The sequence below is a fragment of the Colletes latitarsis genome, chromosome 11 (genome assembly GCF_051014445.1).
Source record: "Colletes latitarsis isolate SP2378_abdomen chromosome 11, iyColLati1, whole genome shotgun sequence".
NCBI lineage: Eukaryota > Metazoa > Arthropoda > Insecta > Hymenoptera > Colletidae > Colletes > Colletes latitarsis.
This window is the reverse complement of record NC_135144.1, coordinates 17,418,231-17,910,867: the sequence shown is the minus strand read 5'-3', so window position 1 is coordinate 17,910,867 and position 492,637 is coordinate 17,418,231. Positions and strand designations below refer to the sequence as shown.

Sequence of the window (492,637 nt, the reverse complement as noted above, 5' to 3'; positions counted from 1 at the left end):
GGGTGGGATAAGAGGCGAGAAAGTAGGGCGAGCACAGTGTCTTCGGGTTGCTTTTCTTCTTCTCGAGACGAGCGGACCCGCGTTTTTCTTCGCCGAGTGGGTAATAGCTGGTTTTCGTCCCGCTCGAAATAAAAATTTTACTAATATTCCTACCCCAGCCCGACCAGCGATATACGGAACCAATCCGTAAAGTTTCGTTCCCCCCGTTAATCGCTTCCTGCATTCCGCGTCCGCGAGAGTTTCTCCGACGCTTTTCAACGCCCCCGTCAGAGTTCTCGAAATTTAGAAACGTCGCGACGATTAAGCGACGACAACGTAAACAGTTTCCCCGAGGCTTTTGTTCTTCCCACGGAGCTTCTCGAAATTTTTCAACGGCGCTCCCCGCTATCTCGAATTCGAATATTCTTTTCATTTGTTTCTCCTTGGGGCTAGAAGACTTTTCTTTAAGTATTTTACAGTAACACTATTCGATGGCTTGCAAGCGATGAAAGAAGTGAACGAGGTGGCAGGAGAAAAAAAACGGAAGGGAAATGTATACAGGGTGTTCGGCCAACCCTGGGAAGAATTTTAACGAGGGATTCTAGAGGCCAAAATAAAACGAAAATCAAGAATACCAATTTGTTGATAGAGGCTTCGTTAAAAAGTTATTAACGTTTAAAATTCCGCTCGTATTGAATTTTTTTCTCGAAAATGCGCAGGATTTCGGGGGTATGTCTATTCACCAAAAATGATTGTAATTGATCCCTACAGCCAAAAATATTTTTTTTTGAACGATTTGAAATTTTTATTTTCATCGAAAAATTTCACACCTTCCCGAATTTTTTTTTAGGAAATGAGTAGGATTTCGGGGGTATGTCTATTCACCAAAAATGATTGTAATTGATCCCTACAGCCAAAAATATTTTTTTTTGAACGATTTGAAATTTTTTTTTTTCATCGAAAAATTTCACACTTTTCCGAATTTTTTTCTAGGAAATGAGTAGGATTTCGGGGATATGACTCTTCACCAAAAATGATTGTAATTGATCCCTACAACTGAAAATAATTTTTTTAGAACGATTTGAAATTTTTTTTTTTCATCGAAAAATTTCAAACCTTCTCGAATTTTTTTCTCGCAAGTGGGTAGGATTTCGAGGGTATGTCTATTCACCAAAAATGATTGTAATTGATCCCTACAACTGAAAATAATTTTTTTAGAACGATTTGAAATTTTTTTTTTTCATCGAAAAATTTCAAACCTTCTCGAATTTTTTTCTCGCAAGTGGGTAGGATTTCGAGGGTATGTCTATTCACCAAAAATGATTGTAATTGATCCCTACAACTGAAAATAATTTTTTTAGAACGATTTGAAATTTTTTTTTTTCATCGAAAAATTTCAAACCTTCTCGAATTTTTTTCTCGCAAGTGGGTAGGACTTCGAGGGTATGTCTATTCACCAAAAATGATTGTAATTAACCACCGCAATTAAAAATAATTTTTTTAGAACGATTTGAAATTTTTTAATTTTGTCGAAAAATTTCAAACCTTCTCGAATTTTTTTCTCGGAAGTGGGTAGGATTTCGAGGGTATGTCTATTCACCAAAAATAATTGTAATTGACCCCCGTAACCGAAAATAATTTTTCCAGAACGATTTGAAATTTTTGAATTTAATTGTTAATAACTTTTTAACGAAGCCTCCATCAACAAATTGGTATCCTTGATTTTCGTCTTATTTTGGCCTGTAGAATCCTCTATTAAAATTTTTCCCAGGGGTGGCCGAACACCCTGTGTATGTTTAAAAAGAATCCTCCAAATATGTGAATTGTTGTGGGACTTAAAAAATTTTAATTTTCCAGATATCTAAAAGTTATGTAATTAAGGAAAAAGAAAGAGAACTTCGGTCGGATATTTAATTTTCGAATAGGGTGAAATAATTTTGTATTTTCACGTTGTTCTGGAATGAGATTGTTGGATGCTAGTGGATTAAGCGAACTAACCTAAACTAAACGTAAACTTGGACTAAACTTAATCTAAACTTACTAAGGTCGACCAATGGTCGTGCGTATAGGGAAAAGTTGCTCAAAATACCGTCCTAGACGTATTTCAAGGTCATTGAATTTTACCAGTTAATATTGCTGCGTCTCGATTAGAATTTTTTATGTCGCTCATAATTGCAGAATTTTTTTACCTTGACTAATCTGAATTAACTTGGTGTTACGTGGGTGATCGTGTTTGTTCAAACCAGTCCCTATCAAAGAATAAACACGGAGATGTATTAGGTTAACCGGAAAGTTCTATATCTGGTGAAGAGAAGCAAACACCGAGGATATTTGTAGACAAATCCCAAACGGTTGATACGATCGTGCACGGTTTGTTGAACGACGCATAAACTTCTCTCCGATCTCCCTTGACATTAAAAATGACGCTTTTTCTACTATACTCGAAGGACGTTGTCAACTTTTGATGCGTTTTCCGAGCGTTGTTCCCCTTTGATATTCAAACACGAATTTCCATCTTCCATGGATGTTTCTTTTACATTCGTTTTGTTTTTACACGGTGAAAGGAATAAATAGAAATTAAAAATAACCAACTCTACACATTTCGAGTCATCGTCACGTGCTCTCTGATATTTGTTCAAGGATACGTTGTAATTTCACTCGTCGTTTAATTTAAAAAAAAAAAAAGTAAAGAAATTAAATAGACGTCGAATATAATAAAATTCACGATTAAAAATGGAATAAAAATTGAACGACACGAACGCGAATATTTAGTTGGAAAATATTAATAACGAATGTCAATGATCGGTTTATGGCGTTTCCTGTTCGAGAAAACCGCGCGCGTTATGGCGTTTGACGGAAAAGTTCGCGGTCGACGAAATGTAATAGTATTTCGTTGGAAAAATAACCGGGACGACGTTTGTATCGTGGGAATCGACTCTCGTTCTCAAAGAAATTGTAATCACCGGTGGCCCCTTTTCTGTCGCGCGCAATTTTCGCGCGAGAAAACTCCCCTAACTGCACCAATTTCGGAAATAATTTCAACGGTAATAATTACTGGACCACTACGTTAATTTCTACTGATTACGAGCGAAATCCTACGAATTCAGGAGCATCGCTCCTCATATTTCGACTTCCAACGATTATAATTTTGATTTTCCAAATAGAGCGTATTCACGATTCTGCTGGGATATCCACTCCCCCCTCCCCCCATCCCTCGCCCCCCTCAAAGTTAAACGATCACACTTTGCCAGCAGTCGAGCAAACGGGAACAAGAAAAAAGTGATAATTGGAATAATGGCCTGCTGCTGCGGCATTATCGAAACTCATTTTAGTCTTAGGGCAAGCTCTATATATTTGTAGAAAGTTTACCCAGTCGCAATTCTAGTTATTTCTATTAAAGATTAAAAATTGCAAACAATAGAGGCAGATGCGAAAAATAAAAAGATACCGACGAAACGAAAAACTTTCTGCGCAATTCGCGTGGAAAGAAAATTTAATCTTCCCCGGCCATAATTCCGGGGGATCTGTGAATTTTAGAAATGAAATCGAAAGAGGACGAAACAAAAACTTGCGCAAATATTTTGGTTTAATTTGTCGACGGTTGACAGGGCAGGATTTTTAAGAATTATTTCCCGATTAAAATAGAAAGTCGGTTAAAAAGAACAATCCTTTCCAATCAAAAAATAAAAAAAATGTACTTGAAGTTCGTCACGTTGAAAAAGGTTCGATTGATATAAATTCTAGAAGAGGCAATTTTCGTAAAAGTCGGTGAAAATGACCACCTTTCGAGGGTCACTGGTTTTTATTTTTTTTTTTTGTAATTTCTAGAACAGCGAATGATTATCCCCCCTCCGTTTAGTATTGTCACACTGACTACAACATGTTCCAATTTGAACGAAATCGCTGAACACTGTATACAAAAGTGATCGATTTGGCGCGGACCGACCCGTTACGGGATACACAATTATCGCCATAAGCTTCCATCGATCGTTTCGATGGCCATTTTCCAAAGTTTAAAGTGGAATTTAATATTTGCTACATCGTGTTTTCCGTGAAAAGTAATCCGCCATCGCTACAACACCGATAACTTTTCATGAAACGTTTTTCTTTTGAAATTCTAAAAGTCGATGAAATGTAAGATTTTTCGAAAGTTATTGTGTCGAATTGCAGTTATATCGTCGCTAACAGAAACTCTGCTAGTTATTTACCGTACGGAGAGTGTGAAGCAATATGGCCGCGAAGCTCGTAGGATGTTGAATCTAACCTCTCGACTTGCATTGGAAACGGGAGACAGATTCTTTTAGATGTGTCAGAATTTACGTTACGACGAGGTTGGATTTAGATTAGAAAGGCAGACAAATGTTACACTTCATTTTGTCACTAACAATTAACGATTTATTTGTATACGCAAAACAAAGGTAAACAACACGCGTAACGCGCACGACCATAGCACATACACTAAAAACAGCGCCACACTACGACACTACGCAGCACTGCTGTAGTCCCGCTCATTCTCACGCATGCGCAGTATAGGTAAGGCACGAAGAACGGGCCAGAATATGCAACAACGTCGATCGAGCATTGATATATCTGTTTCTCACAAGATGGAAAATTAAATAAACGTATTTTATATTGTTTAACGTATCACGATGATAGAGATAGTTCATTGAAATTTTAGCATAGCATAACAATTTAAAGCATAGACCATAGAGAATTGGACTCGGGGAAAATTGGTTGGGAATCTTCAGAGTCTGAATCGTCAGAGAATGTTTAGTATACTATGCGTCATGCATTGCAAGCTCATCGTACCGCCACTGAACGAATCCCATGTCTACGAATTATGCCTATTGTCCTCTGGATATTAAGTATAAAAATAATTCGGTACAATAATTTCAAGAGCACCTTGGATAAAAATATTAAAGAAAGGCGGGCCCCAAGTGAAGGACTCTTGGGAAATATCCGAATAATACCTAGAAATCGAATAAGGATTTCCGATCTTAACAATTTCATTTCTATCGAGCAAGTAGCTTCTCAACCGATAAAGTACAATCCCAGAACTTACGTTTTAAGATTAGCATCGATATCCAACCCAGACATTCCTAACTCGTAACACAAATTAAATAATAATAATACATTTCTCGTTCACAGTTCCTAGAAAAACGAGAATCTCGAACTATACCAAAACGTACAATAATTCAATTACCCTTTCGAAATTCGACGTCATCCCGAATATAAAATCGTATTAAAATATAAGTTTCTATAAACGGATTCCAGTTCCACGCCACCTGGTCAACGCCAAGACAACTCTTTTTTTTCGGCAATTTAATCTCTATCAAAAGGTAACACAGTTACCCAATTATAATTCAGTTTGCTTTATGATATTTTTGCGTTGTATTCCCGTGTTATTGTTCTTTCCCTCCTGAAAGTTTATTTTACCGATTCGATTTCAAAAGGATTCCATATTGATTGTCAAACAAAGGAATATTACGAAAATGGGCGAAATATGTCTGCGCGTTAAAACGAGGAAATTTGCAATGATAACAGGATAGTGTATACCATAATAATTATTGCAACGTTAAAATAGTAGCTGCGATATAGTTGATCCTGTTTCTAGTTTCAAGGCACGCGGAAATAATTAAAAGAGACTCTACTATCGAATATCTGTCGGGCATAAATTTCCGCCCAAGAGGACGCAGCTTTCTTCCTCAACATCTCCACCTACCAACCCCCCAACCCCCCTACCCCCTCCTCAGACCAAACTCAACCACCCCTCGTCCAGCTAGAGCCCGGTCGCTAATTAATTAAGAAGAATAATCGTTCGCGTTTAGTTGAGAGGATAACAATTACCGATATCAAAACGACGTTTTGATAAAGCGTCGTTGAACGATTCGAGCGGGAATTATCGATTGCTACGCCGAGGCGGCTCGCCTCTTGAATTAGTCAGACAACAAGCCACAAAGCTGGCCCGTCTGCCTCTGGATGCTAAGTAATTGGCGCACTTTAACGAAACGTTGCCTATGTAAATAAAGATTTCGACGGAACAGACGGGCGGCTCGACGGACGCCAACCGGAAACGGAAACGGAAACGGAAACGGATCCGTGAATTGTATCGAATATTAATCGTAACACCGTTTGTACTCGAGAGATTTTTTCTCAGAAATATATCATCTTCTGCGTCCCTTTGTTATCGGATATTAGCGCATTAATTATTATTTAATGGAACGAGCAGGAAGTATTATTTTTCGGGGGCGCCTGAAATCGAAAATTAAAGGTTCGAAACCATTAATTCAAATTAAAATGTTTCGGAATCAAAAGTTTTCAAACCGTTGCGTAAATTTGGATAGAAGCCTACTGAAATGATATTGGATACCACGCGATGTTCCTGGTTTCATATTAAATAATTTTCAATTGCAAAGGAAAATAAAATAAAAATTTGTATACGCAAAAAAAAAAAAAATATAGAGAGAGAACAGGTATTGTTCCATCGAGGATAATATGTCCGTTTTAACCGTCCATTAACTTAAAAGGCTTTTTTACCCTGACATTTTGGCATTTAGATAGCTTTTTGCCCGAATGTTAATAACAAACTTGTAGAATTCTCGTTGAAACGTTCCAACAAATAAAATAACAAAAAGCTTGAGAAGATCTGTTTATAAGATTATTTTCGCAACTCGCATGCCTTTCGCGTGGAACAATTTTATTTAGAAGTGGAAATTAAAAAACATCCCCCCTTTCGATGGCCACTTTAACGAAAGAGGAAAAAAGAAACGTTTGGAAATTTTGGAATAATTTATAAGATGGTAGGAATCGTGAGGGAAATTGGGCTCAAGATAGAAATGCCAAGATCTTCGGGATCGACGAAACATTAGTATTATAGATCTCGACTAGACAAGTGGAAGGAAAAAGAGTTCGTACGAGTATATTTTCGAATCTCGTACTTACTCATTGTACGTTTTACAGAATCGGGTCAAGTACTTCGCGAGCACATGAAACGAAACGCTTGTTTTACGAGTAATACTCGATTCTAACGAAATAAACCTCGACATAACGAGTCGATTCAGATTCGTGAATAAATATTTAGCTCCATAACCCCCCTCCCCTCCTCGTTTTATTTTTTATTATACGCTTATGATTTAAAAATACATAATATATAGGATCTCGCGTTCTTCGACTAATGAGCCAATAATTACTGCTGAAAATAATTACTAATTCCGGTTATGTCGTATAGTGTTTCGATCATCTCCAAAAGTCTATTATTATTATTGAGTAGCCACAAATATTTTTGTTTTTTCGGTTATTTTTATCAAAGTCTTTTTACACATATCATCGTCATATAAACAGATTCGTCTTGATTTTGGCCTCTAGAATCTCCCATTAAAATTTTTTCCAGGGGTAGCCGTACATTCTGTATACGAATAGATGGTCGCTCGAGCACTTGTGAGAAAGGAACAGGTCGAACGTCCCTCTGTGGGCAAGCGCGGGAAGTGTCGTCACAAACATTTCTCTGACATTTAATAGCCAAGAGTATAATTTATCGTCTACTCTTTTTACGTTATACAGGGCGTTCGACCACCCCTGATAAACATTTTAATGGGAGATTCTAGAGGCCAAAATAAGACGAAAATCAAGAATACTATTTTGTTGATGGAGGCTTCGTTAAAAAGTTATTAACGTTTCAAATTCCGCCTGCACTGAATTTTTTTCTAGAAAGAGGGTTTTCGAGGGTAGGTCTATTCACCAAAAATACTTGTAATTGACCCCTGTAACTAAATATAATTTTTTTAATATGATTTGAAATTTTTTAATTTTGTCGAAAAATTTCACGCCTTCTCGAATTTTTTTCTCGAAAGTGGGTAGGATTTCGAGGGTATGTCTATTCACCGAAAATGATTGTAATTAAACCCCTTAGCTAAAAATAATTTTTTTAGAACGATTTGAAATTTTTTTTCTTCGCCGAAAAATTTAAGCACCTACCTGTCGATTTTTCTTAAAAATTTCTTTTTCATTTCTAGTAATTTTGTTTGACGCCCTACAGAAAAGTTGTCTAATACTTTTTTGTAAGTACCCATGAGCTCTACTTCAGAAAAAAGTTTCATTGAAATATATTCACAATTGTAGGAGTTATGGCTGTTTGAAAATTGGACCATTTTTATGAGGTTTTTCTCATTTTAGAGGGTCAAGGAACAACTTTTCGAATATTTTTTGAATTCCTACATATTCTACACTAAAATACGCGTCGTTTGCTTTTTTAAACATTAAAATCCTTCAATCCGTTCAGAAGTTATGACGTTTTAAAGATACGCATGAAATTTCGGGGAAGCATTGGCCTCATATTAGATTTTCGGTAAGGAATTTTTTTCCCGAAAGTGCGTAGGATTTCGGGGGTGTGTCTATTCACCAAAAATGCTTGTAATTGTCCCCTCTAACTAAATATAATTTTTTTAGCATGATTTGAAATTTTTTAATTTCGACTAAAAATTTCAGTACCTACTCGAATTTTTTTCTCGAAAGTGGGTAGGATTTCAGGGGTATGTGTATTCACCAAAAATGATTGTAATTGAGCCTTGCAACCGAAAATAATTTTTCCAGAACGATGTGAAACTTTTTAATTTAATTTTTTAATAACTTTTTAACGAAGCCTCCATCGACAAATTAGAATTCTTGATTTTAGTCTTATTTTGGCTTCTAGAATCTCGAGGATTGATCGAACACCCTGTATATTTCCTATTCTATCGAGTTTTTGCAAATTGCACAAATTCTTTTAAAAATACACAGAAATTCCATAACGACACTTACTTGCATCGTCCACGACGCCTTCGAATCCAAATAAACATACTACGTCTGTCGTACGCGATAAGTGCTGTGCCTCGTTAAGGTAATTAATTTGTTAAACTCGGTGTTACGTTTATACGATAGGAAGCAATGGCGTACAAAGTATATTAGGGTGTCCGAATATTAACGAAGCGGCGTTGGTTGTCCGAGCAGACGTTAAGTTCAAACCCGACGGTTGCTAGTCATCGAAAGTGGTTCTAGGCTCTCGAGGGCCGCCTTACGGCACTAACGACAACGTCACCCCCTTCCAAACATCCCCGATTCCACCACCCTTAGCCGTGTTACCCCCTCCCCGGGTCAAGCTCCGCGATCAGCATCGAGCTGCGTCGTATTCCTATTCCGACGTGCTCGCCCGACGAGTCTATTCGAAATCACGTGCGGAAGACGTCTTAAAGGGGGTGGGGGATTATTGTATATTATTTATTCGGCTTTAAACCTTCGAAAAATCGATTTTTCCGAGAATCGAGAACACCGGACTAAACCCCTGAAATTGTCAGAGTTGAAAATTTTGCTTTCGGATCAAAGAACGTACAGCTTAATATTTATCGTAGTATTTACTTTTCTTAACATCGCTAAAATTCGTCAGATTTATTCGGATTATTTTCTATTAGCTTTTCGGAGAATCGTCTTGCCGCCCATATGTGGGTCACGTGGCAGTCAACGCGTATCGAGAATTCTCGTGCAACAAGTTCGATACAAAGTTGATTTATCAAAGATAAATTAACAAAGAAAATGGCAACATGAATATTTCGAGGTGCTGTTTTCACGTATCCTGTATATTAGGCCTATGTTTGACATGAACGTATCTGAAGTTTCCACGGCCCCGGTTAATTTCCCGGTTATTCTTACATAACGGCTACTTTCCCGACCATGAAATTGTCTCTCATGCTTATAAGCTTTATTTTCGAATCTGCATCTTCCACCTAACGACGGACGAGGTTCGAAAATATCTTGGCGATTATCTAAGCTTGGGGTACAAGATTTATTTTTCTAAGGACCCGCTAAAATTACCGAGAATTCTATCCTATTATTCGAGAAGAATCGTGTCATTACCGTATTGGAATATAAAATTTCCCGGAGCCAATTGGACGGGCTTGTTTGGTCATTCGTTCTACGAGCGTTTACACGCAAGCCATGCTGTTCGTTTTACGACGAATAAACCTAATATCACTTTTACCGGGGAGACCATTTGTCTTTCCCGTTGTAAAAATTTTTCCCTTCTCGGGACCATGAAAATAGTAGGCTGATCCATCAGAACCATGCAAATTATAGTATTTTTCATCTGAAAAATATCATTCCTTCCCCATCGTTTCTTCCATTGCACTCTCCATTTCGCATAATCTAATCGAGCTTACGGTTGTTCGTTAGCAGAGATCGTTACAAAAGTTTACGTCTTCCCAAGTGGTTTGTTTCTTTTACGATTTTTTAAATTTCTATTAATTTCAGATTTTTAGCAATTTTCCATGTTATTAGAACCCTCAAAACAGTAGCCATTGCGCTCTTACGAAGTTTTATTTCTATAATCGAACCAACAGCTTTAATATTCCTAATAACTTAAAATGTTCTCGTTTCTCGTACAAATTAGTCTTGTAGTAAAGCAACTCTAAACTGTGTCTCGAATCACGGATCAAAGTACTTGGAATTCCAATCTTGAGAAATTTATAAACAAGCTAGAGACGTAAATTGGAATTTTAAATAAATATCTGAACTACATAACCTACAATTTATCCTGGTACTTATTCTCGCCACCTGGACCTAACATTCGTTCACTGTCACGTGTTCGTTCGTCAAAGTTCATTTGTCAATCAATCAGTCATAGAATATCCTCCCAAAGAGAACGATAGAAGACCATCGATTTATTAAGGACGGGAGAACGTCTCCCCAGAAACACAGGACGACACAATTTCATCTAGAAAAAATAGGCACCTTTTCTGACCCATTTCGTAAATTGATTAGCCCGTTAAAGGGTCGATTCATATTATCAGCAGTTTTATTAGTCGAATTTTGGTGAAAATTGTGACCGATTGAGGTACAAGGTCGATCCGTTTGTTTCACCGTTTGATTGGAACGCGTAGTCGAAATCTGTAGACGATTTTCTCCGGAGAAGCGAGCCCAACAGAGGGACTAAATTATCGCCGCGAAACAAGTGCATGACACGGCATCCAGAGCGTGAAAGGATTTTTAAAGTCACTCGAGCCACTCGACGGAAATCCCAAAGCTCCGTTAGCCGTGCCGGCAACATGATTGTAATGCTCATTAAAATTCAGGGCCGAGCCGAAAATAGCGACAAGAACGCGAGCGCCGCTAACAGGGCTGAGAGGCGTTTTGTTCTCAGAATAACGAATATGTTTCGAGATTACTTCTTTGCCAACTAAAAAAATTTCCCCGTCCCTCGGACTACGTTAACCTTAGACGAAAATTTCAAGCAAAGGAAATCAACAAACTTTATATTTTAGTGGTTCGATTCGAACAATATGGCCGCCGGTGGACTCTGACTGAGTTTCTGAATTTTTCCAAAATTCCAGTCGTTTGTCGAACTCGTTGGCAACCTCGAATATACACGTTGACGACGTATTTCGACGGTGAGAACGGGTGTTGAATAAACAATTGTTTGGAAGTGGTAGCAGAGATAGTCTGGGGAGCGAACTGACCTGCTAATAGGTCCTGCGCGACCTATCCATTTGTTGAGAAATCGTCCCTTCAAGAACCGTCTGGCTATTCGGCTCAAACGTGGCGTTTGAAAATCAGAAGTCGAGAAATATTAAAATAAAGCAGACTATTTTCACTATGCACGTTTCGAATCGTATAATTTATAGTTATTCTCCATAAAAGAGTATCGAACTGTGAACGTCTAATTCAAAGAATATTTCAAAACTCTGTCTAGTTATTTATCGTACGGAGAGTGTGAAGCAATATGGCCGCGAAGCTCGTAGGATGTTGAATCTAACCTTTCGACTTGCATTGGAGACGGGAGACGGATTCTTTTAGATGTGTCAGAATTTCCGTTACGACGAGGTTGGATTTAGATTAGAAAGGCAGATAAATGTTACACTTCATTTTGTCACTAACAATTAACGATTTATTTGTATACGCAAAACAAAGGTAAACAACACACGTAACGCGCACGACCATAGCACATACACTAAAAACAGCGCCACACTACGACACTACGCAGCACTGCTGTAGTCCCGCGCATTCTCACGCATGCGCAGTATACGTAAGGCACGAAGAAAGGGCCAGGGATGTACAACAACGTCGATCGTGCATTAATATATCTATTTCTCACAGGGTGGAAAGTTAAATAAACGTATTTTATGTTGTTTAACGTATCACAATGATACAGGTAATAGACTGATGCTTTATAAATAGCAATACGATAATGATTCTTAAACTGAAATTCGCTCCGGGGTTGGCATGTTCATTTCACGTTACAGTGAAAGCGAAATTCGACACCAGCAGCTGTTTGTACATAGCGATATCATTGAGCCTCGGAATCGCCTGTACCTTTTGCGAGTGAGAACAAGTGAGAGCGAACGAGAAAGAATGAACGGCAGTCGAACAGTTTTTCTAGTAAAAATGCTTAAATATTATTGAAGAACTAGAAGACCCCACAGAATTTAACATATATTTTATTTCATTAGTATTTATAAATGTACATGTTTTACTAGCAAGATATTTACGTTCACTAAAATTACCTTCGTGCAATCATTGTTTTAATAAAAGGACCGTATGCACGTGGTAATTAAATCCCCCAAAAAAACAAGATTACAGTAAGAATCGTGAATGTTGATACTTTTTAATACTCGTACAACAATGGAAATGCAAAAAGAAGACGGGTTGCAACGTTCACGGGACGATGGATTTATTACTGAACAAAAGATTCGCGGATTCTGAAATTTGAAAAATGTCCGAGCTCGAAGGGTTTAAGTGGCGTGTTTCGCGCGAATATTTCTTGCCCGATTACCCTCCGCGCCATCGATTCCTCCTCTTCCGGTCGGACGTGGCCCGAACAGGATTCTCCGATACTTAGAAATTGATGCCCGGCAAAAAAAGGCCGTGATGGATGCTCGGTCGAGGCGCCGCCAAAATTTTCGCTCTTACTTTAATATTAAGCATCGTTCAAGTATTTTTGCCCGGCTTTTTTTTTTGTTCCGGACGTGCAACGCGTTATCGATCTCGCTTCCGTCCCGGGAGTAAAGGGATCTCAACATCTTTCAGGAAGTCGAATAACCTGTTCCCGAACCTAATTATCTTCGAATTTTCAACGATAGCAAGGACTTCGTGCCAAAACGTTTTTTACTATTTACAGTTGTACTGCCACGCGTGAAAAATTTCCTTTGTAGGCTGCCCGTTAAAGCAAACTTTTGAGCGTCATTTTTTTTTTAAACAGATGTAAAAAATGCGTTTGATGAATCTTTGTTTAATTCTAGAATTAGAAATTTGGTTACAGAAGGATTAACTTCGTAACGGAAGCTCTTTCTACGATAAATTGTAGTAATTTAAATATTTATGGATCCGCCGTTCCATGCGTGACAACCTAATAAAAGAATGGTGCTCGTTATGTAAACTGTGGTGAAAACAGGACAGTGTCGATCGCAGATCTCGATGTTCGCTGGCGCAAACGACGTTTACCCGATACGATGGATCTATTGTCAATCCTTTCTAAGGCAATGGCTCCCTATTTACGTAAACTTCTCGAGACAAACCACATTTATCACCGCGATCGATTCTTTTCCACCAGATGCGACAACGACTTATCCTGTCCTATCTATCATACATCCAGATACATATTAAGATTGTGTCTCTTACTATTCCGTGTATTACTATAACTCACCTTCCCCTATGATCCGCTCCTTACCAACCTTTAACTTCATCAGGAGCCACAATCATTGCTAAACATTATCAAGGATAGTATTTTATTATACAGGGTGTTCGGCCACCCGTGGGAAAAATTTTAATGCGGGATTCTAGAGGCCAAAATAAGACGAAAATCAAGAATACTATTTTATTGATGGAGGCTTCGTTAAAAAGTTATTAACGTTTCCAATTCCGCCTGTACTGAATTTTTTTCTAGAAAGAGGGTAGGATTTCGAGGGTATGTCTATTCACCAAAAATGATTATAATTGACCCCTACAGCCAAAAATATTTTTTTTAGAACGATTTGAAATTTTTTTTTTTCATCGAAAAATTTCACACCTCGAATTTTTTTCTAGGAAATGAGTAGGATTTCGGGGATATGACTCTTCACCAAAAATGATTGTAATTGACCCCCGCAACTAAAAATATTTTTTTTAAAACGATTTGAAATTTTTTTTTTCGCCGATAAATTTGGGCACCTACCCGATTTTTTTTCTCGAAAGTGGGTAGGATTTCGGAGGTATGTGTATTCACCAAACATGATTGTAATTGACCCCTACAGCCAAAAATATTTTTTTTAGAACGATTTGAAATTTTTTTTTTTCATCGAAAAATTTCAAACCTTCTCGAATTTTTTTCTCGCAAGTGGGTAGGATTTCGAGGTTATGTCTATTCACCAAAAATGATTGTAATTAACCACCGCAATTAAAAATAATTTTTTTAGAACGATTTGAAATTTTTTAATTTTGTCGACAAATTTCACTCTTTCTCGAATTTTTTTCTCGCAAGTGGGTAGGATTTCGAGGGTATGTGTATTCACCAAAAATAATTGTAATTGACCCCCGTAACCGAAAATAATTTTTCCAAAACGATTTGAAATTTTTGAATTTAATTGTTAATAACTTTTTAACGAAGCCTCCATCAACAAATTAGTATTCTTGATTTTCGTCTTATTTTGGCCTCTATAATCCCTCATTAAAATTTTTCCCACGAGTGGCCGAACACCCTGTATAAATATTTCATTGTAAAATTTATTCGATCGCAAGAATAATATTTCGTGAGAGAAAAGCAGTTAATAATAATGTAAAAAAAAAAATTTTTATGGGCGGTCCATTAGTAATAAAATAAATTAAGCTGATCGAATTGCGCAGTTCGTTTTGATATATTCGGCTTAAATTTATTATGATTTTGTTCGATATTCGAATATTTGTAAATGCGTGCTAATTAATCATCCTTCGATTTATTCGTTGTTAGATAGGAAATATGTGCATTTAATCAAGAATTCGCTCACGAAAGCCCTATATTTCTCATGACACTCGAAAACTGGGGAATTGTAAGCTTTATAATGAAAACTCACAAACGTGTATTTCCAAAAAGCATGCAGATTAAGCAGACAAATAACTAATTACGCTAATGAAGTGTGTACATGGATATTCATAATATTCAAATAGTGAAATGTACTTTTTAAATAAAGTTTCGTAAATTCAAAAATTGTTAATATACTTTTTACAAGTACATTTACCATGCGGTTTTTCACCGAATAACACATATATGCATTTTCATATAATAATATTTATATCGATTATAATGAGGTTAGTATTATCATACGTTCGAAAATGGAATTCCATTAAAAGTAGATAATTCTCTATCGGTTCCATAATTCATTAGTTGCCTCTTCGGAATCAATTTATCTCCTCCCATTCAATTATTTAATATATTTTCTAAAAACTGTGAAATATCGTTATTTACGTTCCGTTGTTACTAATTATTCAGTAACTGTAAACATTAATCCTAAATTTTATTACATAATCATAATCGTTAATCATCAATCGTATTATCATGTTATAGTATTTGATCAGCGGTAGTATTATTGCTGATAAATAATAACTTGGCGATGAAATAGAGAAATTATTTGTTATAATAACTAAAATGTATCACGGTAGTTCATCTCGATCAATAAATTGCGTACTCGAATTCGATAAAAATATGGCGACGAGGGCGTATTTTGTATAACATAGAAATACTGTGTCTGTTTATGCGCTTCGGTTGTCAGTCGAATTATGCAAATCTTTTTACAATTTTATTTATGCCAGACGCTCGAGGAACGAATTTTCTGTTTTCAGTTTCAGGTTCCGATTCCTAAAATTGATGCCGAGTTCTTGAATTATCATCGTCTCGTATTGATTTCCGACGATTCGCCGCCGCAAGTCGTTCCCGTGTTAATTTTAAACGCATCTTCTCGATTCGCTTGTTTTGCGTTCCCGTCGCGAATCCATTTTTCATCGAGAGTAACGATTCACATTGAAAATAGATTTCGTTTGTTCCGTCGGAGTAACGAGGCGGCTATTTCCATTCGCTCAAGCTTTTGAACGTCACTCGGCTCTCGCGTAACCCATTTATGCATTCTGTTTACTTTTCCAAGTGACCCACGATCGCAATATGGCCGATGTTAATACGTTATATTACAGTCGGCAATCGAGTATCAATTCGGACGAATGGTATTTCATGTATGTCGACGAAACACCGTCCCCTCATCCCCAACAAAATCTATACAGTTGAGAAAGGAGAGGAGGTAATCGAGAACCTGATAAAAATATCTACAAATCCCGTTTCCCTTCGTGTTTCTTATCAAGATGGCCGCCAAGCCTCGACTAGATGTAACGGTTCCTCGCAAAAATTTAGCGCCGCGACGAACGTTTGTATTCATCTATCGAACGTTTATTGCGCGTTACAGGAACGAAGAAAAATGTCATCGGTTTTGTAAGGTAAATTTTCGAGCGACTACGGCGGCAGCCGGTCGATCAACGAGCCGGCCGGCCGTGTCCGCGAACGATACATCATTTAACGAGAGCATACAAAGCGGTGGGTAAGCGCAACGCGAGATCGCCGACGGTTAGAAACGGTCACAAAGGCAGCCACGGGCTTGAATATCGCGCAGAGCAACCAACCTCACGCTCGATTAGCCCTCTCTATGCTTCTCGATGGTTTAGAGATCGAAACGTCCCCGCGAGAAAGAATCGACGGGATTTATGGCCGATCCGAGTCGTTTCGTCTCTTTCCCCGTAATGGCGTCGGCGCAGCGGCGAATATTCTAAAAATCGTGGCCAGAATATAAAGATAAAGAAAGGAAGTAAATGATGGATTCAAAAGGACAACGGGATAAAACATATTAAATTGCGTGCAACAAGAGACTTCGTCCATATGTGGTATTACGATTTTTATGGAATTTGGTATACCGATAGAGTATTGAAAAATATTAGACACGTATTTTTCTCACGTACGTAACCTTGTACTCGTTCGAATGCCTGGTTTTATAACTGTTGAGCGTTTCTCCGAACTGGATCCTCTTTGGAGCCAGTAAAGCGTGAAGGACAACACGTAAAAAACGATACTGGCCAAGGTGCCGGCGACCATTTGTATACAAGACAATGTTTTCTTTTTCGTTCGCTCTCGCTCGTTGTCCTTTTCTTCGGTGTCGAATTTCGTCTGGCGAAGATAAGCACGCCAGCCCCGGAGCGAAATTCGCCTTGAGAATCGTTACCGTAGTTCCGAAGCGTTATATTACTATTAATGATCTTGCAAAGCCTGCGCATAATATATAACGATCTCACGCAGTTCGTACGATATTAATTTTTTAAACTCACGTTGCAAGTAATTTAACGCGGTGACCGAGAGAATCCATTCGAGGACCTAATATTTCGTCTGGCGCGCGCGTTCCCGAAAGCATCGAAAACTGTTTTGCCGGTTCCACCGACGTCATCGTCAGGCCCTGAATTGATAATTAAATAATACTCATGCTGGATATCAAACGAAACTTTCGGTTTAATAAGAACTTCTTGGGCGCCCGCGCGCTACCACCGCCAGCACGTCGATTCTCCGAGTTATTTCAGCTTGAAAACTTGGCGCAGACGTGCCCTTAACTTTCCGCTTCGAAATAACTAATTCAATTAGTATATCAGCGCCGCTAGACCCGGGTTAACTACATCTTTGCAGGTGTATCTAATCTTCGCGCGAACGGCAACTTCGACATTGCTAATCTCCTCTCGAAACCCACTCCCGCGGAATCGACTGTTCGCTGCCCGATTCCTTTCCCTCTAATTCGAGCACCCGCCCACGTTGAAGAGTAATCATAGCACTGTTTGTTTTACCGACTACTTCACGCGAGATTAATCGGGATCGTCCGTCGAATTGTCTGACATGCCACTTTCACGAATCTTCGGCGGGTTTCGCATTGTGAAACTTCGTAACCAAGTGACGGCCCGGAGGAATCTCATTATTCGTGTATTGTCTTCGATTGGAGAAATTGGGGGACTATACTACACCGAAAGTTTATGAAAAAATCTGTGGTGGCACGGTGTGGGAACTCGTGAGAATCGTAGGAGGACAGAAAAGGAAAAGAGGGGGCGCGTTTCGTCGGGCATGCTAGTAGACTCATCCGTAAGACTTTCTAGCAGGCCCTGCCTTAGACAACTGGCATATACATTGTATTGGGAAGTCGGTCGAAGAGTGTATACATACAGGGGGTTCAGCCACCCCTGGGAAAAATTTTAATGGGAGATTCTAGAGGTCAAATTAAGACGAAAATCAAGAATACTAATTTTTTGATGGAGGCTTCGTTAAAAAGTTATTAACGTTTCAAATTCCGCCTGTACTGAATTTTTTTCTAGAAAGAGGGTAGGATTTCGAGGGTAGGTCTATTCACCAAAAATACTTGTAATTAACCCCTGTAACTAAATATAATTTTTTTAATATGATTTGAAATTTTTTAATTTTGTCGAAAAATTTCACGCCTTCTCGAATTTTTTTCTCGAAAGTGGGTAGGATTTCGAGGGTATGTCTATTCACCGAAAATGATTGTAATTAAACCCCTTAGCTAAAAATAATTTTTTTAGAACGATTTGAAATTTTTTTTTTCGCCGAAAAATTTAAGTACCTACCTGTCGATTTTTCTTAAAAATTTCTTTTTCATTTCTAGTAATTTTGTTTGACGTCCTACAGAAAAGTTGTCTAATACTTTTTTGTAGGTACCCATGAGCTCTACTTCAGAAAAAAGTTTCATTGAAATATATTCACAATTGTAGGAGTTATGGCTGTTTCAAAATTGGACCATTTTTATGAGGTTTTTCTCATTTTAGAGGGTCAAGGAACAACTTTTCGAATATTTTTAGAATTCCTACATATTCTACACTAAAATACGCGTTGTTTGCTTTTTTAAACATTAAAATCGTCCAATCCGTTCAGAAGTTATGACGTTTTAAAGATTCGCATGAAAATTCGGGCAGACATTTCTGGCCAGAAATTATATTTTCGGTAAGAAATTTTTTTCTCGAAAATGGTTAGGATTTCGAGGGTATGTCTATTCACCAAAAATGATTGCAATTGACCCCCGCAACCGAAAATAATTTTTCCAGAACGATTTGAAATATTTTTTTTCTCCCCGAAGAATTTCAGGGAAACACGTCAATGTATGGTCAGACATTTTCGGTAAGGAATTTTTTTCTCGAAACTGAGCAGGATTTCGGGGGTATGTGTAATGACCAAAAATGATTGTAATTGCCCACTGTAATTAAATATAATTTTTTTTAGTATAGTTTGAAATTTTTTAATTTCGTCTAAAAATTTCAGTACCTGCTTGAATTTTTTTCTCGAAAGTGGGTAGGATTTCAGAGGTATGTGTATTCACCAAAAATGATTGTAATTCAGCCCCGCAACTGAAAATAATTTTTTATGCAAAAAAGATTTGTATTTGTGAAGAATGTACAATTTTACGTAACATAATGAACAGAATGTACAATTTTCATCCTTCCAGTGCAAATTTTATAACGAAAAGGGTTTTTTTTTTTACCATTTTTTTCCCCCCCAAAGGAGCTACTTATCTTTTACTTCTATTCCCAGAACAAACCTCCCCCTCTGAAATAATCCGGATTACCGTGGCAAACAATCAGAAGGTCCCGTAAACAAATTTCGACGCTTTAACGAATATTGCAAAAAGAAACAAGTTCCACCGATTGAAAGGTGGAAACTTTTCCGCGTGTTTACCAACTATTATACACCAGCATTCTACTTGTTGAATGTTTGCTGTGGAAGGAAACAACCTTGATTGAAACCTTCGAGCAGAACAAGAAGGAAATCCCACCTGAATTTCTAATCCGCAAAGAAAAAGTGGCTGCATTATCCGTATTTGACTTTTAAAAGGTGGAACTTTCATGTTTCGTGTCTCTCGTAGAAATAAAACTGTTACGTTGGTATAAGTTAGGTTAATAACAACACGGGACTGTATTTAATTTTTGTACCAAAATGTTATACTTTTATTCATAGTTGATGTATTGGATGGAAAAAGGGCACGCCAAAACTGTGAGAAAATTTCAAAGTTTTCATTAATGGATTATTTAATAAAAAGTAAGGCAATAAAAAAGACCCAGTTTGTGAGATAGAGTAGCAGGATGAAGGTTTTTGGAACGCTATAACCAAAAGTCTATTTTTCTAGATTCTTGGAAAATCCAACGAGTTGATTACCTTTTTAGTGAAAACAGAAACGTTCGTTTCGTTGAAGCGGGAGAAATTGGGTCCATTTTAAGTGTACTTGGTACTTTTGTTCTTTTGAATTTGATGTACAACAGAGAACTAAATGACAGAATGCGCCATTTCTCATCGACTGCTACAATGCGCTGAAGAAGTTCGAACAATGAATCGAAAATACGAATAGGGATACATCAAATTTTTGTTCAACAGATCGTGCAATATTCAGGCGTTTCGCTAGTTAACATAACCGTTTCACGGTGGTTCAGGAGGCGATATTCCGTAGTCAAAAGTAAAATGTCATTTTAAAATGACTTTTAAAAAAATAAAGTTATTAATGATAATAAATTTCAAACTATTTCATCATGATATATCTTCCTACACTGTGAACAACTACGTAGCACAAAATATTCGGACATAGATGGCGGTAAAGTGTGGACAGGGGGAACACAGTGAGTTTTTTAGTCGGTTAAAGTTCGACACAACTTCGAAATCCCCCCCTCCCTCCCCCTCCTGGCGTTGGAGAATCCATCGAGGGTGTTCCCCGGGTAAAAAAAAGATTCCGATATGCTTGAGTTGTTTCGAGTATTGCAATCGAGACTCCTGAAACGACATCGCTAGCTATAACATTAGCATAGGACATTAGCAGCACTACTAGCGATGCAAATTGAATCGCGCGCTAAAACCTCGCGGGGTTTTCGATGTATTCGTTAACCACGGTAATCGAATGATTAACGTCGTTCTCCCCGCTAATTTGATTCGAAATCCTGTAACGTCGTTAATGCCGACTAATTACGCCGAACGTCGCGATGTTTTACAGCCGATGAAATACGCGAGATGTGTACTTTAAAGCGGCGATTCAGGCCGTGAAACGCGAATCGGAACGAATTCAAGAGGGGACCGCCATGTTTCGACGAAAGTTCTAAAACATTTCGAGTACAGGAGACAATTAAAATGCGATAAAACGTTTTATTACGTTGGCCGTTAATGATCGTAAACTGGTCGCGCGGGAGACAACGACGTTAACTGGAAAACATTTTATTTTCCGGCAAACTCGAGTCAGGATAATTCTGTAGAAATTACCGTGCCGCGGACTGGAGCAGAAAGTATTCGATAATATCGCGGTCCAATAAACAACTGTAAGACTATACTAACCGTAAATTATAAGTGGAAATAGAAGGAAATAGAATTGCACCGGATCCTACTGGAAAGGATTGATATTTTTCTTTCGTGTAACTCCTCTAGAAAACTGTACACTATCCGAGGGATTATTACGAAAATGTCGCGTTACATCGAAGCAGAGCGAAAAGAGCTAGGTTTAGAGCAAATAAGACTAACTAATCGCAACCTAACCTAATTTCAATTGTTACCACGAGGGGAATTTACGGCAAGCGATGCGAAACTGAAGATGTACCTGCGTGCCTCGTGCACGTTCACAGTGACGCTCACTACGAGTATCGCGGAACGTGTGTAGGTGTCTCCATCTTTGCATAACTCTGAAAGTAAATAACGCTCGGGACGGACGAAGGATTCGATCGACGCTCGCCCGTACGCTCCGCGCGAGATTCCTCTCGCGGTATAATCTTCGGGCGAGTTCGGATCGCCTGCGAACCGATTAACGAGCCGGCGTCGGAATGGCGGTGAGCATCGCTGCTGGAGAAAATGGTGGCATCGCATGTTGGACGGCGGATGTGTTTTCGTCGACGCGATGCTCGATCGCGTGCTGATCGAGCGGTATTTGTCGGACCACTGTCAGACATCGTTCCACTCGTACGGTCGGGCACAGACACGATGATTGCAAACCCGAATGCAACCTAGCCGCGAGGAAACTTATCATTTCGAGGGACGAGTATTCTATAACTCTCGAGGCACGCGCGATAGAATAATCGCGATTACACCGGACGAGAATTTACGACCGTCGGAGTTCATGCTGACTAGACTGATTTGTGACCTAGACTTTGACAACTTATTTTTAAAGATTCGTCACCTCGATACGGCACACGAAAGAACGTAATTTATTACGAAACAGAAAGAAAAAAAACGACAAAGACGGATAACTAGACTCGAGGGAGGCTGTTGCGTGATGCGCACTTTCTTTGTCGAAACGTCGACATTTATTTATTGCATGGTAACGATCGCAAACGGTAGATTAGTTTTCCCGTATCGGTTTTTATTTCCAACTGTTCCGCAGCAAAATTAGGTGGGGTGGGAACCGTAGAGTAGATAAATGTAAAAGCAAAATACAACTTCAGTTTTCACCGAAAGATTTTTCTTTGTCGCTGAACGAACCGTTTAGATTTTCAAGTAATATCACGAGTGTTATATTCCTGGATAAATTTATTTGCTATTTTCTAAATAACACTTAACAGGAATAAATGTGGTTACCAACACTAGTAATGTCAATCATAGAAAGATAGACGCGATTACTGCCACATATAATCATATGTAGATATGCATAAACAGAAATAAATAATTTAAAAGAAAAGGATATACTGTACTTACCGAAATATATCCCACCGATTCGGCATCCCTCCTCCAATGCTATTAAGAGCTCCAAAGAAGTACGAGATCACGGTTTTCAACTTTCTAATAACGAAATAAGAAACTTTATGTAAAATAATTCTGCCGTGACAATATATAAAACGTTTAATATCGATGCTATTTCCCACTATTTTGCAATACCAACAAATTTGACTCGTGAGAAAAGAATGAGTAAAAAAGCTTCGTTTCTTTGGAAACACCACCGTACCCTTTATTTTGATTAAAATGTTTGGAAATATAGTGGTGTAAGTTACAGATGTACGTATTTATAACATCAATATGTATATGGAATTTTGTATTCTTCGACCCGAAGTTACCTCAATGCAATTCGATCCGAGAACACGGGATGAACTATCCGGTTTTGATACCGCAAGACCGTTTCGCTGCTACCAATGAATTCTCCTTGAACAACTATCGATCTTCTATTTATCGCACAGTAACGATCACAAAACGGTAGATTAATTCTCTTACATTGATCTTTATTTCAAACTGTTCCATAACAAAATATAATACTCTTAAATCTTTAGTTACCTAAACATAGATCCGTGAACACGGGACGAATTACGAGATTTCGATATCACGAGCGTTTTGAAATGCTGAAACAAGGGCATTCAATTGTACCGTTTCGCTGCAACCGATAGCTACCCTTTTCTCAATTTCGGCCATTTTGATCACTAAATCGTTAAGTATCGAGTCCGGAAATTCAACTGAAATGGAATAATTAAATACGTCGCGTCGTTTTGTAAAATCTTATAATAAACGAGCTACTTACTTTTGTTTACGAACAAGTGGAGTTCCGTTAATATGTCTTGCAACGCAAGTCCTTTCTTCAGTTTTATATCTTGTATTTCTGTGTAACGGTACGTTAAGGAATATACAAAGTGTCTTGTATGTAAAAATAAGGTAATTAAATTTAATAATTGCGTATACGTGACAAAAAGGATACTGCAATAACATAGTTCGTATGACTCGTTCAGTAACCAATTCGCAATATTCTTGATATCGATGGGACGAGGATGTCCAACGCAGGAATAAACGTTATCTTCCGTGACCTCGCCAAAAGCAAGCGACGTACTTTGAAGAACATTTAAAACTTTCCTCATATCTCCTCCGCTTAACGTTATTAACGCGTTCTTTCCATCTTCTGTGACGTTTAAACTTCAGCATTCATGTTTACGTATATATGTAAGTTTCATTAGCGTATTTAAGCATTTATGCGAAAATAATAAACTTACTTTTCTTCTTTGATAATGTCGTCCAGTCTTGGCATTATTTGATTCGCAGACAATGGACCAAATCTGAATTTAGTGCATCGAGACTGAAGAGCAGGAATAATTTTACTGAGGTAGTTGCATATGATGCAAAACCGTACGTTGTCTGTGTATTTTTCAATAACTGAAACACAGTCTATCAAAAGAACAGATTCTTTATGTTTAAAATATCTCAATGAGCGATACATACTTCTTCTGAGAGCATTCTGAGCATCGTTTGTCATAGCATCAGCTTCATCGAGAATGATTAATTTAAAACCAGATCTATACATAGTACCTGTACTTGCAAAACTAAGAATTTGTCCCCTGACAATACCAATACCTCTGTCATCCGAAGCATTCATTTCTAATACCTGTACATAAAAGAAACGTATAAATACGGTGAAAATTTCTATACTATTAGATTAGTATAACGGAAGAAAAATGTGACCATCGAGTTGAATTGGCCTGACGAGTACAATTTACGGGCACAAGCAAGTATCGTACTTGTCTTCCCTGTTCCGGGAGGCCCGTAAAACAAGAGATGAGGAAGTTGGTTTTCGTCAATAAATCTATTTACTGTCACAAAAAAGTAATCGTTCATTAAATATTAAGTAACTTTATTCTTTCGTGGAACCAACAAACCAATGGAAAATACTAACCAGTTTTTATGATTTCCTCGTGAGATATAAGATCATCCAATTTCTTTGGACGATACTTTTCAACCCTAGAGGATTAAAGTCAAACCATTATTTCGCGTACATCTACGAATATTTCTAACACAATAGCGAATGCAATATAATTCTCACCATGGTAAATTCTGGAACGTTCCTGGTGTTACTGTCATGTCTTACAACTCGAATATTTATCACAAACTTTAGTATAAATACGATAGGAGGTTAGAAACCGTGCGTTCTTTCGGTTATTTTAACCGGCAAAAATGGCGTCAAAAGCGCGGTATTTTCCTTTCGAAGTTTTCGAACCGAATGTAACGATTGGCGAACGTTCGTAACACCATAGTCGAGGTATACACCACTTTTCCAGGGAGTTATACGAATATATTCTCAAACGGCGGTTACTATAAATAATTAAAATTAAATTGGTGAATTGAAGAAAGTACAAGTCCAAAAATGACTAACCTACGAAATATGTAAAAAAGTTTTCACAGTAAAATAATTATAATTGGCCATTCTATATGTTTTAAAACGTAGCAAAAAGAACCCTTGTCTTATGGTTTCCATAGTTTCAACCTACGTTTCATTCTACGCATTTTAAATGAAAAATGAATAAAAATTCTCAGAATGAATTAATAGCAGGTACTAACATGCAAAGAAAAAGTAAATAATCCAAAATATCGTAACGCTTTGTAGTTTAATTATCGATATTTTAATGTTTCTTATCATTTTTGTGTTATTTCGATATGCAATTGCTTATCGTTATGCAAATAAAGTTGATTAAAAGATCTGAACAAGTCACCGATTGAAATGAAAACTTGATAACAAAAAAGAGATAGGTCCAGGTACCATTAAATAAAAATTTAAACGAAAGATCCGAATATTATACCGAAACTCAAGTAGTAACATTCTAAGGAACATCAAGAATACCATGAGTAATTCAGAAATATGGCACAGAACCCCCGATTACATGCTGCTCTCCAAATTACGGTTCAAGCTAACCCTACCGGAACTGCGAAGCGACGAAAATTTAAGGAACGAATTCCTCGACGTAGTAACGAGCAAAAACATGTCCAAATACTACGAAGACGCGTGTAAAACGTTCGACCGAAACGTGGACGAAAATCTGCTCGAGGCAATGATGCACGCGAACGAGGTTAAGTGGCAAAAATTAGAGTCTTCCGACGATACGACTCTCGAGGACGTTGCGAATGCAAAATGGCGGGAGAAGGTGGAATTCTTTTGCGAGATCGGTGACCTCGATCGCGCCACAGATGTCGCGAGCATGGTATTCGAAGACGAGAACAACTCGTCGAGCGTCAGGGTCGAAGCTGCTTTCGGTTTATTTAGAATAGCGTATCTCGGATACAATTTTCGCCCGATGGGTAAAATAATCGGCGACATAACGAACCTGATGGAAGTAACGTGCGTATCGAGCAGCGATTGGTGTTGCCGGAATAAATTAAAAGCATACGAAACCGTCTACTGTCTTGCGACACGAAACTTCGCACGCGCCACGTTGCTTCTATTAGACTGCATACCTACCTTCGAGTCTTACGAATTGCTAACCTTCAAAGAAGTCGTCGAATACACTGTATTATCCGGAATGATCTCTTTACCTCGATCGGATCTCAATCGTCGATTCAACAATAACGGTCTACTGCAACAGGCTCTCATAATGGAGTCCCCCAAATACAAAGAATATTTTTATTCCCTTTACGATTGCCGTTACAAAGAGTTCTTTAAGAACCTTGCATGGGTCGAGTCGGAGCTCAAGGTCAATCCTTTGCTGCATTGTCATTATCGTTATTACGTAAGGGAGATGCGATTAAGAGCGTACTCACAGCTATTGCAAGCGTATAGGACCATTAGCTTTAGCAGAATGGCGACAGAATTCGGCGTTACGGAGGAATACATAGAACAGGAGGTAGCACGGTTTATTGCAAACGGCAGATTGCATTGCAAAATCGATAAAGTGGCTGGAACGATCATTACCGTCAGTGCTGTAGGATGCGACAAGAGCCAAGCACCCGACGCTACTTGCGGTCGCGGAATGATTTATCAAAATACAATTAAAAAAGGCGACGGGTTGCTTAATCGACTGAAGAAACTCGGTCAAATTATCGATTTTTGAACGCAGTTTCGAACACCGTAAAAACTATTCCCGAACTTCGCATTTCCTAATCCTTTCACGATATAATTTAATTACAATTTTTCAAATATATAGCATTTAATTTGTTCGCACACTTGCCATTTATTGACGAAGTATTAACACTTCGACTGGTATACCAATACAGTGGAATTTACGATAGAAATAATATTAAATTGATCTTAAATCTTCAAATCCCGCATATTATACGCAACACGTGCTCTTGTTGTTGTACTAATACAACAATGGCGTTGCAAATACCGTAAAGCATTGGCAATGTTTAACGGAATAAATACTATTCATGAAACGGAGTAATTGCATTTTAGTCTACCGATCGAAGTTATAGTTTAAAGACACGGTATCAGAAGTTTGTTGCCACCTTCGAAACTGTTCGGTGAATAATACTATAACATAACCTCAATTACGTGCAATTTTTGGAATTGAAGTGAGTACATACAAGATCTGGAACGCCCTTCAACGAACTATGGCTCATCGAATTTTGAGAAAATATCCCAGATCTATTTACAAGGGATCTAAAGAAGTAAAACGAAATTTCGATTACTTGCTTGTACTTGATTTTGAAGCTACATGTAAACAGTTTGAGAAATTGATACCCCAGGAAATCATCGAATTCCCTTGTGCGGCCGTGTCTACGAGAAGCTGGCAAATAGAGAACATGTTCCACGAATATATCAAACCGAAAGTTCATCCAGTACTCACACCATTTTGCACAGAACTCACAGGAATCATACAAGACATGGTGGACGAACAGCCTTATTTTCCGGAAGTGTTCGACAAATTCTGCAATTGGTTGGAAGAAAATAACTTTTTCAAGGATAACGAGAGCGCTTTCGTTATATGCGGTGATTGGGACTTAAGAGTGATGCTTCCACAGCAGTGTAAATTGTCAAACGTTACGTTACCGGCATATTTTAAAAAGTGGATAAACTTGAAAGACAGTTTTTGCGACGCAACGCAATATTACCCGCGAAGTATGACCGATATGTTGACACACCTCAAACTTCGTCACGAGGGGAAATTACATTCTGGTTTGGACGATATAAAAAATATGGTCAGAATAATACAAGTTCTTAGTAAAGATCACGATGCACAGTTCAAAATAAATTCTGCCCCCGAAGTGTTGAAACAATATTTAAATAATACATTTAGAATGTAACTAATTAAATTGATTTATTAATAATAAAAAAAATTGCCTGTATAAAAATGTAAAACTACAGCGTATTCTTAACGATACATATTTACGTAAAACTATTAATTCTAACATTCTAATTTACGGTCGTTTAACGTTTACTTTTATCTGTACATCTAGCTTGTTATTCTCTGTATAAATTTCAAGTACTGCATTAATACTGCGTTCCATCCTCGTTTTGCATTGAATTTTTAATTGGAAGTCTCTTCTCGTGGGTATCATGCCCTCCGTAGGAACGACGCTTAAGTATTCCGTATTCGACAAACAAGTTTCGAATGGCTCTGCCACGGTAGAAGAACTTCTGATCGTCACGATTGCTTCTGTTCTTATCGGTGGAGTTAAAATTACAGTGGACGGACTGGCCGTAACATTGCTAGTATTAGCGTGGACACAATTCCCTACGAACGTTCTGAAAATGTTGCAAATGAAAGTAAACATTCGTGAAATTTTTCAACCATTGAAACATTTCTCGAGGCTTACTCGGAGGGTAAAAAGCTTTCGCCGTGTCCTTCGTATACATGGCTATTATCGCTACAAAGAGAGTAAAACATTTGCGATTCGTCTGCGTTGTCCTGGAGAACAGACAACGTTTCGTCGGCACACACTTCCATCGTCAACAATATCTCATGTTGACGTATTCCTCGGCAAAGGTCCCCAAGGTTTTGCTTTAGAATGTATAAACTAATTTATAATACAACCATAAATTAGTTAATAATTGTTACAATTTAATTAGTGAGTTTGCAATAGTTTACCACTGAATCACGAATAACATTTATGTCCGGCATTAACTGCTCCCCAGGGAAAGCTTTGCATATCGGGTGAAGTATGTTTCTAAACGCTTCGTTTTCATTTCCGTTTAGTTCACCGGTTTCCTTCATTTTGTTGTACAGTCTGAAGATTCAATTTTCAATTAGTATAATGTTCGTTACAAAAGTGATGCAAGTCCGTTTCGATTACACGAGTCTTGAAGATATCTAAGAACTACTGGTAAAAAAAAGAATAGATTGATAAAGGAAATTTGGTGGAAACAGTATCCGAGATCGACCAAATTAATTTAGAGGAGAATAGCACAAATGAGAACTCTGAGGCTCAAAATTTAATAAAAAACTTACACCACTTTCATAATGAATGGTTAAATTAGTGATTGCGTTTAAATTCGATAACCGTTCACCTACGAATTCGCCAACGCGAAGGTTCGTCTCCGTGAGTGATTATTACTGTTCCTACGTGAGATACATCCGAGCGTTGCAAGAGTGCTAAATCTTCTTTACGCGGTTGAAATTCCAAAGTCACCCATTGAATTTCTTTCGGATTCAACAGTAACTCGGTTGGATTCACTTGCCAACTCGAGACCATAGTAGGATACACGGCTGAAATTATTCAGAAACAGAAGGTAGTGATCACTAGAAAGTGATACATATTTATCAACAGATTCACTTGTTTAAAGAAAAACCTTTTGGCGTTAATTTTATTTTAACGTATGAACACAGATCCCCCGTGTTTTGTAATTTGATCTTCGAATTCAAAGAACCGCCGGAATTTAAAGTACCGAGCGACAACCACATTTTTCCGCTCGTGTCCTTGAATGCCTCAAAAAATTCGACCCTGCTGTAACCACCGTAACCGTATAAAAACAACTGAAAACGACAGGTGTTAAATTGCGATAAAAAAAAAAAAACGAATAAACGAGCGAACAAATTTGATCGTTTACCGCTTTTGTCGGACGAGATTCGTTATCTTCCCTCCTAGGTTCATAGTGTCTAAATATTATTTTGCCGGTGGCTGCGCCCAGATGATGGGGACTAAATACGACAGACAGCGTTCTGCTCTCTGAACCTTGTAAAATTAATACAATGGTTGTGCCAACGGCTTGTCGTTCGCGAAGGAACTAAAAGAACGTTTAAATGTCTGAAAACTCGTCGATTCAAATTAACCGGTTTCGCGATCGTTCGTAGAAATTACCCGAAAATTCTTATCGTTGTCCGATATAACGGCTTGAATCTTAATTTTGTTGTTGCTCGTGTTGCGAATGGTAAATTCCTTAATATCCGATTTGCCAGTCTTCACGCTGTTCCACACCAGGGCAGCGTGGGTGGTTCGTATGGGAATTTTATCACCGGCAACAGTCGAACCCGACACCGAACTAAGAGGCGAATTTCTCCCGGATATTCCAGATCTATTGTATCCAATATGGGACAATTGAAACTCGACGAAACTTCGATCAACAACCAAATGAACTTACTTATTTGAAGTCACGCTGTTCGGAGACGACGGAGAACTAACGGACGATAAATATTGAGGCGTCTCGCAACGAGGAAAGTTCTCAGTTTCCGCTTCAGCGCAAGCGTTCGATTCTCCGATTAAAGAATAATGATATACATTGCTGGCAGCCAATAACTTGATCTTCGCGTGCCTACAAGTATACTAATATAATACGAACATGTTTGCCGCGAATTATCAGACAGTTGCATACTCACATTTTTGAAACGTTCAAATTTTGTTGTTTGTACGTAATAAAGAAACAACCAGTTTCGTTAGGCCGCAGACATATATTTTCGGGCTGAACTGAAAAACATTTCGTGGCTTTCTCGATCTCGGTGTCTTGCGTAAACGTGGCGGATATTGTCACCGACATGTTGCCGGCGTTGATCACAGTCAACGGTTTACTTTGCTTGTTGGGAAGGATCAATGGTAAATCTGTATCGATTACTTGTATCTTACAAATTCCTACTTGCACGACAAGAGGAATTTCCTTGATCATTATGGTATCGTCAGGACCGTTTTCCACCTGAATTATTAAATTGCCTTCGTAACGTTGTAAAAATCGTTGGGCTTTCGTGTTCTTTGGCAAGATACCTTTACACTGTATATTCATGGTTAACGTGTCCTGAGGTTTAATGATCACGCGTTGCATTTCGTTGGAATTTTCTAGACCGAATACTAACGGTTCATCCTGCATCGAACAAAGTAATAATAGAAAGAGGAAAACTATTTAAACTAGGTATACTCATTCGTATAATTTTATCACCTGTAATATAGCGAGTTTAATAGAAACATCGATGCTGTTTTTATTGTTGATCGTAACGGGTAGAACAGCCGTACTATTTTCAACGATAGATTGAAAATCGAATTCTCTTTTTTGAGAAGGGTTCAAGACGTTTATATTAAGCTCCTCGGGCTTGAAACAAATTATGTGTTTCATAACCCATTCGGATCTGGTTACCATGTCCGATACTGTTATGTTTATAACTGCTATAATTGGTTTACTCATTTTCACTACCGTTACGGCGATCTAAAACGTACACACTTTGGCTTTTCTGTTACTATAAAATTTATATTTTTTTTATCTTTACCTTGGCGTGTTGTTCCGCGTCCGGTTTAATAAGAATCACGTCTTTTGGTAACGTGAGTTTAACATATTTCTTATCCCCTTGAATTTGATTTACGCTCAACGAACATATTAACCATCTATCGCTTTTGTTTAACAGTTCAATGTCAGTCTCTCTTGACATACCAACGATACAATTGCACAGTTCCTCTGTACTTTTACCTATCACAACATCTACAAAATGTAAACAATTACTATCGACGAAACGCTGAAATATACGCAGAACTCTAATTATTATATTATTGTAAAAGCATACTATTTAATTGAGATTCAGATCGTTGTAAATTCGAAATGTCTTGTATAAAAGTTTCGGATTTGTCTTTATAAGAAACATTTTCTTCTTTTTTAATATCGTTCTTTCCTACTTCTTCGTTTTTTGAATTAACAGACTTATTCTCTCGATTATGTTCGACATTAATTATTGAAGTGCGAGGTGAAAGTTTTTTGTCATTATTAGAATGAAAATTAGATAAATTAGAATCTTCCAATAACGACTTAAAATCTAAAAATAATGATCATTCTTAAGCCAATTCAAGCAGACGTCGTTTTAAACGTGTACGACGTTATTTAATTGAAGCTTGCTAATTTTTATATAGCAAAATTATACCTTGATTAAATGTACTCGTTAAGTTCCCGCTACTCATTTCCTTTTTAAATTCTGTAGGAACCGAATGTTTAACCGCCATTATTTCATTCGCAGTCTTACTATCTAGAGACAGTTTTGATGGAAGATTTAACAGCTCCAAATCTTTCTCGAAATTATCGATTTTTGTATTGGGAGTGGCGGGCATAGATTTTCGTTTTGACGGCGAAAACGTGTAAGTGTCTCTAGATTTATCCACATCTTGTATCTGGATTGGCTTTTTCTTTTTCTTTGCCATTATAAGTTGATCCACTAATTTTCGCGGTGTATTGTTATCGATATCTTGTAACGCTTGAGCGATGCAAGTTAAACTCATAATGCTCTGTTCTTCTATATCTTTCGTTACGTTTGATTTAATCGATGGAGCGCTATCCTTTGCAATAAATGATCCAGCCGAGGACCCTGTAACTAATAGAACGGTTGGACTGCGGCACACCGTCGGGCCACTTTGCTTTGTATACCTACATTTAGCCACGCGTAACATACGTAACTCTCATTATTTTCAATCAAACGAAATAACGTATGAACATAAAATGGTAACGAATACGTGTTCGAAAAATCATATAAGAAAGTTTTACGGTACTTTTGGAAAAAATTCTCAAATAATAATTCCCGGCCATTTAGACCAGAGTACCCCCTTTAAACAATCACTAATAGTACCTTCTGTTATTATGGTGTTATCGACCAATGGTATAAGTTGACCCGTTCTTTTAGGACTATTTACAGATAGTCCTAAACTCGGTCTTTCAACCCCATCGTGCGATAATTCCCCGAATGCTCCACATTTACGTTTGAAATATTCGTCCACTGATACTTTGCGCCCGGCACGAGATCTGAAATTCAATCGTACGATGAGCGTAAGATAAAGTGTAAATGATTTCAGAAACTCACTCTACTGATAAATCCAGTTCACCGATGATACCCGAGAAACACGATAAATTTAAATATTCCTTTTCGGCGGTCGGAAGAGCGTAAGAGTAATTCTGCTGCCAGGATAGATCGTCGGCTAACAATTGACTAGCCATCCCAGAAGCAGAATGAAATTCTTCGTTGTTGAATTGAGCCATTAATTCGGCAGTAGTCGAATCAAATGTAATCGCATTTACATTTTTATCCGATAACGATGATAACTGTTTCTCTGAACTCCTGCTCAACCCAGACGAACGGGCACTTATCTCGTTTGGAACAAAAGCGATCTGAAAATAAAATTCTATAAAATATACTTTCAACCGAGGATAGACATGTTCCTTTCCCGTAATAATACTTACGCTGCTTGCTTTATTGTTCGCCGAATGCGATGTATTTTCATTCTGGAAATTCACTTTGTTGGAACATACCGACTGACCCGGATCAATAGTGATCGATGACAATACATTGTCAGACATGTTTTGAATGTTTGCATTGTTCTCCTTGTTCGTCTCTGAAAGAATTATAAACTACAAACACAACCTTTGAACAGATATAGAAATGTAATTGCTAGAAGAAAACCTTACCATATATAGGAGATGTCTTCTTTAAGTCACTGCATCTCTGAAGTAGTTTCCTGGCAAGTTCACGTTCCGCTTCTAATTTATTTTCGCTTTGTCTCTCCATATCATCCATGTTACTCACTTCGGCTAGAACTAGAAACATATATTAAGAAGTACTGTATCAATACAGTTTGGTGAAAAAGAAGAGGACATATATTACTCACAGGAAGATATATTATTGAGTATACCCAGAGACGAATCATCGGGTTTTTGTACTACATCATCCTTCCGTATCTCAGACTGTTTATACGTAATTTCATTATTGCAATTCTCGAGATACTTGCTTTCCAATCTGGAAAAAAGGTTACCAAGTTTCGTTGTGTATACAAATTAGATAATTACAGAAATACGACTAATTATAAATAAAATAAATATAATCGTAGGGAATCGTAGGGAGAGTTAAATATTAGGAACTCTACGTATATTTTAATTTAAAAAAAAAAATGCTATCGAAACACCACGAAATTAAGTTGAACGAATTTCGTTTTAGCGTGCAACGATTTCGGTGAACCAGTGTACGAAAAAAAGGACTCACGTGTTTTTCCTTTGAACGGTCGAAGTCGCTTGCGGTTGCGGAGTGTTTAACAAAGTCAGGTCCAGGAAATTCGCCCCTGTGGGCTTCGACGGTGTAAACATCGTTGAACGATTCGTTTGTCGTACGATTCTGAGGCGCAAAAATCGCTCAAAAGAACGTCGCGTACGAACAGAGAACCCTGAGCGATATTTTAATCGCTAAATCAACCCAACGATGGAAGGATCGTACCATATTACACTTAACGTATCGTTTGACAGTTGATCGATTTTAGCGTTCAAATTTGAAAATGTTTCGAGATTGCACGATCATAGAATACAAACTCGTACGGTGTCAGACCGACAACTCTTCTGTGGTAAACGTAATGGAAACTGCCATCTGAACTAAATAGCATAAAAGCAATCGCCATATGCACAGAACAATGGCACTTGTAACACTGGTTTTGTGGTGCCACGAGAAGAGATGCGTAAATTGGCAGACGATGATCAATTGTGATAGTGACGTTTAAAAAATCGTCATACATAACTAGAGATCGATGACAGAGAATAATTATATTATTCGACGAACTGTGATTAATTTTTATACTCGCTAATAGGTTATGTTTTCCTTATGTTATTGTATCCACGCTTGTAAAAATCGAAGGAAATATTAGAACGTATTGGCAATATGATGACAGAGGAAACGACGACAATGTCAGAACGAACACGTTTAACGTATGAGAATAAAGTTATATTAGCGCCTATGGTGCGCATCTGCACACTTCCCATGCGCCTTCTTGCACTTGATTATGGTGCAGATATAGTATACACAGAGGAATTAATAGACTGGAAATTACTGCGATCGTTTCGACGCGTTAATGGTAAGACACTATCAATAGTATAAGGTTGCAAAAAAAAAAAAGAATGAAAAATTTATTTAAATAAACTTATTTTTAGATGTTTTGAAAACAGTTGACTATATAGACAACACAGATTGCACGGTAACTTTTCGGACCTGCAGCAGAGAGCGAGATAAAGTAGTTTTACAGATTGGTTCTTGCAATGCAACGAGAGCTTTACAAGTTGCCAAAATGGTGGAACAAGACGTTGCCGGGATAGATCTTAATATGGGATGTCCAAAACTGTTTTCTATAGTAGGGAAAATGGGAGCTGCTCTTCTACAGACTCCAGAGGTGGCAACGAATATTCTGAAGACATTAGTTGATAATTTGAGCATTCCAGTAACGTGTAAAATTCGTGTGTTACCGGACCTAGACAAAACTTTAGAACTTTGTGAACTCCTGGCGTCGACTGGTATATCGGCTATAGCAGTTCACGGCCGGACTGTTCATGAAAAACCGCAGCACGCAAATCGCAATGAAATTCTAAAGAGAATTTCGGAGAAACTTTCAATACCAGTTATAGCGAACGGCGGCTCGAAAGATATACAGAAATATTCGGACATTTTTAAGTAATACTGCGCTTACATTCACCGCAGATTATTAGTAACGTAATTTATATGTTGCTATTTATACAGTTTAAAAGTAATTATAGTTGTTTGCAGATTTAAAGAAGTAACTGGGTGTAGCAGCGTGATGCTCGCTCGTGCCGCCCAGTGGAATTGTTCGATATTTCGTGAAGAAGGTTTAGTTCCCATGGAAGACGTAATCAAAGCATACGTTAAGTACGCTGTAGATTGCGACAATCCACCTTCCAATACCAAATACTGTATACAAAATATCCTTCGTGAACAGCAGGAGTCAGCTTTAGGCAAAAAATTCCTTAATTCTCAAACTCTGGAACAGATATGGTAAGAATTGAAGGAGTTTGAGCGACTTCTGGAAACGTAAATTTATCGAGAAATTGCTCAAATTAGGTGGGTCATATCGCACACTACATTTATGTTATTGTAGCGACGTATGGGAATTAAGCGATTATTGTCGTACGAAGAGAATGGAGTTCGAAGAAAAAGGTTTGCTAGGCAGATCTCAAGTTTCTCCGATGAGAGACGAGGATAAACAGGACGAGGATCAGTCGTCTGGTAAAAGGAAAATATCGGACGATGAAGATGTGGTTCTGATGCACTGTGCATTCTTGAGAAATAATTATGCGACAGATATTGAATTACCGAAAACCGTATTATTTAAATGGACGCAAACGCACAGAAAGAGAATGCCGCACTACGATACGCAAAGAAAAGGAAAACTTTTCCGTTCCGTTGTTACTGTCGATGGAAGGAAATTTGGATCATCCTTCTGGTAAATAGACGATATGTAGTATCATATAGATGCAAATACACGTAATTTTTTGAATAATATAGAATTCGATTTCTGGACTATTTTTAGGGAAAAGAATAAAAAATGGGCAGAACAAGGTGCTGCGTTAGTTTGCCTCTTTTCTTTGAGTCTAGTCAGCGAGAAAGCTCTTATCGCGAGCGGCAGTATACTTTCCTGATGTCGAACGATTGGGAAATAGGAAAGATTTATCATGCATCAACAAAGCCGAACATACTTTCAAGGTTATTTGCCGTCGACATACGAAATATGTTCTTATATTTTTTTAATCGGTTCTATTGTCAATAAAAGGACTTTTCTGTTACACGTTCGCGTAATATTTTCAATTTACGTTTGTCAGAACTTTATTCCTCTTTTTGGCGAACACCATCTGTCCTGGAAGTCCCGAACTCTTCTTTTTTTCCAGCTTGCAGAATAAATGGCCTACGGGGGCACTTTTTGCACCCCCACTAGGAACGGCCCTGCAAAATAGTTTAAAGAAGGCTCATTTACCCGATACTTTTATCGAATAAAATTTACTCAAATTTCTTAATTGAGATACTATTAAAAAATCAAAATGAAAACTTTTACGAATTTGTTGAATAATGTCTTTTTGATTATCTCGTTACTTTTGTCCACTATCGTCCAATAACGAGGCTGAAGATCCGAATCAGATTATCAAACTATCTGATTACGTTCGTTCCAATCTGTCAATTTAAGTTGAGCAGTGCCGAGCACAGAGTTACTATTGCTAAGTTCAGTTGAAATTATAAGTGCAGTTAACGTGAATTAATAATTTTACTTCAACAACGATATAGAGTACATTACTGACTATTAATGAACAATGGGTCCGCCGAAACGTTTCAAAAAAGACAACGGTACGAAATTAGAGCTGGGCAAAATGTAATCTCTACGAAACTAGCTTCTTCCTTTTATAAAAGATTCTGTAACGTGTCCTGTAAATGAATATTTACGGTTGAACAAAAGGTTATCTGGTATGTGTCTGTCTTTGCAGATAGAGGTAAATGGAAAAAGCGTAAAGAGGATCCTGAAGAGTATAATGACGACGAGTCTTTGGACGATAACGAAGCTGAAGGTATACCGGACGCAGCCAAAAATGACGTCGAAAAGCAAGATGAAACAGCATTAGAAGACGAGTTTGGCGCGAAAGATTATCGTTCGCAAATGATTCTAAAGCCAGATTGCATTTCAAGGCCACTTTGGGTGGTAGGATATTAATCTTAAATACCATCTTTTAACCTTCTCATTGAAAGATCAATATTAGATTATCATTTAAATAAAGATCGTTTGTTTAGGCGCCAAATGGACATATTTTTCTAGAGTCTTTCTCGCCTGTTTATAAACATGCTCATGACTTTTTGATCGCTATCTCGGAACCAGTGTGTCGTCCGGAACACATACACGAGGTAAAGCTACTTAATTTTAAAATTATGGTCTAGTAAAATTTGCAGAAAAACATTAATAATCTGCTTTTGCTTCACAGTATAAATTAACCGCCTATTCCTTGTACGCTGCTGTTAGCGTTGGTCTTCAAACGCATGATATCGTAGAATATTTAAAAAGACTCAGTAAGACCAGCATCCCTGATGGAATTATAGAGTTTATAAAATTGTGTACACTGTCGTACGGCAAGGTAAACAAATTAGTTACAAAGCATAAATGTTTGTAAAATGTGGTACCTTAAATAGTATTTAAACATTTTTATTTTTATCGCAGGTAAAACTAGTGTTAAAACACAACAAATATTTTGTCGAATCTCCCTACCCAGAGGTATTACAAAAGTTATTAAAAGATCCGGTAATTCAGGAGTGCAGACTGAGAAAGAACGTGGAAGACGAGAAAGAGGAAATGATTACAAATATTCAAAGCAAAACGAAACTTCCGCAGGTAGTAACATATCCGTGGAGCGATTTTTCGACGGAACGCAATATCGATTGATCTTCCTTGCAGTTCGGAGTAAAACCAACGACCACTGTTCCAGCCGTAATCACCAAAACGACCGAAGTACCAACTGAACAAGCTCCACCGGAAACAGTTACCGTTCCTGAAGATATAACCACGTTTTACGATAAAATGGACAAAGAAGACGAAGACGAAGAAGAAGAACAAGAATTAAAAACCGTCAGTTTTGAAGTGAATCAGGTATATAACTTCTGTTCCGATTCGTGAAGTACGTGCGTAATCATTCTCGAGTATAACGAAACTTTACCGCAGGAAAAAATAGAAGTCATACAAAAGAGATGTATAGAGCTGGAGCATCCCTTATTAGCAGAATACGATTTCCGTAACGACACCGTAAATCCAGACATAAAGTAAGTATAATTATTCGAATTACGTAAGTATATATTATGTAAGTAAAGAGGAATTTGTGGAAAATAAACGTGTTGAACTGTTAGTATCGATTTAAAACCGTCGGCTGTATTGAGACCCTATCAGGAAAAGAGTTTGAGGAAAATGTTCGGAAATGGACGTGCTAGATCCGGCGTTATAGTTTTACCTTGTGGTAAGTTGCGTAGCGTCATCGTCGTTATCATCGCCAATTAGAGAAATGGATGTATTCGATCGAAAACATCCTAATTTTTATACTGATAGGTGCCGGTAAAAGTTTAGTCGGAGTAACGGCTTGTTGTACGGTACGGAAACGTGCATTAGTATTGTGTAATTCCGGAGTATCGGTAGAACAATGGAAACAACAATTTAAGATGTGGTCGACCGCAGACGATTCGATGATCTGTCGATTTACAAGCGAAGCCAAAGACAAACCTATGGGATGTGGAATTTTAGTTACCACGTATTCGATGATCACTCATACACAGAAACGTTCTTGGGAGGCGGAGCAAACCATGCGATGGCTTCAGGAACAAGAATGGGGAATCATGGTCTTAGATGGTAATCTATTTTAATTTGATCGTTATTTAATCGGATCGGTTAACGCGTTCATTTTTAGAGGTGCACACAATTCCTGCAAAAATGTTCAGAAGGGTTTTAACGATCGTTCAATCCCACTGTAAATTGGGTTTGACCGCGACGTTGTTGCGAGAGGACGACAAAATTGCCGATCTGAACTTTTTGATCGGGCCTAAATTGTACGAGGCCAACTGGTTGGAATTGCAGAAGAGAGGCTTTATCGCGAGAGTCCAGTGCGCTGAAGTTTGGTGTCCTATGACGCCAGAATTTTACAGAGAATATCTTGGTTGTAAAATGAGTAAAAAGCTGTTGCTCTATGTGATGAATCCTAATAAATTTCGATGTTGCCAATACTTGATACGGTACCACGAAAGACGCGGTGACAAGACCATCGTTTTCTCCGATAATGTTTTCGCTTTGAAACATTATGCCATTAAAATGAATAAACCGTATATCTACGGTCCAACTAGTCAAGTCAGTATCGATCTATTGCTAATGTATAAATAAATACGCTATCGACTTAAAAATACACGATATCGTCTCAATGTTAATTTCAGAGCGAACGGATACAAATTTTACAAAACTTTAAATTCAATACCAAAGTAAATACGATATTCGTGAGCAAAGTGGCAGATACGTCTTTCGATTTACCGGAAGCCAACGTTCTGATTCAAATATCCTCGCATGGCGGTTCACGGCGACAGGAAGCACAACGATTAGGACGAATTCTAAGAGCTAAAAAAGGTAAAAACCAGTGTGCGTTAAGCGGGGCATTCCACGTGTCTCGCACGTTGCAACATTAATATTTTTTCCTACAGGAGCCATCGCGGAAGAATACAATGCATTCTTCTATACCTTGGTGTCGCAAGACACAATGGAAATGAACTACTCGAGGAAGCGTCAACGGTTTCTCGTGAACCAAGGATACGCGTATAAAGTTATTACAAAGCTTGCTGGAATGGACGAGGTATATATAATTTTGAAATTCGACAAACTTGCTGTAAGAACGATTCAAATCCTATTTGCTTAATTTTTCAAACAGGAACCAGACTTGATGTACGCAACTCGAGAAGAGCAGGGTCATTTGTTGCAACAAGTTTTGTCTGCTAGTGATATGGATGCAGACGAAGAAAGAATACCTGGAGAAGGACCGAGACCGGTAACATTCATCGTATCAACGGAATATTATTCGAAAGAATGCGTTTTAAATTTTATTTAAACGATTGTTCCAGATTCTACGGAAAGCTGGTAACATGACGTCGATGTCCGGTGCAGATGACGCAGTTTACTACGAGTACAAGAAAGCTCCTAGCTCATCCACAGCGAATAAACATCCTTTGTTCAAAAAGTTCCGAACATAATTACCTTCGACCGTATATGTATATAAATATATTTTTCATTTATTATTATTTATGTGATTGATTAAAGAGTAACTTTCGTACGTGTGGATTTTGTATGTTTGATAAAAAAAGGATAAATTGGTTGATCGAAATTCTAATTCCATACCGTTCCCTTGGTATTGTCATGGACAAAGTTGTTTTTAGAACATGTTTTCCGAAAGCGACAATCAATAATCACACCGTCTATATCAAGCACTTCATGCCTGTTAGTTCTCGGTAAACTTGATACGCTTGCTCGTACGATTCACGTGGCAGTAATGCAATTTACGGAAATGTAAACCCGATGGTCGGTTGACTCAAGTAATGCGATAAAGACGTTTCCGATAAATTTGTTGGCTCGAAGCGATAACATTTTGCTTGTACGTATGTATGTACTTGTATTACGGTAGGTATTATAATAATCGTAGGTAGCTTTTCGTAGACTATACGAATATTTGCTTTCCTAACGGTTGCGTAAATATTTACGTTAAAATTATCAGTTGAAAAAATATGTACCGGTGAATAAATAAAGAAATAAGAAATAATGTTAAACCGTTAATTTATTTGACGTGTTATTGAAACGGCAACGCGAAACGATCGGTTCGATCAATATTTAATTCTAATTTCGTAAGTCGAGCAAGTGTAAACGACGGTGAACAGATAACATTCTGAGATAATGAAAAGCCCAGTTTCTTGTTAGACGAAGACACGCCTTTCCCGCTGATTAAGAGTATCGAACCCGCGGCACGGCGCGAATACATCTCCATTTTTCATAAAAGTAACGCGTTACGCGCGCGAGGTGTCAGTTGGCTGTGGCAGCCGATGACGCATTCGCTCTGAATATAGGTGTAAATTGGCCGTGCGAGCTGCCGGTTATCACATGCAGCCAGTTGTCCCGTTGACGGTTAGCGGTGCGTCGTAGTGTGTGTGGCCGAGGCATGTTCGGTCATTCGTACGCTGTTTATTCGACCCTCGCCTCACAATTGTCTTTATCCGCGAGCGTCGCGTTGATTCGTTCATTCGAAAGTTCAACCTTCGAATATGACATGCATCGGCACGCGACGTCAGTGCCGTAGCCACGGGCGAACCAGAACGAGGCAAGTCCGCGGAGGCGCGTCGTCGTCGTGAAAGAGAAACGGTCGGTCGAAGTTGACCGTGGACGCGGCACATAACCGTGCAGTAACATCGGCGGCAGAACGTGTTCGAGGCCTGGTGTCCGGGCATCGAACGCGAAAGACCCGCGAATGCGTCACGAGCGACGGAGCCGAGAGGAAATATCCATCCCGGGGAAGAGACGACGACGGTGTACGTCGGGCATTGTTCGAGGACCGTCGAGGGAAGAACGACAGCAAGTAAACGAGGTTCGGCGCGTCGTCGAGAGGGGCGAAGTTCAATGCATCGGTGAAAATTGGGGAGCATTGTTCGGTGGCTGCGTCGCGTCAAAGAGGGTGCTTCGGTTGTGTATATGTCAGTGATCGGTGAATACAGGCGATCCTTGTCCGTTACGGATAAAAGTGAAACAAGTCGTGCAAGAGGGAAAGAGAGAGAGGACGTGGGTAGATTGGTCGTCGTCGGCAGCGTGCCGGCGTTTCGAACGGCAGTAAGGTTGTGGACGGCCACCCTCCTTAAACGCGAGGGAAGCTAGCGCGTGAATGTGTTGGAAGCGGTGGCCGCGTATCCGTCGTCGTCGTCGTCGTCGTTGTTGTTGTTGTTGCTGCTGCGATCGCCGTGAAAACGGTGCCGCACCGTGGAAGTCGTCGAAAACGCTACACCGATGGCCCTACGCGTCACGATACAACGCCGCGTATCGTGATCGCGGCACGACGGGAACGTCGAGGATGCCGCGGACATCGTTCTCTCCGCGCGGATGGATGGCGGGCTTCGTGATCGTCGTTCGGATCGATAGACAGGGAAAAAGGATCGAATAATAATCGCGACGACACGGCGCGGCGAGGTGAGAGGCGAGCAGAGGAGCCAGCCCCCCACCGCCCGGGAGGTTAGACCTCCGAGTGATACGAGGATCCTTGTTCGAAGATGAACTCCATGATATATACCCTCTACGGATTCGCGATATTTTTCATGGTATTCTGGTCGGCGATGTGGATCCTTCATGTGCTGGCATTGATAACCGGTCGCTGGAAGTTGCACCGTAAAGTAAACCAAGTACCAACCTACGAGACGCCGTTGCCCGGCGTGTCAATCATAAAGCCCTTGATGGGCGTAGATCCAAATCTGTTCAGCAATTTGGAGACGTTCTTCACCATGGAGTATCCTTGTTACGAACTGTTATTCTGCGTCGAGGACGACTCGGATCCTGTGTTGATGCTAGTGCGTAAACTGATCGAAAGGTATCCGCAAGTGGACTCGAGCCTGTTTATCGGCGGCCGTAACGTCGGCGTGAATCCGAAAATCAACAATATGCAGCCGGCGTACGAGGCGGCGAAACACGAGTTCGTGTTGATCAGTGACAGTGGTATCAAGATGAAGAAGGACACGCTGTTGGACATGGTCAATTATATGACGGACAATGTCGCGTTGGTGCATCAGATGCCGTTCACCTGCGACCGCGAGGGTTTCGCCGCCGTCTACGAGAAAATATTCTTCGGCACGGTGCAGTCACGGATATACCTCGCCGCCGATATACTACGGATAAACTGTCACACGGGGATGTCGGCGTTGCTGAGGAAGGCGCCCCTAGACGAGGTCGGTGGATTGAAAACGTTCGGTGTGTATCTGGCGGAGGACTTTTTCTACGCGAAGGCGTTGGCCGACCGCGGCTGGCGCGTCACGGTCTCCTCGCAGCCGGCATTGCAGAACAGCGGCCACTGCGAGCTGCATTCCTTCCACGCGAGGTTACGAAGGTGGGCGAAGCTCAGGGTGGCCATGCTGCCCACCATTATTGTTTTCGAACCGTTGACAGAGTGTTTAGTGTTGGGTGCCTGTGCTTCCTGGGCGGCGAGCGTACTATTCGAGTGGGACTCGCTTGTTTTTTATTTGGTACATATACTGTTGTGGTTTATGCTGGACTGGACGTTGTTGTGCATCGTGCAAAACGGCCCGTTGCCGTTCAACAAATTAGAGTTCGTTTGCGGATGGTTGCTCAGCGAGATCACCAGGCCCTATCTTTTCCTCCAGGCGGTTCTAGATCCTCTGATACAGTGGCGATCGCGCGTTTATAAGCTCAGGTGGGGCGGCGTCGCGGAAGAGGTTAAGGCGAAAGTCAAATACTAAAGAGGACGACAAAGATGCGCGTTCTCTTTTTTCTTTTCTTCGTCTTGCTTTACTTTCATTCTCTTAGTTCAATTAACACATTGTGGACCATGCTTAAAAATACTACAAGATATTGCTTGCGAATAGATGTTTAAGAGAAGCGTCGCGATCGACACCGGGAACGAAACTTCTTCTCATCGTCGGCATCTTCGATTTCTTAGTCCTATGGGAGGGGGGGGGGGGGAGGGGTGAAGGGGTACACTTGTCACTTTTGCTACTCGTCTTTTACTTAACGATGGAATTTCGGTGACGTCTGAAAGAATAAATACGTCAATTAATGTAGGCGGTCCACAATGCGTTAAAATAAGGCCAATGTGACCAGATACATGGAAAACAAATTCCAGCGTGGGACAGCACGAATTGAAAACGTACCTCCTTTCCTCGTACGGAATCGTCCGTAACATATTGTTTGTTACTTTTTTTTTTTTTTTTACGAACTCATTTTACGAACATAAGGATGTTTCGCGAAGCTTAATAAAACATATTGTGACGTTAAATAAGATTGTTACTATTATAAAAGAAACGAAAAAAAATATTTATTTAATATTTATTAAATATATACAAATGAAAAAGATGATAATAAAAACAATACAGTTGTCCCTCGAAGTACGCGGGGGTTCGGGACGTTGACGTACCGTGTAACCGAAAATCCGCATAATTGATGTCTCTGTTAACCGGGAACCATAATACAAGGGCCACAGGAATATCGTACGTTCGTTATACATTTGTATATTTATTATATTTTGTGAAAATATATACTAATTTTAGTTTGATACATCTCTTTTTGCATTTCTTTTAAAATATTTTTGTACGGTGTCGATCCTTCTTCCACGTTTTATTTCAATTTTGATGCATCTGTCGTCGAAGGATTTATGTTGAAAAAAAAAAATTGTAAAAAGTTGTCATTCGCAGCGGCGGAAAGACCGCGACTTTGAAAACCGCGTACTTCGAGGGACAACTGTAATTGAAATTTATCTTGAAAATTTATCAGAATGGGGCGGATCATGCCACGTTCGAGACGTCTGGTCACGTTTGTTAATACGAACGCTTTACCATATGCGCGGAACAGCTTATGGTATTTCTTTCTTTCCGTAATGTCCGATACATTATTCTATTACGTATACGTCACTTACTATATTTGCATTACGTTTGATCGACAAAAAATAAATACACGCCGTATACGCACGTCATAGACACCTGACAAAAGGATGATGCGTGCGCGCATACAGCACGCGCACGCGTCTTACGTAAATACCATAACCGTCAGATATACCCTCAGTGTATACCCTCAGATACGCGCGTATTGACACGATTTTCGATTACTTTACATATTTATCCACCGGTTGGAACGATTCCTAAAATAACTGTCTCAAATTATTATACATACATTGGTTCTGAATTAAAACAGTTATACAGTAACAGTGGCTGTTACAGATATATCTGTTCCGAAGAACCGTAATTGAAACCGAAATAAGCTAAAATCGATATAACTATAGCAGTTATAACGCTTTCCCAACGCCCACAACTGTTTCGAGAACCGAAACCGATATTATATTTGCAACTCCGGTATTTATTTCTGCTGATCCCTGATGGTAAGATCATTTTATCAGATTGATAACGATACAGTTCCGTATCATCGCAAATAGATGAGATATTTAGGTGAACTTGTTTGGGTGGAACATCTAGTTCTTGCCATCTACTTTCTTCGTTTACTTCATACTTCTATTTACATTCCAACAAGATGGCCACGGATATATGTTATTATGTTTTGACTTTACCGTCGTCACGTCCGATTCCTCGAAATCTTGTATCGGTATTCTGTCGTCTTCTGTCGCTCGTGAGATACGTTCCCGTCCATGAATCATCGGACGTTTAACGAACGTGAGATAAAAACGAACTAACACCGTGAATCGATCTAAATTATAAAACGAAACCAACGCTTATTTATTCATCGCATTCAAAAAGAAACGCAACTCATGTTTTATGTCATAGATTTGACCAAAATGTTGGCGGATAATTTAAAATTCTAATTCCACTTCATGCATAATACGGTTTCGTTCCGATCGTTGACAAAACCGCGTGTCAAAAACGATAATTTTATCGCGTACACGCACATATAAAATGCCCGTGGTACGTATAATATTACGCAAGACGGCAAAACAATTGATTCAACAAACGACCGATTTGCCTTGGCGTGAATATAAAAGCTTGTGCACACCACGGTGAATCGATTAATTCATACGTTCGCGTTCGAGAGCTGAACATGCCACGGAAATGCAAACATAACTGGGAATCGGTCAAAAAGTCGTATCGTGCGAATGTGTATCGTTGCACTTGTGCAATTCTACTTGATCTATGACAGATGGATTACGTTAACCGATAACAAGGAATAATCGATATACTCGACCCTTCTTCGATACATAGGAACGAGACGGACTTTTAAGTCCCTTATCGCAATGCACGCAACGCGAAATAATCGATGTATTTTAATGAAACCATTCCCGCGAGAAAACAGCCATGGAGAAAGTTATCGCGATCGACTTGACGTCTTGTTGACGTAGCGTCACGTGAGTTTAGAATATTAGCACCTTCGTTATTTTTATCGTTGCAATAGATAGAAAAAGATTATTAGGTTTCGAATGGTAGACGACGATAAGCTTGCCAACGAAACGTAACGTTTGCCTCGTACGAACGTTTCTTCGCCGCGTCACGATCGCGCAACAGTCGAAAGGGTTTTTATGACGCCCTCTAGCGTCGAACCTTCTCACTTCTCGTGAGAACAGCTGTGTTCTAGTCGCTTAAAGATTTTCCATGAACTCGTGTCGCTGGTTCCTCCGGATAACCGGAATCCAATCACCCCAGTGATTTGTAATCAAAGCGATAAATTATAAAAAAAAATTCCTGCAATTCTCTTTTGAACTCACGCGTAAATATTATTCAAATTACGTCGTATTTGGTCTCATTTTAATCAGGAAAGAGTCAGAGATATATTAAAAAAATTTTTACGCAAACGAAACAAGGAATAAAAAGGTTTTGCATTTTCCTTAGTATTCCGCGGATATTCACGACCGGATCGTATTACGCTACTCGGCGTCCGACAACGTGCCTAATTTCAAGGCTGATTCCCCTAGTGGCGGGGATAAAATTTTCACGTATAATGTGATTCGCTTTTGCACATTTATTATAGTAGTTTAAGAGGATAGGGCGTTTTATTGATACGTTACCTATGAGAATGTGATCCTTATTCGACGGCGGCTTCCATTAGACTCTCTTCCTCGCGTCAGCTTCGAACGAACTTTTCGTCGTTGTTACGTCGTGGAGGAATGGGAACTGGAGCCCCTGTAGTTGGTCAGGCTTCAAGGTCGGTTTCCTTTTCTACATATATATAGGTTTACTGCGTGTTTTTGGACACGTTTACCCGTCCTTACTCAGAGAGCAAAGTGACGAGACCGTCTACAGGATATCGTCCGGGGTTGAAGGTTATATCTACCGGGTGTGATCGTCGTAAACATCGTCGCGGCAACTTCATAGGGCCTTACAATATAAACATCGAGACATGTTGATAATTCGGCCATTCTGACCGTTGATCGCCTCGATTAATCCATTGTATGCTAACACACGCGGCATTGCACGGAAATTAACGGTCAAAATGGCTGCGTCGAGCGTCAGACCGATCGACATTCGTCGCGACCTTTATCTCCGATACATGGAGTTTAGGTTTTCCAATTTTAAATTTGGATTCCTTCGTAGTACTTGGTTTGGCGGGCAACAAAGGATATCGAATGTCGACAGGGGACGTAAACATTTCAGGAATCGGTGGTTGAGTTAATACTGGAGGAGTTACTGTACCGATTGATTCAAAATTGGGATTGGAATTCTTGCTCCCTTCTTTTCCGAGACAGTCTCAACAGTGTCGATAGTGTCCAAGCGAGAATTTGGGAGAACAAACTGAGTATTTTTAAGTCTTGTCACCTTTTCGAAGATGTAAGGGACAAAAAAAAATGTCTGTGATCACCGTTGGCTTCCCATCCAATTCTTTCTTACGGGATACGTCTTCCACAATTTGCTGTAAGTTAATTATCATTTAATGTAACGACCTATCGAATAATCCTCTCCCTTGGTCGGATCATTGTCTTCTTACTCGAGCATGTGGAGAAATGTTTTCTAAATTTTTGAATTTGTCAAACTTCTAATGCTTCGAGGTGCTGTCGCTTTGCCAGTCAGCCGTCATTGGCCGCTGTCACGTGTGTGTGATTTCACTGTTTCAGTCACGCGATTGAAAATATTTACTTTTGAATACATTTTCTATCGCAAACAAATTTAAGTGTCAACTTATTGTGTTCGTTCAGATTCGACCTTTATCTCGTATGCTTACCATGCTCATTGTCATAATGATAGTCCTAGCTTCCTCGTGTGCTTCACTATCAGTTGATAGCTATGTAAAGCTAATGTTTGAACATTTGTAAAATGTTCAGTTTAAAAATATCAGGTCAAAAATAGTTTAGGAAGCTTTGATTAGGTTGAAACTGCCGTGAAAATTGCCGTGCGATCAAATTTATTTCTTTTTCGAAAGGGTTACAAAACAATTTAATTTAAAACGTATTTTCAGACCATTCCCTTTGTCTTTCTACGTAATTCGTGCTTTTGATGGTCGCTTTGAAGTTCGATCCGACAATCCTTGCTCTCAGCGTACCTCCAGCTTTTTTGTGCTCTTGCCAAAGGTCATGGTAGCAAGTTGCTACTGCATAGTGATCTTGGCCACTTGTACTTACAATTGTGCCGGTGATTATGAAAGTGGTTCAAGTCATATTTTCTTCGTTCCAAGGTATTTTTCACTTTCGCGTTTGGATCGATTGAAAAGTATTTTCTCATTGTAACGTACAATCCTTAAATCTTTGTTCACGTAAGAAAAAACATGATCGTGAAGTTTTACGAAAATCTGATATGGAAGCATGTTTTTTCAGAGCCTCGAATAACAGATTACTTTCAAAATTGACGATATATCTCGTGGTAATATGTTTTTAAACACGGCATTAAAAATAAATTATAAATTATCTGATGTCACAATTGAAATTATCGAGAAACAAATGACTTGGACCCACCTAATCTGCGGTCCACGGACTCTTACGCGGCCAAAGATAGATTTTTATAGGGACTTATTAAATATTTATTTTTGTTACATTTAACAATATTAATATAACGATGTCAGTGCTTTGAAATTATAGTACATACGTCTGTACAGATATTGTAGAGCCTTAGTATCGATTTCTTTTGTTTTAAGAATATCTTCCGATATGGACTGTGCCCATACTTTCCTATGATTATTTTTTCGGTGCTTTTAGTCATGCGATTGCCACGCTGCGAGGACCGACCGGCACGTGGACGAACACAGGGACCGACGACCAAGATCGTAACTTGAACTTCGAATCCGTTTGGTCGTTCTCGCTTCTCCTCTTCCCAAGGAATTTCGCCTAACCGGCGAACGGTCCGTGGAAAATTCCATGCTCTTTTATACTATATTCGTAACGCGATAAAATATTGCAGTTGCAAACGACTGTTTATATTTCCGTTGTCTGTGACAAATAAGTCAACGTAGAAAAGATTTTTCTAAAATAATGGTTCACTAACTTTTGTCCACAACTGTGATTCACGACTCGAAAGTAGAACACGTGCTTTATCGGTTATTTCCCCCCCCCCCCCTCTCTTACTCTGTCTTGTTTGCATTACGTGTTCATGATCGTTGTATAATCTTTTTTTTTTTATTAACACAGTGCTTGACAGTTTTTTTTTTTCGTTTGCTCGGAAAAGATATCAATTAACGCGTATTGAATGTGTACTCTGTTTCTATCGTGATAAATTTTATCTAACGGAAGTGACGTTATCGTGGATATCAATTTCTTAATTGTTTACAGTGACTGATACACGCGGGTATATATCGAGAAATAACACGCTGATTAAATTGTCCAAACTATCTTGTTCCTCCCTTAAGAGAGTCTATAGCAGCGTTTTTGTTTATCGAAGCAATAACGTAATTGAAAATGTTTTACACTTTAAAGTAATGTTTTTCAATGTTTAAGGGAGATACAATTTTAAACATAGAATGATATGGATAACTTGAACGCTTCTTTTTATCAATACATTGGTCGTCAAAGTTTAATAACTATTAGGGTATGTTTTTCGTCGTTTTGTACAATATGGCGCCATCTGTGAAATTTGGAAACCATTACTTTAAAACATAATAGCGAAATTCGATAGGAGGAGGGAAACGTTTTATTAAAAAGGTTGCAGATGTCGTGTCGGTTGTGAGCCATTAAAATACGTTTATTTTGTGTGCGTGCAAAGTTACGCGAAGATCGATTTAGGGAGACCAAGCTCGGAGAGACTAGTTTCGACAAATGTGGCGTTAAAGTTTGACACGCGGCGGTTTGCAAGCAATTGTATATATTGTAATAAAGTTCTATACTGAAATTCAATGATTATCTCAATCGTGCCACGTCCTTCATTGACCTTTACGTTGACAACGGAATGGTTTTATGTTCGTTCGGTACTCGGGATATTCTTTCCAAACGATGAATATGATCATTCGGGATCGTCTGTGACGCCAAACTTGTTTTCCACGAATGTTTTCGTGTTTTTAGTCGCATTTCTTGGCATGTGTCGCCACAATCGTCTGTTTTTTTTTTTTTTTTTTTTTATCCCTGACGCGAGACGAACGAGAACGAATAATTGTCTTGTAACTGCCATTATTTGCACCGTATTTTTGCACAATCTTTGCCCATATTTCTAACGAACTCCTTTTGTATTCGAAATTGTATTGTTTTAAACGATTGCGTCACGCCGTGTGATTGTAATTCGCGCAACGGAACAATTATGCGAGAATTCGCGGGCATCACGGGTATTCCTGCATTCCTCTTCTTGCGCGTATTCATGAATTAGTCATGTTATCATCGGATAACAAAGGGAACGATCGGAAAATAACCGTAACACGAAAAGGAACACGTCGGGCAACTTTCTATTTTGTCGCCGTTATTCGTCGTTAGCAACAAATTGATATTCTAATATTTATACAGGGTGATCATGATGTTCGTATACATCTAACCTCCTAAAATTAATACTAAATTTCAATTGATAGAAATATAAAGGGTGTTCGGCCACCCATGGGAAAAATTTTAATCGTGGATTCTAGACGCCAAAATAAGACGAAAATCAAGAATACCAATTTGTTGATGGAGGCTTCGTTAAAAAGTTATTAACAATTAAATTCAAAAATTTCAAATTGTTCTGAAAAAATTATTTTCGGTTGCAGGGGTCAATTACAATCATTTTTGGTGAATACACATACCTTCGAAATCCTACGCACTTTCGAGAAAAAAATTCCTTACCGAAAATCTAATTAGGTGCCTTTTTTCGATGAAAAAAAAAATTTCAAATCGTCCTGGAAAAATTATGTTCGGTCGCGGGGATCAATTACAATCATTCTTGGTCATTAGACATACCCTCGAAATCCTACCCACTTTCGAGAAAAAAATTCGAGAAGGTGTGAAATTTTTCGACGGGAAAAAAATATTTCAAATCGTTTTGGAAAAATTATTTTCGGTCGCGGGGGTCAATTACAATCATTTTTGGTGAATGGACATACCCCCGAAATCCTGCGCATTTTCGAGAAAAAAATTCAGAACGAGCGGAACTTTAAACGTTAATAACTTTTTAACGAAGCCTCCATCAAGAAATTGATATTCTTGATTTTCGTCTTATTTTGGCCTCTAGAATCCCCCATTAAAATTTTTCCCAGGGGTGACCGAACACCCTGTATTTCGAAACGCAATTTGAAAATTAGCGTTGCGTTCGCTGAAAAATTTTGTTTAATTGTTGCTGTACATCGGATAAAGAAATGCAATAATGCCATGGAAACAAGTTAATGAACTAGTATAAAATGCAAAAAAGGAGGCGGTAATATATTAGCAATAATCCACATTTCTATCGACATGACTCATCGCCATTTTCTGCTACACGGTTGGGACAAACACGTTTTCTTACCGGAGAAAAATCACTTTCATCGTATGAAGTATCTCCTGCCCTTCGTATCAATTGCAATGGCGCTTGTTTTACTCGTGGTCTCAATGATGCCTCCTAACGAATCGTCCAAGCTTTCAAATCCATTTATAAATTTGTAGCTCGTTCAACATTCGGATTCTTTTCAACGTGTTGTTTTATCTTATCAGCGAATTTTAAATCCTTTCCGTATAATAGTGAATGTGTCTTTTAAAAAGAATCGTGTAATATTAACGGCCTAAGCGTTCGGTTAAATATCAATGTAAATTTTGTTGTTTTTTAACGAGGATATTTATCTAAATAATTTACTTTCCACGTTTGGTATGCAATTGCTCCACTGCGCGAGATATCGATGGAAATTAATGAACATCTTTTATGGGAGCAGCGTGGCCTTGGCATTTGGCGAACCGATGAATCTATGTCAACTAAAATACCAGTTGTTGCTATTCGCAGCAAACGCATTAACGATTCATCGGTTAATAGAGCACGGTGTTCCGATTTAATAATATTTCATCGAGAAAGTGCTTTCACACTTGTGCGCAGAGTCGAATATCGAGCAAAATATTTGCTGGTCGACAGCATACAAGGTGTTCGACAGCCCCTGGGAAAAATTTTAACGGGGGATTCTAGAGGCCAAAATAAGATGAAAATCAAGAATATCAATTTGTCGATGGAGGCTTCGTTAAAAAGTTATTAACAATTAAATTCAAAAATTTCAAATCGTTCTGGAAAAATTATTTTCAGTTACGGGGGTCAATTATAATTATTTTTGGTGAATACACATACCTCTGAAATCCTATCCACTTTCAAGAAAAAAATTCGAGTAAGTGCTGAAAGTTTTGGGTGAAAAAAAGACTTTCGAATCGTCTTGGAAAAATTATTTTTAGTTACAGGGGTCAATTGCAAGCATTTTTGGTCAACAGACATACCCCCGAAATACTACTCAGTTTCGAGAAAAAAATTCATTACCGAAAATTTCATGTCTGACCATAGCGTTGATATGTTTCACTGAAATTTCATGCGAATCTTTAAAACACCATAACTTCTGAACGGATTGGACGATTTTAATGTTTAAAAAGCCAAACGCCGCGTATTTTAGTGTGGAATACGTAGCAATTATAAAAATATTCGAAAAGTTGGTCCTCGACCCCGCAAAATGAAAAAAACCCCATAAAAATGGTCCAAATTTCAAACAGCCATAACTCCTACAATTGTGAATATATTTCAATGAAACTTTTTTCTGAAGTAGAGCTCATGGGTACCTACAAAAAAGTATTAGACAACTTTTCCGTAGGGCGTCAAATAAAATTATCAAAAATGAAAAACTAATTTTTAAGAAAAATCAACAGGGGGTAGGTGCCTAAATTTTTCGACGAAAAAAAAATTTTTCAAATCATTCTAAAAAAATTATGTTCGGTTGCGGGGGTCAATTACAATCATTTTTGGTCATCATACATACCCCCGAAATCCTACGCATTTTCAAGAAAAAAATTCGAGTAGGTACTGAAATTTTTCGACGAAATTAAAAAATTACAAACCGCTCTGGAAAAATTATTTTCGGTTGCAGGGGTCAATTACAATAGTTTTTGGTGAATAGACCTACCCCCGAAATCCTATCCAATTTCTAGAAAAAAATTCAGTACGGTCGGATCTTTAAACGTTAATAACTTTTTAACGAAACCTCCATCAACAGATTAGTATTCTTGATTTTCGTTTTATTTTGGCCTCTACAATCTCTCATCAAATTTTTTCCCAGGTGTGGTCGAACACCCTGTATTTTTCGATTACGACATACTAGCTGAATCATCTGTAATCTATATGGAATTATATTCCGCAATTATTTGCAAATCGTTGCTAAATAGAAACTGTTGTTGCAGAAATAGATTCGTTTCGAAATAAAATTCTCGTAGAGGCGTCGACTTATCACGCATATTAAAAATAAATCCTTATCTGTAATGCAAATTGCGTGTACAGCGTTGCCTTGGATATTGGTCGACGTTCGGGACCGAAACTGGCCGAATCTGAAGGGAGGTTAATCTTCCAGGAAATCTTGCGTCTTTTTTTGTCAGCGAGTGCGAACAGGATGGAGATGTCTCGCGGTAGACTTACTAATATAAACATACTTGACCGCCGAGGCAGGCTGGAAAAAGCCAGTTCCAAGGACTGAGGGATGGGGGATGGGAGGATACCAACCAGCCAATTTCCAAGGCATCACTGTCATTGTTTTCTTCTACTACACAAATAAATAATTGGAACGTAATTAATTGAATATCGGAATCTGTACGGTAACAGAATATTTATTTTCACGTTTTAACCATTAAAGTCAATTAATTTACTTTGACGCTCGTTTACGTAATGTTTAAAATAATTTTGGTTCACGAGTAAACTATTTTAGCAATGCTTTAAGGGGGTATTTTAGGTGATTTCAGAAATAAAGAATTATTATATAATTATGAAGGAAATGGTTAACAATTTTTGTTCGTTCAGAGGAGTAGAATTTACTACAAAGTTTATCTACAGATGGATAATCTTTGAGGTGATTTTACATGGCAAAGCCATAATTCTTAATCGTTGAAGAAACGCGAAGACTATGATTTCGTTGAATATTTTTTATATTAGAGAAAACAGACAAAAAGTTCATTCACCTCATTATCTTATCTCTACTCGTGATACCAACATAAATATTTATCCGGCCGTACGACATAAAATAAACCTATAGAGCATACGACGTATATAAATAAACCGCAGAATAAACCGAGATAAATACTGTTTATGTTGGTTTCAAGAGCAGGGATAAGTGGCCATCGACGATGAAAGCAACGCTGGGTGCATGCCGCTCCAGATGGTAAAAATTCTTTGGAGTTTACTTTGAAAATATTTCCAGTTATAAACAAATTAGTATTCTTGATTTTCGTCTTACTTTGACCTCTAGAATCTCCCATTAAAATTTTTCCCTGGAGTAGCCTAACACCCTGTATACTGGAGGAATTGGGTCAACTTTAAGTTGCCATCCTCTCGTTATTGCTCGCACTCTCTGGTTCACGAGTTTATTAATTTGACCATCTAGTCGCGTACGACCGACCAGCGGTACTTTGGGTTCTAAGTTTTCTTGAACTGATGGTTGTCGTGTTATGCCTCTTCAATTAATAAACGATTCCTACTATTATTATTACGAACTGGATAAACTACTATTAACAAAATACACAATAGAAATACACCGAAAATTACATCCAATGAAATAAATGGGGCTTCAAGAACGCGAAGATCAGAAACTGGCAATGGCGGAGTCTGCGGTGTTACTTCAAGCTCGATATTACTGTTGGATTCCAGTAGAATTGGCAACACTTTTGGGAAAAATTTTAATGGGGGATTCTAGAGGCCAAAATAAGACGAAAATCAAGATTACCAATTTGTTGATGGACGCTTCGTTAAAAAATTATTAACAATTAAATTCAAAAACTTCAAATCGTTTTGGAAAAATTATTTTCGGTTGCGGGGGTCAATTTCAATCATTTTTGGTCGTTATACATACCTTCGAAATCCTACGCACTTTCGAGAAAAAAATTCCTTACCGAAAATCTAATTAGATGCCTAAATTTTTCGACGAAAAAAAAAAATTTCAAATCGTTCTGAAAAAAATATTGCTAGCTGTGGGCGTCAATTTCAATCATTTCTGGTCGTTATACATACCCTCGAAATCCTACGCACTTTCGAGAAAAAAATTCGAGAAGGTATGAAATTTTTCGACGGGAAAAAAAAAATTTCAAATCGTTTTGGAAAAATTATTTTCGGTTGCGAGGGTCAATTATAATCATTTTTGGTGAATAGACGTACCCCTGAAATCTTGCGCATTTTCGAGAAAAAAATTCAGTATGGGCGGAACTTTAAACGTTAATAACGTTTTAACGAAGCCTCGACGAGTTGTCCTAAAATTATGTATCCGGTTGATGGCGAAATTAGTGATAGGAAAGGATACAAAAAGGACGTTGTAGGGATCAAGGGTTGACAGGAAAGGGACGAATGAAGATACCACGTATACGCAACAGTACATACAATACGCTGGCTCATAAGATACTGGGAGTGCGTTGACACATGCGCAATGAGTCACTCGGAAGGTACACAAATGCAAGTGCGTCGGGTGTTAAGCGTTTAATAGTTACGAAGCAATATTTGTCGACTGGGGTCGAGCATATCCCACCAGAAATACTCTATAATACATTTATGATAATATTCGAAATTTGTTTCAATCCGTATTCGAAGCATTGGAAATGTTGGATTGATCAGAATCATTTAAACGATGGACCCTAGGTAAAAAATCATCTTTTAACTGTGACACCGTTCAAATGGGCTACTTGGTTACTCCTACCTAAACAGATGCGACTCGTCTCGTTCGACCGAGTATAGTTATTTCTTCGCAACCGCCATATACAGTGGTGCCTTGGAATTTGCCAGTGTTTTCTTTCACTGGTTCTTGGAACTGACTTTCCGGCTGAGGTCGAGTATGTTTACATTTTTAAATCTGCTGTGAGACATCGATGTACCGCGATACGTGTTCCCGTCTCGTTCGCACTCTCTGTAAAAAAGAGACAAGGGATTTCCTGAAAGACCTTCGAGTTTGGCCAGCCTCGGCCCCGAACGAAAATTAAAGTTACATTAAAATATTGGTCCCAGGTTTTCTCGCTGGCAAACTAAAAATGGACGTTTTGTAATATTTACAGGAGAGTAACTTTTGCCGACTTTTACATAGCCACCAATTTTAGCAGACTATTGCTAGCCAATGAACGCGAATAAAAACGTGTTATAAAAATTTTTGGATAAATTCTCGGCGATTTCGAAACGGTTTATCTACAAGAAAAATTGAGGAAAGACACGAGGCTTTTTTCATTCGTTGTTCGAGGTTAGTTTAGCGTAGGGATGAGGTTACACGCGTAAAAGCGAACAAAATTAACGGGAACGGGAGATTTTGCGATTAAAATTAGATTGTTATCCGGTGTTGAATTTTCGCAGTAATGGTTTCTTTCGATTTCAAGTTTTCTGTTAAGATAGAGAGAGCATCGGCGTCCAATGTCGCGCGAAAAGTTGCAGATTCAGTAAGTTCGAGCGAAGTGGAGGCGCTTAACGATGAAAGTGAATCTAAAGCTGTTGAACCCTGACACTTTCATCAGTCAAGTGGACAATTACTCGTGATATTTATATTGTCCTACGACGACGCTGATATATGTAGTAACTTGTTCGTTGAGAGTTCGGATTTTCTCTTATCGCGATAGCTACAAAACCTTTGTCACTGATTAGAATATAATGCATTGTTAGAAACTGGGTAAGAAACCCGTAGGCCGTTGGTATATGTATATGTAAGAGCAAATTGGTAGTGGGTACATAGGATTTAAATTTAAATTTGAATTTTATATCGACTCAATGTTTCAGCTATAGTTTTGCAATTAAAAGGTTTCAATCCGTTAACCCCTTAATGCTCATATTTTTCGGGTTAACCAAGAATGATCAATTTTCTTTATTGGATTTGTTTCTAAGAATGCAGTTTTTGTTACTTACAATGTTGTACCCAATATTATCATCCCTTAAACGATTAGATTAAACAAATATCGTTTTTCAAAGCAGTCAGACTCAGGCATGAACGTTAAGGGGTTAAGAAGCAAATTTGAAGTCGAAAATTCAGGTTGAGTGAAACACAGTAAATATTGTAGAAACATATCGGTGAACCTAACAGACCGACACCGTCAAAGGCCAGTGCTGTTCAGAAAACGAAAAAGAAAACATACCGACCGTGCTATGTTGAATAGAAATTCGCAACATTGATCGCATCTGTCCTTCCATAGAAGAATACCTCCCCCCCCCCCCCCCCCCAACTCGTATATTGTCCAGCGTCGTCTATTATCCTGATGATTCTCTTTCTTTGCACGGAGACAGAGAATATGTGCCATCGCAGATACTCGACGGATCCGTCTATTGCACGGATACAGTCCTGGTTTCTCATTCACGATAGTGCAATGACCTATCGAATTCTGGGACCTCGGGGAGGTCGTGTTCGTGCCAAACTACTTGGCCTACTGGTCTTGTTGTTTGCCTGGACAAAATACTTCCTTGCTTGACCTTGGCGCAGCTGCATTCCTATTAACCGACTTCGTTAAAACCATTGCATTGGAACCGTTAGATTAAAAACATTCGACCAGTACAGGACCATTATGTCGGATAGTTGGGTTCCTCAATCTTTTTCGAACCATGCCCCACTTAAACACCTTAAATATTTGAATACTCCTCAACCGAGGTATTCGTTTCGCCCGGGCCTACTAGAGGACTATTGGGAAAGTTGGTCGAGCGCTTGTGAGAGCGCGACCCCTCTGGTGGCAAGCATGGGAGGTAACGCCACAGGTATAAGTAAGCATTTCAAACGAAGGAAAAAATATACTATTCTTCTATTTTTTCACTTCGATCAAAATCAATCCAGTTTGTCGATTAGTTTGTCAGAATGGAATTTGCCGTACAAAGTACAAATAAATTATCGTACACGGAGTGTGATTTCGTTCTTAGAAATCGTTACTTGGATGCCGTTTTCTGTAATCGTTTCATTACTGATAAAAGTTATCGAGAATCGTACGACATTGCGTATTTCTCGAACGTGACAAAGTCTTGGATAATTATCAATAATCGATCGTTATTAACGTTTGATTTTATCCCTGAGTCATAGGTCTATTGTTTGCAACTAACAAGAGGATCTCTACCATTGTTTTATTGAACTGATAAAGCATTGCAATTATTATTAGATGTTGCACAACGAATGATTTTAATTCTGCCATCAACTTGTCCACGCTAACTTAAACCAAATGATAATTTACCATACGTTTCGTAGACCGCCGGCTGTTTGTCGCGCACGAAATCTAAAATGGTTTCCGAGTCTGTCCACCTCCGCTGTTCGAAAGTTCTCCTTAACGAGATTTCGCTAGTAACCGTTGGACGTTGAATTCTAAATGGTTTGGTCTCGGAAAATAACTATGCAGGCAGCCTTACCCATCAATTTTGTTTCAATGAGAGCCCTTGGTTACCCTCTAATCGAGAGTATACGATCTGCTCGCTAATTTAATCTGCCGTAACCACCGCGAAAACGTTGCATTCACGACATCTGTCAATGGGTATAATAGTTATACGTGGCGTGTCGCGTCTCGCGTATGCCAGTTCCCGTGAACTAGCCGAGGTCGTGAATTTCGACACCGCCACGTGGCGAGAAGATTCGATTACTATCGAATAATAGCTAATTAAAAACTTTAACAGTTTGTTTCGAACCCTGGCAAATCCAAAAACTTGGAAAAAGAAAGTGACTTCTGCCTAAAAGTCTGCTACCATTTACTTCTACGACACCCACGTGAATTCCCCAACGGTCGAGTGCCTTCTTGCAAACCGCATTTAACTAACGAACACCCGTTTAACTGAGCATCATGTGATTCTGGAAATCGGGTTGTATATACACCCGTACTGTTTCGAAGAATGGTTTTGTTCAATGAAAAAAATTTGTCAGCGAAAAAGGACCTCTATACACTCCGTGCAAAATATATTTACCGTTATGAATAATATTCACATTCCTTAACCGTGGAAGAACGACGTCGAAACGTGACGCTCGTTGTCGAAACAAAAATAATTTAGAAGCAATCGAAATAAAAATAATGAAATATTGCTTATTTGTTTCAAAATAGTCTTTTAAAAAGCACAAAGTTCGGCAACCATAATTTCATGTGAAAACATTCCTCGATGATGCGATAACTTACGATGCCGTACAAAACAAAAGTAAAAGCTGTTAGACGCTTAAGGTTAGGTTAGGTCGCGCGTCTACTTTTAAGGTCGCGGTGAAAAAGACACGATAGCAGGGTCGTACCTATGTCGTACAGGACCCTCTATCGCCGTAATATCCTTACTTTGCATTCTTTATTTCATGACTATACAGGGTGTTCGACCACCCCTGGGAAAAATTTTAATGGGGGATTCTAGAGGCCAAAATAAGACGAAAATCGAGAATACCAATTTGTTGATGGAGGCTTCGTTAAAAAATTATTAACAATTAAATTCAAAAATTTCAAATCGTTCTGGAAAAATTATTTTCGGTTGCAGGAGTAGATTAGAATCATTTCTCGTCATCACACATACCCACGAAATCCTACGCATTTTCAAGAAAAAAATTCGAATAGGTAGTGAAATTTTTCGACAAAATTAAAAAATTTCTAATCGTTCTAAAAAAAATACTGCTGACTGCAGGGGTCGATTACGATCATTTTTGGTGAACAGTCATATCCCCGAAATCCTACTCATTTTCTAGAAAAAAATTCGAGAAGATGTGAAATTTTTCGAAAAAATTGAAAAATTTCAAATCGTTCTGGAAAAATTATTTTCGGTTGCGGGGGTCAATTACAATAATTTTTGATGAATAGACCTACCCCCGAAATCCTACTCATTTTCTAGAAAAAAATTCGAGAAGATGTGAAATTTTTCGAAAAAATTGAAAAATTTCAAATCGTTCTGGAAAAATTATTTTCGGTTGCGGGGGTCAATTACAATCATTTTTGGTGAATAGACCTATCCCCGAAATCCTACCCAGTTTCTAGAAAAAAATTCAGTACGGTCGGAACTTTGAACGTTAATAACTTTTTAACGAAATCTCCATCAACAAAAATGTTTCCCAGGGGTGGCCGAACACCCTCTGTACACAGTAAATAATGTCCTAAAATTGATGCATGGTCGTCGGAAATGCTAATTTGTAGTTTGATTTACGAGAAAAGAGCTCTGATGGAATGGCAGTGGGAAAATCGGGTAGATATTGGTCATTGGCCACACTTATCTATAAAACCGGAAAATGTCGCGATCGTGTCTAATTATGGACCGTGTTCCTACATGGTGCAATTAATTTCATTTGTTACTTCTTCATCTTTTTATTCTAGTTCTCTAATAATTGGATAGCTTCTTTGGGGATCGCTACTAGTGCTAGGTTAGGTTTATACAGTTCACTCGCGATGGCGGCCCTGCGAGTAGGATCGCGTATGTCGTACGACCCACTCGTTAGAAAAAGGCTGCGTCATCAAATCCGCGCAGAGTAATTCTCATGGGTATATAAAATGACTGCATCGTTCGGAAAGTTCGCCTTAATGATTGACCCGACCTTGGTAAAGGGACCGTCCTCTGCAAGTCGATTAACTACTCTCGATGCTCCTTTGTACATCTGTCGTGCAGTTTCCTGCGACTCTCAGTCTTCGTCGTGTCGGCTCAGATTTCAACGCCGCATAGATGGATGGATTATGTCACCGTCATTAAGAGAGGGCGCTTACACGACCTCGGTTCGTCAATGTTAGTTGTACGTCTGCCAAGCGCCGCACTGTTTTCGCGAAGGCCGAGTCTTTCAGCGTGTTCGATCCCTTAATTTTTGGCGTTGTCGGTTCCTGGACTCCCGGTGATATTCGTAACTATTATTTGTCTTTAAACATTGTTTAAACAGGATAATTCTTACTCGTAGGTTCCAAGTCTCTATTATTATTGGAAATTTTCGTTTGGCGATTCGTATTTCCTCTTTTAGAAAATAATAATATTTAAAACCGTTTCTCTTTTGTTACCGCGAAAACAATTGATCAAAATACATCGTAGTTTCACGTACGCAAAATGAAAAAAGAAACTCGACGATTACGGTTGATCGGTTTTCATCTTTAGCTAGATGTAGTCGCCTACGATGTTGGTGAAATAGAAGTAGCACAACGAATCTGGAACGGAGAAGTCGTTTCTCGGTAACTTCCCGTTGAAAGTGGTTGAAAGTAACGGAATGTAGATGCACGATTAATCGACCATTCAATTACGGTAATAGACAATTTATTTCAACGTACCGACCGCGTGAATATGGTCTTCGGAAACATGATAGTTGAAAATATTCATTTCTTCAAAAATATCAACTCGCAATCGTTAAGCATCGCAATTTAGTTTCGGAATAGTTGATTCGTAGTAAAGTTTGATCGAAAAACGTATTACAGTTCCATAGCATAATGCCAATAAATAATAAATAATTAATTAAAAAATAAACCTGTTTCGATGAGTCAAAATGCTATAAAAAGATCAAATAACAAATTTCTAGCGATCTAGGTAAAAAAAAAAAGAAAAAAAAGAAAATCACTATAGCACGAGAAAACAGACTTTCACAAATTATACGATGCACAGGCGTGGAGGAATTTCTTTCGCGAGCAAGCGTTCGACGCTTACAAAAAAATTTTAGCGAAACCAATTCGAAAATGTTCTTCCCCCCCCCCCCCCCCCCCGTGAACGAGAACCGCGTGCTTTTCGTACGTGAACGAAATCCAGAAATAATAAAGTAATATCGAGAATCGATTCGCGGGCGGTCTTCTATCTGCGAACGTTTCGCTGTTCAAAGTCGTTCTTATGGATTAGCGTAGCGTAAATTCTTCGAGGAACTTTCTTACTTCGATTAAAAGTTTCCTCCCGCGTTTATTATTCAGCGTATTATTCGGTGTTACGGAAACTGTCTTTTCCGTTTAGCCGGATATCGATACGTTCGGTGCAATATTAATGTAATTACATAGTACTCGATAGCGCCGGCATGACTCACACGGTGCGAACACTCTCTCAATGACAGTCACAATAACGGGCCGGCTTTTTCCAGCGTTCTGTCAACGTTTGCACAATGACTAATAGTTGAATCAACGATTGGTAATCCCGTGACTTTCACTTATCTCCGCGCGATGGCGTTGATTTTTTTTCTTGGATTCCTATTGTGCGTCGCCATCGAGTCGCATTCGATCGAGAATACACGCACGACGGAGAATCTGCCTTTATCTTTCGGGCTCGTGCCTTCCGTTCGTACGGATCGTCTCGTTTGGCAAACGAGATAACAGTTACCGTTTGCTCGACGATCTAATCGCGTTCGTCGTTTCGTTTTCTTTGCCGAGGAACGAGGCACGAGCAAAAACTGCACAGACGACGAAACGGGGCGAAGTATCGTTTCCGTATCATTTCGCGGGGCATTATTTTTTAACGATGTTTATGTCTGCACGCGTAACAGTCTCTCTGCGCCGTACGTGGCCGCAATTATACGCTCACGCAAACGTTAACGACACGATCAAACCAGACGTCTAAGGACGAATCGAACCGAGTCTCGTTTACTATCATTATGTAATTGAATATCGTGACTGTCGCGCTGCTGATTTCCGTCGCCAGTCCACCTAACCCGCTCGCACGTGAAATCGCCCCATACATTCTACTGGCTCGCGCGTTTCTGTCGTAAGTACGTAAATTCGACCTTATTGTTTTTAGAAAATGTTATTTATTACTTTCTTACGCCGTTTCGCGAATTCTTTTTGCCAGAATCCTCGTAAAATTTTCTTACTTTTGACGAGAGAGAGACCTCCAGAATGCTTATTTAATCTTCAATTTTTTAGGATCTAAAAATTAGAAATTACTTAAAATATAGGAAAGAAGTAATGATAATAAGGAAAAAGTACTCGGGATAAAGATACCACCATGTAAAGCCTCGTAGCTTTTTTTTTCTTAATTACACAAATTTTAGAAATCTGGAAATCTAAAATTTCTTAAGTCCCACAACAATTCACATATTTGGAGGTTTCTTTTTAAACACATACAGGGTGTTAGGCCACTCTTGGGAAAAATTTTAATAGGGGATTCTAGAGGCCAAAATGAGACGAAAATCAAGAATACCAATTTGTTGATGGAGGCTTCGTTAAAAAGTTATTAACAATTAAATTCAAAAATTTCAAATCGTTCTGGAAAAATTATTTTCAGTTACGGGGGTCAATTATAATTATTTTTGGTGAATACACATACCTCTGAAATCCTATCCACTTTCAAGAAAAAAATTCGAGTAAGTGCTGAAAGTTTTGGGTGAAAAAAAGACTTTCGAATCGTCTTGGAAAAATTATTTTTAGTTACAGGGGTCAATTGCAAGCATTTTTGGTCAACAGACATACCCCCGAAATACTACTCAGTTTCGAGAAAAAAATTCATTACCGAAAATTTTATGTCTGACCATAGCGTTGATATGTTTCACTGAAATTTCATGCGAATCTTTAAAACACCATAACTTTTGAACGGATTGGACGATTTTAATGTTTAAAAAAGCAAACTACGCGTATTTTAGTGTAGAATAGGTAGCAATTATAAAAATATTCGAAAAGTTGGTCCTTCAACTCGCAAAATGAAAAAAACTCCATAAAAATGGCCCAATTTTCAAACAGCCATAACTCCTACAATTGTGAATATATTTCAATGAAACTTTTTTCTGAAGTAGAGCTCATGGGTACCTACAAAAAAGTATTATACAACTTTTCTGTAGGGCGTCAAATAAAATTACTAAAAATGAAAAACGAATTCGTAAGAAAAATCGACAGGGGGTAGGTGCCTAAATTTTTTGGCGGAATTGAAAAGTTTCAAATCATTTTGGAAAAATTATTTTTGTTTGCTGGGGTCAATTACAATTATTTTTGGTCAATAGACATACCCCCGAAATCCTAACCATTTTCGAGAAAAAAATTCGAAAAGGTGTGAAATTTTTCGACAGAAAAAAAAAATTTCAGATCGTTTTGGAAAAATTATTTTCTGTTGCGGGGTCAATTACAATCATTCTTGATCATTAGACATACCCTCGAAATCCTACCCACTTTCGAGAAAAAAATTCGAAAAGGTATGAAATTTTTCGACAGAAAAAAAACTTTTCAGATCGTTCTGGAAAAATTGTTTTCGGTTGCGGGGGTCAGTTACAATCATTTTTAGTGAATAGACATACCCCCGAAATCTTGCGCATTTTCGAGAAAAAAAATTCAGTACAGTTGAAACTTTAAACGTTAATAACTTTTTAACGAAGCCTCAATTAACAAATTCGTATTCTTGATTTTCGTCTTATTTTGGCCTCTAGAATCTCCCATTAAAATTTTTCCCAGGGATGGCCAAACACCCTGTATACAGATAAAAATAATCGATGTTATATATTTCTCTGATACCTTACTCTATGTAAATACTACCAGCCACTGATCTACGCGTACAATTTTTCACTTTTTATCGTTTTATATTAATTATATTCTGTTTGTGCATTGTTCGGTGTCGTTTAATTGTACGTGGTGATAAATCGAGCACTGCTTCAGGAAAACGACCACCAAACGACTCTGAAATTGGCAGAACAGAGGGAATGTGATTAGAGCACAATTAGTCTGTTACCACTAATTAATGGGAGAAGTTTGAAACTCGGTACATGGCTCCCACATGAACTCGACCAAGCCACAGAAATCAGAAACCTATTCCTTTACTTGTCCTACACCGAACATCGACCGTTTCTCCATTCGATCGTCAAATAATGTTGACGAATTTACTCGTCACGTATAAAAACAGCGTAAACTTAATTTCATTTCGACATAGAACATACAACTTTCGTAATTTTTCATCTTCCTTGATGTCTGTCTCAAAAAGTGTCTCCAGTTTACAATTTAGGTTAGAATTCGGGACAAAACTAAACATTTTAGTTCAGCTCGTTTAATGCATTCTATATTAGTTTTCTCTCCCATTCATCGCGATGCGACTTCATTAAATCGACCTTATTACGTTGTTCTTTACTGCTTACCCTCCAAGCTCATTCTACATACGCTCCATGGAATTTAGGTCAGGTGATTAGATGGTCAGGGGAGAAGCGATTCAGCGGTTAACCAATTCTTTACGAACGCCAAACGAAGATCGAGTCACTTAATATTTTGCTTAGAATAAAATCGGACGATTCGTCGTTTAATCGATCGATTTAAGGTCCGTTCATACTCACGTGACGAGCTGAGTTGGTTCTTGGAAAGAAGCCTTTGACAGCTATCGTATTTCATTGGTTTTGATGAGCTACACCTTCTGGTGGGGGGAGGGGGGTGAGGGCGGAGCTGTATAGCCTTATAACGAACGGAACGTGGCGATCTTATAACGGAAATTTACCGTACACAGAACAGATAACGATTCTTTTCGAAGGATTTACCTATTTTTCTCTCGATAAATATATTGAGATAAAGAAAGATAAAACAATAGCAGGCGAGTGACGGATTATTCACCGTATGATAGCCTGGAGCGATTTTTATCGTTCGCATAATGAGTCGTCTAATCAGAAATCGTATATCTTCGTGATGGAATTATTGATAGGAATAACTGCAGAGGAAAATATCAATTTTCATATCAAAAATCCCACTTATTACGACATAATAATTACCTGGAATCACGAAGTTTGTAATTTTTTTTTATTAATAGTCTTGACATTTAAAAGAATATTCTCCGGTATTCTTCAGGTGTAAGAATGTTCTAAAAAAAAAACTAGAATTTTTCCAGCAAAAACAAAGACAGGTTTTACTTTATTCGAAGGTTCTTTGGGTCGTATAATATAGAATTATTTTTATTTTCCTTAATTGGCAACACTTGGATTGTTCAAAATTAGATAATCTTTTATTATCAATAAATGTATTGCACGTGTTATTTTACAAGTATAACTCGTTAGTATGCTCACTCGAGAAGAAAGAGGAAACGAAAGTGAATTGAAGTCTGAGACCGCGGTAAATTCAAACTCTTGTGTAAGAATACATAACCTTAAGCTACTAAAATCGAAGGAAGAAACTTAAATAAGAACAGAAACTGCAATAAAGTCTAACCGAGCGTCTAGATAGAAAAACACGAAGCAATGAATTATACATAGATAGCACAACTATCTTAATAAGAACGGCGTACAATTTTATTTATTTTTCATTAAGATAAAAAATCTCATTACATTGATCCGTGTTTCAACACAACGTGATAGAAAGAATTGCAAACCTACTTTAATCTGTTTTCATCGAGCGGTAATTTTTTTTGGGCGTTGCTAATGGAGGACATTGCCCGTGATTCAACGATAATTTGAATATTGCGATTTCTTTAGATGGGTTGACTCATTGCAGTTAATCGCTCGCCGTTTAGAACGAGTCATTAATCCTTGAAATGCTATTTTCGTTATTGTTGCGTCTCTTTCCAGTCGAGACTCTTCAAACGCTCGTCGTTTGACGGCAGTACGGTTTATGTAACAACAATTATCGTGTGAGAAATTCGTTTATCATGCTTTACTCAACACCGCTTGGTTACGCACGTGCGCCAAGGATACGTATCAAGAGAAACAAAGCATGGCGTATAATGGGAGACTGCGTGTCAACAAGGGCAACAGTGGCCCAACTGAAAGCGACGGCTCGAGCCTGGCGAGATTGCGTACGGTTTATTTTCGTTTTGTCATTTCGTTGTTCCTACTTTCTGTATTATTTCTAGAGGAAATACTTAATTCGGCTGGTAAATCGATGACTCACTCTACCGCGGAGAAAACCGTTCGACTGATCAACTTTTTACTGCTTCGTGACTCACCACGTTTGCGTACGGTATTGAGGAAACAGACTAAGTAAAATACGGACGACTGGCGGTCGTGATTTTAAGGCGCGTTCTAAAGCATCGTTGATCACGGTGCATCATTATTTTATGAGATCCAAGCTGGAATGGAATTCTGAATTCTAAAGTGTTAAAATAAAATAATCACAATTTGAAGAAATAATTGAAATTTGTATATTTTCTCCAGAACCTTTCGAACTAACTTGTTCGAAAAATCCACGATACAAGCACCGATCGAAATTTTGAAAAGTATAAACCTTGGTCCGTTGGCCTCCTTTTTGCAACTGTTTGCAATAAACTTTCACGCGTATCGTTTTAAAAAACAACGTAACGAAGCTATCGAACCCGGACATATGCAAAATATAAGAAATAATACTAGACCTAGACCTACCTAACCTCTACACTTAACCTCTACATTACACCTATCGAGGTCTAACCTTTATACCCGACCGAGGTCAATTCCACACAACTTATAGACGTACACACTGACACGAGTATACGGCGTTGAAACGTGAAAACATCGTGTTCGAATTTAAATCTGTCATTTGCTTTCTCGCGTAACGTTCTTGCAACCGTACGATACGCGAGAAAGCAAGATGAACCTGAAACTTCGAGAATCATGAAATCCATCGAGTCAAGACTGTGTCTCTGTCACCGGCTGACACGTTATCAGTCGATACAAAGTCTCTTCGATCTTTTTACCGCGGAAGGTCGTATCGTCGATTGTAATATCAGAGCAGACCTGAACGAAACTCATTAGAAATAATAATTTTAAAATAATAGCTTCGTACACGAGAGTTGATATTAAACAATGATACTAAACGTCCTTCTACGTTTCACGAATAGTAATGCTTAACAACAATGACAAAAACAAACCATAACAGTGAATCGGTTCTAAGAAGCGTAGTAGGAAACGCATAGCAAGGAACATAGTAATGATGTAAGGACAGACGAAGCATATTAAGAGACAATAACAAATAATAAATAATTTATTTCGTGTCGTAATTGCTTTGTTCCGAGAGCACAGATTGAGAAACGCTGCTCCTCGACGATAATATATTTCTAAACGGTAGCTTGACCAATCGACTAATCGCATTTATTTGTTTCGAACGGTTCCGCGAATCAGACAATCGGTCCGGAAGGAACGAAAAAGAAACACTTTCGCTGTTCCGCGCGAAAGGAAACGACGAACTCGTGTGAAAGAATCGGCCCACCGATTCGAGAGATCGTTTCAGACAAATATCGAGACGTAAATATCGCAGACGTCTCAAACAACGGCTGGGCTAAAACCATTGGACTTTCCTTTGTTTTTTTTTTTTTTTGTAAATCGACCAGTAGTTCGTAAGCACGACGGAAGTATACTTAAGAGTAATCGAAAAAGTTGCCAAGCGGAAGCAGCTGCTGTGATTTGCTTGCAAGGAGAATCTACGATCTCGACGAGCGCCTTTTGAACGGAACCGAGCTCAAATTACACGAGCATGTGCGTATAAACAAATTACAAAATATAAAAAAGGTAGGCGTTGGTTTTGATTAAATTGTTGGCCGTTTGGTTTATCGTTTTTATTGTATTAGTTTTATTCAAATTTTCGTTCTACGTTTTCTCTTTAACGACCTAGTATGTAACAACGCCGAAACGATATAATTAACACTGACAGTATTTAATTGTTTTATTGTTTAACAGAACGTTGGGACGATGAACGAATTGGGAGTTTCGAAGACTGCGTGTCTACTTAAGTGTTAAACGTACGTAAAATGTACGAGAAATACCGTACGCATAAATAGTTTTATTTAAAGCTAACTATGTATATGTTTCAAAATTTGATATTGCGTGAAGTACGTATGAAAATTTATAGATTCTAAAAGGAAATATCTATATAACGTGTTCCTAGTCTGCATTCCGATCAATAGGTAAAAATAACTAGCATCTGTGTGGAGGAATGTTAGGCCTACAGGCAGGTTTCAGAAACACACCTCTTTTAAATAATAATATATTTCAAACAATATTTTTCTCTGTCTCTAGAGCTTCATTAATACGCATTGTTTCGATTTTGAATCATTAAAATCCATCAATCCGTTCAGAAGTTACGATGTTTTAAATATACACATGAAATTTCAGGGCAACATTTCTAACCTCACATTATATTTTCGGAAAAGAATTTTTTCTCGAAAGTACGTAGAATTTCGGGGGTATGTCTATTCACCAAAAATGATTGCAATTGACCCCTGCAACTGAAAATAATTTTTTTAGAACGATTTGAAATTTTTGAATTTCGTTGAAAATTTCAACACCTATTCGAATTTTTTTTTCGAAAACGCGTAGGATTTTCAGGGTATGTCTCTTCACCAAAATTGATTATAATTGACCCCTGCAACTGAAAATAATTTTTTTAAAACGATTTGAAATTTTTTAATTTTGTCAAAAAACTTCATAACTTCTCGAATTTTTTTTTCGAAAACGCGTAGGATTTCGGGGGTATGTCTATTGACCAAAAATGATTGTAATTGACCCCTGCAACTGAAAACATTTTTTTTAGAACGATTTGAAATTTTTTAATTTTGTCGAAAAACTTCACACCTTCTCGAATTTTTTTTTCGAAAACGCGTAGGATTTTGGGGGTATGTCTATTGACCAAAATTGATTGTAATTGACCCCTGCAACTGAAAATAATTTTTTTAGAACGATTTGAAATTTCTTAATTTGATTTTTTAATAACTTTTTAACGAAGCTTCAATTAAGAAATTGATATTCTTGATTTTCGTCTTATTTTGATCTCTAGAATCTCCCAGTAAAATTTTTCTCAGGCGTGGCCGAACACTTTGAATGTATCTGGTCGTGTTTGCAATTGAACGCATCCTAATCGGGCAGAATTGAAACACTCAACACGTTTCCTGCCTCTGACAATGTGCATACTTCTGCCACATTTAGTCCCATCAACCGCAACTTTTCTTTCAACTCAGAGACAGGCAAATTAGATAGATTCATTTTTGCAACTTTCTCGGTATCTTTCGCGATTCACAAATCATTTATGACACTGTTACACTCCCACACCTGCATCTGTAGCAAGTAACTGTTTATTAGTAGGGGTTGAAAAAGATTAATTATATAAATTAATGAAATTACTTTCAGTATTCCATACGATAATATGTATTTAGTAGTGTTATACTATCCTATATTTAGTATTATGTTATGTGTTATACAAATAGTGTATTATTATCCCAATACTATTCATAGTACACAATTGTACTATTGCATTGTTTATATTCTGTTTCTTCGTACAGATTGTTGGCGATAATTTCGACCACCGTTTTTCTCACAAACGGTAAATATTAAAGAAAATTGGGATAGAATAAATAGCATTCCATTTAAAGAAGTCATCTTCGTTTGTCGAAGAATATTGCAGATATAAAAAAAAAAATCAGATATTTTCTCTAACGTTTATCGTTTACGAAACAAATTTTAGTCAAAATGGTCGCGAACATCCTGTATACGTTGTTCCGTAGGATAATAAAAATTAAATACTGCTAGTGTGAATATTATATTGTCGGGAAAGGAATTAGAGACGTAGAAAACAATTTTTAAAAAGTGTCGAAAATGAGAGAGAAACCTGTTATATATTATTAAAATTCGTAATTTTAATATATGAAATTCTCGATCTGACTGTTAAGAACGACCTGAATTTTTCAGGTCATATAAAAATTCACGGGGGCAAAAAATGCTTAAAGCGATGTTTTGCAGAAATTCCTGGCCAAGAGCGACCAATAATCCGCAGTTTGTTTACGCTCATTAAACTTTACAATTTGAGGGCAGTCCTATTTAAAACGCGTTCATCCGGAGTGTAAACTACCATTGTTAAATAGAATTTCCGCGCCTTATGTAATATACGTCATCGCGACACGTCGCTGCGTCCACATGCATACATTTATTAAAAGCTCTGATCCATTTGTTCTACCCGGTGGTGCGAAGGAACCGAAGATCGTGCTAATTGTCGATGACGCAACAGTATTCGGGGCAGCCTTTATCACGAAGCATGACATTTCTATACATATCGGATTCGTAACATTATTTTTCTTTATACATGTACATGTATCGTATACGTTACATAGTAATTAATATATAATATTGGTATTGATATTGTTAGTAATCATTATTAATAATATGAATATAATAGTATTATATGAATGTATATAAACGTGAACATCAAAGACTTACTGTTGCTTTTACTTAAGCCTATTATTTTCTTTTTTTTTTCCTAGAGAAGAAAAATACAATTACTATTTGTATAGCAAAGATATTTTGTTTTTTTTCGCCACTCGGTATAATACTTAGAGTTGCGAACTTGTCAGTCTACTAGTCATTTGTCGAGATATCGTACGCGCGCAACGTAAGAGGTATTCTTCCGGTAACCGATTTAAATTTTATCCGGAGACGAATGATGTCGATTACCGGCGTAGGTTTAACCCTTTGCGGCTTCATTGGCGCCGCCACGCGACACAAGCTTTATTTACAGTGACGGGAATTATCCATACGTACGGATAGAATTAAAATTATGAGCGTTTGTAAATTTAAAAAAAAAAAAGAAGAAGAACGCTTTTAATTTTCAAAGGTGGCGCCATAAAAACGTGCTCGTAGAAAATGGTTCTCGGAGCGCAAGGGGTTGAAGCCTCGAAGGAATTAATTTGTCTGCGACGCCCGTGCAGATATCGGCTGCGAACAATTTAGAACGCGTTTGCAATTGAACGCATCCTAATCGGACGGAATTTAAACGCTTAACACGTTTCCTGCCTCTGACAATGAGCGACTTTTGTGCTTTGTCTCTGCGATCCGAGTCGTAGGAATTCATGGTATGCCCGGGAACGTGCTAACGGAAACCGATTATAACGTTCGACGCCGCGAAACGGACGAGTGTACTGAATTCTTTGTGCTTTCGTCTTTATTTCGGTACGCCACCGACGAAATAGAACATTTGTAACAGCGACGGCATTAAGAAAGCGAATAGTTCTCTGGCAAAACGTTCCGATTCCATTTTATTATTTGCTTCTTGAAACGAAACAAAAAATATGGCGCACGTTACGACAGGATACGTAGTCTTAACGGTGTACAAAAGAAACGACATCGTGACACTTGGCATAAAGAACTTACGACAAGTGTGACATTGCAAGGATTTAATAGTTCAATTGCTCTTTAGCGATTTCACAAGAGATGACTTACGCAGTCTAACGCGATCGTGAATACATTTGTAGCTCTGTTTAACGTTGCAAATATTAAATTTTTAATTTCACGAAACAGAAAGTTGAGAACCACGGATAACCGTACGTTAGAAAGCGTGAATTGCAGCAAAGCACTGGTTGAATTTCACTGAAATCTGAACTTTAAAATTTATGAAATGTACGCACTCTTTTTTTCAGGGAACTATTTGAATGTCCGATTTCACCGAACTCGAAAACGTTAAGCTCGAACGTGGTTAAATATCGTTTAAATCCAGTATTGGACGAACGGTAAATGACGTTCGATACGATTCCCCAAGTGTTTCCGCGAAACTGTTCACGGACAGACAACCACTTTCCTCCGCAACGACCATGAGCTAGCCAACAAGCCGGTAGTATAATTTCTAATTAATCGTCGAGTTTGTTCCGAATTCGTACAAGCAAGTATCCGAGTCCCGCGAGCCACGCCAAATCGGGTCAAGGTATTCGTTTCCCCAATATTTCAACGTTGATCCCCGAAGATCCAATACCGACGAAGAAAATAGACGGGAATAGTTCGTTATAGAAGCAATTCTTCGGCATTGATCCGCGAACACGTGCCAGAATGGTAAGCGCATCGATCTGCAACCAACAGAGATAATCGAGTCCGTTTCTAGTCCGTCAGGATCAAGCTATGTGTGTGGTTCGCGTCGTGTACGGTTTGGCGGCGCGACAGTCGCGATACAACTCCCAATTAATTCCCCCGATTTGGCAAACGTTTCGCTCGACTCGAGGCTTTCTGGTGCACGCTCCTGATCGCCCGGCGACCTCTCGATCCGATCCTATTACCACCATTGTCCATAAGCCGCGTTAAGAGGATTTCAAATCGTGTTATTACGCGCGTGGGCATCCAGTCTCGTTAACCCCTTAACCGCGGAAGAGGGGAATCACTGAAATCGGTAATGGCAGCAGCGGAGAAATTTCCTGTTTTCTATTCTTTAAGTCCATTACGGTATTCCCCCGATCACGACATTGTAATTTTCTTCTTACCGTGTTTATACGATCGCGAGCACAATTAGAAACACGAGAATGGTCTTGCTTCGTCCGTTGCGATCCACGGATAATTATAAAAATAAGACGCCGTGCGTCATATAGCGAGTTCCACGACAGCTTATGATTCCACAATCGCCGTATGGTGCGCTCCGCGGTTAAGGGATTAAACACTCGCGTCGGAAGATATATTCTTTAAGCTAGGCGTCGTGTAATCGAAGATATCTCGTTGTGCATACAGCGCGATATTCACTTTATACGTTCTCCCGTTGGAGTCCCCGTGCCGACGAGCACACCGGGAGAACGTACGAGTTTTTATCCGATCTACATTATTTATGTTTGTGCGTGCGTGTACGTGCGGTCACTGGCGCGGGACGCGGTAACAGTGCAGTACGCTAGTTTACCGCCTGCCTCGGAAAGGGACAAAGGAGGGGGGGCGAAGAAAAGGGATTTCATGAATACGAGACGTCGATGATTCATCGTTCCTTCGAGTTGCGATTTTCGAAATACGCTCTGTTTATTATGCCCTGTTTCCAGCCTTGACGTTCATTCGGTTACGTCATAACTTTAACGAATTCCAAGTTCGAAAATCTGCTGCACCGAGTCGCCACCATCGACTAAAAAACGATCGATCGTTCAACATATTTTGGTCTTTATTATTATTCTCGGAGATACCATAAACCGGTGGTTCTCGACAGATTGATAACCAAGACGAGGTTCTTCTCGCTGCGCTACGTAGAATTTTTCGTGTAATGCTGTAAAAAGACAGACGTCACCAGTCGTAGGAAAATAACACTATTTCTACCACGGTTTCATATATACCTGTTTCGACTAAAGTGTATCTTCCGACACCTTGGCATTTAAATGCAAATAATAGTTATGTTATTTTTAATAACCGTGTTATCGAGGAAAAGAAATGATAAAGCTTAGTTAAATTCCAAGTAGAAACAATATTAACGAAGAATAGAATGAATCGAAACGTACTCGCCTAGAAGAATATTTCGCCGCGTTGAAGGAATCTATTTCTTATTCTTTTTAAATTTACAACGAGTATGACGAATCGAATTCACGTCCGATCGAGTTTTCCTTTTCCCGTCAATTCCGACGCGGCAATAAACCAACGCGTCACACGATATGACGCGGCGCACATAAATGCTATTGCGAAGAAATGTACGTTACGAATAGAGAGGGAGAGGGGGGGGGGGGGGTTTCGTTCGAAACTATGGGCGGGAACATTCCGCCGTTAGGTTGATTAACACTTTCGCTGCGATATACGAGTCACTGGTGGCTCGTACGTTAGTCTTACTGTAATTTTTCACTTTTAATGGTAATTCGTGCTCCCTCGGGCCGCAGGCGTGATATATTGCTTAAGATAGTTTCAAATATAGCGGCTACTACCATAGGAACAACTGCGAATTTCTTATTGTGTGCTCGAAGCGGACAACGTTCCGTCGTACGTCCGTCGAACGATCGAAGCAGAGACTATTTACGCACACTCGTAGCAAACTGGTTTTGTAACAGCAAAACAAAAAGCAAACTGTGACCGTTACGATCGACTGAGAGGTACTAGAGGCATTGTTATCGATTGTCGACGAGTTATCGATACCCGACTGATATTTAACTAATTGAAACAGACACATAAAGAAACTTGGAAAAATATTTCGAAATGTTGCTAGTAATTTTATCGTATTAATTTTTACATCCTTGTTTGAATATCTCTTAAAAAAAAAATATTAAAATTGAATTTTTCTTATCGATATCATATTGATATTATCGATAGTCGAGTCGCTCGTTGGCCAAATCGATCGACTCCGCGAAAGGAAAACTAAAGTGACATTCTTTTAAGTTTCTGTTTCAATTTCTAGCGTCGAACTGAAATCTGAAAATGTTCAAAAAACAGAGTTAATCGTTTCGGTTTGCGAGTGACTCAGTCATCGATAACCTTATCGATAACAACGTCTTTGGCAAGCACGTTGGACCGCGAATCGACTAGAAACGTAAACAACAGAAAAGACGAGAAGCTCAAGTATGGACGTTTTATATAGACACCGTCCGTGGACGGATAACTCGTACGAACGGGGAGAGAAAGAGAACGAAGGAGTGATAAAATGGTTGTAAGAAAATGTTGTCGCTAATAAAAGAAACACTTGTTACTTATCCGTAGGTTCTATGTTCTTCTGAATCAACGATCACGAATCTTTTCTGTTCACTGGCATATAATAACCATCGATCTCATCCTGTCTGGGAAAGCTGCGCAAGATAAAACTCGTTATTCGCGAACGTTCCTCTCGAGCTGAAACGACAGAGCCTCGGTGTCGAGTTTCGACCCCACACTTCATTTCCAAACGAATTTTACCGTAGCGCTATTGTACATATACCTATGTATAGATGAAACGTTGCATTGCCGTAGCAAGCGTGACTCCGCGATATTAATTCCTTGATTTCTTTACTGCCAAACGGAAAAGGGGATTGAAACGCCACGATCGAATGTTCGTACACTCTGTCGAGGGAATCGATAGCTTGTAATACAGTAAAAAGAGTTGGATAACTACGTAGGAAATCGGGATCCAAGCCAGATACTTATCCAACGGAGGCGTTGGTTTCTATACCGAGCTTCCAAGTTTGGCGTTGCATTGCGCCGAACTTAGAAAAGGACAGCGAAAGAAAAATAGAAACTGGTCCGACAGTCGAGGCGAGGAAAAGTAAACACGTCGGCGAGACAATGCTGATTCATCGACGAAACTTTTTTATTTTTGGTCATTTCTTGATAAAACTTTCATACTATCGTATTCACCAGGTTTCTCCGATTGAAACGAAACAAAATATACTAAAATTTGAATTTTACTTATTTATTTAATAATTTATTAAATACTCTTCATGTTGTATTTCAAAATTCCTCAAGTTCTATCGTATTTCGCCTTATTTTAATCGAGAAAGACTGACGAATACTTTGGTAAAAATTTTATCGTTGCATCGGTATTGTTCCACCGATGTTCGTGCTCGAATTTATGGCGGAGATCGTTTCTTGCGGTTATCCAACTTTTACTGTGTTCGATAGCAATATGTGTATCTACCGTTCGCTGGTGGAGCCTGAAACGTGAATATAATAAGTTAAATGTGTATGAGAGTGGTGCGTGAGCGCGTGTACGCGTTAGGTGCGATGTGTACACACACGCGTGCATGTGTGAGATTTAGGCATTAGCGAATTGTTTAAAACTGGGTTTTGAGGACCGAATTTTTTTCGGCGTCCCTCGGAAAATCTCAGCGTGAAAAGACGGACAATCTATTTCGATTTAAGATTGCAATTTTATTTTTTATTTCTTTGTTTTCGTTTAACACCGTGCCGGACCAATTTTCAGCGATTTTCCGTTCACGCGGTCAAGAATAACAGTTGTATGATATTTATAAGACTGCAATTATTACTATCAAGAAGTTGTATCGTTTAAGATGCGAAACAAAGCAAACGTTCTTGTTTTAACAAATTATCTTTTTGTTTGTCCTTCGTTTGCCCTTTGGCTAAAATATCTGTAATTATAAAGGTGTAACGAGATACTTTATATTAAAACCCGGTGGCCTGGTTTAGATGGTGTTTAACGAAAATGTTATATTTAATAATGAAAGTATCAAACGGCGTGAACGGAAAATCTAGAGTGGGACGTATGCGACCCACGGCGGCATCGAAAAAAAAAAAAAAAAATGTTAAGATATTTATGACACATGTACATACATCTATATATTTATAAATTATGCAGTTCTTTCCTAATGATCAAAATCATTTTAAAAAGAATCGTTTCTTTAAATTCGACGTTCGTGAATATTTTTCTATCGAGATTTAGGGAAATCGGTATTATTTTGAACAACCTTTGAGCAGTAAGTTGCAAGCAAGAGATTCGCACATGCCTAATAGAATCAGAACATAGTACCGTTTTTATCAACACGGATGTTCGACGAAATCGAACGTGCATACACTTCTTTTTTTTTTGCATACATTTCTGAACAAAATATTGCTCGCAACTAACTCGCAATTCGAATCGCACTCTGGCAGATAGAAAAAAGAAAAGACAGATCCAGGAACGCGTTTCGACAAATTTTCGCTATCTTTTCTAAAACGTTCTAAAAACGAACTAAAAAGCAACGTAAAAAATAAAAAAAAAAAAAAAGAAAAAAAAAATGGAACGATAACGAAGAACAATGGATCTCTCGGCGTAATTTCTTGTATCGCGTGAAACATTGCCAATTATAATTTATAATTAATTTAATCCAAATACGTATTAGGCGGGTTCGAAGTCGTTCGATTATTTCGCTGTATTTCTCGGTCATTGTGAAATGACATTGGACTCCGCCCGTGTTCGAAACGTGATATATACATCATCAAGCAAACAATAATAATACGTTCAACAAAATTAAGTTCAACTGTACATGTTTATTAAAGTACCTGAATGGAAACCAGTAGCTTGTGTTTTCTTCGACGCCGAGAGCAGATCGTGTTCCCGTCGTCTGCAAACGATACCATCGCGTGTACTTGAGACACTTCTCTTTTTTTTTTGCCTCTGCGCACGCGTGTGTATCGGTACGTGTGTACTCGTGCGTGTACGAGACTATTTTACTGTCGCCACTTTCCTCTCCTACTGTTTCCATCCGCAAATGTACTTTCATGCGTACCAAACACTGGTGGATTACGCCAGAGACAAAAAGACGATCCAGGGCTCGGGTTTGTTAAACAAATGAAAACTACATTTATTCGCATCGCAAGAGAGAATGAACAGTTTCTACGAAATAATCAATTAAACGCTTTTATTTAACTCTGTCGCTCTTTTGGATAATACTATGACCTCATTAATGGAAGCTCCTACAATATTTAACTGAAGGTTTTGTACCGTCTCGAAGAACTAAAGGTTTTTCATTTATTTAAAATTTATGGAACCAATGTTTCAGCGAGTACGCTTCGTTTTATATATTGTTCTCTTGAACAAAGGAAAGAATAATCAAAGTATCATGATAATTATTTAAAAGTTTAACCTAGCCGCAGATTTTAATACTTTTTGGATATGTTATAGAGAACGAGAGTTAAAATAACTTTTTCCTCTAAATTAGTTTTAGAAATATTCGCGAAATACTTTTACATACTACATTGAATTTGACTTATACGCTTTGTATGCAATCCACTTTGTATGGCGAATGGACCAAACGAAAAACGATGTGTTGTGATGCTCTTTAAGAATCTAAACGAGGGTTGATGAACTAGTATGCTCGCGAACCAGTTGCAGCGCAAGTCCCCACGCTACTGTTCCGCGCAGGCGTAAAAGAACCCCCCCACTATGTCTACTCAGCGGAGTTGGGACGAAGGCTCGCTGGGCATCTATATAACAAGAACGGAATCTGATAGTGGGACTCTCGCTCTCGACAGAGGAGTTCGTTACCCCGCTCTGAATCATTTCGTAAAATCTAATGTTATCCAAAACAATATTCGCGAATTAAAGTTAGGTTACCGAATCCCAATTTATCAAAATTTTACGAACACGTCTGAGATTACTTTTAATTATCCTATACTTAACAAATTATAATATAATTTATTTAAAGGAAAATGTTGTTCTAAATCTTGGCCTTTATAACACATCCAAAGATCATCAGTGTTGGTAAGCAAGCAAAACTTCTTATTAAAGCTTAAAGGAATATTTTAAATATACCATTTAATTTCACGAAAATCCATAATCCGTATTTTTTATTTTAGAACTATAAAACTTCGATTTTTCATTAAAATGTTAATGTTTTTAATGCGCTGATATTTTCAAATTGTTTAGATATTAAAATGTGTTGCAATGCACAGAATAAGTGATCATCGAATGGGGGAATGTGTGCAGAATAAGGTAAGTGTGACTAACTTTCCTAACCAAAACCTAATTTCATTTGAACATCTTTTAATTAACCGACCACTTAGTGTCGAAAGAGAGCAATTTTTGTTTATTAATAAAGACAATAGGATTGTCACATGGTCTCTTTTTTTATGACAAGTTTATTATTATAATAATTAATAATATAAAAAGATTACGAGAAGGAAAACTATTTCCTTAATTTGTGACACGTTTACGTATGCTCCTTTTATTGCTTCTGTTCCTCTTTTTGCATGCAAGGTCGCATGGAGCTATTTAAGTATGTTGTACCAGCCAGTAGTTACCACCTTCATTCATTTCGACAAATTATTTATGTAATTCGCGCAAAATTCGTGGTGCGCTCGATTTCTCCAAGGCCGGGAAGCGATATTTAAAGAAAACGTTCGTAATTCTTGAACGCATCACCTTCAAGAAGCATTCAAAAGCTCTCTCTACCGATGCTTTTGATAAAATTGCTCGCGAGGTCGTCGGAGATCACTTGAACAAAATCCATTGAATAGACATAGCGAACGAAATTTTCATAGTTCACAAGTATCTTCAAAGTGTGCAAATAGACATTTCTCCTTTGTTCCTACGGAATATTTTTGACTCATTTTTTTACATGAATATTTATGCGTAACTATGAATATTTCGTCTACTGTATGTCGTTGCTGTCCAAGGCGTCAAAATAGTCTCGCCTCCGGGTCAGATGTTTCTCGTATGGTTAAACTTCAACCGTTGAAGTCTCTCGTCGCTCTGTCAGCGGAATAATGATTCTGCGCAGACGCCAAACATCTTTCGCACGCGAAACCAAGTCACGTGCTTCGAAGAAGAAAGGGTAAATGGCACTGAATGACACTTTCCCCTTAGATGGCAAGAATTAATCGGTCGGATGTTCCTCATGCGTTATGACTCAACCTAATGTTAAAATAAGATCACGTACAAGGATATTTGTGCATCCGTTTTGGAGGTACAAATATATATATAAAGGGATCGTTCCTTTTTCGTATACATTAGAAACGAGAAGGAAAGGAAACTGTAAAAGCACGCGAAAACTAAGATAATATGACCGCTCGAAGATACATCCGGATAAACATTTAACGCGTCGAGTGCACTGATGATTACTGGTGATCGTCGCTAGTCTTTCCAGTCGTGAAAAATGAAAAATTCATTAGTCGAAATCTTTTGCCCTTTGTTATAGAAATATTATTGGGAACAAATTTATCCCGGTAGATCTTTAATTACGTGTGATTATATTTCGAAAAAACGTCGTGCAAATACTAATAAGATTAAGTCGAACAGAGTTCAATCTCGTGTACGAACATTTTCGTGGGCCACTGTATATCAATGATCAATAACAGCATAGCCTGCTTTTCTCATATTACGGATGATACAATACCGTGTCTAGGTCGACGAAATCTCGAGATACGACAACGCTTTCAACGTTACAACTATCCTTTTTTTCATACCTCATTACACGTGTATTGTGCCTACTGTGACAAAATCTCTAACAAGGAAATACTTCAAGTTATATCTCTTTAACCTCTTAAGACCCATACGTTATAACACGATAGATATTCGTGTAAACTATAAATTAAAGATGACATGGGGGGGGGGGGGAAGTACCACAAATTAATGCTACCGTTGCTAATAACCAAATTGTTAGTACAACAATCCTCGACGAAAAGTTTATCAATATTCAACAAAGTCGAAGAGGAACTTTCCGTTCTTTCGTTTGCTATTTCTGGTGACAGCGAAACGAGGGAGCAGTACGTGAAAATTATGTGTGAAAAGATTTCAGCGAAAAAGTAATACTAGAGTTTCTTGCGAGCTATAAATTTAGCACGTAACAGAATTTACGATCGAGAGTCGCAGTAACATGTGCACGAAAGGTAAAAACCAAGATAGATGAGTATCATCGACATTGATAAATAAAGAAAACAACGCCTTGTGTGTGTTTTCCTCGTCACGTAACCTAATTGTAACAGTATTACAGTTTCTGGCGTGATGCACAGGCAACTAACCTATACGGTGTTCTATCTGCAATTTTATTTCTCCGTAGATATCCCTTTTGTGGCTAAAAGGGTTTTGAATTTATTAAAAATCGTATTTAAATATATTCAAATAGCGACATTTGAATACTTCGTTAGAAATTCAAATTTTATTCGTAATATTCGAATAGTCCAAGCCTTAGTTACAATAGTAATTAAAATTAGGAGTTGAATCATTTGTACATCTTCGATGAATTCCATTAAAACAGTTTAGATGGAACTTTTATTATAAAACTTCCGATAAGAATAAATGAATAAAATTTTCGATCAAGACGGATAAGTAAAAGTTCCGGTAATGACAAATGAATAAAAGTTCTGATAGTAACAAATGCATAAAAATTCCAATTCGAATAAAATTTATAGGAAATTGTGATGTATGTTTAAAAAATTTCATAAACTTGAGTAAATTTAAATGAACAAGTTTAAATAAATGCTGATAAATATAAATAAATTTTTCCGAACTTACGCAATGTAGATAAACTTTTATTTCATTTCTTATTCGATTTTATTCGAACCAGAATTACTGTTTGTCTGTTATCATCGAAACTTTTATTTATCTTTCCTCGTAGGAACTTCCATTCTGAAAACTTTTATTGTAAAAGTTTCATTTAAACCGTTTCATCGGACTTTATTAAAAAAGTTCTACAAATATTTCAACCCCAGATTAAAACGGTTTTTAAATACGGAGATGGAAATTTAGAATTTATAGTTGGAATTATGAACAAGTGAATTTATTCAAGCATTTGAAAACAAAAATTTGTAAAATAGTGCATAAAACATCGGAATATTGAATTTATTTATACAGGGTGTACGGCCACCCCTGGGAAAAATTTTAATAGGGGATTCTAGAGGCCAAAATAAGACAAAAATCAAGAATACCAATTTGTGGATAAAGGCTTCGTTCAAAAGTTATTAACGTTTAAAGTTCCACTCGTACTGAATTTTTTTCTCGAAAATGCGTAGGATTTCGGGGGTATGTCTATTCACCAAAAATGATTGTAATTGACCCCTGCAACCGAAAATAATTTTTCCAAAACGATTTGAAATTTTTTAATTTCGTCGAAAAATTTCAATACCTACTCGAATTTTTTTCTTGAAAATGCGTAGGATTTCAGGGGTATGTATGATGACCAAAAATGATTGTAATTGAACCCCACAACCGAAAATAATTTTTTTAGAATGATTTGAAAAATTTTTTTTTCGCCGAAAAATTTAGGCACCCCCCCTGTCGATTTTACTTAAAAATTCGTTTTTCATTTGTAGTAATTTTGTTTGACTCCCTACAGAAAAGTTGTCTAATACTTTTTTGTAGGTACCCGTAAGCTCTACTTCAGAAAAAAGTTTCATTGAAATATATTCACAATTATGGGAGTTATGGCTGTTTGAAAATTGGACCATTTTTATGGAGTTTTTCCCATTTTGCAGGGTCAAGGGCCAACTTTTCGAATATTTTTGCGATTTGTACATATTCCCCACCAAAATACGCGTAGTTTGCTTTTTTAAACATTAAAATCGTCCAATCCGTTCAGAAGTTATGATGTTTTAAAGATTCGCATGAAAATTCGGGCAGACATTTCTGGCCAGAAATTATATTTTCGGTAGGGAATTTTTTCTCAAAAATTCGTAGGATTTCGGGGGTATGTCTGTTGACCAAAAATGCTTGCAATTGACCCCTGCAACTAAAAATAATTTTTCCAAGACTATTCGAAAGTCTTTTTTTTCACCCAAAACTTTCAGCACTTACTCGAATTTTTTTCTCGAAAGTGGATAGGATTTCAGAGGTATGTGTATTCACCAAAAATGATTGTAATTGACCCCCGCAACCGAAAATAATTTTTCCAGAACGATTTGAAATTTTTGAATTTAATTGTTAATAACTTTTTAACGAAGCCTCCATCAACAAATTGATATTCTTGATTTTCGTCTTATTTTAACCTCTAGAATCCCCCATTAAAATTTTTCCCATGGTTGGCCGAACACCCTGTATATGTATATAATTGCAGTGTTGCATAAATGATTATAAAAGCTAGGAGGAAACATTATTTAACTTAGCAAGGAATTCTTCAATTTGTGCAAAGAATCATTACGTAAAAAATTACTTATCATAAAAATATTTACCATTTTCGCAAAGTAATAACTAATTAACTAAAAATTTATACTTTCTCGTCGTTATTGATCGGACTAAATCGTGACACTTTTCAAGGGCCCGTTAATTTTAAATTACTATGCGCTTTGCGGCATGCGCCCGATTATATTTTAAAATAGCGTTCCTGGCGCTCAATGTAAAAATGTCGCAAAAATTCTATTTATAATCAGCGCGTCTCTGACCGTGAAATAGTTTATCTAGAAATTTGCTTGTAAATATACACAGAATTACATAAACCATTTATGGGAACAGTCGTTACTATGTAATGCTACGAAACGGACATGTATAAAAAATGTTAATAATATAGATGCATGATTTGTTAAACTGTGATAATAAAATTGTACTGTTAATCGTGCCACGATATGCCATGGTACTATTACGATATTAATTGTTGTAATAGTACGCTGAATTAAAAATAAGTATCCCTTAAATAATATAATTATGTACTTTTTAAATTTGCATAATCAATTGGTTTGTGGATGAGATTTTTAGTAAAATGTTATTTACTTTCGAACAAAGTTCGTTCATTTCTCTCGATATATTTTTTCAATCTTTGCTAGGAGCGTGTATTTGTTTTTTCCCTCCACGTTTTTAATACAAGTGGAAAATATTTTATGCTTGAATGTTGCAATATTGTTTTCGCCAAAATAAAATAATACACTTTAGGTAATAGATTTCCTGTGATCACGTTGATACGAAGATAAAATATTGATAAATATAAAATATCACGTACACCGTTTCCTCTCTTATTGATTACGATCTGCCAAGTATTTGGGGATTTTTTGACGCGTCAGATGGCAGCACTAACCGGGTAAAACACAGCAATTCATAAACGAACCAACGTTCGAACTGCCAAAAATAAAAAGAGTTATTTTTTTTTTATAGCATCTTTTGTTACACATAATAAAAATTACGAGAGAAATTTTATAACCTTATTCGATTCCTTATATATTAACTTTCCCTCAAATGACTTTTTTTTATCGATACAAATATGTAAGCATTCGCTACCGTAAACGTTTTTCCGACACAAAATTATTCGAGAAATGTTTAAGCCACGCGATATTAAAAAACCAGCGAGTCGAACAGGTTAAACAATTATCAACGTTTCTGAATAATTTCGTTCGTTTTGGACTTACGGAAATTGACATTTTTCATTGAGCATTTTGTAAAATTAAAAAAACAAGGGACACTTGAACCGCGTGGTTGGTTTGAGAATCACTGCAACAAACAAAATCCGAATTTCCAATGGCTTGAAGTTCGTGCAGAATTTAGGTTTGTGTAACGATTTCACGTCGAGTGCGCACGAACATTTACCGCGATTACACGACACGTTGTCAAGGGTAAAAATACTGCAGTACTGCTGCAAAACTTTTACCGGAACCGTCATCGTACATTAGTAATATATTAGTTACGTTGTTGCTTTAAACGTTGAAAAGACGATCACCTCCAGTCATATTCTCGACTTTTATTTTGCGTACATAAAGCTCGCTATTCGCGATTGCGTACAGACCTTTTTACACCGATACCTTTTTCGTATGCTAAAATAGCCGTATTCTTTCATATGGATTATTTTTGAGTCTCTATTTTTCCTTATTCGATTTAAATAAAACTTAAATAAAACATATAATTATCGAAAATATATGTTTTTTCTTCTCAATTGTTATTATTCGATACCTTTAGCCTAGAAAAAAGTACTGTGATTTCCAGTACCTCTCTTTTTATTTATACATTCACTAATTTAAGAAGAATGTTTTGGGATTACTATCACCCCTAAAATGTGTTTCAAAGAAATGCTGTCCTCTTAACCGAAGATCGAATTTATGTACTAATAAAGTTCGATAATATTTTGTGTTCCATGTTTATAAAAATAAAAACGTATAACATACTGTAACTGAGTTGGGTAAATTTTATTCGTGCACAGAGTGCAAATTTCAGATCGATTCGTAAACTAACCTCTTTGCACGTTTCATTCATAAATTCATTTATAAAAAAGAATATATCAATAAATATTTTAAACCAACATTTGGACGAGCAAAGCAGTGGAAAGTTAGTTTACGAATGAATCTAATATTTTTATTCGTTATTCAAAAATAAAATTTGTCCAATTCTACTATCAACATTGTATACAGGGTGTTCGGCCACCCCTGAGAAAAATTTTAATGGGGGATTCTAGAGGCCAAAATAAGACGAAAATCAAGAATACCAATTTGTTGATGGTGGCTTCGTTAAAAAGTTATTAACAATTAAATTCAAAAATTTCAAATCGTTCTGGAAAAATTATTTTCGGTTGCGGGGGTCAATTACAATCATTTTTGGTCATTACACGTACCCTCGAAATCCTACCCACTTTCGAGAAAAAAATTCGAAAAGGTGTGAAATTTTTCGACAGAAAAAAAAAATTTCAAATCATTTTGGAAAAATTGTTTTCGGTTGCGGGGGTCAGTTACAATCATTTTTGGTGAATAGACATATTCCCGAAATTTTGCACATTTTCGAGAAAAAAATTCAGTATGGGTGAAACTTTAAACGTTAGTAACTTTTTAACGAAGCCTCCATCAACAAATTGGTATTCTTGTTTTTCGTCTTATTTTGGCTTCTAGAATCTCCCATTAAAATTTTTCCCAGGGGTGGCCAAACACCCTGTAACGTATCTACGTGCAATATACGTATGGAAAGTTAGGTTAGATGCAAACAACTATGACGTCCAACAGTAACAGCGTACAGTGTCGTTTCTATGAACAAATATCGTCATGATAGTAATTCTAAAATTCGTGACTTGTATCAGTCACTGTCATCCAAATATTAAATAAAAACCCTAATTAATTGTTCTATTACAGTTGCTATTATTTTCTATGCTGCTTATTTAATCTAATCAAATTATATTTTATGTTTATGACTCAACAACTACGATAATAGTTTTTTCTTTAGTATCTTGTTTCCCTTTTCGCTAGTAAGGAAGTTGTAATATTCAATGTTCTAGTCAACTTCATATTTAAAGTTACAGATTTCGTAAATATTAAATGCTATCTTTTGAAACGTATTAATTGCACTTGCAAGGGTATGTTATACATAAGGGTATGCATACTTTTTTTCAAAAGCATTAATATATCGTATATATTTTGGACACAATTTCTTTGTGTATAATTTTACGTATCCGATTTTGTCGTTCATGAACGATCAGCTTGGAGGTAATTTTATTTTTTTGTATTAAGTTATTATTGCTTTACGGTAGTAGAAATGTGTAAGCAATATTAGAAAAATTCAAATTTTTTCGTGTGGATTTTCTAATGCAATAAAGTGTTATTGATATAAACGAATTATTTAGATTAATGTCTGTTATTAAGGGCGTTAAATGGACAGATATATGTATCTATTTATACAATAGATACTTATGCCGAAGGTATCAAGGACGAAATATCTAGCGAATCGTGCGAAATCACGACCCAGATAGACTTTATACATTCGACCTATCTAAATAGAATACGATGTCCGTGCTGCTATCTATGTCAACGCTGGTGCTTTAATAAACTTGAGCAAATTTAGACTTAGATACACTAGCAAGGAATCGTATGCTGTAAAATAACGATCGAGTAATTGATAACGATGTGATCGTACATAACCTTACTCAAATATTAAATAAATTGTAGAAAAAGTTGTTTATCTTATCGGTATAAGAAAGACCCTTTTACACATTGGCGTCTTTCGATCGTGGTCGCATGGAAATTTTTATCAAGCCTAATAAATCTCGTGACTCGAGATTAATCTCAAGGAAAGATAAGGTGTTTGTGAATGAGAGGTGACCATGGTTTGTCCAAGCAGCGTCGTAGCACACCTGTCGAAATTTATCGTGACGATTGGTTGTATGAAAACCCTTGGCGACCCCTACGGTAAAGCAAGCACCTGGTCACTACGTGCCTTCCAAATTCTACTCTCTCACTCCATCCTGGGGATTCTTAGGTTCGGTAAGAAAGTATCCTTCGACACTTGTGTATTCTGCATCTTGACATTTGCCTAGTGTCTTTTTAAAACAACATTATCTGTACAGAGCCCCCTAAAAGTACGTCTTGTAAGTTATTGGGGGTGACGCAGAGGATTAGTTGGTATGAAACTACATAAGGGTATTGTACTTGACTTTTGAGCATAGAACTCCGAAGGAGGAAGACATGTTTTTAGTTTGGCATTTGTAGTGTTTCAATTTTGTTGGAACAGGTGAGAAATAATATAGTAACTTCGATGTACCAATCCGAATTCATAAGATGAGAAAGGTGATTACACAAAAGTGTTGCTGCATAGTAATTTGATAATTATATTTTTATTTTGAAACAAACTTTTTATTGCACAAAATATAATGTTTCTATAAATTTCTTCTTTTGCTTATTATAATCATTTCTTTTTGTTCCTAATATAGATATTACAGATTGTTTCTATACTTTAGCTTATTTTAGTGGTAAAATCCACTTGCATGCTGTAATTTTTATGTTATTGTAGTTTGACTTAGCAATTTAGAAGTAAAATTGTTCAATGATACAACTTCAATTTTACCTTACCTATTACTTTACATAATTCTATGTAATAAAAAATATCAATTTAGCAGACATTAAATATTTACCTTTATCTAGTTGCATTACTCATTGTATCAAAATATATAATTTCATTATTTAGTTTAAAAGGATTAGTTGTTTGTAATATAATCTTTTACAGTCAGGAGATATAAATAATAATATAAATATCTATCATTTGTATTATTTCTCGCAAGTTCCAACTATACAGTTGGTAAAGAAAACAAGTTTGTAACTTTAAGGGTATATAGTATTCATTAAGAAAAGTAAAATTCTTTCAATGTAAAATTAACTTTAATATTTAAAAACCAATGTTTGTTAGATATTTTTTGCTTCTCTCTATGAGTACTGTATGACCTTAGAGTTACAGACTGTTTTTTTGCTATCCTGTATATTAGATTGTTAGATTAATCATAAAATTACATAACTATTATTTTATATAGACTTTAAGGACTAAGAATAAATGATATCATCTTTCGCATTCTTTGCTCTTGCTACCAAATTCTATAAAACGGGTACAGGTGAACATTCAGAATCTTTGATATTTTTATTGTGACAATTTTAAAAGTTTTAGAAATGTTTAAAAAACTTATTTTTTGCTTAATTGATGAAAAAGTATTAATTCACGCCATAATATGTAGTAACATAGTAGCACTTACATTGTACTACGTATGTAAAGTATTAAGCACATTATTTGTAGCAATGTTGCTTCCAGGAGTTCCATTTATCACATCAACAACTATAATAGCGAAGTATCTAAGGATTTTCTACGATTGGTACTCCAAGATTGTCGACGTTGCACCTCTGGCATTGTTTACTGCTGGTATCCTAAATGGATATGGAATTAATGAAAAAATTTGGCTCATAGTACTTTCTTTGGGCATTTTGCCAATATTTTTCCAGCTGCAATCAAAACGAAAAGAGAGTCAAATAAGAAAGCATCAATTGTTACTAAATATTGCTTCTACATTACAGCTGCTAATGATTACATTGGTAGGCATACGAAATAGTAATTACAATGTTATCAGTTTGGTCGCTTCCTACATTTTCGAACGATTTTTCATCGACGAGTTTTGCTACTATTATGATATCCCTAGTACTGACTTGACTCAATATTCTCTGTGTTTCATAGAAATTTTTATGGTCTTCACTTTAAACGAATTGTGAACAATATTAATATAATCGAACAGTTACTACATTTTTATAACTTTAAGGAAATAAACAGAATTTTCGTTTATATACATTCTTCGTTTCGAATATTGCCACGTTTTACGACGCAACAAATTCCCTAAGACGATTGTGATATCGCAAAAGGATAAAGTCATTGAAAAGTTACTAGCCTTTTTAAAAACTTGAAATGATTATACGTACATTCGTAGCTTTTTTTTTATATTGGTACAGTATCATGACTATTTCGTGAATCTTTTACAGAAATACGTATATTTCTAAGGAATGCCTTCTCTCTCTCTCGACCCTTGACTTTCTCCTGTTTGATCGCCTACGTTGAATCTTATACAATAGCGACGTACATTATAAGACAGCTGGTTCGTTTGAATTCCGCTCCGAATTTTAATGGAGTTACATGATGGCGCACTCGATGGTTATTAATCGAGTTCCCATAAATTCCCGTTGTGGCGCTATATGTACTAAACCTAAATTCACGCGATAGCGTAACAATACTTATATTTCTATGTATATTCAGAAATTTAATTTTCAGTCGAAGTTTAAAGTGCTTACTACGATGTTTCTTCTAAGTATTTGGAAACAGATAAATCACAACGTATCTTGAGTTCGATTTAATCAACTTGTATATCTTAATTGTCATAGTTAATTTTTTTCTGTTAAACCTGTTTTCAAATAATATCAAATGAATTAACCATAAGTGTGGATCTTCATGAGCGCAGATGTCGAACGAACTAGGTCAACGAAAAATCGTGTTGCGCGAACTATAATAATTTCATTTGATTTTTCTATGCAGTACTAACTTATTGATCGTTAGGACACGGTTTAACGATAATTATTTCTGTATTGGTGACGGTTCGAATAAACGGATAAACAAGCTTTCTGCAACTGTATAAACGGAACAACTTTCGAAGCAGCTGTTACTGGAAAATGCGATAGTGCGCGTCTCTGCCATATTTTGGCAGACCAACGAATAAAACGTGTAACAAATAATCTCGAATCTCGGCAGACTGCTCGTGCCTCGAGCATACTACTCATTCACGTTTGCGAAAAGTTATTAATAATAAACGTACTCGATGAAATCGGTTGCTTCTGTCCCTGAAACGAATTTCCAAGGTATCGGGCGTGACATGGCAGAGCGGCTTGGTTTGGGACCCGAAATTCGGGAATTAAAGCTAGGACCGACATTTACGAACAATAGATCCACAGCCTTTCACACTCTGAAATGTTAGTATACAAATTAATTCAATTTACTATCTAAATCACCGAAATCGTAGCATAGATTTCGGTATATTGTCATATGTACCTTTAGTACATTAACCCTTTGACGAGTACATTTTCTTAAAAAATGCGCAAGACTGGACAGTAAGCTTCGTTTGGTAGTGTTTACAAGTTTTTATTATGTATTCATGTTTGATTATGTCCAATTATTTTGTCCGGAAACTCTGCAGTATCCGACGCGTTGGTTTTGTTAAGATTTGTTAGTTGCATCGATGTTTCGGTTATTGGGTAATTTGTTTAAGTTTAACGTATAATTTTAGATGATTTTAAACCTGCAAGCGTTGATGTTTCCAAAGTAGCAAGGGTCGAAGTTGGAACTAATAACACGATGACAGTTACTGTGCCGCACTTGGATGGTGCAGGAATTCCTCACACAGTTTTTAAAGGTTCTCAGAGACCTTATCATAAAGAATGTGTTCTGATAATAGATAGAGTTACAGGAGAAATTACTTTGGAAAAGTTAACTGCAAACATACAAGTTAAAAAGACTAGGTAATCCAACGTAGCATCGATGTTCTTGCAATGTGCCAAATCATAATATTTTCACCTTCTATACCGTTGACATGTGTTGTAACATTTTTTAGAACAGAACCAAAGTCTCAACCACACTTAGGAATTCCTGGAGGAAATAGCAGTAGTAGACCTATAACGCCGGTTGAAACTAAGAGGAGTCCAACGCATGGAAGAGCAACTGGGAGGACAAAAGTTACAAGCGGAAAGAAAAGAGAACCTAGCGTGCAATTACATCCAAAACAATTTAGTCCTCTTAGAGTTTCTCCGTATCATGGCAAAAGTCCACCATCTACTTCGACTAATAGGTATTTAGGTAGTCTTTAATGCGAAATGTAAATGGTAGTTAAATTTAGCGAATTTATATTATTCGATAAGTTTAAGAGAACTTTTTATTTATGTAGTAATGTTACTGTAACGCATTAAGATTTTTTTCTAAACGTACTAAAAACACACAGAACTTTAGTTCACCAGTGCAATCATCAGTGGCACCATCGACTTTGGCTAGTTTGCCAATGATCGGTTCCGATAACGATGACTGTCCTTTATCATCGTCCGGATCATTCCCGACTATAAATTCTTCCGCACCACCGAGATCGTCTCCTGCAATAAATACTCAACCAACGACAAAATCTGCAACTGTAGGCGGTGACGAAGGAGCGCTCAGCGATTCTACTACAAGTAGCTCGAGTTCAGACAGTTCCGATAGCGATTCCGATACCGCAAATAAACCAACGTTAACGGGAACTAATGGTACGACTTCAAGGTATTTATTATTGTTATTAATCGAGAAACTATCAATTTTTTTTTTTTTTTAGGACACTTGAATAGTTCAGCTTCGTCTCCCACATTACTAATGCCAAATAATCTTTTAAACGATGACTTGCAATTATCAGAATCGGAATCTGACAACGATTAATGTAACGTACGTGTAAACTGCATACGGTAGTATCACCTTCTGTAATACATCAATTTTCGCTACAACAGTATTTTTCAGAGATGCTAAAAAGATCTTCCGAAGATCGTTTCGCCAAAAATTATATTTTTCCCAGCATTTGCTATGGTACATCAAATGATCCACGAAAATAAGATAGAAAAATGTTAATTTTGTTCTGTGCCACCCAAGGAAATGTGTATAGCAAGTTGGAAAGCATTCTACGCATATCCTGCAGTAAGTTACGCTATATACAAATACACAACAAACTTTTGCTTCTTGGGCAATAAATATATGGTAAAAAAAAATGATGAATACAAATGGTAATGTAGCGTATGTACATTTATTTATAAGGTACTAGGGATTGTACAATTACTATCGACTAATATTTAGTGTAATTATATGATCTTCATTTTCTTATATACTTTGAAGGTAGAAATCTTGCCAAAATCTTTTATGCGCTTCCTGGCAACGTGGCAGAAGCTTTGTTTTTTTTTTAAATCTTAAATCCGATTCTTTGTGTTTTCGTAATACCGAATATCTAAATGCCATACATGATATGTATGTACATACATCCGATTGGTTATCTATGCAGTCTCTTCATAATACAAAATGTTATATACGATGTGTGCACAAAACGATTTAACGACTGTATTACTTAAAAAATATTTATTTAAATGAAATGTATAAATTTAATAAAATATTCATTATAATATGAATCTTATTATATACTTACATGAAGAGTATGTATAATTAGTTCGCGTATTAACGTCATTTCAAGTTACTGCAATTCTTGCGCTATATAAACTATATTAATCTTTAACTCGATAATAATATCATTTTTAATTTCATTAATACTTTTCTCGGTGAACGTAATTTACTAACGCGAATTATGCTCAAACGTTTGATAATCTAACACTAATCTGGCGAGTTGACTGCGTCGACCCAAGTAGAAATTTCTCGATTGGATACAACGCTTGTACATATTACCGTTGTAGGCATTAGTGCAATTGATGTTTTTGTATTTTACTTTAAGGGCTGGTTCCACTGCGCGTAGTACATGCAAATTACTAAAAGAAACGAACATTTCAAACAAAGATGTGACAGGTATGTTCTGAGAGAGCTTCAAAAGGGATGGAATGTCCCGATCGGAGTGCGTTATTGGAATATTGGTCTCAGTGGTTCTCCGCACTGTAACAAATATCGAAATGAACTCGGTAAAACGAATATATTCTATTAAACAATTGGTAGAAAGTAAATGCAACGTAATGAAAATTTCATAGAAACACGTACTTGCGTTGTAATCTCTGACGTAAAAAGCAATATTCTTGTAATTGTATTCGTCGTATCTTCCGTGGTTACGATTGATATCAGTGTCGACTTGTTTTATATCGTTCATGTGAGCGATATCAGGATGAAATTCTACGAACGGAATTGGGCTAAATATTTGGTACTGATTGATGGTATTCATGCGGATCTGAATATTAAAATATCAATTAGTTTGCTACCATTAAATACGAATTGTCCACAGTAGTATACATACTCTGTTTAAATAATCCAATCGTAGTTGTATTCCTGTCTCGACGAAAAGTATTAAACTTTCGGGTGAAAATTTTCTGATACACAAATCCGTGACAGCGATAGTCAGCATAGGATCGAATTCAATGGACGTTACATTATTTGGTAGACGTATAGAGAGCCATGTGATCTTTGATTGATTTTTCTTATACTTTTCAGCCAACATAAGTGCGTACTGTTTAACATCGTAGAATATGTCACCTTTACCTTTTGAAGGGGAATCAAAATTATACAAAAGAACCTATATAAAAACCCAACAGATTAACAAAAGACTTTTAAAAAATATCTGAAAAAAAAACCACGAAAATACGAACCGCCATGAAAAAAGTTTTGTATTTTTTCTCCATACAGTCTGCAGCATACTGTTCTAAAAAGTTTAACGCATCTTGCTTTCTCAACGAGTCGATTATTAATATTATATTCACCCGTGTATTTTCTGTTACGTATGGAACAGGTAAAATTTCGACTTTACCAAGTGGTTTGCATACTTCCACTCTTTTTCTGATTTCTTTACCGGTAGTCACATCGACGAACGCCAGATCTAATATATAATCCATTCCACGGGACGCATCGAACTTTTGATAACCGTTGAGTAACTTTTTAAATTTCAATTTCTGATCGGAATTAGCAATGACGTCGGAAGACGTTATGTTGATAATTTTATCAATGTCAAATTTCGCATTGGTTTTCAATTTCTGTACGCTCGAGAAGTCTGTGCTGAAAAATGTATGCGTCTCGTTGAAATATGTCCACCGCAAAATATCAAAACGTCCGGTAGCTTTGTTTCCCGGCTGATTGCCAACGGGCCAAGACACGTCGTGTTCTTGCGGCGGTCCCAAATGCGCCATGTTTAAGATCGCTTTTCGAATATTAGAAATGTTTTCCTGAATTTCAACGGACTTCATCTAAAATCGATAAAAAATTTTTTTAACGCAAGGTACGCCCTGACGCGAATATATTAATATTGTATACAAACTTACTGCTGCAAAGTAAGTGTTAAACTTATAAATGGTACGATGATCATATATCGGGTATATTACGAGTGAATTTATGAATTCTTCATTTTTAGCTAAATCCTTTAAATTCTGTTCAAATAAAAATGTCGATTTTAATTTGACGAACGAAAAGTCCTGTCCTTGTACGCGATTAGAACAACGCATCGAGGCAGAATGAACGATACATCGTCCGAAATTAACGTCATCCGAATCGGAATAAGCATTTTTAACGCACCAGTCTAAATTATTTTTGACTTCCTGTACGACTGAATTGCTCAAAAGAATCCCCGAATCTGAAAACAGATAATAGAACGTCGTTATTGGAATGTTATTTTCACCAGCGCAGTTATTTGACACACTAATTATTTTACCCAAGGAACAATAACTTGGAATATCTCCGAGAACACCCGCGTGAACGTTCTGACTTACACTAATCTTGGTAACGAATTGTACTAATTTTTTAGCATTGATGTAGCTTACATCTTTGATAAAGAAATAGTAATCATAATTCTCCAGGTAGTTGTCGATTATATATTTCATAGTATGGAATGGTTTCAAAATACTTCTGGTGTCTGTGAATCCAACGATACCAGGAAGGGTAACATTAGGCTTAGTCCCTTCCGGTATAGAAATGAAATAATGAACTTTATCCACAATGTGAGCAATCGTTTTATTAATTGCCACGTCTCTGCTGTGCAAATATTGCTGACTTGTGATCACCCCTACAAATAGCTTTTCTCTGATTCCAAGCTCTGTGAAATAATATCTTGGGCGTATCAATGTTTTTGGAACTTTTTGCGCCTGTTGTGGTTTACTATTAATATTTATCTTTGGTTCGTATTCGTCTAGATCCACTTGATAGTTGGAAGATTCTATTAGGTGTTCTGTTTTCTCAATGTAATTGTTTGTATCGATCGATACCGATATCATACTGAGACTCAAGCCCATGCTTAGTCCAACTATTAAATACATATTTGCCCAGCAATGGGACAAAAATATTTTTAGTAACGGGTTCATTTCCGTAGAGTGACTGTAATTTACGATACGAATCAATTTAATGCTTATGATAGAAAATGAAGTCTTCCTGCCTTTTGTTTTATTAAAAGAGTATGACTTATACTTTTACTTCTACATACCGATTGCATTCGATTTCTTCGAATATTAATATCAGATAAAAAAAAGTATACTCTAGTAACCTATAACACGCTCTACAGATACATGAAATTAAACATTTTTGTACGATATTTTCATTGTTCGTTTCTCTCGCTTAGACATGGCTACACAAATTACTTTGCGTTACAATTACTAAAGAAATTATTAACTTTCGTTTAATCCAATATTATGCTAGCGATCCTGATCCGAGAACGTCAAAATAACAATTACGCAATTTCTTCCGGTTTCTTAATGAATCGTGAACGTCATGCGTTGTAATATGATTTCATGCATTTAAAATTGTTGACATTTTACCTCCATTTAGATTTAATACTGTAATTTGCAATAATTCTATTTTTATCTCATTTTACTGCAGGGGTTCTCAATAATACTTTTAATAATTTTATAAACCCCTAAAAACATACACCTTATTTTACTGATTTGACAAACGTTAATATATTTCTGTGTTTCTTTTAATAAGATAAGTATATTTCTTTTCTACCGAAATACACTTAAAATTGTATTTTAAGTAGATACGAAGAGCCAAATTGTAATAGAAAAATTCTTGTATAGCACAATTCGAATCGATTATTGACCGAAGAGCTTTTATAATTTTATAAATTTAATGATACGTTTAATAAGTTCAAATTAGAATTTACTTTAGATATATTTTAAATCGTGAGTTCGCATACAAAACAGAAATTTCTATCGAATGTTCCAGTCTATGTTATGACGCGTTGTCGGTAATGCTGTCTGCGACTAAATAAGTTTCTTTGATGAGAATATATGCTTATATAAATTTAAAAACCAAATAATACGATAAAACATTGAAAATTAATATTGCAACTTCTAAAAGAAATAATATTTTTAGTATATTAACTGTCCGTATATACATATCGAAGTATTTATATTGAAGCGACAAGGTTATGAAACATACTGTAATGAACACTGATCGAATAAAATGAATTGAAATATTATAATACCTAAAAACGCAGGTATTATGAATATGTTAATGAAAAGTGCTTTTAATTTGATAAACAAAGTTCCAATAGTTAAAGAAAGGATAGTCGTACAATTAACGATTGTTAGTAATTTTCATAATAATAATCAAGCTTTGTACAATGAAAACAAGCCTGGCGAGAAGCTTTCGCTTTATCGTTTCAGTAAGGTAGAAAATAAGACCAAAGAATCATTTTTGGAGTTCATACATTTGTATACCAAAACTAGTGTTGCACGAAGGACACACGTTGAATTTATTGCACAGGCTTTAAAGCATATGAGTGAATTTGGCGTGGAGAGGGATTTAGAAGTTTATAAAGCTTTGTTGAATGTATTTCCAAAGGGAAAATACATACCCAGGAATATGTATCAAACAATGCTGTACCATTTTCCAAAGCATCAAGATGTAACTCTTCAATTACTCACTCAAATGGAACAAAATCATGTGATACCCGACTATGAAATGCAAGAACTAGTAATAAATATTTTTGGTGAAAAAAGTCATCCTATACAAAAGCTTTGGCGTATGGTATATTGGATGCCAAAATTTTGTAAGCTAAATCCTTGGCCAGTTCCTGTACCTATGCCAACTGATCCACAAGAACTTGCACAATATGCTATAAAAAAAATATGTAGTACGGATGTACAAGCCAGTGTTACACACTATAGAACAAAAGATTTACCAGATGCCGTGGAAGATACATGGATTATATCCACTATGAGTAGAACACAACAAGAGCTACTTGCCATACAGCCAACTAATAAGTCTTTGTGTATAGAAGGACCGTTTATGATTTGGGTTGCGGATAAATGCATAGATTATTTTGTATTGAAAGGAGATCCGATACAAAGAAAGATTATTTATGAAGATTATGATGGTAGGATGGAATTAAGATTCTTTAATGTTCTGCGCGATTAGGCTGTTATAAAAATGTTACTATTTCATTTGCAGATGTATCTGATTTGAAAATTCCATTTTGGGAAAAGCTTCATACTAAAATGCCTGTTACCATTCATGAACAAGACGACGGTGTATATTATGCAATGTGCGCTACTGGTACATCCTCTAAAGATTCCCTGATATCTTGGATAAGATGCCTTCAAAAAACAAATCCTATTTTATTTAACATACCAATAACTTTCAAGTTGAAAAGCTTAATAAAAGAATCACCGTTAATAGAAGATAGTAAAAAAGACGACTTACGAGATATAACAAAATTCAGGGATAGTCATTAGTCTATGTGAGTTAATAATTTAAAATGTATAAATAAAGTTATATATTTACTGCTCTTTCTAAATGTTTAATATATTTCCGTTTACCAATAATGCGAATATCTTTTCTAATAAAAGGTATTATTTTTTTAAATAACTTATTGTAGTTTTCGCCATATAAGCTAAAAGAATATATATTGGAATCTTGTTGAAAATAAAATTAACACCGACGGTTGCTGCAAATAATCGATATTCGTAAAAATCGGATCTTAATTTCCTTTCTTCGTGGATGGTTCAACGTATCTATGATTATACATAAATACATGTATGCTTGCATTAAAATAAACTCGTTTAACTTTTCGGCTCTTGTATGCATAATTGCATGATATTATCAGTGAGTAGTCGGTCTTCGAACAGTTAATACGTGTTTTGATACGAGTCCTTTTATAAACGGAACATAAAACTATCGATAATTTTCAATCAAAGTACATAAATCTAAACAGTGAATTTGCTAATCCATCGTTACAAATAAACGTTCAAACAAACATGCAGATTAAAAAATACATAAATATCGGCACTAATACTTTGGGCCGTACGAGTTCAAAGTGTAAGTGATCTATTAAATGAAATCTCGATTGTTTACATTTTTTTAATTATATTTATTTTCATCTTTTTCATCAATAAGTTTAAAACAGTAAAATACTATTTTAGGGCTAATCGTACAAATCAGATCTCTCGCAACTAACGTAATGGATTCTCCGAAAATTCCTGTTTGCGGATATGTACCATCTACATATATGGTAAGATGTTTTATTTGCATAAAGGCACACGCAAACAAAATTCTTGACATCGAGTACAAAAGTAATGGAATTGACTTGGCAACATTTTGTTCCGTCGATTTAGGGTACAAGTTATGAAGATTTAAAAAGAGTCTATGAATCGGTCGTGTCTCCATCGTTGAAACCATTTTATAAACAACCGTTAATAATACACGAAGGTCGGGGACAATGGTTGTGGGACCATCATGGAAAACGATATTTAGATATGTTTGGAGGCGTTGCTACCGTATCCGTTGGACATTCTCATCCGTAAGTATCGGCATGAAGAGGAGGGGAAAGAACCTTTGTTCGTTAAAGATAAACAGAACGGCCATTATTGAATATTAATATCTTATAAAAATTTTCTTGTGTCTATCTTCTAGTAAAATAGTAGCTGCTATGACCGAACAAGCATCGAAGTTAAATCACGTGTCTTCCATCTATATGCAACCCCGCTTACACGAATACGCGAACAAATTAATCAGCAAATTTTCGGGCAACTTGAAGGTGGTCTACTTGACGAACAGTGGCTCGGAGGCAAACGAGCTAGCATTCTTGATGGCTAGACTTTACACGCGTAGTCACAACATTGTTTCGTTAAAAAACAGTTATCACGGAGCAACGTATGGGACTTCAGCGTCCACGACGATGAGTACCTGGAGGTACCCTTCTATTGCACAACCACCCGGTTATGTGCACGTGAGTACAACGTTTAACCCCCCCTCGGCCGACCTTATTAATCGCAAACGATTTTTCTTTAATTCCTTTATGATAGGCATGCCGAACCCACTTTGGTCAATTTACACTTTTAAATTAAGAAGTTATTCTAAATTCGCAGCCATTAGTTCGGTGTTGTACACGAAGAAAAAGTTTTCATCGTGGATAACACCGATTACCAGGTCTCACCACGTTAGAGGTTGCTGCATATAGAGACTCGAGGGGAGATAGATGGGACTTGGATTCCAACTTTTACATCCTTAGAAACTGGATTACTAAACTAGAGAGATAGAAGGAAGCAAAGTTCCTTCGATCTTCTAGTTTAGTCGTACCGAGCAATTATTTTAGTTAATTTCTTGCGCTGGAAAGATGTGTTATGGGAATGCCAATTAATTTCCAGCGCAAGAGGTTAAAGAGGATGAAGCTAAATTTGAGGGAGACGCGACGCGATACGAACCGAATAGCGAGCCTAAAGGGTCAGCTGATCAGCTCGTTGCCTCTTGGCGAGTCCGATTGAAGGGGAAGAGAATCGTCGCACCCTCGCACCCGACACGGATTCCCCATTTCTCCCACACATCCTATCGAGAACCAAAGGATGACCAACTGTCAGTCGGTCAGTCAATCACTGACAAAGAGAGGGATTCCTAGTGGGGGGCTACCACAGACAGGAACGGTCCACGATCCCCTCTACGACTGAAATTATCTTTCCCTTCGATTGTCTCACCAGAGGACGGCACCTGACCCTTTCGACCAGCTAAACGACCGATCACAGGTCACAGGCTGTGACTCACAGCAGCGTGAGCAGTAGGGTAACAGCGTCAGCCATCTTAACCAATTGTTTCACGAAAAATTAATATTTATGGAAACTGATAGGCCCTTTCATTATTAATATACCACATATTGTTAAGACTTATTCAAACTATTGCGTTGTAATGTTAAACAATGCAAAATTTTATTTATAATTGTTTAATTCTGTTCCTTGATCTAAATAAATCAAGATAGTGGCGATTTATTAAATGTCACTTTGAATGTTTATTGATTCGCTCATTATGCAATGTCGTGTGAACGATTAAGGAATTCGTAATCGAATAACGAGTAACGCCTAACGCTTCGTTAGATAATGCTTCGTAATTTTAGACCGTGTATCCGGACGTATATAGAGGCGTGTGGGGTGGTTCGAAATGTAGAGATTCGCCCGTGCAAATGATTGAAAGAAATTGCGATTGCGACGAAGGACAATGCGTAGCGTCGGAAAAATATTTTCGTGAATTTGAGGAAACATTCCGCTTCAATTTGCCTTGTACGCAGAGTGTAGCAGGATTCGTTGCCGAGAGCATTCAGGTATTTCATTAATAGATACGAAAATTTTTACGGAGGGTTAATACTATTGCCTATTAGAGACAAAATATAGAGGAAGCGTATAAAAACAGAGAACTAATCGCAAGTACTGTGTATAATTTTAGGGAGTGGGTGGAGCAGTACAGTATCCAAAATATTTTCTTAAAAAGGTATATGACTACGTTCGCAACAAGGGTGGTGTCTGCATAGCAGACGAGGTTCAGACTGGTTTTGGCAGAACCGGCGACCACTTTTGGGGATTTGAGAATCATGGCGTAGTACCCGATATAGTAACCATGGCAAAAGGCATAGGTAATGGATTTCCTCTTGGCGCAGTTGTTACTACTGCAGAAATCGCGAATAGCCTAAACAGCGCATTGCACTTCAACACATTTGGAGGAAATCCACTCGCGTGCGCCGTGGGAATAGCAGTTTTAAAAGCGAGTATACGTTCGCAATTGAGTCCCTTGCGTTTGAGGTTAAAGGGGTAAAACGACGGGCCCTTAGATTTAACAAAAATTAGAAAGCGAAAAAAGACATAGAAAATTAGAATAATTCTATTTTAGATCATAGAAGAGGAGGGTCTTCAAGAAAATGCACGCGTGGTCGGTACTTATCTAATCGATCGTTTAAGTACTCTGTTATCGGAATTTCCCGAGATTGTGGGCGACGTTAGAGGGAAAGGGCTGATGATCGGAGTTGAATTAATTTCAAATGCCAAAACGAAACAGCCATTAGAACATGAACGAATGGTCGAAATTTTCGAAGATATTAAAAATATGGGCGTTCTTATTGGCAAGGGAGGGTTGTGTGCGAACGTAAGTTTGAGGGGAAACCCACGGAACACCTATAACATTCAAACACGTAAATGTTTATAACGTTCAATATGCGCAGGTATTAAGAATAAAGCCACCTTTGTGTATTACCAAGGAGGATGCAGATTTTACTTTCGCAGTTATTAAAAGGGCATTGAGGAAACACCAAGAAAATTAATTATTGTATATGTATAAGTATGAGAATATTTGAAATGCGATGTATGAATACAATCCCTTTTATTTGGTACAGTCGATAATGACATAATTTATATTACAATTTGTACAATGCAGTTTCTTTCCTTATACCGTCATTACCTTTAAATTTAGCATGCAAACTGTTTTACTACTGTAGATACACGGAACTAATCGTTTATAATGTCCGTAGACATTGCAGATCGCCAACTATACGCAAACTTGTTTTTTTGTTTGTTCCTTCTATGATATTTTCTGTTTCATTCAGGAAACGGGTTCTTGAAGGTTTCAGCATGAGAAACCAAATTCAAGAATATAATACAACTTAAATATGAACATTATAGACTGAGAAATATTATGCTGTTATAACAACAAACTAACATGAAAATTTCATTATAATTTCATTCGTTTCATAGTTTCAGTCTTTCTAATCAAATGTGTAACAAGTTTACTTCGTTTCTGCGGTAAAACGTGTTTATCTATTACTTAAATGTTTCCTGTTCGTACAAATGCAATTAATGAACGTGCAATCGGACCTCGGTAACTCGGTAAAACCTCGATAATTCAAAAAATAAACAAGTTAACTTGAAATTGTGCAGCACACATTTGATCTTTACAACTCGAATTTCTATTACATTTATATAACAGTTTTCATTATCCTCCAACTTTGAAATACCGAGATCCGATTGTACATGTTTCATAAGCATATACGTATGTATAATTTCCATATGCTACATTTTTAATTATGTATTGCAAGCTAAAATACTCTCTATAATCATACATACACAAAGCAAAGTATTTGATTTTGCTTCTTTTAGATTAACATATCTACCTTAATTTAAACTCAGAAGTTTGAAAGAAGTTTGCTTGTAATGTTAAAGAACCTTCATGTTTTGTATACTTAACTCATATTACAAATCTTGTTCCTCGAGTCTTCATTAAATTATGTGACGTATTTTGGAGTGTTTTCGAAACTCAACTTCTTGGAAGACTTTTTTATAAATGCGTTTTACAAAGGAAATGCAAAAAAAAAAAAAAAATAAAATATACAAAGCTAATAATAAATAACAATACATCATAAACAATACATATTAGGAAATATAAATGCAATAAAATCTGTTTAATCAAACGAAGACGTAACAATGATTTTTTTAATACTTGAAAATAAGATTTGGCACAAAACATACAACCTATTGTTTTAGAAAAATGTGCTCTATCTGCTTTTGTTATTGCTTAAAGAGTTCTATTACGTTATATTTAATTAAATAATTATCCATTAATTATTGTTTGTATCACAAAATATTCAGTTCTTTCACAGTAATATTATATATGGAGGAAATGATTGTAATCTTTTTTTCTATTTAATAATTTAACGATACTAATTTTTATACTAATATATCTGGTCTAATAAATTTGTTTAAAATAGTAGTCAAACAAAACCTGTTCATATTGTTGCCATACAGTAAAAGTGCTAAACAATTAATTTGTATATATTGATCCAATTTTCTCAATTTTCATAGGTATGTCAAATAGAAGAATATTCCAATACGTTAACTATATTATATTCGTATGATTGTTTGGTATTAAATATATACTAAACCTTGTTTCTGTAGTCAATCACAAACAGTGTGAATGATGCTGTTAGGTATGAAACATGCAGGTACCCATTGAAGAAGTAAAACTTTTATGCGAGTCTTAAGCAATTAGATTTGTTAAAACTATTTTAGAATCTGGTAAGGTATCAAGAAGATAATGGGAGGAGTCAGCCATAGAAGCTAAATCAGCTTCTAATAATGCTAACTGAAGTTCTCTTCGCGCCTTCTGGACAACATATACCATTAACGAAATGCCTATTAGAATCTGAAAATATAATAGAGACATATATAGAATGTAAGTAAGAATACAGCAAATATATGTTATTTTACGAAATAACATATAAAATGGTAATAATGAAAAAAAAAAACATCTTACTTGAAAACAAAAGACGACGTAACCAGTTGCTGCTGTTGATCTATCTTCAAGAACATCTTGCATAGACCGTAGACTACTTCCCAAATAAATATTAATGATTTGGGCAGGTAGTAAACCTAATGCGCTAGCTAAATGATATTGAACACCGCCCATGTTGCTCACCTGCGCATTGAAATATATTATTCTTATTACATACTTACACATAATTGGATGTCCCAAGCAACTAATACGGCAACTATCGCCGCTGACTTGAAGTCCCGCGGTAGGAATGCAGGAGAAGTAGAAGGGATACACGTATTTCCACGTACACATTGATCTCTAACTTGCTATTCGTTGCGGCAGTTACACACACATGTGGACTGCCTGAGAGCAAAAGAGCGAGATAGATAGATGGGCGGTCCGACTCCTCTTGCCCCTGTGCCGTACCGCGGGAGTTCCCAAGTCAGCGGTGAACTTGTACTTTTTTGTACAGATTAAAGGAGTGCATCAAATAGTATAATAAATTCTAAAGTTTCAGATGCATCGATGCATAAAATTCAATTTTTATCTATCTTTAACTATCTCAAAGATACAATTATTCCCAGTTGTGTAGGACACCTTGTATATTGAATGTAATATCATTAAAAGGTGTACATACTGCAAAAATAGTGTTTTGGAGACCAAAAGGAATAGGAGTTAATCTTGCGAACAACACAACTTTGAAAGCCTGTGGTCCAGAAATAACTCTGAGTATTGCTCTTGCAGTGTCATTTTGCAACAGAGCCCCAAGTGGTAACTTTGACGACAATGCACTAAGTGTAATGTGTGCTATAGCTATTCCTAAATTGGCTGATAATACCACCATCATGATACCTCTTAATATACCAAAGAGGTAACCACTAGCGATTATAAGGAATAAATAACCAATTACAATTGGAAACGAAACCACTGTGAATAAGGCAATAAATATTATTGCGACTATCCATATATTCTGATGTTCGATCCAATAGAGTAATACTTTAATGTAGTCTCTGCAGACAAAAACTATCGCCCCCAACAGAGCCAGAGTAGCAATTGTGACAACAATGTAACATATCGAATTAGAATTTATGCAGTTGCATTGTATTGATGTAGAATTTTTTGATGAACGAACACCAGTTTCCACATCTTCTATATTAAGTATATCCATGTCCAATGCTCTTATCCCTCATCATGTAGGTACAAAGAAACAATCGCTTAATTGCAATCCTCTGCTACAACCTGATTTGACAAAAAATTCATAATTTCCTTAGATACATAACATGTTCTAATTATTATAAATTTTATTTCTTACTAATTATTAATAACAAACTAAACAACCATTACTATAAGTATTAAAAATATAGATTTCTATGATTTATCGGTTTTCCAATATTCAAAAAACGTATTTTAAATAATTTCCGAATTATCTATATTATAGTCTATATCTCCCGGATTATAATAAATATAAAATGACTGTAATCTCAGTATACTCTTCTAGAAACTGTACAAAAAATTAAATGAAACTTCTGTTATAGTATTTTTAAGACGAGGTGTATATATTCAAGACAAAATTTACTATGGACTTATTATTATAGGATTATTCATCGATTATCTTCGTATATGAAGTTATATGTCTTAATTTTTTTGAAGACGTGCATAATACGAAAATAAAATGAGTAAATTTTATTCTGCGATATAATTATATATTAACACATTAAATTACTGTAGTTGTTAAACGGATATAAAGGCATGCAAATAACAAAGAGGAAGAAAATTATTTTTACCTCGGGACATTATCATAATAAGGAATTTCGTTAATTATCGGTTTTCGTGTTTTTTATCATTACTGTGATATAAAAAAAATATCAATTTTTATTCCTTGCTTTCACAATACGAACCATGTTTAGGAAAAAATAACACGTTTCCGATTAAAATATAATTTGCTTAAAAACATTAAACACACGATCCTTAATTAAAATCCGTTTACGTTTCCTTCCTATACGTCGCGTTAAGTGATGGATAGCGCCACGCTATGGTAAATACTCGAACTCTTGAGTTTAACAAATTAATAGATTTATACATTTATTTACTTACTTAGTATATACTCCTCATTTCTAAAATGAGAGTTACGTATAAAACATGCGTTACCCAACTTTTTTGGTTACGTTTCAGCTTTGTATCCACTTTTCATATATCTCTGTGTCAACAGGCAATAAATGTAAAAAGAGGCATGCTGTATTTGTATATTGTTTTATATACATCTTGATCTGCATCCATTCTATAAAAATCAATTAAACAATTTATTTTACTCTTGAAACAGTTGAAACATTGAAACTTGAACGCTTTGTTTTAATAAATTCGAGAATTCAAGTAATCTCCGTAGTGTGACGCACGCATCATTTGGCACGACGAATTCGTACGGAAATGTATCATCTACTATCTATCTAACTACATTTCGTTGTTCATGCCAAGCACATGCAACCGTGCAAGTGCAACGGTTTGTCGGTACGTGCGTGCAGAATTATAACCTAAATGCTGAGCAAATGCAAGGAAAGGAACGAAGGATTGTAGTCAAGTATTTTAAGAGGTAGTTTTTAAGTAATCGCTTATAAGTCTGCCTTTTCTACTTAATGCGACGATTTGAAGAAAGAGCAACACAATGGATCGCACGAGTATAGGAAATTCAATAGGAAGGAGTTTGACGTCTCCGAGAAAACGCATGTCAATAGTACAATCTTTAAAGAAAAATAACTCGTAAGTATATTCATAGCGTTTGTTTCAAATACAATAGGAACTACGTTATGTGAATTAATTGAAGAACAAAAGCGTTCGCATAAGAAAATTTTTATACAGGGTGTTCGGTCACCCCTAGGAAAAGTTTTAATGGAAGATTTTAGAGGCCAAAATAAGACGAAATTAAAAAATTTTAAATCATTCTGGAAAAATTATTTTCGGTTGCGTGGGTCAATTACAATCATTTTTGGTGAATACACATACCCCCGAAATCTTGCGCATTTTCGAGAAAAAAAGTCAGTAAGGGCGGAACTTTAAACGTTAATAACTTTTTAACGAAGCCTCAATCAACAAATAGGTATTCTTGATTTTCGTCTTATTTTGGCCTTTAGAAGCTCCCATTAAAATTTTTCCCAAGGGTGGCCGAACACCCTATATAATGGGACAATACGTTCCATTTTAGAAGGTTCATACAACGGAGGTTCTATTTTATTATTGGTACTTAAAAGTTGACTCATTCTTATGTCAATTATAAGATTGTTCTTTAAAAAAAAATCCATTTCTTTATGTTTACAGATCAATGAGCGCGTCTGGTCGTTTGAATCAGTCTGCACAAATAATATATAAAACTCCCAATCATGTGGTGGGAAGTCTTGGATCCCCTTTACCAGTCCTAGTCACTGAGGCTTTAACGTTTGTAGACAAAAATATTGCCATTAGTATTAATATTTCGGAAGACGGCTGGGTTTGGCTTGTATGCGGTCGTAGATTGCTCGTTTGGCAATATAAGTCAACGATTCACGATTCAAAGCAAAAGAGAACGTTTAAAACTCAGTGTCGCGAATTGTTATTGCCCCAAAGCGATTTAGCTCATAAAGCAGACTGCATAGCCATGTGGTTACCTTTGGGCCATCAGGTTTCTAAAATTTGCTATTGCTATATTACACGTACATTGTCTGTTTCAATATTTTCGATTTCAAACAAATATTATCGTTTAATATATAGATTCCTAGTTGCATGTCTGTGTCTCCTGAAGGTATTGTACGTTTCTGGGCAAGTGTAGCACACGAAGAATCGTTTGTAGAAACAAGTGCTGAACTGGCTGGACAAGAAGTCAGTTGTCTTACTTACATTCCTGGTCACGGTTGTATTTTAGCTACAACTACATACACGGTAGCGTTATTGCAACCGCATTTTGCTAATGGTAAGAATAGCATAATGTGTCAAGTTCTTAGGACGAGTCAAGGATGGCTAGGCGGCATAGGACGCAGAATGACCTCTCTTATTTTTGGAGCTATGCCTCAATCGCCGGTTATAGAAACGGTAAACATCGTGTCTCGAGTCTGTCTGTTTAAATCTGAAACACCCTGAATGATATGATAAAATAAAATCTATCCATTTTCGTCTTTTAGAAATTAGTGAAGGTTACATGTACAGTATTGGATGATGGAGGATCGAGAGTTCTTATTTTAGCCGGTTCGTCTCTACAATATTGGTCTTTTCCTCATAACGAACAGGAAAAAATGGAATTCGACGAAGATATTGGGCATATTATTTTGCAAACGTTTCAAAGAAACATTGTGGTACGTACGCGATATTGCTTGCGTTCAATGACATTTTATTTGGCTGTGCTAATAATTTTAGGAATTAGGTACGCATAACCCGCAAAGTTTAAGCACGTGGTTAATTGATATGCAACCTTGCGACAAAGGCATAGTATTTTTAATGACAGCGCAATGTGTCGACGTATTGACTCAAGTTCATTTTGCGTTTGGTAAAATTTTCAGATTAATTACGATTAATTTTATTATACATTTCAGTGTATAGAATAGTATAATTATATTATAGGTCTGCTACCGCTAACTTCTACAACATTAGGAAACACGTTTAAATGGTTTATACCGATTAAATTTGATTTGATTATCTTCGGTGGCTGCACAAATTCGAATTTATTTTCTCAGCGGATTATGTTCACCGGCTGGGAAGCCATAATATACGACGACCACGACATACTCGTTGTGAACTGTGAGTATAATTTAATTTTAGTTTCCAGGAAACGTATCTTGCAAGATATTTGCGTGTTTTAAAATACAAAATTTGTACAGGCATATCTGATCACGAACAAGATAAAATACAGTTAGCACGAAAAGAAGATAGTATTCTCGGTGGCGCTTTGTGTTCAGGGACTCCAGTTTTATTTACCAAAAATTTTGGTTTGGTTTCTATCATGCCAACGGATTTCGTGTCTCAGGATTTTAATATGTATACTTACGCTTGCAAATAGTTTAGCGCGTAAGAATTTTAAAAACATACATCTTCATCAATGATATTTATTTATAGGACTTTTCCTGATACAAACGCAAGTACAGATTATACGTATCAAAGTGCGCAAAATTTTACTAGTCTCATAAGCAACGAAGAAGTTCAAGACATGTTTTACAGTTCCGATGAAGCCACGCGATTGCGCGCCGCGTTTCTTCTTAGTCTGCGTCAAAATAAAGTTAGTTTATTGAATAAGTTCTCTTAAGAATTTCATTCTAATATTACTGTTTCGTTTCAGTCGCAGTGCGAAGAAATTTTATCGCAACTGTTCCCTTTGCAAGAGGAACCAGTAATGGATATAGATGCTAGCCTTGATATTCTGGTATTGAAAGTTGCCCAAGACTTGATAGATGATTACCCGGCAAACGATCCGCGTTGGTCAAATCACAGGGACTTGTGTAATTAAATTTCTTGTGCTTCATATTTAAGGAGATCTTTTACTCTGAATGTTGAAGAAAAATCGATTTCTATTCTTTGCATTTTCTCGGGATTTCTCAAATACAAAACAATACTTTTATAAGAAAATAAAAATGATATTCGAAGAGGGACGTTTATTCTTTTAGGATTCTAAAATAGAAGACTTCCGTAAGTACGTATACAATAGATTCGCATAAACTTTAATTAGTTGTTTGTTATTTACAGCCATGACAATAAACGCGGTTACTTCTATGCAAATATCTCATCAGTTGGAGGGAAAGCAGAAAGCATTGGATTTATTTGTATTATTTCTAAAAGAACACGATTTGTGGAATCGAGTGAGTTACTTTGTTCGCGCAATTACAGTACATTTACGTATGTACGAATCGGTAAAATATTGCTACATGATATTTTTATCCGTTTAGTTCTGTGCTGTTACGTGTAGAGGAATAATTATGTCTACTCCGCATGTTCTTGGTGAATACGCAGAAAAAATAGTTGCAGCATTGACTATATATAATCTCCAAAATAGGTAATTTTCCATAATGTATTTTCATATAGTTTACAATTTCGTAACGCGATCGTGCTCATAATTGTTTCAAGATATTCGAGTATCGTGGATGCTGTGATAGAACAAACTTTAAGCCCCGAATCGTACGTGTCTGATGAATTAACGAACCGCGATATTTTTTATCGTGAAGTGACCACGGTGCACAAATTTTTTCCTACCTTGGTAAATAATACATGCCAAGTGACACAATCTGAAAGACCTATTCAACAAATAGCTTATTACATTATGCAAGTGAACGCCATATTATTGGTAAGTAGAAATTAATGAAGGCAACTAGAATAGTTGAATATCCCCTTAACGTGTTAAGGAATAAAATAGAAAGCAAACTAAGTGCTTATACAATTTATTATATGTATGTTAATGACAGAGTGTATTACACGAGGTACTTAAATACCGGCAACATAATGCTGAACGTTACATTCCTACGAAGTGTTCAAACGGTATAACGGAATATCTTCCCTGGACCGCGGCAATTGGTAAACATGGACTAAGAAATTGTCTTACTACGATGGTTGGTCTCGTCGTTTAAAAAAGTAACACGAAACCACGCTGGTTATATAAAGATTTAATAAATACATTTTATTGTCACAGTATAATTTAACTCTTAAACACGGCCTGACTGGAACCAACGATTCAACAGTGAGGAACGAATTATATGAACAATTAGTGGGTTTCATAGATTTAATATTAGACGGTTGTAAATGTCATTTAGAAAGTGTACAAGACACAGAAAAGTATGCGATACTCTTAAAACAATATGAAACAGATCGAACGAAATTGATTCAACCTCTGAGTATGTATCTTTCGTTAATTTAAATGATTTCTGTATCTAAGCTACCGATCATACGTATTAGGACATGCGACCCTATGATCGGCAGTGCATATACATATGTATTTACATTGAATTAATTTATAGTAAAGGAAGAGCAATACGATAGTGCCGCGATGCTGTCTGAGAAATATTGCGATTTTTCGTCTCTTATACAAATATGCGAATTGACTAATAATAAAAACCGATTGGACGGCTATATGGAAAAATTCTCAGACCAAAACTTCGTGGGATTTTTATTTTCATGGCGAGTAATCGTTACACGAACGACGATTAAGAAAGTAAAAATATTTTTCCTTAATGCTCCTAAGAGAATTCAACTTTTAATTGCAGGTACGTGAAGGATGGTCGACAAGGTCAACTAGTAGAAAAATGTAGACGCGGTGATACCGTTGAATTGTCAGAAAAATTAGCGGAACATCCTACCTTGTCTTGGGTTCAGTCCGCACTCACGGACGATTTACGATTCGCCGCCAACACGCTTCATTCCTTAGCGTCTCAAGAAACCGAATTGGTGACACGCAAAAAGGTAAAACTAAATGCGATGTTTTTTAGGAACAAGATAAACTGTTAAATTTCTTCAAATATCTTTTGTTTAATTACATTGATCAACAGCAAATATGCATTATTCTAAGTGTCTTCTTCTTTTCCTTTACACGGCATTAAGTATTCTCTCGCGGATCAAAAAACAGTGAATTTTTTACAATTTTACTGTATGAAGTAACTAAAGAATAAAAGAGAAATTTAATCGAGCAAATGTTAATTTTGTCTGGCAGTCGATGCTGTCATTAGCAAAATTGGCTCTTCTTGCATCGGACGATCCTCAGGAGGAATTGAGCGACTACGTGAAAAGAATCGATAACGAATTGGCGTTAATAGCTCATCAAGAAGATTTACCGACCCAAGTACTCACGACATATGGTTACGATGTGGAAAAATTACGAGTTTTCACGCCAACGGAATTAATCGAGGTATTCAATTTTACGTATGAAATTATCATTATCTGTAAAATAGTTCGCGTAAACATAGTTATGATTGGTACAGTTGTATACGTCCGAAGACAACATAGACGCGAACGAGTATGATTTTAAAAAAGCACTCGATTTACTTGAGTACGTGGAAGACAAAGATGAGAAATCATCTTTGAAGTTACGTATTTGGGCGCGAGCTGCCAAACGGGATCAGTGGGACACTATAGGAAAGAATCCTGAAGAACAAGTACAAGAAACGATATACTTCAAGTTAATGGATCTTGCGCATTTTATGGGTACGTTTATTGATTGTTAAAACGATATAAAATAATTCTGTGTAAAACGTCGTCGTTCTTATTATTAGAAAAATTATTTTTATCTTGCTCAAGATACAGGCGACCTGGCAAACCAGTTTCTTCCGCCAGTGGATATGGTATTGGCAGAGCCTGAACTGGGAAGCCTTGCTGCGTCAAACAACTTTCAATTCCTGATAAAGTTCGTGTACGAGTATGCATATCACAATTATTAATCTACCAGATCAGTTGTAAGTAATAATGAAATTTGTATTTTTTTATGTAATAAAATTTTGCCTGAATATATTGTTGGACGGCATTAAATTGCACCGAATCCTATAGCAGATATACAGTGTGTTCGGCCCCCCTGGGAAAAATTTTAATGGGGGATTCTAGAGACCAAAATAAGACGAAAATCAAGAATACCAGTTTGTTGATGGAGGCTTCGTTAAATAGTTATTAACAATTAAATTAAAAAATTTCAAATCGTTCTGGAAAAATTATTTTCGGTTGCGGAGGTCAATTACAATCATTTTTGGTGAATAGACATACTCCCGAAATCCTACCCACTTTTTAGAAAAAAATTCGAGAAGGTGTGAAATTTTCGGACGGGAAAAAAAATTTCAAATCGTTTTGGAAAAATTATTTACAGTTTCAGGGGTCAATTACAATCATTTTTTATCATTAGACATATCCTCGAAATCCTAACCATTTTCGAGCAAAAAATTCCTCACCGAAAATATAATTTCTGGCCAGAAATGTTACTCCGAGATTTCACGCGAATCTTTGAAATGTCATAACTCCTGAACGGATTGGACGATTTTAATGTTTAAAAAAGCAAACTATGCGTATTTTGAAGGAGAATATGTAGAAATTGGAAAAATATTCGAAAAGTTGATCCTTGACCCCGCAAAATGAGCAAAACCCCCTAAAAATGATCCAATTTACAAACAGCCATAACTCCTACAATAGTGAATATATTTCAATGAAACTTTTTTCTGAAGTAGAGCTCATGGGTACCTACAAAAAAGTGTTAGATAACTTTTCTGTAGGGCGTCAAACAAAATTACTAAAAATGAAAAACTAATTTTTAAGACAAATTGGCCGGGGGGGGGGGGGGGGTATGCCTAAATTTTTCGGTGAAAAAAAAAATTTTCGAATCGTTCTAAAAAAATTATATTTAGTTACAAGGGTCAGTTACAAGCATTTTTGGCCATTGGACATATCCTCGAATTCCTACCCACTTTCTAGAAAAAAATTCGAGAACGTGTGAAATTTTTCGACGAAAAAAAAAAATTTCAAATCGTTTTGGAAAAATTATTTTCGGTTGCGGGGGTCAATTACAATAATTTTTGGTGAATAGACATACCCCCGAAATCTTGCGCATTTTCGAGAAAAAAATTCAGTACGAGCGGAACTTTAAACGTTAATAACTTTTTAACGAAGCCTCCATCAACAAATTAGTATTCTTGATTTTCGACTTATTTTGGCCTCTAGAATCCCCCATTAAAATTTTTCCCAGAGGTGGCCGAACACCCTGTATATGTATATATGAATAAATGTTAAACTTTTTAATCATTTTATTGAATATTAATACATTATTGTACTTCGTGCTATAATGGAGTTCACAAGAATACATAATATATAAATAAGAACAAGATATTTAACGAGACCAATATTACACTTTTATCAGCGGAACTCTCGTAATATAAATTTTGTGCCCTCACGATGAATCTTACTTGATCCGGTGTTCTGCAATCTATTTCTAAAATAAAAGAGGAAAGCTACGTTACATTTAAACATTTTTACATCGATCATTATTATTACTATTATTATTATTTATAAAACAATTACTACGCGTTAATTTTTTATCATAGTTGACGCTAGCGATGGGATTCGAAAACGCTTCGAATTTAATCGACGTTTACCTGCGCATTTGAACGAAGAAGTTACATTTTGTATTCGAAAATACGTATCGGGGCAAGGTGAATCGTTGATACACTTTGATTGATTGGTCAAAGTAATATCTTTGTAACCAGCTAATTCCATACAATGATAGTTTTGGTTTTCGTTGGCCTTGTACTCCATCCACGTGCATACCTTCATTGTTCCGTAACCGAAGGTATGAATCTGAAAAATTTGTAATTTGTTAGTAATGCATTAACACGATAGTAATTTTTTATTTTTTTAAATACAAACCGTGATCGGTGATTTCTTCATGTTTCGTTTCCAGTGCGAATGCAATTTATACGTGATAGACTTTGAGGGACTTATATAATCTTCGTAGCTAGGCGTGGAATTGCGTGAATTTGAGTCCGTAATTTTTATGGGTCTTAATGTTCGCGGTACTAAAAGTCAACATGAAAAATGTTTCTGTATACTGTTGCTGGAAACGTATAGAACGCACTGTTATGATACCAACTGCGTTAATTGTATTAATGATATAACATACTTCTTAACAAATGCTGTGTGACGCTGTCGATATTAAAATTTCTTATTATATGATCTTCGTTCGACGAGACAAATTCTTTAAAGAAATTACTATTGTATCGCGATGTGCAATATATAAAATGTACATCTGAAATCGTTAAGGGAGAATATTTTTTATAATCGTCGTATTTAATTATTAATCGAAACCTTACGATTTTTACCTGGATGATTGTGCTTTATTTGTTTCAATAACGTTATTATAGATTGTTTATCGTCGTTGGATATGTAACTTAACGGAATCAATAGTACAACCACTTGACCAAGATTTCCAATTACGTTGTGCCTCTGATTATCTTCCCAAGTTTTATTCAAATGCGTAAATATTGTTTCGAAAACTCGAGTATAATTTAATTGCGTAGGCCCTGAAGAAACATTCCATTAAACGATGATTGTAAACATGTTTTTGCGACAAAACTTACACGATGTGTTTGTGAAATTATTCAGTGCTTCGAACGCAAGCGATGGGCTGTTAGTAACATTTAACAACCATTCTCCCGAAGTACCGTGTATTATGCCTATTTTTGACCCATACATCGATACGTCTAGGTTTTGCATTAAAACGCTGACAAAGAACATTTTATCAACAAATAAGAGTATTTGAGAGAAAATTGTTGCGTCGTAACTTACGCCAAAAAGTTTGTTGTGTACTCTATAGACCATGCTCCATCAAATGCGATTAATGCTTCTATTCGAGGTTGATTAATTGGTTGTTGACAGGGTACCTCTGGGAATAGATGGTTCTCTGCATAGGTATAAAATTTGTCAGTTGCATACTGAACCATTCGTTCCAATGCTTCGGGCGATATGTATGCTATGCTTTTGCGATACGCTAACATTTGAGCTATTGTGTGAGTCTGTCACAAATAGTATTTGTAATTAATCGTACGTTTCTTTGCATTATCTTTATGCTTTTATTTGTAGCTCTACGAATAATCCGAATTTGACAAAAACTTTTTCTTTTTGTTCGTGGTTTATTTAATATTATGAAATTGCTGTACTTCCGTTTACTTTATAACAAACCTGTTCGTTTAAAATAGTCCTCGATACAGCGTGTACGAAATTCCGTGCTCGATTACAAGCTATGACATTTGCGTTGAAAGCAACGCCTTCGTTCGAATAGTACATGTCCAAAATTTGACTAAGACGAAGACTATAAAAATCTTGAACCCAAGTCTGCAAACTGCTTGCAATAATCAAACCTAAAGTATTTCGTAAATGATACACGTTATTAATTCAATTCTTTTTGTTTTCAATAATTCAAGTTTAACATTGTAAATGGTATCTAAGAACATGTTGAATATACTTTATTAGTTTACCATCGATGCCTCCTATCAATTCAGCACGAGTTGCGTCAAAATTTTTATAGAAACTTCGAAGATAATAAATAGTCGGTAATATTGTACTGTCCCAAAATCCGTTTGCGCCAATAGACATATTATTACCTACAAGAGGTCCTTGGTTCACTGCCATTTCTGCTAATTCACCTAATGAAATAATTTCTCTCATACATTAATGTTACACAATAAAAATACAAATATCAATCCGGCTGTATATTGTACCTGCAATTGTGGTCAACCACATGTTGTCAAGTTTTGTAGACAAAGTCATCAAAGTCCTATACCACATGGATTGTTCATGAATCATTTGATTGTTTGGTAGAACAAAGTCAATTTCTTCTTCGTTGTACTTTAAGTTTGGCGCATTTGTAGTGTTTATCCCTGCAGGAAGATGAAACATCGTTGATGCACATCGTATTACATTGATATTTATGATAATTTTTTACCCGAAGAAGGTGCTTCCAAACTGGCGACTAATTGATTTATAGCAACATTTTGACGTTGAAGAGTTGCTGCAACGGCTCCTATAATCGATCCAGGAGCAACAGTGCCGAATGGTGTTAAAATTATCCCATGTTGGCTCGGACAGTTCCACGTATCGGTAAGCATAATTTTACCTATGTAACGATCTTGCGTCTTTATTGTTCTAAATAGCTATTTTAAAACCTATCTGTTCATTGAAAATTTCTATTCAATTACTAAGAAGCGGTCTGTACATCCTAATTTTAAAAGTTTTAAATAGCTTTGTGGAAAACGGTATAACAAAATGATCACTTACCCGTTTGTTTTTCAGTTCGAGTAACGTGGCTGCATGAGTTATTTTCACTTTGAACGTCGTACTGTATAATTGTATTCGAGATGGCCCGATGGAGCAAACAACGTTCAGTTTTCGTCAGCACGTGGACTGGTAGATTCACTGTACTGTTTGGGATCAGTTCCTCTATCAACTGATGTTTAATACGTTGCGGTCCGGTTCCACTGAATGGAAGCACTTTATCCGTGGCCTGTACGTTCTTCTGATATTCGATACCGTCGAATTTGAATCTATCGTTCGATGAAAATAAAATTGTTATTTGCAATTGATAAAATAACGTACTACGGTTTATGGGCAATTCCGTCGTATAAAGTAATACCTGTGAAGCAACGACGACGACAACATTCTCATATCCATTGTCGTGTACGAATGTTTCTCCAGCTTTCGTATAATGTCCACTATTATACGTAAATTCAAGGGAAGTTGAGAATTTAACGTAACATCGTTTCTGTAACATTCTCTGAGTGGTTCTGGTATAGATACTTGAGACCACGCAAACTGCAATACTGTGTTAAAAAAAGAAGAAAAACAAAGTATTTGTAACAATGTTATTAAGAAAGGATTGATCGTAAAAATAAACGGTTTCTTTAACTTTTGTTTTAATGTTATGAAACATGTAGGAATGCTAGAAATTTTCTCTTAATAACTTTGGTAGAAATAGTGTTAGATTTGTAATACTTTTTGCAATAGTTCTACATGAATTTAATTTAATAAAAGATTCGGTGATAAGGGATTATCTTTCATTTATTCGTATGATGCAAACGCGTATAAATATATAATTAAAAGTTATACAAACTTACCACAGCACAGTATTAATAACAGAATTTTGTTAATTGCCATGTTCGTATTATTGGTAATCCATGACGCGTATGTGATTAAAAATATAATAGATGTATACTACCTCTGATATCTTCTATATCTTTTCAATGACTCACGAGCATGTAAGGATGAAAAAAGATTGTGTGCTATTTCAAATCTGATAAGATAATTATCGACGGAAAATATTAAATTTCTTCGATAAAACACTAGATTTTATACAATATTTTGTTCTAGCTGTCGATGAAAGATTCTCGCAAACACCAATCTACCTTTTATTTTTAAAGAAATTACTGCTATTTTAAGAAATATTTATCGTAGGAATAAAGTTCATTAACGTTTCACGTAAAATATACATCACACGATCAGTTATTACGATATTTAATTCGTATTATTTTGCTGTCCATAAGATTGTTAAATAATTATTTATTGGGCTCCAAAAATAACTGTGTTAGTAAGGAATACCTGTAATAAGGTGGGGACCTATTACTCACGATGTATCATATTATCTTATCAGATTAGTGATGATAGGTTTCAGTATATCTCTAGATAGGTGTGGTGCTGTACTTGTTATATGGGATTCAAAGGGTATTATTCATTCTGTGTTAAAAGTATCGGAGAATCAATTAGTGTACGTATTATTTAGTTTCGTTTTAAACGTAGTTTAATTGCCTTATAATTGTTCATTTAAATTATTACATTTAGTAAGTACATAAAATTAATCATACTTTCTTCATCTTTTTTTATATATATATTTTACAGTTATTCGATAGTTACAAATTTTATTTCACGTATCTCCTTTATCCACGCGTATATTAATTATACAAACATAAAACGTTAAGTTTCATTTTTATCTTAGATTCAGTGAAATGGTGAAACTTCTCTATTTTCTTACTTTTATCGCGTTAGGTGAGTATTTTTTTTCATTGTTATATTATATTACGAATCTTAAGAGATGTATTTCCAAAATTATTCTAATCTTTTCCAAAACTCTTACTTCTTTTAGCCGTACACGCGCAAGAAAATGCGGTACGAAATGTGTCGCCTTCCCTTCGAGAGTGTTATGAGAACAAGTATCTGTTACAAAGAGATAATAGATCACCACACACTTTGAACACATTCCTCGCAATACTTCGTAAAATTGAAAATGTAGAAAACCTTAATATGGACCTAAGAAGTTTAACCGTTGCGCTCTTACACCGGTAAAGTTCAATCCCTTCACGAAAGGAGCATTAATAATTTAATCAGAAGCAACCATTTGATGTCAATTGATACAATAAATATTTCATTTACAGTTTTCGACAAGACGGTATCGTACCGAATCCTGCTGTCCCGATACAAGACGGGGTAACGCCATACGCGCCGAACGCTTACCAATTTTTTCGCCATGCTCAAACTCTTCGTTTCATACCAGGGAATGCTCTTCTTTTCCCTAACAGTAGTCTCACAGACGTTGAAAGGGTATACGCATATATGAAATTAAAAACCTTTACCAGAGCTATCGTATCTTTGTCTGATATTCAATTATTACGTTATAGTGTACTTTACACTTCATGATATCAAGCAGCATTGAAATTTTTCAAAGAGGAGACGAAGCGTCGGTTTGCAGATACGCGAGTGCGTATAGATACGGAAGAAGTGTTCAAGACGATAAAGAGGTAACTAGCGAAGGTGCCATTAATGACGTAGAAACATTAACATCCGATGAAATGTAAGTAAATTAACTACGCGATGATAAATAACTGTCCAATAAAAAAAATTATGTTTTGGAATCACCCTTACGCTTTTGAAATATTTCTATAAAACTGCACAGTTTTCGGCAAAAATAAATTGTTAAGGCATCTAAGAAATTTAAGGTAACTTATTTCTTTTTTATGTTATCATTATAATAGTTACGTTACACGTTTACAAGGCATTCCAATGGTTATTGCAAAACAAAATTTTTATCGGATAGTGTAATACGCGTACATAAAAGCGCAAAATCTAATGTTTATGGAATATTCACGCAGAAAGAACATGTCCAGTCATAAAGATGGTCAAGTTACAGTTGATCCAAACTCGTTGTATCCAGAATTACCGCCTAATCACCCAGACAATGCACGGTTAATTGCGTTACCACCTCTTAGCAAATGTCCCGTCGAAAATGGTGTCATAAAGACTCCGTACGTTTAATATTCGTTTAAATATTTGGAATAATCGTATAAATTGGATTTCATGGATTATTTAATATCGATGCATGCTTTAGATGGGGCGTTGTTTCTCCTGGTTTGATCCTTACTGGAATTGCTGCTGCTACGCAACCCGAAACATTCACGCTTCAAGATGCACAGCCTGATATATCGAAGAAGAATAACGAAGATCTGCTATCACTGACTTTGGACAATAAATGGATCGCTACTTTAGCAGGTAATACTGAAATGTAAATCGTCAATCTGTTATTCTACAGGGGTTCCCGCGTAACTGAGAAACAACCATGTCTCTAAAACGGTTAGAGATGCAAAATACGTTGACGCTGACATATTTATTATAAAATTTGTAGGCGATTTGGCGGAGGTGGCTCTGATACAAGGCCCCAGAGGTGAAAAATTTAGCGTTGGAGCAACTGGAAATTGGAACTCTACCTCATCACCGCGTTGGTATTTTTTGAACACCAATGAAAAATTAGAAATGACAACGGCAGAAATTAGGGGCGATTTAGATGGTTTAATTCTGGCCAGTGAAATTAATAAATGGTATTCGAAGATACCAAACTTGAAACTTTCACAGATATTCGATATGTACTATAGCAAGCAAGGATTCTTCGATTCCTCGATCAGAGCGTGCAATCGAAGAACATTATTTACGGCTGTTGCCCCTAACGAGACCATGTCTGCACAAGTATAACATTTTTAATATTTTTCGAAAACATTTTCATCGACTTGTAATATACAAATTTTTTCTTATATTAGACGCTTATCTCTTTTCGTAGGCGTACAGAGCTGCTTTATTATTGGATTCATCTATATCGAAGGTAACGCTTGAACCACAAGCGATAGAAAAGTTTTCGATACAAGCAGTAAACGAATTAGCAGCATACGTGCGTAAGTATCGGTTCATAAATTTTTTTACTGAATTAAAAATAAAAAAAGAAATGCTTAGTGATACGTGCAATGTTCTTGCTCTTCATTGTACATAAAAAGTCTTATCCATAATGATCTTACAGCTGCGTCAATGAATAAGGATGTCTCGTGCCTGGACACGGATAAATTATACGATTTCAATCAAATATTCGTTGATTTGACAATCATTTTAGATACAAATTGGCCATTCTCAGCAATACAACCCATCCTCGCGTAAGTTTCTAAATATTCTCTACAAAATTAATGGAAATGTATACTAAATTAAAAATGATCTTTCATTAGGAACCTGTTGGATAGCATAGACTTGAATCAGTATAACAGCAATTTCACGTTAATTAATGGCTACGATGGTAATCCAATTATCAACAGTACTTTTAATCTCTTAGAATTCAACGCATACAATTCATCCCATTATGAAAATAGTACGTATTACGTTCGAATTTCTAGACAGACATTGAATTAAATCGTAATTTAATTATTATGTGGAAAATCGTTATTAGTTACCCACGGTTTTGATTTACCTAAATCGCTCGACAAATTAAAATTGCGGTTGATGGATGCGCTGGATTACGAACGCAGTCACGGTATTGGCGGTGCAAGATCCAACGTTGTACTAATTATTCCATACAAGTCGAGTATCTCTGACAGCGACAAAAACTACTGCAAACAAAATATAGTACGAATGCAAGAGAAAATTCCAGGTAAGAGATCGTATTGTACTCCTTAAAACATTGATATTTATTGGGTTGAATCCTAAAAGAAGTAATTGCCATTTTTTCATACCAACTTTACTCCTTTAAAAGAGTTATAGAGCAACTTGATCTAAAACGTATTCTTTCTTATTACGTATATGCCTTCTCTATTTATTTGATAGCTTGTAAATTCCTGATGTAAAAAGATGAGCTTCTCTCGCTGAAAAGATCATTCGGACGAATTCCTATACTTGGTTATCGTTATTGAATTTTTGCCCATTTAAAGAGTTTCGTACAGTTACACAAAAAGTTGTACTAATACTTGATCTGTGTCATTTGGAATACCCCAAAATGTTCATGATCCACTACTTGGGCAATTATTTATGACTTATCCCAACATATGTATAATTTATCGGGATTAACGTAAATCTTAATGAAATTTACTTCAGATACGACGCTACTTATTATGACACATAGTTCAAAAGATACATGGTCCGATTTAACACAGACTCCGTCGACGGATTTGTTCTCTATCAGTATAGGCGATACAGACAGTGCTTTAGCACCGATCACCACTTTAGTTTCAAGAATAAAGCAAGGTACGCGAATAATTACTTTATTATTGTATGGAAAATTTTAATGGAAATTAACGATAAAATATCATTACAGTTCCTAAACGCTTAATAAACTCACAGTGCGGATCAGATTACATTTCGACTGGATTTTCAAATTCGTACGACGATTACGTTGCACCTAATGGCTTCAATCTCTATAGATTACATCCTAATTACTTCTTCAGGCATGATGGTTATGCGACGATAAAGGTAAACGATCGTTTCTTTGCGAATCTGACGTTCTTAACGCATAAAATATTATTTCAATGGTATATGAATAAATTTTTCTTTAGATACAAGCTTCTAATTCGAATAGCTTAACCGTGTGTTCGTCGCGCGAACCGTTGCATAAGAATGGGACGGAAACCGCGGCATCCAAAACGTGTGCGTCGGTGACTAACGAAGCACACAGTATTACTGTTTCTTGTGCCGATGCCACTTTCATTCATCAATGTCCACCACTTTACATATCAGTAACTTCCAATGCCACAGGTGTTTCATATCAATGCACAGGTGAGCACAATTATTCAATATAAATATCAATTATGATTATCATTTATTTTTTAATACTAATTCTGTTTCGAAAAATTTTCCAGATCCTCGAGTGTGCAGATATCCCTATTCAATAAAATATACGATATCGTATGAAAATCTACTATGCGTCAACTGTGCACACACAATTGCACTTAATTCTCTTATTTTATTCGTAGCTATAATTTTCTCTAATCTATAATAAGTAGCGAGAAAATTTACGTAGATTCATGAACAAAACCAATCATCTAGCATCTTTCTTTCAAAGTATTAAAATCATAACTAAGAATCGTCTTATATTAAATATATTATCGTTTCTAAAACGCTTCCCGCTACTATTTGATTCAATTTTATATGCTAATTTACAATATAAAATTGATACTAGGCGGGCACAGTATTTTTATAACAGATTGAAATAAAAAATCGATTTGTACATAATTTTGATAAACAATGTATTACCACGTATAATGGAAAATATATTAGGTTTCAAACAAAAGGTTTACAAATGGTAACTGTATGATCTATACCGCAAGCAACTTTTTTTACTTGAGCTCCAACATTTACCTGTGATATAAATCATCATTTCTTATTGTGTTGTTTCTTTTTTCTGATGAATATAATTAACTTACTTTTAATGGAAAAAATTGATCCTTCGAATCTCCTAGTCCTAGTGCTCCAAACTTATTACAACCCCACGTATACAGATCGCCTTTATTAGTCAGAGCTGCAAGATGACTCATACCACAAAATATATTGGTCACCTACACAAAAAAAAAATCAAAACCGTAAGTAAATTTCACTATTTTATTTATTTAACACTTTTTTACTTACTTTCGTATTTTTGTCGTATGCATTTTTGCCAAATAAAACAGATGGTATTTTGCTTGGCTGCGCGACATGTGTAACATTTGGGCCAAAACCAAGAATTCCATATCCCCATACATAAACGTTACCTGCATCTGCGATATATGTATAAAATTTAGAGTCGTAATAAAATTAGGGTCACATTTAGAAATTTCACAAGTATGTTTCTTAAGCATATAGAAAAACATACTCACTGTTCAAAACCATACAAAAACAACCACCGCTCGCGATATCAGTGATATGGCCCAACTCTCGCAACTCCTTCAACTCCGTAGCTATGTTTATCTGACGATTATCACCAGTAGTAAATAACTGACCATACTCCGAATTACCCCAACCAAATACTTTTCCTTGATCTGTAATTGCACGTTTAATATTAATCGATCGACGATGTATTATATTGCTATCATCAATTATTGAAATGCAAAATGATACGATATTATTCATTATAAAATCAATACATGAATATTGCAGATACCACTGAGTGCCAATACGCAATCTGCGACACAAGCAACTTTTATAATATGCTGTCCAGCCAAGTCTCCTTTCACCAAGGTTGGTCTATATTCGTTTCGATAATGTGCTAAGCCTGTTTGTCCATCTGCACCCCAGCCAAACGTATAGACTTCACCAGATTCTGTTAAGAGTATGCTAACGTATAGCAATAAAAGAAGATATTCAAGCATACCGATTACCTATTTATTACGCGATATTAAATCTCATACCTGTGATCTTGACCAGCCGATACAGCTTTAATTTTGTTACCCTTAATATCAGGTATATGATAAACTACTCTACTTTTGTTATAATTTTCATTAATTATTATAGGCCGGCCGCATTGTCCGTATGCATTGTTCCCTAACGTAAATAAGCCTTCATTAGTTAGCACTAATAAATGTGCCCTTCCAGCTGCAATATCTACAACATTGGTCGAAGATTCTTTGAGTGGCAAAGTAATGGGTCTTGGCTCGATTATCAGATCATCGGGATACTTTTTGTCTCCTTCGCTGAATCCTATTAACATATCAGAAAGTATATTTTATAGCATAAAATCTCAAATTATAAACTATTTTCAAACTGTTTGTACAAAAATTTACAAACAATTACTATTCCTCTGTCAATCCATGTATATAAATCCAATAATGATTGAACTTGTTGCATTTAATATTAGTTTTTTTATACAAATTTAGTATACGAGATGATACAAGAAAATGTTGAAAAATAGATGACTGTTCTGTGTTGGCCGTATTTGTCAAATTTTCTTGATCTTGTTCTTACCAATCTGCGAATCAGTGTTTATTCCACTTCCATACAGAATGTTTTTATCATTAGATTTTATAGCAAAGGCAGTGAAACCATAACCACAAGTTATATCCATCACATCACACTTTTCACCGAAAGCTAATCGTCTTGGCTTTGGAATAAAAGAAACGCCTTTTTTATGCAAGGTCGATTGTGATGTTCCGAGCGCACCATGCGCTGCCATACCCCAAGCATATATTCTGCAATCTCCTGCCTTACTTATTGGATACTGAAAAACTATGTGAACATACAAATTAATATATTAGATTAATTTTATAGTCACGTTTAAGGATTTCGTAAAATCAATTTTAAAAAATGTTTTTTAGATTACTTTAAATTTTCATTTTAATACCTGGCAATGTTTTTAAAGTAGACTTTTTATTTTCCGGCTTATTTAAGCGTATAGTTTTACTACGTTTCTGTACGTAAGTCTTTAAACACGTTTTCATCGTATTCAACATTGTGCGTGTTTACTTTTTGCAAATTTAGAGCGGGCATGCAATTTACAATTTCGAATATTGTTCCATCGATCAATTAAATCTTTGGTCTTTTCGTAAATGGTTCCATAATTTATAACACGAACTTAGTTTCATCCACTTTGAAATTTACACAAACTCTCGATAAGCTCGATTGTATGTACTCTGTGCAGAGATGCCTGATTCAGCACCCGGTGCCTTACTCACACATGGCAGATCACGCGTACGTGAGCTCGTGGAGTTTCGGAAAGTCGACAAAGGCAAACTGACACATGCCCTCTTTCTCGATTATTCCGAAGCTGCCCGAAGTAATTTCGGACCGTTTCGTGGGAGTCGAGAGAGAAAGGCTCACATTTGCCTTCTCACTCTTAACAACTAATATCCGACCTCCCGTCAACAGGTCTTCACTGGCCTCTGCTGACCGTTGCTGACCACTCCTGGAATTTCTGACAACGTATAACGATTACTACTGACGTCTGCCAGCCTCCGCTGGCCTCTGCTGACCGCTGCTGACCACTCCTGGAATTTCTGACAACGTATAACGATTACTACTGACGTCTGCCAGCCTCCGCTGGCCTCTGCTGACCGCTGCTGACCACTCCTGTTACTTCTGACAACCTATAACGATTACTACTGACTTCTGCTAACCTCTGTTGGCCTTTGCTGATCTCTGTCAGCGTGTGCTTGTCTCTGCTGAACTTTCCTGACCTCTGCCGAACGCTACTGACCAATGCAGGTATTTCTGATGATGTATAACGATTAATACTTACTACTGCATGCCCCTACAAGTCTCTGCTTGCCTTTGCAGGTTTCTGCTTGCCTGTGCATGCCTTTGCTGGCCTCTGCTGAACACTGCTGACCACCCCTGATGCTTCTGACATCGTGTAACAATTACTACATGCTACTGTTCGCCCCTGCTGATCTCTGCTTGCCACTGCATGCCTCTGCTCGTCCCTGCTGACCGCTGCTGACCACCTCTGATGCTTCTGACAACATATAACGCTTACTACTTGCTACTATTCGCCCCTGGTGATTCTGCTTGCCACTGCTGGCCTCTACTGACCACCGCTTATATTTCTGGCAACGTACAACGATTACTACTGGCTACTGCCAGCCTCTGCTGACCTCTGCCAGCATCTCCCGACGTCAGCTGACCATCGCTGACCATCGCTGACCACTGCTGACCGTTGCTGACAAATTGTGACACGATGTAATATAATATAATATGTTTATATGTATTAAAGTGTTGTATAATGTAAATCTATGGCAATAAATGATATAATTTCAAAGAATTCTATGTGTTCTCATCATTTTTACCCTTCTTTTCCTATCGAAATCATTCCCTTAGTTATAAGACACTCCGAATCTTTTAAAATTTTCTAAATTCCCCGGAAAGATTTCAAATTTCCCGCCGCTAGGAATTTTTGCGAATTCCTGGAAATGACGTCATTTCTAAGAATTCCTGAAAATTCTCGGAATCCATGGAACCCCGAATTTTTCGGCAAAAATTTTAAAGAGCTATTACGTAATATTACGTAATATTATATAATGTTACGTAACATTACGTAATTTTTGCCGAAAAATTCCGGCTGCGAGAAATTTTGAAGAGCTATTACGTAATGTTACGTAATATTATGTAATATTACGTAATAGCTCTTTAAAATTTTGCCGAAAAATTCAGGCCGGAATTTTAGCCGCCGCCTGAAACTTCTTGGAAATTTCAGGGATTCCGAGAAGTTTCAGGGACGCCGGTAAGTTTCATGGATTCGAGAATTTTCAGGAATTCTTAGAAATGACGTCATTTCCAGGAATTCGCAGAAATTCCTGGCGGCGGGAAATTTGGAGAGGGAAACAAGGGTAAAAAATGATGAGAATACATAGAATTCTTTGAAATTATATCATTTATTGCCATAAATTTACATTATACAAAACTTTAATACATATAAACATATTATATTATATTACATCATGTCACAAGTTGTCAGCAACGGTCAGCAGTGGTCAGCGATGGTCAGTTGACGTCGGGAGATGCTGGCAGAGGTCAGCAGAGGCTGGCAGTAGCCAGTAGTAATCGTTGTACGTTGCCAGAAATATAAGCGGTGGTCAGCAGTGGTCAGCAGCGGTCAGCAAAGGCAGGCAGTAGCAAGTTGTAATCGTTATACGTTGTCAGAAGTATCAGGAGTGGTCAGTAGCGGTCAGCAGAGTCCAGCGGAGGCAGGCAGAAGTCAGTAGTAATCGTTATACGTTGTCAGAAGTAACAGGAGTGGTCAGTAGCGGTCAGCAGAGTCCAGCGGAGGCAGGCAGAAGTCAGTAGTAATCGTTATACGTTGTCAGAAATATAAACGGTGGTCAGCAGAGGCCAGCAGAGGCTGGGAGAGGCTAACAGTAGCCAGTCGTAATCGTTATACGTTGTCAGAAATTCCAGGAGTGGTCAGCAGCGGTCAGCAGAGGCCAGCGGAGGCTGGCAGACGTCAGTAGTAATCGTTATACGTTGTCAGAAATTCCAGGAGTGGTCAGCAGCGGTCAACAGAGGCCAGTGAAGACCTGTTGACGGGAGGTCGGATATTAGTTGTTAAGAGTGAGAAGGCAAATGTGAGCCTTTCTCTCTCGACTCCCACGAAACGGTCCGAAATTACTTCGGGCAGCTTCGGAATAATCGAGAAAGAGGGCATGTGTCAGTTTGCCTTTGTCGACTTTCCGAAACTCCACGAGCTCACGTACGCGTGATCTGCCATGTGTGAGTAAAGCACCGGGTGCTGAATCTGGTATCTATGCTCTGACTCTGTGTCGCTGTGTTCGCCCAGTTCGCCTTCAAACATCAAACCTCTTTTCCACAAATTTAAAGGTTCCGTCTCATGTGCAAGGCGAAAAATATGAATGACGAATGGCACGATACATTTGCAACACGAAATAGAATGTACTTTTATCATAAAAGTGCCGGGTAATAAATAGTATATAAAATCAGTTAATTTTAGTGAAATTTAAAAGATTTATTGCATTACGTTCAATTGTTTTTTTCGTTGAACAAATACTTTTAATAAACGTATTCTGGACCAGTGTTCTCAAACATCGGCTTTTGGCAGAATCAAATTATTATCGTTTAAATATACATTTAAAAATATCATTTAAGTAATTTCATAATTTATAACTATTTTAAAATTTCTTTAACATACATTTCAAATAATGATAAAATTTGATGACGTTTTTTTTGTATTCCACTGGATAATATGCTCTTTTTTTTGTCTAAGAGCCCACGAACTCACGGGGGTCGCGGACCACAGTTTGAGAAACGCTGTTTTAAACTCTAATGAAGTTTTATTCACGATTTCACGAATTAAACGGTCATCTTGTGAAAACGAAAAGAAAAGAAGAATAAGGCGAATTCTGTCACAAGGCACAGAATTTTTATCCACATGTACGAGTAATAAATTTTTTGCAAAATATTACTAGAAGGAAAGAAATCTATTTCATACACATTTATTGGTAGAATTCGCGTAAATGAAATGCATTGGTAGACGGTTGCACTTGGCTATACTTGTTTCTCGCGGTGTGCGTACCGTTTGCGGACGAAACTTGACTTTCAGTGAACAGTCGTGAAGTCGCACACAAAGATGGTCTAGATATATAATTCGTGGCAATTCCGTGAGTGAATTGGCAGCCATTTTTAAACTGCTCGATTGCTATAATAAAGTACAAAAGGATATGGATAATGAGCGAACGTACCGCGGGATGGTAATATGTAGACGAACGAGATATTAAATGTAGCGTGATCGGCCGTATCGAACCAGACACAGGGCGATTTTCTAATTCGTGAATAGCGTTCCGGGTGAATTCGTTTCGAGTGGACGGTACTCGAGCGAATACACTTGTTCCCCGTGAAATTTGATGGAAATGGTGAACTGTCAACACCTATGCAGTATGAGAATATGAATTCGATTCATATCGGTTCGGATAGTAAGGATCGGTTTGTTTGAAGGGTGATCCGTGGAAATTGTGACAGGGGCAAAACAGGACAAAGCCAGAAAGGGTCCCGGCTAAGAGCAATGTCGGTTTTACCATGCAAGAGAACAACGAATGCAAAGATCGTGGCTCTCGAATGCTAAGTTCCTATAATAATGGCAGATAATGTACACAGAAAATCGCATAAGCTGTCGGATGGTAGTAGTAGAAAAACGTCTAATCCAGTGCATCGTACGACCACCGAGACAATTCGGTTAGGTGAACCAGAAAAGCTGTACCAGCCGGTTAGTTTGACCACATCGAGCAACGTGACGGCCAGTAACCAGTGTCGGAAAAAGACATCGTCGTTTCAAATCACCAGTATCATTGTCGGTAGTCGTATGAGCAATGACGCTGGCGAGGATTCGAACGACGACCTGGACGAGTCCCACACGGAGGACAATTCCGTCGAGCACTCGCGCATTACTGACATCGATATCGAAACGCCTAGTTACTCGGAGGATACCTTCTCCAAGGAGGATGTATTTTTTAATACCAGTAACGCTGCTCTCAGCACGGCTCCGGTGATTCCTACCAGTTCCCAGTACGGTCTGGCGATCGTACCCTCGGAAGGAAACAATGTCAGCAACTTGGTAAATGACAACAACATTAATACGTTAGACATCACCTCTGTTACAGACAACAATATTATTAATTTACTTTCGAGCAACGCGAAGCAAGATGCCGATCTGCGCGAAGTACACTCGCACGGTAGGAACGAGCGATTCAAAGTGGTTAAAATCGAAAGCACCGAACCTTTCAAGAGAGGTAGATGGACTTGCATGGATTACCTGGATCACACTTCGGTTAATCAACCGACCGCGATCAGTACTCCTAAAGTATCCGATCCCAACGAGGTGTGCATATCGTACGGGGTAACGGACAGTGGAATTGTCATACCAGATGCGCCTAAACAATCCGTCGTCGCCGAAGACAAAGGTATAAGCATCGACGCCAATGGACAGGTGTCCGCGCATCCGGATGTCCATTCGTCGATCGGGGTTCCAAGCAATCCCACAACGGTCACAAGTGCAAACTATGCTGTGAGCAATTCGATTCCTCCTAATTCACAGCATAATCCAACGCAAGTTCAAGCTCAGCCAAAGGTTCAACCTCCCTCTCAAATTCCTCAATATTTTCAATCTTCGACACAGCAATTGGCATCTCAACCGCAGCAACAACAGCAACCAGGAGGACAAGGATCTACATTACCTACAAATCTGCAACCCGCTCACGCGAATAATTTGACCCAGCCTCAGAGTATGCCCCAAGGTTCTATTCCTATTATAACACAGACTGCAAATAGCAATGTGACGGCCCAGCAAAGTATACCTCATTCTAAAGAAGACGCGTACGTAACAGTGAACGCGCAGAATCAGCCCTTACCAGTGCAAAATGTTTGCCAGCCATCTGTACAACAAACACCTGTCCCAACGTCTCAGCCAACCAACCTTTTGGTCACTCAACAACAGCAACAACATGCTCCTCCACCTCAACAACAGCAACAGCCACATCCACCGACTCAGCAGCAACAACAATCTCAGCAACAGCAACAGCCGCAGCAACCATTGCAGACCCAAAATCCAATAACACAAATCTCAGAACCATTGACTGCCATACAGGGTATACAGGGCATCCAGAATATTCATAAAGTTCCTCAGACAGGCGCACCGCAAACTTCCTCTGCTATTCATGCTCCAGTAGCACCAGTACAATCACAAGTAATACCGCCATCTCAAATGCAACCTCAAACATCGGGTAGCAGTGCTCAAGTGCAAATGGCGCAAGTGTCAGCCAGCTGCCAAAATGTTGTTGGCGGTATGCAACAGGGAAGCATGACGTTTCATCAGTCAGACCCGGAGCAGGACTCCATTTCAGGCATTGTAGCTGCATCCACAACTCAGTCGGCTGATACAGCACTTCTAGAGTCTTTAACTGAAGTCACTCAAGGCAGTGACGAACATCACACCCTGGAAGATAATGAAAGGTAGGTTACAGTTAGCATCTGAATAATTTAGATTGAATTTTAATGAAGACATTGTTAAAAATATTGGTAGAGATTCTTGTGTGTACCATAAAAAGGAAGACAATTTTGCAGTCTTAAGTAAGCTTTCATTCTATGTTTCTATCATTTGGTTTAAAATCATTTTTAAAACATTGACAGGAACGTGGATCTAGGAAAAAAATAATAATCATAGAATTCTGAATAATATTTGACAACCATTACTATAATTATAAACAACACAACCGATTAAGTAAGAAAAATTGACTAGGAGAAAATATTTACAAAATTGTGATCATCCAAAATTGATGAATAATAAATATAAACAAGTTAAGATTGATGTAAAATTATTAAATATATATTCTTTTTACTTTATTAGTTGTTTTACTTATAATTTGTTATACATATCATGGCAATGGTTGCTGAATATTGTGCACATTTGTACAACTATTAACTCGTTCATCAAATGTAAAGTAGTTGTAAGGTTGAGAATTTAATTGCTACAGCATCTGCATGTTCTGTGAATAAATTTTGCAATGTCATTTTCATTGCAGTATGTCGGGGACTAGCGCTGTAGCAATTGATAATAAGATTGAACAGGCCATGGTAAGCGTTCTTTGCTAGGGGCAATTGCTGAATAAAGATAATGGACAACGAATGTTGGGAGTTAACAGAAGATCTTTTTGTAGGATCTTGTTAAAAGTCATTTGATGATTGCTGTACGAGAGGAGGTCGAGGTACTCAAAGAAAGAATAGCAGAACTTATGGATCGTATCAATCAATTGGAAGCTGAAAACTCAATTCTGAAAGCAAAATTACCCCAAAATAGTTCTGGAAGTGGTCAATAGGTAACCATTGTACATAAGTTTCTATTAATACTATGTCAAGTACATAATGGATAATATAATTATTGTATATAACTTTACGATTTTTAGAAATTTATAAACAATGAGATTTATTATATTATACATATTAGCATTAGCAATTTTTTTTTAAGTAAATTAAAGATAATAGATTATTTTTTACTATTTCAGTTTATTGTTTAGGAAATATAAATAATAATTTAAATCTGTAAATTCGATTTTCTTTCAAAATGATAATCATTTTGGAAATATGTAATGTTACAATCCTAGAACAGAAACAAGAACATATGAGTGCATGCCAAGACTAAGCAGCATAAGTAACGGAGTTGATATTATTTTACAATAGATTCAAGATTTTGAACCTGTTAAAAGAAAGTATATAACAATACGAAATAGGCAGCTAGACATTCCTAGAATTATTTTTCCTATTACCTTCGCATTTGGCCGATTTCATCTGCAAATTACAATAACAAAATTACAAATTCAATGTTCGAAGAATATTTATATCTTCTAAATTACATGCGATGATTTTACATTGATATTTTATCATCATTCATTCATTCGTAAAAACAGTTTTTTACATGACACTACGTAATTTTCACTATTATTAAATATCAAACCTCATATTTTATAATTTGTATTCGTGCTGTAGTCTGATTTTTACAATATGTATTATAATCAACAACATGCTGATACCCAGAAAAAGAGTTACTACTACTGGTGTGCATTGAAAAAAAAGAAAAAAAAAAGAAAAAAAACAATTTCCTGTCAAACATTTTATGTTACATCTTAAACATGCCTAATAAAAGAAATTTTTAATTGTATAACAATCTCTTAAAATTTCTAACAAAAAACACAAACTTGCACGTTTACGTAACGCAATTAATGATTTAAAATGTTGTTCGTGAACAATAATACGGAGAGGGGGCGCATTTATCAATCAAATCCTACAATTATAATTTTTGAGAAAGTTTTATTCGATCACTATAAAGACTAATGATGACACTTTAACATAAATCTTATCATGATGAAAACCACTTTTTCAATAAGAGAAATCAGAATTCATAATTACACCTTATAAATTTATAAATGTTATAAATTTTTTTCTAGGAAGGAAAAAAATAACAACATACAACTTTTTTTTCTTATATCATTATCAGTAATGTGACTTCCTTTTAGGGCTATTGCGCACAAACATGGTCACAAAATATATATATATATATCTATATATATATATATATATATTCATACAAATCCAAAGTTCTTTGTCTTGATAGCAAGAAGTAATTTATGTCTTAATATGTGACGAGAGCTGTACAATGGAACGTATAGTCGAGAGATACATGTATTTGCAGTTGGTAGATGAGCATCGTCTGCTGGCCGTAATGTTACACTTGGCATCGGTTGAAAACCATCTTCGCTCGCTGGTAATGCTGGCGATCCGGTCCAAAAGTACACCTATAATACGATAATAGAAAAAAAAAAATACAAATTGCACAATTTGTAATCCATTGTATTAAGGTCATCCCATAACGTCGAGCTGAATTTTGTACTAGAATTTAAATATCTCGAACATTGTATTGAATTTTCTGAAAAAACCTTTCTCATTCAATAACTCCCACTCTGCACCAATCCTTACCAAATCTTGTCGTTCGGTGTGCGACATTTTTTCGACGATGGACCACAACCACCGCTTGAATTTCGCTAATCTATCCATGGATTCTCCTGATTCGTCGTTGAATGCGGTATACGATATCAACACGGAAACGTTAATATCACCGACGCCATTTAGAAGGAGCCTCAAGTCCTCTGAAGTTAAGCCATCTAGGGCTCCTTCAGGAAGTACATCGAACACCCCTTCTCTCATCGCGTGCAATGCTTTTTCTTGTACTTTAATCATACGCACTTCCGCATACTTTCGCACGTAATCGTAAACGTTACTTGCCGTCACTACCATGTCACGGCCGTTAGGTAAGAGTTCATACGATCCCCCTCCTTCCTCGGGACACAAGTCAATACTGAAATAGACGAAACGTGTCGTAAGCAATTGGTAAGATCCATTTTAAGAATATTTGTATCTTTTAAATTGTGCAATTCTTCTACCATTATTTTAACACGTTGACTGTCTGACCAAATTCGTGAAATTTTCTACGAGATCAACATTTTGTTTTTAAACAATTGGATGATATATAAAATTTTTCATGGTACTTATTTTTGTAACCATAGTTGAAATTCATGGGTTCTGTTAAGATTCATTCCTCTTAGCCTTTTGACTGCGAACAGTACTTGTGGGCGCTCAATTAATCACTTTTCTGATGAAGATGATATCAAAATCGTCCACAGTCAGAAGATTAATATCTCTCCATAAGAACTTATTTTTTTTTTAGTTTCCGAGTAACGTAACGATCAACGTGCTAACAACGAACTTCGTAAACATTAATAGTCACCTGAACATAAGATCGAGAGCAGAGAATAAACCGTTACTGTCCTTGGTTTCGGAATCGATAACGAGTTGTCTCAGGCTTTCATAAATTACAGAGTCGAAGAATGCAAGGTCGTGGAACCGTATTGGCCTCCCAAGAATGTATTTTATCACGTGACGATTCAAAAATATCGGGCACAGTTCGTTTTGCAACAAACACAATCCTATAAGTCTGCAGAAGAAATGTTATTGATTAGCGTTTCAAGATTGTTAAGTTAGTTCTATTCTTATTACTCTTTTTATTATAGATTACGATGTTGAAAGTATTGCAAAGGACACGATATACAGTAACTATAATTCGTATTATTGGCTTTCGTAACCAATTTAGTAAATAAATCTGTTTGAAATTATCGCGCGTAAACTGTAGAAACGACAGAAATCGAACCAAGTATTTTCACCTTAAAACTGACTTAAGTTTTTTTGAGATATTTAAATGTGAAATTGTTAAATGGATACCATGTACGCGTGAAATTGAGGATCGTTCTTTTTATCTTATTACCAACCTGCCCACGTTTCTGAATGCGTTCAATCGTTCGTAGCTAGCCCTTCCTTGCCGCGGTGTATAGAAACCCCTCTTCCCTGGCGAATAGAAAAGAGGAGCATTGTCCTCGGTGTCGTCCAAAATGCTGTTTTCTATTTTTTTCTTATTAGCTCCGCAGCGTGCTGTTAAACTGAATACGTCCAGATCTAGCAGTGCTTCACTTGCTAAGTCCTGAGTATGACTATAAATCAATTCGTATGCTTCCTCTACTTTTTGCCGCAAAGCGTCTTCCGAAGCCAATAACATCAATAGCTGCGCGGGTGATAGCTCCAGCAACATACCAGTTATTTTTTCAGCTAACGCGGGTCGTAATGTGAAGACCTGAATAAGGTAACAGCGTTATAAACACAACGAACTTCTTCAGCAAACGTTACATAATCTTACATTAATTTTTTATATCTCTAAAAATAATGTAAGCAAAGCTGGGGCGTATTATTTAGTACTACGAACTTTTGGGTATAATCTGTCCCCGAGTTGTTGTTGATGCATGGTCAAGTGATCGTTAATTGGGTGACTAACAGGTAACGGATGGGAATTAGAGGACGAGCTACCAGGTCCGGAACTACTGCTTCCTTCGACAGAGCCAGATGGATGAAAAGAACGAGCTTCAAAAGACAACGCTCTACGTGTCTCGCGACATTTTCCAGAAGATCGAAGATTCTAGAATAAAGCAGATCACGTGAATAAAGGATTCAAGAAAATCATCGTTCGCGTCTATTGCTGGAATTATACTCACTTGTCGTCTTAGATCACGATCACGATCTCGACTTTTTAGTTTTTGAAGAACGTTGTATTGTGTATATTTTGATCCCACTTGCGCCGCTTCGAGATTAGGCAGTTTTTCATTTGCGAGCAATGCCTGTAGAGAAAAGTTATAAACGAGTATAAACACTGGTACAACTTCAAATTAAATGCTTTTATTTAAATGTTATAATCGCAGCAATATCGAATTTTGTTTTAAACGTTACAAACCTCTGCGATTGCAGTATAAAAGCTTCTAGTAACTCCGGAACCTTCGCCAGGCTCGTCCTTGAAAATCACTTTAACACGATTCACTGCTAATGGCGGTGTGTTGGAGGCGCGCCTATTATATAAATTGTATTGTGTATTTAATTCCTTCATTGTTTGTACTAGTAACTGAGTTCTGTCTCGTTCGACCTTAAACAGAAGATGTGTTTATTGCCAGACAGTATTTCTATGAGGGGGTCTTAGAGATTGCGATTAATTACTTTCAACAGAGTAATATCTTTTTGTTGAGAATTTCGAAGCTTCTCCATATCCCTACGGAATTTCGCTTCTTTTACCGGGAATCCGCCCAATTCGGATACAACCGAGCCAGCTTCCAAACCAACATCCTCCATGAAAACGCGTCCAAATAAGTCAAGAGACAATCTCCAACGACCCAATAAAATGTTATGCGATATATTTGTCCCAATCGACGAAACTGCTCTGGCGTTTTCCACCGGACTCGTTTCCACCGTTTCGTGAGCCGATATTTCTTGATTCGAGCCCGCTGGATCGACGTCCTCGGATACATTTTGAGTTTCGACGGTCGACACGACCAACACTTCCGGCGCGCCAGCTTTATTCGTACTTGTTTCCTATAAGATGAATAATAATTCATCCGATACGTTTAACGTGCAAACGATACGCCGATTTAACATTTATTAATATTCTTGTAACATTTGAGTGTTGTTTTTTGTTTGTTTGTTAAAGTTTAATGAAAACAGTCAATTCACATATTTACCGAAACAGTTCCAGCTCTAACAATAACGCTTCTATTCGTTTTACATACATCCTTATTATTTTTGGTACTTCCTGCTGCCTGATCATTTTGATTATTAGTAGAGACTATAATCGGAGCACGATCGATTTGTTCCGCGACAAGCGAATGATTATCGTTCGTGTGATTAAACGATTTTGCCTTCTCCTATAATGTGTAAAATAAATCTATATATTTTATTATTCAAATAGAGAACCATATTTAATTAACTAAGATTATGGTGCCAGGGAAAAAGAAACACAGAAAAATGTATTTCGATTGATTTTTAAATCATCGGTTGTTCTAATGTTAAATCATAGTGCGAGGGATTAGGGTAAAGCGAGAGAGATCGAAATGAATTCGCAATTTACCGTAACTGCATTAGCAATATTTGATCGTAAACTCGCGGCGCAATCTTTTTTAAAAAAAGCTTCTTTCACCAATGCACTAATTTTTGTTTATGTTTTAGATTAAAGTACGTAATTTGTTAAATTCATCGTACCGAAGAGGACTGAAAACTGTGGTCGTAACGTTAATTCGTTAACATGCCTATTAATACTAGATACGTATACACAATGAACCATGTTATTTGATTAGATTAATTTATTCTATTCATTATGAATTTCAACGGAACATTTAGAATCTTCCGTCCAGTAGTAACAGAATAAATTAAACTGTTTGAATCGTGTGGTTCTCCCCGTATTATCGTTTGGTTTCTGAATATGGCAAGTAGATACATACTATTCGTTTAAATGCGAAACTGTTTACCGGAGCTTTCCTATATAAAAGACATTACCGTATACTTCGTAGACGTCGAATCTCCGACCGAAACGGAACCGCGTCTTGCGTCTGTCGATGCAAATGCAGGTCCTTGAATCACTTGGCTGAACGTTGGCGTGACGATATTTTGGCTATCGGCGCTTCGTGCGGATAAACTAAGTCTCGTAGGCAATCCTGCCAGGGGATTCTGATTAGGGCCCGCGTTCGTTGCCGACTGTTTTGGAATACCAAACAGATCCTCGCGCCTTGAATGGGGTTGCAGTAAATGCGGCTGATCGGCCAACGGTAAAGCCTCGCTCATAACAGTGTCGAAGGGATCAAGAGGTGGACAGCCAAGACACAAAGTGGAATCTGATCTTTGTAGGAAGGGATGTTTCCTTCCTTTCGGTGTACTGTTGCTATTATTTCCGGACCCGCAAATAGGAACCTGAAGTAAATCAGGATAATCAACGGAATCTGTCTCCATCGCGGCGGGCACCGGCGAATTATATTCCTCCCCTTCGTCGTTGTCGTTTTCGTCCTGAAACGTTACAAATCGATTAATTCGTGTTCGCGAGCTCTGCCAATCGACAGACAACGGGGGGAAAAATAATACGGCATAGTCTAAGGCGTGCTAAAATGCATTGTATTTAAAAGTTTTCGACCAGCTTATTAATGTTTATTAGACTTTACAAACAACTAAATTAGTTCTTTCGACCCGTCGGTAATGTTTGTTGATCCTCCTCGAAAAAGAAATTTAAATTTTTTTACGCGCGAAATTTTCCTTTTTGAAGATTACCAAACTTGGTCGAAAACATGTAAGTACAATATGCTTTGTGTGCACAAATTCTCGAAACTGCGTAACATGAACAAATGTTTGCAAACCTGGTCGTTCCAACCCGAGTAGTTCGAAGACTCTTTTTGGGTTTCGCCGCGCGACGACATTGGTTCTGAGAGCGAACGCATGTAATACACTAATGCATCGAATACGTAAGCCACGTGTCTCAGAGCAGAAACGTCCAGCACTGGTAAGCTGTCTCTGTGTTCACCATTGTGGGCACGCATTAAGGACAAACAATATGACAAAAATTCACGCCGTGCCGAGTGTACATCACCACCTGAAATAAATATCAATTAGTGCTCTAACTCGGAATAACTTGATTAGCTTAACTAATCAACTGGTGACTGGCGTTTTAAACCTACGTGGTTTAAATAAACAACTTAATGTTCATAAATTACGATATTATTTTTATTTTATTTAGTTGAGGGATTAACTCTAAAAAACTATTAGTTCCTTTTTGCGTGAAGACAGAAAAAATTGATACGGGTATTACAATATTTCAAGTATACAATTTTTCAAGTTGCAGTTATTATACTTGCACAATTAGCTTTCACGTCAACTTTCGAGTTAACGAATATGTTTTATCTAGTAACGAGCTCCGTAAGGAAAAATGGACTCTGTTAGGTGTAGAAGTAAAAAAAATTCCATTTAAAGAACAAGTGCAAGTGCATATTGCAGATGAGATAAACTGGTATTATACGTAACCAATATGAGGTTTATTATACGTACCTTCGCGTTCTCTACTGTTTCGCGAAGGTTCGCCAACGCCTGCAAAACCAACGGTGAGTCTTGTAGAAGCTTGTGGAGTGGAGATATTGGAGCTCGTAGTGATACCACTGCGTTGATTCCGACCTGTATTTGATTGTAATGTCAGCGACAAAGCAGCTGTGTTCAATAAACCAGTGTAATTGTTTCCGGAGAACGTAGGGGCGTTGTTTAATGGATGTTCAGGATGCGTGGGATCTGCACTACGTGTCAGAGATACACCGAATCTTAACTGTGCCTCGGTAGCGTCCATCACTGTCAGTAGCCAATCCCAAGTGGGTTTCAAATGCGCCTCAAGATACATCTACGATTATTGGAAATATTAATGACGCGATAATAATAATTTCAACGATCGCTTTCAGTAAGTTAACCATTACAAGGTAAAATCATTCCAAATATTTTTAATATTTTCCTTTTATAATCTTTGATTCCATTAATTCACATTTTTATTGTCCAACAACATTTTGCAAATCAAATTCACCAGTTTGCAAATCAAGTTTTTTCTAATAAATTATTTACCAATATGTCTGACTTGTTAAATTGTTGTGCAAGTTTAGAAACATTAAAAATGTTTGGTACGACTTTACCTAGTAATAATTAATGCTAAATTTCATGCTCTTTATTAAATTCATTAACGTTTTATTAGACCGCAGTGGCCATACCTGCAAGTTCAACGCATCTTGGTAAGAAATTTCCATCAATCGCGGCAGAAAAGGCGCCAGCGTTTTATAGTCTTGCATCATAACTAAAAGATCGGCTATCTGTCGAATAACAATTCCAAATGCGCGTGCCAGACAACTGGTAGTTGTGCCCATAGTAATGGGTTCTTGTGCGGCTGCAACAGCGGATGCTGCAGCAGTGCGTCTTACAGAGTTAGACTCAATAAAAACCAAATTACTGCCACCTGTTACCCGCAATCCTGATGTACGTGTACTTGATTCGCGATTACGTATCGCCCATTGCATAGAAAGAGGCGCGAGATTATTACGATGTAAATGGCCAGATGAACCACTGGAATAAGGTATCAATATAGTATAGAAGTTCTCATCTGTTAACAATGCCTAAAGATAATTAAACTTATGGTAAGTGTCTGGACTTGTTTTAATCATAAGAATCCTAGAAATGCATTGGTATCGTTTTCCATTAACCAGTTTGAACAATAAGAGCGAATCAGTGACTGTTCTGCAAATTTTGAGCGAAGGTAATCTCAATCTACGAGATAATGTATCATAGTAGTGGTCCATAACGTTCGTTCTGTAGGCCGCAAATTGAAGGAATTTGTTCTGTATTCTTTCTAGTAAGAGCTTGTACGTATTGTAAGTTTTAGAGGCTTTCGTATCTTTGTGACGTCAGGACAAGTTTTAAAAAGTACTTGAAAGTTACTCGAAAAGTAACAAAAGAAATGGCATATTTTTACCTTCGACGCTCCAGTTGCTCATCGCCCATCTGAAAGTCTTCGTTATCCTGTTCGTCAGTTTCTCCCGCCTCGCTCTCGTCGTCTTCTTGTTGGCTCGATTCTCCGGACTCGTCCTCCGGGAACAACAAAATAGACCCCATCCCGCCATCAGAGCCTGCTGTAGCACCAGTCTGCACGCTCCGTTGCGCGGATGCTGCATCTTGATTACTGTGATTGTCGTCGGAGTCAGATTCCGTTTCCGCCTCCGCTAAAAGATCGAGCTCCGCGTCGGATTCGCCATCCCCTGGTTGTTCTTCGCCTACACCTCCTGCGTTGCTATCGATTTCACCCAATGGCTGACCAGCCACTGTCCCGGAAACTCCAGATTCCTCGTGTTCACTTATATCACCATCCACATCCATCGGCACTTCTATTTAAAAAAATGGAAATATACAGGTTTTTATTCAGTTTTTTTTGTCCGTGTATCACAACCAGGGACAAAACTCGGTGTAATACATACAGTATATTTATACTTTTAAGATTAAAATTATTAGACATTATACGATAACGAGTACCTTCGCCACCTTCTGTCTCGTCCATAGCAGAAACGTCTCTAGCGATGGTTATGTTATTATTTCCCTGCTGTGTCTGTAACGTAGGATCTAGAGTTTGGGAGCTAACGCCGCTATGAGGTATCAACGGTTCTATGGAGAACAACTCCTCCGAACCGTTGATCACTTCGATCGCCGAGCTAGTCAATATGAAAGGCGCCGTCGGACGAGCAACGCCCAATCTCACAGGCGCTATCAGAGAATCGGCTGTCTCGCATAATTCCTCGACGGCTAATTTAATCAACGCTTTGAAAACTTTGCGACATTTCATCAGAAGCTGCGAGGCCTGACCAGTGCTAAAACATACATTCAAATGTTAAGTAGAAAACGGAAAGAATACAAAAATTTCAACTTTGTCATTAAAACTTGTTCCGTACCTTCTTCTTTTTGTTATCGGTGCCATTTCTATCGTAAAAATAACAAATATTCGAGCCACGGATCGAACAAATCGACGAGCAACGTTGTTCGCTTCCTCTTGTCGTCCAGGAACAGAATCATTTTGCAATTCTCGTATCAGGGTCGTCAGAAGGGTGTCAAGCATCTACAAGAAATTTAACAAAATATATCGAAAACATAAAATTAAATATTTAAAATGCGATGGAAAGATATTTAAACATCTGTTTTGATAAAGACATTTTATCGAAATATCTGGACCTGGATACTTTCTTTATAAAACATTATTAATTTGATACTAGCATAATCGCGCAAACCCAATTTGATACTATAGCTAACCGACTTTTAAAATATACAACTCAAAATTACTTATATACGTAATTATCTTCTGAAGTAATAGTTTTTCGATATGAATCAGTAAATACGTTTTTATGTAGAATAACCAGCTGGATTAATTAATGTGGAGTAACCAATAAAGGAGCGAAGAAATAATATTAATTTACGTTCCAACGATCGAATTACTGAGCAAAATATTTCAACTTACCTCCGCACTACACTTAACCAAAAGTGAGTGAGTAAATTTGTCAAGTAATGCAGTACCACTTTGTCGGCACAATTGTCCCTGATCTCCAAATAACTGATCGTTGCCATTTACGGTCACCCCTGACATTATCATACACTGAACAGCTGGCCAATCGTTTAACAATCTTTCTAGAGCTTTTCGACTGAAACGAGGAGGTTCCAAGTCATGATCTGGCATGTCCGAGTCCGGACACATACCTGTTTCACATGTGGTCATAATTATTCTGTGACTTTTGGTTAAAATTATTATCGAACGTATAGTATTATCTTGTCATATTTGAAAACCAAATAACAATATATGTAACATTAACAAGCATAGTTTCCAACGCAAGAGATTAACAAAACTTTTGTTGTTAATGCTAAAAATATTATAAATTTGGCGATTATATGCAAAAAGAAAAACTCACCGTCAGAGGACGGTCCTTTACGGCTTGCAGACGTCGACCGCTGTCGAGGTGCCGAACGGCATTGTCGTTGTTCCACTAATTGCCTTCCTACAGTCTGAACCAGAAATAGCAAAATGCTCTCCCCTCTGCGAAATTATAAAAACGATTCGTTATAATTTTATTTATTGCTAGATGTTTCGACGTTTGTATGTTCCCATCCTTACCGCGAATTTATTTTCGTAGCTAGATCAGTATTGACTACCAGACGACACAATAGCTGATAACGAGCACCTTGATGGCCGGCAATCAGAGCGCGACATTTACATTTTTCCCAGCAATCGCAATAAGCTGTAGGAGACGTTACTTTTAATTTACAGTCGTGGCCTCTGTGACACACGCGAGCACATTCTGTACAGCAGCATAATGACCCGATTAAACCGCAAGTTCTGCACTCGAAAATATCCTGAAGAAAAAAAAGAAATAATAATCTTTCGTCAAAGTGAATTTGCAACTGTGTTATGTCGGTTTCTGTATAGCTTTACTGGCATAACGTCGATATGAAAATCATACATATTAAGTCCCTGGTATCCAACGGTATCGTACCTGGTTAATGTGATCAGCTCCAGTCCAAGTGAAGCTACAGGTATCGTTGCAACATGTAACGAACAATGGCGACAAATCTGGATTCGCGTCGAGCGGAAGTATCATAGCGGAACATTCTTTCTGATCTCTTCCGACTCTCTGAATAGTGTCCAATAAGATAAGTGCTGCATGATACGCACGAACGGATACAGCAAGCATCAACGGTGTCTGACCCTGAGCATCCCTATTGACAAACGAATTAAAATATTTTTAGTTTCAAGTATGAAAATAATTCGCACTTGATGAAACACATTATTAACAAGGTAATTACTTTGCCGTGAGTAGTTCTTTCAAATGAGGCGCTAATATGTTGCTTTCGCACATATACTTTAATATAAGCAACGCGTTGCTTCTTCTTTCAACGGAGTCTATAATATAAGTATTGTTTGACGTAGCTCCGACACCTATAAACAAGAAAATATGCATTTAATTATTTATAATATGAGTTACAGTGGTAAGGAGAAGATAGAAAGGCATTCAATACACTTTTACCTGATTTATTCATCATAGATATACTGGCAGCACCAATACTAAGTAAGCTATCCTCTTCTCCGGACGTGTTATCAAACGCTTCGGGTGGCCAACTTAAAGTTGGAATTGGTTCCTCGATAGGTGCAGACGCGCTGTCGACAGTATTCGACACCAATTCACGCTCGATACCTTTCAAAACGATAAATCAGTTAAAATATATTAGAACTCATGTGGTACATTCGATATTAACCCTTTGCACTTTATAAATTGGATAAAATACCTTGATCGTTTTCTTTGTTAGATGTTGGTGAACACATACTGATACAGGCATGTAAAATATTACGATTACTATCACAACGTTCGGTTAGTATTGCTTGAATTTGTGCTGCATTGTTTTCTATAAAAAAAAAAAAAATAAAATAAAAAAAAAATTTAATAAAATAAAATGACGCATTGTTATATTTTTTTTTTCTTTTCGTCTATACGGCCACAAAATTATACGAGCATACTTACTGTGATCTTGTTCCAAATTACAGAACACCTGTTTTACACTATCGTAGTCGCACCTTAGTATACGCGGCATTAGTAAAAGGTTATCAAATGCTAGAGCAATAACCGCTACTTGATTTTTCATATTGGTCGAATTCGAACAACTTGGTATGGGAATGGTTGAAGCACCAATGCAAATTACCGGAACTAAATCTAACCAATTCGGATCGCGTATAGCCTCGGCACAGTCTTTTACCAACGGATATATCGTATTATTTCCATCTCTAAGGATCATAGAGCATTCGATATTCTGTAATATAAATACATAATGTATATCTATGCAGTCTAAAATAAAACTATTACGGTTCTACCGATGTATAGGGTATGCTGCGAGGTTTTTTCGCTAAACTTCGAAAAATTTAATCTAGAGAATCTACAGATTAAGTTTTCACGATTTAGCAGAAAAACCAAAGGGATAACCTGTATAATCGCGAAGGTATACCTCTCCTGCGCTTGTAAGATGGATATTTTGAGGCTGAAGTCCCAAAAATGATGATATATCTGACGGAATATAGCAATCTTGCACGTATCTACCAGTACTCAAATTATACACGGCGTAACTTAATTTGTTCCCACTTTTCACTATTGCATGGATACCTATAAATAATCAATTGCTAAAAAATACTATCGATCAAGATCATCGGTAATTAGGCTCAACGTTCTACCTCTTCCATCCGTAGCAATGGTTAAAATACTATCGTTTGATCCTTCGACAATGTTTACTCTTCTGGGAGTTCGTTGGAAACAATCCGGAGCTCTTGGATTCATAGATGACTTGATTACCTACGGGCGCGATTATATTTTATTATATTTATATCTATACAAACATAAAAATCGACTAGCAACCATTTAATTTACCTGCAGCTCGTCTTTTCTTAACAATCTACAATCGGCTAATAATTTGATCGATTCTTCAGCCGTCAAATCCTTAAAATCTGACGTATTAAAGTCCTTTTCTTTAATTTCTTTTTCCTTTTCTTTCGAATCCTTCGAGAAGAACTTCACGGCAACGTAACAACCGTCAACTTTTATAACTTTACCTGCGCATTAAAAATGATAAAATATAACGCAATCTCAGAAATGCTGCCATTGCTAGTTGCAAAATACGTACCAATGGGTACAGTTTTAACATCTTCTACAAAAACAACGTCTTTTAATTGCCATTCCTCCTCGTCTTTACGTTCAGACTCTCCCTCGCTTCGAGGTGCAACCCGTTTTTGTCTCTCTATAGAATAACAAAATTTGAATTATCAGATTCAATGCAAATAACGCATTTAACCATGTAAAGGCTTTAAAGGCATGCTACATACTTTTTACTTATTGAACATTATTAATATTCTATCAGTAAGTATTCCCAACCCAATTATTTTTATTTTAACCAAAATAATTTATAAGAGAACGATGTTGCATACGTATTTAACGTGGCACTTTTTTTTAGAGACAAGCCTATCAAAGTGACCATTTTTAACAATTTTTGTGCCTGTCTATAAATAAAAGACAATAAACAGAAACATAAAATCATCTTTATTTAAAACGTTAAAATGTTTAAATAAAGTCCATTAAAAAAATGTAAATAAATTTATTTTATATTACTAATATTACTTTTTAAATTCGATACCGTCGGCCTTTGGGGCACGATATAGCGCTTAACACGTTAAAAACAATTTGGTTAGTTCTGTAATAAAAAAAAAAAAAGAAAAAAAAGAAAATTCCCTAAAGATACTCTTTTATTTGTTATCGCGGTGTTCCACCTGTTCCCCCTTGAACAAATTATATGAAATTCTTACTGTGACTTGTTGTGATGCTACCAGTGTCACTACATGTGCTTGAAGCTGGTGAAGGTGGTGGAGGCATATCGAGACGATCAGCAGTCTCTTTATGATTTGTCTTATTGATAGTACCAGTTCCACTATTTCCGCTGGTTTCGCGTTTGTCTCCGTTAGCACTAGGTAGATGACTTCCAGCTGGCAATACTTTAAATCTGCAAGTAGATTCTAAATTCCAAGCTGCTGCTAATAATTGTCCTACTTTTGGAACTCTGTTGGCAATTGTGAAGCCTGAAAAAAAATATCCGTTTGATATTTGACGCTGTATAATTTTTTTTTTTTTTTTTTGATCGTTCTTAAACGACAACTCACCTATTGCGCCAGGTTGATATATAGGACTGTTCTTCATACAAACATGCGTGCCATAACTAATATCATTCGACGATACTGTCGACGGCCTATGCTTGCGCGACTTAGCCTTATATTTTTCCCACAATTTCTTACGCTGCGCGAAAGGTAGCACACCCCTACGAGGAGAAATGTACAATTATATTTACGTAATTGTAACATTAACATGAAACTCGTGGCACGAAATAATTGACAAAATGTCAACCTACCACCAATATAGCGCGCCACTTTCAAGTCTAGCAACCGTATACAAAGCACAAGTGTGGAGCGATACTATTTTGTCCAATGTAAATTCAGTAAAAGTTTGAGCCGGATGTTCTAAACGGGAAGCAACATGCCCCAGGAGTTCGTCAAGCCAAGTAGCTACTTTACCACTCTCAGTACTGACAGAACATCGAATTGCCGTGGCAGATATGTTAACTATCTTCTCTGTTGTTATTGCTAGCCACTGAGCTTTCGGATGATGTATATTTGTGTTCTGAAATAAATGTGTGTTTATTAATGTTTTGTTTCGAAGACTCGAGAAGACTTTTCTTTCATAATTAGGTACCTCTGGATCTTTGTACGGTTCAGATTCTGACCATTTCCACTGATACAATTGACCACCAGCGGAAACGGCAATTAATTCGCTGTAAAGCGAAGCGATCTGTACAAAACGAGGAGCAGGATCGCTGCTACGTTCGTGCCACCATTCTAATTCCTCTGATATCCATAATGGACTTTGAGAAGCTAACTCCTTCTTTTTGTTGTCTGATACAATTTATACAAAAATATAATTAAAATTTACACAACTACAATTCAAAATATTCGTAAAATTCGATCTAAACGTATTCTTTGAATTTCTACTAAAATATAGAACACTAGAAGAAGGTAAATTATTCTTTTCGTATTGATCCTGCCAAGTAAAAACAAATTCCAAACACACGTGTAAAGAGATTTTATTATACAGGATACCCTCTATATTTAAATCATAACGAGCAACCGATTCATTAATTAAAGTTCTACCAGATTCTTTTTCCCATGAGTCTTTAAGCGCTGTTTCCAACCAACGGCGTGGCCCACAATATTGACGATCTCTCCATCTGCTGAAACTATCGCGATCTCTATCCCGTTCAGATGTGCGTTCACTTTCTCTATCATTGCCTATTCTGCGCGAAGAATTTCCACGACTAAAACAATTACATAGACGTTTAAGAATCGTCCCATTTATTGAATAGATAAAAACTAATGGGGAAATAATCACTTTCTCATTCCTGTATACCCAAACATGTCTTCGGAGAACATAGAATCTGCATCAATTATGACAGAATGTTCATTGAATGAACCACCATCTAGCAAAGATATAAGTTCTTCCGGGACGTATGTATCCGCCGCATCTTCTGCATCATCACCTTCTTCATCGTCTCGTGATAGTAAATTATTTACTGCTAAATTTACATCTAAATTTGTACGCTATAAAACATATATAACGATATTACGCCAACTTTACTGTATAAATAACATATTACATGTTCAATGATAATCGTGATAGAACAAACCTGCAATTCTCTAATAATAAGATTGCGACTTTTTCCTTGCAAAACTACTTGAGCCTGCGAGATAAGGTCTTCTGGTACAAACGGTGCAGGCACTGGTGCAATGGGACGTGAACTGCTACTAGTTCCACCTCCCATAATTACACCCGGAGGAGGGCCTACCCTACTTCCAGTGCCACTTCCTCCGCTGCTACCACCACGAGAACTACCGCGCATAATTCTTGCACGTGTTCTAGACATTCCTCTACCTCCACCTCCACTATTTCCACCACCGTTTGATGCTGAATTGGAGTTTCCAACATGATTCTTACTGATGCTACAATAACGATACAAAATTACATGTCATTTTTAAGAAAATTTTTTCCTTCTATATCTCTTCCTTAGAATTTCTCATTTATTACAACGCACTTTCTATTTGGTTCGTTTTTGCTTAAGTCCAACCTGTCCGACAATACTGTAAATGCAACTCTGCAAACTTTATGGTCTTCTGTCAGAAGAGCAATATGTGTTGGTCCAACAACAATACGTTTCACAGAAATTTTTAGTCCACTAAATGCTGGTAACGTTACAAATCCATATCTATTGATCTTCTCTGCCACTTCCTTTAACCTAAAAGAATTCACATTCAAATTGGATTAAATTATAATTAGAATTGTACCATACTAAACAAAACTAACTACTAAATTTAATAAGAACGAATGTTTATTCGCGCGCATAAGCTACATTCAGGTTATGTCAGTCCAATCTATATACATAATTATATACTATGATAAATGATGGAAATGGTTTCTTTAATTTTGCAACTTAAATGTTACATTACATAACGACAAAAATAATAATAATCGAAACACAATCATTTCGACAATACCGCAAAATGTAAATATAAATTTTTATTAACAGTACAAATTAATATATCACAATTTTGCATTTTTGTTTCTAATAAATTATAATAATGCAATTAAAAAATTAGTATCGTTAAAGATATTATTAATAATCTGTAACATATATACTTATATATATAGTATATATACTGTTATGTGTATATATATACATATATATAACAGAATAAAAACATAAAATAATGCTGTATTAAAGATCATTCAAACGTAGAAAGTATAATATACGAAACGTAAAAAAGAAAAAAATAAAACATTACGTTACATCGTGTAAGAACAAAATAACGTATTAATAATTGAAACGTGTAATCATGACTCATGTGCACGATACATTTGTCGCAAACGATCGTATTTCACAGAAGATAATTCTTCCTACCACGATTCGAGAAAATCGAATTTTTTTTTCGTAACCTACAGGTGCAATGAACAGAGCAAAGACAAAGAGAGTAAAAAAAGCCATTCGGACAGTTAAATCATGCCTGCGGAACTTTTAATTACGTTCAGCAACGTCGAGGAATTCCGAAAACCCGTGCGCACGATGGTTGTACGTAACGATGTGACAACAAACTTGTACAACTCCCCAAATGGTTCTTAGAAAATCGTTTTGCACCGTTCGTTCGAAGTCAAGCATCCTCGCAATAAGATATAGCATCGATTGGAAAAAAAAAAATAGAAAACGTATGCCAGCCGTAACCAGCGAGCAATATACCTAGTAACGATTCACGAACGAATCGTTTCGATACGTAGAAGAGGAGAGACAGACGTACCGAAATGATAGATACATTAATGGGAAACCGATAACGAATACGTTCCTCTTACCTATCGTTCAATTGATCGTCGGTTCCGGGTAACGGATGCACGACGAAATGTATCGACGTCATATTACCGGCGATTAAACGTATTCAAGAGGCCAGGATGTCGTTTTAATAATTCTGTACACACAATTTCACCACACCGTCGAAACGATATTCGGCCATGTTTCTGAGGAAACAACCAGTTACGTGTTCTCGAACGCGAACGAATTGCGCTGATGCTCCAAAGTATTCGTAAATGCACCGAATCGTTTCGGTTACACGGGCGTAGATATCGTATACGGCGCACGCGAGACAAAATTTTTTGCGAACCAAAATATCTATGCGGATAGGCCGTTTTTTCCCCTCGTTTCTTTCATGTAACTGCCACTGACTTTGGTCGAGACGTTTCTACTACGTTCGCGTAGCGGTGTTACGGATCCTCAAATATGTATTATGGCGGCTCCACGCAAATGGCGACCTTTATCTTGGTGTCACTTTCCGCGATATGTGTTAGAGACGAGACGAATCGAAGAATTTATGCGATGGAATGAACGCATTAGTTTACACAGAGCTCATTTTCAATTCGCGGAAGAACACGTACTTTTAAGTCTTATTTGGTAATTTTTTTTTTCAAAGAACCGTACAACTTTTTTTTTTCGTTGGAATTTCTTACGCATATTTAGTGATTTTTGTGAAACGCGTAGAAATTTTTTCGAAGTAAAATAATTATAATTGGCCATTCTGAATGTTCTAAAACGTAGTAGAAATAAAGGATCATGGGTCGTTTTGTAATTTTCATGGTTTCAGCCATTTTACAAATTTAAAATGAAAAATGAAGTAAAGATTCTTAATTAGGATGAGTTTGGTCATAGCAAGTACTAAAAATAAATTTTAGTAAATTAATATTTACTTATCGCTGCAAAGTCGTCGTCTATTCGCCACAATTCTTTTTTTCTTAACATTAAATAACAATTGTTACACATCTGTTTTAAGCTCTCGTAAATGTTTAATGAATATAGATCATGATTTTTAAAAACAAAAACAAAAAATGTTAAACAAGACGAATGAAATTTCTATTGCCAAAAAGGCAAATGTACATAAAATGAAATTTTAAGAGAAATTTTCAAGTATAATTCTATTTCTTTGTATTGTTTATAAACATGCTGGTGTCAATTACATTTATAATGTTGAAATTTTGTTTCTATTTAGAAATGAATTTCTTTTTACTTTTTATATAAGTTCGTTTATACATAGAAAAAAAGAATATTTTTTGTCTTTTTTTATTAAGATGTTTATTGTAGTTTAAAAACGAGTGACTTTAGTTTTATATATTACAATCTTTAAAAAATAATTGATAATTTTATTAATTAGCTATGCGCTGTACACTGTAATGCTATACACATGAACTTGTACATATGTACAATTATACACAATATGACTTCAACTATCGACGAACTTTTTATGCCTAATGCATACCTTTGTTCAATTGTAAAATGTTCGCATATTTTCTTTGTTTAGTACTTAACTTAAAATATCCACGGCGAAAAGATATTTGGCGTTCGGTATAAATTGTTATATCTCATATTACTCGACATTTCGATGTCAAGATTTGAATATATACAGAGACAATTTTACTAAAATTTGCAATATTCGCGCATGTCAAATCGTGTACATGCGTAAAACTATGAAACATAGTTAAATAATTACATTAGTATTCAATTAGCTGTTCCGATACAGACAGCTAATGAACCTAAAAACGATTATAAGTTATAATGTACATTTTCTAACACAAATGATAAACGATAGTATCGTTCAAATATATTAAAAAAGTATCATGATAAAATTTAGAAAAATAAATTTTTCACTTTCATTAAGCGATTATAACGTAACTTATTTTTATTTTCTATTTCTCTAGAACGATCAAAACACTTTGCAGACTTTATAAAATTTCTATAGCTTAAACTACAGATCCTGATTGAACATAATTGTTCCATTAAAGTAATGAAAGTTGGCATTCATCCCTGATAAACTAATGTACACATTGTAAATTCTAATTGGGATCATTCTCGTCAATACAATTGAACTGAAAACAATAATAAAACACGTCTCGAGTTTTACGTATTTTCCAGTCACGTATTCAAGTTAATTTTTGTTAAGTTTCAACTAAACTCACGAGCAAGCTATATACACTATACAAATTGTTCTGTACTATTAGCATTAAGATCAAGCAAGCGCCACGCTGATTTTGGATTAAGTTCCGTAGGATCACGACATAATACCCAAACATAATTAACACGCATTACTTTCTCAGGATCCCCTTCTACGACTTTATTCTTAGCGTCCCTCACGCACATAATCTGCTGACACTGAAAGCTGATCATTAAAACTGGCCCTTGCTCCATTATTTTACCCATTATTAAATCCACATTGTTAATGTCTGAAATTGAACATATTTTATTTCGTACGTAAAAACGATATCGGATGAAATGAATAAAATGTGTATACAAAATATAAATATACCTAGAATTTTGCTGTCCAAGTGATATCCTAATTTTTCAACTTGTAGTAACGGTTGTGCTAATAAATTATACGGAATTTCGTGGCACCAGTCTTTTAATATTTCAAGATTCCCCCTTACCATTGCTTCAAGAATGTTTGGTATAATATCTACCTCGCAGTCTCTCAAAAACTGAACTCTGTCAAAGTTCGGATCCAGTTTACAAATTTCTGTCAACGTTTCTGAAAGTTCCGTTTTTTGAAACAGACCACCCATTATATCTGTAACTTTCTCTGTCAACAGTCTAGAAGCACGAATTACAGGATTATCTGATTCTTCGTATTTCATTTTCCAGTCCAAAACTTTATTCACATATGGATTTTTATCCTTTAAAAAATATAATTATCTAATATGAATGATTCGATCAAAACATAATATAATGATAGTGCTTTAATGTACACACCTTAAAATTTTGCCACGATTGGTAAAATTTCGAATCTTTGTGTAATTCAACGCCCAATGCCTCCTCGTTTGGCGCAACACATCTATCATCTGCAGTCTCTAATACATCTTTTCTTTTTCTTAATTTTTTAGGCGGAACGTAAACTCTTCCTGCAGTGTAAAAAAAAAAATATTCTACATTCAAATACAATTTTATACAGAGTGAACAATATTACTCGATCGCCGTAATTATTTCCGAACCAGAAACAAATAAGTTGATCACGTTATATTGTTTAGCTGGGACGTTCATTTGATGTACCATGCATTCCTTGATGATCCAGCTCTTCGCGCACAGCTTCTGCAGTTTGTGTTATTGTTTGAAACGCGCTTGTTTTACCTAAAGCTTGACTTTTCTCAGTGATTGTTTCCGCTGCCCCTTTTGCGGATTTTGTTATCTCTTCGCCGAACTGTCCAGCTTTCTTACCTAATTCTGTCTTACTAGCTTCCTCAAGAACTTCTTGTACCTGCGCAATCAAATTTAGCCGATGCTTATAATTCTCGCCAATGAACGAAAAATATTTTTATTCTTACCTTTCCTTTCAAGGAGTCTAATTTCTCTTTAAGAACTTCGGAACTTTTGCTTGCCTCCGACTCGACTGCTTGAAACTTTTGTCTCGCGGATTTTAATGCATCCGACTGTTCAAGTTTTTCTGCTTCTTCTCTAAATTTTTTCAAGGACTCTTTCATTTCTTTATTTTTTTGCATCTCTTGCTTGATATTTTCAAGAAATTGAGAGAAGAAGCTAGGTCTTCGTGCTGGATTGGAATATAATCGAATCTAAGAAAACAAATTATTAATTGCATATAAACATTGTTTTAGTTAAATATTGCAGAAAGAGCTTAAAATTTAGGCATTCCATAAAGCCAAACTACTGTAACAATAATTGTTTAAAATGCATATATGAGCATACACCTTACATTTATGATTTACCCTGAACACATATATGCATTGATCATTACCAAAGGATTAATAACATCATGAAACAAAACTTACCGATAAACCTTGTATGTCCGTCGTTTGTGGTAATTGTAATTGTACCAACATGTTATAGGTACGTAACATTGAATGATTCGTGAAGCCATTTCCAAATTTCTTTTTAGAGTGTGCAGAACGTGTAATGCCAATAAGGCTGGCTCTACACATTGCAAAATTCTGAAACTACAAAAATACAATTTCATAATTCCATTAAAAACGCAAATCTTCAATACAAATGAGTTGTATTATTATTTATCATTTTCTTTTTTTTGTTATAAATCTATACATTTGTAGAGAGAAATTAATTTTTCATCGTAAGATAAGTAATATTTAAATAATTATTACCACATTACGCGAGTACATTTTTTGACATATAATTATTTAATTTATTGACATTCCCGTACAAAATTCTGATGAAGCAGAATCTGAAGCATTGATTCGAAGAGTCGAAACTTTATGATGCAACGACACGAAAATCGTGAATATAAGAGTTGGCTGAAAGAACATAACCTCTATAGAATACGAGAAATATGACCGGTTTGCAAATAAAATATTATAAATTTACGTATAAGCAAGAAAAAAGTGGCCAAGAACACTTGATTTTGATCCTTCTATGAATGAAAAGTAAACGTTCAGTTAGCAATCAAAATCATTTACCATTTTACGAAAGATTTATCTGTAACGGCATCAAAAATCTTCATAAAATATGCTGCTACTATGAGGACATCTGTTGACAAAAAGTTGAACTTATCCTAGATGAACAATACGTAACATTAGCACATGATGTTTTATTTTTGTATAAAGAATGTACATATTACAACGATTAGATATACATATTTTTACATATAATTCTCCTATAATTCCTTTTAACACTATTAACAATTACAAAGAATTTTATTTCATAAATAACAGTTAATTTTTTAATCCCGGCGTTCTGTACAAAAACTCTCCATCGTCGTCGTAATAGCAGTCCTTTATCCTATAGGTCATACCTTCTTTATGTACATTCTTAGGAATCTTTATAGAGTTTGCATATTTGAACTCTGTATCTATGCTTGTTTTCCATTCTTTTACATAAGTATCTAAAGCATCACGTTCTTTATTCGATGTAACTACTACATTAAAGCAAGTTTTATCTTCGTTAACTGTTAAAGTACTTTCATTAGATGGGATTTTTACAGTGGTAACATTTCTCTCTTCTGTGTCTTGTTTTTTCTCAGCATCATTTACATCAGAAATTATGTCTTTTAAATTTTTGGATTGTAAATATTGTTTATGTGTACTTAATAATTTTATTCCCTCCTCTGGAGATGTTTCATAGAGACTCTTTAATTTCATTTTTATAAAATCATTGTTAATTAATTTATTATCCACTTTATTGTTTTCCTGGTCACCATTGTCTGCATTTGTGAATTTATTTGTTTCTATCATAGATTTTTCTGTAGATTCTTTTTTATTGTCGACTGTAGTAACTTTGTTTTCCTTTGTGCTTGGTTCTTTTGCAGTATTGTTTATATTAGAACTTTCGTCTTTTAAATTTGTGAATTGTATATGTTGTCTATATGTTTGTAATAATGTTATTCCTTCTTCTGGGGATATTTCATATAATTTCTTTAATTTTGCTTTCAAAAATTCATTCAATATTAATTTATTACTCGTTTTATTCTTTTGGTTACTACTGTTTGTATTTGTAAATTTATTTGTTTGTGCCATAGGTTCTTCTATATTTTCCTTGTCCATAGTGATTAATTCTTTCTTGTTTCTGCTTACATCACTTGTACATGAAATTAGCTTCTGATTATTCAAAGGTTGTTCTGTATTTTCTATTTTTGTTATAAAGTTTGAAAACATAGAACTTCGTGGTTTTGGAAATTCCATCTTTGGTGGAATAATATTTTTGAGCAATAATTCTCTATCGGTTAAACTAATTTGCCTATTTTTGAACTTTGTTAAATGCTCGTGCAACTTATCACTTACCACCAATTTACCAATTCTAAAATTCTTCCAATTTTCAATAACGTTACTATCGTATTTTATTGCTCTGTTCATTGATTGTGGTACCCATTTTGTTTTTAAAATTTTTCTTATTGTTTCTGGCAATGCTGGGAAGCTTTCACTTAATTTTTCTGGCGTCCATTCATCTGGATTACTTGCATGTAATTTTTGTATTTGATCCCTGTCGACTAACGTAAGAAAACTTGGCTCTATTTCCTTAAAGTATTTTCTTTTCACCATACGTATTTTCAAAAGCTCTTTCTGTTTCTTTTCTTCTCTAAAAACGATATGTGTTTAAATTAATATAAGATAATAGGGTACTAGAATGTACATTCAGATTATATACAAACTATAATTATTCTATATAATACATATATGTACCTCCAAGGTTCATATCTCGTGTCAAGGTTCGTAAAATCAACTTCATTCAGATCCGTATCATCTTCCATTAATTCATCAGGATTGGTTTCAGTTTCAGTTTTGAAAGTTTCCATTTTTTTTAATTTTATTTGTCCTTTAATGCCAGCAGTTCCGGACGGATATTTACGATACGCTTTATATGTCCTAATTGTCATTAATCTAATATTGTTCATCTTTATATCTATTCCTTTCCTTTTTTAATAATATTTCAAATAATTTACCGTGTTAATACAACACTTTCAACTTATTCGTACTTCATAATCCATGTGAATTATTCATATATATATATATAAATATAAATACAATTTACATTAACGTTGGATCAAAGTCAACGCCAAATATTTCTTGCTGTAAACCACTGCCTTTAGTGACCAAACTTTCTAATTAATCACACAATTAGCACGAAGAGATAGTGTGGCCAGATCTGGCATAATTCAGTGCACCGACGTCGACGTTAGTAACGACGAACTTCCTTAGTGTTTAACGGAGTGGTGAAAAATTTCACTACCTATTCGAATTTTTTTCTCGAAAGTGAGTAGGATTCCGGGGATATGTCTATTCACCAAAAATGATTGTAATTAACCCCCGCAACCGAAAATAATTTTTTTAGAACGATTTGAAAAATTTTTTTTTCGTCGAAAAATTTAGGCACCTACCCCCTGTCGATTTTTCTTAAAAATTCCTTTTTCATTTTTAGTAATTTTGTTAGACGTCCTACAGAAAAGTTGTCTAATACTTTTTTGTAGGTACCCATGAGCTCTACTTCAGAAAAAAGTTTCATTGAAATACATTCACAATTGTAAGAGTTATGGCTGTTTGAAAATTGGACCATTTTTATGGGGTTTTTCTCATTTTGCGGGGTCAAGGACCAACTTTTCAAATATTTTTGCGATTTGTACATATTCCCCACCAAAATACGCGTAGTTTGCTTTTTTAAACATTAAAATCGTCCAATCCGTTCAGAAGTTATGACGTTTTAAAGATTCGCATGAAAATTCGGGCAGACATTTCTGGCCAGAAATTAGATTTTCGGTAAGGAATTTTTTTCTCGAAACTGAATAGGATTTCGGGGGTATGTCTGTTGACCAAAAATGATTGTAATTGACCCCTGTAACTAAAAATAATTTTTCCAAGACGATTCAAAAGTCTTTTTTTTCGCCCAAAACTTTCAGCACTTACTCGAATTTTAGACTCTAGAATCCCCCATTAAAATTTTTCCCAGAGGTGATCGAACACCCTGTATAGGCGCATACATATAAGCAAAGTCCATAATAAAAGAAAAATTTACACGTTAATACACGTTTCAAGTTTCCTTGATCATGTTTTAATTATTGAAAAAAAAGAAGGCTCGTGCTGTAAGGTATGTTCGTCGTTACTAATGTCGACGTCGATGCACTCAATTATGCCAGATCTGGCCATACTGCGGAGAGAGCAATATATACATGTAAAATACATGTTACTATAATTTATTGCCACGTGAAAACATACCTTACTGTGTAACTAAGTCTTTAGCTTTCCAATATACACGTGTTCATATATTGTATTGTACGCTATATTTTTGAAAAATAAGAATTTTATCAAAATCATCATTACTGTTACTAGTAAATTAAAATTGTAGATGATGTTCAATACGTGTAATTTAAAAATAATTAAATTTTAGTTCCATTTTAACAATTTCAGGTGGCACTGAGCTGTACGTGAAACGTGGCAGTTTCCAATCTATATTCATCTACAGTCTACACGCTTGGTAGAAATATACCGCCTGAAATGTGGTATAATCGGTCATTGCAAATGGTCGTTGGTTTAGGAAGAACGGAAAATATCCACGAGCATCTTTATTTAAGATCGCGACTGCTCTCAGATTCAAGGTGAAATAATATTCGTTGTATTTTTATATTTGTAAAAATAATAATATTTTCTCTCTTCTGTACTTAATTTACTCTGTAAAACGTAAAGCATTTTGGTCTGTAAATTTGTTCGTTCAAAGCCTTTTTGATATTTCCGTTACTAGATTTTGTCGTTTACGTCTACTAGCAGATATCCTTTTGAAACATCTAATAATATTCTATCTAGTATTAATATTTATACGAAAAATTTTGTGTTAATACGCATAAAAAGATTTTATTTAACTTGAGTAAAAAACTTATGTTTCGAGCTGTGATATTGAACGCTTCCATTTTTATTTTTACCTCGTGCTTGTTTTTCTTACCAATAGTAAGATACAAAAGTATTCGTAAAGAATAGAAGTATATATAAGTAAATGCAAAATTTCAACGAACTAATAATACAGAATAAAATCGTCATATTTTTAAGCAATTTTAAATGTAATGGAATAATTTTGATAATTTTATGTATGATATTTATTTCAGAATGGATGTGAATTTTTTTTTCCAATGAACTTTAAGTTTTTCTATACATTGATTGCATAAAAAAACAAAAATAATGTATTTATACAATTTGACCCTTCAACGTGCAACGGGTATTACCCATGCAGTGCATGGGAATTTCTCTGGCAGCAAAATGCAGGAGATTTTGGTCTCGCGTGGAAAGTCATTAGAACTCCTACGACCTGATCCAAATACAGGAAAAGTCCACACCTTATTAACTGTAGAAGTATTTGGAATTATTCGGTCTTTGATGGCCTTCAGATTGACAGGTGGCACAAAAGATTATATTGTAGTTGGATCAGATTCTGGACGTATTGTAATTTTGGAATATATTCCTGCAAAGAATGTTTTCGAAAAAGTACATCAGGAAACTTTCGGTAAAAGCGGATGTAGACGAATCGTACCTGGACAATACTTAGCTATAGATCCCAAAGGAAGAGCTGTAATGATAGGTAACATATTTGTTTCATTTTCTTATTTACATTAATTTACACTTGCATCAAATGATTAATTTTGTCGATCCGTGTTTCAACTGATTAACATTGATTATAGTTCGCAAATGATGGTGCATCTTTGTGAAGCTATTTTCGATGATGGCAGTTATTATTTACAAGTAGTGATGGTAATATGCTTATTTCAGGTGCAATCGAAAAACAAAAACTTGTATATATTTTGAATAGAGATCCTGAAGCCAGGCTTACGATTTCTTCACCTTTAGAAGCTCATAAAAGTAATACGCTAGTTTATCATACAGTGGGCGTAGATGTGGGTTTTGAAAATCCTATGTTTGCCTGTTTAGAAATCGATTATGAGGTAATACTTTAAACATTTTCAAAATATTACAAGATTCGAAATTATATTTGCGAAACGGTAGTACCGGATAATAACAACCATATCTTTTGTTGTTCAGGAAGCAGACAGTGATCCCACAGGAGATGCAGCGGTAAAAACGCAACAAACGTTAACTTTGTACGAACTTGATCTCGGTTTAAATCACGTTGTACGTAAGTACAGCGAACCGTTGGAAGAACACGCGAATTTCCTTGTATCTGTACCTGGAGGAAACGATGGACCAAGCGGTGTCCTTATTTGTTCAGAGAATTACCTGACGTATAAAAATCTTGGCGATCAACACGATATTCGTTGCCCTATTCCCAGGCGACGTAATGATTTAGATGATCCTGAGAGAGGAATGATATTCGTATGTTCCGCTACTCACAAGACCAAAAGCATGTTTTTCTTTTTGGCTCAAACTGAGCAAGGGGATATCTTTAAGATCACGCTCGAAACAGACGAAGATATGGTGACTGAAATTAAACTAAAGTATTTCGACACAGTACCTGTCGCGGCAAGTATGTGCGTCTTAAAAACAGGATTTTTGTTTGTTGCCTCGGAATTTGGTAATCAGTAAGTACATCATCAAAATAATTTGTATTTTTAACACAGAAAAGGTAAAATCATATCATCTAAGAGATTTGTTTTTGTTCTAGTTACCTCTATCAAATTGCGCACTTGGGGGACGACGACGATGAACCAGAATTTAGTTCTGCTATGCCTCTTGAAGAAGGTGACACTTTCTTTTTTGCACCACGGCCGCTTAGAAATTTAGTATTGGTAGATGAAATGGATAGCTTATCGCCAATAATGGCGTGTCAGGTAAACGCGATTGAAAACTGTAAACCTAGCAATTTTCAACTAAGAATACTCGATATTAATTTTTATAATATCGTTGGCCTTAAAACCAAGGTATCGATGCACCTTTAAGTAGAGAATTGACGTTTTATACATCTTTTCTCTGTGGAATGGTGCCAGAAAAAAATTATTCTTAGTCGCATTCAATTTGTTTTTGCAAATTGAAGTTGAACCTAAGAATGACAAATTCTAGTAAATCGTAAGCATGCGTACTAGAGGTATACGGAGTACCTGATATATCCAAATATATCCAAATATCGTACACTTCTAGCGTATGCGTGTGAAACATAAATTTACATGTACAGAACTGGTGTTTTAATTCATCTAGGTGGCTGATTTGGCAAACGAAGATACTCCTCAACTATACATAACGTGTGGTAGAGGACCACGTTCGACTTTGCGAGTATTACGTCATGGTTTAGAAGTTTCTGAAATGGCTGTCAGTGAATTGCCGGGTAATCCAAATGCTGTGTGGACGGTTAAAAGAAGAATCGATGGTTAGTTCCGAAACATCTTACACAGTAGTTGTTTTGCATGTTTTTATCTCTATGTTTACAATTGACGATGCAGAGTAAGTTTTAGCTTCGTTTTTTTTTTCTGCATTGATATAATTCCTTGCCAATTATGGCACAATATTCACATATTATCTACCATAGCATAGAGTTGTTCTTTATAGTAGCAGCCGCTATCGCTTGATTTTAATCACGGATATTAAAAAATACTTCTTAAACGAAAATTAAATTAAATGTTACGTTTCAACGATAAGCGTTGTTCAAAAATTGTGGAGATATTTGAGATGAGAATGTTTTTTTTTTTTTTTTAACGAAAAATAATTTCGGTATTTAAGTATAACTCTACAATTTTTTGATACAGTAAATGTTAAAGAGAAAGAAATTGGTTTTTGTAAATGATATTAATGAATCTGGTGGCTTGATACACTCTTATCAAACACCAGTTCTCTCTTTCAGACTACCAGCATGCTATTGGTTGAACTACAGAACACACTGATAAAAAGGTAAGAACACTCGAAATTGACGAAATCGGGGATAAGAAATTGAATATGCACCAAAAGTCCATCTACTGTTTGCGTGTAGAAAGAGCGTGCTCGGCTGCCACGAGGGCGATCTATTATTTCATACAAAATTTTTTTTTATTCTTACACTATTTAAATATTCAGAGTGAGCTTTATAATTTTGATTACAGAGGAGTATGATGCTTACATCATAGTGTCCTTCGTCAATGCCACGCTTGTACTTAGTATCGGAGAAACTGTAGAAGAAGTGACAGATTCCGGGTTTCTTGGTACGACACCAACGTTGAGCTGTTCCGCGTTAGGCGAAGATGCGCTGGTCCAGGTATAGTCATTCGATACAATAATTTACCATGTTTGTGCACTGCGGTATCTCCGACGCCTGGTCGACCACGTGTCGGTCGCAATAAATAGTGCTAGATTATAATGAGTTTACCGCATCGTTGAATGTTTAGCTTACATCTAAACACTTCTGGTACTACGAACTCGACAAAATTTAAAAAATTAAGAGATTACACCGTGGGTGGACAAAATTTTACATGAATATTTGTAGAAATTATGCCTTTTTTTCTTCAAATAAGATCTAATTTCTGTCATATTGTTAAAACGAGTGTCTTCGTACATTTTTATTCGTTCGGAAATTTTTGTCAAGATTAGAATTTTGCCCACTCATGGGTTCAGTCACCGCGTCATCATGACAATGATAACACAAAGTATTCGTATGAATTTTTTATAATAAAAGAATATAAAGAATGTGCAAATTCTTTAGACATCTTTTTTTACCTACGTAAGTATTATACGATACTTACTATTTTTTAGGTATATCCTGATGGGATACGTCATATACGTGCAGATAAACGTGTAAACGAATGGAAAGCGCCTGGTAAAAAGACTATAGTCAAATGTGCAGTGAATCAACGTCAGGTTGTGATTGCTCTTACTGGAGGAGAATTGGTATACTTCGAAATGGACCCTGTATGTGTATACACTTTTTTTCCTTGTAATTAATTCCTAAGTATTTATATAGCATCAAATGTTCTCTCTTTGATGATATTTATTCTCAGAGATGTAAGAGATGCATAAAATATATTGCTTCTTCGTCTTACGTTGTTGACTATTAATTAGCCAAGGTGGATGAAAAGTGAACATTTCGTTAAAAATTCGTATAGATTTAATAACGTTGGTCATTTTGTACACCGTAGACTGGACAATTGAACGAGTATACGGAACGAAAGAAAATGCCATCGGAAGTGATGTGTATGGCTCTTGGTAACGTGGCGATCGGAGAACAGAGATCGTGGTTTCTGGCTGTCGGTCTTCAGGATAACACAGTGAGGATCATTTCGTTGGATCCGTCCGATTGTTTAGCACCCAGGAGCATGCAAGCTTTACCGGCAGCTGCGGAAAGTTTATGTATCGTTGAAATGGGTGCTAAAGACGCAAACAGTTCGGAAGAGATGTTACCTCAACAGTCCAGTCTATATTTAAATATAGGTAAGTGAAGTTGAGAATAACGTGACAAATATAAGAAAGTTTAAATTATACAAACTTCGAGATATCGCGATAACAAGGAATCTTCATTTTTCCCCGTTTAGGCTTGCAAAATGGCGTTTTATTAAGGACAGTGTTAGACCCAATATCCGGCGATCTCGCAGACACGCGTACACGATATTTAGGATCGCGTCCAGTTAAACTGTTTAGAATAAAAATGCAAGGGAACCAAGCGGTGCTCGCAATGAGCAGTAGATCCTGGCTAAGTTATTACTATCAGAATCGTTTCCATTTAACGCCGTTATCGTACGAGAGTTTGGAATTTGCATCGGGCTTCAGCTCCGAGCAGTGTCCCGAAGGAATTGTCGCCATTTCGACGAACACGCTCAGAATTCTTGCTCTCGAAAAACTGGGCGCTGTGTTCAATCAAATCAGTTTCCCGCTGGAGTACACGCCCAGGAAGTTTGCGATTCACTCGGACTCCGCGCATTTGATTGTCATCGAAACGGAGCATAACGCGTACACGGAAGAAACGAAGCAGCAGAGAAGGTTACAGATGGCTGAGGAAATGCAAGAGGCTGCAGGCGCTGAGGAGGCTGTAGTAGCAAGAGAATTGGCGGAAGCTTTCTTGTCAGAGGAACCCAATGAGTCGGTGTTCGGCGCGCCAAGGGCCGGACCTGGTTTATGGGCATCATTGATAAGAATAATAGCGCCCACGACGGGACAAACATTCGAAGTTCATCGGCTTGAACAAAATTTAGCTGCTTTATGGTAAGAATGCGAAACTTATTATAATTCGAATTGTAATTTCTATTGTGTATCTCTTATTCGAAATTCCTATCTAAATATGAACGTTGCTCGTTTCTGATGCGAGAAGAGGGAGAAAGGATTTAATTTATATAATTTTGCATTATAGTCTGTGTCTCGTAAAGTTTGCTAATCAAGGCGATCAGCTGTTCCTTATAGTTGGTGTTGCGAAGGAATTCCAACTAAATCCTAGAGTCAGCAGCGGAGGCTTTTTATATACGTATAAGTAAGTACTTGTTGAAATATATGTAAAAATTATAAGTATATATTTTTTTTTATCATATGCAAAACGATATAATTTATCTAGTAATTGAAGTATGCATTTTATTTTTTCAAGTATCTGTGTTTGAAAAAATTTTAGATTCATTCGCGAACTAACTTGCGTTTATATTTCATTCATAAATCTAAAATTTGCCCAACTCTGTGTATTCTAAAATATGTATTTAAACATTGACAAAAAGGCACTATGTGATGACAATTATACACAATCACTGAATTGTTATTTGATGATATTCCTGCAGTACTGATACAACGTTTACGTTAAAATTTATTATTTAAGAAAATAAGAATAGGTATGAATGTAAGTCTTTTCTGTTTTAGGGTAAATGGTGAATGTACCAGCCTCGAATTAATTCATAAAACCACTTTGGATGAAGTACCGTTGGCGATATGCCCTTATCAAGGAAGAGTATTAGTTGGCGTTGGCAGAATGTTGCGCTTGTACGATATGGGCAAAAAAAAATTGTTGCGAAAGTGTGAAAATAAGCATATTCCTAATGCGGTTGTTTCCATCAATGCGATTGGACAACGAATTTACGTGAGCGACGTTCAGGAATCAGTGTATGCCGTGAGATACAAACGACAAGAGAATCAACTCATAGTATTCGCCGACGATACGCATCCAAGATGGATTACAACAACGTGTGTACTGGATTATGACACTGTTGCCACTGCTGACAAGTTTGGAAATATTGCTGTCGTAAGTAATACTCTTTATTAAGTCTTAAGATTCAAATCCAATCAATTAAATCAGGTTTTGCACAGCGATACACAGTGAGTCGCGAAAATATTCGAATACTCGTTATTAAAATTTTAAATAACGAAAATCCGGGAGCAAATTTGCGTTACATTCTTATCGGCAAAAGTTTAAGACTATGCATAAAAGAAGAATTTTCAATGAAAAAAATATATAAAACTTTTATTTCGAAAATGATCGAAATTACGAAAGAGTTCAATAAAAGTTTAATGGATACATATCATGTATTTGCATATTCAGTCAAGAGATTATTTTCAATCAAAATATACCTTGCTAAAAATTGCTATTATGCATCGTTTGGAAGATAATCGGCATCTTGTGCACCCTGTCATTCAAATCTCGAGTAAGAACCATCTTGTGTCATATCTTGATTGAACTATGTAAATAGTTAGTGTCGTAAAAGTTTCTCTGTATCCACTTGCCCCACTTGGCCCACTTGCCCCTGTTTCAACTTACTTTAGTCTTCCCTACCCTTTGCTTCGAGTATGCGTATTCATCATTTGGACGTGAGATGTACAAATGTTTAATTTCCATTTACAGATACGTTTGGCAAGTGGAATTAATGATGACGTAGACGAGGATCCAACTGGGAACAAGGCGTTGTGGGACAGAGGTTTATTGAACGGTGCTAGTCAGAAGGCGGACACGGTCGCGTGTTTCCACGTCGGTGAAACGGTTATGTCCTTACAGAAAGCGACTCTTATCCCCGGGGGTTCTGAAAGTTTAGTTTATACGACCCTAAGTGGAACGGTGGGGGTTCTTGTTCCTTTCACGAGTCACGAAGATCACGATTTCTTCCAACATTTGGAAATGCACATGCGGTCCGAGCATCCGCCGCTTTGCGGAAGGGATCATTTATCGTTTAGATCGTATTATTATCCTGTAAAAAATGTCATCGACGGCGATCTTTGCGAGCAGTTCAATTCGATAGAGCCGACAAAACAGAAGAGTATATCCGGCGATCTTGAACGAACGCCATCTGAAGTATCGAAGAAACTGGAGGATATTCGTACGCGTTACGCATTTTAAATTTCTACGTATGTATTTATTATCGATTCATTACAAGTTACATTTAAAGTGTTTACATTCCGTTTTCATCTTTTCATCATCTCTTCTTTTTATGATAAGTAAACTCGCGTAAAGTAGGTTGCTTGGAGAAAAGTTGTTCAAAACATTCGATACAGGTGGGTCAGAATGGGTTTGACATACGGTTACTAGCTTTAATATTCGGATATTACGATACTTTTAAATTAAAAAAAAGCAAGCGAGCGAATATTTTAATAATTCAGAAAAATATAAAGCATTAAATTTAAAAGTATTGTAGTGCCCGAATATTAAAGCGAGTAACTATACGTGTTCACTCAATTTGCAACAAATGTTGCCAATGATGGTATTTAAAAAAGAAGGTGGAGTATTTATTGGTATGAAAATGTAATAATTTTTGTTTTGGACGTCGAATGATATTTCATTCGATTCACATTTAGAGGCGTATAGAGTAAATACGTTGAATTTTGTATAGCACCGAATGTGATCGTAGATAAAATCTTTCTAATTTAAATTTAAAAAAAAAAAAAAGAAAAAAATTCATTACTAATAAGCAAATGTATTTTTAAATTACCTCGGACCGTGTACATTTTTTACATCGTATCATTAATGTTACATCATTTTCATGGAAATGTAAAAAAATTGTGATTTTCAAATAGTATAAGATTACTATATCTATAACATTATGCTACAAATTTCGTGATACGATTTGTGTATGCGTCGTAAATATATTCTACGTTCTGACGAAACTGTAAAGTGATGCAATATTGAAAAATACACATGTTTTCGATAACGAAATTTTGATATTTTAAAAACACCATCCTTCAAAATCTTTGAAAATTGTGTGCACGCCGCGGTATATTATCATCGAGCAATTTTGTTCCCTTTTATAGTTTATCCTTGTTACAGTTTACGATGCATTGGTAAGCAAAAAGCTATAAGTAAGCTGCGATGTACAGTTGAGAAAAAATAGAAAACGTTTTACCGACCTATTTTAATGTTATAAATACAACATGCATGCAAAGTACACTGTCCGCGCTACGTGCAATAATCTCGAACTAAAATTAACCCATTGACGTACGATTTAATTATAAATAATTTTTCAAATATATATATTTGAGTTTCTTTAAATTTGTTCATACATATAACACTCGTAGCAAAAGATTGGATTTGTTTTACGAATACTTTGCAAATGTGAAAATGTGTTGATTTTAATATGTTAAGTTTCGTGGCGAGTGTAGTCTCGTCGTTATGAGACTTAATACAAATTTGTAACGAGTCAGAGTCATCGTTGCACGGAAATTAATTAAGAACCACGAACAAAGGGATGAAATTATTCGTAAATATCGTTTTCTTATTTTCATATAATTTTTTTACGTCTATTATTGATTATGAAATAATAAGTAAATATAAAAATTAAAAGACGTAACGTATGTTACAAAAGGGGAAATCAAAATTGACATCAGGACATAAGACATTTGTCATACAAAAACTGTTTCAGCAAAAGTAGACAAATAAAATAGTGTTTTTTTTCGGGTCAAATCAAGCATATCTTACTCCCTTTTAACTATATTTATATCCTCATATTAATCGAAAAAGGTTTTATTAAGCAAGCTTTTAAAAAAAATAAACGCACGTATAGCTTCCATGCGTTATTTGTCTCATTTTTTGCTTGAATATTCTGCGATCTCGTTTCTTCCCTACTCTGGTTCTGCCCTAGCTTGTGTGCATCCCTTTCGACCTACAATTCATCCCCAATAGCGGCAAACGTTGTAGCTCGCGTTTTTCTCGTGAAGCTTCGAGGCGCGAAGTTAATCCGCGTGCCGAAGCGTATCGAGGGTATAATACAACGTTATTACCCTCGTTTAACCTTCAGACAAATAAGTAGGGTATAAGAGAACTTTAAACGTATTATTCAAAAACAAGAATGCGTAAAAACCACCGTAAAAAACTGTACCCTTTTAATCTTTTAATTTCTTTTAAAGCAAATTGCTAGACGAAAGAAATTCAAAACATCATTATTCTGTGTTTAGACCGTTACTAACATCAAGTAATAGATTCAGACACATTTTCGTTTTGAAAAAAGTAAGGGCCAGTGATTCCACCAGTCAAAAAACACTACACAGTAACTTTTTGTGGATACAAGGGTCGTTCGACTATCGACTGAAGATTAACATTTGTACAAACTCGACACGTCGCTTATTGGCAAAGCCATTCATCCAAAAGTGGACGTCATTTTTTCGTAAAAATCAGGATCAGAGCACGATCAGCCTTTTAAAGTATGTATTATTCTCCGACGAGAGTAAATTTAACGTTTTTTGGTAGCAACGAACGTAAAAATGTTTGGAGGGAACGAACACACAACTAGAACCATGATATCAGCGACCAAACTATAAAACATAATAGTGGATCGATATTAATTTATTTACATAATGTAAATATTTGCTGTTCTTAACGGTCAAATCAGATGTTGATTGTCTTTTCAAAATATTTGCGACGTACATTTATGCTATATAAATTCGGAACTGTTTCAGAACCTATATAGAACTCAAATAACGGTTACAGAATCTATACGAGAACCGATGCAAGAACTTTATCTTAAACCGATATAGTTCGACTTTTAGGTTCTTCGTAACAGTTATTCGGAACAGAAGTTTTTCGTAACAGTTTCGACCAGAGCTTTCGACTAGAACGGTTCGAAACAATTATTTTCAGAACCGTTTTAAGTAGTTTTCAACCCTTGGTTGCAACACGTAATGGAGATTCGAAGTAATGCGAAGCGATTCAAAGTCCTACCATTTACTCGCGACGAATTCGGGTATCGTGATCGGTAGTTACGTCACTGCGGTATACGTAGCATGCTTTAGGGCGTCGAAACAGGGAAAGAGAGTGAGAGAGAGAGTGAGAGAGAAGGACCGAATGCCGATCGATGCATTGAGGCGCCAGGTCCTGAGCTCAGCCCCGTTTCGTTCCATCACCCTTACCCCAGTATATGCCTTGCAGCGAAGCTGCCCTCCGGGCTTTTCTCTTTACTGTGCAGTTGCGCATCAGCCTCTTGACGGTGTAGAGCTGCGTGTTGTTCGGTCACTGGACTCTCAACCTCGTAGGAACGTTGCCTCGTACTTGTTTCCGTCGTTGGCGTGAAACGAACCGCTGCAGGGTGTATATTCCGTTTATATTCATACACGTTCTCGTTCCTGTGCGTATCCACCAATTCGCGACTCGATCGGTGACGAGTGTCGATCATCGAATGTCATTCGTTATCATAATTATGTCGCCTGTCGTTACCACCATCGGACATCATTTCGGTGTGTTCGAACCACTTTCAAGACGCATAATCCTTCGAGCGTAAAGGTTCGAAATATTCCGTGTCATCGATTCGAGCTACCGTTCTCGGGCTTGTGTTGTGATGTTCGATTCACTGACAGACGATTATGGTAAATCATACTCACGTATCGTCGCAAAATTATCGTATGTGTGCTTTGAAGATTGGATGCTCTTTTGACGTATACATCCGGGGATCTTGCACGGCCGAGTAATATCGAATTTCGAGGGTTGCCAATCGGGATTCACGGGTTACGATGTATTATACGAAACGAATAGTCCCGAAATGATCAACGGATTGTATGTCATTGGATTTTTATGTATTGTTAATTATAATTTAATCGTTACCTAAACGCATTGCGTTTTGTACGACGCAGGCCGTTAGTAATTACGCGGCACGTGTCGGAATTAAGAGGAAAGGTGCTATTCGAATTAATTACATTTAGAGTAATAAATGCGTTCAATGGGCTCGTCAGTCGCGCTTTAAATTATTAAAGGGCTGGTAGTGAACTCTGAACTATCACTTCTTGGAATAAAATTAGATCCGCGTAGCTTTGAAATATGAGATTCCGCGCGATGGTGGATATAGATTAGTATGATAATTGCGATCTAGATTTGATTTTATCTTACAGAGTAGCATTTACGTACGATTCAGTTTGCTGGATTTCCTCTTAATAGAACGTTCGCGACCGAATGTGTACGAAATGGGAGTGAACGTATGTGGATAGCAATTACATCCTCGTTTATTCTTTGCATGGCTCTCGATGTTTAATTGAAAATTTGTCGATATACTCATTCGTAAACAGTGATCGTAAAATTGAATTCATTAAAACGAAAACCTTTTTGACGCGTGCCGAGTGGCTGTATCGTGTAAATACACGTACAACAAAGAGGTAATCAAGTACCATCTCGTGAATTGAAACACATTGCTCGCCGGTACCCACACATCGACGACTTTTCGCTTTTCATTGGCGCGCAGAAATGTTTGATTTAATCTCTCCACCTACTTCCGAAGAATAGTTCATTCCGCTTTTTACAAAACATCATCGTACAATGATAATAAAACAGATTTGTTCCTCTATACGTTTGATTAACATTAATTGTGAACATTTATATTTAATATTATTAGTTATATTTATATTTATATTTAACAAAGTGTATAATAATATAATATACACTTTATTTTCTAAATACCTTTTGTAGTTTTATAACAAGTTCTATGATAAGAGAATTAGATAAGCAAGTTACAGTTAATTATTTAAAAACTAATTAATGTTTTTGTTTTATAGGAGATAGCTGATGCTGGAGGTGGTTTTAAACAGTTTCAAGTGACTGCTTTGATTCTGTCGATATTACTGCTTGGATGGGCAGACCATGTGGCAGGTGGTGATTGCAGTCTGGCAGAGTTAACTTGCAGGGATGGACATTGCGTACCGATAGATGCATTTTGTAATGGACAAAATGATTGTGGAGATAGTAGCGACGAGCCAGCAATGTGTACACCCTGTAATCGTACTTATCATGGGCGAGAAGGGCACACGTACAAGTTGGATCTTCCAAGGCCTGCAGAGGAACGATTACCTTTCCTCTGTCATTTAACGTTCACCGCTGCTGGTCAGGGGTATGGAGAACTGGTACAACTTTTATGGGATGCATTTAGCGTGGGAAGCGTAGATCCGAATACCGACAGTTTTGTCACAAGCTGCCCTGAAGGATCGTTGCAGTTGGCAGAATTAGGTAGACATTTTACCGGTGGTTCATGGTGTGGAGCTGGAGAAGGAAAAGCTTCTTATTATAGCGAAACTAGTACTGTCACAGCATCTATACGACTGTTTCATGCCCCTTCCTTTGTACCATTCGACTTCCGTTTACGATATAAGTTTGTGGCACGCAATGAAGCAGTCGCTAGATTAGGGAAACCAGATCTTCCAATTGAACGGGGCTCTCCAGTGCCAGGTACATACTGCTCTAGAAACTTTTATGAATGTCACTTGAAACAGTGCAGATTACAGAGCCCAAATTACCCTGGAGAATATCCGAGAAATGCGAGCTGCCTGATCACTATAAGGCAAATGGAGGTGCCCACGTGCAAGCATGCCATGATTTCCGTGAAATCTACACCGGCTGGTCCAGCTGGGATAACTACCACTAATAGTACTTTAAGCGTATGGCAAGATTGCCCTCCGGAAAAGGATCGTCTCATCTTCCACGATGGTGTACGCCCAGAGGATCCAATTTTGTTGATTTACTGTGGAGGGCCTTTACCACAGATCACTGCCAGAGGTCCAACGATGCAAGTGGAGTTTCGAAGTTCACCGATAGCCATTCCTCTCGGTGCTTCTGCTTTACGACTCGAGTTAGAAATTCAAGTAGTTTACGTCGATTCCGACGGGCTCGATTACGCTAAAGAGCCGCAAGGCTGCCACTTTTTTGTAAATGGTACTAATAAAAGGAGTGGTATATTACGAGCACCGCTTCACGCACTGCCACCGAATTCCAGCTGCACCTGGAACATTAAAGGATCTTCCGGAGACAGAGTGTGGATTTATTTTTCTTCTTATTCTCAGAGAGATTTAACCGGTAGCGTTGAAAATAATGCTAGCTCACAGTCGGATGTTCCGTGCGCGGTGAAATTAATTTTTTGGGACGGTACAACGACTACTGGATTTCCAATAGCGACGCTTTGCGACGATACACCCAAGTTATGCGCTCACGCAGCTTTAAGAAACGTTACCAGAAGTACAAGACCGTGTAAAGAAGAAGAAAGTTACATCACGGTAGCACCATCTTTAACGTTGCGCATGGAAACGATGTTGGGCACTGCTCTTCACACTGTTAATTTCAATGTAAGCTAATTTCAATATTGATTTAATCAATAGAATTTTAGGGTCCTATATAGGTATGTCTTGATGAAAAATTAAGATCAGTAAACATCATTCAGGGAGACTCAGAACTAGCGATAGGATTTGGAACTTTTCTAATTGTTCCAAATCTATAAAATGGCTACAGAGTATTTTACATAAATAAATGCGTTTATAGATTCATAAAGCTTTACATTAATTTTTCTTTCCAAAAATTTATTTAATGCATTCCAATAGTTGTTTAATTAGGTAATGCACATACAAAGGAAAGAGTTGTTTGAAACTTTGTACTTGTCCACAGTAACATATCCAAAAATCATCGAAATTGGCGGATAGGCCAAACTTCTAAACAGTTACCTTTAATCGTATTGTAAAACATCATTGCAGGCACAATATGAATTTATCTCAACCGTTCAAGTTGGCGAACCTTGGGGCGACGGTGTGTGCAGCAGGGTTTGGCGTAAAGTTCGCAGTGGTGAAGTCACGACGCCACGTGATGTTCGTCTGTTTGGTCGGGGCGGATCCTCGAAATTAGAGTGCAAATATCGAATCGAGGCAGGCGCCGACGAAAGAGTGAGACTGACGTTGCACAACGTCAGTTTGGGCGAGTCAACCATTTGCACGAGCGAACCGGATCCTCATACCGGCCGACCACGTTGTGTTCAGGAAGTGGGTTCCAGAGAGGCTCGTTTAGTTTTATACGAAGCGCCTTGGCGGGACGTGAGACTTCCAAGAGCTTGTTTATGTGATAATACGTCGCATCTTCCATTGACCCACATTTCTTCGAGCAAAGCTCTGGAAATTACATTCTTGGTCGATCAACAAGCCCCGTACGAAGATTTCGAGACGCTTTTCTTTTATGCTAGTTTCGAGCTTGTTCGGGCACCCGAGTGCCCCAGGAAACAAAGAGTACGCGGAGAAGGTGATTACACTATTATACCTGTGCAAGATTAACCCTTTGACAGACAAATAAAACGTTATTTGATGTGACTCGAAAGTACTAGTTAATTTGGCTTGACAGAACAATTAGATAAACTTATTGTTAGAGACAGAGCAGACTATTTAATAAATCGATGCACGTCATTGTATGCCAAGGGGTGAATTTTGTCGACGATAATTATTTACTATAAAAACTGTTTAAAGGTGGCGAGCTACGATTCGTTGCGCCGCCGCTGTCAAGGCCGGACATTTATTGCGAGGGACTCCCCTGGTTGGTAGAGGCACGCGGGAACAGGTCTCTGTTCGTGTTAACTTGGGGTTGGTTTCTTCCTCTTGAGCCTTTGCCTGTGTCAGAAGTGAACGAACAAGTGAAATGTCCGACGAGCAACAGAATCCTTCTTTACTCCGGTTGGCCACCGAAGCTCTTGAAGGTCGTATGTCCCGCAGAGCCGGGAGCAAGGGAGTTCACTGTTCACGTGTTCTCGGAAGAGTGGTTGGTAGGAGCCGACGAAGGTAAATGGCCAGGACCACCGCGACCGCCGGCGCTTTTGTTAGATTTCGTCGCGAGGGAATCCGGTCAGGCTGCAGCCTCCTGGCTCGAAATCTCGAAAAGCAGAGCCGCGCTTCGTAGACAGCTACGCCTACCCGAGAGAGGAATAGAAAATGAAACAACGAGTCACGGAGACTGTCCTCATAAATGTCCCGAGCTGAGTGCTTGTATCGCCGCGAGTCTTTGGTGCGACGGAAGAGCGCACTGTCCATCCGGACACGACGAAGCTAGTTGCGGTAACGGCGCAAAATTACTCGGGCTACTTCCTTCGGAGATGTGGCTTGTACTGGCAGGTGTTGCTGGGATTATCGCTGCCTTCGCGTGTTTCTTCGCCGTGCTCATTAACAGGTAGAATCGTCATAAACAGATCAGCGACATCTTACAATATAATGATGCTTTCGAGTAACGAACGCGTACAACTGTATTTTCTAGGTCGAAAACGCGCACAAAAGGACTTCATTATAAAGGTACAAAGAAAAGCAATAGACCGAGACAAACGCCAACGGGAGAGACACTTCTTGGAGCGGCATCCTGACAACAGCAACCCGGTTTCGTGGAATATATCCATGTGGACCGGGAAACAACAGTTTAGCAATATTTGTCTATGCTTCACCGTCCACTAACTTAACACTATCCCCAGGTACCATAATGCAATTTCACGTATTTTCTTTTCTAGTCGTTGGCAACTATATTCGTTTAGTCATCCTTATCTTTTAAACGCTGCTATGACTGTATACCTAGCGAGAGTTCGTACTAATTAGTAGCAATGCACTAAGGAGGGCCACAAAATATACCTGTGTTTTTGTTCCCTCGAACTATTTAAAATTTGCCCATCTATAACGGTAGCAATATTTTTATCCATATTCTATTCTCTTATACAGGATGTATCTTAACGTGTGGGACCCACTTCAGTGGTTAACATTATAATTCCATAATTTAGTTTACCGGTATTTTATAAACCAAAGAGAACAGTAAGTGCAAATGATATAATATACAGGTATACATCTATAATTTAAAAAATATCACACACATTGCTCAAAGAACATTGTAACTGCCAAAAAATATTTTAAGTTCCAATAGCAAACTGTGAAGTTTCTAGCAGCGATTGAAATGGATAATAGACAAAGTATTGTGAATGTAAAGGAATGACATTTTTATATTTTAAACTAAAAATATTTTTAATTGAAAATAATTAAAATTGTTTACATAATTATAGACATATTTTATCAACGAAGCCAAAGATTAAGTTTAATATATCTTGAAAGCTTGATAAATTCACTAATATTGTATCTTGGCGTTGGCAGTGCTGATGCGTTATTTTCCTTTTACTAAGCGTAGAAGATTACATAAATATATACATTTAAGGGAACAATTGTAGGCGAAGTTCCAGCGCACAAGAAATTGACAGAAAAATGATGAAAACAAAAAAAATTAGTTGAAATTTATGGTACAATATTATATAACAGTGTTTTCCTCGTTTTTATAATGAGCCACGGACACAAGACAATATTTTTTTTTAATTTTCAAATACCATTTTAGAAATTATCGTTTCATAAACATTCTTTCATTACGTATGTATATCTACTTTGCACACAAACTTCTTTGATTCGCAGTAATATATAACAAATAGCGAAAATATATTCTTATTATCTAAGTACAATCGAGGAGTTGTCGATCTAATTAAAATATAGAATAGAGAAGTGTAGTAAAACACTTCTGCAAATATTCTAAAAATTACTCATAAAATCGCTGTTATATTATATTTAGTACTATAGTTTATAGTTGCACTTAAAAAGAAATAGAATCAACATAGCTGTGACACAAAGTGATGGGAGATTATAAAGCACTTGGTAATATTAGAGGATTGTTGAAGTTAATTGTTGTCAAATGAACAACTAATACATATTATTCGTACGGGGATGGATACATTTGCCTACTAGGTTGTTTAAAATTAGACGATTCATACTTAAACGATCCATTGTCATTAAATATTTTAAGCGGAAAATTTACTCTTAGAAGCACGAATTACAATCCACAGAAATAAATCAAACATAGTTTTTAACTCGACTATCGTGTATCATCGTACATGAATCACAAGTTAAGGGATATTCTTTAAGTACCACTATAAGGACTGAAAGTAAATTACAAGATGCAGTAAGATTAAGTGAAGAAAACAAAATATATCGTAAGCGCTATTTGAAAATTTACATTAAAATATATTATATACTTAGTTTTTAGAAAATATACAAATTAGAACGTTCGGTATCTGAAATTCAAAGTCTGTTTCACGTAGCGCGTTAATTCCTTGTAAACAAATTTGGGAAAACTCGCATTATTAAAATTAATTTACAATCTATTCGCGTGATAAAAAAAAAAAAGACAAAACTGCACGCAACAATAAATATACAGTAAGAAGTATAAAACGCTAAAATATTAAATCTGTATTACTGTCATTATTTTGCTCCTTGCTGTAAACGCAATGGCTATTTTAATTGTCGCAAAAGACCGTCTCTTTTAGAATTATAAAACGGAGTACGAATCGTGCGAGTTGCTTCGAAGGAAAATCTAACAATCGAACACAAAGAACCTCATTTCTATTTCTTTTTTAAATATCGATAATTTACAAGGAATCTTACAATGTGAAATGGATTTATTAAGGTAAACATTCGTGTACATAATACATACTGTATGAGAACTGAATACATATACCACGGTCCGCTTAAAATATTTTTAACTCTAATATCTGAAGGTATTATTCACGACATTATGTTTCTATGCGTATACAATTTTTAAGATTTAAATTGAAAACTGTTGATATCTCGCTCTTCGTCGATGCAATCGAAAAAGATGTTTAAAATGAAGAGAAAGAAGAAAACTAACGATTAATATATTCGAAATATTTTTTGCTCGATCGACGATGGATCGAGCTATTCGCAGTTTTAAACTTTAAATCAAAGATACTGTATACATGTATGTATGTACATACATGTACAAAATGTTATGTAAGAATTAAATAATATTTTTCAAAACGTTGTGCACCAAAAAATGTTTGTACATTGGGGCAAAAAGTAAATTATTCTCTCAAATATATATACACACATATACATACGGAAGTTTGTCTGTTTTAATTACATTTTTCAAATAATTTATACCGTTGAATAATTTTTAATAAAGAAAGAGATACGTACTTCTTATACGTATATTGTTTATTAGTTTATACGTGGTACGTATAAGTGTACAATATTTTGAAAAATAATTCTTATTTTTAGAATTAAACCTTAAGTATAGATACATAAAGCATTATATTCGATATTTTTGTTAATCGATCTGTGATTTTCATTTCGTCGTATGTAAATAAGGTGACATGTTCTCGTTTAATATAGGCTGTGTTATTTTTATCGTTGTGCTCGGAATATTCGGATATCCGAGTGCTCTCGGATCGTTGCAGGCCGTATAGCTCAATATGTAGTAAGTATTAGAGAAAATCTTTGTAGAGGATTCGACGGATAGCGCGTCCGTTCCTCTAAACTATTCTAATCCAAGACGTATTGATTTAAAGTTTTGAGAAAAAGTACATTTTACGGAGAGCAAAGGTATACTTATTAGAATCTACTTTAGTAACGAATTTACTGAAAAAGAAAATGAAAAAAAAAAAAGAAAGAAACAGGAGCAGACGAACGATCTAAATATTATACACGTACATAGGATATATACATATTCAAAGACTTGTACTCAGAATGTGTACGTATTCGTTTAAAGTTTGTAGAGTACAGACACGGTTTATCTGTATCAAGGAGTTCGCTCTCGAAACGGAGTACAGAAACTTATTGCCTTTTACGACATAAGTGCGATATAAGATCGCATATAATCTCATTTAGAAGTAAAGAGGAACATTATCGATCACTTGACCGTAGAAATAGTTGCCCAAACAACGTAGAGAAAATTATAATTTTCATCGTACATATTCCTGAAACGTCTACTTTTCTTTTTAGATTCTGCGCGACTATTGATAAACTATGTGCACAATAGTTTATTTCGTCGCTAAATTTTCTTGTTATCCGAATAAATATAAAATTAATAGGAATTCTAAAACGTTCGGAGTTCATTGTTTTATTGATTTATTTGCATACATGCTTCGGCGTTTGTTATATTTACTTGAACAGTCTCGTAGAGTGATTCGCAATTGATGTTAGTAATGTTACTTTCGATCAGAAAAGCGTGGGATCTAGGTTCAGAGAGTGAATAATTTTTTCATTTTCGTCGAGCATACATTTGTATCGATACTTTCAATTTAAAATAAATATAACGAATCTAAAGTTCTTTTATTGTTAGTCGAAGAACCGATATTACCGTTGTTTTCTTTCTTAGTCTAGCATTTTTATACCCAAACATGATTATTATTTTTTTTTTTAAATACATTTTCCGCGTGTTGAAAAACAAAATTTCGAATTCGTAGAAAATTTTACAGGTTTGATCTAGCGGTGAACGTGTCAAAGAGAACTCTGTACGATATCTGTCGCGTCCGTTTCGGTGGAGGACTGTCTGGACAAGTCGAGGCTTTGTTGTTCAGTATTCTTTGCTGAAAAAGCCTTTTCTGCCTGCTCGTAAAGAGTCTGTGCCATTTCCACTCCCGTGTTTTCCACCATCTGCGAGAAAATCCCCTTGGGTCTGTCGCGCAGCAATGTGTAAGGACAACCGAACTCCTGTCGTAAATAAATGACATATCGTGGTTGAACCCTATAAACTGATTGGAAGTAAATTCGCGATAGCAAAGAAACATACCACGATGCGTCCAGTATCCATTACTATGATCCTGTCGCTGTCGATGATAGTGTTTAAACGATGAGCAATAGTGATGACAGTGCAGTTCGCGAATCTCGTGCGTATCGTTCTCTGAATCAAGGCGTCCGTACTGGAACAAAGAAACGCATATTATTATTTACTCTGAATAAGATGAAACCCATAAATTTACATATTGAGACTGTAAAGTATTGTTAGATGCTATTGTGGGGTCTTGCGAAAGAGGTGAGGAGCGTATACATACATACAAACGGAAGGTCGGTTGAGCGCTTGCGAGAGGAACGATATCCATATCGGATGGACCGCACACTGTTAATTTACAGAAGGAAATACTACAGAAAGTGTTAGATAAGTAATTTCTAATATTTCCAATATAATTCAGCAGTTTCCAATTGACTAAAAATAGAATGTTTATAGCTGCGTGGGAGACTGCACAAGAAGATTGCGTAATTACACAGATAAGGAGATCAAGCACCGTCGACCTTAACCATCGCATATATTATCAAGAACATTCTGCTGAGTAACATTCAAGCACGAAACCGGTAATTATTTGGGAGAAAAATGAGATAAGAATTACTGGGAGTCGATATTTGCTGTGGCTTCGTCCAGAACGAGGATCCGGTTGTTCCTCAGGATCGCCCTGGCCAAGCATATCAATTGTCTCTGACCGATGCTCAGGTTGCTACCGCTGTACATGACCTTCTGATCCAGAACGAGATCGTTCAGCTCTACCTGGCGAAGGCCGTCCCACAGCAGCATGTCATTGTAGTTGTTCAACGGGTCCAGATTGTAACGCAGAGACTCGGAGAAGAGAAACGGTTGCTGAGGGATGATCGATATCCGCGAGCGTAGCTCGTGCAGACCCAGCGTGCTGGTGTTCGTTCCATCGATCGAGATCTCGCCCTCCAACCCCTCGTCGAACAAACGAAAGAGCGCCGATATCAGAGACGATTTGCCCGCCCCGGTTCTGCCTACCACGCCGACCTTCCATCCTGCCTCTATCGTCACGTTCAGATTCTGTGGAAGAAGAGCAAACGTAGCTGTACAGTTCGAATGAATACAAAAATAATGAAAAAATACCTTCAAAACAGGAGGCTCGTCTCTCTCGTACTTCATGCTGACGTTTTTCAGGCTCACGCGACCGTGTTGCGGCCAATCGGATGGCGGAGGATTATCGCTCTCCCACGATCCTTCGCTGGGCAGCCGGGTGTACTGCATGATTCTCTCCACTGACGTTATCTGCGACACCATCTCGCCGCTTTGCCTCACCCCGTGTTGCAGAGTACCAATTATGATTAACGACTGCGATATAGCAAGTCCAACGTACCCTCCAAGCGTGTTACCTACGAACGGTAGCGTTTTGTTAACGTCAATACGTTCATTGCGGGATGGAAGAATGTGTTTTTTAAAGCGATCTATCGTATAAAGGTATACCATTGGCTCTAGTCTAGTTTACCTGTATCCAGTAGGATAAAAGAGAAACAGATGCACGCGACGAAGAAGCAGGCAATTATGTCCAAGTACAAACCAAACGTAACGTGTGTGACTATCGTCATGTACCATGCACCGGTGTGCACATTTTGCAGAAGGTCGAATTGCTTCTGCAACATCTTCGCAATTTCGGGGCCGCTTGTTCTGATGGTCGTCAAGCCACTCAGCGTAGCGTTTATGTGCGAGAATACAGGACTCTTTGCTAAAATTTTATTTGACAAAGACGTCACTTTCCACATGTATATTTAATTTGCATAACGACTGTCTACTTGCCTACGCCCTCGAGACGCTTGACACTCTGCGCCGTTCTCAGATACAATAATCCCATGAAGTAGAACAGGACAGCCAGGATTACTAGTGGAATGATCATCCAGTGATTCATGATCATCACCATAATGAAGACGCCTATGATTACGAGGAATATTTGAACCGCTTCCAACATTGCTCTTGGTAGTTGTTCGTCCATAGCTCCCACGTCCTTTGAGAATCTGTTCAAAATCCTACCTGTATAGACAAACCCTATCTGTATAGTAAACTCAGTAATATGGCAATTCTGTTTTCAGCTTGCAAGAATGTTTACCGGAAGGATTGCTATGGAAGAAGGACAACGTCGTCTGCAACACGTTTGAAAACATCTTGTTGTGAAGATTTTGGTTGGCGATCGTGCAGACCTTCATAAAGAAGATGTTCCTTGCGAATACGGTCACGATACAGGAAAGCATACAAAATGCGTAGATGTATATGGCGTCGGAAGTAGTTAAGAGGCCATATTTGTCAAATGAGACGATGTTCGATAAGAACGTGTCGTTGAACATGTAACTGTATTCATAGGTCAGAGTTTGCGAACCGTTTGTTACGGATCTCCTCACGACTTCTAGGTTCGTCCAATACGAGACCCAGTAATCATTGCCACTGGTGGCTGCTTGGGACATAATGAACACGAGTACCAACGCGAACAACGCGAAATAAGAACCGCCGTGGTGGAAATATTCTGCGTACACTTTGGAGAGGCGACCGGTTGCTATCGTCTCCGCCTCTTCGTCTCGCGAGGATGTGCTGTCTTCGTAATTGTAGGATGCCTGAAAACAATTGTCTCTTTATTGTAGTGTTGGGCAAACATTGTTTCGTTCGTTCGTCGAATTATTCGTTATTCGTAAACTGTTACCATACTACTGGCATTAGACCTTATCGAAAGTCTGCCGCGACAGCTTTTTCTGCTGAGTCTCCTATCCGCGAAGAGCTGGACATTCGACGGATCTATGATCTCGCTTTGTTTTCTAGCTTCCGTTGTCGTTTTAATAAGGTCGATCAAGTCTGCGAAATCACTGTTTGAGTTGGTTAGTTCGTCGTAGGATCCTTGCATTTTCACGTAGCCCTTTAAAAAGATGATCCTGATTGGAAGTTTATACAACAAATTGCAATTGGCCACGATTATTACTTCCGAAGCGTAAATTCTAAAGCCGTAGTCGCACTTTTAACCAAACAATTATCAAAACTCTTACTCGATCCAACATCACGATCATGTCAGCCTGTTTGACGAACTGTAACTGGTGGGTGACCAAGATTCTCGTCTTTCCGTGAAGAAACTCCCGAATGCATTTGTCGAAAAGGTGTTTAGCCACGCGCGCGTCCACGGCGCTCAGGGGGTCGTCCAACAAATAAATATCGGCCTGCCTATACACAGCCCTCGCCAGATTCACTCGAGCCTTTTGTCCCCCGGACAAAGACGATCCACTTTCGCCCACGTTGCTCATGTCGCCGTAAGGCAGTTGTTGGAAGTCCTTCGTCAAGGCACACGCTTTCGTCACCTGGAATATGTATCGGTTCTTTCGTTATCCTTTTTCTGTATTCTGGTATTCTGGTTAAAGGTCATCCTTCTTAATTCATATCTGATAAATTGTATTCAATGATAACGTTGAACGAAACCGGGAAAAACTTACAGCGACGTATCTGTTTCTGTTATACGGTTGACCAAAGAGGATGTTCTCCCTGACGGTCCCAGAGAACAGCCACGGTTCCTGGCTAGCGTAAGAGATCTTCAAATTTGGATTGTCCGTGATGTATCCTTGTTTATTCGACCGAACATTCTCGGACATATTAGACCGTAGCGTCAATCGTCCAGCCCCTACCGGAAGTTCTTTTAAAAGAAGATAAAGAATGGACGACTTGCCTGAACCCACTGTACCCACAAGCGTGCACAATTCCCCGCTACGAACGTGCATCGACACGTGGCACAAAGTTGGCGGCAATTGTACGGGGATCCAATTCGCGGACACGCGTTCCAGTTCCACGGAAACTGGTATGCTTTGCTCGTTCTCGTTGGGAGTCGTATTCGACCAACCGTTCGTCATCTTGATGGTCTCCACCTTTTGCTGCTCTTTCTCCTTCTTTCGTTTCTTGAATAACAGGGAGCCGTTCGCGTGAACTGGAACCGACGGCCATTCCTTTTCCGACTGCTCCTCCAGCAATAGAAATTGCTGAAAGAAAACTGGAATTGGAGGTAATGGTATTTGCTAGCCTAACCAACGAAGGTCCTATTAGAGGCTGTTCATGAACTATATATAACTTAGAAAATTGTTTCAGGGATCCGCGACTGATCGTTGCAATAAGTTTTCAAGCATTAACCTGTATTCTTCTGAGGGACACCATGACCTCTGCGGAAACTATAAGGGCCTGTGGGCAGAAATATGCTATCACTAGTTGAAGCATCTCATAGTACGTTGCTAACATGAACGTCGTATCTGGTTTCAGTTTGTTCCCCATCAACACGTACGACAGAAGGGTGAAGAAGAGGACAGCACGATTAGAGAACACCACGAAGGACAAGTAGGTGGCTCGAACGTACGACCATATACGTATTTTCGCGATCTCGGAAGCTCGTATGTTGGCCAGGATCGCCGCGAATGGTTTCTCCCAAACGTACATTTTGATCACCTTTAATTATTAGAAATAATTATTTTTCTAATACATTTAATCCGCACGCGTAACAGTTCAAGTTAAAATTTTACAAATTGTCAAGTCGAAACTAATTTTGAGTTAAATAGTTTAAAAAGAGAGAATATTCATTATTTTACGTTTATAATTCGTTTCTACCTGTATACCGGCTACAAGCTCGTTCATTAGCTGCACCCTCCTGTCCGTCAGTCTAGCGATCATCCCACGCAGCTTACGGCTAACCCGAACAGTGACTGTATGGACCGGAATTGTCATTACGAGGAGGGCCCCGATACCAACGATGGTCGAAATTCCGATTCTATGCCACATTATTATGGCAATGATGATAATCTGTAAAACATATCTTGACGATTTGGAAAATGTTTTCAATATCGATGCATTTATCGTAGAGACGGTTACAAATCGTGTCCGTGTACAACTCGGTCACAAAGCTTCTACCAAAATGTCATTTCTCTTGATTTTAGTACAAATAGACGTAAATATAGATAGGATAGAAATGAACATTACTTGGAAGGGTGCGATCCAAACGAAGTTCAGATAGTAGCATAGCTCTTCAAATCTGCTCATGTCGTTGCTGAGGAAATTCACGACCTGGCCGGATGTGGTTTGAGTTAAGGATCCTCTGCTGAGTCGTAGTATCTGTAATCAAAACAAATTATAACTATACATAGTCTAACATAGTCTAACTAGACATGCTTAAAAAGACTACGATGTCGATAATAGTTAAGCGTCAACAAAGTAAGCGCTGGGTTTTATAAATTTTCATTATCAAATAAAGTTATGTGACTTCGTTGAATATGCAATAGCATTCTACCACAATCGTCGCTTTACGTCGACGTTTCAGGGACTGTCGAAAACGTTTAGCGATTCTTGGGGTATCGCTAATGTTGTCAGACACGGGAAGGAAAGGTCTCCCGATAGAGACTTCGTCAACTCAATATTAGAATAAGCCATCTTGATAACACGATATATGCTATTTTCAATATCAGGATGGCTCGTTCTACTGCATTATTCACTTCTGGCAGGGGGAAAAAGGCTAACTGTGTTTTAGTACTGAAAAATGATATTAACACGTTGCAAATACATCGACCTTCGAGCGATCACGTAAACATTTTCAATTTGAAAAATATATTAAGCTTATTATTGAAAATAATGGAAATGTAAAACGCGACGAAAGTTTTGTCGCATAATGTATTTAGAAATTCATACGTTCGAATCGAGCGTACGTACTTTACTGTATACGAGGGAGGAACAAGCGATTCGTAGCCTCATGCCTACTTGCTGCGCCATTAGGTCAGCATGATGCATTATGAACACGATCAGCATTATGCAGATCAATAGGCAACCAGCGTAAATTAGAGCCTCCGTTTTGGTAGTCGTGTTCGTAACATTGTCGACTTTGAAGTAACCGATGATCCATGATTGAAGAATCGGTTGCAGAACGGCCAATACCGCGTATTGTATAAACGTTAACAAACCAACGCGAAAATATTCTGCCCAAAAAGTGCGCAGTATAGCTAGCTCCAACCTGGGAGTATTTTTGCTCGTCGGCTTCTTATCGGCGTCTTTCGCTCGATCTAATTTCCGCAACTCGATTAGCCACGATCTACAAAGAAACAGACCATTAACATTTTTTTATTTTTAGTTTATTTCACGTTTTCAGTATCGACCCAATTTTTTCTGTTAGATTTATCCTCGCCCATTATTCAACGACGTATTTGTTTTTTTTTTTATATGATCATATGGTGATTAAAAAAAATTGTATTTTATATTAAGTTACTGTAACGACAATTTTTAAAATTAAATTTTGTGTGGATCTCGCCCTTATTTAAGTGGGCGTTGTTCGTTTCACAAGATTACATAACATTTGAGCGGCCATTGTTTCTAATATTCGGATTCGGATTCCTAATAAATCTTGTATATCCTCGCCTTACTATGCATAAATTTATAATTAAATCTGTACCCGTCATTTCATCATCTTTATTTTACGCCAATACTTACTGTGTTAGCCGTTCGCCGAGTTTGCCAGATTCATCCGTCTTCAGTGGATGATAGAGATCGGTTAGGGTCAAATTTTTACGAGCACCTTTTCGAAACAGTTCTTTCGTCCATCTAGGATACGATAAAAGTAAAAAAAAAATTGGTAATAATTTAACTAAAAGAAAAAATAACGAAACGAGAATGAAAAGTACCCGAAAAATAAACGGCTTATTGGATTCGCGGTTTCACGAGGATTCTTTTTCATGTACACGTTTTTCGATTCCATTCTCGTGATCAGAAAACTACGATCGGTTGCATCGAAAATGAGAAATATTTCGTTGACGTGCCACCTTAAAAGGTTCCCGTTCTACTAGTGTCTATGTTATACTTTTCATATGTACTTATTCCTACTGATAAATACTGCATAATGAACATCCAGAAATAAAGTTCACCTTGAAACGTAGTTAAAATGTCGGTGCAATTACATGCACAAATCAATTAATTTTAATTCGTAGCGAATCAAATTGTACGATCAACAATAAATTGTGTATACAGTATTTATGAAAGCTGTAAAATGTAATTTGAATACGGGTGATTTAAGCCCTAGCGCTTAAGGTAATATCTTGAGCGTATTTGAAATATGCGGCAAACACGGATCAGCTGTAATACGGCTGCGCGGTCTATGGCCAATCAATGCTCGTCTCTCGGAGCGCGCACAGACTTGTCGAGCCGTACGTGACGTCGGTGAAATCTATAATGTTTAGTTCAATTGCGGTCGTCGTGGTGAGAGGATTTGTCGCAGAGATAGCAATAATTCTAATTTAGATAAACCATTTCGTGTAACGAATAAAAGATAAAGCGCTTCTGATCCGTTTATGTGTTCGATAAATGTGACGGTCGAATTATGTTTCGCGTTGAATGAATAAAAAGTTATCTATACAACCGTATAATCGATTAATAACATTTCTAACACATCGTTAGACAGAATTTCTATTAGTTACCTATTATTCCAATAGAATTCTGAGATTGCTTCTCGGAGTAAATCAACCGAACATTTCATACAAATTACGTTGAAATAATTGAAATTTTGTTACGTGTATGTGTGCTGTTAGTTAGACGCCGTACAGTGAAATGATTTCATACAGTGTGATAAGACGTGGAATCGAACTTTGAAAATCGGAGTGAAGAACTTATCCAGCAAACGTCCAAATTGGTGAGTAACAATTTCGTAAAAAGAACATACATAGTTATTCGTTTTTTTATTTTCCGTAGACACGATCGTATTGATAATAATAAGAGTGTATATAAAAATATTGTTTTATTTACAATTTAACATTATACATATACGTATACAATAAAAAATGTAACAACAGTATAATCTCCGGAGATGAATTTATGTTGAACACTAGCTTGCTGTTTTACCGACGGTCTTTTCGATACACGCCTTATTTTATCGTTTGATCGCTTCAACCACAGTAAAGTACATAGAAAATAATTGACTTTCTACATTACATTTTATATTTATATTATAAAATATATTAGAATACAATTTAAATAATTACAGTACATTTCATTTAATACGTTGTGGTCGGATAAGTACTGTTCTAAATAGTTTCAAAATCGTAGAAAACATTTGAGAATGCCAAACGTTTGTTGCACAATCGATCGCACATTTCGTATCTGTTTAACAGTCGAAGATGTACATTTCGAACGCATTCTATAAATAAACTGTGTCGTTATACATACATACTTTGGTCTTATCTATTTCAATACTTTCTTCGATTTTGGATTCTTCCAAGGTTATCCTCGACAAACTTCGTGCAAAAATGTTTCTTTCATATTTTTAGATTTCACGTAAAAATTATTAAGGAAAGTTTCGTTACTTTTCCTCGTACTACTTACTACGGGTATGCGACTACTCGACATTTCGGGTTTGATTTTCCACTTATTCTTTCGTATTTCTAAACGTTTTCGTATTGCATCTAAGCGAAATTAAATTTTGATCTATCGAAAATTCAAGTAATACAGCAACATTCTAATCAGGTGTTTCATAAAACTGAACACAGCCATAACTCCTGAACGGTAGAAAATAAAACAGAATTTCATTAGGAAAACTTGAACGATATGCGTTTATCTCGAAAGTGAAAATATTTCGATTATTTCAAGATCGTGTCTATTTTTTTTTTTTTTTGAATGCACGCCACCGCTACTTATCATTTAGCAACCGTTTCAAGGCCCATCTAGGGAAATCCTGTACAATATAGATCATTTTTTGCGTATAGTACCATTAACATTGCACCTTTATCACTTTGTACAATACTACCGGGTGTAAAAAAAAAGCTATTTATCGCGGCTGATTTCATCTACGAAAGTTGCAATAAATATTCGTTTATGGTATTTATTTGCGCCTATCTATGGGAACTCGAACTTATAGTAATATATTTTACAAAAATCTACTACTTTCATTTGGCATCTTACTGGCATGCATTTGTTCGAGTTGTTGAAATTCATTAAAACGTGTATCTAAAATTCCCAGAGTTCGCAAACTTGGTAAAGACTGGAGTAGAAAAATATATAAGTACTCGTTTGGAAGCCTTCCAGCTTCGTGCCGTTCGACGGCGACATTAACAATTACACGAAGTACTAAAATGATACGCTCGAACAAAGATAAAAAAAAAAAAAAAAATGATTCTTCGAATGTGCTCGGAACTGACGATAATACTTGATTACAATTGAAATTTGTATAAATGTTCACACTACTTGTTAAGCATCGATACTCAAGTAGAAACAGAAACGTACGGTCGACAAAAATAAATGTTTCGCGCGGCGATCATCGTTCGCCGTGTTTGGCAGTGTAAGATTGTTTTGCTACTTTAACTAATTGGTCGTACATAGAACGATCGGTTTCCTGTACTAACATTGTGAATTGGCTATGAGAGTTTTGGAGCAATATATGTGGATGATCGTACTCCTGTAACGAAAAATATAAATATAATTGTTATTTAGTTTTGTCTCATATCAATAGAAAGGTTCGTTCTAATAAAGTATTCTCGTTAAACGAAAAATATAACTCACCGCCATGCGACCTTTATCCATAACTAAAACTTTATCGCTGTCCATGATGGTGTTCAGCCGATGAGCAACAGTAAGTACGGTGCATTTATCGAACTTTTTCCTTATCGTGTGTTGAATCAAAGCATCCGTGTGTGGATCAACGTTCGCGGTTGCCTCGTCGAGCATGAGTATTCGATTGTTTCGTAAGATGGCCCTTGCCAAGCAGACCAATTGCCTTTGGCCAACGCTGTAATTACTGCCTCTATCCAACACACGACTTTCCAGTCCTGTACCGGCAGTACTGACGGCATCCTTCAACTCGACCTGTACATTTAGTTTCAATCTCTTTTAGTTCTGAAACTCTTTTCCACACGCATTAAATACACACGAAATGGGTATCTCTACAATAAACCAACCTCTTCGAGCGCTTCCCATAAAGCTTTATCAGAGAATTCATTGAAGGGATCCAAATTACGTCTCAATGTACCAGAGAATAAAACTGGATCCTGTGGAATGATTGATATACTGCGTCGCAGATCTTCCAGGCAAATAGTTCCTGTATCTATGTCGTCGATCTCGATCGATCCCTCGACCTTGGCTAATCTGAATAAGGCAGATATCAAGGACGATTTCCCAGCGCCTGTTCTACCTACGATACCAACCTGCAGACACATTTTATAGGCGTATAGTATCTTTCAATATTTCCACTTTTTTTTCTATCGTCAAATGATCGTAATAGGATGAACAATCGTGCGTAGCGTAAGAGATAATCTTGACAGAAATAAAAAAAAGAGACCAACTTTTTCACCCGAACGAATTACGAGATTCAGATTCTTCAATACTGGAGGCTCGTCGTCGACGTATCGCATGTAAACGTTCTTGAATCTGAGCAGTCCGTTTGTAGGCCAGTTCTTCGGCGCGTTAGCGGCAAGTGCGACCGCTTGTTTCTCAGTTTTCTTCGCAAACTTCCCTTTGTCGCGTAGATTCGGTTCCGGCGCTATTTGCGTGTATTCCAACACACGTTCCACAGACATCATTTGATTCGCCACTTCAGCATTCTGTCGCATTCCCCATTGAATCATACCGGTCATGGCCATCACCTGAGTGATAGCTAAACCCACCTCGCCTCCAGAGAATGCTGCAAAAAAGTCTCGTTAACGAATTACGATTACCTTTGGATCAAAGAAATATCGAGATTCGTCACCTTGCTCCAGTACAAGGAAACTGAACGTGACCAACGATGTGAACAGAAAGCAAAAGATGTCCAAACAAAATCCAAACGCAGTGCTTGCTACCACGTACATATAAATGGTGGAGGTGTGGACGTCTTGCAGTTTGTCAAATTCTTGCTTCAGTATGTCCTGTGCACAGTAAGCTCTGATGGTAGCCAGTCCATTCAGTGTGGCATTCAAATGAGTAAACACAGGGGAACGAGCTGTTTGGAAGAAAATTTCCTTATTACTGAACAGCACATCTTGTCAAGTGGTGCTGCCAAGGTTTTATAAACCTTGTATTAACGTTAATTGTACTTACTGATTCCATCCATCCGTTTGATGTTCTTGCTGGTTTTAAGGAAGACTTTACGTATCCAGTAAAAAACAGTACCCAAGAACGCTATGGGAATTAGGAAAAGGGGATTGACCATGCAAGATACTGCCAACGATCCGAACATCATCAAGCATATTTGGCTAGCGTCCAATATGGCTTTTGGTAACAATTCATCGATCGCTCCCATATCTTTGGAAAATCGATTAAGGATTCGTCCGCTGGGATTTGTATCGAAGAACCTCATGCCTGTTCTGATGAGAGCACTGAACGCCATGTCGTGCAACTTTTGACTGCATAATATGCACACTTTGTAAAATATGAAAGATCTGCTGATGCCGATAAAGAATATCCCGAGTACTATGGCCGTGTAAATGTACATGTAACCGTACATCGACGACACGTCTGAAGCAGTATCTATCATTGAATCGTTGGTAGCATTGTCGGTAGCATTCAGAGCATTTTCCATAAGGGAATAATGACGTGCTTCTTCTGCGTTCACCCTGAAAATACATATCGAGTTCGTAACAATCGTAGTATCGATAGGACAATGGCTGGTACGATGTCTAAAAATACGTACAAGACAGGTACGAAGTAGTCATTGAGACTGACGGTGCATTGCGTAGCTAGATACAGCAAAAAGACCGTAATGGTAAGACATAGATTGGCACCAGTTCGAAAGTACTTTATGAAGATCGATCCCTTCACCTTTCCACGGGATGTTCCTTCTAGGCCATCTTTTACTTTCTCGGGATCTTCGTCTTCCTCTTCGTCGTCTGTTCCCCCGCTACTGGCTTCCGGTGTTCGACTCTATCAAATTTTAAATTATCGAAAATAAAGCTTTACGTACATCTATTTGTGAGAATGCAAAACGCCAAGAATCTTACTCTGGTACTCGACGATGAGAATTGTCTCCTCATGACGCTTTTCTCCAAAGAAGAATCGTCGTTTGTTTCGGTCTCTGCAGCCAGCAGACGATGATACTCTGGCCGTTGATCCAACAACTCTGAATAATTAGCAAGCACTGTTACTTTTCCTTGTTCGATGAGTATAATGGAATCGACGCTTTTCACGTATTGCAGCTGATGAGTAGCCAAGATTCTGGTCTTGCCAGCCAAGTACCGTTGCATGCATTCTTCAAACAGGTGCTTGCTGACGTGAGTGTCCACCTAAAACGTCGTATGCATGGCCTCGAAATAAATTCGAACAGGAACAGAATTAAAAGCATCGTCGCGACATACTCACAGCACTCAGAGGATCGTCCAAAAGATAAATGTCTGCCTGCCTATAAAGGGACCTGGCCAAATTGATCCTAGCTTTTTGTCCACCCGACAGGGAGCTACCCCTTTCTCCGACGATTGTCTGATCACCCCGAGGAAACTGTTTAAAGTCTCGAACCAGGGAACACGCTTTGATGACCCTCTGATATCGTTGACGTTCGTAAGGCTGACCAAAAAGTATATTCTGTCTAACGGTGGATCCGAAGACCCAAGCTTCTTGCCCGGCGTAGCTCAGACTCCCGTTCACCTTAACCTGACCCTGTGGCACGTCTATTTCACCAAGAATCGCGGACAAGAAGGAACTCTTTCCAGCTCCCACCATTCCAATCACCGCGTACATTTTCCCTTTTTCGAGCTGCAAATTTACGTTCTCGAGAGTGTTCTCCGATTGACCTGGCTCCCACTTGGCCGATACGTTCCTCATCTTGACCGCATACGTCTCTTCGTTCGCCATTGAGGAACACTTTCTTTCTACAAGAAAAATAAAAGTAACACGCTAACAAAGGGTGATCACCCAAACACATATACTCTCTTTGTAAATGTTAAACGCTCACCCTCCATAAGATTAGCCGTATTCTTCAACAAATCGCTGGCGACGACCACTAGACCGTTGTGCCTCCTTTTCTCCGACGAGTCGTCGAGATTCTCATAGGAGTCTATCTCGTCGTCGATGTAGGGTAAATCGTGTCGCGACGATTTGTTGGCTGTTTGTTTACCGTCGCTGTTGATGCTGCCGTTAAGGCTGGCGGTCAACTTGTCCAACGTGAAACCTTTCTCCTGGAACTCCTCGTACATCAAAAAGTATTGTAACCTTCGAACAGCCACCATGCATTCGGCTATCTCTGCGAAACCACGTACGAACATTCCCGACATGGTCTGCGCCAATATGTTGAAGTAGGAGGAGAAAACGAAAACCGTATCGGCCGACAACTCGTTTCCAAACAATAGCATGCTGATTAGGGTACAGAAAAGTGCCATTCTCGTGGTGAACAGGTTAAACGTCATGTAAATGCCTCTGATGTACGAACTCTTGGTGACCACTTTCAACTCCAATTTCCGGGCCATCTCGATCAGAGCACAGAACGGTTTCTCCCACGCGTACATTTTAATTACCTGAACGCCAGATATGATCTCGTCCATCAGACGTACCCTTTCGTCGGTTTTAATGGCTGTCTGCAGCCTGAACTTGGAAGATAGTTTTCCGGTGTAGGCTGAAACACAATGAGTAACGGATAAGAGATTTTAGCAAATCAAAATTGCCTCTTCGCAGATCAAATACACTTGGCACGTTTAGACATTTCTTTAGCCTTTTCTGATCCCTGTGCTCTACCTCAAGTATTATTGTTGAACCAACATACAAGGGTATTCAGCTACCTCTAGAATCTCCCAATTTTTGTTCCAAAGATAGCCAAACACCCTGTGTAGAGGAACATATTAAAACATATGACTATCTATTCTTTAAATGATTTTGGAAGAGTCATATTTTATCATTAAGCAAGCATAAGAATATTTTTTACTCCATATTGAAGTAGTGAAGTCTCTGAATTAGGAACTGTAAAGCATATTTAGTCGAATATCTTGCAAACTATTGGGAATAGGTATGCATAAAACCGCGGTGGAAATAGTATTAAATAATGATAGTGTTATTAGAAACTTTCATATTAAAATTTGAACAATTGTCGAAGACATTCCTAGATACGGAAAACAGGCGTGGCAGTGTGTTAAACTGCCTGAGGGCTTTGTAACACGTTTGTCATTGGCTGAAACTCACACTGAACAGGGACGACGATAAACACAGCTGCAATGCCGATTAGGCCAGCGTATCCAGCCTCGGTGTAGAGAATGTAGGCTATGATCAACCCAGAGAGCGGGGCGGACCACATGTAGTGAATAAAAATGGAAACAAGATCGAACCTGTTAACATCATTAGCCACTAAATTTACTACTTTTCCCGGCGCCGTTTCGCCTAACGCCGTTTTACTAAGTCGCAGCGCCTAGATTACATACAAAGAAGAATTATAATAATAAAATTTCCCCTTTGTCGATAATAGGTATAGGTACCAAAGGCAAATTTTGATTCTTTATACAGTAATGCATGATTAACTTTTCTAAGATTTGGAACCCAAAACTAAAAGTTAGAGAATTGTTGCAACAGGGGTAATATTATAGTACATCGATACTCGGAACTTCAAGAAAATTTGCAATGATAAAGCAACAGTCATGCGACACATTTTACTTTCCATAGTTTTCACGTTTCCTTTCTAAAACTGGTACCAATGAATTTCTCGGTTTCTTCCAATTAAAATGAGACCAAACACGACATAAATCCGACTATTTTTATTTAACTTAATATCTGCATAGTAATGTTCCAACCCTAGAGAGATGATCATGTTAAAATTGGAATCGAAAGACCATGTATCAATTTCTGATACACATAAACAATTAACAGTGCCACAAAAATTACGAATCAATTATATACAGGGTGTTCGACCAACCCTGGGAAAAATTTTAATGGGAGATTCTAGAGGCCAAAATAAGACGAAAATCAAGAATACCAATTTGTTGATGAAAGCTTCGTTAAACAGTTATTAACATTTAAAGTTCCGACAGTACTGAATTTTTTTCTCGAAAATACGCAAGATTTCGGGGGTATGTCTATTCACCAAAAATGATTGTAATTGACCCCCGCAACCGAAAATAATTTTTTTAGAACGATTTGAAAAATTTTTTTTTCGTCGAAAAATTTAGGCACCTACCCCCTGCCGATTTTTCTTAAAAAGTCCTTTTTCATTTTTAGTAATTTTGTTTGACGCCCTACAGAAAAGTTGTCTAATACTTTTTTGTAGGTACCCATGAACTCTACTTCAGAAAAAAATTTCATTGAAATATATTCACAATTGTAAGAGTTATGGCCGTTTGAAAATTGGACCATTTTTATGGGGTTTTTCTCATTTTGCGGAGTCAAGGACCAACTTTTCGAATATTTTTGCGATTTGTACATATTCTCCATCAAAATACGCGCAGTTTGCTTTTTTAAACATCAAAATCGTCCAATCCGTTCAGAAGTTATGACGTTTTAAACATTCGCATGAAAATTCGGGCAGACATTTCTGGCCAGAAATTATATTTTCGGTAAGGAATTTTTTTCTTGAAAACGCGTAGGATTTCGGGGATATGTGTAATGACCAAAAATGATGGTAATCGACTCCTGCAATGGAAAATAATTTTTTTAGAACGATTTGGAAAATTTTTTTTAACCGAAAAATGTCAGCACCTTCTCGAATTTTTGTCTCGAAAGTAGGTAGGATTTCGGAGTGATGTCTATTCACCAAAAATGATTGTAATTGACCCCCGCAACCGAAAATAATTTTTCCAGGACGATTTGAAATTTTTTAATTTAATTGTTAATAACTGTTTAACGAAGCCTCGATCAACAAATTGGTATTCTTGATTTTCGTCTTATTTTGACCTCTAGTGGCCGAACACTCTGTATGTTATATTAGTTAAAAGGAATCTGATTTATGCGGTGTTTGGACTTGTTTTAATTAGAAGAATCCCCGAAGTGCACTGATATTAAAAGTTAAACGTGCATTACTGTAATCGTCACTGATACTCGATGACCTGCCATCTATTACCTTTCGATAAACAACGGAACAAGCGGCGACTCTGATTCTTGCGCCGATATGAAACGCACCGAAGATCGCTTGGTTAAACGTAATAACGTTTACAGCCGTTGCCAAACAGATCCCGCCCGCGTACAAGAGTGCAGTCTCGTACGATTCGGTGGCGTTCCTCTTGAAGTATCGCAAAAGTCCACCCAATAGTATCGGTGCCCCTAATCTACAACGCAAATTAGCACAATAGTGAAGAATATCACGCTGATATAAATTTACGTTATTTATCTTTTAGTCATCCGATAGATTTTGACGTGCTGATGAATAATTTATTTGTCGATAAATTTTTATTCGCGAAATACGGATAAAATTTTTATTCGTAAATTCAAGGATAAACGGTTTATCCATATAATAACGATATTCGTTATTTACACAAAAATGAGACTCCGTATTGGGCGAAAAAGCGTGCATACCGTAATATAAATTCGTTCAGTATTTGCAGGAGACCGAGTAAGAAGTATTCCCATAAGAAGGTGCGAAAAATGGCCTTCAACAGACTGGGCCGATATTTGCTCTTCTTCGACTTGTCTACTTCGATGTTCCATTGTCTAAAAATAAAACATTTTAAATGCTTGACGTTGCTTTTAGTGTTTTCGTTTCTTGAATGGTAACGTTTCGAATTTAATACCAACTTTTCTAGCCTATCTCCGAGAACGTTCGATCGGTCGGTCTTCAAGGGATCGTATAAATCGTCCGTTTGCAAAACTTTTTTGTAGCCTGTCCTGAACAAGCCTATCGTCCACCTGCGTGTTAAAGAGATAAAAAGAAATTTTCTCCCGTTACGTTTTTGCTTGAAGCGATAGCATCCAATTTAAAAATGCCTTCGAAAGAAGTATGATATCCAAAGATGACTGAAATCTAAATGTTGAAATGTATAAATAAATTAATGCTCGTTTATGAGACTGCAAATTTTCAGTCACCATTTGTTACAGAAAGATAACCGCACAGACGAGCTATACATTTTATTATATTATTTCATTATACAGTAATTTCATTTTCTGTCTCACTTTCTCTTGTGTTCATTTCTAAATCTGTCGGTAACGTTGCGAGAGACACGGAAATGGTAATGGGGCTCTAGAGCCTCAGAGAAACGGGCCGAAAAAATACATTAGCCGGAAGGTCTACTCCTATACCTCGTCTGCGATAACAGTTACATCACAGTAACAAATGCATCAACGTGAGCATTAACGAAATGTTATTTAACGGTTCACCTGTCTCTGGTAATTCTACCGACCGATGATAAAGCAGTTTTGCCGCGATTACTCGTAACGGTAGCGCCTAGTAACCTATATTTATTCTTTTAATTACGTGAATGCAAGTGGAAGCGTGTTTGAATGAATCTCTTCCCACGAAACGAATCTTCAACTCGACATCATTAAACAAGTATTTAAAAAGCAGAAACCGTTCTTTTGTATAAAACACAAAACGATTATTACAAGCGTCGAAAAATCGGCGTTCACAGTTCGTTAGATGAACGCTGACTATGGATGACAATAGTATCTTCGTATTATAGCGAATAGCCGTCGAACTATCTATCAAGTATCCTTAGCCTTAAAAGTTTCGAACCACTTCGAACAGCGTATCGCTATCGATAAAAGTTTGACTTGCTCGATCGGTAAGAAAGAGTCGAGAAAACTTACCACCACAACAAGACCGACACAAAGTTGGCCCTTTCTCGGGGGTTAGGGTTTGACTTGACGTTGCCCGATTCCATTTTCCACGGTGCGCTGCATTAACTCGCCTTTGAGCGGTTACAAGATCGGTACGACACTTTCGATCACAGAATCAGAAAACCGTTTAATCGGTCGTCCACAGTAATCACGTGCACTCGCGAGAAAACTAAGAAACGTGAACTATTCTTACGGTGTACATGGGACTTTATTTCACGCGTTAATTACCCTATCACTTGGAAATATACACCACGGCACAGATAAAGGATTAATCTCGATAGATATCACAGAATCTCCTTCGACGTTGGTCCCATCTAAACGTGGCTTTCCGATTCTGATACGGAGACCCTTTTGCTACTCCTCCTTAACGGCGTCGAGCAACAGAATAAGACTTGCATCGGCCCAGCACCTGTATTTAAAACAAAAATATCGTATCATGTTCGAAGTTAGTCTCGATTTCTCTTCTTTATCTCGTACAGTGCGTTGTCATTCCTCAAACAACGGCGTACTCATACAATCCTCCGACACCGTGTTACACATGTTTGTCGACGATAAGTTAAATTATTAACGCGATCAGACCTTTCCAGATTTGATATGTCTGCCTCGTATTAGATATTTCACAAGTTTTTAATATATGGCAGCGGGTCGCCGTGAATAATTTTTACGACCTTCAAAATCGCGTAGCCAAAGCGAGTGCATCGAGACCATGAAAATCAATAGATTCAGTTCGCAATAAAAAAAAAAAAATGCTTCGATAAGAGTTATCTACTTGAATTGCTAATGCACACTTTGCAAAGTACTGAATTATAATGAGATGGACGAAGATATTTATATATTCTGTTGTTTCCTTAAATACTATGCCTCTTGTCAAAAAATTAGCGAAACCAAGTTACATGATATTAACAAATTTTTTTTTTTAAATCGGAAACAAATAAACCCGTTTAAGGAAGTCATTTACACTGTAGCCGTAAAAAAAGAAACGTTGGGAGCGATTATTATTCAGTTCGATAAGAGGGGTACCTAAAAAATGAACGAATTTAAATATTAACTTTTGTAGTGTTTTTAAATATTAACTTTTAAGTGTTGACATTTTAAATATTCGTACGTAATACGTGCAATATAGTGACAAATATTACGTTCACGTTACTATCTTTACTTTCTTTAATACAAATTTTTCATCGCATTAGAATTTTTGGAATCAACAGCAGCAAATGGAAATGTTAAAATTACTATTCCTGATCGTGATCGCAACTGAACCAACAATTAGTATGTCAGCTTTAAAAGTGAAAATCATAAAAACACTTTTAATATTCCGTCACGAAGTCGTAAAAATATAAATTGTTACCCGTTCTAGAAAGTAAAAAAAAAAAAATAAAAAAAAAAGAAATACATAATCTGATCGAAATGAAAAACTTAATGGACTATAGATAGGAATTATTACATTTGCGGTTGATTATTCGATTTCGTAAGATTCCGTTTGCATAATCGTCGAGCGAAATTTTAATAAGCTTAGTTAAACAATTTGTCGCAACCATACGCTCCTTTATAATTCATCAGGAAACGTCTTTGGTTGTTCAAACACGCCCAATCAAAGAGATAAAAGGCAGTGCGTCCATAAAAGCGTGTTGATACGAGCTTACGCGGATAGTTCGCAACGCTATTAGAATACTTTGAATAACAATAACGATTACGGGTTCGTTGGAAACTTCATTATCGTTTCGATGGTGAACATCTAAAATTAACGTTTCGTGAACTTCGCAATAACACGATTTAATTTAAACACTTATCGTTTCTACAATACTGCGATTAATAATAAAGTTTATTGAAATATTGCGTTACAATAGTAATTAGAAAAATGTTCAGTAATATGTGAATATAGTCATACGATATTGTTAGACAAAGACAATTTTATTCGTAATTGTATCGGTATCATTAAAAATTATTTCTTCTATAGAGGGTGTTCGTTAAAAAGTTATTAACAATTAAATTCAAAAATTTCAAATCGTTCTGGAAAAATTATTTTCGGTTGCGGGGGTCAATTACAAGCATTTTTTGTCAAAAGACATACCCCCGAAATCCTACCCACTTTCTAGAAAAAAATTCGAGAAGGTGCTGAAATTTTTTGGTGAAATTAAAAAATTTTAAATCGTTCTGGAAAAAATATTTTCAGTTGCTGGGGTCAATTACAAACATTTTTGGTCAATAGACATACCCCCCAAATCCTACGCAGTTTCGAGAAAAAAATTCGAGTAGATATTGAAATTTTTTGGTGAAATTAAAAAATTTCAAATCGTTCTGGAAAAAATATTTTCAGTTGCAGGGGTCAATTGCAATCATTTTTGGTGAATAGACATACCCTCGAAATCTTGCGCATTTTCGAGAAAAAAATTCAGTACGGTCGGAACTTTAAACATTAGTAACTTTTTAACGAAGCCTCCATCAACAAATTGGTATTCTTGATTTTTGTCTTATTTTTGCCTCTAGAATCCACCATTAAAATTTTCCCTAGGGTTGGCCGAGCACCCTGTATATATTCTAATTCTAACTATATTTGATAGAGATCTGAGAAAAGCTGAATAGGTCCACAGGAAACTAGCAGCACGAGTTATTTTAAATATGCCATAACCTTGAAAAATTAATTCCTATCTAAAGTAGAGTAGTTGATAGCTACTAGTAGTAGGTTTGTTTTTTCGAGATTATGCGGAAAATTATATCGTCGGTTTTTTCCAACGGTTCTCATTTTCTGAAATTATGTAGCATCGTTGCATATTTCGAGCCCGTCTTCCGCGTTAATGTCGCGCAGAAACTGTCGGGCATCGATTTTAAATGATCGTTGCTTCATTTTTGGTTTATCATTTATTAATTATGTTTATGCATATCGTCGATGACGAAGATGAAACGTTGCTAGCAATCCTCCGTGACGCCCGTGATTCAGCAGTAACGCTCGTTGAGCAATTGCCTGCGTGCGTTCGTATCAACGTGAAAAAGAGAAAAGAAACAATAATCGAAAAGTCGTCGACGGCCGAGCAAACGGGAGAGAATCAACCAGTTCTAAAACGTTAATTCTTATCGCTGTGAATAAATCTTTTTGTATGCACTACCACGAATTGTACACGGAACGATGCTCGTCATTGGTTCATGGTACATACACAAGGTTGCCAAGTCGACAGAAACTACGGCTGTCACGATTATTCAGCTAGATTTCTATGAACTTTCCGTAAGAAGCAGGGTGTCATTAAACTTATGTAATCTCGCGTAGTACGTTTCGAACATTAATTTTGCGTCATATAGACGAAGAGAACGGTTACGAATGGAAACGGAAGGTACATATAGGGTGTTCCGTAGCATGCGGGGACCGTTATTTGACTTTATTTACCATCGTATGCGTTGTAAATTTGCTGATCAAAATTCGAATTTTGCCAAAAGAAAATATGAAGCATACTTTCGTAAGGATAGCTGTGCCAATAAGGAAAATGGTGGAATTTGGGGAGAAGCTAATCCTCGGTCAATAACCAAGCGACCCTTGTACCGACGAAAAGTTACCGCGTAGTTGTGGTTCCTTCGCTGACACTAGCTCCAATTCTTTTTTCGAAATGAAGATGCTGTGACCGTAACTTGTTACCGGTGAGTGTTACTTGTTCAAAGATTTCATCTTTCCTTTTACGTGAATTGCGTCGATTTTCAAGGTGGTGCGATATTTATTACACTCTTATCGGTTCTACAAAGCTTCTCGAAATTCGTCCGTTTCCACGGGCAAATAAAAGTGAGATAGCGGGATGAAGTTAAAAGTGAGGGTTATGTTTCAAGTTCACGTTCATTTAATTCAAACGTTTTAAAAAGAGAATTGAAAGAAAAAGGAGAAATATAAACTTGTAATATTGACGCACGACTGCTACCATAATGAAACAGAACCTTCAGCGAAATCTATCTGGTAATGTTGCGAGCAGTTTGTTTCCATTCGATACGAACGGATGTGTACGCAAACTGTCACAAAACAAATTGTGGCGAAAGTAAACGAACCATCATTCTCGAGTATTCTTCTAGTATTAACCAATTAATATGTACGAACACACGTATTACGTAGCAAAAACGACAGATATCGGATTACATCATTCGTGAATTCAGCGCGGAAGCATGTGCATCGGGTTTCTCGGTCGCTCACAGATACTTTACAGAATTTCTGATTTTTTTTCCGTTTCTATCCGCGTAGAACAAACGAATTACAAAACCAAGAAACATTAATTTCCTTATACAGGGTGTTCGGTCACCCCTAGGAAAAATTTTAATGGGAGATTCTAGAGGCCAAAATAAGACGAAAATCAAGAATACCAATTTGTTGATGGGGGCTTCGTTAAAAAGTTATTAACGTTCAAAGTTCCGTCCGTACTGAATTTTTTTCTAGGAACTGGGTAAGATTTCGAGGGTAGGTCTATTCACTCAAAATTATTATAATTGACCTCCGCAACCGAAAATAATTTTTCCAGAACGATTTGAAATTTTTTTTTTTCGTCGAAAAATTTAGGCAACCGAATTATATTTTCGGTAAGAAATTTTTTTCTCGAAAACGCGTAGGATTTCGGGGGTATGTGTAATGACCAGAAATTATTGTAATTGACCCCCGCAACCGAAACTAATTTTTTTAGAACGATTTGAAAAATTTCTTTTTCGCCAAAAAATCTCAACACCTACCCGATTTTTTTTCTCGTAAGTGGATAAGATTTCGAAGGTATGTGTATTCGCCAAAAATGATTGTAATTGACCCTCGCAACCGAAAATAATTTTTCCAGAACGATTTGAAATTTTTTAATTTAATTGTTAATAACTTTTTAACGATGCCTCCATCGACAAATTGGTATTCTTGATTTTCGTCTTATTTTGGCCTCTAAAATTTTTCCCAGGGGTGGCCGAACACCCTGTATTTCTAACCCTCGTTATTTATTAAAGAAATTTGTCGAAACCGTGTGCTTCGTTTAAGATTTTGCAATAAACTTCTTCGATGGATACTTTTCCATTTCGTAGTCTACGATTTTGGCTTTGACTCGCTGTGGACGCACCGCTGAATTTTGTAACTGTAAAACGAGCATTGGAACTGCCCAGCTTTATCGATCGGTTTAGAATAAAAATTTCCAGCAGAATCGGTCGGAAACTTTTCGGAACCGACCGTAGTCGTAATTATAAATATAGAGATCGGATGTACCTCAAACTTAGACGCGTGAAGGTTCTTTCGAAACGATTGAAGCGTTATGCAACGAGAAGTTAACCTGAAATCATCGAGCGATCGCTGCGAAGCCACAACAAGAAACGCACAAAGGGAATGAGCGACGACGCGATTATTCTTCGCGTGTCTCAACTGGCGTTTTCGATTCAGATTCTTCAACCGTCAGCCGTCTAAAAATACATTATTAAACGAGTTACTCTATTTAATTATTAACCATGGTCGCTATTCAACAGTCGTGAAACAGGTCTTCTAGTTGTGTAACGCAGCGTCCGGCTAATGGGTTTCCATCGAACAACGTTACGCGAAATTGTTATCGAGAGCAGATGCTGAGAAAGAGTCAATTGTTGACGACACGTGATTCATAACGGTTCAGCGTAATACATCAGTCCTTCTCAATTCTACTTGTCGCGTGCGAGAATAACAGTATAGTTAACAAGCAGTCTGGATACGCTCGAAATAATATACTGTTCGTTTCACGGATCAATTAACGAAGGCAAACATCTTATTCGAACAACAGATAACCAGTAAGACCAACGTATAACAATTTATTTATGAACAATTACATTTCCGTTTGTTGCACAATTGTATTATCGAAGTTATCATCCGAATAAGAATTTTGCTTGTTGGTTAGATAACACCAAGCAACAATATTTCGAGCAATGATTATACATCTACGATGATTCTTTGAAATCGTTCGTAGCTCAACGAAAATATTTCTCGTTACATAGCGATACTGTTATAGCTCGAGTTATATATTGAAATGTTTACATTTAACTTTGCCTCTTTCATACCTGCGTAGAGGCGGCCTCGATATCGTGAATTTGTCGAAAATTAATTACGCTATTTGAATATCATTGTCAAAAATAATAGACTGAAATGCTATTTTTAATTATACGATCTTGGTACTGAAAAATTAGGTCAACATGCTGCTAAACAGTATAGGTATTTAAGAATTTCGTAGAGAGCACGTGATAATCGTTTGATGACGCGTTATTTGTTGATTTTCTCGATTTGTTCGTTGCGTTTATTGGTACTGAATTTGTCTCGTCGGTGGGGCAAAATCCGATTGCACGTTTTCAAGCGTACAGTTATGAGCTGTTTGAACGATCGTTGTGTGCATTTCCAAAACGATATCTAATAGATATATTTTGAGCTCAAGGGGGTAAGCGTGCCGCGACGTAGCGAGCAGCATGCACAGTAGCCTCGACGTTAAACACGTAACGAACAGCTAACTCGAAACATTTTAACAGTAAACTGGTCAGTACTCACTTTCTGTGCTTCTGTGCAGTTTGTATACGAGAATGTGTGTCGCGTACGCGTGTCACATTCTGTAGCGGATAGAATTTACCGTCTTGCGACAAGAGAGGAACACGCGCGAAGAAACCGAACAACGCACGCGCGTTCAGTGCAAAGCCTGCACCACTACTGAATACCAGTTCTCGGCTTTCCTTGCTTGGCTCTTCGCTCTAGCGACGCACCAACACATTCTCGTTCTAACATTAATACGAACGATGTGCAGATATGTAGAATTGCATTTATTTCTTCGATATTGTCAATCGCAATTGTCGCTATTTTCCACTCTCCCGCGTATATTTGTTTACGATATCGCTGCGTTTTTCTTACGATTCTCCGCAACCGTAGACACCGACGACCGAGAATTTGTCGTTCGATAAAATGTTCCATTCGAGTGGCAATGTATTACCATTCACTTCGGTAAAATTGAAAATTTATAAAAAGCAGCAACGTGCGTCGGGCACGCGTAGAGACCTAACCTTAAACAGTTTCGCGCCTAACCTAACGTGACTGTCAGAACTATGAAAATTTATTTATTTTACAGAGTACAGTCCGCGACAGAAGGATACCAAATGCCTAAACGTAATTTTGAGAAACTTGCGAAGCAACGTATCATGTTGCTTTTAAGATTTAGGAAATATATTACAAAAATAGTTTCGTATGAAAACAGTTTATTTCATCTTCAAAACGATGTCGCGGGCTACTTACAAAAATAATACTATCATTACAATCGTTACATTAAATGCTTATACGACGTTTTATGTATAGTACTGTAGATTGTTTTGTATGTATGTACATTTGTTTATATGTAATTGTTAATTTGTTAGTCTTTATAGTATGAATTTTTAAGTCTTATAAATATTGTCATTTGTTCAAACATCATTAATTTATACCGATTTTCATTTTATTCTCTCGCACGGCCAAGAGCACAATAAATTTCAGTACGTTTCGTTAATGCACGATTCACACGCACGTATTTTACATATACCATCAGACCCGAACGTTGGTCTATCAAGAATACATAAAAACTAAATGAAAACCTTTTCAGATCTGTTTCAATTCAGAAAATTACTGGTCAGTTGTTTCTCTCTCACACTATCTCCCTTTCTTTCCTCTCTCTCTCTTTCACTCTTTCGCTCGAATAATGATAAATAGACACATGTTAAATTGCACTACTCCATTGAGGCACGATGACAAAAATGTCACGAACTCTCGCTCTTTACGTAGTAGTATTTATATGGAGTAACGTATAGCATGGCAGAGTACTTAAATTTAATGTCTGTTTATCCGTAAAAATTATGTCAAAGAGTCATTACACAAAGGACTGCTACCATCATCTAATCGTCTACTGTGATAAAAAAAAAAACAGAAGAGCACTTCCTCTGTAACGTTAAAAGCCTTCGCGTAATTCTATCAAACCACTTTCGCATGATTCTTAGATGTTTAGTTGGGCTGTTACAATAAAAACACCTAGCAAAATTTTTATACGTTTCTACAAAATAAAATAAACATAAAATAACTATTTAGGTGTTGTCGTTATTTTCCAAATATAAAGACTTGACCCTTATTAAAAAAAAAAAAAAAGTGTAATACTTCTAAAATATATTGTAACAAGTAGTCTTTCTCTTTTTACCTAACCAATCGAATTTGTAGCAACGATTATCGAACTTGTGGATTCGATAACATCAATATTAGCTTTTCGTGGGCGTATGCCAAATTTTTGGCCAATCCTTTGCAGCATCCATTTTCTTGTATGGTTTGGAATTTATAGGTTTTGAAATTCTTGTCCTCGTCTATGTACGTAACAGCTGCCATTAGCGGGCACATGATAATTTTTGTGTGATCTAGGAAGTTGATCTGAAATGAAACAGACAATTTTAAAGAATGGATCGCTACAGAAAAGCCTTTTTCCCTCGAACAGGAAAGAATTAATGTCGCCTGGACACTTTAATTTCAAATATGTCATCGTTCAAATACTTTCGTGTACTCGTGTATATTTGTTGTTCGTTTTACTTACTTGCACTGTTCCATTAGTCAGCTGCATAACCACAGCACTCTGCGTTCTAAACCACTGATGTATGTAAGGTATTCTAGACATAGCATCGCTCGGTTTCACAGCAAACGAACTTCCAGCTTTCATCAAATACTCCTTCATGTATTTCAAAAAGAAGTTTAGAAGTTTCATCTTCTTTTCCAGTTCAGGTGGATATTCCCTAACAGTGTAGTACAACTCGTTTCCTTCGCGGTTTATGTAATGAATATTGAAACAGTTTGCTAGCATTATCAGCCGAGTGCCGTCGTTATACATCACACCCACTCCATCGTCGGAAAGCTGGTATCCAAAACCATATTTATCTGAATAATCAACCCATTTACTTATCCATACTACAGGCTGCGCCGCGGGATCCGTCATTTCGTCTGTGCAATTTAAATTAAATGTATTCATATGAATTAAATTAATGTAATAACGCCCTTTGCACACACACACACACCGACAAAATCCGAGGCGGATCTTTTGTGTAAAAAACTCCATTTAATTACATAGTAATCGTCATAGGAACCGGAATCGGTATGTGTGCAAACAGCTTTAATTATGCTTTGTAGAACGCTACTAGTACTAAATGCGTATTTTAATAAATAGGAAGCTGAAAGGGGGATGAAATTCATGCCTGGGGTTTCTGTAAAAATCTGATACGGTCTTGAATATTCTGCGTCAGGAAATAATTTCCGTCACTAGAAAGAATGATATCCATGCAAAGTGAGATAATAATACTCAATCCCTGGATGAGTGTACCTTCCGACTCTGCCATTTCCCAACTTGGCTTAGCCTTCAGTACCGCAGACAGCTGTTCTCTTAACGTCTGAAGCATCGTTTTAATATCGGGATTCATTTTCTGCATTTCGCTCGCTCCATCCGCAGGCTTTGCTTTACGCGCCGGACTATTAGGTACTCTAAATACGAAGTTCGGTCCTTCGGCTTCTACATTAGTATTCATTTCAGTCAATGGTTTACGTTGATTATGCATCTCTAACATATCTAGTCGAGGCGCCATAGTTAAACATGACAGCGGCAAGCTCTGCGGCATGTAACCTGCGGCACATTTTAAAATAATTATTAGCATGATTTTCTAATGCAGAATTGGACAAACTCCGATCAAAGTAACAATTCACAATCAAAAGTGAAGCGAGTGATACTTTGTCCCAATGATAACGTTTTCATAATCAAACAAAATTTTATGACATTTACCGCAAGTAAAGAACCGGTCTTTTATTAATTTGCCTATGGTTGGACGTTTAGACGGATTTCCTTGCAACATATTAGAGATCATATTCATAGCAATTGGATTGATGTGCTCGGGAATATTGTACTGAACTTGTTTAATTCTAGCATAGGTTTCCCTTAAACTGGAAGTTTCAAATGGAGGTTTGCCCACAAGCAAAGTATACATTATACATCCGATACTCCATACATCGACTTCATACGAGTGGCCAGATTTTGTTAAAATTTCTGGCGCTATATAATTAGGGGTACCACAGACTGTCCTGTTAACAAAGAAAGAAGTAATGATTCGGATACAATGATTTAAATATCTACAGAAACGAACAGAACTATTACTTCTTCCGTTCGCCGTCGTGCTCCAATCTAGTGGCCAATCCAAAATCACCTATTTTAACTTGCAGATCGTCGCTTAAAAATAAATTACCCAATTTTAGATCTCTATGAATTATCTTATTTTGATGCAAGTAATGCACACCATCTAAAATTTGCTTCATATAATATCTGGTCTCACACTCTGTCAGAGCTTTTCTGCGTTTGTGCAGTTCCATCATTGACTGTAAAGTATAACGGCTACCTTAATAATACATACATTGTTTTGAAAAGAGGTTAATTAATAAGTCTCAAAAACCATTTACCCTTTTGCGGCACAATTCTAAAATTATATACACGTTCAGAGGATCATCGAAAAAACTATAAAAACCAACAACATTTTTGTGCTTCAAATTTTGATGAATAGAGATTTCTTGTGTCATTTTTTCTCTGTGATTGCTTTTAGTAATTTGCGATTTCGGTACAATTTTCCCAGCAAACACACGATGTGTCTTTGATTCTTTGATTTCATAGCACTTTGCGAACCCACCCTACAAAATGATATAAGGAACTGATCATAGTGGACGTGAAATATTTTGGAAAGAATCAAAATTCTTGCAATAATTTTTCAAACGCATGCCTTAATAATTGTACATGCAAATGTAGTGTATTAAAATTTTTGTCAACCTATCGTATATGCAATGAACTGAAATAATACTGTTTCAAGCATTTACATTGTATATACACTGGGGTGCCAAATTTAGGGAACATTAAACTTTGTTCCCTAAATTTAGTTTAGTGTTCCTTAAATATTTTATTAGCGTTAATGAGAGATGACAAGATATTAAAATATATTCTTTACAAAATACATTTTATGCAAAGAATCTCCAATTTGGTTCGAAATAGCTGAAGCAACAAGTGTTAAAGGTTCTGGTATATACGTAAAAGTACCAGTAGTGAAGTCTAGCAAAAAATGTATAAAAAATAAAAAAAATACGTGCATACCTTTCCGAAAAATCGACCTTTAATATAACTTCTTCCTGAGTTTACGTCGACTATCACGTTCGGAATAACGCATTCTTTCTCTTCTTTCGACATCTCGAACTATATTTTTTTCGTTTATATTTCGGTGGCGCGTAAAGCGTAAAACTTCGCGTTCCAGTCAGGATTGCTTGCACATTAATCGTGCGCTTCACAAGAAAATGTATAGTTCGCTAACGTTCTCCCGAAATACAAATTGCAATTTTGTGTCACACAAGACAAGCAACGGATTTCAATATTTAAATCCCAGGCTCATGACCAATCGCGACTTGTCTGTTTGTAGTAACCAACCATACATATATTTATTCCCTATGGTACACAGAATAATGCAAAAGTTAAAAGTACTAGAGGATCTACGAAAACACGCAGAACTGTCGTACAAATGTTCCTATACATTAGGCAGTTTTCATACGACAAGAGGAGTCATGCTTTATCTAGTTACTTTCGGTACTTTGGGATCTTTGGCTGAAAATCTTTTCATTATTATTTTTCTTTTAAATATCTCATCGAATAAATTGAAATTTACCTGTACTCGGCAAAGAGTTATGAAATATCGTACTCGCTAATTATTCGATGATATAGATAACATGATCTTCGAATAACCTTCAGTACAGAAAATCCGGTACTCGAGTATTTTAAATAAATCTCTAACCCAGACCAATGGCTACCGCCAGTAACATAGATGGTGCTGTTGAGCTGGGGAATTGTCCCAATGTGCCGCCATAATGGTTAGGTTTCTAACCGTAGAAGAGATCTGTTGAATCATACACGGCTGTGTCGAAGTATGTGGACGGTAAATATATACATCGCTGCGTTGAATAATGGCGTTATAATCTCTCGACTCCCACGAGGCGGTTCGAAATTACTTCGGGTAGCTTCGGAGAATCGAGAAAGAGAGCATGTGTCAGTTTGCCTTTGTCTATTTTCCGAAACTCTACGAGCTCACGTATGCTTAATCTGGCATAGTTGAGTAGTGCAACCGGTGCTCAATTTGGTATCTCTGATCGTGATAGTAAAACATTATGGTTTTCGTGTCATGGCTGTCGTGATCATTGTCATGACAATAACGTGACAATTTTGATTTTTCGGTAACAAGCTTTATCGTGTCATAAATTATACGAACAGATACTCAAATTAATTTATCCTATTTCATTTTGAAAGTAATTAAACATTATATCCGACTGCATAAACGTAATCAAAAAACAATTATACAGTCACGACAATTTACTGCTACGTGAAAATGTATCTTAACAAACAGAAATTGATGAACAAATATAAAAAATAAAACAAATAATAACCAATTATTGTTCTAAATTTTGAATAATTTTTTTAAACGTTACTTCTTTATTATAAAATATTACGAGTAAATGAAGACTTTCAAAAAATGGGGTGGACATAATTCTTTTGCATTGAAAGCGTTGCGTAGTAATATTGTACCGTTTAATATAGGAATTCAAAATAATGCGTCACACACGAAAGATTTTGTTTTACACGCTTGTAAATATAACGTATATGTATTCATCATTTTTGTTTCATCCGAATTAAATTAAATATGATTTTTTATACAAATGCGTTGGTACTATTTGGTAAAGCTGCGAAGTTTCGTGAAAATATTCCTTAACAAAGAGGATATCCGGTAATGGCGTTGTGGTAATTTGAGTGGCGATGGTCGATGCTCCTCTTTCCGGGAACCGGCGTCCATTTTCCTTGTTGGCTTGTCTAAGATTGGCGCGTTCCTCGTTTACGGACGGATTGTTTGCCGACAAATAAATCGTAAGTAATGTCCGATGACAAGAAATCATTATCGTCGTTTGAATTCATTGTTCGATGTATCTGTGTTTTTTAATTTATTACCGAAAATAATACATAGAGAAAAACAACGCTGGCTAGCTTGATCATTTCACGTAGCGTCATACAGCAAGATATAGAATGTGCAATGCAGTGTGGCTCTTTGTTAAGTTAAAATGAAAAAGTTCGGTAGTGTATCCTGTTTCTTAATCTCAAAGCAAAGTACGTTGATAGAGGAAATGTTTCTTCGATGCTCCCGTGGTTTTCTAAAAGTAGGAATGGTCAGAGTGTATACTTTCTTTGTGCTATAAATTACTTGGATTTGTTATAAAAATTTGAAGAAAACACGTATACACGTATTAATTTTGCTTTATTATTCATAACTGTGTATTGTATTTGTATAGTATCTGAGAACATTGACATAGTTGGTTTATGCACAATACAAATAATCTGTAACGATATACCTTGTGCCATGCAATGTTTTCCTTTAACCTTTAATGAAAACTTTGGAACACTACAAAGCAAAAGCTTTTCTTCAACCGTATGCATTTTCAAAGAAAATTTAATTGTCAAAAGGTTAATCTACATTTATCTTTGTTCTTTGTTTTTAAACTTCATTTTTAGCAACGAAAATTAAAAGTTTTGTTTAAAATTTCAGACATAATTATAAATGGAAGGATCATTAGCTAGCAGAGCTGGGTTTCGTGGCCGTGGTGGTCCAGGAGGTCCTATGAGGGGACGTGGTGGTTTCGGAGATAGAGGAAGGTATGTATAGTTATTAATAATAATTACATCGTAGATCACCTCGAAATATGTAATTTCACTTAACCATACGTAGGAAAATTTTGTTCATACAAGCCTTTGTAAAATTTGTGCTAATCTGTGCATGATTGTAACTTTATCTTTATTTAAAGATGTAATTATGTAAATTCAACCGTTGTTTGGATTATCTCTGCCCTAATTCTTACATCTGCGAAAAGATAAATTTAAGCTTTTATCGTATTTATGAAAATGAAATGTAACGTAAAGCATTTGTGTTTTGATAGAGGTGGACCACCGAGAGGAGGAGGCATGATGCGTGGAGGTCGCGGTAGTGGGCCAGGAGGTGGCATGAGAGGCGGACCGCCTGGAATGAGGGGTAGAGGTGGACCCCCTGTTAGGGCCCGTGGAAGACATTTTCCACTCGGGTATAGTATATTAAAGCAGTCGCTTATTATATTAATTAATTATTTTAAATAACACCTTGAACAAAATTATGACAATTCGTTACAGTCGATTCGTTAGAACTAGCTTAATATATTTTGAAACATTAAAATCCGTCAATCCGTTTAGGAGTTATGATTTTTCAAACATACGTATGAAATTTCGAAAAAATATTTCTGGCCACACGTTATATTTTCGGTAAAGAAGCGCGTGTGTGTAATTATACACTAACTTGCGTCGTATATTTTGTCGTTTCAGGGGTCCACCAGAAGGAGGAATGTCCAGTGGACCTGGTGGTAGTGGACCACCAGGAATGGGAGGTCCACCACGTGGCGGTAGCAGAGGAGGGAGCAGCGGTTTTCGTAATAGGGGGAGGGGTGATTTTGGCAGGGGCGACAGTCGCGGAAGCAGTAGTAATTTCTTAGGACGAGGAAGGATGGACAGAGGCTCCAGGTATAGTTTACAATTACAGTTATGTTTTACACATAAAGAACTATTCTTACAAGACTTTGATTTATAATTAACTGCTATATAGCGGTCACTTCGACCGGACGGATTTTCAAACGTGTTTTTAAAACTTTACAATAGCCTTAACACTAGAACTACCGAAACAGTCAAAACGACCGATTCGTAATTTCTAATAAAATTTGTAAAAAATTTATCTATAGTTTTAGTTTCTTTGGTACAAATTGTACACACTATGCTCACGTGCAAGTTATTAGAAGTTAAAGAATCATTTAAATTTCTTTGAGTTTGGAATACGAGAATTTCAGAACATAATTGTTGTTCCAAGTGCTACATTATAGCACCGAAGCTCTTTACCAAATGACTTGGTATTATAACTAGCATTGACACCACGTATTTGTGACGTTAACGTTATAACTCGAGCGTTATTTAGGCCATGTAAATATACCCTGTGCCAAGTAATAGATACTATTCGTTTCGTTTATTATTTTCAGAGGTGGATCGGGTAGGGGTGGTCCAGGAGGTAGGGGAGGTTTTGGCGATCGCGGAAGCAGAGGCAGCGGACGTGGCGGTCCATCGAAACGCGGGGGTGGGCCACCAGGATCCAGTGGACCTTCCAAAAGACCGAGATTCGATCAACCGTCTTCACAACCCGCGAACGGCTATGCAACACAAGCACCCAGGTAGTTATTACCTTTACGATTAAATTTGTTTTGTAAATGATCGAAAATAGCGAACATTAAATTTGCAAACTCTGAAATACAGTCAAGGTGGATACGGTGGTACTAGTAGTGCCTACGGCGGAGGACAACAGCAGCCACAGCAACAACAAGCAGTGGGATACGGCGGCGGTTATGGATCACAGAATTACACTCAGTCATCGTATCAAGGCTACGAAAGTTATCAGCAACCACCAGATTACGGCCAAACAGCGGTAAGTATAATTTCTATTACATAAAATGCCTTTATTGTAATTATTAAGACTCATTTTAGTCTTAGGGCAAGCTTTATGTGCCTATAATAATGTGATATTTTCGGCAGTAATTTCAGCCCTCTTCGGTAAAAGCATTTCTGCGATAATAATCAAATTATGAAACATTAATGAGAGGAATTCAAAACGTAACATTTTAAACAATATACACAGAAATGGAAATGAACAATTTACATATATATATACGTATATATGTTGAACACGTGTATAATACGTATTGGTAAAATAAAAGCTGTCGTTTTCAGTCGGTAATAACGGAACTTTTACATGTTCGAAATAAGAAAAAGACTATTTACACTAAAACATGTATTTATGAACTACGGCGAAGAAGTATTCTCGATCTGTAGTGGAGATGTAAGATCGTCGTTTCTTTAATTCCTCTTTCTACAAAATAAATGTCGTTCTTTTTAAATTAAATTTGTAGAAAAAAGAATACAATTCCATGTTCTATAAATACTGAATACGGTTTAACAAAATAAACTTAAAAGCGCTTCATGGTATAGCCTGACAAAGAGCCGGTGGAACGCGTGTTATAATAAGTGTATCACGTAGTGCAATCGGGGAAATAGTGATTTTTTTGTGCAAAAACAAATTCAAAGTATAGATGAAAATTTCTGTTATAACCTTCCGTTATATATTGGCGAGAAAAACGTCTTTGAGAATCTGTATAATTTGCGTGCTTTAGATTAAGAAGTAACATTCGCGAAGTGCTTCCCCCTCTCTGATTTTGATAAGACTTTTCACGTTTGCAGAACGTCCAAAAATAAGGTATACAAATTTTTTCACACAAAACTGAACATACAATTAACAAATTTAAAAAAATTGTTTAATAACACGTATGAAACTTTAACGATTAACTCACTGATAAGATAGAGCAGGATCAATTGTGGATGACTATAGTCGTCATTAGTATCGAAAGGATTAAAAAGCTTCTCTTTATCTCGAATAGTTTTCAAGATAGCGTATGATGACATTTTGGAAGGTAGTTACTCTACTTAAATTTCAGTTACTATAGTAAAAAAAAAAAAGAATACGTAGCCCTTATTTTTGGTAGCTCTAAGAACATACCACGTTTCATCAAAATCGTGGAGGGGGTAGAGGGGCTGGGAACACTTCACGGACGTTCCTAGTAAGTGTAAGGCTCAATCTAACAAATTTTTAACATAAATTGTGTGTAATTAAGATGGTTTCATGAATAATGATAAAGCATTTATCATTTAAGACGTTTATAAATATAATACAATTAGGAATACATATGCAGTATTGCTCTCTCATTGTCCTCCATTTTCGTCCTTGAAATATACGAAGACGAACGAGCTAAAGATGTAATCTTGTCTCTCTGATCGACAAGTTATCGCGTCTCGATCCCAATTCTGCGATAACTACGCATACGAGCTTTATATTCGCCCATTCGTAGATCTGCAAAGATGAAACTTAGCCGCATGCATGACTGATAAGATTTTTAAAGTTGTTTCTTTCATGATTTGTTTTTGCATGAAATATCGCCTACCTCTCGGTTGTACCATAATTATTGGACATCCTATATAATAATGAAACAGAAATAATTCATAATTCGTAATAAATGTTACAAACTAAAATTTCGGACATTTCTGAATTGGGATTGTTCAAGAAATGGTGAATTATTGTTATTGTCTTTAATTTCTTATTTTAATTAAAGTGTTTTCTATTTTGTGAACGATATTAACTCTTTATTGACAGACATTTTGGGATATGAACGTTCTAAAGAATTTCCTGTCGTAATAGTGTTTCAAATGTTCATAATTAACAATTTAAATTGTGCGTTATTCGTTCTTTGTACTTATTTTATATATCGAAAATGTTGTTAAAATTCGTATACGAATAATAAGAAACATTTACGCAAGTTCCTTCCTGATCTTTGTTTAATTCGATAGATTTTGGTGTTTAGAGTATTCATAAATTATTCATATGTTATTTATTATTTATTTAAGCATTTCATTTGATCAAATACTTCTGTTTTTTACAATATAGGGTGTTCGGCCACCTCTGGGAAAAATTTTAATGGCAGATTCTAGAGGCCAAAATAAGACGAAAATCAAGAATACCAATTTGTTGATGGAGGCTTTGTTAAAAAATTATTAACGTTTAAAGTTCTGCCCGTATTGAATTTTTTTCTCGAAAATGGGTAGGATTTCGGGGATAGGTCTATTCATCAAAAATGTTTGTAATTGACCCCAGCAACTGAAAATATTTTTTTCAGAACGATTTGAAATTTTTTAATTTCTCCAAAAAATTTCAGTACCTACTCGAATTTTTTTCTCGAAAATGATTAGGATTTGGGGGGTATGTCATTTGACAAAAAATGCTTGTAATGGACCCCTGCAACTGAAAATATTTTTTCCAGAACGATTTGAAATTTTTTTATTTCTCCAAAAAATTTCAATACCTACTCGAATTTTTTTCTCGAAACTGCGTAGGATTTTGGGGGTATGTCATTTGACAAAAAATGCTTGTAATTGACCCCTGCAACTGAAAATATTTTTCCAGAACGATTTTAAATTTTTTAATAACTTTTTAACGAAGCCTCAATCAACAAATTGGTATTCTTGATTTTCGTCTAATTTTGGCCTCTCAGAATCTCCCATTAAAATTTTTTCCAGAGGTGACCGAACACCCTGTATAATCGTGTACGGTTTACACGAAATTTGCGATTAATGGAGTACGTATAAAGTATGCGGTGTTTTTATCCAGGGCTATCCACCATCAGCAGCCGCTGATAATAGGTACGGTGGAGCACCTACTGTTCCTGCTGCAGGAGCTTTCAGTGCCGGTGATCCCTATAGTTATGGCAAAGCACCGCCATCAGGTTGGTATTGTACGAATAATACAAGGCGGCGAAACATGCTCGGTTTAAGTGTTTTCAAACGAGGCTATTATAAGCGATGTTTATGAACCAAAGAACAATGATGGAAATTTACCAATTTTTGGACCTGTCTGGCAACTGAAGTTTCTCACTGGATTTGTTTCTATAGGTCTTGAAAAGTCCATAATGTTCATTAAGTTATGACTTTTTCAAACACATCTTGTAAAAAAATTCCGTTGCCAGGTAGATTAAAAATTGTCCAGTTTCCATCATTTTCATTTAAAAGTGTTAAAATTCCATAACTCTGTTGCGAATAAAGTAAAAATAGGTCGGGCTCGTTCGTTGAAAATCGTAATTTAATTAATATGATAATACTGCATGCACAGCCACTTATCAGCAGGAGGCAGTGGTGACAGTAGCGGGGTGCGGGGGTTCGATTTATGCCCCTGTTAATCCTTATGATGACCAATCGTCTAATACCGGTTCTATGACCAACAGGAGTGGTTACTCGACGCAACCTTATGGTTAGTTTTTTCGTTCGACACCACACTTTACACCACATTTTATTAATCCTGACCTCGGTTTCATTTCAAAAAGAAAGGGATAAGGAAAATGCTTTGCCATTTGGGGAATCGGATTTATTCGCGTAAAGCATGCACGAATAGAAATAGTCTTCTTTTTATCTTCTTTGTTCAAACGACGAAACACTAGAATCTTAAAATCCATATAATTTCATTATTTCCTATTTCACTATACATAAATAAATAGAAAAATAGCTTAACCATAAAGGATATGAATTATTGTTTACAATTTATTGCCCAGTGTTATTCAGTGTTTCGTCACAGTTACTGATCACACCAAACAGAGCTAAGAATTCTTTTGTTTAAAAAAAAAAAAGTTGTACATTTGAATCTTTTTGTGGTTCGAATGAGTTTCATTTTACAATTGCTGGCATTAGAACAGAGAAGTTTGTAAGACACGAAGAAGCGCGGACATTAATGGCTAATTTTCAACCAGACACCCAGCACCGCAGCACTGCCTCCTGCCATACTTCACCACAGACCGACACTACGTCATGAGTATTTTTACACCTGAAAAAAAAAAATTAAAGAAAAATCCAATAACGTTTAAATCTTTGCTTTCGCGGAGGTAAACGTATATGACTATAATTCTAGATTTATTAGATTACAGATCTTTCTCGTCCAAGTCATAACATCCTTCACTATGAAGCATCTATCGCAGATTTATAATCCTTGTCCGTTATACTTACAGATTATGCGAGTCAGGACGGTGTATATGGAAAACAGGATTATGGTAAGTACAATTCATAATCCAAAAGAATTCTTAACATCTAAAAGACAGTTTTTTGTCGCGAATAAGACAATTAAAATAGGGATGTTCGATGCTAAAATCGATCGTTTCGAGGCGAGAGTCGATTCTTAAAATCGATTTGACTTTTTAAATGGAGCGTCTAGTTCTTTGTGCTCGAACCTTTGAGGCAATCTAATAAATGAGATTATTTGTCCGCCGTTAAGCATCGTTGCATTTGCTAATGGTAGAGAATTATTGTTCCAGCAGAGTTGCTTATTTTTTAAAACAGGCAATGTTGTGGTTGACAATTGCAGCCGAGTAATATTTACTATTTTTAAGCTCGCTACCATTGAATGAGTGGCGACTAAATGGTAGTAATTCACAATTTCCATTCCTTGTTCCGTAGCGTCTTAAATATAAATATGGAGGTGCGATTGAAAAGTACACACATGCGATAATTAATGGATAATTAAGAAAAAAAGAATGAGTTTTCAAATTAAAATTGATTACAGAATCGAACATTCCTAATTTGGTACCAGTATTCTAACATACCGTCGAAAAGAACGGTTGTATTCGTTAACGCAATGAAACTGAGATAATCGAAAAGCCGTGAACGAAGTTCGTACGAAAAATTTTCAATTTACGAGTTCACGAGAAACAAATGCAAAAGACGTATTAACGTTAAATGCAAAAGTTTATCGCTCAGCGCAGGTTTATTTTTACTATATTTTTATAAAAAGAAACTACAAACGTACAGAGAGAAAATTTATAATTTTCGGTGATAAGAACTATGCAGATTCGAACAAAAAAAAAAAATGAGAGTTATCAACGATTATTATAGACACAGATGTTCCTATTAAAAATAACTTCGGTTTAAACTTATACTTACATTAGATCCAAAACAAGCTCAAGAACAGTACACGAAATTTGAATTGCATGATAGTTGAAAAAAAAAAGAAACTTTAAGATGCGCCAAAAAAAAAAAAAAAAAATAAAGGTGAATATATAACGTGTGCATATTCATACATTTTTATGCAACAGTTAACGTGTATGTAAGCGTAGAATTAAAATACAGAATCAAATAACGAAATTATACTTACGAAATGATTGAACGGAGGAGCTATGGTTGTTTGCAGGTGGCAGTGCTGGTTACCAAAACGCCCAGTCTCAGCGACGTTATTAAATTACACGTTCAACTATTTAAATTTATATATTAGATCCACACTTTTCCAAATTTAAAAGAGTCGTTCCCGGCGCGTGAATATGTCGGACAAATGTAAATTTGTCTTTATCACACAAGTAGCATAGATAATAATTGAACGAAGAGAGCGACTTTTACATTATGGAGGAAAAGGAAGAGAAGTACAGAATGCACCGTGACGAGATTTCGATAATTTTAATCCTATGTTTGTCGTGCGCAAGGGTAAAGAAAGAATAAAAAAAAAAAATAATAAGATTCGTTATAAATTGCGCTTGAAGGCGCATCATATACCTATCGTTTAATCACGATCAAAGTATAAATGACAAGAGCGTTTTATACTTGACTAGCAGTATAGCATCTACTTCGTCATGTTTGTCTAATAAACTTCGTTTAGGATTAAGTTTAGTTTTCGGTGTACAGTACATTTTCAAGCTATAATCTGCGATTGCGAAATGATTAACGTTAAATCGTATTAATCGTCTTCATTGTAATAGCAAAGATACAAAGATGTTTACACTATTTGTAAAGTCACATTGAACAGTCGATTATTGCGAACGCAGCTCAATTATTGCTAAAGAGTTCTAGGTGTATAGAGAGAAAGAGAAACAAAAAGAGAAATACAAAAAACGATATGTCGTACGTCCTTGTGTAAAAGGAAGCAAATAGTAATTGTATTTTGTGGTGTGTTTTGTTTATACATTTAACATAAATCGAGAAAGAGACGTTAACTTGTATCGGGGCGTATTGCTCTTTTATGCGTTGATGGTGCGATTATCGGATTCTAATGACATTCTGAAGTAATTTTTTTATGATGCAATAAAAAAAAAAAGAAAAAAAACAAGTCTTATCGTTGCGACGTTTCATTTCGTATATTTTAATTGTGGCGCGCAGGTCGACGCGAACGACGCGCCAACGCTCTGCTTTAGAGGGTGACACAAAGTATTTTTTGTGTGTTTTATGTTGGTATCTTGGAGAGAACCCTAAAGAGAAACTTTTCATAACACGACGTGTGTAGGAGGCTTTACCTTAAAGAAAGGTGTTCGAACAGCAAATACATATTGGTAGAAATGTCACACTGGCAGAGACAATCAAAAGAAAATGCTTTAACGATTCACGAGAACGGTTGGTTGTTTGTATCAGATTGAGAAAAATAGCGTAATTGTCCAAAGATCGAGCGTGCATAAACGTAGCTAAATAAACTTGTCCCAGCCAATTGTGTACATTAGAGTAGAAGCACCATTATGTAGGGCAGACAATGAGACCCAGTATTACGTTTATTATATGAATAACTATATGATTATCTAAACTGTACTAAACTCATTGTCGTATGTCATCAGCATAGTGATATAGTAAATCGATTAAATATTGTAAGTAATAGAGTAACGATTCAAATGAAAACGAACATTGAAACAAAAAATCATAAAGAAAGAAAAAAACAATAATACTTTTTACATTTTATTATTTCCTCACCTTCAACGTACAAGAGTTTACCGAGTTGAACTTGAAATGAAACTTAGCGAAAACTAGCGATGAAATATATGAAAACCAGCAACTGCCGTAGGAACCAGGCGTGCGTTTAAACGATTTCAACCGTTTTAAAAAGTGCACAAATGTATTTCGTAAAATTTACGTAGGTATGAGATTTTATTAAAGAAACGATCCTCGACATTTAACGAGACGTATTCTTTCGTGATTGTTGTTTCGATGAAAAAGCAAAGAAGGAACTGTACGTTTCTTTGTTTTGTTGTATATAGTTTGTTCGAAAAGTATATACAGGGTGTTCGGCCACTCCTGGGAAAAATTTTAATGGGGGATTTTACAGGCAAAAATAAGACGAAAATCAAGAATACCAATTTGTTGATGGAGGCTTCGTTAAAAAGTTATTAACAATTAAATTCAAAAATTTCAAATCGTTCTGGAAAAATTATTTTCGGTTGCGGGGGTCAATTACAATCATTTTTGGTGAATATAAATACCTTCGAAATCCCATCCACTTTCTAGAAAAAAATTCGAGTAGGTATTGAAATTTTTAGATGAAATTAAAAAATTTCAAATCACACTAAAAAAATTATATTTAGTTACAGGGGGCAATTACAATCATTTTTTATCATTACACATACCCCCGAAATCCTACGCACTTTCGAGAAAAAAATTCCTTACCGAAAATCTAATTTGGCGCCTAAATTTGTCGACGAAAAAATAATTTCAAATCGTTCTGGAAAAATTATTTTCGGTTGCGAGGGTCAATTACAATCATTTTTGGTGGATAGACATACCCCCGAAATTCTACCCACTTTTTAGAAAAAAAATCGAGAGGGTATGAAATTTTTCGACGGGAAAAAAGAATTTCAAATCGTTCTGGAAAAATTATTTTCGGTTGCGAGGGTCAATTACAATCATTTTTGGTGGATAGACATACCCCCGAAATTCTACCCACTTTTTAGAAAAAAAATCGAGAGGGTATGAAATTTTTCGACGGGAAAAAAGAATTTCAAATCGTTCTGGAAAAATTATTTTCGGTTGCGGGGGTCAATTACAATTATTTTTGGTGAATAGACGTACCCCCGAAATCTTGCGCATTTTTGAGAAAAAAATTCAGTAGGGGTGGAACTGTAAACGTTAATAACTTTTTAAAGAAACTTCCATCAACAAATTGGCATTCTTGATTTTCGTCTTATTTTGGCCTCCCGAATCTGCCATTAAAATTTTTCCCAGGGATGGCTGAACACCCTGTATATATATACCTGTCCAGAATAAAATTCTTGTGTAAGAAACTGTTGGTGGACAATTCTAGGTGTATGAAAAACTTGACAAAAACTAAGTTTATTTCACAGGCGTAGCAACAACCTGAGATACTTAGGGAACAGAATGAAAGAAAGAGAGAGAATACCTTCCCTCCATTACCAGCAAGGAGATACCGACTCTGATAAACATACAATATTATACGAATAAATGACGACTGTAAGATAAAAAGTTTATTATTGACCGATGGCACAGGTACCGATATATTTAAATGAAATCTAGAAAAAAAAAAAAAAATGTTTCTTCTTTTAGAGTATCCAGAGTTGGGCAAAATTTTATTTGGGTGACGGATAACGGATAAACGTGAAAAATAATTATTAATGCATAAGTGTCCGAGTATATTTAATATAGCGCCCCTAAAATTCAAGTTTTCTTCATTATTATCTGCACCGTGACACTTTCTCAACTATTTTAGGAATTTAGCTTCCTCTCCACTCGTAGTACGGTTATCCTGAGTGTACATCCGAGAGGATATCCTCTTTTTTTGGTGACATGAAAAATTAGACCCAGTAGGTTAATGTAACTTACATTTTCTCAAGTAGAATCCAAATAGGGACTAGAGTCGACTACTTGAGTGAAAAATACATGTTTACTGTTGGCCAATGTTATTCGAGTGAAGGTTGCAAAATTATTCGAATAAATAGTAACAGTAATTCGTTGTGGACAGCGAAATAATTGTCACTGCGGATAAAATGTTCGATGAGATAGAATGTATTCGAAAAGAAAATATATCCGAGACAAATATTTATTCGAAACCAGTTCGAATAATGCCCAACTCTGAGAGTATCATAGTACTTTTTATTAATTAGAATCCTTTAATTTAATTTTCTAAAGAGTCGATCTGTACTAAATAGTATTTGATCTTTTTTATGGTGCACCTAATTTTTTTCATTCGAAACATTGTCACAATTCTTTTTCGATGTAAATAATAAGCGTACAGTATATATATATATAAATATATATCTGTTGTCTTCCAAGTTATTGTGTACAAAATTCAGTCACGCCACGTGCATATGTACACATATATATATGTGTATATGCAAACAGAGAAAACACGTTTTAAAGAAAAACGCGAACAAATGTTAAGTAATCATGGAAAAGCACGCAAGAGTTAACAAATTAGAACCTATGCTAACATGTATTACGCTCGTATATATTTAGAAAAAAAAAAAAAAAAAAAAATTACAAATGCTCGAGTAAACCTCAACCCAAATTCAGGTGAGTAAATATAAATCTATCCGTTTTTTTATAAAAAAAAAAAAAAGAACCTATCAACTTATTACAAAACAAATGTTAGCAAGGATAAATTCTACATATAGATCTGCATCTATCGAGTGTAAAGTGGAATCATTGAAAAATGTTAGAAGGCAATTTCAACAACCAATTCGAAATATATTGCTTTCAATAGGGATACAAGCAAAGAATAGAATTTGTTAGTTTTTCCATCATTTAGGTACACGATATATCTGGTATATCTTTGACAAGCAACATAAATCCTTCCTTTCATAAGCTTTGAACCGCTTTATACACGCGATACCTGCAGCATTGCATATCGTAACAATTAACAAACGAGGTCACGATCGAAAAGAGATACTATTTGAAATTTTTTGAAAGTGAATATCAATTCGATAAAAACCGAGTACAATCTATCGTAACCTTAATCAAAGAGAAAATGAAAGAACAGGGAAGAAATGTACTGAATACCTATATGAAAAGTCTAAAGAATGTTTTTAAGTAATAACAATGCATAATAACGATTGAAGTATTGAATATAAGCGCATTAGGCAATAGCTGTTAAGTTATCTGTAAGATTTTATTGATTTTGTTATCTGTTATTATTTTCTAATTTCTTATTATTAATTTCTGTAGGTTGATAACAACTGTGCCGTCATGCGACCATTGAATGAGGCCGAGCAACATCTGCCACATGACTGGCATCGACGTTGTTTTTCAAGAGGATTCCAGTGACTTTTTTTACATTTCGAACGGAGAAATTCGTAGAAAGGTAGTAGCTTACGTTCGAAAAGACTGAATTTATAAGATCCACAAGTTCGCAAAAACAACTGTGATATAATCTGCGATTAAAGAATATATTTTTACGAATGAAAAAGAAAGATACGATTCCTATAAATCACTCGGAATGATCTTCGTGGTCTAAAATTCATCGAGTACTGTGTGAAACTTTTTCTGCTTCGTTTATTTATATTTTGTGTTTTACATTAACATCGAAATATAAATGTAAACAATATGAAAAATGTAAAAAAAAAAAAAAATAAGAAATGAAAAACTGAAAAATATATTCTATGCGACGTCTTTACTTTTACAATCTTCTTAAAATAGTTTTTCAACAATATGGCCTCGATCCTAATAATATTGTAACAACACGAAAACGTTATATCTTGGCATCGTGTAATGACGCATTAACTTGCATTAAATCTTATTGACTCTTAAAACATAACATCACATCGTCGATTGTTTTTTCGTTCTTAAACTAAACGCTAAATGTACAAAGGTATAATGTCGGTGTAAATTTCGATTAATTCCTAATAAAGTCCAGAACATACTGAAGGAAATGAGCACCTATTTAATTTATTTACAATCCAACACTATTCTTTTGTACAGTTCTTATCCATTATGCATTCTTAAAACGACTGTACATCAAATCTAAGATTCCGCTTACGGGAAGAAAATAAAAGAAAAAGAGAGGCTGGTATTTTCGTATTCGAAAGTTATTTTTACAAGAAATTCTCATCGGATTTAATCTCATCTCCGCAAAAAGTAACGGTGCAAGATTTTCTAATTTTATCATTTTCATAAAACTTATATGTAAGAGGTGATTTTTTTAAGGTCACATACCTATACATCGATAAATTCGTTAAAATCTGATACTTATAATTAAATAATTAGTTTCTTGTATTTCTTGTATTGTATCGTCTATAAATGTAAAATCTTACGAGTACATACATGGCGGGATAATCAAATTTGAAAAATTGTTTAATAATATGTGTAAAATTTTAACATGATTATGGTCGATGTTAATATCGAAAGGATTGAGATTTTTGCTTAATTTTGCATAATTATGTTACCAGCCTCTTATATCGAAACCGATATAGCACTAAAATTGCTTTAATACCAAAATCAAAATAAATACTATCATTTTTACTACCTTCTGACGAAATAATACCGGTATTTATTTCGGTTTCAGTATAGCTTTGCTAGCACAGTACCGGTATGAAAATCATAGTAAGTCCCTGAATTAACGTAAATGGTAATCATTTTTGCGTAAATTATTCATGGCACAATTTCAGCTTACATTATTTGTATCGTATCGTTTCATCGTAGACGTTTTTTACGAATATTGTTGGACAAAAGTACGAGTTGTACGTAACTGTGCCCTTCTCGCATATTGATTAATCTAAAAGAGTTGAAGGAAAGCTATAGATCAATTTGTACTAGTAAACTTCGCATCGAAATTTTACCTGTCTTTCTCCTGTTGTTGTATGTGAACTCTGTCGCCTCTTTGTAATGGTGTGATCACGCTAGTATAACACGACACTTCCGTGGCCGTTGTTGAGGACGATGTGGAACATTTGACGAGTTTTTGTGTTCTAGACTTGCCTTCCGAACTTAACAGTATCCAGTATGAATAATTCGTCGGTTCGCCAAAATAAAAAATCTGCAACGAACGCGTCGTAAATTACGGGGAAAACGATTCAAAAGCACAGCAGAACGAAAATAATAATAGAATAGAAGAAACGGTTAAAATCGGTGAAAAATTAATATTGTTACCTGTGCAGAAATCATGTATAAACCGGTCGCTGTAACTTCTATGGACTTTTTATCTTCGACTAAATGGAATTTGGTCAAACTGTACTGAGTATCGTTTTTTGTGCTTTTGACCCACGGACCAATGTAAACTGTGAAATGAAATCTTATCATTCGATCTAAATTAACAGTTTGCCAACCGCATACTTTTCGTAAACTGAACTTCTAGTGTTTTATTACTGTATTGCGACAACGAAACTATTTATTACTGTAGAAGGCCAAGCATTTTTCATTTTTTTTCATTTAATTATTAATCCAAGTAATACGTTTCTATGTGCATACCTGTGTCTGTGACATGCTGCTCAGGTATCGCCCCAACAAATGTTGCCACTAGAGGTCCTGATTAACATGGAAAACATATTTATAGTTTCCGTATTTTTGTTACTATTATCGTAATGTCATTAACTAATCAAATACATGTTATCGTTTGCACAAATAATTAAGACTTGGCAGAGAGATCTGCAAGCAATATAATAGAGGGTTCACCAGAAACAGAACTTTCTATTATAATAGGTATGCATAAAATAGCAGAAGAAATAGCGATAAAGATAATCTGATATTCTGTTTAGGATGGACCGCTCTGCACACACATAAGAGAAATCCAAACTTAACCTGTTCTTTTCTATGTAAAATTTTCACATTGGTGTAATTTTTACAAAAGATTCATCTAATATTCATTATCTTAACCCTCTAGAGACCGAATTGTTTTCGACTTGCGAAAAAAAAGTTATGTAACATGTTATGGATAAACATCGATAACACGATATAAATTAGAATGTAATTATTAATAAAAACAATCTTCCAAGCATATTCGTTTCGGCATCAAAAATTGTAATTAACGGCCATTGTAAAACAAAATTTTTCGGTCAAAAAGACTCATGTTTTTAGCTAGGAAGCATTTATTCAATGCGATAGGAGGGGGTTAAGAACAGGGATTGAAAATTGTTATAATATTGATTTTGATTGCGGTGATATATCGAAATTATACAGAGTGTTCGGCCACCCATGGCAAAAATTTTAATGAGGGATTCTGGAGGGCAAAATAAGACGAAAATCAAGAATACCAATTTGTTGATGGAGGCTTCGTTAAAAAGTTATTAACAATTAAATTCAAAAATTTCAAATCGTTCTGGAAAAATTATTTTTGGTTACGGGGATCAATTACAATCATTTTTGGTCATTACACATACCCTCAAAATCCTACGCAGTTTCGAGAAAAAAATTCGACTAGGTTTTGAAATTTTTTGGTGAAATTAAAAAATTTCAAATCGTTCTGAAAAAAATATTTTCATTTGCTAGAGTCAATTATAATCGTTTTTGGTCAATAGACATACCTCCGAAATCCTACGCAGTTTCGAGAAAAAAATTCCTTACCGAAAATCTAATTAGGTGACTGACAAAAAAAAAAAATTTCAAATCGTTTTGGAAAAATTATTTTTGTTTGCGGGAGTCAATTACAATTATTTTTGTTGAATACACATACCCCCGAAATCCTACGCAGTTTCGAGAAAAAAAATCGGATAGATGCTGAAATTTTTCGATGGAAAAAAAAAATTTCAAATCGTTCTAAAAAAATTATTTTCGGCTGCGGGGGTCAATTACAATAATTTTTGGTGAATAGACATACCCCCGAAATTTCGCGCATTTTCGAGAAAAAAATTCAATACGGGCGGAACTTTAAACGTTAATAACTTTTTAACAAAGCCTCCATCAACAAATTGGTATTCTTGATTTTCGTCTTATTTTAGCCTCCAGAATCTGCCATTAAAATTTTTCCCAGGGGTGGCCGAGCACCCTGTATACAAATCGATATATCGAAATTTGGGACAGTTATTTTTAGAACCTTTTCAATCCCTTATGAGAAGAACGCCAAGAAAAGTTTCAGGTTAAAATCGAATAGTCTTCTCTGCAATGTTGAATTTCCTGTCGATTGGAATACGCATGCTAACTGAATAATGCTAGATACCCAATCGCCTGTGACTACGTTTGGGCCGCCTTTTGTTCTTTCTCCGTTTTTTACCTCTTCTCTCGTCCCTTTTTGCCCTTCCAGTACGAGGTTCTTTCCATATATCTAACTCGTGATCGTTGTAGTCATCGTCATCGTCGTTACCGCGTGAAACACCTACGTCCCGATTCGTATCAATTTGCGTGCTCGTAGTATTTTGCTTTTCTATCGTCAGTACCGCTCTTTCGATCCGTAAATTAGTTTCATCCTTGTCGAAGTTACCGTCGTAGTCGTCTACATCTGTCAACGGTTTCGTAATCGGTATATCGTTCTCATTATTCGTACCATGAACGTCGTCCCTGGACAAGTACTTGTCTTTCGAGTTTTCGTTCGAATTTAAATACGGGGCAACGGAGTTATAAGTGTACGTGCTTCGATTGTTCGCGGTACGAACGTCGTCGAATATTTCGACGACTTTCGAGATGGACGACGATCCATCCAGGAGCCGTTTCACGTCGTGCGTGCTCCTGTGCTGGAGAATCTTGTCCGACCGTTGACTCCATGCTCGATTGAAGCTTCTGTTCAGCCTGTCGTACTTGGACATCAGTACTAGTAAGTTCACGTTCACGGATTGCATCTAGAAACATTTATTTCTGCATAGGATTCTCGCGTCGCGATTCTCACTGGTAGGGTACGCGTGGCCTTACCTGCGCCTGCAAAGCGCGCACTTCCTTTCTGAGATGCGACAGGGTAACAGCGAAAATAATCACCAAAAAGAACAGAACGATGCCGCGCGATCTTTGGAATAACTTTGATTTCTTCACGTTCGAAATGGTCACGTTCATGTCTACGTTCCACTCGATAAGGTTCGTCGTGTTTTTCGAAGGATTACCGATTTGCGGATCGACGTAGCTTCGTACATGTTCCATTTTGATTTGCGTGGCCATCGATCGTACCGATCAATCGCTGTCGACTAGTTTAAAAATTTTATCACATCGCGGACACTCTGTAACATACAACGTTTCCTGCGTCTTTGTTTCGGCAATTCGTAGATATTTAAGTTAAAATTCGTTTTGGAAGATGGAACATTTCAGCTCTATTTTTTTACTACCAGTACATTTTGATGAAATATACCGAAAATAGAAATTCGTTTTATCGTGTAACTATTAATTCTCTTATGGCATCTTTTTTTCAGGTTTTTGTCGAACTCGAGATGCTAATCGGAAGGAACCGAGGGAGAATGAATCATGGAAAGTTAACCGTGCCGATTTTAGTGTAAGTTAACCGCGCATTACAGTATTTAATACGTCTCTGCCATAAGATAAATAACATTTGAAAGAAACACGCGAACAAATCAATAGTAAAACGGTTAAATTAGAGCGACGCATTTTTTTGAAATTCTAAAGGAAACAAAAATTGTCACATTTACCAATAGTAGTTAAAGCAGCCGACAAGTTATTCTTTGATCGATCGTTTGCCACGTGTTCGAGGCGGATTACGCGAAACTAAGAGAAAGGATGCGAAGACAGTAATGGAATTGCGTTCTCGATCACGATACACTGATCGAAAAGAGGCATCACGGTCGACTAAACGATTTCAAAAGTAGGAAGTGCATACAAAGCCGATTCAATTCGTCATACCGTACAACTTTGCTGACTCGATTACGATCGTTCGCGCGTAGATGTATCACAGGCGGCGGACAAAGAAACACAAAATCTATGTCACGATTAAAATCGAAATTTGTAATTTTATCGGGCCTCGAATCAGATTCCTCGGTAGTGTATTCGTAAATTGTTAGTTTCTATGCTTCGTACAGAACGAATCCTTGTTTTTTTTTTTAGACTAAAGTAAGCGAAGCACAGAACCCGAAAAGAAAATTCGTAACGAAAGACACGTTATATTTCTGCGTGCATACTCGATGATCAGACTTAACAGAACTTTTAACTTACCTGACTGACATTTCTCTCGGTTCTCCAACGGAGGCGACCGCGAAAGTGCAACAGGTGAGGATAATCGATTTGCAAATCGATTGTCGCGTTGACTCTCGCCAGCGTCGCCGTCGGGACACCTTTTACAGCCGCGAGTCGCGTTACACGACGCCGTTTCGTGCCATCTTTTGTTTACCCAGGCACCACGCAGCCCAAGCGTCTCTCGGCGTCTCGACGGCTCTGCCCGACCGGTTTGGCGGCTCTTGGCGCGAGCGCTGCCAACATTAAGACGGCAAGAAACTATGCTCGCCTTTCTCTCTTTCGCTCTCGTTCGACTTCACGTTCGCAGGAGCGGACGAATAATTCTCCTGTTCGCGATTTCTTGGTAACTTCGATCCACAGCGCATTGATCTAAACGGGCGATAACTTTGTATATATATCGTCGCGATAAAGAAAATCGTGAACCTTTATCGAACGTTATCTTCCCCTATTCGAAACTTCTCGCAGCTAGAGATGAGCAAATTGTAAGTACCTTGGAAAGTACTTGATCGACGAATACAGTGAATGAAATTTCTGTAAAAGTGCTACTATTTTGAACAAAGATTGCCAAAAATTTTGATAGTAATATTCATGAAATGTTAAGAAACAATTATGGGGTAATGGAAAACAGAAAACTAATGTATAGAATTTATAAAATTGTTTTATTTCTGTTATAAACAAAATATTATAATTTAACGCGTAGACGAGCGTTTCTGTCGATTTGCTTTCGACAATGAAGGTTTCTTTGACGAACCGTTTCAATTAAAAAGAGTTTATCGACAAACGAATCGTTCATTGAACAATATCTTATATCTTCCACAACATATACAGGGTGTTCAGCCATTCCTGGGAAAAATTTTAATGGGAGATTCTAGAGCCCAAAATAAGACGAAAATCAAGAATACCAATTTATTGATGGTGGCTTCGTTAAATAGTTATTAACAATTAAATTCAAAAGTTTCAAATCGTTCTGGAAAAAAATATTTTCGGTTGCGGGGGTCAATTGCAATCATTTTTGGTCATTACACATATCTTCGAAATCCTCTCCACTTTCGAGAAAAAAAATCGGATAGGTGCTGAAATTTTTCGGCGAAAAAAAATTTTTCAAATCGTTCTAAAAAAATTATTTTCGGTTGCGGGGGTCAATTACAATCATTTTTAGTCATTATACATATCTTCGAAATCCTCTCCACTTTCGAGAAAAAAATTCGAGTAGATATTGGAATTTTTTGGTGAAATTAAAAAATTTTAAATCGTTCTGGAAAAAATATTTTCGGTTGCGGGGGTCAATTACAATCATTTTTAGTCATTACACATATCTTCGAAATCCTCTCCACTTTCGAGAAAAAAATTCGAGTAGATATTGGAATTTTTTGGTGAAATTAAAAAATTTCAAATCGTTCTGGAAAAAATATTTTCGGTTGCGGGGGTCAATTACAATCATTTTTGGTCATTACACATACCCCCGAAATCCTGCGCATTTTCGAGAAAAAAATTCAGTACGGTTAGAACTTTAAACGTTAATAACTTTTTAAGAAAGCCTCCATCAACAAATTGATATTCTTGATTTTTGTCTTATTTTGGCCTGTAGTATATACATTCCGAACCGTTCCTTAGCATCATTTATAATTTTCCGAATCGTGAAATGAATTCTACCAATTATTTTATCCAATTCTTGAAAAAATATGCCATTGATCTTGATAATAATTTTGCTTCGAACGCACGACCTTGTAGAATATCCCTTCTCTTATAACGGTCAAAACTAAATAAGCAATTCCGGTCGCTTCCGAGCTGCACGTATCGTGTATTATAAATGCAGCGCAGCACGAACATCTCGAGTGTGTTGTGCACAAATAAACTTATCATACGTTAGGCGCGAATGTCAAGTGTTCGAAACAGCGCTGAAGAGCTCGAGTGGCTGGCATTTCGTTTCGAGTAAAAACGAGAAAAATTTTATTTGAATAAAAGAACGAGGAAACGATTTATTCAACTTTAACCAAACATTTGAGGTTACTTCTTGCAGAAGAATTATCGCGGCAGGATTACGCTAATAAACAGAGAGGAAAATAATAAATATAATTCACAAAATGCGAAATTTTCAATAACGATTTCATGAAGCAGTTTACACGCTCATGAACGTCGAATGCCTGCACGTTGCTTTCGCAACGAACGTCTCATTATCAGAAATTCCACAATTGCGATCGTAATTAGTCATCGCGCGCGATAATGGCTCCTGCACGTGCTTTAAACGGTACAATCGTAGCTTCTCGTGCGACGACCGTGTAGGAAGACGAAAATTCGTGATCTGGATCAATTTACGGTTTTATGAACACGAAGCGTGCGGCGCTAGCTTGCTGCCAATTATTTCATTCAGCCTTTCTCCGCAGTTTCGTGGGCGCTGCCTACTCGTCGTTTCCATGACTTTCTTGCGAGTTCGTCAGTTACGCATACGAACATTTATAACTACTACAAAAATTGTACCACTTGTTTTTTTACGTATATTCATTATTTAGAATGTTTTGTCTATGTACAAACACAGAACGAAATTAATAGCATAAAGAAAAGTCTTTGTCGTAAACTTGTAAAGTACATAAATTTTCAAATTTGCACGACATTACGAGAGTCCGAAAGTTTCCGAGAAACAATTGTCATGGCATATGGTAGGTCAAGAGACAAACAATGTCAACCACCGACAACACCCACGTATTATCATAGGCGATGCTACGAGCAATAACCTGCGTCAATTTTCTCGCATGAGTAACGATCGTTTTAAACTAGCTACACTTTAGACTTATAATACGAACCAGATACATTGAAAGTAATGTGGCAGATGCGATGACGAGTTCGCAAAACATCGATCGACGCCACTGCATCAATTCAGAGCGACGGAACTATGTGGCTAAATATAGGAACGATATGTAATGCAACAAAAAGGAAAGAAATTTCGGCGCGCTATAAGCACGCGTGCCAACTCGAGACACCCGTTCGTCCCAACAAATGGTATTCCACTGTACTTTGAAAGCTCATTGCACCGTATCGATTCTTCTCGAATTTTACCGAACTCTGTTTCTATGAATCCTATAAATGCTCGTAGTTTGACGAGTCTGCGTACTAAAGGAGTAAAGATGCTCGACAATGGAAACTTGACGCTCGAAGGAGCGCCTATTACGAGAAAATCAAGGACAGTGTTCTTGGAAGTGACGTCCGTTCGAGGATAAAAAGTCGAAACTGTTAAGTAAATAAGGAACCGCTGGCGCGCCATACAGACTGTTCCAGAAATATACAGGGTGTTCGGCCACCCCTAGGAAAAATTTTAATGGGGAATTCTAGAGGCCAAAATAAGACGAAAATCAAGAATACCAATTTGTTGATGGAAGCTTCGTTAAAAAGTTATTAACAATTAAATTCAAAAATTTCAAATCGTTCTGGAAAAATTATTTTCGGTTGCGGGGGTCAATTACAAGCATTTTTTGTCAAAAGACATACCCCCAAAATCCTACGCAGTTTCGTAGAAGGTGCGAAATTTTTCGACAAAATTAAAAAATTTCGAATCGTTCTAAAAAAATTATTTTCAATTGCGAGGGTCATTTACAATAATTTTTTGTGAACAGACATACCCCCGAAATCTTACCCATTTTCTAGAAAAAAATTCGAGAAGGTGTGAAATCTTTCGACGGAAAAAGAAAATTTCAAATCGTTTTGGAAAAATTATTTTCGGTTGCGGGGGTTAATTACAATCATTTTTGGTCATTACATATAACCCCGAAATCCTACGCACTTTCGAGAAAAAAATTCCTTACCGAAAATCTAATTTGGCGCCTAAATTTGTCGACGAAAAAAAAGTTTCAAATCGTTCTGGAAAAATTATTTTCGGTTGCTAGGGTCAATTATAATTGTTTTTGGTGAATAGACATACCCACGAAATCCTAACCATTTTCGAGAAAAAAATTCGAGTAGGTATTGAAATTTTTTGATGAAATTAAAAAATTTCAAATCGTTCTGGAAAAAATTTGTCTCTGACGCGCCATATTACGCAAATCGATTTAGATATTCAAAAGTATTCCTATTTCGCCTGATTTACAACGTTATACGGCACGTTCGAATGCCTCGGCTGCACGTGGCAACCTAACCACAACTACTGCAACGTCTTCGACTGTTTTATAAATAAGCCGTATATCATAAATGAAATCGTTACTTTCGAACGTGTTAATTCATTCGTTTGATCCAATCCGTTTAATCGCCTTCTTACAAGTTAAATTACGTGCTTTCGTTCGCTTGTTAATATTGCGCCGTAATGCATGCTGTGACTCTAGAAGCGAGGATGTTTGGACGGCCACCGTTAACCGTGTTTCTCACCGATCGCGCGCGTTCCACGAAAGGATCCAGCGACGTGGAATTTTATCGTCACTGATGTCAGCGCTCGTGTTATGTTATTGTTCTTGCACCGGAAGGTATCTCCGATTCGGAATGCTTTCGGTTGACGTTCAGAGCAGCCCGAATTTGATACGAGGTTAGTCCTGGAACTCTCACTTCCTGCGAAATGGTCCCGTGAGAACAGACGGAATGGAATTTCTCCGAGAAACATCGGTTCGTCGAAAATCGTAAGACAGGGAAGTGTCTCTCGACGAATAAATCTAATAGCGAGAGTTATTTCGTTAGTGAAACAATTCTTTACATTTACTGTTTTTAAGAAAACAACGCCCCCTCGATAAATGTCTAGTTGCCCCTCTGGTTGGCAGTGTGAAACAAGCATTTGCGTCTTGGCGGGAAAAGCAACGGTTCGTGTTTGTGGATTGATTTTTATGGGCATTCGTTACACCGTAATCCTTTTCTCGTGGCAGGTGTAATCGAAGATGGCGTGACAAGGACGCTGCCGATCTATTTGTTGATCCATTTGCGTCATGCTAACTATTCTCTGTACGCATTACTAAATTTTTTCCCCGTGACTTTAGTCGGCTAAATAAAAATTCGTGTACCGTTTACGTTATTAAAAAATCTGAATGTTCAAAACTCTTTTAAACATTCATAAATACCAGAGGGGGGGGGGAGGGTGAAGTTGACTGCTAGCCTTGAACAATCTTGGTCAACCTTGAATTGTAGATTATTCCATTAATTACAAGTCTCTGTTAGAAAATAAATAAAATATACCGTCCTATTTAAAAGACAAACAAAATGATGATTTTTAAATAAAAGAGTTATCCACACATGTATGTATAAATTATTAGAAATGACGTCGTGATCGCAGGTATTCAAAAGTACGTGTCATTTCTTTCATCGTGCTATTCTCTAGATATGAAATTTCAAATTTTTGGTCGTAAAGTTTCAACGAACGTGCGAATTCCATTCGTGGAATTTCTTGAAAATTACGTCAAACTTCAGGACATTGAAGATTCGTGTTGCTTTTTCTGTCATTATCTTCGATACATATGAATTTATTTCTAATTAATTAATATTGATACAATCAAGTTTGTGTCCAAATTTGAAACTTATTTTAATTGATACATGGTATTTTTTTCTAACAAAAAAAATTTGGTAATATTTTAATTCTTGACGAAATAGGTACTTCGTAGAAAGAAAAAGAAAAACCACTAAGAATTCTGAATTTCGAGAGTTTCATGATCGAGTGTCACAAATCTAAAAATCAGGTTTCAACCCAGTTTTGTAGGTTATCTGCACGTATCATTCGAAGAAAATGCCCGTCACTGGTTCCGTATCGTTGCCCAAGAAACTCGATTAATTTGCAACTGTATACGATATTGTGCGTCTATAAATACGATATCAAATAACACGGAACATGATCCGTGAAACAAATCAAATCAGACCATTAATTCAGAAGTTTATTGTCAGCAATTGCAACAAGCGAACGAATGCTTAACGATAATTTCTTTATATTTCGTCGATAGAAATGGAATAAGTAATAGTCGTCGGAAAAAGTAATAAAACCTAATGGAAATTATGATTTTTAAAGAAACGATACTGTCGAATTTGTTTAGAATAAAAACGCACGAACTTTTCGTTCGATGCAATACATCTTCGCGACAGATCGCCGAATTCACGCCGCTGACGAGACTCAGAAGCGAGGCGCTGCTGTGATAAACACGAACGCGTTCCGTGCGGCCAAGTCAGTACGTTCGTGTCTTTGGGACACGCTGGACGCTTCTTCTTTTCCTCCTGGTGTCCGAGTAGCACGGGACGCGAGATACAAAACGGTGCCTCCGTCCGTTCCGCTCTTATTCGATTTATTATACGAACGTTCCAACAATCACTGTCCAGCGCTATCGATTAAATCGAACAACGTCGTTTTTTCTCGAATTGCAATTGCTACTAAATTTCGTCAGTGTATCGATAGAATAGAAAAAGACCAGACAAGATTGCGTGCAGGTCGCACAGAGCAACGGGCGAGTAAGAAAAGTAGAAGGATACTAGGAACAATTGGTTGGAGGGGTTGACGGACAGAGGTAAGGGGCTAAAAGGGTCGAACCTTCAATGTTCTTGGCTGCGGTCCTGCTCCCAGTTCTCCGAAGGGGAAAAAACCTACCGGACTGGTTTTAAAGAGGGCCAGGAGATCAGTATGCGGGACATTTAACGTCTTGATTCGTCGCGAGCCTAGGAAATTGTGCAAGCAGGTGAACAACCGGCTACCGCGATCAAACGAAGAATATTTACGTTGGATTCGGTGTACGACTATCGTCGTGTTTCCTCCGTGACACTGAACCTGAACGGGAATAAAGAAACCTTGAATCGAAATCGTTCTCGCAGTCGCTGCTGTTCCGTTTAGCGATTGTGTCATACGAGTGGGGGGACGAAGAGATGCCAAAGCGCAGATGACATCGGCGAATCGCTCTTCCAAGACGCGATGAGCGTCGATCACGAATCGACGAGCGACCACGAGTCGTGAGATTTTCTGATCCCAGCGATGGGCGCCGTGAACGTAAACAAACTCGATTCTCGTACTTTCCGAGCACAATAATCTTAACAGAGACTAAAGTACCTGCGCTCGACGGTGTTCTCGAACGAAATTCAACGTGTCGTTTGAGGGGATTTCCGATCGAACGTCGTGCGTGTTTATTCCGGTCGAAATGACTACTGTGTCGCCCAAAGGTGAGACGAAAGTCGCGAAGATTAAACAGAAGCTGATGAACGACGTACACGCGAAGGAGGAAACACGCTCCTTCTTAAGTTTCTCCAGAGAGAACTTGAGCATCTCGCAGTCCGAGCTGGAGCAAGGCTTTAACAAGCACCGTTTCCGGCCTAATAGGAACACTATACTGAGCGTCGCTGCTCTGGTGATTGCTTTCCTGTGTCTGGGCTTGGAAACGTGGAAACTGCGTTGCTCACTGGTCAACGCGCGCGAGATCCAAGAGTTGAAACGCGATGTCGATAGTCTGAAGCATCAGTTTCTAGAGGAGGATCTCTTGTACGAGCTGAGAACTTTCGAGGAGCAGGTGAGTCGTTACTATTCAAAATTTTGTTGACCCTTAATCTTTAAAGAAATCAAATTGTTCAATAAACTAAGTGATAATATTAAATACAAATAAAATTTGAGGTTATGAATATACAGGGTGTTCGGCCAACCCTGGGAGAAATTTTAATGGGAGATTCTAGAGGCCAAAATAAGACGAAAATCAAGAATACCAATTTGTTGATGGAGGCTTCCTTAAAAAGTTATTAACAATTAAATTCAAAAATTTCAACTCGTTCTGGAAAAATTATTTTCGGTTGCGGGGGTCAATTATAATCATTTTTGGTGAATACACATACCTTCGAAATCCTATCCGCTTTCTAGAAAAAAATTCGAGAAAGTGTGAAATTTTTCGACGGAAAAAAAATTTTTCAAATCATTCTAAAAAAATTATTTTCGGTTGCGGGGGTTAATTGCAATCATTTTTGGTGAATACACATACCCCCGAAATCCTACCCATTTTCTAGAAAAAAATTCGAGAAGATTCGAAATTTTTCGACAAAATTAAAAAATTTCAAATCGTTCTGGAAAAATTATTTTCAATTGCGAGGGTCATTTACAATAATTTTTTGTGAACAGACATATCCCCGAAATCTTACCCATTTTCTAGAAAAAAATTCAGTACGGGCGGAACTTTAAACGTTAATAACTTTTTAACAAAGCCTCCATCAACAAATTGGTATTCTTGATTTTCGTCTTATTTTAGCCTCTAGAATCCCCTATTAGAATTTTTCCCAGGGATGGCCGAACATCCTGTATACGGTTACTAACGTTTCCTCGATTTATATATTTAACTATGTATACAATATATGTACATATTCACGCGTTATAAAGTGTATCGATTGCTGACACAGCAAGGAAAAAGATAAAAGGGAAAGAAATATAGATAGCAAACGAAGAGGTATTCAGAAACGCGGGAAGACTCGGAGAAAGTAGGGGGTGGGGGGTTAAGTGAGGGTTTGTAAGGGCTCGGTCGCCAAACAGTGTATAACGGTTAATTCCGAACGAAAACCTTGAGGTAGAAAGTCGAAAGTAAGAATAAAATATGATATAACGCGTCCTTTGGCCCAAACGTTAGGCAGACCAAAGTTCCAACCTTTGTTGGGGGAAAGAATTTCCTGAGAGATGGAAATTCCTGTCTATTTGCTCTCAGGGCGATTTACTATTCGCGAGGAACGTCGTAGAAGCTGGGACGGTCGTCGTTACTAAACGCTTCATTGGCTGATTCATCAGCCGCTCAGACATCAATTTATATCAATAACTTGATGGTAATTTGCATCGTTAACGGTCACGATTGCGAGAGTGGGTAAACGTTGAAGTGAATGAACTACGTGTTAGCGTGTTGGAGGTGCGAAGTATGAATTGTTACGGTCAGAACGATAGAGATAGAGCACACGTTAGGAGGTTATGCATTCGATTGTAAATGACGTTACGTGTATCGGGATGTATTCAGGTCTCGGGCCATTCTTCACGCGTAGCTTTTGTGCTCGGGAAGGCACGTGGCGCCAATATTTCCGAGATGATGCGAAGGACCGGTTCTGTCGGAGAACTGCCCCTCCATTTACACATACTAATGCACAGGCACGCGTATGTGAACTTGGATGCTTCGGACAGCTTCGGGGATTAAATAAAGAAAGCGAATGCGTGTCTTTCTTTGTCATTCTCGAATCATCCCCAGTCAGTACACGAACCTTGAGGTTAGGTTTAGTACAATATTTAGCTGCACCTAATCTCTGTATATTTTGTGCGACAAAGACATAGAATAAACGAGTACAATATAAAAGTGTGCACGAATCGAATCGTGTAGCGAAGAAGAATAATTTCAAAGTTAGATGCAGTAGACGTTAGATCAAAGTACGCGATGTGTTTAAATCGCGGTCATGCGCCGAGGCTCAAGATAAGTATTAATTACGAGATAGCCGCGCGTTACTTTCTACACGACGATATTTCATAACAAACAGAAAAATAGAGTCATCGCTCGGAACGAATTACACTAGAGGTCAGAGATAAACGCAGGTCACGTGTCTGCGTTTGATTACAAAACGGTTCGATGACCCAGATAAACTTGCACGTGTAGAATGTCGCTTGATGTACGAACGTCATCGTGAATTATGCGATTCACCGTGAAATTATAATGTTTCGAAGTATCGTTTGCGCTACACTGACGCACATTGACGGTTTCAACCAGCGATTTGCTATGCTTTGAATAGAAACGTAACAAATTGTTATAGTTCTTTTCTAACAGATCTCCGTCGATTCGAAGGCGTTAGTTTATTACTATAAATCATTTTTTTTCCCCCCCATAGTTGTACAAAGGTGATTCCAGTGACGACGACAGCGCCGACTATACCGACTATACCGAATATACCGACGACGATAGTTCGTCGTCTCACGACTATTTGGTCGATTACGATACTTCGTCCACCTACAGTGCACGATCGTCCGACATCCCCGATTCTTTGTCGACGATCGCGCCTCTACCGACTTCACCTGAGCCGAGCTCCGACAAGGCTATGATGGAATTCTTGGAATTGTTGGACGCGGTGCGCGAGACTGAGGCCAGACATCGCCAGGAATTGAAGAAAAACGTGCAAGAAAACCATAAGAACGTCGAGAAGGAGCGACACCTGGAGGAACACGCGAAAAAAGTTACCGAGGAGAAGGTCGAGGCGCAGAAGAACAACACTAAACAGAAACGAGACGTTCCTGGCACGGTTAGTTCGAGGGATCGCCTATCGGAATGGAGGGCGTTTTACAAACGCAAACGTTCCATCGGTGAGCACAAACACGGCTCGAGGAGGCTGATCGCGTCTGGTTCCAGCTCGCGTGAGAGTTCGGAGGACAGGACTGTCGGAGACAAACATGACACGTGAGTTGCGTGCTTCGTTTGACTTTTTGCACTCGGAGACTTTTCTCTGATTATACCTTTTATTAGGCTTTTCTTATACTAGGTGTATACTGTTATCATTATTATTACTATTACTGCGCCATTATTAGAAATTCAACGGCTTAATATCAATTAATGTAAATTGAAAAAAAAGAACTCAAGAACCACCGAATTACGTAGACAGTTTGAAGCAGTAGATCGCGCTTGCACGCGTCTCGGTTAACCGTCGTTAAGTGGTCGCGGGCAGCGTGTAAGAGGAGAACGTGACTCGAGCGTTTCCGCTTCTTTGTCTTGTTCAGGTCGGTCGATGTTCGGGGCAGGCATCCTCCGAAGAAATATTACACCCACTCGGTCTTGGACGATGTTCGTGGTTCCCTTGTCGCCGATGGGAACGATTCGGAGGGCCGGAGCGCGGAACGTCAGTCGAAGAAGTCCCCGCGTAGGCTTCGAAAGAATTTGCACGGCTCGAAACAAATCTTGGCCGCCCATTACGGGGCCGATAAACACCTGATAGGGAGGAGGAGGAACGACACCGGAAGTTCGAGAGTCCGCCACGAGGACAGGGTGTTCAAGGCGTGGCGAGCGAGCGATTGGGTGGAGGGTCTTCGCATGGATCAACACTTCGACATGAAAGACAACGGAAGTCTCGTGATAAGTAAAGACGGCTTGTACCTGGTGTACGCGCAGATTCATTACATGGACGAGCACTTCGAGGCTGGATTTCACCTAGAGGTGAACAATCGACCGATCTTGCAGTGCATGGTAAGCGACATGTCTTGATCAACACGTTCACTGTCCGGTCTATTAGCGGCGTATCCAAAAGCATGGTGCCTATGGCCCGTATACGGGTCACAAACAGTGAACGTGTTAATTAATAAGAATACTCGATAGAAATATTTTCTTAATCACAATACGCACTTCCCCCCATGAACAAAATATTTTCCTTGTATCACAGGGTTAAATAATTTAGACTAACCAACTTAACAAGTATTTATTAACGAAGAGAAAAGATTAGATGATTCCTAAAAGTTTAATATCAGATTTCAGAATAACAAAGATAAACATATATTTAACCGTTTCGTTTCCCTGGCTCGCCCACGCGAATATAAATGGACCTTCGTAGAAAGAAACGAAAATTTTATTTTCTAGAATTATAATTCGGGCAGGGATAAGGACTTCAGTCAGTCTTGCTTCTCGGCCCAGGTGACGCGTTTGAGCAAAAATGACATTTTGGTATTGAAGGAAGTGGGTAGTTCGTCAAGGTATGCCCTCCTCGAAGCGGAGAAGAGCTTCCTGGGGCTGGTGAGACTCGGGGACGCTAAAACATTGCCGTTTTTCACGTCCCAGTGATTCGAATTTGCAGTTCGTTGCATTTCCCGCGATTAGATCGCGACGCGAAGTTGGCTGGACGTTTTAACACAGTGACTGCTATTTACCAACGACGACATCGTAGAAAATTCAACCGGCGCCCGTGACTATCAACTTTTAGAAGGTCGGCCATTTTTCAATAAAATCGTTTCAATTTTTTATCGAGAACTCGACAGGATTATCTTGTTACCGCCAAACTGGAACAGTTTAATAAATTTTGAGCGAAATAAGTCGCTCAATTTTTTTTAGTAGCTATAAATATTCGTATATGTAATTAACACTAGATTTACGGACTGAGTCGATTTGGGAAAAATTTTAATGGGGGATTCTAGAGGCCAAAATAACACGAAAATCAAGAATACCAATTTGTTGATGAAGACTTCGTTAAACAGTTATTAACGTTTAAAGTTCCAACCGTACTGAATTTTTTTCTCGAAAATGCGCAGGATTTCGGGGGTAGGTCTATTCACCAAAAATGATTGTAATTGACCCCCGCAACCGAAAATAATTTTTCTAGAACGATTTGAAATTTTTGAATTTTGTCGAAAAATTTCACACCTTCTCGAATTTTTTTCTAGAAAGTGGGTAGGATTTTGGGTGTATGTCTATTCACCAAAAATGATTGTAATTGACCCCCAAAACAGAAAATAATTTTTTTAGAACGATTTGAAAAATTTTTTTTCGTCGAAAAATATAGGCACCTACCCCCTGTCGATTTTCCTTAAAAATTCGTTTTTCATTTTTAGTAACTTTGTTTGACGCCCTACAGAAAAGTTGTCTAATATATAATAAGTTGTCTAATGAACAGAGCGTTTTTAGTGAAATAATATAATTTTATAAAATCAATTTTTTGTCAAATAATTTGGTCCACCAAGTTAATTTCGATATTTATTTGTAAAAGGTATTTCAATTGATATTTATTTTACATCTAATTACGTAGGGTTGCCATCGTTGGAAAAAATCAGAAAAAGTTTCTTTTGCTAAATGTATTTTAAAAACACAGTGTATATCTAAAAAATGTTTTCATTGAAATTTTTAATAATAAATCTTTTATTTAAATTGATTTGGAACCATTCTTTTTGCAAACAACTTGAATTTTGTTGTACGAGTCAAATTGGCTCGTTTCAGTAAAAATAGGTATATAATCAACATCCGTAAATCTAGTGTTAAGTACCGTGCCAATACTTACGTCCAGCACTGTACGTGTATAGCAAGTATTACGGGCACCAACGTACGGCCTTTTTTCCCTAATTAGGAAGTAAATAATAATCGACTAAGGAGAAAGTGATTTATTAACTACGAATACGTGTAAATTCCGCCTGCTGATTTTAGATTAATACACAGGGCAATTAAGAGCAACGATAGAAAGTTCGTAGGAATATTGCACGCGTCGGAATGAAGAAAATAATTTGCAAGCATTTCTACGGTTAACGTAAAGTAATTTATTTCAGCGACACTGTAAACTGGTTTCTTCAGTTGTGTCGTACGGTTCAGTGGAAATAGACACGCGTTAACTTAATCAATTACGGTACTGTTTCCATCCACGAACGCGATACTAGTGTAAATAACATATTTGTATTTTGTTAATGAGTAATTTTGTAAGCTATCGTCGACTTTTTACAATCCAAAGAGAAAGAGAGAGAGAATGAGAGAGAGAGAAAGAGAGAGTGAAATTCAACAAATCGATTTTGTAATAGATTTATCTGAAACTAAAATAAACACTTTGCGCAGACTTGTTCTGCTATTAATCCACCGATCCTGCGTCAATCATGGGCATACTTTCTCGCAAATCGGCTGCAGCGTCTCGTAATACATCTTAGCCCGACGACAGCCTATTGGGATTAGGTTTCCAGGCGAATCCATCAGGTCGACGATAAAATTAGGCTTCATTAGCTTCGTGGGGAAGACAGTTTCACAATCGTGAACCGAAACTGCTTCTTCGCCTGGGTCTGCCTTATGCAAAGTCGGCTGCAGAGATTGCAGTGTTAGGAACTCTGGACAAGAAGCGTCTCTGTCGATGTAAGCGTCGAACGTAACGTCTTCGACCGGTCCTACCACCTGGGCAGTCAATAAAAATGATCATTCGTCGCTTTGACGTACGATTTAATTGCAAGTCGGAAAAGAAAAGGAGAGAGGGTGTTGAAAAGTTGAGCACTTGCGAGAGAAACAAGATCGTAGCCCTCTGATGGCGAGTACGGGAGGTGACGCCACACGTATACCCATTAAATTTTATTTTACGAATATCTAACGAATGTAAGAATACGTTGACCTCGCGATGAAACTATTAAGTGTTGTGCAAAGCTTCGAGGCGATTTAACATTTTACCTGAGGCACCGCTATTTCGATCCAAGCTTTTCCGTATTCTCCCCGCACCAAGGCAGCCGGCAGATGTACCCTATCCGCGATCACTTTGAAAAGCAAAGCCCTTTCAAGGTAAGAACCGACACGCAGCAATCCCAATGGTATCACGCTAGTCTCTATGGAGTCTTTGACCTCCTTCAAATGTATTTCCAGCTGATGGTCCACGCATCCGATCACAGGATCCGGTCCAGACATTTGCCTAGCGACGAATTTCGCTAACATCTTTGCGCGCGAAGCCACGAAACTCACGTTCGCCAATCCCGGTTTCGTTTCCGTTCTGCATCGAAACGTACGTTAACGTCATAATTTCAAAATTCCGTTGCGAGATTGGGTGTACTCTGTTTACGTAATTTTTGAAACTAGAACTTGTGTAAATCAATTTTGAAGTTTAACACTAGGTTTATAATTCGCTACGTTGACAGTTGCATTGAAATGCAGTTTTTTCTTTTAATTAAAGGATACATCCATATCGTTACATCAATTCAATTCAACATAAATTGCTAACAAATAATATTTATGAGTCCTATAACGTTAAGTTTAGAATCTGAATGCGTCGAATTGACGCGTACCGTAAACCTAGTGTTAAAATGAGAAATAGAGACTGTCTGGTATACCGGGTGTTCGGCCGCCATTCTGAAAAATTTTAATCGGATATTCTAGAGGCGAATATAAGACGAGAACTTACACGCTTTTGGACTCCGCTGCGAGAAGCTTGCACTTGAATAGTTCTACGTAATCGTAAAGGCAAGTGTCGCATTGGAGACGATCGTACTTCGAATTCATTATTAAGGTCTCGATCGTGCCGGACAAGAATCTTCCGCCGCGGTTGAGATCTTCCACGTTCGCAAGAGCGGATTCTGTGAGAGAGGAAAAACGTGATACGCGTCGATGAAACACTGCAAATAAGTGAAGATTTTCACCTTCCGAGACCGATCGATTCAGTGATGATTCCTGAGAGCCTGATTGATGGTCCCGGACAATGTTCACTACGTAAATGGGCTCCAGCGGACAGAATTTGAACCGAAAGATATCGTCCAGTATTGGAAACCTGATCGACGACGAGATAAAGCGAGCGAAATTAGTAGCATCGTTTACAATTTTTCAAGTATTAGGATTTTTCATTGCGAACGATTAAATCTCAGGTTTATACAGGGTGTTCGACCAACCCTGGGGAAAATTTTAATAGGGGATTCTAGAGACCAAAATAAGACGAAAATCAAGAATACCAATTTTTTGATTGAGGCTTCGTTAAAAAGTTATTAATGTTTAAAGTTCCGCCAGTATTGAATTTTTTTCTCGAAAATGCACAGGATTTCGAGGGTATGTTTAATGACTAAAAATGATTGTAATTGACCCCTACAGCCAAAAATATTTTTTTTAAAACGATTTGAAATTTTTTTTTTCCGTCGACTTTAGGCACCTAATCCCGTCGATTTTTCTTAAAAATTTGTTTTTGATTTTTAGTAATTTCATTTGACGCCCTACAGAAAAGTTGTGTAATACTTTTTTGTAGGTATCCATGAGTACTACTTCAGAAAAAAATTTCATTGAAATATATTCACTATTGTAGAAGTTACGGACGTTTGAAAATTGGACCATTTTTATGGAGTTTTTCTAACTTTACGGGGTCAAAGAACAACTTTTCGAATATTTTTAGAATTTCTACATATTCTCCACTAAAATACGCGTAATTTGCTTTTTTAAACATTAAAATCGCTCAATCCGTTCAGAAGTTATGACGGTTTAAAGATTCGCATGAAAATTCGGGCAGACATTCAGAAATTAGATTTTCGGTAAGGAATTTTTTACTCGAAAGTGCGCAGGATTTCGGGGGTATGTGTAATGACCAAAAATGATTGTAATTGGTTCCCGCAACCAAAAATAATTTTTTCAGAATGATTTGAAATTTTTTTTTTTCGTTGAAAAATTTAGGCACTTACCCAGTCAATTTTTCTTAAAAATTCCTTTTTCATGTTTAGTAACTTTGTTTGACGCCCTACAGAAAAGTTGTGTAATACTTTTTTCTAGGTACCCATGAGCTCTACTTCAGAAAAAAGTTTCATTGATATGTATTCACTATTGTAGGAGTTATGGCTGTTTTAAAATTGGACCATTTTTATGGGGTTTTTCTCATTTTCCGGGGTCAAGGAACAACTTTTCGAATATTTTTAGAATTTCTACATATTCTCCACCAAAATACGCGTAGTTTGCTTTTTTAAACATTAAAATCGTCCAATCCGTTCAGAAGTTATGACGTTTTAAAGATTCGCATGAAAATTCGGGCAGATATTTCTGGCCAGAAATTATATTTTCGGTAAGGAATTTTTTTCTCGAAACTGAGTAGGATTTCGGGGGTATGTCTATTCACCAAAAATGATTGCAACTGACCCCCGTAACCGAAAATATTTTTTCCAGAACGATTTGAAACTTTTTTTTCGTCGACAAATTTAGGCACCAAATTAGATTTTCGGTAAGGAATTTTTTTCTCGAAAGTGCGTAGAATTTCGAGGGTATATGTAATGACCAAAAATGATTGTAATTGACCTCAGCAACCGAAAATAATTTTTCCAGAACGATTTGAAATTTTTGAATTTAATTGTTAACTTTTTAACGAAACCTCCATCAACAAATTGGTATTCTCGATTTTCGTCTTATTTTGGCCTCTAGAATCCCTCATTAAAATTTTTCCCAGGTGTGGCCGAACACCCTGTAGAAGCTACGATTCTTTGTGACAATTTTGTTTACGATTATCGTACGTCAAAACGTGTTATAGGAAGAGAGAAAAATTGGACCTAGAAAATGTTAGGAGTAATAATATCGTAGCACGACTCGAAGGTCTGGCATTCATCTTGTAAGTATAACGTAAAGGTTACGAGATGGCGTCGTACGGGCAAACGTTCCTCCGTAGAACGTAAAATCCATTTTGGGTAATGTCGTGTAGTGAAAGTCGTCCAGTGAAAGCAAACTTGATCGGCAGGTGCGAGTCGAAGAGCGCCTCTATGCACGTGTCCCATGAAGGAATGGCTCTTGCGGTCGATCGGTTCTTTATCATGCTAAAGCATCGTTTTCGTCGATTGTCCGTAACGATCAGATCGCAGATACTGGTTTTTGGTCTCGCGGGATTTGGGACTGAATTAGGTGCCAAACGATTCCTCGTGACGAGACATCGATTGCAAAATTTTCTAAAATGCTTGAATACTGGCCAACGTTTGGGATCGTAACTCGAAGCTGGCCTCGAGAACTGGATCGATGTCTCACAGTAGATATAAAAAACGTAAACACAATCTGTCTCCGGGACGAGCGAGAAGCTAGTTCCGAGAACTGGCGAGGATAGCAACCGGAGAATTTCCGAGGCATCGTGTTTACATTTAGTTCGTGTTTGTCGTTCTTGTTCGTAAGGTATCGTTTGTCGAACAATTCAGCCCTGAAATCGCATTTTCCCCGTTCCGTCTAAATATTACAGCTTGCAAAGTGAACTTACAAGTTTAAATATCTGGCCTGAACGAACGTGTCCGCCAGAATCGGATCCGTGCATAGCAATTGAATCAGTTGAACGGCCGCGTTTCTTATCGGGATCGACTTTACGTCACATAATAAATTGTATAATCTGCGCGGACCGTGGGCCTTCAGGAAAGCGGACCTTCCAATTTTATCAACGCACAGAACGGACAAAGCGTTGCAGCAGGCGATTTTATACTCGCTCATCGACAGACACGCCAACTGGTAACCGATAATCGACTTTTAGTTTGAATATTTATGTATTATCCCAAAGTTCGTGTCGAATATTGTGCTTGAACTTGAACTAGTCCTTTGCACTCTGAGAGTAGCAATACCAATCACAATTTTGTAACGTAACTTCTAAAAGCAAAAACATATTCTTTTCTCCCAGAAAAGTGTATAAATTCTTATAATTAATACTTTATTCATATATTTCCTAAATTCAATTTGTGTTACTGTAAATGAAACTTAAATTGAGCTATGGTACGTATTATGTTTGTCGCCATAGCGATGCAGTGGAGTGCAAAGGGCTAATATCGTTTTATTTGTGATAACGGCGTAGCGCTGATGGCGCCACAGGGTGGCAAATTTTGGCTCAGTTGTCGAACGAACGCCAAGAGAGATGGACGTACATAGTACAGCGAGTCTGTGCGTCAGATCTGTACTCAAGAATTAAGTAACTCTTAAGGAGTCATTATAGCAGTCATTTTTGTGTGTTCTTCTGAAAGTAAGTTCTTACAATATTTTAAACGATACTCTGAATTTTTAAAAACTTATGGGATACCATAATAGTGTTGGTATACATCTACGGCAGTTGGTATTTGACATTTGTTTGTCTCGTAAAATTAATGACAAACGTTTACTTCGAAAGTTGCGCATATTGTGTCCATCGTGTCCCCATTAACGATTACATTTCTTAATGATTGGTTTCTTGCGATCGTTGTTAGACACTCTACAGCACCAACAAGGATTTCTACTGGTACCTTTCCCGTGGTTTGTTTCATCAGCCATATAAGATAATTCTAAGAGGTCAACGAAATATTCTGTATTTAAAGGAGGGTCGTAGAGTCGTTCGAACGATCGTGGATGCCTAAGACATTTATCTACCTGTCCATGAATGTTCAAAAAATCATGACAGTTCTCGATGTCGCATTTTAGTAACTGATTCAAAGCGAACATGGCTGCTTGCCTCGCGGTCCACTTCAAATTCTCATTTTTCAATATGTCTGTAAATCTTTTTCGAATTAGCAAAGTAGACGATCGTTAGAAGAAAATGTCAGCCCCTAAAATACCTAAAATGTTTTTCACGCAACCGCTTGCAGTCAGTTCTTTAGCTGCTTCGTTGTGAAGTGTCATCATGCCAATACCGTGGCAACCGATCTCGTAGATATCAGGGTGCATGTTGCCTGCCAATGTTGTCAATAAATGATCAACAATCCCGTACGTGTGCAAGGCCTTTCAAGTGAATAGAACAAGTGCATCAGTGGTAGGCGCAAACGTTAAACAGTATGTGGGATCCATCGCCTCTCGTATTCACCACGAGAGGGCCGTTTTTCTCACAAGCGTTCTACTGACTTTCCAAATTAATACAGGGTGTTCGGCCACCCCTGGGAAAAATTTTAATGGAGGGTTCTAGAGGCCAAAATAAGACGAAAATCAAGAATACCAATTTGTCGATAGAAGCTTCGTTAAAAAGTTATTAACGATTAAATTTAAAAATTTCAAATCGTTCTGGAAAAATTATTTTCTGTTGCGGGAGTTAATTACAATGATTTTTGTTCATTACACATACCCCCGAAATCCTACGCTCTTTCGAGAAAAAAATTCCTTAGCGAGAATCTAATTTGGCGCCTAAATTTGTTGACGAAAAAGAAGTTTCAAATCGTTCTGGAAAAATTATTTTCAGTTGCGGGGATTAATTACAATGATTTTTGTTCATTACACATACCCCCGAAATCCTACGCACTTTCGAGAAAAAAATTCCTTAGCGAGAATCTAATTTGGCGCCTAAATTTGTTTGCGAAAAAGAAGTTTCAAATCGTTCTGGAAAAATTATTTTCAGTTGCGGGGATTAATTACAATGATTTTTGTTCATTACACATACCCCCGAAATCCTACGCACATTCGAGAAAAAAATTCCTTAGCGAGAATCTAATTTGGCGCCTAAATTTGTCGACGAAAAAGAAGTTTCAAATCGTTCTGGAAAAATTATTTTCAGTTGCGGGGGTTAATTACAAGCATTTTTGGTCATTATACATAACCCCGAAATTCTACGCACTTTCGAGAAAAAAATTCCTTACCGAAAATCTAATTTGGCGCCTAAATTTGTCGACGAAAAAAAATAATTTCAAATCGTTCTGGAAAAATTATTTTCGATTGCGGGGGTTAATTACAAGCATTTTTGGTCATTATACATAACCCCGAAATCCTACGCACTTTCGAGAAAAAAATTCCTTACCGAAAATCTAATTTGGCGTCTAAATTTGTCGACGAAAAAAAAAAATTTCAAATCGTTCTGGAAAAATTATTTTCGATTGCGGGGGTTAATTACAATCATTTTTGGTCATTACACATAACCCCGAAATCCTACGCACTTTCGAGAAAAAAATTCCTTACCGAAAATCTAATTTGGCGCCTAAATTTGTCGACGAAAAAAAAAAATTTCAAATCGTTCTAAAAAAAATATTTTTGGCTGTAGGGGTCAATTACAATCATTTTTAGTCATTAAACATACCCTCGAAATCTTGTGCATTTTCGAGAAAAAAATTAAATACTGGCGGAACTTTAAACGTTAATAACTTGTTAACGAAGCCTCCATCAACAAATTGGTATTCTTGATCTTCGTTTTATTTTGGCCTCTAGAATCCCCTATTAAAATTTTCCCCAGGGTTGGTCGAACACCCTGTATACAGAGTATTTTAGGGTTAAACCGGAAAACTTTACGTATGAATTTAGAACCGTAAAACGGGAGGCGAATAAACCCCACAAGTACCTATTTAAAAGATAGTTTCTACACCCGTGATAAGTAGCAGGATTAAAACAGTACACGCTTGCTAAGTACTAAAAAATTTCTTCTACGCCCCCTCCCCCTCTCTCTCTCTCCAGTTCGATAAACAATACAAGTTACTTTTCTGCCCAACGGTGTATGCGACAAGCGAACAGCAACAGCAAGAGCCTCCATGAAAAATTTCGAGTTCGGTGTTTCTTCTATGTATTTCAAAAGCCGTTTAATGCCGCCGATATTGTCGAGTAATTCGATGGTTGCTGGATTATCGGAAGCCAAACGGAGAATTCTGAGTGCCTCCGAATGGAGGTCTACGCATTCTTCGTTCTAAATTAGGAAATGCGTACTATCAAGTGTTACAGGAACGAACAAGATCGAATCTTACATCTAAGAACTTTAGTAAAGCCTGAAGACCGTTCGATCGTCTGAAGAGTTCCTGCAAGCGATCGTCCCGATTCCTGCTGACCAAATCGCCCACCACATTCAACGCCAAGCTTTGGATTTGACGATAAGGTGAATCGAAGAGGTCGTACAGAGGATTAAAACTGAAATTCTGTAAGTGAATGAAAGTTTGATAGACGAAAGAAACAATCTACGGTATAACTGCTATTCATTCCTCTCCGCAAAGAGGGATTTCCTTTGACGCGCCGCATTGACCATAACCTCATTTGAACTCGAACATCGGTGGACCAACGCTAATGCAACAATGAAACTTTCGTACTTTTAACGATGGAACTACAACATTGAAAACTTTATTGAAAAAGTTTCATCGATGAATTAGCGAGTTTCAGACTTCGAATTTGCAAAATTACTTGCGCGATTGGTCCTCCGAACAAACCTTTGCCCCCGTGATCGCTTTCGCTCCCGTTGAATCTTGCAACAGATTGTACGCAATCTCCAGATTGTTCTTCTTCACGTCGGGATCCGGGGACTGAAGCCTCTCGAACAGAAAGTTCATGTCTGGGCATTGTTTCAACAATTGCGCTGCGCCGAACATGTTCCTTGACGCTTCTGCTAATATCCCAGAGGAGAACTCTTGCATGAACACGTCCTGATCGTTGATCAGAACTCTTACGAAGTGTGGAATGTAATGGTTCGAATCCAACAGAAAATTACAGACATTGGGAATGAACACCATCTCTGCCAATAATTTTGCAGCGAATCTACGCGTTGTGGCGATACATTAAAAAATGATCAAATCGTTAGAACTTGTGGCCAATCGAAAGCTAGTCGACGTTTGTTTCTCGCGAAATGAATTTGTAGGTTAGAAATCGAGTAACCTTCGAGTAAATAGATCGTCGTGATCGATCAACGGAATTACGTTCGAAACAATCTCAAGGTCGAACAGGATTTCCAGATTTCCCTGCGATTTGCTGCCATATTTCGAGAGTGCTGCAGCAGCAGCTAAAAGTATAGGCTGCTCCTGGCATTGTAAAAGCAATATGGCTGTTCCAGGATACTTAATTTCCAGGGCCAGAGGATCGAACTTGTATTTAGTTTGCTCCTCGCGGTCTACTCGTCCCTTGTCTTTGGCCGAACGTTTCTGTCCATAGTTTAAAATACGAGTAAGCAAATTTAAAATTGTAAAAACAATTAGAAATCAAATTTCGGTCATCGACAAAGGAATTTCATATTTTTGAATCCGTTGAAAAGAAGACAAATAATTTACAAAAATTTTTGTTAAACGATAACGTTTTACTACGGAAATACAAATTTTGCAATATCTTTTTAATTTTGTCGAGAATTCTTAGAATTAGAAACAAATTAGAAGCACTAACGCGTTTGAACTCATTGCTTTTACCTTTTTCGGGCCCATCTTTCTTCGTTTTTTTTGCCATTAATTCGTAGAGAATTGGAAGTATCATTTACGGTCATTGCTGTTCACAAAAGCTTAAAATATACTATCATTCTGACGCCTAATCAGTCATGCAAAACAATGAACGTTGCCGCAATGTAAACGAGCCCCCCGTTTGGTAATGAACGATCGAAGACCTCGAATTTGCTTATAAAATGTATTTTATTTATAAAAACTTATTTAATGGTGTTCTTTGATACTGTAATGTTTATAATACGTATTTCGCGACTTAACGTTAAATGCAATTAAATTCTTTCAGTACGAAATGTATCTTATACGCTAAAAAAAATATATATATATATATATAAAATCTCTTGCAAGATACAACAATATATATCTCTATAATCAGATACTGCGAATGGCTCGAATGTTGAACCTGTGTCAATGGAATTGTGACAACGATAATAATGAGATCGGTTCCGACTACAACTACGGCGTGTTCTCTAATAATACTATAAACGATAGTGTGTACACATATACTGTTTAGATATATCATAGCTATCTCTTTTATGGTGAACAAAAGATATAAATCGTATAATATATTACTATTGTGGCGTATGATGTCCGGTGTCTAAAAAATACACTCACGTATCCTACAAGGCACAACGTCGATCCTTATGAGGATAAAATCAATATAAAAACGGTACAAAATAAGTATTGATATGTACAGTGGTACATAAAAAATAAAAGTATCTACATACGTGCAACAACGACATTTCCATGGACGGATTAAATATTTAGCTGAACCTTAAAATATTAAATTCAGTCGTATTTGCATTTGTCCGATCCCGGATACACGGGGCGTCTCTTAACCTGTCGGAATATTATAATAGGCGACGTTTTTATCTTTTTATGCTCCGCAATGTAGGACAATTCTGCCTCCAGATTTGTCAAGAACATCCGGTAGATATCGCGGAACAAAATTCGCGTTGGACAGTGTTATTGTTCGTCACCGCCCACTAGATTTATAATTCGTTGAAAATCTTTGAATGGCTACGTTTTTAAATAAATAAGGCAATCGTGGTGGGAAGGTACACAATGAAAAGGTATTATTATACAGCCGTCTGCGGGACACCTTGAACTAGCTGCGTCTTGCTTTTGCTTTTAGACAGCGTGGACTGACTCATAGCTTTGCTCAGCTTCGGATGGCCGTTGGGCGAACTCGTTACGAACCCGTCGGAACGCATATCCTTCAGAGAGATGTTCGAATTGCTTCTCAGCGACGGTGTCGAACTGAACTTCCGGTTCTGTGCCAATCGGTCCTGAAGCTTTACCTCGTTTTGCCGCGGCGTTCTGGATTTCACCGTCGGCGCGTCGCGATATTCGTAAATGTTTTCCTTCGATGCACGCGTCAGATTCTCGATTCCCTCCGAAGGTTCGTCATCTCGTACCATTAGGATGTCCCCGCTATAGTAGTGATCAGATTGTCTGAAAACGTAAAGAGATTTACCAAAACTGATAGTAAATAGAATGAAAGTAGAACAGTTTAAAATGTCAATGAACAAGCCCTTTATCCTATTTTTCGATAAGTGTAAAAACTAAACGGTGAAATAATACTGCTAAGTGAAGATATTGCAGCCTTTCTAGTGACAAAAATTCACTTTTATAGCGCGTTTGTCACACACAAAAACGAAATAATAGAATATGTAGCTTAAATGTACCTGTAAATAAATGTTCCTGCCAAAAATTTGGGAGAATTCGAAGAAAAAATGAACATTCTACAAAGCTACATACTTTACGATTTTGTTAAAATTTAGAAGCTGTGCAACTAATTACACAATGATATACCAGACACCATACGATCAGTGCTCGAATTACCTGCGTATATTCTGGCAGCCTTGGTTTTGCTGCGTGAAATTATAAGCAGAAAGTACGATTAATACATAAAATTCTTGCGTGAATTTTTAGACGGATTAAACCCGCAAATCCCCAGATATAATTCATGTAATTCGATTGTAAAACCAGAACCATCTCCCGCATGCACTACAGATAAATGTAGCAAGAGCTTTGGTTCTGTTTACCTTTTCTTACCTTTTGGCATTGCGCCAAAGCATACAGCATACTACAGAAAGTACAATCAACAGTAGGCACGCCGTAGAAACTGACCAGAACGCGATTTGCAGAGGTTGCTTTGGTTCCCACCAATACTGCAATGAACATAGAATCAAAATAGATAAACAAATTTTCAATCTCTGTTTAAAAGATATATATATATAATGCCTTTACTTCGGTAACAGGAGGATACGTAGGCACTAAACGACCGATAACAGTTGGCAAGTAAACAGACCAAAAGGCACTTTCGGTTTGTCGATAGTTGAATAAGATTGAACTGTTAAAAGTAGTATTAATATTCAGGTAGCGCAGTTGTCCGTGCCTAGCAACGTCGAAGTGTAATCCCAGAATTTGCGACGGCGTAGGAGTTCTATAACATGATCAGTAGTACGATCTCCATTAAAAGTCTCGAATAGCACAAATCAGCCCGAAAGCATCGGTTTATCTGAGATTTTTAGGTGTATCGGTCACCCACACGCCTCTGATTAACAAACGTACCCATAGGTTGCAAAATTTGAATATGCCATCATAAAGAAGTGACTCATGTTGCGATCGTTGTCCGTCCACATGTCTCGTTTCAATCTCCATTTTTGGGGGAAAAATTCTAAAAGGATACTTAGCAGATTATACAGTATCTGGAACAGAGGTTGAAATATTCTATGCTTACCAATATCCATGAATGGCGCGCCTGTCAGCCAAAGAAGTTCAGTATTATGAGGCACTCTACGCCACTGCGGTAGTTTCAACGACTCTATGGTTGTATTTAACACGTACAAATAAGTAGGCACACGTTTCTCCACCAACAGCTTCGCAATTTTGTCAAAGGGAGCCACGTAATGGAAATCTGATAGCAGCTGGATACGTATCGTGGCATTATTTGTATGCAAAAATGCGATTGTAATCACAGTTTGTGAAACTTACGTTGATATATTGATCGCGAATGTGTGTAATATTTTGTGGGTCCGGCCAATACGTATACATATACTTTATAGCTTCGTAAACGCCTTGAGGATTGAGGGTGTAATTGTACCGAAGAACGAGCTCCCAAATTTTTTGATCGAATAATTCTGGATCTATTATATATTGATTCCTTGCTAACGTGACGTTGTTATCTGAAATTAAAAAAGAAAAAAAAAATTGGGTAATTGCAACGTAAATGCGGCAGAGAAATTAAGAATTACGTACGTATAATATACGCTGCCTCTTGAGTAGTTACGCCGGCCATGTACGCCAAGTTCTGTTTGAATCTGTAATTTTTAATACTTTCCTCGGGTGTTTCCGCAAAGAAACGCCAGTCGGATACTCTCCAGTCTTCGTACCAATTATCGCTAGGTACCGTGAAATTAACATCTAACACCGGAGCCCACGGAAACATTCCGATTTGCGGTTTCAATTCGGAATTACCCAATTCAAGAAAGGACCGACCGTCTTTCAAACACTGTACTAATTTCCAACTGCTTTCTATGCTACAACCCAACATTTCAGCGTATACTCTGGACGTATTTTGCGCCCTGTATTTGTCTATTATAACTGCCCAGTCTGCCAATGCAGAACCTGATTGAGCTATCACTTTGGATACCATTTCGCTGGTTCTAGGTGCGGCCATTAGCAAACCAGCGCTCGCTGCACCAGCACCAGGTCCAAACAGTGTTATTGCATCGGGATTACCATTGAAAGCTCTAATATTATCGTATACCCAACGTAGCGCCATAGCTTGGTCCAAAATTCCATAGTTTCCAGGACTATTTTCATCTCCCGTGCTTAAGAATCCTAATGCTCCTAATCGATAATTAATCGATACGACTACTACGTTGTAAAATGCAGCCAACATATGAGCAGGAAATAAGTTACTAGCTCCATGGGTAAATTCACCGCCGTGAATATAAAACATTACTGCATACGGTTGAGCCAGTCCAGAACCAATATATGGTGTAAAAACATTTAAATATAAACAGTCTTCGTCTACATCCTTGATTCCTTTGGTAGCACCGGTGTACATGCTGGGTTGAGGGCATGCTGGCCCCCAATCGACTGCTTGCAACAATTGCCAACCTCTGTGAGGTCTGGGTGGCTTGAAACGACCTTCCCTTATAGGTGGTAAGGCATAAGGAATACCCAAAAATACATTAACGTGCTTTGTAACCCTTTCAACCGGTAAACTCCAAGGTCTGTGCTTTGCTTGTGGATCGTCGTACAAATAAACTTTGAATCCTTGGACCTGTCCATAAGTTGTGGAAACAGTCACGTCTCTATCCAAATTCTTGGAGTCAGGACGCTCTCTACCTTGTAGGTCCTCCCTCCAACCACCTAGTATTCCAGGCAAAGGAAGTCTGGAAGTTGTGTCCTAAAATGTGGTAACAATTTGCAAGTTTTAATGTACCTTTCTTTTGTCCATTGCATCATGCTATACGTAAGACCGAATGATCAAAATAGTACAAGATAAAGGGTGTCTGTTCATTATTAACATAAAAAAAATGTGATAATTTTATTTAATTATACACATATTCTTCAGTTTTGAAAATAGTGTCTTATATAGTTTTGTTCTAGTGAAATTTTATTATTTCGATTTAAATAAAAAATTAGTTGTAATATTCGTCTCGTTTATAAAGGTATTAGTTAACGTAAATGATTTTGTTTTACAAATAACGTTGTTTTCAGTTGTTTTCAGTCATTTTCAGAGTTTTCTCTACCAATGTCTGAGAACCACTGTTGTCCAAATATTTTCATGATCGACTATATCTTTATCCGAATGTACCGAAGAAAGCAACGAGGGTTGATTGATAATTAAGGTCTTCAACAACGCCATTGTGCGTTTAATGATAATACAAATAAATTCTAACCTACATTTGATCATTTCACGAGTGTTTAGTCTAAACAGGCAAATGTTCGATTTCCTGTGTAACATCATTGCATAAGTGTCATTAATTACAAGTTCGACATCCGAGTCGCATACCAAACAACGATCGGTAATACAATTTTTAACTCTGGAATGTTACAGTCTCTGTATAATTCCATTTGGGCGGGCACCGTCGGAGTTCTGGTTGTTCCCGAAGTTAAAAAAGGTACCGAAAGTCAACATTTTCCCTCGAGTATCGAAGTTCAGATTGTTGCGTGTCATTCGAGAATGCATCAAAATGTTTAAAAAAAATACGTTGCATCAAATGACGATCACGTAGAAAAATAAGTATGCACGTTTTAAGTACAATGAATTCACTTCGTTTTCAGATTAGTCTCGTTAATTTCACTTGTCAGATATGTATTTCGTGGGATCGATGATCTTAATTATTAATCGACCCTCGTTACGTTACGCACGGTGCGACCCAATATTTCCTCGAACGACTCGTACGTAATTCTACGTTGTCACTAATTTTCTTGGGCTGTTCGGTGCATTATGTTTTACGTTTGTTCAGCTTACCTGGTAATGAAATTGATTCTCCGTCGCTTTGACGGGTACTCTGTAAACAGGATCCAGGTAACTGGGACGATACCCGTACCTTCTATCTTTATAAATATAAGTGTCTGTTCGGTGATCCGAGCCGTTCGGTGGCACATACACACCGTCGCGGCCATAGTACCATCTACCAGACGGTAGTTGTTCCTGACACAGTATCGCAACCGTAAGGAGGCACAGATAAAGACAGACGCGGTAAAACAACGAACGCGACCTGTACACGGCCATCTTACCGCGTGCGGACTGTGGCGTTTCTCCACGACTGGCCAAGAAGGCAGGTGTGGTCTGTTCGTGTGCGGACGCGTGACACTTCCCCACGCGCGCGTAAAACCAGGGAACTCGGTCTTCCAGGAAACTCTCGACCAACCAGGGAAAAGCGAAAGGCGCCTACGAAAGTAAAACTTTTACGAGTAGACGTGCACCGTTCATTGAGGAAAGATATACGCGCTGGTAAGAGCAGTTTGTGCACGATTGCTTGTAAAAAGAGAACGTCGAGGGCGGGATTGGTGAAGTTGTTACACGTGCGCTTACGAAATCGGCGAGGATCACGATCGGGCCAACACCCCGGGTAGCTTGTCACGTTCGAAAACGATCGTCGCTCGAGGACTCGATATTTGAGTTTATATTCTCATAATTTCAGTTATTCGGAACGTTGTCGGTTCTCGCGTTGAACGATCGATATTATGTAATTTTACATTTGCCCTAGCACTTATTTTTGTAACCAAAATTCACGAATCTTATTCATTTCCACGAGAATTAATTTATTTAGTTCCTTAGTGAAAAGTCCTGTCGTATAGCTAATATGGCCAAGCGTTGAAGCGAAGAAACGGCGTTCGTCTACTATGTTACACACTGGTTAGACTATCGGGCACTAACTTTAGACGATTAATCGTGCCGATACGATGTCGCGTCGATTTCGTTTCCGTGTATCGCAAGGAATACGGAACAATGGAACTATTTTGTTTAAAAACGGCGGTACGAGCGTGCTTGTTGCGATCGAGATCGGGTTCACTGCACGAAGGATGGATCCGTTCGTAAAAATTGTTTACGGGAGAAATGTTGCCCGGTCTAGCGTCCGGCGACCACTGAACGGTAATGTTACACTCGCGTGCAAATACGCGCTGTGATCGGTCGCCCACGCGCTAATAAATACTTGCTGAAACGATCGTGGAACGCGATCTATAGGGTGTTCCCTTTATCGTGAGTACCTTCGATCATCGAGAAAAGTATTCGGATACAATTAATTGATAAAATCGTCGCTTTTCCTATGCTCGTAAATATCTGTGTCACTTGAAAATTGTTATAATGCACGTAGGTTTAGGTATTGCGAGCAAGAACAAATCGTACATGGTAACAGTTTGTACACCTCGTATATCTTGTAATAGATTACTCGTGCGATGGCCACGCTTATCTCGGAATGATTTTACCTGACAAAGATTAGATCAGTGATGCTCATCGCAATCGTATCGTTGGAATTTTTCATCTCTTGGCGTGGGAGTTAAATTTATCATTGTTACTCATTTTGTATCCGTCTCGACGAAATGTTTTTAATTGTTGGTCAACTGTATCGATATGAGTCTCAAACGCTGGCTCATTTAAAACTCGTTATAAATTAAGAACAAACTGGTTATCGAGAATCGTCGAAATTGATTGCGTGTCGGATCGTGAATAACGCGATAATCGATGATACTGTAGTTCGCTTTCGCCGCTGAATAATTCTTCTTTCGATTACGATCGCCTCCAGCCACTATTTGTCTTTATGTAGGTTATGTACGCGGAATTGGCTTTAACTCTAGATTACCATTTAAAGAGGAAGACACGTTTAATCTTCGCTCAGCGAACGCCGGGTCAATTTGGACCCACGCAAATTTTATTTCAGAACCGTGATGTTAATGAGGATAATAGTACTACTAACAGGGAGAATGCAAGATTTTTGAGCCATCGATTTAACTCAAACTTTGTAGACTAGTAAATTTTTTATACCATTTTTATGAAAATATTCTATTACAGTCGATGAAAATATTGTAGACTTAATATTGTGGTCCAGCGATAAGTAACCAAAGTTTTACGAGGTTAGGTCTGGGTTAGGAAAATTTTAAAGGTTAGAAAAATGCATTTTACTTTTATTTGCGTTTACTTGTTGAAATTACTTAGATCGTGTATGAAAGTATATATTCAAAACCTATTACAAAGTCTTATTTTGTCGGCTGTGTACGTATACTAATGTTCGTTTAAATTTAAATCGGTGGTTAGTGTTGAAAATCTCGCGAAGCAAGGTAGTGTGGCAGTTTTACTCCAGGAATCGTTTCGAGATTGAGTCACTCGATAAGGAAGGGGAATAGGTATAGTGAGAGTAAGTGAAAAAGAAATAAAGTGTCGAACAACGATGATTAAGTTCAAGTACTTCAAAGGAGCACCGCCATCTACTGCGATGAATCATACAATCAGAAAAATTAAAACTCCTACATTTTTCATTTCACCCTTAAAATAATAGTATCGATGGATTGGTGAGACTCTCCTGATTAAAATGAATCCAAACACCATATAAATCGGACGAGATTTTCTACTAATGACCTTGAATATCCGAAAATGGATATAAATCGGAACATGTCGTGTTTGGATTCATTTTCATCGGGAGAATCTCGCCAATCTTTATTTCGATTAAAACTCTATAAAATATGGATACTTTGACTTTGAATAAATGTTTGGACCTAAATAAAAGGTTAGAAAATTCAATATTAATTTTGTCCGTTTGAATTTTAAGTTGCGTTATTTAATATTTAGTCCACGAGCGAGCATGGTCGCTTAATGGTGCGCTAATAGAGACAGCCACCCGCTTTGCAGCGCGTGATCCGATGAACTTCTCCAGGCCGGCCAGTAAGAGGACAAAGTAAAAGCTTTTTTATCCGTCGGTCCTCCCTCGCGCGAGTTCTCCAATTTACAGCAATTGGTGGATTTATTACCCATTCCCCGCTCGACTTTACTTACATGCGCGTACAGTCCCAGTAAAGAGCCGACGGTGTTTAATTACATCGGCCTGTTGCATTATCCTCTTTTGAAATCGTCACGCATGACACAGCGGGGTCGACTTCTCAGAACGAAGGTAAACGAGAGTTGCGATGGTGCCCCATGAAATTAGAAAAGTCTCTTGGAAAGTGCATCCCGATAACAGTTATTTCTTAATAAAAGAAATTAATTTCATTTCGTTACTTTAAAAACACGCGGAGTTCAGAGTAAAGGCAAAGTTGAACGCGATTTTCAGCACCATCCGTGCTTGTTCGACGTTCGCGCCATGTTGATTTAAATGGACGCTATTATGCTCGTTGTCCGTGTCCCGTCGTGCGTACATCCCTTTTTTGTGGGAACTGAAATAGTCTTTGAACTCGTGGGAATAAGACAGACATCCTGCGATAACCGTAATTATTTCAATCACAATTCGCGTAAACATTCGATACGCCTAACCTTCGCATACGAGATGCGACGATAACGTTTTGAGAATAATTCTCTTTTTGTTCTTAAAGGCAGCGACGGGAATGAAAAGGATTTCTTCCAATGAGAGCCATCAAAGTTGGTAGGTTGTAGCTCCGATGACCTTGACCTTAGCATAAAATCTCGAAAGCAACACGTGGTTTGGATAAATTTCTTTTACGAATAGTGAGGCCATGAATACTTATGAGGCTGACTGTATCTGGTATAACATAACCTTGAAATTCGTTTAATTAACAATTAATAAAATAGTATGTACTACCTGTCGATTTCGCCCTGGATAGAAAGTCCTCCCTTGGCAGTTTCTTTGTTTGGGGTCGTAGGGGTGGGGGAGTAACCACATCCCCGGCTCACAGTCGGCGCTCGTGTTCCTCAAGCTGCAGGCACAGATGCACCGGTCACCGACGGAGGTCGAAGGGTGGGGGCGGCGCGGTGGTGCAGGCGGTCGCCAGAGTCCGGGGCCCACTTGTTTCGTCCGAGGATCGGCTTGTCACTCGAGAGCGCGTTGCCATTCTGGCAACATCGGCCTTTCTCCGTCTTGCTCCCTTTGCGACACGACGAATCTCGTGTTCCACGCTCTCGCGTCGACCATCGCGCGATTCGTCTCGCGAACTATTCGAACGTCCGCGGAAGTGTGCGGTTTGCAAACCAGTGACGAGACTTTGTACGGTTTCGAGGTGCACTCCGACAGTGATACGGTTGAAAAAGTATGCTTTGAACGGCAGTCGAAACATACAAAGATAAAAGAGAACGACAACAACGCACGCGGACAGACCAAATTTCTCTATCGAGCTTCGTTCAGGCTAAATTGTCGAAGAATGACCACGGAGTCGCTGTCGCGCGAGCTGGACGCTCACATCGTGACCCTCCTGACGAGGATCTCCGCGCTGAAGGAGAACAATGCCGAGCTGACCGAGAGAAAGGCGCCTATGTCGATCGAGGCTCGCAGTCTGGAACTTTGGAGAGCGGTGGCCGTCGAGTGTTTCGCCACCTTCCTCTTCAGCTTCGTCGTGTCCGGCGCGGCCGCGTCTTCTGTGGTCTCCGGAAGCGGACTCTGCGTCCTGGCCACCGCGGTTGCCTCCGGATTCGCGATCGCCGCGATCTCGTTGATCTTCGGTCACATTAGCGGTAAGTATCCTTTGCTTAGAAATCTATAGCACAGATGTCGCGCCCGAGCCTTACGTTTTGTTCGGATACGATCGGTTAATAAATAAAATTGCGTATCCCGTTCCCTGTACTAGGAACTGTGAGACCAATCCGCAAAATTTAAGAGTCACGAAAAATATTCGGAATAATCGAAATTCCAATCTATCGTTAGAGAGGTTAAATTAAATGCAGTCACGAGTACGGTAGAACCTCGATTACCAGAATTATCACGTTCGTGGCTCCTGTTAGAGATGTTGGAACGTTTCGAACGAAAAAATGTACGATCGACGATGGTTTTTAAACGACTATTTGGATAAGAAGATCGTTAGAGATCTCTGCCGCGTCGTTTACAGGCGGCCCTCATGGTCTCTCTCGATTGGCTCGTTAACCGATTATAGCGGTCGATGGAAATATAGCGCGCGGCGGGTTTATCGGAACGTGTGGCAAGTATACTTGGTGTACATTATACCCGCCCGCGTAGTCTCTTAACGTTTTGTTGCAGTCCGCGCGAAACACGATCGCGTTTATTCCTTCCCTTCCGACGAATACGCTTAATTAACGAATGGAGCCGCGCGTCTGAGTCTGCTTACAGGGCCATTCCATAAACTGAGACACACCGTAACGTGCAAAAGCTTTTGGTCGTGTAGTTTTTTAACTGTTCCTTCCAAAAACAAAACGTGACAAAATTTGTAGTATTTCCAATTTCTCTACTCTTTAATATTAATAGCACCCTGCTTCATAGTTAGTGTTTAACATCTAACATTATTTCTAGTATCATTTGGAAGTCGAACATTGTGTTTTTCATCGCTTTCATATACAGTGTGGTTCGTTTAACTGAAAATCGTTGGTATAAAAGTTGCTTGATATAAAAAGAGGGGGGAGGGTGGACATTGTTTAGTGTAAATCGTTTTTGTAGAGTAGTGGAGGGTATTTAAAGGTCACGTTAACTTTCTTAAATAGTAGTCCACGTTACTACGTACGACATTTATTTCATACAATATTCTTTGTCCTTGTTTGGAGCTACAGCTCGACCCAGTTTCTTGAATCACTCTGTACAGAGCGATTATGATCTGTAACAAGAATGTGCCCTCCGACTTTAACGCCTGGATGGCGACATCAAACCTGCTGTGGCCTCCACTCGAGATGTTTAAAGAATTATATTATTATTATTATTGCTAAACGCCTTTATTTTACAAGTCTGTTTATGTATACACAAATATATACAGGGTGTTCGGCCAACCCTGGGAAAAATTTTAATGGGGGATTCTAGAGGCCAAAATAAGACGAAAATCAAGAATACCAATTTGTTGATGGAGGCTTCGTTAAAATTTTATTAACGTTTAAAGTTTCGACCGTACTGAATTTTTTTCTCGAAAATACGCAAGATTTCGGGGGTATGTCTATTGACCAAACATGATTGTAATTGACCCCCGCAACCGAAAATAATTTTTCCAAAACGATTTGAAGTTTTTTTTTTCCGTCAAAAAATTTCACATCTTCTCGAATTTTTTTCTAGAAAGTGGGTAGGATTTCGGGGGTATGTGTATTCACCAAAAATGATTGCAATTGACCCCCGCAACCGAAAATAATTTTTTCAGAATTAATTAAAAATTTTTTTTTTCGTCGGAAAATTTAGGCACCCTACCTCCTGTCGATCTTTCTTAAAAATTCGTTTTTCATTTTTAGTAATTTTGTTTGACGCCCTACAGAAAAGTTGTCTAATACTTTTTTGTAGGTACTCATGAGCTCTACTTCAGAAAAAAGTTTCATTGAAATATATTCACTATTGCAGAAGTTATGGCTGTTTGAAAATTGGATCATTTTTGTGGGGTTTTTTCCATTTTGCGGGGTCAAGGGCCAACTTTTCGAATATTTTTGCGATTTATACATATTCTCCACCAAAATACGCGTAGTTTGCTTTTTTAAACATTAAAATCGTCCAATCCGATCAGAAGTTATGACGTTTTAAAGATTCGCATGAAAATTCGGGCAGCCATTTCTGGCCAGTAATTATATTTTTGGTAAGGAATTTTTTTCTCGAAACTGAGTAGGATTTCGGGGGTATGTCTGTCGACCAAAAATGCTTGCAATTAACCCCTGTAACTAAAAATAATTTTTCCAAGACGATTCGAAAGTCTTTTTTTTCACCCAAAACTTTCAGCACTTACTCGAATTTTTTTCTCGAAACTGCGTAGGATTTCGGGGTTATGACTGTTCACAAAAAATGCTTGTAATTGATCCCTGCAACTGAAAATATTTTTTCCAGATCGATTTGAAATTTTTTAATAACTTTTTAACGAAACCTCGATTAACAAATTGGTATTCTTGATTTTCGTCTAATTTTTGCCTCTAGAATCCCCCATTAAAATTTTTTCCAGGGGTGGCCGAACACCCTGTATATGTATAGACTGTCCCGTGATTTCTTCGCCAAACTACAAGAACTTAATCTAGAGGTCAAAAGGAAAAAGAAATACATAAAGATAGTGACTTTACTAATTTGTATTTGAAAGTAAATAACTAAATAGTAAATATGAAAATCCAAACACAATAAAACGAATAATAATGCATACGTTTAAATAAATGTAGTAAGATCTGTATTAGATGCTAATTTTTTTAACGAATTCTTGAAAGAAGCTGGTGGTCCAGAAGATATAAAAACGGTGTGATACATTCTGCAAAGAAACCTGAACCGCGAACATCGATCTTGTGAGATAGCAAATCGGTAAATGTACACGTGCGAGTTGGATAACATGCTTTCTTCGACCACTGCACGAAAATAAGGCTGATCGAACTTACGAATAAGAACTTCCAAAAACGATCGCGACTCGAGGTTTCGAATTGGATTCGATGTACATAATTCGATTTTTCCGCCATTTTATGGATTCGAAGCGTTCCAAATCCCATCGCTAGTTCTAGTTATACATAACCTAAATATCAAATGGCTTAACGTTCGTGGTTCGTTTTAAATCTTCTAAAAACAATGCAACGAACGAAATTCGTGGGTTCTGCTGTACCGTCGTGGCGAGAGAATATTCTGTGCAAAGTACGAGGTGTAATTGTTGTTGCTTTTATGCGTCGTGTGTACGGATTGGTGAACTCATAATAAAATGATAAAATGCTCGACGCGCAGGTGGCCACGTGAATCCAGCTGTCTCGGTGTCTTTCGCTTTGTGTCGACGGATCTCGCTGCTTCGTGCTGCTCTGTACATCGCTGCACAATGCGGAGGCGGCATAGCTGGCGCTGCGATGCTCTACGGGTAAGTGATTTTCCTTAAAAACTTAGTGATTTTCGAACCCAACAGCGAAACTCATGCGAGCAGGTTATAAAAATTTACACATACGCGTTTGGCTTTATCGAAACATTTTTATCGGGGAAAAGTGGGTTTGTTGTTCAGAAATAAATTGCCAAAAGTAACGAATTTTATTAACGCGTCAAAGGCAGATTTCAGATAAATAGATCCATGTTGCATAGAAATTTTACTGCGTTTTAAATTAAACAAAATTGGTATATTTTTATTAATAAAGGTATCACATAATGTAAAAACCAGGGGAGAAAAGATTGTCGCAATAAACCTTCCGCTTGCAACAATCGATGAACTTGTATTGGCATGTTGAATACATTTGGCATAAGTGAATACATTTGTTGAAGATATTACCAATTGCTTTACGTAAATAAGACGAAATATAAACCTATGCGCATGCAATTATTGCAATATTTCGAGGTGGGACTAAAAATGTCCCAACATGCATTACGGTCAATCGAAATGGTGGGACACTTTAAGAGTTGTTAATTTTTAACGACGACAATGCGACGCCATTAAAAGTCGTGACTTCGTGTAACGTTAAAACGGACTCTCGATGGGGGAAAACGTCTTCGGTACACGGAAGACGTTCGATACGGGGAGAAAAGGAAGATAGGCGTCCCGAGGAGGCAGCTGCCAGATAATGGAATCCAAGAAGGACGCGTGGTTCTTAAAGCTTCTCTCGCCGTTTCTCCAATGTACTCGCAAGTCTTCGATACTTTTACGTGCGAACTGTCGAGAACAATCTATCGAAGCAATAATCGATACCTTGAAAAATCCAGCGTCCCTGCTCGAGATACGGATGTATTGATACGGGTGATGGTATACTCGGGGAGTCGTCGGTCGTCCCCTTCTTTTTTCATTTTTCTCTCGCCACCGTGGCGATCCTTTGGCCACGGGCGAAATCGAGGCACGTGCACGGGAGTTGCACGCAGCCGCGGGCGACTCTCGAGAGCGCTTCTTCACCGTATCTCACGTATCGTGCACGATGATCGGACCAGGAACTCGGTTCACCAGGAATTACGGACCATAGGAGCTTTATGAATTAATAATAGGGACGCTAATATCGACGAAAGTAGGAGGCACGAAAATAAACGACACTGGCGGTCGATAACTCGGATTCGTTCGAAAGTTCGGGCAGCTTTACGCCTAACTTCGGAACATGATGTATCTACGAAGTTGGTGGCAATGTACAGGGCGTAAAAAATGGGCAAATAAAAGCTTACGCGACACTTGGTCACAAACACGGGACTATTCGTAGTGGACAGTTCATAATTTTTATATTTAATTTTCGTTCGAACTGAACCGTTCCGTGTTCGACAACGGATTATATAAATCGGCCAAATGGGTTAAATTCGACCGTTTAATTGTTCCTGCCCGTTCAGCGGGTACCTATCAATGAAGGTTAAAGAGAGGCCAGAGCGTCTAAAAGACCAGCGGTCGAATGCGCGTGTAGCGGACAAGGATAGACGAGAGAGGGGTGGTTGGACGGGAGGAACGAAGAAATCTGAGAGAAGAGTGGGAGAGACGGCAGAAAAAGGCACGCGTAATTGGTAGGGGCGGGGGAGGGGAGGAGGAGAGAAGCTTCTTCGAAGGTGAGCACCTGCCTCGTTCCTCGATTCCTGCGGCAGGCCACCGCCTCGCAGCTGCCGCAGATGTTTCGTGGACCAAAAAAGATCGCGCGGAGGGAGAGGCGGGGAAAGGACCGTACGAGCGAAGCGAAGACGAAGATAATGAATACCTATGCACGCCACCTATGAGGTGGGACAAGTTTCACGACGCGATCGGTTCATTGAAGGAGGACATGCCGTGATCCGGAGCCGAGCAGATGTTTCCCTGCGTTTCCGAGGATCATTGTCCTCCCTTTCTCCTATCGTCTCCTCTTCGATGTTGCTCGCTCTTCTCGTTTCCTCCTTGTCTCGCTTTTGCCCGCCACTTGCTCGCCACGAAATTAACGTCTGCGACGTCCCGAGCCAACTGGAACGGTTCGGCCAGATAGTATCTCGAAGGTTAGGAATATGCAGAAATTAGAAACAATGTAACCAAGCACGGAACCTAGCAGAGGTTAGGTTTGCCTCCCGAGTGGCTTCATTTTTACAAACGCCAAAGTAACATTTTATTCAACGACATTAACCCTTTGACGTTCAGATTTTTCTTTTCCTTTTTTTTTTAGAAATTTACTGTCCAGAAACACGCTTTCTTTCTTGCACGAATCCACCTTCTGTCGTTGGCAACACGAAATTTTGTTCTCGATGCATCTCAAAATGTTCAAACGCTTCGTTGACAATTTTGTCATGGACAAAACGTACATTCGCCACTTTAGATGTTCTTCCTTGAAAGTTAATAGCTCTGTCTTGATTTCTTTTCACTCTCATGACCGTATTTGGATTAATTTTCATAATTTCGCCTTTGAAACAGTCTGGATATACGGTCACTGTTTTTAAAGTGTTGCTTGCAAATTATTCAACCTGTCGGGGGTCACAGGTTCGCGCAGGTTGCATCGAAGCTCCTGCATCCCTCCTCCCCAAGTATCGTACAGGGGTCGTAGAATGAAATAACGCCCCTATAACGGATCGACTGTTCCCCCAAACAATTTCATCGATATTCTCGAGTCAGAAAAAAGCGGGAACCCTGCACCCCGAAACGTCATTATCCGTCCATTACCGTTTGGAAGAGTTACGACGTTTTCCCTAGCGAAAGCAGAGCTTAACCTAAAAAGCAAAGATAAACGTGGCGCGTGGCGATCATTGTTCCGACGAAAAATTAAAATTTAGTAATATTGTTTAGAATAGAAGAACAAGAAATGCATTTTATAAAATTAATCGTTTATACAGGGTGTTCGGTCACCCCTGGGAAAAATTTTAATGGGGGATTCTAGAGGCCAAAATAAGACGAAAATTAAGAATACCAATTTGTTGATGGAGGCTTCGTTAAAAAGTTATTAACAATTAAATTCAAAAATTTCAAATCGTTCTGGAAAAATTATTTTCGGTTGCGGGGGTCAATTACAATCATTTTTTATGAATACATATACCCCCGAAATCCTACCCAGTTTCGAGAAAAAAATTCAAGAAGGTGTGAAATTTTTCGACAAAATTAAAAAATTTCTAATCGTTCTAAAAAAATTATTTTTGATTGCAGGGACCAATTATAATCATTTTTGGTTAATAGACATACCCTCGAAATCCTAACCATTTTCGAGAAAAAAATTCCTTACCGAAAATATAATTTCAGGCCGGTAATGTCACCACAAAAGGGTATAGCCGAATAAGGGGGTCAAATGTGCCCCCAAACCGAATTGAACGAACGATGGGTCATTCGATAGCTTATCCAAAAAAAACCATGTGTGCAAATTTTTAACTTGAAATCTCGACCGTGGGGGTAGTAATGGGGTGAAAACGAAAATCATGTTTTTGAACAATTTCTCTTAACCTATTGAGTAAAAAAATGTAAAAAAATTCAGAGACACTTCGGGTACTGGGATACATATTTTGGGAGATTTTCAGATTTTTTGATCGAAGAACCAGGTAGTAAAAAATAAAAAACCGCAAAAAATGCCGAAAAATGCCAATTACGTATCGAAGGAAGCCCGGAACTACTTTTATACTTTTACAGTAAACACGTATTGCTATTACTATTATTCTCAATTTTTTTCAGATTTTTCATTTTGGTGCGCCGCAGTGAAAAAAAATAAAAACCGATTTTTTCCTCATTTTCTGCGTATTAGAGTAACTTACACGTTGAATTTTTATGCATTCTTCAATATACGAGTGTTTTGTACACTGTTTAATGTTTCTACACTAAGCAGAATTACATAACAATTGAAAGAAATAAAATAAACCAACCGTTGAGCGCAACATATCCTAAAAAATCAACGATGTTTTCAACAGGGTCGTTGGCGCAGCGTTAGAGTGTCCGACTGTGGAACCGCTGGAAGTTTTTTTACCGTAGGTTCGAGTCTCTCTTTGGGACTTAGAATTTTTTTTTATTCGTTATTTTTTTTTCCAAATTCTAACTATATAACAATGGTTTATATTTATTTATAAATATTCTAAAGGCATTTTACAAATATTTTAACCTGAAATATGTATAAATATAATTTTGGAGCGATTTTTGCATAGGATGATTTTCTTATCTCCACATCATATAAAAATAACTTCAAAAAAATTAAGGATACATATTGTTAAACTATTGCAATATTTAATATACTGTTAAAATCCAAAGTGATTTGAGAATTCGGTTTATGACAGTTTTCTGGTACATTGTAGTTATTAGGAATCGTTTTTTTCGTAAGATTATTTTTCGTTATTAGTCACTCTTTAGCAAGTTACTCTGTAGCAAACATTCATATTTATCAAAGAAAGAGAAAAAAAAGGAAAGATCTGCTTGATCGAAGGGGGAGAAGAAGTAATAGTAAGCCAGTATAGAATCTTCTGTTCTAATCCATTCACAATAGTCAAAGGTAAGAGATTTGAAAACTAACATTTCACATTAAGTTCAGTTTAAGAGATGTTAAACAATAATCGTGGTTGACAAAAAAAATAAGGACGCAAAGACGCTCCAAAATTATATTTATATATATTTCAGGTTAAAATATTTGTAAAATGCCTTTAGAATATTTATAAATAAATATAAACCATTGCTATATAGTTAGGATTTGGGAAAAAAAATAACGAATAAAAAAAAATTCTAAGTCCCAAAGAGAGACTCGAACCTACGGTAAAAAAACTTCCAGCGGTTCCACAGTCGGACACTCTAACGCTGCGCCAACGACCCTGTTGAAAACATCGTTGATTTTTTAGGATATGTTGCGCTCAACGGTTGGTTTATTTTATTTCTTTCAATTGTTATGTAATTCTGCTTAGTGTAGAAACATTAAACAGTGTACAAAACACTCGTATATTGAAGAATGCATAAAAATTCAACGTGTAAGTTACTCTAATACGCAGAAAATGAGGAAAAAATCGGTTTTTATTTTTTTTCACTGCGGCGCACCAAAATGAAAAATCTGAAAAAAATTGAGAATAATAGTAATAGCAATACGTGTTTACTGTAAAAGTATAAAAGTAGTTCCGGGCCTCCTTCGATACGTAATTGGCATTTTTCGGCATTTTTTGCGGTTTTTTATTTTTTACTACCTGGTTCTTCGATCAAAAAATCTGAAAATCTCCCAAAATATGTATCCCAGTACCCGAAGTGTCTCTGAATTTTTTTACATTTTTTTACTCAATAGGTTAAGAGAAATTGTTCAAAAACATGATTTTCGTTTTCACCCCATTACTACCCCCACGGTCGAGATTTCAAGTTAAAAATTTGCACACATGGTTTTTTTTGGATAAGCTATCGAATGACCCATCGTTCGTTCAATTCGGTTTGGGGGCACATTTGACCCCCTTATTCGGCTATACCCTTTCGTGCGTATCTTTAAAATGTCATAACTTCTGAACGGATTGGACGATTTTAATGTTTAAAAAAGCAAACTACGCGTATTTTGATGGAGAATATGTATAAATCGCAAAAATATTCGAAAAGTTGGCCCTTGACCCCGCAAAATGGGAAAAACTCCATAAAAATGGTCCAATTTTCAAACAGCCATAACTTCTGCAATAGTGAATATATTTCAATGAAACTTTTTTCTGAAGTAGAGCTCATGAGTACCTACAAAAAAGTATTACACAACTTTTCTGTAGGGCGTCAAATAAAATTATTAAAAATCAAAAACGAATTCTTAAGAAAAATCGACAAGAGGGTAGGTGCCTAAATTTTTCGACGGAAAAAAAAATTTCAAATCGTTCTAAAAAAAAAATATTTTCGGTTGCAAGAGTCGATTACAATCATTTTTGGTCATCATACATACCCCCGAAATCCTACCCACTTTCGAGAAAAAAATTCAAATAGGTAGTGAAATTTTTCGACAAAATTAAAAAATTTCAAATCGTTCTGAAAAAATTATTTTCGGTTGCGGGGGTCAATTACAATCATTTTTGGTGAATACACATACCCCCGAAATCTTACCCACTTTCGAGAAAAAAATTCAGTATTGGCGGAACTTTAAACGTTAATAACTTCTTAACGAAGCTATCATCAACAAATTGGTATTCTTGATTTTCGTCTTATTTTGGCCTCTAGAATCGCCTATTAAAATTTTTCCCAGGTGTAGTCGAACACCCTGTATACTTCAATTAAAGTGATAATAAATTTCAGAAAACATGGCATGTCATTCTTTTGATGTTGGAAGGGGGGGGGGGTTAGGTTTGGAATGTCACCGGACGAATATTGATAGGAACAAATGTTTACAGTATTTGTATCTTAATCCAATAATAATTTTCTTTCGCCCTCTCGTTATTCTCAAAAACTGGGTTTAACGTCGATATTATTTGCTGAGCCTCGCGCCTGGCGCGCGAAACGTTAAACAAATCCAAGTTGGGTATCGTTGAGGCATCTACCAGCGACAGATCCGTCATCGCCAGCGTGAAACCACCCTCGGGCCACCATATGACCGCACAAAGAGACAACAAGTGCGCGATATGTACCGAAATAATAATCGAACAATACTCTAGTTAACCAGACCGAGTTCGTCATCCCTTCCAGGAACGTCTCTGGGGACTTTGCCCCCTTCTCCCCCATAAAGAAAAAACTACGCCGCGGAAGCGAAAGGACAGACCGAGTCGTCCAACGGTAGAGAAAGGGAGAAAGCTCTGTCGGCGTATTCTTGCATCTGTTGCGACTAGGTCAGGCAACAGTGGCGTTTGTAAAACACGTATATCCTTGCGTTTCGCCCCCGAGGGTTTCGCTGCTCCCATAGCGACACTTCGGCCTATTCCCCGGAATATAAATAAAAAAAAAAAAAGAAAGGGAAAAAAGGGAAAAGAACCGAGCCGATAAATCGTAAAACGAACCCACGCCAGAACGGCGAGAGGGGGGGTGAGGGGATTATGGAAGGATCAGAAACCGCGAGAGTCTAACTATCCGTAAAGAATTCACCGTGGCTACAAGATTTTCCCATTACACTTCACCCGAAGGTCTTAACGATGTCAAGACACGAAACGAAAGACACTTTGTCGGACATAATACACGTATATACACGTGACTAATTGAAGGTTAGGTCTGCTGAAAATGGTACGTTGAATAATGAAAATCTTAAAATTTGAATACCATACGAGGATACGTAAGAGTTCTACTATTATCACACTTACTACGTATACAAGAAATTTGCGTTTAACTACGTTTTTCAATGCCGCATATAAAACTTGAATTCTTCGAGTGCCCGTAAGTATATGGTCGCGTCTATAAGATCGGTATCTCCGGCTCTAAAATTACGCGTCTGGTCTTTACCAACGGACGCGCCCACCTTTTTCCATCGTTCGCGAAATTGAGGCAAAAGATCACGTAGCATCGAGATTCCACGACGAAATAACATTAGTCCAGGGGATAACGACGCTGTGGTATAAACTTATTTGTCAAGGGGAGTTTGCCACCACGGACCGAGGAAACAGCTGTGAGGAAGCAGGTGTGTTGTGACGTCGGGCAAGACACACGCGGTGCGCGTGGCGGGCCGGATGTCCAGCGAAGGAGCAGCCACCGCCGCGCGTTTCCTGCCCTCGGGAACCGTCCGTGACGCAGACTCTTCTGCCCCGAGATCCAACAAGGAGAGTCTCAGATTTTATCGAAACTTTTAGGACACGCGTTGGACATCTTTTTGTGAATTTCACCTCTCCGAACACAATGAATTTATACGATAAATTTTGATATCGCACGTCGATAAAATATCGAGCTTGAAATCACGACGATCAACGTTCTTCGTTCGAAGTGAGAAATATTAAAGTTGGGCAGAGGGAGATGTTCGTAGTCGATACGCAATAACCTAAGCTTTCTCGGAAACCCCTCGATATTGGATCCTTAAGCCGAGATTTCGAGAACCGTTATGAATGGACCGAGGACCATGGGTCGTCTCTACGAATTTTCTTCAAAGATGTTCCGTCTAAACACGGTTTTGGCAGGATCTTAATATTTCCTGGACCAGAAAGTATCATTCGGATGTAAATATTATTTTAGCTCCTCTGTTCGTTAAAAAGTTTTGTTCTATTTGTCTCGCTTAGGATGCTCGTACGATCGAAGGCTGTTTCCGAACATAACCTCAAAGATATACCGATGCGAGCGGAGAGAAACTGTTATTCGGTCGAAAATGCAACGTGAAAGCCAGGTGGGTCGGGTAGAACCGTTTTCGGTGGAATGTTTTACCTGCTCTTGGGAGCACCTTTTACCGTCGTCCGCACAAAAGCAACCGAGCATCGCGATTCCCGCTTTTACAGCTTCAGCCGGTCCTCTCCGACTCCCCCTCCTCCTTCGTAACGTTATTTCAGGCGTTCGGGAAATATCGAATACGATATCCTGCGGCATCTAGTGGGCCGAGTCGCGCGCACCTCTTCGCGTCGGTAAAAATAAACTGTCACCAGGGACAAAAAAAAGCGAAGAACATATGGAGGGGGGGGGGGGGGACTGGGTATTGCGTTCCGTCCCCGTCTTTCTCAGTCGTTTCTTAAAGCTCTGGCTCGAGGGAGTTTGGTCGTTTTAAACTAAATATTTGAGCCTGGTTACAGCGCTGGGAAAATTTACGCCTCCGGCGTGCACACTTCGTAACCACTCGACGGAAAAAGTTGTGTAAACCAGCCTCAAACCGACACTTTACTGGCGTGGAATCCCGTGAGAAGCATGGCGATGTGTTCCAATCTATTTATAATATTTCTTTTAGAGCCGTTTGTAGCCTGGTTTCTACGTTACAGATGCGTCGAAGCTCTGACTAATTATTCAATCTTAATATGATTTATAACAAAAAAAACATCGCTCGAGCTGGCAGATACGGGGTCACCTAATGTATTACCCTTCGTTGTGCGTTTTTCGGTTTTTGAGTTAAAAGATTTGTCTTGCCATATGCATCGCTCGATCGTTATTGGCGTTCTTTAATAAAAAGAAGAAGGATACAGAAGAATCGATTCGGCGTAGAATAAAGGAACCTATGGCCCGAAAAGGGCCGATTTAGGTTGGGTCGGACGAAGCAGGATGCCAACAGATGGTCGCAACCACGTGTTCGGTCTCGAGAATCTTCCCGTTCGTTGATCGCAAGGTGTACGATTAGATGCACGCGTAGCGCGGCTGTTAGCGCCGGACGGAATTAGCTTTCTGACGTGGTTAGGCGAAGGATGCAGCTTTAACCACTTCACTATTTTTTTCGCTTATGCTTGGCATTCGAGCATTTGATACAAATATTAACGCATCGAATTCCTACACCATTTGTTCTGGATCTACTTTCTCCGATCGGTATAAGCGACCCTATTACTGATCGATTAGCGACCTCTTATTTATTATGTTTTATTTAAAGTAACAACAGGGATCAAGGATAAAAAAAACTTAAAAACTCAAGATATTCAAGACTTTTAAGGGTTCTAAGCTTTGAATCATATTCGAGAAGATTCGAATCATCATAACCTTAAAAACTTCGAACACATGGTGAATTCTAAATAGAACGACCGCGAAGCGTTAATATTTCGATCGTAGGGAAAAGAGAGGGCGCCCGTGTCGAACAATAGGCAGAATTTCTGATGCGTGCGTTCCGAACCCGTAACGATTATTCACGGATACGTAGTGGCGATTCTAGGATGAAAGAATCCTATTGACCTGTTAGGCGAAGGAAGGAACTCCCGGGCAGCTGGTCGAAGATCGTTGCGGATCCTTCTCTGTATAGATCCTATATAAATCGTGCGTCGTGCCTTTCTACGGGGAAACACGTGCCAGCCACATGTTGCACAAAAGGAATCCTCGGCAGTCCTTTCGAGCATCGTAGCGTAAGTCGCAGTCACAAAGGAGCTTTGGGACCCCATAAAAATGATTCTCTTTCGGGCAGGATCGAAGGGCTCGTTGTGGAGGCAGATGTTTTCCGTCTTCGAAGACGTCGATCTGCTACGAATACGTTCGGATGAGATGACATACGTAGACGTCGATATTTCCGATATTTTCTCGAAGGATTGAAAAGCTATTAGAGATTTTCCAACGTTCATAACGTTGCCATTGTTAGGTTTGTAGGCATATTCTTATCTGTGGAAGAAGGTATATTCGAATTTGGAAACATACCAATGTTAACTTTCTGTACAGGGTATTCGGTCACCCCTGGGAAAAATTTTAATGGGGGATTCTAGAGGCCAAAATAAGACGAAAATCAAGAATACCAATTTGTTGATGGAGGCTTTCTTAAAAAGTTATTAACAATTAAATTGAAAAATTTCAAATCGTTCTGGAAAAATTATTTTCGGTTGCGGGGGTCAATTACAATCATTTTTGGTGAATAGACATACCCCCGAAATCCTATCCATTTTCTAGAAAAAAATTCGAGAAAGTACTGAAATTTTTCGGCGAAAAAAAATTTTTCAAATCATTCTAAAAAAATTATTTTCGGTTGTGGGGGTCAATTACAATCATTTTTGGTGAATACACATACCTCCGAAATCCTATCCACTTTCGAGAAAAAAAATCGAAAAAATACTGAAATTTTTCGGCGAAAAAAAAATTTTTCAAATCATTCTAAAAAAATTATTTTCGGTTGCGGGGGTCAATTACAATCATTTTTGGTGAATAGACATACCCCCGAAATCTTGCGCATTTTCGAGAAAAAAATTCAGTACGGGCGGAACTTTAAACGTTAATAACTTTTTAACGAAGACTTCATTAACAAAATGGTATTCTTGATTTTCGTCTTATTTTGGCCCCTGGAATCCCCCATGAAATTTTTTCCCAGGTGTGGCCGAACACCCTGTATTTTTTAATAATTTTAATAATTCAACTTCCGTGCCTTATTTTTGCCTATAAAATCACCCTTTTAAAAGATTACCATTAGTAGCCAAACACCCTGTACACAGTGCTGGGTATAAAGGGAGAGGGATTGCAAGAGCTGATCCCCCCTTTTATTGTCCAAAGAAAATCTATTTTCTGATCTATATCGCTTCAAGCTTGAATATTTACTTTAGATCTATTGAAAGAATTTTGTAAGTTCCATGTAAGTAAGATGTCTCGAATTTGTTTCGTGATTATTTGTCAGCCCCTCCCCCCCTTACGGGCATTATCGCCAGTATTAAAGTCGTAAGAAAAATAAAGAGAATAATTCGACGCGTTCGTCGCGACGCAAAAGCGGATCCTCGTGGGTGTACGCATTTCCTGTCCCCTCTTCTTTCAGACGTTTTCCATTCAGCGAAGAGGATAGAATTCTGATCCGACCTGCTTTCGGTCTTACCCTTTAAAAGAATCGTGTGCTTTGTCGCGACGGATTTCTATGGATGGTAAGACGTTGCACAGGAAACTGCACGGTACCCCGAGAAAAATGCCCAGAAATCAATCTTATTCTGTCTTCTCGTTAGTGAGCTCCCTAGAAAAATGGAAGGTGACGACAAAACGATAGAACAAGACTTTTTAAAATATCCTTTAACGAGTTATTTTTATTCTTTATTGTCGAATAAAATTTTCCCCAATTCCGACTGCCATCTACCGGGTTGCTATAGAAGGAAACATAACCTAATGAATATAATATTAGGTATTCTTAGATCTTCGTTGCGACTGAAACGTTCATTTTAAAAGATCCTTTGAGGTAGGTTGAAACGTTACTGAAAACTATATTTAAACGTCGGTAAAATCCGAAGTGCTACCGTAAGAACTGTTCGACTTGACACGGAATAACCCCGGCGGGAACATGAGAAGTCCAGACACGCGAACAAGCGTCATTACCCTTCTCGCGATGCTTCCCACAATCGATCGTTTGTCCCGGCGGTTGACCGTAAAACCTAATTTTCGGGTTTAACCACAGCCATCCGTGGGCATCCGAACTTTCCCACAGGGCGAGACTTTATAATGGAATCACGTGTGGATCTCTCGTTGCCTCCGCCTCGGCGCGTCTCACATGTGTCAGTTTTCCTTGCTGGAAAAGAGGGGAGCCGGCTCGGGAACAAGGGTGAAGAGGCGGAGGGGGGAGGGTGTCCGGTTCGCCAAGTCGTCGGACGGGACTGGGGAGGTCGGTGCACCGCACTGCTCTCACCCCACGTAAGTGGCGGCGGTGGGTGGAAGTATCAATAGCTCGTTAAACACGACAGAGGTCTGGTGAAAGTGATACACACCCCTTCTCCATCGAATTGAAATTTATTTAAAGCTTCGCGAATTCCCCTCCTCCTATTCCCCGTTACATTCGAGCCTCTTGGGGGCTGTTTCTGTGGGGTTCGCGTACCCCCGTGCGAATTTGGGGCACAGGTTGCACGCGGGCTTGCTCTCGAGTCAAGTGCACGCACGCAAAATTAAACGTTCTCCCCGGTGATCGAACGCTTCTCGCTTCGATGACCAAGGATCCTCGAGTACGCGAGAGAGGCGTAAATATCGTGTGACGATGACAACGAAAAAGATGACTCGAACCCTCGAGCTTCCCGCGGATATCCAGCTTCCGAGGCCAAGTTTCATCTGGGAATTTTGCGTCGATGAAAACCAACGACCGTCAATGAACGACGTCGACACGGATCTACGACAAAGGCTTTAATCTCTGGTACGCTTCAGAGTTTACGGAATTCTGTACCATTTTTTTTTTTTCTTTTTTCTTTTGTATACCTTTTCCCGTTTTCCGTCCCGGAAAAGCGGACGCTTTCTTCTTTCATCTGCCTTTTACCGTGCAGAGTGCAGGCCAGATTCCCATTTTGCACGACCCTCTGCAGTCTCGGCCGCGCGGGAAACAAAAGCGGAAGAACACGCGACGAGCGTGTTGCGCCGCTACGCTTGAAAATTGCGACAAGTAGAGTCGCTGAAAGACAAAATGACGTCGCGCAACTTCGCGAGACATTTTCTACGGCGTGAAAAGTATTTACGCAGCGAGTGATTCCGACGACAACAAAAAACTTTATTCGGATTATTAGTAAACCTTTTTTTTTTATAACAATTTATACGTACATGGTTTTCCAATAAGAGCGATAGAATTTTAATAATTATTTCCAATGTTGTAATGTGGATTTTATTTAACCCTTTGAGCTCTGAATATTCCTGGCCGAAACGGTTCGTAGGGACTATCGCGGCTATCGTTGACCATCGCTGGGGGCGGAATTCTTTTTTGCCACACTGAAGTGACAATTGAAGGCGCAAACAGTAATAAATTATAGTGATTCTTTTGCAGAAGGTTAAATAATTAAAGACGGTTATTTTCGAGCATTAAAATTATGTATTATAAACATTAACAATTTAAAACATTAAATATTACAATCAATTAAAAAACTTAATTTGATATTTACAACAGGAATTAATAATTTTTTTGGGAGAGTGGGACGTAAAATGGGATTTCCATTTCGGAAATTCCCGGGGATTTTTATGACCCTAATATTGCCCAACCGCTACTTAAGGAAGGCAAATTACTAACGAGTGCCCCTGTATTAATTTTACACGAAAATAACTGCATATTGATTGAAAAAATCAACAAACGCATATATGCGCCCTTAGTCCAGGCGGATGATTTAGAGAAAACACATAAATGCGGCCTTAGGCTACACGGATGACTTTCGCCAAACGCATATATGCGTCCATAGAGTTCTAAGGGTTAACTCGCTATGACAAATGAAAGTTCTATGACATTGTTAAAAAATCCTGCAGTGTCTTGAATACTGGTCGACATTCGGGACCGAAACTGGCCTAAGTTGAACGGAGGTTAATCTTCCAGGAATTTCCGTAACTCTTTCTTTCAGAGAGTGCGAATGAGAAAGATATATAAGGCGACGGATCGATAGATATCTCGCGGTAGACTTAAAAATATAAACACACTTGACCCTGGCCGGGACAAGCGTGGCCAGTTCCAAAAATTGACCGGTCTGATTAAAGTTGAACATTCTTAATAATTCTACGAACATTTTTCCTTCGATTTGTTTGACGGACACTTCTGAAATTATTAACCAATGATGCACCTGTGGACAGAGTTCGACCCTCCTGAATCACGAGCCGTTTTGCGTGGGACGATCGCTGCGTGTGCCCCTAAAATCCTATCGTAGTGTCGTGCAATCAGCGAAAATTCTCCCCCTCCTTTGGTCTACGATCGATGCAAATGAAAGCTTCCCCCCTGTCCTGTTCGTTCTGTCCTCGAGAGGTCTTATGCGAACGCGCGTCCCGAGAGAGCGAATTGATGAAATCAGAAATGCAGATCATGACCGCACAATTGGGATTAACTGAGCCGTCCATGAACAACCGTAGTCGCGTCGAGGGTAAAAACGGGAGAAAAAGAACACACGTTCCTTTTACAAGCGTCACCGTGATAAGCAGCATCTTTATTCTCTCTTTTTCTGTTTTATTGTTCAGAGAACGGCGTTCCGTCGTCCGTCAGGATCGATTCTTCGGGACTTAACGACGATTATGTCATTTGCGAGCGTAACACCGTATTGTTACCAGAGTCGGATCGGATTCTCGAGATCGTCATCATTTTTGGGGGGTTCTAGAGGCCAAAATAAGACGAAAATCAAGAATACCAATTTGTTGATGGAGGCTTCGTTAAAAAGTTATTAACGATTAAATTCAAAAATTTCAAATCGTTCTGGAAAAATTATTTTCGGCTGCGGGGGTCAATTACAATCATTTTTTATGAATAGATATACCCCCGAAATCCTACCCAGTTTCGAGAAAAAAATTCGAGGTGTGAAATTTTTCGACAAAATTAAAAAATTTCAAATCGTTCTAAAAAAATTATTTTTGATTGCAGGGACCAATTATAATCATTTTTTATGAATAGATATACCCCCGAAATCCTACCCAGTTTCGAGAAAAAAATTCGAGGTGTGAAATTTTTCGACAAAATTAAAAAATTTCAAATCGTTCTAAAAAAATTATTTTTGATTGCAGGGACCAAGTATAATCATTTTTTATGAATAGATATACCCCCGAAATCCTACCCAGTTTCGAGAAAAAAATTCGAGGTGTGAAATTTTTCGACAAAATTAAAAAATTTCAAATCGTTCTAAAAAAATTATTTTTGATTGCAGGGACCAATTATAATCATTTTTTATGAATAGATATACCCCCGAAATCCTACCCAGTTTCGTGAAAAAAATTCGAGGTGTGAAATTTTTCGACAAAATTAAAAAATTTCAAATCGTTCTAAATAAATTATTTTTGATTGCTGGGACCAATTATAATCATTTTTTATGAATAGACATAACTCCGAAATCTTACGCATTTTCGAGAAAAAATTGATTTTTTGTCTTATTTTTGCCTCTAGAATCCCCCATTAAAATTTTTTCGAGGGGTTACCGAGCACCCTGTATTTACTACATTCTAATACATACAAAGAGCAATACTTCTATTAAGATGTGATGTAAGGTGGACGTAATAAAAAAGAAATATAAATCTCAGGTCACATATTTTTCAATCGTTTAAATTCCAAACCACGAATCCCAGAGTGACCATTGTTAACCTTTAATCGCTGCCCAACGTGGCCGACAATGCTGGCGAAGCGGAAGGTCGCCTGTCTGTGACCCCGTATGATTATACGAACCGAGAAAATTAACGAGGTTTTATGCAAAAGAAACGACTAAAGGATGGAGGGGGGGGGGGCGTGGCAACGAGTGTCAGGGGCTCGAGGATGCACCGGCTAATATAAACATTACACCACAGGGATCGACTTGCCGCAGGGGGCTTTTACGCCTGGTGTCGTTATTGGCGCAACTTTCAATAGGAAAATCATCGTATATTATATCGCTGTCACGGCGAATGCCATATGCGAGGCTCGATTATCGGGAAACCGATCAATAATCCTTTTCGTTGTAACTCAAACTTTTACATTCGAAACTTTACTAAAACAATTTGATCCAAAAATCGTCGTTTTACCTCTTCCAATGGACTTAAAATTCTTACAACTGTCCTATGCTTGTAAGGTTATGTTAGATTCTTTGAACGTGTAACTTTAGAAGTATTTTAACCCTATATTTATGGACATTGATTCCACATATTTTCATTGAAAATTCTGTTTATTTTTATCGCGATTTTTCTATTAATTAGAATATACATTCCTATCGTAACTTTAAGTATAGAAGGTGAAAGTGAAGTAAAATAGTTTAAGGCGATAAATTATACTTTTTTTTAACATTAACAATTTTTTTCTGTTCGCAGAGTGTCCGCTCCTTCCAATACGCAAACCCTTACGTCCCCGGGTCGCCTCGGGGGCGCCATCGAGAGGCTTTTGGTGGAACTTGCGCTTTCGGTGCTGATCGTCTTAGCCCATTTTACCTCGGAATCGACCAAACCGTCGCTATCAATCTCCATGACCTCAAAACCAGCCGGAGTGTTGGCCGCAGCATACACGGCGGCCACCTTGGTCTCGGTAAGCTCCTTCTCCCTGGAACCACGTTCGATCAGAGTACGGACTGACCATTGAAAAAAATCATTATATCGCCGCGTCTATAAAAGCAGCTACCTTTTTTATTCCTCCCTGTCTCCAGTACGAATTCCCTTTATCCCCCTGGACAGTTCCCTCGTTCTACCAACCGGTCTACATCCAAAGCGTCTCTCGATCTCTTTTCGAATCGGATCCACGTTTGCGTCTTTAAAGAGCACCTGCAGTCGCCCATGAGAAAGACCGAGAGAGGCTGCCAAAGAGCGCAGAGACGGGGCCAGAGTAAGACTGATGAAAAAAAGAGAGAGGAGAACCGATCCTGATCCCACCTGCTCCGGAACACGTGTACAATACGGCTCGAAAAAAAAAGAGAAACGAACGCGAAACCACCGGTTATGCGCGTTAAACGGCCAGGCGCCTTGTACCCCGAGCCGAGGAGAGTCCTTGTTCGTTAATGCTGATCAACTTCCGACTAGACCTATAGGACTAATATTGTTTTTGATTTTTTCCCCTATAAGATTTGCAATTTATTTAATAAGGACATGTGCATACTGTATGTACAGGGTGTTCGGCCATTCCTAGGAAAAATTTTAATAGTAGATTCTGGAGGTCAAAATAAGACGAAAATCAAGAATACCAATTTGTTGATGGAGGCTTCGTTAAAAAGTTATTAAAAAATTAAATAAAAAAATTTCAAATCATTCTGAAAAAATTATTTTTGGTGAATACATATATCCCCGAAATCCTGTGCACTTTTGAGAAAAAAATTCTTTACCGCAAATATATTGTGTGGCCAGAAATCTGTGATTATATTCGTTTTTAGAAAGGAATGGATGATTCTATTAAGTAAGGCTTGATTATGTTCGAGACCCGTGCACTGATAACTAATTTCGTTCGTTTTATTTTTAGAGTCCGTTTCTGAACCCTGCCCGAGCTCTGGGTCCAGCGTTCGTGACCAACCGATGGGACAATCACTGGGTATACTGGGTGGGACCGTTGTCCGGAAGCGCGGTAGCCGCTCTGTTGCACGAGTATGTGCTGAGCCCGAGGCGTACGAGAGATCCGCGCGACATGGACGACGGCGACAACTCGTCGATAAGGTCGGACGAGGATACGTACGATGATCTGGACAAACCGTCCGGACCGAAATTCCCTAGCGCGTACGCCACTTATCGTCCAGTGGCCGGGGCATCTGCGTCGATCTACAGCGCACCGCCGTCCGCCCTGGAACGCGTCGAGTCGATTTACGGTGGCACTAAGTCGCTCTACTGCAAATCCCCGCCCTTGACCAGGGCGAATCTGAATCGTTCGCAGAGCGTGTACGCTAAGTCCACCACCGGGACTCGGGACGGTTTGATGATCCCGAAACCGGGACCTCTGGTGCCCGCTCAGAGCCTGTACCCCATCAGAATCGGCCAAACAGGGTCGCAGAACTCCAGGGAGAGCAGTCAACAGCAAACAGTGCCGACCGGGCAGGCCCAGAGCACGCAGAATCACAACAGCACGAATCAGAACATGCAGAATCAACTGCAACAATGCACGCAGAGCATCTACGGGATCAGGGGGATCTCGACGAGTCTGAGCACCCGCGAGAATGGGATCTACGGCGTGTCCACGGGATCTAGTATATACGGACGCGCACCTGCCCCTCCTCCGGGTGGCCAGAACTCGCCCCAATCGGCACCGAATGTCCAGCCCTCGGGACAGAATCACCATCCGCAGCAGCAGCAGCAGCAACCACAGCCACCGCCGCAACAACAACAGCAGCAGCAGCAACAACAACAGCCGCAACACCAAAACGGCACGCTGACTGCCACCTCTGACAATGCCGCCAACTCCAGAAGACCTGAAAGCATGTACGGACATATTTCCAGACGCAGCGACGACTCGGCGTACGGAAGTTACCAAGGATCTACGCGAGGCAACTACAACAAAGTGCCCGGACCACCTCCTGGACCATCTGGACAGCCCAACGGACCACCTGGACCGCCTCAATACCGCGACCAAGGCAGACCTAGCCCGGCGGGACCGTTACAACAGAACCAGCAGACCAGTTTCCAGAGGAATTCACCGAACCCCCAATACTGACTATAGATTCGTTGAACCCTCTTCTGCCGATGTCTATTGGGCACGAATGTGAGGCGATCGGCAGTTGAGAAAGGACATATTTTGTCGGTCAGTGACCGTTTATGTAGGACCTCATGATCCAGGATCGATGACCCAGGGTTTTCAAACCAATTCTAAGAAGATTTTCATTGGAATTCATCTTCTTCTCCATCATAGGCAACGAATACAGTTTAGCAATGAGGAATGGAGGCCTTGGTAGAATACAGATACGTGCCATTTTTGTAATGTGATGATAGGGAGCTAAAAAAGAGCTGCTAACGATGCGAAATACAAGGTTTCAAGGACTTTAGGAGAATAACACGGTTTATTATTTATCGTGATACTGTTCTTCAAATGTAAACATTTATAGAACCGCGATAAACTCGGTTGGAAGAGAAAAACAGTTTGTTTTGAATTATTTGTCATCGGTGTCGGCTATACGACGGAAATAATCTGAAACGATTAGTATTGTAACTGAAGTTGACTCTACCAATTGAAGAAATTAACCGTTAATTCTCCTTCGCCATAATTTTTATTTGAAACTCAACGATATTTAATACTTTGACTATCACGTTATCCATACTGGTTTTGCACTCCAAATTAATCCTTTTGCAGATCATATGTACCTTATTGCAAATCAAATTCACCTTGTATATGATGCAAAAGGGTTAATTTGGAGTGCAAAACGTGCACGTGGGTGACTAAAAGAAATTGTAGGTTGTATAGTTTACAATTGGTTCGAACGATAATTGTAAAGTACGTTAGGTTGTTGCAAATACGTGTCGTACAATGTGGCTGCGTGGAACGACAATATGGCGCCTCCATACGTCCATCGTTGTAACTCGACGTACAAAGTCGTCGTGAGATAAATTATTACGTACATTACGATCTATTTCTCACGATCGACGAACCAATTGAAGATGAAACGACTAATTTCACATCTCAATCGTGATCATTAATTGCACGGTCGAAAGAATTCAACGTAACATTGGTCAACTTTGCTTCACACGTTGTAAGAACGATCAAACGTGTTCAAAACACGTACACGATCGAGCAGACCTAAATCGATTAGTTGTAATCGGTGTATCGTAGCAAGACTGATCTCATAAATATTTTTATATGTCGCAATTAGACGCGTCATTTTTTTACCAACATCAATCTCCCGCGTCAAACGATACAGTTCAAGCATTTGCGTTAGGAAGTGGAATATTCCGCGCCGTTGTATGTCTGGATGTAAAATTGTTGTATATCTGGAAACATTAATGACGAAATGAAACTAGCTTATTTCGATTACTATTTCTTCTCAGTAGTTGAATTTAAACAGTAGTACGATGATGTTAAATATTAGAGTTTATTAATTGCTGCAATCACTTTAATAACACTAACCTATAACGGTCGACTTCCGATGCAACAAAGTGAGTAAAATATACACAAAATATTTGGAAGCGAATTGAGATTCATTGTGTATATTGCACGATATGAGTATGTGTGTGCGTGTGTGTGTTAAGGAGGTATTATTTTGAGAGATATATTATAAAGTCGATATAAATATTATAAAAGTAATTTAATCGAACGCGAATTGTATTGAACAATCACGAACTGCTACTAGATGATACAGAAAAATTGATAGGAGTTCGAATCGATAAGTGTTTTGTATATAGTAAACTTTGTATTTATTATTTTTATTGTAGCTATAGGGTTTTGATTACTATTACGTTCGTGTATGCACGTAAATAGACAAAAACTCGACAATAAATTAATCGGTAAGGCAATTTTCATATTCCTTCTCTTCCCAACACCTGAAAGTCCCTTCAGTTGGATCGATCGTCGAATTTAGGTAATTTATAAAAAAAAAATACTACTATCATAAAAAAGATTTTACAGCAATGGTTGAGTAACTTTATTTTGTCTTAACACGTTAACCACCACATCACTTACATTTGGGATAGTGTGGAATTGAGAAGGATGTAAAGATGGAAAGAAGAGTAAGGTTATTTTTTCATGATTATCATTATCGTTTTGGTCGGAATCGTTTAAGGCTTCTTTAAACAAACTTTTTCACACCCAGACGCAGTATCAGTCATAATTCGTATAATTACGAATAAATTGTTTTAAAAAAATCATGAAACTCTGGATAAATCGTATAAATGGGAGAAAATTCCCTCTATGAGGAAGATCAGGCGTGTGCCTAGCATACTGCGTATGTGCTTTTCCCGCCAACGGTCTACGGTTCACTCTTGCGTATCGGTGTCGCCATCTACTGTGCCGCGATCAAATGTATATCCGTTATCGTATACTCCTGACCGATAAATATTTTCAAGAGGAATCGGCACGGAGGATCGAATCGCGAAAAAGCCGCCAATCGACGTATCTTGAGCGGGGAAATCGCCGGAGTCTCCAACCTTCTCTCTCTCGACGCACTTGGAGATCAGCTGATGACGTAACACGCGACGAGCGCAAAGAAGAAAAGTTAGTTGTGTGTAACTCGTGTCGGTGTTGGTGGGCGCGAGGCTTGCGCGAGAAAAAGTATGGCGTAGGATTCTCTGGGCCACTTTCGTCGAAAGTATTAACCGTTCACTTCGTACACGTTGGTGGTTTCCGTTTCGCCCTTAAGATCTGTTTCGCGAGCGTACTCGGGCTGCGGCGTTATCGCGGGCTACGGTGTTCGCTGATTACACGAACCGCGGTGCAGTTTATCCATCGCGGGACACGAAAAGGACGTACGAGTATCGTACCAGGATGAGCGTCGACGCGTACGGGCCTAGCAGTCAGACCCTAACGTTCCTCGACACGGAGGAAGCGGATTTGATCGGAGCCGATACGCAAGGCAGCGAATTCGACTTCACGGACTTCACGTTACCGTCGCCGAGTCAAACTCAGGCCTCCCAGCACGATGCTGTACAAAGTCAACCTAGCCAGCCTGTACAGGTTGGTTTTTTTGACTCGTCATATGTTCCCTTAAGCTCGACTTCTAACCTATCCCTGCGTTTTCGTTTCCCCATTGCCCGTTGTCCGGAGATCTTTCAATTTTCCGCGACCGTGCGGCTCGCAACCACCTAACCTTGTTCGTTTACGGTGCTCGCTGTAAATTCCAACGCGCGACGTAGGGCTGGCGTAAGTTCACGCCTCCGCCTTGCTTTCGTGACTCGGACTTTTTTTCTCTCGAAATCTGCGTCGTTTGGCCGCGATAGCTTTGCCCCAAGCACGATTGCGTTTCGATGCCCAACGAATCGTGAACGTGTTTCCTGTTCCTCGTAATCGGTTTTTTCCAACGATTTTTTCGACGCCAAGAGGTTAGGTGATACCCGAGCAGAATTTTGTTTCGCATTGTTGTGCAAGACGATCGGCCCGTATTATGATCGCTTCAGTTCCGTATTTACTTATTTTTACGGACAAACGGTAGATTATATTAGACGAACAACTCATGTTTATCCATATAGATAATGTGCTCAATAATTGCAAGAGTTGTATATTTAGTTCGTGCTTACGTTATTTTATAATTAGCGTTTTACTGTATACGGGAATGCTAACGATAACGATTTATATTGGTTTACTTAAAAAACGTTAAAAATATGATTTGGAGTATTGTCTTCGCAAAAGAAATGGCAGCACTGAACATAATAACAGTGTAAAATTTTTGAGTTAATATCTAGTCCATTTACCATATGTACAATTCTTATGCAGGTTAATGGAACCAGTGTTGGCTCGTCTTTGGACTTGAAGATATCCGGAGCAGCACAGAGTCTTGCCGAATTACAGTTTGAGGAAGAAGAAGAGGAGGCATATTACAATCGTGACTTGCCTGAACATGCATGTAAATACTGTGGAATTCACGAAGCATCATGCGTCGTTATGTGCAATGTTTGTCGTAAATGGTTCTGTAACGGACGTGGAAACACATCTGGTTCGCATATTATTAATCACCTTGTCCGAGCCAAACACAAGGAAGTCACTCTGCACAGGTACTGCATTCTATTCTATATAGTTTTACTACTACACCCTGTTATCGATAATCTTCTATTCTATAATTTGTTTACTTTACAGAGACGGTCCATTGGGAGAAACTGTTCTGGAATGTTACTCTTGTGCTGTCAGGAACGTCTTTGTTCTTGGCTTTATTCCAGCAAAGGCAGATTCCGTTGTTGTGTTACTTTGCAGGCAACCTTGCGCGGCTCAAAGTTCCTTGAAGGACATGAACTGGTAAGCGTGTCTATTTGATTCTCTGTTGTCCGAATTTTATTTATCTGTTGAAAAAGAAATTATTTCTAAGTTATTTATACGTCCATAAATCGATCGAAGATTCGATCCGCAGTGTTGTTACCTGTTGCTGAAATCTGAAAATTGTATTTTTTATACATAATCTTTTACTACTAATGGCAATCGACGCGTTAAAGGAAAACCAGAAATATAATGAGGTTTTGTAACTTTCAATGCTTTCTTTAAATTTACTAGGGATCAAGAACAATGGAAACCACTGATCGAGGATCGCAGTTTCTTAGCGTGGTTGGTAAAAATTCCGTCCGAACAGGAACAATTACGAGCCAGACAGATTTCCGCCCAACAGATTAACAAATTGGAAGAACTGTGGCGCGATAACGTGGACGCGACTTTCCAAGACCTTGAAAAACCCGGAGTGGACGAAGAACCGCAACAAGTGCTCTTGCGGTACGAAGACGGATACCAATATCAAAACATATTCGGTCCTCTGGTAAAGCTCGAGGCAGATTACGATAAACGTTTGAAGGAATCTCAAACTCAAGAAAACATCGAAGTCCGGTGGGACGTTGGCCTGAACAAAAAGACGATCGCGTATTTTATGTTGGCGAAAACTGACGGCGATATGAAACTGATGCACGGGGATGAATTAAGACTTCGATATTTGGGTGAACTTCACAAGCCCTGGTCAGGCATTGGGCACGTAATAAAAATTCCCGACAATTACGGAGAGGAAGTCGGCATCGAATTGAAAAATAATTCCGGCGCTCCGACGGAATGTATGAGCAACTTCGTCGTTGACTTTATTTGGAAAAGTACCAGTTTTGACCGGTAAGTGTCTATTAGGAAATAATATAATCATAGATTTTTCTAGTTTCGTTTAACTCTAAAAAAATCGGCAAATTCGGTGGTCATTCTTCGTTTATTAATTTCGTTAACGTCTTCGCGCGTGCGTACCTTAAAATAAGGTGTAACTTTGACTTAATGAGATTTTTCACATCGTCATAAATATCTATATTGTTCAGGAACTCTTTGTTACTATTGAAAAATAGCTAATTATTCGATAACTTCTACAGGATGTCTCGCCTATACCAGGCCGCCTAAATATCTCCACCAATGCTGGTAAAGTTTTTATTAAATAAGCTATGTATTTTAGACTCGAGTTTTTTTAGTTTTGTGGAGGAAATATTTAGATGGTTTAGGTGAGACGTTCTATGTACCTCTAATAATGTATAACACATAATCTTTTCTCCCATTGTAGCATGCAGTTAGCATTACGAAAATTTGCGGTGGACGACACTTCCGTGTCCGCTTACATATATCACAGATTACTGGGACACGAAGTGGAGGAAGTGCTATTCCGTTGTCACCTTCCGAAGCACTTCAGTGCCCCGAACTTACCCGACTTGAATCGGTCCCAAGTGTACGCCGTGAAGCACGCGGTTCAGAGACCGTTGTCCCTGATCCAAGGGCCGCCCGGTACGGGTAAAACCGTAACCAGCGCCACCATAGTATACCAACTGGTGAAACAAAACGGTGGACCAGTATTGGTGTGCGCTCCATCGAACACGGCCGTGGACCAGCTCACGGAAAAGATACACAAGTCGAATTTGAAGGTGGTTAGGCTTTGCGCCAAGTCGCGCGAGGCCATCGATTCGCCGGTGAGCTTTTTGGCTCTTCACAATCAAATCAAGAACATGGAAACGAACACAGAGCTGCAGAAGCTGCAACAGCTGAAGGACGAGACCGGCGAACTGTCCAGCGTCGACGAGAAACGATACAGACTGTTGAAAAAGGCAGCGGAGAAGGAACTGTTGGAGGCAGCGGACGTGATTTGCTGCACTTGCGTGGGTGCCGGTGACCCGAGGCTGCACAGACTAAAATTCCACTCGATTCTCATCGACGAGAGCATGCAAGCCACCGAACCTGAGTGCATGGTGCCTGTGGTCCTTGGCGCGAAACAGCTGATTCTCGTCGGTGATCACTGCCAATTGGGCCCGGTAGTAATGTGCAAGAAAGCCGCTAGAGCTGGTTTGTCGCAATCGTTGTTCGAGAGACTGGTCGTCCTCGGTATCAGACCATTCCGATTGGAGGTTCAATACCGAATGCATCCCGATCTATCGCGTTTCCCGTCCAACTTCTTCTACGAGGGCTCGTTACAAAATGGCGTGTGCGCCGACGAGAGGAAACTGCTGAAGATCGACTTTCCATGGCCCGCGCCCGACAAGCCCATGTTCTTCTACGTGACCCAGGGACAGGAGGAAATTGCCGGCAGCGGTACGTCGTACTTGAACCGAACCGAGGCGTCGAACGTCGAGAAGATAGCCACGCGTTTCTTGCGCTGCGGCGTCAAGCCCGAACAGATCGGCGTGATCACGCCGTACGAGGGACAGAGGGCGTATCTGGTCCAGTACATGCAGTACCAAGGCTCGTTGCACTCGAAGCTGTATCAAGAGATCGAGGTGGCCAGCGTGGACGCGTTCCAGGGCAGAGAGAAGGACATAATAATCATGTCGTGTGTACGGTCCAACGAGCATCAGGGTATCGGGTTCCTCAACGATCCCAGACGTTTGAACGTCGCGTTGACCCGTGCCAAATACGGAATCATCATCGTGGGTAATCCGAAAGTATTGTCCAAGCAACCGCTCTGGAACCACCTGCTCAGTTTCTACAAGGAACAAAAGGTACTCGTGGAGGGCCCGTTGAACAACCTGAAAGAATCCATGATCCAGTTTGCGAAACCAAAGAAGCTCGTCAACGCCGCGAATCCTGGCTCGCACTTCATGTCCACGTCGATGTACGACGCGCGAGAGGCTCTGATACCGGGTTCCGTGTACGATCGATCTGGCACCCAGGTGAACGGCACGCAGAACCACAATCCATACTATCAGAGAAACGTGCCTCTAGACATATTCAGCAGAACGCACGACACGATCAGCTACATCAGCCCGGAGAGGGCACAGGCGGCGATGAACAACGTCCCGGTGCCCGTGGGCATGTTCATGAACATGGCACACGTTCCGCCGAGATTCTACAATCAGCATCAACAGGCGTTGCAGGCGAGACAGAATCAACGTAATCGTCGGGGCGCCGTGCTCTCCAAGAACAAGCAAGGACCGCGAATGGGCAAGCTGAGCCAAACCGAGCAGAACACCCAACCGTACAGTCAGCCGGGTCTGCCCCTGACGCAGGGCACCACGCAGGGCATGTCGCAGCCGGGATTCAGTTTATCTCAACCCGGATTGAGCCAGGCCGAGCTGTCCCAGGACTCGTTCGCGGTCGGGGAGTTCCAGTCGCAGATGGACGGTCTACTGTCGCAGGACTCGACTTACCAAGGCGATCGGAGTGGTTTCTATCAGTCTGGGCAGTCACAAGCCGGGGGACAGTTCTCCCAGCCATACTGAGCCGAGACCGTACGGCTGAGCAACGCAATTGCTATGCAGCGTCGCGGGAGCGACTGAAGGCTCGTTCGACCTATTCTTCTTCAACCAACAAACCACAAATCACTAACTGCGCGAAACGGTAAAACGGCTCGAGGCGATCGAGTACGGTATTTATGCACGCAGTCGTCGGCGTTAAAGAGGGTTTTAAAGCAAGCAAGGAAAAAAAAAAAGCAAACGAAATAAAAGCAAACAACCAGCAATAACAAAACGGAAAGGGAGTTCGTCGCCGTGATAACCGTCACATCGAACAAACGAGACAAAATAAAAAAAAAAAAAAGAAAGAAAGAAAGAAAAAGAAAAAACCAAGGGAGGTAAACAAACGACAAGAAAGAAAACCAAAATACGTTTCAGACGGGAAGGAACCGGATGGCAACACCGCTGAATGTAACAGTGTGCGGCGACACGCCCAACGGAAAAAATGGGATAAGACTGGGAGACGACACACAATCACACCACCAACTCACCGTGACACGCGCTTATCGTGAACGGACCGTTTTATCGCGGGGATCGAGTGACGCTATAATTACAACAAACAAAAAAAAAGTCAAAACTATGGAAAATAAAAAAAAAAAAAAGACGATGATAATAATAATAGTAAAAAAAAAAGAAGATACGGGACATGTAACGCTTCGTGACTCGACCAAATTTCGACAAGTGTGCCAACGTAGTATTTGTAACGCACAACTGCACGAATCTTCTCTCTACGAAAATAATAAAAAAGAAAAAAAAGAAAGAAAATCAAAGGCACAGGTGGCACGAAAGCATCCGTGACCTTCGGAACCGAAAGATCCACAGCCAGCAATAATATAACGAGAGAGAAAGAGATCGCAGAATGTATTGGTATATCGATATACGTTACGTGTCTTTCCAATTTCCCAACGAAGGTGCAATGGCGCACGAAAGTGTTCGAACACTTACAGCCACAGATTGTAATGCACAAGGTACGTAAGTTGCATTGAAGATCTCGAAATATTGTTACGATTACGATACACGGTGCAACCGTTATCATACCGGACAAATTTGTTTAATTGACGCGATACAAATTTATTCGTCAGAATCGATTACCCAAGTTAATCTTAAACTGTTCGCGACGATTGACTATTAAATTTATAACCATTCTTCGATAGCGTCGAGTCGAAAACATGTGCACTTTTATCCAGATAAAGAACAACGAATAATGTTTTATCGATTTGGAACAAAATTTTATTTTTCTACAATAGAGTAAACGAAAAACAACAATTCTATCGTTGCTCGTTAACATGTCGAATTGTAATTGCGAAGCATAGAAATCGTTGATTCAATGGCGTGTCTGTTGTTTTGCAGTACTATCAACGGTATAATTCCGATACTCGTATCGTATTATGATCGGAACAATATTAAGAACATTCGATTTAACTTATATATCTTGTTGATTAGAGTTTATCGTTGCAAGCGTTCAAATACCTTTGTGACTCCACTGTAGTCGTGGGAACGACTACGTCGAGAAAAAAAAAAAACGAAGGAAAATAAAAAGAAAAGGATGAAAGCGAATACGCCTATAGAGATTCCATGGGATCCTGGAGTCGTTTTTGGCGGCCCGTACACCACTTTCGATCATAACCTTTGTATCGTTAACCACGAATGAAGCGACAAGCAACGCGTGAACACAGCGACAACATCGAGAACAGGATCACACGATGGGGGTAACATAAACACGGGATTCGTTTTACCGACGAAAAAAACATCGGTCGGTCGAAAAATGTCGCCGAAAGGAATTGTCGTGTAACGGTACGAGGCCGACACTCGAAGCATCATCACGAAGGAGGGAAATACCCCCTTCTTCATAGGCTTGGCGTGACACTGACTTCACGCTGATCCGATAAGGAATCCTACCGACCTAATTCCGATCGTGTTAATTAGTTTCTATTTTTCTGGTTAGACCGGTACATATACGTGTATATATTTTATTTACCGCAGGGGTCGACAAAGCGCAATAATAATGGAGAAACAAATTTGATTCGGCGGTTTGTGTTTCTCTTTGGTAGGACGTACCAGTCGAAATGACCGACAAGAACCTCATTAACGAACAGATTTCGTAAAACAGAGATTGCTTAACGTGCGTTGATAACATCGAGGACAACGATTTTTCCCTGAGCATACGGGGGAAGGGAGGAGGAAGCTTAATTCCGACTACTAACGATACAATCATGCCGAGACCATTTTGGATGCAGCTCTTGAAATATACAGAAATTGTCTGAATTTCGAAGAACGTTAATTCATTGTCCGTAACGATATGAGTAGTCCCGTTTAGCGTTCAAGGTATTTTACTCGTTCTAATATACTGACCAAAGTATCGTTCTATCTACTAATTTTTTTTCTTTTATTCAGACGCTTTCCTTTTTGTTTCGTTCTTCTTTTTACCCTCGTACGTATATCACACCCCTGCTACTTTGTTTTCTACTTTCTGTCTGTGCTGGCTTCTCGCGGTAATGAATCGATCACAGAATAAATTGAGAATGACGAAAAAGAAAAAGAACATTATTATGCAACGGAAAATTGTTTTCTTTTCTTATTTCCGACCAACGCGCACCGCTAACTGCAGAATATAATATGGAAATTCATTGTGAAATCTTATGGAACGAATAAATTTAATTTGAAGGAAGCATCGGTTCATCATTGTCTTACCTACTAAAATAAAATAGTCGATTGATACAAAAAAATTTGTACGTACAGTAATGCACGGTTTGAATTTCATCAAGTTCGAAACCTAATATATTTTGCTTAACGAAGGAAATGAATAGATTCAAAGAGATGCTGTCATGGCAAAAAATAATCATCCAATATACGATACGTTACATTCCACAACGTTCATGTTATATTTATAAAAATGTTATCGATGCAAAAATCCCAGCAATGCGTCGATACGATTCCTAAAATGATAAAATGAAAATTGCGAAAAGTAAAATGTTTCTTTATTGTATGATTTTTCGCTTCTTTACGATTAATCGATTCTCTTTCCTTCTTTAGATCAGGTTTTGCCAACATGGCGGGGGAAGAGTGAAGACAGATCGCTGAAATTGAACTGTGCACTACTGTATATAAATATTTTTTATTTAACGGCAAAATGAAAATTACAAAAGTTTGATATTATTACATTAAAATTTAGTCTTACATGTGCGTAGTAATTGACAAAAAAAGGGAGGGGGAAGATAATCAAGGTTTCCAATTTGTGCGAAGGAAGGTACTTAATTTTTTTTCATCTTCTACATTTGTTACAAAAATAAGTAAATAATGAATTAGAAAAATATATTAGGCCTGTTCTGGAATAATATAAGTTATTAACGCTATCTGGAAACAAACAAATTTTTACAAATTTATGGAAATAATCTTTAACGAAGCAACAGTTTTGTAGCTGAATTATAATTCAGACGTTGGCGGTTGCTACTTATTTCTACAGGCCTAAAGGTTGAATATTGCACTAAATAATTTTTATACTGTCAGCACAGCCTCCTGTTTTCTAAATATTACTTTAAATATTATTTAACAGATTACATTATGTTTCTAGCGCACGGAAGACTAGTCGAAACGAGACTAGAAACGAAATCAACTTAGAGACTTCAGATATATTTTTTTTTTTTTATTGAAATTAGGAACTTTCATTGGCAAATCACTATTTCGGAAAATAACATTGCAAAAATTTAATTACATAACCAAGTACTGTTCAGTCTATTTTACAAAATGTTCAAATGCATAGTTAAATTGGCCTGCTTTCCTTTTAAAATACAGATCGAGCAGACTTCACATATTATAAACTCTTTTCACGTAAAGACAAAATTAATTTCCTACTTTGGCACATGATATAGGTAACCAAATTCGATCACCACAAAATATACGTTGAATTATTTCGATAAACTAATTTTATTTGATTTTTTTTTTCCCTTTTTCTTTATTTATTAATTGAGATACGTGTACTTCAAGAGAATTTCGATGTTGTCGATTTACATAGAATTAGAATTTTTTTAAATTTTCTTTTATTATTTGTTTCGAACAATGATAGTTGTTTTTTTTTCTTTTTAACGTTTTTAATTTTTTTTTTTTCGTTACCTTTTTTTTTTAGTACGTTTTAAATATAAGTTTTAAGGTTACTACAAGTTTCAATTAAGAATAAGTACCTCTTTTTATTTTACCTCTTTTTGCGTTCTAACGAAAATTCATTGACTCGTCATTCTTCAATTTTTTTTAAATACAGATGATATTTTCCTCGATGTTTTAGGCAGATATTAATCTATACTGTAAGTAATTGTCAAGAGGAACTGAAATTCTGTTAAGATCTTTTTCTTTTCAATGTATCATATTCAATCGAGGGGCTACATATGTTTAATAGTTCGATTAAAGTAGCCCGACGATTGTAAGGCACCGTATTGTTATTAGAAAACGTTGAAAAAAACACGCATCGAAATCAAATTGAACAAATTCCGAATAAGGTAATCAATGATGTTCGTAAGATGAAAAAGCGTTTTAATCTCGCGGTTTTATCGCGATCCCGACTCTCAATTACGTTCGGAACTCCCTCTCATATCTACGAACGCTATTGCACATGTTACGATACGTGTGTGAAGTTAAATTTCGAATATTTACGAATACATCGTTTAACATTTTTTTTTTCTATTTTTTTTTTTCTTTTTTGATTAAGAAGTTGCATTTACGTTCCGTGTAAAAACTCATGTAATAAGTGACATTACACGTTTATATAAAAAAAAAAAGGTAAATAGAACGGAAACGAAACGAGAAAAAATGTTCGATCTTATAACGGAACAAGTGAGCCGTCGTGCGTACCAGCACAGGCTTATTATCACAAGATTATGAGCTCGTTAGCTCGAGATAAGCGTAAAAGACTACCCCATTGTACTTTTCATCTCATACATCGGTGGTAAGGATATATCAGTCGAGTATGCCTCCGATTATGGTTGATAAGAGGCCGATTGCAAAAATAAACTGCTCTCGAATATAAAATTATCCTAGATAACATGTACTTCTATACTAGCCTGGAAACCGTGGTTACGTTACGATATAGGGCGAAGCGGAATCCACCTTGACGAATATTCTAGCCAGGTCGTGGTGTTCCTTCAAATTCTGGTATGTACAATCGAATACATGTTTGATCCTTGCAAATACGTCTGGATCGTAAACCGATCTTGCAGTGTTGGTTAGATCGAATGGCTCTGTAAACACACAAATATTGTCTAACAAGGAGAACGCAACTCTTTCGTGGCCATCGATTCTTAATGAAAATTTGTACAATAGATTTGGCTTTCTATGACTACGTGAAATCTACCGTTCTTTCACGAAAAGAAGGCACACGGTGTTTACATCCCCACTCTTGCTACAGTCCGCTGATTGGCTGTCATTGATCTTCGTCATTTGACCAATACCTGCGAGTCAGCGAATTGCAACAGGAATGGGGATGTAAACACGCTGTGCCTTCTTCTTGTGGAAGCACGGTAATCAACCCTTTCGCGATGAAGATTTTGCCCCGTAAACATGAATATCACGAGCCAGACTCGTGGATAGCAAATGACAATCGTAATTGAGTTTTAAAACTAAACACACAAACGACATTTTAACGAAACATTTGCATATAGAATACAAAGAAGACAAAATGCTTAATATATCTACAATCTTCTAGCTCTTCAAGAAGACATTATACCGATGTCATTGATTATGAATATCTGAACTGAATTGAGTTTTTTTTCCATTAAATCGATGACCTGAGGTCTTGGGTACTCCTTGGAAGTATGCAAGTTCCTGGATCGATTATCGAAACGAATTTGTCTCTCTATTAGTTTCGATAATCGACGTTCAGCCGTACGCTGCATAATTATCTTTATAACGGGTATTTTCTGTTATTTAAAACACTCACCCTCGATGCACAAATACTTCCACTGATGGGGATCATTTTTATAGGACCGTGCCCTTCGACATTCTTCTATCGGTATTTTATTAGCCAAACGCACCGATATCGCGTATTGATTGAAACTGATTAAAATATCATTAGTACGATACTGTTCGCTGAAATTAACCACGATATACGGCTGCTCTTTTTTACTCACTCGAATATAACGTAATATCTAAAAAATTCTACGAGCAGATCCCCCAACGGTTGCCAATTTTTAGGACGAAGTACAGAGGCTGGAATGTCCAACTTTTCCAGGATATCTATGCAATGTATGTCCGTGTGCGGTGTAAATTTCCCCTTGTAAAGAGAATGTAAACAAGGTAAAACGGGTGGGTTGACACCACCTGTAAGCAACGAACAATAACAATCACGTCGAGGTCAATGATATTCGTTTAACTGAAAAAGAATGCACGTACACTGCAAAAAGTGAATAACCATAAGAACCAAAGAATAACTCGATATGGTCATGTTTTTGGCATCGTTGATATTCTGAGATTGAGCCCAAAGTTTGATCACGAGTACCAGTGGTCTCACTCTCCAGTCAACTGTAAATGTATTTAGAGCGATTAGGTCTGGATTGAATATTTCTTTTATTTAAAATGCTTTTGGACGGGCAACTTAAGGCAAATCGTCTGAACTCATTTCACACGATTCTTGCACAATTTCGAGAGACGTGTTCCCTTTGAAATCAAGCAAAATTCGTTCGAATCATTTTCGTCCAACAAAGGTAAGCGAATCATTCTGATGAGCTGTCTCAAATGCCTCGCCTTGTAGACAATAATCTTACTTTGAGAATAACAGTAGAGCAGATGAGTGTTCCGAATACCGACGGCATTGTTACAATTTAAATCGACTTCTAAATTTTGTATGGAATCGTGGAACTTCAGAATTGGTACCTTTGCTTGTATAAGTTCCAGCTGTTCTATAAAACCTGTCATAATGGAAATATCGTTTTATTAATAGTAATTATGCGTGACAAGCGTAGGCGTGCGAGAATTCGACACTTCACGTACCGCATCTTTTAAGACATTTCAGTATTTGATCTAAATGCCCGATAGCTTCGTTTCTCTGATCCATTTCTGTATGCCTTACCAAAAGGCACATGTCAACATCGCTGTTGTCTGATCCAAAACCATTCATCGTAGATCCGACCAAAAATAATCCGTATCTTGGGAATGTAGTCTAAATGCATTGGACGTTTTGAAACTGATTACTCCGAGCGAGTTGCGTTTATAAATAATAATTAATATAGAATAAAGTTGAACCAAGTTATATGGCTATTTCTTTACTTATTTGTTAGTTGAAAAGACAAGTATATATTATCGCTATTTTCACGTTTATAAAGACGATTGAGAAATAATAATACCTTAATATAAACGTAAAGATATCTCCAGAGCATCATTTTGTTCCTATAAACAGTTTCAGTCTGTTGATTAAACATAAACTTGGCCCAAACGTCTCTCGAAAGATTATCCCAAACCGATCCATTCAATAGTTCGTCGGGCGTGTGAGTTACTTCGACTAAATGTGATCTAGCGAGAAATCGATCTGGGGCAATTCCACAAGTAGGGAATGAACTATAATTTGGCGATACCAATCCCATATATTTTTTACTTCGTTGTAATCGTTGAGGTGGCGGACTATTTCTCCCTGAAAGTACAGTTTGTTCCTAAAACGAGTGCGCGAGCATATTCGTTTGTCGTAAACGCAAATCTACCTGAATGATATCTTCTTTTATTCTGATAATTTTGTACTTGGAACCTGGATGAAGTCATTGTAGCGGAATAGCAATTAACGTGTCTTTGATTCTGATAAAACTGATGGCTAGGAGTGTCCGAAATTATGCTGTATTGCATTATTCTATTATTTATAACATTGTCTGACTGTACTTTGTGTGGTTTCCTGCGATAAAACAATCCCTTAATTTAGAACATCAAACGATTACGTAATTATCATTTTGAACGTAAAATACGCACTTCATGTTTTGTTCTACGGAAGAATTTGTAGAATCTCGTTCGTCCGAACTTTCCGTTTGGCTACTATCGATTTGATACTTATTTGGTGTCGGAGAACGAGAACTGAACCCACTATCGCTTCCATACTTTTCATTGTTTCCGAACGAATCTTTAAATGAATTTCTTTTACCAATTTTACTGTACCAATTTGATTTTTTTACCAAACAGTTGTTGTTTGGTCTAAAATTATGATGCGGGGAGGGCATAATAGGCGTACTGTTTGGTGTATTTGCACACCTCTGCCAATTTCCCGAAGGTACGCTGCTATTCGACTGCACGTACTCTACGCGTCGCAAAGAAGGTAGCTCGACGCCCATTAATTGTAATAATTCCAATGGATAAGATCCTGTCTGCAAGAATACTGTTTGTACTTGAGAAAATTTAACCAACGAGTAAAATACTAATTATCAGGCACGAAAATATACCTGTATCATTTGGTGTCTATTCTGTGTACATGTATCCAAGCGATACTTTGTATATTCGCTCTGATGGAACGCGTTTGTACCGTGAAGGTGCATTGCATGTGTTTGAACTGGCGGACACTGTCCGTTTGCCTGTTGGCCACCCATTATCTGCGCCATTATTTGCGGTGGATACATAGTGTGATACATAGTCAATATAAATGAACAGAATGCTACAAAATTCACTATTTAAATCTATAAGAAACTCTATAACCGTTAACTGCTTTACTATCAACGCGTGTACAATAACGTATGAATATACCGAGTATTATATACATCAATTTACACTACATCAAAGTACAAAATAAAATTAACACACTGATAATTCTGCATTTATCGTAAATATACTCGAACGTTTTTCCCCTGTTATATTTTCTACGGTGCAGATACGACTTAACTCATTAATATAAAAAATAACAGGGAAGACTTATAATACATTCCTAATTAATTGTTAAATAAATAATATATAAATCGATAACAGTTTGACATGAGAACTAAATATGAACCATGTATCTGCTTGTTCACCGCATCTCATTTCCTTGCAACAACGAAATTATCTCCAATACGTGCGTTCTTGTTTCTCCGATTATATCGTTGCTCACTGCCGTACAATCCCAGTGATAAACAGTACTTTTGTACGGGCGTTGTGCCTTTTCGATAGTATACGATTCTCGTTTCCAAAATGTTGTGTAGTTCGTACAGCTTTAGAATTTATGAAGCGCGTTCCTGGAAAATAACATAAAAGCCTTTGAATGCCAACGGAGATTGAACGAAGTCAGTGTGTCTACGGTTTCTGCCTACCAAATGACTTCGTGAAAGTTAGGTTACGTTAAACCAATAACGCAACACCGTATAATTAGAACATTATTTTCAACTCGTTAGTTGCACGACACGATCACGGTAACAAATGTACACGGGAAAGTCGGTCGGTTACGTTCAAAATGTACTTCGCGTGAAAAAAAGTCTACCTGTCGCGCGGTTAACGCACCAGACAGCGCATGCAAAGAATTCGAAAATTGTACGAATTGTCGCACGACGTGGATGACAGGGAACAACAAAATGGAAAATACTTTAACGGAAAACGTTAAAACCGAAAGCATTGTTGCGTTGAGCAACGTTAACGGGACGTAACCATGTACCTATATCGTGTCGCCATGTTGCGAGAATCAGGTTCGATCTAACGTGATATTTTTCCAAGGGAGATGAAGCTGCGATCCGTTCTCTCGGTGCTTTCGAATAATTACAGGAACGATGGACGTTTAAAATAGTGCTGCTCGCAGCCGTACTCCCGCCGAAATCCACTGATAACTTTCTTTCGCGATCCTTTATAATCAGTATTAATTTTACGACAAGCACGTCCTTGGTATTCGCGAGAGGATCTTGTAACTTTTAACGCATTCCGACTAACTACGAAACCTACCCGTTTAAATTTTCGAATTCTTCGACGTAATAGACGTTTCTCGGCTTGACACTAAACATTTACGAAACACGATGCTAGATGGCGCGACGGGCAGAAGATCGGGAACTTACCGAAGGAGCCATGAGAAAATTTGCCTATCGTTTCGACGAATTAAAACAATTGTGGACAATATACGCCAGTCGTTCTTAGTCCAGAGATGCCAGATTCAGCACCCGGTGCCCTACTCACACATGGAAGATCACGCGTACGTGAGCTCGTGGAGTTTCGGAAAGTCGACAAAGGCAAACTGATACATGCCCTCTTTCTCGATTATTCCGAAGCTGCCCGAAGTAATTTCGGACCGCTTCGAGAGAAAAAGGCTTACATTTGCTTTCTCGCTCTTAACAACTGAAATCCGACCTCCCGTCTACGGCATACGATTCGGAATCTCGACTGCCCAGGTATTTTTACTTGCCTTTCCTAGAGTGCATTACTGAACTCTGCAAATTACTCCTGGTTTCTATTTGCCTCAGATGACCTCTGATGACCAGTGCTGACAAAAGTACAGAACTCCCGACAACTTTTCACACCATACAGCGACTGTTACTGACTGCTCCTGATTACTGCTCGCCTCTGCTGGACTCTGCTGACCATCGCTTATATTTCTGACAACCTATAACGATTACTACTGACTTCTGCTAACCTCTGTTGGTCTTTGCTGATCTCTGTCAGCGTGTGCTTGTCTCTGCTGAACTTTCCTGGCCTCTGCCGTACGCTACTGACCACTGCAGGTATTTCTGATAATGTATAAAGATTAATACTTACTACTACATGCCCCTACAAGTCTCTGCTTGCCTTTGCAGGTTTCTGCTTGCCTGTGCATGCCTTTGCTGGCCTCTGCTGAACACTGTTGACCACCCCTGATGCTTCTGACATCGTATAACAATTACTACATGCTACTGTTTGCCCCTGCTGATCTCTGCTGGCCTCTACTGACCGCCGCTGATATTTCTGACAACGTATAACGATTACTACTGACTTCTGCCTGCCTCCGCTGGTCTCTGCTGGCCTCTGCTGACCACCGCTGATATTTCTAACAACGTATAACGATTACGACTGGCTACTATCAGCCTCTCCCAGCCTCTGCTGACCACCCCTGATGCTTCTGGCAACGTATAACGATTACAACTTGCTACTGCTTGCCCCTGCTAGTCTCTGCATGCCTCTGCATCCCTCTGCTGACCTCTGCTGGCCCCTGCTGACCACGCTGACCTTTGTTAACAACTTCTAACATGATGTACATGTTTTAAAACTTTGTATAATGTAAATCTATGACAATAAATGATATAATTTCAAAGAATTCTATGTGTTTTCATCACTTTTACCTTTCTTTTCCTCTTCCCATTATTCCCTTAGTTATAAGAAACCGTTTCTCTACTTAAAACTGGAATTCCAAAGTGCCCGGAGCGTTTTCTGAAATGCCGGTGACCTTGACCCACTTTCGAAACTGGGTCAAGGCCAAATCCTGATTCCCAAAGCGTCCGGAATTTTTCTAAGATTCGATGGCCTTGACCTACTTTCGAAATTGGGTCAAGGCCATCCGGATTTCCAAGTTGGCTCGAAGATTTCTGAAATTTCGAATGGCCTTGACCTACTTTCGAAATTGGGTCAAGGCCAAATCCGGATTTTCAAAGTGCCCGAAATTTTTCTGAGATTCGATGGCCTTGACCCACTTTCGAAATTGGGTCAAGGCCATCCGGATTTCCAAAGCGGCCGGAATTTTTCTAAGATTCGAATGGCCTTGACCCACTTTCGAAATTGGGTCAAGGCCATCCGGATTTCCAAGTCGGCCGGAAGATTTCTGAAATTTCGAATGGCCTTGACCCACTTTTGAAATTGGGTCAAGGCCAAATCCGGATTCTCAAAGCGCCCGAAATTTTTCTAAGATTCGAATGGCCTTGGCCTACTTTCGAAACTGTGCCAAGGTCAAGGTCAAATTCGGATTTCCAAAGTTCCCGGAACATTTCTAAAATGCTGGTGAACTTGCGAAGAAGGTGGTACGCATCTTATAGGTAAGAGAATGATTTGGAGAGGAAAAGGACGGTAAAAAATGATGAGAACACATTGAATACTTTGAAATTATATCATTTATTGTCATAGATTTACATTATACAAAACTTTAATACATATAAACATATTATATTATATTATATCATGTCACAAGTTGTCAGCAACGGTCAGCAGTGGTCAGCGATGGTCAGCTGACGTCGGGAGATGTTGGCAGAGGCCAGCTTAGGTCGGGAGATGCTGGCAGAGGTCAGCAGAGGGTGGCAGTAGCCAGTAGTAATCGTTGTACGTTGCCAGAAATATAAGCGGTGGTCAGCAGTGGTCAGCAGCGGTCAGCAGAGGTCAACGGAGGCCAGCAGAGGCATGCAGAGGCAAGTAGAGTCCAGCAGGGGCAGGCAGTAGGAAGTTGTAATCGTTATACGTTGTCAGAAGTATCAGGAGTGGTCAGTAGCGGTCAGCAGAGTCCAGCGAAGGCAGGCAGAAGTCAGTAGTAATCATTATACGTTGTCAGAAATATAAGCGGTGGTCAGCAGAGGCTGGGAGAGGCTAACAGTAGCCAGTCGTAATCGTTATACGTTGTCAGAAATAACAGGAGTGGTCAGCAGCGGTCAGCAGAGGCTAGCGAAGGCTGGCAGAAGTCAGTAGTAATCATTATACGTTGTCAGAAATTCCAGGAGTGGTCAGCAGCGGTCAGCAGAGGCCAGTGGAGACCTGTTGACGGGAGGTCGGATTTCAGTTGTTAAGAGCGAGAAGGCAAATGTGAGCCTTTCTCTCTCGACTCTCACGAGGCGGTCCGAAATTACTTCGGGCAACTTCGGAGAATCGAGAAAGAGGGCATGCGTCATTTTGCCTTTGTCGGGTTTCCGAAACTCCACGAGCTCACGTACGCGATGATCTGACATAGTGTGAGAGAGCACCTTCGGTGCCTTTCTGGCATCTCTGCTTAGGCTTGTTTTTTCCACGATCCCTTAATGACAATCTGATACCACGGGCGCTTACTATACACTGCTTTTTCAGAATAACATTCTTAAATATTAGTTAAAACCAACGAAAATTCCGACTCGTTCAAACATAACGCAACGGGACGAAAAGTTTTCATAAATCGTTCTATGAAACGAGAATAAATTTCTAAGGGACGACAGAATTCTTCAACACGCTTTCGTTTTCAACTTCTAGATAATCTTTAGTTTTATGATCAACGAATTTATCTATATTATATCAGATTTTAACGTCGTTTTAGTATAGTGCTTCTATTAGCGTTCGAGAGTTTCTAAAGACATCAACTTTTGTACTTCTCCTCTATGTAACAGTAGTGACAGCAGAGTTGGGCAAATTGTATTTACGAATAACGAATAATAACTTTACATTCATTTGGAAATTATTTTTTGGCTGCGTTGAACGCTCGCCCGTTAACAAATTCTAATTTATAAGTGAATTTACGAAGGAAACATAAATGAAAATTAACTTACAAATGAATTTGAAATTTTGTATTATTTATTTATGAATATGAGAAAATGTTTAGAATGAAAATTTAATAGAATTTTTATGCTTTTTACGATTATATTATCGAAACAGTAAAATTGTTTTATTTAAATAAAAAAATTAAATAATATTTTAATTCTTCCTATCATGGAAAACCTTATCATAAAAACACATGTATATGTTACAACTACACATATTTACAGACACCTCTTTTGCAATTATTAATATCACTTCTTTTTGAACTATTGTAAGTATTCCATTAAGACTCTGTATATTTTTCTAAAATATTTTTTTTGTTTATTTAAAATGTTTTCGTTTCATATAAAGTCAACTGAACAAAAGTGTACGTGAAATAAGCATTCTTCTGTCAATAGTGGAGGTGTACTGTTTGCACCATACCCTTTAGCAATACTTCTTCCATGGAATGATATAGTAAAAACATAATCCACTTAGGCATATGAAGAATATTGCATTGCAAGCCTTTCAAATTCTGTAGCTTTCTGCGTATATTCTTTAATGAAAGGGTGTTTTGCGTGCGATTCTTTCAATTGACTCAAGTAACGATTGGCAACTTCTGGTGGCTTTCCCAAATGTTGGGAAAGGACAACCATATTGATTAAAGTGACTGGATTGTTACTGTCTTTTTCTAATGATTCTTGTAGAATTGTTTCAGCTTCTTCATATTTAGATTGCCCAATGAAACAAGTGGCTTGTCCATTTAACATGATACTTGTGCTTGCATATTTATCTATCATTTCCTGGAATGATACAATAACATTAGAAGAAAGTACTTGACGACAAAAATCGTTTATAACACAAAAACTATCATGTACCTGAAGAATATAATAGGCATCCTGCAATTTGTCAGCACCTGTGCTTGTGTTCAACCATGCTTGGGCCAGCTGGGTTAAAGTTGCATCATCGTCTTGTTCTTGCATGGTTTTCAATACTTTCTTTGCCAGATCTACTCTATGCATTTTCAAATAAATCGTTAGCTTCAGAGCTAAGCATTCCAGGTATTCAGAATCGCGGAGCACCGTGAGGGCAGCATCCAAATTATTCTCATGGAAATAAATGGTCGCGGCGACGATCAAAAAATTGTGGTTATCATAATTGATATGATTTGTTGCCTGCTGCAAGTCCGCGAGTATCATCTCTTTGTGGCTGGGATTTGCAAAATAACTCGCTAACATTTTTAGCGGTTGCAGTTCCGGCGGCGACGAACTATTAATTTCATCCAACACAACGCGAAATTTTCGTTGCGCTATGTACGCACGGTAGAGGAATGTATCTCGCTCAATTGTCACCTCCGATGAAGAAGGCTGTATAAAAGAAAATATAAAATTGACACGATTCGATAATAAGAGTCAACGTAGAAAAATTGAAACAACACGAAGGTAATGAAAAGCGAAAGATGAAGTCGAATGAAAATAGCAGGTTGTAGTGGAAAGTTTGAGGTTAAGAACAAAAGCGTTCGTAGAGAATATTCTTGAAAAGAACAAACCTTAATTTTCTGTGCTTCATTAATGCATTGCTGATAATTGCCAATATAAAAGTTGTTTTTCACGTTGAAAAGCTCATCAACGTCATTTTGCTGCTGACGTGCCATGTTGACTATTGTTGGATATTTAATACTAGATTATCTAATCTAGATGCATCAAGAGGTTGCTCGTACTATCGCCACCTTACTCGTGTCCAATTCCCCACTCCTGTCAGAGATGTCAGTTTCAGCACCGGATGCACTACTCACACTATGCCAGATCACGCGTACGCGAGCTCGTAGAGTTTCGGAAAGCCGCCCAAGTGCGTGGAATAGTTCGTTATTTTCAACGATAGATGGCGCTTATTTTCGACCTCGAACCCTCTGGTGCTAAAACGCCCAAGTTTGTCGTGGAATAGTTCGTTACCCTCAACGCTAGATGGTGCTTATTTATCGACCTCAGGCCCTCTGGTGCTAAAACGTTCAAGTTTGTCGAGAAATCCATCTAGCGTGGACGAGAGGAACTATTCCACGACAAACTTGGGCGTGTTAGCACCAGAGGGTTCGAGGTCGAAAAATAAGCGCCATCTATCGTTGACAATAACGAACTATTCCACGCAAACAGGCGGTTCTCTAGCCTCCCACGAGGCGGTTCGAAATTACTTGGGGTGGCTACGGAGAATCGAGAAAGAGAGCATGTGTCAGTTTGTCTTTATCTGGCATAGTGTGAGGAGTGCACCCGGTGCTGAATCTAGCATCTCTGACTCCTATTCCAAATGCATACGTATATCAACGCTGTCGTAGGAAACTGCCGCTAGGGTGCAAAGGAATGAAGGAATTTCTCGCAGTTAAAAGTACTCGATGTAGATCATAAATTCTGCCCAGAAGTGAAGGAAAGCATACTTACCTGGCGTAGAGGTTACCGTGATCAATAAGGCGGTTCCTCCAGGGTGAGGCTCGTCCATTGCACTACGGTTGAGCTGACCTCTGCGAATATCCCTAATGTGGATATCTCGGGCGTAGAATTTTTGATAGTCGGGACTGCGTTCGCGCTATCCCGGATTATTAATAATAAAAATAATTTTATTATAGAATAAAAGCTCTTCTGCTGCCTCAATAGAGTCAAAAAGTTTTAGACAAACATAAACGAAGGGGGTTTTTGGGTGCCTCTGTGAACAGAACCTTTGGGGTACTAAAGGCCTCTACAATACTCTACATAGCGCTAGAAGTAGACAAACTCTCCTCCACTAGATAACAAGAAGTTTTGAATTCCTTCTATCTCGTAAATTTACTAATCTTGATTATAAGAATGTAAAAGTGAGAGATCGATGGAACTTGAATTCCACCTATCTCCTTATGAGCCTTCATTCACAGCACCTCCTCGTGTCGAGACCTGGTTTTGGTCGCAGAAAGTTCTTCGATCGAAAGTAGTATATACGGAAAGAGATTCTGGAAAACGCATTATATTGTTGCATTTAGATTTTATTATATAATATTATGCCGTATTTCAGTTACATAATTTTAAGTGTTTAATAACCTAACGGTCATATACGCGTACACGTACCTAAGGAACATGCTTGGTACGTGTACACCTATACGCGTATGCGTATGCATACACGTGTGCGCATACTGGTGCGTGTTTTTATGTTTACAATCGACATTATTATCGATATACAAATAATGGAAGACATTGCAGCACCTAGAAGTGCTCTTCTTCGAAAAGACGTTCTCTTACCTAAAACGTTCGTAAATCTTAGATTTCGTCGAGTCAATTTATTTTCGATAGCCTCGTTGCGTAACTCGCCGCCGGTGATGCGGCGACACGAAGCGTTGCAGCTTTTAAATCGCAGATTCGTAAACGGATGTACTAATTATTGAATTAGGTAAACAAACGTCGAGATGCATAGTAATAGAATATTATAACTTTTAGTTTAATTTGATTCGTTTTTTTTATATTCCACGTTAGCGTCTGCTTAGGCTACGCAGCATCTTAAATTTTACGACGCCTGCGACGTTTTGCGATACGTACACGTACAGTAGGGACGACCGACATATACGTAGTAATATATATATATATATATATATAACGTATAGATACGTACATTTCATTTCCTAATACCTTCGATTCACTCGAACCAACTTCCTATTTTTATTGCACGTCTCTCGATAATCGTACCGAATGCAATACGCTTCGAATATACGTTTACTATGTCAGTACTAAATACACGTACATCGTCGTTCGTCACTGACCACGCGTGGTATCGCATAATATCTTTGTGAACTATAATTGATTTCTTTAGTAAAGGTATTACGTTATACGTTCTCTTATCTTTAATAAAAAGAAATCGTTATTACGTTACACTTTGCTTCCTATTCGGTATTTCGTTGCTCCAAGCTTCGCGCAATATTCCACATCGATTCTCTGTTTATTGTTCTCCGACTTTTTTTGTTTTTTTTCTCTCTCTCTACATTGTGAGATAGAGATATGTTTTCATAGAGCTGTAAGCAACAATTTAGAAATTCGAACCGCGGAACGTTGTATGATGTCGTTTCGACGGCGCGTTTTGATATGTAAAGTACAAACAAAATAAATACAATTAATGCATTTTACATATACGTATAGGCTTGGCCTAATACTTGGAAGCAAAAAATTTAATGTCCAACTCGATGTAATGCGCGATACGCTTGATTTATTTTACTGCACGATCATCGTAATTGTGCAGCCCGACCGACGTAAAATTGAAAATTCTCCAGGCTCGTACTATAATTCCCTATCAAAGACAAACTTTTAATCTGTACAATGAACTAGACCCGCTTCGAACGAACCTTCCTCGTAATTCTTTAAGTTTTCTTACATCCTATCTGAAGAATACTGGCTTCAAAATAATTTGTCCATTATACTGCAGCTGCACGACACTACTAAAGAAGTAGTATATACCTTCCTAAACACATCATGCGCAAAATGGGCGTCACTTACAGTGTAATAGAGCTGCGATAATTCAACTATATTGTATTTCCAATTACATAGTTTAATTAGAATTGAATTACATAATTCAAACTTTTCAGTTCATTCAATTACCGATTATACTAATGATTACTATAATTGAAATACAGTGCACTTGAATTACAGTTGTCCGAATTACAGCTCACAATGTTAAAGGACTGAAATTAATTTATTTATACAGGGTGTTCGGCCACCCCTGGGAAAAATTTTAATGGGAGATTCTAGAGGCAAAAATAAGACGAAAATCAAGAATACCAATTTGTTGATTGTGGCTTCGTTAAAAAGTTATTAACAATTTAAAGTTTCACCCGTACTGAATTTTTTCTCGAAAGTGAGTAGGATTTCGGGGATATGTCTATTCACCAAAAATGATTGTAATTAACCCCCGCAACTAAAAATAATTTTTTTAGAACGATTTGAAAAATTTTTTTTTCGTCGAAAAATTTAGGCACCTACCCCCCTGTCGATTTTTCTTAAAAATTCCTTTTTCATTTTTAGTAATTTTGTTTGACGTCCTACAGAAAAGTTGTCTAATACTTTTTTGTAGGTACTCATGAGCTCTACTCCAGAAAAAAGTTTCATTGAAAAATATTCACAATTGTAGGAGTTATGGCTGTTTGAAAATTGGACCATTTTTATGGGGTTTTACTCATTTTGCGAGGTCAAGGACCAACTTTTCGAATATTTTTATAATTGCTACATATTCTACGCTAAAATATGCGGCGTTTGGCTTTTTGAACATTAAAATCGTCCAATCCGTTCAGAAGTTATGACGTTTTAAAGATTCGCATGAAAATTCGGGCAGCCATTTCTTTCTGGTCAGAAATTATATTTTCGGTAAAGAATTTTTTTCTCGAAAATGCGTAGGAATTCGGGGGTATGTGTAATCACCAAAAATTATTGCGATCGACTCTTGCAACCGAAAATAATTTTTTTTAAACGATTTGAAAAATTTTTTTTCACCCAAAACTTTCAGCACTTATTCGAATTTTTTTCTCGAAAGTGGGTAGGATTTCGAGGGTATATCTAATGACCAAAAATGATTGTAATTGACCCCCGCAACCGAAAATAATTTTTCCAGAACGATTTGAAATTTTTGAATTTAATTGTTAGTAACTTTTTAACGAAGCTTCCATTAACAAATTGGTATTCGTGATTTTCGTCTTATTTTTGCCTCTAGAATCCCCCATTAAAATTTTTCCCAGGGGTGGCCGAACACCCTCGTTTCTTGTCTATACGGCGTATTTTTCTCTTTTCATTCACAGTTAAAGTTTCGTTATTTTAAGATCAGTGGTAACTGATAATATAAATTTATTATCACATTAGTTTGCGCATCGAGTGCTTGGAAGTGGACTACTCTGGTAGCATTCTTCCACATGTATTACTGCAGACTCGGTTCGTACTGTTGCATAGACAAGCATTTTTCGAAGCCAGTGTACGATAAAATAACGATCTGAAATTTGGAACAACGAAGAAAGATATTTTTCACAATTTTAACGGCGCTATACGTCGGCGAGGCTCGCCATATGTCGTTAATTACTTTAAAGCGTAAACTCCTCGAAGAGCGAAAGTGTTGTAAACTTGTTGTGCATCACTTCGTAAGCTTACCACCCTTGGAATCAGGCCATTTTAACGTCATATAAAGTTTTGCATTTATTAAGTAGCATCGTTGCTACAATTTTAACTAATCGTCCTTGATGTACGCATAATAGCACGTGGACTATCGACGGAAGGACACAGACAAACTCGATCCAAGTCTTTGTCCACCGTGCGTATGCATGTGCATACGAATGAACGTACAATTTTTAAACTATTCGTCGTTGAACAATATTGAAATTGGGTTGGACAAAAAGTCTTGTCTATTTATCGATAGACGATGTTTATCAATCATAACGTGATTATATTTTGTTTAAAGGATAATAGTAGAAATTGGCCATCTTGCATGGAAAACTACAAATCCGTTATATATATTAATATTATATACGTTAAGTTAGTTAAAAATACTCGTGTTTTATGTGGTGCTGGGATTTGTTTTACATTGGGTCGGGTTTCGTTGAGCTCGGGACGCTGAGTAGAAGAGATTGGCGGAGGGGAAATGAATCGTGAAAAAGTAGCTATGCATTACTGTGTTGTTAGCAAAAGTATTTTGGAAATACTTTGGAAATTAAGGCCTAGCGACGGTTCCATATATAAGACACCGCTTAAAATTATCGAAATCGATGGATAGGCCAAGCTTCTAAATAATTATCAAAACTTTTATTGCCAGTCAATCCCAGAATTGGCCAATTTTCTTCTATTGTCCTTCCATGCACGGATATAAAATACTCAATGTTTAAGACGTCTTTCAAATAAAAAGTATGATTATTGGTTATTCGTATTGTCGGTTGGCGTAAGCTTAAACTTGGATAAAACGAAATGAGAAGACTCTTCGTCCGATCCAATAGACAAAAAATGGCTATAGAAACAACGAAACAGTTAACCGATATCGATCATCTTGGAAACGAATACGATGCTTGCTTTAATTCGACGCAACATCTGGACGAAAAGGATAACCAAACATCTCGGTTCGGCCAAGACAATCAGGCTTCGATATACATTTATGTACATCGTTCCCACTTTTCGAACGTATCACGAGTACGCACGGGTCTCGTCGTTGCTCTCTGTTAGTCGTTAGGAATCAGATTCGACGTAATACGATTAGGAAATATTCACAAGTTTTCTCGCAACAGAATTTATAATGAGATATGTAATCATAGATCAACATTAATATTATATGTATTTGTATATGTACACGTCTGCGTGCATGCGCACGCGTGCCCACGTAGACGTGAGTGTGTGCATGTGTGTGTGAATATCTGCGTACACATAGAGTGAGCAATGCCATGTACATGTACGCGCGGTTAATGAATGTTCGCACACACACATATTACGCGTGTGACTTTTTTTTGTTGTCTTTCTCTCCCTTTTTCTAGTCGCGCATACGCGCACGCGCACGCATACTCATTCACTCGCGGCTCCCCATTCGCTCGTATGCTTGTATTCGTCAAATACAGGTATATTAAACCGATCAACTAGTATACCATTTCTTTTATAACTGTTTCATAGAAACGACAACGCTAAATTCATTTCAAAAAGATAATTTGCGAATGTGTGTACAATTAATCCGAGCGAAGTCACGCGAGTTGCGTCGTAAGAACGCTGGAAATAATCGCGATGAACAACGATAAAGAGAAATTCCAAGGACGACTTGCGCCGCCGCAAAGCTTGATCTCCATTTCCTCCGGATGATAGTTTATGCATTTAGGGGGTCTTCGACGATACAGACGTTCTCTTCTCGCGGTACAGGCCCCTGGCTCGGTCAGAGCCTCTATTGGCTCGATGCTAAGTTGTTTGCTTCCGCACGGGCACAACGTGTCCACCACTAATAGGATTAAATTCGTATGCCGTATCTTTTGCACGCTAAACGGTCTGCGAACAGAACGAACATAAAATTTGATCCTTTTGTCAATCGTTTGTCTCGTGGTATCATTTTGTTTGAAAGTACAGCAGCGCGTACAGAAGAGACTGTACGGTTGACACTGTGCCTTTGGGACTAGGATAGCACGAAAATACAACAGTCAAGGAACCGAAGAAAGAACAGAGTCCATAATGGCGTTTGATAAAAAAACAAATACGTTGTCTAATTATACATGTACGTACGTACCTTTCGCACCCGGTTACATGACAGTTGGTTAGTTTTCCCTTTAAGGGATTACTCTGTCCACTGGTGTTAAGCCTCTCCGGTTGCAGAATATAAAGGTCCGTTTTCTTCTCGCAAGTTCTCAGCTTTCTCTGCGGATAATAAGCAGACGTGGCTCGTGTTGTTCCCGGAGAAGCAGGCGAGGTAGCGGCGACCGCTGGAATCCTGGGAAACGCTTCATTTTCGTCCAAGGACGGTTCGTCGGTCGCATCTGCGCTCCCAATTGGTTCGAACTCGTGTGTTTCTTCGTCCGTGTCGGTGAAAGTTAAATCGTCTGGAAGTACATGTCACGATTTATTCGAATGCTAATTCAACAGTTATAACAGAAAAGCTAAAAAGTATTCTCACCGTCCGCAGTTTGTGCAGGTTCGCCGGCGAGCGCGAAAGCAACTTGTCGCAAATTAAAACCGAATGCAATGTTCCAAAGGAAATTTCCGAGTATCGCGATAGTCGTAGCTAGGGTCTGGGGAACTATTCTTGACGCTGCCGATTGATGAGACTCCTGCGGACTACAAATGCCCTGGTAGTCGGTAACGGTTATTTTTCTGAAACACAAGTAACCCGATATTTCCGCTCAAATAATAATTTTTTTACATATTTATAAACGGCAATAAATAGCCGCATTGCAATAGAAAATGTTCAATTCCTCCATAACTGATTAAAATGTACAGTAAAATGTGCCATACTGTCCGAGTATGTTTGTTACTCGTACCTGTAAATCCTGTCTTGAACCAAAGAATCCATTATGGTGCCATCAATTTCACCAAAAAACTTTCCAGTATGCTCGTGACGCTCACTGATTATGATAAATCCATTATTGTCCAAGATATAACAGTCTAGTTCTTCGGAAGCACAGTTCTTTTTACAGCTCATGCCACTGCACTAAAAAAATGAAAAAATGTAAATAAAAAAAGCTATAACTTGAGACAGTTCGCGGTAGAACAAAACAATGAAAGAATAGAGATAAACGGGTTGGAACGGAGACATTGATACCTACGAGGTGTGTAAATTAAATAATGAGACTGGCAACGTAAATAAAAAATAAACAGTCGATAAAACGACATATACTACCGTAGAAGTGATGTTGACAAAGTGGGAAGCCAATGAAGAGTGTTCAAATTGAAGACCAACGACCGCGGCTGGTGCTTTGTGTCCTTTTCCAATGAATACAGCGTGCGTGGCGGTGACTAAAGGGTTGGGGTTGTCCGCTGTTGGTAATACAAAAATTATTATGCGCGTGGAAGTGTTTAAACGCTTACATTTATAACATTTAACTAAGCGATATTAGAAAATAATTCAACAATATTATAAAGCGACGTCAAATATCGTTGCAATTAGAACAGACTTTTCAAGCTCCAGTTTGTACAATGGGCTGAGTTTGTCAGGCGAGCAGAACTACATTGACAGTGACGTGGGTAAAGGAATTTCTTTTTTCTTCTCTCTACGTTTCGTCTAACTATTCTGTTCACCTGACAACCCTGGCGATGTGTCAAACAATAGTTGTCGACTAGTAATAGGGGGACAACTATTTTTCGATTCATATTTAGGAATATCGGTACGTACGTACCAACATCGAATGGCACGCTGAAAACAAAACTATCCGGTTCTATCGAATGCTGATCCACTGCGCGTTTGTACCAAGACGAATCCATAGCTCTTGCATACTTCTGGGCAAAGGGTCTGCGCAAACAATACGATTTTCCTTTGCAGCGGTGTATCGCCGTCGTCGTCGTCGAACCAACACTAAAGTTTACTCGTTTAGGCGTTGAAACGTTTACACTGTTTTTGATCGAATCGAATAAATATTCGCTCGTTTTATCGTGAAAAGTACCAAACTATGCTTCTGTGACGAGCGATTAGATTCTTAATATACGGATTGAATGATAAGTGTTTAACATTTACGGTTCGTCGTTGCTTTCGTTTTGTTGATGCTCGTGCCAACGGAAAAGACCGCTTCTTGTTGCGATGAATGTCCGCGTGAGACCGAATCTGCTTTTTCCTTGGCTGCAAATTATAAAATCAATTATATGGACCGTAATTACTGTCGACGTAACGAGAAACGAGGCGATACGGTTACGAAAAAACGTAAGAGATCATTTACTTGTTTTATGAAGAATATATACATATAATCAGTCCCGTACATCGATATAGATATACATTTTTACGCATGATCAAATACATTTGAGCGGCAGTGTATAGGAATATTTTGTATAGTTGTAAGAAAATTTTAATTCTAAATTTTTCGGGAAATCGTAACGATGAATACCATTCTCGCGAATGTATGCGGTGTTTTTAACGTGAATTATTCAGCCGGTAACATATTAAAATAGTTAATTCAATTTCTTTTAAGATTAAGGGCACCTGTCCTCGTAATGTGGCGCTCTAGGACACGTACCCCTTCTGCCCTTGCCCTGTCACGGTCCTGCATACGATTAAACAACGCGTAATTCGAACTGCTTTCCCAATTTCTGCTAGTGTCTCTTGACAAACGAACGTACGATAATCAACGCGACATTTTATGATCGTAAAGAGCTGGATCGATGCTGTTTTTTTTTTTTTTTTTTTTTTTTTATCGATAAAGAGCATTTTACGATCGTACCAAGAGGAGCAGAAATATGAATAGTCTAGTCAACGAAGGCCCGATTTCAACAAATAAAACGAATAAATGGGCAAGTTTTAAAATTTGACAGAAACATTTATCGAGGCAAACTATACCACGCATAAAAAGTTTGTACTTTACCAAATATTAAAACATTCCTATTTATTCCTTTTTATTCGGAGTTCGTTGTTTGGGCTAAGAGGCGAAAGGGCTTGTCGGGGGATTAGCAACGTCTTCGGGTTACGTGAAACGTACAGCGAAAGCGATAATTTTAAAAAGAATCACCGTGCAAAATATCGACGAGTGCGCTTATACAAATAATTGTGCATAATGGATTACCTGTGCAGTAGAGCCATCAGTATGGCAATAGGGCTAGCGGTGGAGACACACAATATAAAATGTAATAAAAATATGCAATAAAAGGTAACATTGTAAATGAAAGAGATTGGCCGTTGCGCATAGTACGTGTCGCGTTTAAACGAGAACGGTGCAATATTTTCATATTATATCGTTACTATTGCACCACCGAAGTATTGCGCTTCTTCCGTCAGGGAGAGCTTTCGACTTGCCTCGACGGCACATTACAAATTTTATTCGCCATTGAAATCTGTCTTCCCGATAAAAATTGTAAAATTAATTATCAGTCGTCAAATTTAATACTGAAAACAAAGAGTCGTACAGTAATATTTTTATTGAGAAAACTAATCGGCAACGTTGAAAATTTGCCAGTACCGTTGGAAACTTGCGATTCGTCGATGCCTTATTATCGTATAGTTTTCTTTTTTTTTTTTTTCATTCCTGGTTTCTCCCTTCGATTCCCGTGAACGTTGCCGTGTCTTCGTTTCGCCTCACCCTGCATCGTCCTGTTTCCTTCGTCCATCGGTATCCAGCCTGTTGATCCCCGGCGATCGATTTCGTTCGCGACACGACTATGCGAGACAACGGCAAGGGAAAAGTAGAGGCAACGGTTTTACGATATCTGATAAGAGATACGTTAAATTCGATAATCGGTGCGTGAAAAAACCGCGTGCTTGTGCGTTGCAGTGCGTTGTCGATATCTCCACTATAAGTATCCACGCGTGAAGGACATGCATCCGCGAGCTTCTTTTACGTGCCGCTTACCTTTGATTTTCCTCTTTGTGCACCGCACCTCTTTTGTCGAAACCGTCGGTGACCAAAGCGTCCAACACGAGAGACTGCACTAATTTTTTATCGCCTGGAAAGTGAAAGAGAAGGCTCCGTTTCAACGATTGGTTCGTTTCGACATGAGAAAAAGGATCTTTCGTCATTTTTGATCGTAATGTTACAAAATGGCGTATACTTACAAAAATAAGAATCTTTGTCGGGCTTGCTCGCTTGTTTGTGATGCGAGCTCGGACTCTTTGGTCTCAAAGACATCCATTTCCACCCCGGTCTTCGCGTTCGTGCCAAAAAATGCAGAACGCGTTCTTCCGGGGTGACGAACCATTTCTCGGAAGGCGAATTGTATTCGCAGTACACCCAATCTGGATGCACCTTCCAATTAGTTCCTTTAAAGTACTCGGTCACTAGATGCAAACAGAAAACGTATGTTTTATCGTAAAAACAAAGACTGTCAGGAAACGAGACTTAATTACGTGTGATCTTGAATGCAACTTACCGTGTATTATGGCGTGTTTGATTTCTTGTTCGGCCAACAGGTCGAACATGCCATAACCTTCGGGCAACGCTAATCCCAACGAAAAAGGCGTTCCTTCGATCGGCTTATAAAAATAATTGTGCCGTCTAATGGTAACCCTCCTCTGTGACAGCATCCACGCAAACCGACAAAAAGAAATGTTTTTATATTAAATAACATTTATGTTGCTAGATAAGAACTAATACAAACTGTAGGAAGATTTTTGTGTAGCGTTATTTATACCACATAATAAATAATTCTCGTTTACTCGAAGAAAAATTTTTCCATTCGATTTGTATCTGAACCAGTTTAAAGAGTATCTAAAGTTTACTGTATTCACCATATCGTCGTAATGAATTTTTATCGCAAAATTGGTCTCCCCCTCTTTCTGATCGATCATATCGTGCCTCAGCTGAAAGAAGAAAAGGAAAAAAAGGTACAGAAAAGCACGCGTTGTCGCGAATTATCCTCGAACGTATACATCGAACGTAGTTAGGGACTTACGTCTAGTAATAGGGAATTGTTCCACGGATGCAACGGACCATCGTATTCTGCGAGTTCGACTTCCGATAAATCTACGCTGATGTACGTAGGTTTTAGTGTTTCTTCATACTGCGAAAAATTGACAAGAAACATTTATTATAACCGACGAGAGCTTTGCGTCGGTATTTTAACCCTGAAATACTATAGCGAAACACTGCGTTTCCCACTAATTTTTATCACCGACTTTCAACCATTTATTAAACTCTACTTATTTTCATGATGGAGTATTGCAGGGTTAAACAAGAAGAAAATAGTCCTTGCTACAATTTGTATTTTTCATCTACTTACGTCTGCATTTCCTGGCTGCGTCAATAAAAGCAAACAACGATGTCAATGAACATTCAGACGACGGGCTAATGGATGTCGTTTCGTAGTTAATTTTCTGTTAGTAGCGTTTCTCGAGAGTTACTCACCAGTGGTCGCAAATCCGGATGATACAGAACACGACCATTGTTGTCGACGATAAAGGAATACCCATTGACACCTACCTGCAAATCAACGAAATCGAAACTGAAACCCTACGTATAAACAATGCTGTTCATGCTCCTAAGATCTTTCTTAAGTTGTCGAGGAGCATCTGTACTAGCAGATGCGAACAAGTAAGCTATTACGACTGAATGTACCTTGTAAGGGGGAACAAGTTTCTGGATTTCTTCTACGGGTACATCAGTACCAACGATACCCAACAAATTGGCCGTTTTCTCCTGTAAGAAAGAACCCAATTCTAGTAAGATATGCGATTAAATCTAGTAACGTGAAGGAAAGCATCGTAGCATATTCATCTCTATTAATTTTCTTTGTATACCGGCGATTGTGTATTTTAATAAATACCGTATAATTTCGACGATCTAAAATCGGCGCTGTAACCGATGTCATTAGCTGCCCGGTGTTTTCTTTGCCGTATCTGCCACTCTGAAAAGAAAAAGAAAATATCCATTACCAGATATTATGTCGTGACAATTACACAAATGTGAAATAACGATCTCAAAGAACTTTGATATTGTGTGAAAAAAAAAATTAGTGCCAGATTCAGACTTTCAACTAAACACACATTATTTAATAATTCTTGAACCAATTAGTTCTATTATATTGCAATTGCACACTCAATTCGCGTACCTTGCCACCAACATAAACTGGACTCCAATGAATAGGATGATCGTGTTGATACAGCACCATAGGTCGAGCAAGCACCGTTACGTATTCGAAAACCTTACTTTTGATCTCTTCCACATCGGTGATCCTTGCATAAAATCCTGTAAAACGGGTTATAACTTTATATTTTATTTTTTAATTTCGATTATTTAAATTTTCTAGAGATATTTCGAAGACGATTAAAGAGAATAGCGAAGAAAGATGAAACACCTTTGTTCGCGCAAGCTGCGCTGCGTAATTCCGGACTCTTGTCGCCTCCTATGAGATACGTGAAGATACGAACAGGCATGTGAGGCCAATTGTATCGTTTTATCACCTCCGTGGGTAGGCCAGCATTGTCAACAGTGATCAACATAATCGCTTGGTTACACTGACTTCCTTGGCCGGTTCTATTGTATCTATGAAGAATTTCGAAGGCAGTCCCGAGCGCGGCCGATATGTTCGTTGGCATTTCTTCGTGTTTCATCATGCTCGTCGCAACCTTCAGCTCCCGAATGTTCTCTGGCGATGCTTGAACCAAATTGTCCTTGAAACATTGAACGATTTCTTCCGCGGTGTCGCCGTAACGATAAACGTTCACGTAATCGTCCGGACCCAAGATATCGAGTATGGTTTTGGCAGTAGCTATCGCTAAACGTTTGTTCCTCTCGGATGCGTAGCACTCAATGTCCATCAATATGGCCAAATCTTTCGGACTATTCGCAGCTCCGACGAACCAGTTTGAAATTCGAAAATCGTACACGTCTCGAACCACTCGGTTGGCGCTCCTGCTCGTGCCCGATGCTCGTTCCTCGATCGGTGGCCAAGAAATTGCTGCGAATCAGAGTTGAACGTATAACAAATAACGCATTATTTAATTCGAGATTTAAGAAGTTTCGGGGGTTAAAGTATCGATACTTTCTAACGAGTATTTAGGCATCAAATTAACTGAATATGATCAATAGTATCAGTATCGATCTGACCACTATCTGTGTCCCTTTCTGAGAACCAGCGATTTAATCCATTTAAGGATCGAGAAATATTTTGTAGTATGTACCGGGGAAACGTCGTAGAAATCCTGAGGTTGCTCCATAGTACTGCCAAGAAAGCGAAGGGTCGCTTTCGTAATTATTAACGAACAGTAAATCCAAATATTCGCTCCACTGGATGCCGGCGGCTACCTCGCGATCTGAAAAGAAAATTAAATATTATCAAAAATGATTCGTTTCTAATAATCGTATTTTGTTAATAGTTCAACTGTTTGAGCTTGCGAACGAAAACTTTCGACAAACTAATAGACTATAATTGAGACTAGCGTTATTTCTTTTGCCTTACTTTGAAGGGGGGAGTCTCATGTGAATGATAGAAAATTGATTCATTATTAATATAAGTTCGTACTGAATTTTTTTCTCGAAAATGCGCAAGATTTCGGGGGTATGTCTATTCACCAAAAATGATTGTAATTGACCCCTGCAACCGAATATAATTTTTCCAAAACGATTTGAAATTTTTTTTTTCCGTCGAAAAATTTCACACCTTCCCGAATTTTTTTCTCGAAACTGAGTAGGATTTCGGGGGTATGTCTATTCACCAAAAATGATTGTAATTGACCCCCACAACCGAATATAAGTTTTTCAGAACGATTTGAAATTTTTTTTTTCGCCGAAAAATTTAGGCACCCCCCTGTCGATTTTTCTTAAAAGTTCCTTTTTCATTTTTAGTATTTTTGTTTGACGCCCTACAGAAAAGTTGTTTAATACTTTTTTGTAGGTACCCATGGGCTCTACATCAGAAAAAAGTTTCATTGAAATATATTCACTATTGTAGGAGTTATGGACGTTTAAGAATTGGACCACTTTTACGGGGTTTTTCTAACTTTACACGGTCAAGGAACAACTTTTCCAGTATTGTTAGAATTCCTACATATACTCCACCAAAATACGCGTAGTTTGCTTTTTTAAACATTAAAATCGTCCAATCCGTTCAGAAGTTATGATGTTTTAAAGATACGCATGAAATTTCAGTGAAACATATCAACGCTATGGCCAGACATGAAATTTTCGGTAATGAATTTTTTTCTCGAAACTGAGTAATATTTCAGGGGTATGTCTGTTGACCAAAAATGCTTGCAATTGACCCCTGCAACTAAAAATAATTTTTCCAAGACGATTCGAAAGTCTTTTTTTTCACCCAAAACTTTCAGCACTTACTCGAATTTTTTTCTCGAAAGTGAATAGGATTTCAGAAGTATGTCTATTCACCAAAAATAATTGTAATTGACCCCCGCAACCGAAAATAATTTTTCCAGAACAATTTGAAATTTTTGAATTTAATTGTTAATAACTTTTTAACGAAGCCTCTATCGACAAATTGGTATTCTTGATTTTCGTCTTATTTTGGTCTCTAGAATCCCCCATTAAAATTTTCCCCAGGGGTGGCCGAACACCCTGTATATACTTTCAAAAAATTAAATAAAAAAAAGATTGATTTTCTTGAGGTCCCACATGAGACTGCCCCTTTAACGGACAAAGTTTAGACAATGACCTAATACTACGATACTAACAGGCGTCTTTAACTCCTGCAGGCAGCAAAACTGTCGACAATGTTAGGTTCACGGCCAGGTGGTCGAAGCGACGACTGGAGGCAAGAAAAGCGTCCTGGCCGTTTCCTGTTTTTCCGTTCCCGGAAAAGGACTCCAAACGTTGCGAGGCATAATATTTTGGCGACATATTTCCGTCCCTTGGCGCGGACACGGCCGCCTGCTCGGCACTTTCCACTAATCTCTGCAACAATAACACCGGTTGTTATAATAAGGTGGTAAATATGGTAAATATCAATATTAATTCCAACATTTTTGGTCCAAGTCTGTATCGTTGACACATTCGTTTCTTACCATGACAGCGTTCATCTTGAAGTCCAGCATATTCTTCACTTCGGCAGCCATTTCTCGCACTAAAACAAGACCATCCTTCCTGACGACTTCGGCCTCCATATCGTGGTATTTCTGAATTCAAAATAAGAAGAACAAGATGAAAGAACAAACTGTCTAAAAACAGACTATTAAATCGACTCGACATTAAAAACTGACAATGGTTTTACTCGCTTCGTGTTAAACTTCAATGACAACATGGCGGAAGTCTAAATCGACAACAGTGGACGTAGATTTGTTTAAACACATTTTTATGATCGTTATCATTTTTGTTAATCTTTTTTTTTCACCTTAGCGGCCAGGAGAAATAACATCGCTATATTACACACGTGTGCACGTTCGTACAAAATTTGAATAGAATTGGACAGGTCAACGGTTGAACACTTTGCGTGTAAAGACGATATTAAAATTCGCGGCTTGAATAATCAATGGAGACTCGTGTTATTAATTTCGAATTTGCGTTAAATCGCGCGTGCTGCATGCAACATCCGTTTGTAGAAAATCGATGAATACCGAAATTCATGCTTAATCGCATGATTGGCCCGAGAATGATTGTTCGAACAATACGGGTGAAAAATACTATGCATATGAGGTATATTAGTTATTTACGAATGATTGACCATCTTACCCGCTGTATTTCGCCCATTTTCGTCACTTGTTTGCCAAACTCCCATAGGTCCACGCCAAATTTCAAAGCCCAGTTCTTCACTCTACAAATCACAGTAGCAGTCGATGCGTTAAGAACACCGATGTAAGTAGAAATAACAAATATTGGTCAGACACGTTACCAACAGTATTCCATGAATTTTCAAAATCAATTTACACGAAAATAAAGCGTCATACAAAAAAAAAATTGTATTCTATACTTTCTATACTTTCTTTTGTATAAAATTACGATGAATAAATCTTTGTTCGTTATTCGTGAATGACATCCATTTTATTCGATAGCCGGGAAAGTTTATTCGAATAACAACCAACTCTGCTCTACGCTCAATGTGTACCTAACCTAAAGGTGATTCGACAGCTCTGCGTTATTATCGCTACGATTACACAATATATTATACAATGTGTGTCATTTAACATCTACTTTGTCAGTAAGGTCCACGACATTTAAAAATATTTGTAAAACGATTCTGCAGGTATCTGTCAAACACGCAAAATGTTATAAATGAAAACGAAGTTAAAAGAAACAATGAAATTAAAGAATTTGATTTACAGACCACGTTACTCTATTTGAATTATTGAAACGCTCGAGTATTCGAATACAGAAATATTCGTCTCGTAATTTCAGTCCTAGTAGACAAACCCATTAACCCTAATCTTACCAGAATGTCACTTTGGGTCACATACCAAGCTTAAGTAACTGTAGGGTCTGGAAGTAAAATTAATAACATTTTACGTGCGAATATAGTTTTCTTAATTTATTCTTTCGGTATTCTTTCTACATTGTACTTTCGTAAAATGTTCATAGATGTATTGCTTTTACGTATTTTGATAAAAAATTTTAGCAGAACATTTTTAAGATTCCAAGCTGCAAGAAAATGAAGGAGGAAAAATATCAATTTTTCCGAAGCGTAAGATTCGAATACCCCCTCAAATCCGTAAATGGATTCGTCAATGAAAACGTAGAAATGTCGACGAGTCGAGAAAAATCGAAATCAAAACGTAGAATGTTCCGACAACTTTTTCAATGTCGTTCTCGTCAAACGTCGAGCGCGTTCTAATTCGTCCAAATCTGGCCTAACGCGACAAACAAGACCGACGTTGCTTAACGTCGCTCAAACCGACGTCAACGATTGTTTCTGTCAGCTGCATCTATAGGTGGTATCGTATACATGTAAATGAGCACCATTGATGCATTCGCATGCACGTACATGCACACATGCATGCTCACGTGCGCACGCACGCAACTACGTACGCACACACGCCGATTCTGATCCTCGTTAATCGACTGTGTACGTACGCGTAACTCCCCGACACGCGCCTGCGTTCTTTTCCACTATCCTCGTTTTACTTCCGTTCGAATACGTCGAAACTAATATTTCGTTCGTTTGTATTATTTTTTCAATTTCACGTTCAACGATATTCGGAAAGAAACGATGCCCAGTAACGAAATATCCAAGCATTCCGACATGCCGGGTTGTACGCACGCAGGTACTTGCACGTAGTACGCTTCGATCCTTTTATGCCCCTCCCACTCGCGTATCGCGCTATAGGTAAAAAAATTACAATTCGTTCTCGGCTTCTATAGTAGTAGCCAACAACGTTGCACACGCTGCCCTTACACTGCTTCGAACGTCGAATAATTTTGTAAATTTGCTTTCGCGAAGAATTAACCAACTTTTTCTTTCCACCATCGCGATCGTAAACGACGAGCATCTAACGAGCTCGCAGCAAAAAAATAGCAGGCACGATCGTTTGTTTCGCGAATCAACGAAATTCAGCGCGTACGAATTTCCATAGAATTCGTTTCACAGTCCATCCACGCCCCACGGACGTACGGACCAACGGCGTGAAACCCTCTTTGTTTTCCTTAAGTGCGGCACGATCTTGCGAACGTACGTCGAACGATAATGGTCACCGACCGAGCGCAAAAATGAAATAAAAATAGAGAAGGACGACACGATAATACGGCAAAATACTCACTCGTTATGAGGAATGTCTTCTTCTTGCTGGTAACTCAATCTGGTCCATAACAGCATTAACACTCCGTAGCGCAATAGTTTCCCGACGGACAGAAACATTATTTCGGCGCTATCGATCGGGCTGGCGAAGTGTTAGCGAGCGATGAAACGTACGAACCAATCTTTCAGGGGAAACGTACACGTTCGTTAGCACGAGGCGACTCTTCTCGAAAAGTATTAGTCTTACCGCTCCCTCGTAGCCAGCGATCGATCGGTCGGACACGCGAATCAGCGTTTATGTGCGTGAATTTACCGTTCCGATGGAATCTTTGTTTATCCGTGAATATTCGACAGAGAGCACAACTTTGTTTTAGCACTCGCATACGCTGGAACGTGGATGCTGCCGCGTATCATTCTCCGTCTTCCTTTATCCTTTTCGTTCTGTCCCACAAGGAGTTCAAAAAGTCACTCTCGCGACACGCCGAATAACCGAGCCCGGCCAATCGAATGAAAATCTTCCATTTCGAGCGTTAACGGACACCCGTTTTTTTCGCGATTGCGGTCTGCCGTCTTCGGGATTCGAGCCGTTGTTCGAACGTGCCCGTGGACGGGATTGCAACTGGTCTACGACGTCGACGACGACGGTTACGACGCGCACGGAGAAACCCGAGAGAGACAGACGGTCGGTGCGAGCTCAGAAACACGCAATAAATTCACCTCCAACGCGCGGTTCTTTTTCCGTGGACGTTTCTCAGTATACGACACGAGCACGTCCAACGATTCGATCATCTCAGAGACCAGGATCTTCGGTTCGTACGCGTGGTACACGTATGCGAATATACAGCCGCGATCGACCGATTCACCCCAAAGGACCAAACGATTAACCGACCGACAGACAAACGGGGAACAAAAAAAAAAACTATTCAGCGTTACACCACCAACCCTCGCCGGATAGAACGGCGTCCTTCGATTATCGTGTTTTCTCGCACCGGGCGTGTATTAATTTCAGCTTTTCGCAGAAACGGAACATCGTTCGTCGGGTATCGCGCACGATTCGCTTGTGCGAGCCACTATTGCACCACCGTTTACCGCCTTGTCGCGCGATCTCTCAAGTATGTTCACACCGTAACGCGCAGAGAACCCGAAAGAATGAAGGACGAGGGTGGAATAAGGGAGATGCCCAAGAGGAAAGGAGAAAGAGAAAGAGCCCGAAGGAGTGGTGGGGAGGCAGCAAAGAAGGGGTACGCAGCGGCGTTAGGCGAAAAGGAAGGAAATAAGCGACGGAAAAATTAAGTATTTTGGTAGAGCGGAACACGCGTGGCTCGATGCGCTGATTATACGCGTAACGATACTGCGGCCTGACGCATTCCGTTCTTTTCCGGGAGAAAATGAAAGTACACACGGCGCCGTTTCGATTGTACTTTCTCATGAAAATCGGGCCAAGATGGTGCACGGAGCCGCTTTACGTGCGAGCCGAAGGCGGCCGGTTGGTCGGTCGGCGCGCGCGCATTACTCTTACTACGTCTACGTCGGTTGGGATTCGGGCGTTTTAGGAGTACATACATAGCACTATTCTACGGGTGCGAGCATGCATGTACTCGCTACCACCCTTTAAAAGGATGGGGAGATGGGAACGTAGGCAGTTGACGAATACCAGGTCTGGGTTAGTAGTATTGGTGATGGCGGTAACGGTGGCGATGGTGGCGCAAGGCTGGTGCTAGAGTTATTAGCGCCCCGAAACCACCCTCAATTTAGGTGCCCCCCCCCCCCTTACAAATTGAAAATAAATCAAACCTCTGCGGTTCAGTTCAAACTAATATCCGATGAACATAAAATAATGACGTAATTGTATGAAGCCCTTTGCTTTTTTTTTTACTGTAACATGGAAAGCTCGTTAATAATTTTATCAGTTACGTCCAGACAACATTGTTACATACAAGTATAGCCTACTATAAACATTAGTATTGTTACGAGCAAGATGAAATACTCAGAATTGGGCAAATTTTATTCGCGCATAACGGAATACAAATGTTCGACTGATTCGTAAACTACTATCTGCGTTTTATTCGAAAATTGAAATCTAGTAGCGAGTTTTTTAAACGAATATTTGGACGAGCAAAGTCATGGTGAGAAGGTAGTTTACGGTCGAATCCAACGTTTTTGCTCGTTATTCAAAAATAAAATTTCCTCGACTCTGGAAAACCGTTAATGGTGTATCGTTTGCTTTCGCATAAAGCCCGACCTAGATGATGGAGTTGGAAAGGGCGATGGTGGTATGACGACGGTAATACAGCGGCAATGGCGATGGTGGTAGTAGCTGCTGCAACGACGAAAGTAGCGACGACAAACGGCGGCAACGAGACGGCATTGGGGATTCAACAGAACTAGGGGAAGAGTGACTTAGATTGACGACGCAAAAGCGGGAGGTAGCAGGTAGGAGGTGAAGGTTGCAAGATATGGAAACGAAAAGAGATGATACGCGAGGACAGAGAGAGGCATCGGGCATCGAGGGGCCCTTTTCCCCACGAAAGAGACACGTCAGACGAAGGGAGACGTTTAGGCTAGTGGGAGTGAGATACTCTCGACCTCGCACCATAATAGGGGTAACTGTAACGGGGCGCAAGCCCGGTATCATTGATTTAACATGCATCTATATTTTCATACACAAAGTCAAGTTTCTAGATCCTAAGAGTCCCAGGGACTTCACGGGTTCTTAAGGCGTTTCTCTTTTCTAGAGGTACAAGCGCATTTCGAACTTCTCAATTTCAGCTTTCGGGGCGCATAGCCGATCAGACACTGATCGTAACACAATATGCGCATTTACTTTTTAACCCTGTTGCCGTACGACGAAACTGACTCGTCGTGAGTTTTTTTATATCAAGTTCTACAATAATGAAGCTACATACGTCGTTTGGTTCAATATATTAACACACCATGTTCATGGGTTAACCATTCGTAAAACAAATCTGTTTTTTTTTAGCATTGCCAGTATAAACAAATTCAAATAAAACTAAATAGTATACATTTGAGAATTTATAATTATAATCGCACGGCAAGTAGTTAATAGTGAAAGAGATTTTAGTACTTTCGTTGCTTTAACGCAAATTTTCGTACAACACGTACGTACATGGATTGTATACAAAGTATAATTTAACTCTTTAACACTTATATGTAACTTCCTTATTGTAGTAATGAAAACCCAATTGACAGTTATATATTTAATGTAAATAAAGCAATAACTTACAAAAATATGTTACCATTGTTTATAATTTAAAATTAGCCATCGTGTGGTATCTTATTCTCAATCTTCTTTTTTCGTGTTTAGCACATATAAAATGTTTCTCTGTTTTTCCTTACAGTCTATGGTTGAAGCATACTGCACAATATTTTTTTTTCCAGTGTAATTTAAACACGATTGACTTGTTTTAATCACATTATATTACAAACATTGAAAAAATAGTTGTTAGATAAACAAATATAAAGTAAATAGTTGATAGATTCGAATCGATTCACACATGACTGCAAAGGGCTAACGACTGCCTATATCGAAAATATGAAACATTGAAAGTACGATTGGCTTTAAAAGTCTGTTTGAACATCAAGTCCAATAACATTATCAAAGTTCTTGTAACAAAATGTGTAACTCCAGAACCTATTACGCATTAAGCAACGAAAAATGCTCTCAAATATTCGAATTTTCATTCTTAAATTTGTTTACTTGGACTTCTTGTCCTTTTTCCAGATTTCGTTTATTTATTTAAAAAATTGATGTAGTATATCTTACGTAACAATATAACACAAACATTCTTATATACTGGACTTATGAATCTTAAATATATACTGTTTTAGTATCATTATCATTATTGCTATTATTATTTATATCCGTACATGACGATTACTAATACTACTATTTTCGTCGCCATCGCCATTATCATCAGCGTCGTTATTGTCAACGCTATCATTATCACCAATATTATTATTGTTGCTGCTATTAAGATTATAAAAAGTAAAAATACATGGAGATTTCATTTAATTAAAAAAGAATTCTGTCCTCCATCGTATGAATTTCCACTAAAAGATCTTACACTGCCTGAGATATCATCTCGTTCACACGCATATTAATGATGGGGCGTAGCTCTTGTTGGGCATAATCTTCCGGCAATGGCAACTGGGAGACCAGTTGAAGTATCACTGTTGATTTACTTTCGTTCGATTGCAACAAACTTCTAGCTAGATGCAACGTTCTCTTTGCAATTTCCGCCTGACAAAGCCTAAAACAAAGTACAGTGGTTCGATGAATCATAATTGTCGCTCGAAAAATCGCTCATTAACACTGGATATTAATAAGAATAACGAGAAGAAAAATGTTCTACCTATGCTTAGCAGTCGGACAGGGAAACTGGTTAATCTTTAAGCAAAGGCTTGTCAATCGTGGTTTCAATAATTCCAATTTGTAACTTATTTCGCGAGGATCAGCACCGTGTAACAGTGATTCGATGTCCATAGTTATATCCATATATTCCCAAAGTAATTGTCCTTGATATGCCCATCTACTTATTGTACCGCTGCACTCTGGGGGATTCAACGGCTTCAACAAGTCACGTAGATACTCGTAATTCTCTGCGAAAGAATTTTTAAATTTACAATGATATACAAGTAAAACCTTTTTCATAAAAGTACGTAGAAAATAAATAAGTCCGTACCATTTATAATAGCGTCTGCGGCTAAATATTCGATAATAATTTCGTGGGCAGCATTCCATTGTTCGGCTTCAATGTAATAAGAAGCAGCTTTGTCATATCTAGTAAAAAAAAAAAAAAGTGAACAATGTAGAAATTTACTAAACGATGAATATAATCGACGCGTGTAACCTATATACCAACCTTTTGGCTACATAACTTTTTACAGCTTTGGCTTGATGAATCCAAATCGAAGGTATACCGAGCTCTTCCCTTAAAAATTTTTCACGTTCTTCCCTCACGTGTTGTTCTTGCTTTCTCTTAGAAAGTTTTTCGTGCCCTTCCTTCGATAGTTGTTCCTCTTCGTTGTAATCAAGAATGTCGTCATCGTCTATTTCAACGTGACGTTCCAATAAACTCATTACAGCAGTCTTTCTTTTCTCAGAATCTCCTTTCAAATGTAACATTACGAATACGGCCCAATGCCAAAGTCCGTGCGCTTCTAATTGCGTTGCAAAGTTAACATGCGTTAAAGCGGCGACGTGCCCCGAGAGATGCGTGTAACCCAAAGCTGAAAGTATTTGCTGCATCAGCCAACTGCAATCGAACGAAATTTTGTTAGAAAAATTTAACGTACGTACGCCAAGTATGGACAGTGTAAAAAAAAATGCAAATGGTTACCTAAGTCTGTAATCTAATGGATCGGATGTGTGCGCTGCCGGATTCAAAAGTTCTCCTAACGCGTGATTTCCAGTGCAAAATAATTTTAAGAGATGAAAACAAAGATCGTATATTGGTTTCCCGCCATTCAGCTCGAGTTCGTAATCGTTTCCTTTGTATTCAGGCATAGGCGAAGCCGCATAAACATCCGTTGTCTTCTTTTCGTCGAAGGCCGCCTCGTACAGTTCTAATGCGTCTCTTACCGAAGCAACCGGGGATGAAAAATACCTGTACACAGATTGAATATGTATCAATTGTACAGGGTGGTATTACTAAATTATTTTTAAAAACGAAACCAATTGCGATTACCACAAATGAACTGCTAGTGCTCTCTTCCAATCCAAACCCTCGCAAACGTTGATGGAACCGTGTTTGCTGGACACCAGCGGTTCACCCGCCAACAGTGCATAAAGTTTCAATCGATCCACCGATATGCTCTCATCAGCGCCGGCATCTTGCCATAATGCAATTTGTCGATTTATTAATGTTTTTGTAGGCATTCCGCCGCATATTTGTGCCATCAGTAGGGCCAAGCAATGGTCCCCTACTTCTCGTGCGGCCTGGCACGCTTCCTCTAACTCGAATGCTTTGATCGATTCAATTCACCGACGAGCAGGAATAATAAAAAAAACGAGAAACGACGTATTATAAATAATTGTTTGCAATTATTCTAAACATTTCTTATTCGTTTGAAACTGTATTCGCTATTGTGGTAAGTAAAAATGTACGTTCGCTAGTATTTATACACAATCGGTAACATACTCACCAGATAGTAAAAGCAGTATCTTTTCTTCGTTATTAATGTTTGCGGTATCCCAAACGAGAGTCTTTCGTATGACGTTTTTCAACCATGCCCCTATAGCTTCCCGTCGCGCTATCACAGTATGATGATCTGCTGGATTTTCTGAAACGCAATAAACGAAAAGATGAATATATATCTCATCGGTGTATGTATCTTCGTGAGAAACGCGCGGCCATTAAAGTGTCAAGGGACGTCATGTGTAAAATTTAAAGCATTAAAAAAGTCAAATTGTAGTTTAACAACCCGTACCAGGACAAGCGTTTATATCAGGCAGTGTTCCCCAAAGAGCCACACAGAGTTTCCAAACGCTAGCAACATACGCAGCAAAACTATCGACGGCAAATTGATCCGCGAACTCTTCGGCTAAGCTACAATGAGAGTGTAAAGCCAATCTCGCCTTATTAATATCCGTATCCACATCGAAGACTGGACAGTCTCCCTCTAGGTCCATTATACAGTGTGACAATTGTATTTTTAGATGACCCTCTATACTTTTCTTCAATACCATTTATGAAAAATAAAAAGAAAACCGGACAATTAAAACCCATGAAAATCTTCGTTGCAGAAGTACGTCTGAAAATAGTATTTTAAGTAAAAATTACCTCGAACGTCTGAACGCATTCTACGTTTGTCCAATTACCACCTAAAATTTGTATACGTTGGACAACTGCGGCGGAAGTTCTGTCTTCCGGCAAACGACCGTACATGTAAGACCAAATCCGTTCGAAAGGACTATGCAGGTGTACTTCGGCCGCCTGTTTTTTCGTGCTCAATGTGAGTAGCGTTAATCCAGGTCCCCAGCTAGGTTTAAACATTCTTCCCATCTGTATACCTGAGCACAAACATATATTTCAAATTAACGGAGTAAAACGGGGAAAAAGGCTTTTATTTGTTGGACAATATTATCGTTGCAATCGTGTAACCATGTACTTACCAGTATCAGCGACAGAGCGAGACTTAAGCTTATATATAATAGACTTCGAAAGTGGAATTACTTCGGACTGCCATTTAAGAATTGTGGTCACTGGAACTATTTGAGGATCCGGGAAATGTTTTTCATAAATCGGCAATTTCATAGCAACGATATCCATCGATCGTTTCGATTTACTATCTGTAAAATAAATTCATTTGGAACTTGTATAACGCGTGTATAGTACAACGGCTTAACTTTGGTACGACGCTTCTATTTCTATTGTAAAAAGCAAACGAGTTATTCGGATGACCTGTTCCAAATCACCCAAACTTGTATGCGAGGGAATGATCGACACGATAAAAAACCCACCTGCCTTTGAAATTATCGATTCTTCGTACTCGAAGGGTGGTATACGATGAATCGTCAAATTCGATCGCAATGTTGGATTGTAAACTGTTTTGTAGTCTTGGTTCTCGTCCAAGTCCTGAGCAGTGTCGACAAAATATCGTATAGAATTTGTATGCTCAGGAAGATGCAAGACACGATTCGATTCTAAAATAAAAACACACCGCCGTAAATAAGGATATGCACGAATAAAAAAAATAAAAGAAAGAAGGACAGTTCGTCGTACGTCGTTCATAAACTTCGTTCATTTCCTCGTCGCTACCGTCGAAGAAATTGGCCTTCATAAGTTGCAACTTATGACTGTCTGTACCCGCGACACGAGCAGTTTCGCCGGTTGGGCTTACCGGTAATACTGAAACAAGCATATTTATCGAAAGAGAGTCAATCGAACCGGACTTAAGTCTTCAAGATCGTCTATTATCTTTTTTTTTTTTCTTTTACCTGTACCAGAATTTCGGCGAGTTATCGCACGCGTGACAACATCAAATTTGTTGTTCTTCATTTTCGAATCGTTCGTTGTATCATTGTTTACGGTGGCAACCTTCCCGTTCTAACAAAGAATCAGAAAAATAATGCTTGTAATAGTGCTTGGATAAGACAAAGACACGGGACTAGACTGTCACGTCTTGAAATACAATGAATCCTGACAAAGTATCACGAATTTTCATTGGCATAGCGTCGCAAAGTTGTCCACATCAGTTTTTGAAACTGCTGGCTCGAAGTACGTGCAACTGAGTCGACAATTACAACTATAATCATCAATTTTTAATTATAATTGGCAATTAAGTGTTTGTAATTACGAAAACCAATTATTCGCGACAATTGAAATCATCGTCTAAGGTTAATAAGGTGGCTAAAAGGTTAATAATCAACGCTGTTCGGGTAACTAATGATTTACCGAAATAGAAAAGTACAACTCTTGTATTGTTTTACTTTATTATTGTAAATCTACTTTAATCGGACCGATAAGGTTCTTACAGCGTAAATAATATCGAAAATGTTAAACTTTAATGATTTTCAATTAGTCAAATAATATATAACTAGAAGACAAAAATGTGATAAAACAATCCGCGATCGTTATCGTATATGTATAAAACATCCAATGATCAAGTATTAATCTTTTGACTGCTAACACCGTATTTGGTATGAAAAAGTAAATTCTTGTCTGCGAAGTCTGTAAACACAAGATTTATAATAGCCCGGGAAAAGAATTATTTTTACCATAGTTCACCATTAGTATCGAAAGAGTTAAGAAACCACTAACAATTTTACTCTTTTACACACCATTCTCGCTTCTTTTAATCACTACGTAGCATACAACGATCAATTTTCAGCTTCGATGCACTGCAGTCAATAGATCAGTTGTACCTAGCTCTATTTTCACCGTTTCTTAATCACTCTTACTGTTCCAACTCTTGTTCCCAATATATACAAATTTTGCAATAATTATCATAACCACTTTGGATTAAATTTCATATACCTCTCTGTCATAGTGTCACTACCTAGTTCCGGGTTAGTAACACTTTGACAGAATTCACTGTAAGCAATCGTGGAAACCTTACAGGAACTTTAGATTGATCCAACTTGTGCGCAGATTTCTGTTGTGCTGCTGCGGACAGCTTCAGTCTCTTTGGATCGTTGACCGTACTCGCATTGTTGCTGTCGTCTTCGTCCGAATCACTTAAGCCGTATTTGGAGAAATGATCAACCTGAAACAAGGGCATAGAATCTCGGTAAAAAAAGATTACTATAAAAATAAAGTACAGTAACGCACGGTTAACTCGTACAAGATTTGGGACCCAACAATGAAAGACACTCTCCTTTTCTGCCGAGTCAAGTTTCGTTGAGCTGAAGACGTTGAGTGGAAGGGATTGGGAAAGACAAATCGTAAAAAGTTAACCGTGCACATTTTAGTAAAAATTAATCTCTTGCGATTACCTTGAAGACCCACGAACCGGTCTCGGGTCGGTACTCGAGAAATTTAGTATCGTGTTTTGCGGATACTCTTCGTAACTTCTCTTCATATTTCATCGCAGCCAAACGAAGAGGGCTAGTTATTGTTTTATGCAGAGTCTTGTCATGCGGCCATACTCGATCTAGTGTAACTTGTGCTTTACGATTTAATCCTTGACCAACTGGTGGTTTTTTCTCATCATCCGGATAAATGATAACTTCTTTGTGACGAAAATGTACTGCAACGCACAATTTTCTTATCAATCTTTCCCTCTATATTTTTATATAATATCTAAACTCTTCGATATTATAAAAGAATAGAAAATAAAGTTCTGAAACTCACCGATTTCGTCTAAATTGAGACCGTAAATATCAAAGGAATCAGGAAAATATACGTTTCCATAACCCTCGCGACCAACTGTGAAATTCGGCACGACGCAGGTTTCCCCGCAAACATAATCCTCCAGCTTATCAAGTGCCGGAATTGTGTAATAACCCACGCGTTTCAGTGTCACTTTCGCCGCATTCATTTTCCAGTTGGAATTTTGTAGCGCCCAAAATGAACTATCGTCCAGTTCTTGGCTCGAATCTACAGAAAATTAAAAGAAACAAGGTGAGAATTGTCGAAGCTCGGTGTAGCAACTTGGACATTTTGTCTGATAATTGTTATTTCATACTCGTATCGGTATTTTGGAGTGTATTATCCGTGCACGATTTATCAGCGAGAGAGTTGTTCTTCAAAGACGTATCCCCGGAATTGTTGACCTCCGAGTGTACTTGATTTGATGGATTACCATTTGAGTATGGACGCAATTCAGTGATAGTATTGTTCACCACTTCCTCGATGGACGCGTTTATCTCAGAAAACTGCGAACGCTGCTCAAATGATTCATCGTTCGAATGATTTGTAGTTGCGTTTCGCGGAAGGCTCGATTTCAACCTACAATACATATGTACGCACCGAGTGCACATAAAATAAATTTGACATGCCTTGACGTAAAGAGCAATAAACCTACCAAGACGTAGATGATCTTCGATCGTTTGCTAATTGCCGATTATTATCTTGACTATGATTTTCTTTATCAACGGCTTCGACAGATGTATTCTCGACGTATGAATCTGCTCCATTAGTTCTTTCCTCCCCTTTGTCAGGGGATTGCACATTTTTCCCTGCAGGTTGTGAATTCTCTGCCGGTGACATTATCATCGAATTGGTTATAGACTTCGGACGTAACACCAAACGTTTCGCGTTTGGACGAGGTTGGAACGCTTCCGAAAGCGGATCCTCTTCTTCCAAACCTTCGAACATCGACTTCTACAAACATTTACGATACATTTGCAACAATTTACAATCCAAAAAATATTATTTTCTTCTCGATCAAGCTTTGTCGATCAGAACATGATGCATTACCACCCGGAATATCTCGCTTACCTTTGATAATTGAGCAGGAGTTACCACTTTAGTTTTGATTTTCGGAGATTTACTATCTGCCGTGACCTTGTACTGTGGACCGTTTAATATCTTAGAAGGTGCGTTCGCAGGTTTCAACAGCTCTTCCGTTTTGCCGGATGCCTGAAAAGATACCATGCACATCGTACAACATGAAAAACTTTATTTCTCTATTTGCATCGAACAGTATTTACCGGTAAAAGGTTCTTCAACAACGGCGAATCGCCAAACGGCGCGGACACCAATGCCAGAATTTGTTGATGAACCGGTACTGTACCCGTGCTCTTCATTTGATTGTTCATAGCACTTTGAAACAAGGAAGAAGTGAAATATGAATAAAAATTATAAGATTGTCCACAGAAAAAGAATCGCGCAAATAAGTTCCGTAGCGTAAACAATAACATACGCTCGTAGAGACTACTGTAAAAATAGGATTAATTTGAGTCTTACTGAGTAGTTAAGAATTAAGTACACGTTACGGCTAATCGAAAATAAAAGACAAAGAAAGAATTGGACATTACCCGGCACCCAGTAACCCCATTCCAATACCAGTTCCCACATTCGAATTGTTTCCAAAACTTGAAGATCCGAAGGATACCGATGAATTGAATGCTGTGTTGGCTCCAGTATTGCCAAACAAACTAACTGGTTTTTGCTGGCCAAATAAAGTAGAACCGCTGCCCAATGTCAAACCCGTATTCGTACCTACGAAATAAATGTACATATACTTAGCATTGCATCGAACATTGTTATAATATACTACGATCTTGTCAACTTCTACTGTTATAGTTATAACTACTGGGAACGTTTTGGAAAACAACGACGTAAAAGAAAATGATTGTAATCGTTAAGTACAATAAAATCTCGATTTAACAGATTTCGTATTTAACGGACAAAATTTTACTGGTCCTTTTATCCACAAGTTACACGACGTTCAATTATTCCCTATGTTACTTAAAAACTAGATAATTTCTTGAAGACTGTGTCACCTTCACCTAACGCCTCCACAGTAAGCGGTGTCAGTGTCATAACATATTAAAATAAACATGAAATATTTAAAATAAATGATTCTGCTTCTGAATAAAACAAATATGGTTTTGGTAATTATTTAGATAATAGGCCACCACGCCGATTTCAATGATTGTGAAATATGGAATCGGGAACGTAATTCTGAACAATTTTTTTCTTATACAGTGAACAGTGAATAATCTTGATTAAGTACAGGTACATAAGATTCTCTACTTTTATTTATACCAAAATCGGCGAGGTGACCCATTTTCTAAATAATTACCAGTTTCTTTGTTGTTAAAAAAAACATAAAATTTGCAAATAATTTATCTTTAAACAATTCATAACGCCTGATACTATATCTACGCTATGTTTAGCAATTTTTAATGTAAAAACAGATTGTGTGACACTACTTTACGGACATTCGAATTTAACGAACAAGCTCTGTCCCCCAATTAATTCAATAAATCGAGGTTTTACCGTATAAATACAGTTAGTTTCACGGGTATTCGTGCCTCTGACTATTTTTAAAAGAAATTTCTTGAAATTAAGCGCATAATATTTTGCAATCAATTTTTATATTATAAATAGATATACATATAATGTTTACTTATACTAAATTTTAACAAAATTCAGTAATTAGCAACAAAAACATATTAATTTTAATCTACATAGCACATAACAGTCCGCGAAGGTATTCGTACTGCCATTTACAATAGCTTCATTACGTTATACTAATTTTTTAATATTTCGTCAGTCTACTTTCATACTTTGTTGTTTCCACTGTTATGCAGCCATAAAATCCAAGGATTACTCGACATTTTAGTAGACTATCACGAAAATTACGGACATTTACCCAACGTTGTTTTTGTTAAAACTGTATGTAACTTCTTTAATTCAATATAAATTATAATCTTTATACAATTATATGCGAAGAAAAACATTCTTTATTGATTTTTGTGATATTATATTTCCATACTAGTTTCAGTTCCAATCTATGTATCTCAGAAAATATATATAAAAATTATTTCTTAACTTTTGCCAGTAAGTGCATATGTCCACTTATAATAAAAAAACTGATTGCAAAATCTTAAATATAGTACTTAATTTCAACAAACTTCTTTTATACAGTAATGTATGATTAACTTTTCTAAGATTTGCGGTCCAACAGGGAAAGTTACGCGTGCAGGATAGCATATATGATAGAAGTGAACCCGAACATTATTTAACAAAGAATAAGTTGTAAAAGGAGGAAGCAAAATGAACATAGTAAGTCTCGCTTCCTTTCGTTTTACCAATTTTCTTTACTTTCATGTTAGGTTATGTTCAGCTTGGGACGTTGAGTGAAAAGGATTTGGAAAGGAAGTTGAATCGCGTCAAGTTAACCACGCATTACTGTAAACAGTGAGGGTTTGAATACGTACGAGACTGACTGGAAGTATATAAACAATTTACCCAGTCCAGTGGAAGGCGCAGAAGCAGAACCAAAAGAGAATCCAGACGTCTGTCCTGCAGGTTTAAAACATGTATTAAACAATGAAGTACCAGAGTTTTGACCAGGAGTGAAACCTGTTGTGGCTCCAAAAGTCGATGCCGTAGTCGAACCGAAAGTGGGTGCTCCAAAACCTGCAGTTCCAGTAGGTTTAGCACCAAACAAGGTTGTGCCTGTATTGCTAGCGGGTGTTTGACCAAAGCTGGTGAAACCAGTACTGGATGACGTAGGCGGTGGATTGAAAGCCGATTTGTTCTGATTAAATAAACCAATATTCTGTAAATAAATAAATAAATACCTTAATGTTGTATGTAAATTCAATATACATTAACATATAGCCCTTATTATTCTTATTTATTTTTACACTACCTGGTTTGGTTGCGTTGATCCAAACGTAGACCCGAAGCCAGTGTTCTGAGCTGTATTAATGCCACCAAAACTCGTACCGGCCGTCTGGTTAGTATTGCTGGTTGCAAAGAGTGGTGTCGGTGCCGCTGCTGTAGATAAAGATTATTTGTACTTTCTCAAAGTAAACAACCAATGTATAGTACGGAAACTTAAACGAATACTTTTATTTGACGAACAAAAAGAATTCATTTTTCTTTTACTCGTCACTTACAACGAATATTTAAAAAATGTAATACTTACTACCAAAGGGTTTGGCCTGTGTATTACTACCGAACAGACTTGTGCTCGGAGCAGAATTGAAAGCAAAACTATTCGTAGTTGTCGTCGATGGTGTTCCGAAGCTTGTCATTGGCTTTCCAAACAAACCGCTTGACCCAGATTGAGTGGTCGTTCCAAAACCGCCACTTATTCCACCGAAACCTAATAGAAGTTTTAAACGAAAGCATTATAAAACAGAGAAACAATATACAAATATATCGTACTTTGCACAATTCAAAATTTTAAATCATTTAAGAATAATCTCACGAATACGTAATAACTAATTTGTATTAGAGTAGTTTACCCGTCGTTGCAGTATTAGTACCTGCCCCTGCATTGCCGAAAGGTGAAGGTTGCGCAGGTGAACCAAAAATTCCTGTACTGGATCCTAAACAATTAAAAAGAAAAGAACAACGTACATGAGTGAATAGAAATCTAGAAGAATAGAATCTACACACAGGAGAGTCCCAAACGTTCTCGGTTATTCCGAGAAAAATTCTCTACGGTTTATCATTCACGTATATTACCTTTTCGTCCCACGGAATAATCCTCGAACCGTAATTCTTCGTACGATTTCGATTCGTACTCTTTCATCGATGCGATGCAATAGTGTCTTGCTGATATGCTATGAGATATACCATTCTTCGACATAGAATCCGTAGTGATGGTGGGAGTAAATTTAACGACAGTGCCGGTAACACTCGTGGTGGCGACATTTGTATTGCCGAATCCTTACGCAAAGAGAAGAGAAAAGAAATCAATAAAGCGTACAGTTTCTTTTTCAACTGTACGACGATAATGAAAATTATTGCGTAAAAGAATATTTACCCGGCGTCGTGCCAAACAAATTTGTATTTCCAGTGGTATTGGTTTGTCCAAAAGGGGTGGTCTGTTGAGTCGGTTGTTGCGGTTGCCCAAATAAATTTGGTCCAGATGTTGTGCCAAAGCTAAATCCAGCCGGCTTGTTTGACTGTCCAAAAGCTGAAGTTGCTGCATTTGTACCAAACAGACTTGTACTTGGAGTTTGTTGATTGCCAAATAGATTGGTATTTGTATTGGTTGTTCCAAAACCTGCGGAAAAAATAGAAGAAAGTGTATTCATATATGTGTTGTCCCTTTAGAATAGCGTTTTCCAAAGTAAATAACTTAAACGTTTCTTTCTATTAGAGATCTCCGTTTCACGTGTATCTAAAATACTCATGTACACGTGTTGTTTATATGTCTGTATTAAAATCAGCGGATACACGGGTATTAACACATACGAGCAAACGGCGTTTGTAATATTTCGTAATATTGCGCAATATTTTCTTCATACGACTGACATAAAATCAAGTGTTCGGATATAGCGCATCGTATGAATCATTGTAACTTCCTTCAACATCGTGACAAATGCACGAATGATGAATAAAATTTCATTTGCTATTCCTTACTCGATTAACGCTCAACACAGACAAATATACGTATACTTCGATAACCCGTGTATCTGTGTATTAAATAGTCGGAAATTTTAACACATACATATTAACTATATGTGCGTACACGTACATGTATGTATTAGATACACATTGAAGACTTTCTATGGATATATTGGATGATAGAGTTTAACGACTGTACGAGTGTTTTTCTTGTATCATTTCGAACCTATCGCGTATCTGAGATACAGAATTTTTGTAGGGAGGTATCTTTTGATAAATTTGGAAATCATTGCTCTATGAGTAAAACTGTCCTCACAGCTTTAACCACCTGTTTAAAAAAATAACTGGTAGATACTATGATTATACTTGAACGTTGGTTGGCATTTGTCATCCTTGGTCATTTAAAGAATTCAATCAAGTAGTAAATTGTAGCGAATACAACAAATCCCAATCATTCTCTATTTTGACCATATTAACAATTCTTTGAACTATGTTAATTTTGTGAATGAACAGTCAAGAATTTGACTAAACATCGAAGTACATGCATATCAAGCATTCATGGGAACAGACTCTACAAATTTGTATCCAAAAAAAAACAGTCGATGAATCGCTAGCTACCTCCAAAAGATGGCTGAGTAAATGCAGGTGGTGTTGTAGTATTGCCGAACAAGCCACCCGTGGTAGAGCCTGTTGGCTTTGAACTAAAGAGAGAAGTATTAGTACTACCGAAGACTGGTGTTGCGCCACTGCCAAAACTCGTTGTAGCTATCGCTTTACCAAACGCTGACTGCCCAAATGGACTGGTTTGTGTCGCATTATTGAAACCGGCTAAAACGGAATACAGTTATTAAATACGATGGTAAAATATATAAAACAGAAGGAAAAGGAGAAATAATTTTATTTGCTTACCGAACGATGTATTTCCCGTTTGCCCAAACATGTTTAACGTTTAGATGGCTCCTATTTACTTTCAATACTTAATACCACCTAAAATATGAATATTAAATAAAAGAGAATTCATTCCTGCAGCTTACTCGTTACTTCTTTGCAATAAAAACCAATGCTGTAAACAGTAAACGAGCTTCTAATATCCTCGTGTTTCTGATTATTCGCAACCTCAAATCGAGAAGAAGTAAGACGCAAAAACGCACGCTACGCGTACGCAATAATGTAGGTCGTTACTTTTTAGAGCGACAACACGATTATAACGACGATTAAACGGTCATCCGCGCACCGATATTCATTATAATTACGAATGACATTGTTGTCAATATATTTGAAAACATACCTGTGGTCGTTCGTTGCATCCTTGTCGAAACAGTTCTTAACGAACTTCGCACCTTGCGAAATTTACTCCGATAGAAAATAATTACTTGGCAAAGGCAACCGCGTAAATGAAAATTTTGATCGCGTGTACCAACGAATTTTGACAAATAAAATAATACGAAGAAACGTCGATTTATCGGTCCGAGTGATTAAAATAGTAATTTCCGATTACACTCGATACTTAGCTACCACACGAATCACATACGCAACATACGTAGTAAGATCGTAACTCTCGAAAGTCGATCGATACTCTGGCGGTGCTGTCATATGTTTTTTTTCTAAAAATGAAATGTAGGGGACCCTAGTTAGATCGTTTGAAGATTGTCCTCAATTCTAATTGGCTAATTCATCGCTTGTTCAATAATTTTAGTATTCCGTTTATGGAAAGCAATCTCTTTCGACTTGGGCAAATGTATTACTAAATAAATCTATTATTTAAAAGTTAATTGTTCACACAATTGCACGTTTCTATGTCATTTTCTTAAATTAATAATTATTATTAAAAATGCCGTTTATGTGCTGTTAAGGCAGGAAAATCAAAAGTTAAACAAAGAATTACATACAAACGAAAATGTTATGGATTAAATAGGCAAATAAGGTCGGCCTTGTTATCTACAGCTACCTTCACAAAAATTTGTTCTGCTTAAATTTTAATATACAATCTGTAAGTTGTACAGTTAATGTAACATTTGTATTTGTATACCTAAAATGTTTTTATTAAAAAAAAATTCTAATTCATGAATTAGAGGAAATTTTTGTAAACCAACATCCTGGCAAGCAAATCCGTATGCGAAAGCTAGTTTACGAATAAAAATTTTCTATTTGTTATTTTCACCAATTTTGATGATCGGGGGTACGTTGTATAGTAATTTCACCGTACAATGTTACAAAACAAAAAAACGCGGCAAACTGTCGAGAAATTAATTGTAGTATTTAAAAATTGTTAGAAATAGTAAGAATCGTACACGCGTGCATAAAGTACAATATAATACATGGCGCATATATAAATATTTATTAGGCGAATATCACCCTGTTAATAAATTCCTATCGTGGTCACGTGATTCTGTTTACTCGACTCTATCTTTAAGTTGAACGGACAATAGATAGGTAGGTAGAATGCATTTGTTGGTAGAAATAATGGCTGACTAGTTCTGTTATCACACATAGAGGGAAACGATCGTATGGATTTCATTCACGATTCGAAGCAAACAAAGTTACGCTTTTGCATTGTATTAAAGACATCGATGAAAAGATCTATGATTTTGATCGAAGCGAAATAGTTAGTAAGGAAGTTAACTAGTTAGTCGGAATCTAAAAGCTTATAAAGTTTGGAGGAAATTTGAAGTTATGTGTACGAACGGAAAAATGTGGAAAAAAATTTGGTAAAACACGAAGATTTATCGTGCGACTATTTATCAATCGTTCCAATGGAGAAACATTGCTTAAAGGAGGAAAAATACCTTCGGTCGCTATGCGACTTGGACAATGCATTTTGTTTTCCTTTTTCGAATTGATTATACTTGGCCAATTACTTTTTGTGTTTCATTAAATTTTTGTATATTTTACTGAAAAATAATACCCAGCATCATGGTACATATACCAAGTGCGTATACGTACAATTTTTGGGCAAAGTCACCCACAGAAGTTGTTGAATTGACTTGTTTAATGCCAAATGGGGTTGTCATACCATTCGAAACTAATCGTAACATTACTTTGGCCGAAATAAAAGAGGTGAGTTGCATGTAACGATATATGATAATGGTAATGATACGTTTCTTAATCGACACGAAGAAAGATAATTCTGAGTTGCATTAACAGAGCAAACTTATACATAGGATCTGTGGGACGAGGCCAGTAAATATCCCCTGCATGGCACGTTAAAAGATGCTCCGTCCTATGTATTTTCTTGCATCAATTCCAATGCAGAGGCAGAGGAATTACGAGACGAAACCAGACGCTTATGCGACATAAAACCGTTTTGTTCTTTGCTTAAAGTTATAGAGCGAGAGGGTGTTAAAAGTGATAGGAATCTTGATTCTCAAATTGGTCTTCTAATTGGGAAAGGATTGCACGAGTTCGCAGCATTAAAGAATTCAGAAGTGAACGATTTTAGATGGAAAATGCGAGTATTGGGAGACGAGGTTGCAATGCCGAGGCGGAAGAAATCTTGGACAGATATAGTACGTTCTCAATTTCCTACAAGATTAGCACCAACCGCTGCAATACCAAAAAATATCGAATGTCGATTGAAAGACGGAAATATTGTTCTTGTTACAAAATTTGAAAACACGGAGGTAAGATCGTAGGTATATTAATTCATTAATACTTTTATTTTCATATACAAAGTAGTAAAAATATCTGTAAATACTAATAGCTATAACTGTACATATAAAACTTCAAAGATCTAATCATAATCGAGTGTTCAATATCGCGAACGATTGTTGCTAATTATCAAAATCAAGCAATAACAGGATCCAGTCCTTGTTTGTATTCTTTTTAGAACATTTTTTCTTATCACTGTTACCGTCTCTGGCATGTTCAAATCCACGTGATTCCTTTATTGTAGTGATTTTATATTCTTTCATATCAGTGTCATTATTTTTTTATTTGTGCTTTGTTTGATCTGCTTCGTTCTTAAGCAATTTATTCACCGTTTCAGAAGTTAATACTGGTAATTGGTTATAATTTTCGGGTTGTTTCGATTCAGGTTCGTCGGCTCTATCATTGTTCTGCAAATGCATTAAGTCCTCAAATTCTTTCAAGAGAATCTTACATTCTGCATTGTCACTGCTGCCTAATTTTAGTTCGGATTGTAGAAAACACACTCGACCCTAAAAAATGAAACCACTGGTTCGAAGTTACCTTTACAGATGCGAATTTCATAACAAAAGATAATCACCTCTAAAGAGGAGACTTTATATCGCCAGTATTGCAGTTGTTTGGCAATATTCAGTTTTGCTTCTTCTTGTATTAATAATTGCATAGAAAGATCTTCAATCTTTATACGAAGGTCGTTTGACTCCTTTTTTTTAGAATCCAGTAACGATTGCAAGTACCTACAATTTCAAAGAAAACTTGTAAAAGTACCAACGAATGTTGCGATACTTAAAAAATCGACATTAGTCTTACGTAAAAGACGCGTCGTTACAATTCAGGTGTTTTGCATCATCATTTTTCTTGATCTCAAATTTTAACTTGCTCTCAAGGTCTAATACCCTGTTTTTATATTTTTCAATCAACTCGTCTTTCTCAGTCAGGATATGATCTGTATCGGTTTCCCATTTTCTAAATGCTGAAACTTGTTTTGTTCTTAGCACTTTAATTTCTGCTACTTGTGACATACACATACGTTTTATTTGTATATACTTTTCATGTAACGTTTTCATTTTGCTCATTACATTTTGTCGACGATCTTCCACTTCCGCGAAAAGTGAATTGCCTATGAGCAAAAACGTTAAATCTCGAAAAAAATTAACGAATCAAATTATTTGTTTATACTCGCCTTTACATGAATTATGTGTAGGATAAATTTCAGTGGACTCTGCTGCTGCTCGTTTCAGCACAAGTTCTTCACGAGCGTGTTCCAAAGCTTTGCTTTTTTCCGTTAATTGTTCTTTAACATCCTGTTCGTACAATACATTTCATATTTTTATCCATTGTGCTGTTAAAAATACTAATATTTTTTAAAATTAAAATGTCACTGACTGGTTCCTTACTTGAAAGATACGCTGTAATTCATCGTATTGTGCTTTCAAATCATTAATCATTTCTTCCAAATGTTTGGATTTTTTTTCCTCTTCGTGCAACAGCACTGTAAGTTTCTCAACATGATTCTTAAGAGAGGCATTCTCCGTTTCAAGAGAAATATTCTTCAGATCGTCTACAATCGTTTCGCATTCAATTTCTTTGAATCTGTTAATGTTCTGGTGCAGTTTCTCAATTTCTGTCGTCTGATTCGTTAAATTTGATTCAAGACTCGAAATAATATTTTCGTATTCTTTAATGGCATCACGGTGTCTGGAAAGGAAAACAAAGAAGAAAGTTGTTAAAGAAGGCTAACAGGTGTTTCTCAGAAAGCAATTTACTTTTCTTCCACTTCAAAGATAAACTTTTCTTTTTCCGAGATTTGTCGGTCAAGAGAACTTTCGAGCGTTTCGTTTATTTCTTGAACGTCGCGTAGCATTGTTTCGTTTAATTCCAGTTTCCGTTTCAAGTCGTGTATTTCTTGACGACATTCTTCGTATTCAACTTTTAATAGACGATAACGCTCACTGATTCCTTCGGTATCTTCGGTGTATTCTTCGTTAATTTCCTGTTTGACAAACTGTGGCGTCGACATTTTCAAAGGTTATGTTTCACTTTAGAATCTTAAGATTTCACTTGAAATCCTAAAGTACGACTTCATTCATATATATTCTCAGACGATAACTTTTCTTCCGTTACCAGTTTTCCCTCTCTTGTTAAAAGGACAAAAAATCGGCGGGAAAAAAAACAAATATTTGGCAAACATAACGTTCGACAGTGATGGGGAATTTCTTTTCCGCCTAGAGTCACATAAGTTCTATACTAACCCGCTGATTCCCCCACTAACACGCTACGGCTAAACGCCGAGCTAATTTTCTTTCACTTTCCCTTTAGACGACGTATCAATACATTTTTATTTAAAACATTTCAATAAAATCCATTAAAAGAATGTAAAGATATGTTTTAGTATTATTCTTTAAATTTAATACTGTTGGTTCCTAGGGATCGACGTTACTTAAACAAAATGTAGATCGATGCCTAGGGACCGACGAGGTGTTTAACACTACAGCAATGCACTGTTAACTTTTCGAAAATTTGGGACCCAATACACATTTTGCCCTGCACGCATAATTATAATAATTATATAATTAATTATACTATATTGTTACAATAATTATTAGGGGGAGGAGAAAAGGATGAATTGTGGGAAATGAACCATACATTACTATATTGTTGAATAAAGAAATGAAAGAAAGAAATAATACAGGGTGTTCGACCACCCCTGGGAAAAATTTTAATGGGGGATTCTAGAAGCCAAAATAAGACGAAAATCAAGAATATCAATTTGTTAATGGAGGCTTCCTTGAAAAGTTATTAACATTTAAAGTTCCGCCTGAACTGAATTTTTTTCTCGAAAATGCGCAAGATTTTGGGGGTATGTTTATTCACCAAAAATGATTGTAATTGACCCCCGCAACCGAAAATAATTTTTCCAAAACGATTTGAAATTTTTTTTTTCCCGTCGAAAAATTTCACACCTTCTCGAATTTTTTTCTAGAAAGTGGATAGGATTTCGGGGGTATGTCTGTTGACCAAAAATACTTGCAATTGACTCCTGCAACTAAAAATAATTTTTTTAGAATGATTTGAAAAATTTTTTTTTCGTCGAAAAATTCCCCCACCTTCTCGAATTTTTTTCTAAAAAGTGGGTAGGATTTCATGGGTATGTCTGTTCACCAAAAATGATTGTAATTGACTCCCACAACTGAAAATAATTTTTCCAGAACGATTTGAAATTTTTGAATTTAATTGTTAATAACTTTTTAACGATGCCTCCATCAACAAATTGGTATTCTTGATTTTCGTCTTATTTTGGCCTCTAGAACCCCCCATTAAAATTTTTCCCAGGGATGGCCGAACACCCTGTATAATTTCTGAACGAAAATCAAATTTAATTTTCATTATTTCAGACGGCCTTCACTTTTCAAATATCGCATACCGCAACGCCATATGAGTTATTAGGAAATATTTTAACTAAACGAGCAAACACTTTAATGTCCGAGGGAAACTTGGAAGATTTTACTTTGAAGGTTTGCGGACAGGAAGAATATTTAATAGGAGATTATCCTTTAATACAGTTTAGTTACATTCAGGATTGTTTAGCTAAAGATGTTACTCCTACGTTGGTCACGTTAAGCAGAAGTAGCGTCTGTATTGATCAGGAAAATACTGTAGAGAATGCGGAGGCAGACGCTTTGCAACGTACGAGGCCTTCATTCTCTACGCTGACTCTGCGTAAAAAGGGTAAACATATATCCGCTTGGAAAATAGAGGAACCATTTGTTTTTATAGTTAATGGGATATCACGATTGAACTGCGATGCTGCTCATCGTACTGTCGAGGTATACACGTGCTATACCAAATAATTAATTTGTGCATAAGAGCGCAACTTTGTTTCTTATTCTTCAACTTACATTTGTAGCGTATATTTGTTATATTATTCTTTTCCTGTTCTTCAGATTGGGCTTCAAGCTGGTCTTTTCCACGGCGGAAAATCTCTGTGCGAAAGTCAGAAGACCAAAGAAACTGTTGTTAGCTCCGATGGTAGTTGCGAATGGAAAGAAACTTTAAGATTTGACATAAAGGTGCGAGATATACCACGAATGGCTAGGCTGTGCTTTGTTCTATATGAGATTAGTAAGACTGCAAAAGGACTTAAGAGTCGTAGATTGGTTAAAGACACCAAACAAGAATTTTTTATAAATCCATTATGTTGGGCTAATACAACTATATACGACTTTAAGTCTCAATTAAAAACCGGAGCAACGACTCTTTATACGTGGACGTACGCAGAGGATATGCAAAACGACGATCTCTTGCATCCCCTTGGAACAGTAGTGTCAAATCCTCACATAGATAGGGCTGCTGCTTTGATGTTAACGTTTCCAAAGTAAGTTCCGTAAAATGTCCCGTAACTTTTCGCTTCTTCCTTCCGTCTTCGAGTTATATTATTTTTATTGGAACAATTTAGTTACGGAAAGGACAAGTCCGTTCTTTATCCAACTCCGGAGAAAATGGTCGAATATGCGAGAAAGTTGCGCGAATCGTCCGCCGAACGATCGATTCAAGAAGAACCAGATCAAGACACGGACGTTGGTAAGTTTCAACAACTCGAACAACTTCGATTATTAGCGGATAGGGATCCGTTGCACGAGCTTCACGAGCAAGAACGAAAAATAATGTGGACTTTGAGACATCATTGCCTTGTCGAAATTCCCACGCTTTTGGCCAAACTGTTACACTGCGTGGAATGGAACGATCACAGGTGAAGATATAAATAATTCGGTATACCGAAAGGAACAGTTTGAACGAGGAAAAGAAGACTGTTTTAATCCAATTTTCACTTTTCGACATATACAGAGAAGTGGCTGAAGCGACGGCGTTGGTGCAACAGTGGCCTAAACTGCCTGTCGAAAAAGCACTCGAATTGTTGGATTATGCTTACGCCGATCAAAATGTTCGGAGTTTTGCCGTGCGTTGTTTAATGGACGTCAGCGACGAAGATTTAAGTCTATACTTATTGCAATTGGTGCAAGCATTGAAGCACGAAAATTACTTATCTTGTGATCTGACGGAGTTTTTGCTGAGACGGGCCCTTAACAATCGAAGGATCGGCCATTTTCTATTTTGGCATCTTAGGTTCGTGCAACGTACAGTGACTCGCAGTAAAACTTGTACGCGTGATTTTTAATGATCTTTCTTTTTCGTTTTCTAGATCAGAAATGCAAGTAGGCGCCGTATCCGTTCGGTTTGGTTTAATATTAGAAGCTTATTGTAGAGGAAGCCAGCAACACATGCGATCGCTGTTCAAACAAATGGAATGTCTGGGTAAATTGAAATGTGCTTCCGAACTAATAAAACAAAGAAAAGAGCATCGTAAAGCAGCGCTACAAGGTTTCCAAGAGTTCATTCAAGAACCTCACTGCCAAGAAGCACTTTCGAACGTTTTAAACCCCTTAGATCCAAGTTTTCGATGGAAACGTATTAAGTGAGTTCCATCTATATAATCGCAGTTGAGAAGTATTTAATCGTTATTTCCGACCCTGGTTCGTTCGATGAGTTAATTTTCGTAAATATTACGGTTTGCAGAATTGAGAAATGTAGAGTGATGGATAGTAAAATGCGACCGCTTTGGTTGGTTTTCGAAAATGCCGATCCGTTCGGCGACGATATTTATTTGATTCTCAAACACGGGGACGACTTGAGACAAGACATGCTTACGCTTCAAATGCTACGAATTATGGATAAATTGTGGAAGAGAGAGGGACTAGATCTGCGCATGAATCCTTATGGTTGTATATCGACGGAAAATAGAGTCGGAATGATCGAAGTGGTTCTAAACGCGGAAACGATTGCGAACATTCAAAAAGAAAAAGGCACGTTTTCGGCGACGGCCGCATTTAGGTATGATCGTAAACAAATTGCAATTTTTGCACGATAGACGGAGGATTTTTCCCCCTCCCTTTCTGACGTTCGAGAACGTGTTTTCGTTTTGTTAAACTTTTTCTCGGTTATTTTATACAGACGAGGTTCTTTGCTCGCTTGGCTGAAAGATCATAATCATACCGAGGCGGCATTGAACAGAGCCATCGAGGAGTTCACGTTGAGTTGCGCGGGTTATTGCGTAGCTACGTACGTTCTCGGAATTGCGGATAGACATTCGGACAATATTATGGTGAAGAAAACTGGCCAGCTATTTCACGTCGATTTTGGCCATATACTTGGACATTTTAAAGAGAAATTTGGATTCAGGCGTGAACGCGTGCCATTTGTGTTGACTAATGATTTCGTGCATGTAATTAACAAGGGACAAACGAAGAAAGGTCAAGCAGTAGAGTTCCAACGATTCCAAAGTCATTGCGAGCAAGCATTCCTTGTCCTGCGCCAGCACGGAGGTCTAATATTATCTTTATTCGCTATGATGATATCAACGGGATTACCAGAGTTATCGTCGGAAAAAGATCTTAATTATTTGAGGGACACATTGGTACGTCAACCCCTTTTTTCTTGTTTTTTTTTTTATAGTTTACAAATAGTAACTTCCATCTCGGTTGAATGTATACTTTCCAAACACGTATACATGCATTCTTTGGAGCGAAATGGTTAATATACTTATGTAAAATTTCTTGATACGATGAAAAGCTTCATTGTTTGGATCTTTGGCGTTAGGTACTCGAGATGTCCGAAAGCAAGGCGCAACAGCATTTTAGAAGCAAGTTTGACGAAGCTCTCTGTAACTCGTGGAAAACTTCGTTAAACTGGGCGTCCCATAACATGTCGAAAAATAATAAAACGACATGAATGGAGTGGGATCGGATCGAATACAAATGACAACAAGAAAGAAGCCAGAACAAAAAGACGGAAGACGGGCAAAATAAGACGGAAACGAATTTAACCAACACGCTGATCGAATATGCGTCGTTGCATCGTCGTCACGTTTAAACGAATAAAATAAGAATCCGAATAGACAGGGATTTCTATGAGAAGAAAGAAGTAAAGAAAAAGAAAAAGACTGATTCGCGATGGAGATCTGTCGTTATTGGTCGCTAACAGCAGTTGCCTTTTTCGTTGTCGTGTGGTAAAAACACGTGTACGGGCGCGCATACACGCACGATTATTCGTAAACACTCGCTTCACCTGCCCCTACCCTTCTCCTCTCCATTCCTTCGTCATTTTTGGCAGTGACGGAAAACGAAAGCGAAATACGTATACGGTACATATCATTGGTCGACATTGCGGATTCTTGAAAAGAATATACGCGGACGTTTGTTTGCTAGAAATGTTTCGGGGCGTGTTGCCCGCATTAGATGATCGCAGTGTCCTGGCTGTGCCGATATAGCAACTCTCCTAAAACCTTTCGATTGAAATCAGAGATGCTCGAAAGCTGACAAAAGAAAACAAAATGTGAGAGAATCCTAGGAATTTCAAAACCCTGAAATACTACTGTATTGATAACAATAAATGAAGTTATTCTTCATCTACTCTTTTTATTGCGTCACTTCCTTCTCGACGAATTTTAAAAGATTGCACTGAAACAAATTCTAATTTTCATTCATCTTTCGAGAATACGTACAAATTCTTAAAATACAAAGTAATAAACATCGAGGAAAGTGTATTTAGTCTGTCTCAAAAACCAAACTTTTTCGAACATCGTGATACGTGATGATCGATAGTATAACATAAAACCCTTGTATATGAAAACTCCCAATTTTACATTTATAGATCTTTGTGAAAGTTTCAAAAACTTCATACTCTCTTCCTTAAACTACGAACTTATTTTTATAATTGTTTTATCCGGGATAGCGCGAACGCAGTCCCGACTAACAAAAATTCTACGCCCGAGATATCCACATTAGGGATATTCGCAGAGGTCAGCCCAACCGTAGTGCAATGGACGAGCCTCGCCCTGGAGGAACCGCCTTATTGATCACGGTAACCTCTACGCCAGGTAAGTATGCTTTCCTCCACTTCTCGATGAAAGTTATAGTCTATAGCGAGTAATTTTGACTGCGAGAAACTGCTTCATCCGCTACGCGCTCTAGCGTCAGTTTAGTACAATAGTCTAGTACAGTGTAACCATAAATTAGTATTTTTTGGTGTTTCGCGTTTAAGACTTTCGCTGCATTGAATCTTTGAACTTGTGAACAAATTACAGGCTCTAAAAATCATCTATTCTATATCCTATATATATAATAAAATGAACATAAGCAATTTCTACGTTTTGCTGTGTACTTACGTATTCTCAGTTCTCTTATTTGTTATTATTTAAAGTCCAAATCGGTGAACTTCGTCCCATCGAGCATCATCTGTTTACGAAATTCCTTGGCTTCCCTCTTCTCGTGATAAAGCACCGGGTCCTTGTCGAGTCGCGTCAGGTTAGGTAATATAGCTAAAACAATCTGTCTATATGCGCTTTCTTCGTCCGATTCTTTGTCGCCGATAGCAGGATTTTCCAAAATAATCAGAGTCTCCAGCGCTGGCAAGCAATCCAATTTTTCTAGCTCCGAGATTTTCGCGATCTCGTTGTTTCGTAGGTTCAAATAATCAAGCTTGGCACAACGCGAGTCAAATCCGTCCAAATTCGACAGTTTGTTACTCCTCAGATGTAAGATCTTTAAGTTGACCAACATTTCCAGGCCCTCCAATCTCTCGATTTGATTCTCCGCCAGATACAAACGTGTCAATCCAGGGAAAAATATTCCGTTGGTCGTCGCCAGCAGGTTGCCGCGCATTTCGAGAGTTTTTAGGTTATCCAGCTCGTACGGATTCAATGTTACTTCGTCGATATTGTTGTGGTTTAATTCCAGACATTCTAGAAGCCGATGAGAGATGCCCGACGAGCTTGTTAGTTTATTTTTGTTTAAAGTGAGAACCTAAGACGAAACGAGAGGGAAACTGTTTCAAGCTGCTCGGCCATTACTTAATTTCGTATCAGAATACGGGGTCTGGTTTAGAAACAGTTTCATCCTTTACATTGGTCGCGAATTAAATGTTCTATAGCATTTGACTGTATAGAAATTGTCGAAAAATCGTAACATTGTCGCGACCAGCATAGCCAGAAAAATAAGCCAAATACCATTTTCGAGGGGGGAAAGCAGCATGACGTGAAAATGGCGGGAAAAGCAATGTATGTTATTATTCCGTCTGTTTTTCCCGCCATTCGGGTTCCACATAATGCTTCCCTCCCCACTTCTCAAAAATTTGATCACGGACCTGCAGGTACGGCAACGGTTCCATTTCGGAAGAAGACACCTGATTTCTGTCGGCACGAAGCATCAGAAGGTACGTCATCTTCGAAAGATGGCGAAGATCGTCGGTGGTCAGTCTATTTCCGGAAACGTCCACGTAAAGAACGTACTTGAACATTGGTATGATCCTAATGTCGGTCAGACCCTTGTTGGAGGCGTCCAGACCTAAATAAGCGTAACCCAGGCCGGAATCGCACTTTCCTAACGTGTGAAGACATTCACCAGCCTCCGAAGGAGTCAAGACTCGTGAAGTGTCCTCGAAAACCGACGAGGATTTGTCGCTAGGGTATTTTTCAAACTCACCCTCTGCTTCTTCGTACGCCTCCATTTTCTCTTCTATTGTTCTTCAATCTTTTATTACGGTGATTAGAAACCGCTCTACGAACTTTCAAGGTACGTTTTCATGTGACAATAAACTGCCATGAAAAATTTTATTGTAAAATCCGTATGTATATAAACACGTACAAATGCATTTGTAGAATTTTTAGAAGTTAAAAACTATTAGTGACCTTATGAACAAATTATTTATTAAATTCAGTTAATAACTCAAAATGTGCCATTTCGATCATTAAGAGTTACGTAAGTGCCGTCTGACGGACTAATTTTGAATTTTAATTCCCAACATTTTTACGACGAGTAGAGATTTACATATGTGCTTACAGTTTTTCTTTTTGCATCACTTTTGTAGTCTATGTGTAATATTGTTTTCTCTTTCGTCTGTCTGGTTTCTTTTCCTATTGCTAGCAAATAAACGAATAAATAATTGTGAGTCCTAATAGCATCAAAAGTATTAAAATGATTTCACAGATGGCACTGTCCGTATCAACGAGTTCTGATGCATCGAGACTCGTCCCATTTCAGTCTGTGGCTCTCCTCGATGGGTCGTTTTCGGTGCATGATACGGCGTAGCTTCTGCAAAAGAATGAAATTCTCGCTGACGATGCGATCCTGTTTCTCTCGTTCCAGTTGCAACCCTTTCGCATTGAAGACAACGTGAGGCCTACCTTCCGGTGGATTCACGTCTATCGCGCACGTAGCTTTCATCACCTAAATAATAAATAATATTTAACTTATATACTAACATGTTAACTATTATGGTGGGCACTGGTGACCTTCAAACTTAAAGTGTCGTGACTCTTAAACTATTAGGTTTGGGATATATGTAGCTTAATACTTTTTTGCAAAGATTACAAAATTCCATCGATCCATGCGACCAGAATTATCTTATCCAGATGAAAAGATCAAAATGAATGAAATTATATGTATAGATTTACCAAACGTTTCCTTTCTTATCGATATCGATACCTCTGTGGCTCACAAATAGAGGGTGCTCGATTATCCGTTACACAAGTTAAGGAGCAAGAGGGAGAAAGGGAGAGAAATCTAATGGTTTGTGATATTCCGATCTAAAAGGCCAATTTTTAAGCCTTATTCACCACTCTCGTTGTGCACTATTCTTTCTTACAATATATGTACCTTGGATAATAAATATTCTTTCGCACTTACTTTCAAACGATGTCGTTCATAAGCCTTGTGCTTCCAAGTGGACAAAACGGAAGGATTCTTCTTTTCGCAGGACATGTTGTTCGTTCAATCGACGAAGCTCGTTTCGGATGTTTACACGATATAGTGGGCACAATCACATAGTTTCTTTAGCAACGGTTCCGCGACGGAACTCTATTGATCTGGTCTTTGTTTGGCGTGTCCCGCTCTGAATAGGGTTCTGATCAGGCTTGGACATATTTTATTTGAAATTAAGTAACAAATAACAATTGGAAATAATTGCTCCTTATTTTTCTTTTACGCATAACATAAAAGTGACTTTATTTGAAAGAAACGATTATTCGAAACAATCATTTCAATCTTTCATTTTGAATAACAGAAATAATTTCGTTATATGAAATAATGGTTATTTTAAATTATCTAATTAGTTTTAATAATCTATATATATATTATTTCGAATAACGTTATTTTAAATGTGCCTAGGTCAGGTTACGATCAATCTTTTCCGCGATAAAAAAGTTCATTACACGTTTTGGAAGTCGTTTAGGGTTTAGAATATTCTGTCTTGAATAGAGTCGGTGGCCTCCGTTCGATCGTAAGGGAATGTTCCGTCGCCATGAATGCCAAGCACAGCGAAATTAATTTCCCGCGTGCGTTTACTGCACGGAAATGTAAAAAATACGCGTCGACGGAATGACTCCCGCCTCTCGACTGAGATTGGTCCACAAGCCTGGCCAATCCCAGCCTCCAGCGGAGCCCGTGGTGGCGGTGGCTCCACGCGTGCACTCACGCACGTGCGCTTTTACGAATTCGTCCGTGTCGCTTCGATCGCGAGAGATGTATCATAAATATTAGATCGGTGCATATGAAGTATGATAAAAAAAATTGATAACGAGTGGCACCGCCCTTATTTTCGATTGTGTTCTTTGACAAAAATTTCTATGTTTAATTTAAATTTATGGTAAAGTAATCCATTTTATTTAGATATGTTTTTTCAAATCATGTGTTTTCGAATTGCCTTCCTTCAGTTCACGACAATATTACCCGGTGGATTTTAATTATGTTTAAGTCGGAGGGTTAATCCCTAGCGCAAGAAACCAGGTAAAGGAAACTTTATTGCAATAGACATTGCAGTCGCATAAAATGTTTCGTCGTGACTCGTTCTTTGAAAAAGGAGGACTCGGTTTTCAAGTTGGGGAACCGGAAAATTCCCTAATGGAAAGTCGAAGATATTGGTGCAGTAAAATCTCACGGATTGCTGGGTACCATAGTGATTGTATAAATGGGTTATAAAGCTATTTACCTTCGACCGTTTCAGCGAACTTTTACCTGCGACGATTCAGAATCCTCTTTCTACCTTAATTTCACCCACCGTCGTGCTACCTTCACGACTCGCGAAAATATTTTGATTCGTAAGTTGAACATTTCTATCCCTTCCAACTGGGGGATTTCCTTTGGGATCAGTGAAGCGTGAAGGACAACATTTAAACAACGATACAAGCTCGAGTGCCGGCAATTACCCATATAAAAGAGAATGTTACTTATCTCATTCAGTCTCACTCGCTGTCTTTTTTTTTTTGGTTGACTACAGTCGTCGGTGAAAGTTTAAGGGCGATGGATACTTGCTAGTCTCCAATTTCGCCATCGATTATTAACAAAATTTACTTTTATCGTTACATGTACATCCAACCTGTCGAGGTCTATCGTTACAAAAACAATGATATCCTCGTTATCCCGAGTCTAAACGTAATCCATTAGCTACTTTCCAGGCCGAGGCTCGTCGTACGAGCCGACGAATGAAAAGAAACGTTTTCTGCGTCAGCTGGTCGCTACGTGAAAGCAGCATCAGCCGGTTGGTGAATCCTTCGCGCCGGATAAAAGGGATGGGGCGAGGTGAAGAGTGAATCACAGAATCACGAGGATAATATAATATACTGTAGCAGGATCCAACGAGTGGCGGGGATTGGCTGACATAACCCCCGTAGATATGGGAAATACATGTCAGGGGGGCCCTGTGTGTCGGGCCTCCTCTACAACAGAGCGCGTATCCCCTCGAGGGAAGAGATCTTCATCCTCTCTCGAGTGTCGAGGGCTCATCCGTTCGAGAGGATCATTGTCGAGTATCCGCGATTAAGATCGACGTCCCTTTGCGCGATTCGCGTTACCGGTCACGGATACCCACACAGTATCCTTTCGTTTTTTTTTTCTACGTTCTACCATCGTCTTTCGTTCCTTTCATTCTTGCTTCGCGCCAACGGCAAAAGTGTGCTCGTAAATTAGCCTTTGGAAACGTGTTTCCAAAATTCACGGGAGCTACGAGAGCCTTTCAATCGAATTCATCAAACGATACCTAATTTTTATGAATTCTTCGTGAGACGTGGAGTAACTGACCCAGTAATATTTTATGTACTTACGAACCACTAAAACTTTTCTTTCTTGCATTTTTTTCAATGTAATTACCACCCACGAAAAGAATTGTGACTAGTAAATATATTTCTATTTCTGTTTAGAATCTCTAGGGTTGCGATTCTCGAATTTTCCACGTACATCTTTATTAGTCCCATCTCTTCTGAACTCTTGAACCCGCCATTGCCTAAAGCACAATATTCTTCAGGCACCTAAGCCCAGGAATTCAACAGTTATACCCGCATCCAATTTCAACGTCCTGAAACGTAAACATGATCCGAGCTCCGGCGTTTGGAAAATCCGGTAACGCAATTTCAGAGTCAACCCGTGCCTGTTCCACCGTTGCCTCGAAGGGTGAAACTAAGCGGGAGAATCCCCCATGGTCGTTGGCTCGTGATTGGGTCTCTTCGAGTCTGGTAGGGATTCGGGGACGCGTCGGTGGGCGTGGCCAGCGTCAGAACCACCGATCTAGAGCCTTCCCCGGCCCGCTAGTCCTTAGTCTCCACCGAGACGCCGTTGGGCGCAGTTGGTTGCGCGGTATCGTAGACTTGATCATTCGCAGATCGAATTTCATACGTTCGAGTGAAACGTTCCACGAGTGAAAACGGTTTTTGATCACCATTGCATTATTCTGCGTCGAGTTACTTGATCGTAAGGTCGTTGTCGGAAGATCTTCGTCGATAAAAGCTTCTCAAGATGATGCATACGATGAGCGAACACCCCGGAGGACCCGGAGGGCTAGGTGTCAGCGTGTTGCCTTTCGACGGAATGGGCCTGTACGAGCAACCACGGCCTAGGTTCATGTTCAAAGTGCCCAGAGTGGTCCCCGACCAGAAGGACAAGTTTGGCAGCGACGAACTGTTCAGGCGACTTTGTCGAGAAAGCGAGGTTAGTGTATTTGGCTTTCTTTGTAAATTGAGAAGATCCTAATTATCTTCTGTTTATTCCACTTATAAATTCATTCGTAAAATTGAGTTCGTTGAGGGATTGTTTGAACCAATATCTTCCCGAATAAAGTTGCAAGCTAGAAATTAATGTACGAGTGAATCTAATGTTTTTATTCGTTATTCCGTGAATATTTGTAAACGAAAATCCGAATACAACATCGATCTTCGTGGTACTTAATCTGTAATCTGTGTACAATTGATATTTGGGACGAAGAATCTTTCTGTTCGCGTTCGTGGAACGTACTTGTTTACACAAACAGTGCGAAACATGCCTCGGAATCGAAATTCGAAATTACACGAATTGTAACGATACAAATCGCAATGTAATTCCTTTCGACTTCCATCGGTGACTCGTTCCGAATGATTGCAGTATTTCGTTTGATATTCAACGTGTTCTTCTCTTCTCAGCATGATTCATAAGATTCCTGGGACGTTTATTTCTGCACGACTCGATTCTTCCTCGTATATTGTCATTTAAATTATCAAGATAAAATTTATCGCAAAGAAAACAATATTCGAACAGTTAAATCGAATAATTTTATTCGTTTAGAAGTTTTACTTGCCTCTGGCGCGTAGGAAATACCCAGGAATGTAAGGAAAAAGATGATTCATCGCAAATACAGTAAATCGCTTGAAAGGAATGTCCTCATTTTCTCGAATCATAATTGTTCCTATTAAAACTGCCGCGAATTTCTCGATGTTCATTAAATTGAAGGGGGGGATTCTCGTCTAACAGGTTCAAAAGATCTTTCGTTTCTCCCGTAAATTAAAAGTACCAGAAATCGCCGTAACTATCACAACCAAAATGATTCTGTTTCAGGTTAGGTACACCGGTTACAGAGACAGGCCAGTTGAGGAACGTCGTGTACGCTTTCAAAATGGCTGTCGGGAGGGTCATACCGAGATTGCGTTCACGGCGACGGGCACGAATCTCCAGCTCGTTTTTGGTAACGCTTCCGGGAACTACGCCGTGGACGCCGGTGACTGCGATTTCGAGAAGGATTGTGGCAAGGTAGGCGAACTTTCTACTAGGATTCAAACGTTTTTCCATGGAAAATTCGTCATACGGTTGGATTATGAAAACTCCTTGAATTTTTCTGCATTCGAATATTCGAAAATTCTAGTTTTTTTTTTTATCTTTACGAAGACGATGCTAAAACTAATATTTTATATATCTATATACTAATATTTAATGGGACGTATGATTTAATCGAAACAACAATAATTAATGGTAGAATTTTTATACTTTCTATTTAACACGTTAACCCCTTAACGTTCATGCCCGAGTCTGACTGCTTTGAAAAACGATATTTGTTTAATCTAATCGTTTAATGGATGATAATATTTGTTTCCTTTCAAATTATACGTTGAATACAACATTGTAAGTAACAAAAACTGCATTCTTTGAAACAAATCCAATAAAGAAAACTGATCATTCTTGGTTAACCCGAAAAATATGAGCTGTTAAGGGGTTAAGGTATACCTTAAAGTTCCGTACCGTTCTCTAAGAGATCTGTTACTGGACTGTGACTTAACCCGCAGAAGAAAGACGAGAGTGAAGCGCAGTTCGCCCTAGCGACGAACTCTTATCTTCGTATAATAAACACCATGAATTCGTAGAACCCATGGTCAAAACTAAAAGGAAACTCCAGACACATACAATCGTCGCTGGAGATGATTTTTGTAACATAGTAAGACGGTTAGGAAATCCAACAATCGTCGTAGACAAAATTATACGTCAACAAATTGAAAGTTGCAAAATGTCCGAATATTTAAGTGTCTGGCTATAGTTATTTTTCTATGAGAATCGACGGTCACGCATCAGCGTGGGCCCCGTAAAACCGTCGGCGGGTCTAATTGGAGAATAGCAGCCCGACAAATGGGAGGTCATTAAACGGGGCCAGTTTGAACGGGACGTCTAGTTTTCATGTCCTTGGCGTCGTATGTCCCCGGGACACGTCGTGTATCGCCCCCGCTAGCAATTTAGTATCCGTTTCTGCCTCTCGAACAATGGTGTCACCGTGTCAGCGTTTTCGCCGAGACGAGAGAATGATATCCGGTCCCAAATTTTTTGACCGTCTCGACGGGAGGTTTGCCCGACTTGCGACACGACTGGCTGACGAGTCAATTTGCGCGAAACTTTTGGAAATTGTGTTTTAACAGCCGACGAAAGATTCTCGGGCGATTTATTTGCGATCGATCGTCCAAAGACGATAAATATTTCTCGCTGGCATTAAAATAGTCATGATTATATAGAATTATAATGTTTATATTTTTCGCTATGTGAGGGATACGGAGATTATCGGCTTATTCCATGTTCTTACTGCTTTTTCATTCGGCTAGAATTTAAGAGTATGCTTGAAACTGGTTTTCTCGTACGCCGACGCCGACGGAGGGGCGTCGCCATCGCGATCGATAGATGCGTCGCGAATCCGCCATTTTCTAAACACCGCGCGTCCGGATTGTGCGTATGCCATATATTCACGATTAAATTCGTAACTTTCATTCGTTTAATCAACATCTCGATCTTCGTTCTCATTTTACACGTTCGAATCTATCCTAATCACTCTTAAATAGCGTTCCAACGTTTTGTACTTTGTTTTACGCTATTATAATAATAAATAAATCAATATTTTTAAGAATAATTCATCACACGTTCCTCACACCTTGTATGAGGTACACTAGAGGAAATATTTTTAAAAGTGTGTAGGTAATTAAATAGTACATTTTTTACTAATATAGCGAATGCATTGCACCCACTTTTCACGCGTATATGCGCCGCCCGCGTGCATAAATGCCTTCGAATAACCTACGATCATAAACATCCGCAGTCTAATAATAATACGTAAAGTTAAAACCGGGGATGTCAAAACACGTCGAAGGCACGCGTTCGAAAGTTAAATGGAGACGCAAGCAGCGCGGGAGATTTTAAAAATCGAGAGAATCAGCGACAGCCATTAAGAGCTACCAGAGTCAATTAGCGCTTTTCCAAATCCGTGAAACGAGCCGAGAGGCTGCCGCCAGATGCCCCAAGTCTTCACTAGTCACCTGGTATATAATGGGTAATAAATCTCGCTCCGTCCCTCTTGGAATCCTCCGACGGGTAAACGGAGGGAAGTCCTTTGGATCTCCGGGCACTTTCGAGCTTTGGAGAACCCGAAACGACCTGTGACGCCACATTTCTGCCTCCCGCTGGAGTTCAATATTTCCTACTATGTCGCAATGGATCACGCAGCCATCAATTTTAGCTAATATTGATTTTAAAATTTGGACATTGAGTCGATATTGGAATTTATTAAGACATCGTTTCGATGCTTCGATTAATCTTTCAGTAGATAAAAATATTTTTTCCATATTCCAATAGCGAAACGGAACATAAAAAAATAATTGGTCCAACGCCTTTTTCGCAATAAATTATAAAAAAATTCGATGATTCTTTGTTTATATCATGACACCCTCCCTAATGTATTCGTAATCAATTCGTAGTCTCGACGTGCGTTCGTGAATCACTGTTTCGTTCAAATGGTGGCAGCAGTCGCTTTTCTAGATTCGTCTCAGCTATCAGGGAACAAGAGTCCGCGCTAACGATTCATTATTTCTCCAACTCGAGAAGAGGAGACACATGAGGTGCTCCGGTTGTTTACGCGACGACCCGCCGGCCACCGTTTTGTTTTAATCGACAATGAGCGGAGGAGAGAAAGAGACCGTAATAAAGAACGACGCACGGCGGGCACGTGTCTGCCTTCATTGTCCCTCGTAGCCGTTCCCCGTAGAGAGGAAATAATTAAGGGAGAGATCTAGAGAGCGAGATAGAGCTCGATAAAGACCGACTAAATGAAAGGGCGCGACGGTGGCGCTGCCATCGCTCGGAATTCCCCGCTTTCCGTCGATCTTATCGAGATTCTCGTTGCTTCGCGCACGCTTTTTTCCGCCCTCTTTCGTTTAACCCCTTATCGTACGATTTAATTACGTATCATTCGTTTCAACAAATCGACTGCCAACTACGAGTTCTAATAAGGAGCATAACCGACCCGATAACCTCAAGTTTCGAAAATAAAATTGAAGTTCGCCAATCGAAAATTTTTCCATTACTTTTCCTCCAAACGTTCGTTTATTCCCTTGATTTCGTTGTTTTTTTTTCACGAACAATCGTGTAATTTTCTCCTGGTCCAAGAATGGATATTAGAACAAAAATTAACGGTCTTCTCTGGCTCGAGGCATAAATTTCACGTCCGAAATCGAAACGCGTTGACTTAGGTCAAGATGATTTACAACTCTGTCGGGATACTCGGTAGTCCTTTCGTTGGGCTAAATATAAGTCCTAGGGACTACTTCGGTTCCTCGAACAGGAATCCCTTTCTCCTTCCAGTCGTAAAATTCCACGCGGTACGAGCAAAAACTTCATTTTTTTATTTTTGCACGTTACGTCTCTCGCGATTAGTAGAATCTCCGTTACTATTCATTATGGTGCCACGGCATTCTGAAATTCCGTGCGTTTTTCGACAAAGTCTGTCGTGAAAAATTACTTGTGGAATGTCCGGTAAAACGATTCGAAAACTACAGAAGAGAAAAAGTCTACAGCAAATGCGATCTGCGGGAAAAACAAAGGGATCCCTAGTCGGGCACGCGCGATGACCGTATGCGAGTCCCTGGCCGGTCGTCCTTTCCGCCAGGACATCGTCGACGTATGGTTGCGATTCGAAGCATTGTGTTCGAAGTGGACCTAGCGCAAAAAGGCACGGGCAACGCCTACCGAAAAACAAAAGAGCCGTCGAAATAGCCGGTCGTTTGTCTCGGCACTGTTTTACAGGCCTTTCCACCCTTTCGGTATTTTTCACCCCTCTCGTTCCGACAACGGGGTTGACTACGTCTATCTGCTCGGCGTTTTTTTCTCCGTTCGGTACCGCGACATGCAAATTCGACTGGTGAAAGGGTTGAAACGCGTGAAAGAGACGCGCGCGCGTTACAGTTTAAATATCGCCGACCATTATAAGGGCGATAATGGGTCACGCCCATGGCGACACGGACGAAGAAAGGTGTGAAATAGATTTTGTTAGTTTTTCTGCCTACCCCCGGTTCGCGTGAGAAATTCTCTTGGACTCCTCCGACGGTTTAACTTCTTGTTTTTTTCTCGCCCCCCTTTCCCGGGGTTTCAAATGCCCGGTGTTAAATGGTTCGACGAGAGTCGACTTTGTATCTGACCGTTTTGACGACTTTGAATCGAATGGGGTTGGACCAGTGTTCTTTGTTCTTGAATGTTATTAACTCTTTTACGGGACGAGACATTTAATTTTTTTACCGATCTTATCGAAACACATTTACAGATGTAGTCATTCTAGTGTCGAATATCCAGAGTGTTCGGCCACCCTTGGAAAAAATTTTAATGAGGGATTCTAGAGGTCAAAATATGACGAAAATCAAGAATACTAATTTGTTGATGGAGGCTTCGTTAAAAAGTTATTAACGTTTAAAGTTCCGCCTGTACTGAATTTTTTTCTAGAAAGTGAGTAGGATTTCGGGGGTAGGTCTATTCACGAAAAATGATTGTAATTGACCCCTGCAACCGAAAGTAATTTTTTTAGAACAATTTGAAATTTTTTAATTTTGTCGAAAAATTTCACACCTTCTCGAATTTTTTTCCCGAAAGTGAGTAGGATTTCGGGGGTATGTTTATTCACCAAAAATGATTGTAATTGGCCCCTGTAACTAAATTGAATTTTTTTAGTATGATTTGAAATTTCTCAATTTCGTTTAAAAATTTCAGTATCGACTCGAATTTTTTTCTCGAAAATGCGTAGGATTTCGTGGGTATGTATAATGACCAAACATGATAGTAATTGACCCCTGTAACTAAACATAATTTTTTTAGTATGATTTGAAATTTTTCAATTTCGTTTGAAAATTTCAGTATCTACTCGAATTTTTTTCTCGAAAATGGCTAGGATTTCAGGGGTACGTGTATTCACCAAAAATGATTGTAATTCAGGCCCGAAATCAAAAATAATTTTTTCAGAATAATTTGAAATTTTTTAATAACTTCTTAATGAAGCTTCAGTCAAGAAATCGATATTCTTGATTTTCTCTAGAATTTCTCATTAAAATTTTTCCCAGGAGTGGCCGAACACCCTGTATAGCATTATGGAGCTAGTATTTTATGGTTATCGAGATATGTGCAAAGGAAGCTGTCGAAATATAATTGTACCTTCGCCATTTAACAAATGTATCCTGGCGTTGATGATAACGCATTATACTTCGTTCAACGAGAAGAGGCAGGTCTTTATTCGTCGACTATCGCGTGAATTATACACTGTCCTTCGAGATGCGAATCCGACGGGTTTCCCCGTTACGTGTCCACGCGACGCTTTGTGAATCGACGACGATTCGTACGCGAGACGTATTGCAGTCATTGTATGTCAAAATCTATTGTCGGTGGTATCTGACGTCAACCTGTTTACGTTGAACACTCTGACGATGCAATTCCTCGAAATGACGTTACGGAACTAATTCTACTACGGCGATTTCCCTGTTCTTCCACGTATGGGTGACTTGGATTCCTCGCTAAGGATATACAGAAATTAATTCTCGAGGGAAAAGCGTTTAAGCCCTTGCACTACGCTGAAATTCGGAAGAAACCGTACCTAACCTATACGCCCAATTGATCGGAACGAACCCTAATATCGGAACTTGAAACACGGTATTGCGATCGATGGAATATCGATATTTTCTAGTTCGACTCGTGATATTCATATTTTGTTGAAATGTCGATTACGAATTACACTCGAGTTATTCACGAAGTTTGGCCTAAAATTTTCATCACGAGTCGGACTCGTGAAAATAGTGGAAGGGATTAAGGAAATAAGCCTCGTCAGAATCATGAATTTCTACGAGATTACAAGAATAAATTCGATAATTTGTAGGTTATGTAATTTCCAATTGACGGAAAAGAAAGTTTCTCAGGTTCGAAGATCCGAAATTTCCACCGCCAACAGAGATCGCCGAATCGTTTGGTCTTTCTCTAAAAAAAAGGGGACAAACGATTCGATTATCGAACCGACGGAGAGTCGCAGTCGCCCGCTGACGATTTCCCGCCGGTCGATTATGATTCGACAAAGAGCCGCACGCTGCGAGGCTACATTGTTACGTCGTGCCGACAACCAGCTGTATGCTTCGACGTAAAAAAAGGAAACAGAAATGAAAAGAATGAGACGAGGCTCGTAACGATGATTTTTCCTCCGACTTGTTACTTGGTTCCACATTTTTTGTGCCCGTTCGCGGAAAGCTGTTTCTTTACCGCGAGCAATTCGACGTCGATTCGATGTTTGGAACGTTTGACACGCTCAATTTAACGAGGTTAAAAGTTCAAAGTGTTTCACTCTGGAATAGGGGCACATTTCTTCGCGACGTGAAGTAATTCTCTTACGACAAAAGCAGAAGAACGACATCTAACGAAATGAGTACAAATAACAAATAATAGTGTTCATAGATGGCGTGGCTATTGGAATTGTTCTAGTAATTACGATAGTCATTTTCCCCGTCTCCGATTGAATTCTTCGAACGTCGTATTAACATTTCGTTGCAGCATATAATCGAGTAATCGATGCTTCAATTTTGTCGATTAAACGTCGAAGAAAATTATAGATTTTCCACGGTAAATTCCAAGAAGGAAACAAAGTATTTCTCGAAACGAACCTGGGGCGAAACATCGACGGGGGTTTTTCACGGTCAGCTTGGATTTCGTAACAGTTCCTAAACTTTACAACGCGACCGGAAACGGGGCCATTTGCCAGGAAATAAAATAACCCTGTCGAGCAGGGCCGAGATAATTGCCCGTTTCGACTTTTTCGAGACCCGGCGGCTAGGCCCATCCGTCCCTTGCTTCGCGTAAATTGTACGCTGGTCAACGTCGTTGTCCGTGTCGTAAAACCAAGGACCGTTTAGTCTTTCGAAAATTTTGTTGCCGGCTTTTACGCACCGTCGACCACCATTTTACAATACCGACTTGGGGCGAATTTCATTCGAAAGGAAGGGAGGAAATAATTATTTCAAACGAATATAGACAACTGTTTTAAACGAATGTAAAAAACAATTATTATACAGGGTGTTCAACGAGAATTTGTCGATTGAAGCTTCGTTAAAAAGTTACTAACAAAATTATTGTTAAAAATTATTAATAAAATTTTTCTACCTACGCGAATTTTTTTCTCGTAAGTGTGTAGGATTTTCGAGGTATTTGTATTCACCGAAAATGATTGTAATTGATCCCCGCAGCCGAAAATAATTTTTTCAGAACAATTTGAAATTTTTTTTTTGCCGAAAAATTTTCTGGTCTAATGTGAGGCCACTGAAATTTCATGCATATCTTTAAAACGTCATAACTTCTGAACGGATTGGACGATTTCAATGTTTAAAAAAGCAATCAACGCGTATTTTAGCGAAGAATATGTAGAAATTCTAAAAATATTGGAAAAGTTGATCCTTGACCCCGTAAAATGCGAAAAACCCCATAAAAGTGGTCCAATTTTCAAACGGCCATAACTCCTACAATAGTGAACGTATCTCATTGAAATTTTTTTTTAAGTAGAGCTCACGGATACCTACAAATAAGTACTAAACAACTTTTCCATACAGCGCCAACCAAATTTATTAAAAATAAAAAACGAATGTTTAAGAAAAATCGACAGGGGGTAGGTGCCTAAATTTTTTGACAAAATTAAAAAGTTTGAAATCATTCTGGAAAAATTATTTTCGGTTGTGGGGATCAATTACAGTCATTTTTGGTCATTAGACATACCCTCGAAATCCTATGCATTTTCGAGAAAAAAATTCAGTACGGGCGGAACTTTAAACGTTAATAATTTTTTAAGGAAGCCTCAACCAATAAATTGATATTCTTGATTCTCGTCTTATTTTGGCCTCGAGAATCTCCTAATCAAATTTTTTCTAGAGTTGGCCGAACATCCTGTATAGGAGTATAAGATTAAAGAATTATTCAACATAAAAGTAAGAAACAATTGTTAGAAATAAAATTTCAAATCATTTCTCAGAAATTTGTTTTCCATTTAAGTTTGGACATTGTGTTTAAACTATTTGTGGTAGAATAATGTTTTTGGAATAGTAGGCAAAAATTCGTCGATAAGGGGCTCGATTTCCGTATTGTTCTCGACGCCGTCCCTCCTCTTGTACTGTCGGCTTTGCAATTTCATATTTCCTCGAAGCTTGTACCGTCCAATCTGCGTAATCGTTCGTTGGAAATAAGAAACTCGGGCCGGAGGAGGGGTCAGGGGGGCCGAAACATGATTGAAACTTGAAGACGGGTTACGAGAGCCCTAATGGACCCCTCCCACGATGCATCTGCGGCGTACAAGCATCTCCACAAACGACGGTGGGGGGGAATCGTCTCCAGAACATCGAAACGGAAAAGTGGTCTCGTGTAGCAGGCTTGCGATTTCTTGTTCGTTAGAAATTACTTTGATGATTCCCGGGTGTCTTGCGCGAGCAAGTTCCCTCGAGTTTCTTGGTCACGCCCCGCCGAGAAATTGAGGATCGCGCGTGCAATCAATCGCGCGATTTTTTGTGTTCGTTCAATGTACCTTTAATGATGATTATTTTTAAACGAAAGAAAAAAATAATTCTCCGTTTCGTTTCCTGAATTATACATGTCCCCGTTACAATAATAGCAGGACTGGTCAGTAATTCGAGGGTCGTAGCTTCGAAATCAGCGCCGTATCTTGGTTATTTCCCCTCGATTCCTACGTTCGATAAATTTGAATAAACAGTTTTCTTCAGGTGTCCCCGAAATGTTCACCAGAAACCGGTGTTTCTGATTTCAGGTGCATCTGAGGTCGCAGCTGATAATGAACGGTGTGTGCGTGTTGTGGCGGGGTTGGATCGACCTGGAGAGGCTCGACGGGGTCGGATGCCTAGAGTTCGACGAGAAACGGGCGGCCGAGGAGGACGCTGTCCTTCGCGATCAGTTGGAACGTTACAGCCAACGAGTGCGCGAGTTCGACGAGAAACAGAGGGCGTACAGGAACGCTGCCGCGCAGCCGCCGCACCTGAATCACCATCATCACCATCACCATCACCACCACGGCCACCACGGTCACCACGTGACTGGAACCGGCACGGGAACCGCCAGAGGAATCGAGCCCCACCTTGCCCACCGACAAGACCCCGAGATGGAAGTCGGATTAAGAGCCTACTGAGGCAGCGAGAAATTCGCCAACAAGACCTCCTCTTGACTCCTTTTCGATCCCGGGCTGCATCCCTCTTATCGCCCTCGAGCCGGCTTGGAAGCTACCGGATGGGAAGAACCACGTGATATCCGTCGAAACGTTCGTTAGAGAGAAGAATAGATTGATCGGTACGTTGAACTCCTTAGGTGGTCGGGTAATCCTTAAACGATTGGAGAACGTGTGTGCCGTGGTGTCCCAGTGGGTGATGTGTCCGCAGTGTTCTATAGGAGGTTAGGTCTGGGTTTGAATCTTTGGTCATTTTGGGTAGCTTTGACAAACGTCTCCACTGTCCTCGTTAATAGAAATGGACGTTATTCTGCAAGAAATTAGAGTAGGATTTTGCACATACTATCCAGTGATGACTTGATGGCTAGGCACGCTGATTGGCCGTAGCGTAATAACCTGCTCTTACACGAACGAAACTTATAGGGACAAAGTAGGATAGGACAAGACTGAGAGGCATTGGAGTAATCGTACGCTCAAAATACTAGCCGTGAATAAAAGAAAAATATATCGTGGTTATGGAGACCCTACTACTATGCAACGTGTGACGTCAGAGCGAGCCTCCAGTGGGAATATGGCGGCGCGAAGACCTTCTCTCCTTGCCCTTGCCCCGTTTAGTTTGTTGGTGCCTAGCCAACAAGTCATCACTGGATAGTACATGTTATTCGGTCCACGCCCCTAAAATTTTGCAGACTTCCTTCCGAGTTTTATATTCGATCGAAGACGCGCATCAAGGACAAGTTTAGGTTAAGCGATTCGCGTGCATCCCTCTCGTGAAAGACGATCAGTTTGCACGGAAGAAATCATTACGCGATTAATATTTTATTTTCCCTGTCGTCGACCGGACGATCTTCGAGACTTGGAAACGCATCTGTAAACATAATCGCAACAACGCCGAATTTCTATGTACAATTATAACGACGATAAGAGTTTTTGTGGAAGGTTTTGAGAATCTGTGCGACGAGACTTCGTCCAGTGAAATGGTAAAACGACGTCGCGCCTAAATTCGAGTATAGCGTACGATTAACATATCAATTTAAAATATACGATCGATGCTGGATGGTCAACACGGCGTATCCTGGAAACTAGACCGAATCCCCCGATATATTCAAAGCTGGAACGGCTAGTTTAAAAATATAATCTAACTATTTCTGACATTGTTAAAAAGGCTATAATTTCTTGGATATAATTATTTTCAAACAAAAAGAAACGGAATTATGTTGACACTTAATCGCAATTGTGTTCACGATATTATGAAGGAGGGGGGGGCTATTGTACTTGATTTTTTTATAAAAGGAAATTTGAATAGTTGACAATTTAAAATTCAAGTTAGGTAGTAGGCTCATTTTTTGTAAGAATCCTGTACATTTTTAAAAGATCAACTATTTTCAAGAAATGCTATGGTTAAAGTATCGTTCGCGTTTTCCCCCGCATAATAAATCGGTCGGAAATATATAAATATACAAATACATATAATCAGTGCTCGCGTTTCAATTCTAATCGTGATTTTACTATAGAATTTCCCTTCATTTAAACTCGTCACGCGCGCACACGAATTTCATCGTCATTATTAAAATTTGTTTACAACGTCTATTGTTCCATTAATTTAAGAGTATGAAAACGAATAAAGACGAGTTAATTCAAACACGAACGACAACGAAAATTATTATCAATACGAGTGTTGTGTAAAAAAAAGTACGAGGGAAAATATACCGTATCCGTAGTGGGGATTGAAAATGAAATGATTCGTGTACCGTTTCTGTACAAGTTAACTCGTTCGTCTCGGTTATAGGTTAACTTTCTTTCCATGTGCCATCGAGCTTTCCAGATTGTAATTTTAAGTGGACCTGCAATTTAAAAAAAAAAGCCAATCTTTAAGAGGAATAATTTCCTCGATGAAAAGGAAAAAGGGCACGCGATCATGTTGCTCTGGAATTCCTGACGAAACGAAAGATTGACCGGTTGCGTCACATCCAAGCGACGAGACACGATGATTCACGGAATCTTTCGGAATTCTGCGAGCGCGCGCGCGAGTTAGTCGTCGAATAATTTTCTATTTGGTAATGGGCTGGGACTACTTGTTGAATATTTTGTATTCGAGTGTTCGAAGAACCTGGTGATTCAAATATTCGACGAATATATTCCCATACGCAAATAGTATGGCATTTCAGTACTCAAATATACGAGTAATATAGTAACTTGAATACCCAAGTATTCAAATGACACGGCATTCGAATACTTGAATACTCTGACAATAATATTAGAAGAGTCCCCAGCCCTAATTTGGTATACGTCGATCCACACCGATCCGCCACGCGATATCGTTTTTACGTTGTATTGTACATATTTGTAAAGATCGTTAGGTTAATTTTTCGTGGCTTCGAGCACCCTTTGAATCGCGACGGTGTGCGAATAGCGCTGGGAAACCCCCAAGAATGACGAACGAGCGTGGAGATCGCGCTCGAATTGTAAAAAGCTGTTTATCGATTAAATGTAATTTCCGTCGAACCGTGTCCATCTTTTCAGTAATATCCCAAACGAAACAACTTGTTCTTTCAGTTACGGATTCCAGAGACCAGTGATCTAGAAGAACCATTTCTTGGACGCCATGTTTGGTAAGGATAATACTACAGATATAAAATATGTTGTCAATTGCAATCAAAATTAATTATAGTTGAAAGGTTAATCAAAATAAAAGTTTTAATTATTGTTCACGGGAACAATGAATACGTTTCGATCGGGTGAAACTGAGAAAGGATCAACGGTCGACTTTCCGTTGGTTTCGCGACGATCTTAAGGAACCGTCCGTGGGAAGTGACAAGGGTCCTTGTTCCCCCCGTATCGGTTCTCCGCGAGTAGGGCTTCTTATAAGAATTCCACGGCTCGCATTATCGTCTTACATCGAGCCAATGCCCGCGTAATTGCTTGTTTCGCGAACTTTAGCTGTTTCTTCGTAAAAATTTCACATTCGTTTCCGTTACTAAACATCTCTTGACTCGCGTGTCGCACAATGTTGGGGCATTTAACAACAAAATGGCGAGAATTTTCATGGATCTTGTCTAACAACCTACGCGTTAAAGGGGCTATTTGCACGCATTAAGGTCCGCTACGATTACCACGAACGACGGCTTAAAACAATAAAGGTAGATTTACAGGGGAGATTTCGGTACGATTCTCGTTTGATAGGATCAGCAGAGCGATACTAGTGCATTTCCACGCTCGAACGCCCTGCGGCGCTATTTCAGAAAATGGCCCCTAATGCGGGTCCCTCGTCGCTCCGTAAATACGTGAGGCGTTTACGCACACACACGCATCGCGATCCACCACCCGAAATCGCCCGTGATTTCTTTCGATCGCTGAATGGGAGAGAAATCACGATCAGAAACCACTTTAGTAGCTCTTATTACCGTTCGAAACGATTTCAGCGATCCGAATGCTTATACAGTCTGTCCAAGAGAGCGTGACCGGGCAATTTTTCTCCTAAAATGTTACTAATTTTGTATCGAACTACTTACAGTAGTAATACGAATGTTAGAGATAAATTTAATTATAGCCTGCTTCGTAATTAATATTTCCCAAAATTAACTAACCTATATTTTCTGTCCGGATGTAAAGATCAACTGAATAAAATTTCATCCGGATCTGACGAAAATAATCGGAGTTACAGGGAAATTAAAAACACAGACATCGAATTCTATATCATTAATATCATCGGTAGTACAAATTTTCGTATGTGTGTTTGACTATAGTCTGCTTCGTAGCTAATATTTCCCAAAGTAACCTATATTTTCCATGGCGATATAAAGAATAGCTAAATAAAGTTTCATCTGGCTAACCCTATATTTAGACACGGTCCCGTTAACCAGACAATGTCGTATCAATGGGCACGGAAGAACCGTGCAAGCATTGAAAAACATCCTCCGAAGGATCCAAACAAGACCCACAAAGGAATTCCACGCGTCCACTCGAGTGCTTTACGCCCCAACGAAATCGAACTATTCCCGAAATCTCGAAAGGCAGAAGCAGCTACGGGAGACGCGTTAATGGAGCCAGGATAATTTATTGGCCGTGGCCCGTGACTTTTGCCTCCATTATGCAAAAGTTCCTGACACGGTGCTCCTATCCTTTTCAGGGCAACGAGGCTGCCCACTCGAGTGTCGAGCAGCGAAAAAAGGTGCCGGGGGCAGGAGTCATCAATTACTATTGGAAATAAATCGAAGGCAGATGCGACGAGTGCCTACAGGCCCTCCCCGCTGGGTCCCCGATTTCTCACCTCTCGCACCCCCCGCGGACAATACGACTGTTTTCGGCAAATACAAAACGATACACGAGATTGGCCACCCTCCTGTGGCCCTCGTGACGCGCCCCACTTTCGGAATTTCTCCTGGTTTTCGGTATATTCTCCGCTAATGTATCGCACGAGGCCTGGAAAATTCGTTTGAATTGATTTTCTAAAAAATTTCGAAGCACTAACGTAATTATGAAACGATCTTACTTCTGAGCAATTATTCAAACAATTTTACATTTTACCCGAACAGAAACGATTCTTCATTTCAGTACGGTTGTGGAAGTTTCGAGAGAGTTTCTTTTTCACGGAATATTTTGAGATAAATATTTGCTACTGAAACGGGAACGGTCGTTGAGGTCGTTACGGAATATTATCGGGAGCACGCAGTTCCTGCGGTCCCCGTTCAAAAGCTTAATGAAGACCCAACCGCGTTTTCGGTGAACAGTAATGAGGTACGATATAGTTTATCAACAGACCACAGGAAGTTAGGCGCGAGTTGGTCGATAAGCAGTCTTAAGGGAAACGGTGAGAATAAAATATTTTTACGGAGCTGTTCAAGAAAACAGCTGACTTCAAATTTGTCTATCGGCAACGCGAGGTCTCTGTTACGTTACGAAAAATATAGCTTCAGTCAGACATGAATTGAGGGGGCAGGGGTTAGAAAGGGATACAAGAATTATTAATATCTTTATGCGAATAATATTGTTTCACAATCCATTGAATAAGTCGGTTGCCAAAGTATGATTGGTAACCTAGTTAATCCTACACGTTTTCGATTCGTTTCCTTTAAACAGAATTGGACTGCTAAATTACACAAATCTGTAACTCGATCTGTTCCAGCGAGTTCCGAACGCTGTCTACGCGGTGGGTCCTCGTAAAACGCGGGAACGCGCTCACGTAACGGTCGTGTCGTAACGATTGTTTGGAAGCTAACGTGCCATAATCATTCGATAAGATTACGTCCGCAATTGCTTACAGTTTCATTGAAACAGAATTGCTCTTCTGGTTTATTTTACTTTTCTTACGGTTCGATAGCCTCCTCGTCTTCATTTTTGTCCAACTAATTTTACAACAAACAATTACCACCATTTTGTATGTCTCAACTTAGACAACGATCTCATAGTGAGTGAAACTCTGCATAACTATTTTTATGAGAAACAAACAAATAAGGAATACTATACAGGGTGTTCGACCACCCATGGGAAAAATTTTAATGGGGGATTCTAGAGGCCAAAATAAGACGAAAATCAAGAATACCAATTTGTTGATAGAGGCTTCGTTAAAAAGTTACTAAGGTTTAAAGTTCCGACCGTAATGAATTTTTTTCTCGAAAATGCGTAAGATTTCGGGGGTATATCAATTCACCAAAAATAATTGTAATTGATCCCCGCAACCGAAAATAATTTTTTCAAAAGAATTTGAAATTTTTTTTTCCCCGTCGAAAAATTTCACACCTTCCCGAATTTTTTTCTAGGAAATCAGTAGGATTTCAGGGATATGACTCTTCACCAAAAATGATTGTAATTGACCCCTACAGCCAAAAATATTTTTTTTAGAACGATTAGAAATTTTTTTTTTCATCGAAAAATTTCACACCTTCCCGAATTTTTTTCTAGGAAATGAGTAGGATTTCGGGGATATGACTCCTCACCAAAAATGGTTGTAATTGACCCCTACAGCCAAAAATATTTTTTTTAGAACGATTAGAAATTTTTTTTTTCATCGAAAAATTTCACACCTTCCCGAATTTTTTTCTAGGAAATGAGTAGGATTTCGGGGATATGACTCCTCACCAAAAATGGTTGTAATTGACCCCTACAGCCAAAAATATTTTTTTTAGAACGATTTGAAATGTTTTTTTTTCGCCGAAAAATTTAGGCACCCCCCCTTGTCGATTTTTCTTAAAAATTCTTTTTTCATTTTTAGTAATTTTGTTTGACGTCCTACAGAAAAGTTATATAATACTTTTTTGTAGGTACCCATGAGCTCTACTTCGGAAAAAAGTTTCATTGCAATGTATTCACAATTGTAGGAGTTATGGCTGTTTGAAAATTGGACCAGTTTTATGGGGTTTTTTTCATTTTCCGGGGTCAAGAAACAACTTTTCGAATATTTTTGCAATTTCTACATATTCCTCACTAAAATACGCGTTGATTGCTTTTTTAAACATTGAAATCGTCCAATCCGTTCAGAAGTTATGACATTTTAAATATTCGCATGAAATTTCAGGGAAGCAATTCTAGCCTCGCATTAGATTTTCGGTAAATAATTTTTTTCTCGAAAATACGTAGGATTTCGGGGGTATGTATAATGACCAAAAATGATTGTAATTGTCCTCCGTAATAAAATATAATTTTTTTAGCATGATTTGAAATTTTTTAATTTCGTCTAAAAATTTCAGTACCTACTCGAATTTTTTTCTCGAAAATGCGTAGGATTTCGAGGGTATGTATAATGACCAAAAATGATTGTAATTGACCCCCGCAACCGAAAATAATTTTTCCATAACGATTTGAAATTTTTGAATTTAATTGTTAATAACGTTTTAACGAAACCTCCATCAACAAATTGGTATTCTTGATTTTTGTCTTATTTTGGCCTCTAAAATCCCTCATTAAAATTTTTCCCAGGGGTTGGCCGACACCCTGTATATGTATAAACACAAAAATGATACTGTCCTTTCTTGAAAGACATTCTAACACGTACGACAAATATTAAATTTCTTAACGTATTAGAAACTGATAATGTTGTATCCCAAAAATTGTTGAAAAGCGACGTCTCCGGAGAATACCCCTTTAAATGAACCGAGTCCGTGCGTGCACGTGGCCGCGTTCGCATGCTCGCGCAGGATCGTCGCGAGGGGCTAGCCGTCCCGTCGAGTTTTGTGTGCCAACAAGCTAAACGCGTTTCACGGATGGCCGCCTTCGATCAATGCAGCCTCCACCGGCTCGGGTTCGCCGAGTGCGTGCACTCGCGCAAGAACTTGTCCGACGGGGACCAGTCGCAGAGTTTTGGTCTCTTGTTGCCATCGGTAGGCGTCGATTAGGATGTTACCAGCATTCGAACTGGCAAACTAGCAACGCCTCTCCACCCTACGAACCCTCTAACGTTCATTTCGCCACCTTTTCCTTGACCTGTGCCTTTCTAAATAGGAGATCGTCGGAGTACGAAATTTTAAGTTCTTTATCGTAGATTCACCTCACATAACACTTACGCGTAACCTTCCGAGCACTGTGTCGGGAGAGTCGCTTTCCTGGAAACACGCACACAGCATATACCAAGTCTCGCAATCGCGATGAAGATAATTGTGTTTACTGTCTTCATCGATCGAGACTAACGGTCCGCGAGCCCGCTGTTTTTTTCACGGACCTCTTTGTTTCTCACTCGTTGTCCTTCTCTTCTTTCGACGGTTGGCCGACCGGCTGGACTAATTTTAGCCATAGGTTCGCGAGACAGACGGAAAAGAAGAAGAAAAAACATAGTGTGACCGTTACTTGTTTACGAGTGTTTCCAAGTAACTTCGTTCCTTATCTCGAGCGACCGTCAATGTTTTGATGCATGTGTTGCGTGAGCTCGAGTTTCGAGCAAAATGCCGGTATGAGTCAGAAACGAATCCAGCACAGACTGCGAATTCCAGTGCTTGGGAAGGTTAAACTGGTCGATCACTGTGAACCTGCCCACGTTCTCTCATTCTAGGCATATTTTATTAATTAAAAATATTTCTCTCTGGGCCAACATACTGCTAGCAGAACACAGATCGCGAAGCATAAACGAACCCAGGACTCATTAGTATAGCTCGGAAGCACCTGCCCGTGCAACATCATAATTTATGAGAGTAGCAGGGTAACGATTAGGTAATAAATAGCCAGAAGAGGGCCACCCAACCCTTCCCTACCTTCTCTCTCTCTCTTTCTATCGTGTTCTTTAGTCGTACGAATGGTTTCCATCGACTTGGGGGAGTGAATTAATAAAACGACCCCCGGCTGCTCCTCGTCGCACAGATGTGGCCCCTCCGTGAAGGGGGTGTTTCTTTTATTTTTATTGCCAAGGGTTAATAGAATAGTTTGCATTCTCCGAACGTCAGAGTACAAAGGTACAGTACATTCTCTCTGTCTCCTTGTATGCGTTTGGCGAAAAGGAATGGACTGAAATTGACATAGCCAAGCTTTGTTCGAGAGGAATTGTATCGTTTCTAGAGGAAAGAATATTAATACATATTTGAAATCAGCGAGAATTACAAGATATTGCTTCTTACGAATTCATTGTTGATACGTAACTTTTAGGTTAGGTTTTGAAAGTCGGTATTATAGACTTTTTCCGAGTCTCGCGATGTTTTAATGTGTTTCGATACATTAGAAGTAGCACAGTTCAATATATGAAACTCAATATATTTTAATGTACACACTTCCCGGAAGTGTTAAACAATTTAAGCTGCGTCAAAAAATGGTGTAATGATTCTGTCTCGGGGGATGACGGTCCCTCGCGACGTTAAGAGTTACACGAATAGGGCGAGGATGCGAGGGGTAAAGAAATCTCTCCGCGTGAGATCGCAAATTCAAAAATCCCTTCGACCATTAATCGTCCTTTCCGACGATGTCACTTTACGAAAAGATTTGCATGTCAGCTCGGCATGCAAAGGCTGAAAACATTTCGTTAAGTGACGAAATATCAATTAATAACATCTTAAGCTTGTTAGTCATCGAGAATGACTAGCTTTCAAGCAGGAGGTTATGTTGCATTAAGCATATACTAGCAACTAGCAGTTACTATAAGTTAGCAGTTAGTAAAAAATTCTGTCGCCTATATTCGAGTTGCGTGGCAGTAAATATGTTAAGAAATTAGGAAAATTTGAATTGAAATCGGAACGTATGCAAAGCTGATTGTCGATCAACGATCGACCCCGTTTAACTGGGGCTTTGATAGGGACTCGTGTAACAGGGTTAATAGTTTTCCTTTGGTTTCGCGCGTCGAGTGGTCGCACGTGCGCCTTTATTCGTGATTTATGGTTTTTCCGCGGGCCTGCCGCGCCATTTGAATATGCCCTTCGACTTGTTTTGCATTTAACGGGGGCGGGATTTAAATATGCGAAGCGATTCGAACGCGCAAGCCTGCCCCGAACGATGCACAGGGTGCATTTACAATTATTCGTTCGCAGGTGAATGGAACGAAACGCTCGAAGAGACGTTTTTCTTTGGTTCAGTTATATTAAACACTGTCAAGGTCTATAAATTGTTTATCTTTTATTTAACTCAATACATTAAGTTATCCCATAAATAATGTCGTTTCTCGATTAATTAAAAGTTCTCTGACGCGACGAAATTCTTTATATCGTCTCCGGGTAGCTATTCGCATTTAAAATCTGTGTGTTTGTGATTTCTCTGCAACTTCTACAATTTTTGTCCGACCCAGATGAAATTTCGTTCAGTTGTTTATTATTCTCCGACGAAAAGTGTAGACTACTTAATTTGTTAGAGTTTTATTCAGGGGAGACAGTTAAAACGGAAATTCTACGAATGGTGGTAGTTTAAAAAAAAAATTTTAATATAAATCAATGTGAATCCGACTGTCATTTTTGAAGGGGGGCTATACTAACACGCAATAATACTAGAAGACTGGGAAATGGTTGGTACAAAAGGACCATCCATATAAAAGTAAGCTTCGGTTGTGCCACGATCGAGGAACGGAAGATTCGTCTTTTAAAACGCGATTGGTTACAGCGAATTCGGAGATCGGATGATTTTCTCTTTCGATGAACTCGCTACGAGGAAGGAACGAATCGCGGAATGCAGAACGATCCTTCACCCTTCCCGCGGTCGAATACGTTCGATCGCGAGACAAGGGGTCGGAAGACGAACATATTTTCCACCCCTTTCGCGCGGTCGATTCTTCCGATCGACTGCGCAACCCTTTACGGGTTCGGAATTCGAGCCACCCAGGTGACGCGTCGTGGAAAATCAAGCAACCAGAGGATTTCCAAGCGATTTCACGAGGACTCCGTGAAATTAATCCGTCGTTGTAAAAATTCGCGAATCGTCGAGCGTTAATTCGTAAAACTTGAAAATATTTCGCACGTGGAATTACAGGGAAGCACGACAGACATAAAGTCGTCATCGAGGGAAGACGAACCGAACGAAAGGGTGAAAAAGGAACGCAGGTTTACACGATGTTAAGGGAGCCGATTATACGCTCGCATATTTACGAGGTTGCACCGAGCCGTGATTAGCATGTCACCTAATTTACCGTATCCGGCACAGCCCGCCTCGTGGACATTTATTTAAATTTTACGCTATTCCCCGGTTGCAGATGTGCGAAACGAGGGGTTAGGCCGACCAAGATCCGTGAAATCGTCGACAAAAGGGTCGCTCGTCGCACGTTTTCCTGCTAATTAGCTTGTTGGTGATTTTTGGAGATTTCAATTTGCATCGAACTATAGTAACGCGTTAATAAATAGTAAAAAGTATCTATGTGTAACAGAAATCTTTCTCGGGGAAGGAATAAGATAAATGATAGCCACAGGTGAACGATGGTGTTCGGCCACCCCTGGGAAAAATTTTAATGGAAGATTCTAGAAGCCAAAATAAGATGAAAATCAAGAATATTAATTTCTTGTTATTAACAATAAAATTAAAAAATTTCAAATCGTTCTGGAAAAATTATTTTCGGTTGCGGGGGACAATTACAATCATTTTTGGTGAATAGACATACCCCCGATATCCTACCCACTTTTGAGAAAAAAATTCGAGAAGGTGTGAAATTTTACGATGGAACAAAAAATTTCTAATCGTTCTGGAAAAATTATTTTCGGTTGCGGGGGACAATTACAATCATTTTTGGTGAATAGACATATCCCCGATATCCTGCGCATTTTCGAGAAAAAAATTCAGTACGAGTGAAACTTTAAACGTTAATAACTTTTTAACGAAGCCTCGATCAACAAATTGGTATTCTTGATTTTCGTCTTATTTGCCTCGTATCCTCTGAAATAAAACACCGACACCATCCCGAAAGTTCGAGGCCATTCCAGAACGCGGCCCAATTATAAAGGCGTCGGTCGTCTTTGTTGAAGTCAGCGCGTTGTCGGTGTTTCATTTCAAAGGACACGAGACAAGGTATCGTAAGCGGCGCGGCGACATTGAAAGTGTTTGCAGAATCCTACGAATCAAATATTGACGATAGTTTTCCCGAAAAAGAATTCATAAATCTCAGATACTTCCAGAGCTGTTACGCGAGAGTCCCCCCTTAATCAAGCGCGGTCGATGGACGCGACGACGCACGAATCTCGGGGATTCCCGACGCATAGCGATCCGTCGTCCCCCGTATTCCGCGGGGCTTACAGTGCCCGAACTCCGAACTCGCTCGCATGCTCAGGTGTCCGCTCCCACAGGCCTGATCCGTCGCCCAAGGGACGTTTAAGTGTTTGACGTTCGCATTACGCCGAGGATTCGGTTCGTTCCTCGAACGATTCGCGTAGAAAGAAGATCCTGCGCGCGTCATCGGCATGAATCGTCGCTAGTTTGCTCACCCACGGGGGCAGGGCTCGAATAATGCCAGGGGGCATTCTTCGAACGAAGGATGGGTCATCGAGAAACATTGCTTCGTTTAACGGGTGATATTTAAAAATAGAAGCGCGTAGGACGGGGGGGGGGGGGGGAGATACGTTGCAAAAGCTGACGCAGAGAATAAAGGATCGGATAATTCTTACAATTCTAATGTTTACAATATTTATACATTAAACTTTTAGGGGTGGCCCATAAAAGGATGAAGCTTATGAATCGCTAGTTTAAAGTAACTATCGAATTATCCCGCTCGTGGAAAAACTGAAAAATTCTGTTCGACAGAGATGGAAGAGTAGTATCATGAATCGAATATCCGGTGTTATCGAGGTCCCCTTCGCGATAGAGACGGGAAGAACCTATGCAGAGGCTCACGGGACCCCAGCGCGAAATCCACGCACGGCTTATCCCGGCTTAGTCCAGCTTATCCCAATCATTTCTGTCCCGTTCGTCTCCTTCCTGGTGCCAATTACGTCGAATCAACGTCACGGGACAATGGTTACGTGCGACGCGTGCACGCTACAGGTACCAAGATGTCTAGGTAACCGAGCAATATCGTCGAATCGACGTCGGGGGACTCTGCCCGTTGAGCCTTTTTTTTAATTTCCGGCTACCGTTGCCTCCCTCTACGTCGACCCTATGCACGTGGAAGGGGATGATTATTAGGTTCCTCGTTTCGAAAAATTGATGGGGTTCCAGCAACCCTTAGAAAAATTCAAATTTCGCGCGCGAAATCAATCGAGGAATCAATGGGAAAGGTTAGGTTCGGGGATAAGGATCTCAGGTCTTCCCCGGTGCGGAGGAACGACTTTAAACAACGTGTCCCCGTCGCGTATCGAAATCGAATTCAAAGCCAGCGATACGATTTGCATATCGCGGCGTCACGGGCGCCCCCCGTTCCGTCGTAGGAACATCTGCATCATAAAGAAGACGGCGCAAAGTGGATTACGGTAATGGATAGCTCGCGAACGATCCTATTAGACTGCTCACGATCCGTCCCGCGATAACGTAATCGCCGATCTGCGCAGCCAGTGTGAAAACGACATACGTTCCTGAGATATTCGACCGAATAAAAATCAGATTCGACCGCGAGCCTTTGGACTGGAACAGTGCGCCATGTTCTTTTTCTCCGACGCGTGAAATTTACGAGTATTCTTGTATTTTGTTCAAACGTCGAAAACGATTAACGTTCCTGTCTAACAAAGTTTATTTGGCGTTTGGAAAAAAATCGTTTTTCGAAGTACTAGAAGCCCCCACGAAAATCAGACGAAACAACGTGCAACTTCAAACACGCGAGGACTCTCGAAAGCGAGCTGAAAAGCGTTCGTTAGGCATAATCGACAGAAAGAACGAGGGTCGGTCAAACATTCGTGAGCCGTCGTATCCTTTGGCGCTGGTGGCCATACGAATCTAATTGGCGCTAATTTCCCGGACCTGTTCCGGCGCGGGAGAAACGCAAACAAGGAATACGGGGATACGCTCAATCGGTCGCACAATATTGACCCTCCAGAGCATTCTACGCGCCGGACAGAGAGGAACGAATAGAACATAATACCTATCCACCCCCGCCAAGCAAACGAGCTGCCAAAGCGTTTCATTCATTCGGAAAGGGAGCCACGCGAGTATTGACAGCCGGTCATTAGAAGCACCAACGAAACACTAAACGCCCGTCCGCGACCTGGCCTTCTACAGGATCTCTCAAAGTGACGCAAAATTTGATCCAAATCGGTGGACGGTGACTATTTTTACGTATTCTGTTTTAATTTATCTCAGATTGTTTCGGCGAGTTGACATTAGGTTTCTTATTACACGTTGGAGATAAGGTTAGGAATCGTTTATATTGCAAGACGGCTGACAATAACAAATATTGCGCGACGATCGTCTGATAATATTAAAGATAGAATTAATTATTATTTCAACGCCTATCGCGAAAGAGTCACCTCAGGATCCAAGTATATTTCGAACAATAACCGAAATCAACAGCTTTGAAGCGTTCTGTACCAGCACACCCACGCCCCCTAGTCCCCATCGCGAACACTCTCGTGACTCTGATCGGCCCATAACCCCCGTAACGCGATACGTTCGGCTACCTGAACCCGTATTCGTACGTTCGTGGCCAGGCTCTCGTCCGTGTGCGTGCGACGGCCTCGGAAACGTCAGCCCAGCTTTTCGACTCCTGACTTTTGACTGACGTTCGTATTGGCCCGATCGAAAGGTTCGACGGGACAGTCGCGAGATTGGATGTTCCGAGGGTTTATCGCAGCCTGGTCCATCTGCTCGCCCCCCCTGCAGCAGGGGATTGAAGATTCGTCGATTATAATACGGGAATCGCGGGACATTTCGTTCACGAATTTTATTGTTGTCCTATGTAAAAGTTCTTGCCAGAGAAACGAACGTAGTATGATTATCGTATCTCCGACATCCCTACCACTCGTCTAACGAAACAACACAAAAGACGGATAACTCTGTCTTTATTTATAGACTCAGTATTGACGTTTGCTTTTGTTTACCGTCTCGTCTCGGTGGAGTGGGAAGAGCGTCCACGACGAAGCTATAACGTTACGAACGAAGGGAATGGAATAAACCGTGATAGTCGAGCACTTGGCAGTCAGTTGTGCAGCCTTGTTTTAAATCGTTCGTTTTATATTAATCTATACCAGACGTACCTGTCGCACTTCCAACTTATGTCGCGATACTAACCCCGTAATGGGAGTAAATGTTGCAAGTCGGCATTGCTCGCGCAACAAAGCGATTCGGTGGTCGCAGTCGACTGGCCATAAACCGATACTAACGACTAAGCATGACGGTGCACGGATAGAAACCTCATAGTCAATGAGGCGTCCTAGGGAAGCCCAGTGACATGGAGCCGTGAAACATTTTGCAAGCCTTTCTAAGTGATATCGTATAAATGATTATAATTTCTAGGTCTTTTTATAAACTTATCCGAATAGAAATTTCTAACAACATTGAATTGACCGTTGCTTCTGAAAATTTAAACGAAACGTAAACGTTTTTCAAAAAGTCGGGACCCCAAGCGTCCCTAGATTGTTTTATGAAGTTCACGCGCCAGTTCTTTAACTTTGGCACATTATACACACTCACGAACGGTCTCCGTCCTCGAGCGAAGGCAGGATATGAATATTTCGAAGCGATGGGACACGTGGCCTCCGGGTGAATCGGCAGGCATTCAGTGCACCAGGGGGTGGACAGGGGACGGCACGGCCTCCTCTGTGAACGGGCCGACCTTTGAGCACTGTCGCGCAGCCTTAGCTCCGTATTAAACCCTCGGTAATTGCCGGCATCACGGGGGATCCGTTGCGGATCCACGCGACTCTGCGAATCGGCGCCACTGCGTTTAATTACACGTCACGTACGTTAGAACCGACGAGACGTCTCTATTATGCCCGGCTCGTCGCGCTTTCAGCGTCATTCCGCGATTGTAGGGCCGCCTCGCGGAATAAAAAAACATTACCGGGGTTCTTCCCTCAACGTACTTTCTCCTCTTTTCATTTTCACGCGTCGTACGAGGAAAACGACTGCAACGTACCAGGTTATTAGAGAACTCAAATTCGAAACTAAAATGTATTTAATCAAAAATATCTTCTTACGGTAAAAGTTTTGAAAATTCGATATTAATAACAATTGATTTTTACGAACTTTATTTTAACTGGTATACACTTCGTTAAAAAGTTATTTACGTTTAAAGTTCCGCCCGTACTAAATTTTTTTCTCGAAAATACGCAAGATTTCGGGGGTAGGTCTATTCACCAAAAATGATTGCAATTGACCCCCGCAATCGAAAATAATTTTTTTAGAACGATTTGAAATTTTTTATTTTTCGTCGAAAAATTCAGGCACCTAATTAGATTTTCGGTAAGGAATTTTTTTCTCGAAAGTGCGTAGGATTTCGAGGGTATGTGTAATGACCAAAAATGATTGTAATTGACCCCCGCAACCGAAAATAATTTTTCCAGATCGATTTGAAGTTTTTGAATATAATTGTTAATAACTTTTTAACGAAGCCTCCATCAATAAATTAGTATTCTTGATTTTCGTCTTATTTTGGTCTCTAGAATCTCCCATTAAAATTTTTCCCAGACGTGGCCGAACATCCCGTATATGAAAACATCGTAATTTTTTTTTTATCTGCTTAATCATCGAATACCCTGGTATATCGAAGTTTCTACAGGTTTTTTTCGGTTGGAGAAAATAATGGAATTCGCGACGAAGCTAACGGTTCGCATCCGCTCGCGGTAAGAGTCCAGATGAACGTTCGAGAATCATTTCGATTGTCTTTGCGGTCTCTCCACGTCTGCGAATATCGTAAGACCGACCGCAGAAAACCGACCGCACGATCGTGACGTTTTCCTTCTTTTTATTCCTACGACGCAAAACATTATACAACGACGTCCGTGTGTTGTGGAACATTGCCTCCCTTCAATCTTTCCCCGGGTACTTCCTCTTCGAGAACGTTCGAGCAATTTCGCAAATCGTGCGTTGGCAAACCTGCAAACCGCATCGACTGCACTTTCAGAAGTTATTCCCGACCGACGATTACGTATGTAAAATCCTACGATATTCAAGACAGTAGTAACGTTTGCTTGTTCCGTAAATTATACAACAAATGACAGGCAAACAGATAGAGATTGCAATTGTATTTTAATTTTCGAACCTACTTTTTTCGGATACCCAAGATACAAATAAATTCGTACAATAAGAGAATTCTTGCGCCGACGAAAGGAAAGGAAACGAAAGAATCGCGACAATGGTTCCCGTCGGTAAAAGAGCAACGAGGATGCTTTTTCCCTTTTTCCCGTTTTATAATCCGCGAGTGAGAATGCCGAAAGGGGTGCCCCCGTTATTGTACGACATAATTTACTGTCTGCAAACAGACGGGGCGTCGATGTAAAACATGTGCAAACAGAGGTCGGGATTATACCGACGCGAGCGTTCCTCTCCCTCTGCGCGCCATCGCTATCCTTCTGTCTCTCTTCTCCCGTTTTCTCGGTGTCGTTTTCGATTGAATGCCCGTGGAATAGGGATTTATTTCGAGCCGTGTAAAATGACTCGAGTTGAATTGAGTCGTATACCTACTCCCGTGCACGTTACTCGACGAGAGAGGCGTCGATGGAGGCGCTCTGCTTTTTTTTTTCTCGCCCGAACAAAACTGGTCGCGACGCGACTGAGGGCCCCGAGGATCTTGGATTTCTCCGAGCCGAAATAACAGCCGATAGTTGACGTCAGGGGCCCTTACAAAGTTGTATGAAAAAAAGTAATTTGCCTCAAATTTTTCGAAATACATAAACGTTATTATGTCGAGTAAATTTTGTGTAAAATTATCCAGAATTCGTAATATTTGTAACGAGGAGAAATTCGTTAAGTACTCGTAGCTCGACTTGAAAGCGACGAGGGGCGTTGCTTCGAACTGAAGCTAGATGGCGCAGCAGCGATTAACGATATTCGCCGGAATCGCGAGATTAAACGGCAGAGAGGCAAAAGAAAAGGATTCGCGAGAGTGTAGCGGATAAAATTCCGCGAGATGAACGTCGAGCGTGGCAACGATCGATACCGGTTCGTCGTTCAGTCTCCTCTTCGTCTCCTCCCTGGTATCCATGGTGATGTAGCAATGGCCGACGCGGACGTCGCGGCGCCTGCGTCCACGTTCATTATAATTGAATTTTCCCCGATAAAGCGTGCTCGACGAATTTAGGGCTCGACCCACCGACAAAAACAGGGACGCCTACTCATCCTCCGCAGTCTGCGACTAATGGGATTCCTGAAAATCTTTTAAATCGCGCCTGGCACTACCTTCGATTCTTCGAAAGACACGACGGGTTAATTCGACGACGAATCATTTGTTAGAATTTTAAAACGTCTGCGTTTCTTCGATGTACCACGTTGCACTGAACGCGAACATGTTATTCCTGTTTGGCGCAATTAATTATTTTCGGAGAGACGATTGTTTCAAATTGTGTTAAAATCAATCGAAATCTGACACATCTAATCTAACAACGGTAATAAGAAGAAAGACTGAATTAGATTGGTTCTGGGAACTTGTCTGACATCGCTACCACAGATTTAGGTTATTTCCACTACCGATACGTTAGAGTTAGATTACTTTTTCACACACTTTAAAAGGGTCATACCTTCCATTACAATTAACTGCGTCAAGAGGAAGTAAGAAATTCGTGTTCAGAAAGAAAACATAGGCCAATGGTTCAGCGTAAAATAATACGAACAGATGCTGGAATTACTCTATTTCACGCTATTTTAAAACTAATTAAATGTTGTACAACACTGACCTGCATAAAAGTAGTAGAAAATCCGCTGCACTGTCGCGATAGTTCGTCGCCGCGTGAAAACGTAACCGCACAGTAACTGCAAACGCGACTAATGAAAATCTGAATGAGGTTAGGTCGCGTAAGAACATCGAAATCGGTCCAACGCATGTGTGTTTATACCAAATAAATTACACGGTTCCACTTTCTGTACACAGTCCATTATTACACGCTCCGGTGACCGGCGACTTGTTTGCTTTTCCCATGTACGGAATAATCCACGATTTCGACCGACTTGTCGCGCGTATCGCGCCTTCGCATTATTCCGAAACGGGTAAATAACCGAGGCCCGTCTGCCTGCCCGGAATCGGCTTAAGCGCCGTCTCTCGTTCGCTGACGTATTGACGTTCGACGTGTGAAAGGGGTTAGTTTCGAGCCTAATATATTTTCTAAACGCCTTCGAAGTTGCCTGTCGTCGTTCTATAGGTATTTTCCAATAAGAACAATAGAACCTTCAATTGTCGTAGCTGCCATTATTATTATTAGTTTCTCGAATCACGTGACACTCGTATTCGACAGTGGTTTACGTGTCGTAGAAAAATAGGAATCTGAATATTATTGTATATCGGGTTTGGCATGATCTGTATATGTACATATTCGATACCGAATAGACTGAAGCCAGATAGACGAAAAATATTCATGTAAACGTTACGCTCGGAAATTGTTTGCCAAAAAGTTATTTATGATTTATATTTACGAATTGTAACACGAGTATTTCGTTCTGTTTTATGGGTGATCACACTTACCCAAAAATCGTACGGTTCGCACACAAGCGAATCGTTTCGTTCGGCGTTCTTTGTGCGCTCGTACCGGGACGGTCGACAGGGAACAGCGAGAAGGCTCGTGTTTTACGGTGCAAGAAATCAGTAGAAATCGATCGTCCATTATTCCGAGACGCCACGCTTCGCTTCGTTCCTCCGTTACTTTCTTTTTGCCAGGACGAGATCCGCTCGAACTCGAGTCCCCGGAAGGAGAAGAAAAAAGGAATAAAGTATTCGTCGCGCTTGACGAAAGATAGTATCGACGAAATTTCTTCTCCGGAGACGGACACTCGGCGTCTCGAAACGCTCGCCTCACGGAGGATGTCGCTGTTGTCGGTTCCCTTTGAACACGACAAGATCGTTGTAAGCGATCCATCTTCGACGATCATCATCGATTTCTTTCGCTTGGATTGACTCTCGGTTTACGGTTGAACCGGAACATTTTCCATTTTCGCTCGGGACAATTTACGTATATTTACTTAACGAATTCGCTAATAAGGTTAGGGCTACGTTAAATTTGTCAGTCGTTCGAATATTCAAACGAAATGTAATTAAATATGGGAACTTGGGTATTGTAATGTTTTATACACCGTGCGTTGGTGTCGATCGCTTTGCTTTAAAAATTAAAAAGTAAATAGAGAAAAGATATTGTGCGTAATATCGAGATACGAACGCGAAATACCACGTAGCGCGAAAAAAGAGGTTAGAACGAAAGATCGATCTTTGTGAATTCGAGTCAGAGGCGTGACGTGTTCCATAAAAGAACTCGTCTCATTTTTGCCGATAAAGATGGAAATTCGTGGCCTGCCCCCCCTCCAGTATGGGAGCAGAAGGGGTAACACATGTCGATGCGAGTGTTAAGATACGAGGAACGATGGGGTTGGATTCGACCGACTTTTACCCCAAAAGCTCGATTCTGTGTCGCCTGGGGTCGTAAATCAAGGGGCGTGAAATCAATTACCACTTATCGGTCGCCGTGACACAAGAGAAAGGCTAAACCTGTCGCCTTTTTTCGGGGTTACGAATTTTTTTTCTCGACTGTTCGTTAGAAAAAAAATAGAACGCGAGAATATTAAGTCGTATGCGGCTCACGAAACGTTTTCGTCCCTCCCTGCACCGCTCAGAACGGAATTTCATTACAGACAACCTGCTTCGATTGCTACCGTACCTTTAACACTTTATACTTTACGCTATTGCATCTCTTTTTTTTTAATTAATTGTTACTATTATCGAAGTATACAGGGTGTTCGACCACCACTGGGAAAAATTTTAACGAGGGATTCTAGAGTCCAAAATAAGACGAAAATCAAGAATACCAATTTGTTGATGGAGACTTCGTTAAAAAGTTATTAACAATTAAATTCAAAAACTTCCAATCGTTCTGGAAAAATTATATTTTATTACGGGGGTCAATTACAATCATTTTTGGTCATTATATATACCCTCGAAATCCTACGCGTTTTCGAGAAAAAAATCAGAGTAGGTACTGAAATTTTTTGACGAAAAAAAAAAATTTCAAATCGTTCTAAAAAAATTATATTTAGTTACAGGGGTCAATTATAATCATTTTTGGTCATTATACATACCCACGAAATCCTACGCGTTTTCGAGAAAAAAATTCGAGTAGGTACTGAAATTTTTCGACGAAAAAAAAAAATTTCAAATCGTTCTAAAAAAATTATATTTAGTTACAGGGGTCAATTATAATCATTTTTGGTCATTATACATACCCACGAAATCGTACGCATTTTCGAGAAAAAAATTGTTTACCGAAATTCTAATGTGAGGCCAGAATTGCTTCCCTGAAATTTCATGCGAATCTTTAAAATGTCATAACTTCTGAAGGGATTGGACGATTTCAATGTTTAAAAAAGCAATCAACGCGTATTTTAATGAGGAATATGTAGAAATTGCAAAAATATTCGAAAAGTTGATCCTTGACCACGCAAAATGAGAAATACCCCATAAAACTGGTCCAATTTTCAAACAGCCATAATTCCTACAATAGTGAATATATTTCAATGAAACTTTTTTCTGAAGTAGAGCTCATGGGTTCCTACAAAAAAGTATTACACAACTTTTCTGTAGGGCGTCAAACAAAATTACTAAAAATGAAAAAGTAATTTTTAAGAAAAATTGACAGGGGGTAGATGCCTAAATTTTTCGACGAAAAAAAAAAATTTCTAATCGTTCTAAAAAAAATATTTTTGGCTGTAGTGGTCAATTACAATCATTTTTGGTGAAGTGTCATACCCCCGAAATCCTACTCAGTTTCTAGAAAAAAATTCGGGATGGTGTGAAATTTTTCGACGGAAAAAAAAAATTTCAAATCGTTCTAAAAAAAATATTTTTGGCTGTAGGGGTAATTACAATCATTTTTGGTGAATAGACATGACCCCGAAATCCTGTGTATTTTCGAGAAAAAAATTCACTACGGTTGGAACTTTAAACGTTAATAACTTTTTAACGAAGCCTCCATCAACAAATTGGTATTCTTGATTTTCGTCTTATTTTGGCCTCCAGTATCTGCCACTAAAATTTTTCCCAGGGATGGCCGAACACTCTGTATCTAAATTATTATGAATATACTCGTTCATATAATAGTACCTACAGTTATTAGAGGGGCGTTATTAAACTAACTGTATCTTCGACAATTTTTAATATATTTTTATGAAAAAAATTGTGTATACTCCTTAAACATAGGTGAGAATTATGCCACGAATCCCGATACGACAATGTTTTTATGGTCTTAAAAAAAAAATTTCAAATAGCATCTGAAAAATTAATCTCCAGACTAGAATACACCCAGAAGCACATTTTCCCAGTGACGTTCGAGGAAGAATGCAGAACCCCAGCGCAAAGAAGCAGAACCGTTCTCTATCACTGTTTTAGATCCCCGTTGAGTTCTGGGTGGTATTCAGAGCCACGGGCCAACGGGCGTCAAAGCGAGTTAACGTCGAATAAATCAAAATAAAAAGGGGGCAACGATGTACCCCGTCGAGCTGACGGCCCGGAAAGATCTGGGGTGCCCTTTCCGAATCGAAAGAGTTACCTGCTCAACGTTCCGACTCTGTTTCCTCCACCACGCGTTGCGCACGCTCACGGGGATCCATGGTCCGTGGGCATCGACCAGTGAAATTTTTATTAATGCTCGTGAACGGTCTCGCGCCTCTTTGCTTCTCCACTCTACGGAGCGCGACATACGTCAAACGTCGTTACCGTTCTCTCCTTAAAAACATCCAATTAAACAGTGGACATTTTCAGTAACACAAGACCAAAAAAAAAAGAATAGAACTTTACACGACTAACAAAAACCCTGGAGAAAATTCAAAAATTCCAAATCGTTTTAAAATAATTATTTTTGGTTGCAGGGATAAATTTCAATTATTTTTGGTGAATAGGCATACCCTCGAAATCCTATGCACTTTCGAGAAAAAAATTCAAGTAGGTGGAGAAATATTTCGACAAAATTAAAAAATTTTAAATCGTTCCGGCAAAATTATTTTTAGTTGCGGGGGTCCATCGCAGTTATTTTTGGTGAATACACGCACCCCCGAAATCCTATGCACTTTAGAGAAAAAAAATTCTTTACCGCAAATATTGTCTTATTACTTCACATGTAGATATAGTCCAATTATCCGGCATATAAAATTTTAATGGGAGATTCTACAGGCTAAAATAAGACGAAAATGAAGAATACCAATTTGTTGATTGAGGCTTTGTTAAATAATTATCGATGATAGGGACATACGGTGGCGAGAATCGGTAAGGGGAGCCCGGCTAATGGGCTCGATTTCACGACTTATAGAATTTCCTGAATCGTCGTTACGTTGCTTAGGTGTAAACAGGGCCCTCCCACACGATCTTATAATGCCGTGTGGCGGGGGAGGGCAAAGCACACACGACGAGATATGCCAGCACGCATGTACCCGCCGGATTAGCGTCCTCTTTGGGCCGTTCACCTTTGATCCTCTGAGTTTGGAAGGCGGACAGGCATACGCTCGAAGCAGGAAGGACGAGAAAGGAAAACCACGGAGTAGAGGCATTCGGCCCGGCTAATCCTCTGATTCCGTATCCCGGCTCCAATTCGGTCCATTCTGTTTTCGCCTCTGCCCCTCTTGGCTGGCATTCAGCTTGAAGGTAGTAGGATCTCTTTTAAGGAATCTGTAACGCTATCCTGTTTACCGACAGGGGATCCTCTTGATCTATGGCGAACGGATATATTTTCACTGTTATAGCCGGGAATTGATTCGTAATATCGCTGGTACTTTCTCAGTTTAAAAATAAAAATGGTAGACAAACGACAATCGTCGAGAGCTTTGCTAACGTATAATAACTGGGGTTAGAAACTACGAATTTTTAGCACAGTCTCAAAATCGAACTGCATGCTCTAGCTGGATACGTATGTACGTGGCTCCCGTGCTCGAGTCATTTATTTCACGGTAAAATCGTGATGCTCATTTTTCCCCTGATTCCGCGTCAAGAGCTGTTGCCTCTTCGCTCGAAGGCTCAGGAACCGCAATTTCCGTCGATTACGTACGTCCCGGGACCGTTTCTCATACATTACCGTTTACACGACGAAGTCGTTCGGTCCCGATACACCCGGGAGCCGCGTCGATCATCGAGGCGAAACGATCCGAGAAAAGGAAAAGGAGATCGCGAAGAATGACCACGGGGCGAGCGTGAATGAACAGGAAAAGAAAGAGAGGGTCCCAGGGAGGAGAATAAGTTCCTGGAAAGGGCGCCAACGTGCCCTGGGTCTTGTTGTCCCCGTGAATGGGGCCCCGATGCGTCAACGTTACGTTTCAATCTCGCTGAGAGCGAAAAGAAAAAGACAGAAATACCGTAGACGACTCGGGTGAATAAGTGTCCGGCAGGTAGAGAGTCCCTTTAATGCCATTTCGTGCCATTTACACCTCGAGAACGTTCGTATGGGCCAGATCGAAGGGGGTTCCCCCTTAGATCTTATTGTCGGAGACGCCTATACACGGTGGCCATTGACGAAACGACTTCCCGTCACGCCATTGCTCGCAGCTCGTCGCCTTTCATTTCCTACCTTTTCTCGAGACGTTGCTCTTATTCGGCTACTCCTCGACGGAGGAGCTTGAATGGTAAATAAAACGACAGTTTTGTCGCTCGCGATGCATGATTTCTCGACTCCGAGGTAGGAACAGGTACCTACCAAGTCCGATCGACTTTTGTAGCTGGACACTGGGGGGCAAGGCGAAAGGAAAGTTGTCGATTCGATTACTGAATTCGAATAGCTCGGATGTAGTGTTTTAAATAAAGTTAAAGTAGCGTTAATTGCAATTTTACGAGTATTAGAATTCTGTCATTATATGCAGCATTGCAACAGCGAGTTTTAAGTACCGGTCACCAGTGACCACCGTGGCAGTCAACGTGTTAATGCTCCTTCGAGATGGTCACCAATAAAAGTCTGTCGTCGGTCTCGATCGCGAGTGATCGAAGTAACGCAATTTTTCAAAAGCGCGTCCAACGTGTCTGCGCGGACAGCACAAATATGATGGATGGTCATTGTTGGTCCCTGATCCGTGTAATTCGCATGCGTAAGAGGATACGAAAGGTCTCATTGTCCCGCTGTCGGTTCCTTTAACGACAGCTCTGACGGATCTGGCCGACGTTTTGCGCATTTATGGAAAAGTAAAATAAGACGGACTTTCAGACCTGTTCCTCCCTGCTTTTTCGTGCGGGGTTTGTCGATGGAAAGGCCCAGTGGCACGATTCCACGCCGATGCAAATGTCGGTTCCGCTTCCGTTGCGCCCGTCAAAGAGAAGGACTGCGACTTTTGTATCATTTAGAAACGGACGGGCAGCGATTTTACGCGAACGTTCGAGGGGAGACGTCGATTCGCCGCGAATAACTGGATCATCGTTTCCGCTGTCCGATTTCTTTTATTTTCTTTACCAGGTGCTCTGTCCCGTTTGATCCCCGAACAAACACCATGAAACGTCGTAAATTACAAAATAAAACTAACATTTATTTATCTCGTTATAGAAGAAATGTAATTTATATTGTATATCGTGAATTGAAAATATTCAGATTAATGGTGGAATTCTGTCGACAGTTGTTATTTTGATCCCTGTTTTCTATAAAAACACATATGTGTTTGCATAAGTATTCAGTCTAGTAATGACATCGATCAGTACATACGTAAAAACAGTTGCGGAAGTCGTGAAAACGAGCCTTTAACAAATTGACCACCGCGCAGGCGTAACGTGTCATCGGTAGAGGTTATGTGCGATCGCGTGGAAAGTGTGCCGGTCGGTCACGAAACGCAGTTTCGTCCGCGGACGCCGAGGAGCTCGTAAAATCGCGAAGTTCGTCGGTCGGTGCCTCCAGTCTAATGGAATATGATGTCAAGCTTGGTGCGGCGCCCGCGTAGTAAATCTCGATGAGTTATCGTCGTTTAAACGACTGTGAAATTAGCGGTTTAGCGAAACGCATCTTGAGATCCTCTATGCGCCTCATAACTGTCTTCTAGGTGCTAAATTTCACACCCGGCACATCTCGGGGATAGACTTTCGGCAGTGGAGGCGTGTCCTACACAAATTCGAACGAGCTCGTGGCCCCTGGATCGTCTTCGACCAGGTAACGTAACAGAATCTTTATTTAGCTGGTTTTCTGACCTCTGCTCGATTCTGAAAGCGAATTACCTAACGTTCTTACGCGCGAGTTGAAACAAGCATCGTTGTTAACGGAACTAACAGCGCCATCTTAGCGAAGCTTGATTCGCATTACGTACTATATACGACACGATTTTGCTTCTTAAAGAAACTTTTTGGTAATCTTTAATCCCGTATAAGACTGTAAAATGTATGTTTTAATACAGGGAAATCATCCGGTTGCGAGTTATTATCGAATCGAGTCGCAAAACATTGTTTCAAAACGGCGATTCGTTAATTCGTTATTCTGTTGCAATTCGTTCCGTCGGTTCGAGCAGCAGGATCCACGGGTGGTCGGAAAGGAGGGCCCAGAAGTGGAAGGGTTACGAGTGCTCGTGCTCCGTGAGCTTTACCCGAATCGACGGATCTCAGCTTGACGTCAAAATAACCAAATGTCAACAGTGTCGCGCGTCAACGGGGTTCTTGATCGAATTACAGGGGGAGGGAGGGACATTTACAAGGTGCTTCCTGCGGCGCTGCCTTTCTGTCAATTAAGTATTGCAGCTGCGCCGCGCATGCACGTCTGTGGAACGCCGCCCCGCGAATCGAACGTTTCAGACCGCCGGAACGGTGGTAAAAGGAACGAAAGGAGGAACGGCCGTGTTCAGCCTCTTGCTATTCACGAAGGAAATCCAAGTGAAACTGACCGCCTACCAGCGCTGGACGCACTGGTAATTTTCGCCATCTCCCTAATTTCGTGAACTGGACACTAGCCGCTGCTCTCGACTGACCCTTTTCCACGCTCAATGCGTCAAAATTACACGTTTCATTTAAGGTCCATTTGAATCGAGCCGAACGACTATGCACTGTTAATCCTACAAACAAAATTAGAAAAAAAAAATAGCGCGCTGGATGATTTCCAGCATGAGCCAGTGTCTGTTTTTATCCGTTTTTATTCGTTTTTATTTAGGTGCGAATACCGTGCGACGCCAGAAGACGACAAAGTCGTGGAACGGACGCGTCGGCATTCGTCAAAGCGTCGTTTTATGCGCGGCAGCGTTCAGACGTCTACGGCGTAAGCCTGCCACCGGGAGTCCAAACAGTTTTTCGTCGCAATAAAACCGCGCTTATACCGATAATAAAAGGCACCGTACGCTCGGGTACTGTTTGTTTCTCCTGCCAGTCGTCTCTGATGTCTGCTGGTGCTCGAGACCCGATTAACGACGCTCCTTCCGCTTGTGGGAAACGACGACCGTTTTCCGCGACATCGCCACCTTCTACCGAGAAATCCTTTCGGCCGCGCGATACATACCTACGTCTAAAATTACTCCGCTAAAAACGAGTTACGATCCGACGGAACCTCGTCGCTACTAGAGCAGAGTCCATAGACGTAGAACTCGAGATGGACTCTCTGTCAGGGGTCGATCATTGGAATATTTATTTAACATTAACTTTTCTTTGTTTTCTTTATTTAACGTTGCCAATTTTTACTATTCGATCCCAGCTTTTTTCTTCAAGGAAGCATCTTGGGAAAATCACAGCCAGCCGCACGAAACAGGACCGAGAGTGGCACAAGCTGCTCGATGACGATGATCTTTTCATGAACCCGCCCTCGTAGCAGAACGAATGGAAGACGATTAAACGCCCGGGACACGAGTCATCGGCAGCTTCGAAAAAAAAAGGAAAAAACGGAGGAGAGAATTGACGACAGTTTGAATAGAACTAAGTCGACTTCGATCTGTAACGACCACCCTTCCGTCCCGCAAGTATCGGCGACCCGAACGAAGAAACAAGACAGAGGGGTAAAAAGGGACAGAAGAGATTTCCACGGGGGTGGGTTTTTAACAAGAGGGTGCATCACCTGGTAGGACCATCCATCACGAGAAGGAAGAGGGGCCCGACGGGGACGCGAACGGAGCGAGGGAGGGCAGAAAGGGACGAGTCGTCCACAATTTGTCCTCGTCACGTTTAAACGCGTCCCGCTCACGGAGGCGCGCGGAACGTACGAAAGGGGTTGCGGGTTGGCGTTCTGCACCCGGTTATAACCTCGTTACACCGACTATATATTATCTGGGCCTACCTACGTAACGGGGAAGCTACGCGCCGCGTGTCCATTAACTCCTCGTCGCAGGATATTAACGTTTTGTATATCGTGTGTCGGTGGGGAGGAAGAACGGGATCGTAAAGCGCAGCCGGTGCTGGGCTGTCCGCCTACGTACCGTCTCCACGATAATCGATTTTCATCTAGCGATGCTGACCTCTTGAGAAATTGCGTTCTGTTCGTTCTACAACGCGCGATGGTGTCGGACGTGCCAAGCAACGGCGGCTGATGGCGCTAGTGGTTTCTTTAAGATATCTTGGACTGATATTTTGATGGGAGTCGTCCATGGTACAAACAAGAAACCGAGAGTCGCGGAGGAACGTTTCGTTTGTCCGCTTGGTTGAACTCATTGGAAATGGTGCATTTCGAATTCGTCCCGAACAAAAATCTGTCGCGTACGATTATGCGTCGAAAAGCGTTCTGAACGAGGGCGAGGACGTCAAGTCTGATAATCGTAGTTGGCAATCTGGGGCCTAGTCAGGCCGACATAAGGGCAGGCGATAAGCCTGTAGACGCAATTAGGACAGGCAGCTTTATTTCCCTAATTCTCGTTTTAATCAAGCCGGTGCCGTCATTGTCTCCGACGGGCGACGCACCTTTGTACCGCGCGGCTGAATGGCCCCCTTTAGGGCCTCGTAATCAGCCGTTACGCGCCTTTCAATTACACCCACGTTAAACCGTTTAAATGGCACCGTGGAGGGTGCCGTCTTCGGATACTTTTTCCCCACGATTCTCCCGGTGGAACCACGTGCAAATAAACAACTATTTTGCCAACAATCTCAAGGAGAAGAAAGTTGATTTTTCTGCTAATTATTATCTTCAGACACGACGATAAAATAAACTTGCGTAAATTTCGATCGATGAACAAATTTGACGTAGATGTGAAATTTCGAGAAAATTATAACAGATTTGTTTAGATAATGGATAATTTAATTTCGTGCCTGTTATAACGACACTTGCTAATCGCTTGGAACGACAAATCGAAAAGAAACTCGGCGGTTTGGAATCCGTGTTTGGTTTGAAACGTAGATCAATATTGAGCGATTTTCCCGGATTACGGTTGGAAATGTTGAAAGAAAATCGGCCAATACATCGATCATTTGTTTGACTTTCCACGCGTGCTCCGCGCCGGAAGTAGTAAAATAGTCTCGTCTGTGTTTGCCGATCCTGTTTGCGCAAGCTGACCCTTCAGGACCTCTTCGCGGAGGCTGTCGAAGTGTTCTGAAGAGGTCCTCGAAGGATCGAGGACGCAGATGTTTATTTTGACGCGACAAGCTGCCTCCGGGTGTCACGACTCTTCGAGTGTGGAAACACTATTCCGACCCAGTGTTCTCGTTACGATCTCAGAAACGTAGAAACGTCATTTTGGAATTTGAGGTTAGGTTTCCCAACGGCGTTTCAACTATAATTCTATTTACAATTTTCGTCTTTTATACGAATAATCGACCACGTTCTACTCGTGCTTATCACTTTTACAATATAATAGTAATTACAGTTGATATTTTAAAAAGCAAACTAAACAAAATTTCATTCGAATCAGTCAAAGATGGTCCAAGTTATAGGAAGATCGTAAACCCACGGATTTTAATTTTGTATCGATGATGGTTATTCGAACGGTTTCGTTGAATTCGTCTTCAAGCGGCTCTTTGTGTCGCGAAGCAGCGAGTCCGTCCGCGATAAAGAAACCGGAACCAATTGCGAGGGGCATAGGAAAGGCGAGGAGGAAAAAAAGACGGCGGATCGGAAGAAGCTTCCTCGGAGAGGCTCGATTACACGGTTACTTTGGCCCCGTGAATGGTGGTGTACGATGGTCACGGTGATCGTGCATCGACGAGCAACAACGGGAACAACAACAAGAAGACGGCAACGGAGCAACGGGCGCAAAACCGCACAAAAGAAACTTGGCCTCCGCGCCGCGACGGTTCATATTATTCCTCACTCCATCCATCTTATCGTCTTAGTTTCTTTTAAGCTTAGAACATAATTACGAGTTAAAATTTAAAAAAATATTCCTTGAAAACAGTGGTAGAATGGCAGTTTGCCTTTTTGCCGAGATCCATGTACCGTTGTACGCAAAAACTTAATTTTTATCGAGTTTCCTTGAAACTGGGACGAAGGTGATTCGACCGAAGAATCGATTCCATGCCACTGCCGGCGAAGGGTGATCCCCCTGCCTCCCCCCCCCCCCACACCCTCTCCCCCGAAACACGTTCAGCCGCCATCACAAAGAGGAGAGACGTCGAGCGAGTTTTTTTCCACCGGTATCGATTCAAGACGGCGTATAATTCGATATCGATACCGTAATCCTATATGTAAAAGGCACACGCAAGGTCTCGTCACGTTGATCGCCGACCACGCGCATCGGTGACAACGCTGTCCACTGATACGCTGCGAGTCGCCAGACGCTAACGGTTCGCCTCGTACGGATGCTGATTCCACAGAGTGTTTCATAACACGCGATACATTACTACAATGGTGGACAGGGGACGTCGTAACAATGATAAAAGTTTGTATAAACGTGTCCCCTGTTGGGCCTCGTTACCGAGTTGTAGTCATTTTTACGTCCCCGGTAATGGCTAACCTTTTCGTCTACATAGGTCTCATAGGTCTCATAGGCAATTAGGAAATTATGTTGCGTTCTAAAATAGGTTAGGAAACACTGGTTTAAACAAAATCCCCTGGACCCATCGCTACAGAGATCCATTTCGCGAACATTAAGTGGAATTTCTTTGAATGTGAAACACCCTGTATAGTCGGGATCGCCGAAGCGAATTCACGGTGTCACGGAGCATTATTTTAACGCAATCAGGTCTGTAACGCGGTAGACATTTGTTGCAGTTTCACCAGCGAATAGGCAGATAGAAGACAGCACCCATTCTGCGGTTTTCAAGCACGAGAAACGTGCAAATATTTCACGAAAAAGGAATGCGTTACTTGTAATTTGTTACTGTGTATTTATTGCCTCTAAACCTACAAAAGTTCAGAAATATATAATGGGTCCTATTAGGTTGGATCTTAATAGGTTAGGTCCTAATAGGTTAGGTCTGCAACTGAAAACTCCACGACCCAATAGAGTTTAACGATAGGTAAGGTTTGTGAGTGTAAATTTCAAGTAAATCCAACTATAGTTTGTAGTATAATTTGTCCCACTATTAGTTTCGTAATAGATTATGAATTATATACAGGGTGTTCTGCCACCCCTGGGAAAAGTTTTAATGGGGGATTCTAGAGGACAAAATAAGACAAAAATCGAGAATACCAATTTGTTGATGAAGGCTTCGTTAAACAATTATTAACGTTTAAATTTCCGACCGTACTGAATTTTTTTCTCGAAAATGCGCAAGCTTTCGGGGGTATGTCTATTCACCAAAAATGATTGTAATTGACCCCCGCAACTGAACATAATTTTTCCAAAACGATTTGAAACTTTTTTTTTTCCGTTGAAAAATTTCACACCTCGAATTTTTTTCTAGAAAATGGGTAGGATTTCGAGGGTATGTCTGTTGACCAAAAATGCTTGCAATTAACCCCTGCAATTAAAAATAATTTTTCCAAGACGATTCGAAAGTCTTTTTTTTCACCCAAAACTTTCAACACTTACTCGAATTTTTTTCTCGAAAATGGTTAGGATTTCGAGGGTATGTCAATTGACCAAAAATGCTTGTAATTGAGCCCCGTAATAAAATATAATTTTTCCAGAACGATTTGAAGTTTTTGAATTTAATTGTTAATAACTTTTTAACGGAGCCTCCATCAACAAATTGGTATTCTTGATTTTCGTCTTATTTTGGCCGCTAGAATCCTCTATTAAAATTTTTCCCAGGGGTGGCCGAACACCCTGTATAATTCATGTCATGTTGGTTGGTGAAATAATTGACAAGATCACAATTGTATGTTTACGATACTTTATGCACAAAGAAAGACGTGTTCGCTTTAACTACCGATACAAGACTGTACAGAGAAGTCGACAACGTGCACAGCACTTTTATAAACCCTAGATGGGCACCAATACTATGTCTATCATATGATAACAGATGTCGCGATTAGTCCCATGCTTGAATTTTCATATTCCAACAGGTTAATAAGTTAAAAATTATTGTTTGAGGCTGTAAAGTCGTGTGCATCGGTACAGCTTGCGTTTAACCTAATGTGTCCAGATGGGGTTCAACTTTCTTCCAGCTCTGCGCATAAATTCGTGCTTCTGGAAGAGTGGCAGGCAGGTCAGCCGACACTTACGTGCACGCGTCCGAAGGAAAGAGCACGTGCTAGGAGTTCGTTCCTTACGCACGTCTGCCAGCTGCAAATATCGTGCAGAGGTCCAACCAAGTGCACGCATGCGGAGCAATGGAGAACACGGAATCCATCTGGCGTGTGCGTGACCTCCTTGAATTATCCTGACTCTTCTGACGACTCCCGGCCCACTGCATTCGCGATTTCCTATTTCGTCGTTTTCAGTTACACGTCTCGCAGTCTTTGCGTCCCAGACGGAAGCCTAATAGCCTTCCTTTTGTTATTTAAATCTTCCTCGGATGGTGGCATTCACATTACCATGCGACCATTCTTTCGCGTTCTTCGAACATTTGTCTTCTCTCCTAACCTAACTTTTGTTTCTCATTATTCGGAACGGTTGAAAAATAAGCGTGATTCGTGCTTACGCGATTGGAAATCGAATTACGCGTACAAGTAGAAAATTTCGTAACAACGTATGTACACGGTGTTCCATGCATTTCTGGCGATGCTGAAGGGCTGTAACATTCATATTTTATAAAATGAACTTTTCAAGGTTCGTGTTCTGCTAGAACTTTTACATGCTATACTTGGATTAAAAGAGAAACTGCATTTTAATGTAACCGTCGATGATAACGGGTGTCGATGCAAATATGTGCGATCAGTGTCTGTAAATGTAGCGTTACCTAAGTGCTTACGCTACTTTGACCCAAATCGAATGGGAAAATGGTTGAAGAATAACCGAACGGAGAATCGGGAAACATCTGACGCATCCTGGTCCCGGGGAAAAAAGTATTCATCCGACAGAGGACTTCCAGGGTTTCAATTTCTTTTCGCAACACGACAAAGGCCTAGACAATAGCACGGGGACGAGATGTTATCGATTAACTATGCGAAAGCACCGCCTTTCCTCTCGCGTCTCTTTGTCCCTTTTACTAGTTCGCGAGCATCCTCCCTTCCTCCCCGTGCTCCCGACTTTGCACACACCCTATAGATCCTTGGAGGGGATCACCCCCTTCGGGGTAGTTTCCTCCCTTCCTAATGGCCAATCGTAGCTCGTGCACGCCCAGTGACGTCACCCTTGCCCCTCTGCGCTTTAATTAGCCAATCCCAACGCCGGGTGGCTACGGATCCAACCCCTGCCCCCCTCGATTATAGTTACGAGCCAATGATTTCCACAGCATTCGAACGCGTCTGTGTGCTTGTGCGTGCTCGCGATATCGTGTGTTTAAATTGCAAAAGAGACAGGGACGACGCACAATGGTCCCTCTCTCTGCTTCTTTTTTCCTGTTTGTAGGTTCAAGTTTTCACCCCCTACCCCCTTTGTCTCCGCCATTTGCGACGTTTTTCCTCCCTTGCACGGTAGCTTTCGTTTTTCTTCGACTTATACAACATATTCTACGTCCTATTTAACACAAAATTTAATTTTTGCGAATTGTGTCGCAAGTAAACATTTTCTAATCGTTTGTATATTTGTTTTAGGATCCAAAGACGACAACTCTATACAGTTGGAAGTTTTTTCGCCTCGCAAAGTGGTAAGAGTTTTGAAGAATGCTTGTCGGAAGTGCGGGTTTTGAAGGCTCGAAGGGGAAGCCTTTCGAACAAGCAGAGATTAAAGTGTTCAAGTCCCAAGTCTCGATTGGTTAGGGAGAGCATATGTGTGTTAGGGAACCTACGAAGTGGGATCAACTTAACCTCTAATATTTTGCTTGTTCAACATTCCCTGTTCCTACCTTTTCTCTTTTTCTCTCGTCTACGTTATCATATACAGGGTGTTCGACCACCGTTGGGAAAGATTTTAGTGGGGGATTCTAGAGGTCAAAATAAGACGAAAATCAAGAATACCAATTTGTCGATGGTTAAAAAGTTATTAACGTTCAAAGTTCCGCTCGTATTGAATTTTTTTCTCGAAAATGCGCAAGATTTCGGGGGTATGTTTAATGACCAAAAAGGATTGTAATTAACCCCCGCAGACGAAAATAATTTTTCCAAAACGATTTGAAGTTTTTTCCCCCCGTCGAGAAATTTCATACATTCTCGAATTTTTTTCTAGAAAGTGGGTAGGAATTCGAGGGTACGTATAATAACCAAAAATGATTGCAATTTACCCCTGTAACTAAATATAATTTTGTTAATATGATTTGAAATTTTTTAATTTCGTCTAAAAATTTCATACCTTCACGAATTTTTTTCTCGAAAGTGGGTAGGATTTCAAGGGTTTATCTATTCACCAAAAATGATTGTAATTGACCCCCGCAACCGAAAATAATTTTTCCAGGACGATTTGAAATTTTTAAATTTAATTGTTAATAACTTTTTAACGAAGCCTCCTTCGACATTTTCCCAGCAGTGGCCGAACACCCTGTATGTATCGTTTGACCAGTTCAAGTATCTTTCGCCTCACGATTTATCCGCGAATCGTGCCCAGAATTACGTCCTCGGTGTGCACAAAGGATTCGGAGGAGAAGAAAATGTCGAGAAAAAAAGGTAAATGGGAATACGATAAAAAAAAAAAGAATGAACTTCCTTCGGGCGAGGAAGATCTCGAGGAGATAGCGATTACACACGGTAGAATGTACGATGCTGGTAATCCCCGGAATGAGAGCCAAGAGGAAGAAGCGACGGAGGGGGAGGGAGAGGGGGGGGGGGGGTACTAAGATGAAAATGAGGAGAATGGCTTTGAACGATCGCTGACAATAAAGGAGACGACGGATACTGGTGCTTGTGTATCACGGCCGGTGGCGGCGTTGGTGTGTAGGAGAGTATCGCTTTCTACAGTTAGGGATAATCCGCTTACGCGGGCCTGGCCCTGTCGTCGTCGACGTTCTCGTCGTCTTTGGTGGCATTGTTGCCGGCGTTTTGTGAGAAAACAGCATTTTCGACGCTCGAGGTGGCGACAAGAAGAGGGCTTAACTTATCTCCGTCACAACAACAGGCCCAGGCCTGGCGTCCTTTTCGCGTGGGACGATTCCAGTTTCGTCGTTGCAGGCAGGCGTCCACCTGATTCGCTGTCGTGCACCTGAGAAGGTGTCCCGTACAAGATGCAGAAGAGACATTTTCGACATACTTTCGACGATCTTTTAACCCCTCGTCGAGAAATATTGCAACGTAAATAAGTATTGTCCTTAGTTTATGTGTCGATTCTAACTTTTGCTTGTACTTTTTAGGTTATGGCCCAGAGAAGATGGAACGGAATGATCGGCTATAGAAATTTCTTGCGATGGAAGAAGAAGAATTGGAACTTGAGAAGATAAGTCGTGTAACTTTGTTGTCACTTAGAACGGATTTTAACGCGATTTTGTTAAATGTTAGGCGGAAATACCCGACGGTTTTTAAGATACAGTGAAAACTCGATAAATGTCCTCGAGAGCTGTTTCGTAAATGATACATTTTTATCCCCACCTTCTTCTTTAGCTATTGACTGTTTGTACATCTATATCTACAATCAAATTCGAAAGACGATTCTCCTATTCCATAAGTGTTCCTCACCGGGCCCGAAGCAGTGACATTTATCGAGTTTTCACTGTAAATAATTGGAAGTTCCATACCTTGATGCATAATGACAGAAATCCGGAACGCAGCTTTCGTTGGAATGATTTCTGATGATCGACGAAGGGGTTGTCGACACGATCACCCTTCGGAGGGCTCGCGTAATCCTATGAATACATAATCCGGATGCAAACAGCCGCCGCGCGTGGCTCGTTTTAGAACGGGCCCGTGATATTTCACGGATTACGAATATTTGCGCTTCGTGTCACGGTATCTCGATCGTAGCGCCGGTCTCTCTACGCAGGAAGAAGCAATCAGTCCACTTCTCTTTTTATTCTCGCCTCGGATCTAGTTATCGCTCGCGTCGACTCGGGGATAAAAAAAGAGGCAACTTGATGGATGAGTTCACGGGTGATTTAATCGATGGGTCTTGCGACTACGACAAAAAAACCATATTCAAATTTTTAGCATGTACTTGGGAATTCGACTGGTTTCTTCGTTAGATCAACAAAATAACCAAAATATGTGGAGTGCTATTTTTCTTGTTCTAGTTGTAGTTATCAGGCATTGAAATCTTATCTTTCTGTATGAAATGGGAGAAGAGAAAATAAATTTGCAGAGCGTCTTAAATTTCGAATAAATTTATTATTTGTTTGTGATCGTCCGTAATTGGGACGTTCAGTTTGTTCCGTGGCTGATGCTTAATCACTAAAGTCGATTAGTCGAACGAGAAACGACGCGTGGGAGCGAAGAATCGATGAATGTTAAGGCAGTCGAAAAGACAAGCTCGATATGTTACAAAACCGACCAAGTCTTCGCCGAAGAATCCCGTTAATTAGGCCCCCCCTGTGTATTCCCGCGTTTAACGATGCATCTTAAAAATATCCTTGTGAACGTAAACTCGAACGAATCGACAATTAATCACCCATCACAATCGTCGCAACTTAAAAAAATTTCCATTCGTGTGTCCGTAGGCAGGAGACATTTCCTCATTCTCTTTTTCAAATGTAAATATTCGAGTCGGAGAAACGCAACAAAATGGCGATATCGGTCCAATATTATTTACATTCAGTGCTTCAGCTCGCTAGGTAGTTAGAAAGTAAATATTAGTCAGATTACTAGCAACATAGACTCGTTAATCTCAATACTAGTAATTTAGACATATAGATTACCAGTAACTTACTAATAATTTAGTCGTGTGGATTTCTAGTAACTGTTATTAATCTGGTCATGTAGATTACTAGTAACTATTAGCCATCCAGTGATATAGATTATTACTAATTATCAGTAATTTAGTTACACGAGTTACCAGTAATTACCAGTAATCTAGTTATACAGATTACTAATAATTACAAGTAATTCGATATTATAGGTTATTAGTAACTATCGGTAATCCAATTAGACAAATTACTAATAATTGCTAATAATCCAAGTCATGCAGGTTGCTAATAAATAATAATAACTGTATTACTAGTAATTAGTAGTAACATGTTTCACTACATTATTATTATTTATTAGTAACCTGCATGACTTGGATTATTAGCAATTATTAGTAATTTCTCTAATTGGATTACTGATAGTTACTAATAACCTATAATATCGAATTACTTGTAATTATTAGTAATTTGTATAACTAGATAATTACTAATCTATATCATTGGTTGGCTAATAGTTACTAGTAATCTACATGACCAGATTAATAACAGTTATTAGTAATCTACACTACTGAATTATTAATAAGTTATTGGTAATGTGTGTCTAAATTACTAGTACATATTCAGATTACTAGCAACATAGACTCGTTAATATGAATACTAGTAATTTAGACATACAGATTACCAGTAACTTACTAATAATTTAGTCGTGTGGGTTACTAGTAATTGTTATTAATCTGGTCATGTAGATTACTAGTAACTATTGGCTATCCAATAGTAACTATTAGCCATCCAGTGATATAGATTATTAGTAATTACCAGTAATCTAGTTATACAGATTACTAATAATTACAAACAATCCGATATTATAGGTTATTAGTAACTATCAGTAATCCAATTAGACAAATTACTAATAATTGATAATAATCCAAGTCATGCGAGTAAATAATAATAATTTAGTGAAACATATTACTACTAATTAATAGTAATACAGTCGTATAGGTTACTAGTAATTCTCGGTAATCTAGTCATACTTCCAGTAGAGAAATGGCCCAGTTAACGAGTTAAACAAAACGTCGCTTAAACTAAAAATATTGTTAACAGACGTACGTGGGTTGAGGAATTCAACGCAACGTTATTTAACATTCAGTGCCGTTTCCTGCATTCTCTCTAAACATCGAAACAAACGTAACTAAATAATACATCGTTCATCTTCGCGCGTTCTCCGCAGGCTTCCAACCCTTTGCACTGGTGCGATCGTAAATAGTACGAGGAATACAGTACGATTAATATAGAAAATATCGTTATTGTTATTTACATAACGTACAAAACTATAACGTTCTAGTTCAAACGATTAATAGTAAAGGTGATATATTTCACGATCGAGCGTTCGTTTTTCGTTGCTCGATCGTTCCGCGATATCGACAACCGATCGTCGGTTTGTTCGATCGCACAGTGTCGTAATTATTATCGTTATTCTTATTAGTCGATAAAATTCTATTCTTTCGTAACGATAGGCTAGACATTACGAAGAAAAAAAAAAAAGAGTAAAAGATAGGACAATGAACGAATTGCATTCGTTCGGATTCGTTTGATTATCGTGACGTATAACTGTGTTAGCTTAAAAAATTCATCGTCTCGTCGTAAGGTCGAATCGTCGACCGAAGAAAAAGAAAAAAAAAAATGTCCCTATACGATGAAACTGGCACGATCTGAACGACGAAGATTACGGAATTGTTTGTAATCGTTACGTTCGATTATCCCTAATTAATTCGTAAAGCTCTACGATATCGTTCGGTGTGTGTGTGTTACAATTAATTGAGCGTTAGGCAGCTCGTAGTATTCGTTCGATAGGAGTGCAAAGGCTTAAACAACGAAGGCGTATGTATGTACATCGCGGTCGAACGAGCGACGAGGAACCGAACCGTTCCCTCGCGTGGTCGCGTTTCGACTCGTTTCAACGTGTTTGTTAACGCGTTAGCTGCATCAGAACCGAACAATAACGCTTCTTTCAGAAATCTGCTTCGAAAGAGGAACGCGGAACACGCGGAACACCAACAGCAATTAAATAGAATCGTCTCGAATACCTGTAGTTACAGAAATTGTTAGGTTAGGTCTTACCAGGGATCAGATATATTCTTCAACCGTCTTTTGCACAATTTGAAATTTCTTTAGTACCGTATTTATATAAGAAAAATTACTGAGATCGGTATCGGGCATCGTTCCATTTAATTAACTAGTAACGAATAAAACTATCGAATAACTTGTTATTCGTATACGACGAATACATTTTTATTCGAGCAACGTTGTTGGGCGAATAAACTTTTATTAGCGAAGCCATTCGTCACTGACGAACATTGCAAATGACCAGTTTTTGAATAAAAAAATGATCGTCGAGTAACTATCTACGTAAATGTTTAATCGAAATTATATAAATGATATCAAACTCTGATGCATCCATCTGTAGAACGAAATCAATTTTTAAACGACGACTAATTACGAGTTGTGAAAGAATGGACGACAATTTCGGCAGCGTGTGTTCGTTCTTTGCAACCAACGCGTTACGGACGCATCCGAAAGCAGATGATCGGAAGGAATAATACGCACACTCACTCTCCCTCTCGCATTTTCTCTCCCTTACAAAAATATGTTGGACGGAACCGACGAGTCTCTCTCCTCGTGCTCTCTCACTCTTCTTTTATTCAGTTTGTCGTTTAATTAAAACAGGATTAAAATTGCGTAATTGAGTTTTGAGCGGTCCGGTTATCTCCTTTGTCGTTTTTGTTCCATCGAGAATTCTGCGGGATCGAAGAAGGACACAAATACCCGAAAACAGTCTAACTGCTTCAGAAATAACAAATTTAGGGTTTCCGTGGTCTTATTTCTGGAAAAAAAGACATTCGAAACGTTTAGATCAACTGCAGTCAACTCTGTTTGTAATTCGGGGTCACAGAGACCCAAAGAGGATTCTTGGAGCTACAAAAAAAAAAATATCCTTCATTCAGATGTAAAGGTATAATTTACTTGATCACATGGTATAAAAACAGATTGTTAATAAAATTTCGTAAGGACGAAAGGTATCGTACAATTTTACGAGGCGACACGGGCGCCACCTGGCGTCTCCAAGTTCCTTCTAACGTCGAATCAATTGTTAAAAGTAAATTCCAAATACCAATTATTACAACCTTCGCCAAAGATACAAAAATCGCTGAGAATTTGGCTTTCGGTGGCGGTGCTCGAATTTCATCGATCGGAATACTGATTCCACGCTTGGAAAACACGATAAAATGGACTACTTTTCAAATCCAACGTTCGAAATAGAATCACTCGCGACTAAATGCATCAAATGCATCTGCGACGACGGATTCGTATCCTTAACCTTAAACACAACGCTCCCGACGTTTGATAAAAAAATTACCGACGCTTGATTTCGATATAATAAATATTTTCACTCTCGATCGTTGCTTCTCTGATCCCATAAAATTGTCACTGGAACACGGATGTCGAAAGGATCGCAGACTATCGATACAACGTGAAAAACGAAAAATCGGAAAAATCTCTTTGTAAAAAAACGCACCATACCGACGGAGTTCGCAAATTTTCATTATTGTACGTGATTCGTAAAAATATCTTTTTTGGGGGGGAAATAAGGACACTGATCTCGCGATTGGCCCATTAACGGTTAATTTTAGCTAAAAAAAAGTATCGTCGAAAATTGCTCCTTTTTAGGGTCGAACAATAACAACGTGTACAAGGCGGATTTAAATGCAGATTCTGCGTCTGAAATGAGAAAGTCCTGGTAAATGTAGGTTCTAGAACATTTTGCTTTTTAACATGGCGTTATATTATTGCATTGTTTCGTAGCGACTAACACTTCCGGTTGATTTTTAATTGTTCATTGCAAGTGAAATTTCATTAATTTTTCTATCTCCGACTCGCTTGCTTTAGAATATTATTGTTTATAGAATGTTTTTGGACCCACGCTTATCAGGATTTTTTTCTGACTCTGACGACACCCTTTTAGGCCCTGTGTTTATATTTATTTATTCACGCGAGGTTGCTCTATCAGAGCATCTCCATCGTTTTGTTTCGTCGGTACGATTGTTAAAATTTGTCGGGCATTTCGTAGCCTGTTATCGGCTAAGAAATCCCTCGTGACGCGTTCACTCGGTGTGAACAGACGGAAAACGGAACGGAATGGGGAAAAGTTACGCCGGCGTTGCGTGAACGAACGAAAAAGAGACGAGAATGGGACGAGGGGTCGAGGGAAGCGTGCCTCCGTGGAACGATCGATTCGTTCCGCTCTCGAACGTGAAAAATTCGAACCCGTTCCACGAAGATCAACGAGAGACTTTCGAGCCCCTTGCTTCTCTCGATCGTCACTATTTTCCTCGCGTCGCAAAAATACTGATTACAAAATAGTGAGAAAATCCAAGCGAAAATTCAGGATCACGAGTAGAAATGTCAGGAAGGCTTCGGGACCCTTCGCTGACCAAAAAGCAGACATTAACGAAGAAACATTCTCGTCTCCCTTGTCGTTGGAAATTTCATTCCTCTCGAACCTCCATTCTGAAACACCGTCTCGTTTTCATTCATGCTGCTTTAGGGGGTTTCAACACATACTTACGATCGGAATACCTTTCTTTGTTTTATTAGTGAACGGACGCAAATGGCTCTTGCAAAAATACACTTTGTTATTTCATCATCTCTCCTCGTTACTCTAAAAAACGTGTTACTACCTAACTCCTTAATTAAACTCGTTTGTCGGCGTTTAATCATTCGTCGCTAACGCGATCGATCATCCAGAGTTTTGCTCGGGCTCGTAAATGTCTCGAACTGGCAAGATGGCCGTTGAAAACGTCGGGTTATATTACGTTGCTTGCGAAATACGGAACACGAGGAACAGCGTCGTCGATCTCGATCCTCCGTTAAACGAAACGAGGTGCATCGCGTTTTTACAAAACCTCCCACACGACAATGTACAACATCCCTGACGCACGTTTAAAGGCGAATCGTACAACTTGTCCGTCTGTATCATTTTTGTTCTTTTATCTCAAGGTCACTTTCAATGGTTTCATATTCAAACCTATGGTTTTTGGCGCTTCGTTAAGTACGACCCTCGAACGACCTTGACCTAGGTCGCTTCAAGATCGAGTTGTCGTAACTCGTCGATTTCGAACCATGCAACGCGTGAAAAGAAAGATAATCGGACAAGTTACGCGAATCGTTCTGTATGTATATAATATAGCACGATATATTATACAGTATAATACTTTACAATAATTCTTATCGCGATACACTCCACAGAAGAGGCCTATAAAATTCTGACCCGTTGAACACGATCGACGAAACTGTTCTTCGCGACGGTCCGCGTCCCGTTTCCCTGAAATCTGGGGTGGTTATCCCGTGCAACATTGTCCGAATAGTTCGTGATCGTCTACTACGGTCCCGTTCCGTGGCGTTCGCAAATTTAATACGTCGTGTCGCGGGGGCTCAACGTTTCCCGCTGTTCGCGTCCCTCCAAGTGCGTCGACGACTGGAAACGAGGAACCGAAAAGAGTCGATGGGAGAAGGAAGAACCAATTCCCGACGGGCTGTTCTGTCGAGCCATCGTTCTTCGGGACGCAACAATTCGAAGGCGCGGCTCTCCTCTCTGCAGTCCTGCACGGCCGACGTCCATCGACTTCTCCCTTGGTCTTTACCGATTCTTTGTCAGGTAACGACGAGTCTGGCGGCGGAGTTCGCGTGTTGGCTCAGCCGTGGTCACACTAGGCTTCGCACCAGCACCGTGAGCTCGCGAAACGAAGCGCCCAACTTCCCTGGTGTCGACTGCTTCTTCATCAGGATGCCTCTGATCGTCGAGAGTTTCTCGTAACAGGAGAGGCACTTGTGGTATCTGGTAATACAGAATGGGAAATACAGTGTTCCCCGCGTTCCTCGTGACCCAACAGGCATATTTATCGAAAGTGGACAATGTTCTTGGCGTTTTGCTGCACGGCACGAACGTACCATAGAGAGATAACTCGAAGACCAGGCACACGCTGATTGGCCGTAGCGTAACAGCGACGCCTGTCCTCGCACGCATTGTCATTATTGGCTGAGACGATCGCAACTGCGATTCCACCCCGTGACGAAGTACGCGAACGAGACGTGTCAAGGCAGAGTAGGATAGAACCATATTGGACGACATTGGCGTAGCCATAAGCTCGGTGTATTAACCGCGAATAGAACAGAAACGTATCTCTCGTGGATACGGAGATCCTACTACTATGTAGCGTGACGTCAGAGCGGGGTTTTCTGGCGGGAGTTAGGCGGCGCGAAGACCTACTCCCCTTGCCCTTGCACTGTTCAGTCTGCAATGTACCTAGCCTTCGAGACATCTCTCTATGATAGAAAGAGATAGAAAGCGAAAGACGAAGAGGGACGGGGGGCCAAGCTCAGTCTCCGCGTAGCGTAATACGATCCCGTGTCGAATATCGAACGCGACGTAATTTGTATAATCTTTACATTCTGACAATGCGACTTTGACTTGAACTTACCGTTCCTCTCGCGACACGTCCACGCCAATAGTGTGGAGAGGCGCTTCCACGTTCGACTTTATCACCGATGCGAAATTCCGCAGGATCAGTCTCAACGCCGCGGCACCCACGGTTATGTACCTGAAACAGCCATAATAGATTAAAATGTAGATTACTAGTAACTATTAGCCATCCAGTGATATAGATTATTAATAATTATCTAGTTATACAGATTACTAATAATTACAAGTAATCCGATATTATAGGTTATTAGTAACTATCTTGTCAGAAGCGCGAAGTAATTAATCGAGCAACTATACAGGGTGTTTGGCCACCCCTGGGAAAAATTTTAATGGGGGATTCTAGAGGCCAAAATAAGACGAAAATCAAGAATACCAATTTGTTGATGAAGGCTTTGTTAAACAGTTATTAACGTTTAAAGTTCCGACCGTACTGAATTTTTTTCTCGAAAATGCGCAAGATTTCGGGGGTATGTCTATCGACCAAAAATGATTGTAATTGACCCCCGCAACCGATAATAATTTTTCCAAAACGATTTGAAATTTTTTTTTCCGTCGAAAAATTTCACACCTACTCGAATTTTTTTCTAGAAAGTGGGTAGGATTTCGGGGGTATGTCTGTTGACCAAAAATGCTTGTAATTGACCCCCGCGACCGAAAATAATTTTTTCAGAATGATTTGAAATTTTTGAATTGAATTGTTAATAACTTTTTAACGAAACCTCCATCAACAAATTGGTATTCTTGATTTTCGTCTTATTTTGGCCTCTAGAATCCTCTATTAAAATTTTTCCCAGGGGTGGCCGAACACCCTGTATTGTTCAATTGTACCCAAGTATTTAATCGGAATTATATTTCTACAGGTACGGTAGTATTATTTTCTTTAAAATGAGAGGAAACAAATAAACGAAATAAATTTTCCAATGAAAAAATTAAAAAGATAACGTAAAGTAACCGATGAGAAGGCGCGGAGGGCGATCCGCGTCGCTCGTGACGCCCACCGGTGCGCGTCACGCCTAGTTTGTTCCAAAACGTGTTATTAGCCCATAACGACACCAATAAATAACGAAAGGCACGAAAGGCTTGGCGGCGCGATTAGACACGCTCGCTTTTGGATGGCGATAAAGGGTTTGCGCGAGCTCCCGTTAGAATCGGCGTGACGAATGACGCGAGCCCGCCTTGTAAATGTTCCGCGTCACGTCCAAGCGCTCGTCTTTGAACGTCCCGTGAACATTCAATGTCGTCATTCGTCCATCGACGAACTTCTATCGCGTGAATGTAACGTTTTAAAAGAATGTTTTATCATGGTGTTATAAGTAACTGCCGCATTTAGATCGATGAATATCGACATTCCTTCAAATTACAACGTAACAAATAGAAATATTCAACAGTTAAATGGAGTACCTACTCGTTAAAAAATTTACAGTTGCTAACGTTCGTTTATTGTAAGTGTTTTAAAGAGAGTAGGTTCAAAGTGTCCGTCACCAGTGACCACCATGACAGTCATATTAAATAAAAATTTTCTTGTTCCCTTTTTTGGAATTTTGAGGGACGAACGTTCGATCGTATATGTATTTGGGAGAGGGGGAAGGAGAGAGAGAGAGAGAGATCGATGAATCGAGAAACGATCGTACGGGGCGTAACGACCCCTCGAAAACGTGGGCACGCGACGATCGTAATATATTCATCGGTTCGCTGGCAGTCCTTTATTTTTTCTCACGAGCCTCCACCTTCGACCAGGACGAAAGCCCGTGACGAATGAGCCGTGAAAACTGCAACTATATGCAAACTGCACTGCATTACGCCACCGAGATGTGTATATTTAGCTGGGCAATTTGCTGGCAGGATTCTACCCTTTCGGCGGCTGTCGAACCGTGACATCCAAGTACCGTAATCAGTGCGGAATCGTGACGAATATGGGCGCGGAATATTTTACGGCGAATCGCGAACGGATCGAAGATAAAAGTATCCGAATGTTCGTCGTTGGTCAGTTCTGTCGATTATACAAGGTGTTCAGCTAACCCTGGGCAAAATTTTAATGGGAGATTCTAGATCAATTTCTTGACGAAGGCTTCACTAAATAGTTATTAAAAAATTAAATTAAAAAATTTCGAATTGTTCTGAAAAAATTATTTTTGGTTGCGGACCTCAATTACGATCATTTTTGGTGAATACACATACCCCTGAAATTCTACCCACTTTCGAGAAAAAAATTCAAGTAGGTACTGAAATTTTTCGGCGAAATTAAAAAATTTCAAATCATACACAAAAAAATTATATTTAGTTACAGGGGTAAATTACAATCATTTTTGATCATTATACGTACCCTCGAAATCCTACCCATTTTCGAGAAAAAAATTCAGGAAGTGGACAGATTTTTCGGCAAAATTAAAAAGTATCAAATCGTTCTGGAAAAATTATTTTCAGTCGAGGGGGTCAATTACAATAATTTTTGGTCATTAGACACACCCTCGAAATCCTACCCATTTTCGAGAAAAAAATTCAGAAAGGTGGACAGATTTTTCGACAAAATTAAAAAATATCAAATCGTCCTGGAAAAATTATTTTCAGTCGAGTTGATCAAATACAATAATTTTTGGTGACTAGACCTACCCCCGAAATCCTATCCACTTTCTAGAAAAAAATTCAGTACAGGTGGAACTTTAAACGTTAGTAACTTTTTAACGAAGCCTCCATCGACAAATTAGTATTTTTGATTTTCGTCTTATTTTGGCCTTTAGAATCTCCCATTAAAATTTTTCCCAGAGATGGCCGAACACCCTGTATGCCGTGTCCAGCTTCGCCTGAAGAAACTTGTCGCGACAGGAGTTGCGTATAGTCCATTAGAAATATACGAGTTCCATTGTCCGTAGCCATCGGATGTATTTCAATTTCAATCTGATCGATGATCGATCAAACTGTGTACACTTATCTTTCGAACTCTATTTTTAGCTTTGCATTCGTGTTCTAATAATAGCAGTGATACGAGACGATAAAAAAGGAATGGCGAACAGACGTTTAATCGTCGCAATAAGTAGGTAGATGCGCAACGAACGGAACGGCAATTTTACGGACTAGTAGTCCCTGATCATAAACGGATGTGCTATTATTACATCGATCTATCGTTAAATTAATACGAAACCGTTTTAATTCAATCGTGAAACAGTCAAGAGATCAGATAATCACGATAGATTTTCCATACACAATATCATTGTCAGATTGTCATAAATCATTGGATTCTTTTTAACCTCAGCTATCGTATTATTTAGTAATTTTTCCTTAACAATTGTTTGCATCTTGGTGGAAATAGGTATGCATAAAATCACGGTAGAAATAATGTTAAATTTGATTGATCTAACCGACATACAAGGTGTTATTAACAATTAAATTCAAACATTTCAAATCGTTCTAAAAAAATTATTTTCGGTTGCGGGAGTCAATTATAATAATTTTTGGTGAATAGACAAACCCTTGAAATCCTACCCACTTTCGAGAAAAAAATTCCTTACTGAAAATCTAATTAGATGTCTGAATTTTTCGATGGAAAAAAAAAAAATTTCAAATTGTTTTGGAAAAATTATGTTCAGTTGCGGGGGTCAATTGCAATCATTTTTGGTGAATAGACATATCCCCGAAATCTTGCGCATTTTCGAGAAAAAAATTCAGTACCAGCGGAACTTTAAACGTTAATAACTTTTTAACGAAGCCTCCATCAATAAATTGGTATTCTTGATTTTCGTCTTATTTTGGCCTCTAGAATCCCCCATTAAAATTTTTCCCAGGATTGGCCGAACACCCTGTATAAGAATCAGACGAACGAGAATTTCCATACACGAGTGTTCGTTGTAACAGGAAGAAACGAATAACTAACCATCGCGTGAAAGGAAATGCTCGTTTCTCAGCTCGACAGCGCAACAGCAACAGCAACAGCTTGTAACTGAGCACCGATTAATTACACAGTTCCAACCATCGCTCGCGAGTGCTGTTCGTTTCGTTGTTCCTTGGAATTATAAGATCGACAAATGCTCGCACGATGCATCAAAATAATCTTGTAAAATGTACTCCCATTAGTATCCGTGTGCAAACATTTTTAGGTTAGGTTTAACGCGATACGGTTACACCGCGTTTCCTTCAGTTTAGTTACAGGACCTTTATCTTACGTACTCGTTGGTATACGAAAAATGTGTCGAGACAAATTTGTTCGATCAAAAATATGCGATGAAAGAGAAACCGTCAGGGTGGGGTGTATATACCACGGTGTCCATTCGCGCGTATATTGTCGTTTAACGTTACCTTGCTTTCAATGTGAAACGCAACACGGTCCGTGAATTAGAGAAAATCGAGATACCCTTTTTTGTCGAAGAAGGGGAGAGGGGGACTAAGTTCTCGAATGGCGGGCACGAGTCCAAACAGGGTATCTCAAGTGGGGTTGCGTACTTGGCGTGGTTTACTACGCACCGGTATGGGAATGGCTAATTCGACGAACAGGGAAATATGAGGCGAAAAGACCGACGCGTAAAGAGGGTTCGCGAAATTAGCCGAGACAATGGAAGACAGTGCCAGATGCAAATTCGAGGTTCGAATCCTCGCTGTCGCGAGTCGCATTGTTCGGGCGATAGAAGCTCGAAGGGCCACGCGTTTCACGCATATGTTGACGCTCTTCGCAGAGACAGTTATGGACAAATCCTTCTTTATTTTCTTCTCCCTGTTGTTCGACGCTCGATCATGAATATTAATGATCGCGTAAAGTTCTGTACTCCCTATTAAAATTAATAACAACCAACGTTTCGCGTTGACCCTTTGACTGAGTTTATTACACAACTTTTATTAAACCTTTTTAATTACGTCATCGACATTAGGAATACATACTACGAAATAACAAATATTTCATTGAACTATTGAATATTTCTATTTGTCACGTTGTTATTTGAAAAAAATGTCGAGGATCTGACTAAATCAATGAGCAATATTTAATTTCGACACTGAAGAATAATTCTTCGAGATTGAAATTCATCGGAAGTTTCGTACACAAACTCTTTAGTTGCTAACAGACATTCCCGCCGAATTTTTATAAAATTTAAATGAACTAACTGCCAATCGATGCTACGTTACTTTCTAGACGTTTATGCCAGTTTTTCTAATCCCCGATTTAACGAAGGTGTTCAATTTTTAACGCAACAAATCAGAACCCTTGAAATATCTAATTCCTTGTAAAGACTAGAGTCAATGCTGAAGTAAAAGATTAGTCGTTTGTACTTACATTTCGTATTTACTTTGAAGGAGATCCCCTATTGGACCTAGTAGAGAGTTACACAGATCCAGGTTCCACAGTGTTCTGCAAATAATCGAGAAATAACTCGAAATGGTGTAAAATAATTATTCGACAAAAATGTCGTTCGAAGCATAAAAAGTAAATTGATCGGAAAAGTTCAATACTAAAGAACAAAATGCTTGGAATTACATTCTTGTTGGATAACTGTTTATTACTGTTTTACGAAATCTTATTACTCACGGTTTTAGGGTCAATATGCCCAACAAATCCACGATAACCGAAAGATCGTTCATCGCCACTGCGGATTCCACAGCAGCCTGAAATTTAATATTATCCTTAAATTTCACCTACATATTCGAACAGTGGGAGGAAGTAATAAAAACCAATGGAAATTACGTAACTGATTAAATAATCACTTTTTATCAAAACAATACAGTCGAATTTATTCAGAATAAATAATAAAATTCTGATTTGGTTCAAAATGAAACCCCAAAGCTTGCCGTTCGTTCGCTAAGGCGATTCACCGGTCTGGAGGGGTAATTCCTCACCGTTCTATCTGACGTCATGCTCGTTAATCGTAATCAGCAATTATAATCATAAATCACTAGTCCGATCACATTTGCCAAACTCCGATATGGCGAAACAATGGTGTACCTTAAGATCCTTGTGGTGCAACCGAGAGTAAATGATTTGCAAGGAACGATGACGGTTCGTGAGTACAGTCATCATCGATTCGTGGCCACGCATCATGCTATTAAGCACTTCGGCCTCTGACATTTCGTTGAGAACTCCCATTTGCGGATAGCCGAACGCGGTCGATCTCGCGAAATGATTCTGTCGGGGAAAATATTGATTTCGGTTGATTTTGGGCTGGAAACTTTTATCATACGTGGTACAATGATTCGCGATGCTCACGGGTAGGAAAGTTTCGACGTCCAGGCCATAAGGTTTGTCAGCACTGATGGGAACAAATTCCTCTTTCTCCGTGTTGTCGACGTTCGGCCTCAACTGGGGGGCTCGAACGTCTATCTTAGGATTCGGGGGCACTTGAGCTTTATTCGATTTCTTCGTCGCGAACGTCGTAGTGGTGGTGGAAGCGTTGCGCGCGGACAGCGACGTTGAGGTAGCAAAGTTCCTATTCAGCGAGGTCGACCTAGATTGCGCAGAATTCGGCCTATTTAACGCCGGATCGGAGGGGCTGTGCCTTATACTATTAATTCTGCAACAACGTTGAAACTCAATGATATCCACGATAGAAAGCTTATGTAATCTCGCGGTACAACCAAGTTCTCGACTTGAGTTCGATTCAAACAGAAACATTTAATATTTATCCCATCGGTTCGTCAACTCGAGAACTCACTGTACTTCTGTGAAACAACCTGCATACTTACTGTACCGGATAATCGCTTTCGTAACCCTGTTCTCCGTCTCTACAACTACTCTGTCTCTTTAAGTAATGCTTGGGAGAATCCGGGCTAGGTGCTCTATTCTTTAGTTTTCCATCGTCCATCACTGGAAGAACGGCAGCCATTGGTGCCACACGCGGTGTCAACGTGGAATTCGACCTCTGCGGGCCTAAGGGTTGTGGAAGTGTTCCTACGTCACTGGTAATACTTATCTTTTTCCCAGGAAGAGGAGTAATACTCTGTCTAAGGGGCGGTATGGAGGCGAGGTTCTTCGATGCTCTGCCAAGGCCATTGTTCGTTTGAAGATTTTTGGTCTGACTCGTCGATGTGACTGTATTTCTCTGAACGGGCGGCGATGACTTGATTGGCTGAACGCGCACTGGTACTGGCTTTGTCAATGATAACGTCGGCGCTGGTGGAGGTGGAGATGACGGTGATGATATAGGTGGAACTTCCTCTGGCTCCACCGTACTTAGATTTGACATTGAGGTAGAAAGAGTTTGTAATATCTGTGGTTGCGTGGGATCTGGAAAACGAACGCGCGCGGAATAATGTACGAACGAACACTGCGTAAATTACATGCAGAAGCAGACATGGGCAATTTTTATTTAAAACGGAAATGAAAGGTAACTATTTGAAACGATAAGTGTTTTACATAATTATTATACATATTGACAAGTGTCGTTTATACGATGAAATAACTGCGAAACGAGATACTACTTCAAATAGTATTTCAAATAACGTAATGTCAAAAGTGACCAGGTCTGTGCGGAAGTTTGTAAGTCGACATTCATGCAACGTTCGTATAAAAGAAGGAAAAAGATGGGAAGTTTTGTTTGCGTGGAACTCACCTACATCTTGAGGCTCCTGGAAAGCCTCAGGTTCTGGAGGTGGAGTGCGAGACACTGAAACATACCGTGCATAGCATGCTCATTCACAAACTGTACGGCGCAACATCCATCTTTCAGATGCATTTTTATTTTCAGGCTTGCGACGGTAGGATAGTCGAGAGTTAGAGTAAAATAAAGTTTAAGTAAGTTAGAATATACAACCGAATATTGCAAGAAAGAACCAGCAGTAAGATACGAAGATACTTACATGACCTATTTGGTTGAAAGACGTCGTGATATTCGGTGACATTGGGTATATCTGCGTACGTTGCTTCGTCTTCCGGGTCGGTTCCAGACTTGTCTGCCTCTTCTATTGTCCGTACGTCTAGTCTATAAGTAGAATAAGTTGTAAATATTTATTCTACAACCACTTGCCGCTCAATTACTTGAACGCGAAACAACTATTTCAACTTACGTATGTTTTTTTAACTCGGGTGGCCTATCCCTGGAAAAACTTTTTCTTAACGAATTTCCGTGACTGAACGGAGAACCGGATGTCGACACCCCTCCCAATGGAGCGATTTTTTGTAAATCGCATACATATAGGACAACGTTGGCAGTGTGGAAACTTGCACCAATCTGAAACGGTTATAGAAATAGGTTTTATAGATACCAGAAATACGGGTTGGGTGTGGGTCGAGTTTGTTTGTAGTACTCGAGAGATTGTGATATTTGGGTGAACGAATGTGAACGTTTTCTTACACGCGTAATAATTGTTATCAGTAAATATTGTCTTACCAGCTGGTTCTGAGCAACAGCTATATCCTGTACCTTCACCCAGCCCGTTGGTACTGAATCTAACGTTCGACCTGGTTCCCAGCCGTACACTTTTAACACATCGTGGCAACCAGCAAAAAGACATTCCCCGCCTTGACTAAAATAGAGGCACCTAAACCAGAAAATAAAATATTTTGTAGACATTTCGTCGAGGACGAAAGTGACGCCAGAATCCTGAACCAGTTTAATCGAGCCTAGATTAATACGTACCGAATTGCAGACGAATGAGTCTGATCTGTAGACGATACAAGTTGAAACGATTCCAAGTCCCAAAAGTGAACCGTTCTATCCGCGCTGCCACTGGCTAATAAGAATTCATGCGGATGAAATTCGACGGTTGTTGCCGGTCCTCTGTGTTCCGAGAATTCTCTAAGTTGTCTACCGGCTCTTAAATCCCACAACTAATTAAAAAAGAAAATATTTGTAAACCATTATCGCTAACGCGTATTACGTAAAATTACGCGTATTACACTAATCGATACCTTGACCATTCCTTCTTCTCCCGCGCTGGCTATCCACTGGCCATCCGGACTAAATTTTAAACTATTCACCATCCTATTGTGCCCTTTGTAAGTGAAGATACAACCTTTCCTCCTGATATCCCACAGTTTGATCGCAGTGTCCAAGCTACCAGATGCCAACAGCTCCCCGTAAGGATGAAAATCCATGCAACGTATGCCTGCTTTATGACCTGTTAACGTGCGTGCCAATTTGGCATGTTCCAAATCCCAAATTTTCAATGCGCCCGTTTGCGAACCAGCGCATACTAGATCTTCCGTTTGTCCAAATTTTACACATTCTATTGGTGTGGTGTGACCGCTCAAACTCTAAAAATAATATAGCTAATTTTGCACCGGTAATAAATGGAATATGATCGCCGATGCATAGTTTACGATACAAATATAGCAATCTTATTAAATTGGTTTCAAGAGGACTATAAAGCAATACTCCTACTTTGGGATATCCAGTCATTATAGTCGCTATAATATGTACTACTGACTGTACAAAAGTATTCAATGGTTATGATTATGAACAAATTAGGATAAATTAATATTTAATTTTTCCCATCTATGAGATAGAAATCCTACGTCTGCATCAATTATGATTCACTGTTTAAACAAGTGATTTTACGGAATAAACGAAAATACCATGATACAATTCTGCTTCCCAACTGCCCATAGATTCACTTTCTTGTCGTCGCCGCCAGTGACCAGAACGCGTCCAGACTTGTGACCTAATGCCAAGCAATTGACGTTGGACGTATGGGCAACAAAATCCTCTGTACAGAAAAAAAACATTGCTATGCACAGAACGACCTGAACAAAGATGTCAGCTTTCAATGACATTCGCGGCGACAGTGCATTTCCCATTCGTCGAAGGTTATGACCATAATAGGAAGACGCATCGAACAATTCGTCGGTGAATCCCGTCCGATTGATGTGTAAACATAAATTGTTTACCCGTAACGGGAGAAAAGAGCGCCAGAACGGTAATTCGTTGGACGCGTACATCGTGCACCGACGAATTGAATAAAGTGCACGTTTCACGCGAACAGGGCAAACACTTACGGAGTTTCCATGACCTCTTCGTGGACGAAGCCATATTCCGGGAACACAGGACCGCGTTGTGCACGACTTATTTGGCAACGACAACAATACGAGATTTCAGTTTGCAGATGCACAATTTTTTTTTGCTCGAGCTTGCGGGTAACATTTTTACTTCGTGTTATTATCTCCGAGCGGTGACGATCGTTCAACGGGGCGGCAGCATCTCGCCGCGGTCTGGTCCTGAATGCAATCCTTTTCCTTGAAATTTCTGTCTGTTTTCAGAAACCGTTCGTTCCACCTCTTCGTCGTATCTCATTTCTTGAATCTGCCTGTCCGTGGGTAGCGCGAACCAACGTGACGTTGAAAAATATCGAAGTTTCTGTTTCTATCGAGATTACGTTCCAATCGATCGCGCCAGATGTCACCAGCTCTTCGGTCAATTGAAATCGACCGTAACGAATGTCGATAGTATGTTGATGTAAACACGGTCGACGGTCGAGTAAATAAACGCGCGATAAACCGTTATTGGGAAAGAATATTGCAGGGTCGTTAATTATCTCGTTGGGCTAAGCCGCATTGTTACGTTATAGATACGTGTTACGTCGTACATGATATGAGAAGAGTTTGCGACATACGGTAAACAGTTAAAAGTGAGGTTATGAGTTTTGAACAAGCTGTAAGTAGACCTGAAACGACTCTAATGTTTGAGTATTCGAGTATAATTATTCGAGTATCGTTATTTAAGCATGTGAGTATCCAAATATTATTATTCGATTATTCGACCGTACGATAGTCAGTTAAAAGTGAGGTTATGATATTGAATAAACTTCAAATACAGCTGGGACTTTTCAAATATCATTATTTGAACATTTGAATACTCAATTATCATTATTCGAATATTGAACATATGAATGTTATTATTCGTATATTTGCTCTATGTAAATAACGAAGATACCGATGATGTATTTAAACGTTACATCTTGCCATCAGCTGATTCTGGTCACGCTGACTCACGCACACGCACAAATGTTGTGGTGTGTGAAATCGATGATTTTTAAGAAATTATCAATAATCTATACATATAAATACTAGCTTTGAACAAAATTCACGTAAACATAAACAAATAGTCAAATACTGAAATATTCCAAAACAAAAAAAAATTATCGAATAGTCCACCTTACTTAACAGCCCTAAATTACTCATGAGCTATTTGTCGTATAAAAATAATTGTTCCGAAACAATTTGCAATTTTACTCTTTTACAGAGGTTGCTCGTAATATTTTAATTGCATCGATTTAATCTATTCGGAGTTTTAAGATGTTTTTACGTTCGCGTGTACCCGCGATCTTAGCTGAAAGATCAATTTATTCCGAGATCCTTAAAAGGCATTGCGCGAAGTATGTGCAGGGTCAGTCGCCAGAACCTCGAATTCGAGAATACTTTTATTACATCGATCATCAAGGCATGGTATAATTTAATTCTTTATTAGACACGATATATTCGACATTAAAAACATACAGAAGTACCATAAAACATGCGTGTATTATAATTTTTCTGCATTGTGTGCTGTAGTTATTTCTGGACGATGCTCGCATGAAAAACTTTACTTCGTGCTTCAAAGGTCTGCATCGACATCGAAGGAATCTGTTGAATGTTATGATTTGTACGCTATACGAGATATCTGGTTTTAGATAAAAAATTTTTGGCATTCTTTTTCAAGCGCTTGAAGAAAAATGTCACAGGACGATACGTCCACGATTTTCCGTATGTTTCCCTTTGCGGTCTCGAGAGAAATTTCGTCAGGTGCGATGATTTGCCGATAGTGTTCACGAAAGTAATTAGGAAAGAGGATAGCGAAACCGGCAAAGAGGAGGATTGGTTTGGTTATGCTCATGCAGAAGAATTGTTAATGGTATATCCGGTTTCAATAAGCTTCTAAACAATTTTGCAATCGGGTTGATTTTTAATAATAAATTAATTATAGGTGCCGTTTCAACCAGAAAGATTGTACATGAGCGTTCAGTCAGGAAGAGTGTATCATCCTGCACCAGAAAAGGCAGGTGGAATCGGTCTGGTGAGATCAAAAATTGCAATTGAATTTAGTTCATTATTCAGTTTTGAGAAAGGTGAAGAACATGGTCCGACTCATTTTCTGTGGAAAAATAAAAGATACTCTCTTGATTCTGAATGGTGCAAGAATAAAATATTGCGGGCCACCGGCTAAAAAATGAATGAACTTCACCTTCAATTTAAATAAAAAATGAAATATACGTGGGATCAGAAATCCTCGTACCCACAGAAAAGGAATCATTAACGTACGAATAGTAACGATACGGCGATGGCAAGGTTAGTAGAATGGTTTTGGCCAGTAATTTCTCGATTCCTATGTATATATAAATGAACAACTTTCAGAAAATGTACATATATTTTAGATAATAACAAAGATTTTATATTTTTTTCCAACTAATAAATTACATTAAGGTAGAGATGAAATATCAAAGATTCTTGCTGTACCATCATCGGAAGTCGTCAATGCATTTTCCCCATCTCTGAAAAACATTTAATATTCCATCGCATTTCGTTGAAATTTTATCGTAAAAATGAATTAATTATCGGAATAGCGAATGATTCTCTCGAACTTACTCGGATATAAATAAATCATAAATGTCCGCTGTGTGTCCTGTGAATGATCGCAAACATTGACCGCTTCTTGCATCGAAACACCTGAGAACACCATCCAATCCTGCTGAGAACAGGATGTGTGTGTTTCCTTTCCACACCAATTTGGATATACCGCATGCTTGATCTATTTTACGCCTAAGTACCTAAGTAATTTCAGAAGAAATCAGTATGCTGAATAAGGTTACAATCGATTAAGAAAAGTGGTATTACCTGTTTCGAGATATCCCAGATAAAGATTTCTCCATTAACTGTACCAGTCGCGGCAACTGGGAACGTAGGATTTTTACAGAAGGCAACCGCTTCTACCCAATTGTTATTCCAATCGTCATTATCAGCATTTTCAGCATCATTATTTACATTCGCGATATTACTTAGCTCGAAATTATTCAGGTTTTGCAGAACAGAAATAATCTACAAAGGTTAATATATTATTTGAATTCTTATAGTAAATACAGCGATACAAATTTGTATTACCGTGCCAGAGTTTGCTATGCTAAGTATAGTCTTCCCGTCTACGTCCGACGAAATGATCAGATTATTATTCGGGTGACAATCAATAGCAGTTATGGTAGAAGAATGGCCCAGTGGAGAAGAAATTGATATTTCGGACGACGTTTGCAAATCTATTACTTTAATCATTCCGTCCGCATAACCTAATGCAGCACGTTTGCCTGAAAAGTTGCATCCGATTAAAACACGAATTTTTGTTCGAAAGAACGTTTTGAACAAGAGTAGATCAGTTTTTGATTGGCTACAAATTGCAATAAAAAAATATTTCGAAAGGAGTATCTAGCATAAGAATAATTTAAAATACAATCTGGAATACAAACCATCTGGAAATATTGCCCCGATTTCAATTCCATATTTGTAGCCACAGATAAATTTGTCAAATTCAGTAGGTATTTTGAACTTATAGAAGTCTCCATCGGTATTTCCTACGAATAAATTACTCGAAGTAGGATGCCACTTTAACCACTGTAATAACAGAAATAATTTTTCAATTTACTGTCGATCGAAACAATGCAAAATGCAATTACAAAAATTAGAAAAAAAACCAACCGTCACATCACCTATGTAAGAGCAAAAGATTAGTTCATTGTCAGGTACTGAAAAAACAGAAACAGCACCGCTCATTGGGCCAATAGCTAAGTACTTTTCGTTTGAACTAAATTCAGAGAAGACTATACTATCTGATTGTTCCTTAGTTTTAAAAATAATTTCTCCAGACGATGTATCCCAAACATAAGCTACATGTTCTATACTTCCAGTAGCTGCCAATTTTTTACTTTTAGTCAGTGATCCGCAAAAGATGGAACCTACAGTTTTAAAGTAAAAGTAAAATTCATTTACAATCTTAATGTCAGTGCAGCATAGAGATTTTTTTTAACCTGATTTGTGACCGGTGAATACACAAATTGCATCTTCCTTTATCAGAGGATCTTCGTCACTTGAGTCTTCATCTTGAAAGTTCTCCGACTCATTCGTATCTATCACTTCTTCCATGTCACCCGCGTATAACATATCATCATCTTCCGTTTGGTCAATCATGTCTGACGAAGGTGGTATATCCTTTTGAATCATCACCTAATTTATGATACGAATATGATACGTATGGCAGGCCACGTTTGGAAAGGTTATAAATATATTCGAATGAGCAGGTGAAACGAAAAAAATATCGATAATAATCGTTTATCGTTGCCAACATAAAAAATGATTATCTATGCCCGAACGATTAAATTAAAACTTATAACGAATCGTTCTTAAACACTGAAAATTCAAATTTCAATCGACAACGTTTGGTTTCCATCGCCATTTATCACTCGTGAACGAACACCAAGCTATTTGGAAATCACCATACCACCAAAACCGTAGGAAATTTTTACAACGCGCTGTTGGTATTGATAAAACGGTCGTGGTTTAATAGCAGTAGCGACATATGGTAAAAAGTGTTACATTAAATTACCGTCTGACGTAAATATTTTCGACTAAGTCACCCTGTACAATTCTAATAGATTCCAGCAGATACTTGTGCATTCGTAGAATTTTTAGACTTGTCTTCTCTGAATGCGATGTAAAATTATTGTGGTCCAACAAATTTATGCATTAGTAAGATACTTCTTCATTTTTAATGTGTATTTATTCAAAAAACTAAGCCCCAACAATATTGTGACCGACTGTAGGTGTAGAGAAACTGTTCAATCTCATTGTTAGACAAATTGTTAGTGTTCACATTTAAACTTTCGACGCGACATGAAATTGCTAGAGTGGAATATACTCGACAAAACTTTCATCGAGATTGAAAGATTTCACGTTAATTTTCATGACTTACGTACTTCTTTTTTTTTGACTCGAAGTAATTTGATTATTCTGTACTGTTTCCAGATAATTTTTCAGGCTTACAAAAATTTAATTTTGATGAACCAAACGGATTTAAGTAGAGTAATGTCGAAGTATGGAATAGATAAAGTTGACGTTTTTAGACAAAATATGATTCATTTTCAAAACTAGTAAAACTAAAGTCTCTCAGAAAATTAATGAACAAATAGATTATTATCGAAATAACTATACGAAGTGCTTTGTCTTTACTTTAAACTGATCGTTCAATTTCCGTCAATTTTTCAGTATAAACGTTTGCGGGGCAGTTTCATAATCGTAAAGCAATCACGTTTATTGTCCGGAAATTGATTAATCGGCAAATACAGTTTGCGTACTTGAAAGTTGGAGCGTCATACGTCAATCGTACTTCGTGTTTCGTCAGCCGATTCATCCGAGTTCCCCCACTCCCTCACTGAACGTTCTCCCTCTCTATCCGTTCACCGCAGTTTGCTTATTTCCCTCTTCGTCGCTGTGCTCCCATGCTTCAAGCGAGTGGACGGCGCGTCCGACGAACTGGCAGTTTCAGTCAAACTTCGACGCGTGGCGGACGTTTCGTTGCGGATCCTCAAAATTTCGTTTGTCCAAATTGCAGCAATTCCAATGAAACGTCTACAAACATCGCGTCGATCGATACGATTCACTAGAACCTCGATACAAAAGGGAATTACAAAATTCGATCATCGGACGCTTCATTCAGCCGCTTTCCCCGAACAAGAGTTTTCACGCGAAATTTTCACAAACGTCCGGACTCTCGTGGAAAAGTAGCGACAACCGGTCGAGATTCAGAAAAAGAAGAAGCAAAATTTATTACCGGAAGGATGGTACCGTCGATGTCGAGGAACCGCCAATCGACACGCGGAAAGAGAACGGACACGTGATTGGACGAATCGTGCGTTCCTCGATGATCAGAGGATAACAAACCCGCTAAGGATAGTGGGAGGAAGGAAATTATAATGTTGTAGTGGGAGTGAAAGTTTTTTTTAATAATCGAGCTTTAAAAGCACCCCAGTCGTCGTTTGGATAAAAGCACAGTCGAGCCACGTGCCGTGCACTTGTCGAATCGATGACCGTGTTACGCGTTGCAATCCCTCGAGATAACGGAACAACAAGGATTGTTAATTATTATTCTTGACGCTTAGGCACTTGAAAACTTCGGAATTATTTGCACACGAGGGTTATTAGATGTTGCGTAAAAAGTTCATTCGATGACCTCGTGGATTATGGGTAAATATTTTGAAACACGCGCATCTACGTAGAAGAGGCGAATTGAATATTATTCGCGCCAAATTGCTTTTTACATAATTATTGAAACGTTTATGGAGGATAAATGGAAAGCCACGTAAACGAAACTCGATGCAATATACTTTGGTTGAGAATCAAAGTTCGATGACACGTTGGAAGGAGAAAAGTTGACTGTGATTTTTTTGTTACGCGTTTACGACGACTTAAAATGGTTGATAGTAGTAATAGTAATAACGAATGCTGGGTATTCGGGTACGGATCCTTATGCTGGCATCCAGGATTCAAGTACAAGAGAAGCATGGTAGGACACGTGAAGGGCTTCTCGAGACGATTTTGGCAAGGCAATACAACTCATCGCGGTACTGCCGAAAAAGTAAGCTCCAGCGACATCTTGCAACTACAATTGTCAGTTCTCGCGACTCAACTTCGTACGTCCATCCTTTGTTTCTTTATCAATAGCCCGAGAGAATATCTATACCGAAGCCGCGAGAAGAAAGAACTAGATATTTATCTAATTACTCTGTAAACAGTTATCCGAATAAAAATGCGAATAACTAAATTTATCCGTTAATTGTCAAATGAAAATAAAAATTCAACTATTCGATTCGATTGTTCAAGAAACTCGAAACAGGTTATAATTTTCGAGAACTTATCAAGTCCGTTGTCTATGGTTCAGTAATAGAATATTACGAGATTATCTGCTATTAAATATGATAAAATTGAAAATTACCTTCAATAAATTTTCTGTCGTAAAATATGGAAATGTTGTTCTACCGAAAATACAGAGAAATATCGAAAATAGCTACTGAAGCGTGGCATCGATGCATGTTAAATGCACAGTTTCGCAACTTTTATTAAAAGACGGTCGTACGTAACATTGTAAAAGGTGTACGCATATACTTGCGTTTGATCTTCGAATTATTTCCTGTTGGTTAGTTCTATAGTTTTTCGAGCGAAGTTTGTCCGAGATATTCTATTTATACAGCCAATTTTCTTGTTCATGAACTCGCCACGTGAATGCTTTTACAAAAATTTGGCAGACATCCACGTCACGTTACAAGGATACGTTTTTGCTCGACGTTTTGTGTTTACGACAATTATACACATTATATATGTATATATGTATATGTATATATATAAGCTATGTATTTTCATTCGCGAATGTTTACAGTTGGAAAATTAGCAACATTGCGCGTTGTTATGGAAATAAACATTTTACGTATCGAGACGTAGAACGTTTCGTCGTTCCAGTTTAACTTCCAAAACGAAACTCAATTTCAAATCTTTTTTCAGTAATACGTTACGGGTTTAGAGGTATACTGGGTGTATCTTTTATTATGCACATTGTAATGTTTTCGTTATCTCTGCTGATACGAAAAAACATGTCGGGACAAATTGGTTTGGCACGAAGTTACGAATGTTATGATTCATATTATTCTCTCAAGGTCGTTTTTGTCAAGTTTCGAAGATCACCTTTCTTTGCAGATTAACATTTTTTTTCGTATCAGCTAAAATAACGAAGATATTACGATGTGTAAGATAGAGGAAACATCCTGTATACAAGGGTGATTAGAAATAACTAAAAACTTCAATACGGAAAAATAACGAATACTTTTTGTTTAGTATAAATTAGCATAGAGGGTGTTCGGCCACCCATGGGAAAAATTTTAATGGGAGATTCTAGAGGCCAAAATAAGACGAAAATCAAGAATACTAATTTGTTGATGGAGGCTTCGTTAAAAAGTTATTAACGTTTAAAGTTTCGCCCATACTGAATTTTTTTCTCGAAAGTGGGTAGGATTTCGGGGGTAGGTCTAGTTACCAAAAATTATTGTAATTGATCCCCGAAACTGAAAATAATTTTTCCAAGGTGATTTGAAACTTTTCAATTTCGTCGAAAAATTTAAGTACCTACCCCCTGTCGATTTTTCTTAAACATTCGTTTTTGATTTTTAGTAATTTTGTTTGACGCCCTACAGAAAAGTTGTCCAATACTTTTTTGTAGGTACCCATGTGCTCTACTTCAGAAAAAAGTTTCATTGAAATATATTCACTACTACAGGAGTTATGGCTGTTTGAAAATTGGACCATTTTTATGGGGTTTTTCTCATTTTGCAGTGTCAAGGACCAACTTTTCGAATATTTTTGCGATTTCTACATATTCTCCATCAAAATACGCGTAGTTTGCTTTTTTAAACATTAAAATCGTCCAATCCGTTCAAAAGTTATGACGTTTTAAAAATATGCAAGAAATTTTCTAGTGACATTTCTGGCTTGAAATTATATTTTCGGTAAGGAATTTTTCTCTCGAAAATGGTTAGGATTTCGCCGGTATGTCTATTCACCAAAAGTGATTGCAATTGACCCCTGTAACTAAATATAATTTTTTTAGTATGATTTGAAATTTTTTAATTTCGCCGGAAAATTTCACTACCTTCTCAAATTTTTTTCTCGAAAATGGTTAGGATTTCGACGGTATGTCTATTCACCAAAAATGATTGCAATTGACCCCTGTAACTAAATATAATTTTTTTAGTATGATTTGAAATTTTTTAATTTCGCCGGAAAATTTCACTACCTTCTCAAATTTTTTTCTCGAAAATGGTTAGGATTTCGACGGTATGTCTATTCACCAAAAATGATTGCAATTGACCCCTGCAACTAAATATAATTTTTTTAGTATGATTTGAAATTTTTTAATTTCGCCGGAAAATTTCACTACCTTCTCAAATTTTTTTCTCGAAAGTGGGTAGGATTTCGAGGTTATGTCTAATGACGAAAAATGTTTGTAATTGACCCCTGTAACTAAATATAATTTTTCCAGAAGTATTTGGAATTTTTTAATTTCGCCGAAAAATTTCACTACCTTCTCAAATTTTTTTCTTGAAAATAGTTAGGATTTCAGGGGTATGTCTATTCACCAAAAATGATTGCAATTGACCCCTGTAACTAAATATAATTTTTGTAGTATGATTTGGAATTTTTTAATTTCGCCGAAAAATTTCACTACCTACTCGAATTTTTTTCTCGAAAGTGGGTAGGATTTCGAGGTTATGTCTAATGACGAAAAATGTTTGTAATTGACCCCTGTAACTAAATATAATTTTTCCAGAAGTATTTGAAATTTTTTAATTTCGCCAAAAAATTTCACTACCTTCTCGAATTTTTTTCTCGAAAATGGGTAGGATTTCGAGATTATGTCTAATGACAAAAAATGTTTGTAATTGACCCCTGTAGCTAGGTATAATTTTTTCAGAATGATTTGGAATTTTTTAATTTAAGTTTTTAATAACTTTTTAGCGAAACCTCGATCAGCAAATCGATATTCTTGATTTTCGTCCTATTTTGAATTCTAGAATCTCCCATTAAAATTTTTCCCAATGTTGGCCGAACACCCTGTGTACTATTTGGAAATATTGCATGCATGTCTACCACTTATTGTTACTTGGTAGTTACGGATGTTTCTATTAAGAATGATAAAAGTTAGATACAGTTTCACGTACGCGATTAAGTTGTCGTTCTAATTTCTCCAATCGATTTAATGCTGTTATAACAATGAAAATCAGTACGTAATCATGCTCGTACGAATGATGTCTTTTGTCAACGTTTCCAATTATTTCTTATGACTATTGAATTCAATAATTTTTTTTGTTATATGAACGATTTTGCAGTGCGTAGATTATGTTTTCTTAGATACCGCGCATATGATTTATTAAGTGACTATGATTTCTCTTGGTTTCCGATTACAAGTATTACATCTTGATCGATGTGAAACCAGTTGAAACTCGTAGAAACCGATATCGTTCGAACACGATTTCGTCCTATGTGTTGTGTTACGTGTTTACGTTACATTTTTAACAAACACTGCTATCCATTGTTTTCTTTATTACTGTTTAAACGTCATTGGTTATGTTCGTTCAACGTTCGTATTTCTTTTTTGTTGCAGCCTGGGCGCGTGGCCACGTTGATAGAAGAAAAAGAGGTAATTACGAACGAGATTTACCGTCAATATCAAATTTTTATCATACTAATACAGTTTATTCTCCTCAAATCATTACTGAAAAAAAGAACCACACATTTTCACCAAAACAAAGAACTCGGTGTCATTTAATTCATCTATTATATTTATTTCTTAATATTTAATATAAATCTATTCGAAGACGAATCAATTTGAAAATGTTTGACTTTACGAATCTTGCAAGATTCGAGTTTAAATAGAAGTATCGTACACTGGACAGTCCAATAGTTACATTTCTCTAAAAACTGTTATCCGTGTTACATTGTTCCAAAAATGTTTACAACTTATTTCGAACAACCTCTAACGCGAAATCGGGAACGTTGAAGTGCAATAAATTGCTTGCATGGTCAAATCAGGGACGAAATGTATTTCTTTTAAGTTCCACGGTATTAGAAAAGTGTTTTGAATCATGTCACTCTATTAGCTTGGATAATACACGATTTACTTATTTAATTTATTCTAATCGTTTCCCTAACCGCTATTTAAGGACGATCTACTTTTCAAGCACAGTAACTACGAGACAGACGTTATCTTATTCGCGTACGGTAATTGAAATGTCCGATAATATGTAAATTGCAACGAAACCATTCACTTTGTCGACAGGGCATTGTTCATGGACGTGCGTTTCAAGTTCAGGACAACACAGCGCTACCATATTTGAAGAATCGCGAGTGCACATTGGGGGGATACGTCACGACGTTGTCGACGTTCTACAGTCGCGACGGAGATAAAGACGTGACCGCGATCATTTTCATCGCCACCTGTAAAAATGAACAATGGCTCGGAGAGGCGCCACTTAACAGCATCGCCACGCAAATTTCCGAGTGTTCCGGACCAAGCGGGCACAACGTCGAATATCTTTTAAGGTACGTTCTTACGTAGCAGTGAATTGTGGTTAGGTGACCTAACACAGACCTAACCCACACCTAACCGTTAGGTGTGGTTGGACAAATTTTATTCGCGTAAATAAAATTATCCCAATGCTGCCATCGTCTGTTCCATATTTAGGCGAGAACGTAGAGGATAAATATTGCAGCTTGCAACGACCTCGATGCGTAGAAAATCTCGTCGCCGAGAAATACCCGGAACGTCACAAAGTATTGTCGTGGACCTGATCAGATAAACATCTGACTCGTAGACTGACTCGCGATCGATTCGGCGACGAGTTTTCCGTAATTTTTATCTTTTCCTGGCCCACCAATGCGACGCAAAATAGTAAATTTTGCTCGGTAGTTCTCTTGCGCTTCTTGAACTATCGTTGCATCGGAAACGAGCACGCACGTCGCGCCGCGATCCAAATAAAGGGGAGATTACGATCTCAGTGGCCCCAACTTTGAAGGTTAACTTTGTGTTCTTGGGGTCATTCTAAGAAAAAAAGTACAGGGTGTTCCGCCACACCTGGGAAAAAATTTTGATGAGAGATTCTAGACGCCAAATAAGACGAAAATCAAGAATTTCTCGATTGATGCTTCGTTAAAAAGTTATTAAAAAATTAAATTAAAAAATTTCAAATTGCATTAAAAAAATTATTTTCAGTTGCGGGGGTCAATTGCAACCATTTTTGGTGAATACACATACCCCCGAAATCTTACCCACTTTCGAGAAAAAAATTCGAATAGGTGCTGAAATTTTTCGGTGAAAAAAAATTTTCCAAATCGTTCTAAAAAAATTATTTTCCATTGCAGGAGTCGATTACAATCATTTTTGGTCATTACACATACCCCCGAAATCCTACCCACTTTCGAGAAAAAAATTCTTTACCGAAAATCTAATGTGAGGCCAGAAATGCTTCCCTGAAATTTCATGCGAATCTTTAAAATGTCATAACTTCTGAACGGATTGGACGATTTTAATGTTTAAAAAAGTAAACTACGCGTATTTTGATGGAGAATATGTAGAAATTCCAAAAATATTCGAAAAGTTGGTCCCTGACCCCGTAAACTGGGAAAAACCCAATAAAAATGATCTAATTTTCAAACAACCATAACTCCTGTAGTAGTGAATATATTTCAATGAAACTTTTTTCTGAAGTAGAGCTCATGGGTACCTACAGAAAAGTATTAGACAACTTTTCTGTAGGGCGTCAAATAAAATTATTAAAAATCAAAATCTAATTTTTAAGAGAAATCGACAGGGGGTAGGTGCCTAAATTTTTCGGGGACAAAAAAAAATTTCAAATCGTCCTGGAAAAATTATTTTTAGTTGCAGGGGTCAATTACAATCATTTTTCGTGAATGGACATACCCCCGAAATCCTGCCCATTTTCGAGAAAAAAATTCAAATAGGTAGTGAAATTTTTCGACGAAATTAAAAAATTTCAAATCGTTCTGGAAAAATTATTTTCGGTTGCGGTGGTCAATTACAATAATTTTTTATGAATAGACCTACCCCCGAAATCCTTCCCGCTTTCTAGAAAAAAATTCAGTACGGTCGGAACTTTAAACGTTAATAACTTTTTAACGAAATCTCCATCAACAAATTAGTGTTCTTGATTTTTGTCTTATTTTGATCTCTAGAATCTCGCATTAAAATTTTTCCCAGGTGTGGCCGAACACTCTGTATATGTCACAGGTATCGAATGGGCGTGGTTTAGCCGGAAAAGTAGATTTTTTGTTTTTTATAAATCTGCAAATATCTCGGTAACTATGCGGAATATGGCAAAATATCACGAGACCTTTTTTGTAGAAAATTAAATTTCTAACAATTTATGTCTTATGATATTTTTTTATTAACTGCGCAGTTTCTGAGTATATTTATATTTCGGTGAAGTTGCAGAACAATTCCCCCCCAACGCGAAATGATGGTCAAGGGAATTGGGAAGCTTCGTTCACAACTGCTTATACGGGACTCAAGAAATGTCTCTGTATTAAAACTCAATTAGTAATGAATATTATTGAGGTATTGAGTTAAGTCTGGGTTAGTATATTATATTAACGCTTTCGTGAAATAATAATGTTGTTTAAATAATTTGTTATCATTTCACAAAACATCATTTTAATGTTTTTTATAAGAAATTCAATTTCCTACAAAAAAGGTCTCCTGATATTTTGTCATATTTCGCATAGTTACAGAGATATTTGCAGATTTATAAAAAACAAAAAAGCCAATTTACCGTCTAAACCGGGCCGATTTGGTACCTATAATATATACAATTTTTTTCTTAAAATGACCCCAAGAACACAAATTTAACCTTCAAAGTAGGGGCCACGGAAATCGTAATCGTGCCCAAATAAAGTTTATTTTATTTGCGAACAAATATTATTTATTTGTAGCGGGCAGAGTCTGTTGTTATTATTGACTCTATCCGTTATTTGCAGATTAGCGGAATTTATGCATCGTTATCTACCGGAAGCTCAAGACGAGCATCTGTTTACTCTGGAATTGTTAGTGCGCTCGCGGATAAAGGAGGAAAATATGTGCCTGAGGTTGCTGATGGGCGATCGAAATTTCAGAATAGATCTCGATAACGAAGAGATGGACGTTAGCGACGAAGACGAGTTGGACGAGGACGACGACGCGAACAATCTTAGAGAGAATACGTTCCAATTTATCTTAAGAGTACCTGACAAGACTTTGCGCTGCCTCAAAATGTAGTCCACGTGCGCAATGTTAATACTTATCGATAATAGAATGCGTATAATCGATGAAATGAGTATAGGAGATGTTTTGTACCGTTTTTCGTAAATATTTATATGTCAAAGATCGCGTATCATCTGAGAACAACGAACTGACTAGAAAAATACAAAATACTTCGTTCTCAGACGCTTTCAGCTGTCGTACAAATTGTGTTTTAAGAATTACAGAATGATATTTCGGCAGCTTAAACTTCGACTGAATAAAATATATTTTTGCACGCGTTGCTTCCATTTTCGAGTGCATTGTACACTATTCGTCGCATTCATTTATTCATCGTTCATTACGTAGTTGTAAGTTTACATAGAATGACAAATTTTGCACATCTACGTGCGAAACTTTTGTGTGATTGCGAAGGTATTTGAATACGATATCGTGTACGTGATAATATTAAAAGAATTTTATATAATTGTTGAGATCGACGAAGTATAGGGTGATACAGAATTTCAACCAGGAAACTACAAAGCTTAAATTTATCTCTTTGTAATATATGAGGCTACAAATTAGCAAGTAACTATGCTGGAATAATTACTTCTTGCTTAAATATTGTCAGAATAAACTGAGATTTCATTACCGAAAATATAATGCGTGGCCAGAAATGTTCCTCTAATTTCATTTTCTGTCTTACTTCCTTTTGTATTCATTTGTGTAACCTGTTGGTAATGAATTTCAATCCTTCCCCATAGTCGACTCGCATGTATTTACGCATACGTTACAACTACCTGCCCATCAATACTAATTCAGTGGATAGTTTCTCAATTGACGAGGACGCTAAAATCACCTCCGAATTTTTCGCTCGGTATGGCAATTGTTCGAACTGATGTACAAAAAGACACGTATTAACAAAAATTAACGAATAGAAAATGAGTAATACTACAGATACGGGGGTTATACATAGGTGTCTTGATAAATCTAAAAATTGATTGATTGACATGTATACCTATTGCACATAAACGAGGTAAAGAATAGACCTATCGTTAGTGGGATGAACGCTATCGCTGTACCACGAGTGTCTTATAATATGAGATACACTCGTCCAAAGTGGAACAAAATGTTAAAAAGATCATGCATCAAATTGTAAGGGGATTCTCGTAAGAAAGCTTTAATGGGTCGATGATCAACAATGACTAACTTATGGTCACTGGTGGTCAACAGTGAGGTTGACATCAAGGTCAGCGGAGGTCCAGTGAAGATCTAGAAATGGTCAAGAGGTGGGACCAATCGAAATAGCGTTGTTCTTTAGACCAAGCGGTTCTTAACTCTTCACGTTGACACTGTCTCCCCACTCTTCAACTTCCCCACTCGAAGACTACCGCTGGACAAATTCTTCAGTACCCCTGGAGCATCCAGGGGGAACGGGTCTCGCGGGCCTAAGTCAGGCCATTCGTGGAGCGGTGACCACTGGGGGGACCAGGACTGACCAGAGCTGACCAGGAGTGACCAGAACTGACCAGAACTGACCACTACTGACCAGTGCTGACCAGTGCAGATCCGACTACTGACCACTACTGACCACTACTGACCAGTGCCGGACCGTGATGACCACTGGTAAGAACTATTTAAAATTGCTCTCCCCACTTCTATTTTTTCGTTTGATACCAATTGAACGTTATGGAACTGTTCATCGCTTTTGCTAAATTACGAATCGTTTCTTTTGTTACAGCTGGACCTTTGGTGCTTCCTTGGTATAATGGTAACTAATGCTCAACAAGTAGTAAGCCCACTTTACTTATTTATATTATTATCACAAAATTGACCGGTTTATTTTATTTGTTTGGTCATAATTTAGTGTTGTTTGACTGTCCGGTTTTATCTGGTGATTATGTTTTCCTCCTCTATTTCTACTTCTGCCTTATTTTTTGAATTGGCATAATTGTGTTGAATCATGTACCATTTTTGTTTCCATATTATTTTATGTATTTTGTTTGTATATTATTTCATGAATTTCGATGTCACTAATTAGAATAAGATTTTTATTCTTATTCTATTTCGCTAAGATATTTTGTTTGATTCTTGGGTATTTTCATTCTTTGATTTCATCGTTGGATTTTCAATCTTTGTTTCTGTTCGTCTTTGAAGTTTGTATGGTTCTCCAGATAATTTTTGTAATCGTTTGCTATTTTACTTCGACATTATCTCTCCTTCTATTTATCTTTCGTTACGCAAGCATAGGTAGAATACTTTGTCTGTAACATGTGTAAATTTTGTACATTTCCTTAGGTAGGTCTAGCATCGAGGATCTTATAGATTCTCACTCTTCGGTACATCAGCACGACAAATTATTCCCATCGCCTTGTCTAGTTTGCATGGTGTTTATTAAATTTCCTTTCGTATGTCACTAATATGGGTATCAATTTTAGTTTCAGATTATTCGCAGGGACATCGAAGTACGACGCCACAACCGCCGAGGAACATTTAATTCTAAATCGATTAGATTTAAGCTTCGTCGCGAATCTTAAAATTAACGTCGAAGATTTCTTTATTGTACATATTTTCGCGTTTTACCAAGCAATTATTCAATAAGTAGCTTCTCGTTTTCTCGTTCCCTCGTTCCTAGCTTCGGTCACCGCTGTTTCATCGATTGAAACATGTGATCGGCCGTGTATCTGGTCCGAAAGATCTAATCGCCTTCCCTTGGTAAGCTTGGTTGAGGGAAAACGGCACTTCGCTGGAAGGTGTGGAGTTTCCGTATTCTGCGGAAACGCATACCTTCCAGCGGAAGTCGACTCTGTCTCAGGTACTCTCTCTTTGTCAGACAGCCTAAGTCGGGTCCTTCGGGCTCCCGGCGGGTTGCGTTGGAGAAATGGAGACCTCGATTCGGAGTTGCAGTTCTCTGTTTTCTTGTTGAGATCGAGTTAGCAAGGGCAGTAGGTTCGATCCTCGGATCCGCTGCACGGTTCAGCATCGCGTCGCGTCGCGTCGCGTATCCCACGATTTAGCTTCATCCCTCTTTTTAACCACATAATTGCTTGGTACAACTAAGTCAAGGAACTTTGTTTCCTTCTATCGTCCGAATTTTAGCTTCAAGTTGACTAGACTTGAGCTTCGACGTTAATTTTAAGTCTCTAGTGTATCTGCGTATGCCAAGTAATTATTTAACAAGTAGCTTCTCTCGACTCGTTCTCTCGTTTCTTGCTTCGGTCACCACTGTTTCGCGGAACGAAACATGTGATCGGCCGTCCAGTTTGTCCGAAAGATCTAGTCGCCTGCCAATGATAGATCGATTTCTAGAAATAGAAATCAATCTACCAAGGGTAGTGTTGATTCGATCCGAAGATCTGCTGCACGGTTCAGCATCGCGTCGCGTCGCGTCTCCAACAATTTAGCTTCATCCCTTTTTAAACAAAATAATTACTTGGTATTTAGACTTAAGTCTTTAGTGTAGCCGCGTGTCCTGCCAAGTAATTATGTAACAAGTAGCTTCTCTTTCCCCCGTCTCTCGTCTGCTCCGATCACCACTGCTTCCATGTAGAAAGCAAGTGATCGGCCGATTAGCTGGTCCGAAGGGTCAGTTGCCGTCCTCTAGTGAGACGATCCAAGGAAAAGGGTATTTCGGCTGCAGAGGGGATCAGGGACTGTTCCTGTCTGCGGTAGCCCCAACTCAGGATCCCTCTCTCTGTTAGACATCCCGAGTTGGGTCCATCTGGCTCCCAACAGGTTGCTTGGGGGAAATGGGGAACCCGTGTTGGGTGCGTCGATTCCCTTCCCCTTCGATCGGACTTGCCAAGAGGCAACGAGCTGGCCCTTTTGACCTCGCTATTCGGTTCGCGTCTCTCGTTCCTTGCACTATTGCATGGTGCATCGCGTCGTATCGCGTCGCGTCGCCCACGATTTAGCTTCGTCCCTCTTTTAAACAAAATAATTACTTGACATGACTAACCTAGCTTGTAAGGATGTAAAAGGGAGATCGATGGAACTTGGATTCCATCTATCTCCCTTCGGGTCTCCACTCGCAGCAACCTCCACGTGGTGAGACCTGGTAATCGGTGTCACCCACGATAGAAAAGTTATTCTTCGTGGGTGACACCGAGCTAATGGCTGCGAATTTAGAATTGTTCCTTGATATAATAATAGTTAGGCAGGTGTTTGGTTAATCATTATCTTAGGCAGGTTATTTTTATTTGGAGACAAATTCTTTTGAAAATTCTTTCAACTCTCTTCGTTGGTTGTGCATCTTTCATTGATTGCACATTCGTTTGTTTCTCCTTCGATCAACGATCGTTCGTCACAGAAGATCTTTATTAATGGAGGGTGGTTGGGAATCGGATAGGGCGGGTCTCCATTCGCAGCAACCTCCTCGTGGTGAGACCTGGGTAATATTATTTAACGTTTAATTAATAATCGTATCACTCTTAGCTGGGTAATGCAATTATTAATTAAAAACTAAATAATATTAGCAAATTGGCTGCGATCCGCTTTGCATAGATCATCATAAATACAGAGCTTCTTCGCTAGGTTAGTTTTGATTCTCGTTGATTCATCAAAGATTCTAGAGTATTGTCACAGACGAGGTATACAAGTAGACCTTTCACCCAATGTATTTTTTCTGCCCATTTTTACGGAGTCTCGAAATCCCATTACCATTTTCGTATCGTTCGCAACGTTACCAACAGATTCAGAAATGAAGTTTGATCCCTTCCATAGTTAACTCACATATTTTACGCAACACTACAGCTGTTTGCCTATCAATACTAATTCAGTAAATAGTTTCTCAACTGACCGCCATCTGTGAGAAGAGGACGCTAAAATCACCTCCGAATTTTCAGGTCGGTATGGCAGTCAGATTGGGCCACGAAAGTCCATAAGGTGAAAAGTCTACTCGTATACCTCGTCTATGGTGCAACTCCAATGTCGTCAATGCCTATGTATATCCGATGACAAGGCCACAAACTTCTTTACCGATTAAGTTTCGTGGCGTTAAAATAAGCACGTAACACGCATATAGTACGCATCTCTAAATACGCATAACTATTGATATTGTTATTTCCGATACTCGGAATTGATATTTTTGGAAAAATATCATAATTTGTCATCTCTCATAAACGAAGTACAGCCAAATTGGAAACTATCATTTCTCACGCTTGTCGTTAAACGTGTCGAATTCCCATTTTAGACAGTAGCCAACTGTTGAACGATACTTCGTTGGTAATGTAGTTCACGGCAGAGTCGAATCAAATTTTAAATTGAACAAAACGATACCATTTGAGACACTGATTATATTACATGTAAACCAGAAATAGATGGTAAAAGGATTGTTCATAACATTATTGTTGCATAGCCTAGGATCTGGTTTCACAAACGATTTAAGCAATTGGAACCTTCGGATGTTAGCGCGATGCATTGCGAACGATGTTCAACTCCCGGGCAGCCACCTGTCGCGCGCATGCGTCGTCGCGGTAAAACACCTCGCTGCTCGTTCCGAGTGCCAGTGTAAACCAAAATGGCGAGTGCGATGAAGGGTCGTGACAGTTCTCGGCGCGTTTCGCTCGTGTTCACGGATTTCTGAACGGGACGCGCGCGGCTATGTGACTCACGTGACTGATCCAACTACGAACGGTGAGTGGAGAACGATGATTTATTCGTGGCGGACAGCGGACACGCGATTATTCGGAATATCTTCGAACGGATTGGCACCCTTCTGTTCTCGATGGACAGTAACGGTGTGACATTGACGTTACTCGTCGAATTAAGGTGTTCCAGCGATTGGTTGTACACCTGACTCATTTTCACTCTAACGTCGAATGTCCACCACTCGTCTTAACGCTGACAACGGGGGAATATCGCTTTCTTGGGTGTGTATCGCTTGTATGTTAGAAAGAGGGATCGTTCGATGAGTGTCGATTAACCCTAACAATAAGATGATTTCTGACAAGTTTTACTTTTAGGGTCATGCGAAACTCCTGTCGAAATTTAACCTCACCAGGTTCGAATTAGACGAATTTATAGAATTAATAGTAGAATACTAATGTTTTTCGAAAAAAAAATATTGGTACACGTTCGTTTCTTGATAAGCATAAGTATCGAAAGAATAGAAGACGTTCGAATTAACCACTTAATGCAACAAATCGATTGTTTCACGAAAGTTGAAAGCAACGAAACTGAAAAGTTGTTTTTATATCGCGCCAGTTTGAAGCAGTATTTACCGCAGTAGATCATTTTCCTCGTAATACTAATTAACTAGGTAATGCATTGTAATAATAATGTGTCTCGTGAAATTTTTGAAAGTAATGCTAGTTAAATGCTGGTTAGATACTTGAAATTGAACGAGGCAAAACTTTAACGATTAACACTGTTTCTACCGAAGATATACAAGGTGTTCGGCCACCCCTGGGAATAATTTTAATGGGGGATTCTAGAGGCCAAAATAAGACGAAAATCAAGAATACCAATTTGTTGATGGAGGCTTCGTTAAAAAGTTATTAACAATTAAATTCAACAATTTCAAATCGTTCTGGAAAAATTATATTTAGTTACAGGGGGCAATTGAAATCATTTTTGGTGAATACACATACCTTCGAAATCCTACCCAATTTCGAGAAAAAAATTCGAGTAGGTATTGAAACTTTTAGACGAGATTGAAAAATTTCAAATCACACTAGAAAAATTATATTTAGTTACAGGGGACAATTGCAATCATTTTTTATCATTACACATACCCCCAAAATTCTACGCGTTTTCGAGAAAAAAATTCTTTACCGAAAATCTAATTTGACGAAAAAAAAAAAATTTCAAATCGTTCTGAAAAAAATATTGTTAGCTGTGGGGATCAATTACAATCATTTTTGGTCATTACACGTACCCTCGAAATCCTACCCACTTTCTAGAAAAAAATTCGAGAAGATGTGAAATTTATCGACGAAAAAAAAAATTTCAAATCGTTTTGGAAAAATTATTTTCAGTTGCAGGGGACAAGTGCAATCATTTTTGGTGAATAGACATACCCCCGAAATCCTGCGCATTTTCGAGAAAAAAATTCAGTACAGGCGGAACTTAAATTGTTAATAACTATTTAACGAAGCCTCCATCAACAAATTGGTATTCTTGATTTTCGTCTTATTTTAGCCTCTAGAGTCTCCCATTAAAATTTTTCCGCGGTATAAATGGCATTAAACAGAGTAAAATAAACTGTAGATAATTTGGAAATGTGTGGAGCCGGTTGCCCTAAGGTTATTATAATTTATTTCGCGTAAGTGTCACGATGTGCGTATCATTCTGAAAGTATCGGTTCTGTGTCGCGTACGTTCGAACGTGAACTGATTACGCTCGCAGCGTTCTATCGTAGAAACTGTCGTGTGCGTGCAATAGTTTTTAATCCCAATTTACGGTTTAGTCCGTTGCAAAGACGGCCACTGTAATGAAAAATAATTGTTTCAAACTGTTGCACAACGGTTGATCAAAAAGTAAGGTTTCCTCTTGCGTCGAATTCTTTTATTCCAACTTACACAACTATCAAGTATTTATACTGATACACGAAAGTATTCGAACGCTTACGCTGATACATTGGTGTCAATTGTGGTTTAGAAGTAAAAGAATCTCCCTAGATTTTTCTTATAATTACCTTTCCTTCTCTTCGGTTAGCTTTTTTCAACCCCTGGTCACGATAGCATTAAATGTCGTGTAGTATTTTCATCGTACGATTATGGTCGTGTATCTTTACCGACGCCAGCGGATATTCCTGTGCTCACTGAACTAGGATTAGGGTAGTTGATGCGTTAACGGCTTTACATGCGTTTATGAAAGTTACTTTGTACCGTAAACGCAAAATGCCAAGCCGTAAGTGACATTCGTTTTATTCGTTAATTTAGATATTTTTTTAAATTTATTTTTAATAAAAGTCACAATTATATTTAGTCGCCTATCGAATGTACAAATTGTAGATACAATCGATACAATTGAAGTCTGAATATTTTTAATAGGAAAATTAATATATCATTGATATTATACAGAATTAAAAATTTTTGTCAGAGAACGGTCCTGTGGCGCAACGGATAACGCGTCTGACTACGGATCAGAAGATTCCAGGTTCGAATCCTGGCAGGATCGGAATTTTTTTTTTCCATTTTTATCGTCGTAGCTTCGAATTTTGGTACATAAAAGGGTTCATTTCAACTTTTTCCTGACACTTTAATCACACTGAATATAATTACGAATGATGTATCGACGTTCATAAATAATTCACGTAAGAAATAAAAATTGACTGAAACTGGCGTGCGTCGAAAATAATGCAGCGAACGCGAACAAGTTAATGTACATATATTATCGAACGATATTTAATCGCGAATGTTCGATTGGGTACATATTTCGTGTCCTAATATATTCAGATGCACGTGGAAACGGAACGCAACCAGGAACAAGAAATTTTTAGCCAACACGAGCATCGTGTCCCTCAAGAATCTCCAGGAATAGTACGCATTCCGGACAGGCCAAGACGATGACCCGTGCACTTTGTTTCTCCTTTTGCGTTCCTCCTCTCGAAAGTTCACCCGGAAGATAAACAGACTAACCGATCTTGATCGTCTTCGAAATTCACTGTGTAACCGTTACCATTCTACAGGGTGAACCTAATTAGTTCATCGAAGCATCTTGGTTAATTATGGTCTAGTAAATAAAAATCTTAGGGCAAAGTTACACTGTACAAGTCTGTTCAACTTTCATTATCTCCAGAGAATAAATATACAGGGAGTTCGATTAACCCTGGGAAAAATTTTAACGAGGGATTCTAGAAGCCAAAATAAGACGAAAATCAAGAATACCAACTTGTTAATGAAGGCTCCGTTAAAAAGTTATTAACGTTTGAAGTTTCGCCCGTACTGAATTTTTTTCTAGAAAGTGGATAAGATTTCGGGGGTATGTCTAATTACCAAAAATGCTTGTAATTGACTCCTGCAACTAAAAATAATTTTTCTAGAAGGATTTGGAATTTTTTAATTTCGCCGAAAAATTTCACTACCTTCTCGAATTTTTCTCTCGAAAATGGTTAGGATTTCAGGGGTATGTCTATTCACCAAAAATGCTTGTAATTGACTCCTGTAACTAAATATAATTTTTCCGGAGGATTTGGAATTTTTTAATTTTGTCGAAAAATTTCACACCCTCTCGAATTTTTTTCTCGAAAGTGGGTAGGATTTCGAGGGTATGATTAATGACTAAAAATGATTGTAATTGATCCCTACAACCGAAAATAATTTTTCCAGAACGATTTGAAATTTTTGAATTTAATTGTTAATCATTTTTTAACGAAGTCTCTATCAACAAATTGCTACTCTTGATTTTCGTCTTACTTTGACCACTGGAATTCCCCATTAAAATTTTTTCCCAGGTGTGACCGAACACCCTGTATACAGTTTATTTGTTGCAAAAATGATGACTCTAGTAATGCAAAAGTATAAGTAAACGAGCAACGAACAAACGCGTGTAAATATCTTTAAAAATGAAAAGTGATTCTTGTACTCGCGAACGCTTCGCTCGCGTAACACGTCAATCGATAACTAGTGAAAGCATTGAATTTTGTTCCACGATGCGGTAAACTTTCTCTTTTTTTTGAATGCACGTTAGAACACTGCGGCAAAATATTCGAGATGGAAATTTTCAATGGTTACCCGAATCCATGCGCACTCGACGTTTTCAGAGAAATTGCTCATGCCACGCTGTCGGTATACTGCGTTCCAGTGACGCACTTACAAATTTCGCAATGGGGGCGCAGCTAAAAATTAACAGACAAATTTATCCTAATACGTTCCATACACTTGGTAAAATTATATTCAAGATGATACAGGTAACATTTATTCAATATTCAATGGGGGTATTCTATCGTAAACCTTTAAAAAAATCGATTTTTTTTCCAGTTTAAATTTCTTGTTCCTTTGTGCACAAAAAAATTGTAATGGCGAAGAAATGGATAGCAGTGCAATTACTCGTTGCGCCCTCTTGGGTGCGCCACTACCGCGGCCTATTTTCTAACGTTCGTTTCCTTCGATCTAGGCAACACTAATCGATACGACGCGTTAAAAGCACGGCCGGTCAAGATAAATTTTCTACTTATCTCTTCCGGACGCAAATGCATCCTTTCCCGCGTAATTATGGCGGACTAACGACTAATTGACACGGTTAATTGCCGTTCGATTCGATTAGACGAAAATTGGAACGACCGCAGTGTCGCCTAGCGGTCTGGCGACAGATTATTCACGCGGGTTATGGGTTCGTGGCGGCCTGGCGTACAAATTGCGTCGATTTAATTGCTCTCTTTCTCTCGTCCGAACACGCGATTCGACTTATCGTACGTGCGACAAAATAATCTGCACAGCTGTCGGGGAACTCGGTATCTCGTTTGCGGTCACCCTCGAACTTCCGTCTGGGGATGTAAATTTCCACGACAGGATGTTCCTATTTTGTCTGCGCTCGTAGCTGTGGTTCAAACAAGCGGAACGGATCGTGAATTTTTCATCCTCTATCTCCCGCCTCTCTTTGTCCGAGCGCAAGGAATAACACCGTTTCCTGGCGTTCACTTTTCTCTGTGCCCGCGGTAAATCGACACTCGTGTATACATTACGGGCGCCATAATTATCTTCTTACGATTTCGTTTTCGTAATCCGTTAGATTCGACGTGGAAAGTGACGTCGGTCGGAACGAACGTTCGCGCGCGCTGTTCTCGCCGCGAATAGGGAACATAACCTAACGAATGTTGGGAATTCTCTAGCGCGTCGCATTAAGCAACGCGCGAAGTAAAAACCTGCCGAGACTCGAAATAACTCGAGAGAATTATTTACGACGATACGGACTAACTGTGCAGAGCTAATTGAATATTTATAAAACGTTGAATTTAAAAATATGGCGTCGTAAAACAGTGGAGTTTCCGTCAGATTGAGACGGCAACTGAAGTCGCCGGCGACAGGCGACAGTCTCCGCGCGGTCAATAAAATGTTAATCGGCTGTATGCACTCTTTCAGAGTGTGGCATCGTTCGAAGATATTTGTAAACATAGAAGCAAAGCGCAGCATGCGACTTCTCTATGGCTCGAGGCCATTGTTTTCTATCCTCGGAATCGGAATCCTTATCCAGGACGGGAGTGTAAGTGAAAGGGAACTTCTTTCAGTTATCTCGCCGCGCGGACAATAGACAATGGCCCGTGGCAAAATTACATCGTGAAATGGCGCATCCTTTTTTCTCCACAGTTTCGAACTATCCGCTGGCCAAGAGGCGGCAATTTTACTTGATCGGAGTGACCTATACCTTGTATCGTTCATACCCCGCCGTGCCAGACGACCATACTGTTTGTTTTCATTCTCGTTTTTTCCTGCCTGGCTCGTTTCTTCTCTTTTTTTTTTTATCCTTCGTAACTCTTTCCCCGCAGCTCGACGGGATTATCTCCAATACGAGGCTTTTTTTCTCGGAATCGAGTTATTCTTTTCAATATCCATTTCCAATTTAATCTCTTTCACGAATCCCGTTCTTCAACCCTGGGAGCTTTAACGAACTGCCATTTTCCTTCTTCCCCGTTTTCGCATGGAAAAATACACGGCACGGAGTTCATTGTATTCGAATACTCCCGAGTATTTATATATTTTGTGCTCAGATCAAGTATCTGGATTTGTACAGCGTATAAAGTTCTTCGCTAAATTCATGAACGAAATGGGATACGTGAAGTTTAATAAAACATTGTTTAAAATGGATACGGAATTTCTAATATTAAACTTTCGTTTCGAAGAATATTAATGTAGTTTTCACTTTATGTATTAAAGTAATTTACCACGGCAATTATTGTTCTATACAGAATGTCCCACGTTAGACAGTTTTTTTTTTATTATTGTCGAGGCTACCTTCATTTGTTAAAAATGGCACTTTGTATTTTGGACTTAACAGTATTGTAGCCCGTATCAAGACGAATTCAACGACTTAGTATATCATGACCTTCGTATGACCTTGAAGGCAAACAAATGAAAATTTCAACAGAAAATGACTTGTGTTTATTATTAAGATTCGAAATTACATTCAATTCAAGAGCCTTGACTAAATTAACACAAACGATTTCTTGAAGAAGACACATCAAATGTTCCACAATTCTTATACTTCTGTCTATAAACCTATATCGTGACAATTTTTAAGTCCTAGACCCGCCATTAATTTCCAGCATTTCTTTTATCAGGAAATGAAAAGGTCTCACAGGAGCAAGATCTTGGTATCACTGAAATCGTCGGCTGTTTGTTTGCCGGTAACTTTTATCGCGCGCTAAAAATACATACCTCGGATGAGCCTGTTCTGTTTCAGACGGGCAACGTCGCGTACGCGCGGTTGGTCGAATCGCGCTAATTGTTTCGAGAGAACTTGCAGGTGGCCTATGCGTGCAACATTTCCGAACAGAAGTCATTTGACCATCCACCGACAGTTTTTTGGCACGTATTCGATCGGTTTGTAGGTGGTAACATGCAATCGTCCTTGCAAAAATAGATCGAAAACAGCAGACCGATGTTAACGGTTGTCGCTAATGGGGATGGGCACATTCGAATGATTTTGTAATTTAAATCTATCCAATATAGTAGTAATAAGTAGGGATAAATAAGTAGAGACCGAAACAAAATGTTACTAAAAATAACTAATTCCTTTGTGTGGATTGCTTTTTATTTTTACACAATATGTATCATTCTTTCTCAATTTATTTATTATTTTTAGTGTATATTACACATACTCTGTTTCACTGACAAAACAATAGTAATTTATTGTTTGAAATAGTATAATTATTATTGAAATAAGAAAGTATTAAATAATGAGGTTACTGTGGACATTACATATTACCGATAGATGATTCGAGTCACGCATTCGGATAAACCAAGCGGTGAGTGAAATCTATAGTCCTTAGAAGGCGATCGATAGTATGTATACAGGGTGTTCAGCCAACCCTGGGAAAAATTTTAATGATAGATTCTGGAGGCCAAAATAAGATGAAAATCAAGAATACCAATTTTTTGACTTCATTAAAAAGTTATGAAAAAATTAAATTAAAAAATTTCAAATCGTTCTAAAAAAAATTATTTTCGGTTACAGGGATCAATTACAAACATTTATTGTTATTTGACATATCCTCGAAATCCTACCCACTTTCGAGAAAAAAATTCGAGAAGCTAGTGAAATTTTTTGGTGAAATTAAAAAATTTCAAATCATATTAAAAAAATTATATTTAGTTACAGGGGTCAGTTACAAGCATTTTTGGCGAATAGACATACCCTTGAAATCCTACCCATTTTCGAGAAAAAAATTCGAGAAGGTAGTGAAATTTTTTGGTGAAATTAAAAAATTTCAAATCATATTAAAAAAATTATATTTAGTTACAGGGGTCAGTTACAAGCATTTTTGGTGAATAGACATACCCTTGAAATCCTACCCATTTTCGAAAAAAAAATTCGAGAAGATAGTGAAATGTTTTGGCGAAATTAAAAAATTTCAAACCATACTAAAAAAACTATTTTCAGTTGCGGGGGTCAATTACAATCATTTTTGGTCATTAGACATACCCCCGAAATCCTACCCACTTTCTAGAAAAAAATTCAGTACGGGCGAAACTTTAAACGTTAATAACTTTTTAACGAAGCCTCCATCAATAAATTAGTATTCTTGATTTTCGTCTTATTTTAAACCCCCTGTATACCGAGTGGTCCAACAGATTTCATTACTTCGAATATGTCATTTGCTTTTGATAATTCAAAATGATTATTATCAGCTTTAATAAATTTTTGATATACTATGAATGAACGATTGTTTTACATGTTCGATCGATTTAAAACGATGACGTGGTATGTGCACGCCATATCTTTTCTCGCATGTCTTCTAACGTTGTAGAGATATCATGATAAATTTTGATTTCTCAAATATTTCCACAGGAGAAAGTAAATTGGAAATTTACGTTAATCATTTCGAGCATCTGAAGTAAAATAAGTACATATATTTCCACCGAAACATGTAACTTGTATGCAGTTTCTTTTCTTTCGTATAAACGTGAAGGTTTTGAAGGTTAGGAATTTGAAGGTTAACATATCATACGTGATTGCGTTAATTAAAACTTACAAACTGTAATTAATTCAATCAGAAGTGGATATAGAATGTTCATTCGTTATTCGTAAATAAAAGTTGATCAGTTCGATTCTAACCTCTCGCGTGCATACTACGCGTACGCGGTCATACAGATAATCGCGCGACTAAGTTGTAAAAATATCAGGGTTTATCGAGCATGGTGAGGCTTTAATAAACGCCGAGGAAAGCGAGGGCCTGGCTTTCTCGTCGGTTTTGCATGATCGCGAGCGTGACTACCAGTTGCATTAGAAGCTTTCGCTTTCAGAAACATATACATTACAACTTATTAGCCGGTCATGACTGGAATCGCCGCGTGTGTCGCGACGCAATAACTTACGGATGCGCCTTTACGTTTTCTCTCGCGGTGCACGGACACGAAACAATCCGCCATCTTCCTCGATATACTATGTACTCTCTTATCAACTGACACAGATCAAATTATTCTAATCGTTATGTATATTATTATTTCCTTTTTTTTTTTACGGGAACTACGGACTTTCAGAAATGTTTTTACCGTTAAACACGAATAATTTCATAATGATTTGTTCACGTTCGATACGTTGACCGTTAGATGGTTACAATACAATGTAATATACACGTATTTTTGTTATTATTTCAGTTCGTAAAAGGCGCTAAAAATATTCACTCGTTTTATAACATTTGTCGAAGCGAGAAATTGCTCCTGTAACGAAATACTTGAAGTATAACATCAGAAGTACGTAAAGGAGGGTAATTTGTTCCGGGATGCGTATCTTCTTGCGTAGAATGTGCTTGCTGTTCTTCGCCGTGGCATGGAATCATATTCCGGCTTTCTTCTACGGTAAAACACGTTCGAACGTAAAACTTGCTGTCCAGAAACTTCGAACTAAATTTATATCGTTAAATGTTAATGTTAGTATTTGTTCCGTGAATTTTGATTATAAACAGAAGACAGTCCTTAAAAGTGATAACGGTAATTATTTACCAAATTTATTTGTATTAACGACCTCACCGGTTCCGATTACCTCGAATGCAAAGTATAATTATCGATCGCATTTAACTTAAAACAGAACATGAGAGAGCATTAGAATATTTCCCTTCGAAATAGTCACGAACATTTGACATACATTAAAGCAATCGTAATCGTTAGTGTTTCGTTACAAATGATTGAATTTTTAACTAAAAAGCTTCAGTTCACCGCTATATATTATGTTACTACAAGGTAATGTTTATATTCCATTTGTCGAACTCTGAGAATTTTTAATCTATTCGCGAAGACCTGATGACCACACGCGTGCTATCTTTTTGTCCAGGAGCGTACGTATTGTAAATCGAATAAATTATTAAGGAGACGCGGTCGCGATAATCCCGAGCGCAATTAAAAACAAATTTCAAAGTTTGTTCGTTTCGACTGGACGCGACGCGACGCCGAGGACGCGCTGGTGGTAATTGGTTGCCGCAATAACGAATCGTTTGGCCGTTACTAACGAGACACACCGTTGGCGTTAATTGTTTCCTCCGCGTGTACTGTTGTCCGTGCTTTAGCACGGTTTGTTTTCCATTCTGCCTACAGTGGACTCGCAGTGAAAATCGTCCACCATGTCTGCCTTTCTAACGTTGCTCGTACAATCAAATATAGACGGCGTGATACTTTTGCAACCATCGTAAAAATGTTTCGTTAATTTCACCATTATCAAGATTGAAATTTAAAGACTATTAAGTTCGATACACTCATTCATTCGTTCCCTGAATCCTCTATAGTAATCTAGTGTTACAAGAGCTTCTGATTATTGTTTGTAAACATCGGTATCGGTTTATCTCGTGTTTACGACTTCGATCGTCCTATCGTCTAAGCGACGCGACGCCGACACGAGTGGATAAAATTATCAGTTGACAGTCGTCTGCTTGTAAGTACATGAAAATTTGATATTAAAATACATTGTCCGGCGACTTCAGATTTGTAATCAGAGCCGAAAGCAACCAGTTAAATACCAAACTCTAATGTAATATGTCGAGAAGAATTAAACAACGCATGAAATTCCGGGGAAACATTTCTGGCCACACAGTATATTTTCGATAATGAATTTTTTTCTCGAATATGCGTAGGATTTTGGGGGTATGTCTAATGACCAAAAATGATTGTAATTGACCCCCGCAGACGAAAATAATTTTTCTAGAAGGATTTGAAATTTTTTAATTTTGCCGAAAAATTTGTCCAACTACTAGAATTTTTTTCTCGAATATGCATAGAATTTCGAGGGTATTTTTAATGATTAAAAATGATTGTAATTGACCCCCACAACCGAAAATAATTTTTCCATAACGATTTGAATTTTTTTAATTTTGTCGAAAAATTTGTCAACATACTCGAATTTCTTTCTCGAATATGCGTAGAATTTTGGGCGTATGTCTAATGACCAAAAATGATTGTAATTGACCCCTGTATCTAAATATAATTTTTCCAGAAGGATTTAGAATTTTTTAATTTCGCCGAAAAATTTCAGTACCTACTCGAATTTTTTTCTCGAAAGTGGATAGGATTTCGGGGGTATGTCTAATGACCAAAAATGATTGTAATTGACCCCCGCAGCCGACAATAATTTTTCTAGAAGGATTTGAATTTTTTTAATTTTGTCGAAAAATTTGTCAACCTACTCGAATTTTTTTCTCGAATATGCGTAGGATTTTGAGGGTATGACTAATGACCAAAAATGATTGTAATTGACCCCCGCAGCCGAAAATAATTTTTCCATAACGACTTGAATTTTTTTAATTTTGTCGAAAAATTTGTCAACCTACTCGAATTTTTTTCTCGAATATGCGTAGGATTTTGAGGGTATGTCTAATGACCAAAAATGATTGTAATTGACCCCCATAACCGAAAATAATTTTTCCATTACGACTTGAATTTTTTTAATTTTGTCGAAAAATTTGTCAACCTGCTCGAATTTTTTTCTCGAATATACGTAGAATTTTGGGTGTATGTCTAGTGACCAAAAATCATTGTAATTGACCCTTGCAGACGAAAATAATTTTTCTAGAAGGATTTGAAAAAATTGTTTTTTGCCCAAAAATTTCAGCGCCTAGTCGATTTTTCTTAAAAAGTCCTTTTTCATTTTTAGTAATTTTGTTTGACGCCCTACAGAAAAGTTGTCTAATACTTTTTTGTAGGTATCCATGAGCTCTACTTCAGAAAAAAGTTTCATTGAAATATATTCACAATTGTAGTAGGTATGGCTGTTTGAAAATTGGACCATTTTTAGGGGGTTCTTCTCATTTTGCGGGGTCAAGGACCAACTTTTCGAATATTTTTGCGATTTGTACATATTCTCCACCAAAATACGCGCAGTTTGCTTTTTTAAACATTAAAATCGTCCAATCCGTTCAGGAGTTATGACATTTTAAACATACGCAAGAAATTACAGGGAAGCATTTCTGGCCTCGCATTAGATTGTCGGTAAGGAATTTTTTTCTTGAAAACGCGTAGGATTTCAGGGATATGTGTAATGACCAAAAATGATTGTAATCGACTCCTGCAATGGAAAATAATTTTTTTAGAACGATTTGGAAAATTTTTTTTCATCGAAAAATTTCAGCACCTACTCGAATTTTTTTCTCGAAAGTGGGTAAGATTTCGGGGGTATGTGTATTCACCAAAAATGATTTTAATTAACCCCCGCAACTGAAAATAATTTTTTTAATGCAATTTGAAATTTTTTAATTTAATTTTTTAATAACTTTTTAACGAAGAATCAATCGAAAAATTCTTGATTTTCGTCTTATTTGGCGTCTAGAATCTCTCATCAAAATTTTTTCCCAGGTGTGGCCGAGCACAACTACTGTATGTAGCAAACGTCGAAACTTGGAAAACTTGGAAAGCATGTATATGCTTTTATCCGTCCTTCGATCTCGAGCCGACTTTTAATGAGTTGTTGAGTATCAACGCTCTTCTGACTCTTAAGTACACGAATTAACGTTACCGCGATAAACGGAGAAATTAAGTCTGAAATTCTTCTCGCAGAATAAAGGCTCGGCTCGTTGAAGGTCCCCGAGCGGAACAATGTTTACAAACATTCACTCGATGGACCCGTGCTTCAGTAAATGCTAACGGGCACTGCAATTATCAGCATGAACGTTGTAATATTACGTCGTTGCATGTGAAGTTTTTCCTTGTATGCAGTGTTGCAGTTAACTTGAAAAATATTTATTATATAGAACTAACTTTCGGAAGTTTTGTCGTCCTATACGGGGAATCTGGCACGAAATCAGTTTACGACACGATTACATATATGGATTACGTTACGTATTGTTCGTCGAAGGAAAAAAAGTATAATAATAACATTGTCCCTATTGTACTGAAATCGATCTGATTAGATAGAAGTCGTAGCGATAAATTTCGTTGGACAGTTGTTTCAGCTGTGACTGAAGTTTCCTCGAAAGAGTGACTCGACGCTGCGGCGCAGTGGTTCTCAAAATTCGTCCTTCTACGAATCTTCTCGACAGAGAAAACTTTTCAGCAAACTTCCCTAGAATGGAACTAAATTATCATTTCGTTCGGTATATTTTAAAACTGTCTTTTAAAGGCGTCTGCCCGATGTCTTGAAAATTTTCATTCGATTTACCTGATTTCATATTTTTTAATTTGAACCTTCCAGCTACGCAGTGCACGAAAGTGAATATGAAAAAAATTAACGAAACGTGTTTCGTTGCAAACGAAAAACCTAATAAATCTTGCTTCCTTTGAAATTGCTGACTATTTGAGAGACACTGCTGCAGAGAACGAAGAAAGGAGCTGGGCCGTCAACCGATAGTAATTTCCGAGTGGCAGTTTCGCGTTTTCGGCATTCCGATGTGAAACGCCGTGGAACTTTTCACGCGCAATATGAATTACGGCAATGCCAATCAGGCTGTCGCAGACGTGGAATGGAATAATTACATCAGAGGCTCGTAGGTGACAGAGTATAGACGAACGGTTACACGAAAAATGCTCTTAAGCTGATTTGGACTTGCTAATTAAAAATTATTCGAATATGATTAAGTTTGGTCATTTTCATTGTGGGAACTTTGTTTATCAGATTAAAACAATATGATTGATATTGATAAAGTGAAAGCATAAATAGTTTATTCTTTTGGTTTTATTCATTAGCGGATAACGCCGAGGCTTGTTACGCGCGAGCAGCTTCCGGAAGTGGTAGGGGATAACTTTGTGACAACTTGGTAGACACAAATCACGACAACCTATTTATTGTTCGTTCAACTCGTGGATGCGTACGGGTGAACAAAACTACGTATCTGTCACAGAACCGTATTGACAGGTGGCTGGTTCCCGAATGGATATAGACATAATAGTGTCTCACAGGTTGTCACCGATATTTTCCTAACACCATCAATTGTATTGCACTTGCTCCTGTAAGGAGAATGTCAGACCTGAACCTCGTCGATTTTACTAATATTCTGCAGACTTGTAGATTCGTATGTACAAAAACCATAACAGCAGTTATAGACGTAGATGGCCGGTTAGTTACGAACAAAATAAGTGTGAAACTTGACAAGATCGATTAGTTGGATATATTCTAGTAATAGGTGGTATAATACAGAGTGGTCGGTCACTCCTGGGAAAAATTTTAATAGGAGATCCTAGAGGCCAAAATAAAACGAAAATCAAGAATGCCAATTTGTTGATCGAGGCTTTGTTTAAAAGTTATTAACGTTTGAAGTTCCGCCTGTAAAACGATTATCTGCGAACAGCAGTTCTACAGAGGGAACTTTAAATGTTAATAACTTTTTAACGAAGCCCGAATCAACAAATTGGTATTCTTGATTTTCGTTTTATTTTGGTCTCTAGAATCTGCCATTAAAATTTTTCCCAGGGTTGGCCAAGCACCCTGTATATTTTTATAGTATCGTTTCGTTCTAAGTTGAACATGTTTCATTGTTTCGTTTATTTTGTGATCTATCTCGAGTAACACATCGAATACTAAACAAAGAGTAGAAGATTTCTCGAGTGGATCTTTCGACGGAAGCTTCATTAATAAGTTATTAAAAAATTAAATTAAAACATTTCAAATCGTTCTGGAAAAATTATTTTCGGCTGCGGGGGTCAATTACAATCATTTTTGGTCATTAGACATACCCCCGAAATCCTATCCACTTTCGAGAAAAAAATTCGAGTAGGTACTGAAATTTTTAGACGAAATTAAAAAATTTCAGATGATACTAATAAAATTATATTTAGATACAGGGGGCAATTGCAATCATTTTTGGTGAATAGACATAACCCTGAAATCCTACCCACTTTCGAGAAAAAAATTCGAGAAGGTAGTGAAATTTTTCGGCGAAATTAAAAAATTTCAAATCGTATTAAAAAAATTATTTTCAGTTGCGGGGGTCGATTGCAATCATTTTTGATGAATAGACATACCCCCGAAATCGTACGCACTTTCGAGGAAAAAATTCATTACCGAAAATATGATGTGAGGCCAGAAATGGTTCACCGAAATTTCATGTGCATCTTCAAAACGTCATAACTTCTGAACGGATTGAACGATTTTAATGTTTCAAAACGCAAACAACGCGTATTTTAGTGGGGAATATGTATGAATTCTGACAATATTGAAAAAGTTGTTCCTTGACATCGTAAATTGAGAAAAACTTCATAATAGTGGTAAAATATTCAAACGACCATAACTCCTATAATAGTGAGTGTATTTTATTGAAACTTTTTTCCGAAGTAGAGCTCATGGGTACCTACAAAAAAGTATTATACAAAATTACTAAAAATGAAAAAGTAATTTTTAAAAAAAATTCGCGGGGGGGGGGTGCCTAAATTTTTCGACGAAAAAAAAATTTTTAATTAATTTTGAAAAAATTATTTTCGGTTGCGGGGGCCAATTACAATCATTTTTGGTCATTAGACATACCCTCAAAATCTTACGCATAATCGAGAAAAAAATTCGAGTAGGTTGACAAATTTTTCGACAAAATTAAAAAATTCCAAATCCTTCTGGAAAAATTATATTTAGATACAGGGGGCAATTACAAGCATTTTTTGTGAATACACATACCCCCGAAATCCTATCCACTTTCGAGAAAAAAATTCGAGTAGGTACTGAAATTTTTCGGCGAAATTAAAAAATTCAAAATCCTTTTGGAAAAATTATATTTAGATACAGAGGTCAATTACAATCACTTTTGGTCATTATACATACCCACGAATTTCTACGCATTTTCGAGAAAAAAATTCAATGAATTTGAAAAATTCACGGGCGGAACTTTAAACGTTAATAACTTTTTAACGAAGCCTCCATCGACAAATTAGTATTCTTGATTTTCGTCTCATTTTGGCCTCTAGAATCCTCCATTAAAATTTTTCCCAAGGTTGGCCGAACACCCTGTATAACAGCGCCGGATCTCGCAGCTGGCCGAGATACTCGAGGCAAATCTTAATCTCTTTCGGACGATCGAGCTCGTATCGTCGCGTCTACCGTAGGATGCAGAAATCTCGTTATAGACACCGGAGGGTGTGTAATTGGATTAATTTGGGAACGTCGCTCCAATTCGGAATCGCGATTTATCGAGTTACGCGCATGCAGAAGACTTTCAAACTAGCACGATCGATGTTTCAGTCGTTGGATTCCGAGGACGTCGAAACTCATTCACGGCTGAGCGTCGGTTCCCGGGTCTCGTTGCAATTTCTATTTCGACGCGGAGATCCGCGACGTTTCTGTAAAGTTTCGGGATGATAGAATTCCCTCGACACGCGATCGAGGACTCGTCTACCTCGTCTCGTCTGTGCTGTGTAGGAATTCACGTTGAAAGCAGAGACGGACAAAAAGTTCTTTTATCGAGAAAAATTTTTAATAACGCGTTCGAGATAAGTAACTTATTCGCGACACGTTGAAGAAAGATTCAAATTCAAAATCTGTGTGTTTGCGATTTCCCTGTAATTCTCGTTACTTTTGTTCGATCTATAATTTAATTCGAAATAAAAGTACGAAGACATGGTGTAACGCGTGTTTCAGCACTGGTAGATTGCACCAACCGGAAGTAGAAACGTAGAGTGGGAAAACGTTAAATTGCATTTGGTTAAGATCTCTAATTCTCATGTTCTAGGTGGTTTGCAAAATGAAGTGTTTTACATTGAATAGATGAAAATTTTAAATACTGAAAAGATTTAATAACAAATGATCCTTTGTCCTTGATTCGCTGCAGTACTATTGGGCTTATTCGAATAACGAATAACCAAAGAAACCAACGTATAACACTTTAAATATTTAATTTTATGATTGAAATTCTCATTTTTATTAAACGAGTTACGGTTAATACTTTGATTACCACGTCACCCTGGGTGGCAAGATTTACATTAAAACGTTGAGGAAAATAAATTTGGATAGAATTTGTGAATTGTAACAAAATTGCAAAAACAAGTACTGAAAAAAATTTTAGGTTACGTAGCTTACAATGGTCTAAAATCAAAAGTTTACTTTCGCAGAACATTGTACGGTTTTGATCTGGCAGTGAACGTGTTAAACAGTTCATTTTTTTATCCGTCATTCGAAATGGTTATCTGGATACGAATTTTGCTTGTTTTCGTTTCAACGTTCGAAGGAAAAAGGAAGAAGTAAAAACGCAATCGTTTCCCAAGTGAAAGTATGAAGCATGAGTGAACACCGGTCGAATCCAGGAAAGAAAACGGCTGGTTAGTGAACCAAAACAATTTTTGTTAGCGATGTAGCTGTAGAGACGAAAGAATCGGCGCGAAAGTGAAGAGAATTTTATGGGGGGCAGCACGCTCGATCAACGCCACGGCGCCGCCATCTTGGGGTTTCAGTGACGAATCCATTCGTACGAAAAAGTCTCGCGGTCGTTTACAAAAACATTCTGAAAGAGGCTTGAAAGTTTCCACCCGTGATTCGAATGGTGTATCCTGCTGGGAGATTGCGCCAACGAACTGCTTTAAACACGGCGTTACGTACAATTAGCAGATTAGATATCGCGGAACTCTGTGCCAGTTTTCTCCCCTAATCGCCGCGGGACGATAAACATCGTTGCCTCGAAATTTCGTCTCTCAGCGTGAACACACACAGTTCACCCAGTTTTCTCGCTTCCGTGACCGACATTCTCACGATTCTCCTCCGGTTAGAACGAGATGCTTATCGCTCGTCGGTTGCTCGTCACGGGAGGATGTTCGCACTCAGGTTCGTCCCCCTATTGTTGGCCGTCCAGGCGCAGAAATAATACGGTTGCCCTTATTAATATATTTATTTAATTAAGAATTTCATACGACATTGAGAAATTCATATAACGGGAGATTCTGTTAATCTCAAAAGTCAGTGGTCCGATTTAAACGGGCCTTTCATTGTCGGGTTCCTTACAATCTCTAGACTGTTATTTCGTCACGCTATCTTATCGAGGGCGGGAGCTGAACAGCGAGGAAAAATGTTGGACAAATTGGAAAATGAACGCGCCCTTTACGTCTGAATATACGTCGTTTAATTTATTAGAAGATAAATGACGAAGCAATCAATTTTAAACAGTCAGTACGCTTATACTCCCCCACTACTTTAACTATGTAAAAAACAAACATTTGTTTCGTTCGTGTTACTTAAGCTTCGCGTTATTCAACAGCTTCTTGCTCGGTGACCTTAGCCATTTAATTTCACATTAACCGACAAATGGACGTTGAACGTCCGAAACCCGTTCAGCATGCTCGACGAGGTAGCAGAGCAGCTTGTATAGCGACATTATGTAATCCGGATAATTCAAACAATCCACGGTTGTCGCTTTTCTCTAGCATTCAGTTGCGCTTGAATACAGATTGCGTTCTTTCTATCGGCGCGATAACAGGAAAACGCAGCGTTGCCGAGCCTAAGTACTGTACACAAATTAGAATGGATCGTTTCATAGGGAATCGGACAGCTCTTTAACCCTTTGCGGCCCGACAAATTTTAATACGTTGACTGCCATGCCAGGTTTCCATGTATAGGAATATTTTAAATATTCTAGAGCATAAATAATGTTTGTAAGTTCAATAATGCATTTGATATTTTAGGGTTCGTTTGTTGCGAGTAGTTTAAAAAAAAAAAACATAACCTTTTCGTTTCGAAGCACCGGTAACCAACGACCGCCATGCCAGTCAACGTTCGAATCTAACGATCTAAAATGGTCGGTAGGTGTCGTATCGGTTCCGTCACCGTAGCAGAATCCACCGAAGCAGTCGTGGACGAAGTCAAAATTCCGACGACCTAGATCAGGTTCATGGACTTCTTAACAAGAGCTCACATCCCGACCCAGATGGCCGCGAATGCGTTAACGATCACTTGTTGCGAGCGGAACTCGTCTTTCTCCGGAAGCAGAAACGCGGAAGGGGCGATAATACATCCGTGTAGCGACGTCGAGGGAGAAACAGACGCAGCACAACAATGCTCGGTGACGCGATCGCTGGAAGGAATCGTGCGAATCGATCTCTCGAGAGCGAGCGAAACGTCCCGCTCGACCGCTTCTCTTTTCTACTCTGTTTACCGTGTTGTCTGGTTTTGGAACGGAACGTTTGAAATTTGAGACGGAACGGGTCGTCTCTCGAGCTTGGAACGCGAAGTTGAGACCCTAAATACTTGGAATTTGGGTCGATCGGTTCCAAGAATCCCGCTTCGGTACGCAGATGTTCGATTCTTGTCACGTTTTGCCCGATTCAACCCCATTGTACTATTTTCTGACGCAAGCAGTGATTTATTGACAACTAGACGGCCAATTGAACCAGCCGCGCTTAGGCGTTTATTCACCGTAGTCGAGGCTAGGTATCGGACTCGGTCTGTTATTATTTAAGGTTCTACTTAAATCTCCAAGGCCGCAGGCTTGTTTGGCCGATACGAGGGGTACCCCCTCGTCCCTCAACTATGCCAATACGCAAAGTTTAGTAGTTTACAAGAAGTGCACAGGAATCTCTTAACACGTTTTCATTGCGTTACAAAGTGATATGAACGTGCATTCTATTCTATGCAGTTTTCATTTTTTTAAATTATCCGTTCATTTTTGCAGCTCGTTGAAATTTGTACTGTCCGCGAACGTGTTGAGAATTGTAATGAACAACATTAAATAATTATAAATGTGATTACAATTATATTTTGTAAGCGTAATCGTGCTCGGTGGCGATCAACGATCACGGAGAGTAATCTGTGATTATAATTGGTAATAACATTTTGTAATTGTAAACGTTGATAGCTGGTTAAATCACATTGTGTTTGACTTTACGCTGCGTCAACCTGCGCTCCACGTACGCCTAGCCTTACGGTAGTCGAAGCAGGGTCGAGCGGAGAGCAACCCGTCGATTGGGAAACGTGATTAACGAGCAATTAGAGCCCGTAGTGTCAATCGCTAAAATTAACCTTTGCTCGGAGCAGACCGGATTGCCTGTTAACAAACGGCAGAAAGAGAGAGAGAGAGAGAGACCCACTAATCAGTTCATGGCCATTAGCCTCGGAAGCTGAAGCAATGCAAGCTGCCCGATAGTCAGAGATAGGACGACATTTTATTCGAATTATAAATTTATTAACACGAAACTTTAAAATTCGGAATACTTGTAACGCGAAATTTTTTATTTTAAAAGTCAAAACTCGATATTAACAAGGAGAACGTCAGACGTGATATAAAAATATACGTATATCTTAGTTTTTGTTTCTTTAAAACATATCCAAAATTCAGAACAATCGGGGGCGGACACCTAAGAAACATTCCTTGTTAGTCAGATACAGGGTGTTCGGCCAACCCTGGGAAAAATTTTAACGAGAGATTCTAGAGGCCAAAATAAGACGAAAATCAAGAATACCAATTTGTTGATGGAGGCTTCGTTAAAAAGTTATTAACAATTAAATTCAAAAATTTCAAATCGCTCTGGAAAAATTATTTTCGGTTGCGGGGCTCAGTTACAATCATTTTTGGTGAATAGACATACCCTCGAAATCCTACCCACTTTCGAAAAAAAAATTCGAAAAGGTGTGAAATTTTTCGACGGAAAAAAAAATTTCAAATCGTTTTGGAAAAATTATTTTCGGTTGCGGGGGTCAATTACAATCATTTTTGGTCATTACACATACCCCCGAAATCCTACGCACTTTCGAGAAAAAAATTCATTACCGAAAATCTAATTCGACGAAAAAAAAAAATTTCGAATTGTTCTGAAAAAATTATTTTCGGTTGCGGGGGCCAATTACAATCATTTTTGGTCATTAGACATACCCTCGAAATCCTACTCACTTTCTAGAAAAAAATTCGAAACGGTGTGAAATTTTTCGACGGGGAAAAAAATTTCAAATCGTTTTGGAAAAATTATTTTCGGTTGCGGGGGTCGATTACAATCCTTTTTGGTCATTACACATACCCCCGAAATCCTACGCACTTTCGAGAAAAAAATTCATTACCGAAAATCTAATTCGACGAAAAAAAAAAATTTCGAATCGTTCTGAAAAAATTATTTTCGGTTGCGGGGGTCGATTACAATCCTTTTTGGTCATTACACATACCCCCGAAATCCTACGCATTTTCGAGAAAAAAATTCATTACCGAAAATCTAATTCGACGAAAAAAGAAAATTTCGAATCGTTCTGAAAAAATTATTTTCCGTTGCGGGGGTCAATTACAATCATTTTTGGTCATTAGACATACCCTCGAAATCCTACCCACTTTCTAGAAAAAAGTTCGCGAAGGTGTGAAATTTTTCGACGGGGAAAAAGAATTTCAAATCGTTTTGGAAAAATTATTTTCGGTTGCGGGGGTCGATTACAATCATTTTTGGTGAATAGACATACCCCTGAGATCTTGCGCATTTTCGAGGAAAAAATTCAGTTCGAGTGAAACTTTAAACGTTAATAACTTTTTAACGAAGCCTCCATCAACAAATTGGTATTCTTGATTTTCGTCTTATTTTGGCCTCTAGAATTCTCCATTAAAATTTTTCCCAGGGGTGACCGAACATCCTATATATTCTAGTAATAGGTAACTCCATTCGAGACCAATAAATTGCTACACATTGGTCTTACTGGTTATTTATTATTCGAATAAAATTGTTATCCTTTTTAGATATTTATGAAATACACAATATTGTGCTATTTCTGTAATGAGCTACTTTCACAATAACAACTATGACTATATGCACCCTAGATAAGACAGGTTATGCGAGTGCATTTAATGAAATATTAAGGATAGCACTTTATATTTCAATCGATATTTGGCAGCATAGGATAATGCATATAAAAATAAATGAGAGTCTGTTGTAAAGAAATTTGGCACCTTATACGGAGTGTTTGGCTACTGTCGTAAGAAACTTTAAGGATCGATTCGATGCGCCGCAATAAAACAGAGATCAAGAAATCGTATTCGAGGTTAGGTCTGGGTTGTTAATTGCTGAAAATACGGGAGAAATACATTAAGATTTCTTTTAATTTTTATTTTTTTAGATAAGATAGAGAGAAATTTTATTTTATTTGACAATAACAAAGGTTGTGCAACGCTGGGATAGACAAAGCCTTATCGATGAGTTCGACTGACAGTCTCGAACGAAACGTGAAAGAGATTGGGAACCTTGTATCTGACCTTGCTACGGAGTCGTAGATAATATTGTGTTTGAATAATTCTGGTTAGAAACTGAGCTGACGCAGCTAATTCCACTTACTGTTTACAATCAACGCTTTATATCTCGTGTGTGATCATGCTCACTGTTCAGTGGTAGCACTAATGACTTTTATCATATACATCGACATCGTTGCTATTATATTAAAAAAAAAAAATCAAATCAAATATATTCTTCGTTGGAAATGTAGCTTGTGGCGTCGCTTCCCATGTTCGCCACCAGAGGGGTCGCGCTCTCACAAGCGTTCGACCGACCCCTCGGTTGCTATATATTTCCCAACATCCTAGTCGTCTAAGGCAGGGCCTGCTAGAAAGCCTTACCGATGAGTCCATTAGCAGACCCCAGACGAAACGTCGTTGCTCCCTCCTTTCCTTGTCTATCCTACGATTTTCACGAGTTCCTACCCGCAGCAAAGCAGCACCCAACAAAAGAGCTGTGTTGAAAGTGAAAAAATTTAATGCGTTCCGGAACCGATATCAGGCAAGTTATGCATCAACATTATTATTTGGTCGGTTGTAAAAGAATGTTAAAAAAAGGAGGGTAAATGGAATATTAACTTCCACCAGAATTTCATCCAAATCCTATAAAACGATGTTTCTCTGAAAGCCCACCGTCCGTCTGTGTATTTTGTCCCTGTACCCTCCTCTGTTGTCTGTGCCAGGACAATGGTCCATTAGTCACGTGAACACGCGGGAATATCGGCCGTCGACGTGGACCGAGTGCCGCTCGAAACGCAATGCTCGACGAGTACGTTGGGAAGATTGATTTAGAGCTCGGACTAACGCGCGCCAAGTACCACCAGCGGCTTTTCAAACGACAATAGAAAAACTGGCTTAACTCTCGGACCCAACTTCGATCTGTTGTGAAAAATATTGGCTGTCGAAGAACGGCTGACCGCCATGCTCCACCCCCTCTTCCTTCCACCATCGATCGCCATATTGTTCGATCTTCGTAAACGTGAATCACGCATCGGGAAAGTGACGTTGGACGAACAGAGAATCTACTGCCTCGTCAATAGTGATTCTATCGTGTCGATCGACAAAAAAATAAATTCGCGATAACGTTGAAACTTGATAACACGCGTAGTAAATAGCCAAGGAACAAAGCGAAGTTGCTTGATAATTATTAATAGTATTATTTATCGGTATCGATCCTGTCTCTACCTGTGCCTCCTGCTTTGAAAGACGCTACTTTAAATAGCAAACGCTTGTCCTGTACCTCTCTACCCATGTCGTCATCTGCTCTTGAATGTACGGGTCGGGGTTATCTGGTCAGCCAGAAAATGGGATATTTAAGTGAGCAATCGATGGTCGGTTGCTCAATTACAGTCTTGGAGTGACTCATCGCGAGAAACGTGGAGAACAGAATTTTTAGAACAACACGGGGGCCATACTGTGGGCGTTTCACAATCCGAGTTTCACATAAATACTTCGGTATCGACTTCGTTATACTATCTGCAACGATGAACAGGCTCGATTCGACGTTAACCGCCATTGCGAAACATAACCTCGACGATAGAACGCTCGAGTCCAAAGCTGCCAATTTTTTGCGAATTTTTTCGCTTACCATTTGTTGTCACATGATTACTGATTAATTTTTATTGAAAAATTTTCTTTTATTTAAAAAATTAACGCTCATTTGAATTTCTTCATCAAATATATTTTTTAAATCAATTGTATTATGCCTACATCTGAATCAGAGTCAGCATATGAACTAGCCCCCACGATTTTCCAGCCCCTTTCGATGACCTGACAAAAGAATGTTTCCTATTGAAGTTAATCAGTATCTAATCGACAAGAAATTGCAGTTTAAATTTAAAAACAAATTAATTTCTGACCTGATCAAATTAAACCCAGACCATGGTCTAAGGATCTGAGCTACTTGTATTTCTGTCAATTCACTTGTTCCAGGAGCTGAAACATGTAAGCTTTGACACCTACTTACTTAAAAAGTTATTAAAAAATTAAATTAAAAAATTTCAAATCATTCTGAAAAAATTATTTTTGGTTGCGGGGGTCAATTAAAATCATTTTTGGTGAATATACATACCCCCGAAATCTTACCCACTTTCGAGAAAAAAATTCGAGTAGGTGCTGAAATTTTTCGGTAAAAAAAAATTTTTCAAATGATTCTAAAAAAACTATTTTTAGTTACAGGGGTCAATTACAATCATTTTTGGTCATTATACGTACCCCCGAAATTCTACGCATTTTCGAGAAAAAAATTGTTTCCCGAAAATCTAATGTGAGGCCCAGAAATGCTTCCCTGAAATTTCATGCATATATTTGAAACGTCATAACTTCTGAACGGATTGGACGATTTTAATGTTTAAAAAAGCAAATTACGCGTATTTTGATGAAAAATATGTAGAAATCGCAAAAATATTCGAAAAGTTGGTCCTTGACCTCGCAAAATGAGAAAAACCCCATAAAACTGGTCCAATTTTCAAACAGCCATAACTTCTACAATTGTGAATATATTCCAATGAAACTTTTTTCTAAAGTAGAGCTCATGGGTACCTACAAAAAAGTATTAGACAACTTTTCTGTAGGGCGTCAAACAAAATTACTAAAAATGAAAAAGTAATTTTTAAGAAAAATCGACAGGGGGTGCCTAAATTTTTTGACGAAAAAAGAAATTTTTCAAATCGTTCTGGAAAAATTATTTTCGGTTGCGGGGGTAAATTACAATCATTTTTGGTTATTACACATACCCCCGAAATCCTACGCACTTTCGAGAAAAAAATTCGAGGTGTGAAATTTTTCAAAGATAATATCGCCTTATTAATTTACTATTATAGGCGTTGCACTTTAAAAGGGAATATCAAAAAAAAAAAAAAAAAAATTTACGAATATCATCGTAGTAATGATTGTGCGCATCGAGAATCATCAACGTCGAAATCTGAGGACGTCACCGGAGGAAGAAAAGATTCGCCTTGGTCCCCTAACGAAGCGAGAAGAGCAGGGACGCACAAAAAAATCTGATACAGTTACTCGCAGACCGGTCATGCTCTCTTGACTGTAACCAGTTGCACCTGGATGCGCCGGGACGTCAGGGTGCGCGAACGATGTCGCAATTTTCCCGCCTCTAGAGTCCAGCCTCTCAAGGCGCGTTTTCACGTGACATCAAAAGTGATGACGTTCGTTGCCACAATTCTGCCTTGGACGTTCCCGCGCAATTTAATGCCGCGACAGTGTCGATTTTTAGTTTTCGCGTCGACCACAGTCGTGACACCACGTGCCATAATAGCGAACAGTCATGACTTAATGCCACGTGAAAATGTATCTTTAACAAAGATGCCGGAACAAATACCGCCGCTCCCTTTCCGCTCAGTGAATGCTTTGACTGATTTGCATCGTTTTACTCGCCGATACGTCATAATACAGTAGTTCCTCGTTCATAGATAGAACTTTAGTACCGAGTCGAGGGTTACATAACCTTAACGTCGCGAGAGAATGGAAACTATTTTTACGAATTTTTCCTAACGATGCTATCTGTAATTAGAATTCCTTATAGGCAGCAATGTAATTGCCAAATGTAGTTGTTAGTTAATTATAGTTATAATAGTTATTGTGACTAAGCAATTGCAATTGCTTGTGCATGGATTCTTACAACTTTCTCGTCCATTCATTACATAGGGTGTCCGGCCACCCCTGGGAAAAATTTTAATGGGGGATTCTAAGGTCCAAAATAAGACGAAAATCAAGAATACCAATTTGTTGATGGAGGCTTTGTCAAAAAGTTATTAACGTTTAAAGTTCTGCCCGTATTGAATTTTTTTGTCGAAAATGCGTAGGATTTCGGGGGTATGTCTATTCACCAAAAATTATTGTAATTGACCTCCGCAACCGAAAATAATTTTTCTAAAACGATTTGAAATTTTTTCTTTCCGTTGAAAAATTTAGGCAAGATTTTCGATAAGGAATTTTTTTCTCAAAAGTACGTAGGATTTCGGGGGTATGTGTAATGACCAAAAACGATTGTAATTGGCCCCCGCAACCGAAAATAATTTTTTTAGAACGATTTGAAAAATTTTTTCGCCAAAAAATTTCAGCACGTACTCGATTTTTTTTCTCGATAATGGATAGGATTTTGGAGGTATGTGTATTCATAAAAAATGATTGTAATTGACCACCGCAACCGAAAATAATTTTTTCAAAACGATTTGAAATTTTTGAATTTAATTGTTAATAACTTTTTAACGAAGCCTCCATCAGCAAATTGGTATTCTTAATGTTCGTCTTATTTTAGCCTCTAGAATCCCTCATTAAAATTTTTCCCAGGGGTGACAGCCTGTATACTTATAATCACGAGTCGCGAATAGGCTAATCTGATCCTATTCATGAGAACGTGACGTCAATGTCGCGCGTAGACGAGGATTGTCCACTCAACGTTGCGCAAACCTCGCGAGGGTATACCCGTTGGGAGAAGTCGTTTCACAAAAATTTTTCCCTGCTTAATTCCATTCTGGACGCGGGCCAAAAGTAACAGTTACGCCAAAAACGCGATAGGAAAATAAGCCACAAATATAATGGTTGTACTTCAATTTTGTTTTATTTTTTATCGTAACAGTTACAGTCTCTGATTCCGGAATTCATTGTTTTTGTGCTTGTCGGCTCGAAAGAATTTCGCTTATCGATCCCGAACAGCCACGAGTTACATAAAAAGTACACGTTATCTCGATGAATCATGCAGATAATGGAGCAAACATCGAACACGCAATGAGAATTACATTAGCGACGCTGACGACGAGAATCGCGAAATAACGTAACTCGCTAGTGTAACATTCTTCTCCACGAAGTGTCCGTCGGACTTCCTACCTTGCACATCGTGCCCAGGGCCGATTCACGAACGTTTGACGCCCCGGGGCGGCAACTTCGAATACCGTTCTGCAGTTTCACTGGTCTTCAATTCGTTGGAAAGATAAATCGTTGCCTATTAACCGAAGCCATTCCTATCCCGAAAGAAAATCGTGCGAATTTGAAAATCACGTCGTCGACCGCTAAAAGTACATCCTTTCGTCTCAGATTTGACGAACAAAATTAAGAGAGGAATGTCAGTGATGATACACGAAATGATAAAAATTACCACAAAGCGCAGAGGCTAGCCTCCTTTACATACGAATTTTATACATATTATCGTCTGTTCTCAAAGATTGTCTGATCTTACGCCCCTTGTTTTTCACTGGTTTACAATAAAATACTTCTTTAAGTAAGAAATTTTCATAATGTGATGTCCAGGGACAAGCGCCCCTTCTGCTCCCACCTTGTCACGGCCCTGATCGTTCCACTTCGTTTTCAGACCAAAAACGCTCTTCTGCCATTGATCGCGTTCCACGTGCCTTATCTTTCACGGTACAGACGCGAAACAAACGTTCGAACGCTGGCGCGAATCAGATTTTGAGCATCACTCGCGGGAATAAACGCTTTAATCCACGACGAATCGTTCCACTTCGTTTCTAGAGTAAAAGAAAAATCGACTCGCGAGATGGAGCGTTTACAATTTCCGATATTTCGTTTAACGGCAGAACAGAGAAAGTACGCAATTTTATTCGGACGATGGACAACGAAAAAAAGCCATAAGGGACGTTTCCAGAATAAACTACATACAGGGTGTTAGACCACCCATGGGAAAATTTTTAATGGAAGATTCTTGTGGCCAAAATAAGACGAAAATCAAGAATACCAATTTGTTGATGGAGGCTTCGTTAAAAAGTTATTAACGTTTAAAGTTTCGTCCGTACTGAATTTTTTTCTCGAAAATGCGCAAGATTTCTGGGTTATGTCTATTCACCAAAAATGATTGTAATTCACCCCCGTAACTAAATATAATTTTTTTAGTAGGATTTGAAACTTTTTAATTTAATTTTTTAATAACTTTTTAACGAAGCCTCAGTCGACAAATTCCCATTAAAATTTTCCCCCAGGGGTGGCTGAACACCCTGTATATCTTTTACGCGCCACCCATAAATGAAAGTCTAAAATTGTATGCAAAAAGAACATTTCGGATATGCAACGTGTTAAAGCGCGCGAAATGGTTAGCGGTTTTCTTAATAAATCCGGGAGGAAGATGCAACGATCTGGTCGCGTTCCTGTCGAGCCTGAGAACCGACCTCAACAACGTAAACGTGTTTCCTGAACAACGCATGGTCTCGAAGTGGCTCGCGACAAAAGGCGTCATTGCGTAAGCGCATCTCGGAAACTCGTTTCTTCCGTTTCGTGCCTCATTCGCTTTCCATATTTCTTCGCCGGGAAGACTGACCTTCGCGATCGTACCTCACTTCGCCGCGAATAGCTGAAATTCAATCTAGTCGCTAGTGTCGAAGGTTGGTCGCGGTCACCGATACATTGCTCGAAATATCAGATGAACGCACACGTCGAGAAGAAAAGAGATACCGGATATTTAATACCCTATAATTTTTTACCGAATTTTAAGGTATCGGTTAACGCGTTTACTTGAATTTTTCGCGTCTGAGAATACTCTCGATATTCGATGACCATTGATTTACATTATTATCTTTGTACAGTAGGAACTTCCGTAAAATACCCATTTTTTAAGCACCCCGATTTTAAATTAATTGTTAAAACATCTAAATACAGCGTATTTCGTTTAATGACATGTAGGTTAGATTAATATTATGAGGAATAATTTGTTGTTAAAAGTATGGAGAAACGAAGTTCCATGGCCCAGAAACTAAAGTGAACCTAACCTAAATCCATTAAGTACGGCTCTGTTTGCCAAGAGGCTGTGTTTCAAGAGAAAAACACATTTGGCGGCTTGCGCTTTACAAGGGTATCGTTTACCAATCAATCCTGCCTCAAGTAGATCGCTATATTTGTTTCCCTATATCTACAGTTTGTTGTATTTCATTACTTGTAGCACGATATTTATTTCTTAAGCAACCTGTCGGTAAAGAAACCGAGTGTTTCGGGCACCGGGTATGATGTCATCGAAACGACGTTATATCTATACTCGGTAAAACGAAAACTGGCAGAATATATAAACAGCTGGGCCAGACCAGGGCCGAAACGTAATGTCCAGATCCTTACATTCTCAGTATTAATATGATATTATTAAGAATTTAAATTAACTATTGTGCAAATGATTCAGTCAATGTATCAACATTATGATCCGACTGCCAAAATTTATGTTCAGTAACTCGAACAACATGTTCTAATGAATCGTGAAATAAATTTTTTAGATCCGCAAATCAGAACGTTGTATTATTTGCTGCAATATAATTTTTAACTTAAGATCAAAACATCTCGATTGAATTTAATGTATCATGCGAGGGGCCCTTCCGAGGGGCCGCTGCAAAGCGTCCCTGAGCAGCGTCGATCACGTGACTTCTCTGTTTCTATTTCCCGCCAGTTCTCGTTGAATTGGGTATAGCAATCATATTATATTATTTATACATTATATTTATACACGTATAAGTAATATTGTTAATTTCTAAACTTCAGAGCTAAACTATGTCGGGTTTAATCTGTTCGAGATACGCGTTATATACAGGGTGTTCGGCTACCACTGGGAAAAATTTTTATAGGAGATTGTAGAGGCCAAAATAAGATGAAAATCAAGAATATTAATTTGTTGATAGAGGCTTCGTTAAAAAGTTATTAACGTTTAAAGTTCCGCCCGTTCTGAATTTTTTTCTCGAAAATGCACAGGATTTCGGGGGTATGTGTAATGACCAAAAATGGTTGTGATTGACCCTCGCAACCGAAAATAATTTTTCCAGAACGATTTGAAATTTTTTTTTTTTCGTCGAGAAATTTCACACCTTCTCGAATTTTTTTCTAGAAAGTGGGTAGGATTTCGGGGGTATGTGTAATGACCAAAAATTATTGTAATTGACCCCCACAACCGAAAATAATTTTTTCAGAACGATTCGAAATTTTTTTTTTCCGTCGAATTAGATTTTCGATAAGGAATTTTTTTCTCGAAAGTGCGTAGGATTTCGGGGGTATGTGTAATGACCAAAAATGGTTGTGATTGACCCTCGCAACCGAAAATAATTTTTTCAGAACGATTTGCAATTTTTGAATTTAATTGTTAATAACTTTTTAACGAAGCCTCCATGAACAAATTGGTATTCTTGATTTTCGTCTTATTTTGGCCTCTAGAATCCCCCATAAAAATTTTTCCCAAGGTTGGCCGAACAACCTGTATACTGCGTGTACTTGATTTCGTAAGGGTAGTTAAAATTAAAATTCCTTTGAAATTTTCACTTGGCCCGCTGTCGTAACCACAGAGACTCGTGAAACTCTTTGTTCAGGCAGATAAAACGTTGCCGTTTGTTCGAAGGAAGTATCGAGGTAATATCTGCCCGGTGAATCATTCGTCGTTGGTTCGCGATCGTTTGAATCACGGCTCGATTCCGCGATAGTTGTATTACGCAACCAAACCGATCGACAATTTTCTACGTGTGTATACGTGTCTGTTCTGTTGCAGGTATACGCAGATGACGCGATGACGCTGCATTGGTGGATGCACTGGTTCTGGGTTACCGCTCAATTTCTCGGTGCGTTCTAAATAGTCGCTAGAATCAAGGACATCTCGTGCGCTTTTTCACGCCTTTCACGCGTTCGTTCGGTCGTTCACGGTCCAGATAAAATTCACGCGAAACGTGGACGCGTGAAATCGTAAACGGGACATCTTTCCAAGATGAAAAAGACTGCGCGAAATCCATGATTCGTTGCGTACGGTTTCTTCTTCTTTTCTCCCCTCGTTCTCGGGTTCCTTTTATCTCGAATACTTGTCACGCGTTTGCGGCCATTCGTTGAGTCATAGGGACCTCGTAAAGCGCTCAAACTATTGTAACTTCGTTAACGATCGCTCCGTGCGTTCTATTCGACTGTACGAATATGGAGTTTGTGTGTAAGACAGAAACAAAAGGCTGTAACATCGACTTTGCTGGCGATTTAGCAAAAAATTTGTTCGATTTTCAGTGATCTTAGGGAACCCAGTGCCATCGAGCACGGCGGAGCCCCGTGTCCAGGTGCAAGATCACCTGAGCTCAGAATCGACGCCCGAACTCTCCTCCGTGGACACGGAGACCCCGGAACCTCGACAGAGCTTCCGCGTCGCCAAGGCGATCGGTCTTCATCCACCCACGAACGCGGCTCTGACCTTCGACAGGCAGTTGACGACCACAGTCTCATCAGCGATGGAGATCCAAGGCAAGCTCGTCGAGACGAACACCAGCCCCACTTTGGAAGAGTTCCGCAGGAACATCAGCAACACGATAAGCAGCGATCAGATTTTAAGAGCCCTGACTCCTCAACGGACGACAGACACCCTGGACAGGGTTCGAAACCCGCCGACGAAGAAGGACACAAAAATCACGTGGATCCTGACGAACAAAACGGGCAGATCGAAGTACGAGCAAGAAACGAAGGTGGACGAGAACGGCTACAGAAACGGAAGCGCGGACCAAGTCGAGGATCTGACGGTGCTGCCCCTTCAGGAAGAGGTGTCTAGAATCAGGCTGGTACTGAACAAAACGAAATCCTCGACGTTCTTGTCCGCGTCCTCGTCACTGGCTTCGTCCGCTGGCGGATCCGGCGTCAGAACATTCAATCGTTCCGACGACGACGTCGAGATCGACGAGGAATTCGTCGAGCCGCAAATGTTCGCCACTGCCGCCTCGATCCTCGAAGGTAAACGACACGCAATTAACACTAGATTTACAGACATTGTTTATATACCTGTTTCTATCGAAGTCTATCGCATTGTCAGGTGAATTGAAATGCATTTATTTTCAATTAAAATACGTATTCGTATCTGTGACGACGCTTCCCGTACTCGCCACCAGAGGGGCCTCTCTCTCACAAGCTCTCTCGGTCTTCCGTTCCTATATATACAGGTTGTTCGGCCACCCTTGGGAAAAATTTTAATAAATGATTTTAGAGGCCAAAATAAGACGAAAATCAAGAATACTAATTTGTTGATGGAGACTTCGTTAAAAAGTTATTAACAATTCAATACAAAAATTTTAAATCGTTCTGAAAAAATTATTTTTAGTTGGAGGGGTCAATTGCAGGCATTTTTGGTCAATAGACATATCCTCGAAATCCTACTCAGTTTCGAGGAAAAAATTCAAGTAAGTGATGAAAGTTTTGAGTGAAAAAAAAAACTTTCAAATTGTCTTGGAAAAATTATTTTTCGTTGCAGGGATCAATTGCAGGCATTTTTGGTCAACAGACATACCCCCGAAATCCTACTCAGTTTCGAGAAAAAAATTCGAGGTGTGAAATTTTTCGAGGGGGGAAAAAAATTTTAAATCGTTTTGGAAAAATTATTTTCGGTTGCGGGGATCAATTGCAATCATTTTTGGTGAATAGACATACCCCCGTAATTTTGCGCATTTTCGAGAAAAAAATTCAGTACGGTCGGAACTTTGAACGTTAATAACTGTTTAACGAAGTCTTCATCAACAAATTGGTATTCTTGATTTTCGTCTTATTTTGGCCTCTAGAATCTCCTATTAAAATTTTTCCCAGGGGTGGCCGAACACCCTGTTATACATTCCTCGACCGACCATCCAATATTTCGACTACTAGGATTGCCTTATTGATAAGTCCATTAGCAGGCCCAAACGAAAATGCTCCCTTCTCCTTTCCTTTTCCTAACTTCTGCTATCACGTTTACCATTCCTCCGTACAGAAAACTAATAGAATTATTTATAGACGTTTATTATTTCGAATGCGACGATTTCGTTCGAACCAATAGACAACTCAGAGTAATCGGGACGAATAATAGCGAATACCCTCGAGCAAAAGAATTTTCTCGATCAGTTTCTTGTCCGATTGTGTAACGTCAGTGTCTCATTTCGCAGTCGGTGTGAGCGAGTCCACCCGGTTGAGCCGAGCGAGGAGCGCGTTTCCCAAAGATTTCCAAAGGGATCAGGTCCAGGAGGATCATCTCTCAGATTACAACGATAGCAACAGCGAGAACTCGAAGCAGGAAGGCTCGTCGAGGTCCACGGTGGACATAGCCGCCATTACCGGAAGCTGTCTGCTGACCGTGGTTTTGCTCAGCACAATGGGCAGCCTTGGGTTCATTATGTACAGGTAATTAGCTCGTTTGTAAAACTGGCTGGCCTGGCTGCTTGTCATTCCCGTGATAGATTTAACGAGGAATTTGTGTTGCAGACGCAGATACCTGAATCCACCGCAGACGCTAAACAGCGACAAATGCAGTAATCCCGATAGTTCCGGTTACATCGACGATTCCACTATTCGCGTAAGTATCAGAAACTCGTTAACACGTTCGCTGCCGTCGACATATGAATTAATCTATTAAAATGATGCGTTTCGTTCAAAATATCTTGAAGAATTTTTTAAGTCGTCGACAGTGAACGTATTAAAAGACAGACTCAAACTAAATAGGACATACCTAAGAAGAAACGTTCTTGCATGCAATAGTACTCGGAGTCAAGAATAAGCCGTTCAAGTATTCACGTTGATACGGAGAACGTTGAGAGGGTCCGGAAAGTAAATTAAATGCTTGTGATGGTTACATATAGGCACACTTATGTGCTTCGGTATATACACCAAATGCGTCGACGCCCGAAACAACGCTCACCTGTCGCGTTTGTTGTTCCAGGATAATTCCGAAGAAATGTACAGCTTGGATAACGACTCGTTCCTAAATTCGTTAGAGGCGATGACAATACAGAACTACTGGACAGACAGCGTCAAGCACACGAAGCTATGACAAAAGCAGATAATCCAGTCCGGAAAGAGAATCGAAACGTTCAGTATTTCCGACGGTGAAGCGCACGAACAAATTTCATTGTTGGAGCAGTAGTACTTACTCGTTGCGTGCTAAGCGTTTTCTTTTTTCTTTTTTTGTTTGTTTTTAATTGGACAGAGGACGGTGGAGCCTGTACCGGTTTCCTCCTAATTTTGAAAACGATCCGCACGCGAAACAAGCGAGCAAAGCGTTTTTTTTATCCGTTCCCGGGTGTTTCTAAGCAAACTCTGTCGGTCGTGCAGTTTCGCGTAGAAAGCTGACGGTACATCGAAATTACAAGACGCTCACGCATTCCTACACACGTGTCGGGTATCGTACATCGCGCACGGTACGCGACTCGCAATATCCGCGTATATGCCTGAATTTTCGTTTCGTCACTAGCGCCGTTCCCTCTATTTTTCTACCGTGAATGCGATTGGACAGAAGTGAACGTTTTAGAAGTGAAAGCGACGACGACGCCGTTTTCGTTCGGACTGCAGTAATCGGTTGGTGCAATAACAGAGACATGTACTTTATCGATACGATTATTAACGATAAACTTTTAGAACAGTAAGTACAAATAAAACCATTAATTTTTAGTTAGGGATAATTAGAGAAGAGACGAGCGTTATTTAATAAGAACGAATTCCTACGAATCACCAGAGAAATACTTCCGAATACTATATGTACATACATATATACATACATATAGATATAGTATATAGATAAATAATGTACATAATAGTATATATACACTAGTATATATGTACATTATGTACATGCATGTATATGTATGTGTATGTGTATGTGTACGTACGTGTGTATGTTGTATAGTATATATACTTGTATTATGAATTTCAATTTGTAAATCTGTACTTACGTATCTGTTTTTAATTTGAGATCAAGCTTGAACATTCTTCGCGGTGTTCAAAGTTTAAAGAGTACACACGGTTCTAATAGGGTAATAGAAACCAAAACTAATCGCTTGCACATATACACGATCAGCTTGAAATATTTTCGAAACAGGATCGGACTAACAAAAGGATCGGACCAAATACAATACGTAGTTTCTAGCTTTACGCCTTTATAACATATCCAGCAGAATGATAAAGAAAAATAAATGATTAAATAAAACGGAGATTTGATTCAAGTTTTGCACTACAGTTCTAGCTTGTATATATGTACATGTACGTGCAGCGTACGATAATTACAGATGTATCTTATAAATGTGCAAAAAAAAATTTTTGCGTCGTTTCCCTGACCCGTCACACCCACGGAATACGATTTACGTTTTAGTAGAAGTTAGCGCGTGTTTGTTCAAATATACATACATATTTCTATACGAGCCTCGCGCGAACGAGGAAGAGAATTTATTGTGATAGATCGTAGCGTTTAATAAATGTAAAAAATTATCACCGATTCGTCTTATGGTAATGGTTGTGAATAAACCCACTCGTATATTATTAATTATTATTAATACAGCTGTGTTTCCCTTTTTATTTTTCCTCGACACAAACCGAACTTACTACTGCGTTCGACGCGTATGAATTAGAATCAGAGAAGGCGGACACGAATTAACTCATCTAGGAATCATTGTTTAGTATGTGGTTAATTGTATCATTCGTAACTATACGATATAATTATTAATTACATAGTAAATAATATGAGCATGGCTGCGATCTTTCTCGTATAGTTTAATATAAATATAGCTTCCTCGTTAAATCCAAAGCGATCAATACTTAGATTGTTTATCAAATCGTAACTCGCGCCATTTTTAGTTTTGATTCTTATAATTCACAGTGTTACAGTTTAATTTCATTCTGTAAATAGTAACGAGGGTTTAAGTATATTAATATAACGAGGGATTCTAGAGGCCAAAATAAGACGAAAATCAAGAATACCAATTTGTTGATGGAGGCTTCGTTAAAAAGTTATTAACGCTTAAAGTTCCGTCCGTACTGAATTTTTTTCTCGAAAATGCGCAAGATTTCTGTTAAGATTCCACATCGGGGGGCGACCCGAATCAAGTCATACGCCCCTGTCGTTGCCCCGTCGGGACCGACGCGCGACTGTTTTGGCGACGACGAGTTTGCAGTTGTTTCTTCTTCATATAACGACATGTTTTACTTTTCCGCGACTACGACGTTTATTCATGTTATGTATAATTAATAAATCTTGTTTGTGAGTTAACACCATTTCATTTCCGAGTCTTCTAACCGGGAGCTGCCCTCCAAACAATTTCGGGGGTATGTTTGATGACTAAAAATGATTGTAATTGACCCCCACAATCGAAAATAATTTTTCCATAATCATTTGAAATTTTTTAATTTTGTCGAATAATTTGTCAACCTACTCGAATTTTTTTCTCGAAAATGCGTAGGATTTCGAGGGTATGTTTAATGATTAAAAATGATTGTAATTGACCCCCGCAACCGAAAATAATTTTTTTAGAACAATTTGAAATTTTTTAATTTTGACGAAAAATTGTACACCTTCTCGAATTTTTTTCTAGACCGTGGGTAGGATTTCGGGGGTATGTCTATTCACCAAAAATGATTGTAATTGACCCCCGCAACCGAAAATAATTTTTTTAGAACAATTTGAAATTTTTTAATTTTGACGAAAAATTTTACACCTCGAATTTTTTTCTAGACTGTGGGTAGGATTTTGGGGGTATGTCTATTCACCAAAAATGATTGTAATTGACCCCCGCAACCGAAAATAATTTTTTCAGAATTAATTAAAAATTTTTTTTTTCGTCGAAAAATTTAGGCACCTACCCCCCCCCCCCCTGTCGATTTTTCTTAAAAATTCCTTTTTCATTTTTAGTAATTTTGTTTGTCGCCCTACAGAAAAGTTGTCTAATACTTTTTTGTAGGTACCCATGAGCTCTACTTCAGAAAAATGTTTCATTGAAATATATTCACAATTGTAGGAGTTATGGCTGTTTGAAAATTGGACCAGTTTTATGGGGTTTTTCTCATTTTGCGGGATCAAGGACCAACTTTTCGAATATTTTTACGATGTGTACATATTCTCCATCAAAATACGCGTAGTTTGCTTTTTTAAACATTAAAATCGTCCAATCCGTTCAGAAGTTATGACGTGTTAAAGATTCGCATGAAAATTCAAGCAGACATTTCTGGCCAGAAAATTATATTTTCGGTAAGGAATTTTTTTCTCGAAACTGAGTAGGATTTCGGGGGTATGTCTGTTGACCAAAAATGCCTGCAATTGATCCCTGCAACGAAAAATAATTTTTCCAAGACAATTTGAAAGTTTTTTTTTTCACTCAAAACTTTCATCACTTACTTGAATTTTTTCCTCGAAACTGAGTAGGATTTCGAGGATATGTCTATTGACCAAAAATGCCTGCAATTGACCCCTCCAACTAAAAATAATTTTTTCAGAGCGATTTAAAATTTTTGAATTGAATTGTTAATAACTTTTTAACGAAGTCTCCATCAACAAATTAGTATTCTTGATTTTCGTCTTATTTTGGCCTCTAGAATCCTCTATTAAAATTTTTCCCAGGGGTGGCCGAACACCCTGTAGATGCCAGGTAGTCAAATGCTAATTTGTTAAACATTCATGCATAAAAATCACTTTTTTATGCACTAACTATACAGGAATAGGTTAAGTAGATAGTATGTGCAGCCAGTCCTAAATAAAACGTCCCAAAACAAGAATAACGAATTTCCCCAAATAATGAAATGCATATTAATAACGTACTGAATTAGGCGAATCGAATGACGTATAATTCACCCCGATCGGTGAACAGTCCGTTTGCTAGGAATATACCGCCATATTTAATGATTTTATATTTCACAATTTTGCCAGGTTTTCCCGATTTTCAGCGTATGATACTCTAAAATCATTCCCCTTGGAAGATCGTCATGTTAAACTCGAAATTGTATGCCGGTTGGCTCAAATCGGATATCAGCTGTTTCGAGAACGAGAGGGAAAGACTTACATTCGCCCTCTTTCTCGAATCCACGAACCTGCCTGAAACGCCGGAACGGAACTCACGTATGTATGTACAGTTCCTTCAGGGCATCGGTTTGCCGTCTGGTGTTACTGGCAATGTGAACGACTAATGCCGGACAACTATAAACTGAATAATTTGAAGCAGCGTGGATCATCTGTGACTCGACGATACCAACCGGGGATTTAAAATACGTGCACCACGAGACGAAATTTCATGTAGCCAGTAGCAACCGCAATTTTGCCGCTGCGCGTCGTGAAGCGACGGCACACCGAACTATACTTACAGATAGTAAACACAGACCGTAATGTTAACAAGATTTTAACGAAGGCAAGAGAAGATGCAGTGTCCGTCGTTGATCTCGATATTGACAAAGATATACATAGCTCATATTGCCTATTGTATTTACGATATAACATTGTTGTTCGTGACACCGTCATGCCAGGCGCACGAGTTATGCTTGACGTCCTATTTGAACGAAAAGCCACGTCTGCAATTGCGGATTTACAGTTCCGTCGACGAGCGTCCCATCGACAGACAGCTCGATTTTGTTTATAGAACCGATGATTTTAATTATACGCACGCGAACAGCATGTGAGTACAGATTTTATGTTACCAAAGCTATACGATCCTCGTTACGATTAAATTTTCTTACATTTTCAAAGAATTAATTGCCTTTCAGTCCTGTAACGTTGAACATTCCACGCAAAACTCAGAACAATGGAACATTGTTCCTTCATGTCATTGTTGTTCCTAACGCTAAAAGAGAAGACAATAAGAGCATCGTCGATATACAAAAGGTATATAGCATGTAGAAATTATGTTCGAAGTATCCAAAATGTTCTATTTTGCGACCTAAAATAATTGATAACTTTATATTAATTTATTCAAACAAATTACACCCGAATGTCATTGTCGTTTGACACAACTGTATTTCAGGATCCGTACGCTTCTTATACTGCCATTAAACTGACAAGACATGTAATTCCTGAAGCAGAGGCCTTTAATTTATTGAGCGATAAAGATGAGGATACAAAGAAAAAGAAGAAGAAGAAAGAAAATTTTGTGCATCCAGTGACTCACATTAGGCCACGCGTTGCATTCACAATAATGACAGATGACGTGAAACTTCCTGTGCATAATGTACCGATGGAGCTTGTTAATCATCTCAAGTATGCAATTACAGTTGAATAAAATGTAATCTGATGTAATTTAATTATGCATACACAGTAATTCCATGGTAATTATATGGCAATTACATGGTATAATGTTGCTTAATGATTTACAATTATGATTATATAGTAATTACACGGTTTAATCAGATCACATTTTGCTCAATTCTGTCCATTATTAATCCTTCTATTGCTTCTGCAAATGGTTCGTTCAAAATAAGAATATAACGTCCATTTAATCTTTTATAATAGAATAATGCATGGCAGGACGTTTTTACCCATCGTTAACGACGATTTCCTGCAAATTCGACATCATGATTTAGTGAAAGTCACGCCTCAGAATAATACGATTAATATTACATTGCAATATTCTCCGATTTCGTATGGAAGATTAAGACTGATGCTTCACGTCGAAGCGACTATGCAAAGTTTGAAAAATCTCGGATTTTCCGATAAAGATACGGATGAAGTGAAAGGAATTTTTGTGGATACAAATATTTATATCTTAGGAGGAACTTTCCTTATCTCGACTCTCCATGTATGTAAATTGAATAATAGTATATGTGCACTACTGTTCAACAGTTTCGATCCTTAATTCAAGCTTATTGAACTAGGCTGCTATGGTATTTGAATTGAATGATAATTAGAACAAAATTTATAATGCACTTTAACGTTATGGTGTTCGGTATTATCGTAGGTACTATTTGATTTACTGGCCTTTGAAAACGATATCAGTTATTGGAGGAAAAAAGACAATCTTGTAGGCCTTAGTAAATGGACAGTGATATGGCGGGGATTTAGTCAAACTATCATATTCCTCGATTTGTTAAACGAAGGTTCCTCCTTGCTTCTTCTTATTCCGACTGGGATCGGATCTCTTATAGAGGTAAAAGTTGTACATTTGTGGTTACATAATACTCTGTACTTATGTTCCTATTTTTTCCAAACAGATATGGAAACTGACGAAGGTGTTGAAACTTAGGTTTAATAAAAATCATAATGAAATTGCAGCTGAAACTAAGACAAGAGAATTCGATGCAGAGAGCATGTATTATTTAAGTTATTTGTTATATCCTCTTGTTGTCGGAGGTGCAATTTATTCTTTGCTTTATCAGCCTCACAAAAGGTACGTGATTGTTTTTTATTAGTTTAATTGGAATATACACGGACACTTACTCATGCAATATTTAAAATTCCAGCTGGTACTCGTGGAGCATAAATTCGTTAGTGAAAGGTGTTTACGCGTTTGGATTTTTATTTATGCTACCTCAACTATTTGTGAATTATAAGTTGAAGTCCGTGGCACATTTACCATGGAGAACATTTATGTACAAAGCATTTAATACTTTCATCGATGATATATTTGCATTCATAATCACAGTACCGACCGCGCATAGGATAGCATGCTTCCGAGACGACGCAGTTTTTCTTGTTTATTTATATCAAAGATGGTGAGTCACATTTCCGCTTGTATACCGCGCCTGCTTACATCTTTTACGTACATCGTTGTTTGCAGGCTGTATCCAGTAGACAAATCTCGTCAAGACGTTGACTCCATCGATAAATCTACCGAGTTTAAAGACTCGAGTAAAAAAACTGACTAAAATAAATTACTATAACTTTTTTTTAATTGTTTTTACTTCAGTGTAAGATAGATTGATATTGCTGAGATTCGTTTAACAACTATTCAAAATAACGTACGATATCGTTAAGAACGCCTAAATGTTACGGTTTTTACACAGTTTTTAAATTAATCTTTTACTATTTAGTTATATTCTCGAGAAAAACTTGAGATAAAATTGTTTTTTTTTTTTATATATATACTAATTTTAACATTAGATAGAAAAGTATCGACTTGTTGATGCGCGAAATCACTGTGAAAACAAGTATATTTATTAAAACAGAGTGACTCGTATAACGTTGATTAAACGAGTTCTGACTGTCTTACAACTGTTTCCTTTTACGAACATTGCATTTGCGAGTAGTATTAAAATGATTTTCCAGTACCTTGAAGATAATAATGTTTGTAATTCGTTGGAAGTATCGAGATATTTACAATAAAAAAATATACAATTAATATAAATAGACAATTAATTATTTGCCGAGTAAATGAAACGGTAGTGTTCGTTGCGTCAATTATAGATAATAACGATTACAATTAGCATCGAATGGAGTTACTGCATGTAGTTTAGATAAGATAAGAACATTTTATATCAGACGCTGTTCAATTTACTTGTAGCCTAGATGATATTTACTAATCCACGAGTTGTAATATTTCGAAAGTTCAGATTTTTAAACATACATTTATGATGCTAGGATGCCCGAGTGGTACTGATGGGAATTACAAAGACGAAGTTGTATGATTATATTACGTAAGCTTCGTCGAGGTCGTTTCCAGTAACTGCCCGTGTCGCCCGTGTAATCGGTGCATTTAATTACTAGTATCACGTGAAATTAAGTACTAGCATAACTAAATTTTGGTCCAGTCGTCGAATGATAACATCAAGCACGCATCGGCCAATTATATAAACCGACGAGAACCACTTCAAAAATTTAAAAGCGTATCATTAACGGAACAATAAAAACGTATTGCTTTAAAGTCAATTAAGCGTATTTCTTTGGTTTTATCTGCGGTATTAACTGATAAGTATATTCTTGATAATAAATATAACAAGTAACATCGCCCATGAAAATATTAATCGAATGTTATGATATCTCTCGGAACTAAATGTATCTACGCGAGTAGAAGTTCAATTCTGTTTAATCGTGGTGAAAATATTTTCACGAAGCAATAAAACATACGCATGTTATTATCGATATTTAATACAACATTATAGTGAATTGAAACAATTACTTCAGAATGGATAATATTCTGCTTATCATTCAAGTGGTATTTTCCATTCTTCTTTTATTATTGTACTTTTGGTTCGCTAACGCAATTAAAAATCAATCATGCTTGGGTTTGAAACGCGAAATTTCAAGTAAGTATTTTTTCTTTTTGTTTTCAGTTATGAAAATAAGGTAAGTCCATTTGCTTCATATTATAACGATAAAAATTATTTGCAGGCATTCGTTTCTTATTAAAATTCTGGTGGTCGGAGTATTGCATCAATATGAAAAAGAGGAAACAAAAGAAATTGCATAATTGTAGAAACAATCCTTTAGAAAATTTCGAAATCAAAGACGAAGATGTATGTATCATTTGTCGAGTTAAATCGATAACTGTCTTTAATAAGAAAATAAATTGAAAATTTTTAGTCCTAAGATCAATGAATTTTAATAAAGTTTTTACGAGTAAACGGTAGTATGAATTCTTTAATGCATCATAGTGATTTTGATTTATATTCAGAGTAGTAACAGCATGCTCTTCTATGGCACTGATCAGAAAGAAAATTCTGTATTTATTAAATTCTCTTATAGAGGATTTGAAACAGTAGAATTGTCATTACACCTGACTACATCTGACGGTCGATTATACGTCTTACCTGGTATTAAAATTTTCATTTGTCAATAATTTTTTACTAGCCTATTGTTAATATGATGTAGAAAATAATTTAACAACATTGTCTCAACAGCATATCCTGATACCACATTAATGAGTAATCACAATCAAGAATGGACTGCAGGTGGTCTTAAAATTGAATTATTAAAATCTCAGGAACGTTGGAGAATAGTCTACAATGGTATGCTTAGAAATTTGAATGAAGTTGATGAATGTAGCAATGAGAATATGGACCATATTCGCTTCAACTTCATGTAAGAAACATACTCTTCATAATAACGTTTAGTCAATTTTGTTGAAAACTAAACGATGTTTTCGTTAGATGTTGTACGAAGTAATTAATATTTTATCTAGATTCATTGCAAATTTGAAACCATTAAAATGGCCAGACGATTGGAGCTCGAAATTGCATGCAGAAGCATTAGCTCTTGAACCATGGAAGAGCCTCAAATGGATGGACAAGATGTACTGTAGAAATATAAAACCACTTTTATAAATTAGTTTGTCGTTTATGTACATTGCCGCCCATAAGTATTCGAACATTCAGTTTAACGTTATTAGAAACATTATTGGGCGTCTTATTTTCTTGGAGTTGTAATAATTTAAAGATTAACGTGTCGGTCAAATGTCCCAATATTTATGAGTGGCAATGTAAACTGAAGGATGTTTTCAATATTCGCAGAAAATTACTAGAATACTCAGGTTTTGATCAGTTTGGGTCTATGTTGGGTCAAGTGACATATAGTAATGGAATTGTTTCTACTTTATATTTGCGTGGACTTCATCAATATCGTTGGGGAAAGCACGAGTCACAAGAGTTTCACGAATCTGTTACCCTGTTTGGTGTAATGCCGTATGGAGCAATATATTATCTCAGCGCGGGCAGCACGAAACATAGTTTTCCACAGTAAATCGAAAAGTTTATCGTAATCGTAAAGCCGCGAGAACCTTTGACGTTCCCTTACTCTATTAAACAATGTTCATTGCAGAATACGGTATGGTCAGTTAAATGATAACAACGAAGAAATTCGTGAGATAGATAATATAGAACTCGCGTTATCTGATTTTACGCAGGAGAAATTCATGGATAATTTGGAACACAGAGTGTGGTTCACAGGTTGCTTACAGTTTGTATGAAACTCCTAATTTACAAAGATCTGTACTTAATAGTAACATGTTTAATTTCAGCCAAAGGTAAAGAGTATAACATTCTTGTGAAACGCGATGACCCGGTAACTTTATATTATGGTCAGCCATCTAATTGGGCAAGTAAAATTGTGACCGTGAAATTAATGTTAAACGGGAGATCAGGTATTGCATCTACTGTCGAACACAAAACTTTTTCAATTTCACGGAAGAAATACAAATGTGTAAAAATGTTTTAATAGGTGTTGGATTGATGCAATTATGTTATCCTTACGATGGACCGTGTCAAGCAAAAACGCATACAAAATTCCCATATCTGAAACAACTTCGTACGTGCGTACAAACCAACGATTACGTACTACATTTCAACGACGAAAATTGTCGAAACGAAAATGCTGTTGGCGGGAAAGGATTCTCGCTTGCAACTTTAACTTCAATTAACGATGCAGATGTAAGTAGTGCCGCGGACGTCACGATATTGGTTTCTACAAGTATGTAAACGTATGGTGATTGTTGTAGGTCATTGTACCAAAGGGATTCTGCGTAACAGTACTTGCCCTTGAAATGCAATTACAAGCGCACAATGAATTACAGAAAGTAATTGACGATATTCAGAGTGTTAGTGTAGGTAGAAAGGAAGGCGATCTGGAAAAATACTGCGACGTGTAAATTATATTCATTCTCAAAATTCTAACTTGTTTATTACTTTATTACCAGGTGAATAATATTTATCATCCGTTTTGTTTCAGAGCTGTTCGTACTATTCGATCGACTCCTATGATAGCGGAAGTGAAGGAAGCAATTTTGAGAGCATTGAGAGACTTAGAATCTGAAGACAATAACGATAAACTGTACAGATATGCAGTAAGGTCTAGTGCTGTTGGCGAAGATAGCGAAGAAACCTCAGCAGCTGGCCAGAATACAACGTATTTGGGCGTACAAGGCGCAGATAATATTGTCAAGAATGTAGCCATGTGTTGGGCAAGTTTGTTCTCATACCAAAGTGTCAAATACAGGTAATTCGATGTTTTTAACGAGACAATTGCCTATAAAACGATCATAAATATTTGTCGATGTTAGGAAACAACATGGTGCGCTTGTAAAAGCATCTATGGGAGTTTGCGTACAAAAAATGGTGAATGCTGATGCTGCTGGTGTTATGTTTACAAGACATCCAACCACCGGAGATCCCTCGAACATGGTTATCACGGCTAATTATGGTTTGGGAGAGGTATGATTATACTAACATTAAATCGTTTAATAGTGAAAGGCAAACTAACCACATGTAACTTCTTTGATCCGCCTAGACTGTCGTGTCGGCAACGGTTGAACCGGACACGATAATCGTTCATAAAAGTTGGGACAACAAGTTCACCGTAAAAAGTTTAACGGTAGGAAATAAAAAGCAAAAAATGTTAGCAAGCAGCGATGGAGTGGTGACGATCAATTTGAACGATAAAGAGAATAAAGCTGTTTGTGTTTCGGAGGAGACTGTTCTTCGATTAGCCGCCATAGGAGCAAAATTGGAAACTCTGTTTGGCAGTGCACGAGACATAGAATGGGCGGTGATCGATGAAAAGATTTATTTACTCCAAGCACGACCTATCACCACATTATACGCGTGGACGGAGTTCGAGTTGAAACACGAATTGGATATAGGTGTGCCCAGCGACATAGACATGCTTATCTTTTCCAACGTAGGCGAAGTGTTTCCATACCCGATATCACCTTTAACGCTTTCCGTTATTATATACGGATTAAATAAAACATCGAAGAAAGTAGAAGCAACGATCGGTCGTCGATGTATGAACATAATAGGAATGAAATGCCTCTTAAATTATTACAATGTAAGTTACTTCGTGAATTTCATATACATATAGCAGCTCGGGATTCCTCATTTAAAATTAACAATTTATTCGTATCGATCGTAGACATTTTTAGAATATCCGACCAAAGAAATTTCAATTTCGCATAAAGTGGCCGATATAGCTGTTAGCGGAACCGTTATAATAACACCAGAGATTCATAGAGTTGCTTGCGAAAGAAACGGCTTGGCTAGTCCACACCAACAATTTGCGTCACTTTTTAGAATGATAAAAGAAGTGACGAAGAATAGTACAGTGGAGAAAACTGCCAAAGAAATCGATCGAAATTTTGTTCTGAACGCTGAACATTTTCAGACTGCACATAGTTTATACAACGAGATCAATGAAAATTTTCCTGTATATTTGGAGGTAAATCCTCGAATATTGTAGAATTTTGTAACTATTGAAATACACATTGGTGTTTTCAGGTAACGAAATATCATATGCATACATCAAGAGTCAGTATTTCTTATCAAATATTTACAATGTCGCTATTGACAAATGGTTATGAAGATATCGTACCAGATCATTTTTTAGACATTGCGGTATTGTTAAGCTCTTGTAGCGATATCATTAGCGGCGATGTGCTAACGATGCTTAAGAAAATAGCAAATTACATCAGGACAGATAAAAAAGATAAGGAATTTAGAGTATTGGATCCTAAGGAAGCTATTAATTGGCTGGAAGTCAATTGTTTACCAGCAGCAAGAGAATTTGAAAACCTTCTTAAAAAGCATGGACATAGGTGTATCCAAGAAATGGATTTTATCTCCGAACCCTGGGCACTTAAGCCCGAGAATCTTATCACCACGCTTCAGGTAAATCAAATCGTATTACCCGATTTTTAATTTCTCAGTAGTGCATATATCATTTTATGTTTGTAAAAAATAATATAGTTAAATTGCAATCTCAGAATGTGCGAGTCGATGAATGAAACGCGATAGAAAAAAAAATTTGACCATAAATGTAAATTTCACATTAACGATAATATGTTTATTAGACGATGATGACGTCGTCAGAAACAAGCAACACCAAGAAACCACTTAATGCGGAAGAAACAGTGGCATCATTAAAGACGCCGAAATCATGGATTGTTAAGTTGCTTTTAAAGAAGCTCGTACCACTTTTTAGAGATGCTGTTGTACGTAGAGAAATGACGAAAGCTATATTCGTAAATGTCATACACAAATTTAGGTTGGCATACATAAGACTGGGAAAGCTGATGGTTCTAGAGGAATATTTACCCAGTGCGGATCTTATATTCTTTTTAACGAACGACGAAATAGGCCAGCTGTTAAATCATCGTAACACAACGTTTGTTCAAAAGTAATCGACTATATCGGTATTTGGAGCTCTATTATTTCTCGATACGATCATAATCGATGATGCGTTTTAAAAAATTTTTATAGAGCATTCCGTAGAAGAAGGATCTTTCCACGATTGAGAGAACATCAGTATTCTGAATTCAATATTGGAATGCCAATACCAATAAAGGTACTGTATAGAGTTATAAAGAAGAAATCTACCTTTTTATCCACAACATATGTTTTTATAATAGTAATGCTATTATTGAGCCCTATTCAATGAAAGTCTTTTAGGGTTTCCTTTTACTAGGTGTATACTACAATGTTTGCTTAATGACAATTAAAAATCAATTTCCACGTTCGTAGCCTACCCTCATCAGATACTAAAAGCCAGCGTTTCCACATTCTAGAATGATTTAGATATGGTAGTGCCTGATGAGTCCGTGAAGATTCAAGGAACACCTGTGTGCGGTGGTTCTGTACGCAACAGAGCGTGCGTGATAACAGACTTATCGGATGCACAGAAGATACAAAATGGCGATATTTTAATTACTTACGCCACCGATATAGCTTGGAGCCCGTATTTCGCGTTACTGAGTGGTATAGTTACGGAATTGGGTGGACTTATAAGCCACGGAGCTGTGGTAGCTAGAGAATACGGACTGCCTTGTATAATTAACGCCAAGAGGGCTACGCATTTGTTTCACACAGGTGACGCGTCGTTGTATCATTTAAAGTAACCAAAACCAATAGACTGCACTGTAATTTAAATCCGTTTTTAGGCGACACCGTGTTACTAACCGCAGATACTGGAATTTTGCAACTAGTGAAAAGACACGATCAAAAGGATGCAGGGACTTGCAAATGATATTCTCCACTGCGAATATAATATTTTTCTATAAATATTGCATTAAATTTCAATAACAAGCAATACTATTTCGCGCATGTCGCGCGTGCTTTTATTTAAATTTACATCTCAGGATGACATTTGTTAAGTTTACCCAAGACAATAGCAATTGAATTCGAAGACTGGAATCAAGAGAATGCTATTGTAACGGTATAAAAATATAACGGTCAACGTAATAAATTACTTACTTAGTTCTTTAAGTTACTACTAGAGTTATACAGTGGTAACGCGGTTAGGATCAGCCACCATTGTTGGAGTATTAGTTGTTGTATCACTGGCAAGACACGATAATTGCAACTGCATGGACGTTGCCACTTTCGATAGTAGCATATCGACACGCATTCGATCTTCTTTGCTGACGGGTTGGGGTATCGCGTCCAAAGCTTCCTCGAAGAAATTTCTATCGATCAAAAGTTACGTTGAATATCTATACTCTAATTATGAGATTTGAAGTTTCAGGAACGACTGTAGAACGAGGATAATTACTTGGCTCTAGTTGTACTATAAGATTGCAAGGCATTTCGTAGAAGTATGATGTCAGTTCGTGCTTGCACAATCCCTGCAGGTCGAAATTGCGTGACGCAGGACATAAGTCTGGCAAGCTCCTCCGCTACTGTTTCTACGATATGGGACAGCACCCGTTGCAACAGAGCTGGTGCAACGCGACGCACCTACGAAGAAATAAATCGTGACAATGATCGCTACAATTCGATACTAGCAAGGAGACATACCAAAGCGTGATCTCGCTTTTCTAATGAACTCGTAGGGCAGTAATAATACTTAAAATACCGAAGCTGATGATATATGACTTTAGGCATAAATGGTTAATAGTTAATTAATATTTAAAGTTAAAATTTTGAGGGATTGGGTCTGGGTTAGGTTAGGTATTTCAAGCTCCATCACTGCGAGAAAGTCCATTAAAAATGATCACGTTTGGACATGACTGCTTATAAAAATAAAATGATTGATGGGTAAATACTTCTGCATGTACTGCAATTAAATTCGCCAGTATTTCCTGTGCGTACGGTCTCACGTGAGTCGGTTCAGTTTCAAAGTCCCATTCCAAACCACCGAGGTACATGCTTGGTTCAATCGTGCCGACCAATGGGTCGCAACGACGTTCCAAGTACGCGTCCAATACGGCAGTGTCTAATGTTTCCAGTTGCGTCCAATCGGAATTCCATCCGACCGCATTCGACAAACTCGGGTAATCCAGGTCCTTTGCCGAGTCTCCGATTTTTGGTAGGATGGTGTTCAGTGTATAACGAATATTACTTAATGAAATCAAGAGGCATTGTTCCCATGTCTGATAACAAATTCAGAAGTAACGCTAAAATACAGCATCAACTTCAAAAGATGTTACAAAATGAATTTGTTTACTGTTCGTTGAAAAAGTCCACTATTCGTACTACTAATTTTTTATCATCCCTGTGTAATGAAAGACTTACCGGGCCTTGATGTTTATTGCCCTTGTTCGTATAGCCGGAAGGGGAACCGACCAGTTGAGATACCGACTGTTCGTCATCCTCTAGGGCTTCCTCGCAACCACTAAATGCCAATTGTTGCAAACATCGCGCAAATGACGTAAACAACGTTTTAATAGAGTTATAGTATAGTTGCTGATGGACGGGGTTAGCGAACAATGCTCCTTCTCGAGGACCGCAGGCAACTACCGTGTCTCGTGCTCGCGTTGAAACTTCCCTGGTCATTTCCTCGAACAGATATGGCTGTTTACAATTAGAAATTACATGTTCGATCAACAAATGGCTGTGCAAAAATTCCGACATACGATATTAAATACGTACCACTCTTGTAACACCACCGTCTTCGTTCAAGTACTCAATCTGCCAAGTTTCTTTCTTGTACAAAGCTGCTATGTTCTCCGCCGTTTGTTTAAATAGAGCAGCGAAGCACTGTAATCTGTATAACGATTCTTAGTTTATTATAGAACAAAGATATATGATATTTATCACAAAAAAAAAAAAAAATTGTACCTCAGATCCAGTATAAGTTTTCCGAAAATATCTAGTGCGTCGCTTGGCAAATCCAAATGGATCAATGAAGCATACATCTGTCTGATTCTACGCAAGATATGCAAAAGCCATACTGCGTCTAAATCATTGCTACACGTGTTCCTCATAGCTTCCATGGCATATTGCATGCTCGACAGCACTAAATTCTGCATTAAAATGATTAATTACGTCAACAAACATTTCGTCTTTAAATAATTTTAATCTTACAGGGGACGACTACAGACGTGGAAATCGATTTTTAACGATCGACTTCCACATTCTCCCCTTATCGGATAAATTTTTAATAAACGTTAAATTACTTTGAAGGGCGTTTGTTTCTCTGCATCCACGGCAACGTGCAATTGTCCTGTGAAGTAACTTTGACCTAATCTCCACAAATCTGGCAGCTGTTCGACGACAACGTCGCAAATTGCTTCGATACACGATATTTGCGGCGGAACAGCAGATCCATCGTTTTTGTTTGATTTCAATTGCTTATTGATCTGCATTAATTTTGTTTTGTTCAAATCATCGCCACTCGAATAATCTATTTCCAAATGTTCTTGCGCGCAACTGGTGATACTTTTCTTCAAATAATTCGCGTGTGACACTGGAAAATGTAATTATCAGCATTTTACTGCGTACAATAATACTATCACGTGTAGCAATGGGAATTTTTTTAAACGCAAAGCATCATTCTAGCATTGGAGATTTCAATGCCGACGGCACGCTCCTCGTTCATAGTGATGTAAAATGGCAAAAAGAAAAGTCCTACGCGTACTATTTATATCGTGTATAACATAAATTTCATCTGTTATTCCCTATTTAAATAAAGATTTATTCGACCGCCCAACACTGACGAGTACACGTGCGTGCATTTCAATACACCTGTCTATCTATGTCTGAAATAGACGTCGTAAACCAAACCAAACCCATAATCTCTAATTAATACCTATTGCATCCCAAGCTGGATCTCCTTCAGCTTCTAAATTAACAAGATTTCTAATAATCTTTTTATGTTCCTCCAAACTGAATGGCATTTCTTCTAGCTTCTTTCTCAGAAATACTTTAAGCATTTCAACTCTATCGTCGATCTCTTGTAACAATTGTTTAAATACTTCGATTTCTGTGTTTTTGAATAAATTCTTTACTCTGGCGTAATCATTGATTACGAGATCGTAATTGCCTCGTTTTATGTTCTTTTCTATATTAATTGGCATACAAAAGAGGAACTTGTATCGTTGTGTTACGGCTAGAGCGTTTCTCGTCGCATCGGCTCTGTCTCTTCTTGCTAATACATCGTCGAATAATTTGTTAGCCTCTGACATGGACTGCTGAATAGCTTTTTCTAATTTCACAGTAGGGTCTGTACCATAATTTTTAATATCAGTTTCAAATTGTTCTTTTAATAACATTATTGTATCTAGTTGCTCCATTACAGACCCTACATTGGCCTTGAAAAGTTACAGAAAGGAGTAAGTAACAACGTAGGAATGCACGTTATTCCTGTTATTAATTTAATTACCTTCAAAAATGATAACTGACCCTCCTTCTGAGAATTCACTTTTCTTTTAAGATATGCCAATCCAGCTTTTAAGTCCTCAAATGTGGTGGCATGATGGTGCTGTAATAAAAACCAACCAGGATGAAACTTTTCACTGGTAAGATCTCCACTACCTTCTCCAAACAGTTCTATTAGCTCATCTTCAGGAAACTTTTTGCTGCAAAGAAACACATCAAGTTGCCTGTGTCAACAAAAAAAGTACAAAATAAACTCACTCATTGCCTTCTACGCTTAGACCCAGAGGATCTTCCTGCTGATAATTTGTCGGTGATAATGTTCTTCTTCCCCATACAAAACTTTGCATTGGAGCTTCTTCCACCCATACTGCAGACTCTTTCATGGGACCTATAGTTTCATGATAACCACGGAACTGTACAGTAGAAGTTCCTTGTCCTCCACTACGTGTGGTTACTATGATGTCACCGCGACCTTTACAAGGTCCTGATCTGGCAATAATTTTATTATTCGATTTCCATTCCGCGGACAGGAGACAATCGCACCCGCATATTGTTAGACCTACAAGAATTAAACGTTACGTTCGTTTTAGTGAAAATTTGGTTTTCCAAGTACCTTTCCTAAGCGAAACTAACCTACGAGATCCTGTACTTTGTTCCCCAGGAATTCTCCGCGAACAATTACGCGAGTTCCTGGCGGTCCTTCCTTAGGTGATATTCCCGTTACCACCGGCGGAGGACCCATCTTCCCGATTATAGTTTAATACAAAATTCCTTCTATCTTCGTACAAGTAAATATCGATCACGCATAGTTCTAACCTCGATCATTGATCCGTGATTGAAGGTTCTACTTTTGAAACATTTTCTGAATAGATACACCTAGTTCATGTTTAACTTTTTCAAATCTTTCCTAGAACCGAATCTGTCTGATGTTTATTACTAGGACAAGACATGGATGCATAGGTTAGAGAGAAAAAAAAAAACTTAACGCCTGTCAAAATAAATGACGACTGATATAGATATCAATGACATAGGCGGCCATCGAGGCAGGGATACACGAGGGGTAAATTCAGAAAAACTGGAACTTCTGGTTTTTCCAAAATTTTTTCTATGAAACATAAGTACGTTATTTATGCACCTGATCCTCTTTTTACATGTTGAAAACTTACTGTGCAATACAAAATCGCGTAAAAAGAATTGTGCAACTGCTGATTAACAGGAATACAACTAGAACTTGGTATTAAGATGATTACGATCTTTTTACCTAGGTAGAATATTCTTTCTAATTACGAATGAATTCAAAAAAATTATCAATATATATATATATATATATATATTTATAATATTACATTATGAATGACACACTTACTTCTGCTATACAAGTCACAAATTATATATAAAGTGATATTTTTTATAAGTAGATTTTCGTTGTGAAATCGAAATATTTTTCCACGCTACAGTCAACTTCCTTCTTCGCATCTTCATTTCTTTTCATAAATATTCTATCAGATTGAGATTTGATAATTGTGGCGGTGGTTTTAATAATTTGAGAACATTACAGAGCAACCATTCCCTAACAACACACTAAAGTGTGTTTAGGGTCATTATCTTGCTGGAAATGATATGCAGAGATGCCAGATTCAGCACCCGGTGCCCTACTCACACATACCAGATCACGCGTACGTGAGCTCGTGGAGTTTCGGAAAGTCGACAAAGGCAAACTGACACATGCCCTCTTTCTCGATTATTCCGAAGCTGCCCGAAGTAATTTCGGACCGCCTCATGGGAGTCGAGAGAAAAAGGCTCACATTTGCCTTCTCACTCTTAACAACTGAAATCCGATCTCCCGTCTACGGCATACGATTCGGAATCTCGACTGCCCAGGTATTTTTACTTGCTTTTCCTAGAGTTAATTACTGAACTCTGCAAATTACTCCTGGTTTCTATTTGCCTCAGATGACCTCTGATGGCCAGTGCTGACAAAAGTAGAGAACTCCCGACAACTTTTGACACCATACAGCGACTGTTACTGACTGCTTCTGATTACTGCTTGCCTCTGCTGGACTCTGCTGACCATCGCTTATATTTCTGACAACTTATAACGATTACTACTGACTTCTGCTAACCTCTGTTGGTCTTTGCTGATCTCTGTCAGCGTGTGCTTGTCTCTGCTGAACTTTCCTGGCCTCTGCCGAACGCTACTGACAACTGCAGGTATTTCTGATAATGTATAACGATTAATACTTACTACTGCATGCTCCTACAAGTCTCTGCTTGTCTTTGCAGGTTTCTGCTTGCCTGTGCATACCTTTGCTGCCCTCTGCTGAACACTGCTGACAACCCCTGATGCTTCTGACATTGTATAACAATTACTACACGCTACTGTTCGCCCCTGCTGTTCTCTGCTGGCCTCTACTGACCGCCGCTTATATTTCTGACAACGTATAACGATTACGACTGGCTACTGTCAGCCTCTCCCAGCCTCTGCTGACCTCTGCTGACCACCCCCGATGCTTTTGGCAACGTATAACGATTACAACTTGCTACTGCTTGCCCCTGCTAGTCTCTGCATATCTCTGCATCCGTCTGCTGACTTCTGCTGGCCCCTGCTGACCACGCTGACCTTTGTTAACAACTTCTAACATGATGTACATGTATTAAAACTTTGTATAATGTAAATCTATGACAATAAATGATATAATTTCAAAGAATTCTATGTGTTCTCATCACTTTTACCTTTCTTTTCCTCTCCCCATTGTTCCCTTAGTTATAAGAAACCGTTTCTCTACTTAAAACTGGAATTCCAAAGTGCCCGGAGCGTTTTCTGAAATGCCGGTGACCTTGACCCACTTTCGAAACTGGGTCAAGGCCAAATCCTGATTCCCAAAGCGCCCGGAATTTTTCTAAGATTCGATGGCCTTGACCTACTTTCGAAATTGGGTCAAGGCCATCCGGATTTCCAAGTCGGCCGGAAGATTTCTGAAATTTCGAATGGCCTTGACCCACTTTCGAAATTGGGTCAAGGCCATCCGGATTTTCGAAGCGCCTGGAAATTTTCTAAGATTCGAATGGCCTTGACCCACTTTCGAAATTGGGTCAAGGCCATCCGGATTCTCGAAGCGGCCGAAAATTTTCTAAGATTTCAAATGGCCTTGACCCACTTTCAAAATTGGGTCAAGGCCATCCGGATTCTCGAAGCGGCCGGAAGATTTCTGAAATTTCGAATGGCCTTGACCTACTTTCGAAACTGGGCCAAGGTCAAGGTCAAATTC

General features: G+C 38.4%; 48 protein-coding genes and 3 non-coding genes across 114 annotated transcripts; 26 read left to right on the top strand and 25 right to left on the bottom strand.

The window, feature by feature from the left end:
* Positions 1-22,985: 22,985 nt before the first annotated feature.
* On the bottom strand, positions 22,986-27,549 carry Rfc3 (replication factor C subunit RfC3). Of its 8 annotated transcripts, none has more exons than XM_076779133.1 (9): positions 25,584-25,693; positions 24,789-25,057; positions 24,642-24,706; positions 24,431-24,558; positions 24,191-24,353; positions 23,965-24,124; positions 23,502-23,887; positions 23,261-23,436; positions 22,986-23,151 (listed from the first exon to the last, which is right to left on the bottom strand). In XM_076779133.1, the coding sequence occupies exons 2-8, from the start codon at positions 24,824-24,826 to the stop codon at positions 23,291-23,293; spliced, it is 1,086 nt and encodes a 361-aa protein (XP_076635248.1). In that variant the 5' UTR covers positions 24,827-25,057; positions 25,584-25,693; the 3' UTR covers positions 22,986-23,151; positions 23,261-23,290. The 8 variants fall into 8 exon arrangements, with proteins under 8 accessions (XP_076635248.1, XP_076635247.1, XP_076635252.1 ...); XM_076779132.1 differs by lacking the exons at positions 22,986-23,151; positions 25,584-25,693 and adding exons at positions 27,260-27,335; positions 27,417-27,549 and having other exon boundaries at positions 23,180-23,436; XM_076779137.1 differs by lacking the exon at positions 22,986-23,151 and having other exon boundaries at positions 23,180-23,436; positions 23,502-23,579; positions 23,676-23,887.
* Positions 25,585-28,087, top strand: LOC143348632 (26S proteasome non-ATPase regulatory subunit 6). The gene is made up of 2 exons (XM_076779138.1): positions 25,585-26,734; positions 27,270-28,087. The coding sequence occupies exons 1-2, from the start codon at positions 25,585-25,587 to the stop codon at positions 27,977-27,979; spliced, it is 1,860 nt and encodes a 619-aa protein (XP_076635253.1). The 3' UTR covers positions 27,980-28,087.
* On the bottom strand, positions 27,977-34,472 carry Spd-2 (spindle defective 2). Of its 4 annotated transcripts, none has more exons than XM_076779123.1 (19): positions 34,108-34,472; positions 33,737-33,864; positions 33,537-33,665; positions 33,312-33,463; positions 32,935-33,239; positions 32,704-32,876; positions 32,008-32,451; positions 31,657-31,902; positions 31,366-31,574; positions 31,041-31,304; positions 30,490-30,965; positions 30,255-30,425; positions 29,975-30,188; positions 29,724-29,900; positions 29,466-29,649; positions 29,184-29,382; positions 28,765-28,903; positions 28,493-28,677; positions 27,977-28,421 (listed from the first exon to the last, which is right to left on the bottom strand). In XM_076779123.1, the coding sequence occupies exons 1-19, from the start codon at positions 34,206-34,208 to the stop codon at positions 28,094-28,096; spliced, it is 4,224 nt and encodes a 1,407-aa protein (XP_076635238.1). In that variant the 5' UTR covers positions 34,209-34,472; the 3' UTR covers positions 27,977-28,093. The 4 variants fall into 4 exon arrangements, 3 of the variants coding, with proteins under 3 accessions (XP_076635238.1, XP_076635239.1, XP_076635240.1); XM_076779124.1 differs by having other exon boundaries at positions 32,008-32,445; positions 34,108-34,471; XM_076779125.1 differs by lacking the exon at positions 31,657-31,902 and having other exon boundaries at positions 34,108-34,470.
* A 298-nt stretch (positions 34,473-34,770) lies between these two features.
* On the top strand, positions 34,771-36,682 carry Dus2 (Dihydrouridine synthase 2). Its single transcript, XM_076779126.1, has 5 exons — positions 34,771-34,963; positions 35,040-35,553; positions 35,647-35,892; positions 35,996-36,340; positions 36,428-36,682. The coding sequence occupies exons 1-5, from the start codon at positions 34,771-34,773 to the stop codon at positions 36,534-36,536; spliced, it is 1,407 nt and encodes a 468-aa protein (XP_076635241.1). The 3' UTR covers positions 36,537-36,682.
* Positions 36,683-37,028: 346 nt separating this feature from the next.
* Hay (ATP-dependent DNA helicase hay) lies at positions 37,029-40,732 on the top strand. Its single transcript, XM_076776369.1, has 14 exons — positions 37,029-37,233; positions 37,371-37,582; positions 37,672-37,782; positions 37,860-38,009; positions 38,093-38,263; positions 38,327-38,518; positions 38,591-38,688; positions 38,773-38,879; positions 38,969-39,265; positions 39,324-39,757; positions 39,841-40,027; positions 40,102-40,250; positions 40,326-40,442; positions 40,516-40,732. Exons 1-14 carry the CDS (start codon positions 37,200-37,202, stop codon positions 40,642-40,644), a joined length of 2,388 nt encoding a protein of 795 aa, XP_076632484.1. The 5' UTR covers positions 37,029-37,199; the 3' UTR covers positions 40,645-40,732.
* A 788-nt stretch (positions 40,733-41,520) lies between these two features.
* Positions 41,521-50,998, top strand: Glct (ceramide glucosyltransferase). 2 transcript variants are annotated; one of them, XM_076779128.1, is made up of 2 exons: positions 41,521-43,523; positions 49,275-50,998. In XM_076779128.1, the coding sequence occupies exons 1-2, from the start codon at positions 42,697-42,699 to the stop codon at positions 49,405-49,407; spliced, it is 960 nt and encodes a 319-aa protein (XP_076635243.1). In that variant the 5' UTR covers positions 41,521-42,696; the 3' UTR covers positions 49,408-50,998. The 2 variants fall into 2 exon arrangements, with proteins under 2 accessions (XP_076635243.1, XP_076635242.1); XM_076779127.1 differs by lacking the exon at positions 49,275-50,998 and having other exon boundaries at positions 41,521-45,958.
* Positions 50,999-86,943: 35,945 nt separating this feature from the next.
* LOC143348563 (uncharacterized) lies at positions 86,944-89,511 on the top strand. 2 transcript variants are annotated; one of them, XM_076778897.1, is made up of 2 exons: positions 86,944-87,673; positions 88,986-89,511. In XM_076778897.1, exons 1-2 carry the CDS (start codon positions 87,514-87,516, stop codon positions 89,435-89,437), a joined length of 612 nt encoding a protein of 203 aa, XP_076635012.1. In that variant the 5' UTR covers positions 86,944-87,513; the 3' UTR covers positions 89,438-89,511. The 2 variants fall into 2 exon arrangements, 1 of the variants encoding a protein (XP_076635012.1); XR_013080787.1 differs by having other exon boundaries at positions 87,537-87,673; positions 87,757-89,112.
* A 453-nt stretch (positions 89,512-89,964) lies between these two features.
* Positions 89,965-92,890, top strand: Eaf (ELL-associated factor). Of its 3 annotated transcripts, none has more exons than XM_076778895.1 (6): positions 89,965-90,679; positions 90,994-91,225; positions 91,318-91,551; positions 91,710-91,996; positions 92,062-92,168; positions 92,241-92,890. In XM_076778895.1, exons 1-5 carry the CDS (start codon positions 90,529-90,531, stop codon positions 92,160-92,162), a joined length of 1,005 nt encoding a protein of 334 aa, XP_076635010.1. In that variant the 5' UTR covers positions 89,965-90,528; the 3' UTR covers positions 92,163-92,168; positions 92,241-92,890. The 3 variants fall into 3 exon arrangements, with proteins under 3 accessions (XP_076635010.1, XP_076635009.1, XP_076635008.1); XM_076778894.1 differs by having other exon boundaries at positions 92,231-92,890; XM_076778893.1 differs by having other exon boundaries at positions 89,966-90,679; positions 92,062-92,890.
* A 137-nt stretch (positions 92,891-93,027) lies between these two features.
* Chpf (Chondroitin polymerizing factor) lies at positions 93,028-96,204 on the bottom strand. The gene is made up of 6 exons (XM_076778887.1): positions 95,122-96,204; positions 94,736-95,043; positions 94,070-94,660; positions 93,721-93,996; positions 93,471-93,654; positions 93,028-93,368 (listed from the first exon to the last, which is right to left on the bottom strand). The coding sequence occupies exons 1-6, from the start codon at positions 95,765-95,767 to the stop codon at positions 93,058-93,060; spliced, it is 2,316 nt and encodes a 771-aa protein (XP_076635002.1). The 5' UTR covers positions 95,768-96,204; the 3' UTR covers positions 93,028-93,057.
* A 56-nt stretch (positions 96,205-96,260) lies between these two features.
* On the top strand, positions 96,261-98,409 carry Ecsit (evolutionarily conserved signaling intermediate in Toll pathway, mitochondrial). 2 transcript variants are annotated; one of them, XM_076778892.1, is made up of 3 exons: positions 96,261-97,779; positions 97,854-98,142; positions 98,281-98,409. In XM_076778892.1, exons 1-2 carry the CDS (start codon positions 96,903-96,905, stop codon positions 98,135-98,137), a joined length of 1,161 nt encoding a protein of 386 aa, XP_076635007.1. In that variant the 5' UTR covers positions 96,261-96,902; the 3' UTR covers positions 98,138-98,142; positions 98,281-98,409. The 2 variants fall into 2 exon arrangements, with proteins under 2 accessions (XP_076635007.1, XP_076635006.1); XM_076778891.1 differs by lacking the exon at positions 98,281-98,409 and having other exon boundaries at positions 97,854-98,230.
* Positions 98,011-102,087, top strand: LOC143348558 (alanine--glyoxylate aminotransferase 2, mitochondrial). 2 transcript variants are annotated; one of them, XM_076778890.1, is made up of 8 exons: positions 98,011-98,142; positions 98,825-98,913; positions 99,017-99,201; positions 99,315-99,630; positions 100,786-100,989; positions 101,112-101,426; positions 101,553-101,804; positions 101,881-102,087. In XM_076778890.1, the coding sequence occupies exons 2-8, from the start codon at positions 98,863-98,865 to the stop codon at positions 101,977-101,979; spliced, it is 1,422 nt and encodes a 473-aa protein (XP_076635005.1). In that variant the 5' UTR covers positions 98,011-98,142; positions 98,825-98,862; the 3' UTR covers positions 101,980-102,087. The 2 variants fall into 2 exon arrangements, with proteins under 2 accessions (XP_076635005.1, XP_076635004.1); XM_076778889.1 differs by lacking the exon at positions 98,011-98,142 and adding an exon at positions 98,586-98,720.
* LOC143348561 (transmembrane protein 64) lies at positions 102,025-106,042 on the bottom strand. The gene is made up of 4 exons (XM_076778896.1): positions 105,749-106,042; positions 104,602-105,203; positions 103,965-104,126; positions 102,025-103,853 (listed from the first exon to the last, which is right to left on the bottom strand). Exons 2-4 carry the CDS (start codon positions 105,130-105,132, stop codon positions 103,689-103,691), a joined length of 858 nt encoding a protein of 285 aa, XP_076635011.1. The 5' UTR covers positions 105,133-105,203; positions 105,749-106,042; the 3' UTR covers positions 102,025-103,688.
* A 417-nt stretch (positions 106,043-106,459) lies between these two features.
* Positions 106,460-116,408, top strand: Nup133 (nuclear pore complex protein Nup133). Of its 2 annotated transcripts, none has more exons than XM_076776500.1 (21): positions 106,460-106,718; positions 107,274-107,613; positions 107,703-108,020; positions 108,110-108,280; positions 108,342-108,471; positions 108,546-108,722; positions 108,803-108,959; positions 109,038-109,197; positions 109,258-109,417; positions 109,662-109,774; positions 109,862-109,968; positions 110,040-110,256; positions 110,375-110,518; positions 110,599-110,800; positions 110,924-111,083; positions 111,170-111,365; positions 111,613-111,807; positions 111,881-112,103; positions 112,203-112,351; positions 113,978-114,222; positions 116,315-116,408. In XM_076776500.1, the coding sequence occupies exons 1-19, from the start codon at positions 106,624-106,626 to the stop codon at positions 112,334-112,336; spliced, it is 3,399 nt and encodes a 1,132-aa protein (XP_076632615.1). In that variant the 5' UTR covers positions 106,460-106,623; the 3' UTR covers positions 112,337-112,351; positions 113,978-114,222; positions 116,315-116,408. The 2 variants fall into 2 exon arrangements, with proteins under 2 accessions (XP_076632615.1, XP_076632614.1); XM_076776499.1 differs by having other exon boundaries at positions 112,197-112,351.
* On the bottom strand, positions 113,285-117,598 carry LOC143347391 (uncharacterized). Its single transcript, XM_076776503.1, has 14 exons — positions 117,542-117,598; positions 117,061-117,247; positions 116,706-116,971; positions 116,374-116,544; positions 116,150-116,308; positions 115,907-116,074; positions 115,611-115,789; positions 115,218-115,444; positions 115,010-115,152; positions 114,752-114,952; positions 114,553-114,678; positions 114,300-114,448; positions 114,029-114,230; positions 113,285-113,865 (listed from the first exon to the last, which is right to left on the bottom strand). The coding sequence occupies exons 1-14, from the start codon at positions 117,579-117,581 to the stop codon at positions 113,726-113,728; spliced, it is 2,358 nt and encodes a 785-aa protein (XP_076632618.1). The 5' UTR covers positions 117,582-117,598; the 3' UTR covers positions 113,285-113,725.
* A 477-nt stretch (positions 117,599-118,075) lies between these two features.
* On the top strand, positions 118,076-122,715 carry LOC143347390 (uncharacterized). 2 transcript variants are annotated; one of them, XM_076776501.1, is made up of 16 exons: positions 118,076-118,261; positions 118,417-118,466; positions 118,564-118,759; positions 118,853-119,018; positions 119,096-119,268; positions 119,567-119,719; positions 119,803-119,963; positions 120,097-120,434; positions 120,526-120,637; positions 120,760-120,889; positions 120,959-121,098; positions 121,177-121,377; positions 121,818-121,967; positions 122,038-122,192; positions 122,276-122,495; positions 122,579-122,715. In XM_076776501.1, the coding sequence occupies exons 2-16, from the start codon at positions 118,427-118,429 to the stop codon at positions 122,713-122,715; spliced, it is 2,472 nt and encodes an 823-aa protein (XP_076632616.1). In that variant the 5' UTR covers positions 118,076-118,261; positions 118,417-118,426. The 2 variants fall into 2 exon arrangements, with proteins under 2 accessions (XP_076632616.1, XP_076632617.1); XM_076776502.1 differs by lacking the exon at positions 118,076-118,261 and having other exon boundaries at positions 118,299-118,466.
* Positions 122,716-122,941: 226 nt separating this feature from the next.
* LOC143347392 (RCC1-like G exchanging factor-like protein) lies at positions 122,942-126,039 on the bottom strand. The gene is made up of 8 exons (XM_076776504.1): positions 125,032-126,039; positions 124,656-124,916; positions 124,103-124,391; positions 123,856-124,028; positions 123,572-123,733; positions 123,345-123,472; positions 123,143-123,274; positions 122,942-123,077 (listed from the first exon to the last, which is right to left on the bottom strand). The coding sequence occupies exons 1-8, from the start codon at positions 125,138-125,140 to the stop codon at positions 123,000-123,002; spliced, it is 1,332 nt and encodes a 443-aa protein (XP_076632619.1). The 5' UTR covers positions 125,141-126,039; the 3' UTR covers positions 122,942-122,999.
* Positions 126,040-128,567: 2,528 nt separating this feature from the next.
* LOC143348572 (uncharacterized) lies at positions 128,568-132,995 on the top strand. Of its 2 annotated transcripts, XM_076778938.1 has the most exons (4): positions 128,568-131,141; positions 131,711-131,762; positions 131,846-132,004; positions 132,191-132,995. In XM_076778938.1, exons 1-3 carry the CDS (start codon positions 129,271-129,273, stop codon positions 132,002-132,004), a joined length of 2,082 nt encoding a protein of 693 aa, XP_076635053.1. In that variant the 5' UTR covers positions 128,568-129,270; the 3' UTR covers positions 132,191-132,995. The 2 variants fall into 2 exon arrangements, with proteins under 2 accessions (XP_076635053.1, XP_076635052.1); XM_076778937.1 differs by lacking the exon at positions 132,191-132,995 and having other exon boundaries at positions 128,570-131,141; positions 131,846-132,124.
* Positions 132,996-133,102: 107 nt separating this feature from the next.
* On the bottom strand, positions 133,103-150,053 carry Hyd (E3 ubiquitin-protein ligase hyd). 4 transcript variants are annotated; one of them, XM_076778935.1, is made up of 38 exons: positions 149,624-150,053; positions 148,317-148,517; positions 147,912-148,224; positions 147,617-147,825; positions 147,379-147,542; positions 146,924-147,123; positions 146,583-146,851; positions 146,338-146,492; positions 145,987-146,256; positions 145,311-145,424; positions 145,058-145,239; positions 144,865-144,982; positions 144,642-144,796; positions 144,164-144,449; positions 143,931-144,047; positions 143,666-143,839; positions 143,451-143,583; positions 143,141-143,363; positions 142,762-143,000; positions 142,559-142,683; positions 142,114-142,349; positions 141,554-141,717; positions 141,141-141,472; positions 140,587-140,995; positions 139,832-140,180; positions 139,257-139,473; positions 139,134-139,172; positions 138,449-138,681; positions 137,601-138,104; positions 136,790-136,972; positions 136,272-136,643; positions 136,015-136,200; positions 135,779-135,901; positions 135,493-135,702; positions 135,005-135,363; positions 134,467-134,673; positions 133,659-134,037; positions 133,103-133,477 (listed from the first exon to the last, which is right to left on the bottom strand). In XM_076778935.1, the coding sequence occupies exons 1-38, from the start codon at positions 149,683-149,685 to the stop codon at positions 133,265-133,267; spliced, it is 8,424 nt and encodes a 2,807-aa protein (XP_076635050.1). In that variant the 5' UTR covers positions 149,686-150,053; the 3' UTR covers positions 133,103-133,264. The 4 variants fall into 4 exon arrangements, with proteins under 4 accessions (XP_076635050.1, XP_076635048.1, XP_076635049.1 ...); XM_076778933.1 differs by having other exon boundaries at positions 139,134-139,473; XM_076778934.1 differs by having other exon boundaries at positions 139,134-139,473; positions 143,672-143,839.
* Positions 150,054-150,937: 884 nt separating this feature from the next.
* On the bottom strand, positions 150,938-154,292 carry LOC143347384 (mitochondrial import inner membrane translocase subunit TIM44). 2 transcript variants are annotated; one of them, XM_076776485.1, is made up of 8 exons: positions 154,229-154,277; positions 153,917-154,066; positions 153,590-153,754; positions 153,128-153,373; positions 152,856-153,060; positions 152,559-152,707; positions 152,119-152,482; positions 150,938-152,035 (listed from the first exon to the last, which is right to left on the bottom strand). In XM_076776485.1, the coding sequence occupies exons 2-8, from the start codon at positions 153,932-153,934 to the stop codon at positions 151,788-151,790; spliced, it is 1,395 nt and encodes a 464-aa protein (XP_076632600.1). In that variant the 5' UTR covers positions 153,935-154,066; positions 154,229-154,277; the 3' UTR covers positions 150,938-151,787. The 2 variants fall into 2 exon arrangements, with proteins under 2 accessions (XP_076632600.1, XP_076632602.1); XM_076776487.1 differs by lacking the exon at positions 153,917-154,066 and having other exon boundaries at positions 154,229-154,292.
* Positions 154,293-154,343: 51 nt separating this feature from the next.
* LOC143347420 (uncharacterized) lies at positions 154,344-156,416 on the bottom strand. Its single transcript, XM_076776556.1, has 2 exons — positions 155,948-156,416; positions 154,344-155,843 (listed from the first exon to the last, which is right to left on the bottom strand). The coding sequence occupies exons 1-2, from the start codon at positions 156,157-156,159 to the stop codon at positions 154,484-154,486; spliced, it is 1,572 nt and encodes a 523-aa protein (XP_076632671.1). The 5' UTR covers positions 156,160-156,416; the 3' UTR covers positions 154,344-154,483.
* Positions 156,417-157,716: 1,300 nt separating this feature from the next.
* Positions 157,717-166,435, top strand: Sf3b3 (splicing factor 3B subunit 3). The gene is made up of 13 exons (XM_076777463.1): positions 157,717-157,854; positions 158,356-158,825; positions 159,014-159,186; positions 159,284-159,780; positions 159,864-160,029; positions 160,394-160,562; positions 161,269-161,420; positions 161,915-162,070; positions 162,298-162,589; positions 162,691-163,357; positions 163,503-163,619; positions 163,994-164,372; positions 164,970-166,435. Exons 2-13 carry the CDS (start codon positions 158,429-158,431, stop codon positions 165,456-165,458), a joined length of 3,654 nt encoding a protein of 1,217 aa, XP_076633578.1. The 5' UTR covers positions 157,717-157,854; positions 158,356-158,428; the 3' UTR covers positions 165,459-166,435.
* Positions 166,436-168,481: 2,046 nt separating this feature from the next.
* Positions 168,482-177,161, top strand: LOC143347618 (uncharacterized). Of its 3 annotated transcripts, XR_013080643.1 has the most exons (6): positions 168,482-168,910; positions 170,087-171,643; positions 172,046-172,580; positions 172,802-173,495; positions 173,580-173,787; positions 174,029-177,161. XR_013080643.1 is itself a non-coding variant. In XM_076776961.1 (5 exons), the coding sequence occupies exons 2-5, from the start codon at positions 170,291-170,293 to the stop codon at positions 173,680-173,682; spliced, it is 2,685 nt and encodes an 894-aa protein (XP_076633076.1). In that variant the 5' UTR covers positions 168,482-168,633; positions 170,087-170,290; the 3' UTR covers positions 173,683-177,161. The 3 variants fall into 3 exon arrangements, 2 of the variants coding, with proteins under 2 accessions (XP_076633076.1, XP_076633075.1); XM_076776961.1 differs by having other exon boundaries at positions 168,482-168,633; positions 173,580-177,161; XM_076776960.1 differs by having other exon boundaries at positions 173,580-177,161.
* A 462-nt stretch (positions 177,162-177,623) lies between these two features.
* Positions 177,624-202,552, bottom strand: LOC143348346 (uncharacterized). The gene is made up of 32 exons (XM_076778435.1): positions 202,084-202,552; positions 195,567-196,005; positions 194,559-194,669; positions 194,340-194,474; positions 193,888-194,092; positions 192,024-192,246; positions 190,807-191,463; positions 190,218-190,723; positions 189,860-190,141; positions 189,553-189,782; positions 188,961-189,475; positions 188,632-188,862; positions 188,228-188,565; positions 187,844-188,089; positions 187,449-187,751; positions 187,207-187,344; positions 184,586-184,740; positions 184,395-184,505; positions 183,624-183,999; positions 182,901-183,032; positions 182,532-182,723; positions 182,064-182,372; positions 181,379-181,915; positions 180,941-181,246; positions 180,604-180,813; positions 180,019-180,517; positions 179,712-179,942; positions 179,404-179,640; positions 179,028-179,290; positions 178,525-178,964; positions 177,930-178,059; positions 177,624-177,850 (listed from the first exon to the last, which is right to left on the bottom strand). Exons 2-32 carry the CDS (start codon positions 195,638-195,640, stop codon positions 177,638-177,640), a joined length of 8,535 nt encoding a protein of 2,844 aa, XP_076634550.1. The 5' UTR covers positions 195,641-196,005; positions 202,084-202,552; the 3' UTR covers positions 177,624-177,637.
* LOC143347624 (uncharacterized) lies at positions 185,129-221,759 on the top strand. Of its 7 annotated transcripts, none has more exons than XM_076776980.1 (11): positions 185,129-185,586; positions 208,330-208,510; positions 209,184-209,290; positions 209,572-209,712; positions 209,987-210,181; positions 210,688-210,876; positions 210,959-211,127; positions 213,915-214,029; positions 214,413-214,550; positions 215,299-215,340; positions 221,210-221,759. In XM_076776980.1, the coding sequence occupies exons 3-11, from the start codon at positions 209,196-209,198 to the stop codon at positions 221,212-221,214; spliced, it is 1,089 nt and encodes a 362-aa protein (XP_076633095.1). In that variant the 5' UTR covers positions 185,129-185,586; positions 208,330-208,510; positions 209,184-209,195; the 3' UTR covers positions 221,215-221,759. The 7 variants fall into 7 exon arrangements, with proteins under 7 accessions (XP_076633095.1, XP_076633091.1, XP_076633093.1 ...); XM_076776976.1 differs by lacking the exon at positions 221,210-221,759 and adding an exon at positions 216,474-220,529; XM_076776977.1 differs by lacking the exons at positions 185,129-185,586; positions 221,210-221,759 and adding exons at positions 207,702-207,825; positions 216,474-220,529.
* On the bottom strand, positions 203,299-207,141 carry Polo (Serine/threonine-protein kinase polo). The gene is made up of 7 exons (XM_076776968.1): positions 206,702-207,141; positions 206,023-206,247; positions 205,724-205,941; positions 205,355-205,650; positions 204,902-205,198; positions 204,125-204,525; positions 203,299-203,964 (listed from the first exon to the last, which is right to left on the bottom strand). The coding sequence occupies exons 1-7, from the start codon at positions 206,792-206,794 to the stop codon at positions 203,767-203,769; spliced, it is 1,728 nt and encodes a 575-aa protein (XP_076633083.1). The 5' UTR covers positions 206,795-207,141; the 3' UTR covers positions 203,299-203,766.
* A 19-nt stretch (positions 221,760-221,778) lies between the features above and the next one.
* On the bottom strand, positions 221,779-227,258 carry LOC143347623 (uncharacterized). Of its 5 annotated transcripts, none has more exons than XM_076776970.1 (7): positions 227,060-227,258; positions 225,818-226,116; positions 225,132-225,747; positions 223,448-223,504; positions 223,130-223,257; positions 222,820-223,016; positions 221,779-222,755 (listed from the first exon to the last, which is right to left on the bottom strand). In XM_076776970.1, exons 2-7 carry the CDS (start codon positions 226,055-226,057, stop codon positions 222,674-222,676), a joined length of 1,320 nt encoding a protein of 439 aa, XP_076633085.1. In that variant the 5' UTR covers positions 226,058-226,116; positions 227,060-227,258; the 3' UTR covers positions 221,779-222,673. The 5 variants fall into 5 exon arrangements, with proteins under 5 accessions (XP_076633085.1, XP_076633086.1, XP_076633087.1 ...); XM_076776971.1 differs by lacking the exon at positions 227,060-227,258 and adding an exon at positions 226,540-226,656; XM_076776972.1 differs by having other exon boundaries at positions 222,375-222,755; positions 225,186-225,747.
* Positions 227,259-232,156: 4,898 nt separating this feature from the next.
* On the top strand, positions 232,157-240,504 carry Egr (TNF superfamily member 12 eiger). The gene is made up of 4 exons (XM_076776969.1): positions 232,157-234,522; positions 236,846-237,408; positions 237,726-238,188; positions 238,576-240,504. The coding sequence occupies exons 1-4, from the start codon at positions 234,157-234,159 to the stop codon at positions 238,774-238,776; spliced, it is 1,593 nt and encodes a 530-aa protein (XP_076633084.1). The 5' UTR covers positions 232,157-234,156; the 3' UTR covers positions 238,777-240,504.
* A 57-nt stretch (positions 240,505-240,561) lies between these two features.
* On the bottom strand, positions 240,562-249,473 carry LOC143348345 (armadillo repeat-containing protein 3-like). Its single transcript, XM_076778434.1, has 12 exons — positions 249,459-249,473; positions 248,938-249,200; positions 248,496-248,820; positions 248,043-248,210; positions 247,781-247,984; positions 245,946-246,108; positions 245,637-245,879; positions 244,044-244,284; positions 242,076-242,203; positions 241,841-242,012; positions 241,113-241,432; positions 240,562-240,725 (listed from the first exon to the last, which is right to left on the bottom strand). Exons 1-12 carry the CDS (start codon positions 249,471-249,473, stop codon positions 240,562-240,564), a joined length of 2,406 nt encoding a protein of 801 aa, XP_076634549.1.
* On the top strand, positions 247,877-283,198 carry Bib (MIP channel family protein big brain). Of its 2 annotated transcripts, XM_076776967.1 has the most exons (6): positions 247,877-248,212; positions 258,537-258,586; positions 258,825-259,629; positions 262,778-262,904; positions 279,108-279,318; positions 280,240-283,198. In XM_076776967.1, the coding sequence occupies exons 3-6, from the start codon at positions 258,891-258,893 to the stop codon at positions 281,416-281,418; spliced, it is 2,256 nt and encodes a 751-aa protein (XP_076633082.1). In that variant the 5' UTR covers positions 247,877-248,212; positions 258,537-258,586; positions 258,825-258,890; the 3' UTR covers positions 281,419-283,198. The 2 variants fall into 2 exon arrangements, with proteins under 2 accessions (XP_076633082.1, XP_076633081.1); XM_076776966.1 differs by lacking the exon at positions 247,877-248,212 and having other exon boundaries at positions 258,130-259,629.
* Positions 249,707-258,057, bottom strand: Gli (carboxyl ester lipase-like protein Gli). Of its 3 annotated transcripts, XM_076776963.1 has the most exons (11): positions 258,004-258,057; positions 255,249-255,402; positions 254,980-255,162; positions 252,750-253,908; positions 252,486-252,676; positions 252,232-252,418; positions 252,063-252,168; positions 251,739-251,934; positions 251,544-251,659; positions 251,331-251,359; positions 250,764-250,940 (listed from the first exon to the last, which is right to left on the bottom strand). In XM_076776963.1, coding segments are annotated over exons 1-11 (2,358 nt in total). In that variant the 5' UTR covers positions 258,006-258,057; the 3' UTR covers positions 250,764-250,905. The 3 variants fall into 3 exon arrangements, with proteins under 3 accessions (XP_076633077.1, XP_076633078.1, XP_076633079.1); XM_076776962.1 differs by lacking the exon at positions 251,331-251,359 and having other exon boundaries at positions 249,707-250,940; positions 258,004-258,054; XM_076776964.1 differs by lacking the exon at positions 251,331-251,359 and having other exon boundaries at positions 250,820-250,940; positions 251,534-251,659.
* Positions 283,199-283,679: 481 nt separating the features above from the next.
* Upf1 (Upf1 RNA helicase) lies at positions 283,680-291,735 on the top strand. Its single transcript, XM_076779065.1, has 5 exons — positions 283,680-284,364; positions 285,121-285,398; positions 285,481-285,636; positions 285,889-286,482; positions 286,913-291,735. Exons 1-5 carry the CDS (start codon positions 284,176-284,178, stop codon positions 289,053-289,055), a joined length of 3,360 nt encoding a protein of 1,119 aa, XP_076635180.1. The 5' UTR covers positions 283,680-284,175; the 3' UTR covers positions 289,056-291,735.
* A 42-nt stretch (positions 291,736-291,777) lies between these two features.
* On the bottom strand, positions 291,778-298,967 carry LOC143348604 (poly(A) RNA polymerase gld-2 homolog A). 4 transcript variants are annotated; one of them, XM_076779068.1, is made up of 12 exons: positions 298,645-298,967; positions 298,012-298,231; positions 297,470-297,616; positions 297,006-297,394; positions 296,747-296,931; positions 296,396-296,679; positions 296,043-296,211; positions 295,817-295,960; positions 295,446-295,574; positions 295,184-295,373; positions 294,994-295,109; positions 291,778-294,295 (listed from the first exon to the last, which is right to left on the bottom strand). In XM_076779068.1, exons 2-12 carry the CDS (start codon positions 298,012-298,014, stop codon positions 294,132-294,134), a joined length of 1,920 nt encoding a protein of 639 aa, XP_076635183.1. In that variant the 5' UTR covers positions 298,015-298,231; positions 298,645-298,967; the 3' UTR covers positions 291,778-294,131. The 4 variants fall into 4 exon arrangements, with proteins under 4 accessions (XP_076635183.1, XP_076635184.1, XP_076635181.1 ...); XM_076779069.1 differs by having other exon boundaries at positions 297,006-297,390; XM_076779066.1 differs by having other exon boundaries at positions 297,470-298,231.
* A 3,758-nt stretch (positions 298,968-302,725) lies between these two features.
* Positions 302,726-304,157, bottom strand: Epsiloncop (coatomer subunit epsilon). The gene is made up of 3 exons (XM_076776498.1): positions 303,958-304,157; positions 303,287-303,775; positions 302,726-303,211 (listed from the first exon to the last, which is right to left on the bottom strand). Exons 1-3 carry the CDS (start codon positions 304,060-304,062, stop codon positions 302,903-302,905), a joined length of 903 nt encoding a protein of 300 aa, XP_076632613.1. The 5' UTR covers positions 304,063-304,157; the 3' UTR covers positions 302,726-302,902.
* A 675-nt stretch (positions 304,158-304,832) lies between these two features.
* LOC143348669 (U1 spliceosomal RNA) lies at positions 304,833-304,994 on the top strand. Its single transcript, XR_013080813.1, has one exon. It is a non-coding gene; the product is annotated as a U1 spliceosomal RNA (small nuclear RNA).
* A 1,403-nt stretch (positions 304,995-306,397) lies between these two features.
* Positions 306,398-323,613, bottom strand: Stol (voltage-dependent calcium channel subunit stolid). 6 transcript variants are annotated; one of them, XR_013080761.1, is made up of 26 exons: positions 322,407-323,613; positions 322,182-322,341; positions 320,164-320,245; positions 319,500-319,610; positions 319,170-319,389; positions 317,664-317,795; positions 316,838-317,440; positions 316,592-316,728; positions 316,307-316,387; positions 316,099-316,179; positions 315,889-315,963; positions 315,764-315,778; positions 315,437-315,544; positions 315,273-315,344; positions 314,915-315,056; positions 314,601-314,822; positions 314,398-314,491; positions 313,615-313,647; positions 312,579-312,680; positions 312,244-312,419; positions 311,748-311,884; positions 311,389-311,558; positions 311,025-311,221; positions 310,641-310,950; positions 308,330-310,405; positions 306,398-308,295 (listed from the first exon to the last, which is right to left on the bottom strand). XR_013080761.1 is itself a non-coding variant. In XM_076778501.1 (25 exons), exons 2-25 carry the CDS (start codon positions 322,277-322,279, stop codon positions 310,111-310,113), a joined length of 3,693 nt encoding a protein of 1,230 aa, XP_076634616.1. In that variant the 5' UTR covers positions 322,280-322,341; positions 322,407-323,613; the 3' UTR covers positions 306,398-310,110. The 6 variants fall into 6 exon arrangements, 5 of the variants coding, with proteins under 5 accessions (XP_076634616.1, XP_076634619.1, XP_076634617.1 ...); XM_076778501.1 differs by having other exon boundaries at positions 306,398-310,405; XM_076778504.1 differs by having other exon boundaries at positions 306,398-310,405; positions 312,244-312,356; positions 322,407-323,612.
* Positions 323,614-324,828: 1,215 nt separating this feature from the next.
* On the bottom strand, positions 324,829-339,227 carry Nup98-96 (nuclear pore complex protein Nup98-96). Of its 5 annotated transcripts, XM_076778498.1 has the most exons (31): positions 338,951-339,227; positions 338,572-338,649; positions 338,281-338,490; positions 337,076-337,318; positions 336,775-336,978; positions 336,552-336,635; positions 336,230-336,409; positions 335,951-336,078; positions 335,659-335,857; positions 335,545-335,598; positions 333,603-333,786; positions 333,276-333,387; positions 333,064-333,204; positions 332,648-332,946; positions 332,309-332,571; positions 331,975-332,220; positions 331,617-331,870; positions 331,241-331,387; positions 330,120-330,228; positions 329,905-330,030; positions 329,643-329,825; positions 329,295-329,471; positions 328,963-329,192; positions 328,610-328,856; positions 328,325-328,462; positions 327,868-328,144; positions 327,520-327,786; positions 327,043-327,435; positions 326,863-326,960; positions 326,533-326,779; positions 324,829-326,430 (listed from the first exon to the last, which is right to left on the bottom strand). In XM_076778498.1, exons 2-31 carry the CDS (start codon positions 338,600-338,602, stop codon positions 326,241-326,243), a joined length of 5,661 nt encoding a protein of 1,886 aa, XP_076634613.1. In that variant the 5' UTR covers positions 338,603-338,649; positions 338,951-339,227; the 3' UTR covers positions 324,829-326,240. The 5 variants fall into 5 exon arrangements, with proteins under 5 accessions (XP_076634613.1, XP_076634610.1, XP_076634614.1 ...); XM_076778495.1 differs by having other exon boundaries at positions 335,545-335,857; XM_076778499.1 differs by lacking the exon at positions 335,545-335,598 and having other exon boundaries at positions 335,635-335,857.
* An 851-nt stretch (positions 339,228-340,078) lies between these two features.
* Pi3k92e (phosphatidylinositol 3-kinase 92E) lies at positions 340,079-348,769 on the top strand. Of its 2 annotated transcripts, XM_076777053.1 has the most exons (11): positions 340,079-340,095; positions 340,156-340,719; positions 340,824-341,282; positions 344,703-345,134; positions 345,252-345,682; positions 345,764-346,057; positions 346,153-346,431; positions 346,508-346,780; positions 346,882-347,196; positions 347,317-347,779; positions 347,962-348,769. In XM_076777053.1, exons 2-11 carry the CDS (start codon positions 340,576-340,578, stop codon positions 348,091-348,093), a joined length of 3,222 nt encoding a protein of 1,073 aa, XP_076633168.1. In that variant the 5' UTR covers positions 340,079-340,095; positions 340,156-340,575; the 3' UTR covers positions 348,094-348,769. The 2 variants fall into 2 exon arrangements, with proteins under 2 accessions (XP_076633168.1, XP_076633166.1); XM_076777051.1 differs by lacking the exon at positions 340,079-340,095 and having other exon boundaries at positions 340,127-340,719.
* On the bottom strand, positions 341,297-343,706 carry Spindly (spindle apparatus coiled-coil protein 1 spindly). Its single transcript, XM_076777054.1, has 6 exons — positions 343,074-343,706; positions 342,705-343,005; positions 342,491-342,611; positions 342,118-342,427; positions 341,888-342,044; positions 341,297-341,819 (listed from the first exon to the last, which is right to left on the bottom strand). The coding sequence occupies exons 1-6, from the start codon at positions 343,325-343,327 to the stop codon at positions 341,592-341,594; spliced, it is 1,371 nt and encodes a 456-aa protein (XP_076633169.1). The 5' UTR covers positions 343,328-343,706; the 3' UTR covers positions 341,297-341,591.
* Positions 348,770-349,086: 317 nt separating the features above from the next.
* LOC143348668 (U1 spliceosomal RNA) lies at positions 349,087-349,248 on the bottom strand. The gene has a single exon (XR_013080812.1). It is a non-coding gene; the product is annotated as a U1 spliceosomal RNA (small nuclear RNA).
* Positions 349,249-349,553: 305 nt separating this feature from the next.
* LOC143348344 (leucine-rich repeat-containing protein 23) lies at positions 349,554-350,880 on the bottom strand (the record flags this gene model as incomplete). The annotated part of the gene is made up of 2 exons (XM_076778433.1): positions 349,554-350,165; positions 350,506-350,880. Coding segments are annotated over 2 exons (987 nt in total), but the record flags the coding sequence as incomplete, so codon positions are not given.
* Positions 350,881-351,013: 133 nt separating this feature from the next.
* LOC143348037 (uncharacterized protein CFAP97D2-like) lies at positions 351,014-352,372 on the bottom strand. The gene is made up of 2 exons (XM_076777801.1): positions 352,047-352,372; positions 351,014-351,587 (listed from the first exon to the last, which is right to left on the bottom strand). Exons 1-2 carry the CDS (start codon positions 352,119-352,121, stop codon positions 351,363-351,365), a joined length of 300 nt encoding a protein of 99 aa, XP_076633916.1. The 5' UTR covers positions 352,122-352,372; the 3' UTR covers positions 351,014-351,362.
* A 2,563-nt stretch (positions 352,373-354,935) lies between these two features.
* On the top strand, positions 354,936-368,142 carry LOC143347932 (protein big brother). The gene is made up of 3 exons (XM_076777595.1): positions 354,936-355,337; positions 356,217-356,408; positions 365,227-368,142. Exons 1-3 carry the CDS (start codon positions 355,146-355,148, stop codon positions 365,599-365,601), a joined length of 759 nt encoding a protein of 252 aa, XP_076633710.1. The 5' UTR covers positions 354,936-355,145; the 3' UTR covers positions 365,602-368,142.
* A 37,027-nt stretch (positions 368,143-405,169) lies between these two features.
* Positions 405,170-418,919, bottom strand: Kat80 (katanin p80). 2 transcript variants are annotated; one of them, XM_076778711.1, is made up of 15 exons: positions 418,621-418,919; positions 418,201-418,331; positions 417,535-417,879; positions 417,263-417,453; positions 417,014-417,164; positions 416,691-416,854; positions 416,484-416,605; positions 416,237-416,290; positions 415,371-415,911; positions 414,895-415,198; positions 414,634-414,813; positions 414,220-414,296; positions 413,968-414,042; positions 408,709-408,828; positions 405,170-408,065 (listed from the first exon to the last, which is right to left on the bottom strand). In XM_076778711.1, the coding sequence occupies exons 1-15, from the start codon at positions 418,652-418,654 to the stop codon at positions 407,933-407,935; spliced, it is 2,622 nt and encodes an 873-aa protein (XP_076634826.1). In that variant the 5' UTR covers positions 418,655-418,919; the 3' UTR covers positions 405,170-407,932. The 2 variants fall into 2 exon arrangements, with proteins under 2 accessions (XP_076634826.1, XP_076634827.1); XM_076778712.1 differs by lacking the exon at positions 416,237-416,290.
* A 22-nt stretch (positions 418,920-418,941) lies between these two features.
* LOC143348484 (UPF0598 protein CG30010) lies at positions 418,942-421,092 on the top strand. 3 transcript variants are annotated; one of them, XR_013080770.1, is made up of 6 exons: positions 418,942-419,347; positions 419,864-420,066; positions 420,172-420,220; positions 420,291-420,511; positions 420,584-420,945; positions 421,032-421,092. XR_013080770.1 is itself a non-coding variant. In XM_076778718.1 (5 exons), the coding sequence occupies exons 2-5, from the start codon at positions 419,917-419,919 to the stop codon at positions 420,821-420,823; spliced, it is 660 nt and encodes a 219-aa protein (XP_076634833.1). In that variant the 5' UTR covers positions 418,942-419,347; positions 419,864-419,916; the 3' UTR covers positions 420,824-421,092. The 3 variants fall into 3 exon arrangements, 2 of the variants coding, with proteins under 2 accessions (XP_076634833.1, XP_076634834.1); XM_076778718.1 differs by having other exon boundaries at positions 420,584-421,092; XM_076778719.1 differs by lacking the exon at positions 418,942-419,347 and having other exon boundaries at positions 419,864-420,061; positions 420,584-421,092.
* Positions 420,991-424,158, bottom strand: LOC143348482 (angio-associated migratory cell protein). 3 transcript variants are annotated; one of them, XM_076778715.1, is made up of 8 exons: positions 424,025-424,158; positions 422,670-422,831; positions 422,341-422,597; positions 422,112-422,256; positions 421,756-421,952; positions 421,492-421,692; positions 421,243-421,424; positions 420,991-421,148 (listed from the first exon to the last, which is right to left on the bottom strand). In XM_076778715.1, the coding sequence occupies exons 2-8, from the start codon at positions 422,827-422,829 to the stop codon at positions 421,076-421,078; spliced, it is 1,215 nt and encodes a 404-aa protein (XP_076634830.1). In that variant the 5' UTR covers positions 422,830-422,831; positions 424,025-424,158; the 3' UTR covers positions 420,991-421,075. The 3 variants fall into 3 exon arrangements, with proteins under 3 accessions (XP_076634830.1, XP_076634829.1, XP_076634828.1); XM_076778714.1 differs by having other exon boundaries at positions 422,670-422,865; positions 423,993-424,130; XM_076778713.1 differs by having other exon boundaries at positions 422,670-422,865; positions 424,025-424,118.
* A 949-nt stretch (positions 424,159-425,107) lies between these two features.
* Positions 425,108-433,235, top strand: LOC143348483 (putative glutathione-specific gamma-glutamylcyclotransferase 2). Of its 2 annotated transcripts, XM_076778716.1 has the most exons (5): positions 425,108-425,272; positions 425,359-425,445; positions 428,846-428,881; positions 429,521-429,783; positions 432,235-433,235. In XM_076778716.1, the coding sequence occupies exons 1-5, from the start codon at positions 425,108-425,110 to the stop codon at positions 432,509-432,511; spliced, it is 828 nt and encodes a 275-aa protein (XP_076634831.1). In that variant the 3' UTR covers positions 432,512-433,235. The 2 variants fall into 2 exon arrangements, with proteins under 2 accessions (XP_076634831.1, XP_076634832.1); XM_076778717.1 differs by lacking the exon at positions 425,359-425,445.
* Positions 433,236-436,821: 3,586 nt separating this feature from the next.
* On the top strand, positions 436,822-473,433 carry LOC143347721 (uncharacterized). 5 transcript variants are annotated; one of them, XM_076777165.1, is made up of 7 exons: positions 436,822-438,342; positions 456,764-456,844; positions 468,670-468,739; positions 469,167-469,877; positions 471,056-471,290; positions 471,372-471,462; positions 471,645-471,752. In XM_076777165.1, the coding sequence occupies exons 1-7, from the start codon at positions 438,292-438,294 to the stop codon at positions 471,720-471,722; spliced, it is 1,317 nt and encodes a 438-aa protein (XP_076633280.1). In that variant the 5' UTR covers positions 436,822-438,291; the 3' UTR covers positions 471,723-471,752. The 5 variants fall into 5 exon arrangements, with proteins under 5 accessions (XP_076633280.1, XP_076633279.1, XP_076633282.1 ...); XM_076777164.1 differs by lacking the exon at positions 471,645-471,752 and adding an exon at positions 471,826-473,433 and having other exon boundaries at positions 436,824-438,342; XM_076777166.1 differs by lacking the exons at positions 436,822-438,342; positions 471,645-471,752 and adding exons at positions 456,592-456,612; positions 471,826-473,433.
* Trnar-acg (transfer RNA arginine (anticodon ACG)) lies at positions 440,521-440,593 on the top strand. The gene has a single exon. It is a non-coding gene; the product is annotated as a tRNA-Arg (tRNA).
* Positions 473,434-475,825: 2,392 nt separating the features above from the next.
* On the top strand, positions 475,826-479,201 carry LOC143347506 (lipid scramblase CLPTM1L). Its single transcript, XM_076776705.1, has 8 exons — positions 475,826-476,533; positions 476,622-476,739; positions 476,879-477,111; positions 477,364-477,649; positions 477,809-477,997; positions 478,062-478,237; positions 478,311-478,562; positions 478,628-479,201. Exons 1-8 carry the CDS (start codon positions 476,280-476,282, stop codon positions 478,713-478,715), a joined length of 1,596 nt encoding a protein of 531 aa, XP_076632820.1. The 5' UTR covers positions 475,826-476,279; the 3' UTR covers positions 478,716-479,201.
* A 225-nt stretch (positions 479,202-479,426) lies between these two features.
* On the top strand, positions 479,427-485,844 carry LOC143347504 (rifampicin phosphotransferase-like). Its single transcript, XM_076776700.1, has 19 exons — positions 479,427-480,092; positions 480,178-480,302; positions 480,461-480,599; positions 480,687-480,867; positions 480,968-481,078; positions 481,296-481,520; positions 481,603-481,730; positions 481,802-481,924; positions 482,002-482,210; positions 482,279-482,424; positions 482,509-482,775; positions 482,840-482,990; positions 483,067-483,606; positions 483,691-483,993; positions 484,053-484,442; positions 484,625-484,950; positions 485,034-485,118; positions 485,339-485,639; positions 485,711-485,844. The coding sequence occupies exons 1-19, from the start codon at positions 479,972-479,974 to the stop codon at positions 485,794-485,796; spliced, it is 3,957 nt and encodes a 1,318-aa protein (XP_076632815.1). The 5' UTR covers positions 479,427-479,971; the 3' UTR covers positions 485,797-485,844.
* On the bottom strand, positions 480,969-490,400 carry Sec5 (exocyst complex component secretory 5). Of its 3 annotated transcripts, none has more exons than XM_076776704.1 (12): positions 490,002-490,400; positions 489,627-489,927; positions 489,373-489,568; positions 488,800-489,301; positions 488,168-488,457; positions 487,830-488,014; positions 487,641-487,755; positions 487,284-487,562; positions 486,815-487,141; positions 486,322-486,506; positions 486,024-486,235; positions 480,969-481,081 (listed from the first exon to the last, which is right to left on the bottom strand). In XM_076776704.1, exons 1-11 carry the CDS (start codon positions 490,108-490,110, stop codon positions 486,049-486,051), a joined length of 2,676 nt encoding a protein of 891 aa, XP_076632819.1. In that variant the 5' UTR covers positions 490,111-490,400; the 3' UTR covers positions 480,969-481,081; positions 486,024-486,048. The 3 variants fall into 3 exon arrangements, with proteins under 3 accessions (XP_076632819.1, XP_076632818.1, XP_076632817.1); XM_076776703.1 differs by lacking the exon at positions 480,969-481,081 and adding an exon at positions 485,860-485,957; XM_076776702.1 differs by lacking the exon at positions 480,969-481,081 and having other exon boundaries at positions 485,860-486,235.
* Between the last annotated feature and the right edge of the window lie 2,237 nt (positions 490,401-492,637).

What these genes read in the sequence shown, in the direction of transcription:
- LOC143348482 (XM_076778713.1), bottom strand. Translation starts at nt 424,048, where the DNA reads ATGAATCGGCTGACGAAACACGAA. An exon ending in CTTACATAGGTGATGTGACG is followed by an intron (nt 422,257 to 422,340) that starts GTTGGTTTTTTT and finishes CTGTTATTACAG; the next exon opens with TGGTTAAAGTGGCATCCTAC. An exon ending in TATGATTTATTTATATCCGA is followed by an intron (nt 421,149 to 421,242) that starts GTAAGTTCGAGA and finishes AATGTTTTTCAG; the next exon opens with AGATGGGGAAAATGCATTGA.
- LOC143348572 (XM_076778938.1), top strand. Translation starts at nt 129,271, where the DNA reads ATGGCAGATAATGTACACAGAAAATCGCATAAGCTGTCGGATGGTAGT. An exon ending in ACCCTGGAAGATAATGAAAG is followed by an intron (nt 131,142 to 131,710) that starts GTAGGTTACAGT and finishes TTTTCATTGCAG; the next exon opens with TATGTCGGGGACTAGCGCTG. An exon ending in ATAAGATTGAACAGGCCATG is followed by an intron (nt 131,763 to 131,845) that starts GTAAGCGTTCTT and finishes ATCTTTTTGTAG; the next exon opens with GATCTTGTTAAAAGTCATTT.
- Stol (XM_076778502.1), bottom strand. Translation starts at nt 322,279, where the DNA reads ATGTTTCTGTCCGTCGGGAAACTATTGCGCTACGGAGTGTTAATGCTG. An exon ending in CAGTTTATGTTGGTGGCAAG is followed by an intron (nt 316,388 to 316,591) that starts GTACGCGAATTG and finishes TTTTCTTTTCAG; the next exon opens with AGTGGCAGATACGGCAAAGA. An exon ending in CAGCGTGCCATTCGATGTTG is followed by an intron (nt 311,885 to 312,243) that starts GTACGTACGTAC and finishes TATTACCAACAG; the next exon opens with CGGACAACCCCAACCCTTTA.
- LOC143347384 (XM_076776485.1), bottom strand. An exon ending in CGGACATACAAGGTTTATCG is followed by an intron (nt 153,374 to 153,589) that starts GTAAGTTTTGTT and finishes TTGTTTTCTTAG; the next exon opens with ATTCGATTATATTCCAATCC. An exon ending in TAGACTCCTTGAAAGGAAAG is followed by an intron (nt 153,061 to 153,127) that starts GTAAGAATAAAA and finishes TTGATTGCGCAG; the next exon opens with GTACAAGAAGTTCTTGAGGA.
- Chpf (XM_076778887.1), bottom strand. Translation starts at nt 95,767, where the DNA reads ATGAACCCGTTACTAAAAATATTTTTGTCCCATTGCTGGGCAAATATG. An exon ending in TTAACACTTACTTTGCAGCA is followed by an intron (nt 94,661 to 94,735) that starts GTAAGTTTGTAT and finishes TATCGATTTTAG; the next exon opens with ATGAAGTCCGTTGAAATTCA. An exon ending in CGTCAGAGATTACAACGCAA is followed by an intron (nt 93,369 to 93,470) that starts GTACGTGTTTCT and finishes TATTTGTTACAG; the next exon opens with TGCGGAGAACCACTGAGACC.
- LOC143348346 (XM_076778435.1), bottom strand. Translation starts at nt 195,640, where the DNA reads ATGGAATCGGGCAACGTCAAGTCAAACCCTAACCCCCGAGAAAGGGCC. An exon ending in TTTCCTTGTACTGGAGCAAG is followed by an intron (nt 188,566 to 188,631) that starts GTGACGAATCTC and finishes ACTTTTTTGCAG; the next exon opens with CATTCTCTGGAGGCGAGGTG. An exon ending in TTTGGATCGCACCCTTCCAA is followed by an intron (nt 182,724 to 182,900) that starts GTAATGTTCATT and finishes TATGTTTTACAG; the next exon opens with ATTATCATCATTGCCATAAT.
- LOC143347932 (XM_076777595.1), top strand. Translation starts at nt 355,146, where the DNA reads ATGATGCATACGATGAGCGAACACCCCGGAGGACCCGGAGGGCTAGGT. An exon ending in GACTTTGTCGAGAAAGCGAG is followed by an intron (nt 355,338 to 356,216) that starts GTTAGTGTATTT and finishes ATTCTGTTTCAG; the next exon opens with GTTAGGTACACCGGTTACAG. An exon ending in TCGAGAAGGATTGTGGCAAG is followed by an intron (nt 356,409 to 365,226) that starts GTAGGCGAACTT and finishes TTCTGATTTCAG; the next exon opens with GTGCATCTGAGGTCGCAGCT.
- Spd-2 (XM_076779123.1), bottom strand. Translation starts at nt 34,208, where the DNA reads ATGTTTACACCGTCGAAGCCCACAGGGGCGAATTTCCTGGACCTGACT. An exon ending in GAACTGGATTTATCAGTAGA is followed by an intron (nt 32,877 to 32,934) that starts GTGAGTTTCTGA and finishes ATTGAATTTCAG; the next exon opens with ATCTCGTGCCGGGCGCAAAG. An exon ending in ACAACGATAAGAATTTTCGG is followed by an intron (nt 29,901 to 29,974) that starts GTAATTTCTACG and finishes ACGTTCTTTTAG; the next exon opens with TTCCTTCGCGAACGACAAGC.
- Egr (XM_076776969.1), top strand. Translation starts at nt 234,157, where the DNA reads ATGACTACTGTGTCGCCCAAAGGTGAGACGAAAGTCGCGAAGATTAAA. An exon ending in TGAGAACTTTCGAGGAGCAG is followed by an intron (nt 234,523 to 236,845) that starts GTGAGTCGTTAC and finishes TCCCCCCCATAG; the next exon opens with TTGTACAAAGGTGATTCCAG. An exon ending in GTCGGAGACAAACATGACAC is followed by an intron (nt 237,409 to 237,725) that starts GTGAGTTGCGTG and finishes TGTCTTGTTCAG; the next exon opens with GTCGGTCGATGTTCGGGGCA.
- LOC143348632 (XM_076779138.1), top strand. Translation starts at nt 25,585, where the DNA reads ATGAGTAATTCAGAAATATGGCACAGAACCCCCGATTACATGCTGCTC. An exon ending in TCAAAATACAATTAAAAAAG is followed by an intron (nt 26,735 to 27,269) that starts GCGACGGGTTGC and finishes ACAAGATCTGGA; the next exon opens with ACGCCCTTCAACGAACTATG.
- LOC143347390 (XM_076776501.1), top strand. Translation starts at nt 118,427, where the DNA reads ATGGTGAAACTTCTCTATTTTCTTACTTTTATCGCGTTAG. An exon ending in AATGCAAGAGAAAATTCCAG is followed by an intron (nt 121,378 to 121,817) that starts GTAAGAGATCGT and finishes AATTTACTTCAG; the next exon opens with ATACGACGCTACTTATTATG. An exon ending in AGTTTCAAGAATAAAGCAAG is followed by an intron (nt 121,968 to 122,037) that starts GTACGCGAATAA and finishes ATATCATTACAG; the next exon opens with TTCCTAAACGCTTAATAAAC.
- Nup98-96 (XM_076778495.1), bottom strand. Translation starts at nt 338,602, where the DNA reads ATGTTTGGGCAAACGGGAAATACATCGTTCG. An exon ending in TACTAATACTGCAACGACGG is followed by an intron (nt 336,410 to 336,551) that starts GTAAACTACTCT and finishes AACTTCTATTAG; the next exon opens with GTTTCGGTGGAATAAGTGGC. An exon ending in GATACTGCTTTTACTATCTG is followed by an intron (nt 328,145 to 328,324) that starts GTGAGTATGTTA and finishes AATCGATCAAAG; the next exon opens with CATTCGAGTTAGAGGAAGCG.
- LOC143348484 (XM_076778718.1), top strand. Translation starts at nt 419,917, where the DNA reads ATGTTTTTACGTTCGCGTGTACCCGCGATCTTAGCTGAAAGATCAATT. An exon ending in ACATCGATCATCAAGGCATG is followed by an intron (nt 420,067 to 420,171) that starts GTATAATTTAAT and finishes TGTGTGCTGTAG; the next exon opens with TTATTTCTGGACGATGCTCG. An exon ending in CTTTACTTCGTGCTTCAAAG is followed by an intron (nt 420,221 to 420,290) that starts GTCTGCATCGAC and finishes ATCTGGTTTTAG; the next exon opens with ATAAAAAATTTTTGGCATTC.
- LOC143347506 (XM_076776705.1), top strand. Translation starts at nt 476,280, where the DNA reads ATGCAGTGTCCGTCGTTGATCTCGATATTGACAAAGATATACATAGCT. An exon ending in TATACGCACGCGAACAGCAT is followed by an intron (nt 476,534 to 476,621) that starts GTGAGTACAGAT and finishes ATTGCCTTTCAG; the next exon opens with TCCTGTAACGTTGAACATTC. An exon ending in GTTTATTTATATCAAAGATG is followed by an intron (nt 478,563 to 478,627) that starts GTGAGTCACATT and finishes CGTTGTTTGCAG; the next exon opens with GCTGTATCCAGTAGACAAAT.
- Polo (XM_076776968.1), bottom strand. Translation starts at nt 206,794, where the DNA reads ATGTCGAAAGAAGAGAAAGAATGCGTTATTCCGAACGTGATAGTCGAC. An exon ending in AGACCGGTTCTTTACTTGCG is followed by an intron (nt 205,199 to 205,354) that starts GTAAATGTCATA and finishes AATGTGCCGCAG; the next exon opens with GTTACATGCCGCAGAGCTTG. An exon ending in GGAAATGGCAGAGTCGGAAG is followed by an intron (nt 204,526 to 204,901) that starts GTACACTCATCC and finishes TAAATTGCACAG; the next exon opens with ACGAAATGACGGATCCCGCG.
- LOC143348604 (XM_076779066.1), bottom strand. Translation starts at nt 297,655, where the DNA reads ATGTATCACACTATGTATCCACCGCAAATAATGGCGCAGATAATGGGT. An exon ending in GCTCTACTGTTATTCTCAAA is followed by an intron (nt 295,575 to 295,816) that starts GTAAGATTATTG and finishes ATACATTTACAG; the next exon opens with TTGACTGGAGAGTGAGACCA. An exon ending in GGTTATTCACTTTTTGCAGT is followed by an intron (nt 295,374 to 295,445) that starts GTACGTGCATTC and finishes CGTTGCTTACAG; the next exon opens with GTGGTGTCAACCCACCCGTT.
- Hyd (XM_076778933.1), bottom strand. Translation starts at nt 149,685, where the DNA reads ATGACGTCGATACATTTCGTCGTGCATCCGTTACCCGGAACCGACGAT. An exon ending in TAGCATCACAACAAGTCACA is followed by an intron (nt 145,425 to 145,986) that starts GTAAGAATTTCA and finishes GTTATTCTATAG; the next exon opens with AGAGACAAAAACGGGTTGCA. An exon ending in AAGATGCGTTGAACTTGCAG is followed by an intron (nt 139,474 to 139,831) that starts GTATGGCCACTG and finishes CAATAATCGTAG; the next exon opens with ATGTATCTTGAGGCGCATTT.
- Ecsit (XM_076778892.1), top strand. Translation starts at nt 96,903, where the DNA reads ATGAATATGTTAATGAAAAGTGCTTTTAATTTGATAAACAAAGTTCCA. An exon ending in TATTTATGAAGATTATGATG is followed by an intron (nt 97,780 to 97,853) that starts GTAGGATGGAAT and finishes TTTCATTTGCAG; the next exon opens with ATGTATCTGATTTGAAAATT.
- LOC143348561 (XM_076778896.1), bottom strand. Translation starts at nt 105,132, where the DNA reads ATGGATATACTTAATATAGAAGATGTGGAAACTGGTGTTCGTTCATCA. An exon ending in TCCAAAACACTATTTTTGCA is followed by an intron (nt 104,127 to 104,601) that starts GTATGTACACCT and finishes TTCAATGCGCAG; the next exon opens with GTGAGCAACATGGGCGGTGT. An exon ending in ACGTCGTCTTTTGTTTTCAA is followed by an intron (nt 103,854 to 103,964) that starts GTAAGATGTTTT and finishes TTATATTTTCAG; the next exon opens with ATTCTAATAGGCATTTCGTT.
- Sf3b3 (XM_076777463.1), top strand. Translation starts at nt 158,429, where the DNA reads ATGTATTTATACAATTTGACCCTTCAACGTGCAACGGGTATTACCCAT. An exon ending in CGCCAATAATGGCGTGTCAG is followed by an intron (nt 160,030 to 160,393) that starts GTAAACGCGATT and finishes TAATTCATCTAG; the next exon opens with GTGGCTGATTTGGCAAACGA. An exon ending in GCGAAGATGCGCTGGTCCAG is followed by an intron (nt 161,421 to 161,914) that starts GTATAGTCATTC and finishes ACTATTTTTTAG; the next exon opens with GTATATCCTGATGGGATACG.
- LOC143347624 (XM_076776978.1), top strand. Translation starts at nt 209,196, where the DNA reads ATGGAAGGATCATTAGCTAGCAGAGCTGGGTTTCGTGGCCGTGGTGGT. An exon ending in GGTTTCGGAGATAGAGGAAG is followed by an intron (nt 209,291 to 209,571) that starts GTATGTATAGTT and finishes GTGTTTTGATAG; the next exon opens with AGGTGGACCACCGAGAGGAG. An exon ending in TATGCAACACAAGCACCCAG is followed by an intron (nt 210,877 to 210,958) that starts GTAGTTATTACC and finishes TCTGAAATACAG; the next exon opens with TCAAGGTGGATACGGTGGTA.
- Eaf (XM_076778895.1), top strand. Translation starts at nt 90,529, where the DNA reads ATGAAATCGGTTGCTTCTGTCCCTGAAACGAATTTCCAAGGTATCGGG. An exon ending in ATACAAGTTAAAAAGACTAG is followed by an intron (nt 91,226 to 91,317) that starts GTAATCCAACGT and finishes AACATTTTTTAG; the next exon opens with AACAGAACCAAAGTCTCAAC. An exon ending in AACGTTAACGGGAACTAATG is followed by an intron (nt 91,997 to 92,061) that starts GTACGACTTCAA and finishes TTTTTTTTTTAG; the next exon opens with GACACTTGAATAGTTCAGCT.
- Hay (XM_076776369.1), top strand. Translation starts at nt 37,200, where the DNA reads ATGGGTCCGCCGAAACGTTTCAAAAAAGACAACG. An exon ending in TTTCAAGGCCACTTTGGGTG is followed by an intron (nt 37,583 to 37,671) that starts GTAGGATATTAA and finishes TCGTTTGTTTAG; the next exon opens with GCGCCAAATGGACATATTTT. An exon ending in CGTTATAGTTTTACCTTGTG is followed by an intron (nt 38,880 to 38,968) that starts GTAAGTTGCGTA and finishes TTATACTGATAG; the next exon opens with GTGCCGGTAAAAGTTTAGTC.
- LOC143347391 (XM_076776503.1), bottom strand. Translation starts at nt 117,581, where the DNA reads ATGGCAATTAACAAAATTCTGTTATTAATACTGTGCTGTG. An exon ending in GTTATTAATACTGTGCTGTG is followed by an intron (nt 117,248 to 117,541) that starts GTAAGTTTGTAT and finishes TTTTTAACACAG; the next exon opens with TATTGCAGTTTGCGTGGTCT. An exon ending in TCGTCGTCGTTGCTTCACAG is followed by an intron (nt 116,972 to 117,060) that starts GTATTACTTTAT and finishes ATCGAACGATAG; the next exon opens with ATTCAAATTCGACGGTATCG.
- LOC143347420 (XM_076776556.1), bottom strand. Translation starts at nt 156,159, where the DNA reads ATGAACAATATTAGATTAATGACAATTAGGACATATAAAGCGTATCGT. An exon ending in ACGAGATATGAACCTTGGAG is followed by an intron (nt 155,844 to 155,947) that starts GTACATATATGT and finishes TATCGTTTTTAG; the next exon opens with AGAAGAAAAGAAACAGAAAG.
- LOC143347504 (XM_076776700.1), top strand. Translation starts at nt 479,972, where the DNA reads ATGGATAATATTCTGCTTATCATTCAAGTGGTATTTTCCATTCTTCTT. An exon ending in ACGAAACATAGTTTTCCACA is followed by an intron (nt 481,521 to 481,602) that starts GTAAATCGAAAA and finishes TGTTCATTGCAG; the next exon opens with AATACGGTATGGTCAGTTAA. An exon ending in GCCTCTTAAATTATTACAAT is followed by an intron (nt 483,607 to 483,690) that starts GTAAGTTACTTC and finishes TATCGATCGTAG; the next exon opens with ACATTTTTAGAATATCCGAC.
- Pi3k92e (XM_076777053.1), top strand. Translation starts at nt 340,576, where the DNA reads ATGGTACATATACCAAGTGCGTATACGTACAATTTTTGGGCAAAGTCA. An exon ending in TTTCTATTTTGGCATCTTAG is followed by an intron (nt 346,432 to 346,507) that starts GTTCGTGCAACG and finishes TTCGTTTTCTAG; the next exon opens with ATCAGAAATGCAAGTAGGCG. An exon ending in TTTCGATGGAAACGTATTAA is followed by an intron (nt 346,781 to 346,881) that starts GTGAGTTCCATC and finishes TACGGTTTGCAG; the next exon opens with AATTGAGAAATGTAGAGTGA.
- Glct (XM_076779127.1), top strand. Translation starts at nt 42,697, where the DNA reads ATGAACTCCATGATATATACCCTCTACGGATTCGCGATATTTTTCATG.
- Gli (XM_076776962.1), bottom strand. An exon ending in AGAATCAATTTCATTACCAG is followed by an intron (nt 253,909 to 254,979) that starts GTAAGCTGAACA and finishes ACCACATTTTAG; the next exon opens with GACACAACTTCCAGACTTCC. An exon ending in CGTATCCTCCTGTTACCGAA is followed by an intron (nt 251,660 to 251,738) that starts GTAAAGGCATTA and finishes TGTTCATTGCAG; the next exon opens with TATTGGTGGGAACCAAAGCA.
- Sec5 (XM_076776704.1), bottom strand. Translation starts at nt 490,110, where the DNA reads ATGGGTCCTCCGCCGGTGGTAACGGGAATATCACCTAAGGAAGGACCG. An exon ending in GCAATAAACATCAAGGCCCG is followed by an intron (nt 487,142 to 487,283) that starts GTAAGTCTTTCA and finishes ATTTGTTATCAG; the next exon opens with ACATGGGAACAATGCCTCTT. An exon ending in TAATTGCAGTACATGCAGAA is followed by an intron (nt 486,507 to 486,814) that starts GTATTTACCCAT and finishes ATTTCTTCGTAG; the next exon opens with GTGCGTCGCGTTGCACCAGC.
- Kat80 (XM_076778711.1), bottom strand. Translation starts at nt 418,654, where the DNA reads ATGGCTTCGTCCACGAAGAGGTCATGGAAACTCC. An exon ending in ACTCATTCGTCTGCAATTCG is followed by an intron (nt 417,165 to 417,262) that starts GTACGTATTAAT and finishes TTTCTGGTTTAG; the next exon opens with GTGCCTCTATTTTAGTCAAG. An exon ending in CCAGGAGCCTCAAGATGTAG is followed by an intron (nt 415,912 to 416,236) that starts GTGAGTTCCACG and finishes TTCGTTTTCCAG; the next exon opens with ATCCCACGCAACCACAGATA.
- LOC143348483 (XM_076778716.1), top strand. Translation starts at nt 425,108, where the DNA reads ATGGTTGATAGTAGTAATAGTAATAACGAATGCTGGGTATTCGGGTAC. An exon ending in ATCGCGGTACTGCCGAAAAA is followed by an intron (nt 425,273 to 425,358) that starts GTAAGCTCCAGC and finishes CTTTATCAATAG; the next exon opens with CCCGAGAGAATATCTATACC. An exon ending in CGTTGATAGAAGAAAAAGAG is followed by an intron (nt 428,882 to 429,520) that starts GTAATTACGAAC and finishes CTTTGTCGACAG; the next exon opens with GGCATTGTTCATGGACGTGC.
- Spindly (XM_076777054.1), bottom strand. Translation starts at nt 343,327, where the DNA reads ATGTCGACGCCACAGTTTGTCAAACAGGAAATTAACGAAGAATACACC. An exon ending in ATCTTTGAAGTGGAAGAAAA is followed by an intron (nt 343,006 to 343,073) that starts GTAAATTGCTTT and finishes TTTCCTTTCCAG; the next exon opens with ACACCGTGATGCCATTAAAG. An exon ending in TACACATAATTCATGTAAAG is followed by an intron (nt 342,428 to 342,490) that starts GCGAGTATAAAC and finishes TTTTGCTCATAG; the next exon opens with GCAATTCACTTTTCGCGGAA.
- LOC143348558 (XM_076778889.1), top strand. Translation starts at nt 98,660, where the DNA reads ATGCAGATTAAAAAATACATAAATATCGGCACTAATACTTTGGGCCGT. An exon ending in TCCGTTGGACATTCTCATCC is followed by an intron (nt 99,202 to 99,314) that starts GTAAGTATCGGC and finishes TCTATCTTCTAG; the next exon opens with TAAAATAGTAGCTGCTATGA. An exon ending in AGGGAGGGTTGTGTGCGAAC is followed by an intron (nt 101,805 to 101,880) that starts GTAAGTTTGAGG and finishes CAATATGCGCAG; the next exon opens with GTATTAAGAATAAAGCCACC.
- Nup133 (XM_076776499.1), top strand. Translation starts at nt 106,624, where the DNA reads ATGGATCGCACGAGTATAGGAAATTCAATAGGAAGGAGTTTGACGTCT. An exon ending in TCAAGTTCATTTTGCGTTTG is followed by an intron (nt 108,472 to 108,545) that starts GTAAAATTTTCA and finishes ATTATATTATAG; the next exon opens with GTCTGCTACCGCTAACTTCT. An exon ending in CGACATACTCGTTGTGAACT is followed by an intron (nt 108,723 to 108,802) that starts GTGAGTATAATT and finishes AAATTTGTACAG; the next exon opens with GCATATCTGATCACGAACAA.
- LOC143348037 (XM_076777801.1), bottom strand. Translation starts at nt 352,121, where the DNA reads ATGTCCTGCGAAAAGAAGAATCCTTCCGTTTTGTCCACTTGGAAGCAC. An exon ending in ATGAACGACATCGTTTGAAA is followed by an intron (nt 351,588 to 352,046) that starts GTAAGTGCGAAA and finishes TTTATTATTTAG; the next exon opens with GTGATGAAAGCTACGTGCGC.
- Rfc3 (XM_076779132.1), bottom strand. Translation starts at nt 24,826, where the DNA reads ATGACAGTAACACCAGGAACGTTCCAGAATTTACCATG. An exon ending in CGAGGAAATCATAAAAACTG is followed by an intron (nt 24,559 to 24,641) that starts GTTAGTATTTTC and finishes TTTTTGTGACAG; the next exon opens with TAAATAGATTTATTGACGAA. An exon ending in CCACTTGTTCGTAAACAAAA is followed by an intron (nt 23,437 to 23,501) that starts GTAAGTAGCTCG and finishes ATTCCATTTCAG; the next exon opens with TTGAATTTCCGGACTCGATA.
- LOC143347618 (XM_076776960.1), top strand. An exon ending in TTCACACTGTTAATTTCAAT is followed by an intron (nt 171,644 to 172,045) that starts GTAAGCTAATTT and finishes ACATCATTGCAG; the next exon opens with GCACAATATGAATTTATCTC. An exon ending in TTCGCCGTGCTCATTAACAG is followed by an intron (nt 173,496 to 173,579) that starts GTAGAATCGTCA and finishes TGTATTTTCTAG; the next exon opens with GTCGAAAACGCGCACAAAAG.
- LOC143348563 (XM_076778897.1), top strand. Translation starts at nt 87,514, where the DNA reads ATGGTTTGTCCAAGCAGCGTCGTAGCACACCTGTCGAAATTTATCGTG. An exon ending in CCTGGGGATTCTTAGGTTCG is followed by an intron (nt 87,674 to 88,985) that starts GTAAGAAAGTAT and finishes TGTTGCTTCCAG; the next exon opens with GAGTTCCATTTATCACATCA.
- Upf1 (XM_076779065.1), top strand. Translation starts at nt 284,176, where the DNA reads ATGAGCGTCGACGCGTACGGGCCTAGCAGTCAGACCCTAACGTTCCTC. An exon ending in AAGGAAGTCACTCTGCACAG is followed by an intron (nt 285,399 to 285,480) that starts GTACTGCATTCT and finishes TTTACTTTACAG; the next exon opens with AGACGGTCCATTGGGAGAAA. An exon ending in TCCTTGAAGGACATGAACTG is followed by an intron (nt 285,637 to 285,888) that starts GTAAGCGTGTCT and finishes TAAATTTACTAG; the next exon opens with GGATCAAGAACAATGGAAAC.
- LOC143347623 (XM_076776970.1), bottom strand. Translation starts at nt 226,057, where the DNA reads ATGGCCACGCAAATCAAAATGGAACATGTACGAAGCTACGTCGATCCG. An exon ending in ACGTAGTCACAGGCGATTGG is followed by an intron (nt 223,505 to 225,131) that starts GTATCTAGCATT and finishes CATGTTAATCAG; the next exon opens with GACCTCTAGTGGCAACATTT. An exon ending in CAACAACAGGAGAAAGACAG is followed by an intron (nt 222,756 to 222,819) that starts GTAAAATTTCGA and finishes CAACTCTTTTAG; the next exon opens with ATTAATCAATATGCGAGAAG.
- Dus2 (XM_076779126.1), top strand. Translation starts at nt 34,771, where the DNA reads ATGATGACAGAGGAAACGACGACAATGTCAGAACGAACACGTTTAACG. An exon ending in ATCGTTTCGACGCGTTAATG is followed by an intron (nt 34,964 to 35,039) that starts GTAAGACACTAT and finishes ACTTATTTTTAG; the next exon opens with ATGTTTTGAAAACAGTTGAC. An exon ending in AAATTTGGATCATCCTTCTG is followed by an intron (nt 36,341 to 36,427) that starts GTAAATAGACGA and finishes GACTATTTTTAG; the next exon opens with GGAAAAGAATAAAAAATGGG.
- Bib (XM_076776967.1), top strand. Translation starts at nt 258,891, where the DNA reads ATGCACCGGTCACCGACGGAGGTCGAAGGGTGGGGGCGGCGCGGTGGT. An exon ending in GATCTTCGGTCACATTAGCG is followed by an intron (nt 259,630 to 262,777) that starts GTAAGTATCCTT and finishes CTCGACGCGCAG; the next exon opens with GTGGCCACGTGAATCCAGCT. An exon ending in GGCGCTGCGATGCTCTACGG is followed by an intron (nt 262,905 to 279,107) that starts GTAAGTGATTTT and finishes TTCTGTTCGCAG; the next exon opens with AGTGTCCGCTCCTTCCAATA.
- Epsiloncop (XM_076776498.1), bottom strand. Translation starts at nt 304,062, where the DNA reads ATGGCACGTCAGCAGCAAAATGACGTTGATGAGCTTTTCAACGTGAAA. An exon ending in ATGAAGCACAGAAAATTAAG is followed by an intron (nt 303,776 to 303,957) that starts GTTTGTTCTTTT and finishes TCTTTTATACAG; the next exon opens with CCTTCTTCATCGGAGGTGAC. An exon ending in ATGCCTATTATATTCTTCAG is followed by an intron (nt 303,212 to 303,286) that starts GTACATGATAGT and finishes GTATCATTCCAG; the next exon opens with GAAATGATAGATAAATATGC.
- LOC143348345 (XM_076778434.1), bottom strand. An exon ending in ATACACCGTTGGGCAGAAAA is followed by an intron (nt 246,109 to 247,780) that starts GTAACTTGTATT and finishes TTCACTTGAAAG; the next exon opens with GCCTTGCACACGTACGGGAT. An exon ending in TGAAACAAACCACGGGAAAG is followed by an intron (nt 244,285 to 245,636) that starts GTACCAGTAGAA and finishes CACCTAATTCAG; the next exon opens with TCCCAAATCCCGCGAGACCA.
- LOC143347721 (XM_076777164.1), top strand. Translation starts at nt 438,292, where the DNA reads ATGTCCACCACTCGTCTTAACGCTGACAACGGGGGAATATCGCTTTCT. An exon ending in GGGGAATATCGCTTTCTTGG is followed by an intron (nt 438,343 to 456,763) that starts GTGTGTATCGCT and finishes AATGGTCGGTAG; the next exon opens with GTGTCGTATCGGTTCCGTCA. An exon ending in TGCCGCCTCGATCCTCGAAG is followed by an intron (nt 469,878 to 471,055) that starts GTAAACGACACG and finishes CTCATTTCGCAG; the next exon opens with TCGGTGTGAGCGAGTCCACC.
- LOC143347392 (XM_076776504.1), bottom strand. Translation starts at nt 125,140, where the DNA reads ATGTTGAATACGATGAAAACGTGTTTAAAGACTTACGTACAGAAACGT. An exon ending in AAACACTGATTCGCAGATTG is followed by an intron (nt 124,392 to 124,655) that starts GTAAGAACAAGA and finishes ATATGTTAATAG; the next exon opens with GATTCAGCGAAGGAGACAAA. An exon ending in TTTTTGTATGGTTTTGAACA is followed by an intron (nt 123,473 to 123,571) that starts GTGAGTATGTTT and finishes CATATATCGCAG; the next exon opens with ATGCAGGTAACGTTTATGTA.